This window comes from Artibeus jamaicensis, unplaced genomic scaffold, assembly GCF_021234435.1.
Source record: "Artibeus jamaicensis isolate MK-2021 breed Jamaican fruit bat unplaced genomic scaffold, CSHL_Jam_final contig_889, whole genome shotgun sequence".
NCBI lineage: Eukaryota > Metazoa > Chordata > Mammalia > Chiroptera > Phyllostomidae > Artibeus > Artibeus jamaicensis.
Window position 1 is genome coordinate 5,641,799 of NW_026522005.1, and position 536,839 is coordinate 6,178,637.

The following is a 536,839-nucleotide window of genomic DNA, read 5'->3' on the forward strand; positions in this document are numbered from 1 at the left end:
ACGGAAAATGAAAAACTTTTATGCAAGTGTAAGGCTCTGTAGGATATGTAACATGGTCTCGTCTCCCTGCTCACCCCTACTAAATAAAAATGTCACGAACTAGGGGAGTGTGGCATGTTGAATAGTAGCCCCTCCAAGAGATTTGTCTATATCCTAATCCCCGGAATCATCCAATGTTACCTTATTTGGAAAAATGAATCTTTGCAGATATAATTAAGGACCTAGAATTGAAGAGATCATCTGGATTATCCCAGTGGACTCTAACTCCAATGACAAGTGTCCATATACAAGAGACACAGAGGAGATTTGACAGATACAGAGGAGAAGTCAGTGTGGAGACAGAGGCAGAGACTGGACTGATGTGGTCACAAGCCGAGGAAGCCAGGAATGCCGACTAGGAACTGGAAAAAGCAAGCAAGGACTCCTCCCGAGAGCCTCTAGACGCAGTGTGGTCCTGATGACGCCTCCTCAACGGCAGACTGCCGGCCTCCAGAACTGTGCATCGTCTGAGTGCTTTGTATTTATGGCAAAGGGAAGCCGAAAAGTTCCCGAGACTGGATGGCTGTTGTATAGCCATTTTCCTACTATATTAATTTGTTTATGGCTCCCTGTTTTAAAAATAATTGTTGCTCAGTCCGCAGAAAATAATTGTACGTGTTCCAAGACTACAAAAGCCATGTACAGAAACTAACTCATGGTCTTGAAATTCCATGGAACAGCTCATTAAGGCAGGCAGGAAAAGAGACAAGGCACACAAAGCAGAAGTGGTAAAGCAATATATGAATATCTACAAAATGATTCACAACTTTAACGCAGTTGCATGATAGACAAAGAGGAACTACACTTTCAGAATGGAAGGCCTACTTGGGAAAGTAATAAATAGAGAGCAATTGAGTTCCTCTCTCATCATGTAGATCTCAGGAGAGAAATAGAATTTTAGGGTTTGACTATGTGCCTTCCTTATGTGAGCAGGTTCTTTAAAACCAGATTATTTTAATTTAATTTCATTCACAAGTGCTTAATTGCTTAATGTGGTCAGTGCTAGAGAAACATAGCTGAGTAAGATAATCCCTAACTAAAAAAATTCACAATTGGGGGCATCAGGGAAAGCTATAGAAACAAATAATTATGTTTTTTAATTAGATGAATTCTATAATACAGCAGGTCCTTCAATAACATTTTATTAAAGATCCTTTTGTTATATTAATGAGAAAAAAATCCTGGCGGGGGCCACTGTCTGTGTAATTTGTTCTCCCCTCATCTGTGTGGGCTTTCTCTGCATCTCTGGTTTCCTCCTACACCCCAAAGATGTGCAATTTGGGTTACTTGGGGTGTCTAAATTGTCCCTGTCTGAGTGGGTGTCGGTGTGGGTGTGGGTGCACCCTGGACGGGAAGGGCGTCCTGTTCAGAGTGGGTTCCCATCTTGTGCCCTCAGCTGCAGGAATAGGCTCTAGCCACCAAATGCCCAGAACGGGAATAAGCAGGTTGGAAAATAATTGTTACTTATTTTAATTACTCTTTCTTAAATTTATGTATAGATCACAATTATTTTAATGTTTAATATTAGAGGTGTTTGGAGTCTTTATATGTTTGGCGATGTTTTTGTGACCAGAAATATGCAGTAGGAACTTAATTAATTTTTGTTCTATCAATTAGCCCATGATGCATTGGTTTTGTTATACAACCTTTTGCTTAAAGTCAACAGGCTAAGTGAGGGCTGGCTGTGTAAGGATTCCCATTGGGATCCATCCCCCAATGGGGGACTCTATGGGTGTGGGAGCAAAGGTTGTATTGGACGGCTGTCGGGGAAAGCTGCAAAGACGTGACTTTTAAACTGGAGTTTACCTGGTGAGTAGGTATCCGCCTTGCCCGTGAAGGTTAATCCTATGCAGGAACCGGGTTGGGGCCCCATTTTAAGCCCGCATCAAGCCCAGAGGCGGATGCCATCTCTGACATCCCCTGACTTTCTGGGTCTGCTGGCCGCCTGGGGGCGCCGTGGCCTCGCACCGCCCCGGCCGACCCGTTTCCGGGCACTCGTGTCCTGCTTCACCAGCCGCGCAGTCACCGCGGTCGCTGCCGCCTTCGCCGCCGAGCGCGCTCTCGCCGCGCGCTGCCAGGTCAACCGCTCCCGTTACCGAGGCAACGGCGGCGCCTCCTGCGCACCGGCAGGGATCCCCTCTCGGCGCCATTTTCAAACTGTCCCAGCGCCGGAGCCGGTGTTTGGAGCGGAAGCAGCCAAGGAGGAAGGCAGGCTCGAGGGCGATGCGACAGCAGGAGGAGGGAGCGGCGGCCGGAGCTGCGGGTGAGGGCAGCCGCGGGGTGCGGGGTGGTTGCTGTAGGACCTGGCGGGGGGGCGGCGCGGCCTTCGCCTCCGGGGCGGTCCCTGCGGGCCGGACCTGGGCGCTGCCTGGAGCTAGGCCGCGCGGCCGCGAGGGGAAGTGGGGCAGGGCAGGGCGGGGCGGAGAGAGTACCGCAGGCTCCGGTTCGGACACTCCTTCCGTTCAACCCGGACCGTAAGCTGCGTCCCGAGCTCATCCTGGGGCTGCTGCGGCTCCCGATTTGCCTCCAGTCTGACTCTCCATTGGCATCAGTGCTGTTCTCGCAGATCTGCCAGTACCGACGGATGAGTCGATTTAAGTTAAAATGCCCTCTTCCTTTAAGAATCACACTTGCTGTTTGTAAACACAGAAATGCCGCAGAGTTGAGGACGAAGGCTATTTGTTCATCTTCGTCCCACAACTTGGAATACATCTTCTCTATCTTCCAGTCTCAACTATTTTAAGGAAGGAAGGACGCCGAGACTGTCTCACTTAAAGCTGTGTTTTGGTTTGACTTAGCCCCTGTGCGTACATACACACAGGAGATTTAGTAAAATAAGCCGTACCAGTTTTCAGACGTCACCCCCCCGCCCAGTTAAGCAGGTGGATAGTTCCAAACGCATCTGCGTATTGTGGGGGACACCAAACCTAACGTTTTGAGTTGCTTTGCTAGAAACATTCAGTTTAGCCACAATGTTGGATAATGGAATCAGGGCAGGGGATGCAGACAGTAGCCCCATGGAGGAGGAATGTCTAATACATGCGTTTTTGTCCGTGGGAGAATATTTGTAATCTTTTTCATCTGTTCTTTGTTGATGATTTTTTAATTCACATTCATTCTCTTTCTCTCTTTCTCCCCCTCTCTCCCTTCCTTTCCCTGCTCCCCTCTCCAGGATGTGAGAAAGTATTATTTCTGAGTAACCAAAGTTGGTACCAGACAAAGAGAGGAAATGTTTGAGTGGTGAAGGCCTGCTAGTTCTTGGTTTGACAGGTGTATCTCTGACATCTCCAGGATTTTTTCTCAAACACCGTGCATCAGTCAGCCTCCTTTTGTGGAAGGAACCTAGAAAGTCCAAAGGGACACCACTCAGAAGAAGAGGTTAGGGAGAGTGGAAAAAGGCACATTGACAGATTGGTAGAATGGAGTAATCAAGGACAGGTACATGTGATTGGGTAAGTCGAGGTGGACAGAAACCAGAGTTTCTGGACAGGACTCGAGAGACCTGACTGCCCACCTGGCCCTGTGGTTCGGGAAAGTTACTCTCTTGGGGGTCCGTCTTTCCTCTTTGAATAGGGAGGTCGTCTTTGACCTCTTCTGCCTGACCCAGAAGTTGTGAGGATCGAATTTTTCATGTATTCACAGTTTATAAATCATGAAGAACAGTAGAGACGTAAAAGTTTTTATTTGGGTTAGAGTACTAGGACTATATTTTCCTGGCAAAGGTTAGAAAAGAGCAAAGTTTCTAAAGAAGCGATCTTTGGATAACTACATTTTAGGGCAGATTGATAGAAAACAAATATTTTCAAAAACAAGCATAAAATGTATAGAGACACTTATGTGTTTGTGCTTTTTATAATTGAAGTAGAATTTACATGTGAAACCCATCTTAAGTGTACTTAATTGAAAAGCTTTGGTAAATAATGCACACTCGCGCAACCTCTACCCCAATCAATATAATATTTTCACCCCAGAAAGTTCCCTCTTGACCCTTCCAGTCAATCTGCACCCATCCACACCCCCAGGCTACTTGCTGTTATAATTTCTGTCTACATAGTTTAATTTTGCTTATTCTTGAACTTTTTATAAATGGAATTATACAGTGTGCATGGGTGACTTCTATTGCTAGATAATGTCATTCAGATTCATCTGTGTGGTTAATATGTATGTGTAGTTCCTTTGCTTTTATTTCTGGGCATTGTTACATTGTATAAATATATCACAGTTTATTTGACCTGCTGTTGATGGATATATAGTTTGTTTCCAGTTTGGGCCATTATGAATAAAGCTGCTATGAATATTCTTGTAGAGTCTCTTTGTACATGTTTATTTTTATTTCCTTGAATAAATACCCAGGAGTAGAATTACAGAGTTATCTAGTAGGGGTATGTTTAACTTATAGGAAATTGCCAGATATTTTCTACTAATTTTACAGTCTAGTTAACAGTGTGAGGATGCCAATTGCTCCAAATCCTTGACCACCTTTGGTGCTGTACCTTTAATTATGGCCATTCTAGTATGGGTGAAATTGTACCTCATCCGTGGTTTTAGTTTGTATTTCTTTGATGACTAATGGTGTTAAGCACATTTTCATATGATTGTTGCCATTCATGTATCTTTTGCAAGGTGCCTATTCAAGTCTTTAGCCCATTTTCTTACAAGGCTATTTGTCTTATTAAGAGTTGAATTTGCAAGAGTTCTTTATATATTCCTTATACAAATCCTTTGTTAGATGTAATGAACATTTCCTCCCACTTTTGTTTGCCTTTTGTTTTCTTAATGGAATATTTAGATGAGCAAACATTTTTAATTTAATGAAGTCCAATTTTTCAAGTTTTTCTTTTATGTTTAGTGCTTTCTAAAGAGACTTCTCCAAGGGTTCTCTGCCTACCTCAGGCTCGGGAAAATATTTTCTTCTAGAAATGTTATTGTTTTCACTTTTACAGATAGTTTAATGAACAGATACTCATTTTAATGCAGCAATAAGAATATCATAAGTACTCTATTTAAGTCAATCTAAATATTCCTAAAGTCTGCCTACCTAAAGAGAAGGAAAATAATTGCTTCCTATTAAAAGAATCTTTTCTTCTTATCATGAAATAATAATAGCTATAGCCCTGACCAGTGCAGTTCAGCGGGTTGGGTGTCATCCTGCAAGCCCAAAGGTCGCCAGTTCAATTCCCGGTCGGGACACGAGTCTGGGTTGCAGGACATTTCCCCTAGTTCGGCGGGTATGAGAGGCAAGATGGGTGTTTTTTCCCTTCCCCTCTGTTTAAAAATAAATAAATAAAATCTCTAAATAATAATAATAATAATAATAATAATAGCTATAATAATAGAAGGATGTCTCACTCTTTTAGGACTTTAATTTTTGGAAGTGAGTAAAACTGGATTTGGAAGACAAGATGACGACAGCTGCAGAAAGAAAGTATATTAATATTAGAAAAAGACTGGATCAGCTGGGATACCGCCAGACTCTGACAGTGGAATGTTTACCTCTGGTAGAAAAACTTTTCAGGTAAAGATGAGACTATAGTTCTAAACCTGTATGATCCTTAATCCAACCTACCTGGTTTCTGACTGAACTTCATACTTTAGTAAGGCAATGGGTAGGTTTTCAGAAAGCCCTTAAATCATCTGAAGCTTATCTGTTCATCTTAGATTTTATTCCTTCGTCATCAGTTCAGGGCCTGCACATTGAGGGGTCACATTCACAGTACCATCCAGAGTACACCTTTCTGAGGGTTTTCCCTGTGAACAGAATTACACGTTTTTTAATGTGATTTTCTGATGTAATTGGGGGTTCTGTGTCTGCCTCACTCACTGGTCTTTAATTACTATTACATTAATGGTTCTCTAACATATGGATAGTCATTTCTTTAGCTGTTATATGTTACCTTAACTGAAAGATCCTTTATGATTTTCTTTTCCATGTGAGCTCTATTACTGTGGTTTGAGACTGGAGCAGGGAAATTGCTCAGGGAGCTGTTGCAGTAGGACAACGATTTTTAAAAGTGTGCTACAAGAGTTTTTAAAACCTGCAATACCAGCCCTGACTGGTGTAGCTCAGTGGGTTGGGCATTGTCCCACAAACTGAAAGGTTGCTGGTTCAATTCTCAATCAGGGCACATGCCTGGGTTGTGGGCCAGGTCCCTAGTTGGGGATGTGTGAGAGGCAACTGATGGATGTTTGTCTTGAGCATTGATAGTTCTCTCCCTCTTTTCCTCTCTCCCTTCTCCTCTGTCTAAAAATAAATAAATGAAATCTTTTTTAAAAAATGCAGTATCTGACTATCTAGTCAGAGGCACTGACCTCTTTTCCCTTAGATTGTTAAATTTAAAAAATGACAGCAGCCAATGCAGTAATAGTAATCTGGTGTGACTGAATCAAAATTATACCTACTTTTTTTGAGATTGGCAAAAAATATATTTTTTGCTATGCTGAAGAATTTTAATAATTAGTTAATGTGGCCCATGAGATGAAAAAGGTTAAAAATCACTGCAATAGGACTATAAGAAATAATGATAGGAAAGAGAATGGATGGAAAATATTCTGTGGTCTTCAGTGTGGCCCTCAAAGCCCTTCCTGACGTAGTCCCTGCAGCCTCATCTCCCATGTATGGAGCACTTGCAGCCCCCTGAACACGTGTCCACTCTTACCGCTGGTCTCTCCACACACGGTTCTGTCTGCCAGTGAAGTTCCTTTCTGCTCTCCCGTTGCCCGGGTGCTTGGTTAGCTATATGGTCCTAGGACTCTCGTCCCATCTGTGTTAACTTCTTATCATTATTGGAAACTTCCTATTGACTTCCATTTAGAATTCAAACTCCACGAGACTAGAGGTTAACTGTATCACTGCTGTACCTAGGACAGGATGAACAAATATTTGTTGAGTTTATCACATACTATTACAACTTTCTGACAAATTGTCAGTAGAATATCAGCTCCGCAATGACAGTGGATTCTTTACTGTGTCTTCTATTCAATAAATATTGTTGGAGCAAATATTCCACCTATCTGTGTTCTTCAAAGTAAGGAACTAATTTTTATTTATTGCGTACCTGGCACTTGGCATATAACAGTCAGTCAGATGTTTGCTGAATGAACAAATAAGTTTCACAGATTCCGTAGGATCTGGTGACTTGAGAGGGGAGATTCAAGATGATTCTAACTATGAGTACATAATGTATAACTTTCAATCAGATCTTGTTTTGAGAAATTTTTTTAATACTTCCTGGTATCTTGAAAGTCTGCTAGTGTTTGTTTTTAGATCTGGGTTGACTTAGCATTAACATATAGAAGCCTTTTATAATTATATTTTTAGTTATTAGAAAGCCAGTAGAATGTTTCCTTGTGTTTACATTTTCTCTTCTTTAATTCTAGTGACCTAGTTCATACAACAGAAAGTCTTCGGAAATCAAAATTATCTGCTGTGAAAGCTGAAAAAGAAAGTGCCAATTTTGATTTTGTCTTGGAACCTTATAAACTTGAAAATACGAGGTTGAGCAGGGAAAATAATGAATTATATCTGGAATTAATGAAACTGCGAGAACAATCAGCCCAGGACATTAAAGGTAAAATTTTGTGATTTTTGTAATGCCACATTTTTGCCCTTTTCATTTTATATGTAGGAAAGGCTAGTTTAATTTTAAAACTTGATTTAAAAATGTGATAATCTTCTTGCTAACAGCAAGAACATTTCCTGAGAAGTAAAATAAATTTTCATTATATATCTGTATTTGTCTGTACTGTATCTGGATTAAGTTTTTAGATTTACAATTGCTATAGAACAGGTTAAATGCTGGAACTGAGGGACTATTCTTGAAACAACTTTTGTTTTTCCTGTACTGAAAATAGGATTAAGTCAGTTAAAAGACATATATCATTCTGATTCTTTAATACTCCAAGTTTGAGCTAGAAGGTACAATAAATTGATTTTCAAAAGTACTGGGAAAAGGGTAATTATATGGCTATATTTTATGAATTACAAATTCTTCTTATTTAGTTGAAAGCCCTGTCCAAAACCTGGCACGAATTCTGATTTCTTAGCTTCATACCCAATTTACTGGATCAGAAGTGATGGTTTAGAGTAAGCTCATACAGCAGAAGAAAAACATAATTCCCTTTTGTGCTTAATGACTATTTGCAGTATTGTTGATAGTGTTAGAAAAGGCATCAGCCTTTCAAACAAAGCATGCATAAGAATCAGGTAGAGCTTTTCAAATTGATGACTTTTTGTATTTTGTGAACTGGAGGAATTTTATAGATTTCTTGATCTGTAAAATAGTCTTTGAATCTTTCAAGAGTTGAAAACTACATTGAAGAAGTGTGCACGTGAAACAGCTGATCTGAAATTTCTAAACAACCAATATGTTCACAAACTCAAACTTGTGGAGAAAGAGAGCAAAGCTAAGAATGAAAAAATTCAACAACTTCAAGAGAAGAATTTGCATGCTGTTGTACAAACTCCAGGTAAGTCTCTTTCTTCTCCAAACAAATTACATACATCAAATCTTTTAGAGACATTTCAGCTATTGACTGGAATAGGACCTTGGTAATTCATGCTTGGACTTTAGTATATGAAAAGATACAGTTGGATAGTCACATAAACTTTTCCATTTATTTCTGAACATCCCCGTGGTACTTCTTACCTGTGCTTAGAAACCTATATAATAATAACTTCTTAGATATAAGAAGTTTTAGTTTTATGCTCAGTAGTTCAAGGAAGAGATAAGAAATGATGGGGCATATCCAAGTTGATGGTTGTCTAGGAGTGAGGTTGGAAGAATGTCCAAAACTAGTGACAAGATCATTGAGATGTATGAACCATGGGATCAAGATTATAGAAGTAACTGAGGCATAGGAAGGTGTTGGATAACGAGACCGGGTAGAGACAGAGATTAAAGAGTGTGGTGTGGACCAGTAGTAATTTCGTCAGATGAAGGTCGTGGTCAGAAGGGAGTTGAAGATCTACATGTTAGCATAGTTGTAAGTGGCACAATTGTGTTGTGTGCTTGAGGCTGCATGGAGAGGAAGCTCAGAGTTGACAGATTTGGTGGAGAATCAGTGGAGTTCAAGGTGGCAGGAAATGAGTTGGAGACGTGGACTGTGAGCCCAAGGCAGAAAAGACAGGGAAAAGTAGGAAGATCTTAGAAGTAACTAGAAGGTTGAGAAAAAAAGAGGGTAATCTGGTTTCCTGAGAAAAGAATGGGACAGATTCAAGAGAGATTCAGGAGGTGTGGTCTCTGGATAGTAACTAAATGTGGTAGGCTTAGCCGGTGAGAGGGATTCTCAGATTTCCATTGTGCATGACCTGTGGGTAGATGATGGTACTATTTCTTAAGATAGAGAATGTGGAGGTGGAGCAGAAGTCCACTTTTGCATGTGTTGAGGGAGTTACATGGGACATTGACATTGAGATTTCTAGTATAGTGGGTTATGTAGATCTGCTCATAAAAGTGCAGTCCCAGATGGAGATTCAAGTTGGGAGTCATTGGAGTATCTTAGAAATTAAAGCTATGGATGTGGTGGGAATTATCTAATGAGATTGTGTAGTCTGGGAAGAGAGGAGAACCAAAGACGCTAGAGAAGTTTGTATTTAAGGGACTGATGGAAGAAGAAGTTTATTGAAGAAAACTGAGGAGCAACCAAGGAAGAAAATCAGTACATAAGGGACAAAGAATATGGTTTGTCCTGTATAGGTGTATAAGTACTAGCAGGTCATTTAAATACTTTTGAGTCAGTTGCTTCATCTTGAAAATGAGAGATAAGAGTATATCAAATTTGTTAAGATTCTAAGGAAGACAGAGTTGTGGGTTATGTTGTTCTTCATGAGGATTGGTGAGTTTTTTAAGTACATGTCTGATTTTGGTTAGATGCTAGAAAAGGTATCCATGTGGTTTGCACTAAGGCAGGGTATATTCATTCATAAAAAGAAATTACTCCTATTTTTAAGGATAATTAATTAAAACATTCCCCACTAATTCATGTTACAGCATGACTTTATATTACAGGTGACATTCCACTATACGCTAGTTTTGCTACTTAAAATTTCGGGTATCTGCTCTTTTGGCATTGCTTAAAGAGCATGTGTGCTAAGGCAGTCCTCACTGCCCTGAGCTCCCTGTTCGACAGTTTTCTGTTGGTGTGGCTTCTTGAGCTCACGTAATAAACGCCACAAAGTACACTCAACTTTTAATCTTGACACTATCTGGTCCCTATCTACTGAAAGAGCAGATTAAATCTGGATGCCCGTGCCAAGCATGCAGAAAATAAGCCTGCGTCATGTGACAACCATTGAGGTTTCCTGGAAGGCATCATGTAAAGATCAGGGCGGGTATTTACATATGGGGGAGAAAACATCTTATCCATGTGTAATATGAGCTAGAGACATACTTGATAACAAAAAGGCTAACCTTCTGGAATATTTAATTCTAAGACAATGGTTTGTTTCTTTTTAATTTTTTGAAATACACATTTGTTCTCTTAGGTGGCAAGAAAAGAAATATTGCTTTCAGGCGCCAGCGCATGCAAATCGATGAACCAGCCCCTCCTTCTGAAGTCACCTCCTACCCGGTTCCTCAGCCAGATGACCCATACATTGCAGACCTCCTACAAGTGGCTGATAACAGGTACATTACATAATTTTTTGTTGACTTGAGTTAGTAGACCACTCGATTAATTGTAAATTTCTTGACTGTAGGGCTCTTGTCTCTTTAATTGCTGTATCTCCAGTGCCTGGCAGAGAACTTTGCACAAGCACTTGGTTTATAACTTTCTGAATATATTCTGAAAGCAGAATGTTGTTACTTGTGTTGAAGCTTTGATTTCAGATAGATCACATGCCTAATGGTTCTGTCTGTATTTGCTTTAAAACAGTTCAGTGCCATCTAGAACGTCTTTCAGTAGGAGTTGCTTTGACATTTAGTTTCATCATCCAAAATAAAATTACATTTTCCAAGACTCTCTTACTTCAGATTTATGTCAAATGCCAATAGACATGGATAGATTTGGAACTGGCTTTGAAATTCTTTTTAAAAAAATATTTTATTTATTTATCTTTAGAGGGAAAGGGAAGGAGAGAGAGAGAGAAATATCAATGTATGGTGCCCTCATGTGTTCCCTGCTGGGAACTGGCCTGCAACCCAAGCATGTGCCCTGACTGGGAATCGAACCGCAATCCTTTGGTTCGCAGGTCCCCCGCTCAGACCACTGAGCTACACCAGCCAGGGCATAAATTTCTTTTTAATTAAAACTTTGTTAAGCTTTCAAGGAAAGGCACGATATCAGTGTTTTGGGCAAGATATAAAATTGAGCCCTGGCTGGTGTACCTCAGTGGATTGAGCGCGGGCCTGCGAACCAGACGATCGCGGTTTGATTCCCGGTCAGGGCACATGCCTGGGTTGCAGACCAGTTCCCAGCGGGGGACATACCAGAGGCAAACATACATTGATAGTTCTCTCCCTCTCTCCTTCCCTTCCCCTCTAAAGATAAATAAATAAAATTTTAAAAATAAAAAATATAAATAAAATAAAATTGAGTAAGCTGTTGTCGCCACTTTCGAGAAGTTTGCAATCTGGTGGTGAGGCTGAGACGAGAGAAATACACCAGTGCCACTGAGAGGAGGACAAGGGGCTCAGAGGAGCAAGAGAGCTTCCGCCGTCACAGCTGGAGACACATTTTCCGATATGGAACACATTGCTGGAGATAGTGCAGATAACTTTCAATTTTGAGTATGCAGAGAATGTGTGGCAGTGTTTCCATTTTACTAATTTTAGTATTACAGTCTAAAGAAGTACTTTGGTTGAGGTACTCATTAGGATCCCTTGGCTTAGTTATCCTCACACAATGCTGTGTACCTGTATTTGTGTGGTTATCTGCCCTTACCCCAGTGGAGGAATAGTTTGTGTTCCTCCATTGCAGTTATAATCTAGGACGTCTTAGGCAATGTGTTGGTATTATTTAAGGAGTTTTTTGGCTGTATATGTATATCATTTTCTGTCTTTATCTTCTCCTTATCATTTTTCTTTTCTACCAAACCATCATAGGTGGCATTAGTCTCTTGATTATCTTGTTTGTTTTAATTTGCATGTGCATGTCGTGTTTTCATTCAGTCATTTGTGCATAAATATGAGTGCAGTTGCGTATGTACTCTTCTCCTAAAGCTAGATCAGTGGAAAATGTTGGTTCCAGTAATAACAGCGACAAGCTGTGTCCCGCCTCTCTTAGTCTACCCCATGGAAAATCTTAAAAGCAGACCTGGCCTCAGGCTTTATCTTTCCAGTATGAAAGTAGTTGTGTAATATATGTTAATGCTTGGAAATGTTGGATGTAATATAAATACATTTGGGCAATTGTAGAATTTCAGGTAATTTGGACAAATCTTGATGCAGTTAGAATTAACAAGCGCCAGAAAAGAGTAGCTATGTTTTTGCTGTAATTACTTGGGAAATTATAGGATTTCTTGATATTTTTCTTCTTTCTAGGATTATAGGGTAGGTAGTTTATTATAAAATACAGGGACAGTAAAGATCAGAAAACCCATGTAAGGCCCTTATTTCACTTAATAATCTTAGGAATTTTGGATACCCTCAATTTTCTGAACCTAACGATTAGCAGCAGCATCTGAAAGAGTTGTTCTTAGGATCAAAATTCAATAAGTAGGTCTGAGTTTAAAATTATTTACCACTCAATTTTACCACTCAATTTTTTAGCTGTTCCTATGAGATTAACTTTACAAGATGATATTCTCTATGCATAGCACAACACTTCATAACTCATTGAGAAACAGAAAGTAGAGGATTTATAAAAGAATGTATCTAGTTTTATTTCTTGTTATTTTGTATTTCTTAACAAAAGTATATTGGCATTAGTTATGTATGTGTTTCAGAATTCAAGAACTTCAACAGGAAGTCCATCAGTTACAAGAAAAATTAGCAGTGATGGAAAGTGGACTGAGAGATTATAACAAACAGGTAGGATTTTTGTTTATTTGCAAAGGAAGGATTGAGATGGATGTGCTTGCATTATAAACAGAAGTGGTTACATTTGATATTACTAGTAGTGAATTTTCTATACAGCTTTTGTCTTTTTTCATCAATTTGTTACTAGAGTTAATAGCTCGAATGGCTTAGATGGTTTTAGAGCAATTCTAGTCTATTCACTTCATTATTCATTTAGGTGAATAGTAGTTTTTCATTAGTTTTGTTATGTTGGGTTTTTTTAGGTGAATCATCTACTTCCTCAAATACAATTTTATGACTATATTACCCTTTTTATCTAGGAGATATTTTACTAAGGTATGCAATGCTTTATGATGGTCTTTTAATTTTTGTTACTCTAAACTTATAAATTTTGTCATTTTGAATGTCTCTTTGAAAGTTACTCCTCTTGCTATATTTTTTGTGGTTTTCTTTCCCTACAAGAAATAGTGTCTCACAACACAGTTTTCGGAAGAGGTGGGGGACTTGGTAGACACAGACACAGGTCGCAGCCACACGACCTTTGTTCTCCCACACTTCTGTCGGTGTCCTGACTAAATGTCGATCTGGGTAATTACAGGCTTCCTTTCTTAATATGCTTGCTGAAGTTTAAATTGGGTAACACATTTTTCATTTTCTGCATTTTTCTGGAGTGATGTGATTTGCACATGCAAATATAGATTTAACTTATGTGTTGGTATAACTTTCATATTCGTAAAGTACTTTGAAGGTTATTTGGATAAAAATGAAGTTAAAAGAAAAATAGTAATGTCAGCCAAAAAACTAACTTTATAGAGAGATGTTTATAATATCAAATATGCACATGAGTTGAATATTATTGGTATTTTTTAACCTTTAATCACATTTTCATCACATTTTTTCAAAGTACTTTATGAACGTAAACCCACCAGTCTTCACCATCTGTGAGATGGCTGAGGTATCTGGAGAAAATAGTCTGACTATTCTGATGAAAGCTGCCAATTTGCCATGGTTATCAATCTCAGCTAGGTTCACTCTGCTGCCTGTCTTTTTTCCCCCTTGAATTCTGTTTTTCTCAGCATATATTCTAAATTTTGCTGTTTTCTCAAACTATTTCCCAGACCTGTAATACCCTCCTCCTCAGGCTGTCATCTTGTTTCAACTTCCTATCTGGGCCTTTAAAAGTAGCAGGATTCACACTCAGGCTCTCAAGTCTAATGGGTAGGATACTGTTCTTCAAGTGTAAGGTTTAGTCTTCCTTGCTTCTGTTTTCGGTTCCATTTCCTGTCTTCTCCTTAAGACCTTACTTTAATGGATTGTTCTTTCTTTACCAAACACTTACATGGCCACATGTAATTATTCTTTTAAGCTTCGTAACAGTCACAGGAGAAGGTACTATGACAGTCATTACTACCATCCCCTAAAAAAAACCCCTGACTACCTCTCCAGCTTGCTCATGCCTCCTCCTCCCTCCTCATTGCACCTTCTCTGAGGCGTCTTGCTCTGGTCTCCACTTCTCTACCTCCTGCTCACTCCTTAGCCTGCTGCAGTCTGGCTTCTCCCTGTCCCGCCCCGGCCCCCACTACGTAAATCTGTCTGGTTAATGACACTAGTGACATTAATTGCTAGATCCAAAAAAAAATACATTTATTCTTTATTTTCCTGATCTACTATGTATTATTTGACATTATTGATAATTTCTCATTGAAACCATTTCATGACTTCATTTTCTTTGGGTGTTTTTTTTTAACACCTTGTAATTTTTTTCTCTGTTTTTTTTTCCTTTGCCCATTCCCTGAAATATTACTGTGTTCCAGGATTCTGTCTTTGACCTTTTCTGCTGTCCCTGTACATTTTTCCTGGTGGTCTCATACACTTTCTTGATTTAACATGTTACCTTATGTTGATGCCTCCCCCAAACTACTTCAGACGTGAACCTCTCTCCTGGGCTCCAGACCCATATGTCCAGCTTAATACTGGCCATTTCCACTTGGACAGAGGCTATAGAGGCTCTTCATACTCATCCGCCTAGTACTGAACCTGGCTTCTGCCTCAAACCTGCTGTGCCTCCTGTTTGGTAGCGTCACCTTCTGCCCGGCCAACACTCTGTAGTCTTTCCAGACCTCATGCTCTGTCCTTCACACCCTGCTCACCAAGTTCTGTCACTTCTCCTGCCTGAGCAAGAGAAGTTCTGCTCTGCCCCATCCCACTGTTTTATTTTAGGCCTTAATCATGTCTCCTCCATTCCTACAGTATATTTCCCTACCTCTGGTTTTATTCTTTCAAATTCATCCTTTAGTTCAGAGTAATCTTTCTCCTTGGCTAAATATTCAGTGTTTACCATGATTAGTTCCTATGCAATTCTTCAGACTCATCCCCAACCATTGATTTTCTTGCACGTTACAGTCCAGTCATACTGCGCCATTTCTACTCCTTCAAACATGCCGTGTTGTTCAATGCTCTGTGCTGCTACCCAGAGCATCCTTCCTTGTCTTCACAGCATCAGTTATAACCTCTCTGAGCATAATTTGTTTGTTAAGACCTGCACTAATTTGCACAGTTGTACACATATCATGAAGAGTGGATCACTATTCCCTTAACTACTTTGATGCCATGTGCCTATTTCCTTTATTCTACCATTAACAAACATACTAGACAGTGATTATTGGTTTAATTGCTAGTTTTCTGTGTAAAGCTGTGTTCCTGAAAGTCAAGTGCCATGTTTTATTTATCTTTGTATACCTAAAACTGGTCAAGAATTGGTGAATTGAATGCTTGGTGGGTTTTTTTTTTCAGTTTTGTTTTTTTGTTTTTTAAACCAAAGCTTGAATGTGTGTGGGTTTTTCCAAATTCTTGCATGTGAACAAGTATGAATTCATGATTGACATAGTGATCTTTTTGATTATACATTTGTTGTTTTCTAAATGATAGATAATTAAATTCACACATGCTTTCTATCCTTTTTAATACTGAGTTTCAGTTGCAATTCATTTTTCTTTTGTTTTAAATTTGTTTATTTTACATTTATTGAACTAAGCAGTGAAATAATTCAGACTGAGTTTCAATACTCAAGTTTGTTTTTATATAAATATGCTAGTCTTAGAGAAGGAAAAACAACCCAAAACCAAATTAGGAAGAATCTGTTCAATTTAAATACTTATGAAAGCTATGTTGACATTTTCTGTGTGTTTTATTTTTGCCTGCCATATATGTATTTCACAATCTCATAAACGTGTGGGTACATATATGAATGTTAATCTCATATGCATTGTTCAACATAAGAAAATGGAAGTATAGTCAAGTAAATGTTTATTCAGTGCTAATCATTTTGACCCAAAGCTATATTTTTAAAAATGATGCATGATTGTATGTCTTTAGATCGAGCTAAGAGAAAGGGAGATAGAACGGCTGTCCATTGCACTGGACGGCGGCCGGTCCTCGGACATCCTCTCTCTGGAGAGCAGAAATAAATCCAACGAAAAGCTCATCGCGCATTTAAATATTCAGGTAGTGACTTTTATCATTATTTTACTGAGGGTATACACTCCTGGACGTTTACGATGGCCCACGGGCTTGTGGAAGGAACAGGATGGTTCCCTGAAGCATTGTGCACAGTGGGGAAAATGTGATGGAGTTAGTGCATCCCAATCAAAAGGGCCACTATTGAAAAGTCCTGTTGTAAAGAATATTTAATGAGGCAGGAACATATACGCTACAATGTTAAATATTTAAAAGAAGAGAATAAACTATAGAGATAATGTGATCTTTAATTTGCTTTTTAAAAATATATATATAAACTCAGAGAGAGGGAACACTGGAAGAAAATAAACCAAAATATGATAACACAGTTTATCTTGATGTGATAGGATATTCTTCTTTATCACTTTTCTTTATTTTCAAAAATTTTGTGACTATTTCTTTATAATGTAGAAAAGAGGATTTAAAAAATAAATACAAATATTAAACTTGTAGTTTTTAACTACTTATATAGTAGATTCCCTGCCATGCCTTTGACCTAAAAGTGAAAGAACAGGTCCATAAAGCATGACACATTGTCTTTAGAAATGTAGACATACCGGTGCTGCCTGGGTGAACCAGAACAGAGCAAGGCGCCAATGTCAGCAGCAGTTCTGACAGCAGTAGTCCTGTCCAATAGAAAAAATATTTTATGAGGCACACATGTGACTCAAAATTTTCTAGTAGACACATTATGAAAGTAAAAAGAAACAGGTGAAATTGATTTAATAGTGTATCTTAATGTAGCTGAAATTTTATATCAATATGTAATTTACCTTGTAAAATATAGTTGAGGTATTTGACATTTTTTTTTTGTGCTAAGCCTTCAAAATCTTGTGTCTGTGTTACCTTTATAGCATGTCTCAGTTTGGACTAGCCACATTCGAAGTGCTCAGTAGCCACATGTGGAGGCTGGTGGCCACTGCATTGGATAGCATAGTCTAGAGTAACACTGTCATTGTAGTGATATTCTCATCAGATTTTTAGAACTTGATGTGTGTTGGAAAAATGTTCACACAAAAATGGGTGGTTTTATCAAACCACACATTTTCAGTTTTGCAAATCAAAACAATGTAAGTTTGCAAATGTAAAATAGTTGTGGTTTTAATTTTTGGCATTTAAAAAATATAGTATTTTGAAATATTTTTTTGAAAGTTTAGTATTTAGTATAATTTTCCATTTCATATTTCTTATACATTACAAATTGAACTTAGGTTGACTTTCTTCAGCAAGCAAATAAAGACTTGGAGAAGCATATACAAGAGCTTATGGAAACCAAGGAAACAGTGACTACTGAAGTAGTTAATTTAAGTAACAAGAATGAAAAACTCTGCCAAGAATTATCTGAAATAGACCATTTAGCCCAGCAGTTGGAAAGACATAAAGAAGAAGTGCTTGAGACTGCCGATAAAGAACTTGGGGAAGCAAAGGTATGTTTAGGTGGTGGGAGTGTTCCTTTCTTCTCCTAGAACATGGTGAGCTTGAACCTTTTTGATACACATGCAGGTCTTTCGGTTTGTTTGTTTGCTTGTTTTGTAATTCATGTTTTTCTAAAGTGTTTTACATGCTCTAAATGCCTGCACTTTTTCTAGTTGTTGGTGTTTGTTTCTGAAACACACCTATAAGGTGGTTCTCCACGCGGTGCCGTTTTCCTTCCGTATTTCCATCTGTCCTTTTATCTCTGCGTTGTGAGTGAACTTCAGAAGTTTGCGCATATAAGGACAAAAAAAAAAAAAAAAAAAAAAAAAAAAAAAAAAAAAAAAAAAACACCCCCCAAAACCATAATTTATCCTCATTATTGTATATCACTGAATTAAGTTTATAGTGTCACCTCCACTAACTAGTTAAATAGATTGGAAACTCACTCACCATAATAAAGGCCATGTGTGTAGAGCCCACAACTAACATCATACCCAGTGGTGAAGAGACCAAAAGCTTTTCCTCCAAGATCATGAATAAGACAAGGATGTTCATTCTCACCACTTCTGTTCAACAGAGTACTGGAAGTCCTAGCCAGAGCACTTAGGCAAGAAAAGGAGATAAAATAGTCACATTGGAAAGAAAGAAGCAAAATTACGTTTCTAAATGACATGGCTGTATACGCAGAAAACTCTGTAAGGATTACACGCGCGCACACACACACACACACACACACACAACAGAATGGATAAATCCAGCAAAGTTGCAGGATACAAAAGCAACACACAAAAATCAGGTGTGTTTTGATGAGCTAATAATTAAAATCCAAAAAATAAATGAATAATCCCATTTACAATAGCATCAAAAAGAATAAAACACTTAGGAATAAACTTCACCAAGGAAGTGTGCACTGAAAACTATACAATATTGCTGAAAGAAATTAGAGAAGGCAGTTGTAGTACAGAGGATCCAGGCTGGTCGTCATCAGTGCGGGGAAAGCAATGGGACAGGAAGATGAGGAAACAGTGCTATAAGATGAATTCTGAAATCTGGGTTCCAGGACAGTCCTACAGGTACATAGGCAAAAAAGAGTTTCCAATTCACACAAATGGCTCCCTTTAAACATTCAGGATACCAAGAAACCAAAGAGAAGCCTCAACTTTGCCTCCTCTTCATTGAAATGTAGGCATACGTCTAAAGCCTCACATCACTGGTGAGAGGGAGCATGAATTACTTAAAAAATGGTCTTATTTGCAGTGTGACTTAGTGCTAAGTATTCTTTTTTTTTCCACATTTAAAAAAAATTATTTAGTTATTTTTCAAGTACAGTTTTCTTTTGTCAATTTCTCCCATCCCAGCCCCCCCTCCGCCCCCTCTCCCCACCTCCCTCCCATTCCCCCCCCCCCAGTCCTCATCCCTGTGTCTTTCACACTTGTTCTTCAAAATCCCTCCCCGTTTTTCCCCTTAAATTCCCTTCCCTCTCCCCTCTGGTCACTGCCCACTTGTTCTCTATTTTAGTGTCTTTGTTTTTATTCTATTTGCTTGTTTATTTTGTTATTTAGCTTCCTGTTAAAGGTGAGATCATATGGTATTTGTCCTTCAATACCTGGCCTATTTCACTCAGCATAATGCTTTCCAGTTCCATCCATGTTGTTGCAAAGGGTAGTAGCTCCTTCTTTCTCTCTGCTGCATAGAATTCCATTGTGTATATGTACCACAATTTTTTGATCCATTCATTTACTGACGGGTACCTAGGTTGCTTCCAGCTCTTGGCTATTGTAAATTGTGCTGCTATGAACATTGTGGTGCATAGGTTCTTTGAAATTGATGTTTTAGGATTCTTGGGATATAATCCTAGCAGTAGAATTGCTGATTTTTAGGTATTTATCTAATAGGCTTTTTATTCCTAGAAAGAGATTAAAAGAAATCTTTCTGAGATGCGGAATCTTGAAGAAACAATGGCAAAACTTCAACTGGTAAGTACGTGTCATATTGAATCACCAGAACTTCTGGTAAGAAAATTTTTATGCTTTATTTTACATACATATTTTTACGTAGATACAATTTACTCCCTATAATATTCACTCTTTTAAGTGTATAATTTAGTGGTTTTGGTATAGTCACTAAGCAGTGAAGCCACCACTGCTGTCACATGGCAAGGCATCTCCATCTCTCCAGAAAGAAGCCACTGGTAGGCACTCCCCATCCTCCTCTGTTCGGCCCCTGACAGCTGATCATTTACTTTCTGTTTCTGTAGGTCGCCTACCCTGGACACTTATGTAACAGAACCATGCAAATATGTGGCTTTTTGTGTCTGGCTTCTTTAATTTGACACATTTTCAGAGTTCATGCTTATAGCATGTATCCAGTGCTTCCTTTTTATGACTGAATAATATTCCATTGTATGGATGTATTTAGTTTGCTTTATATTTTTATAATGCCTCAATCTCATATATAGTACTTGGCAAGTTAAAATTCAAATTTGGAAAACCTGTTAAGAATTTTATATTCTTTTAACTATTTCATGACTTGTCAGTTTATAAATATTAAAACTAGAAATTAATAATTACTTGATGACTTCTTGACTTTTATTAAAATACTCATTTCTCTTTTAATAGCTTTGTTTGGTAGTGCAAACCATTTTCCTAGTCATATTATTTGTTCTTCAAGTCAGAATGCTAGTGATCATTCCAACATAAGCCTAGACATACAATATTGTCTCATAGAGTCTAAAATTGGCAGAATATCTTGCTTACAGGTAGAAATTCCTGGGTGGTCACGCAAAAGATTATTGAGGATTTTTTAAATAGCTTGTTAAATTGGATGAGTTTCTGCTAAGATTGGAAACAAAGACTAATACTAATTTCCAGGTTTTCTTATTATGTATGCCCTGTATACATTCTAGTGTGCAGTGTTCTCCTGGCATAGGACAAACTTGGAAATGAAGCCATTGTGATCTGCTGGCACATAGTACGTGCTCAGATGCTTGTTGATTTTTATATGCTCACTATGGGCAACATCACAATGGCTTTCTTTTTATTCAACTGTAGATATTCAGTTCAGTTCAGTATTGAATAATGGAATTAGCTAAACCTGCTAAATGTCCACTCTTTAGTCTCTTAGATACTCTAAATTTCTCCCATGAGGTCAGTAAACAGAAAGTAGATAAACATCTATATGTTTGATGATGTTTTTACATCGTAAAATTGCATAAACTCCACAAGAGTAGGGATTTTTGCTGTTTGCTGCTGCTGTTCTGCATACTACACGCAGTTCAATTCGATCGGAAGTGCTGGTGTCAGAACTAGGACCACGTTTTACCAGTGTTGGCAGACAGTGAGATGTTGCTGTGCTTACTTTCTGACCTTTTCTGTCTTTTCTAATAGTGCTGTATTTTATGTATTTTAAGGTAAATATTAATTTGTATAATTAACATTAATTAAGCACCTGCCATGTGCTGGACACTGTGCAGAGTGCTTTACCTCCATAGATTTCTTCTCGCCAGTGCATCGTTAGTGTCTAGTTACTGGACCAGTCCCCACTGTGCTTATGAGGTTGAGAGAATAATGTAGTTACAGATGCCTGTGGTACTCTTAGAACACTATGTCTTCTGCCCTCCTTTAAAAATAAAAAGGCTTTAATTTTTTTATTGTACGAGTACATATTTTAAAAATTTTATTTATTTATCTTTAGAAGGGAAGGGAAGGAGAGAAGGAGAGAAACGTCAATGTATGGTTGTTTCTGGTGCGTCCCCTGCTGGGAACTGGCCTGCAACCCAGGCATGTGCCCTGACAGGGAATCAAACCGCGATCTTTTGGTTCACAGGCCCGTGCTCAATCCAATTTTTTAAATATAGAACAATTTGCTAAACAAAGTAAAAAAATAAAAACCTAATAATTCTGCTACTCAGAAGAGAACACCATTGATATTTGGGATTTACGTTGCTTTTAGTCACAACTGATAATTAATTTGGTTGAAACCATACATTTGACTGAAAGTGTTTGTGTGTGAGTGTGTATATTTGTGCTACTCTTAAATAAACATGCTTTTAAAATTATCTCTTTTAAATGCTACGATATTTTATGAAATTGTTTGAAATCTTAATTATAATATCAAAATCTGCAGGAATTAAACTTATGCCGTAAAGAGAAAGAGAGACTGAGTGATGAACTCCTTATAAAGTCAGACCTGGAAACTGTTGTTCATCAGCTTGAACAAGAAAAGCAAAGACTTAGCAAAAAAATTGAAAGTTTTGGAGTTACAGGTAAAATGTAAAATGTTGACAACTTACAAAGTGATTGTGATTTCCTCTTGGTGTACTATTTTCCTTAGTGGATGGTCTCGCGTTCATTCAGTGCTTATGTACAACAGAAACCGTACGGGGCACTGTAGGTGCTGTAGAAAACCTTTCTCCCTCAAGGGCCTGGCAGAATCCTATTTATTATGATTAGTAAAGGAAACCCTGCTTCAGTATTTTCAAATAGAAGTATATTCTTTGAGGCAGAATGACAGTAGAATTATATAAGACTAAGGGGAAGACTCTTCTAAAAGTGAAAAATTAAAGAACAGAATATTTATAAGGAAATGCAGTTCTGTCACTTGAAAGTATACACACACACAAATGAAGTAAGCTACTTTTCTGCCAGTCCTAAATGAGATTTTTTAAAGAAACATGTAAGCATTCATTCATTCATTAGACAAATGTTCATGAGCCTGCTGTGTGCCAAGCTGTTTTGGGTACTGGGATGTGAAGGTAAACAAGATACACAAGACCTTTGTTCTAGTGAGAGAATCAAAGAAACAAACTGGTGTCTCTCTAAAGACTGTTTTTGTCCTTTTCTCTCAGTATTTGCTTCTTCAATATTTAGCAGTTATAGGCGATGTACAAAGCAGTTAACGATTTTTAGTGGCTTGCATTCTATGGTAATTAATATAATTTATTTGGCTAATTATATAATTTAAATGCAACAGTTTTAAGATTGAATTAATTTTCATTTTCAGAACGAGAACTCACTTTGGAGGTTGAGAGGATGAGGCTAGAGCATGGGATAAAACGTCGAGACAAGTCACCTTCCCGTTTAGATGCATTTCTGAAAAGTATAGAAGAAGAACGAGATTTTTATAAGAAAGAGCTGGAAAGACTCCAGCATATAATACAGCGAAGATCTTGCTCTACAAATTGTTCTGCACGTGAAAAAATTCCAACATCTAAAATGCTAGAAAAGGTAATATCTCTGTATCAGTGTAATTGGTAAGAGAGTATCTTTTTGAACAAATTTCTCTGGTTTGTTACTGTAGCACATGTAACTTTGTTCATACTTGCTTTTAAAAACTCTCAAATTTTTAAATATATTTTATTGATTATGCCATTACAGCTGTCCCATTTCCCCTCCACCCTGCACACTCCCTCCCCCCCAATTCCCCTTTTAGTTCATGTCCATGTGTCACAGGTTCTTTACCTTCTACATTTCCCATACTATTCTTGCCCTCCCCCTGTCTTACAGGTCTGGATGAATGGTTCGTGTTGTCAGACTTCAGTATAGTTCAATTTTCTGTCTGTTTTGGTTGTGTTTTTGTTTCTAAATCTTTGTTGTCCTTAAACTTGGTTGTGTGAGGAGGTTGAGTATAGTGTAGTGGAAAGGGCATTGCAGTTGGAAGCCTGTTGAAAGTACTGACTACACAAACTGGCTTTATGAACTTGGACAAGTTATTTAACTTCATGGAACTTTGGTTTCCTCATTTGCAAAATGAGGAAAGTGACTAAATAAAACCTCTTGTGAAGATTATACGAGATGATTAGTGTAAGGGTCTAGTGTAAAATCTAGTTCCTAGTAAATATTTCATTTCTTTATTATTTTCTGGTTCAAAGCAAATCAAGTCTAGGTCAAAAGTCAGATTCAGTTCATGAAACATATACCCAGGCACTAGAAATACAAGGTAAAGAAGACATATTTCTTAGCCTCATCACCTTGAGCATTGCGTATGTGCATGCGTGTATTGAAAACAATAGCGTGATAAAAGGAGGTTACTGATAATTATATATTAACATATGTATAAATATCCACATACAAGATACATTTAGAAAAGAGCTAGACTTCCTGCTTCAGAAGGCCAGTCAGTAAATGCCAGGGGAACTCACGTTTTACCAGCTGCCATGCTAGGCACTGAAGACGTGGTGAATACCTACTGTGCCCCCCATAGAGCTTTAATTTTAGTGGTTAAGACATACATTAAGCACGTACTCATGTGAATTACTTTGTAATCATTGATATAAATGTTAATGAAGAAAGAATGCAGGAAAGATTCAGAAAGGCTATAAGAGTGTATAGAGGGGAGGTCTAAGTTAGATGGGAGAATCTGGAAGGACTCTGTATAGAAAGTGGCACTTAAGCTGAGACCTAGACAATAGAGAAAATAGACTATCAAATCCTTTTTCATTGAGCTCTCCTTTTCTGAAATTCATGTAGACCACCTCCTCTCTGTCAGATATTTTTATTCAGATTATAGATTTCTTTTACAGTTATTCATGCCTTGATTAATTCCTCAAATTTTAATCTGCTTTTGTCCTGTAAGGCATTTTGTCATTTAAGGTGTTCAGATGAGTAACCTCATCTATTATGCCTTGATTTTGCTTATTTAACCAAGAGGATAGTTCATTTCCAAGTGGCAGGTGAGGGGTACCCCACAGATACCTGCCATTACCAACTCCACATTGGACGTGGTATGTGCACAGGAGACACTGAATAACATAGATCAGGATGATGGCCAGTGTGTATCAGATTATCTGATTATCCCTACCTAGGTCTTCTGAACTTAGTACTTTAACAGTGAGATACCATAGATCCCAAGTTTGCATTTATCATCTTTATTTTCCACAATGCCTGTGAAGATAGTGGATCTGTTGAATTGTACTGGAATGATCAGTACAATCTTCTTTTAGAAATGCTGGATGTAGTTGTTCAATGTACATACACTGCCTTGTAGAAATATTTATATTTACCCAGTTGCAAAAGTAGACCTCACATTGGTTTAAAGCTGGGACAGCGGGGGGGTGGCGCGGGTCTAGGCCATTGATCCTAGATTGTCACAAAAAACACTGAGGAATGTGCTGGGCTGTTACAGTTACTTGCACTGGTGAGCGGGCACACAGTGCCTCCTAGTCTCGGCCCTGGAGATGGTTGTGAATTAGTGTTTCTCCACAATTAGCACACACCAGAATCACCTAGAGGCCTCACCTGGAGACTGGGCCTTGTCTCCAAAGTTTCTGATTGAGTAGGTCTGGGTTGGGTCCTGAAACTTGGATGTCTAACAGTTCCTAGATTCTACTGATGCTTCTGGCCTGGGGATAACACTTAGTTAACTCCAGGGGAATGATGGTTGAAGCATCAGATGGGATCTGATCAAATAGTGTCGTTGGTGGCTGGGTCTCTTCCTGGGAATTTGAAGGTCAGGAAATTTGCCCCACTACTGTCAGCCCTCTCATCTCTTCTCATTATAGGTTAAGAATTGTGTTCCACAGTTACACTGAAGGAACTTTTGGGTTTTTTTGTCAGCATCTTTCAGTCAGTCTCATCACCAGCATCTCTGTGATAACCTTATGGCCATGGTTATAACAAATGGTAACTTCTGTTTTTTAATTATGTTTCAGGGTGATTGCAATTCTGAAATTCATCTGATTGCGAGAGAAAGAGATGAACTTCAGCATATGCTGGAAAGATTTGAAAAACATATGGAGGATATACAGTCCAATGTTAAATTATTGACAGCAGAAAGAGATAAACTGAGTGTTTTATATAATGAAGTAAGAAATTGGTTATAATTAAGCCAACGTTATACAGAACTAGTTAACTATAATGGAACCAGAATATAGCTTTGAAATTATTGTAATACAGGGATCTCATGGTATTCCTTCAGAATTAGAATTATAAGTAGTAGTTTCTACTTATGATTCTGTTCCCAAAGCAGAGATTTCTATTTCTATTATTTTTTCTTCTTCTTTTCTATTTGTCAGGTCAGTTAGAGATAATCTACTTCTAAAACAGTCTGGACCAGGTCTTAGGCTACCTCTGAGCCAACCAAATTAATCCATGGAATTCAGATGTGTTGGAATATGTCTGTCTATTGAACAGTGAGTGGCAGCCACTCTGGGGGTCTGGTGGATATTAAGGACTCAAGCTCTAGCGAGGAATCCCCCGGGGAGAGGGAATCCTAGCAGCTGGCCGAGTTACAGAGCCTCAGCTCTAAGGCCACGGGGAGGGTAAACAAGGCACCGTAGCTGTCACCTAAATTTGTTCCCCTATCTGTCTCCCAAGAAATCCTCCTGCTACTTCAAGAGGGGAAGAAGGACATGCAAGTTAAAAGGTCAATTTGAAAAGGTGTTTTCACTTTGGGGATGCTGCAAGCCAAATTAATCCATTTCTGGGCTTTCCTTAGTGTTGCCTTAGAGTTCAGCTTTTTTGGGTCTGCTTAATTACTAGTTTTCCGTTTGCTCTCTGGTTTCCACAATTCAGTGGCTGGCACATCCCTCAATTTTCTTTTATTATTATTATTATTATTATTATTATTATTATTATTATTTTCATCCTTTTACTCATTTTGGGGGGCTTTGGAAAGAGAGCAAAGGTAGCATGTGCTTAGTTTTTTGTTTTTGTTTTTTTTAACTGTGGGCATATCCAAAGTGTTATTTATATCTTTTAATTCTTTAAGGCTCAGGAAGAATTATCTTTACTACGACAAGAATCCTCCCAAAGCACAGTCTCCCATAATATCGTTAGTCTCATGGAAAAGGAAAAAGAAGCTGCAGTATCTGATTTAAGAAGGGTTATGGCAGAAAAGGAAGCTTTAAAAGACAAGCTAAAAGTAAGTAAGTAATAAGACTGATTTTTGAAAGGCAATGTATTGAGAAAAAGGGAGGTCTTTCTGTATGTTGTTCTGTGACATTACCTTTCAGAATGCACAGTTGTTGGTAGACCAGGGGTTGGCGAGCAGTGGCACAGGAGCCACGCCCAGACCCCAGTGTTTCCATCCGGCCTGTGTCCTGGGAATGATGTTTACATTTTTAAGTCACTGAAAACCTGTGAAAGGAAGAATATTTCATGACACATGAAATTTTTGAAATTCAGATTTCATTGTTGGTAAATGTTATTAGGATACAATGCTCCTTCATTTACATGTTCTGTGTGGCTGCTCTTTTGCTGCAGTGGCAGAGTTTAGTAATTGCTATAGAAATGATAGCTCATAAGGTCGGAAATATTTATTATCTTCTTCTTTATAGAAAATAATTAATCTCTGATTTCAGTAGGCAGTTCCTTATGTGGAGGGACATTATCTTCTTTTTGTAAAAGTTTTATTAAGCTATCCCTATACCTTATAATTTACCCATTTCTGGTGGTGTTTTGCATATTTATAGATTTGTTCAACCGCACCTCAATCAATTTTAGAGCATTTCCATTAATTCAGAAGAAACCCTGTACTCATTGTCACCTGCTCTTCATTTCCCCAGCCTCCTCAGTCTGAGGCAACCACTAGTCTGCTTTCTGTCGCTATAGATTTACGTACTCTGGACATTTCATATGAATTGAATCATTCAGTATGCAGTTTTTATGTCTGGCTTCTCTCATTTAGCATAATGGTTTCCAGCAATCCATTCATGTAGTATATATTAATATTTTATTATTTTTTATTATGGAATAACATTCCATTATTTTTTTTTAATTTTTATTTTAGTTATTTTTCAAGTACAGTTTTTTTGACATTCCATTATTTATCATTTGCATGGTTTCTACTTTTTGGCTATAAATAATAATGCTGCTATGAATATTCATGTACAACTTTTTGTGGGGATGTATGTTTTATCTTGGGTGTGCACCTGGGTTCGTCTGAAGGCAGTATTTAACCCTGTGAGCAATTGCCAGGCCATTTTCCATAGCAGCTGCACCACTTATATTCCCACCAGCAGTTCATCTACATCCTCAGCAACACTTGTTATTGTCTCTTTTTTATTGTAGTCATGCTGGTAGGTATGACTACAAAACAAAACCATTGTGGTTTTGTTTTGCATTTTCATGATGGCTAATGATGTCGATCATCTTTTCATGTGCTTATTTGGCCACTTGTTTATCCTTTTTTGTTTTTTGGAGAAATGTCAATGTAGATCATCCTCCACCCATTTTTAATTTGGGTTATTTGTCTCATTATTATTGAGTTGTAAGAATATATGTCCTCAATAAAATTTTCTTTATCAGATATGATTTGCAAATACTTTCCCTCATTCTGTGTGTTATCTTTTCATTTTCTTAATGGTGTCTGTTAAAGCACAAAATTTTTTAATTGTAAGGAAGTCCAATTAATCTATTTTTTCTTTTGTCCTGTATGCTTTTGATGCCATACCTGGAGCAGCCTTTTATAACTCCAAGCAAATACATATGTTAATATATATAAAGCAAGTACTCAGTATAAAGTAAGAACTCAATATTAACTATTCTTGTTACTAGTATGGGGTTTATAGTTTCTATCCAAAAATGTTATGGAATTAATGTTTAGAAATTAGTGGCCAAAATTAAGAATAGGAACATTTAAGCATTATCAGGATAGTCTTTATGTCGTAAGTTTCAGTTAAAGTCTTACTCCAAAAGAATAGTTTCAATTGGGATCTTTTAAAATACTACCTTCCCAAAAGTAATCTGTTATTAAAAAAAAAACAACAGTGTTTAAATTACCAAATGGGAAACTTGTGTGTGCTATGACAGATTTAAGTACAAGCTGCTGATTTATTGTTTTCTGTATGTTGAAGTGACCAAGGAACGTAAAAACAGGGTTTGAAAACTGCAATAGTATTGAAAACTCGGGAAAAGTGACACTCATATTGCCAGAATCTCTCTGGATAGTAAGAGCGAGGATTTATGAGTTTATTACGGGTCTTTTACTTAAAAACTGAGATAATCATCTCAACCCTTAAGCCTCCTCTAATGGTGTCCTGTTATGCCACCATCAACCCGGGCGTCAAACCCAGGACTACAGCAGCTCCTCCCTCCCTGAAAGCTCATGTCTCTCAGTCACCAAGTCTTGTCGGCACTACCTCTAAGTAATATTTAACATTTATTAAGCCCTTTCTGTGTAGGAGGCTCTGTGCTACGTGCTTTTTACACAGACTTTTTCGAGTCAATCTTGACAGCTGCCTTTTCAGATAGGTAGTGTTTAGAGATGTGACCTCTGAGTCACGGTGAGTTTAAGTATTTGCCCAAGATCACCCTACCTATGAAGTCACAAGGACTCTGGCTCCTGAGGTCACCTGAGTTTCTCTTGAACCTGTCTAGTTCTTTTGATTCCCCTGCTGTCATCCTGTTCTGGGCATTATTTTCTCTCATCTGTATCAGGGTATTAGCTCCCTCAAACATCTATTTCAAACTGAAGTCCGAGTCATCTTTCAAAAATATAAATCCAATCACATTACTTCCCACTTAAAATCCATTAACTGTTTTCAGGGGTTTCAGTGATTGTCTTTGCCTACTTTGAGATGCAGCCTCTTTTCCCTAAGCTCATTTCCCCCTCTTTCCCACCCCTTGTTTTCTCCACTACAGGTTTAGTGGGCTTTCTCTTGCCCTAACTTTCATAGCTATTGGGAGCACTCCTTTAAACTTTTCAGTTCCCTTGCCTGGCTGATTTCTGTTCATCCTTTATAGCCAGGTTAAATACTTACTCACACAGGAAATGAATGCTAGACTCTAGATTTCCTTTCAATATATTTCCATAAAGTTCATTTTTTTAGCAGAATATGCATGTTTTATTCTAATATTTTTTTAAGTTTTATCTTTTCTACTACACTATAGTATCTGTAACATCAGAAAGTACGTTTTACTCACTACTGTATTTCTAACACCTTGCTGGGTACTTGGTATGTAGTATGTACTTAATTCTGGTTGAATGACTTAATAAACTAAAAAATGCATGCAGCACAGTGACTCTTTCAACCAAATGTATAGTCCAATCTGATGTCTGTTTTTATTTATTTTTTAAAATATTTTATTTCTTTATTTTTATTTTCATTTTTAAAATATATTTTATTGATTATGCCATTACAGTTGTCCCATTCCCCCCTTCATTCCCCTCCACCCTGCACACCCCCTCCCACACCATAAACTAAAGGGGGGGCCCTTTAGTTTATGTCCACGTCACAAATTAGATTCTATATTTCCCCTACTATTCTTGCCCTCCCCCCTGTCTATTTTCTACCTACCATCTATGCTACTTATTTTCTGTACCTTCTCCCCCTTCTCCTCCTCCCACTCCCCTGTTGCTAACCCTCCATGTGATCTCCATTTCTATGGTTCTGCTCCTGATCTAGCTGTCCTCTTAGTTTGCTTTTGTTTTCGGTGTGGTTGTTAATAACTGTGAGTTTGCGGTCCTTTCTCTGTTCATATTTTTTAATCTTCTTTTTCTTAGATAAATCCCTTTAACATTTCATATAATAAGGGCTTGGTGATGATGAACTCCTTGAATTTGACCTTATCTGAGAAGCACCTTATCCTGTCCTTCCATTCTAAATGAAAGCTTTGCTGGATAGAGCAATCTTGGATGTAGGTCTTTGGATTTCATGACTTGGAATACTTCTTTCCAGCCCCTTCTTACCTGTAAGGTCTCTTTTGAGAAATCAGCTGACAGCCTGATGGGAAGTCCTTTGTAGGTGACTGTCCCCTTATCTCTTGCTGCTTCTAGGATTCTCTCCTTCATTTTAATCTTGGCTAATGTAATGGTGATGTGGCTTGGTGTGTTCCTTCTTGGGTCCACCTTCTTTGGGACTCTCTGAACTTCCTGGATTTCCTGGAAGTCTATTGCCTTTGCTAGATTGGGGAAGTTCTCTTTTATTATTTGTTTAAATAAGTTTTTCACTTGCTCTTCCCCTTCTGGTACCCATATAATTCGGATGCTGGAACATTTAAAGCTGTCCTGGAGGTTCCTAAGCCTCTCCTCATTTTTTTTGAATTCTTGTTTCTTCATTCTTTTCTGTTTGGTCATTTTTTTCTTCCTTCTTGTCCACTCTCTTGATTTGAGTACCAGTTTCCTTTCCATTACTATTGGTTTCCTGTGCATTTCCCTTCATTTCAATTAGTTTAGCCTTCATTTGTTCCTCTAATTTGTGACTAAAATCAAGCAGTTCTGTGAGCATCCTGATCACCAGTGTTTTAAACTGTGCATCTCGTACATTGGCTATCTCTTGGTTACTTAGAATTATTGGCTCTGGGGCTTTGAGCTGTTCTTGAGCCATAATGTTTTGGTCTGTTCGCACCTGTTAGGTATGAGGGGCGGAGCCTTAGGTGTTCACCAGGGCGGGGCCACCTAGGTCACTGGTTTGTGAGGGGCGGGGTCAGAGAGAAGCAATGGCGTTTGTTCTGCTCTCTCTCGGATTTCAGTCCCCTCTGCTGCTTCCTGCAAGCAAATTGGGCTTTTCTGGTGCTGGTTCCCAGATATGTGGGCTTGTGCACCCTCCAGGACCCTCTGGGTCTCTCCAACAAACTCTCTGAGCCTGGGAGCTTCTCCCGGTACCTCGACCCCGAAAGTTTTTGCAATTGGTGATTTTAGGCTTTAATTCCCAGTGCTGGGGCCCTGGGTTGTGCAGTCTGTCTCACTGCTCGCTCCTTTGCCTGGTGTATCTGCGCGCAAATGTGTGACCGTGGTCAGCTAGCTGCCTTGTGCCCTCACTGGGTCTGACTGTTGCCACCCCATGCCTGAGATCCGCCAACTGCCGCCTGTACCCCCGAGTCTGTTCTGGCAGCCGCTTTTTTTCCTGCTGCAACCCCGCTCCACCAGCCACTGACTCCGCCCCTCTTACCAGTCTTGATGAATGGTTTGTTGTTGTTGGACTTCTATACAGTTCATTTTCTGTGTTTTGGTTGCGTTTTTGTTACTAAAACTTTGTTGTCTTTAAACTTGGTTGTGTGAGGAGGTACAGTGTTTCCACGTATGCCTCCATCTTGGCTGGAAGTGATGTCTGTATTTATTTTTAATGAATAATGTGGTTGGAAGTATGAATCCACTAGAAAAATTCTCAGGAAACATCAATTTATATCACTTGCCCTACCTAGACTTAGCATCAACAAGAGTTTGATAGGACGATATAACCAGAAAACAGCTCTCGTGTTCACCCTGTTGACCGGCTTGTTCTTGAAACTCGGATGGCTTGCATAGTTTTGTGGTGTGCAGTTCCTGTGTCCCTCAGACCTCACCTTTTCCTCCTTTACAGCCTGGTTCTCCTGCACCTCCTCTGTGAGGACATACTCCTGAGCTTACTTAACCTGCTGGTTTTTTCCTTTTATGGTTGTGCTACTGAATCAATCTGTATAAATGTTTATACATAAATTTATACTAATCTGTATCTTCTGTTAAAATAACACATGGAGCTAGAGTGGTTTTTTTCCTCTACCAAAAGCATTGTTTTTGTACAATGTCTAATGATTTTCTTTCTAAAACATTCTGTTGTTCAAAAAACAAGTAGAATAGTAGTGAAGACTTGCATTGCTTGCTTTGGTAGTTTTGTTATATTGTCTGATGTGAATGAACATCTTTTATGAAATTCTCTTTCAGACTCTCCAGGAAATGAATCTTTTTGGAAAAGCAGAATTAGAGAAAACTATTGAACATTTAACATATGTTAATCACCAGGTAATTTTTCAAACTGGATGTGGGGTATATTGTGTTGTATGAATGACTCTATCAATTACAGTTTTAATATACTGTATATTTGTGATATTAGAAAACAGGCTAGGGAAGCTGTGTAATAACAATGGAGTGCGCCCCGGCCGGTGTGGCCCAGGTGGCGGAGTGTTGTTCTCTAACTGAAGGGTTGCAGGTTTGATTCCCTGCCAGGGCGCACACCTAGGTTGCGGGTTCAGTCCCCGGTCTGGGCGCCAGCGCTTGTAATCCCCAGTCTGGACTTGTGTGATTCCCAGTCCGGATATGTCTGATTCCCAGTCCTGACATGTCTGATTCCCAGTCCGGACATGTGTGATTCCCAGTCCTGACATGTCTGATTCCCAGTCCGGACATGTGTGATTCCCAGTCCGGATATGTCTGATTCCCAGTCCTGACATGTCTGATTCCCAGTCCGGACATGTCTGATTCCCAATCTGGACATGTCTGATTCCCAGTCCTGACATGTCTGATTCCCAGTCCGGACATGTGTGATTCCCAGTCCGGATATGTCTGATTCCCAGTCCTGACATGTCTGATTCCCAGTCCGGACATGTGTGATTCCCAGTCCGGATATGTCTGATTCCCAGTCCTGACATGTCTGATTCCCAGTCCGGATATGTGTGATTCCCAGTCCGGGTGCTATCCCTGATCTGGGCGTGTATGGGAGGCATCCAGTCGATGCTTCTCTCTTGCATCGATGTTTCTCTGTCCCTCTCTCTCTAAAAGCAATAAAAAACGTCCTCATGTAAAGATTTTAACAAATTTTGTAATAGTGATGATAGAGTACGTACTCCAAAGCCTGACTGCTTGGTTCAAATCCATCCCTGTCACCCACCTATTACCTATAGGCAAGTTATTTAAACTTTTCATCCCTCAATTTCTTTATTGTTAAAATAAGAATAATGCTAGTGCCTAATCTGTGGAGATTAAATGAGTTAATACATATTTAAGAACTTAGAACAGTCACTGGCGTATTGTAAGCACTCAGTAGATATCATGCTTATTATTGTTTTGCTCTTGTTAGAAAATCACATACTGATACAGACATAGAGTACATGGTAAATGCACTTCTATTTCTTATTTCTCTCTGTAGAGATAGGATTTTTAAAAATTAGTACGAGTTCTGACAGTCTCTTTTCTCTCTATTTCATTTTCCTAGTTTCCTTTACTATGTCTTCACTTCTTTTGTCCACTAATTTTTTCATCTGTCTCTCAACCTTGGGTCAGTTGATTTTTTTTTTCCCCTCCACATCACCGATTGTAGTTTCCTGCTTCTTTGTCTACCTGGTGACTTTAGGTTGTGTGTCACGCATTGTGAATTTTACCTTCTTGGTTGCTGGAGAACTTACATTCCTGTAGGTACAGTGAAGATACAGATGGAGACAGCTTAATGCTTTTATCGTATGCATGTAAGCTTTATTGGGTGACATCAGAGTAACATTTAGTCTTGAACTAATTCTGTTTCACTACTGAAACAAAACTCTTTTGAGTACGCTACCTGTTTCCCCACGAATTATGTTGTTTTCAAATGACTAATGAGAACAGGAACTACTCCTGGTCCTGCATGAGTCCTGAGCATTGCTCCTTCTAATTCTTTGATGGTTCTTCCCCTGCCTTGGGGTGGCATCTTCCATGCTGAGTTCTGCTCGGCTAAAGGCTCAAGGCCACGCTTTGCAGATCTCTGGAGCTCTCACTCTGCGCAGCTCTCCTCCACTGTCTGCCCTGCAAACTCTCGCTGTCTCGTTCTCCCTCGAACTCCTTGCTCAGTTCTTTTCTTTCTTTTTATTACTGACACTATTGCAGATGTCCCCATCTTCTCCTCTTTGCCCTCTTCCTCCCATCCCTCACTCCTCCTTCCCTTTGGCCATCACCACACTGTTGTCTGTGTCCATGGGTTACACATATAGGTTCTTTGGCTAATGAATCCCTTCACCTTTCCATCCAGTCCCCCCACTCCCCTCTGACAGCTGTCAGTCTACTCCATATGTCCGTGCCTCTGTTTCTGCTTTGTCAGTTTATTTTGTTCATTAGATTCCACATAGAAGTGAGATCATACGATATTTGTTTTTCTCTGATGGGCTTACTCCACTCAGCATAATACTCTCCAGGTCCATCCATGCTGTTGGAAAAACTAAGGATTCTTTCTTTTAAATGGCTATGTAGTATTACATTGTGTAAATGTACCATAACTTTTTTTTACATACTCTTCTACTGATGGACACTTGGGCTTTTTTCAAATCTTGGCTATTGTAAATAATGCTGCTCTGAACATAAGGGTGCATATATTTTTTCAAATCAGTATTTCAGGATTCTTAGGATACATTTCCACAATTGAAATCACTGGGTCAAAGGGCAGTTCCATTTTTAGTTTTTCAAGGAAATTCCGTACTACTTTCCACAGCAGCTGCACCAGTCTGCACTCCCACCAGCAGTGCACCAGCAGTCCTTTTTCTCCACGTCCTCCTAACACTTGTTGTTTGTTGATTCATTGATAGTTCTCATTCTGGAGGGTGCGAGGCAATGTCTCATTGTGGTTTTACTTTGCATTTCTCTGATGATTAGTGATGTCGAGCATCTTTTCGTGTATCTTTTGGCCATCTATATATTTTCCTTGGAGAACTGTCTGTTCAGGTCCTTTACCCATTTATTAAAGTTTGATTAAATTATTTTATTTTTTCCTGTCACCATTTATCCCCCCTATACCTTTCCACCTCCTCCCAGCTACCTGTCTCCACAATCACCACACTGTTGTTCGTGTTCATGAGTTCTTGTTTGTCTTCCTGGTGTTGAGTTATGTAAGTTCTTATATTTTTTGGAGATTAACCTCTTTATCAGATGTGTCATTGGCAAATGTATTCTCCCCTTCAGTAGGTTCCTGGTTCAGTTCTGCTCCTGAGCCCAGCCTACCACCTGGTGTCTCCATGAGCTGAGCTTCGTCGGGATAAATCATGTGGCTGCACATTGGTGTTTCCTGTTGTGCTCACTTTAGATCAGCTCGGGTCAGCGTGGTCTCCTAAGAGATATTTGCAATATCTGGAGAATTTGGGGTTGTCACAGCAAGAGGGAAGGTGCTTCTTATATCTAGTAGGAATTGGCCAGGGATGCTACAAAACATCCTGCAATGCACAGGACAGTCCTGCCCCTAACGGAGACTGATCTGGCTTCAAATGTCAGTAGGCCCCAGGTCCAGAAACTGCTTTAGAGTGTATCTTTCTTCCATTTTGAGTCATTACTCAGTCTACTCTTTGTCTTCCACAAGGTGTTGAAGTCACTTGTCTACCCTTGTTTTCTGCCTTGTTCTCTATGTTCTTATGACCTATTTATTCCTTGACTATCATTTTAGCACTCTTTCCAGAGGGAGGGGAGATAAAATGTGTGTGGTCAGTTTACAGTTTTAACTGGAAGACTTATATTTATCCCTAATATTTCTTGGGTTTGAATTTTATATATAATTATTATTCCATTTAGTATTTATTTCTATGTGAAATCCGCAGTTTTAATCACGGTAGCCTTCTAATTTATTTATATCTCACAAGGCAAATCTACTTGCATTCTCCCCCCACCCTCAATTTTTCCTAGTTTTTTTTTATTTTTTAAATGTCTGATCTTACTTATTTGTTCCTTGTAGAAAATCTCTTTTTTGACTGGACTCGGATTTAGAGGTAGAAGCTCTCAGGAAGGAAAGCCTACATCTCTTGGCAATGTGTTCCTGGCATTTTCCTCTGGTCTCCTTTATTCTCTTAGCCTCAAGTTTGGCACATTCTGTGGCCTCTTTCTTATTTTCCATAGTACACTGTTTCTTCAGAGCAATACACTGATGTTCGTGCTGCAGGACATGTGGAGTAACAAGATGCTGAAATTTGGGTGCTTTGGTCCTAGGTTGCTTCCCTCCTTTGTTTAGGAGCATATTGGTGGACATTATGATCTTTAGAGAGGTTGAAAAGTTTGCGGATTCTGCCAGCTCTTTTGGGCCCCAGGCAACAAGACACAGAAGTATGTGAGACCAGGAATGTCTTTCTCCCCTTCTTTACAATAACCAAGTGTAGAACACTGAGATTGGCATCCAAACTGCAACCCCGAACAGATTTTCACTTTCCTTCTCCAGCCTTCCTTGGTCCATAACAGGAATGCCCCTTACTCAGTAGCAGGCGGACACAGCCATGGGTTGGGGCACCCTGCTGTCTGGGAAAACCTCGTTTGTCATTCCCACCACTGATTGGAAACACATAACCTTCCATTCTTCACTCAGAGCATCAGCATCAACTTCTGTTGTCATCCATTTCTGGTTAAAGGTACAAAGTTTGTGTTCATCGTTCACATCAATGGGTTTCTGGGAGCCAGTGTCTGGGAGAGATGTTCAGCTTCATCCTGAAATAGCCAACTGCCATCAAGGCACCATGAGAAAGAGCTGTTTCTTCTTAAATTTCTTTTTTTCTTCTTAAAATAAGAGGAGTGGTTTAGAATGAAATCTAAACCACTCCTCTTATTTTTAAAAGGTTCTGTTAGGATTCCTACAGAAATTTCATTGAATTTACAGTTATTTCAGGAAATTTTTGTACATTTCCAATATTGCATTCCCATTCAGACATGGTGTCTTTACATTAAGTCGGGTCATGTTGTTATGCCCTCCGGGGAATTTTTAGTTTGTTCCACGTATCTTGCCCATTTGTGTTTGGGTTACAGTATTTTCTACTATGATTTTTCTTTCAATCAGGCCTACCTACTTATGGTTCTTTAGAAATCTCTTTAAATTTTTGCTCTGCTAATTGTTTCCCTTTCTGTTTTTATTGTTGATATGGATATATTATTCTCTTTTCTTCATGTCTTGCTTTTTTGTATCTTTCCTTTCATTTCAGTGATATTGAAAAGGAGAGCTAATAATGTATATGCCTACCCTAAGATGTAGAACCTAAAGTATACACATGACTTTTAAAGGAATTTTAAATAAATCTTATTTATTTCCTTAGTTTTCTTTCAGAAATGTTATTAAAATATGCTTAAGGGGGAAAAACTGAGACATTGCCTATTAATTTTTAAAATTTGAATTATAGCTTGAAAATGAGAACTGTGAATTGAAGTCTAAAATGTTAATAATGAAAGAATCAATGGAGTCATTAGAGAACAAAGCAAAACTCCAAGCTCAGAAACTTAGCCATGTGGCCGGTGACTCATCTCTTCAGAAGACAGAGATGAACTCACTTAGGTAAGTTTATTGAATGTTTCCGTATTTCACCTCTGGGAACATATTGATGGCTCTGTAAGATCCGATACGGTGGCACCTTTGGCCTCGGCCTTTGAGCACTGGTCCCCAAGGTTTGCCTTGCAGTGGAGTCACCTGGGGAGCTTTTGAAAAGTATGGATTTAGGAGATGATCTCTGGACGTTCTTATTTATCGAGTGAATCTGGGTAGGTTTTGAGTATCTGTATTTTTAAAGACTTTCATAGACTGATAACTGCCGGCAAGTTTTTGTACCTGCCTATTTCAAAAATCCCCCTAACAGATACTTCAGATCATTGGTACTCCATAACCCTGGGTTGCTGAAAGTTACAGAACTTTTGCTACTTATATCATTGTTCTTGCCTGTCTTCTTTCAAAGAAATGTAAAATCAAAGTATTTTTATACAGAGTCTTAAAAGGTGATGTGTCTGAAAAGTGGTAAGAAGGTCAGTATGAGAAAAGAGGGTATATCTACAGGTGCAAGTCAGGTTATGAGGAAGTTGGTATGATAACCTGGAGTGTCTGGATTTTACCTTATAAACATAGAGAAGAAACAAATTTTTCACCCAGGGGCTGACATGAGCCTGCTTCTTAAAAAGTGAATTCTGGCAGAAATAGGAAGATGGAGTTAGAGTCCTGAGAGGCTGGTAGCAAATGATAGAGACCATGTGTCTGGACTGAAATGGTGGCAGTGGACTTAGAGAACAGAGGCCAGATTTAGGAAATACTTCTTACACAGAATCAAAATGACTGCATGACTTATATGGGAATGAGGAAAATATACAGTAATGCAGAATGTTTACCTTAGGATCTTATGTTGGTTAACCATTAATCAATTGAGAATACAGAAGACCGAAGGGAAAAAGTCAACAAAGTTGGTGTTTTTCTGGACTGAGCAGCTGCAATCAGTAAAAGATACTGAAAGTCAGAAGATGGGCATCACTCTGAAGAATCAGAGGAAATATTTCTCTCTAAATACATTTGCAGTAAGAAATAGGAAAAGATTTTCAGATGTCAACATGACATTGCACGTGTGAAACTAGCTCAGTCATGGAGTAGTCACAACTTGAGGTCAGAAAGGATGGTAGTAATGATTAGAGAAAAGGACTGATAAATTAAAACTGAAAGTGTTAGTGAGCAGGGTGGGTATACTGTTGGAAAACTGAGTTGCCCAAATAGAAAACAAACTCAAATTCTCTAGAGTTCAAAACTCAAGGTTAAAAAGAAATGAGCAAAGAAAGACATGGATCTAACATATAAACAAACACTCATAATTGCAAATATATATAACATAAACAGCAGAATTGACAGTCAAAGGAATAATTAGGAAACAGCCTGAGATTATATTCATAAGGGATTTCTGATTATCAAACAAAACTTAATGAAATAAGACCAAGAGCTGGATGTGTCTATTTAATTAGGGAATACTCTTCCAGGGACTCATAGGGTATCTTTAATTTTTGCTTCTTTTCTGCTCTGATTACAAGTCTTTGATAAGTCAAATGTTAGGTAAAGAACTAAATTAGAAGCTGCTTTTCCCCTCCTCCTTTTCTCTTTTCTTCGTTTTTTTGCAAGCACTACATGCATCCTATGAAGGAGAGCTAACCGAATGGACCAGCCCTACTTCTGGTTCGTATCTGTGTTCAACCCCAAAGTGCAGGCACTGTGCAGTGTGTTCGACACACAGAATTATTAGTCTTCCCTTTTCTTTTTTGTCCAGCAGATGACTGGATCTGGCATTTAATTCATTTTGCTTTTCTTCTTCAGACTAGACCGTACTCTCCTTTCCTCTCCTTGCAGGAAGTCCTCCACAGTTTCAGGCACTTAAGGCAGAGCTCTCTTGGACACCCTAGCATACAGCTCCTTTGCTGTTTTCTTTGATACTAATACCCTTTTCTCCTGTGAGCTCAGTCTGGTACTTCCCTCACCTAAGGGTGGTTCTGTAATTTTGTTGTGGCATGGCAGAAAAATCTGACCTACCTTGCTTCCGAGGAAAGTGTGTCATGCATGTTCTTCATATCAGCATAGTTTGGTAGAACCATGAGTTCAAACCATCAGGTCCAAATCCAAAGCTAAACTCAGTACAAGTCATAATACCAAGCACTCTGTGGAAGCAAAGCCACGTTATTCAAACCTCATGCCACTTTCAATATGGTCAGTAGAGATCTTGCTACCCCTTTAATCACATCAAGTTCTCGTTCCCTTGTCATGAAGACATTTAAGAAGCTGATACTAAGATGAATCGTTTATTCCTTTCCACTTACTTGGTGAACCCATCTTCCCTTTCCCTTCCCTTCTCTTTCCTTCTCCCTTCCACCAAATTTCAGTGCCACCAAATAGTCTTTTCTTTTTGAGAAATACTGTTTTTTTTTTCAGTTTTTGTTTTTGTTTTGTTTTTAAACCAACCAGACTATTTCCAGCATAGTCTCGAATTGTCCAAATAGAGGGTCTGTGGTCTGGTCTTTCAGTGCAGCACCAGAGGACATAATACACGATCCCACTTTGTAACCACCCATTGAAGTTAAATAAATGACTATTGTCTTCCTTGAATTTTAGCATTTAATGAAACCTGGCATTTTATGTCCCATATCAAAACTTCGTAGCAAAAATGCTACAAAGCAACTTCACTCTACCCAGGAAAGATGGTTTTGTCCCCTCAGGGGATGCTTGCTAGCCATCCCCTGGAGCTGCGGGTCAGTGAACTTATTCTGAAAAGGACAGAGTGAGTATTTTAGACTTGTGGGCCAGACAGTCCCTGTTGTCCGTACTCAATCCCGCCTTTGCAGTGAAAAAGCAGCTACAGACGTTGTACGAACAAGGGATAGGGGTTGTGGTTCAGTACAACTTCATGGACACTGAAGTTTAAACTTCATATAATTTTTATGTCACAAAATAGTGATCTTCTATTGTAATTTTTTTCCATCATTTAAACATGGAAAAGCCATTCCTTGCACTTAAGATTTGTAAAAATCGGTAGTAGGCCGCAGGTTGCATGACCTACTTGAGAATAGTTTCCAGTCCAGTTAGAAGCTAACTTTTCTCATTTAACCCCACTGTTAACACCCCTGGTCCTCACCATTGCCTCCTAAATGGAGTCTCTAAATGTTTAGATTCCTGCAGCTGAAAACACTTTCAGACTGTTTTCATTTCACTTTAGTCTTTAGTTATTTGTGAACATTCTTCTAAACTATAGGGTTATATAATTAACCCAGGATCAAAGAAATAAATTAACAGATTTTCCATGGAAGGGCTCATAAACTCTCATTAGAGTTAATATCATGGCAGTAGATATCAGTTATTAGGATTTAGATGTATTCAGAAAGCCAAATATATCTGTTTTTTCTTGGGAAGTATTTATTTGTTAGGGGAATTAAAAACCATTGTAGATATGGAGAAGAATGCTCATAGATTTCTTAGGATGCCTAAAATTGTCTTCTGGGCATGTCTCACATTTTTCTACCAAGACAGGAGGAGGAGGCAGGGCCCTAAGTGACCGTGGGTGAGCTCATGGAGCTGAACTTGAAAGGGCCAAGGAAACTAGGGCCCCCAGATACAAATCATTATGCCCTTGCAGAAAGGTGAAAGGAAAGCCCATCCTGATCCCTTTTCCTCTCTCTGGCTCACCAAAAGATGGTACTTAATAGTAGCCTTTCAGTTAGTGGAGGGCCATGACTCTAGGCTTTTAGAGACATCTAAAATGGGGATATCCTACCAGTCTGTTTCCTCTGATAGGACATTAAAACTGCTAGCCTACTCCTCGTAGACGGAGCTTCAGCTCCGTTTTAGAACTTGAACACTTTTTGTGAATAAAGGACTCTTTAAGATGCTGTCCATTATGAAAGAAAGTAATTACTTTGCCCCTTAAAATGGAAACATGCATGCCTCCACATAATGTAAGGTAATATAGTTGAGGAATTTGAGGTATAGCCACATGGGTAGTAGAGAACTAGAACTTTGATTCTAAGTGAAGTTTTATTGATTTACTTTCTGGTGAGAAGTCATCACTTCCCTTTGCTATGTTTATAGCACTTTCAAAGCTAAGAAATTGCTTCAATTTTCCTAATAATTTAGTTCTCAAAAGGTTCTCTCAGAGGATGGTTTGACTTTGGGTTGTGAGCTCACAATGCAATGTACAGATCTTGTGTCACAGAAATGTACACTTAAACCTAATCTTACTAAGCAATGTCACCCCGATTAATTTTTTTAAAGATTTTATTTTTAGAGAGAGGGGAAGAAAGGGAGAGAAACATTAATGTGAGAAACATCAATTGGTTGCCTCTCGTAGGTACCTCAACCAGGGACCGAACCTGCCACCCAGGCTTGTGCCCTGACTGGGAACTGAACCTGTGACCTTTTGCTTTGTGGGAAAACGCCTACCAACTGAGCCACACTGGTCAGAGCATCACCCAAATACATTTAAATTTTTTAAAAATTCTCAAAATTCTCTTTCCAGACACTACCATGAACAAATAATCGGATAGTCACTCAGCTATTCCTCATGATGAACTCTATCCTGTACCGCAGTTCTTTTATTAAGAAGACCTTTTTTCTTAGCAGCAGTACTGACACCACAAAAGTTATGTCCAAGGCCTGGTGTAGAAGTCTCTGTTGTCACCTTCCCTCTCTACACTACAATGTGAAAAGACAAGGCTATTTTTAGGGCTCACCAGGGACCCCCTCATATATATAATCAATCAGTCAAGACATTACTTTCCCAACCCCACTTTCATGAGAAAGTAACTGTGCTAATAAATTTAGATGCAAAGAGATCTGTACATTTCTACTTAAGATTTTAAGCACAGCCATCTACTTGGGATTCTGGGGACCATTGGATTTTTAAAAGGACTCTGTATAGCTTACTGGCTGACATTCTCCCTCCCACATAGAGGATGTTGGTCCCCCGGTATTCTTCATAAAAGGCAATGCAGTGTGGTAGAAAAACATCAACATCAAGTTTGACTAGCCTGGATTTACATTTTTCTTTGTTACCTTGGACAGGTTATTAGTTATTTGTTTCTATAAAACTGAAATAATAGTTCTAATTATAGAACTGCTCTAGGAATAAATGAACTAATATATATAAAGTATCAATACAACGAATACTTCCTGTGGTTATATCCCTGTGGAAGTTCCCAATAAGTAGTTTGGGTGAACGCTTTGTCTTTCCAGCAAGGCTGGCTTAAGAATTCGTAGGTCAGGGCTAGAAGCAATCTAAAGTCTCCAGATGACAGGAGAGCAAATTCTTGTTACTTCTGAAAAATAATCTTGCTGATCAGTAAGAGATTACTCTGAAATTGTCTTTATTTCCTTTGTCCATTCTTTCTTTTGCTCCCTGAAACCAGTCTTTAGTCTTAAATCTGTATTGCACTACTAATGCCTAATTTCCCATTTTATAATGGCCTCCAGTTGATTACCCACCAAAAAAGTTAGAAAATGAAGCAAAATTAAAAGCTCACTGGTCTGGATGGTCAGGATTTCAGGATAATCCTTTGAGTGCCAGGCCACTCTGTAAAAACAGGACTTTCTTTTTGCCTCCACTGTTGGAAATAGATTTTCAGAGAAAGAGGGTTGATATTAGGAAACTGAGAAGAGCTTTAAAACTACCAGAAAGCCTCTAGAAGGGAGCACACAATTAATTTGATTTTTATACTGTATTATTTTTAGGAAGATGAAACGTTTTGAAGAAGGAAGGTGGACAGCAAGAAATAATATATAATATACCATTGATTATACTGGAAGAGCTTTAAAATAAGAAATAAAAGAAACTTTAAAAATAAGAAAAAAAATTTTTGAGACCTCTCACTTTTTAAAAATTATTTCTACCAGAGATAAAGAATACCATTTGTTTTTGTCCACTGGTTCTTTAGGATAGTAAATGAGCAGCTACAGCAGTCACTTGATGATTATCAGCACCGACTCTCCTTAAAAAGAGGTGAACTCGAATCAGCCCAAGCACAAATAAAAATACTGGAAGAAAATATAGGTACGTGATTTTAAGTTTTGTTTTTGCTAACCCTAATTTACTTTGGCTAACAGACATTTCTACTCATTTATAGGTAAACTACATGTCAAAATGACTTCACAGGATCAAGAGGCTCATGTAATGAAAAAGACCATTGGTGTTATTGATAAAGAAAAAGACTTTCTTCAGGAAGCTGTAGATGAGAAGACAGAACAGATTGCAAACTTGCAAGAAAACCTTGCTAATAAAGTATGTGACTGTTACATATGGTTATCCAGCATCTCAACAGAAAAGATCATTTCATTCTCTGTTTCAAATATGCAGTTTTTATTACCTGTGTACAAGTTAAGACCTAGGCTGTATCTTGTAATATGTTTAAATTTCATTTTACCTCAATAATTTGGATCGTCAAAGGTTCTGTTTCTTGAATATAATTTTATCAGATGTGATTACAGCAAACTCAAGGAAACAATGTAAGTTCTTACAGTGAGTAGAAACATGCTAGTATGTGAAGCTTTCATTTATAGCATAAGTTATGTCATTGTATTTGAATTGCGTGAATGTGCTAAATAAGTTCAGCAGACATTCCTATAGGAATTGTTTTTGAATCATCCATATTTCTGATTTCTACAGGAAAAAGCTATTGCTCAGATGAAGATAACGTTCTCCGAGTATGAATCTTCTCTGAAGTACGTAATCAGTGTAATGGCATCCAGCTTTCTTTAGAAGTTTCTGTGAATGAGCTTTATTTAAGTAGCATCTGTCAATTGTTTAATTTCCATTTTCAATTTTTCTATTTTTGCCAATGGCAATGACAGTATTTCCTCAGTCTTGTGCATGAAAGTGTTATTCTCTTTAACTTTCTGCCATCTTCTGTCGACTATATCTGAATACTTATTAATTATTCTTTTACATGCCTGCTTTTTGTTTCTACTCTAACTACCCTATGCAGGCCCTGATTATTAAAATTTAGGTAGTAGCCAGCCTTCAATTTATTCTACATCTAACCTTATCTTAAACAAAATTTTACATTTCCTATCTAGTGTCTCTACTTTGAGACTAAGTCACTACTCATTTATTCTCTATGCCCTTTGATATTATGTCATAGTGGGGACTTAAATATTAAGTAAATATTTGCCAATAGAATCTGTTATTATTCTATTATTTGCTAAATGAATCTCTTAACACTTGAATGTCTTCTGTTTTTACTAGACTTTTGGAATAATAAAATTATTTTATGGCTTCATTTGCACATAATGATTGGTAGAGAGCTAAAAATGTCTGCTTTACCTAATTAACCAGTGTCTTAATGCAGTAGTTATAATTTCTTATATTCCTGGTATACTTAATTCAGAGTAAAATGGCTTTATTTATATAGTTTCCATCACCATTTATCCCCCCATACCCTCTTCTACCTCTACCCACCCCCCTCCCCTGAAATTACCACACCGTTGTCCATGAACACTTTTCTTTTCAATGAACTAAATTTTTCAGAAAGCTTTCTTTTGTACTTTTGCATTATCCATGTAACAGCCAGCTAAAGGAAACACTGACCACTCGGGACCGTGAGATAATCAGCCTCCGGCGCCAGTTCGATGCAACTAACAAAGAACTTGAAGAAGTAGGAAGAGCTAAAGAAATATCTTTTAAGGAAAATAGAAGATTACAGGATGATCTGGCTACAATGGCAAGAGAAAACCAGGTATGAGTACAATGCATAAACTTTGGTAGCTTTATATTATACAGTTTTCCAGTATATTTTTTTGTTAAATCTTAAGCTCTAAGTATTTTTTTATTTTAATAATAGCAACAGAAATAATTAAGGATAATGGTATTTATACAGGTATTTAAAAATACTGTATATTATAAGGTATCTAATGGATACAGCTGTGGTCCCCTCACCATTTTGGTCTTTACTGTAAGGGAAGGGTGTCAAACTCATTTTCACCAGGGACCACATCAGCCTCATGGGTGCCTTCCACGGACCGAATAATTTTAAGACTCTGTAAATATACTGTTTAGGAGTAACTACTCCTTAACAGTTAAGCGAGAGCTTGGCACTACCACCAGGTAGAAACAAGGTGCCGGGCCAGATAAAACAAGGTGGAGGGGGGATTTGGTGTGCGGGCCTTGTTTTTGCAACCTGTGCTATAAGGCCTCCTAGAGCTAGTAGCTCGGTATTTATACTTCGTGGCAGAAATTGCTGTGACCCTACTGGATGAGGACCTCAGCATCACTTCCAGGGCAAAGTTGCTGTGTTTTAATTACCTGTAGATTACCTGTTTTAATTACATGATAGATTTTAATTACCTGTACTTACTTCCAGTGGCTTAATTTGCTTAGGGGTATAAGGAAATTAATGAATATATATATATAGTATACACACACATATAATCCTCACCTGAGGACATGTTTATTGGTTTTAGAGAGAGGTAAAGGGAGAGAGAAGAGGAGAAAAGCATTGATCAGTTGCTTCCCATCGGCGCCCCAGCTGAAGAGGGAACCCACAACCTCGGTGTGTGCCCTGATCAGAAATCAGACCCACGTCCCTTTGGTGTGTGGGATGATCCTCCAGCCAGCTGAGCCACCCAGCCAGGGTCAGTTAATGGATGAACATTTTAAGTGTCAAATACTTAAAAGTATTAGTTTTGTTTGTGCTGGTACCCAAAAAACCAATAATTTTCCTATTTTTAGTATTCTGGGTTTTTTTTTAATTACTTTCATCATTATTCCATATAAAGCATATTGCTGTATATGAATTTCTAAAAATGCCAACCCTTGAACCAGATACATGATTAGGACTATTGTGGAAGACATGTGATAACATTTGGTTAAAAAGTCAAGATCAGCCCTGGCCAGTATGGCTCAGTTGGTTGGAGCGTCGTCCCGTAAAACAGAAGGGTCATGGGTTCAATTCTCCATCAGGGTATGTGCCTGGGTTGTGGGTTTGGTGTCTGGGTGTGTTCAGGAGGCAACCAATTAATTTTTCTCTCTCTCCCTCCCTCCCAGTCTCTCTAAAATCAGTGGGCATGTCCTCTGGTGAGGATTAGAAAAAAGTCAAGATCAGCCAGGAAAAATAAGTGCAAGTAACACTTAGGAACAGTTTTCCTTCTATCCTACTCTCTCTTGTTCCCCAAATTCAAAAGTAGTTGTTTGAATAGAAATAGAACTCATTAGGTGCTCTATTCATTTGAGATTTGTCTTCAATGTTCTGATTTGTAGGAAATCTCATTGGAATTGGAAGCAGCAGTGCAAGAAAAAGAAGAAATGAAGAGTAGAGTTCATAATTACATAACTGAGGTGTCACGATGGGAGAGCTTAATGACCGCTAAGGTAAAATAACGTTGTTTAGGTTGGATTTAAGGCTGATTTTTATTTCACTATGTTATATTTCTTAATTCTCCCTCCTCCTGTTATTATTAACATGTGAGATCGGAGACCTTGCCTGTAGTCTCTCTGTATTTCCCCACATATTTTAGTTTATGCCTGAACAGATAGCTTATGCTTCCTAAACTGAAACAAAAATCCCAACGCACGTGTGTGTTTCTGACATAGGTATTCCCAAAAGTGGGAGTTACTAATTTTGAAACAATTTAATTATGCTTGAACCAGGAAAAAGAAAATCAAGATTTGTTAGACAGATTTCAGATGCTTCATAACCGTGCTGAAGACTGGGAGGTCAAAGCCCATCAAGCTGAGGGAGAAAGCAGCTCCGTTCGACTGGAGCTTCTTTCCATCGACACCGAGAGGAGGCACCTTCGTGAAAGAGTGGAGCTGTTAGAAAAAGAAATTCAGGAGGTAAATATGTGTTTGTCCTGGGAAGACTCTATTTAATAGAAAGCATTCAAAGGTACTTTATTTGAAATGAAGGTTAAACATTTATAAAATCAAGTTTAATGCTGATCTTTCATCATTAATTCTGATAATTTGCTTAGGAGCCCCATTACTTTTTTTAATTTAGTAAAATATACCCAACATCAAATTTACCATTTTTAAGTGTACAGTTCTGTGGCAGTCGCTACATTTACATTATTGGGCAACTGTCACCGTCCAATCTGTCTTCCAGAACTTTTTCACCTTCCCCAACCAAAACTCTACCACTAAACACTAACTCCTCATTCTGCACACCCCCAGCTTCTGGCAACCACCGTTCTGCTTTCTCTCTCTATGCATGTGACTATGTAGTATCTCCTATAAGTAGAATCATACAATATTTGTTTTTTTTGTGACTGGTTTGTTTTACTTGGCCATAAGTTTCACTTAACCTCAAGTTTATGAACGTTTTAGCATGTACCAGAATGTTATTTCTTTTTAAGGCTGAATAATACTGCATTGTATGTAGGAACCACATTTTTGTTGATTCATTCATTCATCAGTGGACATCTGGTTGTTTCCATCTTTGACTGTTGAGAGTGATGCCCCTGTGAACATGGTTGCACAGTGTCTGTGAGTCCGGGGTTTCTGTAGGATATACCTAGCAGTGGAACTGCTGGAGCCTATGATTATTTTATGTGTAATTTTTTGAGGAACTGTTACATAGTTTTCTATGAGAACTGCACCGTTTTACATTCCCACCAGCAATGTAAGGATTTCAGTTTCTCCACTTGTTATTTTTCTGAGTTTTTTAAATAATAGGTAGACTTCTGCCCTCCAAAACGTATATTTAAGTCCTAACCCCAAGTACCTGTGAATATAATCTTTTTTGAAAATGACGTCTTTGCAGTTGTAAGCAGGTTAAAACGAGGTTACACTAGATTAGGGCAGGCCATAACCAATGACTTGTGCCCTCATAACAGTGATTTTCAACTGGGGTGCCACAGGAATTTTTAAAACATTGCAATACCTGACGGTTAAGTTGGGGGTACTGACCTCTTTTCCCTTAGATTGTCAAATAGAAAAATGACAACAGCCAACACAACAATAGCCATCCAGTGTGAATGAATCAATATTATACCTATTTTTATTTGTCCAGTTGGCAAAAACTTATTTTTTGGTGTGCCACAGAATTGTAGTAGTTACTTTGTGTGTGCCACAAGATGCAAAGGATTAAAAATCACTACCTTATAAGATACAAGAAATCCGGACACAGAAGACACGAAGGGAGAACGCCAGGGAAAGATGGAGGCAGAGAGCTGAGCGATGCATGGACATGATGGGCTCCGAAGACTGTCGGCAGCCCCTAGAAGATGGGGAGGGGCACAGAACGAGTGCGCCCTCTGGACCTCCAGAAAAAGCCAACTCTGTTGACGTCTAAATTTTAGATTCCTAACCTCCAGAATTAGAAGGGAATACATTTCCATTGTTTTAGGACACTGAATAATTTGCAGGAATTTGTTACAGCATTCCTAGGAAGCGAATACATCATTCCTATAAGCTTTCTATTAAGAGTATATAACTACCTGGCTGGTGTAGCTCAGTGGATTGAGCGCGGGCCTGCGATCCAGACAATCGCGGTTCGATTCCCAGTCAGGGCACATGCCTTGGTTGCAGACCAGTTCCCTGCAGGCCAATTCCCAGCAGGGGACGCACGAAAGGCAACCGTACATTGATGTTTCTCTCCCTCTCTCCTTCCCTTCCCCTCTAAAGATAAATAAATAAAATTAAAAAAAAAAAGAGTATATAACTAAAGGCATGCTTCTCAACCTTCAAAAGAGCTCCCAGGAGAAACTTCCTTTCGTTCTCTTGTTCTTTGTCACTGTTCATGTTGTTACATGGTACATGAAACTGATTGACATATTTATATTGAGTTTGTTTGGGGACACCTTTGATTTTATTAATTCAGTAATATTTGGAAAATCCAAAATTTAGTTTCCTTCAACTGTTGACGTTTATTAAATCTGTACACAAAGGATTTGGTTTTTAATGTTGATTCATTTAATTAGAGTCATTCTGAATTAGTTTTCAAGTGTGGACTTGTTCCTCAACTCTAGAAGTAGAGTTTAAGTCAGTTTGTATTTAGCACTGAAAATTTAAATTGTAAGAAATTTAAACTGTGGGCATTTCTAAGAAAAAATATCAGTATTCAAAATTTGCTCATTATTTCAGTTATTAATATCTTACAAAGTAGTATATTATTAAATTAAATATAAATATGACTTTAGGTATTTGGTTTTAAAGCAAACTCCATTTTTAAAATTCAGAAGTAGGTGTACAGTTGTGAGTATATGAAATACAGCTTATTCTTATGCTGTTATTAATTATTGTATTATTTTCCATATGAACAACTGTGAACTTACTTTTGTGCCACCCTGTATGTGTGTTACTTCTCAAAAAGGCATTATAATAACAAAGAATTTATGAAGTAAAATTTAATATAACTTCAAAGATCTCTCATATTCACAATACCCTATAACAATAATTTTTATTTTTATGTCTTCTAAATATATAACATGAAATAGTACCATGATGAATGATTGTACACAGTTTATTTTGTTAAGCAGGAAATATGCCATCTTTAATTAGCAGGCAAATTCTTTAGAGTATCTTAAAATATGCAAACATTGGCTTATGTTTTTATAAAGTAAGGTTGTAGCTGCACAGATTCAAGCCTTTAAAATTATTGGGTTACTTTAACTTTCACCTGTTTCTGTTTTTATTTTCAGCACATAAATGCACATCATGCTTATGAATCCCAGATCTCGTCAATGACAAAAGCCATCTCTAGATTAGAGGAAGAGCTGAGGCACCAGGAGGATGAGAAAGCAGCAGTATTCAGTGACCTGTCGTCTCTTAGAGAACTCTGTATTAAGCTTGATTCAGGCAAAGACATTCTGACCCAGCAATTGAATGCCAAAAACCTTGAATTAGAGAGGGTAAGCGGTTACAAGTTATTGCTGTAACACATGGTTTTAGTAAGCCCTACTCTAATTACCTTGATCATTTATTACCTAATCTATTTGTTCCTCTTTGGAGTAGTTACTTTAAAAAAAAAAGATTTATTTATTTATTTTTAGAGAGGGGGTAAGAGAGGGAGAAAGAAAGGGAGGGAAACATGATGTGAGAGAGACACATGGATCCATTGCCTCTCCTGTGCACTCTGACCCGGAACCGAACCGCAACACAGGCCCTGACTGGGATCAAACCAGTGTCCTTTCACTTTGCGGGACATCACCCAACCATCTAATCCACACTGATCAGGGCTGGAGGAAGTACTTTAGACTGCAGGATTTTGAGAACTAAATTTGACTAGATTCTTTGCCAAGATTTTTCTGTTAAACATGGTGATGAAATTAGGTGCTATTTTAGGGTAGGTGCGTATTTAGGAGAATATTGGTCTTCTCATCATAGAACAGGGGCATATCCCAATACATTCTTTCTCTGTTTAAAAGTAAGACTTAAATGGAAAAATGAGCACTTCAACTGCTTCTTAAGTAGAATATTTTTCCTAATAAAAATCTCAAGGAATTTTAATCTTTAAAAGTCTAGTTATCTGAAACTTTTCATTCCCAAACTGAAGCATTACTTTAAACAACACAGTGTGTGTTTTCAAACATCAGTGTTTTTAGGTTTTGCTCATTTAGCATATTTGTTTTCAGGTACTTCTTGACTCTGTAGTCAGAGGCTGCAGATTTCATAGAGCAGAAGGGCCTCCTTGCTGACAGGGTGGCCGTATTTTACAATTTGATGGTGACGACCCTCTCCTGACAAGATAGCAGTAGAAAAAACTGTGTGAAGATTGGAATAGATCTCACAGCCAAACAAGTCCTTACTAAAATAGCAAAGATGATTTTGAAAATAAGATGTTTTTCTTATACTGAAAACAGTGGTTCAGAAATCTTTAACCAGTACCCAAAATGAAGGAATTGATGTCTGTGTTCATAGCCCCACAGATAATTTTTCAGAGTAAGTCTGAAGTTGTGCTGAAGCAATCTTACTTTGTTTTTTTCTGCAGGTTGTGGTGGAATTAGAAAACATAAAATCAGAATCAGAGCTGTTAAAAAAACAACTGTCGAGTGAAAGACACACAATTAAAAACCTTGAATCATTGTTGGCTACAAATAGGGATAAAGAATTTCATTCGCATTTAAACTCCCATGAGAAGGATACAGAAATTCAGCTACTTAAAGAGAAGTTAACCCTTTCAGAAAGCAAATTGTAAGTGTCATAAGTCAATCCACGTGAGGAAAATAGCTTCCTCAAAATACTTTTTAATCTGAGTAAATTTTTTGTAGATTTGTAGCATAAAACAAATGATTAAAAAACACTGGTGGACCCATAAAAATATTTTCTCAACTTTTGGAGGGAGAGGGTAATGGGTATATGAAATGTAATAAAACCAAAATATTTTACTTAAGTGGCTGCTGCTTTCGGAAGTTTAGGGGTTTAGTTCAGAAGAGACATCATGTTTGGAGGTGTTGGTTTGTGTATCTTCACCACAGAGGTGGTTTCGAAGTCAGTGAACTTCGGAAAAATGGCTACATTTCCGCATGGAAGAGAGGAGTCAGCCAAGGAGAGAGCATTGAACATGGGAGTGTTGGCAGTGTCTCACGCTGTGGGCTAGGAAGAAGATGTCAAAAAAACTACGCAATTTGACCCTCATGTGTGTTGATTACCTTTTAGGAGAGTGATGATGGGATCTTTTTAGAATGGAGAGGTTTTAAGCATATTTGTTGGAAGAAGAGAGGAAACCTGAGTAGACAGCACAAATGAAATAATTAACCTTTTGTTTTTTGTTTAAATCCTCACACAAGGAGTTTTTTTTAGTTGACTTTAGAGAGAGAAGAGAGGGCAGGAGAGAGAGAGAGAGACATCAGTGTGAGAGAGACATTGATCAGTTGCCTCCCATGTGCTCCCCAACTTGGGACTGAACCTGAAACTTACGTATGTGCCCTGACCGGGGATGGAACCTGCAACCTTTTGGTGCATGGGAGGGCGTTCCAACCAACTGCTCCACTCAGCCAGGGCTGGAATAATACATTTTTTAAAAGAGTTAGAAATATTTCTTTCTGAGGCAAGAGTCAAGAAAGAACCAGTGAAGATGCTTTACAACTAGATGTTACAATCCATGTCTTACCCAGATTTGTATCCCCAGCATTGCTCCCACACCTAGCACATGGTGCAGGCTTAGTAAATGTTTATTAAATAAGTGACGTGCACGGAAAATGAAACTTCATGATAGAAGCTCCAGAAGTTTAGAGAATTACAGTTGAAAGTCTGAACCTTCTCTTTTTTTCCCCCATAAGTATTATCTCCTTTATATGTATTAATAACAAAAGCAAACATCTGTGGCCCTTAACTCTATAAAACAAAGCACTCGTTATTTATTTCTTTGACTTTTACAATGTGTTTTTAAGAACTAGTCAGAGCCGGGAGAACACCATGCTTCGGGCTACAGTGGTACAGTTACAAACCGATCATGACGCCCTGAAAAGGCAGATTGCAGCGGAAAGATATGAAAGGTAAGAAAAGTGTTTAGCATTAGACATTGTTTTTATTTCTGTCCCATCCCAGTCTAAAATGGATTTAATGTGGCTTACAAATAGCAATTTGTACTCAAAATAAATTTCTTCAGTAATTCTTCTTAAAAGGGCAACAAGTGTTGTGGAAGATAATATACCTTACAGTAAATAAAGTAACAAGTATTATTTTAATGTTTCCCATAGTATTTCTCAAGGCAAAATTAGGGCATTATTTCAGAGCATATAGTTAGCAAATGAATAAGCTAGCAAGGATTCCACAGGAGTCAAAACAGTGTATTATTATGTGTGTATTATAGGAAATTGGGGTCACACAAATAGTAAATGACAGAATCAAGAATGAAATTCAGGCAGGCCTGTGTAATTTTAAAGCCTGTTCTCCTAACCTCTACAATATATTCTTTACACCTTAGTAATTTTTTAAAGATTTTATTTGTTTATTTTTAGACAGAGGGGAAGGGAGGGAGGGAGAGAAACATCAGTGTGTGGTTACATCTCTTGCGCCACATGTGCCCTGCAACCCAGGCATGTGCCCTGACTGGGAATTGAACTGGCGATCCTTTGGTTTGCAGCACTCAGTCCAAACATCAATCAGCTGCCTCTTATAGGCACCCCAACGAGGAACCAAATATACAACGCAGGCATGTGCCTTGACTGGGAATTGAACCAGTGACCCTTCAATTTGCAGTCTGATGCCCAACCAGCTGAGCCCACAGTGGTCAGGGTAGAACTTAGTAATTTTCATATTCAGTTAAATTTTAGTTCATATCCTTCATTATATTAAAATTTTTAATCTCCAAGTGTTACAGTCAGGAATGACACCTGTTTTAACAGTTAAAATCAAAGTAATTCACAAATCATCTATTGGGTTTCTTTTCTTCCACTACTTTTTCCTATTATATAAATGCCATAAATATCAACATTTCTGAGATTTAATTCTCAAATAATGTTCAAATAGCTTATCAGGTCAGTTTTTGAGTTCTCATTCTTGTCCATTGACATCAGTGATGTGCTATTTGAAGTATAGACAGAATTTGCTAGGAATTCAGTATTTATGATTTGGTGAGAAATGAAGCCTGAGATTGCATCAGGGTTGTGAAAGGTGTGTTTTTTATCTTGTAATTTGGAAGACCTAGGTTCTTAAAACATTAAACTGTACATATATAATGATTTCCATTTCCTAATGATAAATTCTTTCAATTCAAGGCTCCTAAGTCAAGCTCTCTATTGCCTAAGGTATAGACCCCTTTAAGTTCTCTCCTTTTTCCTTACCCCAGTCCCCAAAAAACCGTAACCTACATGACCACATCTTTCCATCTTATCATTAATCTAGATTGTGTATTCTTTTTGTTTTTAAGATTTTATTTATTTATTTACCTTTAGAGGGGAAGGGAAGGAGAGAGGGAGAGAAATATCAATGTATGGTTGCCTCTTGTGCATCCTCTGCTGGGAACTGGCCTGCAACCCAAGCATGTACCCTGACTGGGAATCGAACCACAATTGTTTGGTTCGCAGGCTCACACTCAATCCACTGAGCTATACCAGCCAGGGCTAGATCATACGGTCTTAAAAGGACAATATTGCCACCCCATGGGACAAAATTGGTTCTTGGAGTAGCGAAAGCCCTTAGATATTACAGTATTTGATGGCCCTCCAGAGGGCCACAGTATGTAAGCAATGTACCTAATGTGTTAAAATTTCATAGAATGTGGAAATAATTGTGGGGGGCAGGGGGGAATATCTATAAATGTTTCTTTAGGGAAATAATAGTGGAAAAGAGTTAGATTGGGAACCCCCCAACCAGGTAGAAATCTTGGATACTGAAGAACTCGGGACAGAAAAGGTCTAGGCCAGAGGCTCTGTGTACAGGGCTCCCAAAGGAGGTGGCAGTGCAGTCCTCATGCTTTGTGGAGCAGACACAAACACAGGAAAGGAAAGCATAATAAAGAGAAAGGCTTGCTTTACTTCTGACATATGGGAGTTTGGAGGCAGGAAGAAGAAGGCTAGATTTATATGCAAGAAGAGGTGGGAAAAGAAGGGGTGGAGGGGGAACCATGCAACTTTGGAAATCCATATTCAGAGGGGCTTTCAACACTCTTGTGTAGTAGTACAGTTCCTCTCATTGAAGTCTTTCTTATATCTACTACTTAAAAATCAAATAGGGACATGGGATTTAAATTGAGTAGAAATAGAAATTGAGTAGAAGTTATTTAATTAAAAACAATAACAGTGCCTTATTTGTATAACCCTTTTTGGTATAATCCCTTATCTGATCTCATTTGACAGAGAACGAGCAATCCAAGAGATGCGTCGACATGGTCTTCCCACGCCACCCCTTAGTTCTACTCTGAAGTCTCCTTTACATTCTCCTGAACACATGAACTGACAGTTATCAGAGAGGTATGTATGTAACACCGTGGGCAAGCAAAATGAATCTGTGGTTATAGAAAATCAGGAAGTAGCATTTGGGGGAGACATGGAGATTGTATGCAGAAGTGGCCAGGGGAACTTTCTGACCACCTTTGGTGGGAATGATGGAATGTTCATCATATGGGTATATATGATGATAAAACCTCCATGAAAATGTGAGACATCACAGAGAAATAGTTTATGGAGTGCTGGGTCCAAGGTACAAATAATAGATGATAAAATTGTGGACAAAGATGATAGGAGTATATGTAACACAATAGACTGAATCTGGTTGGAGTAGCAGGTTGTTGGGGAATAATGAGGGATAAAGGTGTGGAAGGCAGAGTGGGATATTTACAATTATCTAATGCGAGATTAAATTAAAGATTGTAAACTTACTTTTCTGTAAGTCACGGGAGCCTTTGAAGGTCTTCCTGTGTATAGGACACATGCAAGGGAGGGGTTAGGATGAAAGAACTCTTCGACTTGGGTTTAATGAGAAGGGAAGACTAGAGGCAGGGAGACCAGAAAGAGGTATGAAATGGACAGTATAGTCAGCTCAGGATCAGTATAATAATATTGAAAGCTAGGGCAGATTCTTTAAAAAATTGATTTTAGAGAGAGACACAGACATCAATTTGTTATTCTACTTATCCATACATTTGTTGGTTGATTCTTGATTGTGCCCTGACTGGGGATCAAACCCGTAATATTGGCGTGGCAGGACCACACTCTGAAAACTGAGCAGCCTGGCCAGGGCAGACTTTAAAAATAAATTACATGCACAGAAAAGTGTCATGTCATGATACACAGCTCAGTGAATTTTTACAAACTGGGCATACACTCCTGTGCAACCTGTACTAAGGACAAGAAACAAAACACCTCATTGGGGCTCCCTTGTGGTTTAAGCCCTGCTGTAAAAGTAACCATTTGATTAAAAGCATACATTTTTTGGCCTCTTTTTGGACATTTAAAAAATGAAATTATATATTCATGGCTTCTTTGCCCCAACAGAACATTTGTGAGGTTCATCCCACTGTTGTGTGCCTTTGTAGATAGCTCAGTCTTGTTGCTTCATTGCATTTCCGGTACGTGAACTTAGCACAGTCCGTACTCTCGTTCTGTCGTTGATGGACACTGGTAGTGTCTAGTCCAGGCTATGACAGAGTTATGATCATTCTAGTACCTGTATGGTGATGAACAGAAGTGTGCATTTCTTTTGGGTACATACTTCACAGTGAAATTGTCAGGTTGCTGGACATGCATGTTAGGGCTTGTCAGGTCATGGGACACGTAAGTGTTTCAGTGTGAGTGAGCACGGCAGGACGGTTTTCCAGAGGGCTAGGGCACGTTAGACTGAGGGAGTCAAAGAATGTGCCATTCAGTGGAGACAGGAACCAAGGGGAAAGAAGCATGTCAGACCCAGGGTTTGTGGGGTAGGTGACTGGGAAAAATGCAGGCTCGTTGACAGAAATAGTAAATTCGGGTTTTCAAAAAAATATGCATTTTTTGCTTCTTTTCATAGAAGTACATAGGAGATGATTAAGCATGTCCTCGATGCCTCGGAATCCTCCTTATGACATTAGTTCTGTGCTCTGCTTTGATGTAAGGACGCTCCCAGGGCTCGTTGGTTTGGAGGGCCTGTGTTTAAATGATTTCTGATTGCTGTGCTTTTGCATTTGTTTGTTTGTTTGAGTAAAACATTTACTTTCCTCGTCGCTTTGAGGACCACTTCTCAGTGCAGGCTGCAATTACTGTGTCCTCACAACTTGTACATGCTGTATTAATTTGAATGTGATTAGGTGGAGGTTCAGTTTCTCGTTATAAAGCTGCGTAACAGTGGTGACAATCATTTTGTCATGCCCGATCCGCAGCTGCATTTTGCATCAGGGGTGATAAAGTTGGGGCCTGCGGGACTGGTCGCCCCACTCCCTGTTTCTGTAAATTAAGCTTTATTGGAGCATGGCCACACCCATTGTATACATACTGTGTGAGACTGCTTCTCTGCAGTGGCAGAATTAAGTAGTTGTGACAGAGACCTGGTGGCACACAGATCTAAAATAGCTACTGCTTGGCCTGTCACATCATGTGTCCTGTGGGAAACCACGGTGCTCCTGTGAAGCGATGAGTGAGGGTCCTGTGAAAGCAGAGTCTTGGGAGCTTCCGGGGACCCCCAGACTATATTTTAAGAATCATTGATACAGAACGTAGTGGATTTCAGCAATCTCTAAAGATGTGATGAATTAGAAAACATTTTTCAATTGTGATAAAATATATATAACATGAACTTTGCCATCTTAACTGTTTTTAAGTGAAATCTCAGTGGCCTGAAATTCTGTGTAGTGCAGCCATCACCACTATTTCCAAAACATTTTCATCATCCCAAACAGAAACTCTGCGTCTATGAAGCAAGAAAGCTTCAGTCCCCTGGCCTCACTTCCCCGGCCCCTGGTAACCTCTAATGTACTTTTCTGTCCCTATGAAATTCCCTGTTCGGGTTTTCATGTGGGTGAAATCATACAGCATTTCCCCATTCGTGTCTGCCTTATTTCACTTCAGATAATGCTTTCAAGGTTCAATCTGTGTCATAGAGTGTCTTAGAACTTCATTCCTTTTTATGCCTGGAGGATATTCCTTTGTATGCTCATACCACATGTTGTTGATTAATTCATCAGTTGGTGGAAACCTGGGTTGTTTTCATTGCTTAGCTGTTGTGAAAAATGCTGCTGAAAACATTGATGTCATATGGAAATTGGTATCATATGGGTCGTGCGAAAATTCTACATTTAACAAGAATCTTGAGTACCTGACAAGCCTTTTCCACACAGCCGTACCATTTTTCATTCCCATCAGCAGTGCAAGGGCTCCAGTTTTTCAGATCTTGTCAATCCTTGTTACTTTTTTGTTTTTATTATAGACATCATGGTAGAGGTGAATTAGACACTTCTACAACCATTAACAAGTCCCAAAGTATCCCAATGATGTTGTTAATTGGAGCCCATTTCCATTCATATTTTCTAAATATTGTCACCAAAACTAGTTTTAAGGAATTTCCCCATAAGTACTAAAAAAAATGAATGTGAAATAGTCATATCAACTCATATTTACAGTGTCAATAATGGTTAAAATATATAACCCAATTTGGTTTTTACTTTTTTGATTATTGTATCTAATACATGCTCACTGAAAAAAACAAAATACAAAAGTATAAAGAAGTGTAAGTCAAAATCAATTTCTTTACATTTTTATATGGAAAATACACATAACATTAAATTTATCATTTTAACCCTTTTTAAGTATAAATTTCTCCGGCAGTCAGTACATTTACATTGTTGTGCACAAATGATTTTCGTTATCCAACCTCAGAACTTTATCTTCTCCGACCGAAACCCTGTTCTCAGGAACCGCTAACTCCCCACTCTCCCATCCCCCAGCCCCTGACCAGCACCATTACAATTTGTCTCTGAATTGCCCACCCCGTGCACCTCACACAAATGGAATCCCACAGTGTTTGTCCTTTGTGACTGGCTTACAGTACTGAGCATGATGTTTGCAGGGTTCATCCATGTTGGAGCTTCTCTCAGAACTCCCTTTCTTCTTAAGGCTAAATCATATGCCATTGTGTGTACACACCACATTTTGTGCATCCATTCATCAGTTGATGGACACTTGGCTTGCTGTTATGAAAATGCTGCTACTAACAGCATTTGTATGGATATACGGATCAAAATCACTTTTAATCCTACAACTCAAGAGAAAATAGCAATTAGCATTTTGATGTACTTCCTTGTATTCAGTTGTAGTTAACATATGCACACATATGTAGACACACATACAAAATTCTAATAGAGATCATACTAAAGTCAGTTTTACCCTATTTTTTTTGTTCTGTTTTGTTCTTTGTGGTTCCTCCCCGCCTCCCAATACTGTGTGAGGATGTATGGATATCATTCAAAGCATTTTCAAAAATTTCATTTTAAAACAGTGACCTAATGGTTTATCACATGGATATTCTGGGATTTATTTATCATTCTCCTCTTATGGGACATATAGCTTGTTTCTCGCTTTTTTCCTCTTATCAATAATGTTTTACATCAGTATTAGATTACATGTCTGGTAACATCCTCTGAAGTGTGTCTTCCTCAGTACAGAAAATGTAATTGCTTTCCAGTGTTTCCAGCGTGGGATTTTTCATGTTTTAATATGTGTGTTTTCATTGGGAGGATGATTAGGTAGCAGATAAGGTGAAAATCTTTTGGAAAATATTTGCTTTCCATAACATTTGAAGACTTAAACAACCTAATTTCCAGTACTTGTGTACAGTGTCATTTAACTTAGACATCATGCTACCCCTTATTCTGAATGATTTTTCTCAGTTAACATGCCCTTACTCCGGTCTGTTACTCGTGTGATTCTTTTAGTCCTCGTGTGTTTTGTTGTGCTGTGGCAGTTTGAAGGGAATATCTTCTTGAAGTAGAGAATGTACTTCTTAAACCTTAAATATAACTTAATTGTGAGCAGAGTTTTATTAGAGACTGTAATTTCATTGAAGACATTACTGAATTTCAGTTTTCCATGCTGTACTGAGTAACTTGGTTGTTCATTTTTCTCTTAACCCACCTTTCCCCTGCCCCCTTTCAGAAGGATGACTTTCAACGAGTGGCTGTACGGGCTTGTTAGAGGACAGAACAGTAATGATGTATTTGAAGTTCCTGAAAATCATGAACATTGATACAAATTCTACCTCTGTCAACTTTTATTTAAATCAGTGAATATTTATGTTAAAAAATTGGTGTAAAAGAGCTATTATCTGTGTATATTTTCATACATATGACAGAACAAAATATATATTAATAGTGCTAACTGATGTTATATCTGTATTTTTATTATTCCTGACTTAAATTACTCCTCAGAGTGTGTTTGTACTGTGAAATAATATAATGTATTGTTGACATTATGCTTTAATAATAATCTTTTTCTTAATGAGCCATGATATTTGTATATAAATATTCTTATAGTACTTGTTTTAATGTGTTATTCATTTTCATGTGTTTATAACCCATAACTTTAACACATGTCCAAAAGATTATCAGCTTTGATGTCATGTAGTCACGCTTAACTTTTTTGCTCTAAATGTAACTAAGTACTTGCCAATTTGCTGTCTGTCATTGAGGGGAATATATCTGGGTCTATTCTTACAGTAGCAGAGGTCTTGATAAAATGATGATTTCTATATATAATTTGTTACTGCCAACTAGAAGAACTGTGATAGGAAAGATACATTCACATATTAAACACAAGATTATTTTCGCCATCATGCGGACTCTTTACAAAATACAAATGTTATCAAAATCAAACTAAAGCTGTGTTCAAAACTTTGTAAAACCATAGAACAGAAATTCAGGGCTTTTTTCAGCAAATAAAATTCTTCACTGTATTAATCTAAAATTTTATGATATAAAGTATATGGGGTAAATATAGTAAAATATTTTGCTAAATTTCCAGTATACATTCAATAACATTAGATTTTTGTTTCTAAACTCATACATTATAATTTAATCAGCCTTCCAGAATGGTATGTAAGCACTGAACTATGACATATTAAGTAGAAAACAACTTTTTACAATTAAATTTTAAGGTTTTAATTTTAAAGTATATAGATGCATGCATATATTAATAAAATAACAGTAGTATAAAATAGAAAATTGGATACAAAAACTAATCGTGTTTGAACTATACACATTTGAAGACAATCCTGTTCTCTAATAAATTTCATTATGATTAAAAAAAACTTTTAACATAGAAAATGGAAGGGCAATTATTTATGATACGTTTTGTTTCCTCTTGCGGTTTAATAAAGTGGAGTGTGTGTGTGTGTGTGCATTTGTATGTACCTGGAGGTGGGCGGTGCTCTTGTTCTAAAACCACTGTGCCTTGTATGTCCGAGTTTCACCCTTGCAGTAATTCGGTCTGTATTGGGTGTGACGTGCCTTACTTTGCCACCATCTGTGCGATTTCGTGTATTCCATTGCCTTTGTGTGAATCCATGTATTATAGCAACATACAAGAAAAAGGGACTATTTGCAATGTCTAATGGAAAATCTTTTAATAAATATATGTGAATAAAATAAAACTATTTTGCCACCTTTCCCCCCAAAGCAACAGCTGTACATATTTTGTTAGATGTATTTTATTTTTAATGTTTTCTGTAATTGAAATATATTCCTTGACATAAATGTTGCTTTTATAACCATGGTACTCTAGTTTTCTAAAATTAGTTTTACCTTAAAATACTGAAGGTTCTAAACTTTTGTAGGTATTTCTAATTTGTTTTAAATTATGGAGCTTGACATAGATTTTCCAGTAAACATTCCAGTCAGTTTATCTTCTCTTTCTTACACTAGCTTTTAAATAATTCTGGCAGTATTTGTAATTATAAAATTAAGTAGTTTATTCAAGTCAAACTTTAACATGGTGAGATGTGGGGAATTCTCTGAACTTAGGTGCCAGGCTGTTTTGTTTTGTTTTTGTTTTTTTACTGACTTTAATTTATTTTCAATCAGCTCACAGTTCAAAATATAAGAAATTAAGTTACAGTTTCTGTTTGAAATTCATCTACAAAATGGTTAAACAGGTTCACGTGTGCCATTTTTCTCCCTTGCAAATGCCTTTGGTTGAGAACTAGCACTACCACCCACTATACCACCGGCTTCCTCACCTGATAAAATTTATCACACATCTGATCTCATACCCCTCCCAATTATTAGAATAATTTAGTACCTTGTACACCAACTTTCTACCATTAATTATATCAGTCTTTTTATGTCAGTATTTTCTTGGAACAATGGTTATTGACCAGGCCTTCACATTGGAGTTGCCTGGACAAATTTAATGAAAAACTAGTTTCTGCAATCTACATCATCCAAATAAATCAGATACTCTGGGAGTTAGGTATGGCTTGTTATTGTTTTCTCTGTAGATGATTCTAATATGTAGCAAGGATTTAAAATGCTAATTGAGAAACTGATCCACCAAATTGATGTCATGACTCGCTAATGAAAACAAGGCTGTAAATCTTAAAATTACCTCCAATATCTCAACTTCTGGCATCCTACTCACCCCTGTTTCCAAGTCCCACTGTGTATTAATTAGTGCCTATTCCAACAATTCTTGACTACCAAGATCTCTAGTTGATTTCATCACCTGTCTCTTGCCTGCAATTCCATCACTCTCCCTTTCCTCTTCATCTAGCAGAGACATCACTTTCCCTGCCAGTACCCCGAATAATCTTGTCCCTCTGAACTGAACGCTCAAATCTTGTTAGTTTCCAACTACTTCACCTACGCTGCATCTGCACCTAAACAGCTGGATGAACTTGAATGGGGGAGAGGGAGCCAACCATGCTTTGTCTTTCCACTTAAAATTTATAGTGTCCACAGCACTGTGACAGTCCTAACGCATTTTAACCTCTCCCCAAGCATTTCACACCTGCTCTACTCAGAGCTTCCCTAAGTATTTCACACCTCCACAAGCATTTCACGCCTCCTTTTTACCCAGGCCTTCTATCCTCCCTCCTCTCACCTTGTTTATTTTTTCACTGAGAAAATGGCAACAATAAAAAACTTTCTCAACCTTTGGACCCATTAACAACACATCTGTGTGCATATAACTTCTTTCCCCCCTATTATAACATGAACCATCTCTACCTTCCAGTTATTCCATCTAGTTGTGACCAGTACCCATTCCTTGTATTAGTCAACCTCTCACTGTTTCCTATATATTGGCAGGTGTGAGACTACAGGGTCAGAGACAAAACTCTTGATATTTCATGGCACAGTAAGAAGCATAAGCATCGTGTTTGCACTGGTTCATACTAATCTCCCAAACCCCAGAGGGACAATATGGGGGCACCCAGATGAGTATGCAGATGTTCACGTCACAACCTACAAACACAGAGCTTAGGGAATCTGCCTCTCATACAGCAAGCAACCAGTAAGCCCACTCTCCTTTCCAGAAGGAGGTACTGCCTTATCCCTCAAAGCTGCTTGCTGCAAACACAATGCTGAGAAATAATCTGGGTGGAGATTGAGCAGGGTCTTGCATTCTTGGCCTACCCACAACAGAAATAAATATACAGGGATACTCAAGGGTCCATAGTAAATTGTCTTTCCCAAGGATAGTCCACCCTTTGACCCTATAACATACTTAGCCAGGCTTGAGCTTTCATATATTGGCCACCCTGCTGAATCTGATGAACAGATGCTGGGACCAAACCTGTTCAATTTGTTTCATCTAGCATTAGTTAAGGTTAACATCAATAGCATTCCAAACAGCAGGAAGAGGCCAACCAGCAGTATTGACCTTAATCATGACTTCTAGGTTCCCAGCCTGCCAGTTGTAACTGTCAAAGGTAGCACTGGGTCTTGTTTTAGACATCCAGGATGTAGTCTAAAGCCAATCTTTTTATTTTATTTTGTTGTTGTTATTTTGAGAGAGAGGAAGAGAAGGAGAAAGGGAAAGAATCATCAATCGATTGCCTCTCACATGCCCACAACTTGGGACCTGGCCCGCAACCAGGCCTGTGCCCTGACCAGAAATTGAACCAGCAACCTTTTGGTTTCATGCATTCCACTGAGCCACAGCAGCCAGGGCTAAAGCCAGTCTGTTATCCATTATTAGTCATACAGTTTAGACTGGCCTACTACCTCTGGTATCATTGCCCAAAGCATCCCTCATCCATGATGGAGAAATAGTCCGTGACTATCCCACATACAAGTGGGTAGGTGAAGGGGTCACAAGTTACTCTGTTTTGGGAGTTGTTGTCAAATTTGACTTGGATCATTGTTACATTGGTTTGGTAAAGAAACATGGGCCATGTCGCTGAGTAGTTGCAGCCTGGTGAGCTATACATGGCATACCCAGAGTCTGCTTAGCAGCCAGAAGCATGTGCATTTGTACAGTATCAATCAAGTTTCTTAAAGTGTGTGCTGGTCTTTGTGTTTCTACATGTGCAAGGCGGAGTCCATGTTCGGGAGTTCCCCTTGATGGTGTTAAGCATAGCAAAATGGCTCAAAAGAGGCCATGCCCACATGAGTTTTTCTGTTTCCATAGCACATGGACAGGGATGAGAGCAGTCAAAATGCCAGCCACTGCAGTTTCTTGACTCCAGCAGACCATATGATTTTTGGCTGGCTGCAACACAGGCTCACTGTAGGAGACAAAGAACATTCACTGTTATTGGTCTAGGCCCCACTCAGAGAATGCTGATTTGTGGATTAGCTGACATCAAGGACCAAACTGAATGCCCAAGTGAGGTGCATACTGTCTCCAGTTCCCAAAAGTCCAACAAGGAGCTGAACCTCTTTGTGGGTGGTGTGGTCCCAGAGATACTGCACTTTTTCCTGAGGTGCCAGAGGAATTGAGTCTTGTGAATCTGCCTACATAGTACCAAGAAACTTCAGTTGACAAGCAGGACACTGAATTTTGCTGGGGTTTTAACAGCCACCCCTGCCGCTCTAAGTGCGATGGTCAGGAGTTTTGAGATGGATGTTTCTGACTTGCCAACCAGCAGGGCATCATCTGTAGGGTGAAAACTTTGAAGTCAGAGGGTAGAGTAGCACACACTGAATCCTGGCTCATTCACTAGTGGCAAATGGCAGAGAGTCTGTGCATCCCACTAACAATCTCTACTTTCAGCCCCTCCCTGATGGGGATAGACCCCTCTGACACAGGATGGGTGTAAGCATCTAATACCACAATTCCTATGCCTCATTCAGATGTACGAGCAACAGTGTTATGTTGGATTAGTCCAAAAGGCCTCCTCATAAGACCACGTTAACTTCATTCCCCCATTCAGAACCTTGTCCAAATCCCATCATTAGACCAGGGAAGATGGTGATTAAGTGCCTAGATCCTTGAGAACCCCCCTTTCTCTGTTACTCAGTATATTCATGCAGTGTGTATGGCCTTCAGTCTTCCTTGGGAAGAGAAAGAACTTGACCCAGTCATTTGGTTCCTTAAAGTATCAGGATTTTCTCTTTTTTTTTCCCTGAAGTTTTTATTTTATTTTATTTTTTATTTTAATTGTTGTTCAGGTACAGTTTTCTGCCTGTTACTCCCATCCCAGCCCATATCCCCAGCTCTCCTCACCTCCCTCCCATTTATTTCCACACCCCACTGCCTTCTTTTTTGTCCATGTGTTCTTTATACTTGTTCCTGCAAACCCTTCCCCTTCTCTCCTGAAATTCCCTCCCTTCTCCCCTCAGGTCACTGTCTGCCTGTTCTTTATTTCAGCATCTTTGGTTATATTTTGCTTATTTGTTTGTTTTGTTGTTTAGGTTTCTGTTAAACGTGAGATCATATGGTATTTGTCTTTCACCGCCTGGCTTATTTCACTTAGCATAATGCTTTCCAGTTCCATCCGCGCTCTCACAAAGGGTAGGAGCTCCTTCTTTCTGCTGCGTAGAATTCCATTGTGTAAATGTACCATAGTTTCTTGATCCATTCATTTGCTGATGGGCACCTAGGTTGCTTCCAACACTTAGCTGTTGTAAATTGTGCTGCTATAAACATTGGAGTTCATAGGTTCATTTGGATTGGTGTTTCAGGGTTCTTAGGATATAATCCTAGCAGTGGAATTTCTGGGTCAAAAGGCAGATCTATTTTTAGTTTTCTATGGAAATTCCATACTGTTTTCCACAGTGCCTGTATCAGTCTGCAATCCCACCAACAGTGCACTAGGGTTCCCTTCTCTCCACACCCTCTCCAACACTTGTTGTTTATTGCTTTGTTTATGATGGCCATTCTGACCCATGTGAAGTGGTATCTCATTGTAGTTTTAATTTGCATCTCTCTGATAGCTAATGATATTAAGCATCTTTTCATGTGTCTCTTGATAAAATCCCGTGTGATATAGCAACAAGAAAAATAAAATACCTAGGAATAAACCTAACCAAGGAGGTAAAACACTTGTACTCAGAAAGCTGCACAATACTGAAGAAAGAAATCAAGGAAGACACGCACAAAAGGACTTCCTCGAGTTCAGGGAAGGGGAGGAAGGGGATGGCAGAGAACCAGAGGGAGAGAGGCAGCTCCTCCTCAGTGAGCAAAGCTTTGCATTGACGTTCACTTTCGAGTGGCTGATGGTGGCCCAGACTCAACAAAGTCAAAATTCTGTATCCTTACTGCTGACACCATTTATGTCAGCTTTGGAGATGCCCTGACTCAGTAGCCGTAGTTAAATTATCTTTTGACAGCGACCTCCAGGCTTACTGTCCAATTATCATGATGATACCCTTTTCTTATCCCCTGTGTGGAGGAGAAAGCCATTCAGGCAGGTCCTTTTAATCACCCCTCTCATTGCTCAGCCCCTAAGGATTCATTAACAAGTAGGACATTCGGGGATCCCTATTTCCTCCCCCTCACACTTGGGGGAAGGCATTCACTACTTCCCGTGCAACCTTTCATTCCCCGCAACCTCATCCTTTCTCTTCCAGATAGCCTATCCTGTCAGCAGCCTATTCCTGCTGCCCAAACTCTGAGGAACTGTGAGCAGTGTGAGATGTTTGCCCTACTCCCAACCTGGCAGATTAGCCTGCCACTGGGTCATGAGTGCAAGCAGAAGATAAGAGACTTCTGGGTCAGAAACAAAACTCTTCACTACTGCAAGCAGGCAGCATGAGTTTTGCACCTGTTCCTCGTGTCCCCAAATCCCATGGGGACCACACAGGTAGGCCAAGGTAGGCCACACAGGTAGGTGGATGCCGCGAGTGCAGCAGGTTTAACATCACAGCTGAGGAACTGGATTCTCCTCTATGGGATACTCCCAGCAGACCTGCCGACCTTTGCCTTGGAGGGAGACATTATCTTTTTTATGTTGGACAGCAAACAAATCTGCCCCCTGGTCCGGGATGACACTGTATCTCTCAAAGCTGTACAAACAACCTTGAAAAGATAGTCCAGAACATAAACTGTCAGTGCCTTTGCTAAAAAGACACACAGAAATAAGAGCTCTGTAGAGAAATAGTCTCCCAACACTAGTAATTTTTTCATTTTTATTTTTATTATTTTTGCTGTTACCGTTGTTCTTGCTCACTTTTTCCCCCTCTCCTCCCCACCCCCAGCCAATCCCCAAACTGCTGTGTGTGTCCATCAGTTGTACATAAACGTTAGTCCTTTCACCATCTTTCATCCTGTCCCTGCAACCTCCTTTCAGACAACTGTCAGTGTGTTTAATGTATCTAAGATTCTGTTACTAGTTTGCTTATTAGTTCATTGTGTTCATTAGATTCCACACGTAAGTGAGATCATGCGGTATTTGTCTTTCACTGATTGGTTTAATTCACTTTGCATAATTTTCTCCAGGTCCATCCACGCTGTTGCAAAATATAAGAGTTTCTTCTTTTTTACTTCTGTCAACAAACAAGTGCTGGTGAGGTTGTGGAGAAAAGGGAACCCTAGTGCACTGCTGGTGGGAATGCAGACTGGTGCAGCCACTGTGGTAAACAGCATGGAGTATCCTAAAAAATTTAAAACAGAACTGCCTTATGACCCATTGATTCCACTTCTGAGAATATAAACCAAGGATCCTGAGACACCAATACAAAAAATATATATGCCCTTTTATGTTTATATTAACATTATTTATAACAGCCAGGATCTGGAACAGCTTCAATGCCCATCTATAGATGAGTAAATAAAAAAGTAATTCTTAAAAAATTGAGATGTGTATGTTTCTACATAAAATTTACCACTTCAACAACTCTCAGGTGTACAATTAATTGGCATTAAATACATTTCCAGAACTGTAATATTACTTTAAATGCGCAGCTGGTTTGGATTTTCTAGAATTTTATTCAGAATTTTTACCTGTGCTCATAGGTGGGATGGACCACAGTCCTGTTTTGTGGAAAACAGCAGTGCTGTCTGGCTTTGATTCAGCTCCCGGCAGGCGTACTGAAATTTCTCCTGGCCCAGACTCTGAAGCCTTTTGCAGGGGAACTCCTGGCTCTTTGAAAGTTTATCGCTGACTCATGAAATCACCTGGGTAAGGTATATTTTTTATAGGAAAATATTTGACCACCTTTTCAATTTCTACTACAAATATTGACCTATTCACAGTGTCTCCCCCTTCTTAAGTTCAGTTTTTCTGGAAAATTGATTTCATCTAGATTTTTAAAAATCTATACCTTAGTCACTTCTCTTGAGAAATTTTGATTTTTGTTCGTTTCTTCACTAACAAGGACTGGACAATTTTTTCTCCTAAGAATCAACTGTTAATTTGTCGATCAAATCTGCTGTTTGTTTGTTTTCTCTTTCATTAATTTCTGCTTTACTGCTTTCTACTTTCTGTTTCCTTTGTTTTTTGTTTTCCTTCTGGAGCTATAAAATTAGTTTATTTTTTATTTACTAATGTATGCAATAGAGGCTACAAAACTTCCTCTGAGAATCTCAGGCTATGCCGGGGTTTTGGGTCATAGTTCTGTCACTTCTTTCTCACTAGATTCCGGCTGTGCTTGTGGATTGTTTCTTAGATGAGATCACTATATGATTCATCACCTAAACTGGGCACCTTTGCCAATGAACTGTATCTTTTAGGTCAGGAAAACAGGTGTAAGCCAGGACCATTCTGGTTAAACCAGAAAGTATGGTCACCCTACTTTTAACACAAGTTATTTAGCAGGGAGTTTTAAACTTTTCACATAAGATTTTGTTAGAAGTAGCTAATTTAGTGAATTTTGATAAAAATAGCGGTTTGCATAGATGTTTTTTGAAATCTATTGAGGTTGTATTGATTTTTTTTGTCTAAAACTTGGTTATTTTCTTCTGACTGTTCCAAAAGGCTTTATATAGAATAAATATTTTCTATCTGTTGGGTATACATTTCTTGATATCTTTTAGATAAACATCTTTTCTTGGACAAAGCAACAGAGATTTATTTTATCTCAGCTCTACAGGCTTAGAAGTCCAAGATCAAGGTGTTGGCAGGTTTGGTTCCTGCTGAGGACTCCCTCCTTGGCCTGCAGATGGCCTCTCTCGCTGCCTCTTCACATGGTCTTTTCTAGACCAACATCTTCCAGTGGCTAATTCTCCATTTAGTTATCTTTGTCTAAGTGACATATCAATTTCTAAGAAAAGCGAAAAAGTTTCCCATTATGAGAGCAGCTCCTTGACTTTTCTTTGTATTTCACTCTTCGGCTTCAGTAATTCAAAAACTCTATCATTACACATGTAAATTTCAGGACTCTTATGGGTATTTTTTTTATCTTGTACCTTTTAGCATCTGGTACTCTTTACCTTCAAATCTCTTCATCAGATATTAATATTGCTACTTACACTTTCTTCTCTTTGTAACAAGTTTATTAAGAGATGACTTAATTTCTCCATATAATCACACATTTGAATTGTACGATTTGGTTATCGTTAGTATATTCAGAGAGTTGTGTAGCTATTACCACCATCGAACATTTCATCATCCCAGAAAGAAACCCCATCCATACTCACACAGAGAGTTGCTCACCATTTTCCCCCAGCTCCTCTCCACCAACCATGAATCTACAACTGTCTGTACAGATTTACCTGTCTAGACATTTGCTATAAATGGAATCATATAACATGTGGTCTTTTGTTTTGGCTTCTTTCACTTAGCATAGCATTCCAAGGTTTACCCATGCAATAGCATGGATCCGTACTTCATTCTTTTTTATTGCCAATAATATTTTATTATATGGATATACCACATTTTGTTTAATCCATCCATCAGTTGAGGGACATTTCGATTGTTTCTACCTTTTGGCCATTATAAATAATGCTACTATAAACATTCATATGTATTTCTGTGGATGTATGTTTTCATTTCTCTTGGGTGTATACCTAGAAGTAGAACTTCTGGGTCATATGGTAACTCCGTATTTAACAATTTTTGGAAGTGCCAACCGTTTCCCAAAGTGGCCGCACCATTTTACATTACCATCGGCAATGTATGAGGGCTCCAGTTTTGCTGTGTCCTTACCAGACTTGCCATTGTCCTTTTTATTGTAGCTGTCTCAGTGGGTGGAAAGTGGTATTTCATTACACTTTTGACTTACCTTTCCCTCACGGTTGGTTAATGGCGTTGTGTAACTATCATTTGCTCCTTGACCATTGGCATATCTTCACTGAAGAAATGTCTATTGAGATCTTTTATCCATTTTAAAATTGGAATGTTTGTCCCTTTAATTACTAAGTTGTAAAAGTTCTTTATGTACTCTGTATACAAGACCCTTGTCAGATACAGGATTTGCAAATATCTTTTCCCATTCTGTGGGTCATATTTTCACTCTATGGTATCATTGCAGAAAAAAAAAGTGTTTAATTTTGATATGGTCTAATTTCATTTAGTTTTTCTTTTGTTGCTTGTGCTTTTGATGTCATATCTAAGAAACTGTTGTCTAACCCAAGGATGTGAAGACTTACTCCTATGTTTTCTTCTATAAGTTTCAGTTCTCACCTTTAGATCAATGATGGATTTTGAAGTAATTGTTTTATTTGGTGTGATATACTGGTCCAGTTTCATAATATTTTTCCCAAGCTTCATTTTTTATGCAGATATCCAGTTGTCCCATATGTTTTCTTTTTGTTAGTATTTGCCTAGAATGCTTTCCCATTACTTTATTTTTAGATGCCAGCATAACTTTGTAATTTAGAAGTAAGATATGTGAGATACAACAGTTATCCCCATTTACCGATTTGAGGAAATGTCCGTGGTGAATTATCCAGGGACTTGCCTAGGGACAGAGAGGCAGCACTATGGATAGGAAAGTTGTTCTCATTCTTTCTCACCCCATCCCAGGAGCTACATACAGCCTGACCTATAAGCCACTTAAATAAGCCCACCTCACTCACCTTGAACTCGGCTTATTTACAACAGCCTGTTGCCCAGAGTAGCCAGGAGAGAATTGCTGACCTTATGCCTGACTAACGGAAACTTTCAAAATGATGGTATACTTCAATTTTCTCACTTGGAAGTCGGAGCTTTTGAGAAGGCACAACAGGGTTCTGAGAGCAGCAAGGGACAATTGAAATACCTCCTATACCACAATATTTCTACTACTTTTAGCCTTTCCCTGTCTTTTTCTCTTTATTATTCACATGCTTTTTTTTTCTGCCCACTCAGCATGTCAGTCTCTCCTCCCAGCATGAGTGTTTACTGCTGCACTCCTTTCCTGAGCTCTGAAAATATGCCCTGCAAATGCGGAAAAAGGGATGCAAACCTGGTGCAGTGTAGACTCAAGAGGCTTCGTTAGTCCGGGTCTAACTCGGGGTCTCTCTTCCTTGTCATTATGGATGTTTTGATCAGTGGGTCTTTGCTGTGGAGACTGTCCTACGCTTTGTACAATGTTTAGCGGCATCTCTGGCCTCTACCCACTAGATGCCAGTAGTAGCATCTGCCAACCAGTTGTGACAATCGAAAATGTCTCTAGACATTGCTAAACAGCTTTTAGAGGCCAAAATTACCCATAATTGAGAATGACTGTTTTAGCTATATAATTAATTTCTCACATCCTTTCTATAATCCTCACATAACAAATAGATGGTTAAACATTTTTAACATGCCCAGTGTTCTCTTGCATTGCATAAAGTTCTCTGAAAATATGTCTTAACTGAAAGGCAATTAGCTATTTCAACAGTGGACTGGTACCTGGTTTGATGAGCCACAGTTTTTTACAGCCCCATCTGTAGTAATGATGAACAAATGTGTTTGAAAAGTGAGGGGGAAACAGCCCCTGTCTAGAGTGGTGCTGTGACTTCTGAGGCCTGCAAGACACAAAGTCTAGCTAGAAAGCTCTAATATGAATTCTCTGGAACTCTTTCAATATTTCAAGGGTGTATAATTTGGGGTACCTTGCCCTGTAAAATCAAAAGACAGTAGACCCAAACTTGATTTATGTAAATTTTTATTTTTATAGAGTATGTTCTCTTGTAGTTGACAAATCTACATCATGAAAAAGACCCCGGTTATATGTTCTACACAGATTTAATTTTGAGCTTTGGGGAACGTCTAGTGCTTTGTATTAAATCAAAAGTGACTTGCTTAACCTTCACAAAATTCCTCATTATTCCTATTAGGAATAAAGCAGACATACTTTAGGACGTGTAAGGATTGAGCAACTGAGAGATACCTATATTCACAAAAATACACAACCATATTTTATGCTGGTATTAATTTAAGTGTTTATCTAGATCCAGTTGGGTAAGATAACATGCATTACATCTTTGCAGTATCAAAGTTGCTTCTTCTAAGTCATGCATCTACCTTAAAATTATTAGTCCTGTTTTGGGCATTGAAAAATCTGGATCAAGATTGAGTACCTTCGGCGGTTACCTTTCATCTTTTGCATCTTTGTCATTGAGATTTTTTTGCGTTGTTTTAAATTTCCTGCTTAATAATGATGTTAAGTTATTTTTAGCATCTTTACATGAATAGTGAAAGGAAAGATCACCAGAAACTGATTTTCATTTAGATAGGACAAGTCTCAAGGTATGGACAGTTCTTTCTAAAAGCTATTCTTGTTAAATGTTAAAATATAGCACAATATTTTGCAGAAGTAGATGTTAACACGATGAGCTTGACCTGAACCCAGGAACCCAACTTGACAAGTATAGCCAACTACAAAGAAGAAATCAACATGTAATTAACCAAACAGTGTGTAAGCAGACACTAAACCTCCCTTCTCAGAGACAGAGCTTTGGATGTGAATGCCTTGTCTCCTTTACTTGCTGTAAGCAAATGAAACCACCTAGGGACAACCACATCTGGTACTTGACTAGAACACTCCAAGCCCCCAAACCCTTGAGTTTGGTAACACATTGAAACCCTTGAGTTTCGTAACAAAAAATATGGAGAAAAAGTCTCAGTGTTTCCAGTGAGGCCAAAAAAGGAACAGATACAAATTTTTCTGAAACATCAAAGTGAATATCTAATTTCATTGTGGCTGGGGACAATAATGCTCAATGTCATTGTCACTTAGTTCTAATGTACAGCTACTCAGCAAAGCAGTTTCGAGCTTTTCTATTTCTGTGTGGCATCTTTCAACCTGTTCGACTTTCAGGAGTCCCAGTGCTGTTTTCCACCGTAGGGGCTTCGCAGGTCGAAAGTTCCTCTGGAGTCCAGATCGCTCCCGTTAGTCTCTGACTCATCCAGGTACCAAGGGCCGGATGTGCATCCCATAGAGAGGTGACTAACGGTCGAGGGTTCTTGCCCCATGTAAGCCTCTCAGTGAACCCATGGCAATAACTTCAGAACCCACGCGTTCAGATGTCCCTCTGGCGGCTCCCTTGCAGTGGTGGGCTAGGCGGTGGTCAATCCCACGCCCTTCCCTGTGGACGGCTCCCGGTTTCTGGGCACCCTCCAGCGGGGGGCCGTCTGGTGCGCGCCACTCCCGGTGGGCGCCACTCCCGGTGGGCGCCAGAGGAACTCAGAGCGTCCAGCGCCTCGCGGCGGCGCCCGGCGGTCCAGGGGCGAAGCCGGGCGGGGCCGCGGCGCGGGTCCGAGCGCCCGAGGCGCCGGCGGAACATGTGACCACGCCGCGCCGGCCGGGCGAGCAGTGCCGCGCGGTGGCGGCGGCGGGGAGAGCAATGGAGGCCGCGGCCGCCTGAGAGGCGGGTGCGCTCCCGGGACTGCTGAGCGGGCTGCTGGTGCTGCGGGGCCGCAGCGGGCTGGGCAGTCGCGTCCGCCGCCCGCGCGGGACCGCTCGTCCCTGTCCAGCCGCTCTACCAGCCTCGGCGCCGGGCGGGGACCTCAGGTGAGCGCCCTCTCGGCCGCAGCCGGAGCCAGACAATGGGGGCAGCGAGCGGGCTTTTCCCCTCCACTCGCGATCCCGGGCGGGGTCACCGGGCGGGGTCCCCGAGGCGCTCCGGGATGCCCGACCTTGCCCTTGCCCTTGCCCTGGAAGCGTGGGCTTGGCGTGGCCCGCTGTGGACACTCCAGGAGCAACCCTCGCGTGGCGTGCGCCGTTTAGGAACCCACTCGAGGGAACCTGCGGACGGGCAGCGAGTACGGGAACTTGCCGAGAGCGTGGGACCTTTTAATTCCCTCTTTCCTTCCCGCGCCGCGGACTCCTGTCCTGGGGTCCCCGGCTCGGGTCCGGGTGGCGGCGCGGGACAGAGCGAGACCTCGCCGTCTGGGATCTGAGAGGTCAGCCCTCAGATCCGACCAGGGTCAGCCCTCTCCCCTGCCTGGGCTGCATTGCTTTGTTTAACCTTTGCCAAGTCATTTCGCGCAAACCCTTGTTGCCCCAATTCCGATGAGCCCCAGTTGGATGGCTGGAACGAGACAAAGGTTTTCCCTGTTTACCGAGGGCTGGAGCTAGGAGATTACACGTTGCCAGTAGTGTAAAATTTGTTTTCCTTATCTTCTCCCAGAGGTCTGGCTACGGTTTTCCTGGTTCTGTAATCGTCCTTTCTTGCAGAGGTCTGTAGTGGCGAGATTGCACCCCTAACCCTATGGACCGGGTGGGTGGGGTACGGCCTTTATTCATGGTTGTCAGTAAACAGAAGGGCTGACGTTCACACTTGATATTAGATATTCTCAGCATAGAGGCATCAGAAACATTAACTGGATTCTGAATTTTAAGAGAGATTGTGTATATTTAAACACATTTTGGTTCCTTGGATGCGGGGAGGGGAGACAAAACGTAGGAACTATGACCATGTGTTGTGAAATTTTAATATGGTTTTATGAATAATAGCCGGAAAACTGTTCTTGTGGAAGTGAGGGCGTGTGTGTGTGTTAAGGAGAACAGGGTGAGGGAGAGGGAGTGGTTAGAATACAAAGGATAAGGCAATTTTAGTAAGATTCTCAGTAAATTTCCTGCAGCAAATTTTCAATTCATTAAGTTGTCGTCAAATCATTGTCTCCCTGTAAAAATCGCCTACAGCAGTTGTTGAATTATATGTAAAATGGCTAAGGATTATTTGGCATTGTTATGTGACTTAGGAATCTGAATAGAACAATCAGTTTTGAGTAATTTTAAAAAGTCAACAAAGGAAGGACACCTTCTCTGCTACCACCTCTACTCTGGGGGAAGACTGAATCCTAGTTCAAGATATTCAACAGAAAATTGCCTGTAAGAAAATAAATTCAAAGGCAGGTTTTTAAAAGAAACATTTGGGAAAATGCCTCTTATATAGATGACATGGTCGCGCTGTAGACTATAGATCAACTCAGGACTGCGAAGGAAGAACAATCACGCTCTTCATCACCCCGTCCCAGCATTATTTAAGAATGTATATTCCTCAAAACCTTATTTTTATAGTCACCTCTGAGAAACTTTCCCTCTAAAGACAGCGTACTTGGCGCTGGATTTGGAGTCAGGAATATGATACAGACTCGACTTATTTAGGCAATTAGTATGAGGAACAAAAGCTGCCACACAGAAGTATACCTCGTTTTGTTGAACTTGGTTTATTGCACCTCACAGGTGTTGCTTTTTTTTTTAAACTAATTGAAAGCAAGGCCCTCCATTTGCACAAGGAAGTGGTGGTGTGGAACCAAACCTACAATATCTCCAAGGTATGCCTGTAGTTCTTTCTGAATTATAAAGCACTATAATAAACCGAAGTTATTGTTGTTACTAGATGAGGAAGCTGCATTTTGCAATGTTCTCTTACACAATTTTGGAAAAGGTAATTGAAATTAATATGAGATTTTCCAGGGCAAGGGATGGCCCTTCAGGTTTGTTTGTTTTGTAGCCCACGTTTGTAATCTGGCATATAGTAAGTATTCAGTACAAAAGGATGAATTAATTTAAAATAAAATACAAATGGATAAAACATGTATAAAAGTCAAATTGGATTACTTCTTTTAGTTTAATGGAGGTCTCTGGTGTGCCAAGAACTGTGTGGAGTGTTCTCATGTAGTTTATACAGACCTGGTGGCCTTCCTGTTTTCATCATATTTGATGTGTGTCTATGACGGATGGGGCCTCTGGGGTGGTATTAATGATCATCTCATATAACTGAGTAGCACAAAGGAACATTTCACTTGTAATATGTACATATACTTGCTCACAGTGGCCTGTGGGGAGGCAGGGCAGATACTATCATTCCTGTTTTGTAGGTGAGGAAATCCAGACACAGAGAGATTAAATGACTTGCCAGTTCCTTGCCACTGAAGCAACAATGCCAGGGACCGAAGCTGGCTCTCACGCCCAGTGCCTTCACCTCCGAATCACACTGCCTTCTCCCAGATAGGCCACACCTCCAGGAAAAGTGCTCTACGGTTAGGCTTCATGAAAAAGTATATCTTTTGAATAACTTGTATATAAGGAGAAGTTACATTCTATAATCTAACACTTGTGAAGTGGTTAATGTGCAAGTTCTTCAGTCAGGTGACTAAATTTGAACCCTGGATTTACCAGTTGCTAGCTGTGCATCCTTGGCAAGTGACTTATCTCTCTAAGTCCCAGTTTTCTCATCAGTACAATTGGGGAAGTGATAGTATCGACCTTACAGGATTTGAGGGAAGATGAAATGAAATAGTGTATGTGCTTGGAACAGTGTCTAGTAGAAACTAAGCATTCAGTGTCAGGTCATTATTTTTGTTTTTATTATAATGTAAAGCACTGGTTTTAATTTTTTTTTTGCACAGTAAATGCTATGTTTTATTTTGCTATCCAGTGTATAGATACATCACAAATATGTTTAATTAAAAAAATATCGTGAATCAATGCTGGAATTTTCTCTATGCAATGCATTCTTATATTATTTATTCAATTTTATTTAAAAATGCTGCTTGAGATCCACTAAATGATTTCAATCCCATTAAGGATCATCACCTGCAGCTTGAAAACACTAATGTAAAGGATACCACGGTTAAGTTCATTAAAGAAAAATCGTATTGAATTTTTATATTTTTCCTTCTAACGATTTACAACATCAGTTGGAATTTGAATATTAAGTTATACTGAGTATGAGTTATTAAACACGTCTTAGTAATAACGATAGCCATTTGCTGAGTGTTTATGATGGTCCAGGTACTGTGCTACTATTACATGTTCTCTAATTCAGTGCTCATAGCAGCCTGTAGTTTGGCCTTGTGTTTCCATTTGATAATTGAAATTAAGACTCCAAAGAGGCTTTACGAACTTACCCAACATCATAAAGTTAGTGAGAGGTGAATCAAGAATTCATGAGTTCTGTTTGACCCCGGAGCTCTCTTCTTTCCTCCATACTCTGTTTTGATGTTCTCTCACAGTAATTTCTGATGTATCATTTCTTACTTTAGGTAAATTTGAATGGCAATATTGAGAATTTACCTATTGTGGTACATCTTTTATTGTTTCCTTCGAAAGAATCCATTTGAAAAAAATTTGAACTTAGTAAATTAAGTAAGAGTGTATGCTAGGTAGAGTGATAACTTATTTTAACTTCGCTGGTCTTTAATGTAAATATTTTAAAATAGCTTCTCAGGTTCTTATGGTAGAGTCAACTGATTGGTCAGTTTTATTGAGCCCAAAGGTTTAATATATCTTCAGAAGAGATGTGAAAACTATGTAACTATAGAAAGACTTCATTAGGAATGATTGCCAGCTTTTCTTAAGGCTCAAAATGAAGACTTCAGAGCTACAAAGGGTACTTTATGGTATATTGATTTGTCACAAAATCACCAGGCAGTATTTATTTTGTAAAATACTGGTAAGAAAGCACTAACTGTCCTATTAATTTTTTTTCAGTTTTTGCAAGTGTTTCTTAAATTTTTAGCAGTATTTTAATTTTAAATTGATGGCATTTCTTGCACTTTCTTCCTATTTTAAAAATATTGAGAAATAATTAGAGAATGTTAAGGAAGTATATTTTATTATAAAAAGTACTTAGACTACACAAGTAGATGAGTGTGACTGTTAACGGAAAGACGAATTTCACTGCTTCATTCAAACTGCGTCCGACAAGTTGACTCTCACGTGGTCCGGTCTGTGTATTGCCACGACATGCAGGGGTGTGCTGTGCACATGAGATGATTATCGGGTGCTTGCTTTTGCACTGCAGCTTCTGTGGCATGGAACTCTACGCTTGCCATATGTTAAAAGAGTTTATTTGTTGAATTAAGGTTAGTCTTTTCAAACTGTTAATTTTGAAATCAGAGTTTGGGTAGATGATGATGGTATTTTAGACAAACAGCCGTTTCATGGTTTATAAATGTGGTTTGAAAATATTTTTGTTAATCAATCATCATTTTGTGTTAAGATTAGATAAGAATGAATATAGTTTTGTTTATTGTTATCAGATTTCACGCTTAGGTTAGTTCTCAGAAAATTGTTTTGCCCCTAAAGGAATTGTGTGTGCAAATGTAGTAAGCTTATATTTTATGTTTATTTTATTATTTTATTCCTGTTGCCTAACACTTAACCTTTAATGGGTTGGTATGGTTTTTGTGAGCCCTAAGAAACATTTCAGCAATTAATTGTTTGCTGTAATTTTTATATTCAGACAGATATTAAACTCAGTTACCATTACATTCTGTACTACTTTTATTCTTGATGTTGGAAATTCTTAGAGATAAGAGCAAAATCGATTTAGATATTTACTTGTACAAGTGGCTTTGAGGCAGATATGTACAAATATTTTAGGTTTGTATATAGGTGTGATTTCCACAGATATATGAGAAGTGCAAAATCACAAACTCTTAATAAGTTAAAAAATTATTTTAAGTAACTTTGTGGAAATAAAAATAACTAAAAATCTTGAAGAGATGTTGAACGTCATAGTCACATGTTATCAGAAATATTCAAGAAGCCAAATAGCACAACCATATGTAATAGTTTTCATGTTCTAGTAAGTTTGTATGTGGAAAGGTGATTTCATTTAAATTATCAAAAATGAAAAGCAGAAATATTTTCAGATTTCATTTTGTTAATTTTTTATTTATTTTGAGAGAGAAAGAGAGGGAGGGAGAAAGACAGGGAGAGAAGCATCAATGTGTGGTTGCCTCTCGCCTACCCCCAACTGGGGACCTGCAACCCAAGCATGTGTCCTGACTGGGAATCGAACCAGCAACATACCAGTTCACAGGTTGGATCTTAAACCACTGAGCCACACCAGCCAAGGTTATTTTCGGATTTTTAAATCTTGACCAGTTCTTTAATAAAGTTGTTTCCAAAACCAGCGTGGTATAATTATTAAGCATTTTAGGAAAAGATAGAGAAACTAGATAGAGAAACTACATCCCTGAAACACTTTGAGAAATATTTAAATTGGAAGTAAGCGCTCAGATCAGTAGAGGCAGATTGTGAGAACAGAATTAAAAAGTATATAGCAGCTGCTAAGAGGAATTATTTCCAGTAACAAGGGAGGAAGGACAACTTGCTCCAAAAGGTGTTGGCTTTTACCAGGGAAGGTAAGAACCCATACAGAGCCCACTGTCTGGGCCCCACCCACCTGGCGAGGGATTGGCTGGCTCTAAGAGGGAGACGGGAGGGGTGCAACAGACTAATTTAGTTATTATTGAAATCTAGAATAAGCTGGATTCAATAAATAATCAGTGAAGATTCTTGTATATAATTGGTAGGTAGCCCATAGATTCTTCACTTGGGAGAAATCAGAAGGAAAGGCCATGGTCCCAGGATCCCTGTTTTGGGAAGAGAAGATATCACAACTCCATTGTCAAAGTCGTATATGGTCTCAGTTGGGGACCACAGCTGATGTTCTTAGGGAACCTTGTGACAGATTGAACAGAGCTGATAAGATACTGCTGATGAATTCCAGGCTGCCCTAAATGATTGCATTTTGGATTTTCTTCATTGTGAAAAGTTTTAAATACATTTAGTGACTTTTCATCTGCTATAGTATCATTATGACAGACAAGACGAACTTCCTTGGCACTTAGGAAGACGCTGCCCCAGCCGTATTTGTGATGTGTTGACTGTGATCTAGAGTTAAAGAGGTCAGGGTCACAGGTTCAATGCCTGGGAAAGCCCGTTAGCTTAGCTTTGTTCTCTCATCTCATATGGGACTCTTCACCCAGACCAGCCATCTGGCGTAGGCAGATCATTGATCACAAAGGGACGAATAAGTGAGACACTGTGGGAGGGGCAGCATGAGTCTTTCTCAATAGATGCTGAGTAATTGGGAAAACAATTCCAAAAGCATGTGAAACTTGTTTCTTACGTTATCTTAAAATGTAGAAGATAACACAGTCGTCAAATATTTTTGTCATTTCTGTTAAACTCTTGTTTTGACAGTTGTTTTTCGAGTTAGGATTTTTTAGAAGTCTCATTCATTCAGCAGTTGTACATTCTCCTGAATGGTCTTAACCTCCCTCTAGGTTTGTAGGACAGTGGCTGTGGTGGGGAGAGCAGGTGAGTCTGCAAGTCGGAGCTCAAACCACTGATTCAGTTGTTCACAGACCCAGTGCCACTGAATTTTTAAAAAGGGGAAAAAAGCAAAGGGCCATTTTGAATGAGAATAAGTATACTGAGAATCTTCAGGGACACATTTTATAGTTTTCCCAACTATTCCTGATCTACAAATCTCATGCTCCCTTCATTAAAATTATTTTGTTGAGAGAAATGCCAGAGGTCCTCTAGACCTGTTCTGTCTTATATAGTAGCTACTGGTTCCATGTGGCTACTTCTCATTGAAATATGGCTTGTGCACATTGAGATGCGCCATAAGTTTCAAACATTTGGTATGAAAAGGAATGTAAAATATGTCATTAATTACATTAAAATATTGATTACATATTAAAATAGTGTTTTAGCTGTGTTAGATTGAATAAAACATTTTAAAAATTCATTTTACCTTTAACTCTTTCAAATATGCCTACTAGAAAAGTAAAAATGATATACGTGGCTCACATTTGTGGTTTGCATTATATTTCTGCTGGGCAGTGCTCTCCTCGACCAACCCCTCGTTTTACAGATAAGAAAGCTAAGGTTCAGAGGTTAAGTAACTGAGTTGAGTTCTTTCCATCGCCTGTAATCTCTCCCTGTTAATAGGTTAGGTGCTCAGGAAAATGGATCTCTGAACCATTAAGGACCATTTAGTGCATGGCAGTCACCATATGTTGCAAGATCTGTGCCTGAGTCATTGCGTATTAGGTGTGATGCCAGTTGGGGGGTGTGTGTTTGTGTGTATGGGCATATAAAGGAGCGGAAGTTTGTTTTCTTTATAATACTGATGCTTAGGCTCAGTTTTACTGCGTTGTATAGGTCAGAGGCCCTCCAGGTTTATTTACTTCTAAGAAAAGCACATTAAAATATTAGATGCTAACAGTTGTACTTCTGGGATAAGTAAGATATGCTGCTCATTTTAATGGATACTTTCAATATGTATTTCTTATTACAAAGAAGATTTCATATGGTTTTAAATGAACCTTGATGGAGAAGCAGCAAGGTTTTCAGGCTGTATGTCGTTTGGATGGAGAGAGCTGAGTGAAGAGATATTGCTTAGCCTGTGTTCTGAAGAAAGAGTGTGAGCAATTGGTTACAGTCTCTTAACCTTGGATTCTCTTGATGGTTCAGTACTGGGCTGGTGCAAACCCAGAATGTTTTTCAGTTTTTTGATAATAATGGCAATTGGCAAAGATAAGAAGGAAGAAAATCTCAGGATCAAATTTGTTGTTTGTTATTTCTTTTTAGTTGAGATTTTTGTTTTCCAAATCAATAGAGGTAGTTCAAATTAACATCTTTTAAAAATATATTGTATTGATTATGCTATTATAGTCGTCCTATTTTTTCTCCCCTTTATTCCCTTCTACCCTGTACCCCCCCCCACTTCCACCATCATTACTCCACCTTAGTTCATGTCCATGGGTTGTACATATAAGCTCTTTGGCTTCTCCATTTCCCATACTATTCTTAACCTTCCCCTGTCTATTTTGTACCTATCATTTTTACTTCTTATTCTCTGTACCTTTCCCCCATTTCAAATTTCATCTTAAAGATATTTTCTTGATGTAGCTTCAGGTCTAGTCTTTCTTTTTGGCCCATGCAGAGTTTTAAGTTATTCTCAGTCTATTGTCAGTGACCCAATGACAACTGATGAACAAGGACTTTGTAAGGGAGCCTCTGATACTTCAGTTAATGTCATCATCCATACTAGATAGTAATATGTATAAATTTAGGCTTTAGGAAGGGTATTTTGGAGGTTCAAAGAAGATAAGTGACTAATTCCAGAATAGTGGCTTATAAAAACATTTCCAGATTATCATTTTTCCATGCTTTTTGTCTGTTACAAACAGCCCCCATTGATCCTAGGTACAGAGAAATAAAACAAGATAGCAATTTGAAGATTCCCACAAATTTAATAGCCCCCCAAAAGTAATTGTTCCCTGTGGTATGAAGTGTAATACGAAGTACCGTGACTGTCCTCATCTCACCCAGCCCAGTCGGCATGAACCCAGTTGATGGCGTGTCAGCACACACATACTGAGCACACACATGTGCTGGGCACTACGGGCATGGTGTGAAAACAACAAAGGTTGGATACAGATCATTTGAATATGGCAATAGTAGATATCAGACCAAAGCATTCAAAACTTCTGTTGTCATTTCTAATTTGGGTAAAGAACGTAGCATTTTTATAGAATGAATATTACGGAAGCATTGTCATACAACAAATGCATTTTGATTAATATTCTGTAATTCACCAGTGATTTCATGTGCTGTCCTGTTAAATATCATGTCCCATTTCTAGCACTAACTGATTTTTAGGGTCATTGGGACAGTGAGTTGGGATACTGGGATGCTGGCCATCCCATTGGGAATCTCACAGAACACGGCAGTGTTCATAGCACATGTCCCCTGTTTTTCCCTCCTCCTCTCTGGTTCCAGCTGTTTATCCTAGGTACCATGGAGCTGATAGTGAATATAAGAATGAAGGACTCAGAGTCTAGTAAAGAAGAAAGACACGGCAGAATGTAGAGTGTGCTGTGATAGAGGGTCAAAGTGCTGTGGGAACTCCTAGGAAGGAGTGAGTATTCTGGTGAAGAAGGGTAGAATGCAGACAGATAGGGAGGAAGCTCACAGAAGAAGTGATATCTGAGCTGGGTCTTGAAAGATGGGTGGAATTTTGGCAGGTGGAAAGGTGTTCTAGAGGTAGGGAACAGAGTGAGCAAAGATCTGGAAGCATGAAAGCCTTGCTGAGGTGCTGAGGTGGTGGGAACATGGGGCATAAAAGGGAGACAATAAACAGTAAACAAGTAAGTGTGTAAGAGCGTGCCAGGTCGTGAGAAGTGCTGTGAGGAAGGTAAAGCTGAGAGAGTGCAGTAAAAAGTCGTGCTGTTTACAGATAGAGTAGCCCAGGGAGCTTTGAATGAGGTAGAAGAAGCCTTGGAAATATTGGGAGTCTCTTCCAGATCTCAAATCATAGGTATAATTAACTGAAAAGCTATGGGAATTCAAGCTCTTCAACACTAATTTAAATTCATTTCCATGTAGATGTTCTTACAGTTTCAATTAATCCCATCAATATGGTTATTGATGGGGCAGAATGTTTTTAGCACTCCACCTTTTATATGTAATTCGGCTAAGTACATCACAGTCTCATTTTAGAGAACAGCCTCTTTGGTGTTCTGGAAAAATGCCACCCATGTTGGTCATTTGAATTTTGCCTGTCTCCCTCAGTCCATTATCCATCTCAAACCTTTGTGGCTTTGGAAGGAGGAGGATGGTAACCTTTACCCAACCAGATTTGGGCAGTTGCTCAATATATTGAATAACTCTTCTAAGTTATTTTAATATAAATTAAAGTTAAGTGGGAGCTCTGGGATAGCCCTGTTTTAATTAGAATTGGAATGTGTCTTAGGAGACCATTTCTGCCAGTTAAAATTGTAACAGTGGCATTATGATTTTTTAAAAGAATCATTAATAAGCTGGGTATTTCCTGAGCTCTTAAAGTTTGGCGTGTAGATGATTCTTGTCAAACCAAGTGAAAAGCTGAAGAATGCAGACATTCTTCTTTGGCCCCAAACCGTTTTCTTGGAGAAAGTAATCAGCAGGAGAGTATGCCTAAAACTGACTTGTTCTGTATCTGAGATACTAAGTTGGGAGATCTGGACTTAGCGTTTATTGAGAACCATTTCCATAGAGTTTTAAATTGGTGTCCCAGAAATTGTGTCTGCAGGTTGGGAAGCTACAGTAGAATGCTGTACTTTTAGAGATAGTGTAAGATGTGATCCCTGACCTTATGCTGTGTTTCCTTGCCTAGTAGCTTACAGCCAGTGGAACTGGCCCTGCCTAAATTACGTAAGTCATTCTATGGGACTTACAGGGGGTTGTTAATGGAACTAAGTGACTTACATATTTGGGGTTTACGCATGTATTTTTGTTCTTTCTTCACTTTTCCTTTTACTGAATATAAAAGTGTCTCCTGGGTCTTTGGTTCTGCCTTCTGGTTGTGTATAACCCCTGCCCTAGATCACTTCATTCTGCTGGTCCCTGTTGTTATATGATTTATCTTTAAAAAATTAAATTCTCATTATAATTCCCTCATGCATCTGTCTGACTCAAAATGTTTAGTTATTTGATATAGAACTGAAGGAAAGAAAGGAAGGGAGGGGAGGAGGGTGAGAGGGAGGAAGAAGTCTGTTTAGACACTAACAGATCATGTTAGTATTTTATTTACTTATATCTGAATTTTTAATACTCTGTTTTTTCCTCAAATATTAAAATTTTTATTATAGCAAAATTTGTATGTTAATAACATAAAATTTACCATTTTAACTGTTTTAAGTGTACAGTTGGCTGGCATTATCTATATTCAAAGTCACACAGCCATCGCCAGCCACAACCCTTTTCCAGAACTTTTTCATCGTTCCAAACAGAAACTCTGTACCTGTTAAAAAAAAATACTCATTTCCCCCCGTCCTGATTCTACTTTCTGTGAATTTGCCTATCCTAGATACCTCATGTAAGTGGGATCGTACAGTATTTGTTCTTTTGCGGCTGACTTATTTCACTTCGTATAGTGTTTTCAAGGTTCATTCATGTTGGAGCATATGTTAGACCTTTATTCCATTTTATGGCTGAATAAGATTCCATCTTATGTACATACCATTTTTTTAAAAATCCATTTATCTGTCGATGGACACTTGGGTTGTTTCTGTGTTTTAGATGTTATAAGTAATGCTGCTCTGAACCAAGGTGTACAAATACCTCTTCAAGACCCTGCTTTCAATTCTTTTGGGTATTGAAAAGAAGAGAGGTGGCCGGATCATACAGTAATGCTATTTTTAGTTTTTCCAGGAACTACCATAGTGTGTTCGGTAGTGGCTGTTTTATACTCTACACTCCCACCAGCAGTGCACAAGGGCTCCAATTTCTCTACATCCTCTCCAACACTTGTCTCTTTTTTCTTTCGATAATAGCCATCCTGACAGGTGTGAATTGGTATCTTGCTGTGGCTTTGATTTGCATTTCCCTAATGATTAGTGATGTTGAGCATATTTTTATGTACTGATTGGCCATTTTTATGTCATCTTTGTAGAAATGTCTATTAAAGTCCTTTCCCCTCTTTTAAATTAGATTGTTTGGGTTTTTTTGCTATTGAACTTTAGAAGTTCTCTGTATATTCTGGGTATTAATCCTTTTTCTCATAATATGATTTGCAAATATTTTTTTCCATTCTGTGGGTTGCCTTTTTACTCTATGGATAGTGTTTTAATGCATAAAATATTTATAAATTTCAATTTGTCTATTTTTCTCTTATCTCTGTCTTTGGTATCATTTCCAAGAAATGATTGCCAAGTCCAATGTTGTGGAGCATTAGTCCTACATTTTCTTCAGAGAGTTTTCTTGTTTTAGGTCGTGCATTTTGGTCCTTCACCCGTTTTGAATTAATTTTCATACGTGGTGTTAAGTAAAGGTCCCACTTCAGTTTTTTACATTTTGATATCCAGTTTTCTTAGTGCCATCTGTTGAAAAGACTGTCCTTTCTCTATTGAATGGTCATAGCACCCTTGTCAAAAATCATTTGACCATATATGTGAGAGTTTAAGGATCTCTATTTTCATCCATCAGAAAACATGTGTGTCTTTATGCTAGTACTATACTGTTTTTTAAATACATTTTATTGGTTATGCTGTTACAGTTGTCCCAATTTTTTCTCCCTTTTCTCCCTTTCTTCTTTTTTCTCCCCTCCTCCCTGAACTGTCCCCCTACCCTCCAGCATTCCACCCTGACCTCAGTTCATTTCCATGTGTTGTACATATAAGTTCTTTGGCTTCTACATTTCCTATAATATTCTTAATCTTCCCTTGTCTATTTAGTGTCTACCTATTTTTATTTACTGCACCGTTTCCCCCACTTCTCCTCTACCCCTTCCCCACTGATAACCCTCCATGTGATATACATTTCTGTGATTCTGTTCTTTTTCAAGTTGTTTGCTTAGTTTTTGTTTTTTAGATTCAGTTGTTGATAGTTGTGAGTTTGTTGTCATTTTACTGTTCATGATGTTTGATCTTGTATTTCTTAGATAAGTCTCTTTAAATTTTCATATAAGGGTTTGGTGATGATGAACTCCTATAACTGTACCTTGTCTGCGAAGCACTTTCTGCCCTTCTATTCTAAATGATAACTTTGCTGGATAGAGTAATCTTGGAAGTAGGTCCTTGCCTTTCATGATTTTGAGTACTTCTTTCCAGCCCCTTCTTGCCTATAAGGTTTCTTTTGAGAATCAGCTGATAGCCTTATGAGAACTCCTTTGTAGGTAACTGTTTCCTTTTGCTGCTTTTAAGATTCTCTTCTTATCTTCAATCTTGGTTAACTTAATTATATGTCTTTGTGTGTTCCTCCTTGGGTCCAACTTCTTTGGGACTCTCTGAGCTTCCTGAATTTCCTGGAAGTCTATTTCCTTTGCCAGATTGGGGAAGTTTTTCTTCATCATTTGTTCAAATAAGTTTTCAATTTCTTGTTCTTCCTCTTCTCATTCCAGCACCCCCATGATTCAGATGTTGGAATGTTTAAAGTTGTCCCAGAGGTTCCTAAGCCTCTCCTCATTTTTTTGCATTGCTGTTTTTTCATTCTGTTCTGGCTGGATGCTTATTTCTTCCTTTTGTTCCAAATCATTGATCTGAGTCCCAGTTTCCTTCCCTTCATTGTTGGTTCTCTGTATATTTTCCTTTATTTCATTTTGTGTATCCTTCACCTCTTCCTTCATTTTGTGACGAAACTCAGTTAGTTCTGTGAGCCTCCTGATCACCAGTGTTTTGAACTCTGCATCAAATAGGTTGGCTGTCTCCTTGTTGCTTAGTTATTTTTCTGGAGTTTTGATCAATTCTTTCATTTGGGCCATATTTTGTCTTGGCACACTAGTCTCAATGAATGTTTCTTTAACTTCTTGGTTGTTGGATGTCCATGTAAATGATTTTCTGCCAGTTCTGGTGGTTCTTTGTTTTTAAATTGGTTGTTATCCTTCTTTTAGTTGTGCAAGGAAGTGAAGTGTTTTTGCCTACACCTCCATCTTGGCCAGAACCCTATACCTTTTTGATTACTGTAGCTTTGTACTAAGTTTTGATATCAGGAAGTGTGAGTCCTTCAGTTTTGTTCTTCAGTATTGTTTTGGCTCTCAGGGACTCCCTGATATTCTATGTGAATTTTAGGGCAAGTTTTTCTGTTTCCACAATACAAATCATCAGGATTTTGATAGGGATAGCATTGAATCTGTAGATTGCTTTGGGTAGTATTGATATTTCAACAATATTCAGTCTTCTAATCCAGGAACATGGGGTATGTTTCCATTTATTTATATCTTCTTTACTTTCTTTCAACAGCGTTTTATAGTTTTCATTGTATAGGTCTTTCACTTTCTTAGTTGATTCCTAAGTATTCTTTTTTATGCTGTTAAAAATAAAGTTATTTTATAATTTTCTTTTCAGATTGTTTATTGTTTGCGTATAGAAATACAACTGATTTTTGTATGTTTACATGGAATATTGCTACTTTGGTGAATTCATTTATTTTATCAGATTCTTTATGGAGTCCTTGGGGTTTTCCACATATAAGATCATAATCATCTGCAGACAAAGATGATTTTACTTCTTTTTTTCCAATTTGAATGCTTTTTATTTCTTTTTGTTTTCCTAATTGCTTTGGCTACAACTTTCTGTTCTATTTTCAATAGAAGTGGTGAAACCAGGTATCTTTGCCTTTTTCCTGATCTGAGAAGAAAAGCTTTCAGTCATTCATCATTGAGTATGATATTCTCTGTGGGTTTTTAATATATGGCTGGTACTACATTGAGGCAGTTTTCTTCTCTTCCTATTTTGTTAAGTATTGTCATCATAGAAGAGTGTTGAATTTTGTCATGTATTTTTCTGTATCAGTTGAGGTGAACATGGGGTATTTTCCTTCAGCTTGTTGATATGATGAATTACATTGATCAATTTTCATATGTTAAATCATCCTTGGATTTCAGGAATAGATTCCACTTGGCCATGGTAAATAATTATTTTAATATGCTGATGAATTATGTTTGCTATTGTTTTACTGAGTACTTTTACATCAGTGTTTCTAAGTGATATTGGTCTGTAATTGCCTTTTCTCATGGTATCCTTGTTTTGCTTTGTATCAGTGTTATGCTGGCATTATAGAATGGGTTAGGAAGTGTTCTCTCTTCATTTTTTTGGGGGGGGTGTGGAAAAGTTTGAGGATTGGCATTTTTCTTTAAATGTTTAGTAGAATTTACTAGTGAAGTGAATTCTGTCTTCGGGAGATTTTAAATCACTGATTCTATTTTCTTTCTCATTCAAATTTTCTATTTTTTTCTTTGTGATTTAATTTTGGTATGTTTTGTGTTTCAAGGAATTTGTTCAGTTCATCTAGACTATCCAATTTTTTGGCATATGATTGCTCATAGTACTCTCCTCCATTTTCTCCTTTTTATTTCTATAGAATCATTAGTTATGTTCCCACTTTCATTTCTGATTGTAGTAATTTGAATCTTCTCTCTTTTATTTCTTAGTCCATCTAGCTAAAGGTTTGTCAATTTTGTTGATCTTTTCAAAGAACCAGTTTTGGGATTTATTTACATTCTTTATTGTTTCTCTAGTCTCTATTTTGTTTATTTCTGCTGTAATCTTTATAGTCTACTTTCTCTGCTAGCTTTGAGTTTTGTTTGTTCTTTTTCCTCCCTAAGTTATAAAGTTGTTGATTTAAGATCTTTCTTGTTTTTAATATAAATGTTTATAGCTATAAATTTTTCCCTTAGCATATGTTTTGCTATGTCCCATATGTACTGGTATGTTTTGTTTTCATTTGTCTCCAGATATTTCCTAATTTCCCTTGTGATTTCTTCTTTGATCCATTGGTTGTTTAAAAATGTATTGTCTAATTTACAGAATTTTATGAAGTTTCTAGTTTTACTTTTTTAAATTCATAACTTCATCCTATTGTGGTCAGACAAGGTACTTTGTATGATCAGTCTGTTTTTTAAATTTACTGAAACTTAATTTCTGGTCTAACATATGTTCTACCCTGGAAAATGTTCCATGTGCAGTTAAGGAGAATGTGTATGCTGTTGTGTAGAGTGTCCTATGTATCTTTAAGATCTGATTGTTTTATTATCATGTTTAAGCTTTCTCTTTCTTTACTTAACCTCTCTCTGTTTTATGCATTATTTCGAGTATGGTGTTGAAGTCTCCAACTATTACTATAGATATGTCTTCCTTTAGTCTGTCAGTTTTACTACATATATTTCACAGTCTCTCATTAGATGTGTTTTTTTAAGATTTATTACTATTTTTTATTGTTGTTCAATCACAGTTGTCCACATTTTTCCTCCCATTACTCTTCCCTGCCCTATCCACCCCACCTCCCACCTCCCACCTGCCACCTCCAGTCCTTCTCCTCCCCCTATTGTCTTTGTCCCTGGGTCCTTATTTTTACCCTGTTTGTATCTTTGGATCTTGTTGATAGCATATAGTTGGGTCAAGTGTTTTTATCAACTCTGCCAATCGCTGTCTTTTGATTGGATAATTTAATTGAATGACATTTTAAGTAATTACTGATAATGAGGGATTTACTTTTGTCATTGTGCTATTTATTTTCTTTATGCCCATTAGCTTTTTTTTGTCCCTCATTTCCTGCATTACTGTATTTTTGTGTTTAGTTGATATTTGTTAGTGAAATGTTTACTTTTCTTTCTCATTACCTTTTGTGGTTACCATGGGGATTACATTTAACATCCTAAAGTGAATATACACTAATTTGATTTTATACCAGTTCATGCAAAAACTCTGCTCCTTTACAGGTCTACCCCCATCCCTTTTGGTTGTTGTCACAAAATTATATTTTTATACATATGTTCCCAAAAGTATAAACTAATCATTCTTTTAAATGTATTAGTCCCTAAATTGTATAGAAAACAATATTTGGGGTTATATGCCAATGATACAGTAATTCTAACTTTTACAGTAATTTTTTTCTTTAAATGTACTGGTCTCTTAAATTGTGTAGAAAGCAAACAAAAGACAATTCCAAATCACAGTTACAATAATACTAACTTTTAATTGTCTATGTATTTAACTTGGAGATAGAAATTTTTCCATACAGTGTTAAATTTCTGTCTAGTGTCCTTTCATTTTACCTTGCAGGACTCTTTTTAATATTTTTTGCAGGGCTGATATAGTGGTCATGAATTTCCTATGCTCTTGTTTGCTGGGAATGTTTTAATTTCTCTCTCACTTTTGAAAGGCAGTTTTGCCAGTTATAAGATTCTTGGTTGACAGTTTTTTCTTTTATTGCTTTGACTGTATTGGCCCACTGTCTTCTCACCTCCAAAGTTTCTGAGAAATCTGCTGTTAATGTTATTGAGGATGCCATGCATGTGATGATTCACTTCTCTCTTGGTGTGTTCAAGATTCTCTCCATGTCTTTTTAAAGTTCGATTGTAATGTGTTTCAGTGTATATCTCTCTGAGTTCTAATTAGAGTTTGTTGAATTTTTTGGATGTTTATGTTAATGTGTCTCATCAAATTGGGAAGTTTCAGCCATTATTTCTTCAAATATTCTCCCTGCCGCTTTCTTTCTTTCTTATTCTCAGATTTCCATGAGGCATGTGTTGGTCCACTTAGTGGTGTCCTTAAGTTCTGTTCACTTTTCTTCAGTGTCTTTTTTCTACTTCTCAGCATTCAGTGATTTCCATCGTCCTGTTTTAAGTTTCACTGATTTTTTTTCTTTCTGCTCAAATTTGCCTTTGATTCCATCTAGTGATTTTTTACATTTCTGTTGCACTTTTAAAGCTCTAGAATTTTTTGGTTTCTTTTTAGGTTTTCTATCTTTTTATGAATAGTTTTATTTTGCTCACACATTGTTCTCTTGACTTTCTCTGCATCTCCCTTTTGTTCTTTTAGCATCTTTGAGACAGTTGTTTCAGTCATTGTTGAGTATATCTGCCATTAGGTCTTTTTTCAGGGACAGTTTGTTGGTTTATTTTTTTTCTTTAAACGGATCATACTTTCCTGTTTCTTTGTGTGCCTTGTGACTTTTTGGTGTTAAACACTGGATCTTTGAATCTAATAATGTGATAATTCTGGAAAATGGATTTTCCCCCCTCCCCAGGTTTGCTGGGTTTTTTTTTTGTTATTGTTTTTGTCTTTTTCATGGTCATATTTATCTCTGTCCTGAGGAGTAGCCTTAAATGTGAACTTAATGTCTTCTCAGCTTCTTTTGGATGTGCATGGTCACTTTCTGATTTCCTTGCATATGTAGTCATTTTTACATATCTTAGTCTTTAATGCCTAGATCCCCAAAGAAGAAAGAGGAAAAAATGGAGGGTGGAGGAAGGGCTCTGGTCTTTTAAATGCCCTGGAAGTCACTTTAACCAGAAGAGGTGGGGTTTGCTTCAGTGGGGGAGGTGCAACAGCAGTGGCTATTAGCTTCTTTGTCTGTACTTCTCTGATAAGACACTGTAATCAGAGCAGACATCCCCAGTATGTGGAAGACAGAGTTCTTCTTCCCACCCTGGTTTCCTCAGACTGTGTGCCTGCTGCTCCAGGAGCCAAGCACAGCTGCCTGCTGTTTGGCAGAGGAGTGGGGAGGCATAGCTGCCTCTGTGCTAAGAGCTGAAATTAATCACAATGTACAGGCTTCCAAGGCTTCCCCTGGAAGTCGTAATCCTTCAACAGACTGCAGAGTTCCAAATAGTTTTATCAGGCAGATTCTGTTACTGCAGTTGTTTTCTAGATGGGGGGCAAATTCCTGGTACTTCCTACTCGGCCTTCTTCCCCAGAATTCTGTCCTCTTAGCCCATTTTTGAAGTTGGATGCTGGCTTGTTCAGTTGTAGGGATTCTTTTTTTTTTTTTTTAAAGATTTTATTTATTTATCTGTAGAGGGGAAGGGAAGGAGAGAGGGAGAGAAACATCAATGTATGGTTGCCTTTCATGCATCCCCTGCTGGGAACTGGCCCGCAGGGAACCGGCCTGCAACCCGGTATGTGCCCTGACTGGGAATCGAACTGCGATTGTCTGGTTCGCGGGCCCGCGCTCAATCCACTGAGCTACACCAGCCAGGGCTTGGGATTCTTTATATATTCTAGATATTAAACATATTAAACACTTATCAGATATGTGATTTACAATATTTTCTCTCATTCTATGGGTTGTCTGTTCACTCTCTTGATAGTGTTCATGTGCTTTCTTAACTATCATAGTTATACATGAATGGGAAAAGGAGACTAACATAAAAATCAAGCAGCAAATGCAAACCTAGCTGTTTAAGTATATGGGAATTCTGGTGCTGTATGGTGAAGGCTCCCAGGAGAAGACAAGATGACCACAGTTTCTTAGTTATAGTCTGATCTCAGCTTCCCTGAGAGTTTATACCTGCTGCCCCTGGAAAACCAGCAGGCAAGGCCCTGAGTGAGCCGATGTAGAACTCCTCACAGTTAGGGCTCTGACAGAGTGGAGTCAGGCATTGGTCATTTATGTATTTCCCCCATGGTGCTTCCTGTACGTTGCTGATAACTCTCATATTTTGGTTTTCTTATATCGTATATCTCTAGCCTCTTTGATCAGCACTGATATTCTATCAGTGGCGTTCACCTGCTTTTCCCTGTCAAAGCTCCCTCTGTGCAAAATACACATTTTGCTAATCGTACCTTTGTCCTGATGTGTCCATAGTTCATTGGTGAACTACTTACTAGTTCAGTGAGTAACCAGATAAACTTTTACTCTGGTTATTTCTTTTAGGAATGGGATTATCTATTACAGTTCCATCTTAAAGATGTTTTTCATTATAAGTCTTATGTTTGCAACCACTATGTCCAACTTTCTCAAGAAATTTGTCTTTTTTACTGGAATTGTCCTTGTTTGTTTACAACTTGAAGCTTTAGTGGTATGCTTATGCTTTTCACTGTCGAGTTGAAGAAAATTGCCTTTACTACTCTCCCCAAACCCATACTTAGGACAACAGGAAGAAAACACCAGTGTATCCTTACTGGCTCTCTTGGTGTGGCAAATACTTCTTTGTGGTGATATGTGAAGCTGAGTAAGTAAGCAAAAACTTGCAATACGTACTTTCAGGAAATCATCTCTGCAATGTAGTCGATGGAGAAACAGCATGAAGGGATAGCATAAGTTTTTAGTGCATGGTTCTTTGTCCTAAATTCTCGTAAGTAAAATCAAAACAAAACAGAACAGCCCTGGCTGGTGTAGCTCAGTGGATTGAGCGTGGGCCTGCGAACCAAAAGATTGCGGTTCAATTCCCAGTCAGGGCACATGCCTGGGTTGCAGGCCAGTTCTCAGCAGGAGACACATGAGAGGCAACCATACATTGATATTTCTCTCCCTCTCCTTCCTTTTCCCTCTAAAGATAAATAAAATCTTTAAAAAACAAAACAAAACAAAAAACAGAACAAATTTTCTGGAGAATGAAGATCATTAAAAAGTTCAGAAATAGTGATGCTTTCTCACATGTCTCTGCAGAGGTACAAAGATACTAACCTCTACGGTTCTGTCTTTAATTGATAAGAGGGATTAGTCGAAGAGCCCACTTTTTGTGCACAAGATTAACTCCGAGTGTTAATGATCTGGAATTATCATTGACAAATAGGCTGACATAAACCAAAAATACAGATTTTAATCATGTTCTGTTTCCACTCCCAGGGTACCATATTAGTTCTGAAGACTAAATGTCATGACCCCAGTATTGCACTAATGGTTCAGTCAGTAGAGAATTGGAGGATTGGGGACTTTTGTCTTCTTATAAAAGAACAAGAGTTCTTCCTCAGATACAGTTGAATCTTTATTTTTATTAGTGGACTAATAATATTACAAAGCTGCTCTTCTGGAATAATGGTAACTGAACTTCTGAGGTGTATAACTGTGTGTATATATACCTATGACTTAGTTTTTGGATAATCTTATTTATAAATAGTTTCTCAAAATGTAGTATTTGAACTTGATTGGTTAGAGAGACAGTATCTTTAGAAAGGTAATAAGGGAACAACTATTTCCTCAGAGGATATTTCAGAGTTTTACTGCACTGAGTAATGTTTCAGTATAAAAGAGACAAGCCATTTCTGTACATAGTTTCAGGTTATATTCTTACAGTATTCTTGGCCCCCTTGCTTCGGCTACAATGAATGTGTTCACATTTGTTCCAGAGCTAAGAATAGTTAATTCCATACCACCACCATCCTTGCAACAAGAGGAGAAATAAATAAGGACTTTCCCTTTTCAGTAGAGTGAAACTTCCAGACCCTGGCCTGGGAAGATTTTATTTCACCCAACATGTCTAAATATCTCTGCGCTGTTTAAAGGGTGGAGACAACCAGGATTCCTCATTGAACTATGAGCTCATAGGCCTCATCTCCACCTACTGGGATGCTGTGGACTTCTTGTTCCAAACAAACCCTACAGACTGCAGCTTCCCTCTCAGACCGCAGTCTTCTTGCCTTTTGATTCCACCATTTGCTCAGAGTCATAATCTGTGTTTTCTGCCTTGATTATGACTTACCCCATCTTTTCTCCGCCTTCCCATTTTCCTAGCAGATCAGGCTTCCAGTTGTATCTGCCCTCGACTCCACAAGCCACCATCTCAGCAATCGTCCGTGCCTTTCCAGCACCTACACACCCACCCAGAGCCCCGGCTGCTGTGCACTGTGCACTTCCCGCTGCTCCCAGCTCCCTTCACTGGCCCTGATGCACATTTGTGTTGCCTGTCTTTGACTGAGCCGGCATTGTTTGTTAGAACTGAAAGGTTTCCAATAAAATACTAATTAAAGTTACAAGGACTTACTATTTTATTGTCCTTCACTCCTTAGCAAAATTTTCAAAGCAGTTGTTTCAAAGCTTTTTTTACACTTCAAATCCTCCTTCATTTCTGAATGACTTAGTCTCTTGATTTTCTTAGCAAAGTCAGCATGAATTTGCTTCTCTCCCTTCTCTCCTCAAATGTTTCAGTTCCTATAGTTACTTCACTATCTTGGGTTTTCTCTACAACTCAGTTATTATAATATATATATGTGTATATATATTTTTTAACTTATTGATTCTTAGAGAGAAACTGGAGGGGAGGGAAGGCAGGGGGTGGAGAAAGAGAGAGAGATTGATTGATTGGTTGATTGATCGATCTGTCATTCCACTTATTTATGCATTCATTGTTTGATTCTTGTGTGTGTCCTGACTGGGATCAAACCTGTGACCTTGGTCTATTGAGGTCACACTCTAACCAGCTGAGCTACTGGCCTGGACTGTACAGATATTTTTTTTCAGTGCCTGCTCATTGATACTTGGTAGGTGCTACATAATAATACTTTATATTAGGATGGATCAGCACACATTCCTAGGTACTTGCATATACATGCTCTCACGAAATCATTATCCAAGCTCACCTGCTATAGTGTTTCAGGAATAAAGCTTCCTTTTTCCAAAACCCAACTTTTTATATTCTTTTAACTTTATTTCCCTCCTCCTCAGAAACTTTGATGATCTTAGGTGATCTCCTTCCTCCCAATAGCTCTTTTCCTTCCTGATATAAATACCTTTGGCAGGGGGGCTATTATTTAAAAATAAACATACCAAAAAAGCTCCCAGGGCTTACTCCATCTTTGAGACGCTGTTCTATCTTTTTTCTTCCACTCACTCAGAGATTTTCATAAGTAAAGCCTCATGTCCCAACCTTGACTTTTAAGTTTTCCACTGATTACTTATCTTGTGAATTCTGGCTTCCAATTCCCATCTCGAACTAGACTGCCTTTTACTGATTCACCAAAAATATCAACCACAGTCCCCCATTTTATAATCCGTGTCTGATCCCAGGCCAGTCGCAGACATATGAAATGATTCTTCACCCTCGAAGACAACTGAAGTCATCCGAGGTTCGGCGTTGCGGTTCGGGACATCTGACTGTGGGTCTTGGGCTGTGGGTGAAGGAGGCAGCCACATGCAGTAAGCAGGCTGTCAGGGGCTCTCAGTTCCTGAAGAAGGTGATGGTGTGCCTCTGGAACCTCTTGATGTGAGTCTTTATGATCACACAGGTGACAGGGAACCATCATTTTCTGTGATTCAGAGCCTTCCTTCTGTGGTTACTTGCTTATGGGATGAGGCCACAGGCAAAAATATTTCTGCCTTTTCCTCCTATGCCTACAAGTGAGCCCCAGCTTCTTTGCAACACCTACAATTCCCGGGGAGCTAAAGCGCAGCCGGTTCATCTTCACTCTGAGGGTGTGCCGGCCTGTGCTGGGCTCAGAGTTTTGAAGGCGCCATAAGATGCAGACCAGGGACTGCAGTTCCCCACAAATACCAGAAGACAGTCACTGCGGTCGGTTCATTTTGAATACCCTATCCAGATATTAGAAATTAGACGATTATATTTTTACCTCCATCTTTAAGTTATCTTAGGAACATTGTTAAATACATACATATCCAAGGTCCAAGGTTTTGCATGAGGAATTTTCCACCTCATTTGGGGATCAGTAATGTGTCTAAGATTTTCACTGCTGTCATCATTCCCAATGGTGTGGCTCAGAGGCAGGTGGCTACCAGTGATGGTCACTCTCTTGGTAAACAGGATTGTTTTGCTCTGGTCCTACACGTATAGATGGAAAACACACACACACACACACACATACACATACTCTCTCACATTCACACACTATGGGGAAGGCCTGTTATGGTGCTGTGTGTACATTGAAAAAAATAAATAAGTAGCTCATTGAGTTAGTGCATAAAAATAAATGAGCCCATGAAGCCTAGGCGTGCCTGGATGTTACAGGTGACTGGAAAACAGCAGAGAGGAGGAAAAGAGATGGTGATAAATAGAGAAAATAGAGAAAAGTAAATGGGTTAAGACAAAAAAGAAGCAGTAAAATTTAGAGCTAGATACACTAAAAAGAAATGTAACAAGGAAGTTTGAATTAGCCAAAGTGGTTCATGTGGAAAGTTGCACAATACAATAGAATAAGGATTCACTGGGTCACAAGATTAGATAAGATGGTTGGCTCTTCAGGAAAGATTGGGTCTTTATCCATGGGAAAGGGAAGGGGTGAGTCTAATGGATCAGGAGCCAACCCCCTGCCCTCGTTCAAGCCTGCAGTAGCTACTGGTGAGACTTGGTTTGATGAAGAATCTGGCCTGTCACCAGACGTGCCTTGTCATATCTCACATTTCCATCATTTGCTTTACTTCTTTGGATCCCCATGCCTTACTCCAAAGGGGTCTTCTTAAAAATGAAGTTCTTTGCCTGGGAGGGGTAGCTTGTTATTAACATGAATTAATGTATTTGATTAGCATAAATTGCTTAACAGAAAAATAAGTCCTGGTTCTGCAACTCATTGTGTAAAAAATTTAGTTCTCTGCCCCTCGTGGTTCAGATCAGATAGTTGAACTTGATTCCTTCATACATTCATGTATAGTTGTTGAGTGGCTGCTACATACTAGAGATTGTTTTGGATCCTGGAGCAACAGAAGTGAGCAAGACACTAGATGCCTGCCCTTGTAGAGCTTACATTCTAGTGTGCATGTGAAAAGGGTAGGCAATAAACAGGTGAATAAGTAAAACATGTAGTATTTCAGCTCATGGTTTAAGTTTGGGGGCGCAGGAAGCCAGGAAGGAGGATGGGGAGATGGCGGTGGTGGCACTTTTAGAGAGTGGTCAGGGACAGCCCCTCTGAGAAGCTGCCACTTGAAGGAGGTGAGGGAGCACGGAGCCATGCGGTTGTCTGGAGGAGAAGCATGTCAGACAGAGGGCACAAGTGCCCCGGGCCAGACGCAGAGCCAGCCTGGCACGTCTGAGGGAGGGGAATGGGGAGTCCCTGCAGCCCTGGCTGAAGGGAGGGAGAGAGTAGCAGGAGAGAGGGTCCGAGGAAAGCTGGAGCGGACTCTGCATGGCCTTGGGAACCATTGGAAGGCCTTTGGCTTTTATTCCAGTTGAAATAGGAAATCATTGGAGGGGCTTAAGCATCAGAGTGGCATGACTTTAGGAGAAGAAGGATAACAGCAGGGAGACCATCGGGGAAGTTAGTCAGCTTGGACCGGAGTGGCAGTGATGGAGAAGTGTCAGATCCTGGGTGTATTTTTAGAGGGAGAGGACCATATGGAGGTGGAGGCAGGGATCAGAGTGATGCTGCCGCAATCCAAGGAATGCTAGGAGCCACCGTAGCTGGAAGGGACCACGGAGGGTCCTCCCCCAGAGTTTTGGGAGGAAGTTATGGCTCTGCTGACACCTTGAATTCAGACCTCTGGCTCCAGAACTGTGAGAGAATAACTTTCTGTTGTTTTAAAGGAGCAAGTTTTTGTGTCATTGCTGTAGTAGCTCTAGGAAACTCATAGTAATGCCTATCAGACATCACTGTGGAGGTGAAGTGACCAGTGAACTTGGATTTCATGGGAAAGATCTGGCTTGGAGATACAAAGCTGTGAGCCTTCACAGCATGGAGGTAATGTTTAAAAGGAGAGTGGATGAGATCCCAGGGAGAAAGTATCTTGATAAGAGAATAGGTCCAAGGATCAAGTCCCAGGGCTTTCTTAGGTTCAGAGGTTGGGCAGGTGAGGAGGATTTAGGAAGAGCAGCTGGTAAGCTCATTTGGGCAGAAGTATGGATGGGCCCCAGGGGTAGGGAGGGGACCCTGAGTCTTTCTCCCTTTCTGAGTATCAAGGGGAAAAATGATGTATTGAATTAGAGACCTCCTACTTCTAAGGTGTTCGCTTAGCATTTGTTCTATGCTAAGTTCAGATGTCTTCCACCAGGGGACATTTCTACCAGGGGAGGTAGGACAAAAGGATAGTGAGGACCTTTTATCCTGTTCAAGAGTGTGTGGAAAGCTGCCAGAATATTACTGGAGCAGCAAAGAAGCTATGTGTTCAGTCCTTCTCTCACTCCGAAACAGGGAATATACCAGGTCAAAGGAGGAATTAGAATCAATTAGAGATATAGTCTTTCAAATAGTCATAGCAGGTTGAGACGGGAAGGGGCCTAATTAACGGGATAGTGTGCGTACAGGCTCAGCCTACAGCTCCACATATAATAGGCGAGCAACTTAATGTAATTATTATTAGTTAATAGCTATTTTCTAATCCTAAGCTTTCATTTTACAAATGAGGAAATTGAGATCCAGATATTCAGGAACCAAAAGTAATTCCCTTAAGCTGCACAGAAAGAGGGGAAACGCAGCAGAAAGTTCTTAGTTTGCCCTCTGCTGTCTGGTTCCAACTCCATGTCCATCCGCCCAGTGCCTCCAGTCCCCCTCCTGTCGTCTGCGAACAGCGCCAGGCCCTCTAGATTCCACGCTTTCCCCACATGTGCTTTGCCTGCAGTCCCTGGCACTTCCTCTCCCCCTGTGCACAGGTCTGTGCTTGTTTTCACGGCTCTAACAACCCCTGTGAATTCTTTCCTGACCTATCCAGCCGTGTTAACTCTCTTCTCTGAAATTCTCTAGCATGATTCCCAGGACATGAACTGGGTGCTGCAGGGGCTGTGCAGTGTGTGTGTGTGTGTGTGTAGCAGCCCAGGGGCTGTGCAGTGTGTATGTTTGTACACCTTTGCAATCTTGAGCAGAAGAAAAGAACCATTGTTTTTGGCTTGGCTGCTGCCCTGATGACGCTGCGCTAACAGAAGTTTGTGTTGTGTCTGGCATAGCCTGTGTGACATTTTGCCATTATTGGTGGCAGAAGATGTCACCTTGATGTAAAAAGACCTGATAAGGCTTTAAACTTGGACCCCTTCAGAATATTACCAGAATTAAAATAGCTAGCACAATAGCCCTTTTTAAAAGGTAATTTCTAATAATCAAATAGCTTGCTTCCTTTGATAGGACTTGTATTCTCCTAAAGTTTTTGCACTAGGATAAACTTAAGATAACCCAGGAAAAGAGAAAATTGATTTCTTGTAAGAAAGGTACTGATAGCAGTGATAGGCACCCATGGTAACCAGAATCTTTTTACGTAAATGCTTTCTTGCTTCAAGGGCAGAGAAATACCAAATCAGCCTTGGTGACAGTAATGAAGAATTTGTCCTCTTGTATGTACCTTTGCTCTTCTTTCTAAAATTGTATTTACCTTGTCATTAGACAGTCTAAATTATTTTCCTCTACCTTAAAATGTGTGATAGTAACAATTAATTAATGTTAGGACAAGTTGTACTTGTTTATTTTTATTTATTGATTTTTAAAGAGGGAGGTAGGGAGAAGGAAGGGGACAGGGAGAAGGAAGAAGGGAGAGAGAGAGAGAGATTGATTTATTGTTCTGCTTAGTTTTGCATTCATTGGTTGATTCTCGTATGTGTCCTGACTGGGGATCGAACCTGCAACCTTGGAGTATTAGGATGACACTCTAAGCAAGGGAGTCACTCAGCCAGGGCCTATTTTTTTAATTCTTAACAAAAGATGCAGAATTGAACTCTCTGGGCCCAAATTAAAGTCTGAACTCTGACTAAGGTTCGTAGTATAAGAAACACAAATTACACTTCTGTTTATAGTTTTACTCTCATAAATTCTTTTTATACCAGACATTTTATCTTGTGTTCCATAAAGCTGTTCATCAAAACTTTGAGTAAATGGATACATAATTTTATATCTTTATATAATGAACATGGGTACAAGTTTTTGAGTGGATGTATGTTTTCAATCTCTTGGATATATTCCTAGGAGTGGAATTTCTGGATCATATGGTAACTATATGCTTAAAATTTGAGAAGCTGCCAGACCTTTTTCCAAAGTGGCTGCACCATTTTTGTTCCCACCGGCAGTGCGTGAGGGTTCTGTTTTGTCCATGTCCTTGCCAACACATGCTGTTATGAGTGTTTTGGATTATAACTATCTCCGTGGCTGTGAAGTGGTGTCTCAGTGTGATTCCGATTTGCATTTTCCTGATGGCGAATGATGTAGAGCATCTTTAATGTGCTGAGAGCTGTTCGAAGATCTTCTTTGGAGAAATGTTTATGAAGACCCTTGGTCACTTTTCTATAGGTTTTTTTTTTAAATGTCTTGTTAGAGTTATATATATTATATATAACAGATAAAAATTTCCTTAACAGGTATTATTTGCAAATATTTTTTTCATGCTGTGAGTTGTCTTCTTTCTTTCTCAATGGTATTCTTTAAGCTTACAAGTTTTAAATTGTGACATAGTACAGTTTTACTTGTCTTCTTTTATCATTTGTGTTTTTGGTGTCATATGTAAGAAACTACTGCCTAAGCCATGGTCAGGAAGACATACCTATGCTTCCTTCTTTATCATTGAACCCTCCTATTTAGGTCGTTGATCCACTCGAGTTCATTTTGTATTCGGTGTATGTGAGGGCTCCGGCTTCATTCCTTCACGCGCGGCTGTGCGGTTGTCCCAGCACCGTCTGTTGAAAAGGGAGCTCTTTCCCTCGTGGAACTGTCTCAGCACCCTTGTTGAAAGTCAGTTGACCACAAATGTGAGGGTTTATTTCTGGACTGTTAAATTTTATTTCATTGACCCGTATGTGTGTCCTTATGCCGGTACCACATTGTCTTGATCAGTGTGGCTTTACTCCTCTCCTTTTAATACTCCCATTACAAAAAAAAAAGGCATTTTAAATTGTGGACAGTGAAGTTGTCTCATATTGGATTCGGTATTAAAGCCAGTTGGAAAGGCACAAAACAAACCCAGGTGCAGTTAAACCCAAAAATCCTCAGGAAGGCGCAGTGTTGGGGAGGAAGCACGGATTTTCATTGGCTCAGGACAGCCGGTTTTCACCTAGTCCTTTCTGTGTTTGAAGACCAGCCAAAGGAGTTGACGTTCACTTAGGGCCTCTTCTATTTGAAAAATACTTACCTGGAAATACAGGAATTTCAGTGCACATAGAAATTGGGTCCAAAGCGATTCACATGCCTTTGCCAAGCCCTCACTGCAGGCATGCTCACTGACCGGAGGCTCTCAGAATTGCTGACATCATTCATTTCTGTTGTCCCTTCCTCCCCTTCCTCCCACTCTCTCCCCTCTTCCTTCTGTCCCTTTCCGCTTCCCTCTCCCTCTTCCCCTGTCTTCCCCCTTCTTCCTTCCCTCCTCTTTCTTCCTTTTTTTCTCCTCCCTCTTTCTTTTGGTTCCCCTCCCACCCTCTAGTACACTTTGCTGAATTTCTGTATCTTCCTGTGGCTGTGATATGACTTATTATAACCCCACATTAAAGTGTATACAAAAATGAACTGACCTCTGTAGCTGATAGTTTTGATTTTAGCATTTAATGTGTCTTTGTAGCGAGCAGTTGGACATGACTTTAGCCTGTACTGAATACTTCTGAGGGTCGCAGCTGCTGTTAGCCGGGGTTGTGGAGGTGATTAACCAACCATCTGGTGCTGTTAAAGAAATAAACCTTAGGACCTGCACACACACACACACACACACGCACACACACACACGATGGGCTGACGAGGGCCTGCCCTTCTCCAGTCCCACGTGCATCTCCCCATCTGCCTTTGGGTGACCTCTCACCGGTCAGTGGCCTTCTTCATTGGTCTTAGAGAGGGTAAGGCAGGGGCAGGAGGGCACAGTGTGACCGCTCCCTCAACACAGCTCTTGTGAGCAGCTAGCAAGCAATCTTCTTTACTCGAACAGTTTCCTAACACTTAGTTCAGTTCGGTCACTATTGTGCTTGCATCAGATTACCAAGATCTGCAAGAAGATTGCTGGCTAGTGGCAAGTGGAAGAACAAATGAGTAATAATTTTTTTTTTAAAAAAAGCATGTTTGATTATTTTCCTGATCGAAAAGAATTTTTCATTGTAAAAATATGAAAGTCAGAAAAGTATGAAAAGAAATGAAAAATTATTCTGTGAACCACATTGGGATCACATGAAATTTTAGTTCGCAGTTATTTAATATCTCATGCCCTTGACCTAGAAGTTGATCTGGTTCGGTTCTGAATGTGGAGCATGCCTTCTCAACAGAGGTGATGCTGCCTGCGTGGGGGACAAAAGCGGACTCTTGGGGGGGGGGCAGGCGGCAGAATCTTTGGTAGAATACGCTCCTCCAAAGGGCCACAGTACATAAACAGATATTTAAATGTCATGGGGGAGGGAAGTTACTAGGAAAAAATACCTAACGAGGCTCCTTGTGGGGAGTGCTTCCTCCTCACATTCACACGTTGAGGTCTAACCCCCCAGCACCCCAGGGTGTGACTGCATTTGGAGCTGGGGTTTTATAGATAAAGGGAGGTCTTTAGGGTGGGCCCTAACCCAGTAGGACTGGTGCCCTCGTAAGAAGACAAGATCGGGACAAAGACCAGCGTAGTGGAGAGACCCTGTGGGAACGAAGGGAGAAAGTGGTTGTCTGTATCCGAGGAGGGAGGCCTCGGAAGAAACCAGCCCTGCCGACAGCATGATTTAGGGCTTCCAGCCTCTAGATCTCTGGCGAAATCAGTTTCTGTTGTTTAAGCCAGCCAGTCCATGGAAGTTCATTATGGCAGCCCTAACATACTACTGGAGGGGCTGATAATGACAGAAAGGTTGAGAAACACTGATGCAGAAAAACTTACTCCATTTTATGTTATGTTCACTTCAGGTCTATTTCTTTCTGATTCTCCATATTATTGAAAATTGCAAAATTGGTTTTCAGTTTTATAATCTTATTACTGAGCACCTTCCACATCAATATCTAATTTGAACCTCAAAAGTGCTTTATATGGTGATTAGGTATTAAGTTTCCTATTTTGTAGATGCCTCTGGACATTTATACACATTGCTGTCTCTCTGCCTAGAAAGATACTTTCTACTCCTCACACGCCACCCCTTTTCTCCGCTAACTTCTTGCAGCACACGGCTTCCTTCAGGAGGCCTTCCGTGGTCCTCCAACACTCTTCCTTAGCCCTCAGTGGCTCCCCATGGTGGTACCAGCTGTACTGCACAATAAACACTTGTCTGGTTATTGTTGGTCTCTTCTCCCACCTGCGAAGCCTGGTGAGGAGGAACTCTTCCTTTCAAAACTGAACTTCCAGCACCCAGCAGAGGGCCAGGGTATGTTGTTAATAGATGAATCAGATCCTGTAGCTAATAACTTGAACTTAGTTTGTTAGTATCTGCAATCAGTTCTCTCAGTGCTACCTGGCTGCTTCTCCAATAATTCATTTGATTTGTCCTAATGGGTGTGGTTTTGTCTCTGAGTACGAAGGGATGCTAGTGGGGTCTGCTGTCTGCGCTGTGCTGCAGGCCCCTCTCACATTCGGGCAGCGTGGCATGTATGCTTGCAAGTATGAGTACGTGTGTATGCTTGTGCATAATGGACTCAACCTTGACCTGTTCCCCAAAGGGTCATCCCAAAGGATTTCACGCTTTCTACCACATTCCAGAAGCCTCCTGCTAGTCCTTTTGTAGTGTCCCAGTAACCTCCTGTTGGAGATTGGGATACGGATTCCATCTTCTTTTTGGCAGTTTCTAGAGATGAGTATTAGACCATGTGTAGTGTGTATCATGGAGTTGACAAAGCTGGGTCCAAATTAAATGCACACCACAGCTGTAATTGTTTTGTTCCTTCTTTTCACATAGACCCTGCTGGTACTGTGTTAGGTCCTGGGATATAAAGGTGACTCAGCAAGGCCTGCGCTTGCATGAAGTACACAGTTTTACTGAAGACAAGGCATGAGAACAGATGAATTCTACTGCAGCAGGGTTAGCGCCACAACAGAGATAGGGGCAGGGCGCTGTGAGGCCCCACAAGCTCAGCGGCTGCTCTGCCTCGAGGTATTTTGGGAAGGCGCTGTGTGTGAGCTGGATTTTGAAAGGAGAGTAGGAATTTACCAAATGAAAAGTGGGAAAGAAATACGCAAAGGAACCAGTCTATGGAATATCTGATTTAAAAATGAGTATGTATGGGACAAAAAACTGAAAAGGAGTATCCCCAAATGAATAGTTGAGTGGTTGGTGTTTTATGGTTGTAGAATTAATTATAGGTAGGTTTTTTCCCAGAAATTTTAAAAAGCATTTATTTATTTATTTTTAGAGACAGGGGAAGGAAGGGAGAAAGAGAGGGAGAGAAACATCAATGTGTGGTTGCCTCTTGCACGCCCTCTACTGGGGACCTGGCCTGCAGCCCAAGCATGTGCCCTGACTGGGAATCAAACCAGTGACTCTTTGGTTTGCAGGCTGGTACTCAATCCACTGAGCCAGACCAGCCAGGGCTTTTTTCAGAATTTTTAAAAAAAATTGCCATATTTTTTTCATAACTAAAAATGAAATAAAAGCTTGTGACTATTTTATCAATGAATTGATTTATTTCTTATTGCCTATATTTGTACTTAATTTAACATCCAGATTAAACTAGCATTGCCTAATTGACTAAATTGTTAGGTTTTTTTTTTTTTCTTAGTAGAGGGTACAGAACAGGATACGACTTGGTTCCTTTTTTGATAAACAGACCCGAGTTTCCTTTTGCCTTGAATTTCCGTTGACTGGTTCTCATCTGGAAGGCCAGGATAGGCCTGGTGGGAGTGTACCCTTTGCTGAAGTGTACGGGTGTCTTTTAACCGGCTTGAGTAGAGTTTGTTCACCCTGCATGTGATTAGTGGTGTGCGCTCAGCCGAGAAGGTGAGACCACAGGGCGGCTGGGAGGGATCCTGGAGACGGCGGACTGTTTTAGTGAAAGGGAAGAATCCGCAGGTGGAATGCTGTGAGGACACCTCAGGCCCAGAGGGTGGAGGAGCAAGAAACACGGCAGGTGAAGTCAGGCTGGACAGGAAACCGCGTCGGCAGACACTTGGCTGGCGGTGGAAGGTCCCTTTTATGTGGAGTCCAGCACGTCTTGCCAGGGCAGGGGAAGCCACCGAGAGGCACCCTGCCGGCCCAGACACCAGGCTTTGGAAGTTTTCCCAAAACAACTTCAGAGGCTGAATAGGCTTCTCTGTTCACTGTGATACAGCAAAGGTTATGACCAGCTCGAAAGGTGTGTACATGCAGAGATGTCTCCTTTCTGATTTTGTTTGTGGAAGGAAGGTTTTTTTTAAGATTTAAAATTACTTTTAAATTATTTGAATTACCACATTTTTTTCCCTTCAAAGAATGTTTTTCTCTGTCTCCTTTGCCAAACAATTATTTGTTTGATCTGGGTCAAAACCAATCTTATTCCTAATGTCTTCCTAATAATTAAAAATTGTTTTCTCTTCTTTAAAAATATAAAAACGTCAACTTTCTGCAATAACAGATTAACGTTTTCCCCACCAGTACAAGGCAAGTGCAGGTTTTCCGAATGATGAGAATTGAGTGCAAGTGCAGGTTTTCCGAATGATGAGAAATGAGTGCTGGAAGGGTGGCCTGGGGTCATGAACGAGACAGGAAGAGGGGAACTGTGACTTAGAAACACCATGTTCTAGTGGCTTTCATTTGTGTCATTAGCTGAGTATTTAATATATTAAAATACCATTCAAAACTGTGTTAAAGTGGTGGTAATAACATCATGGTAAGCTCGCTTGGTGACAGATGATTGCTAGAAATAGTGGGGTGATCACATTGTAAGGTATTGAAAATGTCAAATCACTGTATTGTACACTGGAAATGAATATAACTAATACAATATTCTCTACCAACTATACTTAAAAAATAAAATAAAATATTTTTAAATGGTGCTAAAAAACTAGAACAAATTATTCAAAGTGGTAACATTTGCTGGAAATACGATTATGTGTTCTGACCCATAAAATACAACTTTTTTTTTTCAGAGGTAGTGTAAACAATTATAAATTTGATGTGTATAAATCATCTTAGATTATTTGTAGGTGGCCAGGTGCACTGGATCTGATATTAAATTGCACCAGATTTTCACCCGTCTTGGGGCTGTCTATGGCTTAAGTCCAAAGATCAAATATCACCTCTGCCTAAGGGGTTCTACATAATTTTTTAATCCTTTCCAGTGCTATCTCAACACACATACACACACATTACCGGATGGGTGGCTAAAGAATTCTTGTTTGTCACACAGTCTTTGATTATAAACTGAAGTGTGGCTCCCACTTTTCTGGGCCTTCCTTTGAACTTGAGTAGTGCACATGCATGGCAAATGGTAGTAGCTTGCCAGCTCGTTAGTAAGGTCAGTTTTCTAGGGGATGTCGTTACAAAATAAAAGCCCCTCTCTCATCAACAGATAGTTTAAGTGGCAATGTCAAGGTGACAAGACTTAAAATATTTATGGCTTTCAAAGGCACCCACCCTTTAGAGACCAGCAACCCAGGCACCAGACCTTCAATAACAAAGACAACAGGTGTGTTTAGAGTCATGATGGCCTTCTCTCTAAAAGAAAAAGTTCTAAAATGTACACAATGCAGTACACAGTGATACACCATAGATTTATACACTTGAAATTTATATAATCTCATTAGCACTGTCACATCAATTTAATAAAATTAACAAAATGTATCACTTCTGAAGCTGCATTAGATCTATCCACTCATTTTCTCTTACCCCAATTATCTTACTACTTTAGACCAAATTAGACACTTGCTTGACAGTCTTTGGTTCATATTCTTTTTTTCCCTTTTTTAAAAATACATTTTATTGAGTATGCTATTATAATTGTCCCATTTTTTCTACCCTTTATTCCCTTCTGCCCTGTACTCCCCTCCTACCATCATTCCCCTGCCTTGGTTTACGTCCATGGGTCATACATATAAGTTCTTTGGCTTCTCCATTTCCCATACTGTTCTTAACCTCCCCCTGTCTATTTTGTACCTACCACTTGTTTCTTATTCTCTGTACCTTTTCCCCCATTCCTTGCTCCCCCTCCCTGCTGATGAGTCTCCATGTGATCTCCATTTCTGTGATTCTATTCCTGTTCTAGTTGTTTGCTTAGTTCATTTTTTTTGTTTTTCTTTTTTTAGGTTACGTTGTTGATACTTGTGAGTTTGTTGTCATTTTACTGTTTATATTTTTTATTTTCTTCTTTTTCTTAGATAAGTCCCTTTAACATTTCATTAAATAAGGGCTTGGTGATGTTGAACTCCTTTAACTTTATCTTATCTAGGAAGCACTTTATCTGCCCTTCCATTCTAAATGATAGCTTTGGTGGACAAAGTAATCTTGGATGTAGGTCCTTGCCTTTCGTGACTTTGAGTACTTCTTGCCAGCCCTTTCTTGCCTATAAGGTTTCTTTTGAGAAGTCAGCTGATAGTCTTGTGGGTTCTCCTTTATAGGTAACTGTCTCCTTTTCTCTTTCTGCTTTTAAGATTTCCCCTTATCTTTTATCTTAAGAAATGTAATTATGATGTGCCTTTGTGTGTGCTTCCTTGGGTACAACTTCTTTGGGACTCTCTGAGCTTCCTGGACTTCCTGGAAGTCTGTTTCCTTTGCCAGGTTAGGGAAATTCTCCTTAATTATGTTTTCAAATAAGTTTTCAATTTATTGCTGTTCTTCTGTTGCCCCCATGATTTGGATGTTGGAACAGTTAAAGTTGTCCCGGAGGTTTCTGAGCCTTTTCTCATTTGTTTGAATTCTTGTTTCTTCATTCTGTTCTGGATGAATGTTTATTTCTTCTTTCTGGTTTAGATCATTGACTTGAGTCCCAGTTTTCTTCCCCTCAATGTTGGTTCTCTTTATTTCACTTTCCATAGCCTTCACTTTTTCCTCTATTTTGCAACCGTACTCAACCATTTCTGAGAACATCCTGATTACCAGTGTTTTGAACTCTACAACTGATAGGTTAGCTATCTCTTCATCTCTCAGTTGTATTTTTTCTGGAGCTTTGATTTATTCTTTCATTTGAGCCATATTGTTTTGTCTTGGTGTGCCTGTTATGTTGTAAGGGCAGAGGCTTAGGTATTAGCCAGGGTGGGGCAACCCATGTGGCTTTGTTGTTGCGCTATGAGGAGGGGCGGGGTCTGAGAGGGAACAGTGCTGCTTGCTCAGCTGTCTGTCGGTTTTCAGTCACTTCCCCCACTACCCACAAGCAAACTGGGTCCTTCTGGCACTGATTCTGGGTGGGTGGGCTTGTGTACATTCTAGGCCCCTGTGGGTCTCTCCAATGAATTCTCCTGTGAGACTGGGAATGGCTCTCACTGCCTTAACCCCCTCAAAACCTCTGACTGCTTTCGGTCAGAGGTTGTGAGGCTCTGTTGACCAGATCTAGAACACTGGGTTGCTTGGTCCGTTTTTCTCCTCAGTTGTTTCTCCCAGTTTATCTGCATGCAAATGTGGTAGCTACTACCTGCTCAGCCAGCTGCTACCTTGCCCATCCTGGGATCCTCCAGCTGCCGCCTTGCCATGAGTCTTCTCTGCCCAGCTGCTAGTCTCCGCCCCTCCTACCAGTCTGGATGAATGTTTCTTCTTTAACTCCTTGGTTGTCAGACTTCCATACTGTTCGATTTTTCTGGCTGTTCTGGTTGTTTTTCGTTTTTAAATTTGTTGTTGTCCTCCTTTTGGTTTTGTGAGGAGGCAAAGTGTATCTACCTACGTCTCCATCTTGGCCAGAAGTCTCCAGATTCTTTAATATCAACAGCACTTTGTATTTAGCACTACTAAATACCCTTTAGCACTAAGACTGAGCTGGAAGTCCTATAGACAATGTATCACATGTACTTTTACTTTTAGTGATCTAGGTACCTGAATAGAATGACACCCAGAAATATAAAGATCTGATTAGGTATAATGCTCAGGTAAAAGGGCTAATTAATTTTATGATAAAAACATTTTTTTCACTCAATGATAGGAGGTACATATGTAATGTTTTTGGTTGATAATGATGACATTGTGAAAAAGTAAGTAATATATTTAAAGCATCAGCATAAGAGATGTAGCAAGACATTAAGAGTCAAAATGCTGCTATGAAGTCATAAAGGAAAAATAACATCATAGGCCAGAGTAGGAAGAGAGGGCTTTGGGAAGACTGGGATTTTTGTTCATTCATTTGTGAAAAGTTTGTTTAAAGCTTACTAAGTTCCTGGAACCCCTCTGGGTATGGGGCATGCAGCAGTGGACAAGACTGACCAGTTCTCTGCTCTTAAAGTGTTTACTTTGTGGTGGGAGAAGACAAATACATTTTTTTAAAAGTCTATGTAATGAGCAGTATCTGATAATGGCCCTGCAGAACTTTAGTGTCGGGCGCTAGGATAGAGTGCCTTGAGAGGATATTTTAGATTGTCGGTCCATGTGGTCTGCTTGGCAGGTGTGACAGTTAAGCTGAGACCTGGATGACAGGAAGGAGCCAGCCCTGCAGGGACCTGGGCACACCAGGCTGGGCGTGGGCAGTGCCCAGACCCTCAGGCAGGAAGGAGCCCGATATGTTAATGGGAATAAAAAGTTGAAATCAAAAAGGTCGGAGAAACCAAATCATGTAGGACTTGTTCTGGTTTTCTGGTAGTTTGGATTCAATGCTAATTGCAGTGCTAAGCCATGGGAGGTCTTTAAGCAAAGGAGGGCCCTGAGCTGGCTTCAGTTTAAAAATTTTATTCTGGTCTCTCTGTAAAGAATGGATTTAAGCATGGTGGGAGCAGAAGCAGAGATGCAAATTAGGGAGCAACTATAGAAGGTGAAGCAAGAAATTATAGTGTCTTTTCCAAGGAGGAGAATAAGGTAGATGAGGTGAAATGGATAGATTTGGGATGTGTTTTGGGTATAGGTCCTACAGGATGTGGATTTGAAATGGGATGTGAGAGAAATAGAGATCAAAGATGATTGTAAATTTCTGGTTTAAGCAACTGGACAAATGATGGTGATTTTCGAAGAAAAAAAAAATGATTTGGAGAAAAGGAGCCAGGAATCCTAATTATAGAGGTAGGAAAAGACCTAGCTTATGTGGTAGGCTTTTAAGATTTTGTAAAAACCAAGACTTTTCAGTAAATGCTAGTCAGTTCTATTCAATAAATTAACAACATTATAAATAAATAGTACTTTCCTACATGATGGGCTGTTAGGAGAAGTAAAATGAAGTTTGAGGAAATGAAGAAAGAGTATAAAGTAGAAACAAGAGGAATGAGCAAGTTAGAGAAAGACACAGAGATGGAGAGATACAGAAAGAAAAGTTACAGAAACAAGAAACATTCAAAATTGAGGCACAAGGGACATAGACACAGAATGAGTATCCCCTGTGCACTGCACTTAGAACTAAAGACAAAGATGCTAGCAGCAGTTGTAAGGAGGTCAGACACTTTTCTCTTTATTGTAATTAACTGTGGGAGTCATACCAAGAGACCAACCAAAGGCACATGAGACCAAATCATTGTCGGTAGGAAAATTGCCTTGGTTTTATTCAATTATCAGTGAATGATCTTGCACCCTGAAATATTTCCAGAATGAAGTGTTTTTTTCAATATGTTATTAGCTAAACAGTAGGTTCAATAATGACCTGAAAAATACATTAGTAGCAGTTGACAATTATTCATTTTGTAAAGAAGAGATGCTCTTGACCTTGGCAGTATGGATCAGTTGGTTGGAGTGTTGTCCCACGCGTCAAAAGTTTGATTCCTCATGGGGGCACATACCTAGGTTGCAGATTCAATCCCCAGTTGGATTGTGTATTGTAGGCAACCAATCGATGCTTCTTTCTCACATTGATGTCTCTCTCTCTCTCTCTCCCTTCTCTCTTCCAAAAATTAGTAAGTATATGAGAAAAAAGAAAAAGAAAAGAGGATCCCAAAAGTGGCTCTTTGAAAATGGTTCTCACTCCTTAATGGAAAGAATGAGAAATTAACCGTCCATTAATAGGTAAAGTTGAGTTGGAGGAATAAACACATGAACAAATATAGAACAAATACATTCATACATTCCATACCAATACCCTAAATCCACCTGAATTTTTTGACATAATAAATAGGCTTCATTTAGAATGGAAAGACACTTTTTAGAGGTTTGTTTATTATTATTATTATTATTATTACTAGATCTACATCCTCCTAGAACCATTAATTTTCTTAAAAGTTGTTTATTAGTTAAAAATGTGATTGCTAGAAATACATAAGAACCTACAAATAAATCAATTTAACAGGGAGATACAAAGGACGAGATTTTAGGTAAATGTGTTATTAAAAGACCAAGAAGATTACCCGTGCACTGTAGGAGGGGTATGTTATTGGGACCTCCACTCTGTTTTACCCCAAAAGGCCGGTGAAACTCTGGCACAAACAGTAAAAATAAATTTTAAAAAGTAACCGAGAACTTTAAAAGCTGTGGAGCTACATTGGGCTGAAAAGTCAGGACCTACGTTTGGTGGAGGATTTTTCTTCTTCTTCCCTCCCCTCTTCTTCCTCCCTCTTCCCCTTCTTCCTCCTCTTTCCTTTTACATTTTTATTTTTAAGTTCTTATATGACATTTCCTTTAAAGGACATGGAAAGAACACTCAATCAAGACATCACACCTCAGTTCTCTTATTTATGATTATGTCCCAGTATTTCTGTGAAAAACTAGACTAGATTTCTAAAATCTATTTTAATTTAACATTCTAACAACAATTCTTGTATGAAATTTGCGTCTGTCCTGAATTCTTGCCTTTCAGGCTACTTACGGTGATGCTCATCACACTGTTTCCCACCAGGGTCAGCTCTTGCCATCTCCAGGACAGAACAAGGCCATGGGCACTGAGAAATGTCTGATAAAATGACCAGGGATGTGTTATGATTTATAAAGACAGAAAAATGACTGCTACTCTTTCTTAGTGATCGATGCTAAGCAGCTGCCACAAGAGGAGCTGTTTATGAATGGCCATTCAGGATAGAGAGCTGAGACGGAAAATGGCCCGGTTAGCATGGCAGGCTTTACGCAGGAAGTATTACCCTTTGAATTTTCCTTGGAGGTTTCAGGGTGAGTTTTGATGATTACTTGTAAGTTCTTCAAAGGGTTAGGTGAATGAATTACATGTGAAAGTGTTTTAAGTATTAAAAGAAACATTTCGACCTGCATTAGCACTTTACCACATGAAAATCTTTCTCGGGCATAACCTTCACTGCGGGCAGGGCCTGTAGGTTGCCACACAGCTGCACAGTTCGCTTTTGTGCGTGAGTGTGGGTGCCGGGCCAAGAGAAACCACACTTCCTGATGAGCCTTCTCTACAAACATTCCCGTCCAGGTGACAAAGAGTAGATTTCAGGAGGCACCTTAAGAGGAAAAGAATAGAAAGGGAGAGTCTGAGATGTGTTTAGCCCATCACCACTAAGTATTTTATTCCATTTCACGTTACTCAGCCAGGCGTCCTTAAAAATATTAGTTTATTTACATGGCTGCCTCAGAAACCCTAAAGACCCCCCCGCCCCACCCCCACCGCCGCCTTCAAGTGGGAATCATCGCAAGTCTGTTCTGCTGACAGTCATCAGCGCTGAGTGTGGCGGCTGGGACAGCGCCCTGGACCCAGAGCCAAGGCAGCAATTCCCGAGTGAGCGCCACCTCCCACCGCTCCCCTGCTGATCTGCTGTGTGGCCTCCAGAGAGTCTAGACCCTGCTGGTCACCAAAGTCTTCATCTGTAGCAGGAGTTGACGCCCTGTTTCTGGGAGGGACCAGAAAGTAAACTTTTCAGGCTTCCCAGGCCACGTACGTTCTCTGTGGAATAGCCTCCTTTGGTTTTACATGTTTGTTATAACCTTTAAGAAGCAGAAAAACCACTCTGAGCTCCTGGGCCACACAGATGCAAGTCGTGGGCTGGATTTGGCCCCCTTGCCTTAGTTTGATGACCTCTGATTTACAGAGCAAAAAAAGGAGAGAAAAAAGTAAAAAGGGGGCATTGGACCCGACAGTTTTCAGACACAGGGCTGTGATGCCCTCTGAGGAACCCCAGGCTAAAGGGTAGATTCTGGGGGCAAGGGTTTTATTTGTTTGTGTTTTGTTTTATTTTAAATATCTATTCATGTCGTATAGTTTCTTTTAATAATTTCCTGGATTTTAAATTGTATTTCACTCTTACCTCCTGTTTTTCTTCAACTCTCCAACTATGCTGCTCTTTACCAATCCCACCTCAAATTTCTTACTGCAAACAAATTGCCACTGGAAGCAAACAGGGGCGAATGGCTTTCTTTATGGTTGGAGATGTGCTCTTTCACTTACGAAAAAGAGAAACAGTCATTTTATTGCCCTTGGAGCCCTAAGCAAAGAAATGAGCATTACACAGGCCGACCTCTGGAACTCTGATTGTGGGAGGCAGCAGGGAATGACAGGGGAGGGGCAGGGAGGGAATGGTAAGAAATACCTCAGTCTTTCCTTTCGGATAGTGTTGAATCCTGTTATCCACTCTGAACGAATAGCCCACAGTTCTACTTAAAGGGTCTCCTTGGCCAGTATTGGAGTGTGCAGCCGTTTTGGTCACCTGGAGGACTAGACCCAGGAGAGGGCACTGTGGACCATGCCACACCTCCTCCTCTTCCCCCACCTAGACACCCGGGTCCTGAGCCTCTTCCTGTGTTTCTCCTCTTCTCCCCCTCTTATCTGACTTCCGTGGCAGTCAGGAACTGTCTGTCCACATCACTTTTCCAGCACTGCCCCGTGGGTTTCTTTCTACCTGTTCCACTTTCCTGCTGGCTGGTATAGTTGGCGAATCGGCCTGGCCCCCTGCATGTCCTGGGGTCTCGTTACAGACTTTGGGGCTTTGATTGCAGAGCCACTTTGCACACTAGCTTTCTGTCCTCAGACAAGCACGTTTAAAGCCTGCACTACAATTTTCCACCTCTTCACTTCCCTGCCCCCAAAATGTGGCACTAGCCTTCTCCGCTCCACAAAAATGCTCTCTCTGCCTCTTTTTTTTCAGGAGGCTTACTGATGATTTTGGCCTTGATAAATGGAAGGGACATTTTTTCCTTCCCTTCTTAACTGAACGTCTTTGTTGCAGAGACACGGTTGGCCATTGACGCACGGAAAGGCTCGAATACCGGGTTTCCTGGATCCTTCCAATGCTTCTCGTGGCCCCTTGTGTCGTCTCCCCTCTGGGCCTGCCCTCTGCCCACGGCCTTTCCAAACCCTCTTCTCCTTCATGCTCTTTTCAGCTGGGTGTCTCACTCATTCTTGAGGTGTTAACTGTCACCTCCATGTTTGTGGCTGCTAAATGGGCATCTGAAACCTGACCTTTCCCCCTAACGTCACACTCCTTCACCCCAGTGCCTGCTGGGCGACTAGATGGATGCCCCAGACACACACAAAAATCAGTGTATGTGAAACTGACCTCAATACTTCTCCCCCAAAACTTGAAGTTTCTCTTTTCCCAGCTCAGTTACCCAAGGCACCCAAGCCAGAAGCACGAGCATCTTCCCACAGCTCGAAGTTTCTCTGTCGTCTGCTCCTTCCTCTCCCGATCACGTACCACGTTCTGTTGATTTTACCGCACGACCCCTTCTCCTCTGCATCCCTCCTCTCTGCCATGTCATTTTTTAATTTATTTTTTCAATTACAGTTTCTATTCAGTATTATTCTGATTAGTTTCAGATGTACACTGATACCACATCATTAATTCAGACCCTCTCTGCTGTCTTTTTCTCCACGTCTGTCCATAAATCCATCCTTCGCTCTGCAGCCATAGCCAAAATTCAAACCTGTGACATGTCACACGCTTTCAAATTCTTCGGTGGCAACCGTCGCGAACAGAATAAAACCCACATTCCGTAGTACGTACGCGCCTTGTTCTGATCTGGCCCTCCACCTCTCCAGACCGTTTCTTGGCCCCCTTTGTCCACTCTACCTTCTAGTAATACCGTGTGCTTGGGTTCCTGGAGTGGCCCCTGCTCTTCCGTGACGCCGAGCCTGTCCCGGTGCTGTTTCTATGGTCCTGGCTCACTCTACGTGTACTTCCAACTCAGCGCAGGTTTGCTGTCACACACGTGCATCCCTCTCTGTCCACTTTTGTTTGTTTGTTATCTGTCCCCCTCATGGCCTGCGGGCTCCTTCTAGACAGAGGAATCTTGTCTGTTTCTCATTGAATACAAAAGCCTCCCCCAATTTAACTCTTATGATGCTCTGTGCCGTTGACATTATTATACTTAGTTAATGGGTGAAGAAACTGAAGCTCAAATCTTTAAATGTTCCAACATCAGAATTATAGGGGTACCAGAAGGGGAAGAGGAAGAGCGAAACGTGGAAAACTTATTTGAACAAATAATAAAGGAGAACTTCCCCAATCTGGCAAAGGAAACAGACTTCCAGGAAATCCAGGAAGCTCAGAGAGTCCCAAAGAAGTTGGACCCAAGAAGGAACACACCAAGGTACATCATAATTATATTAGCCAAGATTAAAATGAAGGAGAGAATCCTAGAAGCAGCAAGAGATAAGGGGACAGTCACCTACAAAGGAGTTCCCATCAGACTGTCAGCTGATTTCTCAAAAGAGACCTTACAGGCAAGAAGGGGCTGGAAAGAAGTATTCCAATTCATGAAATCCAAAGACCTACAACCAAGATTGCTCTATCCAGCAAAACTTTCATTTAGAATGGAAGGACAGATAAAGTGCTTCTCAGATAAGGTCAAGTTAAAGGAGTTCATCATCACTAAGCCCTTATTATATGAAATGTTAAAGGGACTTATCTAAGAAAAAGAAGATAAAAAAGATGAACAGTGAAAGGACAGCAAACTCACAGTTATTAACAACCACACCTAAAACAAAAGCAAACTAAGAGGGACAGCTAGATCAGGAGCGGAACCATAGAAATGGAGAACACATGGAGGGTTAGCAACAGGGGAGTGGGAGGAGGAGAAGGGGGGAGAAGGTACAGAGAATAAGTAGCATAGACAGTAGATAGAAAATAGACGGGGGGAGGGCAAGAAAAGTATGGGAAATGTAGAATCTAAAGACCTTGAGACACATGGTCATAAACTAAAGGGGGGATGGGGGAGGGTGTGCAGGATGGAGGGGAAGGGGAGGGAATAGAACAACTGTAATGGCATAATCAATAAAATATATTTTTTAAAAAGCTGAATGCACATCTTGCTCAATGTTATGTGGCCAGTGTAGAGAGATAGCTGGATTTTGTCAGTATTGACACATCTAGTTCTATATTGAGAATGAAACAATAATTTACTGTTGTAAATTTAAGAAATACTCATTTTTACCCAAATAATGTTTTGATTTGAGGCCGCAGAAAGAACAGTGAATTTAGTTTCAGGTCCTGGGTTGGAGTATTCTTTGGCCATTGCTAGCTAAACTGATGCATGCCAAATTACTTATGCCCTCTTAGCCTTTCTCGTCTTCCAAAGGGGCATAATAATAACTGAACACACCGTGTGCTACCTGCGGGAGTGCTTTTTGTAAGGGCTATACTAACATGACTTACTACTTCCTTTCTCATTTCAGGTTACGTATGTGGGTACACCTCAGAGACCAGATCCCAGCAATTCTTTCAGTTTTTTCATAGTATTACGCCTCAGTTTCTTTACAAACCAAAGATATTTTCCTTTACATTTGAGTAAATGAATTAATCTGTAATGCACCAGTAATGCACTCTTTAGAATGCCCTCTAAAAGTTGGGCAGTACACATTTACATGCCTGGAAGAGTTCCTACCTTAACCCAAAGTGGGATTTCCTGTGCCAACTAAATTGGGTCACGTTCTGCGTGAAAGGAGCTTGTGTTGCTCCTGTCACAGGGCTTCTTATCCTTCCTTTTGTGGGGCTGTGAACACGATGCTTTCCTCTCCCTCTCTGCTCTGCTGCTGCTTTTGTTACCCGAGGGTTCACTTGGCAGATTTTTTTTTCTGAGCCCTATCACTTTTCTTGATAGAATGTCTGCTGTTAAGTGGCCGCCTATGGGCATCGCTTCCTGGAGGGGACCTTGCTGTTGTGTGTCCAGGGGTCATCGGACAGCGTTGTTGGTGAGGGCATTTTAGGATTTTGTGGTCTGCAGTACTGGATCCCCAGCTGAATTCTCCAGGTGGCTACCTCTTAAAGAGGATTTATTTCATGGGCTGATACAGTTTCAGTCTATCATTAATGTATTAAAAAGTTCTTGATGAGTTTTACATTTACTGTGTGTCTTCACCTTAAAATTTCATTTGAAAATAGTTGCACTCGTTTAACAGAAGTATCTTGAAGGGCATCTACAAGCCAGAAACTACTCCCTTTGAGAGGTTAGGATAGAGATCAAAAGGAACATATTCTTCCTCCCTTGATCTTATGGCTTAAATGTGAAAGGTAAACTTCAAACAGGTAGTTACACTCAAAGATGAGGAATATAATGAAACTGGCAAGGCACGGTTTAGGGGAGCTGTGATGGACCTCAGTGGGGTCCTCTGCCAGGCACCCCTTTTCTAGGAATCACCCCTTAGACACAGCCTTCCACATGGTTATTGTTAGTATAACTTGAACCACTGCTGGGATCACAGGTGATTGGTTCAAAGGTGGGCGCTTGTCCAGATTTTAAGAATTTTTGAAGTGCAGCAGAGGCAGGAAAACCAAGGAATGGTGTCTAAAATTTTAGGTGTCTAAAAAGTGGTATGAAAGCATGGGAGCTGTTAGGGTCACCACCATAGACCCGGTGGAGCAGGGGAGGAAGCCCCAGAAAGTGAATGGTGGAAATGAACGCAGTACTCAGAGCTGTGGGTCCCAGACATGGAGAGACGGTTCTGGCAGCGTTTGGGCTTCTGGTTAGAGAACTTCATGAGACCCAACCAGTGTACTATACCCAGAACCTTTGCAATAAATTTCTCATTCATTTGTTCATTCATTCATTCATTCATTCAGTTTGGATTAAGGTAGTTTGGGTTGAGTTTCTGTTGTATGACCCCAGAGCAGTTATTTTCTAATCAGACAGGTATAGCACAGGGACCTGACCTAAATTAAAGAATCAGGAAAAGTTGTAACGGTTTTACACAGTGTTGTAATTGTTGGTTGGAGTCCCAGGATAGCCCACAAATGATCATTTAACCTGCAGTATAGTTGGAATTGATTTCCGTGTCTCCCCAGAATGGATTCTTCCATTCATACTGAAGGCCTGCCATGGTCCTAGGGTTGTACTAAGCACCGGGGAAATGAAGGCGATTACGATGCCTGGGGCCTTCGAGAAGCCCTTGCTTTCCCCCAAACCACTTGCTGACATTGCCATGTGCTGTTAGCTGTTCCTCGCTTGCACTTACGTGGTGGATTAAATAGGCTCTGGGGATCCAGTCTGGGAAACTAACTTCCACATAACATTGTTTCTATAGCAAATGTGTTTCCCAGTCGGTGGAGAATATAGTTTTTGCCCCTTAGATATAGCAGTTCATTAATACAACAAATAGTCTTTGCATACCTTCTGTCCATTTCAGGCACTGTTCTAAAGTTTGAAACAGTGATGAAAGACACAAAAGGCTCTGTTGTCATGGTTCTTGAATTGTAGGGGTAAGATTGACAATGAACCGTGAACAAATAAGTGAACAGATTATTTAATGATACAGGGCATGAAGAAAAATAAAAGGATACTGGGGAGGAGGGTGACTGGGGGTGGAGGTAGGAGGGTGGAGGGAGGAGAGTGAGTTCAGGGTCAAGGAGAGATCTCTCCAGGTGAGATGCACCTGACCCAGGGGAAGAAGGAAACACGGTGCCTCCGGGATGGTGCCTTTTCACACCAGCAGCTCCAAGGCGGAGAGCTCCCGTCAGAGCTGGAGCTCGAGGAACAGTCTGTCTGCTTATGGGGGTCGTCAGGTAGAGACCCACACCAGCTCAGCGCGGTGGCTGGTAGCTATAGCAGCAATTGAGCACTAAAGGTGGCCACTCCAAATTGGAAATAACAAGTATACAGTTTCAATGTTTATGTTGATTATGCAATGAATTGATAATATTTTGATATGTTGATATGTTAGTTATATAAAATACATGATTAAAATATTCACTGGTTTCTTTTTACTTCTTTTTAAAATCCTCACCCAAGGATATTTTTAAAATTGATTTTAGAGAGGAAGGGAGGTGGGGGAGAAAGGAGAGAGAGAGAAACACCAATGTGAGAAACATTGATTGATTGCCTCCCATTTGCCCCAAATGAGGCTTGAACCAACAATTTATGTATGTGTCCTGACTGGGAATCGAACCTGCAAAACTTTTAGTGTGCCAGATGACACTCCAACCAACTGAGTCACCCTGTAAGGGTTCTTTTTACTTTTTTAATGTAACTACTAGAAAATTAAAAATTGTACCTGTGATTCATGTTATGTAATGTTGGATAATGCTGGTTAGATGAATTAGCCAGAGCAAGACTCCGACTGATGGGGCTTTGAGTACTTACGAGGTTTGGTTGTAGTCTCTGAATTTGTTTTTACTGTGGACAGTTTACTTGTTTCTCCTCAGTTTTGTTTGCTTGTTCTCTTTTCATCTATCACAGAGGGCTAATCGTACTACGTTGCACGTTGTTTTGAGGATTAAATCAGATCTGGTTCAGTGCCTGTTGTGTGCTAGGCACTGAAAAATCATGTTTGCCTCTCATTTAGAAATGTGTCTTCCTTATGTTAGTCATGCCTGGGAATGTATTTGGAATGCAGAGTGACTGTTCAGAAATTGCAGTGCAGGTTCATGACACTGTTAATTTGCATTCTTGTCTTATTCTTTTCAAGTGGAGTTTCTGAGGTCTTTATTGTAAAGTGAAAACAGTTATGCCTATTTTTTAATTTATCGACTTTAGACAGAGAGAGAGAGAGAGAGAGAGATTTGTTGTTCCACTTATTTCTGCGTTGATTGGTTGATTCCTGTATGTGCCGTGACCTGGGATTGAACCTGCAACCTTACACATTGGCACAACACTGTAACAGACTGAGCTACTCTGCCAAGACTAATCATTCCCATTTTACAAATTTAGAGATTGCATTGTATCCTGAGTGGCCCTGTAGAGTTCCCTAGGCACATGGAGCTCAGCCTCCTATCTCCTACCTCCAGGCTAACTTCCCTTCCTTTAAATGTTACAAATCTTTCTCCACAAGGTAGGTGAGTCCTTCCCCTGGAAGCCCTGAATAGGAATTCTGGTGCCAGACTCCATGCCAAAATGATTGATGCCTTGTCTTCTGACTGTTTTTGATACTCTTGTTCTACAAAAGTGACAATATCAGAGTCCTGAAGAACTTGTTTATGGTTTAAGAGATTGGGTAATTAGAGGCCCTCTGGCCCAAGGCCATTTGAGATAGCAATTGGTTGGAAGAAAATACTGATGCTTTTCATTTTGGCAGAAGCACAAAGGTCTTTCCTTCCGAGGTGTGCACCGTGGCTGGCAGTTCCTGGGCTTCAAACTGGGACACTGGGAGTCGTGATCATTTGGTTTAAATTAAAAAAAAAAAACTTTAAAGTATTTGGAGGACTGATTTTGGCTCCCTGTTCAGATGGTCACCAGAAGTTGAGATGATAGCTTGCTTGAATTTTAATTTAATTCAAAGAACATTTATTGAGTCCCATTGGAAAATTGTTTGATGTTTTATTAAATATCTGAGGGATTTTAAAGTTGTGTTTGAAAGAAAACTGTTCAAAATATAATGAAAGCTGGGTCAGTTCACATATTTCTTTCAGTAACTGCTTCTTTTGAATCCTGTGTCTCAAGTGTATTCATCTTCTTCCCTGGTAAATCATAATGATGTTTGAGACTAGTCCATTGCTACGGCAGTTGTTCACTTGGAAATGTAGGCATAGGAAATTACAGAAGGGATTTGTGGAATGACATACATGATTTCATTTACCTGGATTCCATAGTTCCATGTACATTTATCTATATACATTTATCAGATATTATCTATCAGGAGTCTTAAAATTACATTTTTCATAATAAAAGCAAAGAGATGTAATTAATTTTGCATACCAGTTTACCCGCCCACTAGAAAAGTATGGGTTATAATATATCACTATTCTTAACCACCACTCACTGTTGACAGATAGCTCAATGTTTTTTTGTCTATTTTATTTGTATAAAATGGTGTTTCAGAGTTGTTTTAAGTTCCATTTTCTGGACAGCAGTGTGGCTGGCACCTTTTCTCAGGATCAATGACCTGTTCACCCTTCTCTTCTGTGAACTGCCTCATCCAGTGTTGCCAATTACTTAATTACGTTTTGTTTTTGTCTTTCTTTCCTGTCTCAAGGAGATGTTTAGATATTTTGGATCTTCTCTCTATCTGCCTTTTGCCTTTTAGTTTTACTTACATTGTCTTTAGTCAGGAAGAGATAAGGAAACTTACTAATTCCTTCCTTTGTGACTTGTGCTTTTTGTGTCTTTTCAAAGAAGTGGCACACAGCTGTATCTGAGACAAGAAGGGTTTTTAAAACAAGATGTTAAATGCATACCTAGTAAACAAAAAAGATTGATATAGTAACTTACATTAAAGTTTAAAACAACATGTAGTTTGAATCATATACGTTCATTCTTTCCTTCATTCATTCAACAATATTTATTGCTTACAGTGTGCCAGGAGCTCTTCTGGGCTCTGAAGATGTATTGTGTTCAAAAATCCCTGCTTTCCTGCACTTAGATTTTAGTGATTGAGACAGATAATAAACTAAAAATCAAGCACATGCAGGTTATTGGCACTATCAATACTAGTACAATTAGTATTGTATTGGAGATATATGCAATGACCTCCATTGAGAAAAAGCAGGGAACAAGCACTCAGAAGGTAACATTTGCGCACAGAACAGAGGTGGTGGCCTGTGGCTATTATAGGAAAGAGTGAATCAAGCTGAGGACGGAGCCCGCAGGAGGGCTCTGAGTGGGGGTGTGCCTGGCTTGTTCAAGGAACAGTAGGACCGTTCGGTGGGAGTGGTGTAAGTAGGAGAAAGAGCAGTAGGAGATGAGAAAGTCTAGTAACCTTATGCAAGACCTTGGCTTTTACCTCAGAGGGTTGGAAAGTCATTGGAGGATTCTGACAGGGGAGTGATATAATCTAACTTATAGGGGTCCCTCTGACATCTTTGTGGAGAATAACAATGAAGGGGCTGAGAGACCAGGTAGGAGACTCTTGACGTTCATGATGGAGTAGTGAGAAGTGGTCAGGTTTTAAATAGGTTTTGATAGATTTCATATTTTTTCCAAAGTAGAACCAGTGGGATTGGATAATGCATTGAATGTCGGCGGTGAGAGAAAGAGGAGTCAAGGATGACTCTTCCATCTGAGAAGTTTCTTGTCTGAGCCATTGGAAGGACGGAGTTGCTGTTTGTTTCCTAGGGAAGATGTGGAAAGAGCAGGTGTAGAGAGGAAGACCAGCGGTTAAGTTTCGGACTCACAAGTTTGGACTTCTATTTAAACATCCAAGTGGACTTGTAGAAGAGGCAGAGGAATGTGCGAGGCTGGAGTTCAGGAGAGAGATCTGGGTTGGCAATATACATATGGGAAACATCAGCATATCATTGGTATTTAAAGCTATGAGACTGGGTGAAGTTACCCAGAAAGTGAGTATAAATCACAAAAAGAAGAGGTTGAAGGACTGATCTTGGGAGCACTTCTATCTTTAGAGGCTTGGGGTATGAGGAGGACTCAGCAGAGACTGAGAGGGTCTCCAGTGAGGTGGTGACGATGAAGTCCTGGAGCCGAGAGAAGACAGTATTTCAAGGAAGGAGGAATAATCCACTGTCTTCGATGCTGCTGAGAAGTTGAGGATGAGGAGGACTGAGAATTGGCTGTTGGGTTTACGGGTATGATCTTCAGTGACACGGGCCAGAGAAGTTTAGTGCAATGGTGGTGGTGACAGACTGATTAGAATAGATTTAAAGGATAGTAGAAAGTTGAATTGGAGACAGCAACCAGTTTCACTGTCATGTGGTACAGAGGAATGGGACAGAAGCTGTAAAGAGAAACAAAGTTCAAGTGGTTTTTTTTATGGGAAATATAGCATGTTTATATGTTCCCATGTATACCAATGGATGCTGAAGTAGAATGGGGAGTCGATGATGTAGGAGAAATGGGGAGAATTGCTGGAGTGGGTAAGAGTGGGTGGAATCTAGTTCACCGAGTGCAAGGGCTGGCTTTGTGGAAGTAGACATCCGTAGTAGGAGGAGGAAGGAGAGAATACCGTACGTGGGCCCAGCTACAGGTAGGTGAGTAGATGCAGTGTGAAGGCTTGGAAGTTCTGTTCCGATTCCCTCAGTTCCATTACCTGAGAGTGAGGGGGTGGGAGCCTGTGTTGGAGGTTCAGGGAAAGAGGGGTAAGGTATGGAACAGCTGTCTAGGACGGTGGAAGAATATGGTAATATGTATCCAATTTCAGCATTGTCTGACCACACTGGGGGCTTTGCTGTTGAGGTTCATCGTCATGAATTGAAAATGTGACCAGTTACTCTAGTTGAGTGTGTTTCTCTAGCCAAGTTCAAAAATAACTGTTGTAGAAGAGGTAAGGATTGGGTTTAGCTAGGGTTAGTGTTTTGATTGGTTAATACGGTGAAATGAGAAGAGGAGCTGGGAGGTGAAGGTGTGTACCAGGAAGTGGTTATTACGATGGACCCTGGATCTCAGCTGGCTAAGAAGAAATTTGAGTGCAGGAAGATAGTGACAGATGAAAACATTATATAAGTCAGTGGCTTGCAGGTACAGCGGGGTCAAGGAGTTCTTAGAGATACTGGGAGGGAGAAAAGGAAGCTACAGAGAGCTGGGTGGAGGAGTTGCTGTAATTGATAATTTTAGAGGAGTAGCATTTTTACATTTAATCTGATTTTTACTTGGTGGTTATTTTAAAGAATCGTGTTTGTCTAACCTCACCCCAGTTGTTCATATTCTATGAATCAACACTTAAATTTCTCTAAAGGAACTCTAAAATGAAAAAAAAATTGTATGCATGTTTAGTTTTAAAAAAAAGTTTTAAAAAACCATAAATGTGTTTTGCTGGTCCTTTAAAATATTTTTCAAAATGCCTTTGGCAGATCCAATGAATTTAGACTTTCTTCTTTGGAATTCTGGTGCTTTAAGCGAGCTTCGCACCCTGACTTGAATGTTTTATTGCAGCACGTGAGGCTACATAGTAAAGTTACTGTGAAATTGAAGTGAAAGTAGCTGGCACATAAAGCATATTGTGAAAAGTGTGAGGGACTTAAGGTTTTCTGGTGGAGCAGCGTGTTAGATGCTGCTATGGACCATTTGTAAAATCTGCCTTGATTTTTCATATTGAAATTAAAAATTTGGTTTTTTTTAATTTTCATATATGATGACAGTGTTAACTCCTTATATGTGCATATATTTATGCTACTTTGGTAAAAATGTAAGTAAATATTATAGTCTTGGGAAGTTCTGCAAGATGTGGTCCACTTTAAAAAAATATGGAGGCTTCTCCTGACTTACTCTTTAAGAAGAATTTTAGTTGTCACTGATTTAAAGCACGATTGCTTCATTCTTAATAACTGATATAATTCACACTTCTTCCACTTAATAATAAGCACTCGAGGTGTCAGTAGGATAAGTCCCAGGAGTCAACAACCTGTTTCCCAGGAGGTCTCCACATCTCAACTTGACCCTGCCCCCAGCAGCTGGTCTTCAGAAAAGTAAACAGCACCGGACTCTGCTGAATTCCTGAGTGTTCATTACATTAGAAACAGCATTTGGGCAGGTTTTGCTGACTATTCCTGAAGGAGCGGTGGCTGTTTAGTGTCACTTGAAGGGACAGGTAATTGTGGACCTCTGTCTGAACCATCAAAGTCTGTCTTAAGAACTTGGACCATCATCTTTCAGGAGCATTGTAGGTGCCTTTAGAGTCAACACAGAAAACTCCGGGCAGACTGGGCTTGTGTCTGTCTGCTGGTGACTACGCTATGCAAGTCAGTGCCATTTCTTAGGGCTAGGATCCGACATTAATATCTGATGTTCTCTGTTTCCTCTGGCTCCTTTTTTTTTTTAAATGGAGTTTGGTCATATAAATACCTGTGCTTTGGGGACAGGCCTTGACGATGTGCTCACCTGCCTTTGGTGAAAGGTGTGATTTGGCCAATACCACAGGTTTCCTCAAGTTAAAAATAGATGTGTTTCTGGCGTAAGGAACAGTATCTGTCAGCTGCCCTTGCGGGGTATTTTAGGTTTTGGCATATCGACTGTTCCGAAATGGCCAGTTTCCATGATTCCCAGTGTCCTTTGATGGCTTTGCCCTAATGAGACCTGGCTGTCTTTCCTATGACTTTCAGGCTCAAGAAAGGCAGCTCTGTGTGGGTCAGCAGTCATTGGGACTTCCGCAGGCCAAGCCAGCACAGTTCAGTTTGTCACTCACTGGGCTAAATTGAGTGAGAAGTATGCTGAAAGTGGACAGAGTGGCCAGCTGTACATCATACTATACCTTATGTGTCGCTGCCGACCAGCTCCAAAATGGACATGTCTCTCTATGAGCAGAGCCTGTTGAAATAATATGCCAGAGAAATCACGTATGTGCCACTCTGGCACCAGATGTTTGTCCTCGGAAACCAGTTGCTTGGTATTTTTCCAGCCAGATTATTCCTAGAAAATGAATGTGTTTTTGTTAAAGGAAAAAGCATCATTATTTAATTTCAGTGTCAGAAAGCATTAACCTTGCTTGACTAGCATAAATAGCTAAATCTAGTCATCATTGATTTACTCAGTTTTAAGCAGCCTTAGATATAAATTGTCCCTAGGTTCATTATGAAAAGGCATGACAGTCAGTGATAAGAAGTAAACAGTTGTAGAGTTAGAGTGGATAATAAGTTTAAATTAGTAATTAATTCTGCCACCTCCTTCCACAAGCCTATCAGTACAAAGATTTAGGGTTTTCCCATGTTGTGGTTGAATTACGTCTCCACCAAAATGGATAAGTTGAAGTCATACCCCCTTGTGTCTCAGAATGTGACAGTATTTGGAGAGAGGGTCGTCACAGAGGCACTTAATTTAAAGTGAAGTTATGTGGGTGGGCCCCACTCCATTATGACAGGTATTCTTGTAAGAAGAGAAAATTTGAACACAGACACAGACAAATGGAAGATGCTATAAAAACACATGGAAAAGATGGCCATCTACAAGCCAAAGAAACTAACACTCCCCAACACCTTGATCTTGAACTTCAGCCTACAGACTTGTGAGACAATAAATGTCTATCATTTAAGCCACATAGCATGATGGTACTCCATGATAGAAGCCCTAGCAAACTAGTATAGGAGCCAACTGTGAGCAAGAGAATACAAAGATAATATTTTATAGGTAAAGGTAAATGCAAATTTTAAAACATTCATGGGATTACAAATGAGTTTACCAAACCATGAGTTAGCCTCTCTGTTGCCAGTTGCCAGTAAGGGGTGGACTACAGGAGGAAACCATGCACCCTTAGATCTGGGAGGACCTTAGACACCATCTGTTGCACCTCCTTATTTATAGAGGAGGAAGCTAACCCCTAAAGTGCTTCAAGGATTCACCCAGGGGCTTATGGTTAGCTATTGGCATATCTTTACCTAGAAACCAGGTCTCTCTCTTTCTGCTTTGAGGTTGGGCCCAGCTCTTTTCCTTCCCAGGGCTGCTATGTGTAATTAGGTTCTGTTGTTTTGGCAAAATTAATTTAGAGAAGCCACCTGTGTTCTTCCCTCACTCCTTCCTTTTGATGTTAACAATATTTTTCACATACAGAAAGGCATAAAGAATAACATAATAGTTACCTGGGCACCCACCACCCACTTTAAGCTATTAAAAATTAGAAATCAAGTTAAAACTCCTTGCCTGGTCATACTTCCCTTCCATCCCCAGAGGTAAGTATAGCTTGAGTTTGGCATTTAGCTTTCACATATATAGTGCCCTAGCTGAGATGGGCATTTATTAGTGGAAGGCAAGAAGTGTTGTTCAGATGGAGGTAATATTATAGGCCATGGGGATGACACATTTGCATAGGAACTCTCTTCTCCTCAGGGAGGTACCTACATTTTTGTTTAAGTTGGGATTTAAACATCAGGCCATTGCTAACTGCTTGCCGAGTGTTCAGTCTCATTTGACAAAAGGGGACAATAAACATAAACACTGTGTGTGTAGATGTCCAGATCTAAGGATACGGAGAGTCCTGCTGCCCTGGAGAACTATTTATTTCTGAAGTTTTCAGAGGAAAAAAGTCTTTTTTTTCTTTTGTTTCGAGTGAAGTGCAAGAAAAACAGTAACTAGTTAACCCACAGCAGTTATTTTTGATTAAAAATGGGGTCGTTAGTTTAGTTGTTTGCTTGCCTGTTGCCATTTTTTCAATAACGAAGCGAAAAATACATTTACAGTTGAGAAACATGGCTGACATCACCTTCATTAAGCAGTAAAAATTAACACCGCCAACCGTACAGTGTGTTAATATGCCCCAGTGATGCACCGTGAGGGGGACGGCGTCACAGTATGTAAGAATGCATAGACTCAATACCATCATGAGAAAACATCAGACAAGTTCAAATGGAGAGAATATTCATGATACTAATAATTGGCCAGCATTCATCCAAAGTGTCAAGGTCATGAAAGATAAGATTGAGGACCTGTCACAGATTGGAGGAGGTTAAGGAGCCATAACAACTAAATCAGTGCGGGATCCTGGTTTGGATCTTAGAGCTGAAGAGGGTCATTAATAACTGGTGAAATTTGAATAAGGTCTGTAGTTTAGCTAATACTATATATCATTGTTAATTTGCTGGTTTCAATAATTGTACTATGGTTATATAGGGTATTAACATTAGGGAAAGGTATATATGAACTTGGTAAAATTTTTGCAACTTTAATATGTTTAAAATTAAATATTAAAAAAAATATGAAATTAAAATACCATAGGCAGATTTTCTAATGTAATAAAAAACTTTGGGAGATAATGTTGAGGAAGACTCTCAGGAAGTAGAGGGAAAAAAACAGATAGAAAATACAAGAAAATGAGAGTATCAGTACTGGAGGCCCAACATCTCAATCACAGGAAATCCACAAAGGAGAAATGGAAGGGAGAACGTTATCAAAGAAATCAGTCAGCACGGTCACAGAACTGTAGGCACGAGTTCCCATATTGAAAAGGCCCATTATGCATCAGCACAATGTATGCAAATGGACCCACACTGAAGCCCAGTGGTGTGGCATTGCAAAATATGTGGGATAAAAAGATTTCAGAGAAAAGGGAGATAATAAATAGGTTACACATCCAAAGTTAAGAATCAAAATGGCATCACACTTTAAACTTTTTTAAATTAAATTTATTGGGGTGACATTGGTTAATCTGATCACGTAGTTTCGAGTGTACATTTTCATGCTACATGATCTATACATTGCATTGTGTGCCCACCACCCAAAGTCAGATCATCTTCCATCACCATATATTTGGCCCCTCACCTTTTACTTACCCCACCTCTTCCCTCTGGGAACCGCCATTCTGTTGTCTGTGCCTACGAGTTTCAGTTTCATGTCCTACATATAAGTAAAATCATATGGCTGTTGGCTTTTTCTGACTGACTCATTTCACTTAGCATAATATTCTCAAGGTCCATTTTGTCACAAGTGACAGTATTTTATCTTTTTTATGGCTGAGTAGTATTCCACTGTGCACGTGTGTATATGTGTGTGTGTATATACATAAGTGTGTGTGTGTGTGTGTGGTGTGTGTATATATATATATAATACCTTCTTTATTCAGTCATCTGTTGAAGGACACTTTGGTCGTCTCCATGTCTTGGCCATTGTAAGTAATATTGCAACGAACATAATAAGAGTGGATATATGTTTGTGAATAAATATTTTTGAGTTTATTAGGTGGATACCCAGAAGAGGGGTTGAGGGTCATGTGGTAACTCTATTCTAATTTTTTTAAGAACTGCTATACTATTTCCCATGGTAGCTGTACCAGTTTACATTCTTATCAGCAGTGAATGAGGGTTCTTTTTTCTACACTATTTATTACCTGTCTTATTGACAATAGGCCAGATGGCATCAAACTTGAAAAACACAGTAAAGCAATAGAAGAATACAGGAAGGAAACAAAGCAATGTTTTGGAAATTCTGAGGCAAGTATTTTCCACCTCAGATTCTATCTTTAGGCAAGCAGTATGTGAGGGAGGAATAAATACACTTCCAGACATTCAGGGTCTCAAAAATTTTACTTCTCAGGAAGGCACTTGGAGATGCGCTTCATCAAAGAATGTAAAAAAGAAAGAAAGAGCAAGCATGGAAAGCAGGAAATAGTAGATTTAACACAAAAGTGAGGTAAAGGAAATCTCCAGGAGGACGGTGAAGGAAAACCTCAAGATGACAGCTTTGCAGTGGCCTAGGGAGCAAGACAGTCCAACTCTGAGGTCAGAAATTTTCAGGGGCCCTCTGTCCAGGAAGATGAAGTTGACAAAAATTTTTATTTAATTCAAGGGAAGGATTACACAATTTGTGGAAAAATTTCAAAATAATTGGTGTTAAATACATAAAAAATTAAAAGAAATATATAAGGCAATTAGTCACCCAGGGTGGGGTCAGGGTGATGATAGGATTGTTCAAGAAAAGAAGAATAATCCTTAATATACCACAAGGGTGAGTGATAATAGCACTTAAATGGTAACAAGGTAGACATTGAATATAGAACCACACAAAATGATGATCTGGCTGCAGCGGCAGGATGGGAAGTGTGGGCATGTGGCTGTGGGTTGGGGAGGTGGCGACATTCAAAAGATAAACCTTTGTGACTAAAAAAATAAAGAGTAGCAACATAACCCTGGCTGATGTCCTTAGTGGATTGAGCACTGGCCTGTGAACCAAAGGGTTGCCAGTTCAATTCCCAGTCAGGGCACATGCCTGAGTTCTGGGCCAGGTCCCCAGTTGTTGGTGCATGAGAGGCAGCCACACACTGATGTTTCTCTTCTGCTCTTTCTCCCTCCCTTCCCCTCTGTCTAAAAATAAATATATAGAAACATTCCGTTTGAAGATATGGGGGTCAACGCCGAAAGAAATAACTAAAAAGACTATAATGTGGCGCCCCCTGGGAAGTGGAAAGGTACTGCTGTTTGGTATAATGAGCCACGTAGAACGATTTGATTCTTTAAACAACTTGTCTGTACAACTTTGGTGGCAAAGGAAACCTAACATAAATACAAAAAATGAAAGTAAGTAAATACAGAAAGTGAAAGCTAATTCCCCAAATGTAAGTCATTTGAAAGGTTTTAAGTAATTTATGCTGAGAAGTGACTTTTTCATGGACCCTACCAGGTAAGAGACAGAGTGATAAAAAAGCTACTGAAGGACTTAAGGTTAGAGGAAGCACCAACTTTGTCCACATGACAGTTTGCCAGGAGTCCTGGTTATCCATCCGAAGCTTCTCAAGAGCCTTTTGTTTTCTTCGAGGATAAAAGGACGCTCATGGGCTAAAACAGAAACGGCACCTAGACCATAATACTTACAATATGTGTTTAACACAGTCCTTTACTCTCTCTCTCTCATGTGACTATTTCTTCTGGCTAGGTGAGGGTCAGGTGTGGTAGTTATTTGTACTGGTTTTTTTTAGGTTACTTTCAATTTCAGCAATTAAAGTATTAATTTTTGGTTTGCAAATATGGTCACTGTGATTAAAAGTGTTGTATCCTAGATCAAAAATAAGTAACTAAAATACTTTAAACCCCTGATAGTAGGCCTGTTTATCTGTCTGGTGCTCATGTGAAACCACTGCATTGTGGTCAATATCATCTATACACGGACTTGGCTCCAATAGTTTGATTCAATTAATTAAGTCTCCATATTAATAAAAATCAACCTAGTCAGTATCTGTTGTTTTGAATTTTTGTCTTCTTTATCTGACACAATTTACTGTCTGATTGTTCTAGTCTACTGTCTTTATTTTGGTGTGTGTTGATGAATAAAAATGAATAAAAATTATCTTAGGTTGTTGATCTTTCCAAAGTGCTAAAATAGAAGCCAATTAACACCCACAATTGCACCAGTTTAACTGACAAATGAAAAATAAATGTAATGTGAGATGACAGGCAATAAGTCTTCTAGTTTGCAGAAGCTATTTCAAGACCTAATTGAAAAAAATGAAATTCTTTCCCATGGGATATTTCTAGTGATCATGGAAGGGTTTCATTGGAGGCCATGGGAAGATATTTTTCCACATTATTCCATTAAAAAATGATCCTTTTAAATACACTTTTAGAGGAGAAATGATTTTGCTAAGATGACTGAAGAAAATTTCCTGGTTTTAGTTTTGCCTTGACTGGTGTGGCTTCCTGGAAGCCAAAGGTCTCCCATTCGATTCCTGCTCAGGGCACATGCCTGGGTTGTGGGACAGGTCCCCAGTTGGGATGCATGTGAGAGGCAACAGATTGATGTTTCTCGCCCTTTCTTTTTTCCTTCCCCTCTCTCTCAAAAAATATATATAAATAAAATCTTTGAAAAAAGAGAGAAATTTTCTAGTTTTTGTTGCCTGTGACTCTTTAAAAGGCATGTGAGTCCCTTCTACCTCATATCTGTTCTCCCCAAGCTCCCTGACCGCACCCTCTCGTAGCATCGATCTCATGGTGTTGGGCAAGCCTGTTAATTTCTTTGCTTCTCACACCAGTTTATAGGCCTCTGAGGAGCAGGGGTTGGGTTCTTTCTGTGGTATCTTCAGTGACTAGCACTGTGCCTGCGGATGAAATGAAATGAACTCGTGATTAAAATTTTTACAAAGAGGGCTTTTTTCTGTGAACTGATCACTGGAGGCGTTTTCCATTCTGGAGATCGCCAAAGCCTTTCTTGTATAAATAGAAGCATCTGTGGCCCTCCAAAATAAATTTAAAAAAAGCCGCTCTTCCTGTTTTAAAAATTTGCCTTTCATGGAGGATCATTGAGTCTAAACATGTTTACTGAGTATAAGGTCAATTTGGTCAATGTATTCAACTATAAGTAATTGAAAACCTAGCAGTGGTTTAAGCCAAATGAGGGCTTTGTCTCACATAATAAAATGCCTGGGGTAGGCAGCCCATGGCTGACCTGGGGGCTCCATGAGATCATCATGGATTTAGGCTTCTGTGCTTTCATTCTTCCTGGGAGGCCTGCTCTCATGCTTGTCCGTAGATACCTGTTGTGCCTTCAGGTGTCGTCTCTGCAATTCAGGCAAGAAGAAGGGAAAGAAGGACAAAGGCAAAAAGTCATGACAGGAGAATCTAGCTCCTTTAAAAGAAACTTTCCTAGAAAATTCTCCCATGACTTCTGCTTGCCTTTCATTGGCCAGAAGTAGGTCCTGGCTGTGCATAGCTGCAAGGGAGCCTAGAGTGATAAATATATAGTTTTTTAGCATCTGTGGGAAGGTGAGGAGTAAGTAGATTGTGAATGACTTTTGGATAATCAAACTATAAAATGAATTTCAGGAAATAGATCTTCCTTTAATGTTTTTTATTTTTATTTTTAAATAGCTCGTCTGGAGTACTGTTTTTCAAACTGTAGAATGAGACTTGGAGGTTCATAAACATCAACCTAATCAGTTGCTGCCATTATTAAAAAGAATGAAATAGAGTAAAATCAGTTAAGAGTATATCTTAATTTAATATGGGAAATATTTTGTGAAACACTTGTTTCATTTATATATTTATATTTATATGTAGTAGATGGGTAGTGGGTCACCATGTAAAATATTTCTGGCTTGTGCATTTTAGCTAAAAACTTTGAAAGTCATTGTTCTGGAGAACCATTGATTTTGTAAGTATTCTTTCAAGCAATTTGGAGGTAAATGACAAACTTATAATAGAGGAGATAAAACATGTGCAGTACATGTTTGTAATACAGGAAGAAAGCTATAGAGAATAATACCAATAAAAAGTGCTATGGAAGTTCAGTGGATCTGGATTTATAGTAATTCTAACGGGTAGAGAGCAGAGGTTTGGAGAGGTCTAAGAAGGGGTGGCATTTGACCGAGACTTGGAGGATCAGAGGGCCCTCCTTTTCCTCTGCCCCTGTAATGACCATTCCCATCTGTGTTAGAGCTAGCTGATTGTGCCCACCTCAGAGCCCTAAGTTAACTCACATTCAAGATGTTTTAGAATTATAAAAACTTTAAGAATATCTTGATTTCCTTCTAGACCTGTTTATTTTGTCTCTTCTAAAAATGACTGCATTTTCTAAATCCCAGAATATCAGAGTGACTTTTGGGCAAATCATCTTTACCAGCATTTCTCAAATAATAACTGGTGTTCTTATCTTACTGGAAAAATAGGGTCATATATGTGCTGCATTATTTTACCGGTAGGATCGTGGCAAAGCTGTATAGAACTGTAAGATCGGTGCTGCCAACAGAGTAAAACAAAATTCTTTTAAAACTCAAAGTGCTCCCAGAGTCATCGAGTTTTAGTGTTTGGAAGATGCTTCAGATACATGTGGTCCAATCTCACGTGGTTCATACCGAGGAAGTGGAGAGTCAAAGAGATTAAAGTAATGAAGTATAAGCCAGGAACCCAGCCTGGGTCAGCGGCTTCCTAGCCCACTGCTGTTTTTTCACTGTCTCCACTTAGTAATAGGAAGTGAGAACCCAGGGGAATGCTATTTCAGGACCTTCTATTCTTGCTGGAAAAGAATGATTTCACACCTTGTAAGGTATTTGATACTAATGTAGTCAGAACTACCAAAGTGAGTTGTTTTCATCCCCACTGCCCTGTTCCTTGGTCAGCATTCCCTGGGTTCTGCAGTCATTAGAATTCTGAGGTTACTGCTGAGGATACAGTGACCCATTTTCAGAATCAAAAGATCAGCCAATCTGTCTCCTTGCCAGTCAGTGTTAGGTGTTTGCCGCTCCTTGTTTTCCTCTGCCTGCATTCTTGAATAATTGCTTTTAATCAACAAGCTTAGTCATCCTCTCTGTGGAGTGTGGAAGATGGTAAGTTGTAACAGTCCTATCCTGTAAGAGATTGTTATAAATTTTCTCCCTGGTTTGCACATGTAGGTATTATCCAGTTCTGTGAATGACACAACTCCTGCTCTTTGTTTCAGGAAGCATAGCACCGATGTTCTGGTTTCATAATAGCACAGGGGACAAGGAATTTTCGAAGAAAAAAATAAATCGAACACATTTTACCTAGAGCCTAGACATGGCAGGGCGGACCCTTTGTGCAGTCATTGTAGGCATTATTGTCTCCATTTCTATGGGGTAGACGTTCTTGTCTTCATTTCACAAGGTCAGAGTAAATAATGGAGCTGTAATTCAATCCCGGATCCCTTTCATTCCACTTAGTACTGCACCGTGGTGATCATATAGGACTTCAAAAAGGGAGCTTTGCTTAATAGATTTCTTAAAAGGACTGGATGTTCACAGGCTTTGCTGTCACAGTTTCAGTTCTCATCAGATGTATCTATCATACCTCTGCCCTATCTCTTTCTAGCTTCCTTATTGTAAGTAAACTTACACAATTTAAAGAAGTACCGTAATATAGCTTCTTTTTTGGCTTTTTCTAGGTGACTAGGTTTTTTAGTTTTAAAATTACTTCTCCAATATTGAAACTGCTAAAAAAACCAAGTCCATCTTTCATATCATTTATTTTTTTAAAGATTTTATTTATTTATCTTTAGAGGGGAAGGGAAGGAGGGAGGGAGAGAATATCAATGTGTGGTTGCCTCTCGTGGGTCCCCCACTGGGAACTGGCCTGCAACCCAGGCATGTGCCCTGACTGGGAATTGAACTGCGATCCTCTGGTTCACAGGCCCACGCTCAATCCACTGAGCTACACCAGCCAGGGCTCACATCATTTATTTTTCAAAGGACAGATTTTTACCATCAATTACAGTGCAATATATGTAATAATGTTATAATATGATACATCAATCATAGGCTGATCATCAACAGAACCAGAAAGAACCACAGGTGTATTTGGCCCACCCTCCTTAATTGGTACAGTCTAAACTATCTCTTCCCCTGTCCCACATGCTCCTGAGTGAATGAATGAATGAATGAATGAGTGGGTGAAGCCGTCCATCCATCCATAACACTTACTGAGAATCTACCACCATGCTCAGTACTGGGTTGGATACTGAGGCTACAGTGATGAATATAAAACCTTTGACTTCACAGTACCTACAAATCTAGGAAGAGACTCGCTATGATGCAATATAATAAGTGTAGTAATGTTGCCATAAACTATGAGAGCTTTGAGGACCAATATGGTGCATTCTGCCTAGACATTTTCATCCTTTGTTGTAATGAATGATTAGGAAATTCAGTGTTTTGTTTTTGCTCATGGATACTTAGAACGTTTAAAGTAGAAACAGATCAGAGGCAGTAGGTTGTTATTTAATATCAACACGGAAGGAATATAAGAATACAGTTACTTCTCAGTCAAGTTCTTTTATGTAGTGATGGTTGTATGTACATAATTAGAGAATGAGCTCAGGCTTTATTTACTATATACTGAATTATTTTTTACTCATAGCAACAAAATGCTCTTTATATAGACCATCTACTGAGAGATGAACATAGATTTTAAAAACAAGTAGAATGATACAGCTAGTATTAAGTTCTTGCCATACAGCCAGGACTGTAGTAAGATTTGTCGTTGTCACCATAGGTGCCAATGTCACCATCATAGTAGCTAACAATGATAGTTTTCTCTGCGCCAGACACTGTGTAAGACTTTACATGCATCACCTCATCTGATCTTTACAAAAACCATTCAGGTAGTTACTGGGATGTCCCCATTGTCTGGATAAGGAAACTGAGGCCCAGAGAGATCATGTTACCCATGATCACCGAGCTGCTTCGTGGCAGAGTCAGGACTGCCAGTCTTCGATCCCAGGCTCTTAACAATTGCTCTGGATAAAAGAAGGATAGAAGAGGGACCTGTCATTTAGGAAAGCTTGTACTTTTTATTACAAGGTAAAATGTTAAGGAATAATATGACACCATATATAATCCTAGCCACTAGACTACCAGGGAGCCACCACATATAATCAGGTTCCACTCCCGCTCTTTTCTCTCCCACACTCCCTCGCCATTCTCCTCCAGCCCCCTGATTCTAATCTCTGCCTCTCAATGGATGACTTCTAAAACTTTATCAGCAAACTCCATCTCTCTTGCAACCTCAAACCTGCTTTTCCAACGTCTGTGGGACATCTGCGCACAGTTGTCCCATAGGCACCTCATACACGGTGTGTCCAAAGATGAACCTAAGACCTGCTCACGGCATCTGCTCACTCTGTTCCAGAACTCGTTAAGGAATTTGCTGTCCCTGCCCTTCCTCAAAGCACAAGCATCCAGATGTTGCCCTTCCTTTCTTCTGCCGTCCCATAGCTGACTCTGCTGTCATCTATGGTTTATGGCTCCCAGTCATTTATCTAAAATATTTTGATTCTAGGATCTGGTGGTGAAGTTAATTTAATAGGTCTCATGATGTTGAGACTAGTCAAAATAATCAGATTGCTTGGATGTGAAGAAAAAGTTTATGCTAAGTCATTTTTCACTGATTACATTTAATTTTGACACGCCTGTCAGAATTGTCTTGATCTCAAAGTAGTTGAGATTTGGAGCTTGCTGCAAGCTCCTTCTTTTTGCTCCTGTAGCACTTTGTATATTTCTTTCTCACTAGTTACATTTTCATAATTATTTGCTTACATTTATCATTCTGTCGAATAGTGAACTCTGGTCCTGTATGTCTTTGAAGCCCAGTCACCCCCAGCAAGCACAGTGCCAGACATGGGGCAAATGTTTAGTTACGTTTGAAGGTTACAGGGACGATTCACATAATTTTAACATAAACAATGAACTCCAACCAGGGTAGGCATGCATAATTTTATTTTCTAAGATGTTACCATGTTGTTCTCTATTAATAAGTAGCGAATCAAATAATTTTAGAAAATCTTAGCCTTATTTACATTAATTCACACAGTAAAAATAGTCAAATGTCAGAATACAATTCTCTACTTAAAAATCTCAAGTGGCTATTCATTACCTACTAATCAAGTGTGTGTTCAGCTCTGATTATAGAGCTCCAGTGTATGATTTCTCACCTGAAGGATCAAAAAACCTGATGTGAAAACGAGACAGACAGTGTGCCAACTAGGAGAATGTCTCTGAATACCTGTGTATGAACCATAACTCAGTACCATTCAGACCAGCAGTCAGCCGTTTGGGTCTTGTTTCGTGCTGCTTTTGTGAAAGACAATTATCTGTTTGATCTGAGTTGTCCTTCCCTTTGAAGAAATGTGTTGACTCATACGTGTGATATCACAAAATAACAGACGTTAGCCTGTCCTTGCATTTCACAGCTAGAACACAGTACCAGTCAACACAACTAGGTCTGATACTTATCTTCAAGGTCTTGGGTTTTTTAATGTGTACGATCAAGTGATTAATTGCAGAACAGGAGAGTATCACAGAAAGTGGTGTATACCTAATGTGTTTAATCTGGGGTGGTCATTTTTAACACCCCCTGCTCTGTACAATGTAATTATGTTTGCTAGTAATAATTTATTTTCAATAAGTCATTATTCTCTATATAATGATCACTGTAATAGCAGTAAGTAGTCATTGTTTTATAAAACACAATGTTCTTTAGGTTAAACAAAGTTATAAACAATAAGCAATTTCAAATTGTAAAATATTTCCTGTATAAAATAAGATTTTCACTTACCAAACAAAATAATACACCTTGAAATTCATACTGTTTCACAGTTTTAAATGCAAATGAAAAACTTAAAGTAGTCATCTAAATGACAGAAATGAAGTAACTACAATTCTACTTCTTCATCTTATAATCACTAGACTTGTCGTCGTCTATTTGAATCTGCTGTTGAAGTGCAGGGCTCTGTGGCGTGACGGGGTTTACAGGGACTGCAAAGCCAGAGATAATAATTCGGAACCATCACAAATTTTTCTGAAAATGAATCTGTGATTCTGAACCCACTTCCACAGATGGATGAATGGGCATTCTCCAAAATAACTTCTCTATGGAATATGTGTTTATGAGAGATACAAAATTTAAAATGCACTTACCTGAAGCTTACATACGTGTTATTAAAACTTGACAGTGACTTGGGTTCTAAACACCATTTTCCACTACGGAGGTGGAAATGCTAAAAGAAATGGCTAAGTTCTAGTCTGGGGCAGGGAGCATAGGAGGTGACCCTGGGGTAGCTTGTTGGGGAAGAAGGCGAGGAAGTACTCAAAGACTAATTGATTAGGTTCAAAATTGATAGGAACTGGTTTGAGGGGGATCCCACTGGCCAAATTTGGGCAATATAAGTATTGAAAAGAATGACAGTAAAAGATTATAAGTATTCACAAATTAAAATCCATGAGTACAAAATAATTAAAAAGAGGGAGTGTAATCAGAGAACAGATAAAAGAGAAAAAATAAAAGTTTTTGACAGTTTAGAATTCAGACTAACGAAAGATTTTGGGGGGAGGAATATTTTATCACTGACACGGTTTTGGATTAGCAATGCATGATGATAAGACAAAGCAGACTGCGTTTAGCCTGCTTACCCAGGCTTTGAAGTAGTTTACAGACCGACATCCCCTCATTGTCTACACCTGGCGCAGACCACGCCCATGGCCCTGCCCTTGAGACACCACTGATCAGTCTTGAGTTATTGTTTTGACTTCTCTTCCATGTGTCCATTTATTGTAACCTGCTCTGATAAACATGCATTATCTGCTTAGCTGGCATCTGATCTCTGTTTTGGATTCAGCAGGCCTCCCGCTGCCTTCTCTTCTGACCTTCATTCCCCATCCCCAGTAACATTACCAGTTTCACCAAACCATCATTGTCAGAGAAGAAGCAAGAGGTTGTACCTCTTAACTCAGCTCTGGCTTTATTACATTTCAAAATCTCAATAGTAGAAATGGTTATTGGTAAATCAACCTGATTTGCATTTTCCAGCCCTGCGGATGCTGGTGTGACCTTAAATCCACAGATGAATATCAGTGATGTATGGCCTGAGGACAAAATGTGTTTCCAAGTAAATTGGTTTTACTAAAGGGCAGCCGGGGTGGCTTCTTATTATTCTGCACCCTGGTGTATTTTTCTGTCAATTAAGATGAAGGAACATACTGTTTCCTCAAACTGTTATAAGCATAAATGTGTCACAGCCAAATGCCATATCCATTAAACTTTAGAAAATCTGGAATGGTATTAAAGTGTTTTATATGGGATTTAATGGCCCAAGAGTAGAAATAGTAGATTTCCTTTTAGTATGATTAACTGATGAATGTTAATAATAATAGCTAACTTCTGTTGAGTGCTTGTTATATGTGAGACACTTCAAATTACTTCATGTGGGTTTGCTGACTTAGGGACTGACTTGTTGTTCCCATTTTATAGATGAGGAAACCGAGGCATAAGACCAAGCAATTTTCTCCATTAACATACAGGTAGTAGGTGGCAGACTTGGAATTCCAATCTGGCTCCAGGGACCATACTGTGAACCACTGCACTCTCCATGGTACTTAAAAGGACCATTGGATGTCACTGAGTTCTAGAAATGCTGGAAGCCAGCAGGCACACAATAAATGATTACTGAAATAAAGCCTATTCTACACAAATATGAAATTTGAAAAGTGACACATCCTGCCTAACAACAATTTGTCCATACTTATAACCAAGAGGGCTTCCTTACTTTAAAAAATTATTTCATGATGCAAACTTCCAAACATATGCAAAAGTAGAGGGGATAGTATAATGAACCCTTGCAACCCACCACCCAGATTAGACGATTAACACATGACCAATATCATTTTCTCTATATCCTCCCACTGCCACCCCCAATGAAATGTTTTAAGGCAAATTCCAGTCATTGTAATATTTTATCTGTAAATTCTTCATTATGCGTTTTATCAAAAAGGACTCTTACAAATGTGACCTCAATTATATTATCACACCTAAAAATTAAAATTAATATCTAATGTCTAATCAGTGTTCAAATTTCCCCATTTCATAAATATATTTTTATAGTTGGTTTGAATCAGGATCCAAATAAAAATGCATTTATTTGGTTGATATGTTTCTTAAGTCTCTTTTAAACCATGAGCATTTTCTCTTTCTTTTCTTTCTCTATTACCATTTGTTGATGAAACATGGTCATTTGTTTGGTAGAATTTTCTGTGTTGTCTCACCCTACCTTTGGGTGAGAAAGAGTTGCTGTTTATTTTTCTAAAGCCAAGGAGAGGATAGTAGAACAATTGTGGACTGTGATATCCCTAAGTGGAACCGCTGGCCACTGGGAAGCCAAGAGGGACAACAGCCAGCGTGACAACCCCAGTGTGCTATTTGGGACCTCTGTCTGTGCAGTGATTCTTTTATCTTTTATGTTCATACTGATAATGAAGCACCATAGTAAGGTACTAGCAGTGCCTAATAAATTCTCAAATACTTATCAAATTATGCTGCATTATATATTAAGTGATATGTTCTGATTCTATGAAAACTGGTAAGTTTACAGACATTTGATAAAATTAATCTCAATTAACCAGGATATCATTTAATTACAATATCCAATACTATGTTTGTTCTTTAAATCTAAATTCAGGGAATGGAAATCTTGGTAGTGAGAATATATTGGATGATTCTTTAAGACCATGTCAATATTACCCTGTGATCTTTACATAGATTGTTGATTCTTGCCTAAATAAGTTATGATATGGGGTTGAAAATGGTGATTTTTTTCCCAATTCGATTATTTCTTCTACATTTATTAGTTGGCATTTCTTTTATAAAGAAAAACTTTTCTTATTTTTTCTCTTTTAGTTCTCTGATTACACTCCCTCTTTTTAATTATTTTGTACTCATGGATTTTAATTTGTGAATATTTATAATCTTTTACTGTCATTCTTTTCAATACTTATATTGCCCAAATTTGGCCAGTGGGATCCCCCTCAAACCAGTTCCTATCAATTTTGAACCTAATCGATTAGTCTTTGAGTACTTCCTCGCCTTCTTCCCCAACAAGCTACCCCAGGGTCACCTCCTATGCTCCCTGCCCCAGACTAGAACTTAGCCATTTCTTTCAGCATTTCCACCTCTGTAGTGGAAAATGGTGTTTAGAACCCAAGATCTGGGTGCTAGCTGTACTGACTGCTTCTTTCTGTGCCCCTTTTGACATGGCCTTAAGTGTCTGGCTGAGGATAGAGGGGAAGGGCCAGATCCTTCATCCCTGCCCAGACAGCCTGGAGATCCATCAGGATTGTCAGTGGTCGGATGAACAGTATTTCTAGTTTTTCTGTTCTCCAAGGATGAACATTTGTAGGCTCTTTTCTCTCGTCATTCACTTAAAGTTTTACCTTGTCTTTTGTTCTCAGAAAATCAGGGAGTTGTAGACTCTCTGGAGTTAAGAACTTTTTACTGAGAAATTGTCTTAGCCAGTAGTTCCCTACCAGTTCTGAGTCTCAGCCCATTTTGAAAATTTGATGAAAGTGGACTCTAGCCCTGGAAAACTGCTCATACACAAATTTTCTTACATGAAGTTTTTTGGGGTTCTTGGATTTCTAAAGCCCCGTCATCTATAAGAAACCCTCCATATGATCTCAGGTAATGTTTCAACCCTGTGTTAGATGTAAGGAAGTTTGGGATCCCTGAAGGTTTAAGTGACTTCCTTAAGGTCACACATTAGCAGAAACAAACTAAAGCTTAGGGTTTTTTGTTTGTTTTTTATTCCCATGAAAAAGAACTGGTCTATTCCCACTTATATTTCCTAATAGTTCTGGAATGTAGAGAGAAAAAGACCTTCACATAAAAAGAATGGCCTTGTAAAGGGAGGAGGAGGAGATTTTTATTTTAAGAACAAAAGTCCATAGAAGCAGGGCACCTAAGTTTTCCAGTGTAAAAAGAATAGAATTCTTTGTTATTGAAATAACTGTTTTCTAGAATTTCTTCCTCTAATATTTAACACGAATAGTGGGTGATGGTTTTCGAGGCAGGGGCATGGAGCTTCAGGAAGAGCATAGATGATGGAACTTTTTTACCCACGAACAGCAGCTTTCTCCCTAGTACAGTACCTGTAACCATGGGGTCTCACCAGATCGATCCCTGTGCATGTGTGGCTGGCTTTATGAAACTGTCATCAGTTATCAAGTGTCTTCTGTTAGTCGTCTGTGAGCTGTCTGCCACTCTTGAGGATGAATATACGGTTCTCTGCAGAAACTGTTATTCAGCACACCATGACCTTCGGTCTGGAAAGCCTCATTAAATCTCCGCCTTGCGCCAGAGAGCCCAAGCCAGCTCCAAGGCGGCACATCTGAAAGCTGATTGTAGGCTTTGTTTGCACAGAGGGCTGCTTCTATTACATTGTCCTTGGATCATAATGAGTGGAAGAGGGAAATGTTACCATTTTCTCTCTAGTGTTTCCTTGTAGTGGAAGAGATAGTACAAAGAAGCACTGCAATTCGAGCAAAATAAGTTGGGAGTCATCACTGTGTCCTATATTATCAGTAGTTTCTGGTGTGTTTGTGTGTGTGTTTGTGTGTAGGGGTGGTGGTGGTGAAGAGGGGGCAGGACGTTAAATAATGCTGGAAAAAAAGCCACTTAAAATGTAGGCAAACCAAACTGGCTAGTCTGAAAGCCTGTAAAATAACAGATGATTTTAACTTAGCACTTTTCAAAGCACTACCTACAGACTTCTGCAAACACAGCAGAGTTTTATAAGGATAAAACAGTTCCTGTTTTCCTCTCCTCCTGTGTAAAGGAATCCTCGGTCACTGCTGACTTTGGAATTCTGGAGTCTGGTGCCTGGTCTTGTAATTAGTTTGTTTGCTGGGGAGATCCCTCATTCCATCGCTGTAAATGCCTTTAAACAAGGGTGACTGGGTCATTTTCTACTGTTTCAAGATACAGCCAAACTGGAAAGCAATTAAGGAAATGTTTCAATTTTTGATTTTTATGAATTAGATGGATAAAAATAATAGTTCAAATAAGAATAAAATATTTCTTGTTTTTGAACCCCCCATAAAATGTTCTCTGCTACATTTATAAAAATTAAAGACCATATTCTGTAATAATTGGATGAATGCTAAAGATACTTTAAAATAAGTATTAAATTTTGCTAGATTGAATAATATTGTTTGAACCAACAAGAAAATGTTTCTGAGGTAAAATTTCTTGAAGTAGTATTGTGGGAATCTGCTAAAAATCTAGCAGGACTACTGGATTTTTTTACCTCCTTATAAACCTTTTTTTTCTTTTAATATTCATCATAAGTTGCTGATTGATCCTGAGAAAAGAAAGACAAAGCATTAAAACTTTATTTGAACTTGCTCTTTTGCTGATGGGTTAAGATATCCAGGTGGAAGAAGAGGTGGAGAAGCAGTGGGGGAGGAGGGAGTACAGGTACATTCGCTTTTACTTTATAGATGTTTTGGGCTTGTTAGAGGAACTCTCCATAAACTGTCTACTCCCTCCTGGGTATGCTGCACTGTGGAGCTGCTGCCACCAGGTGGATGCTGGGGCCTCAGCGAGGGTACACGGTCCAAACTGGAAGGCATCCCCGTCATTCACCAGTTCAGCAAGCCTTCATTGAACTTCCTGTGCCTCAAGCACTGTGCTAGACGCTAGGGATGCACAGAAGAGGGAGTGAGACAGAATCCCTGCCTGTGAGAGACAGACCCAAAACCAGTGAAGTGATAGAATCATGTGTACAGGGTAACAGAAGGACAAAGAAAAAAACATGACCCATCTTTATTTTATGGAAGCTGTCCTTAAGGGAACTTCCGTCTGAGCAGCATCTTGAGGAATGACTTATGAATTAGGTTAAAGTGAGGATAGTCTTGTAGGTAACTGATTCCAAGACTTATGTAAGTTGTGTTTTTCTGTAAAACTGTGACTATAAACTCAAATTTAAAAAAGCTCAAATTTAAAAAAAAACTTCTAAATCTCCAGTTACTAAAAATAATCATAAATACAATACATGTAGGAAAATTATTTAGGGCAAGATTCAAAAGAATATAGATTAATATATTTCATTATCTTCTGATTGATCTCTCATTGTTAACAACCATTTTTATTCTAATCTTGGTTTAAAACCATCTTAAAATTATCCTAAATCTATTAAGATAAAAACTCAGTGGATCCTCCCTTCCCTACTTTTTTTGGTCTATTTTATTTACTGTTTGTCTATCTGTCTGTCTAATCTGTGACTTCTAGGTAGGTTGGAATAAAAAAAATATTGTGCATTCTTGTTAATGTTCTCATCCTCTAACTGGATGGTAGTGCATCATATGCAGTAATCACATGGCTGTTTTCTGTTTCTTTTTTTTTTAATATTAAATTTTATTTAGTTACTTTTCAAGTACATTTTTTTTTATCTATTTCTCCCATCCCACCCCACCCCCCGGCCCGGTCTCCTCCCTCCCTCCTATTCCCCCCCCCCCCCAGTCCTCATCTCTGTGTCTTTCATACTTGTTCCTCAAAATCCCTCCCCCTTTTTCCCCTTAAGTTCCCTTCCCTCTCCCCTCTGGTCGCTGCCCACTTGTTCTCTATTTCAGCGTCTTTGTTTTTATTCTGTTTGCTTGTTTGTTTTATTCTTTAGCTTCCTGTCAAAGGTGAGATCATATGGTATTTGTCCTTCAATGCCTGGCCTATTTCACTCAGCATAATGCTTTCCAGTTCCATCCATGTTGTTGCAAAGGGTAGTAGCTCCTTCTTTCTCTCTGCTGCATAGAATTCCATGGTGTATATGTACCACAATTTTTTGATCCATTCATTTACTGATGGGCACCTAGGTTGCTTCCAACTCTTGGCTATTGTAAATTGTGCTGCTATGAACATTGTGGTGCATAGGTTCTTTGAAATTGATGTTTTAGGATTCTTGGGGTATAATCCTAGCAGTGGAATTGCTGGGTCAAAAGGCAGGTCAATTTTTATTTTTCTGAGAAAATTCCATACTGTTTTCCATAATGGTTGTACCAGTCTGCAATCCCACCAACAGTGAACTAAGGTCCCCTTTTCCCCACACCCTCTCCAACATTTGTTGTTTGTTGCTTTGTCTATGATAGCCATCCTGACTGGTGTAAAGTGGTATCTCATTGTGGTTTTAATTTGCATCTCTCTGATAGCTAACGATATTGAGCATCTCTTCATGTGTCTCTGGATAAAAAATATGGAACGCTTCACGAATTTGCGTGTCATCCTTGCGCAGGGGCCATGCTAATCTTCTCTGTATCATTCCAATTTTAGTATATGTGCTGCGGAAGCGAGCACTGTTTTCTGTTTCTTTGCTTGAGACAAAACTGGATGCCTGCCAGCTGGACGTGCACTCCACCCTGTGAGGCCCCGTTTGCCAGGTTACTTCTTGTTACTAAATCTCACAGGCATTTCTCAGTGCACATCTTTCTTGAAAAGATTTTCACTTCTTTGCCTAAAACCATTGTTTCCCCATTGTTTTTAGGATGAAGTTCAAACTTCTTAATGTGGCCACATCTGACCCCACTCATGCCTGGAGACTTATCTCCACTCATTGTGAAGATCCCAAACAATTGACTTTCTCTCGGTATTTCAAGTGTACCATGATGTTTCTTACCTCCAGTATTTGCTCTTCCCACCGTCTTCCTTTCTCTACCCCTTTGCTGGCCAACTACTCATCCTGTAGGCCTGAGTTTGGACTCAGGTTTTCCTTTGAATCTTTCCTTCAGTCTCCGTTTCAGCACCTCTAGTCTAAAGAGCCATTATTACATGTCAGGACTGCTCTAAAAGCTCCCTACCTGGTGTTCCGCCACTACTCCTGCCCATCTGCATTATCCATTCTGTGTACATTCACAAGAATCATCTCTTAGAAATATAATTCAGATTGTGTCACTTTTATTTTAAACCCATCAGTGGCCTAGTATATAATTCAGCTCAGGTGATCAGGCACCCGACCACTTTGTAGCTGCAAATCCCCATTTACCTTGCTACCATGCTCAGTTACAAGGTGGGCATCCGGGTGATTCAGAATGTGCGTATGTGTGTTTAAGAATGCTGTTAGAGGAAAAGTATAAGCTAAATCATTCTTTCATAAAATGTTCAGACTTCTGAGACCGTCCCTCTTTAAAAAACACTAACTCAAGCATCTCTCTGAAAAGCCCTTGCTGGCACCTCCACATCCCACCGCCCTCTGTGAGGTAAATCTCTTTTCTGTGCTTCTTTCCTTACGACTCATCATTTCTTGGGTAATTATCTTTAAGCTCCTTGAAGAGTCCTAAATGATATAGTAAAGAAACTGGCTGTGAATTCAATTACATTTTTGTGAAGGCTAAAAATTTTTTTATTTATATGTAAAGACTGAAATGATTATGTGCAAATTTGAACAGCTCAATTGTACAAGAAATTGCTTGAAAGTTCCTTCTTTGATGTCTTCAAAGAGTTGGATTCCATTATACATGTTTCGTTCTGTCTTTAGACCTGGAAAAAATACACAATTTTTCAACAAGTGATTTAATCTTCCCTTTCCCATGTTTAGAAATCCCTATGATCCCTCAGACAGTTCCTTCTGGAAAAAACTTTTGAGTTCAATTACATTTTAAAGTATCTATTTAAAAATTAAAACCATAGTAATTATCTATATTTGGAACATTTCAGTATCTTTTTGTGAAACGTAATTTATATGGTGTTCAGACAATGCTTGGTGCTCGTATGAATTTATTGGGATCCTTGGAATAACTTCGTATTTCCCACAAATTGGGAACTATTACCGTAGATACCTAGCTTAGCTATCTAGTGCAGGCTTGTCACCCAGGGCCACCTGGTTTGCCAGTGAAGTCATTGACATCTTCCTCCAGAAAAACAGCAGGAAATAATAATCATCGGATGGTGGTAATTAATGTCCTGTTAGATATGTGTTAACTGTGTGATGTCCCTTTCCTGGCCTTCAGTGGTTGCAGAACTTTCAGGGGGTCTTGGAAAATGGGACCCACTCAGAGGCCCCGCAGGAGAGTCTTAATCAGGTTCGAGTTTGCCGCCCAGATCAGTCAATGGATTATTGCCTGCTCTGAGGGAGATCAGATTCACATGGACTTTTGAATGTATTCTTGTGGCAAATAGATTGTAATTCTTGAAATTTGCCCTCTTTCCTGAACATCCCTATTCATCTCTACCATTTTACCTGCTACATTTTTTTCTTTAAGGTTCACCATGAAGCATCCTTATCCTTCTTCTCTGTTCTGATTGGCCAAATCACACACTTTCACACTTCCTTATATTCCACTTTACTTTGTTCTGTATTGGCTTCAGTATAACTCAGTCATACTGTGGGCTATACTATTTCAGTAGGCATTGAACATAGTGTACACTTCTAAAGGACAGACACATTCTTGTCAAGGTCCCAGCCTAAGACTGAACAATGAGTAGTCACTTTCTGTTTGCATGCTTTTTTAAGTTATTAGGCACTTTCTTGGACTTTATTTTTCCCCTTCTAATCAGTGAGAAATAATAAGTCTAAATTTGAATATTTAAAATAAATATTTGTTCTAGTGCTACTGAACTGTTGAAAGAAAGTCATGGGCCCTGACCGGTGTGGCTCAGTTCATTGGGCATCATCCCACAAAGTGAAACGTTCGATTCCTGATCAGGGCACATGCCTGGGTTGCGGGTTTGGTTCCCAGCAGAGGCACATACGGAGGCAACCAATCGATGTTTCTCACATTGATGTTTCTCTCCCTGCCCTTCTCTCTCCCTTCCCCTCTCCATAAAAATAAATAAATAAAATCTTTAAAAACAAACAAATCAATTAAATAAAAAAGAAAGAAAGTCAAGGGACCTTTGTGAGGCCAAGATGCACCAATTGTCGTTGGCTTTGTATGGCAGAGAGCTTGAATATCTGATCCATTTTGCAATAGCAAAAAGCTTTTGGAGGTCAAGTTGCCCTTGTAGCTTGTACTCTTTTGCTGAGTCACTATTTCAGAACTATTAGATTGGCTGGATTCTATGTCCCAGATTTCCTTATATCTGCAATGTGAAAAACCTATTTTTCATTAGGGAGTTATCATTTAGAAACAAGAGCAATCAGTGATTATGCAAATTGGATCTTGCCCTTTGTATTGAGTATACTAAGTACCATAGCAATTTATAGTTTCAAAAATTCTAAAGGTGGGTAAAGGTGAATAAAATGATATTCATCATTTTACTGTTACCTTCAAAAGTAGTACATATTTGTTGTTGGTAATGTTTTAACTTCAGTTATTCTGAAATTAAATAAGATGGCACTTTGATTTTAGATTCATCTTCCACATCTCACCTTCCTCTATCAATTAATAAACTGATCAGTCAACAAATGTTTATTAGGCATTAAAATAAATGTGTAAGAGAAAGTGTACAATTCCACAAATATTTGCAGAGCATTCAGTCTGTGGCAGGTCCCTTGCTAGTGGAAGAGATAGAGCAGTTCCAAGAAGTGACTCCCTGCCTTATTGAATTCACAGTCTGCCTGAAAACAAACAGTAAACAAGGAATTACCACGGCGGTCCAAATTAAATGTCTTTAAAAGTTAAATTGAATTGATACAAAGATAAGTATGATATAACCAGCCTCTTCTCTTAAAGAGCTTATAATTCAAATGTCAAAAGAGATGTATACAACTAACTAGATTGCCAAGCAGAATAAATATTGTAGAAAGGGTACAAAAATAGTCCTTGGGGGCAAAAGCTAGGAAAGGATGTACCAGGTCCTTGAGAATTATGAGAGACTGCATGACTAAAAAGTCATTCTAGAATGGCAGACATTTTGACAGTCCAGTAAAGGATGTTGGTGGTATTAATTATACCTCTCCTCCACTCCTGTTGATGTTGGGATATCATCAGCTATATTGCTGATCAAGCTGGACTGAGAAATGTGGCTTGGAGCCCAGGTCAAAATGAAGCCTACATCATTTCTCCTTTTTCCTCAAGTTCATGTGTCGACTCTACCGGAGGCACGGTGGTTGGAAAACCACACGCTCCCTTCAAGCGGGGCATGTGCTCTGCTGATGGGCCAGCAGTTCTGTCCATGAGAAGGAGCTGTCCAGAAGCAGGTTTTTCGGGAGCACTGACCTCCCCAACCAGTCTGTTTATGTCTCTTGAGAGGAGGAGATATGAATAATGGTAAGAGTGAAAGTTTCTCCCTCATTACTTCCCTAAGAGAGCAGAACTATGGGCAGAAGTTCTCATAGGCAAAGCTAAAATTTGGGGAGGAGAATTGAAGAAATCACCATACACTAGGTTAAGAAAACAATTTGAATGATAAATTGCATGACTCAACCTGAGAATTCTGCAGAGACCAGAGATCAGGGAGAAGCACGTCAGCAGGTCCCAGAGTAGTCCAGGGAGGCTGGTTGCCTTCGAGGGAGTAGAACTTGAGCGGTATCTGTGACTCAGATGGAAAGAACAGATGCAACCTGGTGGTTCTTTTCTGAGGAGCATATACATCAGTAGAAAAGCTGATTTTTATGTGTGGGCTTTTTTTCCCTTTCTTTTTGGTGCTAAGAACCATGTGGCAACTCAAGCAGTTTTGTTTTTGTTTTTGTTTGTTTTTTAACAACACATTATTTGGCCAAGAAAACAGATTGACTTTGGGAGCTCCAAGCTCCAAAGCAATTCCAGGTAAGGGGGTACCCAGGTGGCATAAAAGGAAGCAAAGGATGTCAGTTACCTTCAGGGCTCCCTGCACTTCAAATTATTGTGGCTCAACTATCGGTTCTATTGTTTCCTGACCCCTTTACCTCCACCTGCTTTTCTGGTAAGGGAAAATAGGTCTCTTATTTTAAATACATGTCGGGGATGATGCCAACACCGTGAAGGCAGACTTCCGGAACTCTTTAGTAGGTGTTGTTGAGTGGGCGGGGAAGGAAGAAATGCGAAATTGTGGGTTAAAGGAACAGGGCACAGTTGAATGCTCAGGGTACTTTTTCACGGTTCTGTTGAGGTAAAATGGGCACATAGCGCCCTGCACATATGTAAAGTGTGTAATTTGATGAGCTTCGACATTTGAGTCACCTGAAATTTCCCTCTCTATGGCTTTAGCAGCATCTCCCAAATTTTGATATGTCATCTTTTCATTTTTATGCCATGCAAAACATATTCTAATTTCCTTGTTGATTTCCTCTTTGCCTCAGGGATTAGTAAGTAGAGTTTTTTTGTTTTTTTACTTTTTAGATATTCCAGACATCTTTCTCCTCTTGGTATCTAATTTCCCTGTGTTCTGTGAAAATACTTTGTATAATTTTAACCCTTTTAAATTTATTTGCCCTTAGTTTTGTGGTCATTTGAGAAGAATTTTAGGTCGATTGTCCTACAAATGCCAATTAGGCTAGTTTGTTGGTAGTGTTGTACAAGTTTTCTATGTTCTTTATTTCTGCTCCTTCTATTAATTATTAAAAGCAGTGTTAAAATCTCTGATTCTTGTCAATTTATTTCTCCTTTCACTTTTATCAGTTTTTACTTCATATATTTTGAAACATTGTTATTATGTACAGAAATATTTTTCATTATGAAATGACCCTTTTTAAAAATCTTCACCCGAGGAGGTATGTTTATTGATTTGAGAGAGAGAGGAAGGGAGACAGATTGAAAGAGAAACACTGACGTCAGAGAAACACTGATCGGTTGCCCCCTGTACTAGCCCCAACTGGGGATCGAACCTACAACCTAGGTATGTGTCCTGACTGGAATCAAATCCACAACATTCTGGCGCACAGTACGAAACTCCAATGAACTGAACCACCTGGTCAGGGCTGAAAGAATCCTCTTTACCTCTGGTAATACATGTTGCTCTGAATTGTACTTTGATACCAACGTAGCTATTCTAGCTTTCTTTTGGTTAGTGTGATAGTGGTATATATTTCCCCCCTCTTTTACTTTTAGCCCATCTTTGTCTTTATATTTGAAACAAGTTGCTTTTCTTTTTTATATAACCTGACAATCTCTCCTGTTTTTAGTTGGAATTAATTTGATTACTGATATGGTTGAATTTAAAGCTACTAACTATTTGGTTTTTGTTTGTTCTTTGTTTGTTTGGTTTGGTTTTTGTTCTTTCCTCTTTTTGTGCAGGAATAGTCTTTTCTATGATTCTAGTTATCTCCTCTCTTGGCTTATTAGTTACATTTTTTAGTGGTTGCTCTGTAATTTGCAGTGTACTTTTTTAACATTAAATTCCATATATAAGATTATACCACTTCACATCTACTGTAAGAATCTTACAATAGTATATAAAACTTCTATTTTCTCCTACCAACTTTTGTATGTTGTTGTCATACATTTTGCTTGACAATGATTTTTGGTTATAAACGCTACAATTTATTATTATTATTACTATTATTATTATTATTCTAAAATTTTAATTATTTTTAAGGACACTTCAAATTTAAGAAAAACAAGTGTTTTGTATTTACACCTATATTTACCATTTTGGGGGCTCTTCACGCTTTTGTAGATACAGATTTCCATGTGGTATCACTTTTCCTCTACATACGGAACTTCCTTTAAAATTTCTTGTAGTGCTGTTCTGCCAGGGCTGAATTTTATTTTACGTTTGGTTTTGAAAGATATATTTATGGGATAGAGAATTCTCAGTTTATAGTGTGTTGGGTTTTTTTCTTTCTTTTAGGCTTTACACATATACCCTAGTTTTCTGGCCTCTATTGAAATCTGTCATTCTTTTTTTTACTATATATATATATATATATATATATATATATATATATATATATATATATCTTTCTGAAATTTTTATTTATTCATTTATTTTTATTGTTGTTCAAATACAGATGTCTCCATTTTCCCACCACCACTCCCCCCCCAACCCACCCACACCTCCCACCCTCCATCCTTACCCTCTTTGGCTTTGTCCATCAGTCCTTTATACATGTTCCTTGACAGCTCTTCCTTTTCTTTCCCCATTATCTCCCTCTCCTCTCCCCTCTGGTTACTGTCAGTTTGTTCTTTATTTCACTGTCTCTGATTATATTTTGCTTGCTTGTTTGTTTTAACTAGGTTCCACTTATAGATGAGATCTTACGGTATTGATCTTTCACTGCCTGGTTTATTTCACTCAGCATAATGCTCTCCAGATCCATCCATGCTGTTGTGAAGGGTAGGAGCGCCTTCTTTCTCTGTGCTGCTGTAGCATTCCATTGTGTGAAATGAACCACAGTTTTTTTCCCTTTTCTTTTAATATTTTATTTTTTCTTTTTATATATATTTTATTGATTATGCCATTACAGTTGTTCTATTTCCCCCCTTCATTTCCCTCCACCCTGCACACCCCCTCCCCCATCCCCCCTTTAGTTTATGACCACCTGTCTCAAGTTCTTTAGATTCTATATTACCAATACTATTCTTGCCCTCCCCCTAACTATTTTCTACCTACCATCTATGCTACTTATTTTCTGTACCTTCCCCCCCTTCTCCTCCTCCCACTCCCCTGTTGCTAACCCTCCATGTGATCTTCATTTCTATGGTTCTGCTCCTGGTATAGCTGTCCTCTTAGTTTGCTTTTTTGTTTTAGGTGTGGTTGTTAATAACTGTGAATTTGCTGTCCTTTCATTGTTCATCTTTTTTATCTTTTTCTTAGATAAGTCCCTTTAACATTTCATATAATAAGGGCTTGGTGATGATGAACTCCTTGAATTTGATCTTATCTGAGAAGCACTTTATCTGTCCTTCCATTCTAAATGAAAGTTTTGCTGGATAGAGCAATCTTGGTTGTAGGTCTTTGGATTTCATGACTTGGAATACTTCTTTCCAGCCCCTTCTTGCCTGTAAGGTCTCTTTTGAGAAATCAGCTGACAGTCTGATGGGAACTCCTTTGTAGGTGACTGTCCCCTTATCTCTTACTGCTTCTAGAATTCTCTCCTTCATTTTAATCTTGGCTAATATAATGATGATGTGCCTTGGTGTATTCCTTCTTGGGTCCAACTTCTTTGGGACTCTCTGAGCTTCCTGGATTTCCTGGAAGTGTATTTCCTTTGCCAGATTGAGGAAGTTCTCCTCTATTATTTGTTCAAATAAGTTTTCCACTCATGGCTGTTCCTCTTCCCCTTCTGGTACCCCTATAATTCAGATGTTGGAATGTTTAAAGATGTCCTGGAGGTTCCTAAGCCTCTCCTCATTTTTTTGAATTCTTGTTTCTTCATATTTTTCTGTTTGGTTGTTTTTTTATTTCTTCTGGTCCACTCCCTTGATGTGAGTCCCAGTTTCCTTTCCATCACTATTGGTTTCCTGTGCATTTCCCTTCATTTCACTTGTTTAGCCTTCATTTGTTCCTCTAAATTGTGACTAAAATCAACCAGTTCTGTGAGCATCCTGATCACCAGTGTTTTGAACTGTGTATCTGAAAGGTTGGCTATTTCTTCGTCACTTAGAGTTATGGGCTCTGGAGCTTTGAGTTCTTCTTGAGCCATAATGTTTTGGTCTGTTCGCATCTGTTGGTATGAGGAGCAGAGCCCTAGGTGTTCACCAGGGTGGGGCCACCCAGGTCACTGGGTTGTGATGCTGTATGTGGCAGCAGGGTCAAAGAGGGGCAATAGCGGTCCTTTCTGCTGCTTCCCGCCGCTGGGACCTGTGCAGTCTGTCTCACTGCTTTGCTCCTTCACCTGGTTTACCTGTTCGGGAATATGTGACCATAGTCATCCTGCCCCCTTGCGCCCTCACTGGGTCCGCCCGTTGCTACCCCACAACTGGGACCCACCAACGGCTGCCTACACACCTGGGTTGGGGAATCTTTCCTGCCTGACCCCATTTTGCTGCTGGTTCCGCACCTCTTACTGGTCTGGCTGAATTGTTTGTTGTTGTCAGACTTCTGTATAGTTCAATTTTCTGTGTTTTCGCTGTATTTTTGTTACTAAAACTTTGTTGTCTTTAAATTTGGTTGTGCGAGGAGGCACAGTGTTTCCACCTAAGCCTCCACCTTGGCGGAAGTCCTGGCGTGGATGGGCGTCTTCTTCTTCCTGATGACTGGTCTGGGCTGGGATTGGGTTGGCTGGGGACGTGGTTACACTGAACCACAGTTTTTTGATCCACTCATTTACTGATGGGCACCTGGGTTGCTTCCTTTACTTGGCTATTGTAAATTGTGCTGCTATGAATATTGGGGTGCACAGGTTCTTTTGAATTAGTGTTTAGGATTCTTAGGATATATTCCCATCAGTGTCTTTTATACATCTTGCGTTTATTGTTGTATATGGTGTAAGTTGGTGGTTGAGGGTTTGTTTTTTTGTTGTTGTTATTCTTATTTTTATTCTTCTATGTATACTGTACCTTTTTTCCATGTGGTTCTTTGAAGACTTTCCTATTTACCACTAGTTTTCAATAACTTGATTTTGCTGTATGTTGGAATGGTTTTATTCATATTTCTTCTGCCTGAGTTTTTGTTTAGCTAACTGGATCTGAATTTGTAGTTTTCAGGAAACAGGAAATTTTCAGACATTACTCTTTCTTCAAATATTTTTTTTCTTCTCACCTCTAACCTCTCCCTCTGAAACTCCAATTACTCTTATGTTGGGCCGCTTAATGTTGCCCCACAGCTTACTGCTGATCTGTTCATTTATTTCATTTCAGTAATTGTGCTCTTTGTATTTCATTTTGGAGGGTTTCTCTTGCCTTCACATTTACTAATCTTTTCTTCTGTACTATCTTAACTACTGTTAATCCCATCCAGCATATTTTTTATCTCTAGAAGTTTGATGTGATCTTCCTTATCTTTTATTTCCCTATCATGTTCCTACTTTCCTCTGCCTTCTGGAACAGATGGGGAATATTTTATATATTCTCAAGATCTGATAAACCCTCTGGCTGATAGCTGTTTTAACACTTTGTCTACTAAGTTTCTCAACTATGTCATTTCTGAGTCTCTTTCTAATGATTGATTTTTCTTCTAATTATTAGTCATATTTTTGCTCATTTGCATGTCTAGAATTTTTATTGGATATTGAGCAGGGTGAATCTTGTGTTGTTGAGTCCTGGAATTTGTAAAAAGTACCTTGAAATAAGATTAGACTTTGTGCTAGGATATAGTTAACTGGGGAACAGCTTGATCTTCTGGGGAAACAGTTGATGTGTTCAAGTTTTCCCATTGGTCTTTTTCATGGAAACTAATTGAGTCTTTTGTTTGGCGTTCAATTATTCCCAATACTCAGGCAGTGCCTTTCCTTTAAGGATTATACTCCTTGCCATGTGCTAGAAAGTCTTTCCCATCTGGCTGGTGGGAACATGAATGATTCATGGCCTCATGTGAACTCCACTTACTGTGCCCTCTAATCCACAGTTGAGGTAGTTTCCTCACCATCTTGTGCCAGTCAGTACCCAGCTAAAGCTTCAGGGGTGATCCTCTGCAAATCTTTAGACCTTTCTCATTGTGTAGCTCTCTCTTTATTATTACCCTGTCTCTGATTCCAGCTGCCTTGTTCCCCTCACTCTAAAGTCTGTCTCCTCAACTCAAGAGAAATCACCGGTCTGCCCTTGGCCTCCTTCCACCTGCACACTAGGCTGTACATTCTCTCCAGGCAACAAATGGGGCTCACCTCTTTTATTTCCTTTTTCTCAGGCACTGCCCTGCATTAACTGTCATCTAGTGTCAGAAAAACATTGCTTCATATATTTTTTGTCCGGTTTTTTAGTTGTTTACTCTGAGAAGGACAGCAGGGTCCCTCTTACTTCATCATGGCCACAGTTCAGATAACATTTAAAAAATTTTTTAATTAAAATAAGAATGTGGATTTATACAGTATTATTTCAGGTATTCTGATATTTTCACCTTAAGGGAAGGGGTAACAAATTGGATAAGGCCCATTTTTCTACTGAACTTCAATGGGAAGGTTTTGCATTAGCCTATTTTACCTGATTAAGTGTTTCCTTTGAATGTGTTTCAAAGGATTAGACAGTGTAAGTTTGGGTGACAGTGACCCCTGATTGTCCTACATTTGTTCTTGGTGACTTTCTCTGAGATTATAATCTAAAGGTTTAAATCATTGACTTAAAAGATAGGTAGTTTGATGAAGGAATGATATTAAATCACTAACAATCCAGTTCTCTAATTCTAAATTCAAACTTTATCTATTAACTATCCTGTACCCTGTAACTTCACTTGAACTCTGTGTGTAAAAGGACAGTTTACCATCCTCTGTCAGAAGAGTCTGAAATAGGAGATTTAAAATGGTTTGACCCTACTTAATACTAGAAATGCCTTTTCTAATTTTAAGCCCTTTAATCTGGGAACTGAAAATAACTTGTCCTTCTTTTAATCAACAAAGAAAACACATTTGATGATTCTTGTTCCCCATCCTTTCCTAAAGGTGTCTTCCCTTTTCTCATAAGATTTCAGAAAGCTCTGATTATAAGAGTCTCCAATAGTAAGTACAACTTTAGTAGGTTTCAGAATTAGGCTGTGTGTATAATAATTCTGATAAAAGGCCTACTGATGATATGAAGAAAAGTACTAATGAAATTGTTGCTGATGTCTATTTATCAGTGGGTCCAAATTAAGCTGGAAAATTTATTTTTACATTTGTTTTCACCAAAAGGCACTTCCATATATTCATTTACAAATATCTTTTTTGTTTGTTTGTTTGTTTGTTTGTTTAATTAAAAAATTTTTACTTAGTTATTTTTCAAGTACAGTTTTCTATTTCTCCTATCCCAGCCCACCCCAGCCCACCCCGTCCCGTGCTCCCCACCTCCCTCCCATTTCCACCCCCCTTAGTTCTTGTTCCTGTGTCCTTCATACTTGTTCCTCCAAATCCCTCCTCTTTTTTCCCCTTAAATTCCCTTCCCTCTCCCCTCTGGTCACTGTCCCCTTGTTCTCTGTTTCAGTGACTTTGTTTTTATTCTGCTTGCTTGCTGGGTTTGTTGTTTAGCTTCCTGTTAAAGGTGAGATCATATGGTATTTGTCTTTCAACGCCTGGCCTATTTCACTCAGCATGCTTTTCCAGTTCCATCCATGTTGTTTGGTGCAAAGGGTAGTAGCTCCTTCTTTCTCTCTGCTGCATAGAATTCCATTGTGTATATGTACCACAATTTTTGGATCCATTCATTTACTGACGAGCACCTAGGTTGCTTCCAACTCTTGGCTATCCAATTGCAAATACCTTTAAGTGATCATTTTTTCCTTTATGGCACATGACTTGTGAAATTACTTCAATATTTAGTAATCATCATTTGTCATGATATTATAGTCATGCCTCTAAAGCTTTCTTACAAGCAAGAGAAAAAACAACCTTGCTTTACCTGTTTCTCTTTTTTTTTTGAGTCTGGAGGTAAAGTTCTCTTACCTCCTCCCATGTCTCTCTGCTGTTTTGATGACTACTTGGGAAAGAGCCTTGTTCTTTCCTTTTTACATCACCTCCATAGGCAAGGATGTAGAGGAGAAAAGTGATCCTGTTTAAATCTTGTATCTGGAAAGTTTAGAGCTACCCTTTGTTTTTGAATAGGTCATGGAAGAAAGGAGGTTCTGAGAGGATGCTGAGGCATTGCCTGCTCAGTTTTTATTTTATTTCATAGCCCCTGACTGCCTGAACTACCTCAGAAGGAATGCTTGCAAATGAGACACTGACTATGTAAGAGGAAGGGATGTGCTTCGGTATGCAGGGATGATTAACAGTATAGGTGAAACATGTCCCTGGGAATATAGCGCGGGAGGAAATTCTTACATGAGAGAAAAATAGTCCAAGACAAATACCATATATCTATTAACAAAAAAACAACAAAAATAAAAACAAAACACTAAATAGAACCCAGGAAAAAGGGGGGAAGACTAGAAAGACACAGGGATGAGGAGGGGAGGGAATAGGGGGGGGCTTGAAATAGATAAAAAATGTACTTGAAAAGTAACTAAATAAAATTTATTATAAAAAGAAAAAAAAAGAAATGCTGTTTTGCACTTTTCTTTTTTGCACAGATATATATACAAGTAAAAAAGGAAAATGTCCATAACCATCCCCACATATTTTAACTTTGCTATTCCCTTTTAATATTTGCCCATCCACATAATGACTTTGAAATAAAAAATGGTAACAAATACAACTTAGTATTCAGGTTTTTTAAGTCAACTTCACATAGCATAATTTTTTCTGCATTACTGTAAAGTTCAGTTTTTTTCTCTCACTACACGTGCATATAAAGTATGGTCACAGAAGACAGAATCAGTTTTCTTCTCTTGCCCTTTATCCCTTCTGTGCAGAGACACTCTCCGAGGTTCGTGTTACCTGAGCTCGGGAAGGGCTGGAAGTCTCTCAGGCACTGTCGCTGAGCATCAAACTTGCCTTGTTCTTCAGCGTTTACTCTGGGTCACAGCAGAGGCTGCAGATGATTTCAAGGGGGTTTGGGGATGGGACGTTATTTATTAGCATGTTCTTTTTCTTGTCCTGTGCACCTTCTACTATGGCTGTCCTGTAGTATTTGTGTTTGTTTTGCTATTTTAATAACCTCAGTCTCTGAAGAATACACTTACACATCGGTGAGAGACACGTATTTCCTTAATGCATTTGATTGAAGGGACTGCCCTCTGCTATTGAATTTCTACATTGTTTATTGCAAATAGAATCACATAAATATTCTATATTATATAACTAGTTGTGCACACATTCTTATGATCTGAAAATGTATATTTGTAGTCCCAGATAATGAAAGATAAATGAAAAACAATTCTGAAAAGCCTAGTTAGCATTTCACAGGGCTAGTTCTTTGAAATATCCACTTTCTCTTTAGCTGTCAGTTCTCTTGTCCTCTTTTTTGTCCCATCCATATTGAATCTATAGTCCATTCTAACAGCTACTCTCTCAGCAATATCATGAACTTTCTTGTCATTCCAGAATGCAAGCCCAGCAAAAATTAAACCTTGGGCGAATTCCAACTATTTGCTCTTTTCTGTACCTGTTCTCAGGCTGGTGAGGTCATTGGAAAACAAAAAGTCATACAACCAAGCACGAATGAATGAACGAATGAACGAACAAATGTAAAGAACGTAGCATTCACCCGCATACGCACAAGTGAAAAGTTGTGGTGGCACAGCATAATTGTTCTAGAAGTCAGAGAGAGGGGAGATCCTCCTGGATCAGCATAATCAGAGAAGGGATGAGGTTTAACTTCTCTTCACTTTTCTACCATTATTTCTGGTAACTGCTACCAAGTGGGATTTTATGAAGAGCCAAACCCAAACATTTAACAACAAAACTAAAATTGTTTAAATCCTGCATACCAGAGAGAAACACCAAACAGATTTTTTTGTGTTTTGCACTGAAGAAAGAAGGACTGACTTGACAGAGAGTTTATATAGGGAGTAACAGGAGACTGGAAGGCAGCGTTGAGCCAGTTGATGCAAGAGCTTAAAATGCTTGACAGAGGATTGCAAGACATACTGGAAATACTTTGTTGTGATTACCTGTCATCTGTCAGTGATTTACCTGTCACTAAGCTTTCAAGAGATACTCCAGCACTTGGAGTAAAAGTTCCTTAAAGATTGTTCTTTTTCAGCTTAGATATTTACTTTTACTTACGAGTTATGTTATGAATTTCAACTTTTCCCTCATTTCGATTGAGTTTGCTTAAATACCTTTCAGTCAGTATGAAAGTAATAGATATTCACTGAAATAAATTAGAACATAGAAAAGTTTTTTAAAAATATAAGAATCTTCCATTTTCTTAAACCCAGAAATAACCATTATTAACATTTTATTATCTGTGCTTATATATGTAAATTTCTACAACAAAGGGATTATGCTACACAGATTATTTCTTAAATATATTTAAATATATCATGAGTATCTTTCCATATCAAAAATATAGACCTGTACTATGATATTTACCAGCTAGATAGTATTCTGTTGCATACCATAATTTAATGAGCTACTTCTTTAATTATGGTATTTAGGCTTATTTTATTTCTCCTCCCTTTTTTGTGGAAACATTTCCAAAGTACCCTTCTGAAAGGTTATACTATTTGTACTATCAACCTTGTAAAAAAAATTCCTTTCCCCATATCTTGGGGAAATTTTGAAATTATCAAATCTTTTCCCGATACCTTTAAAAAGAACTTTTATGCTAGGTATTTTATGCTAGTTGAGATTTAATTGTTTTTTATTCTCACTTAATACTGATTTTAGAAAGAAGGAAAGGGAGAGAGGGAGAGAAACATAGATGGGAGAGAGAAACATTGACCTCCCACATGCACCCAAACGGGGACTGAACCCATCGCTTAGGCATGTGCTCTGACCTGGAATTGAACTAGTGACCCTTCCAACCGAGCCACACAGGCCAGGACTGAAATTTCAATTTTTATATAATTATGTCTACAAGTCTTTTATGTTTTCATGCTTATAAAAGCCTTCATCTTTCAACAGTGTAATGATGTCTTTGAGTATTCTAATGCATTTTTAAAATATCTACTTTTTTAATCTACCTGAGGATATACTTAGCTGTAACTTATAAAGTAGTCATCTATCTTAATTTTTCCCAAATGTGTATTTGGTTGTCAGAAGAGAAATTATTAAATAATACATTTTTTTCCACATTAACTTACAATTCAAATGAGACCTACCCTAAGTTCTAGTAATTTTATAAATCCATATATATTTTAGCATGGCCCCATGATTGTTTTTGATATTTTTAATTCTAGTAGCACATTATTTAAATTTCAGTATTCTATTCCATTTTACTATCTGGTAAGGCTTGCCCCTTTTCATTGATTTTCTTTTTCACTTTTTTCGTACATATTATAAGTCACTTTTATTAGAAGAATTTTAGATTATAACATCCAGTTGTAAACACAAAATTTGTACTGACTTGGTTGGACTTGAGTTATATTAGAGATTAATTTGGGGATTTTTTTCTTTATTTAAGTTTTGTATTTTTTTAAGTTTAATCCCAGGCATTTTATTTTTTTGGTGCTTTCATGAATGGTACTCTTTTTCTCCATCATACTTTCTAACTAGTTAATGTGGGAAAGTTGTTATCTTATATCTGGGAAACAGTAAAATTTCCAATTAATCCTAAGTAGTATCAAGGCAGATAGCCATAAGCTGAAAAGAATGATATTTTTTTTGTCTCTTTTCCAAAACTTTTCTTTTTCTTTTTTTGGTCTTAACTGACTTTTACATCAAGCATTCAAAACAATAATAGTTTACACAGGCCTCTTCCTGTCTTGTTTTTTTTCCTCTGTGGATTCATCAGGATTGAATTTTCTAATAAAAAGTTTAGACATCTTTTTATTTTAAATTTATTGAATGGTTGTCGTGATGAACTTTGAAGTCTATTAGGTGTTCTTTATCATTTGTCCAGAGAATTATATAATTTTTCTAATGAGGTTTCCTAATGCTGAGTTGTCCTTGAAGTCTTAGAATTATTTTGTATCTATTTTCAGATTTTTAAGGATGAAATTTATATATAATTCTCTTAATTTAATCTCATCCTTATTGACCTGATGCATTATTCTTTTATTAGACTGCAGGATTTGACTTACTAATATTTTACCTCAGATTTTACACTCATAGATGAGATTGACTCACAGTTTTATTATGGGTGCTTTTGTTTTTATCTTTGGTGTCAATGACAAAATTAATTAATTCCTTGAATAAACTTATATTGAATTTATATTATGTACCCAGAATGCTGTTGGGTACTAGGCATTAATTGGTGAGCAAGACAATAAAATCTCCGCCATCTTGGAGCCTTAGTCTGTTAAAGAATAGAGTTAAGAAAACAGGATATTAAAACACAATGTTGTAAATGCTGAAATAAGGGTATGGGGAAAAATAGGAGGAGTTCCTATTCCAGATCCAGGGAAATCAGAAAACGCTATCTGATATCAGTTGGATATCTCACAGGCATCTTATGTTTTAGTTCAAAATGGAATTTCTGACCTCAGCCATTAAGTGGATTCTACCTGTTGTGCTCTCCACCTCATTCAGTTGCATCACCGTCTACCTCCCTCCTCAGGCCAGGATCCTAGAGTTCAGCCTTCAGTATTTGCTCTCTTCCCCAGTCCCTCTGTCGAGCTCCAGTCTGTCAGCAACTTTTGTACATTCACCTCCAAAATAAACCTCATGTCTTTCCACTTCTCTCCACTTCCTCTTGGCTCACTCTCTCCTTCCTCTTGGATGTTTGCAGCGACCTCTTCATGGGATTCTGCACTTTCCGCCTTGCTTCACTCCAGTCTGTCCCCACACATCTTATATCAATGCGGATCATATCACATCACATCCTTGCTGAACTCACTGCTCTGTCTTCTCATTCCTCTCAGAAAAAAATCCAAACCGATAATGCTCCGCCAGACCTGACCTGTGCTTTGCTCTTCAGTTCCACCTCACATTCCTCTCCCTCTTCCTCTTGCTAAAATGTGGAGAGCAAGGGAAGCACTGTCTCCTTTCAGTTCTTAACCATTTGAAGCTCTTTTCCACCTCAGGGCACCATGCGAGCACTGTCTTCCGGCCCTGCTCAGGATATGGAAGGAAATTGTCCCCCACTCAGATGGGTCTTCCATGATCAGCAGTTAAGTTCATCTCCTCCCATACCTCACTATTCTCTCTTAAAACCCTCTCTTTCTTTTTTTTAAAATTTCAAATAGACTTTTTACTAAAACAGTATTAGATTTATAGGGAAAGTGTGAAGACAGTTCAAGATAGCTTCTATAGACCTGGTTTCCCTATTATGAACATCTTCATGTAGCATGGTACATTTGTCAGAACTGATGAACAAATATCGATATATCATCATTAACTAAATTCCATATTTTATTCACATTTCTTTAGATGTTTTCTAACGCCTTTTTGTTTCAGGAGTCTACCCAGGATACCACACACATTTAGTCATGTCTCCTTAGTTGTGGCAACTTCCCAGCTTCCTTCGTTTTTGGTGTCCTTGAGTTTGGAGGAGCACTGGTCATACATGTTGCAGCATGTCCCTCTGTGGGGATTTTTCTCGTGATGACACTTAGGTAGTGTGTTTTGGGGGAGGAAGACCATTCTCAGATGAGTATCATTCTCATTATATCACATCAAGGGTCTATACTATTAGTATGACTTGTTGACGCTGACCTTGATCGCCTGGCAGAGGCACTGGTCAGGTGTCTTCACTCTAAAGTTACTCCTCTTCCCCTTCCATCCAATTAAGGAGTAGGGAGTGATGCTTCACCTCCTTGGGGGCAGAGTGGGCACATACATTATTTTGAATTATTCCGTGTGCGAGGTTTGTCTGCTTTCTGTTTTGTTTTTTATCCTGGAGGGAAGCGGGTCATAAGGGGACTAAAACCCTCTCTTTTCTTCCCAGTGTTTAATGAGATTGAAGGCATTTGGTTACTTACCTGCTTATTCTCCTGTTTTCCCCATTAGACTTCAGGCTCCTGGGAAGAGCAGCTTGTGCCCACACGCTAACGTGACAGAGTGTCAGAGGACAGTGGCAGTAGCTTGATGCCGCTTATAACTTATAACTCCGGTAACATGTCCGGTGTCACTGGAAATGAACACCGAGCATTGCCTAAAAGAAGCATACATGCTATTGTTGATGTAAAACAAGAAAATAATTTTTAGAAGCTAATTTCCCTAAAAACTACAAAAGGCTGAGCTAGGAAAATAAAATAGGTGAGACTCTATTAATAAATGATGATGAAGGCTGCATCAATGAATTATTTTACCTTCAAATGAAAAGTAGCTTATTTGACAAGGCTATAGAGTTTATGAGCGAGGCCTTCAAAAGCCAGGGTCCTGACTTCATTTTGTGAATTACGTCTCCCAGAGAGAATGTGAATGGAGAGTGGAAAATGAGCTCGGCAGAGATGCTCTCATCACCTGTGAGGTCTGTCAGGAGACAGGGTTCGCAGGTACAGGAAAAAAGAAAGACGTGCTCAGAATACAAATACAGAATAGAAATGTCATATAGACATATAGAAATGTCTACATGACATAGAAATATGTCATATTTCTATGACATATTTATTAGAATCAGACACACTCCAGTCTGTTGTGAGAAATCTCTTGTTTTGGAATTCGGATGATTTGGAATTTTGATTGTTTTTAAAAAGTTTTTCAAAACTTAAAAGTTTTTTGGGAGGGGGTTATTTCTTGTACACATTGTGTGTCTTTGGCAGACTGGCGTTGGATCTTCCGCTCCTTGTGTCTTTTCATTCCACAAGGGCAGCCCCTACCTGGGGCAGGTCATACTTGTAGCAGAGAGCAAAGGCAGCAAGTGGAAGCATACACTGGCTGTTAAAACTTCTCAGATACTGCGTGTGTCTTGTCTACTCACAGGCTAAAGGCCAAGACAAATAATAGGGCCGAGCCTATTGTCAATGAGTTAGGGGTAAATAATCCTTCCTCAGAATCCTGCAGACCCCATGGAGTTCATGGAGGTACCAGGAATATCCTGGGGATACCTGAGGAACCAGGAAGGGGACTGAGCATTTGGAAGCAGTAGTACAATGTAACGCATTGGCAAACACTTGGTTCGTTTGGGTTCAGTGCATCACACTGGCAGATGTTTTGGTTAAAATATTTACTTAGTTATTACTATAAGCCTAGCTTCATTTATTTATTTCTTTATTTTCCTGAATCTTCTGGAAGTGTGACTTTAAAATTCCACTTCCTCACTTAAAGGCACAGCTCCATGCCTGTTTCTCTGGGAAGCTCACTTGGCCCCTCGAGCTGAGTTTGCCTCTCCTGCCTCTGAGGAGCCTTAGAAAGAGCACAGGAGACCCAGCTTCTCCACTTGCCGACTGTGTTTCCTCTGAAGAAGGAGGATCAGAGTACATACCTCATAGAGTGGTCGTGGAACTTCAGTGACATTTCATCTGAACATTGGGACCATTAAGGATTTCTGCAAAGTGTAAGGATTTGATTCATCTCTACAGCATCCTTCCTGACTTCTTCTCTGACCGTTCTGTCCTCCTCTCTTCTGTTCCTCTACTCGACAGATACTTCCTGGGCATCTGCTCTTAGTGACAGTCACTGCAGTGCGTGACTGTTCACAGCTATCACCCAGTGCTAAGAACAGTGTCTGGACTTAATGGACACTCAATAAATATTTTTTAAGTGATTGAGTGAATATGTGAATATGAACTGAGGGAGAAAACAATTTTTTAGAGAATTAAGTGTGAAATCATGTTGTAACTTCTTTTAGAGACACATGGTAAAAACACTGCTGTTTGTATCATCCCTTCCAAGTTTCCGTTCCAGTTACAGTAAAAATGTGTGGAAATAAGGTCACTGACAAAAAATATCTTTGGAAATCAGAGTTTACCAAACTGTGAATTCTTCAAGGATTGGGACCATGTGTTACTATGACTTTGTTTGGTTTGCAGGCCCGCGCTCAATCCACTGAGCTACACCAGCCAGGGCCTGTTACTATGACTTTGAATCGACAGTACCCATCCTGATCCCTGGCATCTTCTGGTAGAAGCTCAAAGTGAACAAATGACTGAATCCATGAGTGCCTGTTCTTTGGAAGATTGAATGGAAGAAATGTCTCCCATTCATTCTTTCTTTGCTGAGCAAAATTGTATTAGCAACTTAAAAAATTCCCTTCATTAAGTTTGGTTTTAATGTTTTGTCCTGTGGGTTCTGTTTTTTTTTTTTTAATTTAGTCAAAGTATGATAGAAGAGGAGAAAAACATGGAATCAATAACCGCAATTATTAGGGAAGTTTTGAGGACAGTGTCTACTGTCTTAATTTAGTATCCCACAAAGAAAGCTCCTTTTTGAGAATTTCCTTTTAAAACCCAGACCAGGAAATCTCTGCTTGCCCAAGGTTTTGCCTGTTTCCTCCTTTCTGCTCGTGAGTGTAATGTGACTGGCTCAGCCTTTTTCATTTGGACTGCCTGGAGCCTCAAAGCCAAACTGGAAATTTAATTATGGCATGCATGTTTGTGTCTTTCATTTCAGTGGTCTTGAATATCTATTCCCACTTATATTTTCTCTGTCTGGACTTCAACATATCTATTAATATTTGGTTAAGCACGTACTTACTTAAAGCCATCTCAGCTGCCAATGAAACAAGGCACATTATAAATAAATACACGTGCATGCTTGCATTCCTATGGTTCTGAGACAACTCACGGAAGGGCCTCTGAATTTGGTTGCTGACACTTAGGAGGAAGAACCTCCCTCCCACAGACCAAGTAAAAACACCCAGTGCTGTGTCTCTGCCGCCCCTGAGGCTTCTACGGTATAAATATGGGCTTTAAAATGTTTGGGCTGCACATGTGTAGCTTTCTGAAAACGAGCGGCCTATTTTTGTGTTATTTTAGTTTGCCGAAAGACTGCCTTTGCCTGGAAGTCTCCTGGCCCTTATAGAAAGCCCTGTAAATAAACTGCGGTTTTTTATTACTCCTTCAAAGGCGAGAGCAGAGCTCACCCAGTACATTCTCACCTTCCTGGTTAAAGGTAGACCTTGTTGGTGCTCTGCCTTCAACTCACAGAAAAGGACATTTTTGAGGAATGGTAATCAGTTGGCAACTCTTTTATTGGCATTTTGTAGAAGATAATAAATCTTTGCATAAAACCCACAACTTGTCTACTTGGTATTTGTTTTAGAAGAAAAGAATGCCTTGTCTTTGTGGCCGGCTGTCACCTGTGCAATGATGTGTCAAGATGGAGAGAGAAGAATGTGCATCACAAGGTGACAGCAAACTGCCACATCCATCAGGGCGATGTCACTGAGCTGGCACTGCCCTCGCTCAGCTCTTTAAGGATTCTGGCTGAGTTCTACATTCGCAAATTGATGGAAGATAGAGAACTACTGGGTTGGCCCAGTAGTCCATTTTGATTTTTCTGTAAAATAAAAGACAACTTTTTCATTTTCACCAATAACTTTATTGATTTGGATATTGTATGTTGGCTGTCTCCCATATTGGCTTCTAGTGGGTAGAGGCCAGGGGTGCTGCTAAACATCTTCCAATGCATAAAACAGCCCCATAACAAAATATTATTTGGCCAAAATATCAATAATACCAAGAAACTTCACAAAGCACTTTTGATTTTGATTAGTCACAGCACCTTCTCCATACACTGCACAGATCTTTTTTTGCCTTTTAGTTGCATTTTTACCTTTTTGGAAATCATAAAGCATAATATACTGAAAGTGTTGCATATTTTCTTCCATCTTCAATATTAAAGTGGCAGCACAAAAATTCACCAATTTTGATAAATTTTTTTAAATGCATGCTGATGACAGCTGTCACAATACAATCTAACAAAATTGTTTCAAATAAAGTTAAACCAATGCAGCACAGCTACAGCCATCGTCAGAAAAAGCTCCACGAACGTTTGGCCACCCCAGTATATCAGGACAAGTCTTAGGGCACGGCATTTTCCTTCTTATTGAATTCATTGGGATAACACTGGTTAACAGGATTCTACAGGTTTCGGGTGTACAATTCTACAACACGTCATCGGTACACTGTATTGTGTGTTCACCACCCTGAATCAAGTCTCTCTGTCCATCACCATTTATCCCCCTTACGCCCTCTTCCACCTCTCTCCACCTCCCCACCTGAGCTTCTTTTTTTCAGTATTGGTTTCTGAACTTCAGAGACACACAAGCTTGCACTTTTGCTCTCTTGAACCAAATGCTCTTTTCTGTCTTGCTTTCCCATCTGGCGAAAACGTGACTCTTCCTATCCAGTCCAGAGTCATCCTCTCTGTGGAATACCTCCCACCTCCTCTATGCAGAAGTCGTTGAGTATTGTATGTTAGATGACGGCAGTTGTTATTCTGTGGTGTTGGGGCACCTCACCCCTCTGGGGAAGAGTCACTCTTCAAGTCCTGTTTCGAAGTCATCACACGAAGGGGGACAAAGTTATCATTAGCATTCATGGGGCAGAAAAATATTCTAGCACTTGCTGTCATATCTGTAGTACACTTTCTCCTGGTTTCTGAGAGAGTCTCTTTAGTAAAGTTTACGCAAAACAAAGTCTCTCTAAATGTACTCACCCTGCCCAAATGCTATCACCACGCTCACCAATCCTAGCAGCCTCTTCTCCAACCTGCTGGGCACAGTACTCCATAATACCTTGCTCTTATCTTGGACTCTCACCATATTAAAATAATAAAAATAATTTTATTGGAATTTTCCTTTGTATAGAAGTTTATGTGTTTATTACAGAAAATCTAGCAAAAGCAGCCATACCAGAAAACTCATAGCTAAGTCACTCTCATATTTTTATATTTTAACCATCCCATATTTTGAGGGAGGGAAAGGTTTATACTGTCTCAATACCTGGTTTTTCAAGAAAGCTACTTATAAAGTTCACACTAACATGAACAGACTCGACAGAAGACATACCCCCTTCTGCGGAAGACAGGTGCTGCACTGAGGGATCGTTAAGGACACCAGATAAAAAGAGACTGTGCCCTGAATCAGAATTTGGTTCCTGCTTTTGCCCCTTGTCAGCTGTGTGACTTGGACAAGCTGCTTAAACCTTGGAAGCCTCCATTTCTCCAGTAAAAGGAGGACAATTACGCCTACCTTTTCGAGGCACTCTGAAAGTGAAGTGATTTGGTGCACATCCATGCATTCATTCCACAAGTTTGTGTCTGTTCACCTCTGCCTACCCGTCTGGCTTCATTCTCAGTACTTTACTCCTTGCCCACTGTGCTCCTGTCACTTCACCCTCTTGCAATTTGTCAAATAGATCAGAATACCTTGTGTGTATTTCCTCATTGTCTGTTATCCTGAAGATGTGCACTGGTGCTGGAAAAAGATGTAGAAGAAGATGCAGGACTCCAGATGAAGCCTTTGTCTGGGGATTCTGGATATGAGACTATCTCTGTAAGGAAACTGTGGAGCTGTTCCTCATTCTAAATGAGGACTGTAGTTTAAAAATCCCATTAATGTCTACGAAGAAAACGATTAGATGAAAAATGTTCACTATGCCCGGTAATTGTAACGAGTAGTTCTCAGTCCTTTAGGTTGGTAGGTGTAACTCAACATGAGGTGCTCATTTTCTAGAAGAAGATCACAGAATGAGACTCTCTCAGGACTAAAATAGCATTTTGCTTTTGCATAAATTCACATGTTTAGGCAGTCTGCAAAATTAGGAGGGACTGTGGAAGGGAAAACCTATTTTCCTTTAGCATTTGGGGATGAGATCAGAAAAAAATAAGAGTCACACAGATTGATGTAATTTGGGGCCTGAGAATGGTTTTGCTCCATATGCCCACCAGATCTTCACATTTCTGACAAATGAAATCTCTTCCTTTTTAAACCCTTGATTTCTCCTTTGTGTTTTGACACATTTCTACATATGCATACTTTCTAGCTGATATTAACCACAGCCCAACAGGGGCAGGTGAGACTACAAATACCTACTTTGTCAAAAAGTATAATTTTGAAATAGAGGTGTTTATGTTTTATTTTATTTTTAAGCTTGGATTTCTTAACTATAAAAATGTATTTTTATTTCATTATTTAATGAGGAAATGTACACAAGGTGTTCTGGTTTTTTGGACCACTTGCAGAGGTACAAGAAGCAGCTCCTCCCCCCCCCCCCATCCTTCAGCATGTAAATTCCAGGGCAGCAGAGATTTTGGCTTTGTTTGCTGCTGTGTCGGTGCCAGTAAGGCTCAGTGGCTATTCTTTAAATGGCCAGCCCTAGAAACATTACGGGAAGCAGTAACAGGACCGCTCAAGGTCTGCAGTCGGCACTTTGCACTTTCTGGGACAGTTTGAGGTCAAAATGTGGGTCAGACTGATCACAGTAGAAAGAGATATAATTTATCTCAACTTCTTTAGCACAGTGAAAGGAGCTTCTCAGGAATCTGTGAGGGATGGCCAGAAACTGCCATCTGGGTCAGGACATTCCAACTGCCCGAGTTGTGTCTCTTTCCCCCACTTGCTTTCAGAGATCAGCCCTGCCCCAAGTCCTCGAGGGGTCTGCCTTTGGAAGGAAACGAATGGCATGCTTTGGACCCAAATCTCAGTATTAGCAAGTTATTGGAACCTATTAAACTGTTCTTCATTTATCTGCACCCAAGGAGTTCTTTATAACAGTTCTGGACAAGTTGATTAAGGTCTAATTTACATACAGTAAACTTTAAACTTAATTAAGATAGTTTAGACATATGTATAGTTATGTGACTATATCACTAAGTATAGAACATTTCCATTACTCCAAACAGCCCCTTTCTGGGTGGTAAACACACAACACAGTGTACTGATGACATGTTGTAGAACTGTGCACCTGAAACCTGTATAATTTTGTTAATCAGTGTCACCCCACATTCAGTAAAAAGGAACAAAACTCCCTTGTGTCCATTTTCCATTAATCTCTTCTTCCTGTGCCCAGTCCCTGGCAACCACCAGTTTGAAATACATCCTTACAGTTTTGTGCTTTCCCAAATGTCATATAAGTGGAATCATCCAGTACCTAGTCTTCTGTACTGCTTTCCCTCACCATAATGCTTTTGAGATCCATCCACATTGTTGCACAGATCAGTAGTTCAATGCCTCTTATCCCTGAGTATATGATTTTTGGAGCAATTGAAAAACTACCCCCTTTACCTCCTAACAATGAATGTCTGACTCTTTCTGCCTGTTTTTGCAGAAGCTCTGTGAGTGTCAGAATGCCCAGGAGATACAGGTAAAGAACTTTGGTAACTCAGAAAATCTAAATAGCAGGGAGGTATTGTGGATGTGGAACTTGCTGAGCACATATTGCAGTGTTTCTGAATTATAAAGATTTCCTTCTTTCCCATTGCATCAAATAAAACTTTAAAAGCTATTTGGCCCCAGTAGAAAATTTAATGTAACAAATTTTAAAAATGCTTCATAAATATAGATTATATAGCAATCACACTGGATAAAATTGCTGGTTTATTAACATAAGAGAACTCCTATGTGAGCAAAAGATATACTGTTTTAGTTACTCATCTCCTTTGGTACTGCTAAAGAGCAAGCATCAGTTTAACGTTAAAAAAAATTCAGCTGAGGAAATCCCTGTGCACAAACTGTCCATTAATCTTCACAACGTCCATGATGTGCAAGGAAAAAAAATATTTTTCAATGTTTGTAGCTTTAAATTTGAGTCACTGATGTGGATTAATGTCTTACTTTAAGTCACATGATCTTTTTCTCATCTTAACACTTCTTGAGGACAGAGATTCATTTCATTCTTTCTGCAGAACTTTATCTGCCTAGTTCAGAGAAGATGCTCAGTATATCTGGCTGAATGAGGCAGCACAATAGCCTGAAGTAAAGAGTCTATAGATTGGAGCAGGAGCCTGTTTTTGCAAGTGAAGTTCTGTTGGAAGACAGCCCTGCCCATTCCTTAAAGTTTTGTCTGTGGATGCTTTTACTCTACAACAGCATAGTTGAGTATTTGCATCAGGGATCATCTGGCCCCAAAGCCTAAAATATGTACTATCTGGCCCTTTACAGAAAAAGCTTTGTAACCCCTGACTTAGATTTACACTGTTCTGGTTCAAATCTCAAATCTTCCACTTAACCGTGTGATGCTGGGCAAGCTGCTCGATTATTTGAAGCCTCAGTTTCTTCTTCTGCAAAACAGAGATTATTAGAGCAGCTGCCTTGGAGGCATTAAAACTTGACCCCTGGGGCCCCACCCTGCCCTGGACCAAGAAAGTGAACAGAACCATGGTTGATTATTTGTAAATTTCAGACTATCTACTAGATTTTAAACTCCTTGACAAGTAGATTCTTGAATTTCTCATCTTAGTTGTCCCCTAATGTATCTTGGAAATGGTGGGCTTCAGTATACATGTCTTAAATGAAAGTAAAGTTGTATTAGTTGGGAACTACTTGACTAATTTGTGTATAAGTATTAGCCTTGGCTCTTAACCACATACCTGATTTCAAAGGACAATATCAAAGACCAAGAATTATGAAGGTAAAATATGAGTGATCCTAAATGTCCAACAACAGTTGAAAAGATAAGTTAACTTATTCAGTGGTATATCATGCGTCCAATTAAAATGATAGTGAAGACAATTTAGTAACATGTATAAAACTTTAGCTTTCAAATTTCATCTATAAATCTTGCAATGTCCAAGCCCCATACTTAGAAATTCTGATTTAATATGTGAGGCCTGGAATCTGCCTATTTAACAAGCACCCAAGGTGATTCTGGTGTGAGCTTTCCAACCACCAGATTTTAAGAACACAGTCTGAAAAGAACTACATCAATGTATCTGAAAAAACCCAAAACACTAATTTGAAAGAATATACTCATATACTCATTGCAGTGTTATTTATAATTGCCAAGCTGTGGAAGCAGCTCAAGTGCCCATCAATAGATGAGTAGATTAAAAAAGCTATGATACATACATACATACATACATGCATGCATATGTATATGTGTATACACACACACACACAATGGAATATTACTGGCCATAAAAAAGAACAAAATCTTACCATTTGTGACAACATGGATGGACCTAGAGGATATTGTGCTAGTTGAAGTAAATCAGTCAGAGAAAGACAAATACCGCATTATTTCAGTTATGTGTAGAACCCAAAGAACAATATAAAAGAACATACAAAACAGAAACAGGCTCATAGATACAGAGAACAGACTAATACTTGCCAGAGGGGAGGGAGGTTGCGGGTCTGGGTGAAAAAGGTGAAGGGATTAAGAAGTACAGATTGGTAGTTACAGAACAGTCACAAGGATGTAAAGTACAGCATAGGAAATAGAGTCAGTAGTATTATAACAAGTATTTCTGGTGCCAAGTGGATCCTGGAAATATTAGGGGGATTACTTTGTAAAGTATATATGATTATCTAACCACTCTGCTGTACATGTGACACTAATACAAAATAATACTGAATGTAAAATGAAATTGTTTAATTTGAAAAAAACAATATTCAGAGATTTTACTTTATCCAGAAATTCTGCAAGTATGATTTCATTTTAACACATAGATATTTGAAATTGCTAAGTCGAATAAGTATATTTTAAACATCCATGGACCCACCGTTCTAGGCATAATAGTAACATTTTGCCTTATGTTCTCTGTTCCTTTTGAAAAGTGTTCTGAGTTTGGTGTTATTATTTGCCAGTATGATTTTATGTTTTTAAAACACATGTGCAAATTCTTAAGCAATATTTAATATTACTTTACATGTTTTAAATTTTATTTAAATGCTATTATACCAATAATACATCAGACAAGGGATTAATCACCAAAACATATAAGGAACTCATATGTCTCAACACCAGGAAGACAATCCCATTAAAACATAGGCAAAGGACCTTCTCCAAGGAGGACATACAGATGGCCCAGAAACACATGAAAAAATGCCCATCACTAGCCATCAGAGAGATGCAAATAAAAAACCACAATGAGATATTACCTCACACCTGCCAAAATAGTGATCATTAATCCATCAACAAACAACAAGAGCTGGCAAGGATGTGAAGAAAAGGGAAGCCCAGTGCACTGTTGATGGGAATGCAGACTGGTACAGCTACTCTGGAAAACCGTATGGAGTTTCTGCACAAAATTTAAAGTGAAACTGCCTTTTGACCCAGTGATTCCACTGCTGGGAATATATCAAAAGAATCCCGAAACTCCAATTCAAAAGAGCATATGTACCCCTATGTTCATAGCAGTGTTGTTTACTATAGCCATGATTTGCAAACAGTGTAAGTGCCTGTTAGTAGGTGAGCGGATTAAAAAAAGTTGTGGTACATTTACATAATGGAATACAATGCTGCAGTGAAAAAGGAGGACTTACTTTTTGCAACAGCATGGATGGAACTGGATATTATACTAAGTGAAATAAGCCAGTCAATGAAAGACGAACACCATGTGATCTCACTTATAAGAAGACTCTAAGAAACAAAATAAACCAATGAGCAAAATAGAATCAGAGACACAGAAACGTGGAACATACTGATAACTGTAGGAGAGGAGGAGGGAGATGGGGGCTAATTGAAAACAGGTGAAGGGACTAGACAAAGAACATATATGCATCACCCATGGACATGAACAATGGTGTGGGGATGACTGTGGGAATGGGGGGCACGCTGGGGAATGGGGGGGGCACGCTGGGGGGTCGGGAGCAACGGGGGAAAGTTGGGACAACTATAATAGCATAAGCAATAAAAAGTTTTAAGAAACATGTTAGCTCAAATACATACACTGAAATAGAAATGAGTTCATGAGATACTTTCTTATATACAGAAACAAAGCATTAAAGCATTAATGGGAACCACAATTAACTCTAATAATAGAAGTGGTAAAAGAAAAAAATACTATTATACTGTATACAACACCCTGGAACTTTGTTTTTATGCTTAACACAGTTTTGCATGATTTAATAATGTTGATATATGTAACTTCATTTTATTAACTTTCCATGTTCTATAGTTTTCTGTTTTAAGATATGCTACAATTTATCCATTCTTCTCAAGATGGTATTAAAGCTTTATCTAAAAATTTGCTAGTACAACTTGGCAGCAAACATTCTTTTTTTAAAAAAAATATTTTATTTATTTATTTATAGAGAAAGGAAAAGGGAGGGAGGAAGAGAGGGAGAGAAATATCAATTTGTGGTTGCCTCTCATGCACCCCCTACTGGAGACCTGGCCTGCAACCCAGGCATGTGCCGTGACTGGGAATTAAACTGATGACACTTTGGTTCACAGCCCACACTTAATCCACTGAGCTATACAAGCCAGGACCGCAGCACATATTCTTATCTTTGCTTCCTTGACGCATAGGAGAGAGTCCCTCTTGTTTCTCTGGTATGGTCCATAAGCAGTAGTATTGGTATTATTTGTTATACAAAATACTATTTGTTGGTATTATTTTGTTATACAAATACTATTTTTATTTTTTGAAGAAGAACCTATATCAACATAGTTTTAATGGGATTGTGGATACGTTTTTTCACTTCTTGATTTTTCTTTGGTGGTGGCTGTTATTTACTGCTTTTACAACGAAGAAAGGAGATTTTAAATTTACCTTAATAACCCATTTTATTACATTATGAATAATTTATAAATTATTTTTATTTATAAAAAGTATACGTTGTTACATTCCTAGAGTTATCAAAAGGAACATGACCCACTACTGTACTGATATGTAGTGATCTCCCGGCTCTCCCGTTAAGGAAAAACAGAAATGCATAGAACAGTGTGTATTGTATCTAATTCTTACATTAAGGAACAGAAAGGGAGAAAGGAGTGAAGACATGTGCATGTGTAGTTGTATATGTGTGCTCAAAGGATCCCTGGAAAGACAGAGAAACTGGAACCATCCTTTGCCCCTTTCCAGGAACACAGACCTCGGATCCCTTACTCCTGCGGTGATAGGGGTAATTAGGAGCGTGAGCTAGCCCGGGGACCTAAGCATTTATAGTAAATAAATCACTATTTATCACGTAGTTTCTTTAGGAAAAGACCATCAGCATTTCAACAACTGACTTTACAAACCAGCACATAAAACAAACCACATTTTTTAAGGTTAAAGACCACCTATGTTGACAGTACACATCGGCATTACTGAAACTGGTAAGAGTCATCAGGGACTAGAGGGTGCATGGAACAGTGGAAGTCTGTTATTCCTACTGCTAGACAGCAAACAAACAGAGAGGGAGTTAAGCTGTTTCTTTTTAGCTAAATCATGAGGTTTCTCTACTGTATTCTCAGATCTCAGCAAAGACCAGACCTGAGTTGAGTCAAGAAATATTTTACAAGATACAACAAGGTGGAAAAGAGATGGAAAAGTGAAAGTAGGAGAAAGGAAATTCAAGAGAGCCTTCACGTCTAAAGTATGACTAGTTTTTATCATCAAGAACCGTGCGTTCCCAGCATTAGCTTAGTCTCAGCAGGTGAGGATTGTTGACCACCTGTCTCAGTAGGCAAACGGGTTATGACCCTATATCCTTTCATGTCTGAAACTTAGATTTTCCTTTGAGAATATAAAAAATTAATAGCCATTTATTCTCCAGCCAAGTATCGGGGAGATGCAATTTATTTCCTAAGATGTGTTTGTGAACAGTTGCCTTTGAGAAGTTGAAAATAAAGAAACAGATTACTTTACTCATTTGTAATTCAAACAACAAGCAGAGGTATTTATCGGGTGAGCTACTTTACTGCAAGGAACTGAGTGAGTTCAGTCTATGATGCTCAGGTTCTGTTTCTACTTTCACTGACCAGCAGAACAAAACGCCCTCCTTTTCCCCTGCTCTTCCTCCTCCGCCCTCTGTACTGGAATAACCTCCCTGCACCAACTTTACAAACACAGAGGACCCTTCATTTCTTGACTTGAAGCTCCCTACCCACCACATGCTCTCTCGTTTGAGTGGAGTAAGTGTTCCTGGTAGAATCCACTTGGCTCTGAAGATGCAGGCTCTATGTGGGGATTGTGCATCTTCTGTTGCTTTGTTGGGAACACAGATTACAGTGGTAATGGGGATATTAAGTGCAATGTCCAGGGAAAAACAAGTTTTATTCTACATTGCTGATGGAAAATAAAGAAAGCTTAGAGTTGAGACTCATCCTGGGTAGTGATGGGGTGCAAGGCCACTGATTTGTCCAGAGTGGGTAATTTGTATTGGGGGTGGTAGATGCTAGATAATAGAAAAGGCTTGGCTGGGTTGAGTGGGGCCAGGTTTTGGGGGGGGGCTTGATTGCCAGGCTCAGTTAGAAATTTACCCTGTGAATAATGGGGAGTAGCTGCATGCTTTATAGAAAGGGAGTGACCTACTGCAAGCAGAAGTTGCCGAATTACTCTGGCGTTCATGTGTAGGGCACAGTAGAGGCAGACTAACTGGATAATAGGCCATTGCAGGATGTGAGGCGTGAGTAGATGAGAGCCTTGATCAGGATGGTGACAGAGAGAACAGATTAAAGAGATGGTCAAGGAAAGAAACAAATAAGGTTAAAAATACTAATCAGGGTTGGAGAAGAAGAACAAAAAAGAAAAATGACAGGTGTCCATCTTAGAAAGACTGTGTTGTTATTACAGCTGATGAGGAATAGATATTTGCTTTGCTCTAAAGATTTATGCGTGGAGGTGAAAAAGAGTATGTAGAGGGTTAAAAGCAACCAGGAAGAGAGTTATCGAGGAAACTAAAGAAATAGACAATTTCAGATCGTGGTATCCAGTTAGTAGCTTCACATATCAGGGCTCTGTGGAAGGGAGGGTGGTGAGTATCAAAACAAATATGAACTAGTTCAGCAAGACTTTTCTTTGGGATTCAGAGGGCATTGGCAACTCTCAGAAATGCAATTTGAGTAGAATGGTAAGAAATGAAATTCAGAGCAGCAACTTGACAGAAATCCAAAACTTATAGTTTGGCTAAAAAGTTGTTTGTGTGTGTGTGTGTGTGTGTGTGTGTGTGTAGGAATAGTAGAAAATTATACAATCTGGTGGTGGGGTGGGGTGAGGTGAATAGGGGTAGATTTTAAACCCGGAGCCTGACTCCTATGTATAAGACACCGTGAAGATATTTCTATGTACTAATGGCTTTAGATTTTCCTCTCTTATCGATGCTGTCGCACAGTATTAGGTAGATCTTTTGCACTTACATGGTCTCAGAAGTTCTTTTGGGTAAGAGGCTGGGAAGTCAGGAGGTGAAGAAGCACATTTTTGATACTCCTGCTAGCACGTGGAAGTAGAGGAGAAAGAGGAGGAGGTAATTTATATCTTTTTCCCCCCTAACATTGCAGTATAATTTCACATCCAGCCAAGACTTGAATATGGGTCTCCTGGCCCAATTATCTGGTCCAGATCATTCCTACTGCATGTTGCTGTCAGATTGGGGGCCTTAGAAGAGGGGAAAGAGGACAGCATCACTGCTCGGGTCCTGCTGTCCACTGGGAGACACTAAAACTGGTGTCACAGCTTCTCTTGCCAATTGCTATTGAGAATGGGCAGAGAATACACTGCTCAAAGTGACCGTGTTTTGTGGGTCTGCAAAGCCAAAGTCACCCAGATAGAAACCTAATTCCAGCTGGCCAGAACCAGCAGCACAATTACTACTCCAGACAGAAACCTTCTGAGTAACTCAGCTATGGTTTCTCTGTTACAATCTGTTCTCAAGTGGCAGGTCACAGCATCCTGACTCGCAGAAGTAAATGAATCCTGGAGATGGGGTCCTGACAGCCACTGTTCCTGACTGCTGGGCTGAGAGCTCGGAACACAGGACACTCACCCTTAGCCCTTGTTTTTTAGGGTGGACCCCACAGAGAGCAGGGGCTGCGCAACACCCTGTAATGGGAAAAGTCCACTGGGTGACGTATTCACAAGAGTTTACCTGGACATGCATACTCGGGGTCCACTGAAGGGTCAGCTTTCTTCCCTCTCCTTCCTCTTCCCATTGGTCTCCAGAGTGTAGCACCCTAGGTGGCCCCATTATTGCTGATTTTGTTCTGTATCTGAGAAATGCGTCCAGATATAGTCATTCTTCTTTTTCTAACAACAGTTGTCCTCATTTTCCCCCTGCCACTCCCCCCCCCCCATACTCAATCATTTCCCCCTTTGGCTTTGTCCATGGGTCCTTTATACACATTCCTGAAGGATCTTTCCCCTGCTTCCCCCCGTCTCCCCTCTCTGGTTATAGTCATTCTTGAACGACAAGCTGTTAACATTTCAAGTGTTCTGTAAAGTACCCCCTGAGCGTATGAGAAAAGGAATTAATAGAGATGGACAGAATGTTTTAAACTGCTGCCTCAACAGTGAGTGAGCTTCCATGAAGCTGGTTTAGTTGGGCCAAAACATTGTTGGGTGTCATGAAACTCACTTGGGGCTTTACCAGGCCTCTTGTCTGAGTGGGAAGAAATTCAAAAGAGGAAAACCAGATTTCAGACTTAGAACCATGCACACGGTCAGTTCTCATTCTCAGATTCTATATTTGCCAGTTTGCCTACTGGCTACATTCATTTATAACCCTAAAATCAATACTTGTAACACTTTTTTTATTTGTTTATTTATGCTTTGAAGGTGTTTATTGAAGAATGACTATAATTGACACTTGAAAAATGACTATAATTGAAAAATGAAAAGTCAGCTGGGATTGCATTTCTTCTTGACTGTTACTGGGATTGGCCACCACTTGGAGCAGCGTCTCTGAGATACTCTGCAGGGCAGAGATTCGAGCTGCCTTCCTTGGAGTTCTGGAGTGGCCTTATCTGGCTTCTATGCCCGAACTTTCTACCCTGTGAGCACAGGGGGACAGTGTTGGCTTCTGGAGGGATGGTGGTCATTCAGACAATGGTCTTCATGTTAATTCAATACTGAAGTCCAAGTAGCAACCACACATAGATTGTTTTCCTACATAACCACTGGGTTGGCTAAAAAGTCATTTGTTTTTTCTGTAAGATGGCCCTAGTAATGCTTAGTTGTCTTTAACTTCATTCAAAACAATTTTGTTAGATTGTATTGTGACCACTGTCATATCAGTGTGCATTTAAAAAACTTACGAAATTGGTGAATTCTTGTGTAGCCATTTTAATATTGAGATGAAAGAAAATAACCATTTTTGTTGTATTATGTATGCTTTATTATTTCATGAAAGGTAAAAATGTAACTGAAAGGCAAAAATAGATTTGTGCAGTATATGGAAAAGGTGCTGTGACTGGTCAAATGTGTCAAAAGTGGTTTGTGAAGTTTCCTGCTGGAGATTTTTCAGTGGACGATGCTCCATGGTTGGGTAGACCAGTTGAAGTTGATAGCGATCAAATCAAGACATTAATTGAGAACAATCAACATTATATCATGTGGGAGGTAGCCAATATACTCAAAATATCCAAATCAGTAAAGTTATTGGTGAAAATGAAAAACGTGTCTTTTATTTTATGAAAAAAACATACAGACTTTATGGCCAACACAGTATGTGTTTCTTTCACGCCATGCTGTGCTGCACAACCTGTTCGGCTGTCAGTGAGCTCTGGGGGAGGATATATAATATTATACCGTGATGCACAGGGAGAGGCAGAGAAGCTTTCAGATTATAGAACAATTAATCAAAGAATAAACATTAAAATATGCCTGATAATTTACTTCAAGCAGCTACTCACTTTATTATTTTGGGGTAATACTCATGATTATCGTTTAATTTGTTTTTAATATGGATGTACAGTTTCATGCAGTCCTTTTGGTGAGTTCATTTTTCTCTTTTTATTTTTTATTGAATGTATTGGGGTACCATCGGTTAATACAATGATATAGGTTTCAGGTGTAAGTTCTGTAATACATGACCTATATATTGTATTGTGTGTTCACTACCCCAAGAATGCTTGCAATCCTTTAGTGGCCATTTGCAGATACGCGCAGAGCAGTGAAAGATTTGAGCTGCCTAACATGCATGTTCTCAGCTGATGTCAAACAAGGCAACACTGCCATCTTTTTCCTGCTCTTATATTGTAAGTGTCCTTCTCCCAGCCGAGTTAGTGCTACGGTTTTTGCATTTTTGTCTTTTTTGTTGGTTATTTTTTTTGTTTAATATAGCCCGCCTGCATAGTGGCAAAGTGCTGTTTAATATTCCCTACGTTCAAGAAGGCTGTGATGTGCTTTATGGAGAAATACTTATGTTAGATGGGCGGCATTTAGGCATGAGTTATAATGTCCTTGCCTGTGAGTTCAGTGTTGACAATACATATTTTAAAAGGTGTCATTACACAGAAACACACATAAAATAAGATTATGTATATGTGTTGATTGCTCGATGAGAATATGGCACCTGGCCCTGTATTTCCCCTAGAAGCACTGGTCCCATGTTCCTTAATTCCGTATCTTTGGCTACTTTAAAACATACCTGCTGCAAATAATGAGAGTCAACTGTGTATAAACAAGGGCTTCCTTTAGAGTGAGATATATTTATTTCACTAATAATGTTGGGTTATTAGTGAATATTAAATGCCATCCCAAATAACTAATGAAAACTATAAATGTTGCAAGATTTGAGCTCGTCTTTGAAGGCCCGAGAAGCATAGGTACTGCTGGGTCCTTGAGCCCTATGGGAGGAGGAGCGGAGGAGGAGCTTATTCAGCAACTGGTGGATTGTGGGAGGCTCTCCAGAAGGTTCTGCTCAGTGATTTCATTCAAATTTCTTTCGTAGTTGCCACTAACAGGAGGTTAAAGAGTTGAGAGGAGGAAGAGTTTTGTTTTGTTTTGTTTTGTTTGCTTTCATTAGTATTTATTGTACGCTGAATTTACTCCCAGGACATTAGCTTTTATTTCTTCAAGTTTCTTCAGGGATATCTTTTCCTTCTGTGCAACTTCCTCTTCTGATATAGGAACGATCTGCTTTTTTTCAGTAGGATCATGTCAGTGTGGCAGGAAGAGCTCGTGTGTGTATAAATCTGCCCATGAGCTCTGTAACTTCTACGTGGTATCTTGGGAGCTTTTCACCTGAATGTGCCCCATAACCAGAGAATCTACATCTACATCTAAACCCTTAAATTCGGCACTACTCTCTGCATTTTCAAGCATGTGCAGCAAAAATTCAACACGCTTTTTGGGCCACTGACCCTGTGTCCAGCCCCACTGCTTGGCCTGGGCACACCTACCAACTCCACCATCGTAATGATAGAGGGACACACATTGCTTCCGTAAAGTGACACCCTTCAGGTACTTGGTGGCTTTTCAAATATGCATACCCTTGGCAATGTGAGCAGTTTCATAAGTGTTCTTAAAGTGAACACGAAGATTTGAACCTCTTGATTTTGTGGGGTTTTCTGGGTCGAGTAAATAGTGAACTATTTTCAGAGGTCACCTCTGGCCACTACTGAGAAGAGCAGGAAGAATAATTTTTTGATAACTATCTTTTTTTTTTCATGTCTTCACTGATTCTACCACTGCCTTTAATGTTTCATTAGGAAAATTGATGTTGCTCATTATTTTGATCCCAGCCACCAGAAAATGTCTTCTGAGTTGACTTCCTTTTTTGGAGTGTGGTTGGGAAGGATGTTGTTTGTTTTCTACTCTTATTGTAGCAAATCTGAAACAAAGATAAACTGAAAGGGGTAAACAATAATGCCTGTGTTTATTTTAATTTTAATTTATTTTAAAACATTAAACACCACGAATCATTTGTAGCCTTTTGGTGTCCAGCTGATTTTAAAAGAAAAGATTCTAGATACTTCTCTCTGTCCTTGTATAGTAATCATTCAGGGTAGACTATTATCCAGTTTAAGTTAGGAAGACATATCCAGGGGCGAATGCCTCAGTGTTTTGCTGCCTTATCTCTTCCTTAAAGCCTTCTCTCTTTCATAAGAACAGTGGAGATTGAGAAAAGAATGTTTGTAAATGGTGGGTGGTGGTGGGTGCTCATGGTTTGTAGGTGGAGGAAGAGGTGGCAAAGGTGCAGAAGGTAGTGGAAGGAGGTGGTGGTGGTGGTGGTGGTGATGGCAGTGGTGGTGGTGGTGGTGTGGCAGTGGCAATGGATGGTAATGATGAAGGTGATACTGGTGTATGTGAGTGTCCTGTGTAACCCACAGTCGGATATAGGTACTGGCTGCTTTTTTGTAGTTGCTAACGTTTCAATACCTTCCATTCCTTTTTCTTTGGGAATTATAGTCCCCTCGTCTCAATTCTTTAGGAGTGATTTCCTGGTACCCGTTACTGTATCATACAATTATGTCTCTCAGACTATAGTAAATTGTTTAATTTAGGCCCCCAAGCTGGGCCTAATTAGAGTCCTTCTTGTGGAAATTTTGAAATGGAATTAAGAGATTAAACTTTAATTTGGACCATAGCATTGAACAGAAGAGATCTAGAAGATATGGCATGACCCTCTTTTGCCAGTCCTATGAACTGAGCACCGGCAGGGGGCCGGGGGTGGGGGGAAGGCTTGTAGAGAGGTGGAGGGAAGTATATACCAAAAGGGAAGCAGATATGAGAAAAGGTCTGTAATTCCCCTTTAAAACATTTTCCGCACGTGGACGATACACCTGTTGTCAACTTTCTGTTTAAATACTGAAATATAATTATAATAGATTTTATTGTTTCCTCAGACTTAAGTTGATTTTGTTACTGGCAACTAAATGAATCCTAACAAGTACAGTATGATACCATATTATCTATCTTAAGATTTCTCATTCCATTTTGTTCCAAAATTTTAGTAAAGTAGCCAATGTATGCTCCCAAATTATTAATGTTAAGTTGCTATCAGTGTTTCATTCACCTAAGAAAAGAAAAGGAAAAAAGAGTTCTCAAGCATCACGTCTTTGGGGAAGCATTTCCAGTTCTGAGTTAGAGGCTCTATTTAAGGGTTTCCATAGCATAGAGCTTCCAGATAAAATACAGAACACCCATAAACTGCATTGACTATACTTATACTAAAACTTACTTGTTGTTCAGCTGGTGATTTAAGCACAGGGGTCCAAAATCAAGACTTGTGCATGAGAAATTGCCAGAGGTTAGGTGTTGCTGGAGCGTAAACTTTGTAGAGTTTGAATAATTAGGCCCCAGATGAAGGCAGAGGCCAAGTCGTAAAGAACCTTTTATCATAATACCTGTCACACTGTGGCAATTACGTGATTACTTTTCTGTTTCTGTCAACGAGGGCAAGTGGTGCCCCCTCCCTCCTTCCCAAGTCACTAACACTGTGGTTTCCAAGATGTAAATGAAGAGTCACTCCCTACAAATGTTTGTTTCTAAATATCGAATATATGAATATTTTGAGTATCCTAAAACATTCACAAAATTGAAAGTTTCAAGGCTGAGATAAAGATAAAATATTTTAAAATTTTATTGATTAACAGTGCAAAAATTTCCTCTGCTCCACAAGAGCACAGTAACTGTATATGTCATTATATTTTGCTTTGCCTTATTTTGGTTTAACACTGTGTGATACGGACATCGATGGTGTGGGTATAAGTTCACTTTATTTTGCTAATAGATTTTAATAGCTAAAAAAAGATAACTCGTAAGAGATGTTGATTCAAATACAAGAATATTCATCTACGTAATTGGCTACACTTAGTAAATTGTAATATATGTTTTTCAGTCACATCCACCAGCTTTGCCAAGATTTTTGTTTCAGTTCAGCTAATAAGTTTTATTTTCTCATGTCATTCAGTTATTTTTGCAAATAATTTTTAAGGTATTATATTTTTCTATTTCTGAAAAACAGTTCAAAACTCATTAAAATTCATAACTTGGGAGATATAGAAAACTGTTTCCAAGTTTTTAAAGTGTGAAAACATTAAGGTCTTTATAGTCTACTGGCTCTTTCAGTATTCACATATTCAAGTATTAATGCTAGTCATTGTCCTAGACTTTGGAGGTAGAACAGTGAGCACACAACTAAAATTCTTCCCTCATTCAGTGGGAGAGGGAGACAGGTAATAAGCAGATAAATAAATATTTATAGTTACGGTAAAATATGTTTGATGGTGACAAGCATTAAAGAGAAAAATAAAGCAAAAGGGGTGAATGGAAAGTGTTGAGAGTAACTGCTCTTTCAGATAAGGAGTGACTCATGGGAAAGTGGTGTTTAAGTACAGACTTGAAGGAGGGGAGGGTGAATATCTGGGGAAATAGTCCAGGCAAAGGGAATGGCCAATGCAAAGGTCCTGAGGCAGAGCGGGCCTGTCCTCTTTGATGTACGGCACCAAAGAGGATACAGTGGACCAAGAAAAGAAGATTTAAACAGGAAATGATGTCAGTGAGGCACTGGCCAAATCACGTAGGCACTTGTAGGCCATAGTGGAGAATTTGGCTTTTACTCTGAGGTACTTGGGAAACTAACAGATAGCTCTGAGCAGACGAGTGGCATGATCTCCAATCTACATACTTAGGTGTTAATAAGGTGACTCTGGCTGCTGGGGGCAGTGGTGTGGGGGAGGAGTATGTGCAGGGAGATCAACCAGGAAGCTGTGGCTGTGATCTGGGAATGACAAGGGATTGGCCAGGACTTGTGTGATAGCAGCGCGGAAGATGAGAAATACTGCAGACATCAAGGTTCTTATAGTCTCCTGGTTCTTTCAGCACTGGTTGTGTTCTTGATGTATTTTGAAAGGAGATTGAACCACCCTTGCTGACAATTAGTTGTGGGAAGTGTTACAAAGAGAGAATTCAAGGATGACTCCTAAAGGTGATGACTTCCATCATTTTTCAGTAACAATGAAATCACATGATGGAAACCTCTTCGAACACACCTTTTCAAATATTCTTTCCCATAGAGTGAATTTCCTTGAAAAGTACTTACTTTATCACTCATTGTTAAAGCATTAACTTTATCAGAAAAGTAAATAACAATGGGGTATCTGCATTATCTGCAGTATTTTTCCAAAATACTTAGAAAATATTTTGGAAAAAAATAAACATCCTAATTTTTTTTTTTACCAAAATACCTCTTCCTGAAGCGTACAACTGACATTCAGTTGCCACCACTGAAGCAGTGAGGATATTTTAGAACACTTCTCTATTTGCAAAAGAAAAATGTGAGGCAACTTAAAATTCTTGGTGCTCTGGTATGAAATAACCAAGGGGCCACTGTGTAGTGTAAAAACTTTCGTGATTACTCCCATCTTATTACGAGGATGTATAATGATTCTACTAAATTAACCATGCCCTTGACATTCTGTAGCACTTGGTGCTCTTCTGGACTCAATTTCTTTTCTGTAATAGCCTGCCTGTGAATGGTGCAATGAGTGCATTTCAGGTGTATTATTATCTTTTCCTGGACTCCTGTCTTCACTCCACTCGATCAGTGTGCGTAGGCTCTCCATAAAACATTGTTTTTACTGAAGAAGTCATTTATTAGAACATATATTCTTCCACTCTACTTCCTTCTTTAGTGGCTCACTAAAAAAATGGTCTTTCATGAATTTCATTATTGAGACAAATATCTGTACTTTCATTGAACAGTATTATAAATTTTGCACGTTGAGTAATTTTTAAATATTTATTTCCTCGAATCTCCAACACATTTTCTTTAACTATTAAGGAATGAATTTGATTGATTGCCATATTTTTATCTGTGCATTATTTAATTGTCGATAAATTATTAATACAAGTAGTTGGTTTTGTATATTATTTAAATCACTTTTACAGTGGCAGGAGAACAAATATTTCACAGGTGGCGTGTGGCTTTTTGTCTTCTGTTTGAAAATACTCATTAAGTATTGTATTACATATCAGCAACTTAACATCATTGGAAACTGTACAGGGATTTGCATGCACATCCTGGACTTAATTTTTTAAGTTAAATTTATTGGGGTGACATTCATGAGTAAGATTGTATCAATACATTTAAAGTGTAATTAAATAAAAGATAAAGTACAGTTGTGCAATGTATCATCTCTGTATTGATTTGTATGCCCACCGACCCCAGGTGGATCCTTCCATCACCACATATTTGACCCCTTTACCCTCTCAACCTCCCCTCAAGCCCCTTCCCCCCAAGTAACCACCATACTGTTGTCTCTTCCTCTGAGTTTTGTTTATTTATTTGTTGTTTTCTGTTTCATATCCCATTTGTGTCTGAAATCATATGGTTCTTGTCCTTTTCTGTCCCATTTATTTTGCTTAGCATGGTACTCTCAGGATCTGTCCACGTTGTCACAAATGGCAGTGTTTCATCTTTTCTTACGGCTGAGTAGTGTTCCACTGTATATATGTACCACATCTCCTGTAGCCAATCACCCATGGAAGGACACTTAAGTTGTTTCCATGTCTTGGCCACCAGGAATAATGCTGCGATGAACATAGAGGGAAATACCAGGTCTGTCCAGAAAAAATCCAGCCATTGTTGATACAACAAGGACCATTTGCGAAGCATCAGAGTAACGTGGCAGCCAAGGAGAGGGGACTGGAATGCACGTGCATGAGTAATGACGACTGCACTGTACTAGTCAGTGGGGGTGGTAGATGCCATTGAGTGAGCATGTGCACTGTGTGGCCATCACATTCAAAATGACTGCGTAAGTAGAGCAACAAATCTGCCTCAAATTGTGCATTAAGCTTGAACATTCCTCCGCAGAAACTATTTGGATCATTGAGAAGGCTTTTGGGGACAATTCAATGAATGCAGCATGAATAAAATTGTGGTACAAATGCTACAAAGATAGTTAAGAATTTGTTGAAAGTGATCCACATTCTGGAACGCCTGCAACAAGCAGAACACCTGAGAATTTTAAACATGTTCAGGCTGCAATCAACAAAGATTGGCAGCTGACAGTGTGAGAACTAGAAGCTAATTTAGGGATTCTAAAAATTACTGTGTCTGAGATTTTGATGCAGGATCTTGGCATGAAACATGTCAGGGCAAAATTTGTTTCTGGCTTCTGCTACCAGAGCAGAAGAAACATCTTCCTGCATATGCTAACAGCTTGATTCAAACCACTACCAATGAACGAGAAGGTCATAACTGGAGATGAACAGTGGCTCTACAGCTATGATCTGGGAATGAAGGCTCAGTCACCCCAGAGGAAGTCACCTGGTTCTCCATGCCTAAAGGAGCAGCAAAATTGCAGCAAGATCAAGACTATGTTAACTGTGTTTTTTTAATCACAAATGTTGTCGATCACAAATATGCCCCTCCAGGCCAAACAATAATAAGGAATACTACCTCATAGTTCTTCATCAGTTGAGAGATGGAAACAACGAAATCGGCTGCAGCTATGGGCAGCTGGTGATTGGCAGCTTCAGCATGACAACACACCCACTCATACATCACGTCTCGCACAGAGTTTTTTGGAGAAACATGAAACCACCCAGGTGACTCAGCCCCTCTACTGCCCAGATTCGGCACCCCTGCTACTTCTGCCTTTTTCTAAAACTAAAATCACCTTTGAAAGGGAAGAGATTTCAGACCGTCGAGATTAAGGAAAATATGATGGGGCAGCTGATGGCAATTCCAACAAAGGATTTTGCAAAGTGTTTTGAACAGTGGAACAGATGCTGGAAGAACTGTGTGAGGTCCCACAGTGCCTACTTTGAAAGGGACTGAGGTATCATTTGTCCATGTATAATGTTTATTGTACCTTGTATCTTGTTCAACAAATGTCTCTGTTTTTCATATTACATGGCTGGATACTGTCTGGACAGACCTCATATATCTTTATTAATAAATGTTTTCAAATTTTTAGAGTAGATATCCAGAAGAGAGATTGTTGGGTCATGTGGTAACTCAATTCTTAATTTTTCTGAGAATCCTCCATACTGTTTTCCAATAGTGGCTGTATCAGTTTACATTCCTCGGGCAGTGTATGAGGTTTCTTTTTTCTTGGAGGCTTAATTTTAAAATGTCTTGCTAATCACATTGGCTTTATGGTGAGTGCTGTTAGCTGCCCTTTTAAAGCACCATATTCATTCAGAATGAAGCCACTCATAATAATAGTGGATGTAAATCAGCATTTCAGATAGTCTTAAAGACAGTTTCACATATCGGGGGCTAATGGCTTGTCAAATGTAAGGTCAGCATTGTTTAAACCTCATAACATTGCTGACAAAGAGCTAATTTTCAAGATTCTGGAAGCTTCGCAATTTCCCTTTTTTATTTCTGTTATTCTTTATTTGTTTCTCTGTAAAGAAGAAAAACAAAACTCTCACAAGCAAAATAGACCCTGTGCTTGTCTTTGGCAACAGCAGTAGGGGAACTGAGGAGACTTAATCTGTCTGAAGTCAGTGAGAGAAGAATTTTAGGCAATAGAGTTGAGATGAGAAGCTTTGGGTCTGCCTTCAAGGACTTCTGCAGGGCTTATCAGTGTTATTAGTCTTTTTCACAGAACCGACTTTTGCCTTTGTTGATTTTTTTCTATTTAGGGTTGTTTTCTAGTTCATTTCTTTCTTTTTCTCTTTTTTGTTTTTTTACTGATAATAAGTTTTTTTTTATTGTTTTTCAGGTATAATTGTTTCCATTTTCCCCCCTCCCCAGCCTTGGCCCCCCCCACCTCCCACCCTCTATCCTGCCCCCTCTGGTTCTGTCCATGTGTCCTTTATGCAAGTTCCTTGATGAGCCTTTCCCTTCTTTCCCCTGTGATTCCCTCTCTTCTCCCCTCTGGTTACTGTGAGTTAGTTCATTTATTTCTACTCCTATTGTTATTTAGTGCTTTCTCTTCCTTTCTTTGGATTTATTTCTATATTCTTCTAATTTCTTGAGGTGAATATATGAATAATTAATTTGCAAACTTTTAAAAATATAGCTTTAGCTACATTTCATTATTTTTTTATTTGTCATCACTACATCATTACTTAAGTCAAAAACTTTTTTTTTTGTTACCCTTGTGATTTATTTTTTGACCCATGTTTAAATGTGCACTGCATAATTGTCAACATTTGAGGATTCTCTGGTTATAATTTTGTATTCATATCTAGCTTAACTGAAAACAAACTAGGCTATATTTCTATTTCTCAGTGAAGGTGCTATGATGATTCAGTGTGGAAGAAAAAGTCTCTTCAACAAATGTTGCTGGCACAAATGGGGGTGAAATTGACCTCTTACCCCTACCTTACATTGTACACAAAAATTAATTTGAAAGAGATCACAGACCTAAATGGAAAGCTAAAACTATAAAACTTCTAGAAAAAACATAGGAAGATCTTCTAGACTTTGACGTAGGCAAAGATTCCTTGAAGAATACCCAAATCAGAGTGTATTTTTCTTTACATAAAGAAAAAATGATGTTGGTACTTATCAACATTAAAAACATCTGTCTGTTCACCAAAAGACTGTTAGAAAGTGAAAAGATAGCCCTGGCTAGTGTAGCTCAGTGGATCGAGCATGAGCCTGTGAACCAAAGGGTTGCTGGTTTGATTCCCAGTCAGGACACATGCCTGGGTTGCAGGCTAGGTGTCCAATAGGGGGAGTGAGAGAGGCAACCACACACTGATGTTTCTCTCCCTCTGTTTCTCTTTCCCTTCCCCTCTCTCTAAAAATACATAAATAAAATCTTTTAGAAAAAAGAAATTGAAAAGATAAGCCACAGACTGGGAGAAAATATATGTAATACATATATCTAACAAAAGGACTATGATCAGAATATGTTAAAAAAACTTCTATAAATCAATATTGAACCTACCTACAATTTTTAAAATGGACAAAATATCTGAACAGACACTACACAGAAGGAGAAACACAAAAAACTACCATCATTAGTCCCCAGGGAAATGCAGATCAAATCCTCACACTAGAATGGCTCAAACTAAAAATCTGCCCACACCAAGTGCTGACGAGGCAGTGTAAACTAGAACTCTCAGGCATGACTGATGGGAATATAAAGCGATAAGGCCATTTTGGAAAAATGTTTGCCAGTTTCTTATGAAGTTAAATGCTTATCAATCCTGTAATCTAGTAGTTCTACTCCTAAGTATTTACCCAAGAAAAATAGTATATTCATAAGTAGACTTGTACAAAAATATTTATAGTAGTTTTTTTTTCATAATAGCCCTAAATGGAAACAACCAAATTTATCCATAGGAGACTATAGAATAAGTTGTGGTATTTTTATATAATGGATTATTTACTGATGAGGAATAAAAAGAAGTAAACTATTGATAAACTCAACAGTGTAGATGAATCTCAGAGACACGCTGAGTGAATAAAGTCAGACGCAAGGGTACATATACCATATGAGTCCATTTGTACGAAACTCAGGAACAGGCCAAGTCAATCTGTGGTAATAGTGTCGTGTCTGAGATGTGGAGAGTGACTGAAGGGGGAATGGGGGAGCATTCGGAGTGATGGAGATGCTCTGTGTTTCTGTTCTGTTGGCAGTCACATAGTTGGATTTCTTTATCAAAGTGTGTCAAATTGTACACCTAAGAGCAGTCTATGTTTTACTGTATGTAAACTTTCCATCAATTTAAAAAACTATACTGTGTTTGGCCTTGGCCAGTGTGGTTCAGTTGGTTGGGTGTTGTCCCACGAACTAAAAGGGCAAAGGTTTAATTCCTGGTCCGGTCACATGCGCGGGTTGCAGGTTCAGTTCCCCGGTCGGGGTGTGTGCAGGAGGCAACCCATTGATGTTTCTCTCTCACATTGGTGTTTCTCTTCCTCTTTCTCCCTCTCTTCCCCTCTCTCTGGAATCAATGAAAGAAAAAAAATTTTAATAGAAAGCAATACTATTTTTGTGATGTCCTATAAACCTATATTATTTTAAAATCATAGGTTCAAAAAGTACACTATGATTACCATTTGTTTAAACTATTGGGGACTTACTTTATGACTCACATGTGATTAATTTCTGTAAGTATTTCATGCAAGTGTTGGGTACAGTATTCTAGAGCGATTACTTCAGTTGAGTTGATTGTGTTCTTCAAATCTTTTGTATCTTGACTTAATTTGGGAGGATTGTTCTGTGAGTTAAAATATTTTTACAATCTTTACAACTCTGAGCATATGAATTATAGTTATTCTAAAGACCATATCCTATGACTCTGTTTGGGTCATGTCTGGGTCTGTTTTTATTGTCTCTTTCTTAAACTCATGCCCTGGTATACCTAGTAATTGTTGATTGACTGCAGACATTCTGTATAAAGAATCATAAATACTCTAGATCAGGGCTGTCAAAATCATGTTCACCAGGTTCCACATCAGCCTCGCAGTTGCCTTCAAAGGGCTGAAATAATTTTAGGACTGTATAAATGTAAGTACCCCTCAACTGTTGAGGAGTTGAAATTACATTCGGCCCTTTGAAGGCAACCATGAGGCTGATGTGGCCCCCAGTGAACATGAGTTTGACACCCCTGTTCTTGATGATGGTATCCTTCTCCACGGGATCCTTTTGCCTTAATCCGATGCGGGACTGAACTGATCGAAGGCTCAGTTGTGGTATTACTTCAGACTTTCATGGTAGGAGCAGCCCTTCAGGGGTCCTGAATAAAAGCAGGGGCTATTTACCTGGGCTTTTCCTCTTTTGGGTGGGCCCTGAACACTAATGTTAATTCCTCCAACATCATGAAACTGTCAAAAGCTCTGCTGAATTCCCCAGCCTCTTGGCACTGCTTTCTGCTTGGTTTGCCTCATTTATCAATTAGCAAGTGCTTAGAGAGGCAGAATGTCCAGCTCGCTTCTCTGCGTGTCCCTCCTCTCCGCGATTTCTTTAGTCTGCCAGGAGGTTGGCTCACTTTATGTGCCTCTAAGCAGCTGCTTTCTGCTTGGCTTCTCAGCAGTTCTGGAATGTGCCTCTTTAAGATCAGTGGGTGCCCTGAGAAGAAAAGTGGTACCATGACTTAATTTTATTTCTCTTCTCCCTAAGACCTTGGCCTCTCATGCCCTGCCTGCCTTAGTAGCTCTCCAATGTCTTTAAATAGGTTTTCCAAATATTTTTTATCCAGCATTTCTCATTGTGTTCAGTGGGAAGGTGACGGTCTGACACAAACCAGCCTCTCAGAGCCAGAACTGGGACTCCTTCTCTAAATCCACACAGTGGTCTCCCCACAAGGGCCAGACAGCCATTGTCAGCCTGAGATGAGAAGAGGTTTCTTCCCGTATCATTGCTCCAGAACGTTGGCTTCTTTGCCTGGGCTTTGCAAAGGGCATATTTGAGTCTGGGGTTGGTGCCCAGACATTTCCACTTCCATTCCAGTTAAAATCTAGTCCTTCGGTCATGGTTTTCACTCTGGCCATGTTTAGAAGGTGTCATGCATGCTCTCCCCAGATGGATTCCGTTAACCTGGTTAAGTCGGTGATTGGTATTTAAATAAAAAGATGCTTCCGATATCTCAGGAGGAAGAAATAATGTAATGATTACCGCCATCACTTCTGCTGTGTTGCATTCGTGTCTTCTAGTTCCTTGAATTTTAGCTGCACTGCCATGAAGAGGGAGAGTTTTGTGTGGAAGAAGGAGGGGAGCCTCAATATTCATGGACGTGGTTCTTTCAATCCCTTCAAAAGTGGAAACAGTTTATAATAAATGTTATTAAGGCCCTAGAATAAATGTAGGCTAAGGAATGCAAGTTTAATATTATTAAATTTAATTGGAAATCTCAGCAAAAAAAACTCTTTTGTAGTGGCTTGTGCCAAGCAACGGAAAAGAGATTCATTTTGAAGGTATTCTGGGAGCAGATTGAAGATGTATAACTCTTGATGTTTTGTGTTTTCCCCCAACAGTTCATAAGAGCCGTGATTCCCAGGCTTTCTCGAAATGTACCTCATTTTCCGGCACACTCACCACTGAAGGTGAATTCTCCTTTTGACAAGAAGAAAGTTTTGGTGGAGAGATACCCAACAGGGAAAGCACACGTGGCTAGTAAGGTAGGTAAGTCACGTGTTTTGAGGATGGGGAGGTAGGAGGTAGCTTCTGGAGAAAATGCTAAAATGCATTTCCTGTATTGTGAGTGGGACTTTAGAAATGGGTAGCAAGCATTTCACTGACCAAGTTAAAGACCCTCGGTGCTGCTGGTCTTCTCATTCCAGATTTAATTCCCAGCCCTTCTGCTACCAGCTGAGTACACTTGGACAAGTCACTTAAATTCTCTGAGCCCCGGTTCTTGCCTCTATAAAGGAAAATTTCGTATGAGAATGTTTTGCAAATGGGAGAGAGTAATATAAAAATGCAGTTTATCTGGGGAGGGGAGGGAATAGGTGGAGGTGAGAGAGGGTATGGGGGATCAGTGATAATGGCAGAAATTACAGTAACATGGAATTATCATTGTTTATTGCTTTGCTGCTGTTAAAAGTCCTGTGGAGTAGTCAGTGGCCTGTGTTTCATGGTGTGTGTGGACCACAGAGCCTGGTACTGCGAACTCGGGAACTTTCCCTCCTGCCTCCCTCCCCTCTAAGCACAGCGTCATCCCGTTCTTTTGGCTGCAGATAACTACTAACTACTTCTGGAAGTTAGGGGAAGAGATAGAAGTAAAAGACAAGTATCAAAGGAAATAAAACCTCTGTATTAGTTATGGCAAGCTCTGGTTAATTAAAAATAAAAAATGGATTTTTAAAAATCCTTGTTGAGCATATATTATGTATGACCTAGGTGCTGTTGTAGATACCTGTTTCCTCATGGAGCTTATGTTCTAGCAAGGAGAGGGACAGATCGTAAATGATGCACATAATAGAGAAAGAAGTAAGCTACTAGGGTAGTAGAAGCCAATAAGAACATGGAAAAGAGAAAAAGCAGAAGCAGAGCTAAGTAAGAGGATTTGGGGGTGCTGGGTGGGACAGGAGTACGAACTGCTGTTCTAAATGGAGGGGCCAGCGTTGGCCTCCTTGAGGAAGACAGGCAGTCAGGGGTTAGCCCCGGGCACGTTCCAGGCAGAAGAAGCTGATGCAAAGGCCCTACCTAAGAAGGAACGTGGTGGGGTATTACAGGCACAGATAGAGGGCCAGCGTTCTGGAGCAGATTAAATGGGGTGGGAGGTGGGGGTGGGGCGTATTAGGAGATGAGTTGGGAGAGGCAGTATTGGCTCTAAAGGAAATGCTATTTCCTTGTTTTAGATGTGTAAGAAAAATCACCTTTTTTTCCTTTTTATTTACCTCGTTTATTCTCAGTCTATTTTCTCTGCAATTAAAACATGCAAGCGCACACACACTAAATAAATTACAAAACAACCACTGCGTCAGTGTCCTATGGCTGCTGTAACACAGTACCACAAGCTGGGGGGCTTAAAATGACAGAAATATATTGTCTCCCAGTTATGCAGGCTCAAAGTCCAAAGTCAAGGAAGGGCCATACTCCCCTTGAGACATGTAGGGAGGAATCCTTCCTTGCCTCTTCTTAGCTTCTGGTGGTGGCCACCAATCCTTGGTGTTCCTTGGTCTGCAGCTGCGTCGCTCCAATCTCTGCCTGTCTTGTCTCTGTGTGTTTGTCTGCACATGGCATCTTCCCTGTTTTCATACACATACCAGACATACTGGATTAAGGGCCCACCCTACTTCAGTATGACCTCACTTTATTCTATCTATAGCAACCCTATAGGCACTGGGAGTTAGGACTTTAATATATCTTTTGAGGAAACACAACCTATAACAGCCACATTTAATAATAAACAAAAAGTATTACTGGTTCCATCTTACAAGTGGGGACACAAGCCCGGAATGCTTACTTGACATGCGCAAGGTCAGAGTCAGTAAGCAGAAGAGCCGGGTCCGAGCACCTTGACCGTGCTGCTCCTGCGCCACTGCGTCAGTGAGGTGAGGTTGGAGGGGACAGGGAATCGCATGCATACAACATGGCAGTCCCCACCCGCATGGCGCTGCCAAATACATAGCTCAAAATTGACGCTCTATTTCAGCATTCCCAGCGGTGAGAAATAGACGTCCCTTCCATACGCCACTCCCCATTCCACATCCCATTTCATAGAGTGACAAACATAGGACACAGATGCTTCTTCCTTCCTTTAGGAACTTTTCCAGAAAACGAATACTGCAGTGTCTGTGATGTGTGAGCATTTTGTGACAGGCCCATGTTTTGTTTTTCTTCCTAACACAACCTAAGAAAAAATATATGGCTGTCCGAGTCGGGTAGAATATACCAGTGGAAATAGCGGATTTGAAAACATTGAATATGGTTTGCTTTCTCATTATATTTAACAATTCCTTCTTAACTTGGAATTCGTCTTACCACTTGTGAGCCTGAAGTCAACTCTAAAGCCTTATTCCAGGCTTGGCCTTGCGGAATACACCTGAGAAAAGGAAGGACACACTGCAACACAATGGAACGCTTTTCCACAAGTCACAGTGATGGGTGCAGTGACGAGCGACATCCCTGGACCAGGCTAAATGCTGTGCAGCCACTGAAGGCTCTAGTCCCTGAAGGCTGCAGGAGTGTCTAAATCTCAGTCAAGTAAAGCAAACACTTCAAGCCATGCCTGAAGTCTGGGAGATGAGACAAAACCATGGTTGGAAAAAAATGTTACAAGGTCAAAACTGGGAAGATCAGAGCTCTGTCAAGAAGCAGTGTGGTGGAGGCATAGGTGGAGACGCCGTGCTTTATCCCACAACCAAGTTGAGAGACAACAAAATATTAGCAACAGAAAACATAGTCAGAACACAGAAAATTGAACTTTTTGGAAGTCTGATAACAACAAATTCTTCAGCCTGACTGGTAAGAGGGGCGAAGCCAGCAGCTGGTGGAGTGGGGTTGCACAGGAAAACTTGGTCAGATGGACTCAGGCGCGAGGATCCCAGGCGTGGGGTTGCAATGGGCGGACCCAGTGAGCGACCCAGTGAGCAACCAGCGTACCCAGCGAGGGTGCAGGGCGGTGGGTTGACTGTGGTCCCACATTCCTGCACAGATAGACCAGCAAGGGAGTGGGCGGTGAGACGGGACTGAGCAGGCCCCAGCAGCGAAAGGCAGCAGAAGGGGCTGCCATTTCCCCGCTCTGACCCCACCCTCACATACAGCGTCACAACCCAGCAACCCGGGCAGCCCTTCCCTTGTGAACACCTAAGGCTCTGCTCCTCATAATTAACTGGCACGAACAAACCAAAAATGGCTCAAGAAGATCTCAAAGCCCCAGAGCCCATAAATCTAAGTGATGAAGAAATAGCAAAACTTTCAGATGCATAGTTCAAAACACTGGTGATCAGGATGCTCAAAGAACTGGTTGATTATAGTCACACATTAGAGGAACATATGAAGGCAAAACTAATTGAAATGAAGGGAAATGCACAGGAATCCAATAATGATAAAGAGGAAACTGGGACTCAGATCAAGGGAGTGAACCAGAAGGAAGAAAATAATGGCCAAACAGGAAAATATGAAGAAACAAGAATTCAAAAAAATGAGAAGAGACTTAGGAACCTCCAGGACATCTTTAAACGCTCCAACATCTGAATTATAGGGGTACCAGAAGGGGGAAAGCAACAACCACCAGTGGAAAACTTATTTGAACAAATAATAAAGGAGAATTTCCCCAATCTGGCAAAGGAAATAGACTTCCAGGAAATCCAGGAAGCTCAGAGAGTCCCAAAGAAGTTGGACCCAAGAAGGAACACACTAAGGCACATCATAATTACATTAGCCAAGATTAAAATGAAGGAGAGAATCCTAGGAGCAGCAAGAGATAAAGGGACAGTCACCTACAAAGGAGTTCCCATCAGACTGTCAGCGGATTTCTCAAAAGAGACCCTACAGGCAAGAAGGGGATGGAAAGAAGTATTCCAAGTCATGAAATCCAAAGACCTATAACTGAGATTACTCTATGCAGCAAAACTTTCATTTAGAATGGAAGGACAGATAAAGAGCTTCTCAGATAAGATCAAATTCAAGGAGTTCATCATCACCAAGCCCTTATTATATGAAATGTTAAAGGGACTTACCTAAGAAAAAGAAGATAAAAAAGATGAACAGTGAAAGGACAGCAAACTCACAGTTATTAACAACTACACCTAAAACGAAAGCAAACTAAAAGGACAGCTAGATCAGGAGTGGAAACATAGAAATGAAGATCTCATGGAGGGTTAGCAATAGGGGAGTGGGAGGAGGAGAAGGGGGGAGAAGGTACAGAAAATAAGTAGCACAGAAGGTAGGTACAAAATAGATAGGGGTGCAAGAATAGTATGGGAAATATAGAATCTAAGAACTTGAGACACGTGGTCATAAACTAAAGGGGGGGAATGGTGGGGGTGGGGGGAGCAGAGTGGAAGGGAATGAAGGGGGGAATAGAACAACTGTAATGGCATAATCAATAAAATTTAAAAAAATTATTGTAGAACTTTAAAAAAAAAGTAGTGTGGTGGACAAACTGAGTGGTTCTGAAAATGGGGTGCAGGTTTGGAAGGCCTGTTTGTCCATGGCCCTAGCTGTACAGTGTGACTGTAAATATAACTGTTAGTCATTTTTTGTTGTGTTACATAGTCTTATAGTTTCTTTTCAAGGTTCCTTTTTTTAAAATCACTGTTCTCAGTGTGTTTTTATTCCCCCTAAGTTCTCGGGCTGACTGCTTTGGATCTTTGTGTTGAAGCATATGTTTTTCTTAGTATCAAAAGGAAGGGGGAAAAAAGATGCCTGTCTTCCAAAGATGCTTCTACTCTTTGTTGAAATCGAGTTTCCTTTTGGATTTTTAAAGAGTGTGGAACGAGCAAGGTCTTTCTATTTTTCTACTGAGTTCAAATGACCTCCGGTCATTGTCCGATGTCACCACCACTCCCCAGAACTCGGCTGGATCCCAAGGGTCTGCCAGGGGGCTCGCAGCCTAATAAACACAGGTGCACCCTACTGACTTTTGATTGTGTAGCTGGCACTTTGCAACTACAGTGAAACGGTTGCTGCTGCTGCCGATTGTGAATGGCCAGGCAAGTCAGGGGTCAGTGGTTTGAATTACTTCACAGCTACAGACATTCTGGGAAAAGACTAGGCTTTTCACAGGAAAGGCCAAATGGTGACAAATATTAGAACTTAGAAACCTGTTTAATCCCTCTTATCACTGTGGAATAGGAACAAAATATTTCTTATTTCCCAAAAGTGGGAGATTGTTGAGCAATGAGAAACAGTGAGGCCTTTAGTTAGAAACCATTTTATTGTAAAGTATTTATTAATTTTTTTGTTTGGGTGAAATTCACATAGCATGAAATTAACCATTATAAAGGTGAATAATTCATTGGTGCTTAGTGCTTTCGTTATGTTGCACAACCACCACCTCCATTTCATCCCAAAACATTTCTATCACCCCAAAATAAAACACAGTACCCATTAAGCAGTTACTCTTCATTGCCCCTGCCCCTCAATGAACCTGGCAATGACCTGACCAATCTGTCTCTGTGGAAGAAAAAAAGCTGGGGTGCTATGGGAGTGTCAACATCTCTTTAATTACAACCTCCAAGAAGAAAACCTCTTCAGGAATACCTGCTTCAGGTTTGTTCCTGGGTTGGGGGAGGGTGGCCGGGTGCTCTTCGGAAGGCAGATAGCAGTTTGGGATTCAGCTACCTAGTCTGCAAGGATGCGAAGAGTTCAACTTTACCTAGCTTCAGCTCTCTCCTGAGACTCAGCCTCCTCCAGCACCTTCTCCCCCCACCTCCAATTTATGTCATTGTCTAGTGGTCTGAACACCAGTTTATCCCATCATCCAGATGAACCTGTAATTGATATTTTGGCATTCGGATAGCTAGAGATTATATTGCTAGCCTAAGCAACAAAGCATAGTCTCCCCCCAAGGGAGTTAAATGATACCAGCCGTTGAAGATGAAAATTTGAGAAATACTTTACACTCTCATCTCTTGGGGAGGCTGATCATCCCCCCTCTTCTCTTCTCTGCCCGGTGAAATATAGGCTACTCAGGGAGGGCTCTGGGATGCAGACAGCAGAGGCTTGAAATAAGATTCCTCCCTCCATCTGCCAGACGTAACCCAAGATGAGTTGCACAGATGAAGCTGGCAGAGAAATAGAGACCTGGATGGCAAACAAGGTTCGGAGGGGACCAAACTTCAGCTAAAGCCTTTTGCAGGAGCAAAAGAGCCTGCTGGTCTAATAATGTAAAACCCAAGAATTAAATCCGTGCAGTGCTAGTGGTTTCAGCCAATGCAACCCCAGTAAGTCTCTTTAGACCCCCCCTGTGAGTGTTAGTAACATGTGCTGCGGGACGTTTAAGTACAGGACAGATTATGGCTTGTCTCCTTCAAATGGTGATTATCAGGTACTGTATTATGTGCTGGGTGTGACCTAATCATCAACTATCTGCTCTAAACATCTTCCAGGAGCCTGAAAATAGTACCTTTAGCTGAACTGATTGGTTTGACAACTTAGAACAGAGTGGAGGAGATGAAATGGGGGATGTTTTTGTTGATTCCTTTCCCCTCCGTCCCTCTGTCCCTCCCTCCCTTCCTCCCTCCTTCCCCATCTCCTTCCTTCTCTCATCTCTCCCTCTCGCCATTTGCATGGGACTTGTTCTGTGCCAGACACCTTGCCAAGGGTTAAGGATATGCAGTAAGATCCTGCCATCCAGAAGTTCATGGTCACTCCGTCCTTCCTGTTCTCTGTTCCCTGCATTATGTTCCCCTGATATTACAGAGAGTCATAGCTGTGTAGTTGTCTGTCTTTTAGAATAGGAAGTCGCTTCTAAAGGCCAGAGTCCTTCCTGCCTTTGAGCCATTGGATCTAGCCTTGCCCTTGCAGAACTTTATTGAATTGAACTCAGATATGTAAACAGATACCAGATAAAATGTGATTAGTGATATTTGAGAGAGTTTTACTCAGAGTGCCGGGGAAGCACAAAGGGTAGAGAGTAAACAACTGCCAAAGGGAGCCGCAGGGCCTCCCAGTGGTGTTATATGAGCTGTCTTGAAAGATGAGAAGGTGTTTGCCAGACAAGCAAGGGGGGCGCACAATCTCCATAGGTCACACTCCGTGGAGGTTTTTGGGGAGGGGCCCTTTGATCCTCTAAATCCTTCCCTTTCTTTCTTTAATGAAATGTCAGGAAGTAACTGATTCACCAGTAGCTTTGGATCAAGCCCAGGGACAGAATAGGCATCTCTTCCCAAAAGCCATAGCCTAGTTTCTTCTTAGGGCTAAAAGCCCCTCCCACACCAAAAAGAGCTACTAGATTCTTTACCCCTACAATGCCACCTACTCTAATTTTCCTTTTCCTTATTGAAATAAATAGAAAAAAATCGATTTCCTTTTCTAATTTGGCTCAAGTGGAGCCAAAATTCCACTTTGGAGGGGAGGGAAACTTTTCCCTTTTCCCCTTCTAGGTTCTTTGACTGGCCTAGGAATTAAACTGACATTAAAAAATATTAACAGGAGAAAAGCAAATTTACTTTTATACATACAGGAGCCCCTCAGAGACACAACAAGCTCATAGAGAGTGTGGCAATGGAGGCTCATATGCCATCCCGCGCTCAGGAGAAGGGGGGCAGGGGTCTGGGACTTGAAAAGGGAGGAAGATGGTTCACAGGAAGATGGGAAGAGCAAATGTTTGGTAAACAAATGTTTTCTGTGCCATGCAGAGAATTCTTTGTGATATAACAAGTCTTCTCTGGTAATAGCTCTCTTCCTGATACAAACCCCCTATCTAAATTCTTTTAGTTAAGGGGAAGGTAAAAAGCTCTGAGTCTGCTGGGCCTTAATTGTCTTCAGCTTGAAATAATCCACATGCCAATGTGGTATATTCTGGGGCTGCCTGCCCAAATCCCATCCACTTCCACGATTCTCTGGTCATTTCGACAAGCATGCAGTGAGTGCCTCCCACGGAAAAGGCTGTGCTCTGGAGGCTGGGCGTCTGAACAGGGAGACGGTTTCTGCCCTCCTGCAGGCTCAGCTGACTCCAAACAGGAAGCGCATGTCAGCACAGTTCCTTGGCCATTTGCTGTTAAAGCCAAGTCTTTGGGTTCAGCCATGCACATAGAATTGGCATTGAGACTTTTTAAAATAGGTCATTCTGTTTCCAAACTGAAGTTCAGAGGTCCAAGGATTTATGAAGAAAGCTGTACTTACCACGGGAAGATTTACCAGGAAAAGGAAAAAGCACCTTAGAAAGTCCTTTCCTTGCAGAAAAATACCCCCAAGAGGAGCATTAAGACTGAACTTAAGGACTGAATATTAAGTATTTGGTTATATATACTTATGTTATTTCAAAAAGCATCTGTGTATCTTTTTGTTTTTATTTGTGATGAATATTTGTGTGTTTGTGGGACTTAATAATTTTCTGGAACTGGAACCCAAATTTAGAATCCTGGGAAAAACTTACTTCTTGAGCTGGGTGGTGCCTTTTAGATGAGGCTGTTCGTCCTGCTGCTGTGGTTTCAGACTGCCCTCCCTCCCTCTCTTCTCATCAACAGCCTAGTCGTGCGTATAGGACGAATTCAAATGCCAGCCCTTTCGTAATTCATTTCTGACATCCATAACATAAAGCCTTAAACCACCATTTCCTAAAGTAGGCTCCAAGAACAGTAACTCTGAGGAGTGTTAAAAGATAGTCCTTAAAATATCAATGGTAATTTAAACAAAGTTAAACAGGATTCTTTACTATAGGACTTTTCAAACTGTAGGCATTGAGAAGGCAAGATAGTGAATAATGCTTCCCAGAGTTGTTTGACCATAGAAGCCTTGACGATTTTTTTCAGGGTGTGTATTAGTCTTCTGTTTGCTGCTATAACAAATTACTATAGAGTTAGTGGCTCAAAACAACACAAGTTTATTATCTTATAGTTCTGGAGGCTAGAAGTCTAAAATGAGTCAGCAGCACTGGGTTCCTTCTAGACACTTGAGGTGAGAATCCCTTTCTTTGCCTTCTCCAGCTTCTGGAGGCCACTGTTCTCTTTGGTTTGTGGCCCCTCCCTCCATCTTCAAAGCCAGCAATGTAGCATTTTCTAATCTCTCTCTTTCTCTGACCTCAGCTTCTGTCATTGTATCTCTTCCCGTGACTCCTGACATGAGTGCCTCCCCTTTAAAAGGATGGTTGTGATTTTGTTGGGTCTGCCTTGAAAATCCAGGATAATCTTCCCATCTCAGCATTCTTAACGCAATTGAATCTGCCGAGTCCTTTTGTCATAGTCACAGTTTCCCGGGATTAGAAGGTGGCCAACTCTGCCGGACCGGTATTCTACCTCCCCCAGGACATGCGTTCTGCAGCAGTCAGGGAAAGAAGCCCTTCTCTCATTCCTCAATGAGGGATCTGGGTAGAACACCACAACCCCCACTTATATCATTATTTATAAGGGTAGATAATTCCAATCTGTGAGGCAAAACAAATGCACATCCGATACACAACTGTGGATAACTATAAACTTTTATGGCAGCCTCAGCAGTCGTAACAGTAAAGATCACTAATGGCCTTCCTGCACACAACCCTGCCTCACCCCGCTTCTCTCACAGCCTCGGATGTACAGTCCTGTTTTCACAATACGTCAGACAAATCGTGTGGAAATTGTGTAGAAATGCCCGGTAGGATTTTTTTTCTGTCAGTTTTTCAAGACCTTTTAAAGTCTATATAAATGTTAACCCACTATACATCGGAATAAGAGCAAACTCATCATTTTTGTAATAAGTTTTTACTCTTTGTTCGAGAAGCCACGCTGCGCTGGTGGTCTCACTTTCCACCATGTCATGCCCACTGACCCGTGGACTTGAACAACATTCTCCAGCAGCGGAGCCTGCGAGGAGGGCATGAGACAAGTGTTAACGTGAAACAAAGCACAACATGTGAGGAGGCTAATAATGTGAAGACTTGTGGAAAGAGGTTGACTAAGAGGAAGAATAGAAAAATGAACAAGAGAAGAAAGCAGACCAAAGGATAGAAAAATGCCTTAATTTCTGACAGGTGTCATGTTTTAAAAGACTTTGGGAAAGATTAAAAACGTGAATGTTGTCCCTATGCGGAGGAAACAGAATAATCTAAGGAAGATACTTGATTTCAAATAAGTAGAATGAGAAGACTTTTTGCCAGTCTCAAAAAAACTGTTAGCTTACAAGTTGTAAGCATAAAAGATCTTTGAAATTCCACAGAGAATTATAATATCAGACAGTAACAAGGAGTGGTACAAGATTGAGAGTATCAACCTCCCTTCATGAGACACAGACAACAGTATCTCAGAAAACTGAGTTCCTCCAGAGCAGGGCCAGCATCTGATTAATCTTGGAGTCCCCAACCGTAGCACAGAGCGTGGCATGTTGCTGTCATGTTCATTGAGCACCAGGTAAAATGATTGCAGAGTTAGTCCCTTGCTGCACATCACAACACTGATTCATTTGAAAGGAATTGTTTAAAAGAAACCGACAAGAGAAAGGGTAAATGAGAAAAGAAAGATTAAAAAGTGCGATACGAAGTAGACTGTTGAATTCAAAGGACACATCCTGATATTTTCTTCATTCCCAAATCATTCATTTCACTCACTACATCATATAATTTTTCACCAAAGAAACATATGCACTAAGAGTAGAGAAGAACAAAAGTACATTGAGATTCAGATGTTCATTTAAATAATGAGAATCATTCTTCAGCTAAATTGCAAATTGCTACTTATCTGCCTGCTGTTGTATACATCATCTCAGGGAGTAACTTGCAAATAATCAGATTGGCAAATCCTAAATCAAGAATGCTTATAGATTACTGTGTTTTATTTAGAAAATCAGGGAGAAGAAATTCTATTTTTTTATATTCTTTCCTGCATCAGTTGAGATTATAAATTTGCTGAGGACAGATGATGACTTACAGTGGACTTTCTGGGCACACAGTAAGTAGTTTATGGCTTGGATTAGAGGGAAAAACAGACCAATACAAGCGCTGTAAAAGTCAGTGTGGAGAGGCATAAAATGAAACACATTCCTGTATACAATGAACTAACTCTATTGATATATTTTATTTTCCCAACTCTTTGCTAACATGCCATGATCAGATGCATAAATTATAAAAGACAGATCTACAGGCAGTACTTTGCAGAATACAGTGGCAATAGATCCTATAATAAAACACGTAACTTATTTCAGAGCAGCCTAATAAAGGACGTTTGTAAGTCAGGCCCAGGGAATCGCTTTCAGAAGTGATATTGTGACATTCATAGCAATATGACAGTGATAACTGATTAATAAAAGAGTAGTGAAGCTTCAAAACCTCCAGTTCTTCAGTGATCATGGAATTCAGGTTACCACTAACAGAATAATTAAGCAGCTAAGAGATATGTTAAAAGAATCAAAATTAAAGAAGGATCCATTCCTTCTTATGATATTATAAGCTTATAATATTATAGCTTATGTTTCAAAATGAGAAGTGAAAACATGGGAAAAGGGATCGTTCTCTGAGAGTCAGCTGGCCTCTTCCAGTGGTTTGAACCTCTCAGATCTGGCCGAGTCTCAGTGGAGAGAGGACATTTGTGTTGTGACCATGTGAATTGTCATAGCAGTAAATTTAATAACATTAGAAGAAGGATGAAAGTAGTAAAGTTAGGAAGTTTCAAAGGAAGAGACTTTTTGTTATAATGCTGATAAAAGGTATAAGAAAAGTATTTATTTTCATCCTTCTATCTGAGATTTTTCATGAGTGGTATGATTCCAAGGATAAGACCTTAGAAAGGAACAGGTCGTGAGAAGGATATTTTGAGTTCAAGGAAATATTTCATTCTGTGATGTGGAAGCAGGGAGGACATAGAGCTTACTTAATGTGGCCATTGTGGCAGAATGTGGGCGTTTCAAGACACAGAAGGGGGCATATTCAACACATGGCTATAAATATGTAGGGAAAAGATGCACAGACATTTCATGGCAAGATGTTGTAGAGCTGATAAAAACGATACAGATGACAGAGATCAAAACATGAAAACTTACAGAAATGCAGAGAAATGAATGCTTCAAAAATGTAACTTGAAAAGGTAGAAAAAGGTTTAAAATGATGGCATGGTGGTATTAAGACAACTTAGGTGATTATACTGAGTAGGAAGATGGATCCCAAAGGAACCTCTGGGCATAAGCTGGAAAGCACATGGAATTTAATTTTTCTGAAGAAACAGAACTTAAAATGGAAATGTGTTACACCTGGCAAAACAGGAGGATAAAAATGGACCTTATATAAATTGAATGTTTCAGAAGGGTTTTTTTTGCCTTAGTTTGTCAATGCAGGGTATTCTTTCTATAAAAAAACAAAAATACCTCTATGAGAATAAATAGCTGAACAGAATTTAGAATTACTTGAAAAATAAGGCAGAAAGAAAAGAATTCTGATTATGATGATGTAAACCTATTATGCTATCCTAAATACTATGAAAAATTAGATTGTAGTAACAGAATACAAATCTTTGGATATTTGAGAGCATTTTGAAGCAGAAGCAATGAGATATGAAAGGGTTGTCAGTCTGGCGTGATACATTTTTCTTGTGCACGGTTTGGGAATTACACAGTTGCGTCCAGTATAAACCTCGACTCTGTTAACACTGAGCTAATCCTGCCTTTCCTTTTCAGGCATGAGGAATACAGTCAATTTCTCTCCACTGCCGGGGTCAGCGATTTTGATGGAGACTGTAATTCAGTGAATGTGCAGTTTTTATAGACTGTGAAATGTAATAATAATTTTAGTGTTTTATTACAGGTAGCACTTTGTTTCCTCCATCTCTTCCATTTTATGACATATTATATGCATCAACAGGCTGAAGGATAAAGTGCTTTCTTTTACTGAAGTGGAACGTGTAGGGCAGGATTGATCATGTAAGTGTGGGGCACTCCCCCCCCCGCCTATTTCGTAAGCTTTATGCTCATAGATTGCATGCTGTGCTTTTTATTTCAGTAACATTTAACAAAACCATGGCCATGGAGGAAATTAAACTTACACAGAATGTCCATAATGAGGCTCTGGGTGCTGATGTTGCAGGTATGGTACAAACTCTGAGTTGCACATTAAAGAGACAGAAGCCGTCTTTTCCCTGTTGTTTTTAGTGTACAAAAATACTGGATTTAACCATAAATAACTGTGCATTGACTTCCACTGTTTGGGTGCAGCAGAGGCAGCTCGAACAGATACCATTCATCCTAACTCATGGGGGAAGCATATTAGGCTTCCGCTCTGCACTTGGAAATTCTCTGTATGCAAATAATTCTTTCAGGTTTGATTATCCAGTTTCTTATGTCACAGGTACAATAAGCCTGTGCTAAATTAGAAAGGAGGAATTATGAGAATCAGACTCACCAACCTAATAAGAAGTGACAGTTAAAGACGTGAAAGAAGGAGGCAGAATGCTTGTTTTATTTATTTATTATTTTTGTTTAGTTTTATGGAACGGTCAGTGATGTGGGGAAAGAATGATGGCAGTGACTTGTGTGAAGGCAGGGGGTGGTCATACCAGACCAGTGATAAGTGTGTGCACACGTCCAAGACTGGGTGACCTCTATAATGCGCCAGCACCCAGATCTTCCCACGCCCCCCTCAGAATACTTACTTTAAAACAGGCACAAACAGGCTTTAAGGCAGAAGGGCCATTCATTGGGACAGGTTATCCTATCTACTCCAGTTTCCCCTCAAGATACCATTTTATCACATCTAAGCTTCATAGTAATAGCCCTGAAACATCAAGAACAGTTTAGATTCTACTCACTGTGTAATCTAGTATAGAAAGGGGAAGCAGGTAAAGGTGGGGGAAATGGGAGCATTCATACTAGTGTAAACAATAAAAACATGGTTTAAATTAATAAATGATAATACAAGAATAAATAAAATGCTTTTTTGTTTTTAAATTTTTTGATACTGGTAGGGATAACATTTAGTTAGCCTCATCCTCTAACAATACCATATAAATGAGAATTATAATGTAGTGCATTGAATAAGCCCTACAATACATATTTTTATCACTACTGATCAGAACATTTTGATTTTAAATTCCCATTTCAATTTTTTATTTCAAAGTTCCTCCAAATGAGTTACATGGAAGCTCTCAGTGATTGGATTTACCCCACTTTCTTGGCACAGGTGAAGAGATACACGTATACTGGTTCATTCTTACTGGCCAATTTCCTGGGTGTCATATACTTTTGTTTTATTTTATGCAGAGCAGTTTTTCTCCCTTTAGAAAAACTAGTAGGTTAGGGTGGTGAACACACATGATGTGCTGTGGAATTGCACACCTGCACCTATATAATTTTGATAACCAGTGTCACCCCAATAAATTTGATAGAAAGAAAAACTAAAATAGTAGCTTGAAAGTAGCTTATTTGGATGTTACACTCATCTCTTCTGGAAAGTACATATCAAAGTTAGGGTACACGAGAGCTTTGGAAGACATTCTGCACCCCACAGTGGCAGTGAGCATCCCTTCCCCTCCTCCCCTGCAGCTCACCACACACACCTTCGGCCAACAGTGTATGTGACTCGCACTGTGAGGTTGTTACTGCGTGTCTAGGGAGGTTACAAAGTCTGTTAGCTCTCCTTGTTTCCTTATTGTGTAGGTTGAATTTTTTAAAGAAATATATTTTATTCATCTTCTTCAGATGATTCCCTTGACTACGTTACTTCTTGTTTTCCCTAACTGGAAATCACAATTTTACTTTGCTGTGTGATTCATCTACACACTTCTACAGTTATTTGTTGTTTGGGGTATAAAGGAATTGACTCCTCAAGTTTCTCTTATCTAAACTCCAAGTGAACCAGATCTCATTTTGGGTTAGGGAAAAAACTATGCATACTGCCATACATGTAATAGTACACCTGCCATATATGTGAAGTTGTCATTTATTTGAGGCATGAGAAATTTTGCAGCCCATCGACCACTTTCTCCTGAGGGAATTTGTGTTGTCATATGTCTTTGGTGATAGAAGTTGACTCTCGTATTTAATCAGGGAAGAAACAGATCCATAATGGTCTTGTCCCTACTCTCCTGTAATACAGCAAGCATTCCTATCTGTTTCTTGGATGAGGTAGGGGGTAGTATTTAGACTGGAAATAGGAAGGAAGGAAGGAAGGAAGGAAGGAAGGAAGGAAGGAAGGAAGGAAGGAAGGAAGGAAGGAAGGAAGGAAGGAAGGAAGGAAGGAAGGAAGGGCTGAACTACTTAGTATCTGTGAAGAGGTAGATATATAAAACGTTCATAAGCAGAGCTCTGTTTCTCTACTTATGAACATTTATTACCTGCAGTGTGCCAGGCACTGTGCTCTAATTTTCCTTCACAAATATTATTTTCCTTAGAGCCACGTTCTTTAGTATCCACGGGATAGAAAAGACCATTTGTCCCTTCCCAATGCTGACTTAAAAATAAAAAGGCAGAATAGATTCACGCCCATAAAGTTGAAAGGGAAAATAAATGGCATAGAAAAAAATAATATACTTTAAAATGAGACCCAGGTATTAACCTTAGGGTACCAGTTTTGTTGTGGTGATTGATAATTCAAATTTAGTATAATCCGAGTAGGCTGAACCTGATTGCTTGGGTTCAGTCAAATGTTTCCTGTGCTTTTCATTCAGATGGATCCCCTTGTATTTTATCAGCTTCTGGGTTTTGTTTGTGTTTTGGTGGGCTCCCTCTCAGCTTCTTCAGAGCATAGAGGCATTTGGGGGAGGACAGCTTGAGGCATCGCATGCACGACACATCCTAAAGATATTTGCCTCCAGTCACAGATGCTCCTCCTAAGTTACACTGTCCTTTTCAGGGAAGATGACCTGAAAAAGCAGCTCCTTGAGTGAGGAGAAATAGGCCCAAAAAAGACCATCGAGGTAGCAAAGTACAAGTCAAAGAGGTGCTGAAATTTTGTCACAGATATTGTTTAGGTCGTTGCTATGCTTTTAGCAGCATGGCGGTGTAGGTGTGAGCAACAGGCTTGGTTGGAGATTCCTTGGCATTTCTTTATGTCCTTCCTTTGCAGTCTAACAACATGGGTGTGTTTTACTCCTCACGCCCTAAAAACTCTTTAAGTTTCCTTCCAAAAAGAAGTGTTCTCTCCCCTGAGCTTCCAGGAACAGATTTCGCATCACTGAAAGCTAAACTTCTGCCTTTTATGATCCCAAGTTGGGGGTAGTAGCTCTTCCCACAGACCAGACTTCTCTGACACAATAATATCCTTCTCTTCCCGACCATCATTTAGGAATAAAGATGGATTGTATTTTTATTTCCTTCCAAAGAGTAGAAACTGTAAAACATTCAGAAGTCTATTTTTACCAAATTCATTGTAATGTAAGAGGGTTACTTAATGTCTTGATGTTACTCTGGCTTCTCGTTAGCGTTCTAGATGCAGTATTTGCCGCAAGCCCTTTCTTTCTGGCCAAGTGCTTAGATAGAAAGTTCTGAAAGAACAGCCAGCCCCAGAGTGCTCTCATCCATCACATTACACTAGTGAGAAATGGAACTCATTTATCGTCTGTGGGCTTTTAATTAACCTAGAACAATTTTTTTCTATGAAATAGTTCTACACAATGAAATTTTCATTAATTATCAGCCGGGGCCCCAGCGCTGAGCCAGAACAGAAAGGAATGGATATTTCTCTTCCAGTGTTAACACTGTTCATTCTAATAATCACAGTGGGAGTGTGGATCCCCCTACGCAGGGTCTATAATTGTTCCAGAATAAAAAAAAAAAAAATCATCCGGGAGGTTTTGGATATGCTCACACTCCTTTCACTGCTACTCTAACAAGCCACTTACGATTGCTCATCAGATATCGACACCAATAACACGGGTTGCAGACAGGCTCGCCTTGCTGCAGCTCCTGTGTGTTCTACTGCCCTCCAGAATCATCAACATAAAATTCGTGGAAGATTAACAAAGAATGAACCGTAGTTCTTAAAAAAAAAAACTTTACTTTTTAGAGCAGTTTTAGGTTCACAGCAAAACTGAGCACAGAGTTCCCGTTTACTTCCTGTCCCCGCAGTATAATCCTTTAACTTATAATTTTTACTTTTATAAAAATAACCTTATTGAGATATAATACACATATTACAAAATTACCATTTTTAAGTGTACAATTCTGTATTTTAGTATGTTCATGGAGTTATGTAACCATCACTATTCTCTAATTTCAGAATTAAAATTTAACTTTTAGATGACAAAATTAAAATGCCACTTAGAGAATTCAAAGAAATATCCCCCAAACTCACCATTCTAACCGAACTCTTGTCACTTTTTGTACATCTTATTTTAGTTTTCTTTATGTCCAGATAACTTTACAGAGAACGATGAGAGTGTTCTCTGGACTTATTTTTAAATTTTCTTGTGAGAATTTACGGCTCTGTCTCTTTAACGCTGCTCACAGTGTGATGAGGTGTGCTGTGGTTCTTATTGCTGTGTTTACACATGAAATTATTCAAGTGAAGCAAGTAACTTCATGGCTGTGTCTGCTGTGGTGTGATGCTTTCCGCTGAGTCGTGTCTCCTGGGATTCGGGCGTTACTGCTGCAGCTGCCGACTCCGGGCATCAGTAGTGGATAGATGTCTTTTATTCCTTCCTGCCAACGTGTGAAAACATGGAAAGCTTATGTTAATTAATAAAGCTGGTGTGTCCTTGGATGATGCTGTTCCCTGAAACGAAGGGCAAACGATGGACATTTTGAAGGAGTGATTTCAACTAACATCAGTGGGAGGGACCGAGCAATGAGCAAATAAGAGTGAATGAGAGGACGCCAGTCAGTAGAAACATAGACAGTGGATTTGAACACATTTATAGAAGTGTCATACATGGCCCCCCAAAATGTGGAAAGATGCTCTGGAGGTGTGAAGGAAAGCATTTTTCCTCCTAGAATCAGATTAAGAATGTTTGAAAAAATCGATAATGTTAAGTGGAAAATGGGATGTTTGTATGCTCTGAGAGTGTAATGGATCATCTTTTAAGAAGCTAATTTGATGGTACTTGTTAAGATTTGAAATGTGTGTCCGCTTTCATTGAAGAATTGCGCTATTGAGAATTTTGCAGAAGTGATATGAAAGCATCATATAAAGAACGCATGTGCACAGATAGTCACAGAAGCCTCGTTTGCAGTAACAAGAAACTGGAAACAATCTGCTGCTCAGCAACAGGAAACCTGGCCAGAGAAGTCATGGTTCAGGCTGTCATGAAAAAGGGCAAGAGACGTAGATGTGTACTTCCCAGTGGAGACGTCTGTGATATGCTTGTGTGTGAAAAAAGTAGAAATACTGTAATTGCCCTTTCTTTTTTAAAAAAGTGCATTTGTAGATAACTCTGTTTATCTGTAGGAAAACTGGGATTGGGAGATAAGTCACTTCTTATTTTATATGGTTTTTAATGGATTGAAATATAAGTGACATTTACTTTTTTCCTTTCTGCACTCTTGAACCCCCAAATTTGAAAAATTAGGTTCCATTCTTAAAGCTTTCGAAGAGGAAAACATACAGCAATTTGAGCTCAAATTTCAAAGTATTGCCTTTTAGAAACTAGCTTTAATGAACACATAAAAATGATTTCTAATTAGTGTATCAACAGTTTATATGGAAAAGGATGTTTCTAAAGTATATGGAAAAAGCTTTTACTCATGTTAAATCTTTTGAAATAATTTTTATCCTTTTCTAATCATAAAGGTAAAACACCATTATAAAAAATTTTGAAAAAATAAGGCTACAAATAAAATAATAAAATTACCTCTGATTCTATCACCTAGAGATAATAGTAGGCTGAGTTTTAAAACCCATTTCCACTCTCTATTTGAAATTTCAGAAAGGTTTTATTTTCACACTGAGAGTATGCTTTACTCTAGTCAGTTGTTTCATTGCCAAAATATTTGGGGAGGGGGTTACATACAATCTTAATGAAATTTCCTGAATTTTACCTATCAAAAATTCACTTTGGTAACATTGCACATTGTTAATAAGAAATCAAAGAGAAGGATAATTATGCTGAATGGTAAAAAGAAGGAACTATGGGGGCAAACAAGTATGACAACCAGATCCTAAATTTTCACATTACTGACTAAAGGAGGGAGTAAAAGTGTCTGTGACCAAACCAACGAGTGCAGAAATTTCTCTGTGCTGCTCCTCTCCAGCTGTCCTGCTCTGCTAGGCAGTCTGCCAGTAATCGTCAGAGGCTGGTGACCATCACTGACCTGGAGTGCCTGTATTATTTGGTGGAGAGTAATTCCCTGAGGGATTCAGATCCTCACAGTATACTCGGAGTTATAGGAGGAGTGGTTGGATCACAGAGTTAACCATCCTAAGCTCCTCACCCCTGGCGGTACAACTTTAAAGTCTCCCCATTTCCCTAACGGACGCTGGGCGCTCTATCATCATCCATCCTTAGATTACACGTGGGTCTGGTCAGTACCTTCTTGAGGTCCCTTTCTCCCTTCACCCAAGTCCACAATTGCATATTGAATTCTGTGCAGCACTGAGTAGTTTCTAACTTCTCCACACTTGGCTATGCCACCTTCACCTTAAGGAATGGCTATGTCATTTGTGGATCTGGTGCAAAATGTGGTGCCTTCTATTCAAAAGTTAAGAATTGTAAGACAGTACAAGCAAAGCACTAACACTAGTGTGGGACCCTTGGGGGATCTACACCTTGCATGCTCAAGAGTCAGCTCTGGTCTCCTGAGCCTCGCTTCCTGACCAGGGGTGTCCTGTTACTGAGAGAGGGCACGCAGATAGTATCCCAATCCTCCTCTTTTCCTTTTTTGTTGTCATCTACTATTTACCTCTTAATGGGGCTACTAGCTTTCTAAACCTACTCTTTGAGAAGGAAGGACGGGTGTTGCATGGGAGGAAAAAAAAGCCTCCTTTTCCCACTACCATCCTGGGCTCTCTCTCTGGGGCCCTCTAAACGAGACTGACAAAAGACATATTAACAAGTGAAAACAAACAGAAGTCTATTACCACGTGCACTGTGCTTACACATGGGAGTACCCAGATATGAGTAACTCTAAGAGGTGGTTAGGACTTGGGCTTATAAAGCATCTTAGCAAAGGACCTGTAACTGTTTACAGGCAAAGGAAAAAGACTTTGAGTTTCCAGGGGCAGCAAATTGTTGGGAGGCAAATATAAGGGGGTGCTTATGGAAAGTAAGAGCCAGTTGGTAATGTTCATTATATAGATTCTCCTGGTGCCATCTCCAGGCTGATGAGGGTCTAAAGTTGTCACCAATAGTTAAATCATGTCCTTTCTGGTGGTGTGGGGGGACACCTTTGTAAATTATGTCTTGCTTTTAGGCAAATGAGAAGAGGGCAGAGAGTTTTTCTTGAATCTCCTTTTTCTCAATTGCCTTCCACTCAAAATAATCCTTATGTTAAAGGGGCGTATTCTGGGATGGCACTCTCTGCTCTCCCACAGTGTGCTCTCTGGGCAGATACAGCCCCATGCGCCCATGACTTGAAACCTTGTGCATAATGAAAAAAAAAATACTACCCTTCCTTTAAGTAGACAGAGCCCTGTGCTGGGGCACCCAGCCTGGCACTCTGTGAAATTAGCCTGGCAGGCTGGATTTCATTCACCTGTAGCATGCCTGGCTGGGCATCCTCGTGTAGGAACAGTCCGCATGAATCCTCTACAGTTGGCTTGCTTGGGGGACCATCTGACTGCTTCCTTGCCCACAGAATGGCGAGATCACCAGGCTAGAATGTCCTTTCTCCTTAATAGTTCCCACATGACAATCCAAATCCCTTGATGTGGGGTTTTTGAGTACTTAGGCATCTCTGGTTTGCACGTAACGCTGTAGCTCTTCATCCTTTTTATTGGTTGTTTTGTTCACTTGTTTTTAAAATTCCTTTTCTTGTGGAGAAAAACAGTCTATTAGTGGATCTGGCAACCTGTCTGCCTAGCGTCACAGAATGGGTTCCTTTAGTGGCAGACAGACGGGTCCCTTAGACTCTTCCTCCAGCTTTCTGTTCTAAGTGGGTGGAGTTTTACACCTCACTCCTAAAATGATATATGTATTTAAAAAGAAAAGAAATTAATGAAATGTAAAAAGAAAAATGATTTATTATGATCTTTATAGCCATCTGTAATTCCTGGCTAGCTTTGCCTGAAAGTAAGCCAGGGAGAGGTGAGCACTGAACTAAGAGAAGAAAAGGGCAAACAAGGTCAGGCTCTTGAAAGTCTTTTATAACTGAGTTTTGACATTAAAAACTGAAAGGACATCAGATTCCCTTCCCTTTTCACGCCCACCAAAAATAAATAAATGGACACACTCAGGAGCAGCTACGGGAGATGGAATTCTGTTTATACTGACCTTCTGAACTCCACATACATTCCTGCCATGAAATGACATTGGAGCAGCAGAAGGGCCATGCTGAGTGGCTACATGACCGTCCAGCCTGGTGTTCAGGCTGCAGTAGCACCAAGGAGTAGACTGAGGCGGGACAGGGACTATGGGGTGTACGTTAAAGAAGCTGAAATTATACAAAACTGACAAATCAGCTCCCATGAACTTTTCTAAACTCTTTATAACATGTTTAAATATTTTTGAGTGTGCAAGCATGTGAATGTGCAAGCTGTGTGTGTAAATGTGTGTGTGTTGGGGAGAGGGTTAGAAATGAAAAGTCCAGTACTCATTATAGAAAACAAATACCTTGTTTTGTTTGCTTGCTTAGATCCTCAGATTTGTTTCAGATTTTCTTGTCGTTTTTGATGGCAAAACCTCAGGGTCTAGGGCTTTGAAACAGAATTCAGTGCTTCCGTGGTTCAGTATTGTGCCTATGAACTGAGAGATACTATATGTATACAGATTTATAGATGAAGGTTTATAATAGGTATGCATGTGTGCTTGCTCATCTTTTCTCTAGATAAATCTAGAATTTATAGGAATTCATCATCACCAAGCCCTTATTATATGAAATGTTAAAGGGACTTATCTAAGAAAAAGAAGATAAAAAAGATGAACAGTGAAAGGACAGCAAACTCACAGTTATTAAGAACCACACCTAAAACAAAAGCAAACTAAGAGGACAGCTAGATCAGGAGCAGAACCATAGAAATGAAGATCACATGGAGGGTTAGCAACAGGGGAGTGGGAGGAAGAGAAGGGGGGAGAAGGTACAGAGAATAAGTAGCATAGACAGTAGGTAGGAAATAGACAGGGGGAAGGGCAAGAATAGTATGGGAAATGTAGAATCTAAAGAACTTGTGACACATGGACATAAACTAAAGGGGGGATGATGGGGGAGGGGTGTGCAGGGTGGAGGGGATGAAGGGGGGAAATGGGGCAACTATAATGACTTAATCAATAAAGTATATTTTTAAAAAATATTTAAGGCAGACCAGAAGAATATTTTCTTTGATTTATACTTAGAAACTGCATTTTACCTTCCATATTGTTTTGTTACTGATAAGAGAATTGGATCCCCAGGTTGACGTAGATTAATATGTGCTTATTTTACTAGTTAGGATGTAAGTTTAACCATGAAGAGCGGGGCCCAAAATAACTGTGACTTAAATATGACAGAAATTTATTTCAATCTCTTGTAACCAACGGCTCAGGGCTTGACAGTCAGGGACAATATAGGAGGAGTGGCCCTACTCCATAAGGACATATGGGACCTAAGTTCCTTCCGCTTCCTGCTTGGTCATTCCCTAGGGTGTGTCCATCCAGGTGGTCCAGGATGGAAGAAGGGGGAGGAAAACAACATGTGCCTTCCCTGTCAACATACAGTTTGGAAATTGCCTGCATCCCATTAGCCAGAATTTAGCCATAAACTTTTCGGTGGACAGCCAGGCACCCAGTGAAAATCATAGAGTTTGATTAACATCATTGAAGAAAGGGACAGTGGGTGCCGTGACGCAGCTGTCTGTCTTTGTCACAATTTTCTTTGAGGTCATATTCTGCTCATTACATTTTGAATCCAAAACACTAAACATTGTATGACATGATTACCTTATTAAGAAGTTAGACACAAAAATCCGACTTTGATTGCAAATGGCTTCCATTTTCACAAGTGTGTTGTGGCCCTTTGCCAGCGGCTGCCGTGGTGCTAAGAGGGACTGCGGGGCTGCACTCGGACTGAGCAGGGGACTAATTACATGATCGGTAAGTGATAGCTGCCCTGGGCCCAGCGTAGGAGAATAACGTTATATATTTGCTATATTTAATCTAAATTCAAAGAAGAACTTCTATGAAGTTACAGATGTTATCATCAGCCTTTCTGTTAGAGACATTTTCATTTTTCCCCAATGATTCATGCCACTGCCACCCAAAGGCTTTAAATTGAGGGATGCATTGGAGATTTTTATAGTATGGAAGAACCAAAGAATTTCAGAAGACACGTAGTCTGTTTCATGGACTACGGTAAAGCCTTTGACTGTGGGTCAGGGAATGCTGTGGGTGCTCTGGAGTGGGCTTGCCTGCTTCAGCGTTGGATTGTCCTGGTGACTAACCTGTGCTGTGGGCAGGAAGCCACTGTCAGGACGGAAGAGAGAGAGACTGAATGGTCTCCTCTAGGCGAAGGTATCAGACAGGGGTGCATGTCATCTCTCTTTGTTTCATCTGTACATAGAATATGTCATATGAAAAACTGTCCTCCGAGACACAGAAGAGGAGGAGTGAAAACTGGTGGAAGAAAAGTATCAGTAGCTTAAGATATACACATGACACCATCTCACTGACAGAAAGTAGCATTGATTCGAAACGATTTCTGATGAAAGGGAAGGAACAAAGTTACAAAGCTGGGCTGCATTTGACCATTTAAAAAACAAAAAAACATGACTGCAGAAGAAATACACAACTTTAACAATGAAAACATTGAAATTGTTGAAGATTTTGTTTCCCTTGGTTCAGTCATCAATTCAAATGGAGGCTGCAGCCAAAAAAGCAGGCGAAGGCTGAGACCCAGTAGCACGGCAATGGGGTGTTAGGAAAGATGGCTAAGAGCAAAGATGTGTCACCTGAGACCAAGGAAGGCTAAGATCATCTACACCCTTGTATTCTCGGTTACTACATACAGATGTGCAAGTTGGACATCTGTATGGCTGATGGGAAACAGACTGATTCATTCGAAGTACAGTGTTGGTGGAGAGCTGTGTGGCTACACGGGCCCTCAGAAAGCCGAATTTAAGCCTGAAACATCACCAGAAGCAAAAATGACGAAACCGAAGCTGCCCTACTTTGGACACATGAAGAGAAGGCAGGGTTCTTTGGAAAACACACTAATGCCGGGGACATAGAAGGCAGTGGAACTCGAGGGACACCCACCACCAGACGGATTGACAGATAAAAGAAGCCGTAGGAGCTGGGCAGGGCTGCTGCGGACAGGGCACTGTGGACGTCACGCCTTCAGAGGGTCGCCAGGAGTCGGAACCGACTCAATGGCACCTAGCACACACAGTGGAGAGGAAGGTTTAATTAAATGGCCAATTGGAATAAACTTTTTGAACACTCAGATACACCTGCAGGCGCCAAGCAAGCCACCATTATGTGATCATATCAGGGAAAAAAGGGTGAGAAACAGATCAGAAAGAATTGATTTTCTCCTTGCTCTGAACTTTTTATATGACTGAATTGACAGTTTAAAATACTGGATATGTACTGCCTTGTTTTGCTTGATCTCTCTTGTATGTCTCTTTTACTATGAGCTCTTGAGAAACAAGTCAAAATGTGACACCTCTCTGTGTCCCTGACGGTCTGTAGCACAACACCTTACACGAAGAGAACGTGCAATAGATATTTGTTCATTGCTGGATTGAAACTATGCAGGGTGATCAAATTAACGTTTGTTTGGTGTTGGTTTTTCTTTTTATATTTAGTGAACTTGCTGACTGCATGAGCATCACTATCCTCAATTTATTTTTCCAGCACCGAGGTTGAAGGTGACTAAGTGAATTGTACCATTCTTCCGGCAATTCTGAATGCATTATTGATCAGGTGCAGAATTGACTAGCATAAATGCCAGTTGAAGATTTCCTTCCTCTCTTTTCCCCTGTGTTGTTTTGGCAGGAGACGTGAAGGACAATTTTCAGGCCTCTCCAAGAGCTGCATGATAAATAATTTCAGGATAAATTAATATCCTCTTCTAGATGAGAGCACAACCAGGGGCAGGTCTGGCTGTCCTGGTTTTGCTTTCCTTGTTCAGCCCACTGGCGGAGTCGCCCTTGCTCTTGGTTCAGGTCCCAGCACCCTCCCCCCTTGCCTGTCTGTAACTGGGTGAGTCACTGCCACCTTGTTAGCCCTCCTTTTTCCAGTTGTAAAAGGGAAATGAGTTGCTACCAGATGATGTCTTAAAGTGCCTCTGACTGCTGGAATGGAAGACCCTCTGGAAACACAAAGCATTGTGGGTTTTTTGGTTTTTGTTTTTTGTTTTGCAATAAATGGGCTCTTTGCATGATAACTAACTCCTCTTCCCTCATCCAGATTTCCTGCTGAGGTAAGTAATGTGGAGTGGGTTTTCTGTGTTTTTCTCTTCAGCTTTTAGTTCTTTTTGTGTATGTCTGGCCTTGTAAATGTGGTGAATAAATGCTATAATTATAACCCTTTTTGACAGCTCTGTAATTTAATTGTAATTCACTCTGAGCATCTTTTTAAGACAATAATGTGTATTGAAGATGCAGCTGCTCCAGTCTTATCTGGTAAAAATTGACAGGAATTATTGGAATCATAGTCCCAGCAACTGTGGGAACTTCCGATCTATTCAAGGCTAAATATAGGGATATTCTTCCTATGTGTGTAGGTGTGTGTATGGCTGCCTTTTGTACCCTGGTTTGCCAAAAGTGGCAGGGTGGTGTTTATTGGCCTTTACATAAATTAATCAGTTATTCTGAAGTGGAAAAACTCTTGGATTTGTTTTCTGCAATAAGCACTATAACTTCTGTTAACTTTCAGAGGTAGTCTCTCTGTTAACCTGAAGTTGATTCCTACCAGCATTGGCTGGGGAGTATTGGAGACCCACTGGTCATCAGATGTTGTATTAGTTTGCCAGAGCTTTCATGAGAAAATACCATGGAGTGGGTGGCATAAACCACAGAAATTGATTGTCTCACTGTTTGGAGGCTGAAGTTCAAAATCAAGGTGTTGGCAGGGTTGATTCCTCCTCAGTGCTGTGGGGGAGAATATGTGTCATTCCTCTTTCCTGGCTTCTGATAACCTCAGATGATCCTTGGCTTGCTTGCACATGGTGTTTTTCTGTGTCTTCACATTGTCTTCCCTCTGTGTGTGTGTGTGTCTCTGTCCAAATGTCCCCTTTTTATAAGAACATCAGTCATATTAGATTGGGACCCGCCCTAATGACCTCCTTTTAACTTGATTACTTCTGTAAAAGCTCTATCTTCAAATAAAGTCGCATTACAAGGTACTGGGGGTTAGTACTCCAACATTTCTTTTTGAGGGGGACAGAATTCAACCCATAACAGATATGTGCTTGACTATGCAGGAAATTTTTTTCTTATAATGGTTGCAAATAATTTGTGCCCTAAAATGCTTTTGGATAATTACAGAAAGACTCTCACAAGAATTATTTATTTTATAATAATATTGTTTCTTTCAATTATTTTGGGCTGTAACACAGAACAATTTAATCTATAGTCTTTCCTCACACTGGGCCACGTACTTGCGGCAGAGCCTAATGTGTTTGACCTTCACTGCCCTGAATACAGCTTACTGAGTATGAGATACTAGGGAAAAAATCAGTAATGGCAGGTCGCCTCAGAACTGTTTAACTGGTAGATGAATTGAAGATGAATTCATGCAATTGAAGATGCGTATTATGAGTCTCAGACCCAACCTCAGTTCTTTCCCTGCCCCTTCTGCTTCCCACTTCTTGAATATAATTCAAGAAGATGCTCCTGGGATCAGAAAATTCCTCTGAGGATTCTGGTGTCTAGACCACAGTTTATTATGAAACAGAAATTTGAAAATCGTATCTAAAATTAAGGAAATAAAATGGAAGGAATTGGGATTGCTTGGTGTGATAGAAATAAATGAGCTGGATATGAGGGAAACAGACTAGTCAGTGTTCTGCAATTAACTAATGTGATCTTGGGCAAGTAAATTCCTCTTTCTGTTTACTAACTGAACAGTGTGGGCTTTGGATCATTAGGTGATGATGTCTCAGATAGCTTTCAGCTTAAAGCCCTGTGATTCCAGAGTTACTACTGCACAAGACTCTTCTTCAGGCTGATAGTAATAACTTAGGTCAATGCTCAAATATATGTGTTGGGTGAAGTCTTAGAAGGTGTGGGTAAGAGATTCAACATAATCTGTGAAAACAGAAATGATTACTCAGTACATCGGGGCTTACAGTATAACGCTGAAGGGAAGTACAATAAAAAAACTAATTAGAAAAATTTGGTTTTAAAAAACATGAGAAAGGATACCGAAAGATCACATTTGAACAAAAGAAAGAAAAGGAGCAAAGGTGTTCAGAAACCTACCTATGGGGGCAGTAGGCAGGTACTGGTCTGGAGGGGCCTTTCTCTACTCCAGCGCTTTGATCAGCAGCCACACGAGTGCCTTTACCACCTTTCAAGTGTGTTTCTGCAGCCAAATTCTTACTTTCCCCAGAAGAAAAAAGTAGTAAGATTGCAGGCTTCCTTTGCTTTCTAGATTAGCACAGGAATCTAATTAGGAGCACTTATGATGTCTAGTTTCTGCACTTACAACGCACTCAGCACTTTATAAACAAGCTCTTTGAGCCTCACTCTGCTCCCGAAGAAACAGATGGTGGGGTTTTCGTTGGTAAATGCCCCTGGTCAGATAGCCTGCTGGAGCCTGTCAGAAAGAACACAAGCCTGGCTGCAGCTCTTGGTGTGCTGTGGGAATAGTGCAGAATGTTGATTTCAGGGACCATCTGGAATGAAGATAAGCCAATAAATTCATTTCAGTGGGCTAGTAAATTATTTTTGCAAGCCTGGCTTTTGATACTCTTTCTTGGAATCATTTACTTTGAACTTAGGACCTTTGGAAGAAAAGTTGGGTTTGGCTGTAAGGCATGATTATTCATTTATTAAATACTGACTGAAATGAATAATAGTTACAACATGCTGTGATATGCACTATATTATAGGTTTGAGCAAAGCAATCTGTGAGCCTAGTGGAAGGGCAGAATTAGTTCTACCAGGTGAGCACAGTCCCTGGAACTTCTGCAGGGGTGAGGGCAGGCTTCCTGAAGAATGTAGCATTTTAGCTTTATCAGTACCTGTAATTAGTGAGGCAGCAGGGGGGAGATTTGTGGTGAGAAGTGACAGGGCCAACCCGTGGAAAGCCTGTAAGTCATGGTTAGATTATGAAAGATGTGAATGTTGTGCTTTGCTTGGGAGTTGAACTTGATCCTATCCTGTAAGAGAGAGAGTGAGAGAGAGATGCTGACAATTTTTTTTATTGAGGAATATTTGACATATAACATTATATTAGTTTCAGGTATACAACATAATGATTCAGTATTTGTATATATTATGAAATGATCACAGTAAGTCTGATTAATATCTGTCACCATAGTTATAATTTTTTTATGATGAGAACTTTTAAAATCTACTCTCATAGCAACTTTCAATTATGCGATGCAGTATTAGCTGTCGTCACCGTGCAGTGTGTTCCATCCTCATGACTTACTTGTTTTATAACTGGAAGTTTGTGCCTTTGACCCTTTCACCCATTTCACGTATCCCCCACCTCTGGTAACCAACCACCAGTCTGTACCCTGTACCTATGAACCTGGGGATTTTAGTTTCTTTTTAGATTCCACATATAAGTAAGATCATACAGTATTTGTCTTTATCTGATTAATTTCATTTAGCATGATACTTTTTAGTTTAATTCATGCTATTGCAAATGGCAAGATTTTCTCCTTTTTTTGGGCTGAATAATATTCTGTTGTATATGTATGTATGTATGTATATGTGTGTGTGTGTGCATAACCACATTTTCTTTATCTGCTCACCATCAGTGGACACTGACGTTGTTTCCATATTTTGACTACTGGAAGTAATGCTGCAATGAATACAGGGGTGCCAGTAACTTTTGGAGTTTTTTTTCATTTGCTTCAGAATTGGAATTTTGTTTCAGTCTCAGAAATGGAATTGCTGGATCAGGTGGTAGTTCTATTTTTAGATTTTTTTAGGAACCCCCTGGATGTTTTTAAACATGATTAGACCTGTATTTAGTAATATCATTCTGATAGACACATGGAGCATGGCTTGGAAGGTGCAAGACTGCAGTCAGGAAAACACATTGGAACGCTGTTGCCACACTGCGGTGAAAGGAGCAAGACGCGATACCCAGTTCAGGTGCTTGCTATTCCTGTCCTGCTGTAAACCGTTCTGGTAACTTCTACACAGGAGCTTTCATCAGGGTCATTACGAGTTTAAAAGCTGCTACTTTTTCAATTAAGTTCACTGGTTTTTTTATCTTTCTTTCTTCCTTTCCCTTCCTTCCTTCCTTCCTTCCTTCCTTCCTTCCTTCCTTCCTTCCTTCCTTCCTTCCTTCCTTCCTTCCTTCCTTCCTTCCTTCCTTCCTTCCTTAATTTAATTTTAGAGTAGGTAATGAATTTCCATAGGTCAAAAATCTTAAAGCTTAAAAGGCATGAAGTGAACTCTTTTTCCCACCCATTTCTCATACCAATTGCTCCCACTCCAAGATACCACAGTTTTTAGTTTTCTATGATTCTCTCCAGAAATTTTTATGAATATCCAGGAATTTATTAACCTGTATTCTTTTGCTCCTTATAACGAATCCGTATGCCAGGCACGCTCTTCATGCTTTCTCACTGGAGTGCTGCACCATGGGTGTCCTGCAGAGTCTCCCATGGGCTGGACTGGGCTCTTCACCTTCCTGCAACGGGGTTGGTGCGTAGGTTCCTCTGTCCTCTGCATTTTCTTCAAGTTGGTAGTTGTGTCAAGCCAGGTGCTGTCAACTTTAGATTCTTTTTTTTCTCAAGATTACTTCATAGGTGGTGTGTTCTTCCATTTTTAATGTTTTAATCTTTGCTACACTTGGAGCCTATCTTGGTGTGTAGCGTGAGTGTGGTTCCAAGTTTGCCTTCTTCCAGTTGTCTAGCCAGCTAGCCCAACCACGTGTTTTGAATGGTCTGTCTTCCTCACTGACTTAGGATGCCACTCATATCATGTAGTAAATCCCCAAATGTATTTGGATCCATTTTAAGGGGCTTTCTATTCTGTTCTCTTGATCTATCTGTATATTCATACAATGTTGTCATACCGGTTTAATTACTGAGGATCTATAAAACATTTTAATATCTGATAGGACTAATTTCCCTTTATTACTCTTTTTTTTCCCCAGAGCTCCCCTTACTGTTCTTTTTTGTTGAAATTGGCATTTGACTTCTAGGTTAAATTAAGGAGAATGATATCTTCATAATGTCAGGCTTTCTTCCCGAGACTATGTCATGCGTTTCCTTTTGGTCACTTATCTGTCCTATAGAAGTATCCTGAAGTTTCCTTCATATATTTCCTTCATATTCCTATTAAGTTTATTCCTAGGTATTTTGTTGTTTTGGCTGTTATTATCATTGAGGTCTTTTTATCCATTACATCTTCTGTTTGTTGTTTATGAATGGCCTTGTTTCATTCTCCATCAGACTCACTAAATTCTCTTCTGTTTTAGTAGTTTTTTATTGACTTGGGTTTTTCATCATGTCATCTATAAATAGTGATGATTTAACCTACTCTATTCCACTCTTTATCCATCTAATTCCTTTCTGTTGTGTTGGCTAAACCTTCCTCTTAATCCTCGTTCATACCTCTTATTTCTTCAGTTGTAGGGCTGTTGTACCACACAGTTGTTTATGGTTTAAATCCAGCTTTTCCAGCATTATCTGGCAGGAGGTGACACACCTGCTTCCTTTGTCCTGCGTCTGAGAGCCAGTTGTGATCAATTAGAGTCAGATCTAGAGAGGGTTGTGGGTCAGAAGACACAAGCCTTGGTGTTATGTTCTTCACACCCTTACCCTTGTAAGGGTATTAGGTAAATAGCTCTTCATTTGTGATCTTCTCACAACATTGTAATTTTTTGAATAAAGATATTTTGATTAAATATTTATCTTTTTTTTGTCTTTTCTCCTTGATCCTGTCTTCTTTTTTGTTGCCTCCTTTTTTCTCTGCTTTCCTGAACCCTTTCTTCTTACCACTCATTTATTTCTCCCTTCTCTCTCTCCCTTCTTTTTTCTTTCCCAGGTAACCCATTTTCTTTGTATTATAATTGATTTTGAGTCATGCTATCGTGAAAATCTTCTTATAAAGGAGAAGTCTTACAGCTGGACTTACCATGCTTTATTTGGTATAAATATTTAGGACTTCCATTTAGCTCATCACTGTGAAACAGAGACAGGAATTTTAAATTAGTGTAGTGGGAGCATCATGTCGAATTCTACCTTGGACCTTCTGCAAGAAATTCAGGATCAGAACATCAGTTGTTGTAGAAATAATTCTTTGAGGTATTACTGGATTATACAAAGAATCCTTCAGCTTTAGTTAGTATTCCTAGAAACCACATTTTAAAAATCTTGTGAGGCAGAATCCTGATTGTGAAAAGCAAGTGTGGTGATTGCTCATGAACTTTCTTATCTGTTTAGACATTCCTCATGTCACTAGAAAATATAACTAATGTGCGAATGAAGTCCTGAAAGCAAAATGGCTGTATCAGGTGGCATTGAATGAGCACAATGTGAAGCTCTAAGAAGTGGGTTCTTCTTATTCACGTACATACAGTCGTATATAAGTCGTATATACAGTCGTATATAAGAACATTGGGCTTTCTACCAAGGTTGGGATCTTATGCTTCATAAAGGCAGAAACTATGTCTTAATCATCTTTGAATAAGATTATGACTGGCCCAGAGAAGGCATATTGTATATATTTAATGATTTGGTGAATTAAACTAGATCAGACTACTGTGATTTGAATGTTCTCCCCAAATCGTATGTTGAAATCCTAACGCCCACTGTGATGGTTTGGAGAAGTGGGGTCTTTGGGGGGTGATTGGGGCATGAGACAGAGCCTTTGTGAATGGCATTATTAGTGGCCTTATAAAAGAGGCCCTAACGAGATCCCTTGCCCCTTCCACTTTGAGAGAATACAATGAAAGGGCCATCACCCAACCATGCTGGCAGCCTTATCTGGAACTTCCAGTCTTTAGGGCTGTGAGAAATACATTTATGTTGTTTATAAGTCACCCAGCCTGTGACATTTTATTACAGCAGCCTGAGCAGGCCAAGACAAAGAGCATCCTATTAGATAGGCACTTTTTAAAAAATCTAGGTATTTTGGCATGAGGTTGGTGGTTGCTGTAGATCCCCTTCCAGTCTTAGCAATCCACAGTAGAATGGCTCCTGAGGGTGAGAGAAAGAGAAAAGCAGATGAAAGAACTATGAAACCAGTTTCTCAGATTTTTGGTGTTAGCTCAGTTAGCCTCCATTCCTTTGTGGCCCCAGGGGCTATAATGCAAAAGTTTCATTGTGATGATTCTGAGTCAGCGAGAAGTAAAACAAAATTGTTAAATTATATTTTTTATACTCTTGCTAAGAGAAAATCCATGAAATCTATTCAAGAAACGATTCCACTGAGAATAGTAAACACAATGGCAAGGATATACATTTCGTCAACTCAAAAAGTCTGCTCCTTCCTTCTGGGCAGATAAGCAAGTTGTTGTTGTAACTACTTTTACTGACCATGCTATAAACACCACATTCTTTTTCTGCCCTAATATTTCATATGAGCATGAGCACTAGAGAATAATCATAGCCAGACACACTGCACAAGTGCTAGAAAACTTTAGACCCAAGACATAGGAAAGGGTAGAATAATCTCAGCATGACAAATAGATGCTGTAAGACAGAATAGCCAAGTGATGAGTTCATAGGCCAGAGCAAATGGATTGTCAGTAACAGAAGGAAACGCCTTTCTGAATCTACTGACAGTTTCTGGGTATTCCTTGCCAAAAATTGCTTCCTGATCTCCTTATGAAAAGCAGGACTAGATTTTAGAGCAGAGGACAGCAAACGTCTGTATGGGGCCGGGTATTTTAAGGTCTGCTGCAAGAACTCCATCCTTGTTGTGTAAAAGCTGCCATAGACAGTGCTCATAGAAATGGGTGTGGCTGTGCCCCAATAACACTTTATTTGAAAAATCAAGTGTGGGTTTTTTTTTGTTTTTCAAGTACAGTTGTTTCCATTTTCCCTCCTCCACTCCCCACCACTTTACCCAACTCCCTCCTACCCTAGACTCTACCCCCTGTGACTTTGGCCATGTGTCCTTTATACATGTTCCTTGATGACCCTTTTTCCCCATTATCCCCTCCTGCCTCCCCTCTGGTTACTGTCAGTCTGTTCTTTATTTCAATGTCTCTGTTTCTATTTTGCTTGCTTGTTTGTTTTGTTGACCAAGTTCCACTTATAGGTGAGATCGTACAGTATTTGTCTTTCACTGCCTGGCTTATTTCACTTAGCATAATGCTTTCCCGATCCATCCATGCTGTTGTGAAGGGTGGGAGCTCCTTCCTTCTTTCTGCTGCATAGTATTCCATTGTGTAAATGTACCACAGTTTTTTGATCCATTCATTTACTGATGGACACTTAGGTTGCTTCCAAAATTTGGTTATTGTAAATCGTGCTGTTGTGAACATTGGCATGCATAAGTTTTTTTGAATTAGTGTTTCAGGATTCTTAGGGTATAGTCCCAGCAGTGGACTTGCTAGATGAAAAGGTAATTCTGTTTTCGGTTTTGTGAGGAGATTCCATACTGTTTCCCCCAGTGGCTGCACCAGTCTGCATTCCCGCCAGCAGTGCACTAAGGTTCCCTTTTCTCCACAACCTCGCCAGCACTTGTTGTTTGTTGATTTAGTTATGATGGCCATTCTGACCAGTGTGGAGTAGTATCACATTGTTCTTTTAATTTGTATCTCTCTGATGACTAGTGATGCTGAGCTTCCTTTCATCTGTCTCTGGTCCCTCTGTATGTCGTCTTTGGAGAATCGTCTGTTCAGGTCCTTTGCCCATTTCCTAATTGGGTTGTTTGTCTTCCTGGAGTGGAGTTATGCGAGTTCTTTATATATTTTGGAGATCAAACCCTTGTCTGAGGTATCTTTTGCAAATATATTTTCCAATATGATTGGTTCCCTTTTCATTTTGCTGATGTTTTCTTTAGCTGTACAGAAGCTTTTTATTTTGATGATGTCCCATTTGTTTATTCTTTCCTTTATGTCCCTTCCTCTAGGGGACATATCAGTGAAAATATTGCTGCGTGGAATGTCTGAGATTTTCTTGCCTATGTTCTCCTGGAGAACTTTTATGGTGTTGTGACTTATATTTAAGTCTTTTATCCACCTTGAGTTCATTTTTGTGTATGGTATAAGTTGGTGGTCGAGTTGGATTTTTTTGCATGTAGCTGTCCAGATCTCCCAACACCATTTGTTGAGGCTATTTTTACTCCACTTTATGCTTTTGCCCCCTTTGTCAAATATTAATTGACCATAGAGACTTGGGTTTCTTTCTGGGCCCTCTATTTTTTTACATTGATCTATGTATCCATTCTTATGCCAATACCAGACTGTTTTGATTACCATGGCCTTTTAATATAGTTTGACATCAGGTATTGTGACCCCTCCTCCTTTCTTCTTCTTTCTCAAGATTGCTGAGGCTATTCAGGGTTGTTTATGCTTCCATATAAATTTCAAAATGTTTGTTCTGCATCTGTGAAATATGTCATTGGTATTTTAATAGCCAATGACATACCAGTTTAATATGTCATTGTGTTGAATCTATAAATTGCTTTGGGTAGTATGGATATTTGAAAAATCAAATGTGGAATTTTGAAGTGAGTGCCACTTCTCATGATCAGCAACAGGTGTATAATATACCTACAAACTGTCCTGTACAAGGTAACTATTTCCTAGGACACAGTCCACCAATGATCTAGCTAGTCACTTTCTCTCTCTTTTTATCTCCCTCTTTCTCTGTGTTTCTTAGGGACTACTTAACCTCCACGTATGGTTCAATTCTAGCCCAGTATTGACGTTAGTCTTCTTCCTTAAGCAGGAGACATACACAGAGCATCAAGTCGGTCTTGCTGCTTCTCTGCTTTCATTGTGTACCCGCTCTCAGGTTTGGATCCTTGTTTCCAAGCTCTTCTGGGACCCCAATTCCTGCAAACCTAAAATTCTGCCTTATCCCCCCCTTACTCCAGTCATTTCAGTGACAATGTTTTCATATTATGATAGAAACTGTATTGAAACCAAACCAAAAAACCATTAATTTCTGTTATTGAGTACCTACTCTGTTCTAAACACTTGTTAGATACAAGTTCACGAATAAAAATGTATGATACCTCCCTTACCACCAAAGGTTTTGGTCTTTAATGGAAATAAGACTTTGACACATTAAACAAATAAATATGAAATAATTTAGCTCATGTGGTATATAACAGGTGATTTACAGCTACGTTTTACTAAAAATTATATTGACTATATAATAAAATATCAAAATATGTAATTCAGACATACATTGCTTTTGTTGGAAGATTATATCCACCTGACTCTTCTGTTGAGCCTTGAAGATGATACAGAATTTAGTGAAATGACAAGAAGGGAGGACTGTGGTAGGAGGGGTCGGTGGAGGTAGAAGAGGGTATAATGGGGATAAGTGGTCATAGTGAAAATAAAATTTTAAATAAATGAAAAGAAAGAAAAGAAGGGAGGACATTCCAGGCGAAAGTATTATCAGGAAGAAGCAGCTGGTACATGTTGGAGAGAAGTGGGAGAGAAGGTTAGACAGGGCCGGCGCCAGACAGGGAGGAGCTGGGAAGCCACGCTGAGGCTGTGGAGTGTATCAAGGACAATAAAGAACATCTGATGGCATTGTGTGTGGTTTAGGGCCAGTAAGTTGTAACAGGAGAATGAGGTACTAGCAACCAGAAGTTCAAGGTTCCCATGTTGGCCCTGCCACTATTAACTATGCAGTCTTGGAGTCATCATTTACAGTCCTGGAATTTAAGTTTCTTTATTTGTCACATGCAGGTACCCATCACAAAAATGTCGTGAAGGTAAATGAGAAAATAGCTGTGAAACATGTTTTGAAAATCATAAACAAACAAGCAAGCAAAATATAACCAAAGACACTGAAATAGAGAACAGGCTGACAGGGACCAGAGGAGAGAGGGGAGGTAACTTCAGGGGAAAAGGGGAAGAAGGGTTTACAGGAACATGTGTGAAGGACACATGGACAAAAAACAGGGGATGGAAATGGGAGGGACGTGGGGAGCACTGGGGGTGGTGGTGATGGGAATAAAAGACAGAAAACTGTACTTGAACAATAATTTTAAAAAATAAATTAAAAAATAAAAATAAATCATGAACTAAAAAAAGAAAATCATAAAAAGTTCTCTGCATATGTCAGAAATTGCAGGGATGTTATGACAGTGGCGAATCAGGATGAATACACCTGTAGGTAGGAGAGGAGCTTGTCCCAGTGGCACGTGAATGGACAGAAGGGGACCTGTGCTATGCTGTGTGTGGGTTGTACAAATAACTCCAACACAATTGAAAATCCCCATTCAAACTTAAGTGAACATGTACTGTGTCGTTTCTTCACTAATACAAATGCCCTTCATGATCATCATTATAATCATGAATTCTAACAGAACTATATGCTACCCTCTGAATAAAGGGAAGCTTGTCTTTTTATAAACTCAGCTAGGAATAAGGCATGTACCAGATTTGGGAAGCTCATTTTCATCCCTATTGCTTGCATTGATGTTTCTATTACGCAATTTCTCTCTGGATGTTTTATTCTGTCTCTCCATAATCAGTGGAAAACAACTAACAGGGTACAACTTTGAGCAATTACTACCAACAATAAAAAATCTTTTGGAAGAAAGAAAAACATACCTTCCTGTTTGTCCCTGCCCTTGTAGGCTTACTGCTTATTATTTCTTTCTGTCTTTTATCTTCCCTTTAAAGCTTGAAAATAATTCACTTGCCTTCCCGTCTGTTCACCACATTAATTGCTCTGGTCAGGAAGAAGTTTCTTCAGTATCGATCTCCTTCCTGCTTTTGGTTGTAAGTCTATTACCTACCTTGTCTACTCCATTGTTTAACTTCTTAATCTTCCTTGCATTGGTGTTGGGCAGTGTCCTTGGTGCTACTGAGGAGGTTAGGTACAGAGACTGAAATGATCCTTAGCTCTTTTTTTTAAAAAAGCATGCATAGCTTTTTTGTTTATAATTAACCTTGGGTGGCAATCTATCCTTTTCCAGTTGAATAATAGGTATACATCAATTGATTTTAAAAGATGCCTTTAGCACTGCTCTGTGCTGGCCCAGGAGGGAGATGGAGGCGTGAGTCATTGTTCCCATAAGAGAGCACAGAGTCCACTTGAAAAGCTGTGTTGTGTTAGAAAAGATTTGACTCCGAGTCAGAAGATCTGATTCTGTAATTACTTGCTTTATGGCCTTGCTTGAGTTTCTTTTTCTGGAAAATGAATGGATTGAATTGAATCAATGGTTTTCAAAGTGTCTCTCAAAGATATTCGACATTCAGGAACTGTTTACCTTTCGGGCTGTGGTTCGCAAGGCCCCTTCTCAATGCTCTGGGTCTCTTACTTTTATATGTTAGGTTTCTATATAAAATTTCAAATAAAAGCTTCCAGAACTAAAAGTATTGGAAATGAATTAGACAAAAATGAGTCCTAACATCTCTTCTAGTTCTGATTTTCTGTGAGCCTAAGACTTTGCAACAAAATATAAGAACATATGTAAGCATGTACCCAATGTATGACATAGGATTCTGTTACTGGTCACTCAACAAACATTCACTAACCTCCTTGCAGACTGGAGAATATTATAGCCCCTAAACATTGTATGTATCTTCAGTTAAGTACTCTTTGTATTCAGATGAAAATGTATGTCTGATATAAAAGGGTAGAACTGCTAGAAAATATAGAAAAGAAGAAAAAGAAAAAAGATGCTAGTGGATCCTACAGTTAAAGACGATCACTCCTACACTGTCCTGGGTTCCTGGTGGTCATTCTTGTGTTTTATTTCTGATATTCTGCCAAACTGATGCTCTCCTCCTGAGTTTGCACACAGTTTATAGGGAAGAAAACTGCAGATAAAAGAATATGCTCTTAGTCACATCAGAAATGGTGCTGTAAGAACTGCAGTTGGAATCATCAGACCAATACTCTCTGCTACCCTTTGATAATCTTCTATTTCTGAGTCAGCTCATCTGCTAATTATCTATAACTGAATTATATAATCTGCCTTTATATTGGTAATGTATAATTAGTATGAGCCTTATATCAGTTAACTTAAAATCTACATAAAAAATATGGAGGGGGGAAAAGAAAAAATATATTCTTTATGTACAAGGAAAAAACAATTGGTGAATAATGTGTGCCAGGATTGTGAGACCAGCACAATCCTCCTGAGTGGCTCCTCCTGAGAGTCCCTGGCAAGCTTCCACGTAAGCCACAGAAACAACAGTAGCAACATATATAACCACATTGCATATTAAGATGATAACCGAATTGTCCAATACAAATGAAAATAGATAATGCAGTGCTAATTGTGTGCTATGCAAATTTGATGCAGAAAGACCTGGAAGAAGGAGTGAAAATGTCTGATAAGCCAATGAACAATGAAAAATAATCAAACTCATTAATATATAAATAACAGTAGATTAAAACAAGGGTAAACATAGAAGGAAGAGGAGTCAGGGTGTAGGAAAGGGTCAAGGGGGTCAAATATATGGTGATGGAAGAAGATTTGACTTTGGGTGGTGGGCACACAATACAAAATACAGATTATGTATCATAGAATGGTATACTTGAAACCTATATAGTTTTATTAACAAATGTCATCCCAATAAATTTAATTTAAAAAAAACAAGGGTAAGCATTTTTCTTATAAATCAGCAACTGGTTTGTATGGATAAACCATGGTATGATATAGATAAATATAATCTCTCTTAACAATTGGCATTTTGGGGGAGGAACACTTGCTAGTGTATAAAAAGTATTAAAATCTGGCTATTCTTTGACCCAGCAATTAAGCTTTTTAGACTTTACATTAAAACATATAAAATCAATCCTCCAATATTTAATTTCCTAAGAGACATTTATTGAATACATACTACGCACCATTAAAAAATACTTATGCGCAGCCCTGGCCATGCGGCTCAGTTTGTGGGAACATCATTCTGTGCACTGATTTGATTCCTGTTGCCAGTTTGATTCCTAGTCAGGGCACATACCTAGGTTGCAGGTTCGATCCCAATTTGAGTCATGTATGGGAGGCAACCAGTTGATATTTCCCTCTCCTATTGATGTTTCTTTTTCTCTCTCTCTCTCAAATCAATGGAAACATGTCCTCGAATGAGGATTTAAAAAATACTTACGTGTAAAAAATATTAGCGTGTAATGGTATTTATTGCAGTTATAAGTTATTGGCCTGGAGAAAAATGGAAACCAACACAACTTTGGACAGTAGGGACATACGTAGTCCCTCCTTCCTTCTTCTTTCCCCATTCCCACTAAAGTGCTTTCTGTCACAATATGTAGTTCACATTTTCTAAAATTTTATAGTGTTATAGAATCACACTATATGTTCTTTTTGTCTGGCTTCTTTAACTCAGCATAATTATTTTGAATAACTCAGATTCACCTGTGACAGCATGTGTCCATAGTTCGTCCCTTTTCATGGCCAAGTGGCATGCCACTCTGTGGATATACCCATGTTCGTTGATTAGTTCACCTGTTGATGGACATTTAGGCTGTTTTTCTGTTGGAGCTGCTGTGAACCAACTTCTAGGACAAGTCTTCTGTGTCTCTTGGGTATGTTTTCATTTGTCTTGGGGGAATTCCTAGACATGATCACATGGTAGTCGTATGCTTAACTTTTAAAGAAATTGCCAGTGTTTTTCAAAAAGTTGCATTCCCACCAGCAGTGTATGAGTGCCAGTTCCTCTACCTGCAAACAGTTGGTATGTTCAGTCAATAATTTTAATTTTAGCAAGTGTCAATAGGTGTGTAATGGTATCTCCCTGTGGCTTAAAATATGTAATTCTCTTAAAACTAATTTTATTGAACATCTTTTCATGTGCTTAGTTAGCATTTATATATTTACTTTCATAAAATGTTCAATTCTTTCCCCATTTTAATTGAGTGAATTATTTTCTTATTGTTTAGCTGCAAGAATATTTTTTATTTTAGACACAAATCCTTGATCAGATACATGATTTAGACATATTTTCTCCCATCTTTGACTTATTTTATTCTCATAATGTATCTTTTGAAGAACAATTTTTAATTTAGATGAAGACCATTTTAACAATATGTGTTTTTATTGATTATGCTATTAGCGTTGTATCTAAAGCTATCTTTGCCTAATCCAAGTTCTCAAAGCTTTTCTCTTAATTTTCTTCTGGAGGCTTACAGCTTGGGGCTTTATAGTTAGGCCTCTGTTCCATTTTGGGTTCATTTTTATACAAGGTGTGAGATGTGAGTCAAAGCTAGTTATCTGCATGTGAATATCCAAGTTTTCTAGCATCATTGTTTGAAAAGACTAACAAGTCTTAAAGTCTTAAGAAAAGACTTTCTTAACTAAATTGCCTTTACATCTTTATCAAGAATCAGCCCTGGCTGATGTAGCTCAGTGGACTGAGCACAGGCCTGCGGACCAGAGGATCGAGGTTTGATTCCCAGTCAGGGTACATGCCTGGGTTGAAAGCCAGTTCCCAGTAGGGGACCCACAAGAGGCAACCGTACATTGATATTTCTCTCCCTCTCTCCTTCCCTTCCCCTCTAAAGATAAATAAATAAAGTCTTTTTAAAAATCAGTTGTCTATATATTTATATGTGTGCTGGACTATTTTGTTTATCATTTAAGCCTTCTAGTTTGTCTTTTATCTATTCGTTTATCTTTATACCGATACCATGGTGTGTTGATTGTTGTATCTTTCTACGTCTGGAAATCAAGCAGTGCTATTTCTCCACTTTGTTCATCCTTTTTTTAAAAAAAGATTTTATTTATCTTTAGATAGAGGGGAAGGGAGGGAGAAAGAGAGGGAGAGAATCATCAGTGTGTGGTTGCCTCCCACCTGCCCCCCACTGGAGACCATGTCCACAACCCAGGCATGTGCCCTGACTGGGAACCGAACCAGTGACCCTCCGGTTTGCAGGCTGGTGCTCAGTCCACTGAGCCACACCATCCGGGTATTCTTTTAAAAATTGTTTTAACAACTCCAGATACTTTGCAGTTTCATGAATTTTACAATCAGCCAGTTTTAAGAAAAAAGCCTGATGAGAATTTGGGATTATGTTGAGTCTATAAAGGAAAATTGGACAAGACTGAGTCTTCCAATATGTGAATATGGAATATCTCTCTACTTATTTAAGCTATCTTTAACTTCTCTCATCGGTGTTCTGTAGTTTTTCAGTGTACAGGCCTTTCACATCTTTTGCCAGATTTATCTTAAGTATGTTGTATTTTACAAATGATACTGTTTTCATCATTTTAATTTCTGTATCCCTATCACATAAAAATACAATTGATTTTAATATATTGCGCTTGTATCCTGCAGTCTTGCTACACTTACCCTCTAGTTCTGATAGCTTATTTGTAGTTTTCATCATTTTTTATAAGTTTTATGGAGATGTAGTTCACAGATTGTGAAGTTCACTCTTTTGAAGTATACAGTTCAGTGGTTTTTGGTGCATTCAAAGTTTCATGCAGCCATCACCACTCTCTAATTTTAGAACATTTTCCTCACCCCCCAAAACAAATCAATACCCATTAGCAACCACTCCCCATTTCTCCCGTCTCAGTAGCCCCTGGCAATAACTGATATGTTTTCTGTGCCTTCAGTTTGTCTTTACCAGAACATCATTTAAATGGGATCATACAATATGTGGCCTTTTGCTACTGCCTTCTTTCTTTAACATGATGCTTTCAAGGTTCATCCATGTTGTAGCATTCCTTTTTATGGCTGAATAACAAATAACATTGTATTATATGGATTCTTTTATTCATTGCTCAGTTGGTGAACAATTTGATTGTCTGTACTTTTAAACTACTGTTCATGATGCTGCTATGAATATTTGCATACAAGTTTTTGTGTGGTGATTTCATTAATTTTAAACTCAGTTTGTTACAACAAAAATATTTCCTTTCGCAAAAAGGAAAAATAGTGGCAGGTGGGGGAAAAGAAGCAATCATGGTAAATAGCACTGTCACTGAAGATTTAAAAGAAGAAATGAGACTAGAAATGGTCTTATAGGATTGGGTCAGGCAGTGTAGAAACCTGAAGGGGAATGTGAGGGAAGGAAAACACGTTGACTGGAGCCCAGGCTTGGTGCCAGGAAGGGGTAGAGAATAAATATTATAGGCAGATCAAGGGCAAGATGAAGGGGCTTAACACCAAGCAAAGGTGCATGGACATGAGTATTCAGGCACTAGGAAGCACTATAAGTCTGTGTTCCAATGAGTAATATAATAATGTGATGTCTTAGGGATATTTATCTTATAGCAGCGTATACAATATATTACATAAAATGTGGAGCATTTACGAAAGAAATACAGTAAGTCCTCACTTAACACTGTCAATAGGTTCTGTAACTTTTAAGTGAAATGACTATAAGAAAACCAATCTTACCATATGGTAATTAATATAAACTAGTGTTAAGCTTCTACAGCATCTCATCAACATTATAATGAAACAACATTACTCTAGGGCCTCCTGTACCAGACAGGAGGCCATTGTGTCCAGTAAAGTGGGAAGAAAGGAATAAATAAAAGTGACACTGCCTTAAGTATAGTAAATGTGCAATCCCAACAACGTTTTTTGCAAAAGTAGAAAAATCCATCCTAAAATTAACGTGGAATTTTAAGAGTCTCAGAATAGCCAAAACAGTCTTAAAAGAGAATGAAGTTGGAGATCTCATACTTCTGACTTCAAAATTTAGTATACGGGAGGGGATTTGGAAGCAGATGGTCAAAAGGTATAAATTTCCAATTATAAGATAAGTGAGTACTAAGGATGAAATGCACAACATGATGATCATAGTTAAACTGCTATACGATATATAAGAAAATTGTTAAGGTAGTAGATCCTAATAGTTCTCATCACAAGGAGAATTTTTTTCTTTTTCTTATATTGCATCTATATGATGTTAACTAAACCTATTGCAATCATTTCACAATATGTATCAGTTAAACGATGGTGCTGTCTGCCTTAAACTTATACAGTGGTGTATATCAATTATTTCTCAATAACACTGGAAAGAACATACTACAAAGTTGTAGTAATCAAAATAGTGTGGTACTGGCATAAAGACAGACATATAGACCAACAGAATAGAATAGAGAGCCCAGAAATAAACCTTTGTATAAATGCTAAAATGATTTTTAACAAGGGTGTCAAGACTATTCAATGGAGAAAGGATAATCTTTTCAACAAATGATGCTGAGAAAATGATATCCACATGCAAAATTTAAAAAATGAAGAGGGACTGTTACCTCACACCATATCTAAATTCAACATAGATCAAAGATCTAAATATAAGAGTTAAAACTATAAAACTTAGAAGAAAACATAGGGAAAAGTTTCATGATATTGGATTTAGCAATGATTTCTTAATACGACACCAAAAATTAGGCTTCATCAAAATTAAAAACTTTGAAGCATCAAAGGATAATATTAAGTGAAAAGGTAGCGAACAGAAGAGGAAAAAATATTTTGCAAGTCATATGTCCGATAAGGGATTGATATCCAGAATATATAAATAACTACAACTCAATAACAAAAACCTGGTTAGAAAATGGGCAAAAGACTTAAATGTTTTTCCAAAAAGATATATAAGTGGCCATTAAGCACATGAAACAGTGTTCAACATCACTAATAATTAGAGTAATGCAAATCAAAACAACAATGAAATATTACTTCACAGCCATTGGGATGACTATTATATAAACTAATAACAAGTATTAGTGAGAATGTGGAGAAATTGGAACCCTTGTACATGCAGGTAGCAAAGCATAATGATGCAGCTGTTGTGGAAGATGGCACAGCAATTCATCAAAATTAAAAATAAAAGTACTGTATGATTCAGCAATTCCACCTCTGGGTATTTACTCCCCTATCCCGAAGTGAGAGCAGGAATGTAAATAGGTATTTGTTGTATGCTTATGTTCATAGCAGCATGATTCACAGTAGCTAGAATGTGGAAGCGACCCAGAACCCCATTGTCAAGTGGCTGGGTCAACAAAATGTGCTTTATACATGCATGGGATGTTATTTAGTCTTTAAAAGGAAGGAAATTCTCACACATGGCACAACATGGATGAACCTTCATAGCATTATGCTAAGTGGAAGAAGCCAGCCACAAAAGGATAAGTACCATATGATTCTACTCGTATGATGTACCCAGAGTAGTCATATTCCTGAAGACAGAGAGTAGAACAGCAGCTGCCAGGCCTTGGGTGGGAGGGAGTGGGAATGGGGAGTTATCCTTTAGTGGATGTAGAATTTCTGTTTGGAATAATGAAAAGTTCTGGAAATTGATGGTGGTAATGTTTCATACCAGTGTGAATGTATGAACTGTACACTTAGAAATGGTTAAACTGGTAAATCTTATGTTGGATAATTCTATCATCATAAAAATACAGTAGATGTGCGATAAATGTTTGTTGAATAAATAAATGCTTAAAAATTCGACAGGGTATGACAAGGTCAAGGAAAGGTAGGGGGATGCTTTAAAGCCATTGACAGATTGGGAAGTGGTAGAGACTTTGATTAATTTGCTTTCATATGATGTAACTGTACGACATGACTGAAGTGAAAGTTTCGGTAGACATCAAAACTTGGGTGAAATATTAAGCATGAAAATCTAAGAATGTACCATAGCAGTGCTGTTAAAGCCAAGAGAACTCTCGGATGTTTTCCTGGGCACCGTTCGGGGGATTAAGCACACACTGCCCTCCACTCCACACTCCAATCTTACTTGCAGGGTAAGAGTCCTGTTGTGTTTTAGAATGTGTTTTTCAACAATTCATTGACAATTTGTGTACTTACTATGATAAAATAGACTTTTAAGGTGTCTATAAACTGTGAGTTTAAAATCACTTAAATGCCTCACCGTGTTTCCATTAGGTAGATAAAAATGCAAGGTTATGAGCCCTAGCTGGTGTAGCTCAGTGGATTGAGTGCGGGCCTGCAAACCAGACAATCGCAGTTCGATTCGCAGTCAGGGCACATGCCTGGGATGCAGACCAGTTCCCTGCAGGCCAGTTCCCAGCAGGGGACGCATGAAAGGCAACCATACATTGATGTTTCTCTCCCTCTCTCCTTCCCTTCCCCTCTAAAGATAAATAAATAAAATATTTTTTAAAAATGCAAGGTTATGGGCTTAAAAAGATACAGTGGGAGCCGGGTAAGAAATTGTAAAAGCTTTTGTTAACTCCTATCTGACCACAAGCCATAAAGCAATAAATCTTGGGGTATTTGTCAAGTCAAGGCTTTCATCAAAAACTGATAAGATATCTAAAGCTGGAGCTGCCTGGATTTGCATAAACCATCAAAAGATTCTGTTAAGAAAAGTGAAATATTATAGGACTTAGAAACTTGCATTTTGTGAGATCTCTATGGAGAGATTATTTTGAAGATTACTTTTATTTCCTTAGAGAAACAAGAAATAGATTAGCACGTTTTGAGGTGCTGCAGACTCATTAACCACCAGCTCCCTTCTCCATCAGTAAAGCTGCGTTCTTTGTGGAATGGAATTGCTCATTTTGAACAAAGGAAGCAGACAAACCACTTCTAGAATTCAGTCACACTGGTGTACAGTTTCCCTGGATAATGGCAGCAAAATACTAAGTGAAGGTCAGACTTCAGGGGTTCAGTGTTGAAAGGAAAAGCCCATCCGGATGAGCCTGTTCAACCACACCTATGCCCACACATGCTAATTCACTTGACAGTATATTCACCTTTTAAAACAAAGGTTCAAGCAGCCATAAAGGAAAAGATTGACAGATTGGACCATATAAAATTTAAAAGTTTTGTGCTGCAAAGTGTGCCAAGAAAAAAAATAATAAAAGCTTGCAACAGATGATGGGGTTCACATCTTAAATATGTAAAAAATGTATAACCTTGACACCATTTTCTACCCATTATAAAGAATGAGAAAGAAAGAGAATATGTCACTGTTCAGGGTGCAAGGGAATCTCACACATTGCTGGTGGGAATAGGAATCGCTGTAACCTTTTTGGAAAGTAACCTAGCAGTGTACGTCAAAATTTAAGTACACAATGACCCAGCAATGACATTCTTCGGAATTTGTTTTATTAAAATAGAAGCATCAATTCCTGAAGATAAATGAATCAAAATATTTATTTTAGCATTGCTTGTAGTGATGTAAAAGAAAAAACTGAAACAACCTGAATGTCCATTAATGGAAGAAAGGTTAAATAAATTATGGTACAGCTATTAGACAGAAGAGTTAAATCCAAATCTATGACCTGGAGGGTTATGATATGTTAAATATAATATATTTAGGATATATTATAAAATAAAGGAGCAAATTGCAGAGCGACCTGTAGAGTCTAATGCCTTTTTATTAAAAAAGAAAGTAACAGCCCTGGCTGGTGTGGCTCAGCAGATTAAGTGGCAGCCTGACAACCAAAGGGTTGCTGGTTCGATTCCCAGTCAGGGCACATGCCTTGGTTGTGGACCAGGTCCCCAGGGTGGGGTGCACAAGAGGCAGCCACACACTGATGTTTCTCTCCCTCTCTTTCTCCCTCCTTTTCCCTCTCTAAAAATAAATAATTTTTTAAATTAAAAACAACCAAAATAACAATCATGTATTAATATCTTTGTATGAATAAATAAATAATGAAAGCCAGGCATGAACCAATAATGAGTATGATTAGTTTGTGTTTTTTGTACCTGATATACATTTATTTGCACATAAGGTCCTATAAAAATTATAAGAAAAATGGACCTTCGGTACAAAGAATAGAATTATAATTTTTGATTCATAACTCACTATCTGGCCAGTAAACACATTTTTGTGTGGCAGCCTAGTAATTGATTATATGAATATAAAATAGTATATTTAATCAGTTGCCTGTTGCTGGACATTTTATATGGTTTCAAAACATTTTGTTTTGTTAATAATGCTAGGTAGCCATATTTGTATACTTTCCAAATATATTCTTAGCACAAATTCCTAGAACTGAAGTTGCTAGGTCAAAAAAATGCCTCTATCTATACCTATGTGTATGTAGACAGATGTACATATAAAATATATAGAGATATAGATATCTTTTAATGCAGCAATGTATTTTTATTCTTAAAGATTTTATTCATTTTTAGAGAGATGGGAAGGGAGAAAGAGAGGGAAACATCAATGTGCGGTTGCCTCTCATGTGTCCTATACTGGGGACCTGGCCTGCAACCCAGGCAAGTGCCCTGCTGGGAATCGAACCAGCAACCCTTTGGTTCACACATTGGCACTCAATCGACTGAGCCACACCAGCCAGGGCTATTTTTTATTTTTTTAAATATTTTATTTATTTATTTTTAGAGAAGGGGGAAGGGAGAGAGAAAGAGAGAGAAACATCAGTGTGTTGTTGCCTCTCACACGCCTCCAACTGGGGACCTGGCCTTCAAGCCATGCATGTGCCCTGACTGGGAATCAAACTGGTGACCCTTTGGTGCACAGGCCAGCACTCAATCCACTGAGCCTCACCAGCCAGGACCAGCAATGTATATTTTTATATGTTACATATAATAATCTAATTATCTGGTACTATATACCGAACTACCTCAGAACAATTTATAGCTGTATACGTATATATGTGAACAGATATATAGATATCTTTTAACCCAGCAGTACGTATAGTGTTCTAGTTATCTGGTGCCACATCACAAATTGCCCTAAACTCAGTATGTCAAACAACAGTATTTATTTTACTAATGAATCTGCAGCCTGGGCAGGTCTCAGTTACAGTAGCTTATCACTTGATACAGACTGGGAGACTCGAAGGTGAGAGGCTGGACTCTCCTGAAGGCCCCTTCACTCACATGGGTGGTGCTGGGCAGGGAGGAGCCAAACAGCTGGCAGCTGGAACAGCTGGGCCTCCTCAGGCATCTTCCTGCATTTGGATGTGGCTTCACTAGCACATTGACTTCAGGATAGCTAGACGCCTTACATGGCACCAAGGGCGTCCCAATAGAGAGGCACATGAAGCACCGCCACCTTTTCTAACTTAGCCCTGAGACACCACTTCCATGTTACATGCCCACCCAGGCTGAGCAGGGCACAGCGGCTCCCACCTGTCAGGGGAGAAGTGTTGACCCTGTAGGACACATGTATGGGATTGAGGGGGCGCATTGGTGTGGTCATCTCTGGAAAATACAATCTGCTTCACTCGTTGTTAAGACTGTTGATACACACAGCCAAATAGCCACTCCAATAACTGTACAGTGATGAAAGTGATTCTTCTTGAAACTGATGCACAAGGGTATTATTATTCATTCCTAAATTTGCCAATCTGATCTGCAAAGATGGTCTCATTATTTTTAATTTATACCTTTGATTACTACTCAAGTTTATTGGACATTTTTATTTCTTTTTTAAGCTGGTTCACGTCTTTCAAAAAAATAAGATAGTTGGAATAGCTGGAATTTTGAATTAGAGTCAGAGAGCAGTTAGTTGCTGCCCACCCCCTGTGACTGACAGGGAAATCCAGTCACAAAGAACCTGAAGTTCAAAGTTCTATAAGCTCATGCAAAGCTTATGTCAAGTAACTCAGCACTTCGAATTGATAGTAAACACTTTGGGTGGATGTGGCGGGGATTAAAAATAATTTGCCATTTAGAACTATAGTGGATTCAAAATAACATTATTGTAGAAATGTTGTAAAAAGGACCCCTGTGTCTGCGGAGAGGACCCTCCTACCCATATAACATGTCCTAGGAAAGTTTTCGGTACAATCCCAAAGTACATCCCCAACAAAATTGTATATGATTAACAAGCTCCTTTTTGCTTGCACTAACTCAGCATGAGTGAAGCTCTGTGTTGGGTCTGGACACGCAGTGGTACGCAAACAGGCTGTCGGCGCTCATGGAGCTTTTCCGTTGCTGGGAGCCCAGGACGTTAAACAGTAAAAAATATAAATACAAAACGGCGAGTCACAGTGAGTGTTGTGAAGGAAACTGTAGGGTGTGTGAAGCACAAAGCAGGGGGTCTATTTAAATACCCATTTAAATATCATTGAGGAAGTGAGGTGGCAGCTGGAACCTGAAAGATGAGGAGGAGATATCTAGGCACGAGTTAGTGCCTAGAGGGTTTTACTGAGGCTACAAAGACCCAAAGAAAGGGGGAAAGTTGGTGTGTTTGAGGAACTGAAAGGAAATTGGTGTGACCTGAGGGGAGTGGGCAGAGATGAGGCCAGAGAGACAGGCAAGGCCAGGGCAGGTGAGCTGATAATAAAAAGATTCTGGACCTTCTTTGACCACCTTGTTTAGAGATCCCTCGGCTACTGTGCAGAGAAAGGGCTGCAGTTAGGCAAGCCTATACTGAGTAAATGGATTAGTCATCAGGCAGAAATGAGAGGGTCTTGGACAGAGTGCTGATGGTGGATGCACACCGAGTTACTGGACTTTTACTTGATATTTCAGTCTGGTCCTTGATTCTTTGCATATCACAGGGCACTGGAGTGTTTAGACCTTACTGACAGTGTCCTCTTCTAAATCCGTCACTAAGACAGCAGAGTGACTTCAGCGTGGTCGTGTGGTGCCGAGGCTGTCCAGAGTGAAACGTGGTTTTCCGATCTGATGCTCCAGCAGCCAAGGGAGGGAAAGAGGCCTCCTGACTCCTCGCTGCCTTCTCTCACTCGCACCTGAGGCAGAGGAAGCTTTCTCAGCACAACAGAACAGGGCGGGGCTGGGGCGGTTCAGAGGGAGATGGAATGACAGGGAGGTCGTCCTCTGTGTCTCAGGCTTTATGGTCCCCATTGTTTTATCAGAAATTCTGATTTTTTGGCTGCAGTCTCCTGAGAAAGAAATCCTTTGTAAGAAAAGTGGCCTTCCATGAGGGGGGAAAAAAAAAGAAGCACTTTGAACTAGAATTTTTATCGTATTAAATTGATTCAGATCTGCAAACAGATACCAGGAACCTGCTATGTGCACACCAGGCACTGTAGTGAACTGACATCTCTCATTTATCCCTCACCACGGCTCTGTGAGATGGGTGTTCTTATGCTCGATTTACAGATCTAGGAATTGATCTTTAATGTGAAACAGCATTATCTACTCTCTGTTTTCACAGAAGAATGATAAGAAGTCATCAAAATTTCGCTTCTCCCCAAGTTTAGCTGAAATGAGCAATGGCCTAAATAGCATCTAAATGCATTTAAACAGGACAGAACCTGGAGCAAATTCAAGTCATCTTTGCACTGAAAACAAGTGTCAAAATGTAGAAATAGGATGGATTGTTGTCGGGTTAAATTGACCGTGGTAAGACAGCCGCCAGCGGAGTCAGTTAGCATCCGGCTCTGGTAGCCATGGGCCCCACCCCCACGCCCTTTCCCAGTCTTCGGTGTGTCAAGAACACCACACCAAAATAAAAAGCTTTTCTCATAGTTACATCAAAACTTACGGACTTCTAGAACACAAGCATTTCAAAAAGGACAGGCCAACATCTGCTCTGCTGATGTTTACATGTGAGATAAAATCAGATAAAAGCCACAGAAATTATTAAACCCATGCCTCTTACTACAGAGCTTTTTAAAGCAATTAAATTCCAGATATTTTAGTTTCATTCATTCCTTTATTATGATTATTATTAATCTGTCTAACATGATCTTGGCACATGCTAGGCTAGGCTCCGAGAATACAAAACTATAAGGCACTTATTCATTTATTAAATATGTATACTGTTTCTCATACCAAAAGGCACGTGAAAGGGTCTGTAATAAATGACATCGTTCCCAGCCTCAGAGTGGGGAAGACCGACAAGGATGCTGACAATGAAAACCCTGGTAGAGCTGTGCCAAAGATCTGCCATAGCACAGAGTGGATGAGGAGGGGAGCACCTAACACAGATTGGGGTGGGGGAGTGGAGCGCCCCAAAGGCGAATCGGTAGGCTACACCAAAACCGTCAACACAGTCTTGCTCAGTATGTGTGTCAGGTTTTGCTCTGTTGGCCTCTTTCCTTGATATCTTGGTCCTGGGAGACATGCCACAATTCAAGCAGAGTATATGTGGGTGGGCTTAGTCACAGAGTTGCTCTTCCGTTTAGCTATGATCTTTAAATCCTTTGGCTGGTGTGGCTCAATGTACTGAGCACTAGCCTGCAAACCAAAAGGTCACCAGTTTGATTCCTGTCAGGGTACATGCCTGGACTGCAGACCAGGTCCCCAGTTGGGGTCTTGTGAGAGACAACCAATTGGGATATTTCTCTCCCTCTCTTCTTCCCTTCCCCTCCCTCTAAAAATCAATAAATCTTAAAAAAAGAAAAAGAGGACTCTTAGGTGTGTCTTCTGCTCCTTCAGCAATTCCTCTACATTTTAGAAACCTACTCACACATTGCCCACCCCCGAGAGTTCCATCAGTACAGCAGTGATCAAGTCTGCGCAGCCGCCACGGTTCGGGAGGCGTCTGGCTGCACTGTCAGCGTGGTGGGTGGGCCCACTCATGGCAGAGGTCTCCCAGTCCGCTGCTCAGCCTGTATCGTGTATAGGTTTCATATAGTAGATTTCAAATCTACTTGTTCATGACTTTAGTTGCTTGAATCTATTAGTTTACGACAATGACAAAGACTGAAGAAAAAGAAGTTTTTTCAGACGGAAAGTTGCTTTGATACAAACAAAGTAAGTCATGCCCGGATGTCATCATTCTGCATCTGTTGTCATTGATAAGCAAGCAGCCAGCAGCCCAGCTTCAGAGCAGCCCCACTGGGGGCTTATCAGTAGGAACATGTGGAGAAGAGCTGTGGCAAGGGAGGAACATTTGGACTGCAGATACTGAGAGTGAGTGAAGACTGCTTAGATTTTCGGTTTGGGTAAGGTGACTCTTCCTCAACTAAAAACTCTCTGAAGACCCTTGGGGCGTCGGCCCCTGTCTTGGTGAGGCCCTCCTCATCTGCCCACCTACCCACACTGGAACTTAGCTCTTCAGTCCACGGCCGAGTCTCCTGAGTGCCTCCTCATCTGAAAAGGTACACCTCATTAAATTTGGACTTTATTCCTTCACCTCCCCTTGCCTGGAACGGCGTGATTAAGCTGTCATTTGTGTGGAGCCTCTTATCTCTTTATTTGGCTTATTAAGCGATATTATCGTGTATGCTGTTGGCTTGTGAAATTTTATTTCCCACAGTGAACTTGTGTGAAATACATTACTGGCAATGACAGAAATTGTCTCTGAGTATAACTTTTGCCGCCTCCCCAAAACAAAAACAAAGCAGTCTGCACGTCCAAGAGCAGTTGCCGTTTTCTTCCGTGTGTTGGTTGACACGTGGCAAAGGGCAGACTGTAACCCAGAGTGCTCACCCTCTATGGCTCTTCTCCCCACTGCGATGGCTCATTATAGAAGTTGTTGCTTTCTGGTTTCACCAACCCCCGTTTGTAACCAGGGTGGGTTTCTGTCCATTGCAACCAAAGGGCCCGGACTAAAACAAATACCAAACGTACAAGTTTATGCATCTTTTTATCTGGCCAGCAAGCCAATGGCTTAAATCCCTCAGGTATATCTATTTCTGAAATCCCATTTACTTGAATCTTATAGAAGAAATTTTCTATTCTTGGCTCAGTTAATGTTTAACCACTGAGGGAATGAGTGATTGAAAGTAGCCAAGGTGAGTTATTCCTCCTGATCTGTTTGCTTCTAATGTCATTGAGGAACTTTAATTTCCAATTGACAACTAGCATTTCTCTTATTCACTCAGTAAGTGAATATGTAACTAGCAACTGCTATGTTTCAGGCAATGGTTTATAGGTGCCAGGAATATAAAGATAAATGCAACATGGACCTTGGCCTCCGGGAGCCCACAGTTTGGTGGGGGAGACTGAAAAATAAACTGGTGATTACAATAAAGTAAATGCTATTGAGGGGCAGTGCCAGGTGTCATGGAAGTACACAGGTGTAGCCCCCGCTCAGCCTGGGGGAGAGCCCCGGGAGGTGGTCAGGGAAGGCTTCTTGTAAGAGCTGATGTGGGAACCGGGTCTGGAGGGGTGAGTAGGAGCCAGCCAGAGAAAGAGGTGGGAGAAAGTGTGCCATGTGCATGGTCTAACATGGGCAAAATAAGAAAGTGACTGTCTAGGTTCTTTATGACAAATTATAGTTTTTGTATAATGTTTTGCACCAAGAATTATCTTTCAAAACAAAGAGAGTTGACTTATCTGCAGGCCTTTAAAGACCTTTTATATTATAGAGCACTCTCTCAATTACTTTATTTTGTACCATATAGAATTGTTTAGGAAAGACACAATAGCCTCTGTCACTGCTGGTTTGTAAGTTTATAGAGACCATTTGATCAACGTTTATAGAGACCATTTGATAAAAAAAGCAAAGGGCCCTGGCTCTCAGTTGGTTAGAGTGTCATCCCCGTATGCCAAGGCTGTGGGTTCGATCCCGATCAAGGCGCATACAAGAATCAACCAGTGAAAGTATAAATGTAACAACAAATTGGTTTCTTTCTTTCTCTCCCTCTTCTCTCTCTGAAGTCAACTTTAAAAATATTTTTAAAAAAGAAGCAAAGAAATTCAATATAGATTTGTAAATATTTTGGGAGGTGGGAATGAGAAATGACTTCACAATTGCAAGTCTGAGGTATCATTTCAAATAAGCCTTTTAAAAATCACTTTAAAATGAAATACAATTAGTGGTCACTTTGTGGAGAATCATGAGTGTACTCCCACAGGATGAACAGAAAAACAAAACTGTTCTTATTTTAAGCAAATGGATGTTTGTGGCCTGAGATAAAATTTCCAATGATAGCATCGTGTACAGATGAATTTTTTAGTTTCAAGATAGTAGAGTAACAACCATTTTCATTTCCTTCTCCTGTTTCAAATTTCATGAAGAATAAAGAGAACAAAAAACAGAAAGGCAGAAGTCATTTTTGAGGCTGCTAGGAGATGTTTGTAACCCTGAACTAGGATTCTTGAAGACTGAAAAGTGGTGGAAGAATGGCAAGAAAGCAAAAAGGTCAAATCTAAGTGCCCACAGTACATGCACCCAAAGAACCCATGACAAGTTTAGAAATAAAGGCATTTAGAAATAAAGCGGCGGGTGTGGGGGGGGGTATCGGGGAGCCAAGAACAGGGCTTTCAGGAGGAGCAGTTGAACCCCATTCCACACAGACCAGTAACCAGGCCTCCCCCTCCCCCACATAAAATCAGAAAGTTATTCTTTGGAGAAAGTAAACCAGAGGACAGTCAGACTCTGAGATCTCAGGCACAGGGGAGGTCAGGAGTGAGAGGCCCTAATTTCTACACTTGACAGTGAATACCAGCAGCCTGGATATGCAGACGTTGGAGGACTCACATCTAGAGAAAATGAACCACCCCAGGGAAAAACCTATAGATTCCGACACTCCAGAGTCCCTAAGTGGAGAAGACTCTAACGTCCACCAGCGTCTATTCTCTTATCCTTTTTACTGAAAGGATGCCCCCAAGTTTTGGCAAGGAACCTGGCTGCCTAGATAGGACCACATTTCCCAGGCTCCCCTGCAGTGAGGTATCAACACTAAATTCTCATCAATGAGATGAGCAGCTTCCACTTCACCCTCTTTAAAGAAACTTGCTTGTCTTCCTGCTTTTTGCATTCTCTTCAAGGGTGAGTTGTGAGCGTGGTGCTGGGGGCAAGGACAGGACCCTGGGGACAGACAGTGGAGCAGCAAATAGCACAGAAAGAGCAGTAGCACCGATTTGTCCGGCACCACCCATCAACTGTGGAGTGATAAAAAAGAAAGAAATGAAATCCTCCCTTGTTTGAATCACTCTATCTGGGGGCCTCTTTGTTGTAGCAACTTAGCCTGTAACCTAACTACCATGCTGTGTATATTTTAAAAACAACCAACAAACACTTGGCTTTTTGTCTGGATACTCTCTAGTGAAGCCTGCCAGTTCAGAACATGTGCTAGCTTCCAAACAGCTTTTTAGTGCTTCATTATTAAATATGAACTGACACCTAAGAATCAGTAGCCGTGTGATAAAAGCATCCAGCATGAAAGGCAGCAATGCAAGTGATGAAACAGGAAAAGGGCACCAGAGGAATCAGAGGCAATGCAGGGGGTGGAAGGAGGCTTCAAAGGAAACGTAGCCAAATGCTCAAAGACAAGAGAAAGACACGGCCTACGAGAAAAAGAGCAGGATGCTATTCATTCAGGGAATAAAAAAGAACTCTTGGAAATTAATCATTTGAGTCAGATAGTTCAATAAACGGTTGGCAGATAAAGTTGCAGAAAATTCCCAAAAAGTGCATTAAAAACAAAAGGATGGGCAATGGTGAGAAAAATCGGAAGATGGAGAACATTGCACTAAGTCTGACAGATTACTAATGCGAGTTTCAGAAAGAGTGAGAAGAGAAAACAGCAAGCCTAATCATCAAAAACAATATTGATTTATAAAATGTCAGAGTTGAGGAATATAGTAGTTTCAGACTGATAAATGTATAGGCATAATTAAATTATAATATTTTAAATTAATATGTTTTAAGAACACACTTGTTGGTGATTCAGCTAAATCCCTAAAATGTAAGTTGACCAAAAAGTCAAAAGGTGGAGTCAGCCCTGGCTGGCGTAGCTCAGTGGATTGAGCGCGGGCCTGTGAACCAGAGGATCGTGGTTCGATTCCCAGTCAAGCACATGCCTGGGTTGCAGGCCAGTTCCCAGCAGGGGACACATGAGAGGCAACAATACATTGATATTTCTCTCCCTCTCTCCTTCCCTTCCCCTCTAAAGATAAATCTTTAAAAAAAAAGGTGGGGGTCAGGAAGAGAGAGTAGCCCTGGTTCCCAGCACAATTCACCCAGTAACAATTCCCTGAAACTGGGAAGGGGGGTCACACAATGGGCACGGTGTGGTAGGCCTGATAATGATTCCCAGATTTCCGAAATGAGTGCCCGAGTACCTTGCGCCGATTCCTGATGTGATTGTAAGATGCCACATGTTTAGTAAAGAATATGATGTGTTTAGTTTCAACATACTGCATTTGACATCAAAGTAAAGGTTTGGTCTATAGATCTGAAAAACAAAAGCTTTTATTAGCTTTTTAAAAAAATATTTATGTATTTTTAGAGAGAGGGGACAGGAAGGAGAAAGAGAGAGAAAGAAACATCAATGTGTGGTTGCCTCCCATGCATCCCCCACTGGGGACCTGGCCTGCAACCCAGGCATGTGCCCTGACTGGGAATTGAACTGGCGACCCTTTGCTTCACAGGCCCAAGCTCAATCCACTGAGCTACACCAGCCAGGGCAGCTTTTATTAGCATTTGACTTTTTTTTTTAACCGTAGACAGAACTGAAATTCAGCTGCTGGCCATCGGTTTGGCTATACTGGTTCATACAATTCGGAAATACTCTGCACTCATTGGTAAATACTTCAGACCCACGTCTCCCCACCCTCTGAACGCCTGGCCCCCCCAGCATCCTACTGTGGTGAGCCTTCCTTGACACCCTGCACCACCCCACAGCCCAGCAACAACAGGTTAACGCGTGGCCCAGAAGTGGGCCTCCAGAAACCCGTAGCAGCCTGTAGCTATCCTGTCTGCTCTGATTGTCGACATTTTTCATTTAACTCCTGCTTATGGTTCCTGCAGGCCAAACACATTTTCTACATATCCATGTGCTTAGTCCGTGTTGTCGCCGTCCACAAATTTAGTTCCCGTCCTTTCTGAGTCCCTGGCAAACCACTCTGGCAATCTGATCTGCGCGCTGCTCCGATTCCCTCCACAGTCCCACCTGCGTGTCTTTGTGCTCATTATTTCTGAGTTTTATTCGTGCTTCCAGGGCCCGTTCATTTTCTTCTTCTACCACAAAGCCTTCCTCTCTGGAAAGGGTAATTCCCTTCTTGAAACAACCACCCCTTTCTCATAGAACATACTACTTCCCATCTTATATTGAAATATCTTAGTATTTTCTATAAAGTCTTTTTCTTAGTGGATAGGGGATAATTGCTGAATAAATGTAAGTATGAGTCTAAATTAAAGGACTCTAGCCATTATCTTTGGCGTCTAGTTGCAGCAGTTTTCATCACTTCTTTAGCAGGGCTGCGAGGAATAATCCTAGATGCCCCAAAAGTCTCTCTGGGTCTGATTTTTATAATATGATATGTTACTGCATGCCAAAAAAGTAAATAACTAAAACACCCGAAAACAAACAAATGCAGAAATGTTTGCTGATTTTTTAAGTAAATGTTTTTTTGGTACTCTCAAGAGGTGTTTTGGTCACCTCTCTCTAATACAAAATGGTGATGGAAATTTTCCATTTCCTGCACTGACCTGAATTTAATTAATTTTTCTGAAATGCTAGAGCAGAGCTTTTTCTTCTCAGGAGTGCTGCACTGTTTGCTGGACTGCAGCAAATCGAGCTCCTGTTGTGACACAGGCAGCAAAGGATGAGTCATGACTTTGGCTGAGACAGGCGTGGCCTGAAATCAGATTCAAGAGCAGAATACCAGTGGTACCTTGCTACCAATAATGTCTCTCGAACCCTCACTCTACTTTTGCCCTTCGCAGAAGTGAAGTTAAAAATCAAACTTCCAGTGTTGGGTTGAGTTTGCAAATAATTTGCACTTAATGTCCTTGGTACCTCGACAGGTTTTCTTTTCCCTAGCACATGTCTAATTGCTTTTTTCTCTTCTTTTAAATAAGAGTCAGACAAAATATTGGCTCTGATAGGTTCCTCACATGAGGACTCTGACGCAGTCTAGTTTGCCCAAGGTAGATGTGATGGAGAAGGGTGTTGGCAGGAGGCATTGGCCAAGGCTGCTGGGTTCACGAGGCTTTGATTGCCAGCCCCACCCTGTTGGCCTGAGCACCCAGCAAGATCTCATGCTCTGCAATGCAGTTTCTCAGCAAAGCTTTGTCAGATAGAGGGGAAATAAAACTTCCCTGGGATGCTATTTTCTTCCTCTAAAGCTAGAAAATGCCGACTGGAACGAGAGTATCTGATCTCTTCCCTCTCACTTCCCCTCTTTTTTCATTGATACCTTCTCATGAAAAGGTCATCTGTATCTTCAAGTGGGGCCATATGTGGGCAGTGAGGGTAAATGAAGCTACTGTATTTTGCTGTGTATAATGCGCTCATATGTATACTGAACACCCATGTTTTGGGCCCAAATTTTCAAGCAAAAAAATCTTCTAATTTTTTTAATTCAATTTTTTTTTAATATTTAGAAACAAAACTGGTTATCATATTCCATAATTCCAGGGTATTATTTTGCATACAGATATCATTCTTGCTTTCTGGAGTTACATTCTTAATACATAAGTATAAACAAAAGAATTAAAACCATTTATATAGATATGGAGTTAGTACTACCCATGTATAATGCACATCCTTATTTGTCCCTCAAAAATTTGGGCAGAAAAGTGCACAGTACACACAGCGAAATATGGTAGTGGAGGCATAGCTAACTCATGGGGCAGGAGGGAAAACAGGCACCGTAGCGTGGAGGGCGGTTATTCTGTTGTACACACTGTTTCTCAGAGCAACTGTCGGAGGCAGAATCCTGAGGGGAAGACTCCACTGGCCGTTTTCCTTTTTACTGGAATTAGAACTATGGCAAGAGTCAGCCCAGCTGCACTTGGACCTCCCCTGGGTCAGACTGCAGACTTGTTATTGTAACGTGCTGAATGCCCTACTGAGCTCATCAAGCGGGCCGTCCCGCAGTGTCTTCCCCTAGGGCAATCCGCTAGATGGAAGAGTCTCTTGTTTGATTGGGAAACTTTAGCCTTCAGTCAGCGCCGAAGGTGAGTGTGTGCAATGTGAAGAGAAGGCCCTGGACTCATCCTCTGAAACTGGGAAGTCAGGGGTGAAGGGAGATAGGCAGTCGTTATGACCCTTACTGACCTCAGAGAATGGCCTCCAGCTTCTGGCCTCTGTGGCAGCATATTCTGCAAAGGCGTATCCTTCAACTGTTATTGTTAGTAAAGTGCCTTAGTTCTCAAAAAATTAGAATGCACGCAGAGTTGGCCCTCCGGAAGTCCTTCCCATTTATTTGCCTTTTAACAAGTGCTGTTGAACGTGAGAGAAAGGGCTGCATTGTCACTAGGGCGAGGGAACTGCATGTAATCCAAGCTTTGTGCGCTGTGGCCATCATCTGTCATGGGGGCCTGTGGGACAAGTAAGGCTAAAAACCACTGGGGCATGAGACCCTTTGACAAACTTTTTTCTCTTTCTGCTTCATAAGTTAAGAGTAGGGGCCCAGAGCTTTTGAAACTCTTGAGTCTCTCTCTTGCTAGATCCGTCCTACATGAGAATAGCCTTTTCTCACCTGGCTCCAGTGTTGTGAGTGACTGAGAATATATCACCTATGTTTGCTGTTGTGTGACCTAGCAGTTGTTGAGTGGCAGCTGGCTGTGACTCGAATCTAAAGAAAAGCCTGTTTTGGCTGTCAGAGTTACAGAGGGACCTCAACTCAGTTGCTCTTCCCCCATAGTCTGAAGCCTTTCAGTTAATAACTGGGAAGGGGAGACACCTAGAGAGTTCTGCTGGGTTTGGCATGAGATGCTTTGTACTCTAAGTGTGCCACAGGATTTTATCAAGATAAATAACACGTGAGCCTGAGGACTGTATGTGGTAGACCCCCAGAATAAGTAAGTGAATGAATAAAACAGCACAGCAGCACCGAAGGTGGGTTCATCTTTAAGTGGCAAGGCTGGGGGATCCCATTAGGGTCCACTCAGTGTATGGTCCTGATGCAGGCTCTTTGTGCAGACAGACCAGGAGTGTGATGTATTCATTTCCCACTGAAAAGCTGGAGCGTCACGGAGAACGGCCCACTGCAGTTTGTTTTCAAAGTACTTCCTTCATTCAAGTTATTAGAAAATACATCTTTTTTTAGCCTTACAAATTTATTTTTGAATTGTATTTTTTCCATTACCATTTGCCTCCCTTATACCTTCTCCAGCCTCTCCCCTTTCCCCCTCCCCACCATAACCACCACACTGTTGTCCATGTCCATGAGTCCTTTTTCCTTTTTGCTTGATCCCTGCACCCCTTAACCCCCCAACCCCAGAGCTGGCAGCCTGCTTTTTGTCTGGGAGTCTGTCTGTATTTTGTTAGTTCAGTTTGTTTATTAGATTCCCTATATAAGTGAACTCATATGATATTTACCTTTCTCTGACTGGCTTATTTCACTTAGCAAAATGGATTAAAGACTTAAATATTAAGTCTGAAACCATAAAAATTCTAGAAGAAAGCATAGGCAGTAAAATCTCAGACATTGCTCAGAGCAATATTTTTTTCTGATATTCCTGCTCAGGCAAGGGAAATAAAAGAAAAATAAACAAATGGACTACATCATACTAAAAAGTTTTTGCCCAGCAAAGGAAACCATCAACAAAATAAAAAGACAACCTACTGAATGGAAGACACATTCCCTGATACATTTGGTGAGGGATTAATATCCAAAATTTATAAAGAACTTACAAAACTCAATATTCCCCCAAAAAATCCAACTAAAAATGGTCAAAGGACCTGAATGGACACTTTTCCAAAGGACATACAGATGACCAATAAACAAATGGAAATATGTTCAATCTCACTAATCATCAGAGAAACACAAATTAAAACCACAGTGAACTGGGGAGAGGGGGGTATAATGGGACTAAATGGTAATGGGAAAAATATAATAAAGATTTTTTAAGAAGTACAAATATGTAGTTACAGAATAGCCATGGGGTTATAAAGTACAGTATAGGATATGGAGTAGCCAAAGAACTTATACCCATGATCTGTGGACATGAGCAAAGGCGAGTGGGAGACGCTGGGTGGAGGAGGCAAAGGGGGACAAATTGAGACAACTGTAACAGCATAAGCAATAAAATAAAATTTAAAAATAATACAAAAATAAACTCTGTCTCACATACAACTGTAAACCCACACCCATACACAAAACCGCAGTGAGATATCTCACACCTGTCAGAATGCCTGTCATCAATAGACCAAAGAACAAGTGCTGGCAAGGATGGGGGAAAGGGCAACCCTTTTGTACTGTTGGTGGGAATGCAGACTGGGGCAGCCGCTGTGGGAAGCAGTATGGAGTTACCTCAAAAATTAAAAATGGCACTGCTAATGACCCAGTGATTCCACTTCTGGGAATTTATTCGAAGAAACCTGAAACACTAAATTTGAAAGAATATAAGCACCCCTCTGTTCATTGCAGCATTATTTACAATTGCCAAGATTTAGAAGCAGCCCAAGTATCCATCAGTAGATGAGTGGATGAAACAACTATGGGACATTTACATGGTGGAATACTACTTGGCTGTAAAAAAATAAAAAACATTGCTTGAAATAACTTGTACCGAGCCAGAACTGGGGTCTTCCGAGGAAAAGTGCCCATTTGAGGGAACTCGTGTTGCTTGGACACAAAAGGCTGTGTTTTCCACTTTGGGCAATCCGCTCACTTGCAATGAGCTGGAACCACAGCTCAGCCAGGGAGTAGGTAGTAGGTGGCTCTCTGCTCCCCCACAGTTAGGTCGGCCACATAAAGGTGCAAGCAAGCAGGGGGCAGGAGTGTGGCCCTCATGGAGCGCACACTCAGCTCGGCTTGAAGAGATAACATACCCATGGATTTTTAAACAGGAAGGTGCGGTCAAGGCTGAATGAATTCTTTAGAGGCACTAAATTTCACTAAAATTCCAGGTACCTACCATGGCTGTTGTCGTTCAGAGTTTCCATCTCCACATAGACCCCTTGGATCATTCTAGAGGGAGAATGATGCCTCTCAGAATGTATCTGTTCTGTACCCAGAGCCTTGCCGCCTATCTGTGGAGTTCAGTGCCATTATCAGGATATAGGTTGGTTTCTAGCCCTCCTAGAAAAAAGGAAAATACTGTATCTTGTGGTTCCTTGAGCTCTCATTTTAAATTGTCTACGTATCTATTATGGCCTCAGTATCTTGACATATTACAAACATTACTTGTTTATCCAGAATCATAGGCAACTTGAAAGAGGGTTAACATTGGTTTCTCACTATTCAGAATACTGTCACAATCCAGCGAGATTTAATGTTCTAAGATTGAGGTGAGATAAGATAAAGAAACTTTTTTTGCATGTTTGAGAAAATCTGAGTTGCTCTGAAAAATATCTAAAGCTCTTTAACCTTTTTTTCTTCTTTGTTCTCTTCTTCCATTCTGCTTCCACATTTCCCACTTGTCTCCTTTCCTCAACTCTTTTCTCTTTTTCACACTAACTAAGAAAGGCCCCGTAGTGGTCAACACACACCCATTCGTTAATTCAGGGAATTTCTTTTCATTTTACTTAATTTATTTTTATTTTTCAATTACAGTTTATACTCAGTGTTATTTTGTATTAGTTTCAGGTGTATAGCACAGTAGTCAAACAATCATATACTTTACCAATCAATTAATTTCTAAATACTAGCATTATAGTAGCTTTTTTGCCTACTTACTGTATGCTGGACATTCTGCTAAATGTTTTATATGCAGTATTTAATTTAATCCTTCCAAGTCAATAAGCTATATATTACTGTTATCCCTATGTTACGGGCAAAAGGCTTAAGAGATTATGGAACTTGCCCAAAGCGCAATGGCTAGTAAATGAGTAGAGACTCAAACCCAGTGTCTGACTCCAGAGCTCAGGGGGCTCACAGAGAGTGAGCTGTCAGTCAGTCAGTGTCACCAAGACACTTTCAGGTGCAGCACAGGAGCAAGGGCTTGGTATCTGGACTTAAACACACTTAGATTGAATCTCAGCACTGCCGCTTATCGCCATGTAACTCTGGGCAAAAGCATTTCCTCTCTGAGCCTCAGTCTCCTTATCTGTAAAATGTGGGAAAGAATGTGCAGGGTTATTGTGAGACAGTATGTGTAAATTTAAGCCTGGCACATACCCAAAGTTTAATAAAGTTTACTGGTAGTATTATTTATGGGAAAATTAACATCTGCCCCTCTGCTATCAGCTTCATTTAATTACAAACATATTACAAACTATCTTTGTATCCTCCATAACCATTGGGAATTTATCATTTAATGACATTTCCAAAGATTCCTTGAATCCATCCATGTCTTCATTCTGCACAGTTCTAGAGGTTAATAACAAGTTCTAAAGTGTTCTACATGATGTAAAGGAGCATTATGGAGCACTTCCATTTAATGGTTCCCGCGTGATCTTTTTTCGGCCGTTTGCCTAATACCCTAGGGCTTCATTAGTACTTTGGATATTAGTCTAGGGAAGGAATCCCTGAGAAACTGATGGAGTGGAATAGAGTATTCCTCAACCACGTGTCTTCTGATTGGAGCTCCTAGACTGCTGGACATCAAGCTCAGGGTTCAGAGACCTGGTGTCTTCACTCAGCCTCTGACCTTGTTCAACTAACTTAGCCTCTCTAGTCTCACGTGGCAAGCAAGTAGTGATTTCACCGTCACTCCCAACTTTTTAAAATTGTCCTGTGAAAGGCACTTGAAAAATACGAAGTGATACAATTCAGCAGAAATGAATCTGGTGTGTGCGGATTTGATTTCCTGCATGAAATTTTATATTGAAGGAATTTCTTACTGAAAGTGCAGCATATACAAAAGGTAAAGAAGGCATAATCCTTTTTTAAAGTTAGGGCCCAAATTGTAAGTTTTTAAGTTATGCTCCAAAACCAAGCTCAGCAGCCACAAGGTCTGAAGTTTAATGAAGATTTCTTCCTTCTTCAATTAGGAAATGGAAGATTTTGTTGATCTCTGAGATAAAGTTTCAGTACTTGAGAAGCAGCATAATCAAAGCCAAGCAGAGATGTCAGCAGTCCACACATCAGCTCCGGCTCTGGCAGTGTCTGGGAGCTTAGTTAATGGCTTTGGCAGCTCTCAGCTTGTTTTTGTATGCACTGCTTTCTCATCTTCATTTAGCCAAATTGACTGCCACATATGCAGTGGCTTGTGTTGATAAATAGTTGTTGACTCTTGCATGGAAATGCCTAACTTACTGGGAAGTATGGTGATTTTTCTTGATTAGCCTTTCTCAAATATTTTTTACTTGGATCTATAGCAAGAAATATGTTTTATATCAGAACATATGTGTATATAAAGTTGTATATACACACACATAAACATACATACAAGGTCTGTCCAGAAGGTATCCAGCCATGTAGGTTGAAAAATAGAGACATTTATGAAGAAGATAGGATATAAAAAATGTACATAAATGCTTCAGTCCCCTTCAAAGTAGGCACCTTGGGACCTCACACAGTTCTCCCAATCACCATCAGCTGTCCCATTGTATTTTCCTGAATCTTATTGATAGTCTGAAATCTCTTCCCTTTCAAAGGTGTTTTTAGTTTTGGGAAAAGCCAGAAGTCTCAGGGTGCCAAATCTGGGCTATGGGGGGACTGAATTACCTGGGCGATTTGATGTTTCTCTGCACAAGACATGATGCATGAGCAGGCACGTTATTGTGATGAAGCTGCCAATCACTCATTGCTTCACCCCTGAAAGCCTTCTGAATCACCTGAATAGTTTCTGCAGAGGGATGTTCCAGCTTCACACAAAATTTGATGTAGATTCATTGCTCTACTCAGTCATTTTGAATGGGACAACCACACAGTACACATGCTCACTCAACAGCATCTACCACCCACACTGACTAGTACAGTGAAGCCGTCATTGTTCACACATGAGCATTCCAGTCCATTCTCCTTGATTTCCTGGTTACATTGATGTCACACAAACCATCCTCACTGTATTAACAGTGGTTGGACTCTTTTCAGACAGACCTTATATAATCTGAAAACAAAAATTTCATGAAATAATACTCACTCGATTTTGTATTCCAGTCTATTCTCTTCTACTTAGTTTCCGAGGACTCTTGGTTGTGGCCCACTAAATTGATTGCAGGATCCACTACATGGGCTGTCACCCACTAATTGAAGAAAACTGGCCTGGGATTCCCCTTAGTGGAAACCTCCCTGGAGTTCACATGCTCTTGAGGGAAGATTTACACACTCTTTCTAGCTCACCCCACCCTCATGGACACACATACCATCATCACACCATTGCCGCTATCGCTAAACCAGCAATACCTTCAGGTACACAGAGCGCCATCAGCTGATCATAGGGCTTTTTTCCCCTAGTAAGACTCCAGTTTTCCTCATAGGCCAAAATCGTAAAAACTGAAACTATGCATTTGAAAAACCACTTACTAATTTCTGTCTGCTAAATTTACTAATTCCCCCTATTAGCTGGTATCAGAAACTTAGTAATTCCTGTGATATGCCAGTGCTAGCTCAGTGCTCTGCACACAGTAGGACTGCAGTAAATATCTGTTCATCAGTCCTAGCAGTCCCAATTATGCACCTGTGGAAACAGGGCTCTTGCAGAGGTAACGCTGACCTGTGCTAGACAGAATAACACTGCTTTACATAGATGGGCCAAGTTTAACAGACAGGATATGAAGTTGTAGGATTGTTAGGCAGAATAAGAGTCCAGGTAGGGCATACATTCCTGAATATACAAGACACCAAGAGAAGCAGACAAGCAAAATGCAGGGCTAGCAAAATCTGAATCTGCTGGGACACAGTTGGTCAGCAACTAAAACTGTCTTTATTTGTATCATTGGCCCACAAGTCTGAGGCTCTCTGGGGCCCATCTGACTTTGCCCCTCAGAACTTTAAAGGAGCCTCAATGGCTCATGTCTTCTCTGATATCCTAGAAGTGTGTCTGAAGGCAGGTTCACGTGTTTTGCCCAGATCTGAGGCAAACATTTAATGTGTGAGTCAAAGGTGACTCACACATTAGTCACCTTTTTCAGAACATCTCACCGAGACAGGCCACAGGATGGCAGTGGGGTGGTGGGTATTGGGGGCGCAGGTTCTAGGGTGCCATTCCCTCTCCTTCAGCATTGCCCGTCCTGGGAAGAGGGACCTAGGTCCTGCCACGAACAGATGGAATGACTGGGCTCTCTTTTACCGACATGCAGAATATGCTTTTGCTTCTTCCAAGCCCTGAAGTTCCTTACTTTTACTAAATAAGTATGATGCTAACAAAACTAGTGTAATTTGGAGACCAAAAAGGAATGGAGAAAGCATAATGAATATAGCTAATAGATTTATGAAAAGAGTAGTAAGTTTTATGAGCAAGGGTATATAGTCTAAACTTGCCTAGCTTTTTAAAGAAACAAGTTTATAGAATTTCAGAATAGGAGGGACTTTGATCATAATGTACAGTTTAGTCACCCCATTTTACAGATGTGAAAACTGAGGTCCCAAGAAGCTAGAACATGGCACAGGTGACTACATAGACATAGATCTTTAAGATTCTGGGGCATGTTTCTTCACTTTCACACAACTGCTTGAAATGAGCATTTCTCCTCATTGTTAAGAAAGAGTGTCCACAATTAGAGAAGATTCTACAGCAGGTCCAGTCTGCTGTGCAGGGACTGCTCTGCCATTGGGGCCGCAGGATCCAGCAGATCCAGTGGTGCTTGAAGTGTCACTGACAGGGAGGGATGCCCTTGGGAGCCTTTGGCGGATCTCTCAGGGAATCACAGCATGGGCCCTTACTATGTTGAAGCAAAACCTTGCCCTCCTCTGCAGATAACGGTGCACCTTTCAGAAACAGCCTTTGTCTTGCTAATGGGCATTAGTGAAAATTGAAGGCTTAACCATGGGCCACCTGTGATTAAGAGCTGCCCATCATGAACTGGGTGTTGTCTGACCCACCAGCCATAAAGCTGGGTGTGCGCAGCAGCACTCCCTTATCAAAGGAAAGTGGCGTACACGGAACACCGGAAACGAGAAGAGGCAAGGGAGATTCTCCCCTAGAGCCTGCAGAACACGTATGGCCCGGCTGAGAGCTTGACTTTGGACTTCTAGACTCCAGACCTGCAAGAGAGTCTGCTTCTGTTGTAAGCCATCTGTGTTGTTTCTAACAGCAGCTCCAGGTAACTAATGCCCTGGGCTTAGCTACAGCCCCAAGTCTTTTTTTTAATCTGAACTATGACAAAGATACCTCATTCTCATTCTGGGTTGTACACTGAAGTTTTTTAGATGAAGTTTATGACACAAAAGAGGAAGTGGTATGTATGGTATCAGGTTCAAGCAGGCCTTGAAGGCGCAAGTAAGTTACGTGAAGAAGCTGCTCAAATGCCCATGGTCCCCACGCCTGCCACACTCCGTTCCCTCTCCCGGTCTGCTCTGATGACCTCACAGAGAGCTCCCCACGACTAGTTGACTGAGGAAGAGAAAACGCAGGCCTGGCTCATGGATGGTTTTGCATGATCTTCAGGCACCACTCGAAAGCTGTACTGCTGGAGTCCCATTCTGACAGCAGCCCTGAAGGACAGTGGTAAAGGGAAATTCTTCCAGGGGTCAGTGCATCTGACTGTTCATTTTACTTATAAGGAGAAATGGCCAGAGGTGCAAGTCTATAAAAGTTCATGGGTAGTGGCCAGTGTTTTGGCTGGATGGTTGTGGACTTGGAAGGAATGTGATTAGATAATCTGGTGACACAGAGGTCTGGGAAAGGGGTATGAGGATAGACCTCTCCAGATGGGCATAGAATTTGAATGTATTTAGTCTCATGTGAATGCTCACTGAAGGATAACTTCAGGAGGCTTTTAATAATCAAGTCCATTGAAGGAGCCATTCTGTGAATATTCGTCAGCCTCTTTACCTAGCCACTGTCAATGGGCCTATGAAAAATGGCCATGTTGTCAGGGAAAGGAGTTATTCATGAGCTCAGCTACACTGACCCACTCACCAAGGCTGACAGAGACCAACAGTGAGTCCTCAACATAGCACCATTCCCTGGGGTGATGAGCTCCCTACCTGATGCAGATTCATTACATTGGACCACTTCCATCATGAAAAAACAGTGCTTTGTTCTTACTAAAGTAGATACTTACTTCAGATATGGATTTGCCTTTTCTGTATATAGTGCTTCTGCTAAAACTGTCATCCTAGAACTTATGGGATGCTTTATTCGCTATGATGGTACTCTACATAGATCACTGCTGACTGAGAAGATTGATAGGCCACGCTCATGGAATGCACTGGTCTCACTTCATTCCCCATCATCTTGAAGCTGCTGGCTTGACCAAATGGTGCAACAGCCTTTGGAAAACTGTTATGGTGCTAGCTAGGTGGCAATACTTTGTAGGGTTTGGACTGAGTTCTCTGGGATGCAGTATAAGTCAGTATCCAATCTGTGGTGCTGTTTCTCTCATACCCAGGCTTCGTGGGTCCAGGAATCAAGGGCTATAAATGGGAGTGACTCTGTTCACTATTACCCTTAGTGACGCCCTAGGAAAACTTTTGCTTCTAGTCCCCTTGACTTTAGGTTCTGCTTGTCCAGAGTTCTTAGTTCCAACGAGAGGAATGTCTTCGCCAGGAGACACAACAGTGATTCATTCCATTGAACTGGTGGTTGAGACTGCCAAAAAGTCCCTTTGAGCTCCTCGTGTCTCTTAATCAACAGGCAAAGAAGGAGGTTACTATACTTACCAGAATGATTGATCCTAACCACCAAGGGAAAATCGGGCTGCTCCTACACAGTGGAGGTAAGGAAGACTGTCTAGAATACAGGTGATCCCTTCAGGCATCTCTAGTACTCTCATATGCTGCAGAGTAACTAAAAGCTACAACAGTCCAATTCAGGACAGCTCATGGCCAGGTTCTTCAGGAATCCACGTTTGGCTCACCTCACCAGGCAGAGAGCCACAACCAGCAGAGCCCCTTGCTGAGGGCAACAGGAACATGGAACAGGTGGTGGGAGAAGATGACTCTGCAGCCCAGCGACAACCACATGACCAGCTGCAGAAACAGGGACTCCGGCAGTTATGGGTATTTCTTCTTCATTCTGTTATAAATATCTGGGGGGGGTGCATGTATAACAAATATTTTATTTCTTCCCTCTCTTATCTCCTTACAACCTGACATAAGATGTATTAAAAATGAACTTTGAACATATCTCAGTGTATAAGTTATAGGAGAAGGGTGAACATTGCCCAAGAACTTGGCCTTCTCATCTGGGAAACATGTTAGTGTGTTTTCAGAGGCACGTGGGACATTGGTATTATGTCTGTGGAAGTTCCATTATTTTGTTATTGACTCTATTAAGTGTAGTTTAAGGAGATGTGTATGGGTGCCAAGTTGACGAAGGATGGAGTGTAATGATATTTGGATGTGTCGACTTGGCTAGACTGTAGTCCCCAGTTATTTAATTAAACACAAATACTGTTTTAATTGAGCTGTTGCTCTGAAGGCATTTGGTAGATATAATGAAAGTCCATAATTAGTTGATTTAAGTAAGGGAGATTTTTCAACACAGTCTGGGTGGGCCTGTGAACTGAAAAGCCTTAAGAACAGGCCTGAGGCTTCCTAAGAGGAGAAATTCCACCTGGGAACAGCTGCTTCACCCTCTGCCTGCAAATTCCAGGTGCCCTTCCTGCTGACTTGCTCTATGGATTCCAGACTTGCTTAGCCAGCCCCCACCTGGCTTAATCAGTTCCTTGCCATAAATCTCCTAATATGTTTCACATATATACATACACACACATGACATCCTACTGATCTCACTTCTCTGATTAAACCCCAATCAAAACAGCCTCCAATGTTCCTACAGCTTTTGTTTTATCCATGGTGCTGTCAACTGGGCCTGCACCAGTCCTGTGGGTGTCGGATGTTCAGTGAGCAGGACTGAAGGAACATAATGTGCTCGGACCTCCTGTGGAGGTGCCCTTCGTTGGAGTAGCTTGCTGCTGCACTAAGTGTGCGTGCAGGTCACGGTAGCAGGCAGCTCCCCCTGCCATTCTTTTCCACCCAGAGTTGGCTGCTGATTCACAGCACCCTCGGAAACTCTAGCGGCAGAGATTGGCAGTGAAAAGAATCAGCACCCACACATCTTCCAGGGCGTGGGAGCGATGTGGCCCAACACAGACTTCACGTTAAAAATCATAATCTGCCTCTGTTACTATTTCTAAATACTGTTTCTTTTGAATTGTTATAAAACATAACGGGGTTCTGAGACAGACCAATGGAGAAAACCAGAAAAATTAAAAATTGATGTGGTTTTAAGAAACAGAGGGCCGAAGAAACAGCCAAGTCACATTCATTGATAGATCCTTGCACAGACCTAGGGAAGTACAAACACACTTCAGTAGGTTCTCTTTAGACACGTACAGTCAGTTCAGCTATAATGTGACATATGCATTGCTAAAAACCAACCCATATTATGCAAAACCACAAAATGAAACCAAGGGCTGATGGGGAAAAATGGGATAGTAGCACAACACAAAAATAACATGTATCAGTGACATTTTAAAATGATAGGAACCTTACTTTAAAAATGTGCCAGTTTCCACATGTTAATAGTAACAAAATCCATAAATACTACAATAAATATAGCATTTTTACCTTGGAAATGAGCTCAAGTTTGCCTGTGGACTAGGCAGTCATCGGAGGGCGACAGCTTGTGAGTTACTGTGAGGTGGTGGGAAGAGGTCATTGGGGATTGGAAAGAAAGCTGTGCATGGGTACCTCATAACACAAGTGGCAGTCTGTGGTAACTGGTAGGTGTTTGGGGTGTATGTGTGGGTGAATTCTTTGTATTTCTACACACCTCAGTTCAGCTGGGTGCAGTTTGCTGCCTTCCCCTTGTGTTTTTTTCGTGGATGAGATAGCATAGATCAGTCACTTTGGAACAGGTTTGCATGAAAGCAAGTGTGTGACTGTGCAGCTGTCTGTACTGTGTAGCGAGATCGCCACAACCACGGTTCTTTGTGAGTTTGGCACAAGTTCATCTGGTAGCAAAACTCAAGGGGAGTATAGATGTCTTGCAGAAATATTGCATTTGGTTATAAAGTGCTGCCATGGCTCCCTGCCCTGGCATCTAAATATGCCTTTGTATTATCTGAAAAATTGTGATTTCTAAGATACATCTCACCTTCAGGGATCAGGACACAGGGAGTCACATAGGTGTGTGTTGCCGTGTGTCAGGCATCACCATGGGCACTGGAGAGGCGGAATAAACAAGGCTTAGTTGTCCCTGCTCTCAAGGCACTTGTGGTCTGTGAGAGACCACACTCTTTGTGGTATTGTAATAGGCGTCTGCACATGCGCAGAGACCAAGGAGGTGTCCTTCTCCCCAGCTGGGGTGTTCAAGGAGGGCTTTCAAGAGAATGTGACAGCTGGAATGAGTTTGGGGAGATGGTTGGGAGTTCCCTAGGCAAATGGAGAAAGGCATTCCAGGTAGGAGAACATGATTAAAGGTGTAAAGACACAAAATCATATATCAGCAAGTCCAAGGTGAACTCGATGCCCTACAGCTATCATGTGCGTTTGCTTGCTGGGGCTACATAACAAAGCACCACAGACTGTTTTCTCAAACAACACAACTGTTTTCTCATGATTCTGAAGTCTAGAAATCCAAGATCAAGGTGTCATTGGTGTCTTCTACCTTGTAGATGGCCATCTTCTCCCCATGTCCCCAGTGGCCATGCCTCTGTATGTGTCTGTGTCCTAATCTCTTCTTATAAGGACACCAGTCATATTGGATTAGGGCCCACCTAACGGCCTCATTTTACCTTAATGATCTCTTTAAAGGCCCTCTCTCCAAATATGGTCACATTAGGAGGTATCCGGGGGTTAGGGCTTCAGCATATGAATTGGGGGGGACACCGTTCAGCTCCTGACACCTGGTGTGGCACATGGAAGTATGAACAAGGTACACAAAAACCAGAGGGAGGTGTGATGAATTATCACTGGGCTTGGGGACTTGGGAAAGCTTCAGGGACCTAGGTCTTTGAATAGAATTTCATCACATTGAGAATGAAAATGACATTGCTGGGTGAGGAAACAACGCCAGTCCAAGCTCTAGTCCTTCCCTAGAAGTCTACAGCACATGCCGTAGCCCATCCGCCCACGTGCCCAGGGTCTGGTGTTCCGGGTACGGCTGCTCACCCTTCTCTCTGCCTGGAACTGTGACCTGTGGCTTATGACAACTGCACTCACTACCACCCCAGGCCTCTTACCATTTGTTCCTGGGACCCCTGCCCTTTTCTGAGAGAGTGTTACTGATCCTGTCTCTTGTTGTCAGAGTTAGCACAGCAGCATATATCTTCCCCACTCCATGCTTTCCCAGAGGGGAGAACTGTCCCTTCTTCTCCTGTGTGACTGGACAGGCTGCCATGATACCCTTACCCTCCTCTCAGTCCTCAGCCTTGTCATCTCCTGTCACCGAAGAGCACAGCCCATCTGGCATGTTGCCAACTCCTCAGTCTTTGTTGAAATGTGCAGGGATTGTGGAGTCCAGTAAAAATGTGATGGTCAGCACGAATTCATATATTACAAGGTATCTCTAGTGAGCAGTCTTTTTTTAACTAGATGGTTCTTTCTCAGAAGTATTCCAATGTTCCAGAGCTAAGAAAGGCATTGCAAAATTCCCTGTAAATAGTAAATCAGACAGTTGCTATGTTCTTTATTTTAATATATGCTATTCATATATGTTAAGTATACATGTTTGAAATCAGAACTTGACCTAAAACATTAGGTTTGTGTAACCAAAATGTTTCTGTCAACTCACTCAGGTTCACTGAGCTGAGTACTCTGGCATGTAGGGGATGTGTATATGAAATATAGGGTGCCTACAGAAACTGAGAGATGTCTGAAAGAAACAGTGAAGGCTAGTGTTTCCAGAGTATGTCCAGAGGAACACAAGTCATGATGGAAGTCTAGACAGTCAAGTTCCCATGACCAGATTGGTTTGGGAAACACTACACGGTCTCTGCTCTTTTGAAGAGCAGTATTGACATCAGCATATTAAAGACTGAAAGGTCTCACAGTAAAGAAACATATTTAACTTTATTTTACCTGGAATCTCAAGTGTACTGGTTGGTCTTGGAATAAGAACCCGGTACCGACCCACAAAGCACAGTCTGAGAAACCCCAGACTCAAACATTTGTGATGCTGCAAACAAACTGTGATAGGAAATTCTGTTTCTTGTTTAAAAGCATACCATATAAATAACCCAATGCAGAGGAATTGCATGCTTTCCTTATTATTTTAGGTTTAGAAATAAAAATGTAAGAATTGCATCCTTATGACAAATGGAAAATGATCACACTTGCTTGACTTGCCCAGTGATTTTTAATTTTTAGAATCTTCTATGTAAGCTAGCAATTATGATGATGCAGCCAGAAAATGGTAATTATGTCCATGAAATAATGGATAATGAGCACTTTTTTAAATGAAAAAAAAATCCCTAAAGTCATTATTGGATGATGAAAATAAATTAATTCATTTCAGTACTTAAAGAATGATAATTACCATGCTCCCTGAAAGCAGTATAAATGCATATATAGGTTCTTTCATGTGAAACATTACAAGACAAAAATGGTGAAGTATTAAGACAATGTGGCACCCACTGTCTTTTCTCCCATAAATTCACTCTTACATCTTACGATGGTGCATTGCCAGAGAGGCTGGTAAGCAGATGTTTCATAGCTTGTAAGAGATGGGATCAGGATTTGGGCCAACTATTCCTATCTCTGGGGCCCATATACTTAACCCCTAACTAGAGCTTCAGCCAATTAAAACAACAATTTAATACAACATTTCTTCCTTCCCCCTCTCTGCTTCTCCCCACGGCCCTAACCACCCAACAAGGGTAAATTTGTGTTGTAAAGTTCGAAAACGCCATTGTTAATGTCGGAGAACACTTTGCTAAGCTACACTCCCTCTCTGTGGCAGTTGTTTTGGGGAATATATCACATTAACATTTGCAGAAGTGATGTTTCACTACACTGTTAAAGTTGCTTTGATATTTTAAGCCCCATCTGTACAAAAATACTCACAATAACAGTTGGTATTTTTTTCGTCAAGGATATGGCTTCTAGTGATGACCGTGCACTTGAGCCAGTTGATTCCGTGGAGACAGACTGTTCATTCAGCCCCCAGTTATAAATTGATCTTAAAATAGTTTGTTTAATGCATATTTCTAGACACAGCTCAAATTTTTATAGTGGTTGTTGTGGCACAGAATTGTAAATGTTTCATAAAATGGAGGTACTTGTTTTTATGATGTGAGAGATTTAATAATGAACTTAGACAATAAAACTGGGGGATCAAGTAAATACGAGTATAACTCCGTATCTGATTTATGAAGTTTCATTCCCTGTTGATGTTGCTCAGTCACAATTTGCTGTGTGAATGTAGGGTGGGCCTCAATACAGTTTCTGGGGCTTTTTATAAAGTTAGTGCTGGCAAATTAATTAATTGCCACAGTTGATAGTAAAAACGTCATAAAAAGAAACTTTTAAGTTTTATTCAAAATATAAAGATATTTCTGACAGAAAACATATTATTAATCTTGAAAGCGAGGAAGGGGAAAGTTACTTTTTATAGCCAAGATGTGACCAAACACTAAGACTTTGGAGCAGACGTGTAAGCCTATCTCTTCTGACCCCTCCTCCAAAGAGAGATGGGTGTTTCTCGTGGTAAGAAGGAGGGGTTGTTGGATGGGGAGTTCAGGTAGGTTTTACTGTTCTTTTATCTTCCTGATAATAATCAAGGCATTGCTGAAACAGCCTCTCCCGAGTACTTCTGAGCACTGTGCTACCTGACATCTGGACTTTGACAGGTCTTCCAGGACAGTGGGTGTGCACTCATGCCAAGGCACTGCCCTGTAACATGCGGTGCAGAGTGCCCCGGTGCCTGGGTCATGAGCAGTCCTCAGACGGGCCAGCTCTGCACCTGACTGACGGGACCACCCGCAGGAGGCCGTTCTGTGCTTGCAGGCAGCCCGTCACATTCTCTGAGCCAAGGCTTCCATATCCTGGCACCCTCCTCAAGGCCGTTTTTGTCCTGGCCTTGTCTTTGTGTTCAGCTCTTCCCAGGCTCTCTTCATTTTGTGCCCCCCCCCCCAATATAACCAATGCAACAAATATTTAATGTGGTGGCTGCCACCGTTCTGGACATGAGGCAATACAATAGACCAAGTTGCCCATTAGTTAAACACATGGTAACCTGTTCAAGAAACTGTAATCTGTGTCTAATAATAGTTAACTCCCTTGATTTCAGCTCAGCTGAACACTACCAACTCCACCTTGAGTTTAAAGCAATTTTTTTCTGTGAATAAATTCTGAACTAATCTAAAACTCTCTAGGTAGCTTAAAAGCTGGAGTAGTGGGCCCAGACTTGGAGTAATGATGTCATAACTGATGTTTGTAGAATTTCACTGTGCTCTTTTAGAATATTCCTGATTAGAGAATTTGGGTTGGGGTTAGATATTTTTGTAGTGGGGAAAAATTGACAGTTGGTATAAAGGGAAAGAGGAAGAATTTATCTCAGAAATAAGTGAAATACAGCATAAATTGCTGTTTGACCATTTATAATGATGCCCATTTATAATAATAGTGTCATTTACATATTTTGAGCCTTGAACAGTTACAAAGATTCACTTGTTTCATCAGTCAGTGCCAAAGACCAATTATATAATAATGTAATGATACCTGTAACACCTTATAGAAATTTTCTAATTTAAATTTTTTAATGGACTCATTTTAGGTAAGGTCAACCCTTTTAACACTGGCCTGATGTTCTTTGGTGGTCTTCAAAATCCACTGATGGTAATTTAAGAAAATTACTCATTGGAGATTTTGCTCATGGGAACCAGAAGTAGGTATCATGAAAATCTTGGGCCTATACTCCTGAATAAGTCACCGCTGGAAGTAAACAAACATTCTGAAATCAAACCTTCCAATTTTTAAAAATTTTCACCACTTTTTAATGATATTGTCTCAGTTGTATTGCACACATTGTCTTTTAAGTAGCACGCAGTGAAACCGAACTTTCTTGAGGACTACATGCCTGGCACGAAGCCTTAGGTTTGGGAGGTGTCTCGCGTGTTCGAGATCTGCTTTCCTTTTAAATGCCATCTAACACAGCACTGCTTCAGGGACCTCCGAAGTCTGAAGGTCTGTTCTGCACCTGTACTAGGGACCCCAGTGTATGTCTATTCGTAACTGATGACCACATTACCTGCTTCCTCGCTGTCTCATGCCACTGCTTAGAACAAAGTCGTCCAAAGCACCTCCTCCTCACTTCAAATTTTCTCTCAGAAAGGCCAGGAGTGAAGATCACCAGAGGAAATGAGACGACCGCCTTAAACGTCTTTAACCTCACTGTTATACCTAGATCTCCCTACAGACTCCGGCAAGCAAAGTTCTGGGACCTCTGACACTAAGTTGGAAGCCCTACCTTTGTGTTCTTTGCAGGTGTTTTTCTGTTCATCTTGTGCATTTTCAAGTTTCCTTTTCCCTGGCTCCAGCTTCAAAGATATGTTTCCCATGACACAGAGAAGTCATTTCATCTCTCTGTGCCTCAGGCCCCTCATCTGTAAAACGGGGGTGTTAATGGCTGTATACCTTACAGAATTGGGGTGAGGACTGAGCTAATATTTGTAAAGTTCTTAGAAAACTGATGCATAGTAAGAGGTAAATAATTCAAGAAAAGAACGGCCTGACCACTGGATAAGTGGTTCTTTAATCTTGTTAAACTAAAAGGCAAGGCCTGAGAAGATGCTTCTGTTATGGGATGATTTATACTTCCTTTTCCAAGGTAGGACTGGAGTGATGTGGAGGAGTTTGTATCTGAAGAAGCAGAACTGAAAGAGATTACCTAAAATATCTGTAGGAGCTGCTGGCATGAGCCTGGGTCCTGACCAGATGAAGTAATAATGTATGGAAAGATGTTCGTAGCAATTCTTTTGGGGCTCTTCATCGTAGTTTTAAAGGAGACAAGAGATAAACCAGAAATATATGGGCATGGAGGGAATTGGGGAGCAAAGCTTATACCAAGAGGTAGCAGTTTCCTTCTGTGTCTAAAAGCTGAAACAGAGTGATTCTCAGAAGACGTTATATACGCATGTAACTTGTCTTAAACAACTGTCTGGCTTACGTGTTTTTCTTTCATGGGAAAGGGCATGGGCCATCTGCTTTGTTAAAGAAAGCAGACACCATCTCTGTCGGCCATGTGCAAGGGGGTGCTGCACCGGCCACCATGAAGCTGGGAACCCCTTCGGGCTGCCTCCAGGTGCTTCTTGGGAGCCGGGAGGCAGAAGACTTGCTGTGCTCTTGGCCTGTGTCCACCCGACTGTGCAGGAACAGGGGCAGGCCCTGGCATTCCTGGCACAGGGCTCAGTCGCACACTCACTCTGATGGCTGCCCTTTGCCCCACCTCCCTGGGCCAGAGGCAGCTCAGGTGTAATTTGCTCTTAGGCTCCGAGGTGCAGCCCTGTCAATCTGCAGCAGGTGTTTGTCTTGCAATCCACAGACAAGAAGAAGGGCAGCAAATTCCAGCCTTTTAAGAAGTTGTTTGGCAAAAGGAAAAAGAAAGACACTTCATCTTCCCGGGAGGCATCAGCAGGAAAGAAGAGTCACTCTCCTCAGAGCATCAGCAATGGAACCTTCTCCTCCGACGAGGAGGCCCTGGAGGACAATCTAAGGTAAGAACTCACACTTTCTGAGGGGGAGGGTCTTTGGCGGAGTTCCGAGGTGGGGTGAGGCAGGAGTGGAATCACAGATGTGTTCGTTCCCTCTCCGGGAAGGTGGAGGACTTTGGGGTACCTGGTGTGTTCTGCGGAGAAGTCACCTGGGGGAGACGGTGGACAGGTGTGGCCTCACTCCCTGGGGGAGCACAGAGGTTGCGCCTTCCTCCCGCTGCGCTCGCAGTGCTAGGAGGCTGCATATCGCTGGCTTAGCTCAACAGCATTCCTTGGATTGAAAAGGACCTTGTTTCCATGTCTCGTTGTTTGGCAAAGAGAAGGGGTGGTCATAGATTAGCTCTTACACCTGTATCAAGGACACGGACTGCTCGGACACAGGGTGGTCACCCCTCATACCCCTGGCCATCTCTAGTGACTTCCAGAACCTGCCTGCGATAAGGTACCAAATTCTTCTCTGTTTTCTGTGTTCCCTGCTCCCTCGCTCAGAACAAACACAGGCACTAAATCTGGCCATGGCAGTGTAAAGAACTCAGAAAAGCAGGGTCAGAAGGTACTTTCTCACCTGAGTGCTGGGAGCTGAAGGCGGAGTCAGAGATGGTTAAATCCTGCTGTTCACAGCTTAGAAGTCAGCTCCTCTGAGAAGCCTTGCCCACTGCCCGATCTGATTCACTTGCCCTCACCTGTGTTCCCCTGGCACCACGCGCCTGGCTCCAGCTGGCTCTTGTCACTTTGTATGGAAATCATTGATTTGCTTGTGTGTCTCTCTCACTCGACTGCTAGTTCCATGAAGTCAGGGACCAGGTTCTATTCAGCCTCATCTTAAGTGATCAAAAACTGTTTCCTGTGAATGCCTGGCACTGCATAAGTTGCCCTAATGTAGTGCAGGGGGTCCTTGAATAACGTTTGCTTCAACACCGTTTAAGGATAACGTTAATGAGAAGAAAGAAAGTGACTCCCCCACCAGGCCGTTGTCTGCGTGGGTTTCCGCCCCAGCCCCAAGCTGTGCACGTGAGGCGAGCTGGCTCGTCTGCACCGCCCCAGGCTGAGTGAGCGTGGGTGTGAGTGGCCCTGCCACGGAGGGGCGTCCTGTCCGGGTTGGGTCTCCCCTCATGCTCTGAGCTGCAGGAACAGGCTCCAGACACCCACCACCCTGAACTGCAACAAGCGGGTTGGGAAAAAGGGATTTTACTCATTTTATTAATCTTTTAATAATAGATTGCTCACATTTATTTCAATGTTTAATATTAGAAGTATTGGGGGTCTTTACTTCAGAAATTTAGTGATGTTCTTGTGACCAGAAATATAGACCTTAACTCTTGTTTGTATCAGCCTGTAGTAAAATTGGTTTCATTATGTGTTGTTTTGCTTAAAGTTGCAGTTTCTGAGAACCAGTCCACAATGTGATGTCCTCCTGTACATGTTGAAGAGGGAGATAATACAATCTATGACGTTTTTACCATATTTCAAGGGCACAGACAGAAACATCCTCTGTGGTGTGTATTAGTAAGCAAAGTCTTGTGGGCACTACAACTGAGCACAAATTACAAAATCCTCAGGCAAGCAGTACATCTAAGCTCTACAAGTGCTCACCAACAGCCTTACTATGGGCTCTTGTTGATAAGCCTACATTTATGTGACATATGCTGTATCTTATCCTGTCTTTATAATAAAGTTGGAAGGATAAGCTTTGGACAAAGGGTTTTTTTAAATGTCTCTTTAGCTCTAGCTGGTCTGTCTTGGTTGGTACTGAAAGGTCATGGGTTCAGTTCCCAGTCAGGGCACATACCTAGATTGTGGGTTCAGTTCCGGTCAGGGTGTGTATGAGAAGCGACTGATGATGATGTTTCTCTCTCAGATCGATGGTTCTCTCCATCTTTTCCCCTCTCTCTAAAATCAATAAGCCCTCAGGTGAGGATAAAAACAAACAAACAAACCATCTCTTTAAATATTTTTAAAATAAAAAATATGGGAATATACAAGTCATTTAAAATACGTATTCCACTTCTTGGAAATTGGCAATTGCCGTATAAATTCACCCACCAAGTAAATATTACATTCATTGCTTGCAGTACAGCCGAACTTCTGATTACTCGTGCTGTTTGCAGATGGAGAGGATGAAAGATGTTTCCAACAATTCGTATTTTCAGTTCCCGCTCCATCAATCGACATGTTACTTTACATTGTGTAATGATTTGCAACATTTCAGCACCTTTTACTTGCCATCGCCAAAATGGACAGCTCTCCCTAAAAAAACACAAGAGTCCGTTAACATGATCTTGGGCGGAGGTTCCAAGGAGGCAGGGTTCCGTCCAGCGTGAGGGAGAATTTCCTAATTACTAGAGCTGCCTAAGAATGGGGAGACTGGGTGTGTCAGCATGGGTGGGGACCGGTGCAGGGAATTTTGGCACTGGTGAGCATTTAAAGGAGCTGAACTTTAACTCCAAAAATTTGTAATTCTAGAAATGTCTCCGTGGCCAGAAATAGCTCATTATTGATCTGCTCCCTCTGCCTGAAATTTCTCATTTCCTTTGGGCTTTTAAAGCATTCTGTTCTTTTTCTAGGTTAGAAGCCTTTGTTTTTCCTAGGCTGCTGCTTTTAAATTATACATGCCTGTGGGAAAAGCTAAATATAAATAGTAAAACATGATCAGTTTTTTACAACTTAATGTAACTTCCTTTATTAATTGCATACAACTAATATTGTGTTTTCTGAAGTATGTTAAATGGATGTTAAATTTTAAAAGGAAGAGAGAGTCATTTTGGCAAATGGGTTTGGGAAATACCTGGCCAAAACGAATTAAATAGGGTCCTTTACATAGGACTTTGGAGAGCCTTCCCTATGCTAATGTACCCAGGAAATCTGCAGGAGGAAGGATGTAATATAGAGCACTTCCAAGATTGCTTTAACCACAAATGCTTTTTTCATGGAGAATATCCTATAGCATATATTAAAGCTGCCACTTATTGAATGTATTACAATGTGTTGTATATAGATGAACTCACAGTATTTGCTAGGACATCTGAAATTGACATTACTATCCCCATTTGAAAGATGAGAAAACTAAGGCCAGAGAGTGACTTGGTGGTAAGTTGCTGAATCACAATTCAAACAGTGAAGAGCACCTTCTTAACCACCCACTGTTTTGTGGCAGCCTCCCTAGGGGAGCTACTTCTGTGGCCCTGAGTTGTCCTGCTGGTCCTGAGTCCCCAGGCTCAGGTCTTTTCCTGCTTTTTGCTACCTGACTGAGGCTCTCCTACTCACTGGGACTCTCGTCCTGCATGCAGTTTTCTGCCTCACACCCAGCACCCACTGTATTACGCACAGCCACAGCACTGTCTAGTGGGCGTCAGCTCTGCACCACAGTGAGATGAAGGGGCTCCACAAGGGAGAGCTCAGTCCGGGACTGCAGCTGTCAGGGATGGGTCAGGAACGAGGAGCCCTGGAGCTGGCTCCAAAGGGTGGGCAGGATTTGGAGCAGCTAAGAGACAAGGCACAAACAGTTCAGATCTGGAACGGCAGGAGCAGAGACTTCCACACAGAATGACTATGGCAAATAGAATAGGAGGGAGCTTTCCAGCTCACTCTGTGAAGCCAGTGTTACCCTAATACAAAAACTAGACAAAGACCAAAAGCTACAGGTTACTATCCCTTATGAGTATAGACATAAAAATTCTCAACAAAATACTAGCAAGCTGAATTCAGCAACAAATAATTCCGCTGGATTCAGCTGAGTTATATATACACACCATGATCAAGTGGGGTTTAGCCCCAGGAGTGCAAGGTTAATTTAATGTGCAAAAATCCTTCAGTATAGTACACCATGTTAATACAATAAGGGACAAAACACATGATCATCTCGATAGAAGCAGAAAAAGCATTTGACAGAAGCCAACACCTTCTCATAATAAAAGCACATGAATAGAATAAAAGGGAACCTCTTTAGCTTAATAAAGGGCAACTTCAAAAAATCCACAGTTAATATCTTACTTAATGGTGAAAGAATAAATGTGTTCTCCTCAAGATCAGGAACAAGACAAGGTGTTTATTCAATATTGTACTATAGTGCAGATTAAATCTGGGACAAGAAAAATAAATAAAAACCATCAGTCTTGCCAAAGAAAAAGTAAAACTATCTCTGTCTGCAGATGCCATGATCTTATAGGTAGGAAAACTCCTAAAAAATCCACGAAAAGAACTATTGGACTAATGAGCAAAGGCAGTCAAGGTTGCAGGATACAAGATGGGAGTTGTGGTATTTTGGTGATATTTCTGTGCACTAGGAATGAACAATTTAAAAATGAACATAGGAAAATGACTTCATTTGCAATAGCGTTAAAAGGAATAAACTACTTAGGAATAAATTTAACAAATGAATGTAAGGCTTATACCACAGAAATGACAAAATATCACTGAAAGGAGTTAAAGAAGCACAGTGATAATGCCAATGTTCATTGCAGTGTCACTTACAATAGCTGGGAATCGGGGGCAGCCCCGGTGCCCATCAGTAGATGAGTGGATGGAGAGCCAGGGTGAATTTACGCAGTGGAATACCACTGGGCCATAAAAAAGGGAGTCTTGCCTTTTATGATGGCATGGATGGACCTGGAGAATGTTACGCTGGGTGAAGTGAGCCAGTCAGAGAAGGACAGATACCATGTGATTTCACTTATACGTGGAACCTAATGAGCAAAATAAACAGACAAAATAGAAAAAGACTCATAGACAACAGAGTGAAAGCTGTCAGAGGAAGTGCGCTGGGTTGGATGCTGGGTGAAAAAAGTGAAGGGATTGAGCAAAAAAATAAAACGGATTGTGAACACAAATAACAGTCTGGTGGCTGCAGGAGGGATGGGGTGGGGGATGTGAAAGAGGGCAAAGGGGGGATAAACAGTGACAGAGGGGGCTTGACTTTGGATGGCGGACACACGGGGCAGCATATGAGTGGTGTACTAAGGAGTTGTGCACTTGAAACCTGTATCTTATTAGCCAGTGTCACCTCAATAAATAAGTTACTTAAGCATAACTCAAAAATAAAGGAATTTAAGGAGTTCTAAATAGATGGAAAGACACCCCATATTTATGGATAAGAAAATATAATGCGAAGATGGCCTAATTGACCCAATTAGGGGCAATTTGGTGGCCCAAATTGACCTACAGACTCATTACAATCCCTAACCAAATTTACCTGCCTTTTCTGTAGATGTTTACAAGAGGCTTCTAAAATTCATATGGAAATGAAAAAGACCCAGAATAGCTGGAGCAGTCTTGAAGGGCTCACACGTTCTGAGTTAAAAACTTGCTACGCAAGTACAGTCATCGACACAATGTGGTACTGGCCATATAGATCAATGGGTTTGAGTGAGTCCAGAAATAAACTTTTATATGTCATGATCAGATTATTTTTAATAACAGAACTTGGACCACTGGTGCTGGAACAATGGACAGCCACATACGAGAGAATAAATTTGGACCCCTTTCTTATACCAGTCACAAAAATGAACTCCAAATAGGTAGCAGATCTAAATGGGAAATGGAAAATTATGAAACTCTTGAGAAAACAAGGAAGTAAATCCATAACCTTGGACTAGGCAATGATTTCTTAGGTACCAAAAAGCATAAGTGAAAAAAGAAAAATCAATAAATGGTTCTTCACCAAAAATAAAATTTTTGGAAGTTATTTTGGAAGGTGATCTGACTTTGGGTGGTGGGCACACAATGCAATCACAGGTCATATGTCACAGAAATATACACTTGAAAGCTGTACTGGCCAATGTCACTCTAGCAAATTTAATGAAAAAATAACCTTTGTGCTGTATACCATCAAGAAAGTGAAGAGACAATTCTCAGAATGGAAGAAAACGTTTTTATAACACTTACCTGATAAGACTGTATTCAGAATGAATAAAGTACTCTTATAACAATATAAAGAGACCAAAAAAAAAGAGCAGTTTTAAAAATGACCAAAGGATCTGTATAGACGTTTCTCCAGACCTATAAAAATGTCCGTTAACACACTTGCTCAGCATCATGAGCCGTCAGAGACATGCACATCAAAGCCACAGTGAGGTATCACATCACACCCATTAGGAAGGCTGTAATATAAAAGCGACAGTAACAAGTACTGGTGAGAAGGTGGAGAGATCGGAACCCTCATGCATTGCTGGGGCAGTAGAAATGGTGCAGCTGCCTTGGAAAACAGTGTGACAGTTCCTCAAAATAGTAAACAGAGTTACCACGAGACCCAGCAATTCAACTCCTAGATGTGAACCCAGAAGAAATGAAAGCATATGTTCACACGAACACTTGTATTGATGTTCATAGCAGCATTATTCATAATAGCTAAAGAGTTGAAAGAATCCAAATGTCCATCAAGAGATATTATTTGGGGAAAAAAATAATGAAATACCAACCCATGTTATGACATGAATAAACTTCAAAAACATGTTGCTAATTGAAAGATGCCAGTTAAAAATGACCACCTATTGTGCGATTCCATTCATACAAATACCAAATAGGCGTGCTCACAGAGACAAAAGGATCCATGGTTGCCAGGCACGAGGCAGGGTGAAGGTGACTGTTAATGGGTATGGGGTTTCTTTTGGAGGTGATAAAAATCTTCTCAACTTAGGTGGGGCTGATGGCCAGATAGTCTTTGAATAGACTAAAAAATCACTGAAGTGTACTTTTAAAAGGCTGAATTTTACGGTATGTGAATCCCAATGAAGACTTTTTAAAAAGGGAATGGAGGTGGCATTGAAAAGGTCACGTCTGGCTGAGGTGATAAGTTCACACTGGCAGGGAAGCGTAGGGGCTTACTTTTCTCCCCTAAGACCTTAAAATAGGAGTTTGAAATTTAGGATGAAACAAGAGGGGATAGCATTGAACTAGGACTTCGTAGCAGAGTGGGGCAGGTAGCGTGAAAGGGCCAACAGCTGCTCCTATTTGCTTGAGGTTTTGAGCAACTCTGTGTGGTGGGGTGGGGGTGGGGACTTGGTGGGGGAGAGGATATGGGGAAAGAGATACAGGTCATGTTCAAAACCGCCTACTCAAACTATATGGCTCTGGTTGACCCCACGCACGCCACCACCCCCAAAAGCTACTATAAATCCTGCTCTCTACGTCCATGATACACTTATCCAGTGGACACACACAGATACCTATCAATGTTAAAGGTTTAAAGTAATTTTTAGTCCTGCTCTACTACCTTCACTTTACAAATGGGGAAACTGAGGCACAACTAGGTCACAGTGGCATTAGTGTTAGAGGTGTCACTAGAATCCAGGTCCGCGGATTTTGCACATGGTAACCCTTGTATCTGGACCGACCCCATCCCCCATCCTCACATTCATCCTTCATTCTTTTGTACAAACGTGCCTTCCTCAGGAGAGCATGCTTTCTCTGACCCCCCGGCCTGCTGAGGCCTGCCGCCATTGTTCTCACCGTGCCCTTGCCCTTTCCCGAAGCACAGGCCTGAATAACTGGCCTTTCACTGCTATTCTAGCCTCTAGAATGGTGCCTGGCACACAGCAGACATTCATTTATTATTTGTTTAATGAATGAGTGTATGAATACTGTTCTTTTTACCACTGAATTCTTCTCATTGGATAGGTCATTGTACATCTGATTTATCCTTCAGCTTCTCACTGTGGTGAAGAGTATCAGTGTGCCTCGGACCTGCTGGAAAAGGGAAATTACACAGCTGGTGTAATGAGACAGCGTATCACCAATGAACTGAGAGTGAAGCTCAGTTCATTGCTCCCTGATTGCTGGCATGTGCCTTAGGTCACTGGGCCTTCTGCTTTGCAGAAGATGAAGTCAGGAAAGACTTACTTTACTTGGTCATTTATCCTCTACCCATAGGAACTGGGTGTGTGCTGAAATTGAACAGGGATTAGAAAAGAGATACGGAAACCATTAAATGAATAAAAATTGGGTACAAAGCAGGGGAATTAATCAAACTGGGCTGAATAAGTCTAGGGGGAAGGAAAGTTGATGAATCGGTTACAGCAGTTATTGGAGATACAATTTGTGGGGGAGAACAGACTGGGGGCCAGGGTCCTCTTTTGAGTTCAGCACTTTCACTCATGAGCTGTGTGCCCTTTGCCGAGCCGGCTCCTTTATCTGTTATATGGATATGCTATCTCCTAGGATTATTACGAGGACAAAAAATGCATGTGGCATTATACTATCAGCTCTAAGATAGCACTTTACAAATACAGGGTAATATTATTACTGAGATAAAGAGGAGGTTAATAACTACCATACTTTGCCATGTATAATGTGCACTTTGTTGCCCAAATCTTTGAGGGGAAAAATAAGGGTGTCCATTATACATGGAAATAATGAGTACACACCATGGGCATCATACTCCGTGTATAACGTGCACAAAAACTTGGGTGCACATTATACACAGCAAAATACAGTCATTTTTTACTTCCAGAGCATAGACCAAGAGCCAGCTGATTCAGATGATGGATAAAAATGTGTATGAAAAGATCTTTCTCCAGGCGGGGCAACTGAGGCATGGGAGTTAGTATGAAGCGCCCAGAGTCCCTACTGATTGCTTGTCCTGTGTGATGCAGGTCTAGGCTACAGGCTGGAGTAGATGAACCTTGGACTCCGGTTCTAAGTGTCTGTGTTTTAAGATTCTAGATTTTTCTCCTCTTCTTTGAGCTTTTTATGATGTACCCTGTTTCTACTGTAATTATACTAGGTAATTGGGCACTCTATAGTCTAGGGGGTACCATATAAACTTATAGAATACTCAGGTTGGGGAATGAGACTCCAAGATGCCACACAAAATATAATCTGACTCCAGTCTCTTCCAGCAATTCTAGTTTGTTTGATGAGGCTAGTTAATTGCTGTTCAGCATTTCATTTGAATGAGACTCACGGATCTGTTTAGGAAGAAAACTGCTGATCAATTGCAGTTGCCCTGTTGTCATGGAAACAAGCTGCAATGGGACTATAATTATATTTCCTTATTCCTGAAGTGAATCCCTAATCATTGCTGTGGTAATTACCCAATATCTATGGCCCCAAATTACATGATACTTATCCAAAAAAAAAAAAAAAGACAAAAAATAAGGAGGAGGAGGGGGACTGACCTGAGACACGTGTTAACTATGCAGCTGCCCAAAGCTTCTCCTCTTTTGGGTGGAGAGAATTTCCCGTTATAGGCTCCAAGGTTAGGTGATGTCCTTAGAATGTGCCCAGTGCCTAGACTAGTGGCTAGAAGGCTGTGTCAGGGAGGAAGATTTCAGCTATAACAGAAAACACAACTAGTATCTTCAGCACAGTTCCAGGTGTCACGTGCAGATGACAAAAACCAGTGACAGAGAGGAGACTGTCCCTGTCTTGTATCATGATTTGTGAGTGAGGAGGAACTCCTCACTTTCCAAGGAACGCCTCCCCAGTTTCGCACTGTTCCTCTCACACCAGGCCCTGCTGCAGACATTAGTTCCAGATAAGAGAACTTAAAGTGGACGTGGCTCTTCTCGACTCCTCCTTGTTCTCCTGAGCACTAAGTGTGTCGTGGGTGAGGGGTGGAACAACATGACTACAGGGCTGACTTTGTTTGTTTAGCTCTGCTTCTCACCTTCTCTTTGCTGTGCCCTTCTAGTGCCTTGAGCTCTAGGCCACAGGCCACCAAGCACCCTGTCTGACCTCAAGCATTTCTACAGATAAGTGTGGGCTTGGATGCTAGACCTGGGCTTGGGCATCCCAGTAGCGGTGGAGTGTGGCACCCTTTGCTCTCAGGCAGCATCTCATGCCACCAGGGAAGAGGGGCAACCTCTCGAAAGAGAAGTAGAATCATAACACCAGAGAGCTGCATTCCTAGTTGTCCGTCAAATGGGCTAGGTTGGAAAGGAGAATCAAGGCACAGTTCCAAAAGCACAGTGTGGTGGCCGTTTGGGGTAATTTAGCTGTTAGCATCTGGTTCCCCTTCTTGACAGCACCCAGATTTCCTTTCAGGGAATCAAGCTTGTCCTGCTGTATCTACCACTGATAGGACATAATGCCAGCTTCCTATGACAGGTGCCAAAAGGGCCACTCCCTGTCCCACTACAGCCTGGCATGAGCATATGACTTAGCCTAGCCAATCAGCGCCTCCCTCCTGGGCTTTGACTTGGCAGGTGGATCGAGGAGGTAAGGGAGATAACTAGGAGAGCCTTCTGGAACCAGGCTCTTCCTGTGACAATTCCTTTGACAATTGCTGTGGGTCCTGATGCCTAGGCTGCTACAGGTCTCTTCAGTCCTGCCTTTTCCCAAGCCTCATCACTAGCTTCTCCTCTGTTCTTCCAGTAAATTTTCTTTGGGTTGAGTTAGACATAGTTTCTGTTGCTTGTGGCTAAGAACTGTAACTGAGATAGAATGAAACCAGAAAAACTTGGTGAGAGGGAGGTTGAAATAGAAGGTGTGAGGCAAAGCCTGGAGCAATTTTCTGGTTTGAGTTGAAAAGAAAGCTCAGAAGGAGCCTTTAATAAAGATATGCTGAACATCCTCCTAAATTGCCCATCCACTGGCTTCTGGGACCTTTCCATAGTAGCGTCCTGCGTAGGCCTCCCCTCCCAGAAAGAGGCCCATGACCCAAGCATGTTTCCCTTCTTCCTCGCCATGTTTGCATCGTGCTTTGCACTCCCTCAGAGACCTCTCCATGGGGAACCCAGCTAACAAACTACCTAACCTACAATATTAATCATTTACTCATCCATTGAAAAAGTTTACTCACAAATTTTATCATATAAAGCACTTTTCGAGAAACAAAGATAATACATATGAACCCTGCCATCCTGCAACGCATAGAATTGCAATGGAGATAAGATACTGTAATTATCAGAATCACGACTGTTTACAATACGGAGGGCACTTTTATTGCTCCTGTCATTTAAGACATGATTATAGTAAGCATAACATGAAACAGCAAGGGATGCCTGTGTAGGGCTCTCAGTGAAAGAAGAAACTCTTTTCTTTTTCTTTTAATGGTTATTCAGTTACAGTTGTCTCCTTCCTCCCCCCCGCCGCCGTTGCTCTCCCCTACCCTGTCCAACCCCCGCGCTCAAAGACAATCCCCACCCCATTGTCCTTGTCCACTCATCCTTGGTACATGACCCCTTTCTCCCAGGGAAGCAGGAAAGGCTGTGTGGAGTTGATAAATTTGAGCTGGACCATGAAGAGTGAGTAGGACCTGAACTGAGAGATTGGCCTTGGGCTGTCCCTGGACAGAAAGAGCCGATAGAGCCCAGAGAGGATATTTGGGGAACTGAGTGGTTGTTTGAAGTAGGCTAACATTTGGTCACAATGGGTAACAGTTACATAAGCACTTACACCCAAGAAAGCTCCATGAGGTAGGTTCTCTTGCCATCCTCATTCACAAATGAGGAACCAAGGCCTGTCCAGAAGAGTTTAGGGCCCCACCATGAAGAGCCTTAAATGTTAAGCAACTATTGCAGTTTCATCTGGTAGTACTTTGGCAAAAGGGAACCACTGGAGGTTTCTGAGCCAGCAAATTAGCTGCTTTAAGATTAACAGATGGTTAGAGAGAGCAGAAGTAGAGAGGACTTCAGTGGGAGATCATCTACAGGTGTCGCGCCTCTTACAGGAGGCTGGAGGTAGAAACCCAAGCAGGGACAATGGCCCTCCACTGGCCCTCCACTGGCCCTCCACTGGCCCTCCACTGGCCCTCCACTGCCCTCAGAAGACCCTCTACTTTTCCTGAGGTTTCTCACTCATGTCTTCCTATGTGTTTAAGAACAAACTGTGTGAGCTTCTACTGCCTCCCTGCCTGGTTCAGGGATCAGAGCACCGTGCCAGAAACTTACTCTCAGTGGTCTAGGAAAACAAAAGACTCATCACACCACACTTGCAGTGTTTGTATAAGTCTTAAATGCTTTCAACATAAAAAATAATAATGAAAATAAAAACCTCTTCTAGCAAAGCATTAAAAAAAGTGTGGCCTATATATTGCTTTTGGCAAGGTCATTAGCATCATAATCCAGTCTATGATGTCTGTCCAGAAAGTATCCAGCCATATAACATGAAAAACAGAGACATTTATTGAAGAAGGTACAAGATACAAGAAACACTGTACATAGGACGATGACATCTCAGTCCCCTTCAAAGTAGGTACCTTAGGACCTCACACAGTTCTCCCAGCGTCTGTTCCACTATTCAAAACACTACAAAATTCTTTGCTGTTATCACCATCAGCTGCCCCCTCATATTTTCCTGAATCTTGTCAATTGTCTGAAATCTCTTCCCTTTCAAAGGTGATTTTAGTTTGGGGAAAAGCCAGAAGTCACAGGGCACCAAATCTGGGCTGTAGAGGGTCTGAGTCACCTGGGCGATTTGATGTTTCTCAAAAAAACTCTGCATAAGATGTGATGCATGAGTAGGCATGTTGTCATGATGAAGCTGCTACTCACCAGTTGCCCATAACTGTGGCCATTTTTGTCATATGATATCTCTCAACTGATGAAGAACAGTGAGGTAGTACTCCTTATTAATTGTTTGGCCTGGAAGGGCATGCTAGTGATGGACAACACTTTCCCAATCGAAGAACACAGTTAACATGGTCTCGATCTTGCTGTGACTTTGCCACACCTTCTTTGGGCATGGAGAACCAGGAGACTTGCATTGGGATGACTAGGAATTCATTTCTGGATCATAGCCATAGACCAACGATTCATACCTGGTTATGATCTTCTTGAGGAAACCTGGTTCATTGGTAGTGGTTCGAATCAAGTCATTAGCAACTGCAGCAAGATGTTCCTTCTGCTCTGGTAGCAGAAGCCACAAACAGACTTTGCTGTGACATGTTTCATGCCAAGATCCTGTGTCAAAATCTCAGACACAGGAGTTTTTGGAATCTTCTCATTCTCACACTGTCAGTCGTCAATCTTCATTGATTGCAGCCTATTCAACGTTCTCAGGTGTTCTGCTTGGTGCAGGCCATCCAGAACATGGATAACTTTCAACAGATTCTCAACCATCTTCGAAGCATTTGTGCCACACTTTTCTTTCATTGCATCATCCCTGAAAGCCTTCTGAATCACCCGAATAGTTTTTGCAGAGGAATGTTTAAGCTTAACACAAAATTTGATGCGTATTCGTTGCTCTACCCATCAGTCATTTTGAATGTGACAGTCACACAGTACATATGCTCACTCAATGGCACCTATTGCCCCACTGAGTAGTACAGTGAAGTCATCATTGTTCACTCATGCGCATTCCATTCCACTGTCTTTGGCTGCTTGGTTACATTGATGTTCCGCAAACTGTTCTCATTGTATTGACAATGGCTGGACTTTTCTGGACAGACCTTGTACATATTAGAGTACAGTGGGGTAACCTGTTTAGGCCTCAGCTGACTCTCCCTCAACTTTTAAGGCCATTCAAAACAACCCTGCATTTTGGCCTACGTGCCTTCACAGTGAGCCCACATATACTATACCATGTTGTTGATTAAGCAGCTTCTTAGCACTTTTAGGCAGAATTGTGATAGTGCAGCTGCCTTTGGGTATGGGAAAGGGAAGGAGGTGGAGTAGGGGAGAAGTAGTAGCATCTCTTTCCTCCTGTTCTTCCAATGCCGTAATGACTTAGGTGCCAGGGCTTAAATGTAATACAATGTAGAACCCCTAAGCCACTCCAAGTCAATCTTAGCACTAATAGAAGACACCTTCACTTAGAATCAGAAGCCTCTGGTCTCCAGTTAATAGGTCCTGTTCATGGTGTTTAAACCTCCTGTGGTTGGAGAGGTCAAGATGGAACCCAGGAGCTGTTGCCCTGTGAATCATACAACAGGATCAGCTTTTCAAGCATTGCACCTCAAAATTTCCCATGACTTCAGGCAAACATGAACGAATTCTCTTCCTCTTCTCCGTCTCTCTTCTTCTCATTTTCCTCCACCTTCCCCCTTCCTTTCTTCTTTCCCTTCCTCCCCATTCTCCTTTTCCTTCTCTTGTGGTGTAGACTCTACTAATCTTTTTGGATAGTCACAGTTTAATTTGGGTAGAGGATATGGAAGTGATGTCAGATCTTTGGTGTGAAATGACTTATGGGACACATACTTACTATACATGTAGTGTGTAGTGTACTGTAGTGTGGTGTAGATTCTTTTAGTCATGTCTATGCCTAGTTTTGAATCAGAATGCTACATTCATGCATTTTTAAAATCTTGATTAACACACCAGTGTTCACGGCAGCATTATTCATAATAGCCAAAAGATAGAAACAACTCAAATGCCTCTCAGCAGATGAATGCATAAATGAAATGTGCTATACACATAGCACATTGGACTATTCCACTGCTGAATATTCCATATACATAGCAGTGGAATATTATTCAGCATTAAAAAAGGAATGAAATTCTGACACATGCTACCACATGGGTGAACCTGGAGGGTATTATGCTAAGTGAAATAAGTCAGATACAAAAGGACGATTATTACATGATTTCACTTATATAAGGTATATGAAATAGTCAAATTCATAAAGATGAAAAGGAGAATAGGGGCTAGGGGGAGGGAGGATGAAGAGTTATTTTTGAGTGAATGTGGAATTTCAGTTTGGGATGACAGTGGAAATAGTTGGGTGGAAATAGTTGTATAACAATATGAATGTACCTAATGGTGCTAAACTGTATGCTTAAAAATAATTAGAATGGTAAATTTTATGTTAGGTATATTTTACCACAATAAAAACGTCTCAGTCACTATTATGTAAATATGAAAAAAAAGTCATGGATGCTGGAATCCTATTTGGCATTGACCGGTTTGGTGTTTAAGCAGTAACATTGGTTCACCTTCTTTTGTATAAGATTTGCAGTTTGTGTGAACTGGGACTCTCTTAATGTCACTGCCTTATCATGGTCCAGCAGCTGCTGTTCACATAACATTTTTGTTCCCAAGAAATCCACACATCTGTGAGCTCTGTTAAAATGGAAGACTCTGTCAGCCGTGAGTGCGGAGCCTGATTCTGGTTTGAGTTCTACCTTGATCAAGTCTCTCTCTTCACCTTCCTGGGCCTCATCTTCATCCGTAAAGGTTCAAGTCTTGGACTCCATGATGACAGAGAGCCCACAGAGTCGGCAGCGACACCAGCTGTGTGACAGCTGTCATCTGTTGTAGGAGATGCTGCTCCTGTGCCAGTTGCCTTGCAGACACCTACTAGGGATTTGGAGATCAGCAACCTGGGCCCCAAGCACAGTCCTTGAGGAGTGTGGCCCGGAAGACTCAAGGGCAGGCTCGGAGTGGGCCAGGAGCTCAGGAGTTGCAATCCTACCTTGTTTTTGAAGGATTTTTTAATGTGAAAAAAACAGATGATGTTGCCTATTAAGATCCTTTGCACTACACCATTCCCTTAACCTCAGTCTGACCTCATTTAGAAAATAGCATAGCCCAAAGCCTGCGGGATGATGGTAGCAAAGGAAATAAGAAAGATGTGAGTTTTGTCGGAAACACTGATGAGTTTGCTTTTGTCATGTATTTGCAGAGACCATGAAACAGTCAGGTAGTGGGGTCCAGTGTGTAGCTGGAAACATGTGGGAAATAAAAGAGTGTAGTTTGGCTGTCAGATAGACTGTTACTAAAAGTCACTGTTAAAGCCAGAGAGTTGCCTCGGGCCATTGGACCATCCGTGCCTTTGGAAAGGCAACCACAGGAGTCTGTGAAGAGTGGAGGGGAAGCACCGAAGGCTGGTCTTTTTGGGCTGATTAGAAACTTCTGATTAGATGTTTGGAATCCGAACCTCTCCGCCAATAACAGGAACATCAATGACAACAACAGCACAGCCAAGACAAGTATATAGAAACGAGAGTTACAAGAACGTAACTGTGCTCCCTTCTGTCCCGGAGTTCCTGGGAACTCCTGCTGCCTTGACTCCAAGTCTGAAGGGACCATTTTTCCGGCCTCTGTAAGTCATGCCTGTGGTTCTACTCTCAGTTTATGAAAACAGCTCCTCAGAGACCAGTGTTGCTCTCAGTTTCCCAAGTGGGCCTCTCTTCTTCTTCCAGAGTTTGCTTTTACCACGTATGCTTGCATTTGACTTCAGATCTTAGTTAAATTAAAATGACCGTTCATTGACTATATCAACAACCCTCTGGTTAGAAGTTAAAAATCTGGGGGATTTTAGAGGTTTTTCTATGTCTGTTTTTATGATCAAGAGACTGCTCCGTGTTCTCGGCATCAAGAGAGAAGGTTCCCATGCAGCGGGGCCTGGTTCTCCCACGTGAGCACATCAAGTCTGAGGGAGGGCAGCAGACCTGAGGCCCCGAGGCCCCGAGGCCCCTCGCCTCTCGGCTCCCTCATAGTAAAAGGAAGAGGGAGGATAGGCCTGCTTTGTAATCGGCTGTGAAAGATCTTCAAATGTCAAGAATAAAGAAGTCCAGATGAACTCTGCCAAGGTACCGTTTGTGGTGACTTACCCCTTCACCTCCCAATCATGTAATCCCAAGTTCCCAGTTGGTTAAGGACAGCGAGTCCGCCAAGTTCTTCGCTCATGAGAACATAGTTTCACACTGCGGTCTCCACATGTGGACTCTCCAGTGTCAGTTCCAGCCCTGCCTCAAACTCCGGAACTTTAGGCAATGTTAGTACCCACTCTTCATCTCAGCTTTCCCTTCAGAGAATAGGAAGTAAACTATGTTGTAGGGTTGTTTGGAGCCAGAACTGGTAACCATGATTACGAAAAAAATTTAAATTAACCAAATTGACAAGCATCTAATGTTGATTTGCATTTTGGAAACTGGATTGTTAGAAAGAGATTGTTCATTCTTGTAATTAATAAACCAATAACTATACTCCTCCACTCTTTCTTCTTAAAATGGGACAAAAACCAGCTATAAGGAGAGAAAAGTACAACTGTTTTGAGACACTTTGCAAAGTAATCCTCTTAAGAGCAATGGCCCTATTAACAAGTATGTTCTAATGTGCAGATACTTTATAAATGCCAAAAAGTTATTTAATCCCTTTCACCTGGGGCTGTAATGAAGTTGCTTGGAGCACATCAGTGTTCCCACCAAGAAAACTGGAAAAAATGGATAGAATTTTAAAGACCTCTGTTTGAAGGCATCAGATTACTGCTGAGGAACCAGACTTGAGCATTGAAATCCTGGAGAGAAAGGAAGTCCATCGCGCTGAGCCCCGCTGCATATTGCCTCTATCCTGTGGGTGTTAGTTGGCTCTGGCTGTGGGGCAAGAGACCAAAAAGGCTGAGGGTGGCTGTCAAGGGGTGGAGAGGGCAGCAGGGCTGCTGGCCTTCTCATGGGGCCAGTGACACAAAAGTTAGAGGTAGAGGCGGCCCCAACAAGTAGGACTTGAGACACTAAAATCCCCAAGAGAAGAGAAGACCAGAAGAATGAACATAAACCTGGACAACAACTTTTTTGAGACATTGGTTGATAAAGCAGCGTGGGTTAGGGGCTGAAAGGTTTTGGGCAGTCAGTGGTACTGGAAAGACAAAAAGTGGGCTTTGGGGCCCACCAAGGAGGAGGACCTCAGGAAATAACCCAGGTTCTTAGCTGAGACTCCAGGAGACCTACACCCTAGAAGAGGGGACAGAGTAGAGGTCGTCTGAGCCTTACAGGATTGCTAACCAGCCTCGGTGATTCGTTCAGTCCCTGATTGGATTGAGGTCATTGGGTTGAGGTCAGCTAGAGAAGCCAGTAATTCCTTTCTGGAAGGAGAAAACAACCCAGCCTCTGCAATTTTTCATGCATGATGTAGAGAATTCAATTAAAAACTTACTAGGCAGCTAAGAAGGAGACTATGAGGAAAACAAGATAATACAAATAGATCCAGAGGGGCCTAAGACACTGCAGTTTCAGACAGAGACTCTTAAATAATGGTGGTTAGTATCTTCCAAAAACAGTTGGCAAGACGGAGAATTTCACCAGAGAATTGGAATCTATTAAAAAGAATCAAGTAGAAATTTTATATCTGAAAAACACTACTGAAATTAAGAATTCAATTGGTAGTTTTAACAGCAGGTTGCATACAACAAAAGGGAATTAATGAGCCGAAGACTAAGTTGGTAGAAAAATCCAGACTGAATCATACAAAGTGAAAAGAATGACAGATGCAGAAACCGGCACAGACGTATGGCTCATGCCGAAAGGTTCTTACAATGAAGAATCACAGGGGAAATAAAGGAAAAATGGGGCAGAAGCAGTATTCAAATAGGTAATGGCTGAGAATTTTCCAGAGCTGATGAAAGACACCAAGTCACAGGTTTAAGAAGTATTGTATACCCCCACCTGAGTAAATTTGAAGAATTACACACCTACCCACAACTGCTGAAAAGCAATGAGGAAGAACAAAATCTTTAAATCGGCTATAAATAAAATCTAGACTACCTGTTTTTTCAAAGTAGCAGTAATATAATCTACAGAAATTCTACAGGCAACATCATAACTGATGGTAAGATAGTGAATGTTTTCTTGCTCATTTTGGGAACACGACAAAGTCTACCATCACCACTGCTATTCAACTGTATGTGAAGATCCGAGCCAATGCAATGTGGCTAACAAAAAAGTAAGATTAAGAATGAAGAAACAAAGCTTTTCTGTGATCACAGGCAACCTGATCATAAAATACGAAGAGATAAGAGTAGCCATCTTTAAAAAAAAATCAAAGCCAGAGAACTTAAACTACTAGGTACAGAGACTCATTAACATGCTATAGTGTAATCTGTGGCGTCGAACCTCAGACTAGTGATTACCGGAATAATGGTAGAGGATTTTTTCTCTAGAAAAGAGCATGAGGAAACCTCCAGGGTGGAGCAAATAGCTGTATTTTGATCTTTGTGGGGGTTACACAGTTGCATACGTGTGTAAAAATTCATCAAGCTGTATAATTATGGTTTTAGCACTTTATTGAGTTATATCTCAAAAAATAGAAAAACAAAAATAAAGAGCACTCCATATTTTTTAAATGTTCTGCTAATTAAGATAGTGTAGATAGTTGCTAAAAAAAGAAGAAGGCCCTGGTTGGTGTAGCTCAGTGGATTGAGCACAGGCCTGCGAACCAGAGCATCGCGATTCAATTCCCAGTCAGGGCACATACCGGGTTGCAGGCCGGTTCCCTGCAGGCCAGTTCCCAGCAGGGGACGCACAAAAGGCAACCATACGTTGATGTTTCTCTCCCTCTCTCCTTCCCTTCTCCTCTAAAGATAAATAAATAAAATCTTTTAAAATAAAAAAAATTTAAAAAAGAAGAACATGCACACCAATACAAGTTGGCCAGTGGGACAGAGGCCAGAAACAGATTCACACTGCGATCACAGTCACTTAATTTATGGTGAGCCACTCGCTGTCCTTAAGCCTTATCTTGTAAGTCTATTTGTTTCCTCATCTATAAAATAGGCTTCTTAGTGTATAGACTTCTCGTAGTCTGTTAAGAGCATCACTCGTGGGAGGGATGCTCTAAGACCTTCCACTACTTCGAGGCACCAGGTCCGAATTCAGTTTCTCACTCTGCTTAGCAGCAGCAGATTGGATCCCTTAAGATAAAGTTGTTTACCCCCGAGTTTCATCTGCAGCCAGATGCTGGTGATGAGATGGTGAAAGTAAAACTCAGCACAGTGTTTTCATCGAAGTGTAAGAGGTGTTGGGGTGGTGTTGTTGCCTGAAATCACACCCAGAAGGCTCACATCCGAGTCTTTTGTTTCTTAACCTTGTGGGCCTTTTTTTTTTTTTAACCATACTGCCTATAATTTGGCAAATTAGATTTGGTACTCAGTCTGCCCAACTCAGCCTGGACTTGGCTGGGCCTCGGCCCATTGCCTCTGGCGTGTGGTCACGAATGAAACCTCCCGGTGGTCACTGATACAACCTTTCTGGGGCACGCAGAGGGAGGAGTGGTGCTCTGTAACCCCCGGGGGTGCTGCCTGCGTGCCTGCCCGGGAAGGTGCCTCTCTTGCCTCAGGGAGGACATGTGACTCCACCTGCCCCTCGAACAACCTGGATGTGTCTTCCTTCCCAGAAATACATTTGTTTCCCAAACCAGGTCAGACCAGTTGGCTTCTGCTGCTGCTTCCTGCAGTTCAGCCTGCCTGACCTCCCTGTCAGGTAGAAGTCTGGACCTCTCGGAGTCCAAGCCTTCAACTGACGTGTTGATTGTTTGGCACTTGCACCAGGAAGCCCATCAGAATGGCCCTTTCTCCTATTTTCTGTGGAGTTGAGAGAGAGAGAGAGATTCTTTATCCCCATAGTCCCTACAGCAATTGTACTTCTCGTTTTAGATGTATATATCTTCCTTCCAATTCGATTGTAATCCGAAAGAAGGAAACTCTTGTCTCATGCTTCTAGGTCCGAATGTTACTTAAAAGGGGTTGGGTGATGAGACCCGCTGGGGTAGAACCAATGGTGACAGCTCTCAGGAGAAAGGCTCCCCTGTTAACAGTCCTGCAGGGCCTTCTGTCCTGGGTCCCCTACAGTTGCAGAGTTGCCTGCACTCTCAGCGAGTGGCTCGGAACTGTTGGGTGGTGGAGACCTGCTCCCTCACTCCTGCGGGGCCCTTCCGTCTGCCTCGCCACTTGGCTGACCCGCAGCAGAAAAGGACTCGGAGCTGGGTGAGACTGGGGATGTGGGTGGAGCCCCCAGATCGGGAGGAACAGGAAACTAATTGCCAACAGAAATTTTATCATCCTAATAAAATGAAGCACATGATTTGCATTCCAGGTCCTTCAACTATTCTATGGGAACCCGGGCGTTTTCCCATGACAGTATTTTTATCCCTGATGGGGGAGCAGAAAGTGAGCAGACAGTTCAAGCAATGTCACAGGACAACATCCTGGGCAAAGTCAAAACTCTTCAGGTAAGACAGCCTGAGCCTGGAAGGTTAGAGCCGTAGAGGGGCCTGGCTATGGAGGGAAGTGGGGAAGGTCCCCAGCTCGGCGTGAGTAATGTTCGGGGAGGTCCAGGGAGAGCTCCTCGTGAGAATTTTTGCTTATGTGAACCCGAGTCAGCTCTCTAAGCCTTGCATCCACCTGTGAGAGGGGCACTGACCATTGCACCCACCTTCATAACAGCCCCGCTCCTCTTCTCTCAAATTGTTCCCTCGTGTTTAAGTGGACATCATGAGGACAAGTACCCACGATAAGCTCCATGCCTTGGACGGGAGGAAGGAGCTCCTGACCACTGAAGTGTTGCCGTGGTCCCCAAGCACAGGCTGGCTGTCAGCCAAGGGCTTGCGCAGCAAGTGTTTGTTCTCCGGGGCTCCTTGCTTGGACCGGGAACAGAGTCATGGTTATAACTCTGCCCCCGCCCCAAGCCACCTTGGCTCAGAGGACTGCCACGAAGCTCTTAACCTCCCTCTGTCCTGGCTGCAGAACTGGGCAGTTTTCCTACAAAAAAAAATTGACTTGGGTGGTAACTCCTTAATAATGAAAGTACAGTTGACCCTTGAGCAGCATGGGTTTGAACTGCACAGGTCCACTTATATGCAGATTTTTTTTCAGTGAATACTGTAAATATATTTTCTCTTCCTTAGGATTCTCTTAATAATGGTTTCTTTAGAGTACTTTATCGTAAGAATAGAGTATGTGATACATAGAACATACAAAATGTGTGTTAATAAGCAGTTTACATTATTGGTGAAGCTATTCTGGTCAATAGTAGGCTATTAGTAGTTAAGTTTTGAGAGAGTCAGAAGTTGTATGTGGATTTTCAGTTGCATGGGGGTTGGCACCCCTAACCCCTGCATTGTTCAAGGGTCAACTATATAATAAAGCAATTCTTCTTTAAATGTGATTCAGTCAGTGAAGATTCCAGGGAAAGCAAGGGAGTGAAGGTACCTGGGATCTGGCTATGCAGGTTTGTTTGCTCAATTGCTTGGGAAAGCTTGCTCACCCGGCAGAAGTGCCTGAGCCAGCGCTTCTCTGAGACAGGAGTGCCTGGAGGCGATCCAAATTAGGAACAGGGAACTCTGGTTCGATGGCTTCCATCTGTCTCTGGTCTCCAGCAGTGAGTGAGCCAGTGAATGAATGAGCAAGACAAAGGAACAGCTGCCTTGAGTAGGTACTGACATGATGAAGGGTTATACTCAAATTTTTCTGTTTTTTCTGAAATGTTCTTATTTCTACTGAACATTAGCTATGTATTTTGTGATTGGTGTTTTGTCCCACATTACACACACACACACACACACACACACTCAGCTGAACATAGCATATGGCAAGCAGGAAAATAGCCAACACCCTGGAACCGCACCCAAACTTGTCTAGATCTTGGTACCTACTGCCACCACTGCCCAAGGCCACAGTCCTGCCCTCAGAGCCAACCTAGGCACTTCCTTTGAGTGCCAGCTTTTCCGAACCAGGTCGCTTCCTTGTGCTTGCCGACTGTGCTGTTATCTATAGACTAAGGAGAAAAAGCAAGCTGTCACTTCTCACAGGTTGAAAAATTACCCTTCCATCTTGAAATCTTTTGATTCCTGGACTATTATTCCTCAGAAGCTTTGAACCCCTGGCTTATAACATCTGCTTTCTAAGAGGCGTGACTTACAGATTTCAGTCCACAAAACGGCTGTGTTTTAGGAGGACTTTCAAGGACTTCTTTAAAAATCTATTGTCTTAAGTGATACCTACTCTGTAACATCACAACACATGGCACTGCCACCACAAGAGGTAGATTTGGAGTGGTAAATGATATGTAATCCTACAGTATTGAAAATACAGAAACTCAGTAAGGTACATGACTGCCTGTCATTCCCATTAGCAGGAAGGCACAATTTTAAAGAATTTGATCTCATAATTGATAAACATAAAAGAAGCCACTTCCCTAAAGCAACAATTCTTTCTATTAACACTATCTAATTTGAGGCCTCTCTTTTGACAATATCTATTCATATGAAGTTTTCCTAATTTTGTTTCTGTGAGACAGATTGACAAGCTTCCTTACAACTCTATAGTTATTTTAAAAAATAAATTTAAAAGCTTTGCTTTTGTAGGCAGGAAATGGGGACCATAATCATAGAAAATGTAAATTTTGGAGTGACATAAGATATAACTGTATCATCCCCAAAAGACTGTGCTTTATTTTTCAGTCGCCTAAGCAGTATGTTCCTGGTAAGTCGTAGAAATAGTAGTTAACTCTATTAAATTGCATGAATGCTTTGCATTTTTCCATGACATTATGCTGGTATAGATGCTTAGTAAGCAGCATAACAGACCGCCCCCTGCAGACTCCAGCATGGAATGAGGGTGTTTAGTTACGTCAGAGGCATGTATGTTTTTTTAATGTCTGAAATTGTCTTTGTGTATCTGTGTGTGTTTATTTTAAAAAGAGAGAAGTAATGGGTAAAACCTACTTGACAGTAAATGTCCTAGCAAGCTGATTAACCACCATTATTAAGGCATTCCTTTGAAATGAGATTTCTACTGGAATGCCATTTAGAACAAAACAAAACAAACATTTTTCTCTGACTTAAGAAACTTCCCAACCCCTGGAAACACACAGAACTCTGCCTGTAACAAGTGTATTTGGAAAGGTTGCCCTCTAGTGGCCATATATAGTCATCTCTGCTAGAACGGTCATCTGTAGCAGGCATAGAGGTTAGCATCTCTATGGAGTAGGGGATGACTGAATACAGCATAAATAAGCCTACACTTTTCTGAATAACATGAACCTACCACCTGCGAAAATTTCTGTGGCAAACGACTGAATCTCTGTTCATCTGGTGTAGCATGAGTAACTTTGTTAAGATGTGCACTTCATTGCCTTTGGACTATAGTGAGTGACCTTGACATTTCCCACAGCTGCCCAGGGTACAGATCAGGGAGGGACCTGTTCATTTTAGAGCAGACCAGGCTGTGACCTATCTACCGACCAATGATAAAACTCAGGAACACCACAGTCTAAGCCTGCAGGTAGTTTTTAGAATTATAGCACACCTTTGTCAGTAAGTGCTTAGTGCATTATTCCACAAACTATTTAGCTCAAGAGGAAAAAGCTCCAGCCTCAGTAGCTACTGTCTCCTGCTGAGCTGAATTTCACTTAAAAATGCCCTAGTGTCAGGTGCTTGAGGATTTGGACACCTCATGCTGCTGTCAAGGACCCAAAGAATAAATACCTGCTCTTAGCCACTTCTTCACAGAGTAGATGCCTTTCAATCTGTATGCTTTTTCTTTTGCCTTTCAATGTGTTTTCACTGTGGGAGTGTCTGCAGTCCACTCAAGAAGATGGCAACTTTATTTTTCCTGTTTTATTCTTCCAGACATGGTCTGAAGAATGAAAAATCTTGCAGTGTGAGAGCTGCAGAATATGACATGCTTGGAATTTCCACACCATAAAAAAAGCCTCATAAATATGGATGCGCATTCCTATAGCATCACTCTCCAGCATTTTATATTACAACAAAATGGCCCAGTTTGAATGAATAAAATATAGTCCCTTTCAGCTCACATTCCAGTCTCAACAGATACACCATTCATAGCTGCGAGTGGCACGGACACCCCACATAGGCACAACTTTCCACTCTCCCCTCTGGGTATAATCGTGTGTATAAGGATCCCTGAGTGCATTTTTTTTAAGTAGTAATTTTTTCCTATGAAAACTTAAGGGCAAATTTATTAGCAGTCTGCTTTTTCAGTGATTGCTTATATAAAAGTTTATAACAGTGCTTGAATAGTGGGCAGAATTAGAATCACAAAAAAGCCACATTTATCCCTGTGTTTCATTCACACAACACCTGAGACGGCCAAATAGGCTTTCACAATAAGGTTTTAATTGTCAGTAAATCACAGAGTGTGGCGAGGGTCCAGTCTTCTTCGAGTCAGCTGAAGGGAGCATTTGGATGGAGCAGGAACCACAGAGAAGGGAAAATGTGCAGGCGCAGGAGCCTTGATGCCAAAGTATAGAGATCAGTCCCCCTGCCCCCAGGTCACTTAGTGTCTCTTTTCTGATAGTGGCAGGATGTGTCTGTGAAGACAGTCCTTTGTCTGGACAGAAATTTGCAGCCCTGTCCCTGAACAGTGGCTATCATTTCTTTGATGACCTATCATTTCTTTAATTTCTTTCTATTCCTCCCCTCCCGCAGCCCCACTTCCTCTGCCCAAGGCCCATAGCTACCAGCCTGAGTTTATTTCCTCTGGAGGGAATTTAAATCAGCTGTTTTACGGAGGTGCACAATGGCAACAGCGTGTGTTTCTGTTGCCAGATTGAACGTATCTGTGACATAAATCAGCCCTTCGCTTTCCACACATCCTTCCTCCCCCACTCAGCCTTCAGCTGCTGCACCTTCAGTCCTGCCCACAGCTCTTCCTGGGCTGCACTCTCCATGCATTTCCTCCGCATGCATTTCCTCTCCATGCATTTCCTCCGCATGCATTTCTTCTCCATGCATTTCTTCCGCATGCATTTCCTCTCCATGCATTTCCTCCGCGCCTGCACCTTCCTCCCTGTTCATCTCTCTTCCTTAACATTCTACTTCACTTCTTTGCATTACTCTTCCCATTTCCCAGCTTTTTCCCATGGATCTTATTTCTCGTTTACTTACTCAGGGTTCATTTTGGGTTTTTTTCCCCCATTTTATCTTTCATTTTTCCATTGGTAGCCGTGATTACCATCCCATCTTCAGGAGACCATGATGACATTTTGCCACATCCTTGTCTGTCCCCTAAACATCAGGGTGGACCAACAGCAGCGTTCTGAAAAGGCCCTAATGAAGTAAAATATTGGCACGTTCATTCTTTTTCGTGATGGTGGCAAAAATCCTAACTAAATGGCGTGATGGCGTTAGGCCAGGTTCTCCTTGGAAGCTCATTACAGAATTATTCTTTCCATTGTAAGTAGAAGAAGCCGCCTCATGTAGTCATTCCGGAGCAGTAGTAGAGGGCAGAGCCTGACAGCGGAAGCTCTCATCTTGGGGATTTCGCGCAGCTTTCAGCTCTCAGCCCGCACTCCCAGAGAAGGGCTAACTGGTGCACCCGAGGCTGGGCTGGGAGCCATTCCCACCCCTGCTTTCCGGGTTCCCACCCCTTTCCCACAGGGCAGCAGAGTGAGACGGGCCTGTGACGTTGTCCTCTTGTCTAACTCCATCGGCTGTTCTAACCGTGCCTGCTTATGGATCTGCTTAGAGTAGATACTAACTGCCGCTTCCTGCTAAGCCTGTGTTCAGAAGACGCCCTTTTTCAGCCTTCTGCTCCCTGAAACCCTCTTAGGCTGCTGGAGCTGTACTTCACTGGCTGGCCTCAGGCTTTTGATATGTGTGCCTTCCCCTGTGGTTGGTGTTGGGGGAGCCAGGCTGAGGCTGAAATACCAGCAGAGCAAACACAAGTCCCTGTCTTTCTGTGCTCCTGACTTGGCATGCTGGGGTGTCCGGATTGGCGGGTGCGGGCAGGGGAGTCAGGCTTACCTCTTTCATGTCTCTGCAACCTCACCATCCACCGTGCAGGGCTGAGGGGGAGCCGGGTGCAGGCGGGTGGATTCAGAGGGTGCAGAGGCGGTTCCCTTAAGGAGTTCTCAGCCAGGAAACTTGAGTAAGGTATAAAATGCCGCATCATGTTTTCGTTCCTGCCCCTATAAGAAGGAAGTGCGCTGTCAAATGTATAAGGCCTGGTGAAATATAATGAAAACAACACTGAAGGTGGGTTCAGAAGACCAAGATCCATAGTCCTTTGGGGCCACTCATTCTTTTCATAAGCCTGGGCCAGCCACCTCTCCCTGCTGGGCCTCTGACTTGTTCGCAAAGCGAGGGGTTGAGCTACATGATTGCTAAGGCTCCTGGCAGCTCTGTGGGATTAAATATTAGCCCAGTTGGAGACAAATATCAGATAATGTACTATGTCTTTTTTGGAGGCATAAAAAGACTAGGAAACCCACGTGCCTAGACCCAGAGCAGCAGTTCTGAACTGCAAACAGTTTTACCCCCACCCGGGGCATTGGGCGACCTCTGGAGAGAATTTCTCCCAGTCGTCTCCACTGGGAGAAGAGGGATGGCTGCTGTCATCTAGTGTCCAGAGGCCGTGGGTGCCGGCAAACATCCTGTCATGCACAGGACAGCCCCGCACAACAAAGAAGTATCTGGCCCAAAAGGTGGGCAGTGCCAGGGTGGAGAAACCCGCTCTGGCCCAAGGCAGGGAGGGGCCGGTGCAGGGCACTCAGGTCAGCAGTCTGGTGTTTCGGGTTACCACGCATGGCATTACCTGGTTTCCTTCCTGAACGCCCTTCATTTTCTCTGCCACAGCCCTTGAAATATTTTGCCCCTTCTTTAGCTATCATGTTTATATATTTTCTTCAGAGAATAGATGACTATTTCCTTTTCTAATCTGGCTTTTCTCTAATTCCAAATACTATTTTTCCTCCTGATTTCTACCCCGTTTTTCCATCTTGTCTTCCTATCCTGTTAGCTGTCAGCCATTGGCAAGCAGTCCCTCCTTGATGCTTTTCTCCTGCCTGCTCCTCTGTCCCTTCCCCACGTGGTGTCATCTGTCCCCTGGTTCACAGTGGGCAGCCACAGCAAGGTAAAGAGGAGGTCCTGGTGGCGGGACAAGATCCTGTCCCTTCCGTGGTTTTAGTGTTGATCACGGAAAGGTGTGCTGGCCCTGGGGCCTTTGTCACCTTGGCAGTGGTACCCAGTGTGGCCAGAACATGACGTTCAGGCTGGCGAGGAAGGCAGTGGAAGTGAACAAATATTCAAGGGGCATGTGTCCAGAGGGGGCTGCAGGGCTCCCCTGTTGCAGCAGTCACGGGGGGCTTGATTTCCCCAGGGGTCCTGCGTTTCATGAAACTCTTTTCTGTACAGCGTTTATACTTTAAAAAGACTTTTTGGCCCTGGCTGGCATAACTCAGTGGATTGAGCGCAGGTCTGCGAACCAGAGTATCGAGGTTCGATTCCCAGTCAGGGCACATACCTGGGTTGCAGGCCATTTCCCAGCAGGGGACACGTGAGAGGCAACCACACATTGATGTTTCTCTCCCACTCTTTCTCCTTCCCTTCCCCTCTCTCAAAAAATAAATAAATAAAACATTTTTTTTAAAAAAAGACTTTTTGAATAAATTAATTTAGAGGTCAACCAAAATTTTTTTGTCATAACATATATCCCAGCTTTTGGTTCGGGAGTTGGTCTTTCTCCCCTGGGAAGTGGGTAGCTGCACGGAAGAGGTGGCTGGATGAGAAAGCCCCCGGCTCAGAGGTGGGAAGGGTGCGAGCAGAAGGCGGGAGACACATTTGCTTGTGAGCACAGCATCGGGCTTGGGCCGGCATGGTGTTCAGAAAGCATCTGTAATCAGAACTTGCCTCAGTGCCTACTAGACAAGCGGGGACGGACTGCAGTTACTCTAAACTGCTTCACTGCTTCAGAACGCCTTTCTTTTGTTTCCCTCCAGCGACAGCTGGGCAAGAACATCAAGTTTGGGCAGCCGCCACCCAGTGCCCCTCCCATGAAGAAGGCAGACAGTGGGGAGGCCAGCCTAGAAGAGGATCTGCTCCCGGCCAGTCCCATGGAAGTTGCAACTCAGCAGGACATCGTCCTCTCAGACTCCGAGAACAAAGTAAGGCTCCTCCGGGCAATGACTTGACTGCTCATAAGCTCCGGAGGATGTTGGGCACTGGACAGGCAGCCAGTAACTCGGGGGTCTTCAGTGCAGGTGGGGAAAGGTGGGAGGAGCTTGTCTGATGAGCAGCCTGGGGCCGGAGAGTACTTCGTGAGCAGGGGCCTGGATCTGCATGGGGACCGCCTTGGGGGAGGGGCGGAGGAGGAGACGTTCTCTTTGCACGTGCTCCTCCCAGTGTCTTCCAGTTACCCTTGGAGGTGCAGGTTGGCTCACTCTTCTGGGAAGCCTTACGTGGCCTCACCCCAAGGCTGTGCTGTCTCCTCCACGCCTTGGCTGTGCATCCTCAGCACTTACACACCCGAAGCCCGTCTGTATTTGTGTCACCTGTTTCCTTCATTTCTAAACGTTGAACTTACACATCTCTGTCCCCCCAGGATTTTGCTAGTGATTACTTAGTAGCACAGAGTAATGATCTGTTGGATTGGACCAACTTAAAGGGAAATCAGAAAAGAAAGGAGTAGGTCAACAAGACAGAACACATCAAACAGACCAGCATGTCGTCTACTTAGTGTAGAAAGAAAGTCACGTTGGTCCAGCACTGTCCTCTCCAAATCTGGTCCTTTGACACTGAAAAAAACACTATGAGCCTATCCTGAAATGAAAGTCCTTCTGCCAGCAGAAGGGACATGCTCAGGCCTCTTGTGGAAAAGGAGCTGGAGAAGGAGTTCTCTAGGCAAAGCACTGAGTCTTCCGGTCTCACAGCGCTGTCCGTGCTCTGCCCACCAAGGGAGCCGAAATGACACTGAGTGCTGCTAAAATGGGCGTGCCTCCCCCCCCCAGCAGTCATGCTGGTTATTAGCTAATATGTCCTAAGGACAAGGAGAAAGATGAGCAATATTCAGAGCAAATCGAGAAAGGAAATAAAAGGGCTGTCCCACCTGTCGTCTCTCTCTGTCGGGGCCTGCCCTGATGACTCCCGGCGCTCACACGTGCAGAGAGGGCGGATGAAGCAGGGACGGGCTCGTTCCTCCCGCTTTGGCCAGAAATGCTCTCTGCAGCCTCTGCAGTGCAGCAGCCTTTGAGGCACAGATCTCCCAGAGACGAGCGTCTTCGCTGTTACTGGTAACCTAACACACGCAAGGTGCTGTGGTCCGGGGGCAGGAGGAGGGTCATTTGTTCAGCCTGCCGCTCCCCCAGCTGTGGGTGCGACAGAGACGAACAAGACTGGACAAGGGGCCGTCTCAGGTTGTCTGTATTGTAATGAGGAGAGTCAGATGACGTGTAAGTCAACAAGTAGATAAATACAGTAATTTCAGATCAAGAAAAGTGCTACACAGGCCCTGGCTGGTGTGGCTCAGTGGACTGAGTAACGGACTGAGACCCAAAGAGTTGCTGGTTCGATTCCCAGTCAGGGTACATGCCTGGGTTGCAGGCCAGGTGTCTAGTAGGGAGTGCATGGGAGGCAACCACACATTGATCTTTCTCTCCCTCTCTTTCTCCCTCCCTTGCCTTCTCTCTAAAAATAAATAAATAAAACTTTTTAAAAAAGTGCTACACAGGAAATAGAACAGGGTAATGGAAAAGTGAGTGACTCGTTGGGGACAAGTAGAAAGAGAAAGAGGTCAGAGCTGCCCTGAGCAGACCTGGGGTGGGACGTGTTCTAGACAGAGTGGGGAGCGAGGCCTAGACCCAGAGAGGGGACCGAGCTTGTCCTGAAGAAGGAACAGGCCGGCCGGACCGGCAGACTCTGGTGGAGGGCGACGGGAGGGTGGAGTGTGGCCCAGGGGCCGGACCCTGGAGACCGGAAATGGGTGACTTTGAAGCCTCGGAGTCACACGAAGCCAGGCAGCGACATAGTCTGGTGTGCGTTCCCTGAAAGGCTTTAGTGTGGTGCAGGAAACCCTTCAGGGGGGCCCACCGTCATTGCCACTCTGGCGGGGACAATAAGTCCTTTTGTGAAGAGTGGCAATACAAGATGGAAGGCGTAGAGGGTCATCAGAAAGGGGCGACCGGGACCGGTGTGGCTCAGTGGGTTTGGGCGTTGTCCTGCAAAGTGAAAGGTCGCCTGTTCGATTCCTAGGTTGCAGGTTCGGTCCCTGGTCAGGGCACAGACAAGAGGCAACAGGTCCGTGTCTGTCTCTCACATCAGTGTTTCTCTCCCTCTCCCTCTCTCTAAAATAAATAAATTGAGTCTTTAAAAAAAGAAAAGCAAGATGCCAGTGATGGAGTGTGGGTGTTCCCAGGGCAGGCCAGTGTGACCAGGGTGGGAATCTTCAGCCTTTTTTTCTTCCTTCTTTCCTGAGTTGTTTCACCTCTGGTCACTCACCTTCCCCAGTCAGTCCTTTGCATGTGGCATTGGTCAGGCCTTCCCTTCTTCTCGCAGAGAAGAGGCCTGGCATACAGGTGAGAGGTTTGGCAGGTGAGGCGGGTGGAAGCAGCCAGCACAGTGAAAGCTCTGAGGTTGGAGCTCTGCTTCCCAGGTAGTGCGGCCCCCACCCCCAGACTCTCTCCGCATGGGGAAACACACCAGGGACTGCGGTGGAGACCACCCCGACCGACGTGTGTTGGACTCGGGGGACAGGGAGTGCACTCTCTGTGCCTCGGCCGGCTCTTTGGAGCCAGCTGCCCCCCTGTGTGGAGGAGGGGGCGGCCCTTTCCAGGCCCAGACGACGTCTGGTTAGCTGCCCCAAACTTCCTGTCCTGGCGCGTGACCAAATTGCTCTCTTCACCATTCCAGTCTAGTGACACACCAGGTTCTCTGAGTCCTCTGAATCTGCCTGGAGCCAGAAGTGAGATGGAAGAGAAGGTAACGTGATTTAAACTTGTATATATATTTAGCTTCCTTATTCCTCCCCCCCCCTTTTTTCTTACTATCTTCTGCCTCATTTTCCCATTCATCAGTGCTGTCTTCTTCCATTACTTCAAATTTCTTCACAGTGCAACCAGTGGCAGGAATCGGAGTGTCCGTTTCCTTGGCGATGCGAATGCCGGAACGGAGTCCTGCTCTGAGCAGTGGCCACCTGCCCGGCCTGCCTGCGTTCGGAGCCCCGTCAGCCTTGGTGGTTTTCCTAAGCATATTGCATACTTCAAGACTGTTAAATTGTTGAAAAAGACATTCCTGAAGGTCCCCACCTCTGTAAGGGAAAAAGTGTCTGTCGCTTTAGAGATGCCTAAAAAAGAACCCTATCAGTTCTCTACTTGTATGTATTTTTGTTTTTTAACTTTTCTATGTGCCATCGAAACCTGGGTCTTTGCCCACAGGAGCGGAGGGAAGCCCTGCAGAGCCTGTGGGCGCCTCGTCTGGAGAGGCCGGTCCGCTCCTGTGGGGACTTGCCCCTGAACAGTGGCCCAGGCGTCCTCCCGGGGTCTGGCAGACAGCACCGCTAGCAGGGCACGTCCTTGGGTCTTCTGAGGGAGGTGGCCCGCGACAGTGGTACCTCCCAGACAATGAAGAGGCCCAGCTGGAATAACTAGAATTGAAACATTGCATTTAAATCTCAGCTTCTAGTCCTAATCTATGTCTTCAATCTGTTACATTTGGTTCCAGCTCCTTCTACTCATGCATCTATTAGGTGATGGAAATAAATATTTAATTTGTCTCTTTTCGACAACAGTTCAGAATTTGATATGCATTCAGAGATAACCATAAATGAGTAAAGGCTAGGGACCACCGGCTGGAAGTATTTTTCCTTACTTCTGTGCTTCTTGTCATAAATTATTATTTACTGAGCATCTCTTTTGCTTTTGGAGCTGGCTTGGTGCTTCGGCTTTCTTGGGTAAATATGGAAGGTAATAGCCAAAAGCCAAGCCCTCAGTTAAACCCTGCTGATGCTGCCATTAGAACTCAGACAGTCAGCTGAACCGTGGCCTCCTCCACAGCAGCCCCTGTGCCTGAGAGCCGCTGGCCCAGGCAGTGGGGCTGTGAATGCCCCTGCCACATGTTGGTGTGGTGTGTGACAGCCAGGAGCCCTTACTTTGCTGCCTGCCTATCAACGCTCTGTAGTTTAAGATGTGGCTTCTTACATCTGATTCACCGTGGCCTCTCGGTCCAGGCTGAGCCACAGTCTCACTTACACCTGATTCATTGCGGCCCCTGGGTCCAGGCTGAGCCACAGTCTCTCTGGCCCATCTAAATCTGTGCCATTCATCTGCAACTTGGTGCTTAAGGGATAGCATCTGTATCACAGACCACAAGCAAGCAGTGCCGCAATTCATCCTTCGAAGAATTGCCATCTCCCTGATGTGTGGCACGTTTCTGCTCCCCACTTTAACTTCTGAGGGCCCCCAGTGCTCTGTGACTTTGGAGTGATGGTGCTAAAACATTTTTGCACCAAAACATAGAAATTCCATGCGCTAGTCAGAGATGTTATACTATTGTTCCTTCATTCCTTCAACAAATATTTACTGAGCACTTGCCAGATGGGATTTGCTATTGGGCATGAAGAGGACTGATACAAAGATGAAAAAGACCCATTCCTTGCTAAAGTAGGAGAGGAGGTAGTGGAGGTAAGGTTGTCCAGGGCTCAGCAAACTGCTATATATATTTTAGGACTTGTGGCCAGAAGGTCCCACTATGAGACTCTCGGTTCTGCTCTTCCTTTGTAGCATGAAAGCAGCCAAGGACAGTGACGATGGATGTGGCTGTGTGCCAGCGAAACTTTACCAGAACAGACTGTGGGCGGGGCTCAGGCTCTGTCACCCCCAATCTAATCTCCATATTATTCAGAGTAGGAAAATTAGTCCCTGAAAGGTTACTCAGTACAAGCTAACGCGAACAGCATTGGCAAGACAGGTAGTCAGCGTCCTGTCTTCTGATTCCAAAAGCTGTGCTCACTTCATGGTACCGATGCGCCGCCTCTGCTCGCCACCGCGCAGGCGCCAAGAAGTGCTCCCCTCCCCACATTCCCCACAGGTCACTTCCCGATCCACACTTACCGTATGTTTTAATCTCCACCGTAGGTAGCTCCAGTTAAACCGTCTCGGCCAAAAAGGCACTTCTCTTCTGCTGGCACCATCGAAAGTGTCAACCTGGATGCCATCCCCCTGGCCATTGCTCGCCTAGACAACAGTGCCGCCAAGCACAAACTGTCTGTCAAGCCAAAAAACCAGAGGGTGTCAAAGAAGCACAGGCGACTTGGACTGGATGGGGTACGTGGAGCCCGTCCTGCAGACCAGGCAGCTGCTCTTGCTTCCTGGACACCACTGATACCGGGCTGGGCAGTGGCAGAAGGGACCGGCAGGGACTTGGTGTGCTGCGGAGTAGGGGGGCAAACAAGCCCACTTGCTCCCCATCGCCCTTTCCAGCACGTTGCCCTTCCAGGGGGGCCTCAGAGAGGCCGCCTTTCAAGGGGCTGTGGGAACCTTGCATTTGCTTTGCCGCAGGAAGGCAGCCCGGCCTTCCTCTGCTGTGGCTCAAGCAAAGAATCTTCACTTTGATCAGGGTGGGCTTCTAAGGCACAAGTTTCAGGGGACGTAGACAAAGGGTAAATCTAATTTTTCCTCTTCTTTCTAAACCTGGACTATTGGTTTTCCTACAATAATTCATGTTAAGAAAAAGGAGTTTGAGAAGGATAAAGAGACTAGAGAATAAGCATGAAGTTCTTGCCCCCCCCTGCCCCCACAACGTACTCTTGGCGTGACAGCTTCAGAGTGCCTAGCTCTGTACTTAGAGCTGCCCCTTCTTCTCTTCTTATTGAGCACATTTTCACTGAGCACCTACTATATACACCAGACACTGATCTAGATGCTGGCAGTAATAGCCGAACGCAAAACAGACTAAAATGCCTGCCCTCACAGAGCTCCTGGAGCTTACAGGCTAGTGAAATCAAGAAAACCCATGGAGAAGATGACCAAGTTTTAAGCCCCAAACCACCTCCTCTGGGTAGTAACAAAAGGGTTTTCCTGCTGTTTAAGCAAGAAAGAAGCAGTGAAGACCCTAAGGAGTCACCCAAAAAGGCAGGGCCCTGCCACGCTCTCTGGCCCGTGTCTAGAAAAGGAAAGGGCTCCCTTTGCCGCAGTCCTAGGGCAGACGGTCAGTGCACAGGACTGCCAGGGGGTACACAGGGCATTTACAAATCTATCTCAAAACCAAGAGAACTGCCCCTTCTTTAGAGATTAAGAGGGCTGCCTACCTTGTGACTAGAATGAGTAATGGCTGCCTATGCAAAAGAAGGCTAATTGTGTTTCCCTTGCCAATATTAGGATCAATCAAATGAACAAGGTGGCCTTCTGTGTCAGCTGCCCCTGGACCAGAATGGACACCCTGCAGAAGACAAGCCAGTGTGGCATGAAGAGGAGCCAGAACCACTGGACTCCGAGGAAGAAAAGAGACGCCAGGAAGAATACTGGCGAGAACTGGAGGCCAAGTGCAAACGGCAGAAGGCTGAAGCAGCTGAGAGGAGACGCCTGGAAGAGCAGAGGCTTCAGGCCCTGGAGAGGAGGCTTTGGGAAGAGAACAGAAGGCAGGAGCTCTTGGAGGAGGAAGAAGAGGATGAGGAGGGAAAGGAGAGAGAACCACAACTAGATGCAGGAAAGAGGCAATGCACGGAGGAGAGGCAGAGGCAGGAAGAGCAAGGTGGTCGAGGCCAGGAGCAGAGGGAGCAAGAGGAAGGAAGGCACCAGGAGCGGGAAGTGCAGAGGCATCCGGAGGAAGAGGCTGAGCCCCGGCAGGAAGAGCTGGAGGTGCAGAGCAGGCAAGAGGCAGAGAAGCAACGGCAGGAGGAAGAGGAGAGGAAAAGGAGGCTGGAGGAGCAGAGGCAGCAGGAAGCTGAGAAGCAGCGGCTGGAGGAAGAGGAGAGGAAGAGGAGGCTGGAGGAGCAGAGGCAGCAGGAAGCTGAGAAGCAGCGTCTGGAGGAAGAGGAGAGGAAGAGGAGGCTGGAGGAGCAAAGGAGGCAGGAAGCTGAGAAGCAGCGGCTGGAGGAAGAGGAAAGGAAGAGGAGGCTGGAGGAGCAAAGGAGGCAGGAAGCCGAGAAGCAGCGTCTGGAGGAAGAGGAGAGGAAGAGGAGGAGGCTGGAGGAGCAGAGGCAGCAGGAAGAAGAAGAGAAGCGGATGAAGGAGCTCAGAAGGCAGGAGGAGCTAGAGGAGCAGAAACGTCGGGAGGAGAGGAAGAGAAGGGAAGAGCTGAGAAGGCGGCAGGAGGACACAGAGGCACAGAGGCCGCGGGAAGTGGGAGGGGAGCCTCAGGAAGCCCTGAGTGCGGACGAGGAGAGTCTGCTGGAGTCGGGCCGCAGGAGCCCACTTCGGGTCGCCGTGGCTGGAAAACCAGAGCAAGAGCACCCGAAACCTGAGAGGCAAAGAGAAAATGCCGAGGAGAATCAGAGCCAGGAGGCTGAACCACCAGGAGAGCAGCAGGGAAAGCAGAGGGATGTTCACGGGCGAGATGGTTGTGTCCATCAGGAAAAGGAGGAAGAAGCTAACATATCCCCTCACCAGAAACAAGGGATGCAAGTGAGCAAGATGCTGGGCACAGTGGAGAAGAAAGAAGCTGCCACCCTAGAAAAAGACAGAAAGGGGGAGGAACTCAGGTGGCAGGAAGTGGATGAGAGGCAGACCATGCCCAGACCCTATACTTTCCAGGTGTCATCAGGTGGGAAACAAATTCTCTTCCCCAAAGTCAACCTGAGCCCCATGACGCCCGTGAAAGACGCAGGGCTTGCCTCCCCTCCCCACGAGCCAAAGGCCGCCAAAGCCAGCCCTGCCTCCCACACTCTGCCCTCATCACTGAGCATCCCCCACACGGCCATTCTGGTCACGGGAGCACAGCTGTGCGGCCCAGCCGTCAACCTGAGCCAGATCAAGGACACCGCGTGCAAGTCTCTCCTGGGTTTGTCAGAAGAAAAGAAGCACGTGGATGTCCCCACTCTGGAGAACGCCCCCCGATCCCCCACCGACCCCCGGGCAGGCAACAGGAAGGCCAGGCCCCCCCAGGAGTCCCCAAACAGTGTAGCCGCACTGGCTGAATGGGCTTCCATTCGGTCCAGGATCCTGAAGAACTCAGAGAGCGACCAGTGCAGCAAGAGAGACCAGCCTCAGCCTGGTGATGAGCACATCCCCAGGGGCCGATGTGACTCCCGGGGGAACCTCCGGAAGACTCCACCAGTAAACGCAAAGTTCTCCATTATGCCTGCCTGGCAGAAATTCTCCGATGGGGGCACAGAGACCTCCAAACAGAGCACGGAGGCTGAAGGCATTAGAAAAAGACCCGCGTTGGGAGCCAGCGACGAGACAGCGCCCCCGCCCCTGGCTGCTGATAGCAGCGAGCACCAGAAGGGCACGGAGAACCTGGGGGTGCACCAGGAGCCAGCAGACACCACCGAGGGATGCAAATTTGCCAAAGACCTGCCATCTTTCCTTGTTCCAAGCCTTCCTTACTCTCTGCAGAAAGCAGTGGCCCACACAGAGCCTGCTGCCGTGTCAGATAACGAGACCACCAGTGGTGTAGGAGAGCCAGACGCCGTGATGCCAGGTGGGGAAGAGAAAGCCTCACCTTTTGGAATAAAGTTGAGAAGGACCAACTACTCCTTGCGCTTCCACTGTGACCAACAGACAGAACAGAAGAAGAAGAAAAGGCATAGCAGCATTGGGGACGGCGTCGACGGGCTGCTGCCTGCGCCAGGGAGCACAAATGGAGAGAAGGAGACAGACGGTGTGGCCCTCAAGCATGGCCGGTCCCTTCCTCTGGAGAGGAAGCAAGCCCCGAGCACCTGGAAGGACTCTGCTGAAAGCCCTTCCAGCCACTCCCCTGCCGCCCAGCCTGGGCCCCCACCGGTCAGCCTCCAGACCCCGGCTCCAGAGCACAAGGCAGCAAACAGAATGCCAGTGGTGCAGAAGCCAGCCCTGGCACCCAAGCCCGCCGATAAGACCCCACCGCCCTCCCCACTCTACAAACTGAGCAGGCCCTACCTGGGGGAGCTGCCGGCTCGGCGGCCAGGGAAGACTGACCCGGGGTCCAGTGAGCCGTGCAAGGAGAGCCAGGAGAGCGGTGACCCTTGGCCACCCTCACCGCCACCCCCTGAGGAGAGGAAGGCCCAGAGAAGGGATAAGGAGGAAGAGATGGAAACAGAGAGGAAACCTGCATCCCCAGCTCTGTCTGCTGCCCCACAGGAGAAGCCTCCCCAGACTCCCGAGGCCAGGAGGAAAGGTATGTAGCCATAGGTGGGAAAACTCTGCCTCTGTCCGGCTCATTGCCCAAGGCTAGAAGTAGCCGGTGGAGCTGGCGCTGGAACTCTTCCCTTCCTTTGAGACCTGTTCGCCATTCCTAGGGGCAGTGAGTCTCAGTGAGGCTCTTCATTTCTGTTAAAAGAAAACCTTTGCAGATCAAGGCTTTTCTGAAATAGTTTATTGAGCCCCGTGCTAGCCAGAAAAAGGACCAGGTCCTGGGGCAGGCAGTCTGAATTAGCAGGCAGGCCTCGGTGGAGAAGACAAGCTTGTTCTGGAGCTGATGGAGCTTTTTACATAATGGATGTGGGGAAGAGAGATGTGAGTTGGTTTTCAAAGACTTTATGCTGACTATGGATAAGGCAAAAGCAGGGAGTAGAGACAGTACTGGGATATAGGTGCAGAGTCCCTGAGGACTGGCAGTGGGCAACAGCCCGGAAGTTCCTGTGTAAGCAAGAGGCAGTGGCATCTGGGTTGTCTTAGGTGATGTGGCCCTTTACTTTACCACGTGGGAGTAGGTGCCATTGGTTATTTGGTTGCAGGCTGGACTGAAACTCAAACAGGAGCTCCATTTTAGAATCCCCAACCACAACCCAGACCTGTTAGGCCCTTTACATACTGTGTTATAACCTTATTAGCGCCTGGTGCCTAACTCTAGGATGAGCTACTCAAACTACAGTCCTATGGAAATTAAAATCTGGCTACAGATTTCTCTTTTCAAATGATTTGAATCAATTACAAACTTAGGCAGTTATAATGTAAATGTATTTTGACCCTTGTGATAACCACCGTTCAGAGTCGTAGGCAGGAAACTGGCCGGCTGCTTTCATGACCTTCCTCAGCAAGTTCAGATAGAATGTTTACTATAGGGTGTCCTTGTACACAGTAGCTTCAACAGACATCATTTAGATCTTGGCAATTTGGTTTTTAGGCATTTTACAAACAGGTGTTGCACGGCCCTTGGTTGATAAAAACCGAAACTCATCAGCCCCAGTGCATGCAAAACCTCTGGATTGAGCAGAGTTCCTTTGAGTCCCAGTTGTTGTTTTTTTCTTTAAAAAACCCTTCTTTTCCTGTGTTAGATCATAACTGAATCTTTATTTGATGATTAGGGATCTTGCACTGCCAAAGCCTCATTATAAATATGAATTCTCCTTGTACAGCATTATGGATCTAAAGTATATAGAAAACTACACAGCATCTGCTTTTTTCGTGCTTGAATTCCTAACTCAAATTTACTATGTTTCTTTCTCCTCGATATAAAGTTTTGCTGACTGAGAGCCTTGTTGGGTAAGGTTCTGGATGGTTGAAGTGGAAACTTCTATTGGGTTTCAAAAGAACAGGACTGCAGTGACCCCTTTTCCTTTGAAGATAGTAAAGGATTCAAATGCAGGAAGGATTATCTGCAAAAGCACTTAACTTTTACTTGAGGGAGAAGAAGGGAATCACTGTCTCATAAACATAAGTAATAAATAAGAATACTCACTTTTGTAGAGTGGTTTCAATGTGCCGACGAGCACTGTTCTAAATGCACTGATGTTCAGGATCTTCAATATCCCGATGAGGCCAGGGCCGTTATCCTCCCCACTTTGTGGATTAGAAAGCTCAAGCTGGTAGGGGTTAAGTAGCTTTCCTAAGGTCACATAAGGTCAAACCCAGGTCTCTCAGTTCCAGGGCCCCACCTCTGCCACCACCACTGTGAAGGCAGAGCAGTGAACCACAAGAGGCACAGAGACCGGAAGTCGGAAACACTCGCCCAAACTTCAGCCTGTACACTAACTGCTGGCTGACCTTGCGCACGGCACTGGGATCACAGTGGACCCCAGTACTCAACGTCTATCAAAGGGGGCGCACTCAACCCAAATCACGGTTGCCCACTGAGTTCCTCAGAGCCCCCCACCCTCAGCAGCTCCACAAGGCAGAGCAGAGCCCCATTTTCCTCTTGCATATTTTGGGGTTCCACATAGGATATTATTTGTTGTGGGGGAAAGGTTCTGGCAAAAAGAAAATTTTAAAAGCAATTAATTTAAAAACAGAACAACGAGTCAAATAGCTGCCTGGGTGCCTTGCAGGTCTGAGATTTGATGACCCTGGAAAAAATTTTTTTTCTGTGTCCAGGGAAGAGAAATGCTCTTGTTTTCTGCAGATCAAAGGCGGTACTTTCCTACTCAGAGGAGCCACTTGGGCATCAGCACAAAGTGGTATTAGGAAGGGACAGTCGAATGTTTAGTGGGCTGATTAGTAAGTTACCAGTTTTAAGGGGTGAAGCCCTGAGAGAAGAGAATAGTGTCACTGCCGGCAGCTTTCGTTTTACTGATTCTGATCACAGTTCCAAGGTGCATGTTGGGAGGGGGGTTCCCTCACCACCAAGCAATTCTCAGACACCAGCTGGGCGTCTTACAGTTTAATTCAAGATGGGTCAGATTCTCCAGGTTAAGGCCTCAGTCCCACAGTCTGTCGCTTAGGACCCAGGTGCTTCTGACTGATTAAAATCAGAGGTTCCCATGAACCCCTTCCTTGGGTTTGATCAATTTGCTAGAGCAGCTGGCAGAACTCTGAGAAACATCTGACTTTCTAGTGCATTGGTTTATTATAAAAGGCTATAACTCGTGAACAGCCAGAAGGAAGAGATACATAGGACGAGGTGTAGAAAGGGCGCAGAGGTTCCGTGCCCTCTCTGGGTGGCCACTCTCGCAGCACCTCCACGGGTTCACCACCCCGGAAGCTAGCTCTCGAAACCCCATCCATGCGGAGTTTGGAGAGACTTCATTACATAGGCCTGACTGATTATATCACCTCCAGACTCCTCCCCTCCCAGGAGGTTGGGGGGTGGGACTGAAAGCCCCAAGCCTCTTGTCACATAGCTGGTTCACCTGGCAACCAGGCCCCATCCTTAAGTGTGGTCCCACAGTAGCCTCATTAACATAACATGAGACACCTTTATGTTCCCGTCACATAGGCGCTCTGTGCCAGAAAAGGAATGAAGACCAAGTATATGCCTGTTATCGTGAGTCACAGTGTCAGTCTTTTCTTCCCACAGAAAAGCCAGTGCTTCAGAGCAGACACTCTTTAGATGGCTCCAAACTTGTGGAGAAAGCTGAAACCGCGCAGCCACTGTGGATAACGTTAGCACTGCAAAAGCAGAAGGGCTTTCGGGAGCAGCAAGCTACTCGGGAGGAGAGGAAGCAAGCCAGGGAGGCCAAAGAGGCAGAAAAGTTCTCCAAGGATAACGTGAGTAGCAGGTCTTCAGCTTAAACTTTGCCTTTCTCAACTTGGCTCTTTTTTGTGGTTGCAAGGACTTAAAAAAGAAGAAAGAAGGTTAGCTGGGAGTGGCACAGAATATTGAGAAAAAGGGTAGAGCGATAAACAAATTAACCACTGTTAGCCCAGAAAGGCATTTTCAGTTAGAAATTTGATTGTTTCCTTGTGCTGTTAGGGTAACTTGATTTGGCAGAATTCACTATGTAATTAGTAGCAGCAATCCATACACACAATAGTTAAGTAAGAAATATGAAGATGATTGTATTTGAGCAGGGAGTTGGGAGCAAAGTCTTTGCTCTGTGCCTCTGCTTTTACAGTGAATTCGATAGGGCCCTTCTGGGGAAGTGGCGTTCCCTCTTTGGGACTTTCGTATTGAGCTGCTTCCTGATTGGGGGCCGGGTTTGAGTACACATTGGTCCCAAATGCAATTCAGCTGCTCCTTTGGGAGCAGAGGATGGGGGCTGACAGGCAGAAGCCCCACGGCCCTGAGCAGTCTCTCCGTGTGCTTGGTTGGAAAACACACTTTCCCCGCCTTTCTCTGCCCACCCAGGCCGGCATCAGTCCACCGCCAGGAAGCAGTAGTGTGAGCAGAGCCGGGTCCCTGCACAAGGCTACGGCTCAGCCGGAAGAGAAGAAACCAGAGACAGCAGGGTCCAGGCTGGAGCGCAGAGAGCAGCTGAAAAAGGCCAACACCCTCCCGACATCTGTGACAGGTAGTGAGAGCAGGACCCTCCGGACTTAACCGGACTTAGAGGGTTTGCTTCTTAGAGCATGCTTTAATTCCCCCAGGGCAGTAACGGTGGCAGCCCTTGAGGCATTTCAAAGCACAAGCTGTTTCACAGCCCCATTCATAATGTGGGGCACCGATAAAGCTCATCGGATAATGACCACCAGAAGGTCACCCTGTCAGTGGTGTGATGGTACATGCTTAACAATCCTCTCTGCAGGGACTAGAGAGACCTCAGGTTTGTAGTATTTGCCATTTCCTGTGGTGTAAATATTCCCTCCATGGCCAGTTCCAAGTTCCTGATGTGGTGTGCTACATTCCTGAACTGCTAGCAAGGTGATGTGAACCATCTCCTGTGCCCCCCCTGCCTGTAGTCCAATAAAATTAGGTTTATGAACTTGCTGTAATAAGGGAGACAACAGACCATAAAGGCCTCTACACAAAGCAAGAGATAAGATTATAGTAGGATTTGGGGAAAAGGTAAAACTTAAATGGAACAGTATTTTGACAGGCTTAAAGCGAAGCAAGGGTGCACCTGTACGTAAAGGGGTTGGCTTCAAGCCCGAGCTGAAAAGTGCACTCAGGGCCCTGTTTCCTTTGACACGACAAAGTTAAAATACATGTGTGGAAGTTATGTCTGAAACCCTCCTCCCCTGGAGTGTGGCACCTGGGATGGAAACAGGAGCTAGGTTTCTGAATCAGTGACCCAGGCGGCTCAGACGCCCCTGGCAAAAGTGGGGTGGTCCTTTTCACTGGCTGGATTTCAAAGGGCTCGTATCTGTGCAGCTGGGACTGGGAGAGGCAAGGCCGTTCGTTCAGCCCCGAGTCCTTGATGGTTGTGAACAACAGCAGTGTTCACGTGTTCATGACACATAAAAGACACATACACATTTTTTAAAAATCCTTTATTCTGATGAAAGGAAAAATTATCCAGTAATGTTTCCAACTATTTGCTTATTACAAACACCTGGAGGATGGAGGAATCTAAACAATTTCCTCCAGGGGCTCCCAGGGCATCTGTTTTCCCCACTGGGCAGCCCTGCTCCCGGAGGGCACCCAACTCCAGACCTGGGAGTTTTGTGCACCTTGGTTACCTGCTTGCTGACTTCTGGAAATGTAAAGAGGCCTCACCGTTAAAGCTATATTTACTATCTGATGAGAAGAAAAAAAATTTTCTGAAAACCGCTTTGGAGCACTTCTCAATTTCTCAAGAACCTCACGGGTATCATTTCCCTTGACTTTTATACCCAAGAATTGAGAGTTCCGTACATTACATGGGTGTGCCAGAGAGAAAGAGTTCAAAGCAAACTGAATGCTCCAAAGTCAGACAGATTACCTTTCCCTGCCTGATTTCTTGAAAGCTCCAAAGGGTTCATGCAATTCAGAGGGTTAATAAAGCAAGCCTTGGTTCTGAAGCATTTCTTTTCCGTGCTCGCTTCGGCAGCACATACACTAAGACCAGAATGAAACAGAGATTAGCGTGGCCCCTGCACAAGGATGAAGCATTTCTTTTCCATCAGTACTTCCTGAGTCTGCTGTGTGTGGGCCACTGCCCCAGGCACTAAATGTGACCCAAAGGTAAAATGGAAACCCTCACCTTCAGAAGCCTTTGTGGTGTAGTCAAGAAGTGATAAGGATGCAAAGCAGTTGTTAGACAAGACCGAGAGTCCTAAGAGTTGCCAGGATCTGTGGACCTGAGCAGGAAGGGACCCCAGGGAGTACTTGGTGGAGGCAGGTACTTTGGACCTCACCAGCTTGGTAAATTCAAACTGCTGGTTTCATCTTTTTCTTCATGAAATTGATTGGCTATATGACTAAAGTCACAAAATTTTATTTTCTATTGTCTGTGCACAGAAAAAAATGTGTTCCTAGAAATCCTCTGAAATTAGAATTGACTGCACTGTGGTCAGCGTAATGATGCACGTAAAAGTAATGATCACCCAGCTTTCTTCTCACAGGAGATGCCTGAGTTTCACAGAGTTCTCCTTCCTGAGTCCCATATGTATGATAAATCAAAATATGGCTCTGACTTACATCTTTCTCCTTTTCCTTCAAAATGTAACCTAGTGGAGATCTCGGATTCGACTCCCGCAGCACCGCTGGTGAAAGAAGTCACCAAGAGGTTTTCCACCCCGGACGCTGCCCCCGCCTCAACAGAACCAGCCTGGCTGGCTTTGGCCAAAAGGAAAGCCAAGGCCTGGAGCGACTGTCCACAGATCATTAAGTAAAGAGTGACTCTTGTTCATCCTGTTCCTAGTTATTGGCTCCTCTCTTGCCCATTTTATTTATTTATTTTTTTATATGAGGTAAAGAAACCAAGCTAGGGAAAAGCAGCATGTTTTATAGGCTCTAAAATAATGTTTAGAAACAGAACTGGTGGTGTTCCTTGTAAAGAGTGTATTTGCACAACCCTAGGTCCAGGTGCCTTGAGCTCCTCCTCATTCTAAAGAGACAGTTCTGTCCGAGGGACCACATGAGGCAAATTCTGCAGACTCAGAACCGCTCAGGAGAGCCTGCCACGTCCACTCCACAGCCCTCCCACACGTACACGCCCACGCACCCTCCAGCATGTACTTTTGCCAATCTTTGTAATGGTTTTTTGACTCTATGCTCCAGTTTCTTTTATCCAAAACATTTACCCTGCCATGTGTCTGGGGATTTCTACTTTTTTCTACAGTAGTGGTGAGGGGATCATATATACATAGAAATAAGAACGCCCATTCTCTGGAACATAGTGACTAGCTAGAAATTGCAAGTAACGGTCTGCCTCCCAACCCTGCTCCAACTCTGCTCGAGTCTGGTTCTCATGAGTTTCCCCACTGACGCTGTAACACAGAAAGCAGAAAGCGAGTCCGCCCACACTCCCACCACTGTTGATCCACGGGCCCCCCTGTACCAGTGCTCTCCTTTAAGGACACTTAAACATCAGGCCCGTTTGGCCCCTAGGGAACACTTTTATTTACTATGATAAAGGAAGCTACCAAGTCTCTTTCTGAGAAGCCCCACCTAGTGCAGGTGTTCTTAAGACGCCCAGGCTTCCACCTCAGACCTACTATGAGGAGGGGGCCAGAAATGCATATTCTGGCAAAAACTCTTCACACGGGTGCTGTTACATCCCAAAGGCTGAGAACCTCGGGACACACAGCTTCCAGTGCAATCTAGTTTTTAAAACTCTGACGGGGAGACTCATTTCACCCAGAAAAGCAAAGGTGAGACAAGAAAAATAATAAAACAACACCCCCTTCTGCAACCATTACAAGGTACGAGAGGCTACGGACATTACATGCCTCTGAAAAGCCCCTAAGTCTTTAGGGGAAGTTAAAAGGAGAGTAAGATTTGGAGCCTTTGTACTAAGAACCTCCTGGGGAAGTTCCTTTCTTTACCAGAATCGAGTAATCCATACTTAGAGTCAACTATTCAATAGCATTTGTAATTTAGAGCATTCACCTCGCTACCTTTGAAAAACATCTCAGAGTTTTAAGTGGCCTTGTTATCATACACATGCGATACACAGAAGGGACCTGGCAGTTTAAAAGCCACATATATTCTCTCATTTCCCTAAATTTGCTTCACATGAAACATAGACATACAGCAAGCCCACACACTGCTGCTACTAACTTGACATTTCATGGTGTTGGCATATTCCCATTTCCTTAGCTTCTGACCCCAAAGTATAAGTACAAATCTTTTGCCCAGTTCAGGGAGAAATACATCCTTTTTTCCTCCTCTACAAACACATTTTATTAGTATGTATTTTTCTCCTTTATGTTCACTCAATAGACAATGTGCTGTTATTCTGTGTTGTTATTCTATCATTTACCTTAAAGAATAAATGACAGCAAACGTATTTACCATACAGAAGGCATTTTCTCTCTGCAAACGATGGCTCAGCCTTATGGTAGCAGCCAGGATGTGTGGTATTACTGATAGCTATACTCTTACAAGTTGATTTTTATAGATATATACTGGACCTCCAGTTTGTTAAGAATCAATGTAACTAATTCTGTGTTGCTATGGAGAGCAATACTCCATGCACATTTTCCAACTGATGTTCATTTCCAAATCAAATATGTAGGCATCTGTTAGTTTCGATGATTTCCTCACTAATGTAACACTTTTTAATAGGAAATTTTCCACCTAGAGTCTTGTGCTACAGTAATTCTTCTGAATTGACCTTTTCATTCACCCTCTCAGCTTTAGATTATATCCTAGTAATGGCAGAGAACAAGTGAAGAAGTCAGACTTATTAACCAAGAATGGTAGAGGAGGGCACTGTACTGGCTCACCTGTGGTAAAGCCCATACAAAGCAAGAGAAACGCCACGGTGAAAGTTCCCTCCAAACCTGGACGAGAAGAGCGTACTGAGGAAGGCGCAGTCACAGCACTGACTGCCAACAACTCCTAAAGGCTACATGTTTAACATTTCATGTAATAATATTCCAGATTTGCACTAAATACCAGTGAAGTGTTATTTTGCTTTAGTCGTGCTGCAGTCTTTTTCACATCAACAAAATTCTGTAAAAACAGAATTCTGGGGGAAATTCTGTAAAAACATAAAAAATTCAAGACAAAAAAAATCTCATTGCTACGTTAAATATACAGCTTTTTTAAAAAAATTAAAACTAACTCTTGTCCCAGCAAGGTCATAGATAATTAACTTCCATTCATAGACATATATATAAAACTAGAACTTTTTTGTTTACTTTTTAAATTTTTCAAGTGCAATTGTTCCTTATACATGAATCACTATTACATTACCATTTCAGCCAGTTATCAGCAGATTATAGTATATATTCATTGTCTCTTCTTGTGACGTTTAATTGCTTATTTTAAAGCAGAAATATTAGAGTTACAAGTGTCTTGCAATATTTTTACCAACAATAAAATTAAGTAGAGGCTTAACCATGAAAATACCTTAGTGTGATTTTAATATTATTTTGAGATTTTGGCTGTATAAAGTTTCAATGTAAAATGTCCATTGTTGGAAGGAAAATGATCTTTCAATAAAAAAATACCCACAAGATCTTTAGCACTGACAGAATCTCCTTTTCAAGTTGACTTTTTACTAATTTCAAGGGACATCCTATTTACATAGCTCTTGTTGAGAAAGAAAAATTTCAAGGTATTTTTATGTGGTACCTTATTATACTTTTTTACTAGGTGTTTTTGGAGAAGAATACTGAATAGGGCCAAATAAAAATGTTTATCGCAATCCTAAGTTCGAATCAAGGGTCTGTGTCTCAGACAGTACGACCCGACAACCTCCTTCCCCAAAGCGTGGGTCACAGAACAGCAGCACGGCGTACATGGAGAGCTTACAGCCCTGGGCCAGACCTACCGACCCTTGCAGCTGGACTAGGTCAAAGTGAGTAATGTGAGTGAGGTACTTACCTCGGGTGCAAAAAAAAACAAAAAAAAACAGATACTGTTTTGGAGGCAGGTTCAAGGTGGAGGTGTAGGAGGATGAAGAACTCACCCCCTCCTAAGGATATGTCAAATATGTATCTTTCTGTAAAGCAGTTTCTCCTGAGAGACAACTGAGGGACAACTGAACAGCTTCTGCACACAAGAGAGACCATGTGGAAGGCAGGGGAGGCACAGGAGCTATCCAGGAGCTGGGAGAGCTACCTAGGACTGGAGGAACTGGTGAGCACCACTGTTTACGTTGCCCCTGCCCTTGGACAGCAGGCAGGAGTTCTATCCAGGTTCTCTGGCTGACCTGCAGGGCCACTTCAGCATGTTCCTGACCACGCTTCCTGGAACAGACCCAGCAGGATCAGGAGGTGCCACAGCCCTCACACCTGAGCCCTTTCCCCTGGAGACTATCTGATAGAGTGTGTACGGCAGAATGCTGACACATGCACCCACTGGACCACACAAACTGGGACTCCCTGCCTGGAGAGAGTGATGAACCAGCAAAACACTGCAGTCCCCACACGCAGGGCTGCTTTCCCGGAGAGGGTGCGGAACTGGTGTGGCAATGCTGTGTGAGCATGTAGGGCTGCCCTGCCTGGAGCAAATGTGAGACCAGCGAAGTGCTGTGGTGTGTGCATGTGGGGCTGCCTCATCCAGGGTAAGTGTGGAATTAGCAGGTACTGCAACATGCAAATTCAGCAGCCCCACCTAGACCAGGCTTAGGCAACAGATAAGCAACGGGGTGCACTGTGGGCACCTGGGAAGCCTGGCCCAGATCAGAAGGGCAAGGAAGTGAGCACACGAGGCTGCCCCACCTGGAACCAACTCCTGGTCAGATGGCACACTGGGAACTACAGGTGCCCACCCCAACCACAACAGGCCTGCCAAAGCCATCCAGCAACAGTCTACACCGAGGCCACTTTTTCAAGATTGGGAAAGATAACTATTTTGTCTAACTCATAGGAACAGCACCAAACAGAATTGGAAGACAGGAAAAAAAAATGCCCCAAATGAAAGAGCAAGAAAAAAAACTCTTAATAAAATGTAGATGAGTAATTTGCTGATAAAGAATTCAAATAAATGGTCATAAGGATGCTCAACAAACTTCAGAATAAAGTAGAGAAATTAAGAGAGAAGAATTAGAACATAAAGAACCAATCAGAGATGAAGAATACATTACCCAAAGCGAAGAATACATTACAGAGGGTCAACATCAGATTAGTTAATAAATATGGATTAGCAACCCGGAATACAGAAGAGTGGAAAGCACCCAATCAAAACAGCAAAATAGCCCTAGCTCATGTGGCTCAGTGGATTGAGTGCCAGCCTGCGAACCAAAGAGTTGCTGATTTGATTCCCAGCCATGGCACATACCTGGGTTGGGGCCAGGTCCTTGGTGAGGGGAGTGTGTGTGTAAGGGGTAACCACACACTGATGTTTCTCTCCCTCTCTTTCTCCCTCCATTCCCCTCTCTAAAAATAAATTAAGTAAATCTCTTTTTTAAAAAAGGCAACCAAATGAATAGGAGGAGATATTTGCAAACAACATTTCCCATAAGGGGCTAATATCCAATATAAAGAACACATCCAACTCAATAACAACAACAAAAAAATCCACTTCAAAAATGGGTGAAGGACCTGAAGAGACACTTTTCTAAGGAAGACATACAGATGGCCAACAGATGCATGAAAAGATGTTCAACATCACTAGTTGTAAAGGAAGTGCAGATCAACACCACAACTCACACCCTTTAGAATGGCTATTATCAATAAGAAATCACAGTTGTTAGGAGGATGTGGAGAAGATGGAATCCCTGCACATTGCTGGTGGGAATGTAAATTGATGCGGCGGAAAACGGTGTGAAGGGTCCTCAAAAAATTAAGAATAGATACCATATGACCCAGCAGTCCCTCATCTGGGTATCTGCACAGAAAGTCTGCAAACACTCGTAAAGATATATGTACCCTATGTTCACTGCAGTATGACTCACAATAGCCAAGATGTGAAAACAACCTAAGGTTCCTTTGAAGGATGTCTGGATAAAAATGCGGTACATACAGTGTTTTCTCTCTCTCTTCCCAGAGCATGCGCACTCAAATCTTTTGGAGTACACTTTTCTAAGTTCCAAGGGCCCTTCTTTTGCCTCTGCAACTTGTTTCTTCAGCCGATTTCTTCTAGAGCTCACGTTTCCTACCTCTGTAACTTCCTAAATAAACTTTCTCTTGTATTTGAAAAAAAATGTGGTGTATATATACAATGGAATACTACCTGGCCATAAAAAAGATGGGATATTCCCATTTGACCGAACATGGATGCAAGTTGAGAGTATTATCCTAAGTGAAATAAGTCAGGCAGAAGAAGACAAGAACTGTATGTTTTCACTCATGTGGGCCATAAAACCAAAAGCAACAAATGAACAAGCAAAGCCAACACACACACAAACTCATGGACAACAGAATGGAGGTGACCAGTGTGGAAGGGGGTCAGGGTAGGATGAAGAGAGTAAAGGGGTCAAATATATGGTGAGAGAAGGAGAGGAGATGTCAGGTGGTGAGCACACAATAGATATACAGATGTCATAAAGTGGTACACCTGAAATGTGTCATTTACCAATGTTACTCCAAAAAATTCAACTTAAAAAATTAAAATTAATCAATAAGGAATGTGATTTGATGAATAGATCCTACCTTAAAAATTTTTTTGTTATGGCCCTGGCCAGTGTGGCTCAGTGGATTGAGCATGGAGCACAGGTCTGCAAACCAAAGGGTCACAGGTTCGACTCCCAGTGAAGGCACACGCCTGGGTGGCAGGCCAGGTCCCCAGTAGGGGGCTTGCAAGAGGCAACCACACACTGATATTTCTCTCCCTCTTCCTCCCTCCCTTCCCCTGTCTCTCTAAATGAATAAATAAAATCTTTAAAAATAAATCTTTTGCTGTGAATCTCAGTATTAATGAGTGAATGGTATATTACCTCAGAGACTAAGTTTTTTAAGTCACCAAGTGTATTCTGATCTTTTTTTTCAAGAGGTCTTCTATAAAAAAACAAATAGCTCTAACCTAATTTTTAAAAAGTGCTATTAAATATATTGATATGTTTTGTATTATAACTCCTTTTAAAAGTATTTGTTGCTCCTACAGGAAATAAAACATGGTTGTTCTCCAAAAAAGTGTAATAGACAAGTTTCTTAAACAAAAAAACCTTTATCATGAAATAGGACTATCCACATGCTTCTTATAATGATACTTTCAAACAGCTCAGATATAGTCTATTAAAGACTATACTTGATTATTTTTTCTTGCTCCCTAATATATCCATACAATAAACATAATTATTTCTACATCCAATAATAAGCATTGATTCCCAGACCACAGGAGAGGAGAACACCTCCCCGGGAAGTTCATACACACTTTGCAACTGTCCACTCTTGGATTCCAGGACCCACAGTCTCCCATCAGTAGATGCTGCTGCCAGCAACCCTGCATTGCTATGATTGTGGTCATGGAAAGCAAATGGTGTTGAATACACCCTGGAGGTAGTTTGAAATTTCCACTGGAGGTGACCTTTTATACTACAGCAGTAGATAAAGCAGTCATGGGAACCGAAAAATATTTCTTGCTCTGATGCGGAAGTACATGGGGATGAAAAGATTGGCTCACTGGTAGAAAACTGCCAAACCTGAAGGGTGAAAAGGCAAAAATAACTCATTCATCTCATTTCAACAATTCTGTATGTTAAGGCTTCATGCAATTCTTAATAAAAAGGTAAGGGATGTAGGCTATTGAATGATAACTACACACAGAAAACATGGGTATTTCTGAAAAGTGGCAACCTCAGGTTAGACCTGTGTCCAGTGTTACAATCCAGCACAAAATACACCATGTATACTTATTACACAAGTCATTGCTACGCACAATATTAAATAAGATTAATTTGAACCCCATTCAAGAGTTATTACTAGCATTTTTAGAGACACTGAGTTTAAAAATAAAACTGCACTGAGTTTTTGATGTATATTATCAAAAACTGTATCTGACTATAGTCTCTACTGGAGGGAGAAGAAAGTACGTGGACTGAAAGGAAGAATCTGTATTCAATAATTTAAATTAAAACTTTAAACAAGAAGCTATGAGATGTGTGTCTGACCTGTGGATATAAACTATTTATTTCAAAGCTACTACTAGAGACAAACCTGTTGGCCAATATTTTGAAGAAAAGACACAAAGGAGAAAAGGCACAAGTCTAAGGTAGTGTTTATAAATGCACACTGTTAACAGCAGCACAGTAAAAAACAAACATAATAAAGAATGGGCATATTCATGGAATATGACTTATAATCTCACTTCTGTCCCTGACTTGGACAAAGTCTACTCTGTCTATGGTTCATCCACATAAACAGGAGTAATTGCATTTGCTGCCTCTTACTTCTTAGTAAGAACTTTGAAAATAAAAACATTATGTGAACAAAAAGGATTTCATCAAAAAGTGATTGTCACAGAGAGCAAAAGAAACTGCTAGGCAATGAGGGGTGAATGCAGAATGAAAAGCACACAGAATCAAATCTAGCCATCAGTGGGCTAACGTATGTTGGAGCTAGTGCGCCCGTAAGCCTACAAAGTAATTCCCCAAATGAAACCCCTGGCTGTACGTGTGCCACCAGTGACAGTCACTTGCGGTTACTGAAAAGAGTGCAGATACTGCTCCCAAGAAGAGACTGGATACAGCCCAGAAGGGGCCAGCCCTGCCAGTCATGAAGTTGAAGATGGGATCTCCACCATGGAATTTGGGTTACACAACAGATTTTTGTTTTCATAGGAAAAACAGGGGCTTCTTCACATTTTCATAACCTCAACAGAAGTAAAAATAAAACTGGCTTAAAACTGTATTTTTTCAAAATTGGGGGAAGGGTAATGGCACAAGTATAACAATGTTTGGATAGAATTGTTTAAATCCTACTATTGCACCATTTTCAAATTAAGAAACCCATGGCCTGACAAAACAGATCTAGTTTTCAACACAACTTGAATAATGACATTTAAAATTTTACTTCAGTTGTCATCAATTCCTATTGCTTTGAGAAAGATACATGAAATTGAACTAGAACATTTTACCTGTTCTCCGGAGTGAGTAAAACAAAGTAAATTCCCATCCACACAGCCAATGCACACAAACTGCCCGCAACACCGTGGAGAAGAGAAGAGTGGTTTCCCACAGGAATGTTTCCAGACTCTGTTCCCAGTGGCCTGTCATGGGCAAAAAGCAAGTCCTCGCATTCAAACTCATAAGTCTCCTGGACACAAAGCTATAAAAAAATCAGAAAATGCTACAGTGACATGCTGACATGATTGACGTGTTGAGATTATAAACAGGGCTGATTTGCATATGCACAGCTATAAAATTAATCAGTACTATTTATGAGAGCCAAGACAAAAACCTGCAGCACAACCAGGTAAGAAATAACTAGCACATTAATTTCCATCCTTAGACCATTCGAACTACTAATGTGAATGAGAAAATTCTGTTAACTTAAAAAATAGATAAAAGACATGTACAGAACTTAGTTGACTTGACTCATCTTTCTAGACTTCATGCCATATTCTTAATGAGTTCAATGCTATCTGGATTCTATGTAACTGAAACTACCTCTAATGTTGAGAATTCAAAGTAAAAATATAACAATATTAAAGAAAAACAGGTAATAATCAATATACATTATTTTATGCCTACAGGATCTACAGCCAGTAAAAGTCCTCCCAGTGTAGCAAAATACAAGTGATGTGGAATCAAGTTCAAACAAGGCGAAGAAAACACAGTTCCTCCACATTGTAACTTCCAAACACACTTCTTTTCCTGCAAATAAGCAAGCAAATTAATTGGTTTCTGCTATTGGTTAAGAAATTCACACACCCTGTCTCTTACATGCTATGTCCATTTAACTACTTTAATACATAATACCCCAAATGAACAGAAAATAATTTATCTCTCTACCTCATCATTGGAAACTGTTTGCAACTAATTCCTTGGAATTATAAACAACTTGGAAAGAGACATCCTGGTGCACATATCTGTCCATGTTTCTGATTATTTTGCCAGGGCAGATTCCGAGAAGAATCTTACTGAATCAAAGGATAAGACATAGTTACCTATGGCCAAATGGTTTTCTTCAGATGCTTCACTAGTCACAACCTTCCATGACTCTCTTCAGCACTTAACGTTATCATTCTAATCTAATATCATTTGTTTCTCTCCCAGTTTTTAATTTTCATTCCTCTGATTATTAAAGAACTGAAATATTTAAGTACATTTACTACCATTTCTTCTTTGGAGTCCCTTGTTATTTTTCCTTTTCCTTTTTTCATGATCTGTATATTGCATTGTGTGCCTACCACCCAAAGTCAAATCATCTTCTGGGTCTTTATATTTTTCATTTTAACTTGTATTTGCTTTTTCATTCATACTTATAAATTAGCTTTAACTGTCACATGAGTTTCAATTTTTTCCCCAAGTTCTTTTAAATTTTGTACTCTAACTTTGTAAATTTTTATGTAATCAGGTCTTATTGATATTTTTAAATATATTTTATTGATTATGCCATTACAGTCGTCCTATTCCCCCCTTCATTCCCCTCCACCCTGCACACCCCCTCCCCCACCATTCGCCCCTTTAGTTTATGTCCACGTGTCTCAAGTTCTTTAGATTCTATATTTCCCATACTGTTCTTGCCCTCCCCCTGTCTATTCTCTACCTACCGTCTATGCTTATTTTCTGTACCTTCTCCCCCCTTCTCCTTCTCCCACTCCCCTGTTGCTAACCCTCCATGTGATCTCCATTTCTATGGTTCTGCTCCTGATCTAGCTGTCCTCTTAGTTTGCTTTTGTTTTAGGTGTGGTTGTTAATAACTGTGAGTTTGCTGTCCTTTCACTGTTCATCTTTTTTATCTTCTTTTTCTCAGATAAGTCCCTTTAACATTTCATATAATAATGGCTTGGTGATGATGAACTCCTTGAATTTGATCTTATCTAAGAAGTATCTGCCCTTCCATTCTAAATGAAAGCTTTGCTGAATAGAGCAATCTTGGTTGTAGGTCTTTGGATTTCATGACTTGGAATAGTTGTTTCCACCCCTTCTTGCCTGTAAGGTCTCTTTTGAGAAATCAGCTGACAGTCTGATGGGAACTCCTTTGTAGGTGACTGTCCCCTTAGCTCTTGCTGCTTCTAGGATTCTCTCCATTTTAATCTTGGCTAATGTAATGATAATGTGCCTTGGTGTGTTCCTTCTTGGGTCCAACTTCTTTGGGACTCTCTGAGCTTCCTGGATTTCCTGGAAGTGTATTTCCTTTGCCAGATTGGGGAAGTTCTCCTTTATTATTTGTTCAAATAAGTTTTCCACTTGTTGCTCTTCCTCTTCCCCTTCTGGTACCCCTATAATTCGGATGTTGGAACGTTTAAAGATGTCCTGAAGGTTTCTAAGCCTCTCCTCACTTTTTTGAATTCTTGTTTTTTCATCCTTTTCTGTTTGGTCATTTTTTTCTTCCTTCTGGCCCACTCCCTTGATTAGAGTCCCAGTTTTCTTTCCATCACTATTGCTTTCCTGTGCATTTCCCTTCATTTCAATTACTTTATCCTTCATTTATTCCTTTAATTTGTGACTAAAATCAACCAGTTCTGTGAGCATCCTGATCACAAGTGTTTTGAACTGTGCAATCTGATGGGTTGGCTCTTTCTTGGTTGCTTAGAGTTACTGGCTCTGGGGCTTTGAGTTCTTCTTGAGCCATAATGTTTTGGTCCGTTCGCACCTGTTAGGTATGAGGGGCAGAGCCCTAGGTGTTCACCAGGGCGGGGCAACTCAGTCGCTGGTTTGTGACGCTGTATGTGGGGGTGGGGTCAGAACGTCAGAGCGGGGCAATAGTGGTCTCCTCTGCTGCTTCCTGCTGCTGGGGCCTGCACCGTCAGTCTTACTGCTCACTCCTTCGCCTGGTTTATCCATGCGAATGTGTGACTACAGTCAGCCTGTTGCCTTGCGCCTTCACTGAGTCTGCCTGTCACAACTCCGAGCCTGGGGTGGTCTGGCCAAGTTTTCCTGCGCAACCCTGCTCCTCCAGTCACTGGCTCCGCCCCTCTTACCGGTCTGGCTGAAAGGTTTGTTATTGTCGGACTTCCATATAGTTCAATTTTCTGTGTTTTGGCTGCGTTTTTGTTACCAAAACTTTGTTGTCTTTAAACTTGGTTGTGTGAGGAGACACAATGTTTCCACCTACGCCTCCATCTTCTGATATTTTTCTTTGTGACTCTTTCCTATTGTCAGGATAGTAATTCTAAGTTCTTTATATTCCAAAACTCTGAGTAGCAAATTTTTTTGTGCAAATTTGGTAAGGAAGTAAAAAGTCTTAAGATATGACTATTTAACTCCTTATTCTTCCCAGACCACAATGCTAAACTTGGAAAATAGCTAACACCCGTACCCCTTGCCAACAGCACCGGACAGTTTCATACTCTGCCATGTAGGAGACTGATGAGGTGAATCCTTACGTAAATGTCCAAAGCGTAGGCATGCTGGTCATGAGAGCCAAGGTGAAAGAGTCCTGTGGTTGGGTCCATGGTTGCGGAGCTTTTCACAGCATCCTCAGCAGTAAATGTCCAGTATTTTTCTCCATTATTACTTTTCAGAACATAAACTAACCCATTATAACAGCCTGTTGGGAAACAAAATATAAAAATTGAGATTGAGATGTTGCTAGGAAATAATTCTTCAGCCTAAATCATGACAATTGATATTCAATGCTCTTCATGTGTACTTAGGGTCCACGTGCAGCTCAAGTTCAAATTGCAGCAACGCAAAGCAGAAACCGCACAGTAATCACTTATGTAAAATACCTACTCAGTAGGCTTACCTTATTTTAAAAAGTACTGCAGAGTGTTTCACGGTAAGGAAAGGCTGCTGCAGGGGACAGCGGCTCTGACAGAGCTGGTCTCAAACCTAGTCATGGCTACCCTTGAGCATTAATTAGCCAGCATTGCTAAGCCTCAGATTATTTTTCTGCTGATGTGGATACATCCACTTGTGGGGGTGTAAAAATCAAGACAAACACCCAGTGCAAAAATGGTGTTCATCTTGTGAAGGGTGCTATTCTAAGAATTTCATATCTATTAACTCATTTAATCCTCACAGAGAAGCAAGTGCCATTATAGCTACATGTTATAGGTGACAAAATTGCAGCACAGAGACTGAGTTGCCAGGGCAGAACCACTCAGCTAACATGTGGCAGAGAAGACTCCGGATCCAAGAAATCCAGCACAGAGCTTGTGCTCCTACAGCTCCACTGGACTGCTTGTCCCACACTGCTGGTACGGATGAGGAGATAGGGCAGGAGCCCTTGACTTGGCGTAGCCAAAATAACCCAGGTGGAAGTGGGGATGGTCAAAATCCACAAAGCAAAGATCACTCAGGTTCCCTGGGGAAGCTGAATTGGGCGCTGGCCCATCATTCTCTACCAGGGGTGTCCAACCTCTCAGTGTCTCTGGGCCGCATTGGAAGAAGAAGGGTTGTCTTGGGCCATATATTAAATACACAAACACTAAGAAAAACTGATGAGCAAAAAAAAAAGGGTTTAAGTAAATTTACAATTTGTGTTGGGCCACATTCATAGCTGTCCTGGGCTGCATGCACCTTGTGGGCCATGGGTTGGACACCCCTACTAGCTGTTTCCACCTGTGGTTTTAACCACTGCTGCTCACTTGAAGCCCGATTTCCAGCACACTTGCTGTGCTGGGTTGTTTTGTTTTGTTTTTTCCTGGCGGTTACTGCTTGTAGCGAGAGAGCAGTTTGCTGAGTGATGCCAAAGAGCAATGTCTTGTTTAAAGTATTAAGCGACCACCATGTACCATAAGCTTTCAGTCTAGACACTTGGGATGCTGACAGTAACCTCAAGGAGCTGACCTCCCTGGATTGGGATTACTCATGATCATTCACATGTGCAACTGCAAGTTTCCTATAGTTTAGTTTCCAAAATGTAGGTGTTCGAAAGGGAAGGATCAAACACAGATTCAAGTAGATTCCAGCTAGGAGAGCACAAGCAGGGGGTATATTTCTACACACTTAGGCTGAAAAGTTTTGATTAACAGATTCTGTAACATGTAAAATGAAACCTAATGCAGGTAGGGAAGTAAAACGGAGAGGCACCACACTTGAACCCCCACAGCACTAGTTAAGTAAAAGTCACCCACTCTTAATGAAACTGCATAGCAGCTAACACCTAATGAGCACTCAGTCTGTGCCTAGCAATGTACTAAGACATTCACAAGCACTGATCTCATTTAGTCCTCTCAAAAGCTCTATTATGATTGTGGTGGTTTTAAATTTTGTCTACAAATTATCTGATACTCTTCCTTTCAAGAGCCTAATCCCTCACCCCCCAACTCCCCACACTCACCCCACCCCAACACTTGAGTGTGGGCCAGATTTAATGAGGTACTTCCAATGAACAGAATAAAGCAAAAATTATGGTATGCAACTTTGGAGACTAGGTCATAAAACCACTGCACCCCTCCTTTCCCTCCTGGATCACTTACTCTGAGGAAAGTTTGCTGCCATGTGAGGGTATTCAAGCAGCCCAAGGAAAGGCCCATGTGGGCAGAAACTGAAGCTTCCTGCCAAGATCCAGCAAAGAACAAAAGCCGCCTGCTAGCAGCAATGTGAGTGAGCCCAAGTCAAGCTTTTGGAGGGCTGTGGCCACGTAAAAGACCCTGCGCGGGCATTTCCAGCTACACCGCGCCTGAATTCTTGACCCACAGAAGCTGTGAGATTTAATAAATGTGTTACTCTAAACCATTACATTTTGGGATAATTTGTGATGCAGCAACATGTTTTATTTACTATGTCCACAAATTCAAGAGAAAACTGAAATTCTGAGATTCTGCATCTTGTCAAAGGTCACAGAGCTGGTTACAGCTTTAGAGCCAAGTTCAGACCCAGAGACTCTATCCCGTGGCTCACACTGTGGGAATCAGCATGTGGCTAACGATCGATCATTCTTTGACAGCCCAATCCACCATACATGTTATTATTTTTTATTTAACTTCGTCTTAACTAGATGATTGTATGGTAATTAAATATAACTCTGTGAACCTCAAATTCAGAAACTTACCTACTACAATAAAGTTTCCACACTTAGATACACATGCTGAGGATTCAATTCGATCTCCCAAAATCTGTTCCCATTTCACCTTCCCGGAGTAAAGGTCAATGGCCATCATTCTATGAGAATGGGAGCCGATGTATACAGTTGCCGATGACCTTTCAACAGCGGGTACTACAACCAGAGGTGAAGCATCCACACACTTGCCTGTGTCTGACCTCCACCTCACACGTAACTCCACTGTCTCAGCCTCTGTCCCAGGAGGTCCACCTTCACACACTTCAACACAGGCTGAATCTTCTGACTTCCCAATACAAGCTGGCGGACTTAAGCTTTGCACTTTTTGAATGTTAGGCTGTGAAATTAAATCAGAAGAAGAGGCTGAAGGGCGATGTCCTAACTCACATAAAAACCTAGTGGTATTCACAGGCAATACCTGACTCCCTCTGCTCAGTGCAATAAAAGCATTTATCTCGTTCTCTATATTTAAAGGCACGACTGATTTCTGATGTAAAGATTCTCCACTGGTTTCTTCTTGATTAATGTCGCTGAATTTTCTTTTTCTGGCATAATTCTTGCTAAATGTCCGGTCTTCATCTGGAAACACTGCTTGAAGGACGTGACTGTAAATCTCTGAAATGGAACTGCTGAGGATAATGTCCAGGAGCCCGGGTACCGACATCCCAACCAGTTTTTCAATCTCGTTGAGGAGCCGTACAGACTTTAAGGAATCTCCACCACTACTTAAGAAGAGGGACTCATCTGGAACCTTCAAAGAATCTTCTGAGAGACTCAGAATGGACTACAGATGAGAGAAGGGAGAAATATGATGAAATAAAGGCCTAAAATCAAAAGATTCAGAATTCAACATTTATAAGTAATTTACAGAGAGAGAATAGCACCTACAATAATTATATAAATGTGCCCTGACTAGTGTAGCTCAGTGGATTGAGCACGGGCCTGCGAACCAGAACCAGACAACTGCAGTTCAATTCCCAGTCAGGGCACATGCCTGGGTTGCAGACTGGTTTCCTGCAGGCCAGTTCCCAGCAGGGGACGCACGAAAGGCAACCGTACATTGATGTTTCTCTCCCTCCCTCCTTCCTTTCCCCTCTAAAGATAAATAAATAAAATCTTAAAAAATAATAATAAAATCTTAAAAATAATAATTATATAAATATAAGACAAAAAGTTTTTAATAATTAAAATAAATTTTAAAATTATTTTGTTTATAATAAAGGAAACCATCTCTATGCTACCAATTCTGCCACAAACTCACTCTAAAATTCACATTACACTTCTCTTTAGGGCAGTTTTCCTAACCATAAAATAGGGAATGGAATTATAAAAACATTTGATTTACTAATTATAAAGCCCTCAAGTTTCTGATATTTCTGATATTTCTATAATATGGAAATAATATTTATCTCATTTGCTTCATACAAACCAAAATTATTTTCTAAAATTTAAAAATGAAGTAGATTAAGACTTTTATCTGGATACCCTTTATTTTCAGACAAGACTGTACAATTACACCCTCTTTTCAGAACACTTTAGAAAACTACACATTTTATCTAAGAAAAATTATACTGACCTATGGTTGTGATAAAAATACATACATATGTCAAAATAAATTTTAAAAATTGTTTGAGATATGTAATATAGAAATTCCCTTAAGCAGAAATACATGTGTAGCTGAAACTTCTTCTAGAATAACAATGTGCCCCCTTATACCACAGATTATGGTACAGTAAGGTTTGGCCATTTTCCTAACTGTAACAAGGGCGTCACTACACTCCACTGGCTCTCCTAGGGATCAGTTACGTCAAGATAGGTTTTGTGCACCTGTGCCTTTTTTGACTACCTCACGTCCAGTAAATTTCTGTATAGGGAGCTTAACTTAATCTCACAGCAGAGAACCTAACCCTTATTTTAATACAAATTGAATAAATGAAGCTATACCTCTTACCACATGGGCAGCAATAACATTCCACAAAAATTTTATTGGACTTATTAGGATGCTATCATTCCCTAAAGATATTAAATGACCTCTTTACAATAAAAAATTTACATCTTAAATGTTGTACCTTCCACAAATGCTGTAGTTTTTCCCAAAGTTCCTCTTTTCCATTGAGCTTATGCTCAGACTTCAAGTTTGTGTAGTTTGAATACATTTTGCTTAACTCAGAAACATCAATTTTGCCTTAATATAAAAAAGAAATGACGTTTAAATTTTGGCTCAAACCCTTTCTATCTTTGTTAGTCACAAGAATATACACATTTTTCAGTGTAAAGGTTAGAAAATCTATTGAATAGTTTGTCATAGATAATCCATTCTAAAGAAAGCAGTCCTATCCTACCAAGAATGTAATGGGTAATAAATACAGATACAGATAAGAAAAGAGGATGAGCTAATGTTTCTATTTAAAGAGTTAAAGAAATGGTACTATTAACTGGGCAATTATTGCATTTTGAAGTAAATATTAAATGAAGATGAAATTGGGAAGGCAATATAATAATTAAGAGCAAATTTTATTGATGTTTTTTATAAAGAGGAAGTAAGAGAGAGACAAAAAGAAACACAATTTGTTGTTCCGCTTATGTATACACTCATTGGTTAATTCATGTACATGTGCCCTGACAGGGACTGAACACACACCCTTGGCGTATTGGGACGACACTCTTAACTAAGTGACCCAGCCGGGGCCTAAGAGCAAATGTTTCAAAGTCAAACAATCCTGAACAAAACTGCAACTCTACCACTAACCAGCATTGTACTCTCAGAAAAATTACTTAATCTCTTTAAGTGTTACTTTCCACATCTGCAAATAGGAATAATAATACCTACTCACAAGATTTTCTGGAGATAAACTGAGTTAATTATACAAAACATTTAACAGAGTGTTTACCACAATATATTCCATATCACTTTATTTTAACATGCACGATATCACTTTTCTGCCCAAATTTTTGAGGGAAAAATAAGGGTGTGCATTATACATGGGTATAATGATTATATACCACAGGTGTAACAATACTGTGTATAATGTGCAGAATATTGTGGGCGCACATTATACACAGCAAAATACGGTACTTATAATAAGGATCTGCATGGCCTTTACACTATTTATGAATACAATTAGTATCTTCTGGCACTAGCACATATCTGCTTCAAATGATTTTACCGTGAGATGTGAATGGCAGAGAATCAATCAGCAGAAGCTCATCTGGGATTGCATGACTTGGAAGATGTTTCTCCAGTTCTTTAAAGATGTAATCCTTTACTAATTCAGTTTTGGACACGATGAATAGAATTACTTTTTCCTGATTATACCATATAACTGCACAGGACTCCACTTGCTGAAGTCCTTCAGCAACCTATGACAGAGATCATCCCAATTTGCCAGTGAGGACATTTAAAAACAAACTTCCTAAATGCTCAACCTTATTATGTCTGAAATCAACATAGTCAAATTACATTGTGAAATACACTAGATATTAAAAAAAACTGTTCTATTACTATTACCAACACACAGGTTCTTAATATTTTTCAGAAATAATTGCTTTTACAGCAAAATAAACCAATTAACTTTCAGTTATCAAAATCCATTTTGTCACTTATTTTTTTAAAACTATCTCTTCATGCTAGGAATAAAGAGCACACTGAATTATCCATACCTTATATTACAATTCATCACTAATACCCAAATCTTAGGCTTAAATGATACTGATAGAGAATCTCAGCATAGAAAATTGGTGGTACCTGCCTCTAGTACCTACATGTATGAATAGATATTTTAGTATTTAATTTAAATACTTCTACCTGTTGCACAAGTTCAATGTTCAGACGTTTGCCATGACGTTTGATCTGACTGTCCTTTCGCCCCAAAAAAAATAACTCGCCATCTTTCACAGTCACAAAATCTCCTGTGGCTCGCATTGTGCCAAGTGCTACTGTCATTTCACCATCAAGAAAACATACTCTGTTTCTGCCACCTGCACAAGATATAAACACCAATGTAATAAAAAAAATCCATGGAAAACATATTAAAAACCTTCAAATCAAAATATCTCCAAAAGTTCAGTTACTCAATTTCAGATTTTGAATATTTATAAGAAAGGTGGGTTCACTTTTAAATATTATAAAATTAGATATAATAACCTCAAGTAAAATAAGGAAAAAAATTTCTAAAAACAAATGTGATTTTAAAAATAATTAGAACATTGATTAAATACACTTTTGGCTATAAATATAAAGGTCCAACTTCCTTAGAGTATTAGCCACTGTTATCTCTAACAATTACAGTAATTTATTAAATGTTTCATTGCTATGAAACATTTAATATAAATGTTTAAAATTAAACATTTGATGAAATTAAATTTATCATCACCGAAAACAATACTAGATAAAAAAAAAAAACTAGGGGAAAATAAAATTAACACTGATTTTTTTCTTCAAAAAAATCCCAATCAATAAATATAAAACAACCTAAATAGACTTGGCCACTGCCTTCTTCAATTCTGAAACCATCAGTATCTCTGACTTCAACTTCTGTTCCAAGCAGTGGAAATCCCAGTTGTACAGGCAATTCACATCTACAAAAACACAAAAATCCAAACCAGATTTAACATCTTTCATTTGAGCCTCTTCCAATGTATTTAAATTACTTTGTATCAAATAAAGAAACAAAATGTTTTTTGTTATGCTATAATTCAAAGATTACCAAGAGGACAAGGTTAGATGGAACAAGGTTACCATGTTATTTGTTGCTGTTAAGTCACAAAAAGTTCTAGCAGGATCTGTAGCACCAGTTATAGTAAGAAAGGTTCTGGATTTTTAGCTTAAAATTCTAGATTAAATAGTGTTCTAAAATTATTACCCCAGTGCCTATCAAAAGCTCTATTAGTGTTAAGATACTGGAAAAATTGTTTCTTTCTACCCTATTTAGTTATTAAAATTCTTACTTCAAAGTAGAGTTAAGAATCTTCTCTGGAATCCTGTAAAAAGTCGCCCAACTTGATACCTCTGTGATACCATAAACATTAAATATTTGTGTTCTGTTGCCCTCTTCCCTCCAGCCTCTGAGGACAGTCAGTGATGGAAATGCTTCACCCCCAAGGGCTAACACTCGAAGAGAAGTACTGGCTGATAAAACTGTTGACTTGATAAGCTGAGATCCAAATCTTCTAAGCAATGTTGGGGTGGCCTATAGATACATTAAAAATAATTTATTTTTCTCCTTCATTTCTTTAAAAGGTAAACACTGCAACAATTGGTTCAAAGCTTAACACTGGAGCCCACAAGGAAATTAAGACTATGTTTATTAAATGGCAAATCATATTTTGAAAACTCCTGAGGCAACATTATCTTCTGAAAGTGAATATCAACTTTGCTTTAGCAAAAAACTTGAGAAAAAAATTCGTTGTTTCATTAGTTTAGACAAAAAGGTTTCAAGATAAAAATGGCAAAAATCTAGAATATCAATTTACATTCACCTCTCCCATTATCTCTGTGTAAAAAGTACATAAAAGGGGTAAAAAATATGCCTAAGGAGAACAATTTAATAAAGATTTTTAAAAACAGTTTTATTGAGGTATAACTGACATACAATAAACTGTAAATATTTAAGGTATACAATATAAACTTTAAGATAGAATCTGTGAGACCGTCACAATCCAAATAAACATATTCATCACCCCTAAAATGACCTATACACCATTGTAATTCTTCCCTCCAACTGAACCCCTTCTCCAGACACATGCTGATCTATTTTCTGTCACTTATGATCAGCTGGAATTTTCTAGATTTTCTAAAAATATAATCATACAACATGTATTCTGTTTTGATCTGGCTTCTTTCACTCAACACAAATACTCCATGATTATTCTAATTTGTGTGTATCAATAGTTCATTCCCTTTTGTCTTACTTAGTCTGTTCAGGCTGCTGTAACGAAATACTACAGACTGGATAGATTATAAACAACAGGCACTTATTTCTCACAGTTCTTGGGCACTGGAATTCCAAGATCAGGGTGTCAGCACGGATGGGTTCTGGTGACAGCCCTCTCCCAGGCTATGTACTGCCAGCCTCTTGCTGTGTCCTTACGAAGTAGAAGAGGCTGGGGAGCTCTGTGGGATCTCTTCTGCAAGGGCACTAATCCCATTCATAAGGGCTCCATCCTCCTGACCAAAGCTCTCCCAAAGTTCCCGCCTCCTAATACCACCACACTGGGAATCAGGACTTGAATGTGAATTTAGGAGTGGGGGATAGACATATCAGATCATACGATTTTTTATTGCTGAGTTATATTCTATGGCATGGTTTATGAATGGCTTTTGCACTTCCACTTAAAATTTAGGATCAGCTTGTCAATTTCTACCCAAAAACGTCTACTAGGATTTTGATAGGGACCATATTTAATGTATGGATCAATTTGGGGAAGAACTATAATCTTGACATTATTGAGACTTCTTATCCATAAACATAAAACATCTCTTCATTTATTTAGCCCCTCAATTTTTTTAATAAAGATTTATTTATTTATTTATTTATTTATTTATTTATTTATTTTCAGAGAGAGGGAAAGGGAGGGGGAAAGAGGGAGAGAAACATCAATGTGAGAGAAACATCAGTTGGCAACCTCTTGCATGCCACCAACTAGCTCTTCAGTAACTATCAACGATATTTTATAGTTTGTACTGTTCAAGTCTTGCTCTTCTTTAAATTTATTCCTGTTTTATTATTCTTATGCTACTGTGAATATAATTATTTTACTATTTTAATTTGGGGGGTTTCTATTATGTATAAATACAGTTGATTCTGTATATTGAGCCTATATCCTCCAATCCTGACAAACTTGTTAGTCCTTGTAATTGCCTCTATGATTAAGTGGTATAAATAGCCCTGGCTGCTGTGGTGCAGTAGATTGAGCTCAAGCCTGTGAACTGAAAGGTCACTGGTTTGATTGCCAGTCAGGGCACGTGCCTGGGTTGCAGGCCCGGTCCCCAGTTGGGGGCATGCGAGAGACAACTGATCGTCTCACACATTAATATTTCTCTTTCTCTGTTTCTCCCTCCCTCTCCCTCTCTCTACAAATAAATAAAAATATTTTTAAAAGGTATAAATAATACAACTTTTGTTACCCAAAGTAAGCAAAAATGCCGAAATATATTTTAGGTTTGTAAGGAATGAAAAATTGGGCTTTTCTTTTCCAAGAGAAGAAACTCCTTATGCCTGAAACAAACAGAATAGATCCTTAATTTCCTCAAAAGCTCAATCCATTTCACTTTGGGGCCTTTCTCCTCCACAATAACTTAACATGTTCAATCTTTTTCCAATTTTCAAAATCTTAGTAGCATGTGTTCTCTTTAAGTGTCTATGATCTTTGCTTAGTATCAAATTATATTTGGGTAAGGTTATTATTTGTAAATAAAATCTGTACAGGGAGCTCTTTTTAAACACACACACACACTAATTCTTGATGACTTACATATCATTTAATAAGAAGTCTGACTTTGGAAGTAAAAGATGAACCCTGACAACAAAGCTAAAATTCAGTATAGGACAGAACATGTGTGGGGGGAGTGGTAAGGGGAAAAATGGAGACAACTGTAATTGAACAACAATAAAATTAATTAAATTAATTTAAAATCGTGTTTTATACAAAGGAAAGAATAACCTATCAGTTTCTGTACTTCCTTACTCAAAGTCAAACGTGATCTGCTGATAATATTCCAAAATAAGTACTGTCAGTTAAATAAAATCACCATGAAACTATATGCAAAATTTGCTGTGTTCTGGGAACAGAGTTAGTGAATGTGTATCAGTTTCTCAAAAAAAGCAATGATGCCAAAAAAGTTAAAAACCACCACTGAAGTAAATATGTTTGAGATTGTGCTAAAACATTAAGCAAGAGGATTGGAATAAAGAGGTATTGTTCACCAACTTGACACAGAAGTAAAGTCTCCTGATTCCTTTGGTGACTATCACTCAAATCTATTACAGCATTTTGCAAAGACTGCCTGAAAAATATGTTCCTCTAATTTTATATGAAAATAAAAGCTATATTAAAATCTTGTCCAGATTCACAGAATGACTCACCAAGACATGTTTATATATAAATATGAATTGAGTATAGCAATATGGCCTGCTAGGTATCAATAGATATAAATTCTCATCTGTTGGTGAGTCATTCTGTGAATGTGTATGTATAGGTGTGTGTGTTTTATTTATTTTTCAGGATGAAAAACACACTGCCAAAAAACTAAACTCAGTATCAAATTTTGTGTTTACGGCAGAAATTTAACATCCTCTTGAGTCTCATTATGCTATATATAAGCCTGGTGTTTTTAGTTTATCATGATATACACATAGTATCTCTAGTATCTCTCTAGGATCTAACTACTTGCAATTAATATCCTAAGGCTTGTATACCAGCAACATACTTTCAAATATATATTTTTAAATTTTTAAAAATGCCAAACTTAAATATGTTTCTGTAGGTTAAATATGCTAATGTAAAAATTAGAAAAATCTCAATTTCTAACTCAATTATATTTTAACTGACTTAGTTTTTAGCGTGAAATACAATAACCTTAAACTCTAAGACAGGCAAGGCAGCCTATCCCAACAGATCTGAGTGGAAGTCAAGTTCCTCTGGTTATTACAATATATACAAAATGCACAATAAAATACTTTTCTAGGCAGAATTAACTGATCTTTTTTTTCCATTCGAAACAAAAAGAAAAGTGAGCTCATCAGGGGACAGTCTTCGATAATCGAACTAGATTATCATGAGTCCATTATAAAGAACTACAGAAGTGCAAAATATTTTCTAAAACACTTAATGTATTGAATCATGGAGAACTAAACATTTCACTTGCTCCTAAAATGTACCTGTAAAATAGTCACTCTGTGATGGGAAAAGAGAACAGCTGCTAATTTTGATGGGAACACTTTGACAGCAGTTGGTACAATAAGCAGAGAGGCACCACTTGATAGAGCAACAAATATTTCCACGACTGAAGGATCAAAGGTCAGTGGTGAAGCCAGAAATAAAACATCTTCTTGTGTGATCTCAAAAAGTACCCTAAGGCAAAAGAAAGTGCAGTTATGAGAAACGTCTAACATTTGGTAACCACATATCCTAACAAAGAATTTATGACCAGTAAATTTTTGGATGCAAGCCAGATTTTTACTCTTTTCCCTTAAGAGTAACCAAAACAGTGCTATTAATTCTATAACTCTTCTTTATAAATGTAAGGATTAAAAGCCATTTAAAGCCATATATAATTTTTTTTACCATGACCTATTTTATCATCTGTGATAGATTTCTGATGTGTCAACTTGGCTGGATTGAACTACAGTCCCCAGAATTCCCCTTCTAGTACGGTTTCCATTCGGGCAGAAGACAAGGGTATTCTCTCTTGAAAGCCAGAAGACAGAGGGAGACAGTTGCATTTGGTAGCACACCCACTTTTGGCCAGTTATTCAAAGAAACACTATTGTAGGTGCTGCTGTGAAGGGATTTTTGTTAATGATTAAAGTTCCTGATCAGTCTGACTTTAATCAAAAGAGATCTCATACTGGGTTGGCTGGACGTGGTCAGTGGGAAGGCCTTTAAGAGAATGTTTAGGTCTCTTCTGATTCTCCAAAACAGCAGCTGAGTCTGCAATTACTCTTCCTACCCTGTGGATCTTCTTTCCTAAACTGCATGTGGACAAGCACCTGCTCAAGACCATTCCTTTCTGACTGTCTACCCTGCAGACTTCAGTGTTGCTTAGTCAGCCTGCACAACCATAAACCAATTCCTTGTAATAAATCTCTGATATATCCTCCAGGTTCTTCTTTTCTGGGAGGAATCTGGACCTATTCTATCCTACTTATTCAGTGATACTTAGTAGAGACCTCTGACTCCCTTCTCCCACTATCTGGCACTTTTTCTTAGTAGCTAAACAAAAAGCAGCACAGAACATATGTAGCAAGGTAATACAGAGCATGGACAGTCATTGTTGAGCCTGTGGCACTACTTCAGTTTGAACACACAAAACTTAACCTGTCTAAATGCAGGGATTACCTTAACTTCAAAATATTTTCGGTGTGGGGACCCACTCCAAAGCCCAGAGTTGGTATGATTATTTTAAGCTGAAGACATTTTAGATTCAACAGATGTAGGAAAAAAGCCTTCTTCAAGCACCCCTTATCTGACTACAGCAGCAGCTTCTGGGAGATGAGGCTGCCATACATTCCCTTCGGAGTGGCTTCTACTTCCAGCAAGGACACAAAGAGTAAACGGCCACAGTCCCCTCTGCAGGGGAGTTTTGCGGCCCAAGGCAGGAAAGACTATTCTCGTCAGCACAAACCAACATTATTACAAAGTGTGGTACCTCTCTGTCTTCCCTAAAGCAGCGTACTCCTTCTTCCCACAGAAGCCTTGTCTTCCTCTCGCCTTTCTCTAACAAATTAGGTATATAAGCCCTCTAACTTTACTCTTTTCATGGTGAAGGAGTGGAGTTAAAGGCACTTGAAAAACAGCATATATAAGAAAAACAATCTGATCTTCCTCCTCCCCCCCACCCCACATAAAAGCAGGAGCTGAAATTCCCATATGAAAGACGTCCTCTCTATACCAGAAGTAAAGTAACATTCTTATCATTAAGGACCAGAAGTTGAAACTCAGAGAATTCTATACAAACAGACCTTGATAATTCTTATCTTCCCTTGGCCTACCCACATTTTGAACACAACTTTGTTCAACTTGATATAAAAGCAAACACAGGTTTTGCCATCTGAGTCTTTATTTCCTCATGAAGGGCTGTCATGTAAAACATGCATGGTTGAATAATGCAGGGGCTACAAGCACTGAAGAAGGACTCTAAGGCCAGAACTCACCGAAAATGCTGGATGTTAGGCACTATGCACGCATGAGGGACTCTGACAATCTTAGGTGTCCCCGTGGTGCCTGATGTATGGAGAACATAGGCTAAACAATGCTCCAGCCTCGCGTCCATGAGCTCCTCTGACTTTCCTTCAGTGCTGTTCTCAGAACTCGTGCTGTTTGCCATTTTTTCTTTTTCAGATTTCTCCTTGCTATCATTTAGCGTCCAGCTCACCTCAACATTTTTCCAGTGAAGTCTGAAGAGTACTAGGTCATTATGTTCTACTGTAGATATATCGGATGTACTCAATAATGTTTCATAGGAAGATCTGAATTTCTGTTCAATGAAGAACAAAATTTTCCAATATGTTAAAAGACATTCTTTTTTACCTAGAAGTAATAAGAAGTGTTCATTTACTCATTCATTATGGCTTTTTCATTTTTTCTGAGAACTCACTATACATCCAGGGATTAAAAAAATAATAAGTTGGAAACCTCCAAGAGTAAAGTGCTGTCTTTATTTTCAAAATAAAGACATATAAAAACGTACAACCACAGTACAATGTACTAAGTGTGACAAGGAAATAAGCTTAAAATGTTAATGGGAACAGAGGAAGCTGAACTTAACCGCCAAGGTCAGAGATTGCTGCTTCATATGTAATATTTGTGTTTATAAGTAGCTATTCTTCAAATAAAGAGTCAATACAGAGTATAAGACCCAAGAAAACTGGTGTTGTGGAGAGTAGTAAGCATTCCAACAAACTGCAGAACTGGGCAAGGGGAAGGTGAGTAGTGCTGTTAACACGAGATGCTAATCCTGAATAACTACATAGTCAGCACTAAATAGTTTAGACCTTAACCTGTAAGCGCTGGGATCCAACTGAAGGTGGAAACCACACAGACTAGACTTTAATCTGTCAAGAGTCTGATAAGTGGGAGCCACTTAATGAACCGTTTGCAACAATTCAGATATTCTATGAGCCTGAACTAATAATGTGTTGCCACCAGAGTAGAAAGAAAGGGTTTATGAGCAAAGAATCAACAGAGCTTAGTAACTTTCTGGAAATAGAGTGAGCCCAAGAAGATTGAGTTTTTGCATCAGGTATTTGGTAGATATAGATTAACACAGAACTATAGAACTAAGTTTGGATGAAAAGTTGCTTATTTCAGTTTGTACATGTCAAAAGTGAAGTTTCTTTGAATATACCTTTTTATTTTGATAAGAAGCAGCTTAATAAAATATAACTTAAGTTTTCATTCAATATAAATGAGAGAAAAAACATCAAATCCCAGAAGTCTGTGGTGTTTTCTGTTTGTCTGGTGTGTATATATTACGGGGAGGGGGTGACGTGGCCTGTAATAGTCAAACAATGAAGAGACTACATATTCTAAAGACTTAGCTCAAAAATCATCATCTACCATTAAAATTCTTCTCTCTCTACTAGGTTACATTTCCTTCACTTAGGACAATGTCTACTACGCAGACCTTACAGGTTTGGGAGTATTATCCTTTTCTCTCCAACTAAATTATAGACAGTTGGGGGGCAAGAATCCTGTCTTGGGCTTCTTTCACACGCCAGTGCCCTCCCAGATGACCTGACTCTAAATAAGAAATGCACTGTAAGCTGCATCTTGCTGAATGTGTAAGACCAACACTTGCCTCTAAAGCTGTGTTTCTTGGCTAGATCTTCGATTAGCAGTCAAAAAAATTTTTAATGTAATAAATTTAATTTTCCAGAAAGGTTTGACTTAAGTACCAATCTCTTTTTCGAAATCTAAGCTTGATTATAATTCTTTAATGGTTCTGACCACTGTAAATTGCCATACATATATAAAAATAAAAGTTTCAAGTATTATAAAATTTTCCTAGGATAAAAATAACCTTGGAGAGAGAAAGGAAGTTCAAAGCAAAGCACAATACATTATTATAAAGCCAAAAGACATGTTCATGCCATACAGCAGGGTTTCCAAACAGATGGGGGGGCACTTCCGGCAGATATTAAGCAACGTCTGGAGACAGTTTTGGTTGTCAGAACTAGGGGATACTACTGGGATCTGGTGGCTGGAGGCCAGGGATGTTGCTAAACATCCTATAATGTACAGGACACTCCTCGCAAAAAGCAATTACCCAACTCACAATGTCAACAGTGCTGAGACTGTGAAACCCTGCAGAGTCAGTCAATCTAAAAATTAAGAGGGGATTAAGAGAGACCCTTCAAATGAAAGATAAATGTAACACATGAAGAACACTTAAATATGTATACTTACGTTAATTTGCTGTTTTTCAACAAGGATATACTTTAGATTACATTTTTTCATAAAATGAGTTGATAACGCTGGTGGTGAATCTGGATCAATGGGAGCATAAGCAGCAGGGACTTGGAGAATTCTAAGGAAACAAAGTATATAGTTAGCATACAGTGTATACTGAAAATAATCTTTAAGCATTCCTATTTCTCTATGTACTTTACTATTGACTTTATCAGAAATTTCCAATGTTTCTGTTGACATATTTTTGCTTATAAGTAGTTATTTTTTGTCTAGCTCTTAAAGTAGTTATTTTTTAACTAACTCTTAAAAGTGAATATCCTGAAAAGTGAAAAGTTTATTATTTAAATTCCCATTACTTAATACAGAGAAATCTAAGATTTTAAAACCTAATGTATTACAGTAAAATAAATTAGGTTTACTGGCTACTATGAGATACCAAACAGGTAGCAGACTCTTATTTACTCATCTATACCGACTAACATAAAATAAACAAAATGTCCACGGGCAACTTATTAGTATGCAGAGGGACTCTAATAATCTGCATACTAAAAAGACATATTTCACCAAAACCTGTATACCTTAACAGGAAAAAGAACATTAATGAAAAATTTTAAAACTTTTTTCTTACATTTAAATAGTTAAACTACTAACACACATACTATGGGATGAATATCAGCTTGTGTTTACTGCAGAACCCTAATACAGAAATCACTATATGAGAATATTCCAAACAACTTAAAGAATTGAACATTTTGCAAATATTTGTTTGAATTAGTATCTTCTTCAACTGATACCTCAATTTTTAGGGAATATTATCCAAAACTCTCAATTATTTATTCATTCACTCATTGAATACTTGAATACCTGTTAGACTTGAAGACTTGACTTCAGTCTTAGAGGGATAAAAAGTCATATTATTTCTGAAATAGTTGTTTTCTTTCATCTAACAATAAAATTTATAACTTTTCCTTTAGCAGACAAATGAAGACCTTATATTTTGGAAACATTTAAATGTTCTACTATTAGTGAAAACTTCTAGTCTCTCCTAAATAAGCTCAGAGAATTCATTTAAAATAATCCTAGGGGAAATACGATCTCCTTTAGCCTCTCTAGAATATACAAAGCAATACCAAAAAATCCAATAGTAAAGAGAAAAATAACCTGCAATATATTCTATTATTAAAGAATCATAAAGTAGGTTAGAATAACATCAAATTTTTAGTTCTAAAACATATTACCCTAAAATCCAAGAGGGTACGTTTATCCCAGGATGGCAGTAGAGACCAATTTCTCGAATTCCTTGGAAGTCACAGTGCATTAGCAGAAAATCTGATAATTCTGAAGCAGCGTTAACCAGAGTCTTGTAGGTGTAGTAAACTGGAGGTTGGTTGTTACATTCATCAAAACATACAGCTTTTTTACTGGAATAACTGGAGGCAGCCTCGTGCACCAATTCCTGAAGAGTCATTTCACTGAGGTTGATCTAAACATCACTGGTAGGAAGTGTTACGGGGACAGGGAGTTTCAGGGAGCCTGGGAGAGGAAGACAGAAAAAGAGCAACTTCTGTACAGTCACTCCTCACAAAAACAACTGTGTCAAAGGCATACAATTAATCAGTCTCTGAACTTATGAACTGTCTATGGTAACTTTGCTGTGAAAAATGATGTTGAAAATTAATGATACAATCACCCCAATGCTGGGTCAGAGCTGGAAGGAAATTTGGGAGGGGGGTGGTAACATACACAGATGAGAAAAAAAACAGATAGAAACGTAGAATTCTCTGTCAACTGACAACAATGTAAAAAATATATGTATATTATAGATACACACACACACACACACACACACATATATATATATATAAACTTAACCAATAAAACCAAATTTAAAGCACCACATGCCTAATTTTTTCTTCAGTACTGTTACAAGTTGATTCATATAAAGTGGTTAAAAACCTGTATGGTTACTCTGAAAAAACTAATGCAAATAAAGTCTGGGTTTAGGAACTGAACTTAGGAGAAAGCAAAATCAACCTTTAATAGAAAAATAATTCTACCCACAATCCATCCATTTTTAGTCCACTATATATAAATGATGATAATTACTATTTAATATAATACTTTGCACAGGTCACATCGAGTCACTTTATAAATGTTAAGACGTAAGCTATTTATACTCTATTTGATATTTAAATTGCCGATAAATATTTACTTAAATTTAGACTCTAAATGTAGTACTACGTACGACTCAATAAAACACCATACCAACACAACATTCTCAAGGCTTCTCAATACAAATTAAGTAAAAATATTTGAAACTCATCAAAGGAATTTTAGGAATCACTAATTTTTTTTAAAGATTTTATTTATTTATCTTAAGAGGGGATGGGAAGGAGAGAGGGAGAGAAATATCAACGTATGGTTTTCTCTCGTACATCCCCTGCTGGGAAGTGGCCTGCAACCCAGGCATGTGCCCTGACTGGGAATCTAACCATGATCCTTTTGGTTCGCAGGCCCACGCTCAATCCACTGAGCTACACCAGCCAGGGCTGGAATCACCAATTTTTTAAAAGCTCAAAACTACTACTATTTCCTTGAAGGTAAAAGTGATTTTTTTAAAGCCTACTTTCCAGATTTCAAAGTAAATAAGATTTTAATTATTTGAGTTTTTAAAGTTTTCATACTTATTTAGTTAACTTTCCTACTGATTCAAAATAGATTTTCATCCATGTCATTTACTATCAATTAGAGAACATTGATAAAATATTCCTACAGAAAGCAAAATGAATCTACAACTTCTGAAACCCATAAGGTTAGGAAATGTTACGCTTTCTAATATAAAGTTTGAAATTTTAAGGTAATTTTAGTACTTACAGTGTTCTTTTCAGTAAGCATTTCTACAAATACTATTTTGTGATGCACAAAGGAAAAATTTTAAGCTTCCTTCACACATACAAATGATCATTGTAAAATATCAGGAAGACTTACCATAGCATGCACTCGAATTATGGCAAACGACCTCTTTCCAAGCAAAAGGACCGAAGGATACCTTCTGTTTCTCTGCCAAATATAAAAAACAAACTGCCTACACAATAGAATGTATTATACTAAAGCGTTTTTTAAAATGCCAAAACACATACAGCAGTTAATTTCTCATTTGAGGACAATCTACTAAATATATATTATACTCCAAAAATACTCAACATCAAAGTAATGGGCAAAATTATAAAGTTAAATTTTTTTAATGCCACCTGACCAGGAGCCTAAATTAGTTGCAGTATCCTCCCATACACCAAAAGGTTTGTGGGTTCCATCCTGGTTGGGTGCTCATTCAGGTGGTAACCTCTCCTGTCACTCACCTATCTCTCCTCCACCCTCTCTAAAATCAACAAACATATCCTCAGATGAGAATTTTTAACAACGCCATTTTTATGACAAATTACAGCACTCACCACACAAACCTACTCAATTAAGATGTTTTTCTACTTTTGAGTTTCCCAGTGATTGCCCCAAAGAATTAAGGCAAAATCTATTCTTAAGGTTCTCATTTTCATTAACTAAATCAAATACATTCTCTTCAACAAATAATTCTATCCTTATTTGTTGCCTGAACACTTCTTGGATCATTCAAGGAAAATAAAAGCGAAATCTGGTAAACAGATTTCATAAGTAATGCGATCATTAGGTTTAAGATATAATTTACTTTACAACTGCAGAAGCTGCTATTTAGTCATCACAGGAATGTCAGCAAATTCTCTTGCTTTGGGGATTCTCCCAAGGTTACTGGGTATTTTAAAGAAAGTTAAGTAATCTAGAAACTCGTTTTCCCTGTATCCAACAGCTTCTTAACTTACATTATTAATTACGTTTAATAACAATGCACTTTATAGCTTCCCAAACGATTTTTCATGCGCTCTTTGAAACCAGCTATCAGGTAGGCAGGGCAGGATTATTTCCAAAAAAGGAGCAGGGGATGTAAGGCTGGACAACTCAGGGGACATCACACAGATCGGTTTAGTTTTTGCACGACTAGACACCAGCCCGCCAGACACCACTGATTCAAATCAGAGGCCCAGCGGTCGCCCTGAAGCTGGCCGGTGCACAACTAGTCCCAGGTCTCAGGGTACCCTGCCTCCTTCACACAATCCCCTGCCGGACTCAACCTCCTGCCACCACCACCCATTCTGAAGGCCTTGAGGGGTGGGCAAGAGATCTGAGCCTGTCCAAACCTCCTGGCAGCCCACCCAAGACACACAGCCACACAGCGAAAGAGCAGTCACCCACAAGGCCTTAAAGATTAGTCCACCGCGGGGACCTGGGAAGCTCTCCGGCTCTCTGGGAAACCTTCCGTGTCGCTGCGGTGACGTCATGCGAGCGACCGAGGTCTGGCGACATCGCTCTGCCCCCTCCCTAAGCTACGGAGCCTAGGGGCTGGAAAAGCTGATGGTCTTCTCGCAGAGAGCTCTCAGCTCAGACGCCTGCTGTAGTCGTGCTGGGTTTTGAATAGGTTCGCGAGGACTTTGTAGATTACTGGCTTGAAGCCGTACCCGTTCATACTGCCAGGAAACCCTGGGCAAGATACTTCAATGATGATTCGTGGTCTCTAGGTTCAAAAAGTGGAGATAAGATTTCCTAGATGTAAATAAAGATGAAATCTCTGTGAAATGTGAGAGTGCGTAAACGTCACCCGTTGACATTTTCTGAGAACCTGCCCTCGACTGCAGCGATGAAACCTGCAAATGAAATCCCTGTCATAATTAGGCTGACATTTTAATTTGAAGAGATGGATTTCAGCAACAATACTTCAGCTTTCAGTAGGACGTAGAAGGAGATAAAGATTTGAGGGGGACTTACATATAGCCTTTATGCGTATATAATAATCTGCTTCCAAGAGAGTTATTGTAGTTTGAGACATATTAATTGCTAAAAGTGCCCAGGGCCGTAATGTGAAAATACGAAGCTACTGTAAGGTAGCAGACATGAAATGATGAGGGTTTTCTGTTTTGGCTGGACTGAGAAGGCAGCCCAGCATGGATAGCAATACATGAAAAACGCATAGGGTGTTCTGGTGTCCCTAGGTGTTGCTGGTAAGAAACTGTAGCAGCAGCCTAAAGTCTCACCTGCCCATAAAGCCTTCTCCAAAATGTACAAGTCATTTAAACTACCATGTCTTTTGGAAGAGAGAAGGCAGGGGTGGGAGCGGGAAGGGTCTCACTGGTGTAACTTATCTTTGTTTCTGTACTTGGAAATGGATACTGTGAAGCCTGAGGATTAAGAAGGGCTCCTAGTGGCCAGCTGGGCTCAAATTTAAAGAAAAGAAAAACTGAACCTAGCAGGCAGTTCTGCACGGGGGCCTCTCACGTGAACCTCGTGGAGAAGCCTCTGTGCTGTACTGGCGCCTGACACTAAGCTGCCTGCCTGCACTGGGTTTCTGCCGCGTGAGCCATCTTTCCATTTCCTGGAGTCCCACTTCAATCAATAGGACTGAGGTTTTCCCTTCCAATGAGCTGCCCAGCTCCAAACAGGTGACTCTATTCTGACCAACCAGGACAGTGCCTTTGGACCAATCAAACCGTGAGGATTCTGAGCCCTCATTTGCATGACAATGGACCAATCAGGGACCAGGTGTGTGGACTTGTGTCTATGTAAGCCCTGCTCCAGTGCAGGTAGATTACTTTCCATGAAAGACTGGCCGCTGCACCTTTTTTTCTGGGTTGGCAGCGCCGGGCTGGAGCTTCCAGGGTGTAGCTGAACACTGAAGCTGGTCTTGCCGTGATAGCGGCCTCGCTCCAGGGCTGCCTAGCCGTAGTGTTTGTTCTATGCAGGTAACAGCCCAACCCTGCTGTATCGCTGTTTGTATTGAAGACTTTCCTTCTTTATGGTACCCCAAACCCAAACTGGGAATTCTTGTTGGCAAGTGACCATCAGTTGACATTCCTTGGAGCCCATTGTGGGGCTCTGAAGTGACGCTCGGATCTCCTGATGCCATCCTGAAACCAACTTGTCGGAAGCCTGAACAACTCCCCAGAAGCACTTGAGGGTCTCGGGTAAGTCTCTTCAAATCCTACATCTCCCAAGCTTGCGACTGAGGTCTCAGAGACTTCATTAAGTTTAGATAGAGAACCATTATTTGGTGACCTTGGTTCATATGTTTGGACTCCGGGAGCCCCTTCTTACGATTTGGGTTTTGCGCTTATAAGCGGTATCCTTCATTTGCATTTGGCACCAGCGAAGGAGTCCTCGAGGGAAGGCTTTTCTCCATCATGTTTGGTGCCTCCAGGTTAGGACTAGGCCTTGTCCATTAAGGTTTGTGAGGATGCTCATACTAAAGGGCATTCAGGGGCGAGGGGAATGCCACCCGTAAGGAAGAGTGCAAAAAGGGTAACCCATGATCTAAATTTTCACATGCGAATCACTCACCATTTGCTAAATTAAAAGAGAAACTGACACTTGTGAAACTGGAACAAAAGTGGGATCATTGGAAAACTTTTCCTTTACCCTTGTGCTTGTGACTCAGAACATCCCTCTTTCCAGCCCCCCGCCTCACCCACCACCCTACTTTCCCTTCCCCATCCTTGTCTCTAGTTGGGCAGCAGCCATCTGATGCTCAAGCTTCCGCCCAGGAAAATTGGCTGCTTTTAAGTCAATTGGGGGTCATCCTCTTTACTTTTGGATCCATTATTTTTCTTTTGGGTTTTGTATATTGTGCTATGTGTCTTTATGTGTGTCTGTGTTATGGATAATGTATGTTCCTATGGCTGGATGATACTGCCAAAAATTGATTTGTAAATTCAAATTTAGATTGTGAAAGGGCCTCATTCAGTTGGATTAAAAGACTTCTTATACAAATTGGAGAAATAACACAAACTGATGTAATTGCTTTTAAAGTGCAAGTGATTGAGAATTTGTATTTAGTAAATAAAAAGTAGCTTAAGGATGTGGGTTTAATTAAGAATGTGCATTAGTCCATGGCTCTTTAGCTTTGGAGCTAGCAAACAAAATGACAAACCTTGGGCATAGATGTATATTATACGATGTGTTCTGGATTGACATCCAATGCCAGTTTCCACCTCTAGTAAAACTGATGACCCATAGTCATTTGTTAGCAATTTCTCGGCTGTCCCAAACCTTACCATTGATTTCATTAAATCTCCTCCTTCTGAAACTTACCAGGTTAAGTTGCAAGAGGGAGTTCCAGCTTTCGTGTCTACCTAAGCCCACATTCTGCCTTGGCCACACTCTCCCCAGGTGGGAACCCACCATCTCCCACAGTTGACTTGGTCACTAGCCAACCCTTATTATATTACTACATGTATCTTAAATACCTTAAATATGGTTGCACTTGTTTCCATTGTGATTGCTGTGAAACAACCCTACAGCCATCGAGAGCAGAAAGAGCCCACGCTGTCAAGAACCTAAATGTTCACCCCACGATGTACAGACATACTGGGAAGAACTCCTAGAGGGACATTCAAACCACGCTGAGCCGAGCTGTGCTTGGAAAATGTCTTCGCCTCCCGTCCTGTTAACAAATCCCTAGAATGAGCACTCTTGCAGGGCACCCTTAATGCCCCCCCAGGTTCTGTTTTTGTCTGTCTGGATGTAAATCAGCCTTGGGCATTGTGTCAATTGACATTCTCTTTTACTGCCCTTGAAACCACAGCAACCAAGCTCTTATCACAGGGAAAAAGAAGGCCATATCAATAGAGTACTGCCCTGATAAGAATCCCTCTGTTTATGGAGGCAACTCTCATGGCTTTTCTTTGGGATGTGACTTGCTGGCAGGTTTTCCAGGTGGGAGTAACCGCTTTCATAGAATTGTGTTTTCACCTGACCTAGACACTGCTTAATTAGATCTAATGTGAAACCTAAGAAGAACCATCAGCCAAATTGTTCGCTCAACTGCCAGAGCCATTTGAGCCCAGCAAACATCTTTAAACGCCTGAGAATGAGTAGTCCTCAACAGTCACCCTAGATTAAGTGCTTGCAGCACAAGGAGGAGTTTGAGCCATAGCCAGCACCTGGATACAGCACCTGCTGTATCTGGCTAAATACTTCCCAGGTGGAATTAGAAACCAAAAACCTTCTGGACCCCTTGAGGAGGCATTACAGTTTAACAGCTAGTGTCAATGGCTGGTTAGGATTTAAACTTTTTGACATTTTCAGTTGGTTCCCAACTGGACTTGGAGATATTTTAAGGCCTGGGTTGCAAGCTGTTTTGCTTACTGTTATTCTAATCTATTCAGTATATTTCATTATCAAGCTATTGATGCCATGTGTAACCAAATGCTGAAAACCTACAAAAACTCAAGTAATGGTTACACGGATAGGAAATGATCCATCAAGCCACTGTGAGCCTCCCATGTGTGGAATTCAGGATGGCAGGGATCTTTACTCCTGATGGCAAATACCTTGTGTCAGTTACCCATGATTTTTCTTAACAAATTAAATGCCTTTGTTGTTTTTGTTATCTTTATCCTCATGTGAGGACATTTCTTTTCATTGTTTTGAAGAGGAAGGGAGACAGTGGAGCCGGGGGGAGACACTGATTTAAGAAACATTGACTGGTTGCTTCTTGCATGCACTCTGACCAAGGATCAAATCAGCAGCCCAAGCATGTGCCCTGACTGGGAACCAGCCCCATGAGCCTTTAGTCCATGGGATGATGCTGCAACCTACTGAGCGAGCCACACCGGCCAGGTCTGAGAGCAAATGGCTCTAGCTGCTTGCAGGTCCCTGAGAGCAAATGGCTCTAGCTGCTCTACTGGCTACTGCCCTGCCACCTAGGAGTCCCACCTAGGGACTAGATGGGACCAGAGCAAGTGGCAAGCAGACATAGGACACAATGACCTGATCTGTCATCAGTGCTATTGACAGGTTCTGAACGAAAAGGGGAAATTGTGATGAACTAAAGGAGAAAAAAGGACTAAGAAGTGTTCCTGGGAGCTAACTGGGCTCAAATTAAAAACATAATAAGAGATTAAAAAGCAGAGTTTAGCAGCCATTTCTGTGCAGGGGCCTCCCACCCAAAATGCACTTCACGGTAAAGCCTCTGTGCTGGACAGCCTGACTCCATGCTGGACTGCCTGCCCACACCGTGTTTCTGCCATCTGAACCAGCTCCTCAGTTCCTGAAGCCCTATTCCAACCAACAGGACTGAGGCTTTCCCGTCAGTGGGAACTTGCACAGCTCTGAGCAACCAGAGTGGCTCTGTTCTGACAAATGAGAGTGCCTTGGACCGAACGGTGAGGATCTAGAGTCCTCATTTGAAGGACTGCTGCCCACTTGAAGGCAGAGAGAAAATTAGTGGGCTGCTAATGGACAGAGTAAAGGGATGAGGGAGGTCATGCCGTTTCCAAGAAAATAAGCCTATTAGGGTTCTTTAGAGAAAAAGAAGCAATAGAATATGTATATGCATGTGTTCGTATGTACATTGATTTTAAGAAACGGGCTCACACTATTGTGAAGGCTGGCAAGTCTGAAATCTGTAGCTGCCAGCAGGTTGGCAGCTCTGGCGGGGTTTCTGTGTTGCAATTTGGAGAATTCTTTCTTCTTAAGGAAACCTCTCTGTTCTTGAGGCCTTCGACTGACTGGATGAGGCCCACCCTTCATTAATTATGAAGATTAATCTATTTTACTCAAGTCTACTGATTTAAACGTTAATCTCATCCAAAAAGTACCTTCACAACATTTACACTGGTGTTTGAACGAACAGCTGGGGGCACTATAAACTAGCCAAGTTGACACGTAAAATTAACCACCACATCTAACATATCCACCGGTACGTCGGTAGTGACGGGAATCGTAGCCTTCAGTACAGCAAATTCAGTGACCCAGGACGAGTACAAGGGCCCATGCGGGTCTCTTTTGTGCAGTCATTTTCCACTCTCTCACACTGCGGGGAGTTTGGTGTAACGGTAAATCCCGTGAGTCCTTTCCAGAAGGTTAAAAGCACTGGCTCCTGCCACCCCACAGCTTCTCAACCTCCTAGGAGAATTTCTGCACACAGAAACATAAATTTACACTGTACGCTGCAGTTTAAAAAGTCTTTTGAAGGAGCATGCAGCTTTTTCTGAGTCCTGGATTTTCATTTTAACCTCTTCAAGAAACGTGAAGACAGTTTTCCTCAGAGTTGACTAAGCTCTACAGGCAAACCTCATTTTTTTTGTTTTGTTTTATTGCGCATCACAGGTGTTCTGTGGTTTTTTTTGCAAATTGAAGGCATGACCCTCCACCAGCAAGAAGAAAAAAAAAGAATTATGATTCACTTTATTGTGATAGTCGCTTTAGTTGGAGGTCTGGCACCGAACCTTCAGTATCTCTGAGGTATGCCTGTATTTGAAATCCAAAGGAAAAAGGCATTAGAGACCCAAGTGATGGTCTAGCAGGGCTGTCCAAACTTCTGGCATCTCTGGGCCACACATTAAATACACTGTAACATGTAATCACAAAAATACCTCATGTTTTAATGTTTTACGATTTTGTGTTGGGCTGCATTCATAGCCATCCTGGGCTGCAAGTTGGACACCCCTTCTAGAGCAAGCTTTTCTGAGGCAATAACATTAAAATGACTGAATAGTTTAAGCCTACTTGTTAACGCAGATTTTGCTAAATTCCAGAGGAGGAGAAAGAGATGTCTAAAATTAGTACAGTAAGAAATAATACAAGTTAACTATTTAAAGCATACCAATTAAAAGAGAAAAGTATTTAAAAGTGGGTGCACTAGTATCTCCCAAAGGCTATAGTTTACATTAGGGTTCACTCTTGGTGTTGTAGATTCTGTGGGCTTGGATAAATGTATAGTGACCATTGATCCTTGAGTAACACGGAGTTTAGGGGCACCAACCCCCCAGTTGAAAATCTGTATTAACTTTGGACTCCCCCCAATAACTTTGGACTCCACCTTACTAATAGCCTACTGTTGACCACTTACCAATGTTTATTAACATTTTTTATGTTATATGTGATGTATTCTTAAAGTAAGCTAGAGAGAAAAGGTTAAGAAAATCATAAAATACTTTTACTGTATTCATTGAAAAAATAACTGAGTGGAGTTCAAACTCCAGTTGCTCAAGGGTCAACTGTAGTAGTTTCAGTCGTAAAAATTTTGTGCTCCGTGTATTCATCCTTCTCTGTCCTCTGGCTCCTGACCGTCACTGGTCTTTTTATTGTTTCCAGAGTTTCACCTTTTCCAGACTATCATATAGTTGGAATCATACAGTCTGTAGCCTTCTCAGCTTGGCTTCTTTTATTCAGTAATACACAGTTAAGTTTCCTCCGAGTCTTCTCGTGGCTGATAGCACATTTCTTTTTAGGACTGAATGATATTCCACTTGATTTGAAAAATACTCCCCCAACACACACTAACACACACACTCACACACACACACTCACACATACACACACACTCACACACACACACTCTCACACACACACACACACACACCGCAAACATAAGCCTCCTCTGTGACACTCTCCCTGTCCCCACTCATGTTTCCGCAGAACTCACCACAGTCACAGTGCTTTACTTTCTCTGTCCCTCCCACTCAGCCAGCAGTGTTCCCTAACAGATGGCCCATTTAGTAAGGGCCTAGATCAGAGAAATAAGATCTGACTAGCTGGTGTCAAGTGTGGAGCTTGGATGTGACATGACTGTCACCACACTGCTTACCATAATTCACTAAAAGTCACTATTTTTTTTAAAAAGCACACACACGTTTAAACATACTTCATTACGTATATTTGTCACCAACACATCACAATGAAGTCACAAAAAAGTAGGCTTAGTTTCATATACAACAATTTAGATCCTGTGAAAACACATTTTTTAATCTTCTCTGGTTTACAATATTCTACGTGTATAAATTTAAAGCAGTTAATCCTTTTAGATTAAGTTGGTTTAAAAAATTGTAATTCAGACTTCAGAAACTTGTGAAATAAAAGGCCACGATGGAAAAATTTGAAGAATTACCAAACTGTCACAGTATCATATTCCATTATAAAAGCATTTCGATAAAACCAAATAAAAACTATGGAAAACAGAAAAGTCAGATGAGCGATTTTGGTTCAGTACTCTCCCTGAGTCTCTTGTTTTTAAAAATCAAATGTAAGTAAGGCTGTTCAAAACTGACCCATAAGTCTTGCCTCCTTCAGACCACTGTGAGAAATACACTAGAGACAAGAGGCTATATGCTCAAGTGTCCCAGAGCTTTATTTAAATGCCAGTTTGCTTGTGTCACTGCCACAAGGTTACCTGACCGACTGCTGCCTGGATGCACTTGGGCTTAAAGGGCTGTCAGGGTTTTAACTTGGCCTACCAGACTACAACGTGTGAGACTACATACCAAATGAAGACAAAAGATTTCAGTTATTAATAAATATTGAATTTGCAAATGGACTTGGAAACTATATACATCAAATTATGGTAACAATAACACAGAAACACTTTAATATTTTAAAAATCTTACAGAAACAGTAATTGGGGGAAAGCTGTCAAATTTTAAGTCTTTAGATAGTGCAAGCAAAAAATTTCAAAAATTCAAATGTTAGTCTCAATAAAACTAAGCAGAAAAAAGTGGTCACTTGATGTCTAAAATTAGATGGGTACACTAACTCCAAAAAAGTAGCTGTCTCCTTGATCCTTAAATAAAATTGGTCCCTACAGTATTTCAAACTTGATCATTTAACTGCAATGATATGTATGTGTATATACACGTAGGTGTATGAGGTCTGTCCAGAAGGTATCCAGCCACGTGATAAGACATTTACTGAGGAAGATACAATTTACAATAAACATTGTACACAGCACAATGAAGCCTTAGCTGCCTTCGAAGTAAGCACCTTATTGATTATAGTCCATACACATTCAGCATTCTCAGATGTTCTGCTTGTTGTAGGCCTTCCAGAACATGGACCACTTTCAAAAGATTCTTGACCATCTTTGAAGCATTTGTGCCACTTTTATTTGTGCTGCACTCATTGCATTGTCCCCAAAGACCTTCTGAATCATCCAGTAGTTTCTGCAGAGAAGTGTTCGAGCTTAACGCAAAATTTAATGCAGATTTGTTGCTCTCCTTGCTCAGTCACTTTGAATGCATAGCCACACAGTGCACATGCTCCCTCAAGGGCATCTACCACCCCCACTGACTCCTACAGTGAGGTCATCATTGTTCATGCACGTGCATTCTAGCCCATTCTCTGGCTGCCAGTTTACATCTGTGTCACACAAACTGTTCTCATATTAGCAATGGCTGGACTTTTTCTGGACATACCTCGTGCTTGCAAATGATCAAGTAAAACTTAAAATTTTAAATTCTAAAAAACCTTTATTTTTTTACTCCAAATGTACTGGGTTGTTTGCTGGGCTTTGTACTTTCGGAACACTAAGTAGTATAATTCACACGTCCTAGTCAAATGCAGGGAAACTTTCCACAGACATATTTTTATAATCATTGTTAGGGCATCTCAAAGGCAGGTGGGCGAAGCACTGCTAAACTGTTTGTCCCTTCCCATAATGAAATCTCAATGGCAGACTAATAGCCAACATTACAAAAGGTAATAACCACACACTATCTTAAAACACACAGGTGTGACATGATGGCTCTAACCACCGAGAGTATGACATATTCAAATTCCTATTAATTTAGTAACAGTAAGTACCCCATTGCACATGTCGGGGAAAAGTGAGGCATTAAAAAAAGACTTGTCTAAAGTTAGACAAGAATGCCAAAGTCATACTTACAGTCAGAACTCTACAGATTTGACACATCTGGGATAAAGTAGATTTGAAATGTGCATGAAATGTTATACTTAACATGTCTTGTTTGTATCACATCATCTCATTCTAACTGCTTGCTAACTCTTTAAATCATGGACCTGGCAAGTGCCACTTACCACCTGCCTTTTCTCACCAGGGGAAATGGCTAGCTGTTGCCTGTATTAAAAAAAAAAAAGCCAATATTGTTGTATTATATGAAACTAGCAAGGTTCAATTATGAAAATATTCCATAACTGAATTTCAATAACACCTAAGAAACATTCCACAAAATTCTATAAGAATTTGTGGTAAGGTATATAGTATGTGGCAATCCCCTCTAAAATCGAAAATTTACCCAACCTTTATATTACTGTTGACGATCTTATAACGGATGGCCTCAAAGTACTAAACTACTAAAATAAAACTGAAAAGATAATCCAAGTTCCTAGATAACACCAAAATATTTAGTTTTATTAAAGAAAGCAAAGCACTTTGGTACCCCTTTCAGGGAAAAAAAGATCTCAAGACTTACAAAGGTGAACAGAACCATGTGGTATTTCCATGGACCAACTGGTTAACTCTAATGGATAAGATGGAACCACTCTAACTCCTTGACCAACTGTACATCTTGAATCATGGAATCCACTGCTACCAGCTACCAATCCAGCTCCACAGGGTATTTTCCAGTGAGACAAGCTGTACAATGACCATTCTTTTCAAAGCATTCCACACCATTCCCATTTTCCTGAATCATAATATCTTGCTTTTTCACTTTCTGCTTTTTAAATGTTATCCCTTCTTGTACAGATGAAACCAGTCCTTCTACTGACAGGTATACAACGCTATTTGCTCCTGTAGGGGAAAAGAGGGAAAAGGAAAAGGATGTGAGACTTCTCTTGAAACGAAAGACCTGGTCCTGGCCAGGTAGCTCAGTTGGTTAGAGCACTGAACCAATACACCAAGGTTGATATACCAAGGTTGCAGGTTTGATCCCTGGTGAGGGCACATAAAGTGATTCAATCAGTGGAGGTATAAATAAGTGGAACACCAAATCAATGGCTCTTTCTCTCCCTCCCTCCCTCCCTTTCTCAAAATTGTAAAGAAAAAATAAGACTGTAGGTCTCCGTCCAAAAAAATAAAATGAGTTAAAAATAAAAACAAAAAATAAAAGAGAATAGTTACAAAGAGAAACTTAAGCCAGGTTAAAAATTTCTCCTTTACCTCTCTCTTAAACACATAAAAAAATTAAAACAAATTTAAAAAATAAGTGTGCAAAAGAAATCGATAAATCTTGAGGCCTTTATTATTAAATTTTAAATTGGAGTTTAGGAGACAACATGACTTAAAAAGCAGTGAACGCTTCAAGTCAAGTCTAGAATGGATTCGCAAGGCTTCAGGGGTAATTTTCATGATTAAGAAAACAGATTTTGAAGTCAAGAAAATCCGGGTTCTCTTCCTAAGTCTAAGATAAGGGAAACACTGCTTCACTGTAGAGTTTGGTGATAATATAGATATGTTATTAAAATAATATAGATACATTCCTAGAAGGGTGAGTGCTCACAATGTAGCAACTGGGTGATATTCAAAATATTTAACTGGCATGGCATAAGCATAACCAGTGAAAAGAACACTGGCTGAATATCTGTGTGCCGTTGAAATAGTTTATACTTCACCTGAATTTAAAAGGCAAATGTCTTATGCAGGATAACCTAGCTCTGCAAGTCTTCTGGCCTCATTATTAAAGATAAACTGACATAAGCGCTTCACTTTATTTGTATCCACATCCAAATTATTCTACTAGAATCGGTGGTGAAGTCATTTTTGTTTTTCTTAGGATCTGACTTTTGGGAGACTGTAACTGATATCCGCATGCAATTTCCTCTGCCTGAAAAGCCTTTCATCCTTTGTCTCTGACCTCACCTTGACCCCGCTCTCCAACATAGCACCTAACTGTGGTGTGTTGTACACCAGGCACCCTCACTATTCAGAGTAATGTTCAATATCTATCTGCTCAACATAGGACAGCATCTACTTTTAACAAAGACTTAACACTTTTTTATTAAAAAAGTGTAAAGACTGAAAACAAAGTTTACAGGAACTTCAATACCCACCAAGATATTCAGCAAGCTGCTCAAATTCTGGTTTATTGGCAATAAGCTCTTCTTTTGTTGGTATGTTGATTCCCATGAAGCATGGATATCTAATTGGTGGTGAAGCTACTCGAATATGTACCTTGGAAAGAAACCATTTCACACCCTCATTGTTAAAATAATTACACAAAACGCTGTCACTAACAAATGTTAACATAAAACCATTTTTTACAGACTATTCAATAACAACATAATGGGAAATAAAGCAAACTACAAAATTTCTGTTGTTGAATGGTAGACGAAAAGGAATCCTGAAAAATCATGCGGTGTACAAACAGAACTCCAACATTCAGTCAAAACTACTTTTAGAATTCATTCATTACTAAAGAATCCTATCTGAATAGCCCTGCTCTAGATTCCAAAGTGTCCAGGACAAGAATTTCAAAATGTCAGCCACTCATCAAGGAGGATCCCTGTTACAGGGCTGTCCACTGCTTCCTTCTGTCACCTACCAACGAGGACATTTCTTCTGTTCTCCGACTTTTCATCATGTAACAACTTTATTTTTCTAGGACCATCTCCGTTTTCTCTTGTAACACTTAAATGGCCCCTTTGCCCACCATTCTTATTTTACCTTTTTAAAAAGAAGGATAACCAACTATCAGGACATAACAAAAATCCTTCCTATTATAAAGAGCTGTTTTTGTCTACTTTGTCTGTTATTGTCAGCCTTTTATCAGGTGTATTTACATGGCTGTAATCAATGTCCACATTAAATTTTTATCATTGTTATAACAACAAAGATTTTCCCAAGTTATGAAGTCTTCCTTATGAAGTCTTTTTACTTGTTGCATTATACTTCATCATACTGATGTATCAATTTACTAAACTATTTCCTACTGGTAGATATATAAGCCATTTCTCCTTCTTTTGTCTTTAATTTTTCTTATTACTGTAATAGATGTTGAATTTGCTTTATACCTTTGTTTTTATTACATTAGTTTTCACAGAATTCCAGATTATAACCAGTCATAAAAAAGGATGAAAAATCATAATTATCTTTGAAGCTTTCTCAATATAGTCATACTGCTTTCTATATTACTTTCTCCTACACTAGATTTGATTTTTAAATGCATCCAACTATTAATCGTAAGTGCTATCTCACTTCTGTAATTTGAATTACTGCAATAGTTAGAATAAGCTTTGCAATTTAAAAATGTAACCTAGTGTGTCAAATTTATCACACTAGGATTGTTTCTATATCTTCAAAGAAGAAAGTAATTAATACTCTAAAAACTTAAAAGTACTGTTTTGTAGCTTTGGTTAGTTTTTAAATTAATTTTTAAAAACTTTAAGCTTTTCTACTGAGCTTTGTAATCTATTAAGAATTAATTATGTAGTTTGAGAATGGTTATTACATGCTTTCCACAATGCTGCAGTTATTTCTAAACACACTTAATTTGAAAAATGTCAGTTTATCATATTGAACTATACATTTCCTTCACTGTCCTGAATTGCAATTTTTATGCCAGTACCATACTGTTAATTATTGGTGCTTTGGGATATGTTTTAATAGTACTTACCTCTTTTGCACCGGATTCTTTGAGCAACTTGATTATGGGTGAGATGGTATTGCCTCTCACAATTGAATCATCTATAAGAACAATTCTTTTGCCTTTAAAGTTGTCCGACAATACTCCGAACTTTTTTGCAACACCAAGCTGTCTTAATCTCATGTTTGGCTGAATGAAGGTTCTTCCTACATACCGGTTTTTACATAGTACCTCAACATACGGAAGCCCACACTGACAGAGAATAAGTAAAAGGACAATGAGCAGCAATATACAGAGAACTTTGGTTCCTATTTTCTCTAAGTTATTTTCAATGTGTATGTAAAAATTTAAAATGTTATTCTGTAATCTGTGTTATGAAACTACAATTTTCCTTCATTATTTAAACTGTAGGGGGAAAAGGCAAAAAGAAAAGTCACTGTAAGTAATATACTTGGTGGGAAAACCAATTCACTGTGCTGGAATTTGTAATGCTTCTCTTTCAAATATGATTTCTCTATAATGCAAGAGAACACTAAGCATGTAAAGACATGACAAAGAATAAATTACTGTCAGAAAAAATAACATTTAAAACCAGAGACTAAGGAAATTCAGTCTAGGAGGTGATTTATCCATCTCAAGGCTATACTTCTCTAAAACTTGCACACATTGTTTCTTTTAAAAATTAGTAAGTCAAACTTTTCAACATAGTGAACATTGAGGAATATCTATATATATTCATGATGTTATTTTTTTAAATGAAGACCCTTCTCCTAGTCTTCAGGTAAACCTTTCTGTGGACTCCACTAAAACAATACCATGGAATGAAAAGGCTGGAAAATAAGTAACTCTTGTAAAGGAACAAACATTTTCTTTTTACTTAACAATAAACTGACTTTCTCTTTACATACAAGGAATCCCAGTTCCACTGCTAGAAGAACAATTCACTGAGTGTTAAGAGAAAATACCTTTCCAGCATAACCAAGAGCAGCAGGTGTAGCAGATTCTGGCACAGTGCTAACCAAATCTGCATCCACAGGGGCTTCAATTGCCAGCTGCTGCCCACACCGGTATCTTACTGTGTAAACCATTTGGTCTGTAATGTTTGAAAAGGAAATTGATTATTTTCACATAGTATAACATAACACAGAATTATATCACTATTCTAAGAAACTACCTTGTTAGAACTCTACAGGTTGAGTACAAAAAGACTTACAAAAACACTGAAGTGTGAATACATAAACTCGGAAATTCACTGTTTTTGAAAAAGTGACCTCAATACATATATGAAGACCAGTATTAATGCTTACTCCTTAAGGAACAATAATACCCAAGAGTCATATAAAAGGAAAAAATTGTGATCTTATGACTTGGGAGACCTAGTGCCATATCTACAATGTGCCTTCAAAGAGCCAGATATGCCTTTGTGTAATGAGATAACAGATTTATATTAATAAAGAAATTTTACTCACCTTCAAATATACTATCTGGTCTTGCAAAATAAACATACTCAAAGATACAAAAAGCCATTGGGTTTCCTCCAGACCTTGGTATGACAGCAAGACTTTCGACTTTATGTCTAGATATTTCCACAATTTCTCCAGGTAAGACTTCACGGTAATATCTTAGGAAAGTGTTTAAAAAGACTTTAAATAAACTTAAGGCTGATAATATTTATTATAAAGTACACAGAGTCCCCTCCCCTTATAAAGGAAAGATGGTTTAGTTTAATATAAAGTCTAGAAATGGCTTTAAAAAATAAATAATACTCCTGTAGCAGTAATTTCTGTAAATGTACCCCTAAATTCTAACTTAAAAAAAAAACCCACAAAACCTCTTTGTACATGAGGGTGGGGGAAAGAAAAGGCCTAACTTTTATTGATTTTTCAAAGAATAAAGGCTAGAGAACATTTTTATGTTGGCTTAATTTTTTATCATAGCTCTTCCTTGTTGAGGAGAATTCTTCCTTTCTAAAATGTCTCGTGGCATTTTGAAAGCAAAATGCCAGTTTCAGAATTAGAAAATACTACTGGAACTTTAACGTCAGTGTAAATGCTGAGCACCATGTACAAAAAACCCTGCATTTATAAATACGTCTTCTAGGAGACATCAAAATAAACTTGTATGTAAAGGTTTTTTAAATTTTTTGTTGATGTGGAAAAATCTAATACACTCAATAAGAAAACCTACCTTGCACCAATAGATAAAAAGCTACAAGATTCTGAAGACACCACCCATCCTTCCGTTTCTAAAGACTTTTTCTCTGTAAATCACAAGACAATTCAGTTAATGGATTCAAGAAATTTTAAAAGAGGCTGCCCATTTCAAGACAATTAAATACCAAATAGATACATAATTTTAAAAAATTCATAGAATATCCATTTCCATGACTTTAAGAGCACATGGGTCCTCATGTGCCTTGAGCCAAAGATAAAAATTAATGATCCCAAGATTCCTTCAAGCATTTCATGGCTCAAACAAGACCTGATAAATCAAGAAGAAAAATCACGGAAATCACAAATGAAAAAGCTAGGCAAGGATATGAATAGGCAATTTAGATAGGAAAAATTAAGAATGTCTCTTGATTAAAAGTGACTCATTGTCTGAAATACTTGAGGAAATATACTTTAAAAATAAGTACCATTTTTTTTCTTTTTCACCCAGCCCCTTCTTACTCATATGCTTCCAATATACATAACAATTTCAGCGTGTGCCAAAAAACCAGGAGTTAGAAAAAGCATTAGGAGATTATAATTTCTGAAATTCATTACCTTTATTATTTATATCAGATACAGGAATAAGACGACCAATGCATAGAGGACGATTTCCATAGGGATCTCGTACGGCATAAATAACATCTCTGTGCATGATAAGTAGGGAATATGCTGTGGGTGCTTCCTTCATTAAGTTTTTAATCCTAGAATTAATTAAATAATTAAATGAATAATTTCATTTATAACCACATGCTAGGCAAAGCTTTCATTATGAGAGCTGCAAGCTTAAATTTACTTCATTTACCTTGCTACCCAGTCTGGGGTATCATCTTGTTCCTGAGGAGGGGTATATGCCAGTAACTGGGTGATCATTTCACTGTCAGAACTTGTTGACAGACCAATACCATGGCGCAGAAGCTAGTTAGAAGGCAGAAAAGTGTAATCATTAGAACTGCACTGCACTCCTCACCCAGTAGCCCGCCGTAATAGGAAGAGATAAGGCACTGTGTGGATGATGAGTTATGGAAATCCTGCCTTCTGTTAAATGGTATGTGCATATGATAACAGAGAACAGCTCGGGAAGTTGGTCTCTGAAGGCTCTCAGGCAGGGAAAAAAGTGCTTTAGGAAGTGTATAGGAAAGCTTTTGAAAGCTAAGTATGAAAGAATGTAGAGCTGCAAAGGAGGAGAGAAGGGCTGAGAAGGCATAAGGATTCGGAATGTGGCGCTGACTTTCTCAGCCCGACACTGCTGACAAATAGGACACATTCCCCCGAGACTGGCACACTAGAGCGGGGGCCCTCAAGCCAGGTTTGTTGGCTCACTGATTACTAACCACTGATAGAGCAGAAGAAAGGAGTCAGCTGTACTGAACAATCACGTGTAAAAGATGTAATAAAATCTGGTTGGGTACACTCTTTGACGATGAGGAGGTTCTGAGAAAGTCTGACCAGGACAAGGGCATCGCCACCGTCATGCAGAGGCTGAGGTTAAACAGACACTACAGAACATTTGCAGGGAGCAGCTGGATGTTACAGATGAAGTCCGGCATCTGGGTTAAGGTGTTACGTCTAGCAATTGAACTGAACTTGTAGTGGTTATCTCCAAGTGGTGAGTTTTAAATTAATTTTATTTCATTTTTATATTTTTCTATCTGAATTTAAAAATTTTTTAATTTGGGGACAAAAAAACCTACATATTATTGTTATTTAGAATGCCAGAGCCTAAGAGCAGGAAGGACAAAGCTCTGGGAAATAAGTTAGAATCGAAAATAGAAGGACAAGTTGTACAGAAATGTGGGTTCTAAGTATTTTTCACCCATCGATTCACCATCAACTTGTTTAACTATTAATCTAGTGTGAAGTGCCTGGTTGTGAAATGCTAAAGAGATAATGGCGGGGGTTGGGGGATGGAGGTGGCAGAGAGAATGTGTGTGTGTGTTACCTATTATTAAATACTGCCTGAGGTTTTTATTTGGGGTTACCAAATGAAGATTATTGGAACCTAATAAACTGAAGAACCTTGGCATTTATTAATGAATGGCAATAATGGATGAGTAAGAAGCTACCAGGAATATAAAAATACCAGGTAGTTTAAAGGGGGGGGGGATGACAGATGAAAAGAGATAGTCACAATAAAAACCAAAAGCTCCAGCCCTGGCTGGTGTGGCTTAATGGACTAAGTGCTGGCCTGCAAACCAAGGGGTTGCCAGTCCGATTCCTAGTCTAGGGCAGGTACCTGGGTTGCGGGCCAGGTCCCCATTGGGCGGTACACCAGGGGAAACCACATATTGATGTTTCTCTCCCTCTTTTACCCTCATTTCTCCTCTCTAAAAAGAAAAATCTTAAAATAAATAAATAAATAAATAAATAAATAAAACACAAAGCTCCAAAAACCATGATATGAACAAAACAGAATATAACTTGCTTTGCCCCTTTCTCAGGCTGTGTCCTATAATTATTTCCATATCATTTTTTCTTATATTTATCATCTGCAGGTTTACACTCCATTTATTCTTATGCTTTTAGGACAAAGCTAAGGTGATAGTTAAGAGTCCATAAACTAAGAACCCTGACTTCGTGCTTCTAATAGCAACCATAAATCAACTTTTTCCAAATCTGGGTTGTGGGCTGGGTCCCCAGTGGGGCTGTGTGTGAGGCAACCACACATTGATGTTTCTCTCCCTCTCTTCTCCTATGTCCAAAAATAAATAAATCTTTCAAAAAATTTTAAAGGAAACTTACCTTTTTCCTTAATCGAGCAGCATTAACCAATTCACCGTTGTGTGCCACAGCTATTTTCCCGTGGAGTGTTTCAACGACAAAGGGCTGACAGTTTTCTAATTCACAGTTTCCTGTAGTAGCGTACCTCGTGTGTCCAATTCCAAGATTTGAAGTATATAATTTCTTCAAATTGTCTTCAGTAAAGACATGATTTATGAGACCCATTCCCTTGCAAAGTCAAAGTAAAAACTCATCTTAGGAAAAAAAACAGACTAGTGGCTAGTGAGTAGAGGCTTTATTAAGACCCTGCCCAGGCACTCCCGAATTAAACAAAGCAGTTCACTTAATTTCTCTGTGCTTCAGAATGCTAATCTTAAAAAAGGACTTAACTGTAAGAACTGTAAAGCATTTTTTAAAAATTGAGGTGAAATTCACATAATAAACTAACCACTGTAAAGAAAACCATTCAGTGGCATTTAATACATTCACAATGTTGAATCTGAAGGGCTGGTGTATTAAGCATAAAACTTGTCAAATATCATAAACTATTTGTATTTTAAAAATTCAAAGCATGTTAAAAGTATTTAAATATATGACCTGCTTGCATCAGTCTAGCAAATGATCACTGGGAAAGAAATGCATCCTAATTTGACAAATAGAAATGGTTGAGACAAAGATTAACTTTTATGTGCAAATTATTTATTCAAATTTCCTTCTCCCACCCTCATATATTAGTTAACATCTGGCTGTTGTTACCTTTGTAATCAACTTTTTTTATATTCAAATATACCTTGTGTGTTCTGTATGTTGGTACTGAATTCCCATCACTGGTGACAATACCAGCACTCTCCTGACCCCTGCGAATATAAAAAGATATGGACTTAAACTTACACCACTGAGGTCATCAACTTTAGGAAACATCCTTCTCTCAGAAGAACTGATGAATTCAGTCTGACCACACATTAAATGCTACTAGTAGTGGTCACTGCTACTCATGATAATAATCTGCAATAGCAGTAGACGATATTGTCTGGCTTCTAATATGCTAGGCACTGTCTTAAACATTTACATGAATGATTTCACTTAATAGGCTTTCACGACAATCCTATGAAGTAGTTACTCTGATTACCATTCCCATTTTAGAGATGAGGACACTAAAGAAATGGAATTTAAATATCTTGTCCAAGATCATACACAAGTGGAACAACCAGGATTAGAACAGACAATCTGAACCCCAGAATTTGTGCTTCTAACTCTGTACTGTGTGACCTCTAAACGAGGTTGAATATGTAGATAAGTACATAGCTATACACAAAAATCTCCAAATAACATAGCAGTTAAAGTGCTTGCTTATAATACTGGAACTATAAGAAAAATTTATTAATTTTGATTTTGCTTTCTTACACTTTTCAAATTTTTTCCAACAAAGGACACTTTTATTGTCAGAAAAAAATGCTGCATTTAAAAACCTAAATCTAACCAGGCAATCTGTATCTCATTTCCTGCATTAGTAATTTTAGGTGATGACACAGAGAAGAAAACCAAAAGCCACCCCGGAGGTGGGGAACACATGATAAGGCTCAGAGGGTCTGCACCACTGTGGAGTACAAACTCAAATGAGAAAATAAAGGTTCTAACTGTTCAGCAGTGTTTAATGGTTCTCAACAAGAGCTGTAAGTATTGGATGTCTGTTAATAAAATTTTGTTTCAAAGAATAAATATCAGTTAAGAAATAAAGTAAATCTCTACCATTTATGTATGTATACATTAATACACTGATTTATTTGTAAAAAGAATCTCAAAATTACGTATTATAATTAGGCATTTCAATAAAAGAAAAACTACATTAAAATGCACTTGGAAAGTAAAAAATTATAATCGAAATGATTTTACTAAATTATCAATGCATTAAATACTATGCTGAAAAAATTACACACCCTAACAGACTGAATTATTTATGATTTAGGATTTACTTAGGGAAATGATGGGGTCTTTATAAGTTAAAAAACTGACTGAGAGATTTGTTATCAGAGGAAAAGAAATTAGCCTAAATGATAAACCTTAGGGCAGAAAGAATCTCTGCCAAACAATTTCTGGCCCAATTAAAAAAAATCAACAATCATATAGTAAACTAGACTAAATTATGTAAGAAAATTAATCTTATTTAAAAATGGTTTTCTTTCCCTTCTGTCTCAAGGGTAATTTTTTCCCTTAAAAGCTGAAATGAATAAGGTCAGGAATCATTTAGGTCCAGTTTTCTTTAATCACAAAGCCTGCTTATTTGGCAATTTCTCAAGTTACTCCCCTCAGGCAGCTTGTACCAGTTAAACTAGATCCTTCCAGCCACTTAAGAGCTTACTGAAAATGAGTGTCTGGTTTCCTAGGTAACAAAACCTTGGCTAGAATTAGTAAATAATTTCCTGGTCACTTTCAACATGGAGAGTGGAGCAGGAAAGCACTGGACTGAAGAGGTTAAAGCTTTGCTTGCTAAGTGAGCAGAAAAAATATATATGAAGAAAACTTCATGGAACACCGAGAAATAAACGAATACTTATTTACATTGCTAAGAGGCTGCAAGCTCTAGGAGTATACAGAGATTGAGAGCAGTGCCTGGCAAAGTCCAAAAATCTCCTATACAAATATAGAACAGTTAAATGTGCTCACAACTCTGGAGACAGCTCTAAAACTGTGAAATTCTTCTGTGATTTGGATGCAATCCTGCACTATGAGCCTGCCATTCAATTAAAAGAGGAAGAGGCAAATGGCAGGTGCCTGGCAACGCTGGGCCCAAGTACATCCCCAGAGACCACTGAAGGTAAAAAGGAAAAGTACAATTCTTTTGTTTTTAATCAACCAGCTGCAAAATACAGGACTTCTGAGTCTATGATAAATACAGACTGAAATGTAAAAGGTGATTGAAACAACTGACCTGTCACGCTATTTTGTACAAGGTAAAAATTAATTTCAAAAAGAGGTTAAAATACTACTTTTAAAATCTGTAAAACAGAGAAAGAATGCATTAAAATAATACTAACTGCTACTGTCAGCTGCTCTATAGGTATGTCTGATATGTTTTTGGAAAACAGAATGGTTTCTGAAAATATTTTAGGTTTAAATCTAATAAGAGTGGCAAAAAACTCTCTGAGTTTCCTGGATTTCCTGGAAGTCTATTTCCTTTGCCAGACTGGGGAAGTTCTCCTTTAGTATTTGTTCAAATAAGTTTTCCACTCTTGGCTGTTCCTCTTCCCCTTCTGAACTTCCCCAATCTGGCAAAGGAAATAGACTTCCAGGAAATCTAGGAAGCTCAGAGAGTCCCAAAGAAGTTGGACCCAAGAAGAAACACACCAAGGCACATCATAATTACATTAGCCAAGATGAAAATGAAGTAGAGAATCCTAGAAGCAGCAGGAGATATGGGGACAGTCACCTACAAAGTAGTTCCCATCAGACTGTCAGCTGATTTCTCAAAAGAGACCTTCCAGGCAAGAAGGGGTTGGAAAGAAGTATTCCAAGTCATGAAATCCAAAGACCTACATCCAAGATTGTTCTATCCAGTAAAGCTTTCATTTAGAATGGAAGGGCAGATAAAGTGCTCAGATAAGATCAAATTCAAGGAGTTCATCATCACCAAGCCCTTATTATATGAAATGTTAAAGGGACTTATCGAAGATAAAAAAGATGAACAGTGAAAGGACAGCAAACTCAGTTATTAAGAAGTACACCTAAAACAAAAGCAAACTAAGAGGACAGCTAGATCAGGAGCAGAACCATAGAAATGAAGATCACATGGAGGGTTAGCAACATGGGAGTGGGAGAAAGAGAAGCGTGGGGGGAAGGTACAGAAAATAAGTAGCATAGATGGTAGGTAGAAAATAGATAGGGGGGAGGGCAAGAATAGTATGGGAAATATAGAATCTAAAGAACTCGAGACGTGGTCATAAAGGGGGGGAATGATGAGGGAGGGATGTGCAGGGTAGAGGGGAATGAAGGGGAAATAGAACAACTGTAATGGCATAATTAATAAAATATATTTAAAAACTCAAAAAAAAGTGGCAGAAAAAAATCCAATATATTGTTCAACTACTGTTTTCCCACAGCTCCAAAAAGACAGAACTTTCTGCTTTATATTAACACTCCCATCTTCCTAAGTTTGTAAGTAAAAGCACTAAACCCCAGGTTGGGCGGGCCAGTCATTTGGAACCATCTGGTACACATAAAGGTTGTGGTTCCATCCCGGGTCTGGGTGTGTTTAGGAGGCAACCAATCAATGTTTTTCTCACATTGGTATCTCTCTCTTCTCCTCCCTCTTTCTCTCTCCCTCTATAATCAAACATATCCTTGAGTAGGGATTTTTAAAACAAAAATACTAAGACCTGATAACTTCAAAGAACAGCTCCATTTTATCAATAGGTAAAATAAAAATAGATGATAGATTAAATGATTTAGTTATTAAAACAAGGTTCCTGGCACTCTGTGTTAAGTCCAACACTATTAACAGAGAAATTGCTCACTGTCTGCAGAAACCAAATACATAACTGGGCAAAGTGGGGAAATCAAAAGCAGTAATGACATTTCCCCCCTAGCCAAAGTCTTACAGATATTATTTTTAAGAGCAGAAATGTTCAATTCAAAATCTGTAATACCTACTTTGTGTGTACACCATTGCATGCAGCCTAACCATGGAACGGAGGGAACCATGAAGAAATGTAATACCTAAGAGAATATGGTAAGTGGTATAGTAAAGATACTAAATGAGAAAGAAGGTGGTTAAAATGTTAAAATGCAATATTGTAGTTGCATATGGGTTAACTTGGGTTATCTGAACATCTTGTTTAAAGTTTATTAATAAATTGTTTGGTTAAAAAAATCCATTCCACTTACTACTCCATTTACATTTTTTAAAAGTGTATTTTATTGATTATGCTATAAGAGTTGTCCCATGTTTTCCCCTTTATTTCCCTCCCCTGCACCCCTGTACCAGCATTCTCCCCTCTTAATTTAGTTCATGTCCATGTATCATACATGTAAGTTCTTTGGCTTTTCCATTTCCCATGCTATTCTTAACCTCCTCCTGTCTATTTTGTACCTACCATTTATGCTTCTTATTCCCTGTACCTTTTCCCCCATTCTCTCCTTCCTCCTCCCCACTGACAACACTCCGTGTGATTTCCATTTCTGTGATTCTGTTCCTGTTCTAGTTGTTTGGTTAGTTTGTTTTTGTTTTTGGTTCAGTTGATAGTTTTGAGTTTGTTGTCATTTTACTTTTAATATTTTTCATCATCTTCTTTTTCTTAAATAAGTGCCTTTAACATTTCATGTAACAAGGGCTTGGTGATAATGAACTCCTTTAACTTGACCTTACCTGCCCTTACATTTTAAATGTGAGCTTTGCTGGATAAAGTAATCTTGGATGTAGGTCCTTGCCTTGCATGACTTTAAATACTTCTTTCCTGCCCCTTCTTGCCTACAAAAGTTTCTTTTCAAAAGTCAGCTGACAGTCTTATGGGAACTCATTTGTAGGTAACCATCTCCTTTTCTCTTGCTGCTTTTAAGATTCTCTCCTGCACTGGCTGATGTAGCTCAGTGCATTGAGTGGGGGCCTGTGAACCAAAGGATCACGGTTAGATTCCCAGTCAGGGCACGTGCCTGGGTTGCAGGCCAGTCCCCAGCAGGGGATGCATGAGAGGCAGCCATACATTGACATTTCTCTTCCTCTCTCCTTCTCTTCCCCTCCCCTCTAAAGATAAATAAATAGAATCTGGGGGAAAAATTCTCTCCTTATCTTTAATTTTGGGTGATGTAATTATGATGTGCCTTGGTGTGTGTTTTCTTGGGTCTAACTTCTTTGGGACTCTGAGCTTCCTGGACTTCCTAGAAGTCTATTTCCTTTGCCAGGTTGGGGAAGTTTTCATTATTTTTTTCAAATAAGTTTTCAATTTCTTGGTCTTCCTCCTCTCCTCCTGATACCCCTATGATTCAGATGTTGGAACATTTAAAGTTGTTCCAGAGGTTTCTAAGCCTCTCCTCAGTTTTTTGAATTCTTGTTTCTTCATTCTGTTCTGGTTGAATATTTATTTCTTCCTTCTGCTCCAAACCGTTGCTTTGAGACCCAGTTTCCTTCCCCTCACTGTTCGTTCCCTGTATACTTTTCTTCATTTCACTTTGCATAGCCTTCACTTTTTCTCCTATTTTGTGAACATACTCAACCATTTCTGTGAGCATCCTGATTACCAGTGTTTTGAACTCTGCATCTGATAGGTTTGCATTTTTTCTGCAGCTTTGATCTGTTCTTTCATTTGGACCATATTTCTTTGTCTCAGCATACCTGTCACATAGTAAGGGGCACAGCCTTAAGTATTCACCAGGGTTGGGCAAACCACGTCTCTGCCTTGTGGCAGAGGGGTCGGAGAGGGAACAATGCCGCTTGCTCAGCTCTCTGCTGGCTTTCAGTCACTTCCCCTGCTACCCACAAGCAAACTGGGTTCTCCGGGTGCTGATTCCCTAGTAGGTGGGTTTGTGTACATTCTAGAACCCTGTAGGTCGCTCCAACAAACTCTCCTGTGAGGCTAGGGGTTTCTCCCACCACCACAACGCCAGCAGATTCTTATAGCCAGAGGATTTGAAGCTCTGGAACCCTGGGTTGTACCATCTGTCTCGCTCCCTAGTTGTTCCTCCCACATTATATGCACACAAATGTGGGACTGCCCAGTCTGCCAGCCACTGCCTTGCTGCATGTCCTCTCCACCCAGCTGCCTATCTCCTCCCCTCCTACTGGTCTGGATGAATGTTCTTTACCTTCTTGGTTGTCAGGCTTCAAATTTGTGGCTGTTCTGGTCGATTTTTGTTTTTAAATTTGTTATTGTCCTTCTTTTGGTTGTGCGAGGAGGCAGAGTGTATCTACCTACGTCTCCATCTTGGCCCGAAGTCACTCCCTTTACATTCCTGATGCTATACCAAATTCTGAGAAAGCTTTGCAGTCAATACCATATTATACAGCAATTACAATATTTTATTCAGTTAATCACCTTGCACTTTTTGTCATTTAAATACTTTCAATATTGACTACTGAAATCACTCAGCTTCTAAAAGGCCTTGATTTTAACAGGAGGTTGGCCTACTGAAGATGTGTGTGCTAATATTTCCACTTCTTAACGGGGTCTTCATCTAGTCTATTCAGCTACCTGCATGGCTGCAAACTCCCCAGTTTTACTCAGGAGCAGTCGGCCCATAATTACAACAGGATGTGTATGTCTAAGGTATCTCAATCCCCCAGTTTAAAAACCAAACTCTCTTCTCCCATCAAAACTGATCCTGCTACATATTGTTTCCACCTTAGTATCACTGTATTCCTGATCACTTCAACAGAAACATTTGAGGTATCTTTGACCTTTGGCCCATCACTAAGTCTTTTTCTTAAAAATCTGACTTCATGTCAATTGGGATATAAGAAATATGCATGACCTTCGTTGCCTTACAATTTTGGCTGATTTTAATGTGACCTACAGAACTCAAAAGTTTTTAATATAATCAGGGCCTTTTTATAAGGCATAGAAAGCTCCCCTTTATCTAGATCTGATTAATTTTAATGTCTTCTGGGGGGGGTTTTGGCGTAACCAGCAAAATTTTTATTGGTGTATGGTAAACTGAAGAAAATGTGCTGTTGGGATGAACCTTGTGCAAGTGGTAAGGGCACAGAATCTAGTCCTCTTTTCTTTTTCTTTAAAATAATTTGTATTTTGATAGAGTCTATTATGTTGTTTTATTATACTTCTTTTTTTTTAAGATTTTATTTATGTATTTTTAGAGAGAGGGAAGGGAAGGGAAGGAGAAAGAGAGGGAGGGAAATATCAACGTGTGGTTGCCTCTTGCATATTCCCAACTGGGGACCAATCCTGCAATCTAGGCATGTGCCCTGACTAGTAATTGAACCAGCAACCTGTTGGTTTGCAGGCCAGCACTCAGTCCACTGAGCTACACCAGGCAGGGCTGGTTCTCTTTTCTAGGCGGCAGGTAACCTGGCTGGGCCTTGGCAAAGGATCGAAACACAAATTCTAAGAGGCGTTTCATGCTCTGGAACTTACAATCATCCTCAACCTCAGAACACCTTTGGCCACTGCTGCCACATTCCTCCAGTGACCAAGTTTCCACTTTAGCTCCCTCTTCTTACCTTGATACAAATGCATTGGGGGTAATGATGTAAGAGTTTCAGCTTAACATCTCCAGGGCATGGGATCCCTGAATACAACTTTGGTATTCATGCTAGAAATGATTAACTTCAGGAAAAACAAAAATCCCCTGAGGTGAGCTGTTGTTCTTTTACACTGGCCACCTGTATGTTAAGCTCCAGGTCCTTTTCTACTGATGTAAAAACCAGGCCCCAAACCAGACAGAGGCAAACCCCACCTTTTTCCTTACTGGTCTCATCATCACACTCAGATGTGTTAAGTTGCCTGGGTATATCTGTGTCTTCTATAATTCTCTCTAAAGAGAATTCTTAGTAATTTCAGATTTTCAGTTTTCCTATCTTCAATTAAATCCAAAATATTCCTTAACTGCAAATTAGACTCAAATAATTATAAAACCTGATTTAAAGCTTTTGACAACTTTTATTTTGAGAGTTTTAAATTGATATAATTGTGATATTTGAAAATAGTGGTACTTCCGCCCTAGCTGGTATAGCTCAGTGGACTGAGCGCGGGCTGCGAACCAAAGGGTCGCTGGTTCAATTCCCAGTCAGGGCACATGCCTGGGTTGCAGGCCAAGTCCCCCAGTGGGGGGGGCCACATGAGAGGCAACCACACATTGATGTTTCTCTTCTCTTTCTCCCTCCCTTCCTCTCTCTCTAAAAATAAATAAATAAAGTGTTTTTTTTAAGAAAATAGTGGTACTTCCCTTTATTTTTCATTTGTTTTTCTGTTTCAATATAGAAATCCCTAATACAATTTTAAAAATAACAATCAACGTTCTTCTTTTTATTCTTTAATGGAATGTCTCTAAATACAATGGTGAATCATGATTTTAAATGAATGTTCATGCCATTTAAAACCACACCTAATAGTTGATCTAATGTAGAAGGTAATGCTATTTCTGTTACACAATAAGCAAAACTGTAAAAATATATGAGAATGATATGAAATAAGGTAAATCTTTTTTTTTAATCCTCAACCAAAGATATGTTTACTGATTTTAGAGAGAAAGGAAGTGGGGAGAAAGAGAGATAGAGAAGAAGAGAAAGGGAAACATCGATATGAGAAAGAAGCATGGACCTGTTGCCTCCAGTATGAGACCCAACCCAGGATCAAACGCACACCCTGGGTATATGTCCTGACTGAGAATCAAACCTGCAACATTTTTTTTGGTGTATGGGAAGGCTTTCCAACCAACTGAGCTACTGGGCCAGGACAAGATGAATAAATCTCTAATTCAGAAACTACAAAGAACAATCAAAATGTACTTAACTACTTCCTTATCAGTATGCAGCCTCATTCTAACTATAATCATCTTTAACTTCTGTGCCAATCAAATTCCATATTCTGCCTGCTGGCTTCCTTTGAAATGTTTACTTTTTTCCTCAACATCACCCTCCTCATTTAATTACTTGAAAAAGTAGCCCATTCCTCACTTTATAAAAACCTGTATAAAAAACCCAACCTATGAACAAGGAAATCAGGGACAGACTTCATTTTTCAAGGCTGGCATGTTCCTTTAAATGACATATTCTTTGTCCATTTAAGCATAACTTACAAAACACATCTATCACAGATCTAGAAAACTTCATGACTATGATCAAATTCAGCTCAAGCTACTAGCATTACCAGTTATGTTAGTCTAATTTTTATTTTTCTTAGTACTTATTTCTCAAAGGAATTCTGTTCTCTTTCCAGGCCAAATGCTGGTTATATTAGAAGATAAGGAAGACATCTCAGGAAATCCTTTACCTTTGGTTTCTCATGTCAGACCAATGGAACTAAGTATAGAATTAGTTTCCCTCATTTTTACCAATCTGCACTAAAAAATCATTTTTAAAATGATTTCTTTTAGAAGTATAAATTACCTAGAAAGATTAGCCTTCAAATTTCTAACCTTTATTTTTAAAATATAATAAGAAATTTGATGGTCAAAGTTACATGTAGTAGGTGCTAAATATTTAATGAGCATATCACTTGGCATTCTGCGGAGTCCAAGACACAAACAGAATTTTTACATTTGAAAGTAAATAATATCAAATCCATAAAGAGGTCAAGGATGATTTTACTCACCCAAGTAAAGTCAACCTAAATCCCCCTTTTGCTTCTAAATTCTTACTAAAATTTAAACAAAATGAAGAAAAATGCTGAAAAACACTTCAAAACAAAGACATTAAATAAGCCACAAATAAGTACAATTCCCTACCTCGGAAAAATACTATAACGTGTTTTTTAATGACATTATATATGCTGGGATCTGAACTACCTTTTTATTAAACATGAACATGAAACCTAAGAAAAACACAGATAGTAAGGTTGTGTAAAATAACCAATGTCAGGTTACATCATTCACATAAAATGAGTTTCAAAACTGTGCTAGAAATCTAACATGAAGGCACCATGCTATATTAAAGGATTTATAACTTGAGATATTCTGTATAGAAGCAAGGTGTTTCTGGCAGATTTCTTTGTATTAAAAGAACATAATACTTTACAAAATGCCATTTGGTTTGACCAAGGGGTATCTTTTATTTTTACAAGGAGTAAAATACACCAATTATAATGGAGTTCATCCAAGCCCTTCACTTATGAGCAGTGTTGGTTCCCAATCTTGACTACAAAGTAGAATCGTAATCTGGGGGTGAGGAGTTGCAGGTGGGGGTGGCACCAGAATAGTGGTTTTTAAAAACTCCCACGAGATTCTGATATGTAGGCACTGGAAATCATTAAAGAAAAAGGAACTGCTCCCACCTGTTCTAACACGAAACAAAAATCGTCTTTGATGAGCCATTTTCCTATTTAATTATATTGCTTTCTCCAAGTGAATATTACAAAATCACACAGTTTTCACTATATACTAATATATATCTCACATACTTCCAAAGAAGTGGGATGAAAAAGAAATGATAGAGAAAAAGATGTTGAAGATGTGACTGTCATGTTAAGGAACATGTCCAGGTTGTATAATTCATTTCCTCATTAGTTTAAGAAAAAAGCTAAGCTATGATTTGTTATTCCATCTCCTATGAAGAAAATTTATTTTCTAATGTTACCTGATGGAAGCAATCCATGTATCTCTCTCTGTCTCCCTACCTGATACAGACAACTCTACATCTATAATGGAACCCCTTTTATTCCAACTGTAGCAAATGAAGGAGGAAAGCCTGGACTGTACCCGAAGTTAGGGCTCTAACAGGCATCTGGTCTGATAAACGCATACAGCAACAACTAGAGGGGACAGTGAGAAATAAAAGGATATTTGAACAGATTGCTGCCCAGCTTCACAATTAGGAATAGAGACAAGAAGCAGTACAGAGCAAAACAAAAACTTAAAACATGAATATAAGATCATAAGAATGGTTTAAGACATAGGCATGACTCAGAATATGAAATTTCTTACTGAACTGGATGCTATTCTGGAACACAATAAAATAGAAAAATCAGAAGAACAGGAATCCCTTGTTCTTGATGAAGAACAAGTCACCAAATGTAATAATGAAAAAGTGCAAGATAACCAGAAAGGCAGGAAGGCAAAGAAAAGTGACCTTAACATTGTACAGCACTCTATACAAATGTCCAGTAGTGTGGCCCTGGCCGGATGGGTCAGTTGGTTGGAGCGTCATCCAAAAGGTGGTGGGTTCAATCCCCAGTCAGGACACATACACAGGCTGCAGGCAGCACGCTTATGGGAGGCGGCCAATTAATGTCTCTCAGTCTCTCCCTGTCCCTCCCTACTTCCCTCCCTCTTCCTCTCTCTAAAATCAATAAATATATCATTGAATATGGATTAAAAAATTTTTAATGCCCAACAGCATGAAAACATATAGTCTAAGTTAAATAGGTTTCATTACAAGCTATTCAGTAAACTAATGCTGACTTTATCATGAAATAATATTTAATGTGATCTCTAAAACACAGAAAATAGTACAAAGTTATGCAAAAGGAGGAAGTAAAATTGGATTTCCACAGTGGAGTTTAAAGAGAGAGATCAATTTAGATAAATAAACTTCAACTCTCCATAGCAAAAGTTAAAAGAAGTCTTCATACTAATTGTGGTAAAACTGCAAGTAAACAGAAAAAGGCAGGTAAACTGAAGAACTTAGAAGAGAATAAAACCCATGAGAATGTTTTTGAAGTGTAAATTCTTCTAGGACACATCGGAAAGGCTTTTTTTTTTCCCCCAACTACAGTATTGTCTTTTACTTCCATCCCAGCCCACACCCCCCCCCGCCCCTCACCACCCTCCCCTTTCCACCCCCCTTAGTTTTTGTCCATGTGTCCTTTATACTTGTTCCTGTGAATCCTTCCCCTTTTTCCCCTGAAATTCCCTCTCCTCTCCCCTCTGGTCGCTGTCCCCCTGTTCTCTATTTCAGTGTTGTTATTTTTATTTTGCTTGCTTGTTTGTTTTGTTGTTTAGCTTCCTGTTAAGGTGAGATATGGTATTTGTCTTTCACCGCCTGGCTTATTTCACTCAGCATAATGCTTTCCAGTTCCATCCAAGCTGTTGCAAAGGGTAGGAGCTCCTTCTTTCTTTCTGCTGCATAGAATTCCATTGTGTATCATAAAGGTTTTTAAAATGAGTTTAACCCGAAAGGATTGAGGTACAGTGCACATTAAGGACTTGACAGAATGAAATACACTGGACGACTTCCAGACCAGGAGTCAGGAAATCCAAATTCTAAGTCTCTCTGGATTGTTGAACCAACCACATGCCTCCTCCAGACCTGACTGTAAAATAGAGGGCTGGACAAGACGGTTTAAAAGATCTCTTCTAATTGTAACGTTTCTAGATCTCAATACCTGCCTTAAATGATGCAGTTCTAATTCTCAGAGTATGAGCACATGTCTAGGAGAGAGAGAGGGGAATAGTAGAGAATTAGGATTGGGAGATAGTGGTGCAAGTCCTAAGATGTTTCACTGGTAGACAAGAAAGATACTGGTCTACTAGAGAACTTAGACATCTGCCCCATTAAAATTAAAACGACTAGACATAAAGGAGCCCAACAATTATGTGTATGTGGTAACCACTGGAGATGCAGCTGAAGATGTTTCATCAGTTTGTGTGTCAGAAGACCTAATTAGCTGATCTAACACCAGATAGCTACAGTGACCTAAGCCTAAAAGATGTTTATGGGTAGGGAATCTAAACTACAGGAAAGCAAAAACAACCACAGCATTTAGTGTCAGGTTCACTCTAAAACGGAAAAATAAAAATAGAGTTTAAAACACAATACATATCTCACTTTGTTTATACAGTCAGTGCTAGAGATGCAACTGAAAATGACTCGCTCAGTAATATGTCAAAAGAACTAAGATATAAAACGAAGTCCTAACAACCTTCTTTTTTTTTGTATGTGTGACAAGATATGTAAGAGATTATTGTAAGAAGTTGATATGGACTGAACTGTATCACCCCAATTCAGTCGGCCCTAACCGCCAATGATTAACATGCAGTGTACTCTGAAAGTGACATGGGATATACTTACAATCAGTCTAGAAATTGTTATTTTAAACTTTTACATGAAAATAGAAACAAAGGTATAAATTCATAAAGATCCTAGTGGCTAAATACGTATGAAAAAAATTAAACAGGCAGGGATTTGAGGCACACCTGCAATCTATACCTATTGATGGACAAATTGTCACTCCACTATTTAGAAAGTTGTTGAGGTAGAAAAGAATATTCACATCAAATGTTCTTTAAAAACAAACATATTAAAGTGATGGATATTTTCAGGTAGAGTTTACCTCATTTTTATTTTTCTATATTTCACTAACGAGATGCTGTAACTGGAGTTGCCATTGCTCCTTATTGTTGACATTGACATTTGGTCATAAAACTGATCCCCCAAAGTAATTTCTTTCCTATCTTAAATGTGTGTTGGGCGCTTCTTTTTCCATCCACACCCCTCAGCTCTGCCCCAGAAAAGAAAGTTCAGCTAGAGCTATGGACCCCCCTGGATTCTGGATGACTACTTAGTTCCCAGTTTAGTACTCTTTGGAGATTTTGGTCTAGTATAGGTAACGTAGTGGATTCAGGCAACTGTATTTTAATAGAAAATCATCAAGCACAGCCAGGGTTGAAAACCACAGCTAGGTCATCATGTTTAGAGAGTAAAACCAGCAGAGGGCTGAAAAGAGTAATATATAAACTCCAATTTGATTCCAATTAGTGGAGAAAGATAATCTAATATATTGTCACTTAAAAATGCATGACTAGTCCTAGCTGGTGTGGCTCAGTGGACTGAGCACCAGCCTGCGAACCAAAAGGTCACTGGCTAAATTCCCAGTCAGGTCACATGCCTGGGTTGCAGGCCAGGTCCCCAATAGGGGGCGTGCAAGAGGCAACCACACAGTGATGTTTCTCTCCCTCCCCCTATCTCTGTAAAAACAAATAAAATTAAAAAAATAAAGAATAATCTTAAAACTCTGGAGTGGGTGTAGGGATCAAGCAAAAAGAAAAAAGACTCATGGACACAGGCAACAGTCTGGTGATTGCAGAGGGGAGGAGGGTAAGTGGAAATGAAAGAAGGTATAAGGGGATAAATGGTAATGGAAAAATACAATAAAACAACCATAATTAAAAAATAATCTTAAAAATGAAGTATTTTTCTTTGGCTGTAGTAAAAGGTATTTCCAAAAATAAAATTTTCACTCTGTCTATAATTTAACAAAATTTAGCAATATGATGGCCAGCAGAGGACATTATTTATTGTTAGTACCAGAAGGTATGCACAGCATTTTATCTCTAATTCATTTATTTAAAAAAATACTATACTTATTAATTTTTCTTACTGTTAATTGTTAAAGTGGCGTGTTCTTTTTTAAAGATTTTATTTATTTATTTATTTTTAGACAGAGGAAGAGAGCCATCAATGTGTGGCTGCCTCTCATATGCCCCCTACTGGGGACCTGGCCCACAACCCAGGTATGTGCCCTGACTAAGAATTGAACTGGTGACCCTTTGGCTTGCAGGCTGGTGCTCAATCCACTAAGCCACACCAGCCAGGACTAATTCATTTATTTTTTTAATAGATCAATGATTGGAAGTATTTTCTTTAAAATGGAATATTTGAACACATTTGTATATTTTGCATATAATTTGGATAGTAATCTTACCAACAAACTTATTATATAAACAAATTCACACAGAAAACATTTAAGAACTTGTAATATTAAGCCAACAGAAGATCTCAATAAAAAGACATGCTAAAATTTCAGAAAAATCCAAACATAAATGTGAAAAAAGAAAGATCAGACATAGGTGAACTGATAAATTCAAATACAGGCAACATTTTAAATACAAAGGTGTGAATTTTTAATATTTACTACTTTTACTTTAATAAACTTTCAAGAAGTTGTGATATAATAAAGAATACAGCTAGTCTTTGTCTCTAGTTCCTGGCAAAGCTTCAAAAACCTTTGGAATTGCTACTGCCAGAAGTATCTTTTTATTCTAATAAAGTGACTGAGGATGGATTTCTGGGTAGCTTCGGGATTAGACTGGTTACCAGAAAGGTCAACCTTGTGATTAGAGGGTTAGACTTTATGGCCGGCCTGACCTACAGCATGAGAGTGAGTTTGGGGATTGAATTCAACCATGCGGCCAATGATTTAATTTAGCATGTCATTATCAATCGCGTCAGTAAAAACTCTGGCTCAGAGGAGCTTCTCGGTTGGTGAACACAGTGATGTTCTGGAAGATACGCTGACTCCATGGAAAGAGGACATAGAAGCTCTGCATCTAGAACCCTCCCAGACTTGGCCCTACGTATCTTTTCATTTGACTGTTTCTGAGTTCTTTCTTTTATAATAAAACTAATCCTAAGTATAGCACTTTCCTGAGTTCTTTGAATAGCTTTAGCAAATTACAGAACTTCAGGGGTTCATGGCACCCTCCCGATTTGCAGCCAGCATGGCTGGCATCTGACTGAAGTAAGGGCAGTCCTGTTAAAGGCTGAGCCCATAAAGCTCCCGAGTCTGATGCTAACTGTGGGCAGCTAGTGTGTTAGTGTGAGAATTAAATTACAGTACACACAGTTGGGGCAGAAAGGTAAGAGATGAAATTTTCCGTGTAAGGTGCTAAATTCAGGAATTCCCCACCCCACAGAATATCTTATTTCCTATGACTAATTACTCAAAACAATGCTTAACTAATCTCCATAAGTGTTTCTATTTCCCAGAGGTAGAGCATGAACCTGAGTCTAGAACTGATAGTTCTAGTCACTTAAGTAAAATGATGTAAATTATAAATTCATATTCTGCTGAAATATTTGAGATTAAAGTTTATCTTGGATTTGTGCTCTCCAAAAAGTAGCCATTGGGGCAAAGGTGGAAACGGTTTGGGCATGGGTGGAGGTGGCAGGTGTAGTTATAAAAGGGCAACCAGAGGAGTCCTTATGGTACTGAGAACTGTTCATTTATCTTGACCTTGATGGTGGAAGCATGAATTTACAGAGCTAACAAAACTGTTCTGCACCACACACATGCAAGAGTGTGTGTGCACACGCACACTCTCACAAATGATGATAAATGAAACGGGGGAAATCTGAATCAGTAACAGATTACATCACACTCCTTGATGTACCAGTATGCATTTCAATTGTACAAGATGTTACCAATGGATAAAACTGGACCAAATGTCAAAGGGATCTGTTATTTCTTACAACTACATGTGAATCTACAATTATCTTAATAAAAATTTCAATCAAGAGAAGAACTAGCTCATTAGTAGCCCTAAGTGGCTCTGGAGTAAAACCTGTCATTTGAGACCTTGATGTTTCCCCAGAAGCTAAACCTCACCCGTCTCACCGTGCAAACATGTCCTAAATGAGATCTGGTCCTATCCCAAGGTAAACCTCCACAAACCTATTGCTGTCCATGCAAATGAGGCCCTAACCACCTTTGGCCTCACTGATGTGTTAACACAAACCATTGTCTAGTTTTACAGTAAGCATCACAAGCAACTGCACAAACACCTGTACACAGAATTTTTTAAAATAATGTCCCAGAGTATAAGTACAGCTGGCATAAAAGAACACTATTTATTCAATATCTGATTGTTATACAACACAGAAATATGCATCTGAGGAGGAGCTTTCCCCAAATTATGAACAGCTGACTTGTAAACATTCCTGTTCATACACTGGTACACTAGAATAAATCCATTTTATATTTTCTGGGCTAAGCACCATCAGTTTCTTAAAATGTTTATCACCTGTCTGCTGTAATGCCTGAACGTGAAAGGTGTTAAAACCACTTACTCTCCTTTATGTGCATTGCAGTAAGGATCATTCTTATTTACAATGAAGATCAAATGAGAAAAACAGATGTAAGCACTCTTTGTCAAGCATTAAAATGTAATGATGAAAGATGTTACCAAACTGGGTCTAAAAGTGCTGTTGTACTCCCAAATAGAGCATACAGTGTGTACTGCCTTGTGACTGTTCAGGCAGAATATTCTAAGATTTTGATGGTGGTTAATCCTACAAGGCCATTTAAAAGTTCAGTCATAGATGGCAAATGTTGTCTTCAAGGTTAGTTTTGATTGTGGAACCCAGGGCCTTGCTAGTTTTTTCAGCACATTCTTCAAATGCAAAATATTAGCTTTGTAAACAAATTTAAACTGCTATTCTCTGTTTTCTGACAGAGGAAGATAAAGTAAGTACTGCTTCAGAAGAACTTGGTGACCCCAAAGCATCACAAAAGACCATTGGGTTAGGTACAGGATCTAAATTGTTTAATTTTAAATGTTAGTTTGATATTTAAAGTCTAATATATACCTGTTTAAGTACTTATGGAGAAGCTCTCTATAAATGTATACTGCCTCATTATACCTGAGCTGGTAGAGAATATGGTAGGGGAGAAAAGAAAATGTCTATTCTTACTTCTTAGTAAAAAAAATTAGTAAACACTGAGACTCTCCACATTTATAAATACCCAGTGAAGATGCCTTATTGATGAAATGCAGCTAAATAATCCTCACTAATATTGGGGATTAGTCTGCCTTATAATTTTAATTATAAAATGCATACATTTGCATTTTATATGAATGCAAATATATTTAAAAATCTCAACACTCATTGAAATTTTTGTAATTCTCAATGCTGTATGTCAATCTAGGATATTTTTTATTTTTTAATTTTTTATAATTATATTTTATTGTTATTACGCTTGTCTTGACTTCTTCCTCTTTGCCTCCCCCCACCACACCCACTCTCCCTACCATTGTCCATGTCCATGGGTCATGTGTATAAGATCTATGGCTACTCCATTTCCTACACTTTACTTCAGATCCCCATGGCAATTTTGTAACTACCTATTTATACTTCATTTTTGTAAAAAATTTTAAAATACTTATTTATTTTTAAAAGGAGGGAAAAACATAGGGGGAGAAACATCGATGTGTGAGATACATCATCAGTTGCCTCTCACACGCCTCCAACTGGGGACTAGGCCCACAACCCAGGCATGTGCCCTGATTAGCAATCGAACTGGCTACCTTTCAGTTTTCAAGCCAACACTCAATCAACTGAGCCACACCAGCCAGGGCCCTATTTATACTTCTTAATCCTCTCACCTCTTCACCCATTCTCCCATACCCCCTTCCATCTGGCAACCATCTAGTAACTAACTTCTTTTCTCCTTAACATTTGGCATTTTAATTATGGTTTGTCTTGGAGTGGGTCACCTTGCATGCATCCATCCTGTTTGGGACTCTGTGCTTCTTGGACTTGCATGTCTTCCTTCATCAAATTAGGGATGTTTTCTTGCATTCTTTTTTTAGGTAGACTTCCAATTTCTTACTCTTTCTCTTTTCCATCTGACAGCCCTATGATGCGAATGTCAGACCTCTTGAAGTTGTCCCAGAGGCTGCTTATACTACCCTCATTTTGGGAGAAACATTTTCTTCATGTTCTGGTTGGTTGCTTTTTGTTTCCTTATGTTCCAAATCATTAATTTTTTTCTTGGCTTTATCCAGTCTACTGTTGTTTCCCATTAAATTGTTCTTTATTTCAATTAGTGTGTCCTTCATTTCTGACCGGATCTTTTTTATGCTGCTGAGGTCCTCGCTGAGTTCTTTGAGCACCCTTATAACAATTGGGCCACATTTCTTTGTCTCCTCATTTTTGCAGCCTCCCTGAGTTTCCTTCTATGTATTAGGTAGAGCTGCTTTGACTCTGTGTCTTGGCAATGTGGCCTAATGTAGTGGGTGTCCTATAGGGTCCAGTGGCACAGCCTCCCCTATCACCCAAGCTGGGTACTAAAGGTGTGTCCTTTGTGGGGCTGAGTACACCCTCCTCTTGTAGTAGAGCCTTGGTTGCTGTAGGCAGGAAGATAAGTCTCTACACTTCTGGCTCCAAAACCTAGTGGAGATTGAGTGGTCCAGTGGAAGAAACTGCTGGAGCCCCAAGCAACTCCTCTTGAAGAATCCACACTCAGACTCACTCCCTCTGAGCTCCAGCACTGGAGTAACAGCTTGAAAGGCACCAGTGGTATACAGGAAGGAAATGAAGCGTCTGGCATCAAGGTGAACAGAGGCCATTGTCCCGTTCGCTAAATCCTTCCACCACAGAGCTGATAGGCTGGTGCCATGTCTGAGATTCCATCAACCTGGCTAACACTGACCCAAGTGAGAGATCCCCAGAGACTCAGCTCCACACAATTTATGGGCCCACCCAATCTGCTTTTCTGTATGAAAGGTTGGTCTTGGCTCATGCTAAAGACCAACTTCCTAAATCCTATCAAAAATCAATAGCTGGCCTCAGTGAGCCCCAGGCCTGGCACTAACAGCAACAGATTAGAATCACAGCTTGACTTTGCCTGGGAATCTCCAAGCCTGGCACAAGTAGCAGGCATCCCAGATTACTTTAGAGCTCAGGCAGGGTGGCCCCATGCAAAGCAAACATGGAATGCCTGACCTTGGCCTGCACCACCTCAGAAATTCCCAGAGCCAGGTACCCAGTGAATAGCTACAGACCACATCACCCTGCCCCTTCACAGCTGATCGTCCATGGAGGGTGGAGGATGGTAGTCAGTGGTCACAGTCAATCCTTGCACCTGACTGGCCTGGGTAATCCCTCCTATTGATCTAACAGCAATCAAGGCTCACTCCATGGGGAGGGTATACTCAGTCCACATCAAGGGCGCACTTGAGAGTACTCAGCTTGGGTGATAGTGGATGCTGTGCTACTAGACCCTACAGTATACCTACTACAGTACGCCACACTACCAAGACAGAGTCATCACAGCTCTACCTAATACATAGAAACAAACACAGGGAGGCTGCCACAACCAGGAAACAAAGAAACATGACCCAAATGAAAGAAAAGATCGGAACTCCAAAAAACCACCTAAATAAAATGGATATAAACAATATATCAGATTCAGAGTTCAAAACACTTGTTATAAAGATGCTCAGGAACTCAGTGAGGACCTCAACAGCATAAGAAAGATCCAGTCAGAAATGAAGGACACATTAATTGAAATAAAGAACAACTTACAGGGAACAACAGAGTGGGTGAAGCAGCAATCAAATCAATGACTTGGAACATAAGGAAGCAAAAAATAACCAATCAGAACAAAGAACTAAAAAAAATGAGAACAGTATAAGCAGCCTCTGGGAAAACTTCAAGCATTCCAACATTTGCATCATAGAGGTGCCATGAGGGGAAGAGAAAGAGCAAGAATTTGGAAATCTACTTGAAGAAATAATGAAAGAAAACTTTCCCTAATTTGGTGAAGGAAATAACACGTGCAAGTCTAGAAAGCACAGAGTCACAAGCAAGATGGGTTTAAAAAGACCCACTCCATAATAAAATGCCAATGCTTAAAGATAAAGAGAGAATCTGAAAAGCAGCAAGAGAAAAGAAGTAACTTATCTACAGGGGAGTTCTCCTAGGACTGTCAGCTGATTTCTCTAAAGAAACTTTGCAGGCTACAATGGATTGGCAAGAAACTTTCAAAGTCAGGAAAAGCAGAGACCTGCAGCCAAGACTGCTCTACCCAGCAAAGCTATCATTTAGAATTGAAGAGCAGATAAAGGGCTTCCCAGACAAGAAAAAACTAAAGGAGTTCATTATTACATGAAATGTTAAAGGGACTTATTTAAGAGAAAAAAGATCGAAACTACGAACAATAAAATGGCAAAAAGAAAATACATACCTACCAACAACTGCATCTAAAAAACAAAGAAAGGAAACAAGAACAGAGACAGAATCAGTGATACAGAGAGTGTTTTGATGGTTGCCAAATGGGAGGTGTGGTGTGAGGGGATGGGTGAAGAGGTAAAGGGATTAAGAAGTACAAACTGGGCCCCAGGTGATGTGGCTTGGTGGACTGAGCTCAGGCCTCCAAGCCAAAGGGTCGCTGGCTCAATTCCCAGTAGGGGCACATGCCTGGGTTGTGCGCTAGGTCCCCAGTAGGGAGCGTGCAAGAGGCAACCACCCATTGATGTTTCTCTCCCTCTCTTTCTCCATCACTTCCTGTCTTTCTAAAAATAAATAAAGTCTTCTTTAAAAAGTACAAATTGGTAGTTACAGAATAGCCATGGTGACGTGAAGTACAGTATAGGAAATGGAGTAGCTGAAGAACTTACGCAAATGACCCATGAACATGAACAGTGGTGGGGAGAATTGCCTGAGGGAGAGGGGTGTGCAGGGTTAGAGGATAAAGGGGGGAAATCAGGACAACTGTAATAGCATAATCAATAAAATATTAAAAAAATAAAATGAGTCACTTTCCCAACCTAGGGAATGTAAAACAGTATAGAAATGCGACATTTGGTCATTATTACTAAAAGATTAAAATCAAAATAAAGTTATCCCCAACCTTAATTTGACGATGCAAAGCAAGTTCTCTGACTACTTCCTCTGTGTTCTCCAACAAACTAAATGAAAAAAAAAAAAACAGGTACTAATTCCATTAAGATTTATCTGAATGCATCTTTCTCACAATGGTCTTTCTGTGATAATGTTATACACTGTTTGCAGAGCCTGTATCTATATCTCTTAAGAAAACTCCTGAGATCATTGCATATCCGTTTCCTCAAAAGCATAACAGAACCAAAAGATTCCATAGACTACTGCTTGTAGACAGGAGAACCCCTCCATGACCCAGCTTCACCAGGTAAATCTCATAAGTTTTTAGGAGAGGTATCAAAATGTTTATCAATTGTAGAGTTCATTTCCTAATCCAGGGAAGCAGTAATTCACTGAAGGGCATTTTCATCTCCTAACCAAAGAAAGACCAAGTAGTTGATAGATGGGATATAAATCTATCAAGTTTGGGCAATTCCTTTCATAGAATCTTCAAATATGTCCAGATCATTCTAGTCTCCATAAAATATGACTATGGTTTAAAGGTTAAAACTTTTGTTTTTTGAGAGGTGGGATGTGGTTTGTCCAAAACTTTGCAAACTACTGATGTTTTGAAGACCAAAAAAAAAGCATTTGATGATTATATGAAATCTGGCACAAACCAGCACACACACACAACTTGCACAGCTGAAGAGGACCATTTAATTTCCAGGGTTAAACTAACACTGCCCCCCCAAAAAGTAAAGCTAAGGTATAAATCTGTGAATAGCAGAACTACTAAAAAAAAGTATTTCTGGATGAACCTATCTAGATTTAAGTATCCTGAATATGACTATCTAGTAACTGATAATCCATCTGTTTTTATGTGAAATACATGATAGGATAACATTCATGTATCCTGTTATCCCTGAGACTAAATATTTTAGGTCAAATTATGCCTGAGACAAAAAAACAGCACCATATATAATGCAAAAGCAGTAGAAATATCACCTTCTAGACTCCCATGTTTTAGGAAGATAATGTATGAGAGAAATTACTTCATCAATAAAGGGGGAAAAATCAAAGTTTGTTGCTGTTGTTTTAAAACTAACCATTGAGTATAGGGGAGTGAGAAGGTAGGCAACAGATGATTTATCAATGTATGGTGTTTAACTAACCACTATACAGTAAGCTATGACAACCTATCTAGGCTTGTAGTTTTGACATTCCTTGACTCAATTAGTTCTTAATCTTTAACCCCCTACCCACCAGTGTAGACGAACAGATATTTTCTTCCAGACCTAAGGGAACAATTTAATTGTTCTTCCAATCAGAGTCAGTCCCCATAAAGGGTGAGGACTTTGCTAATTTAAATTAAATATTTTCTTTATATTGAGAGAGGGAAGGGAAGAAAAAACATCAACCCCCCCCCGCGACCCGAACCAGCCAGCTAATTTAAAATTTTGACTTAGATAGAATTATGGGTGAGAACTAGCCCTCTCAGGGCATTGTTAATTATTCTATGCCTACACAAGGAAAATCTTGCATAATCATACAATTACAAGTGTATTGTCCTTATCCTGTATTATCTCATCTCATAATTCTTTCATATAAAAGCTCATATAGAGCCCTGGCTGGTATGGCTCAGTAGACTGAGCCCAGGCCTATGATCCAGAGTCACCCGTTCATTCCCAGTTGGGGCACATGCCTGGGTTGCAGGCCAGGTCCCCAGTGGGGATGTGCCACTGGCAACCACACATTGATGTTTCTTTCCTTCTTTCTCCCTCCCTTCCCTTCTATCTAAAAATCAATAAATAAATCTTAAAAAAAAAAAGCACATGTAAAAAAGTGCATGTAACTTAGGCATCAAGCTGCAATCATTAAAAAAACAATCAGTCCCCTTCAGAGGGGATCCATAAAAACTGGAATTTATTTTTTTTTAATTGTGCATTTATTCTTACGTATTTAAACTTAAGTCAACTTCAAAGTACTCTCCATTTGGTGCAATATACCTATCAGGATGTTTTCTTCACTGCTCAAAGCAGTTTTTGAACTCATCAATTTTGGTATCTTTTAGTGTTTCTGCTGTTTTTTGTTTCACTTCCACACTAGCAAAACATTTCCCTTTGAGGGCTTTTTTCATTGGGGGAAACAACAAAATGTCGCTTGGGGTGAGTGAGATGACATCATGTGAATAGGGAGGGTGGAGCACATAAGTCATGTTGTTTTTGGTCAAAAGCTGCTGAACATTCAGCATAGAGCAGGCAGGTGAGCTCACAAATCACCCATCATGAAATGGGCAAATGCACTGAAAGATCCTTAAAAAAATAAATAAATAAATAAATTCAATGAAGCCAAATGCAGCCTCTCTCAACAACAGCAACTGGTACACTAATACAGATGGGTTCCTACAAACTCACCTGGGGGTAAGCCTGTATTACAAGGGGCTCACCCACTATAATTCCGATTTTTGGAGGGGTCACCCTTCATATTTAATGAAGAGATCATGGGAATGAACTTTGAGTTATTTTAACTAAAAAGTACACATTTTTTAAAAAGCTCAAAGTCAGTTCATATTTTTCACAGACCACCAGGCAACTCTATAGATCCCTACATTCTACACACCTCTTCCATGACAGAATACCCAATATAACTACTAAGAATGTTATCAACTGATGTTGCAATGGACTACCATGTAGACTTTGCATTATATAGCTAGTCCTCTCCATAAATGTATTTTAAAACAAGATCTTAATTACAGTCAACTCAGCCAAGATTAGACTCATTCAAGTTAAAAATAATCCACTTCGATCCATCCGGGATTCTAAGTGACTCTTAGTAAATATAGAATACAAGATGTGAAACTCATACTCAAGTAAGTATGTGGGACCCTGAAAGAGAAAAAAGCCGACTTCTAAGCTTGATGAAGGAAAGCTACCATAATCATTTAAAATGCCTTTATACATGTTGCACCCCTACTGCTGAGAAGTGTTATTGCCAGGATCTTCAATTGTTCTAGAAGTTGTTGCTGTAGTTATTGCCTTATTGAAACTTTGGAATAATTTCAGTGATGAAATTGAACCTACGTTTATATTTCTTAACCCACCAGAACTGTTTATATCAACTTCCAGTTAGGTCAGATAGTATTTAAGTAAAAGATCATGGAAGCAAAATTACTTAACTCAAAAGGATCTACCAATTTTTCAGAATGTTAATCTCGCCACACAGGAACTATTCCGTCCTTCTTTTAAAGGCAGTTACTTTTTGGTATCTTCTTTTACCACTAATCTTCTCAATATCTAGAACGTAAACCTTTAAATTTTGCAGATGCACCATTCTCTGTAATCGGGTTTTTTCCCCCCAGTTAATTTATATGACATGTCAAAGGAACCGGAATCGGTCTTTTTGAACACCGGTAAATCCTATTTCCTCGGGTTTGAACTAAGGATTCTTAAGTTCCTACACCTAAGATTACCTTCATATCAAAAGCCTTCGCAAACAGGCTCTGCGCCAACACCAGCAGCCACCGATACAAGCCTATCACAAGTGCTGCTCTAGGGGCAGAGAAATTAAAACGGGCCTGCACTCGGAGTGCACACACCGGTGGGAGGGGAGAGTCCTTAAAGAGCACTAAGAGATCGGCGGAAAGGCAGGCAGGTACTGGTTCAGGTTAGAGAGGTCTGGGCCCCCGCGGTTATCAGGCGAACGGCAGGCAGACCGCTAACTCGGGCCACTGAAGGCAGCCTGGGCTGATGGAGAAGCACGCGCCACGCCGCCCCCACCCCTCACCGGATTGCTCACCGGTGCTGCAGCCCCACGAGTCCCAGAGCGATCACATGCGGTACATCTAGCTGCGTGGGCCACTCTCCTGAGCTGATGCATCCGAACACGCCACATTCCTCTCGGATCCCTAACTCCTCCAGCTCCATGTTGCCAGAGGAAGCACGTGGAGGGAACTCCCGCCGCCGGGGTGTAAGCGCCAACCAGAAGCCCGCAAAGCCTGTACGCCTCGTAAACTTCCTTCCAAGGAGCGACGAGCTCCTCGCTACTGCGGCGGCGCGTGCTTTCCCCAACTAAACAGGCGTGACTAGGTTGCCAATGAGCAGGGGCGGGGGTGGGGGGAGAAATAGAGAAACACTCTGCGGCTGAGGGGCGGTGTGACGCCACTGAGGGGTGGGGCTAGTCTTACGCTGGAGCCCAGCGTGAGGATGATTTCTCAGCACGTAGAAATCACCGTTATTTTTCAGCACCATAGATTGAAGTGATGAGACTGGGTTAACGTCATTCCTCTCCCAGGGGATTTAAACTTCGTATGCCCTTCCTTATTTGCCTTCCCCCGTCCGACACCACTTGGTACACTCAAACCTCAGAACCGCTCTCCCTGCAGAGAAGGAAACAAGGCCAGTTAAATTCTGTCCGGCTGGGACCGGAGGGGGCCCTCGGAGCGCGCCACTTTCCCCATTTCTAGGGGGCGGGGCGGAGGCGGGGCGAGGGCGGGAGTAGACAATTTACGTCGCTGCGCCTGCGCGGCGGGAATTCTCTGTACCCGCGCTCGCTTGGGGAGTCGCAGTCCCTGCGGGTGGGCAGAGACCGAGTGGGTCTGCTGTGGTTATTGACCGGGCGCGCGCTCTAGGTTACCTCGCCCCGCCGGAGGAGTGTCTGTGGGCCGCGGCTCCCCTCGCCTCGTCAGTCTCTCTGACCACTCTTTTACAGAGTCCTAGCGCGACCGCTCCCCCCAGCCCACCCAGGATAATGGCGACAGCACAGGGTGAGTGCCGGGCGCGCCCAGGAGTCCGCCGGGCACCCCTGCCCTCCACTGCCTTCCCACCTCCCCGGCCCTGGGCGCTCCTGGGCTCCTGGGCTCCTGGGCTCCTGGGCTCCTGGGCTCCTGGGCTCCTGGGCTCGGCGGCCCGCGCACGCCCCTTGGGCCTGACCGTAAGCGTCCCGGGGCAATGCCCCACCCCTGTAGGCCTTGGGGCGGGCGGACACGTGGCCCAGTGCGCGTTAAATACAAAGCGCACCCAGGCTTCCTCGAACTTTGTGAAACACGCAGAACTGCCTTTGGGATATGGAAAAGGAACAAAGTAGAGGAACAGGATAATTGGAACGAGAAGCGGCCAGGGGTTGGAGAGGTGCCTGGAAACCAATTTTGTAATCAGTGGGCACTGAAAGCAAACAGGAACATCTAGTGTTGACTCTTCAAACCCAAGTCTTGCCAAAAATTTAATAATTGAACCTTCTGAAAATTTTGCTGTTTTCTGTCCAGACTTTGGGTATGTGTTCTGAAAGTAGTCTTTTGACTCCATGATGGCCTCGGACTGCTTCAAAACCACCAGCTTTACTTCACCTTGCATTTGTCATATTTACATAATCATTTTGTTCACAAGTGAGTGATTAGATCCTCAGGAAAGATTGTGCCATTTATGCTGCTGATTAAATTTTTTGATCATTTCTCAGATCTCAGCCGAATCCTCACTTTGTTCTAGACTTCTTTGATTTCTGAACTAGGTTCGGTGGCTCTGCTATAAATCTGTGATCTCATAGTCTGTATGTTTCTCACATTTTACATTCCCTCAAGAATTTACATTCCCTCTAAAATTTTACCTTCCCTCAGGCTCAAGTCCCTTGATAGAAGGAACTTAGTCTCCTTTTACCGGTATTTACCCCTACTATCTGACACGTGTACACTAAAAAATGGTGATAACCAAGAATAAGTCAGTGTTCTGGGAAAATTAATGATTTCTCCCTTTGGAAATTTGAAGTACTTAAACTTCTGTTACCTGTAATCTTCATCTAAATCATTTTTTCTAATGATGAGGGTCTGCTTTTCTTTAGGGCTAAAAACCTGCATCAGAATTGGATACTCTTGTCCTTACATCCTCATAGTTTACTGCCAACTGTGAAGAGAAAGGGTTAAGGATGTGGGGATTGGGATGCAGGGTTGAAAAATAAGGGAAGGTTGTTTGCAGATGGGCCAATGGTGGGTGGAGGTGCCTCCTCTTGCACATTGACTTTGAATCAAGAACCCATTTGGAAGAAAGCAACACCCCTGCCCGCCCCCCCCCCCAAGTGAAAAACTAATCTATTCAGTTTTAATGGATCTTCATTCTGTTTCAGTTCTGCCGTGAGAGTCAGGTTGGTAGTGGAAAGACTGTAAAATTTGATCTCAGATTTAGGATTTTGTCTGACTGCCATTTTCTAATTGTGTGACTTCCATGTTTTTGATAACTTTGTTTCTTAAGCTCTGTAATTATTTACATAATAATTTACAAAATCGTGTGAATGAAATGGGATGATGCATGCAGAAGTACTTTGTAGAGTATAAACTTATGTGCAGTTTTTACTTAACCACTTTGTATGTTCACTGATTCATCATCCTAAGTATTTAGTTTTCAATATTTAGGAAATTTCTTCCTGAAATTTGATGTTTCCATTTTATTTCCACAGTACTAAACATTGGTAAAAAACTCTATGAGGGTAAAACAAAAGAAGTCTATGAATTGGTAGATAGTCCTGGAAAAGTCCTCCTGCAGTCCAAGGACCAGATTACAGCAGGAAATGCAGCCAGAAAGAATCACCTGGAAGGAAAAGCTGCAATCTCAAATAAAATTACTAGTTGTATTTTCCAGTTGTTACAGGAGGCAGGTAAGTACCTTTCCCAATAGCCTCTCCCTTCACATTCTCTTTCATACATACACGTATTGGTCCTTTTTAGGAGAAAATGACACATTGTGTTACAAGTTATTTACTTATTTATTTTAGTTATTACATTGCGGAGGTAAGTGGCTTCCTCCCCCCCTTCCCTTCAATACACTCTGATCTCTTGATAGAATGGTGACGTTATTTGGATTAACAGTGTTTTGTTTAGAGGTGTCTCACTAGTAGGCTTATTTAAATCGAACCAGAAACTCTTAAATTTGACTATAACATTTTATTTGGTTTGAAATTAGTAAGTACTGTCATTTAGTTAGTTTAGAGGAATCTTAACAATTTGCTATGATTTTTGCCCGGCACATGTATCTTCCCTGCAACTTCTCTCTCCGATAACATTTTCCTAAGAGACTTACCTATGAAGGAGCTTAAGAAACATACCTATGAAGGAAGCCAATTCTGGTATTAGACAGCTCTAATTAATGAAATTCGATCCCTGGAATTCTATAGAGTTATTCTCTATACTACTCCTTGGAGCTAATACAGAAAGCTCTGAAAAGTGTTTGAAGACTAGCCACACCTCATCCTGCCATTCCCCAAGTGAGGGATTTGGAGAAGATTAAAGATCTTCAGGGTTACTTCCTACTCCAAAACTGAGTAAACACTATTTCCAATAGAGAAGTTTATTAGAAAGCTAAAACCAAGATCAGAACATTCTGTGGACAACATATTAAGTGAAGGAAGGGGAATTAGGATAATGGGGTTTTCTGCCGCGATTCAGTCAGTAGCTGATTGGTCTATAGTGTGTGAAATTTCAGCTAGTAAAACATTTGAGCTTTTCCCTTCAGTGGCCTCCTTGCCTTAGGTCACTCAGCCTTTGATGTCTCCAGTTCCTTATCTGTAAAAAAGCTTTGCTCTTTGTCATCTCAGTTCTAATTTTATAACTTAATGACTTTGTCACCTTTTATTTCCAATATTCCCAGTTGTCCTTTCATTTTTTTGTAAATATATTTTAAATTTTTATTTACTTATTTTTTAAAGATTTTATTTATTCATTTTCAGAGAGGGGGGAAGGGAGGAAGAAAAAGAAGAGAAACATCCATGTGTGATTGCCTCTCACATGGCCCCCACTGGAGACCTGGACTGCAACCCAGACATGTGCCCTGATTGGGAATCAAATTGGTAACCCTCTGGTTTGCAGCCCACGATCAATCCACTGAGCCACACCAGCCAGGGCAAATTTATATTTTATTGATCACACAATTTCAGTTGTTACCATTTTGCCCCCTCTGCCCTGTTCCCTGCACTCCCTCAGGCAATCCCACACTGTTGTTTATGTCCATGGCTCATGCCTATAAGTTCTTTGTCTACTCCACTTCCTATACTGTACTTTACATCCCCATGGCTATTCTGTACCTACCAACTTGTACTTCTTAATACCTTTACCTCTTCACCCATTCCCTCACACCACACTTCCCATTTGGCAACCATCAAAACACTCTCTGTATCACTGATTCTGTCTCTGTTCTTGTTTCCTTTCTTTGTTTTTTAGATGCAGTTGTTGGTAGGTATGTATTTTCTTTTTGCCATTTTATTGTTCGTAGTTTCGATCTTTTTTCTCTTAAATAAGTCCCTTTAACATCTCATGTAATATGGTTTGGTGATGATGAACTCCTTTAGTTTTTTCTTGTCTGGGAAGCCCTTTATCTGCTCTTCAATTCTAAATGATAGCTTTGCTGGGTAGAGCAATCTTGGCTGCAGGTCTCTGCTTTTCCTGACTTTGAAAGTTTCTTGCCAATCAATCCCTTGTAGCCTGCAAAGTTTAGAGAAATCAGCTGACAGTCCTAGGAGAACTCCCCTGTAGATAAGTAACTTCTTTTCTCTTGCTGCTTTTCAGATTCTCTCTTTATCTTTAAGCATTGGCATTTTATTATGGAGTGGGCCTTTTTAAACCCATCTTGCTTGTAACTCTGTGCTTTCTAGACTTGCACGTGTTATTTCCTTCACCAAATTAGGGAAAGTTTTCTTTCATTATTTCTTCAAGTAGATTTCCAAATTCTTGCTCTTTCTCTTCCCCTCATGGCACCTCTATGATGCAAATGTTGGAATGCTTGAAGTTTTCCCAGAGGCTGCTTATACTGTTATCATTTGTGGTGGAGCTCTTTTTTCTTCTTGTTCTGATTGTTTTTTCGTTTCCTTATGTTCCAAATCATTGATTTGATTGCAGGTTTATCCACTGTACTGTTGTTTCCCTGTAAATTGTTTATTTCAATTAATGTGTCCTTCATTTCTGACTGGATCTTTCTTAATACTGTTGAAGCCCTCACTAAATTCCTTGAGCATCCTTATAACCATTGTTTTGAACTCTGCATCTGATAGTTGCTTATCTCCATTTTGTTAGGTCTTTGATTTTTTCTTTCATTTGGGTCACGTTTCTTTGTTTCCTGGTTGTGGCAGCCTGCCTGTGTTTGTTTCTATGTATTAGGTAGAGCTGTGATGACTCCCTGTCTTGGTAGTGTAGCCTACTGTAGTAGGTGTACTGTAGGGTCCAGTGGCATAGCATCCACTATCACTCCAGCTGGGTATACCCTCCTCTTATAGTTGAGCCCTGTTTGTTGTTGGCAGAACCATGGGAGGGATTTGCCCAGGCCAGTCAGCTGTGGGAACTGGCTGTGACCATTGACTACTGACCTCTGTCCACCAGAAGATGAGCTGTGCAGGGATAGGGTGGCGGTGCTCCAATGTGGTCTGTAGCTGTCCACTAGGTATACAGACTCTGGTTTCCTGGGTAGTGCAGACTAAGATCAGTCCCCACCTGTGTTCCGCCTGGGCCGCCTGTATGAACTAGAAAGTGTATGGTTGCTACGTGTGCTGGGATTTGAGATTCTCAGGCCAGGCCGCACTGTAAAGTTGCTAGTGTAGGGCCTGGGCCCACTTAGCAAGAGATACTGGGGCTGGGTTTTACTGAGGCGAGTGGTTGCTTGTTTGAGAGGATTTAGTAAATTTATAAAGCCTGAGCCAAGACCAGCCATTCATATGGAAAAATCACTGTTAGCGGCTTGGGTGAGCCCCTACTTGGGTGGGACAGAAACCTCAGGGAATCTCCAGAGTAGGACCAACAGTGTCAGCCAGGGTGATGGCCCCAAGCTAGTCAGCTCTGTGACTGTGTGGGGAGGGTTCAGAAAAGGGATAGTGGCTTCAGCATACCTTTGTCTGGTAGAAAACTGTCCCCCAGCTCTCGCCTTGAGGCCAGACCTCAGTTCCTGTACATTACTGATGCCTTTCAAGCAACCTCAGTGCTAGTGCTTGAGAGGGAATGAGTCTGAAGAAGTTTGTGAATGAGTTCTTTAAGAAAAGCAGTTTCTTCCACCAATTCAATCCTTGCCGGTTTTGGAGGCTAGAAGTTATAGGGACTTACCTTCTTGGCACTGGGACCCTGGTGTGGGGCTGTGACTCCACCTTCTTGGCACTGGGACCCTGGTGTGGGGCTGTGACTCCTCCACTCCTGAGATAACCCTCCTGAATTTTTATCCACCACACATGGGTGTGGGACCAGCCCATTTCACATCTTCCCTGCTGCCAGTCTGGGTGGCTGTAGTTTCTTTAATGCTGTAGTTGTTGGGCTTCACTCAGCTTAGGTTCTGACTGTTCTGAGTGATGATTGTTCTAGAGTTTAGCTGTAATTTGATGTGGTTGTATGAGGAGGTGAACCATGTTTACCCGTACCTTCATCCTGCCCCAAAGTCTCAGCCCTTTCATTTATTAGAGCTTCCAGTAAACATTAATCTTTCTTATATCCAAAGGGAAATTTAATACTTTTGTTTCCAGTCAAGATAGATTGTGTCTTGCACAAAATAACCTAATTCAAATTAAATCCACTCTCAGTACAGAATAGTTTTTTTGGTTTTTTGGGTTTGTTTGTTTGTTTTGGGGGGGTATAATTTTGCCTCTTCTAAAGTACCATTTCACACTTACAAGGTAAAAAAAAATGTTTAGGCCCTGGCTGGTGTAGCTCAGTGGATTGAGGGTCGGCCTGCAAACTAAAGCATCTCCGGTTTGATTCCCAGTCAGGGCACACACCTGGGTTGCAGGCCAGGTCCCCAGTAGGGGGTGTGCCAGAGGCAAATCACACACTGATGTTTCACTCCCTCTCTTTCTCCCTCCCTTCCCCATCTCTCTAAAATAAATAAATAAAATCTTTTTTTAATGTTTAATTACCAACCTAAATTGTCATCCCTACCATAAATCCCACTGTGCATTCAAAGTAAGTGGAACTTTCCACAGTTTCTAAGTAGTACAATCCAACATTCTTATTTTAAGGCCTCCTTGATTGGTGGTTTCCCACTGACTAAGGAAATTCCTAGAGAGCATCAAACATAATTTTAAGTTCCTTGTACAGTGCAGATAAGTGAACCATTTTTAACCTCCCAAGTTATTTCCTCCTCCCCATATACATTAAAATTTTAAAAAGTTACTTGACACTATAAATTGTTAATAAATTTGTTTCTGTGTACCCATGGTAGTTGTACATAGCTGTGGGATTTTATCGTATACTTCATAGTAATGGAAGGTAAGTGCAGGCCCAAGGTTTTATTTGCTTGTTTAATAAAGCACTATTCAGTGTGCTTTCTGGGGTTAGGGTGCTCCAACTTGTTTAGGGAGTCTCCTGGTTTTGACTTTGAAAGTCCTGCATCTGAGGTGACCAGGGAAATTCATTACCCTGAACAAGTACTCTTTAGTGTACTGTATTTGGCACATTTAACATAGCTTAAACTTATTTGGCTCACAGGATATGTTGAAACATAAAGTTTTCTTGGTTTTATATATATTGTGAAATTAAGGAAGACCTAGGTTTTTAAAAATTGTTAAGTCAGTTTTAGGCGACAGATTAGGAGTTCTCTTAAGCCTCGTGTAATTTTTGCTCGCTAATAGCTGAATAAATGCTGTGGCTAGTTGACCACCAGTGTTCTATTTACAATTGCTATCTTTACAACCAGCTTTTATGTTCCAAATTAAGGTATTTCTGGAAATTAGAATGGGAAGAGCACCAGTATGAGCACCAGTGAATCAGAATTCTAGTCTTCTCATTGTCACTCAAGAACAAACTATAAAATGCTGAACAAATAATAGGTATAGTTAATACTGTTTTTCCATGGAAATAATATTATGTATTATACTGACAAGATTTGTTGATTTGGTCTCGATACTTAAAAATCAGCATTTAATCTTTAGGTTTTTACAACACACACACACACACACACACACACAGAAATCCACTATAATTTCATTGAGGTGTGAGAGTAGTACTATGAATCACAATTCTGCAGTTGCCAAAACCACAGATGGACAGCTGGGCAGCATTAAACATGGACGGCCCAGGAACGTGTGAGCTGATACATGGCCATTGTAATTCACCGTATGCAGTAACATTTACATATTCTTAGTAATCTCGATGATTTTGAAATTGTAAACAACTGAGACAAATGGAGAGAGTTCTTTTTCTCATCATATGTACTCATGAAATTTGCTTAAATGGCTAGCATGTGTATTAGAAGGAAACATATCATTTAAACTGAATCACTTTCATTTTTTAGAAGCTTTTTTTCCTGTACGAGATTATTATCATTAGTTGATTCTGTGTGTTTGATTCCTGCAGGTGTGTAGAGGGTAGGGTGAGAGGAGAGATCCTCTGGGTAAAGGTAACTTGTTTATATTTAAACAATAGATTTGCATACTAGTCTGCCAAGCTTATTTAGACAAATGAGCAAATGTGACTAACGATGAACAGGTCTAAAAAAGAATAGCACTTGAAACTGGGCACTAGTTAACCCCTCAAGTTAAGGGTTGACATGAGATGTCTGCCCAAGAGCCCGTCATTCTTTAAAGATTAAAATGACCTTTTAACGTGCATTCTTCCTCAGAGTTCCTGCTTGTTCATACAACTAATTTATTTACCCTGTTTCGATGCAGTTTTACTGGTCAAACCCGCAGGGTATGCCGAGAAAGCAGTACAGCGTTTGGAACTGCACCATGCAGTTCAAGTTCAGGTGCCATTACTCACTGGGAGCATGACCTTGCTTGTCAGATTACTTAATTTATTTGAGTTCGTTTCTTTCACTGTAAAATGTAAATAATAGACTTCCGCCAAGATGGAGGTTTAGCTGGAAGTGCCTGCCTCCTCACACAACCAAGTTTAGGGACAACTAAATATTAGCATCAGAAAACACAACCAGAACACGGAAAACTGAACTTTTCGGAAGTCCGCTAACAACAAATTCTTCAGCCTGACCGGTAAGGGGCGAAAACCGGCGTCGGGTGAGGAGTTACAAAGGAGGGCTGGGTCGGACCGGGTGCGGAATCCAGACGCGCGAATCCAGTCACGCGGGTTCCAAACCCAGGATTGGACCTAGTGAGCCACCGAGCAGCCCACCGGGGGGAGCGACACAGTGGGGAGGTGGTGGCAGCGAGTTGACTGTGGTTGCCTGGTTGCGCGCGAGTGAGGGAGTGAGCGGTTGGACTGGCCCGGCGGCGCGCCATTTCCCACTCTGACCACGCCCCCACATACAGCGTCACAACCCAGCGACCTGGGAATCCAAGGCGCCGTTTGTCCCACTTAAAAGGGCCAGAACAGACCAAAAATGTCGCAGGCAGAACTCAAAGCCCCAGAGATAAATCTAAATGACGAAGAAATAGCAAAACTCTCAGACGCACAGTTTAAAACACTGGTCATCACCTTCCTCACAGATCTGGTGGATTACAGCCACAAATTAGAGAAACATATGGAGGCTAAATTAAGGGAAATGAATGGAATTCCACAGGAATCCCATAGAGATGAAAAGGAAACTGGAACTCAAATCAATGCAGTGGACCAGAAGAAAGCAAATAATGGACAAACAGAAAAGAGTCAAGGAGCAAGAATTCAAAGAAATGAGGAGAGTCTTAGGAACCTCCAGGACATCTTTAAACGCTCCAATATCCGAATTATAGGGGTACCAGAAGGGGGAAAGACACAACCACCAGTGGAAAAACTATTTGAACAAATAATAAAAGAAAATTCCCCCAATCTGGCAAAGGAAATAGACTTCCAAGAAATCCAAGAAGCCCAGAGAGTACCAAAAAAGTTGGACTCAAGAAGAAACACACCAAGGCATATCATAATTACATTAGCCAAAATTAAAATGAAGGAAAGAATCCTGGAAGCAGCAAGAGCTAAGGGGACAATCACCTACAAAGGAGTCCCCATCAGGCTGTCAGCAGATTTCTCAAAAGAGACCTTACAGGCAAGAAGGGGCTGGAAAGAAATATTCCAAGTCATGAAATCTAAAGACCTACAACCAAGGTTGCTCTACCCAGCAAAACTTTCATTTAGAACGGAAGGACAGATAAGGTGCTTCTCAGATAAGACCAAATTCAAGGAGTTCATCATCACCAAGCCCTTATTATATGAAATGTTAAAGGGACTGATCTAAGAAAAAGAAGTTAAAGAAACATGAACAGTGAAAGGACAACAAACTCACAGTTATTAACAACCACACCTAAAACGAAAGCAAACTAAAAGGACAGCTAGAGCAGGAGTGGAAACATAGAAATGAAGATATCAAGGAGGGTTAGCAACAGGGGAGTGGGAGGAGGAGATGGGGGGAGAAGGTACAGAAAACAAGTAGCATAGACAGTAGATAGAAAATAGATGGGGGGGGGCGAGAATAGTTTGGGAAATATAGAACCTAAAGGACTTGAGACACATGGACATAAACTAAAGGGGGGTAATGGTGGGGTTGGGGGGGCAGGATGGAGGGGGAAATAGAACAACTGTAACAGCATAATCAATTCAAAAAAATAAATAAATTTTAAAAATAAAAAAAAAACTTATCAAAATTGGTGAATTTTTATGTAGTCATTTTTATATTGAAGATGAAAGAAAATATGCAAAAAAAATGTAAATAATAATACCTACTTGGAAAATGTTATGTTTAGTTAAATAAGATAACAAGTAAAACAGCACAGTGCAGTTTCCTACAATGTAGCTTCCCTTTGTGTGTGGATACATACATAAGATCAAAGGTCTTCAATCCTTTCCTGTTAAGAAAAAAATGATTTTAGAGGATTAGATTGGGAATGGAGTTACTAACATTCTGGCCTCAAGATGAACATTATTGTGTTAAGCCAATGTGGGTTTCCAGGTGATGCTTTAATTCACAGTAGTGCTCTACTATTACTTTTGTTGTGATACACCACTAGGACTGGCAGTATACATAATGGTTAAGTGGGCAGCCCACAGAGGTCAGTGTGGGTTAGAAACCCTGCTGTACCTACCATTAGCTGACATAACCTCTGTGCCTGACGCAGCTAGTGTCCTTACCTGTTTTGTTGGATGATCATACTATCTACCTTATCGAGTGTTAAGAGGAATAAACAGGAAGAAAATGAATTGACAGTTCCTGGCATAAAGTAGGTCAGGACTGTTTTTAAAATTAATTTGTGATGAAATATAAATGCATAAAATTGATCACTTTAACCATGTTTAAGTGTACAGTTCTTGATAGTACTGTAGCCATCACCACTGTCCATTTTGATAACATTCATGATCCCAGACAAAAACCCTGACCCATTAAATAGTAATTTTCCATTCCCCTATGGATTCGCCTGTTTTAGGTACCTCATAAGTAGACTGAGTTATACAATATTTGTCCTTTATTTCACTTAGCATGGTGTTTCCAAGATTGATCATGTCGTAGTAGGTGTCGGAATTTCATTCCTCCTTATGACTGACTAATAATCCATTGTATGTGTATACTGCATTTTATCTACCCATTCACCTCATGATGAACACTTGGGCTGTTTCTCTCTTTGAGAGAAAACAGCTATTATGAATTATGATCTTCTGGACATTGGTGTACAAGTACTTGTTTGAGTCCCTGCTTTCATTCTTCTCTCCTGGAAGTGTTGCAGTACTACCTCTCCTGGAAGTGTTACTGCATCACAGTGTAAAGTAATACTGTAGCATTAATGGTAAATAAAACATCTGGGTGAGTTTAACAAAATCATCTTCAGGCTGTAATGTTAGCACCCAGAATGACTAGAAGTGGAATGCTGGATCATATGGTTCATAATTAAACATTGTAACTGTTTTTAGAAAGATGGTTATTTTCCAAGGCTACCACATAAAATAGGTCCCATTTTAAACATCATAAGTCAGCTCTTTGTCTTAGTTTTTCAGTAACAGTTGATTAAGAGAAAAGGAAGAGGAAGGACAAATACTTCATTTGCTCTTGGCCAATGGGCGATTATGTTTCTACTACTACGTGTTGGATAGTTTTTCAAGGATTACTTGCTTCCAATATTAAGAGAAAAAGGGCTACCCAAAATTTAAGGCTATGTCTGATTGTGATTAGTAGATCAATATTTTACAAGGCCTATGTACTAATGGGGCACAGGATATGAGAATCCCACAACCAGATCTGATTTAGAGGTAATTTAGTTGCTACTTAGATAAGTTATGTGCTTTGTGCAAAGTTAAGTATGCATTGGCAGAGGAGGTACTCAGTAAGTAATTTTTTAATGAATAAAGTAATTAATGCGTAGTAAAGACATTGGGACTCAGATTTTCTGATCCAGTGTGTATTTTGCCATGTGACATTAAAATAGTCCTGAGATTTTGGTAAGTGGGAGAAAGCCGTATTAAATTTATTTTTGATACAGCCACTTAAGGGTAATGCATTTAGCTACATAGGGTTATTGTTTTGATTTTTGTGAAGGTTTGAGTTTTATTATGCCTCAGATCTACTTTTTAAAATATAATTTTAATGGCTGCCTTTTTACCTTTTATCATTAATATATAGGTATCAAAACTGCTTTCACCAGAAAATGTGGGGAGACAGCTTTCATTGCACCTAAGTGTGAAATGATTCCAATTGAATGGGTTTGTAGAAGAGTAGCAACTGGTTCTTTCCTCAAAAGAAATCCTGGTGTCAAGGAAGGGTACAAGTTCTACCCTCCTAAAGTGGAGATGTTTTTTAAGGTACTTATTTTATGTGTCTGTGTCTTAACTGTAATATAGCGACAAACATAATTACCAAGTAAAAAATGTAAACATTCAGGTTTTTTATATTGCAGTTATCATTCCAAAAATGTTAATAATGTATACGTCTATTAGCAATGACAGTTCAACTTTTTGAAAGAAAACACTTGTGAAAATCTATTTATCCAACTTTGACCAAGTTGACCAATAAAATGAACTAAAATTAGCAGTTACTAGAAAGAAAAGTAGCAATTCAAAAAAATTTTTTATATTGGTTTTCTTTATTGAAACAGCTTTTCTCTTTCTAAACTGTTTAAATTAGTTTATAGAGAGCAAATTCTCTCAATACTTTATGACCTAGAATAAGTTACTGACCCATATATTTTGAATTTAAAAGTAGCTATTGAAAGTAGACAAATTAAAAATAATTGCTGTGAATTAAAGGATATTTTAAATAAAAATTGAATCTGCAGAGGAAATGAATATTTCTGAGGAACTCATGCTCAAGAAAAGGACTTCAGATTATCAGAAAAGTTCAGAAATCTTATATTTAAATTGATTTTAATTCTATACTTTATTTTCAGGATGATGCCAATAACGATCCACAGTGGTCTGAGGAACAGCTCATTGCTGCAAAATTTTGCTTTGCTGGACTTGTTATAGGCCAGACTGAGGTGGACATCATGAGTCATGCTACACAGGCTATTTTTGAGATACTGGAGAAATCCTGGTTGCCCCAGGACTGTACACTGGTTGATATGAAGGTACAAATAATAAAATGGAGATCTGAAAGTAAAAAATTACAACTGAGAAATATCTTCAGTAGTATAGTTTTGAAAAACTTTTCTTTGGTGATTTGTTTCTAGATTGAATTTGGTGTTGATGTCACCACCAAAGAAATTGTTCTTGCTGATGTTATTGATAATGATTCTTGGAGACTCTGGCCATCAGGAGATCGAAGCCAACAGAAAGACAAACAGGTAGGTGATACTTAGGGGTTTTTTATCCTTTCAGACTGGGGTACAGGAGAAAGAGAAAATGGGACAAAAAGATGGCAATTATTATTTCTTAGGATATGGACCTGAGTTACTAGTGACTTTTTTTTTTTAAGAAAAATATTTCTTATATCCTGAAAAAAGGGGTAGAAGTAATACTTCACACACACAATGCAGCTTTCTCATTATTTCAGTGCACTGACACAGCGAGTGTTACGCTTGTTTGATTCAAGATGAGGTTCTGAGAGGATGGATGTCTTTACGATTACAATTAAGTGGCACATCTGGACATCTGTCCCAAAACTTCTGGATTGTACTGTGTTCTACTTCTGTTCTTTACAATGAAAAACAAATAAGGACAAGGTTCTCAATACTTAATGTATATGAGAGTTGTAGTGCTAGTGCAGAAAGCACTTATCCTTAAATAAAAATAGAAGTTAACTTCACTATCTAAACTTTGTTTAATCTAACTCCAAGAAATGAATATGTAGGCTCGGATACATTTTCAGATATATCCTTTGCTATGCAAGCTTTTCCTAATCTGGAACCCACAGCGCAAACCAAATTTCAGATAGCGAGGCTGTTACTAATAGAATACTTACATTCTAAACTTTCTATCTTATTTTCTAGTCATATCGTGACCTCAAGGAAGTAACTCCTGAAGGGCTCCAGATGGTTAAGAAAAATTTTGAGTGGGTTGCTGAAAGAGTAGAGGTAAGCTTTGTGTAGTACCTCCATATTGTGTTACGTATCTCTCCAAGAACTCTTTGATTCAAAAAGGGAGAGGGCAGCGCTTTCCTTTTTTCAGTAATTTTAAGAGAGAGTACTTTTATGATATGTACCAGCTGAACTATCCTCATTGGCATACTGGATTCCCTGCTATTAAGCTTGCCAGTACACACCTCCCACAAACAAGGGTTTCTACCCAGCCTCTGCAGGAGAAGGCTTACATTTCCCACCCATCTCTCCACTGCTACTCAGAGTTCCATTAGCATGAGTTCCATCTGCGGGGTTTAGAATTGGAGGTCCATGTGACATTAAATGTCACTTCATTTGTTGTATTTTGATAACTATAATTCTGTAAAAATTGAATAACGTTTGTGGTTACCCAAGGTCATAACTTCCTTTTAGAAAGATCCATATCCGTAGGAATCATATCCATAGGAATACACATTTGAATTCTGTGCAGGTAACTTACAAAGATTTATAAATGACCTCTGTATTTTGGCTGATTATGCCTTAAATTTTTCATTAAACAGAATATACTAAAAATCTTAGAATAAAATGTATTTCTAGCTTCCTGAATATTAATTAGAAGTTGAATATTTACCTTACTTATTATAATAAACATTTATCTGATTAAAAATTATACTCATTAAGTATTAGTTATGAAGAACTTTATAGGTCATTTTGAGAAATAATATCTCATTTTCTATGTGTCTTAAGTTTGGTCTGTTTAGAAAGAAAATATTCTGGCATAATTTTACTGTAAACTGTAGCTCTGGCCCTGGTTGGGCCGGCTCAGTTGGTTGGAGCATCATCCCGCAGTCAAAAGGTTGCAGGTTCAACTCCTCATCGGGGCACATACATAGGTCGTGAGTTCCATTCCTGGGCCGGGCGCATATGGGAGTCAACCAGTTGATGCTTCTCTCTTGCATCAGTTTTTCTCTCCCTTTCTCTGAAAGCAATGAAAAAATGTGCTCAGGTGAGAATTTAAAAAAATTTAACTGTAGCTCTGTAAACTGACTCATACCCTTTTTTGTCCTTATCTTCTTTTGCCATATCCATGTTTTTTTTTTCCAGTTGCTTCTGAAACCAGAAAGTCAATGCAGGGTTGTAGTGTTGATGGGCTCGACTTCTGATCTTGGTCACAGTGATAAAATCAAGAGAGCCTGTGAAAATTTTGGCATTCCATGTGAACTTCGGGTAACCTCTGCCCATAAAGGACCAGATGAAACTTTGAGGATTAAAGCAGAGTATGAAGGTAAACCTCACATAGCTAGAGCATTTGACTATGTTCTTCTGATTTTGCCAACGAATTTTGGTTTAGACTAATAATGCTGAAAAAGCTCCATTTCCAAGTGGGGGAAACTGATATTCTAGGCTTTTACGATACTCACCTCCAAAGAGTTGAAGGTGTTGTAGGAGTTCATAAAAGAATGGATCAAAGAGAATGATTTGAACATTTAGGCACAGAAGGAAGATAAAAACTAGAATTAGTCTTTACCTAATAAGCCCTTCAAGTACTATTTCTTACCTGTTTCAACAGAAAATAGGGTCCATATCAATTTTAGGAGGCCTGAGGATGAAGCTACAGGAGCAAAATTATTAATTTGGTAGGGGGGGAGGGTCTCCAGAACCCTCTGATAAGGTAGTAAAAGCCAGAACTCTCCAGGAAAATGCAAAGTAATGATTTATAAGTTTTATCATAAAATATTTTAAGAGATAATGTTAGAAAATATATTGAATGGTTTTAAATATTTGGGTAATATATTGAATTTGCCTTGAACTCTTGTTTAAAGAAATGCCCTGAATCTCAAGTTGAAGGACGGTGGTTCGGACGTTGTCATTTTGCATTTCGGTGAGCCTAAATGGCAACGGTAGAAGGGGCCTTTGAGCCATTATCTCACTAGCACCTTGTACCCTCTTTCTCTCTTCTATACTGTAGACCTTGAATATGCTCAAACCCATTCAGGCTCCTCATTACTTGACATACAATAAGTGGCAGAGTGAAGCTTGTCTTGTACTTTGAAAAATGTATTTAATAATGTCTTATTTATGCATTTTCTGGAGACTGATAAAGAACCAAAGGAGCTGAGCAGAGCCCCTTTATTTTTAACCTGTCTTTAAATAGCTTTTAAATATTTAGCATAATTGTAAACTTTCCCTAGGGGATGGCATTCCTACAGTATTTGTGGCTGTGGCCGGCAGAAGCAATGGTTTGGGACCAGTGATGTCTGGTAACACTGCATATCCAGTTATCAGCTGTCCTCCTCTCACTCCAGACTGGGGGGCTCAAGATGTGTGGTCTTCTCTTCGACTGCCCAGTGGTGAGATATACTGAATTTTCTTTTTTTTTTTTTAATTTTTAGAGAGGGGAAGGGAGGGAGAAAGAGTGGGAGAGAAACATCATTGTGTGGTTGCCTCTCTTGCACCCCCTACTGGGGACCTGGCCCACCACCCAGGCATGTACACTGACCGAGAATTGAACTGGTGACCCTTTGGTTCTCAGGCCAGCAGTCAGTCCACTGAGCCACACCAGCCAGGGCAGATACACTGAGTTTTTTTTTTAATCTTTCATTAAAAAGTAATAAACATGTACAATATTAGAATAATAAAATCTTATGTACCCATTACCCAGCTTTAGCAATTAACATCTTGTTACATTAGTAGCCCTCCTCTGGATTATTTTAAAGCAGATCTTAGGTATTCCATACTTAAATATTCAAACATGCCTCTAAGTGGTAAGGACTCAAGTTTTTAAATCATAAGTATGACACCTAAGAAAAATTAATGGTAACTTTTAAAAATCATCTAATATCTAGTTAGTGTTTAAGTTTTTTCAGTCTTTTCATTTGTTTATGAATTTCCTCTTGGGACACTTACAGGGTATTTTGTCTATCCTTAAATCTCACAAAGATGTGTCTTGGTGAGTCTATTTTCATTCTGGGCTTTCAGTGAGAGCTTTTAATGTAGAACTGTACATTCTGATGTAGAGAACTCTGATTCTTTAGTCCTGGGAAGACTTCTTTTTTTTTAAATTGGATGCCTGTTCTTACTTGCTACTCTTAGAAAATCTCATTTTTGACTGGACTCAGACTTAGAGGTAGAAGGTCTGAGAGGAGAGCTTACATCTCTTGGCAGTGTGTTCCTGGCATTTTTCTTTGATCTCCTTTATTCTCTTAGCCTAAAGTTTAGCACATTCTGTGGCCTCTTCCGTATTTTCCATAGTACACTGTTTCTTCAGAGCAATACACTGATGTTCGTGCTGCAGGACATGTAGAGTAACAAGATGCTGCAATTTGGGTGCTTTGGTCCTAGGTTGCTTCCCTCCTTTGTTTAGGAGCATATTGGTGGACATTATGATCTTTAGAGAGGTTGAAAAGTTTGCGGATTCTGCCAGCTCTTTTGGGCCCCAGGCAACAAGACACAGAAGTATGTGAGACCAGGAATGTCTTTCTCCCCTTCTTTACCAAGTGTAGAACCCTGAGATTGGCATCCACACTGCAACCCCGAACAGATTTTCACTTTCTTTCTCCAGCCTTCCTTGGTTCGTAACAGAATGTCCCTTACTCAGTAGCAGGTGAACACAGCCATGGGTCAGGGCACCCTGCTGTCTGGGAAAACTTTGTCATTCCTACCACTATTTCGAAACACAACTTTCCATTCTTCACCCAGAACCTCAGTGGCAATTCTGTGGCCATACACTTCTCATAAAAGGTACAAAGTTTGTGTTTACCATCTACTTCTGTGAATTTCTGACAGCCAGTGGCTGGGAAAGAGATGTTCAGCTTCATCTCAGAGCAGCAGACTTGCCTCCAAGGCACCACAAGAAAGCCTGGGAAGTTTTCTTGAATTACTTAATTTCCTTCCTCTTCCATTTTCTCTGTCATTTTAGATTCATGATTCAAATTTAGGCCTCCTTAATATTATTCTGTTTTCTTTCCCTTGTTGCTATACTTTCTGGAATATTTTCTCAACTTTACATTTCAACCTTTCCACTGAGTATTTCATTTTGGATATGGTATTTTTAACTTCCAAGGGCTCTTTTTTGCTCTGGTTTCCCTCCATCCCCCAAGCATCTTCTTGTTTAATCTTGGCAATAACATCTTTTATCTCTCTGACATTATTACTGTGTCTTTCATATTGGTTTCTTGCCTTGGTTTTTTTAGAGTTGGGCACTGTAACAAACTAGTCAAGCTCTGTGCGGGTGGATGAGGCTTGTCAAAAGTGGGCCTATTTCGGGGTGATCTGATACAGTTGTTCTTTGAATGGCCCCTCCTATCAGTGTCTTTACATCTGTTCTCGTGCGTTGACCAGAACAATTCAGTACCTTTCTAGTTTCAGTCTTTTACCTGGGGGTATAAACCTGGCTGCTGACATTCAGGAAGCTCAGGATCTTAATATATGTCTGTAAACTTAATCCCTTCATTCCACCATGGCGTTCCTTGCCTCCATTGTCCCTGTGGTTCACTGGTCCACAGAAGTTGGGACAAGTCTGTTTTGCCTTCAGAAAAATGTAAAACTGTCGTGACCCAGAAGAGGCAGTTGCTTAGGTACTTAGATTGGGGAAGGGGGGACCAGAGGGCCAAACTACTTCTTGACTTTCAGTTTTCATTTTAGCCCCATTTTCACCCCCACTCCACCCTCCTAATGTGTCTGGTACCACTGACTTCAACCTTTGACTTGGTTTTCTAATGTCAGTCAGGCTGCTTCTCATCTTTCCCTGCTTCCAGTTTAGGGTTACGTTTTCTGGTCATGCCAGTTAGTGACCACTTCTTTGCCTTTCAACTTTGCTTATGTCTGTTTTCTTTGTTCCCTTTACTGCTTTTTAAACAATTTCAGAGAGACATTATATTAACTTTTCAAGTTAAAAATCTATAGCTCTGAACAAAGTTTATATTCCTCTAGAATAGCAAATCTATACTAGAGAAATAGTGTGAGTGTCATCCATGGATCTTTGAAAAAGCTATCCATAGGAATGTGGTAAAATTCAGCAGTTTTTATCTAGGGAGAAATAGGTATTCAAAGGTTTGTACATTATGATCACTAGAACTGGGGATTTTTGAGGAGCAGTATTGCAGTGGCCTGAGTAAAATCCCAAAACTTCATTTCTCTTTCTCTTATGGTGTGCTCTCTAGATAATCTAATATTTTTGCTAATTAAGATTTTCTGGTATCAGAAAGGGAGTCCTGTGTGGTAGGCACAGGTTTTTCAGTTAGTAGAGTAGAACACTCTACTTAGTATACTCCTAATAAGGGCTGACATTAATTGAATGCTTACTATGTCCCAGCACTGCTCCAAGCACTTTATCTGGGTTAACTCATAGAATCCTCACGTAAGATAGCTACTAGTTATTGTCAATGGAAAGGGCCACGCACTAAACCCAACAAGCTCAGAGGAGGCCTGCATGGCAACCTTACAGACTCGGAGAACTCAAGTAACCACATAGGATGGTCTGAAAGTAAAACTTCCTACCAGCAATTCATTGTGGTAGTTCTGTCCTAGGCTGATATCTTTCTTGGTAAAGGTCAGTCTTTACCTTAACTGAGCCTGCCTGTTCTCTTTTTGCACCTATGATAACGTACCTTTGGAACGTCAGAGTAATCTCCTTTGTCCTGACCCCTCAGGGCACAATCTCCCAGCATAACCAGAGACCACTGAAATTCTTTATGTTGTTTTGCCATCTCTATATGCTGTAAATGTTGTCAGCTCTTCTATACCCACCAGTGTAAAAGAAGTATGTGTCTATTCATTTTACTTTTTATCCAGTCTCAGAGATTTCCCCCTCTTTCCTTTCTCCCACCTCCCTAATCTATCACCAATGGATTTTGTAGAAGCCCCTATGTCTTGCCCTTTGATTCTAATGTGTAGTATATAAAGTGAAAGGTAAAACTGCCATTATCTGGGCCATTTTCTCCATCCATTGAGATTTTGCTTCCTGGCAATTGTCAGTGTGGCTCAAATAAACTCAAAAAAATTCTCTGTAAGTTTGGATGTCTCTTGTGTCAACATTATCATTCCCATCTTCAATGACATTATCTTTGGAATAATGACATTAAAATTAAGTAAAGTGACTGCTGTGACAGATAAGTGGTAGAGCTATAAAAATTAATGTATTTATACAAGTTAATAAAGAAACTTTGTGATTTGTACTTTAATCTGTTCTTATTGGGGATAGTATATTGAGAGTAAAGAGCCTGATGAATTCCAAGAATATTACGAAAGTGGAGCTTTTAGATCCATAAATGAAAGCTGTAGTCCTTGACTTTAGTGACAGACAGAATAGTACCACCTCATGAAACTACCTGGGAAATTATGTGGCCCTTCAGGAAGTTACTTCTTTGTTCTGTGGCCTTTTAGATCTTATTACTATTGAATTTATTTATAACCAGATACTTACTATGATTATTCTTGGGATTTGACTTTTTGCCACTTAAAAATAATAGAATAGTTTGAGTTTAAAGACAAAATTAGTATCAAGGATATTATCAAAACAATTAGCATACTTTAAGTTTGTCTGAAAACAGGTGCTTCTGCCCACTTAACCTTGTCCCTTGTTTTATTTTTCTTGTCCTTCACCAAAGGTTTAAAGGGATTGTATATGTAAAAAGAACTTTGAGAAAGGTGAATTTCTTTGCCAGTGGATTCAGAAAGCAGAATGATAGACGATGTGTGTAAAACGCCTGCTCATGGCAGTAAAGATAAATATTACTTTCCTCTTGTAGTCGCCTCACCACTCCAGCAGCAAGGGTAGCAACTCCTTCTGCAGGTAACTACTTGAGATGAGACTGGTAATATTTGGTAGCTTTTTATTGTCTGTCTAACAGGACTTCTCTGAGTATAAAATAGTTTGCTTGAGCCCTGGCTGGTGTGACTCAGTGGATTGAGTGCTGGCCTGTGGACCAAAGTATCACTGGTTCGGTTCCTAGTCAGGACACATGCCTGGGTTTCAAGCCAGGTCCCCAGTTGGGGGTGTGCAAGAGGCAACCATACATCGATGTTTCCCCCTATCTCCCTCCTTTCCCCTCTCTCTAAAAATAAATTAATAAAATATTTTAAAAAATAGTTTGCTTAAGTATTATTTTCAGTATTAATTGACAACTCAATTTTTTCTCTTTTCCTTTCTGAACCAATAGGTCTTGGCTGTTCAACCATACTTTCTCCAGAAGGATCAGCTCAGTTTGCAGCCCAGATATTTGGATTAAACAACCATTTGGTGTGGGCCAAACTGCGAGCAAGTATATTGAACACATGGATTTCCCTGAAGCAGGCTGACAAGAAAATCCGAGAGGGCAATATTTAAGAAAGGACGTCATTGCTTTTTTTTTAGGAGAAAAATTATAACTTTCTAGTTAAGCTGCAGAAAAAATAAGATGAAAAGATTTTTAATCAGAAAAAAAACAAAATCCATTAGTGAATAAATGCTTCTCAAGATTCATGGATTAGTAGAATATATGTACATAGTTAAGAACATGGTTAAATTAATCTCTTAGCTACTATATGGTCATTGTTAGGTAGGTAACAAATATATTTCTTAAATGTTAATAATGTCCTACTATAGAGCTCTGAAGTTATTTACTACTTGGAACTATAGCTCAACCCGTAAGTTCTAAAAATTTTAAATAGTTTTATCTTAGAAAGGGTGATGGAGCAGTATAGTTCTTAATATGATCTTTACAAAATTCTAAGGGCATGGTTTTTTATTTGCAGTCAATATCTCAAAGTGGTGTGTATTTCTAGCTATTGATAGAGATGTTTTGTTTGATTTTAAATTTTTTTAAGAAAAGTTAAGATTGATGGTAAGGATAGGAAAAAGACAACGTAAGATGAAGGGGCATTGTGGAAGCCTGGGAGGGGTGACTTTTCTGAGAACTTCTGGTGGCTGTGAGGGTAATTTGCAGTGCGGAAAAGTAGGGTAGAGCCACCTCTGGCTTCCAAATAAAAGATTCAGTGAATCCTAGTTGGCTGTGGTATGTGTCTCTGTGGGTCTTAAAATTCTTTTTAATTCTGATAATACATACTTCAGCCACACTAACGATCCAATGTACCGTCATTTTTAGAAATTGGAATCTGCCAGATGGTAACTATAGTTTCTTTCTTACAGTAGTTAAGATTCCTTTCTAAAGGAGTTGCTACTGAGAGGTGTTACATAGTTCATCATCAATCTATAAACCCTTATAGATTGTAAACCACTGTTAATATTTGGCAGCTCTGGGTACTTTATAGATCACTAAACTTTCATCCAAGTGTCTGTGAAACCTCTTAAACTTGATGCATAATGTTTGCTTTTATGAAAATGGGGTGATTTTTATTAATTTTTTTAATGTTAACAATCTGTACTGCAAATAAAATCTTGGCAAGACCCTTACCAATGGCCTACATTCTTTGCACTTTTCCACCTCTCTAATGCTAACAAGCTGGCATTTCTTATCACTACTTTCAGCTGATCCCTGGAGCGGGCGGTGCTTGACCTTACCACACTTTTTGGGGGGATAGACACCAAGATATTCCAACCTTTTTTGATTATTTCTCTTATATTTCTCTTCCCCCTTAAATATTGATGTTTTCTGCTATTGAGTCTCCATTATTTACAAATAATGGTTGGATCATCTTAACTCCTTCAGCGAAAATTAGCATTACTTACTCCCAGCTATTTCTGTAAACTTGTATTTTCAACTGTCCATTTGTCTCTGAGTGCTCCAGACTTATTTTATCTTCCACCAACACTGGCTACACTCACTGTTCCAAATCAAAAACTTATTCGTCCTCAATATTTTTCTTGGCTTTTCACATTTAATTCATCACAAAGTCTTGAATTTACCCTGTCTACCAAGTCTGCACAAAAGCCTCAAATAGAGGTCAAAATCTACATTATTAGCCTGATGTAGAAGGTCTTCACTATCAACCCAACCTTTCTGAAGTTGATTGTCCAAGAACTTAAAACATAAACTCTTAAAATCTCTTTTGCAACATTGATTCCTTTGAAAATGTGAGTTATTTCCCCTCTTTTTAGAAGAGTGCACCCTGAGAAGTCACCAGCAGATCCCTTTGATTCTTGGGTTCCCTTGAAGCCTGTCCATGATCTGTGGGTCAAGACCTACTGATGCAAGCCATCAAGGGAATTTGCTTTCCTTGTGATTTTTGGACTGTTTTTTGTACTTTTAGTTTTTAGAATGTCCTTATTTCTGCATTAAAATCTATTCTTAGTTACCAGGGTTACATTTTCACTGTCTCCACAAAACATTCCCTAATGACCTCTAGCTACAATGGCTACAAGTAGTTCTTTCTGTTGGATTGTAAACTCTGGGGGAAATAATTGTAAACTTTAAACTTAGGCTTCATGGTCTCTCAGTAGTCATGGTTGCTATTTCAACTCTTCTATCCCCATCTAGCAAAAACTGCCCCTGTTTCTGTGCAATAGATGAAAAAAGTTTCATTGATATAGACCATCGGTTTTCAGACTTTTTCAGCTTATGGCTTACACAGACTAATTACTATAATTCAGCAGATCAATTTTTTTTTGCTGATCTGACAAAAAAAAGTAGATATAATTTTGATTCACACCAGAGGGCTATTGTGTTGGCTGTCGTCATTTTTTTATTTGACAATCTAAGGGAAAAAAGGGTCAGTGACTCAGACTTACTAGTCAGGTATTGCATGTTTTAAAAATTCTCGAGTGCTCTTGCCAGTATGGCTCGGTTGGAGCATCGTCCCATAAACAAAAGGTTGTGGGTTCCATCCCTGGTCTGGGCCACATACAGGATGGAATTAATCAGTGTTTCCTCCTTTCCTCTCTCCCTTTCTAAAAAACAATGAAAAATTGTCCTCAGGTGAGGATTAAACAAAAATCTTTGGCACAATGGTGGAATACCACTGACACAGACTGGTGGATAGGACTCACCATTATCCATTGTCATTTCTGTTGCTTAGTAGAGTACATACATCCTCAGTAATTCATCAGTGCTAGAGTAAATTCCTTTTTTTTTTTTCAGAGTAAATACTTTTTTGAAAGTATTTTAGCTTGTAAAAAAAAACAAAAACAAAAAACAACTCATCCAGACCTAACTGGTTTGCCATCTTTGGGTATTTATACTTTTTATGGACTTAAAGCTGAACAAGAAAAAAAGAAATTGTGCCCAATATTACAAAACCTAAAACTTTGTGTCATAAAGCCATGCATAGGATTGCTGTTGCTTCATTGCCTTCTTAGATTTAAACATTGCAGCCAAATAAAAGACAAAGATAAACTATGAGGCTTCATTCATCCATTTGTGAAACACATGTCTCGCCTGGTTTTATTATAGGCCCTGGGAGTGCAGCACTGAACAGACACAAGGCCCCCAACCTCCCAAAACTTACATTGTACCAGAGATAACATTGTAAAAGATAAATTGGATAGATTCTTGGAAGTGTAAGTACATATGAAGAGTAACCAAGGCAAGAGGATAATGATGGATATCAGAAGGTTTTTGAGAGAGGAGCTATGATGTAAAAGCAAGTCATGTAAAGATACAGGAAATTAATCTTCCTGATGAGGAATAGGAAGTAAAACAGCTTTGCCTTTTTGAAGGCCAGCAAAGAGCTGTACTGCTGGAGCTCTGTGAGCAAGAGTAACCGAGGACGGAGAAACTATGTTGACATAAGCAAAGGTTACTTACTGCCCACAGGCCACACTAAAGAGTAAAAGGAATAACCATTGGAGTTGGAGCAAGGGCATGATATGATGTATTTAACATGTTCTAAAGTTCTCTTTGGCCATTGTTTGGACAAGAGAAGAAACTAGGAGATTGGTTCAGAGATTGTTGTAGCTCAGGTAAGGAATGATATGACCTTAAGCAAGTTATTTTTTTGTGCCTCAATTTTCTCATGCATAAAATGGGACTAATACCTACCTCATGTAGTTATGAGACCTAAATGAGTCAATGTATATGTAGTTACACCCTGACACATGAAAAATGGAGGGAAAGGGTAGCATAGGCATAGTTTGCATTAAGCATGACATGCCATGGAATATCTCCACTATCTGCAGCCTCGCAGTGCTTGGAAAGCCAATGAAAATGTTTACTTTAAAAAAAAAACATTTTATTGATTATGCTATTACAGTTGTCCCATTCTCCCCCTTTTATCCCCCTCCGCCCTGCCCACCCTCTCCCACCCACATCCCCCCCTTTAGTTCATGTCCCTGGATCGTACATATAAGTTCTTTGGCTTCTACATTTCCTATACTATTCTCAACTTTCCCATCTATTTTCTACTTACTATTTATGCTACTTATTCTCTGTACCTTTTCCTCTCTTCCCCTCGCACTCCCCCACTAATAACCATCCATGTGATCTCCATTTCTATAATTCTGTCCTATTGTAGTTGTTTGCTTAGTTTATTTTGGGGGGGGTTGGGGGTTCAATTAATAGCTGTGAGTTTGTTGTCATTTTAGTGTTCATATTTTTTATCTTTTTCTTAGATAAGTCCATTTATCATTTCATATAAGGGCTGGGTGATGATGAACTCCTGTAACTTGACCTTATCTGGGAAACATTTTATCTGCCCTTCCATTCTAAATGATAGCTTTGCTGGATACAGTAATTTTAGATGTAGGTCCTTGCCTTTCATGACTTGGAACACTTCTTTCCAACCCCTTCGTGCCTGTAAGGTCTCTTTCTTTTGAGAAATCAGCTGATAGTCTAATGGGAACTCCTTTGTAGTAACTCTCTTCTCTTGCTGCTTTTAAGATTCCTTATTTTTAAAGATTTACTTATTTCTATTTAGAGGGGAAGGAAAGGAGAGAGGGAGAGAAACATCGATGTATGGTTGTTTGCCTCTCATGTGTCCCCTGCTAGGAACTGGTCTGCAACCCAGGTATGTGCCCTGATTGGGAATCGAACCGCGATCCTCTGGTTCGCAGGCCTGCGCTCAATCAGTTGAGCCACACCAGCCAGGGCAAGATACCTTATTTTTAATCTTGGGTAATGTAAATATGTTCTGCCTTGGTGTGTTCCTCCTTGGGTCCAACTTTGAGACTCTGAGCTTCCTGGACTTCCTGAAAGTCTTTCCTTTGCTTAAATTGGGGAAGTTCTCCTTCATTATTTTTTCAAATAACTTTTCAATTTCTTGCTCTTCCTCTTCTCCTTCTGGCACCCCTATAATTCGGATGTTGGAAAATTTAAAGATGTCCTAGAGGTTCCTAAGCCTCTCCTCAGTTTTTTGAATTCTTGTTTCTTCATTCTGTTCTGGTTGAATGTTTCTTTCTTCCTTCTGCTCCATACTGTTGATTTGAGTCCTGGTTTCCTTCCCATCACCGTTGGTTTCCTATAGATTTTTCTTTATTTCACATAATGCAACCTTCATTGCTGCCTGGGTCTTTTTTATGCTGTTGAAGTATCCGGTGAATTCCTAGAGCATCCTGATAACCAGTGTTTTGAACCAGTGTTTTAAACTGTATATCTGATAGATTGGCTATATCTTTGTCGCTTAGTTGTATTTTTTCTGGAGCTTTGAACTGTTCTTTCATTTGGGCCTTTTTTTTTTTTTTTTTTTTTTTTGGGTCTCAGCGCACCTGTTACGTATAAGGGGTGGAGCCTTAAGTGTTCATGGAGCGGGGCAACCCACATTACTGCCTTTTGACACTGTATGTGGGGGAGGGGTTCAAAAGGGAACAATGGCATTTGCTCTGCTCTCTTCTGGCTTTCAGTCACTCTCCCCACTTCCTACAATCAAATTGGGCCCTTCTTGTGCTGATTCCTAGGTGGGTGGGTTTGTGTGCATTCTAGGACCCTGTGGGTCTCTCCAGTGAACTCTCGTGAGGCTGGGAGTTACTTCTGCTGCCGCCTCAACCCCCACAGGTGTTTTCTATGAGGTTTTGAGGCTTTACTTCCACTCGCTGGAACCCTGGGTTGTGCTAACTCCCCAGTTGTTCCTTCTGGTTTATCTGCACGCAACTGTGGGACCACCCGCTCCACCAGCCACCACCTTGCCTGCCCCGGTCTGGTCTGCCAGCCTTGCCATGAATCCTCTCTATCCAGCTGCCCAACTCCCCACCACCTACCAGTCTGGATGAATGTTTCTTCTTTAACTCCTTGGTTGTTGGACTACCATAGTTTTTCTGTCATTGCTGGTTATTTTTTGTTTTTAAATTGTTGTTGTCCTTGGTTTGGTTGTGCAAGGAGGCAGTGTGTCTACCTATGCCTCCATCTTGGCCAGAAGTCTGAAAATGTTTACTTTTTAATGGTGTTTTTTGCATGGAACTGCCTACCACCTCAAATACTTGCAGTGGAGTTAATCAAGCATTGTGGGACTGTGAATATAACAGTGGAATGGGAATAAAAAGATTTCCTTGGGCATATCCCTCTTGAGCTTCAAATTTCATTTGTAAAGTGTACTCTAAATAACATTTCTTCTGCCTACCTCTGGAAAAAATGATAACTACATGAAAGCTTCTCAGAAATCAAAAATTGCTAAATCCATTTACTGCAAAAATAAGTTTTTGACCCTGGGGATGCCACTGTGGACAACATCCAGTTTCTGCCATCAGTGAATATTGGAAGTCTTCCTGGGCAGACAATTTGAAAATACTATTGCAATAACATGGAGTAAAGGATAGGGTATTCTGAACACACAAAGGAGGAAGGGGTATAAAGAGTAAGTGTATATTGTGAGGGGAAAGAAGGTACCCTTCTTTGCACTCTATTCTCAATCTCTCTTACATTAAGTTCCTTCATAGAACTTATAACCACCAAATATAGTATATATTTGTTCATTGCCTCTCCCAAGTAAGATAAATTACAAGTGCACTGGGTTGTCTTTTTAATTGTATCCCTAGCGACAAGTATAGTGCCTGACACCAACACATATGAGGAACTCAAATATTTATTGCATGAATGTGTAAATTTCCAGAAGTACAACAACATGGAACTACACATACATTAGAGGACTATAATATGTAAGGGGAGTAGGAAGTAACAAAAGACCTATGTGGGGTGAGGGGTTGGCAAACATAGAAAGGACTTCACATTGCTAGGCTTTTTTTTTTTTTTAAGGTATTTACTCTTAGAGAGTGGGGGAGGGAGAAAGGAAGAAAAACATTGATGGGTTGTCTCTAGCATGTACCCTAAGCTGGCATGTGTCACAACACAGACATGTGCCCTGAATCGGAATTTAACGGCAAATTTTCACTTTGCAGGACACAGCCCAACCAACTGCACCACACTGGTCAGGGCTCACATTGCTTGGCTTTGTAGTTTGGATTCTATCCCAGAGTGGCATTATGCTTTAAAAGATCACTCTGGTTTGGAAGGCTCCTGTTTCAAAAATAGCAGATTAAATCTGTGTATTTGTATCCTTTTTGCCAGAAAACTCTTTTAAATGACAGAAGAAATAAAACATGGGAATCCATGGTAGAAGAATTCTGAGGAATTTATAGAAGCTACAAAGTATATGGGATTAGACTGATAAGAGAAACCAAAATTGTACATCCTTAAAGTCAATTATCTTAAAAGTTAGAAAAGCACTACTAAGGCAGTGATTCTTAATCTTCAAAGAGGAAGGCAGAAACACCTTTGGAAAATCTGATGGAAGCTACAAAATTTCAGAAATACACAATATTTTGGATATGCCAAGAACTCCCTTAACCTGCTGAAGTCTAGGCATAATTGGCTTGAAACCTGTGAGTTCCACAGCCAGTGAAAAGTCCACAGCTCTTCCCATGATTTTTATTATTTCACAGAGATCACAGCTTCCTGAGTTAGACTTCCCTCTACCATACATGTCTTCTGCATTGTATTATATTGACCAGACATGAAATGTGCCAGGCACTATAGGAGAAAACCATGAGCCAGACATAGTTTCTACCTTCAAGGAACTCAGGGGAAAAATAGAAGCAAAAACTCATTCAGTTAAAAAGTTGAGTATCAGACACAAAACGAAAAAAACATGAGGACCAACTATGTTCCGGCCCATATGCTAGATCCTAGGGATAAATCCTTGATCCAGGGTAAATACAGTCAGTCCCCTGTTCTTATAGAAATTATAGTCCCTCTAGAGACAGGCCTTAAACAATGTTCAATGCTCAGAAACAGAAAGCTCTATGAATGTCAAAGTAATAATTTTAAACCTAGAATGAGGATGCAGAAATAGGGAAGGATGGAAAGGAGTTAGCTAGGTTGCTGGGAAAGACAGGAGAGGGAAAGTGGCAGGAGGTGCCAGGGTGCTGACACAAGATAGGAGTCTAAAGAGTAACAGCTCAATAAGATGTCCTTTTTTTCTTTTAAGATTTTTTTTTTTAACTTTTAGAAAGGGGAAGGGAGGAGAAAGGGAGAGAAACATCCATAGATTGTCTCTCTCACGCCCCAATATGGGACCTGGCCCAGCTATGTTCCCTGACCGAGAATCCATCTGGTTTGCTGACATGATGTCGCCCAATCCACTTAGCGACGCCAATCCGGGCTCAAATGACCTGTCTTTTCATCAAGAGAACTCAGTAGGTACTCACCCTCTTCTGACACTCAAACACATCTTGTTATTTAAGAGCTTAAAACCCCCTAACCCTCCTGTGTGTTGAGTCCTTACTATGTGAGGATGCATAAATTATCGTTTCTTCCCCGAACGATTATATATTATCGCTGTTTTGCAGTCGGTAAAATTGAGACTTCGATAAATTAAGTAATTTCTTCACAGACATCTAATGAGTTGAAAACAGGAACTAACCTAGACATTCTCATCTGCAAATACTTTGCTTTTCCAGTCATACTGCCATCTGCTCCTGCTCCTTTTGGGCTGTAGCCCAAAGGGCAGCCAAAGGACGTCACCAAACGTGCTTTGCACTTGGAGGTTTTTCCTCAGATTCGCTTCTCTGCGACATTACTCAGAACCAACCCCAGATTTTCCTATTATCTTTCAGGACCCCCTACAAATGTCAATTCTTCTACAAAATATTCTCTAGCAGCAAGAAACCATCTCTCTCCCTATCCCCCTTTTTCAAACGGCTCTTTATGGTTTCTAGTTGGTATTTTACCACTCTAACGACCTTTTATCTTCTATGGATCTTCGCCCACCTGGCGTGCAGGATACTGCTTCGCCGGCAGCGGCCACCCCAGAACACCAGGAAGCTCAGAGCCGAAACCGGTAAACCATTTTCAACTACCCCGCGAGATCCGAAGCCTCATTCCACCAGACCCTCTTCAATTAAGGTGAAGAGACTCTAACCACATATTTCTAGCAGCAACAGTGTAAGTTTCTGACGTTGATTCGAGAATACGAGCGCTTCCGACTTTTGAACGCTTAGCAACCAGCGGTTTCCTCCTCCGGTCACTTCAGAGGTCCTCTTCCGGGGCAGCGGTTGCCCCGCCCCTCCCGCGTTTCCTCCAAGATGGCGAGCAGCGGCAGCAGTGGGGTTTCGGTGCCTGCGCTGTGGAGCGAAGTAAACCGCTATGGCCAGAACGGTGACTTCACCCGCGCTCTCAAGACCATCAACAAAAGTAAGTATCAGGGCGGGTGCCGGGGCCGGCCCGGGTCGGCGGAAGGATACAGTCTGTTGCAGGCGTACGGACCACGTCTCAGTGGGCTTGGGGAGAAAAGATCCCAGCTGCCTGCGTCTAGCGTGCGAACGCCTGGAGAGCGTAGTGGGCGTGGTCGAAGCCCCCCACCGCCCCAAGCTTTCTCTGGGCCTTGGTGGTTTAGAGCCACGTGTACTTCCCTCTTTACACACAGCAGGTAGCGAGGGAGGGATTTAAAGAGACCTCTGTTGCCTACGCGTCGTCCAGATTGTTCTCTTATTTGATTCCTCTGTTTTCACGCCTTATATTACAAATATTCCTCATTGCCTCCTTTTCTCCTTCCATTTAGAGGAATGATGGAGACTGTTGCTGAAGGAGTTTGTTCTCTTAGGCCTCGGGGCGGGGGGAGGGGTGAAACCCCCCTGTGACACGTAATTTAGAAGCTGGTGCTGACAAGGTGAAATACGTACAAACTCGGGAAAGAGGGAAGGGCTGGATCTCCATACCAGGCCTGTGTTCCCAGATTTAATCTCTCCAATGTCATTAAACCAGAAAATGTGTGTGTGGAGCACTAATAACTGAAATCACATTCGAAGAAAAAGCTTGGCCTGTTTTTTGCCCCATATCTTGTGATTTCCAATAAACTACTTCGGTGTGAAGTTTACTCATTATATTCCTTTATCCTTTACTATGTAACTGTAATATGGCTATGCTTTTTTAATGCTGTCTTTCATGCTAAATTCTTTACTGAAGATGCCACCTATATTTGATAGATTTGGAAATGCAATCACCAGTACAGGAGTTAGCTAATTAAAGCAGTAATAACATAAAAGTTATGTCAGTAACATACTAAGTTGTATAAATAGTTTTCAACAACCTATAGTCGGGTTAATGTGAAAATAAGTGATTGTACTCATAATGCATTTTTGGTGATTTCAGGCATGGAAGAAAATAGATACTAATTAGAATTACTTGATTCCTAAACTTATTTTGAATTAAAGTTAGCATTTGGCTAGGCCCGCAGCCATTACTACTGGGGGCAGTGTAACAAGCTGCAGGAACTATTTCATCAATATCTCTCAGTTCTCAAGTACCGTATTGTTGTCTTCTTTGTCAGAATGCCTTTGATTCTTAGAATTGGGCTCCTGTAGTTGCCCAGGAGCAAGGGGAGTGATCCTGGTCATTTCATCACTGAACAGCTATTTAACATTGAAACTTGGCTACCTGAGTCCTTCCTTGTACTTTGGTCGTTTTAGGTGAAAAGGGAAATTTTGAATGGTTTTTTAAACTATTGTCAGTATAGTTTGCATCTGGATACTTTGTAGCTTACATTTGTATACTTTGTAGCTTACAGATACTACCAAAATATTCTCATTTCATTTTCTTGATAATCTTGTAAATAAAATAGGTAATACGAAATTTCATACTCATCTTGCAGATCAGAAAATTAAGATTTTCTGTGAGCTGACTTGCCTAAGACCTCAAGTCATCTAATGACAATCTTGTATTCAAAACTAAATTTGTTTCCAAATTCTACCTGAACTTTTCCCTGTGAAGTAATGAAATATGCACTATGTGACATGCATCAGAAGATGAAAAAGCTAAAGAACACAGCTTTCTTGCTTCTTTATTTCACTCTCCTTTTGGGGAAAATGCATCTTGGGAATCTATCTCATTGAAACTCTGACTTGTTAAATTATAACTCTCCTTATTACTACTTGTTAGGTTAAAAATGAGATCCACTTTCTTTTTTTAATGGTTTGACAAATCATTCCTGCTGCAGTATAATTAGAAACTAGTTTCCTGAGACAAGGGGTGGGAAAATTTAGTAAAAATGTGAAAAAGAAGTGGATTTTAAAAATATTTCTGTAAAATTGTTCGGCAGTACTGCAGATCGACAAGGATGATATTACCGCCCTGCACTGTAAAGTGGTATGCCTTATCCAGAATGGAAGCTTCAAGGAAGCCTTAAATGTCATCAATACTCATACCAAAGTGTTAGTCAAGTAAGTGATGCAATTGGTTGTTTGTGTAGTTACTAGAAACATGTTTACCATAACTATAATAACTTTTTCATCACTATTCAGTGATTTCGACCTGTTTTTTTTTTTTTTCTTCTTCTTCTTCTGTTGCTTTCCAGTAGTGTTTTTGAAACTGGTTCGAATAATAGTAACTTTGTCTTTCCTGCTTTAGGGGCCTTTTCTTTACCCCATCTTCCCTTTGAACCACTAAGGAGGAGGTAAATTATGGAGGGAGGAGGAACATAAATGTAACAGGAGTTCTCAGAGGGATATAGGAAGAACAGTTAAACAGATGGTGTGGTAGGGCAGTATAAGAGGAGATGTGTTTTAGCATTCTCCTTTGAGAATGATTTAGATGAGGTTCATTTTAGGCCAAGATCTTTCATTGCCAGAGTTCTTTAGCAGTCTATCTTTTTTTAAGATTTTATTTATTTTTAGAGAGAGGTAAAGGGAGGGAGAAAGAGGGAGAGAAACATAGATGTGTGAGATATACATCTATAGGTTACCTCTCGCACACCCCGAGTTGGGGACCTGGCCTGCAACTCAGGCATGTGCCCTGACTAGGAATCGAACCAGCAAACCTTGCGGTTTGCAGGCTGGCAGTCAATCCACAGAGCCACACCAGCCAGGGCTATTTCATTTGTCTTTTCATGAAATTTGAACTTGTATTCTAAATTGTTACTCTAATTTTGATTTTTTTTTTTGCAGTTATGTCTAAGCCCCAGAAGAAATGTGTATTAAAATGAAGTTTGCAGCATACTTATTCTTTAACGAAAGATTCTAGTTTATAAAGTACAGACCAGTATAAGTATACTTCCTTTTGTATAAGAATGTATAAACATTTATATGTGTATTTTACTACATGTGCAAAACAAACACTACCCAGTGAAACGGTGTATTAAAATAGTCACTTGTAGGAGGCAGGGAGGAATAGGACAGATTTGAAAAGCAGTGGAAGTAAAACCTCTTAGTGCATACCTTTTTGTTTTTTATTTGAGCTATAAACATGTATTATAGATTGAAAACTTATTTTAAAAACTTTATTAAAAATAAAAAGGAAATAAAGAGAATGCTGCTTTCTCCTAGTAAATATGTTTATGCTGAAATTCATTATTTTGAATTTTGACCATTTTGTGAGTTAAGGAAATTTTGAAATAATTTTTGTCAGGCAAGTAAATAAAAGATATTGCCATTCACTTTGATAAATATTTTTCCTCATGGGTTATGGTTGAAATTTCAAAATAAGTTTTAGGTGTCACATTAATGTAGTTAAAGGTTTATGTCTATGTAAAGTGGTGTATATGTAGTTGTATATTTACCAGTTTGGATCCAAATACTATGTTCTTTTAAGATATCTAGTTACTTTTTTTTTTCCGCTAATCATTTGCTTCTTGAACAAGTTAAAAGCAGCATTATATGGCTTGCTAGATTAGTAGATTTAAGGAATTTCTGTAGTAATTTATTTAAAATGGTGTTCACTCTGTCTTTGTACCTAAGACAGTTATTTAGCTAATTGATGATTTCATTCGTATGTGTTTATTTCAAAGGCCAATAATTCTCACAAGAATATCCAAGAAAGCAAAAGGCTAAGGACACGGATATAATATATTCTGCCACTAATGAGCTGTCTGGCTTCCAGACAAGTCACTAACCTTTGTCAGCTTCCTAGTCTGTTATTAATGGAGATTAAATGACAGTATATATCAAGTGCTTAGAACAGTATCTGGCATATAGTGAGTGCTCTGCTGTGTGAACTAGTAATCAGATATTGTTTTTTTCCTTTTTCAGTAACTCTCTTTCTTTTGAAAAGGCATATTGCGAGTATAGGCTGAACAGAATTGAGAATGCCTTGAAGACAATAGAAAGTGCCAACCAGCAGACTGACAAACTGAAGGAACTTTATGGACAAGTGGTAATTACTGCTTTTAAACACCTGTTAACAATCATCCTGAGTTAGCATAACTCTGCCCGTAGTAAAGAGCATGGATGAGGAACCTGGTGCTCCACAAAACTGGCCACCAAACCAGTCCTTGGGATTTAAACATATTTTCTGTTCTTGATCTTCTTGCAAAAGCTTCATGTATAATAGTCTATGAACAAGTGACTTCCTTGGGGTAATTTAAAATTATGAACTATCCTATGAGAGTTGGAAAGGAGCTTGTATACTTAAAGAATTTTGAAATTATATTAAATCTCAAATAAAATCATGGTGATAATTTGTATGAATTCAGCTAGTTCATGAAATCCTTGAAAATACCTTATTCTAACAGTGTTTTGAGACATATAATGAAGCCTAATGTAAAATAGAGCTGCTAATGAGGAAAGGACAGAAATATCGTTAGAACTAGGAAAACCTTCTTTAAGATTTTTAAAATGTCCATCTAGGGCAAATAATCTTGTATTGACTGTATTGTTCCCAAGAAGTAGTATGAGTTTAACAATATAAATGAGTTGAAGAAGTATTTGGGCAAGTTCTCAGATTGTAGGTCTATAAAGAACTAAAAGTAAGCTGGGTAAGTTCGGGGTAAATTCTAGCATTTTGAGATTCATGGAGGGTACCTAGTCTCTGACGTACATGGAGGACTAACTGACCCATGGCGATGGTTCTTATTACCCTTTTGAATCATATTGTGAATACTTCATACGACCTATACAATTGCTGGTTTCTGAAAAAGACAAAATGAACATTAAATATAGCAAACTCCTAGAAGTATTAACTCTTTGTTAACTTCTAATTTTATTCCTGTTTACTGGAGTTTAGTAGTTGTGGTATGTTATTAGATAACTTTTTCATTGTAAGTCAGATTTAGGGAATGATGTTTTCTATTAAAGAAAAGTTTTGTTTCACATTCCACTTAGGCATTTACCTAAATTCAAGTAGAGGTAAATACAGTGACTTTTTTAACTGAATAATGCCTACAAATCTGCAATATAGTAGATTCATTGCACGTAACTTTTTGAAAGAAGTAGTAGCATGCAGAACTAAATGAGAAATTATAAAGGAAGAATGGTTGATTACCCATGTTATGCTGTATGTTTTCCTTCTTAGTGGTTTTATAGGGTTTGTATAGTGTTGGAGACATAACACTATTTCTTCTGTCCCCCGACTTTTTTACTTGCTATTTATTTGTCTCCAGTTATACCGGCTAGAACGCTATGATGAATGCTTAGCTGTGTATAGAAATCTCGTCCGAAACTCCCAAGATGATTATGAGGAGGAGAGAAAAACAAACCTTTCAGCAGTTGTTGCAGCTCAAAGCAATTGGGAAAAAGTGGCTCCAGTAGGTATCATTGAGTATCACATAGCTGTGAAAAGATATTCCTGTTTAGTGTTTGACTAGTATTTTGTTCCATGACAGGAGAACTTGGGCCTCCAAGAAGGCACACATGAACTGTGCTACAATGCTGCATGTGCACTGATAGGACAAGGCCAGCTGAGTCAGGCAATGAAAATCCTACAGAAAGCTGAAGGTTGGAAATTTATTAAAATTAATGTGATTATGGTGTACATGTAACTTGGCAAAATATTTCCAAAATCTGCATTTGACTTTCTGAAGTTTTTAAGGGGAAGTGATTAATTTGGTGGGAATCTCTTAAGAATTAATCTAGTCTTTCTTTTGGAGAGTTTACAGTATCTGTCCTCCATTTCTGTCTAATTCATGAGTCATACTAGTTCATTTTCAACCACACAGGATCTTAAAGTATAAATTTTGAAGAGTAGGTTTTGGACAAGTTACAGTACATGTTAAATTTAAATAGAGTTTGTCAGTGTTAAGCATTTGCATGAGTACATGGCATATAATATAAGCATTCAGTAAATATTAGTTATATTTACTATACAGGTACTCAGGTATAGTAATAATGTGGTATACCTATATGGGCCCATGTATGCACACACACACTATATATTTATACACTGATAACACTATTCAAGGACATCTTTACTCCATTTGGTATGTTTTCATATATTGGGTTGGCCAAGAAGTTTGTTTGATTTTTTTTTCTGTAAGATGGCTCTAGTAGCACTTGGTTGCCTTTAACTTGATTCAAAACAATTTTGTTAGATTGTATGGTGACAGTTGCCATATTAGTATGCACCTAAAAAAAACTTACCAGCATTGGTAAATTTTTGTTTAGCCATTTTAATATTGAAGATGGGAGAAAATAAGCGTCATTTGGGGCATATTGTGCTTTATTTCAAAAAAGGTAAAAACAGCTGAAATGCAAAAAAAACAAAAAAAATTGTTCAGTGTATAGAGAAGGTGCTGTGACTGATCAAATGTGTCAAAAGTGGTTTGTAAAGTTTCGTTCAGGAGATTACTTGATGGACGATGCTCCACAGTCATGCAGACCAGTTGATAGCCGTCAAAGTGAGGCATTACAGAATGTAATTCTCTTTGATTGAGAACAACCAATGTTAATTACACAGGAGATAGCTGACATACTCAAATATCCAAATCAATAAAGTTGTTGGTGAAAATGAAAAATTTATCTTCTATTTTATGGAAAAAAAATGGACGGACTTTTTGGCCAACCCAATACAATATTTACATGTGTTGAAGCTTTTAGAAAAAATTGTAGAAATTAGGTATTTACTATAATACCCAAATAGATCACCATGCTGTCATTTAAAATTATAACATTAACACTAAAAAGGAAGATGTACATCATAAAGATGTTCATACTATATTAAACGAAGGAAGGTATTCTACATACTATTCAAATTTGAATAGTATTCTACATATACTATTCAAAATAGTATGTAGAATATCCCACTTTCATCTAGTATACTTAATGCTAATGATAAATGTCAAATCGTTATTAAAATTATCTTGAAATGTTGCTCTCTGGAATGGTGAAAGGAATGGGAGTTATCCAACAGTTGTTAATCTTAAAACTATTTTTTCCTGTAGATCTTTGCCGCCATTCATTATCAGAAGATTCTGTAAGTATTCTACTGTTGTAAACCCACATTTTGCACTTTGGACTAATACAAATTTGTAAGGGGCTTTATTATACTTTTTATTGACATTTTGAAACAGATGATGACTCACCGAATAGGGATGATAGTAGAAAAACCTCTTGATCACTTATTTGAAGTCATTGCTTAGGGTGAGAAATTACAGTACAAAAGTTTTTATATACCTGAGCATTCTATTTTAAGTTCATTTAAATATAAAATCAGACTTCTATTTTAGATATAGGGCTCAGGTCTTTGAGTATGGGTCTGTTCATAGTAATTCCATGTATATCTTACATAATCCAGTATTTGTGATTTCATTTCCAGTTTTGTTTATGTTTTTTAGAAGTGCAACGCTATCTGAAAGACGGTTGTGAAGTAGTTTCATTATAGTCCTTTTAGTTGTTACCTTTTTATTAATCTCTTAGCATTTTCTGGCTCACACCTAATTAGTAATTTTCTTTAGTAACTCACCTTTATCAAATATTTCTGAGCATTCTACATAGTCTTTATTGAAATAAGTCTCTTTGCATTCACAGTACTTCTTTTACTGTGATAAGTAATTTTTATCATTTGCTTGTCAAACATAACTGGCATAAAGGAGTTGGAAGCAAGCCCATCTGACCACTAGTCAGTGTATATTCGCCAGGTGAGAACAGGAGAGCTGGGTATGGTAAAAGAGAACAGCCACCTAGCCTTCAGCGTTCATTTTACATGGGTACATGGGCATTGGTCAACTTTTCTAGAGGAGCAAAGGATATGGATTAATCTGGAGTGACACTTAAGAGGGCTGCTTTAATTATAGAATTAGTTGCAGCTTTTGACGTTCTTTCTGTGGCAGTAATTAGGATTTTGTGAACTTGCCTCTTGGTGGCAGTTCCTTAATTTTAACAAGATGAATCAAAGGCAAAATTCCTAAAAATATGTATGTCTTAGGATTCTATACCTTTTAAAGGTTTGGATTACTTGGTAAATATATGGAGCAACTTGGAGAATTTACAGGAAAAAAAATGTTTCTTCTTCTGCTTAGGATGGGACTGAGGAAGACCCCCAGGCAGAACTGGCCATCATTCATGGGCAGATGGCCTATATTCTGCAGCTTCAGGGTCGTACAGAGGAGGCTTTGCAACTTTACAATCAGATAATAAAGCTAAAGTGAGTTATTAAAATGAAGTGTCTTTTATAGGGAGGGAGATTTCTTTTTAAAGGGTTGATCCTTTTTTACTTGCTTGTTCACAGGCCGACAGATGTGGGATTACTAGCTGTGATTGCAAATAACATCATTACCATTAACAAGGTATGAGTTACCCATGGCTTTCTTACACTTATATTTTATGCTGACAGCATATTACCTGGCTTTGTTCTAGGATAAGTGGGGTTTTTTTTAAATTTCCATAACAGAGTCCAAAATTGTAGCAGATCACATGTAGTAAAACTTTTTTGTAGTCACAAATCCTGGACTTTAAAATCTTACTGTTTTCTTAGTGTAATAATGTGAAGAATCTCTGTTAGAAAACTAAAATGTTTGAACTTTTAAGCTTTGTATGTGCATGTGTTACATAATATTTTCATCTAGTGAGTTTCAAAGTTTTCTGTAGATAATTTTTTTCTTTCCAGTGGTTTTTATTTTGAAGGGGAGGTGTGGACAGGTTCTCTTTCTCATGTTCAGACTTGAAATTCAGGTGAATAGAAAATGAAAGTAGCATTTGTGGAGTTTTTTGATATGCCATGTGATTTTTTTCAAATGTCATCTTATTTTATCCTCACAATTATCTTTTTAGGTTATAGTACTAATTTCCAATTTATAAGAGTATAATCTGAGGCTGAAAGGAGTTAAGAAATTTGTATAAGGTCACAAATAGAACAGGTAGAAGTTCTATTTAGAACTATTTAGTTGGATTTAGAACTTGTGTAAGTTCTACCTCTAGTAAGAGGTAGAACTTGGATTTAGATTTCAGTCTCTAACTCAAGGCTTGCTCCTTCTCCTTCGTAGCACTTCTCCTCCAATAGCAGAAATTCAGAGTCCCCAGAAATGGGATAATGGATTAAGGGAGGTATTAGTTACAGGATGTTAAAGGCCATTGGCATGGTTTAGGCTTCCAAAAATTGATGCAGGCTATTGAATTTTAGCAAAAATATATACCTACCTACACTTATGAATAATTTGAAATGCCATTGAGGACAAATTTTTTTAGTCTGTTTTGTGAGCAGGAGAGTGTGCAATTACTCAGTGCAATTAATTATACATTGAACTTTCTTTAGTCAACAGGTATTTATTACCTATTGCTGGGTGCAATAGGTAATGCTGAAACATGGTATTAATCATTACAGTTTTAAAATCTCATTTCGGTCTTGAGAAAAATGTACATGTTTAAATTTCTTGCCTTACACTTTATAACTGCAGTATTTGGTGAAAGAAAAGATCTCTGGTTGGTGAATTTGAGCTTACCCTTGAAAGAGAGATACAGTTTAAAGGTTAAGCACCAGCCTAAGCAAATGAATTATGAAGAAATATTTATGGCCTGTAGGAGGCAGGAAATGAAAAAACAGAAGCTAAGAGGATATATACATGTTGACTAGTTTTAAAAAATAGGTTACATTGAATGATACCAAAGTATGGGAGACCTTCAAGCAACCAGTTGATGTATCTCTTGCTCATCGATATTTCTTTCTCTCCCCTCCTTTCTCTGTAAAAGCAATTTAAAAATGTGTTTGGGTGAGGATAAATAACAATAATATTAATAATAAAAGGAAGGGAAAAACAGTAGCCATGTTACATTATTATTATTTTTTTGCTAAAAATGTGTTCAAGGAAGGTGTGAATATATTTTCTGAATTTTAATGATTATGTAATAGCAGGTATTTCAGAGAGGAATGAGTTACTTTCCTCATTTGTCATCTAAATTCTAAAGGGCATAATTTGTAGAACTTGCAGATTTTAATCTTTTTAATCCTAATTTTCATTGTAAGATTTGTGCTGTCCCTGTGTACTTTCTGTCAAAAAGCTCAAAATAAACTTTTATAAAACAAGCTTTAATAGTGGAAAGATAAAATTAAGAACCCAAGACAAATTTATATGCATCTTAGAAGCATAGGTACCCCAAGCAGGCAAATGTATTATCTTCCAAGCTCTCTTGTTCTTATATAAAATAAATGAAAGGAATAAGCATAAAAGAACTGAAGTCTGAGCTTGCTCTTAATGATGGATAAACTTTTCTTTGTCAGGACCAAAATGTCTTTGACTCCAAGAAGAAGGTTAAATTAACCAATGCCGAAGGAGTAGAGTTTAAGCTTTCCAAAAAACAGCTGCAAGCCATAGAATTTAACAAAGCTTTACTCGCTATGTACACGAACCAGGTAGGTAACAGATTTCTGGTTCCTCTGGCTAAACCTTTTTAGAGTATGGCCCCTGAAGCATACTGGCTGTATCACTGCAGTCTATTTATATTTCGTCTTATATCCATGTGTTTTTCAGGATGTCATATGTAATGATTTTATTGGTTAAACAAGTAATTTCCCAATTCCATGTAAAAGTATGCTGTTGGTAGAAAACACTATTCATATCTGTAGATGAGATAATCTCATTACATTAGTTCTCATTTCTCTGAATTAAAGTAAATTAATTATAGTGTTATAAATATTAAGGAGGTCAGTTCTAACCCTAATGTCCATTAATTCTAAGTCAATTATGATTTCATACTCCAGAGCAGAGGTTTTCAGTGGGAGGGTGAGAGGCAGTAACGTTTTATTATTTAGAATGGAGTTAAGTTATTCTAAAATAGTTTAGCAAGAAATACCTATATGTTTTGTTGTTTTGAAGCAAAGGCTGATAATTGATACATTTTTTAAAACAAAATTCTGGGTTTTAAGCATTCAAATGAATGTTTATAACTCATCTTTTCCTAAAATGCTTTTAGAACTCATAGTTTAAATTTCATAAATGGAAATTTTTTTAAATAGGAAAAAATTAAGAATAGACATTATAAACCAATTCTTTTACCCTAGGCAGATTTTTACCTCCTACTTTGTTTCAGCTGATTTCCTTCCTCCTTACCCTATCTATTTTTCCTTTTTGGTCACTCACTTACATTTAATTTCGTTAACCAGCTTATTTTTGTTGGGGGGTGTGCATACTGTCTTTTAGGCAGAACAGTGCCGAAAGATATCTGCCAGTTTACAGTCCCAAAGTCCCGAGCATCTCCTGCCTGTGTTAATCCAAGCTGCCCAGCTCTGTCGTGAAAAGCAGCACACAAAAGCGATAGAGCTTCTTCAGGTAAAGGAATTACTTGAGTACTTAATGAAGTGTCAAATAGTTTCAGCCTTGTTTCATTTTCATTATATATAAAAACTGACAAATGTCACAGACAAACTAATAGTTAATATACCATAGACAAATTCTATAGGGTCATTTTAGTTAATTCTTGGGCGATACCTTTGTTTTATAGAAATTTGCATTAGTACATGTTTGTTCTACACTTTGTCCTAAGCACTCTTTAGAGTGCTTTTCATTTTGAGGTCTAATTAACATCAAGGGTTTGTTTTATGATTATAATACCAAAACATACATAACCCTCTTTTCAATAATGTATTCTCCAGTAAGTCCAGTCCAAACTCAAATAATTATAGAGCTCCTGGCTTGGTTTTAATCAGCCTAAATCAGCTATTAGATTATTTTTTAATTTCTTGAGGGTAGAGTACATTGGAAAGTTGGACAGGGTAAAATTAGGACCATCCTGAGGGGCAGAGTTGCCTAACAGGGAACTTCAGTAAGGAGTTATCATTTATTTGAGTATCTTTTGGAGGTGGGGGGGGGGGTGGGAATAATCTTACTATTTCTTAGTGACTTTCTAGAAACTTGGCATTTATGGCACTTATTTTCAGAGCATAATTTTGAAGCATAGTGGGTGTTGTATAAAATTTTTCTAAAGTAAAACTTTGAACTAAGACCAGAAGTTTAATATTTTAAAAGTGGATTTAAATTTTTATGTAGTAAGTAATTGGAATGTGTGCAGTTAATTGTGTAAATAAAATGTGTGTGTTTTTTCCAATTAAAAAAATTTTAGGAATTTTCAGACCAGCATCCAGAAAATGCAGCTGAAATTAAGCTGACCATGGCACAGCTGAAAATTTCCCAAGGTATTAATGATGATTTCGTCATGACTAATACATCATTTTAATGGAAACATATGGTTGGAATGATTCTGAAATAGTTGAACATGTGAGTTTTAAATTTTTGCATAATGGTGAGACCTCATTATTATTTCAAACATGAAGCTACTATATGGTGTGAGCCCCAACAGACTTAATAGTGAGTTGGCCTTTTCTTGGGTTATTACTGAATTGTTAGAATGAATCTCAGTCTGTGCCTTGAAAGTCTATAGAAGCAAAAGATTTGTTCCAAAAGAACATATTTAGTTCAGATTTCCTTGGTATGTCATGCGTAGAAATGCTTATATCTGTCACTTGGTAGTATTTGCATGAAATAAGGGTTACTTTACCTCTTGGTTTTCAGAATTTCTTAACCCTTTATGCTTTATAACTCATATCTGTGGGGGAGAGGGGCAAGAAAATTTAATGAGAACTGATGTTTTTGGATATTACAGAAAACTGCTAGTGTTTTTGTCCATGATCTTGAACCAACCCTGAGTGATTATCTAGAGTTGAGTTGACCATATTTGGTAGCCACTATTTATGCATAGCTATTTTAAGTTAAATTAAATGAAATTTAAAACTTATTTAAATTTGGCTGTGATGCCACATTTCAGAAGCTTTGTAGCCACATGTGGCTAGTTGGGCAGAATAGGATACAGGATGTTTCCATCATCACAGATAGTTCTGTCAAACAGCTCTGGTGCAGAGTACCATCCTCAGTGGGGATGATAATTGCTTTGGGGGTATTCAGCAAATTTTTGTATATTATGATGGCTAAAATGAAAATGTTATGAGGAGAGGGGAGGGGGGTTGGCAATAGGAAAATATGTGTAAAAAGGCACCTTAGTGGGGTAGTAATGAAAACCTGGTTGGGAAACACTGCTGGTCCCCTTGTGACCCTGTTTGTTTCTTTTTCCTTGGATCCCACCTCTCTTTGTCCTGCTCTCTTCTTCTTTCCTCATTAGGTTTTCAGGGGTTTGTTATTGTTTTTTGAAGAACTATTTTATCATAATAAAAATTACTGAACATTGTGGTGCATAGGTTCTTTGATATTGATGTTTTAGGATTCTTAGGATATAATCCTAGCAGTGGAATTGTTGGGTCCAAAGGCAGGTCGATTTTTATTTTTCTGAGAAAATTCCATACTGTTTACCATAGCACAATTTACAATAGCCAAGGGTTGGAGGCAACCTAGATGCCCATCAGTAAATGAATGAATCAAAAAATTGTGGTACATGTACACAATGGAATTCTATGCAGCAGAGAGAAAGAAGGAGCTCCTACCCTTTGCAACAACATGGATGGAACTGGAAAGCATTATGCTGAGTGAAATAGGCCACGTGTTGAAAGACAAATACCATATGATCTCACCTTTAACAGGAAGCTAAACAACAAAACAAACAAGCAAGCAGAAAAAAAAAAGACACTGAAATAGAGAACAAGGGGATAGTGACCAGAGGGGAGAAGGAAGGGAAGTTAAGGGGAAAAGCGGGGAGGGATTTGGAGGAACAAATAGGAAGGACACAGGGACGAGAACTAAGGGGGGTGGAAATGGGAGGGAGGTGGGGAGCAAGGGGCGGGGGAGGCTGGGATGGGAGAAATAGACAGAAACCTGTACTTGAAAAATAACTAAATAAAATTTAAAAAATAAAAATAAAAATTACTGAGAGAGAGCCTGTCATGTTTTTAAAGACTTTGAAAAGTGTAGTTGTTAAGGTTTGCAGTGAGTAGAAAATTAGAATTCTAACATTGTAGGAAAGTTTCCATTATACTCACGTGTAATAACATATTTCAGGGCCTTTAGGGAAGGACTCCCACTTTTAAGTTACAGTTTGATAAGGAGAACTAGAACTCACAGACTGGGAATTGGGAGATGACTTTTCTGGTCATTTGCCATTATCTTTCTTTGTGGGTGTAAGCAAGATATGTTGTTTCTTTACAGCTTAGTTTTCTTATCTGTAAAATGAATAAAGTATTCTTTTTTTTTTTTTTTTTTTAATCCTCACCCGAGGATATATTTATTGATCCAGAGATAGAGGAAAAGGGAGAAACACCAATCAGTTGCTTCTCTGCACGCCCTGACGGGGGGGGGGGAGACCCACAACCCAGACATGTACCCTGGCCAGGAATTGAACCAGTGACCTCTCAGTTCACAAGAAGATACTCCAATACACTAAGCCACACTGGCCAAGGCTAAATAAGAGTACATTCTTCCCAAGATCCCATAGCTTAAGTATTTAGAGATGTTACAATATGGCTTTTAAATTCCTTGTCTCTTATTTTCCATAATATACTTTCTTCATTGTGATGACTGATTTTGTCTTTAATTTCTTAAGGTAACGTTTCCAAAGCATGTCTAATCCTAAGAAGCATAGAGGAGTTAAAACATAAACCAGGCATGGTGAGTTATTAAAATTTTGTAAGACTGTGAAAGTAATGGCATTAATAGTCCATTGGTGTGTTTGGTGTTTATTTGATATTTACTAATTTATACCTTTGGCTGGGCAGGTATCTGCATTAGTGACCATGTATAGCCATGAGGAAGATATCGATAGTGCCATTGAGGTCTTCACACAAGCTATCCAGTGGTATCAAAACCATCAGGTAAATAAATGGAATAAAATGTTTTTATTAAGGGTATGTTTTTACATAAAAATAAAAAGCTGCACTTTTTGAACTCAGAATTTAGGAGAATCGAATCATTCCTACTTACTATTTAAAAGAAGAAATGCTATTACTGTCATATTCTATTTTTTTTAAGTATACCAGGTCCAAATTGAGTTAGTAGAAGTAAGAAATGGCTGCAAAATGGGGGGGGAGGATTGCTCAGTTATGTTTCTAAACCTCTGTCCTCTGTGTGTATGTGTTTTTGAGTGTGTAATCTCAAGAAATAAGAATAGCCCTGGCTGGTGTAGCTCGGTGGATTGAGTGCAGGCTACAAACTAAGGGGTCACTGGTTGGATTCCCAGTCAGGGCACATGCCTGGGTTGTGGGCCAGGTCCCCGGTGGGGGCCACGTGAGAGGCAGCCCCACACTGATGTTTCTCTCCCTCTCTCCTTCCCTTCCCCTGTCTCTAAAAATAAATTTAATCTTTTAAAAAAAAAGAAAGGAGAATAGTAGTGCATGATCGCATATAAGAGGACTCATCTCTGGTGGCCAGAGAGTCCATAGACAGTAGTAATTGGCAGAATCATAGTACAGTTGACCCTTGACAGCATGGGTTTGCACTGCACAGGTTCACCTGTATGTGGATTTTTACAAAAATAAGTACTATAAATGTATTTTTTTAATGATTGTCTTAGTAACATTTTCTTTTCTCCAGCTTCATTGTAAGAATACCGTATATAATATATATAACATACAAAATATGTGTTAATAGACTATGTCATCAGTAAGGCTTGTCAGTGGTAAGCTATTATTAGTGGTTTAGTTTTTAGGGCATCAAAAGTTATACTAAGATTTTCAACTATGCAGGGGTCAGTGCTCCTAATTCCCATGTTGTTTAAGGGTCACCTCTACCTGGAGTAATTGTACACCATGCCTCCATCTAATAGGGACATTTTAATTTTTTTTTTTAGTATGGCTCTTTGCATAGGCAGTACTCAGCCTAGGTGGCATTTATACTGTTAGCACTTGGGGGGGGGTTGTATTTTTTTTTAAGATTATTTACTTATTTATGTTGAGAGAGAGGAAGGGAAGGAGGGAGAGAGATGAACATCAGCATGAGAGAGAAAAATTGATCGATTGCCACTCATGCACACCCTGACTAGGGATCAAACCTGCAACCCAGGCATGTTCCAGACCAGGAATCGAACTGGCAACCTTTTGGTTTGCAGTATGACGCCCAACCAACTGAGCCACACTGGTCAGAACTGCTGTTAGCACTGTTAGTGGTCGAAAGATATCAATGTTCTGGAAACTATTAAGTCAGTGTTTGAGATCTACAGTGACATATATTTGGTAATGGGATTATTTCTAATTTGGGACAATCTAAATGGAGATGGTTTTCCTAATTCATAAAGTAGTCATCACTTGTACTAATTTGTCTACCCACCTCCCGTTTGTGTGTACAGATTTGTTTATGATTTTTCATGCATTCTGTAAAACTTGAGGAATTTACTGGATAGGTCCATTTTAAAGGTCTACTGAATATAATTTCATTGACTTGCTAGATGTTTAGCTTAAAACTTTTTTTCTTTTTATTCAAACTGTAGCCCAAATCTCCTGCTCATTTGTCCTTGATAAGAGAAGCCGCAAACTTCAAACTCAAATATGGGCGGAAGAAGGAGGCGATTAGTGACCTAGAACAGCTGTGGAAGTAAGCTCTGAAAGGTGGAGATGTAGAAATCCAAATTTTATTTGAGATGAGGGAGTTATTTTGCTTGTTTGTTATTTTCTACAGTTTTATAAATTGTTGAGTAATTTTCTTATTTCTTTTTTTAGACAGAATCCAAAAGATATTCACACCCTGGCGCAACTTATTTCTGCTTACTCACTTGTAGATCCTGAGAAAGCTAAAGCGTATCCTTTTGGTTGTTTACTAGATCTCTTCCAGTACATGTTTGGCTAGGACTTTTTTTTTTTAATTTCAGCAAACAAACAAAATCCCCCTTCTAACTAGTAAGAGCAAGAATGAGAATTTATTGATTGATGCGACTGAAAAATACAGCGAAAGATCCAGTTTGGGGTGCAGCTTGATCACAAGCAAAAGTGAAGTCCATTAAAACACAGCTTATATTTCCCCAGGTTCAAGTCCAATAGCCAAAAAAAAAAGATATTTTATTTGGATAGTAGTACATGATTCTGAAATGTCATTCTGATTAACTATCTTGGGTCGTGTGCTCATTTTAAACAGGGGAATTGGTGTCCTGGTTGCCTGAGTTTGTATCGTGTGTTAGTCCAGTATGGGTATGTTCCCCAGACTGAGATTCTAAACAGCCACAAGTCAAAAGCTTTTCAATAAGTCTGTGTTTTATACACTTGATAGCTGTTTTGGAATGGTGTTTTTATGAAGCTACCACCTACAAATATGTCACTGAGTTAAGGAATAGATGATTAGGTTATAGCTCCTTTCTCACATTTTCCTTTCACAATATGTGATATATAATTGACATTGTGACCTGATTTGTTGCTCTGTAGAAGATTTAAGAACTCGTTTTTGCTTTTGACAAAAGACATCAAAAAAGACAGTGCACTTCTCTATTGGCATAGATATATTGTTAGAAATAATATATATTGTGTTCCTGAACTCCTGTTCTGTCCCAGTCTTAGTAAACACTTGCCCTCATCAGATAGCATGTCTCTAAAAGTAGATGTTGAAGCTCTTGAAAATTCTCCTGGTGCTACGTACATTCGGAAGAAGGGTGGAAAAGTTGCTGGAGATAGTCAACCAAAGGAGCAAGGGTAATGTTTTTCATTGTAACAGTCGCTAATGCTGATTTTAAATGATTAGAAATAAAAATAGACTATTACAAAAATTCCATGTGAGTAAGGTTTAAGTCTCCTTTGTTTCTTTTCCCTTCTTTTTTTTTGCTGTGCCCAACTCATAGTCCTCATTTCCTCCCTCCCCTCTGACCCAGAATTAACTCCTGGTATTAATGTAGCGTACATTCTTCCAGATCTTTTTCTTTGTGTTTACACAGATGATGTAGAAATATTTTCCTCAGATTGGATTATTATTATTATTTATAGAAGTGAAATTCTATTACACTTACTTTTTTCGAACTTGCTTTCTTTCATTTAATAAGTCTTGGAGATTTTCCATGTTCTAAAGGCAGACATATGTTATGTGTAGGCTGGATATGGCCTACTTTATTAGCCTGCAGGTTACTGATATACATTTATTATATCATTTAGTGGTTCTAAACCAAAGTTCTGATAAGCTAGATTTTGTTCATTTGGAGGAAATGTTAGCTGACTTCATTAACTTACATGAAGTCAAATTCCATTTCTTTCCTTCTTCTACATTGCCATCTCAGAAACAGCAGATGCCTGTGGTAAATGTTTAGGATTATGTTTTTGACTAAGGATGAATAGAGAATAGAAGAGATAGAACACTTTCTCAGTTTTGTGGCTTTCTTAGTTTTTCACTATTTTCTCCTTTTTGAGTACTTTGGAAATCTAAATTTTTTTCTAACTTTGAAACAGTATCAGGACCAATTACATGATTGACTTCATTGTGAACTCTGTGATTGGTAACAAAAGATATTATTATCCTCATAATAGAATTTTAAAAACTTAAATAAGGAATTGGCATTGTTCTATTTTATCATATGATTTTTTTTTTTAGATTTTATTTATTTATCTTTAGAGGGGAAGGGAGGGAGAGAAATATCAATGTATGGTTGCCTCTCGTGTGTGCCCTGCTGGGAACTGGCCTGCAACCCAGGCATGTGCCCTGACTGGGAATCGAACCGCGGTTGTTTGGTTCGCAGGCCCTTGCTCAATCCACTGAGCTACACCAGCCAGGGCTTATCATATGATTCTTATTCCAAGTCTTATAAAGAATCCCAGCATGAAATAAATCCAAGCCAGATCTTAAGAGTATTTTAAAATAATGCCTATTTATATTTTTTCAGTATTTTTCCCCCTCTTCCAAACAGGGTTGGGTAATAATTAGTAAAACCATATAGTTATAGTTCATTTCTAATCCTATACAATTACTGAGAGGTACATTGACTTTTAGGCTTTTAAATTTCAGCATAGTGTTTTCATTAGGCATTAATATTTTTCATTTTATCCTAACTTTTGGATACAAAGATTTAGTTTCTTTTCAAGATACATTGTGTTGTTGACAAAATATAAATCATGGCCTTGCCCTCCACAGAACCTAAGTCTAGCAGAAGGAAATACAGCTAAATAGTACTTGCAATAAAGATTGCACATGCTATGATTGAGCAGGGCATTTGGGAGTACACTAGAGGGGACAGTTCTTCCTGGTGACACTGAGAGGTTAGGAGACATTTCATGGAAGTGATTGGGTTACTGTTGAAGAAGATGAAGAGAATGATATAGCAAAGTGTGAGCAAAGGTAAAGAAGAAATGGCAGAGAATCTTCAGGAAATTGCAGGTGTGGCTGTGGAGTGTGATTTGTAGGGAGGCAGTGCATAGTCTGGGTGAAAAGTGAAGCTTTAAGACATTGTATGTTTCATTTCTTATTCTTCAGGGTACCCCGAAAGAACTTTCACAATGGAATAACTTAGTAGAAAGAATTTTTGGCAGAAATTCTTGCTGTTTCATCTTTCTAGTTCACTGTTTTATAATGTCAGTAGAATTACATTACATGAGTATGTAGAGATTTTTTTTTAATATCTTCTTCTTTTTCCGATAGCTGTCAGAGTACTTAGTAATTATTTTGAAGTATTTTATTCTTACACTCTTTTTAGTATTCTTTCAGGGAGCGAGTCAATATACTTAATAAAGATTTTATTTAAAATTTTAAGATAAATTCACAAGGTTCAAAACCTGAAAAATAAAAAATAAAAATATAAAATTTATAATAAAATAAAAAAAAGAATAAAAAGGTTTCCTCCCACTGCTCTCTGCCCTCTTCTCTCCCAAGGCCAAGTATATGGAGCTTGATTAAATTTAACTGAAATAAATACACCCGCTAGTCTCTTAGGTATGGCGAGCCCACACTCAACAAACCTTGAACACCTTTATGATAAATTATTCAGCTCACTCTTTTGTACACGTATAATACTCTGTATCTTATCATGTTGATGGTAATGATTTTTCTTCTCTATGTAGACAGGGAGATTTGAAAAAGAAGAAGAAAAAGAAGAAGGGTAAGGCTTTTTAAAATTAATCTTTAGATTTCTTTCTGTAAAAAAACTTTTGAGTTTAGCCTTATAAAAAAATCTTCGAACAAATATACTGTCCTCTCCTTTTGTGTCTTTGAACACTTTGAGTTTTGTCTTGACTATTGCTAACAGTTAATTTTATTACATTGAAGAATACAGCTCTGGAGTTTGCATAAATTCAAATCATTGCTCTAGTAACATTGCTCTTTCTTTTACTGTGACTATGAACCGGTTACTTAACATACCTGCCTGAGTTTTTTATCTTTAAGATGGAATATGATGGTATGTATCTCTGGAGTAAATAAGATACTACGTGTAAAGGTCTTAGAACAGTGCCTGGCTACAGTAACCCCTGATCCATTAGGGTGCTTTTGGCTTCGAGTACCATAGAATTTCATCAAACCAGCTTAAGAAAATTCAGTTTGTGAAACTGGCATTAGAATTAGCATCACGGTTAGTTGAGCCAGTATCTCTTTGTGCTGCTGTACACAAAACTGAATCCCACTAGCATCTTAGGTGGTTTGTTGGAAATAGGGCCACATACTTGTCATTTACATCCAACAGGACAAAGAGGACCCCTCTACATTTGGCAGTCTTTCCCATTAATCTGATTGGCCAGCATAGGTCAATGTCCAGCCCTGAACCATTAACCAGGGGAACACCATGCATTGTGATTGGCTTAGACCGTCCTCATCTATGGCAGGAGTAGGTGGAATTAAGCCAGGCTTGGCTTCACCTAGTCGGAGGTTATCTATTCCTAGGTCTTTGGGAAATCCATGGTCCAATTCAGGTTGCTTCTTGATTTTGCGCACTGCCATTTTGGGACTCAGTTTTTCCAAATCTCCTAAGTTTATTAATATTCCTCCATCTGTTTTCCAGCTTCCAAAATTATGTTTATATCTTTTCTCCTGTTCTTCTAATGTGTTTATTATCATTTTAGTGGAGTTTTGGGATAGTGCATAAACTAATTTTTGCATTTAATCCACTACATTTCATTAGAAATTTTATTAGTTCTCACTTTTGTCACAGTGCTTGTAAATTGGTAACAACTCAAGTATTTATTTTGTGTTGTTTTATGTATTAGTAACATTTTAAGGGAATTAGTGGTAACTATAGGTAGCCGTAACTTGTGGTTTCATGTTTCTCTATATTTTGTGGTTTCCAAATGAGCATATTTTAAAACTTACAAGCGATACATACTTATTCTGAAAATAAAGTAAAATAAAATAATAATAAACAAAAGTAATAGACTTCTATTATTATAGAATGGCATAATAAGTAAAAATTCCCTACTCCAAATTCATGCTCCCAGAGATAATTACATAACTTTTTCTGTGTATAGAACATAATATACATGTACATGATCAGTCTGTTTTTACTGATATGAACATATCAGGATAATTTTTAATTTTCTATTTTAGACTGTATTGTGCAGACATTTTTTCAAGTTATTAAATATAGATGCACTTTTTTTAACTCGTCGTATAGCTTGCTATAGTAGGGATATACTGTAATTTATTTAATTATTCTTTTATTGATGGCCATTTAAGTTAGTTTACTACTTTAAAGACTATCACAGAATATTCTTACACACATAACTTTGAGACTTAAGGATTTCTGCAGGACAAATTTTTAGAAGTATAAATTTTGACTGGTACTGCCAGTTAGCTTGCTGTCTACAAAAGCTGTCCCAGTAAACCTTTCTGCTAGTGGTTTTTGAGTGTTTCCCATTATCTCACTAACACTAGGTATTACTGCTTTTAATATTTGTTAGTTTGATAGAAGTTCTTACCTTTTTCATTTTTATTAAGTAAAGTTGACCATCTTTTTACATAATTAATGATTTTTGTTTCTCTTGGCTTACCCTAATTACAGCTATGCCCATTTTTCTTTGTGTGATTTACTTCTTGATTGCCAAGAACTTGTTCTACATTAAGAATATTAGTGCACCCTTTTATATATAGTGTATTTTTGTTTTATTATTTCTCTTAATAATATTTCTTTTACCAGATGAAATTTAACTTTTTTATATAGATACATCTGTGAAATATTTTTCCTTTATGGCTTCTGAATATCACGTCATGCTTAGGAATAAGGCCTTTTCTCCTGCTAGATTATACAAATAAAACTTTCTCAGATAAACTTATTTTAGTTTTAATGTTAATTTATTCTCAGGCTGGGATGTACTGTTTAAAAAACTGTTTGAAATCATTTTGGATAGATATCTCATTTTTTTATCAATTAATTGTTACACAGGAAAACTGCCTAAGAATTATGACCCAAAAGTGACCCCAGATCCAGAAAGATGGCTACCAATGCGTGAACGGTCTTACTACCGGGGAAGAAAGAAGGGTAAAAAGAAGGATCAGATTGGAAAGGGGACCCAGGGAGCAACTGCAGGAACTTCATCAGAACTGTAAGTCGTTGCTTCTCATGGACACACAGAGCATAGGTTGGATCTTTCTGATAATGACTCAGGGTCACTAGTGAGACTCTTCAGTGTATTTTAAGTGTGGTATTTCAGGTTTGATTGTATGGTAAGTACTTGGATTATAGGATTATATCATAAATAATAGGATTCCGGTACCTTCAAAAGGAAACTAAATACACTGAGTTATTCAACGAATTAAATATCTAGAGAAACAAAGATATAAATAAATACTATGACTAGAAGTATTACAGTGTTACTAATTAAGTAATTTAGTACATGGTAGAATTATAAGTCATTAAAATTGTTTACTTTCTCAGCTTTCTAAGACTTGGCATGTACTGTATATTATCTTTTAATTATAAAGCAGTAAAAATTTTGTTCAAAAATAAAATGGATAGGGATTGGGGTACCCACCTTAAATAAATAGAATGTGTGTGGGAGATTGTTAAAGGTGGAAATGAAATCCTTATGTGTACGTTTCTATAGTCTTTCTTTGTTGAATATATGAATGACCAACAGTTTCCTGATGCGATGATTTCAGGGATGCCAGTAAAACTGTGAGCAGCCCACCCACCTCCCCAAGACCTGGCAGTGCAGCAACGGCATCTACATCTACAAGTAACATCATACCCCCAAGACACCAGAAACCTGCAGGGGCTCCAGCAACAAAAAAGAAACAACAACAGAAAAAGAAGAAAGGTGGAAAAGGTGGCTGGTGATTAGAACATCCTGGCTACAGGCTATGTTTAAACTTAAACTAGTCTTAGTGACACCGGAACGTAATAAAGATAACACAGTGAGAAGCACAGAGCTGCTCCCTCTCATCCCCACATTTTCATAAAATTATTTTCTTGTGCATCAAAAAGGAAAAATACCTTCCTCATACTCTGCCTGGTCAGACTTGGCCTACTTGTACCACCTAGCTTTGTACAGATGATGAGGACTCAAAATAATTGGGCATTTACCCACCTTAATGTCTGTTTCTTTATGTGATGATCTGGTGATGGTTTTCTCAGTTTGACAAATAAGACATGTTATCTGAGGTTTCCTAGGATATAAACAAATTACTTCTGCTGTTTTATTTAACTAGAGTCTGAAGATACTTGTTCTGTCAAGTCCCACTTTAAATTACGTCTTAGGAGGTCTTGGGAGACCGAAAGTGGAATCTGCTGAGCACTCCAAATATCTGCTTAGAAATATTGTGTGATAAAAAAGGGACCTTGTTAATTAATACACTGGTGTTTTTCATTACATGAATGGCCACAGGAAAACTAAATGTCTTCATTAATTTTTACCACAAATTCTCTGTAATGGGATACTATACACACACACACACACGTGTGTATGTGTATAGTAATGAAAAGTGTGTTTGTATATGTATATACATATATCCACATATATATAAATATATGTAAATTAGGACTCTTTGATGCCTCCATATCATTTTCAGATTATGATAGCATTATGCCGATTTAGTACTATAAAGAACTGAAGAAAAACTTACCAGTGTTGTCAGAAGTTGACTCTTAGACCCAGTGTCCTGAGGTCAGGTGGGTATAGAATGTCTCAGTCAGATTTAATGGACCCTGTAGAAAGCATGAGCATTGACTTCCTACGTAGAGAGGAAACCAGTAAGAGAGTTCAATAGCAGGCAATATTAAAACCTCACAGTCCTGGTTAGCTCAGTTAATAAATACTCAGATGGCTCCTCTTTCTAGTTAGGGGTGTGACTATTCATTACCCTTTCCAAAGCAATGGAGTATTGCGCAGTCAGTCTGTGTTGTCAGTGTTGCTCTGGGCTTTCCTAGCTTATATGCTACTTTCCTGATGAACAATAAGACAAACACACTGGGATGCCCACCCTGGTGAGTATTCGTTTTATGTTGCCCAGGATAGCATTGAATTTACACCTGAGTTACTTCCTTTTGACCATATTACTCTACCCTTCTCCATAAAGTGCTGCTGTGTTTGACTCTGAACATACCGACTGAAACAACTTCAAAGAGTTTTTGAAAGGCTTCCCTCCTTTACAAAAGTAAGGAATATGGTGCTGACCTTCTGTTTGACATTAGAATCTGCAGTGGCATCTAAACAAGAGACCCTCATATGAATGATTTATTATGGCATAACTTTTTGAGCTCTCCGAGAATTGTCTTTGGTGAAAGTGACAGATACTCATTTTTCCCAAATATATACCCCATTACAAGAATAATTGTTAGTCAATTTATTATTTAGGATTCCATTAAATTTCTGTGGTGAAAGATAATTATTTTAGATTTCACCAAGCTACAAAATTTTGGTGAAAATTATCATTGAAAATTTTGACACAAGGCACAAAGTGAAATTTATAGTTCTCTACTCATTATAATCACCAGTCTTTGTTATTAACCAGTCATCACTAAGTAACTGAAACCTCAGTTCACATCAGTTATTGTCAAATGAAGTGTAAACATCTACATTAATTTTCTTGTAATTTTTTCTTTCGGACAGGTCTTTAACCAGGATGTACACACTTTGTACATATGTTTGTGTCTACATTTATAAAACAGTATGGATACACCCATTCACTGTGGCACATTTTAAAATAAAATATTCTAGCAGTGAGTGTGGATTAAGGTGTTTTGGGTGTTGACTTTTTATGGGGAATTCCTGGTTAATGTATCAGAATTTTTTAAACGTAAATATCTAAAATTATCTTCAGCTCCTCCCATCAAAGCCACAAAACTAATGGATCGAGAGAGCCCAGTTTTACCACCACTGAAAATTCATTGAGTTGATGCATGTATATAAATAAATTGAGGAATAAACATTTTATTAAGTTATTAAGCTTAACATTTTCAAGACTTGGAAATTGCTAACCTTAGAAACTGTTGCATCACTCAATCTCTGAATCTTGCCTGTGTTCTTTACAAGCCTATTTGAAACATCTGATGAAGAAAAGTCAAGTTTATTGCAGTAAGATAATTTTGTTTCTGAACATACTAGGTACAATTTAACAAAATTAAAAAAAAAAACATTTCTCAGTTTAAGCAATGTTACATAACCTTTGGAAAGCCTTGTGGGTTTCCTGATTTGTATATTAGATTGTTGGGGGCAACAAATGATTTTTCTCTAGCGTTTTAAATACCCTGCATTACTAGTAGCCATGATCCTGGCAGAGTATTAATTTGAGAAAAATTTTTAAAGATTCTTTTTAGAGGGGAAGAGAGGGAGAGAAACAAAAATGTGTAGTTGCCTCTTGTGCCCTCCTCACTGGGGACCTGGCCTGGAACCCAGGCATGTGCACTGGGAATGGAACCCGTGACTAATTGAGAAATGTTTAAAGTAAACTATAAGAATTTAAAATGAGGGGACCATTTATGTTCCTTAACAGTTTTCTCCTAAGCGTCCTGGACCGTCTGGAGACACTACTAGCCGACACCGGCTGGAGGGCGGGGCGGTACCCAACTTCACTTACAGGGCTTGTGATTACTAACCGGGAAAGTCGGGGGTGGGCAGGGGTCCTTTGGGGGTGCCCAGTATTCTGACCCCTCGGGGTTCTCCCAGTGGGAGACCCGGGAGCTTGAGTGGGCGTGGGGATGATTCGGGGGTGGGGAGCTGCTTAGATCTGGTCTCGTGTGGGAGTCCTTTCTTAGATACCCTTCCTACCAGCAAGGAAGTCGCGCCATTCTATTACGTGTTCCCGAAGTGGCACCTGGCGACACATTTTCCTGCACTGACGTTGTGCCGCGCTGGGCTTTCGGGTTCCCTCTGGCGGGGCTCGACCCTTCTTCTAGCACCCCTGCCTTACCCTCCTCACTCCGCCTTCGCCCTCAGGTTTCGCGAATGTGCAGCTCGCAGCCCTGGGAGCGCGCTAGCAAGAGATGCCCGGTGGCAGCCTACGCTGGCAGCCTACGCGCCGTAGGACTGGCGGCGGCCACAGTGACTGTGAGTGAGGTCTGCGCCACGTGGATCTACGTCCCTGCCTGGGTCCCACGCAGGGGCCACACCGGCCGGGACCCAGAGCGGCTGCTCCAGCGTGCAGGGCGCGCCGGAGGGAAGGAGACAGCTGTGAAGATGGAGAGGGGGAAAGTGAGAAAGAAAGAGAAGGGAAAGGAACCAGAGAAAGAGAAAATTCGGGGAAGAGGAAAGGAGGAAAAAGACAAAAGGAAGGAGATGGGGAAGGGGAACGAGAAAGGGAAGGAAGAGGAAAAGGAGAAAGAGAAGGAACAATTTAAGGGAAAAGAAGAGAAAGAGAAGGAGAACAACAGCGTCTTGGCAAAGCCTCTCCTGGAACAGCCGGTAAGAGACTGGTGCCTCGGACCTCTCCCCACGGCCATTGTCGGGACATCAGGCGTGAGTGCCAGCTCTGTTACGTCCCAGACCCCCACCGGAGGGAGTTAGGTCTCTTTCAGGGGCTTTCTATCTGTGGGTGGAAGGAAGCGTGTCAAGCTCCCAACGACTGATTGACTGATTGCCAGACCCTTCTCTCTGGCCACCTGCCCTTCACCCCTAACCCCCCTCAGGTCTCTCGTGTTGAAGAAGAGGCGCAGGTTATGGCCAGTCTCCGTCCCTATCACTGTCCGGCACTCAGATCGCAGACCGCGCACAACGCAGAAACCCGCCCCGAGCCCTCGCCCCACGCAGGCTCTCGATCCGAGCCCTTTTGAAAATAGCTTCTTCAATGGAAGGTGCAGGGTTCCTGAATGTGTGCCGAATGTGTTTTTGAGTTGTCTGGACCTTTTCTGTAGCCGTCGTGGTTACTGCCTCTGTAGTTTTCAGACCACCGGCGTCCAGAAGGGTCACAAAGGTTTAAGTGAGCTCTCGCAGGCCAGACATTGTAGTCACAGGAAGACAAACACCTATGAGTCCGTTTGTATGAGATACCTAGAGTAAGCAAAACCGGAGAGACAGCGTAGAATGGTGGTTGCTGGCGCCTGGAGAAAGGGAGAGAGGAGTTAGCATTTAATGGGTACAGAGTTCGTTTGACAAAAATGAAAAGAGTTCTGGAGATGGATGGTGGTGATGTTTGCACATTATGAATGAATGGATTGAATGAATGAATACACTGAACTGTATACGCTTAGAAATGGTTCAGATGATAAATCTTGTTATATGTATTTTACCACAATTTAAAAATTAGGGCTGGGTTTGGGGAGAAAGCAAAACCAGGCATTGTTTGCATCAGCTGAGCAGGCTCTGCACTCCTGGAGTTCCCGGGCTCAGAGCTACTTTCTGGTTCTAAACTGTGAATTATTCGGGCAGATTTGACCTCCGGAAAAACACAGACTACCTAGATCCGCTATAGTTAAAGGAATAATTTTTGACAAGGAACAGTTGTGTTTGGGATCACAGTTCGTGTCTGAACACTCGCTTTCCAGTAACCCCAAATTTCCACTGGAGATTATGAACACGAGGCAAGCATGTATTTTAGACTAAAAAGTAAGCAAAATGTGAAGCATTGGTGCCTCCCAAATTTCTAGATAGGTGAACTTAGGGTGAGTAATGTGGTGGGAAAGGAAGTAGGGAACTGTCGTTTTGTTTGTTTAAGATTTTATTTATTTTTAGAGAGGGGAGAAGGGAAAGAGAAAGGGAGGGAGAGAAACATCAGTGTGACAGAAACATCAATCAGTTGCCTCTTGTGCAATCTGTTGCCTCTCACGGGCACCCCAACTGAGGACTGAACCCACAGCCCAGACATGTGCCCAACCAGGAACCAAAACCAAGACCCTGTGCTTTGTGGGACATGCCCAACCAATATTTCGCAGGATCTAAGAGGCCATTATTTTGGATACCACTAAGAAAGAAAAGAAGAAAAAAATGTTTCCAACCAAAGTAAGACGTATCATGCATTGTAAATTTTCATTTTAGACACATTAAAATGTGAACAAAATTTTATCTGGAATGGATGAAATATTGGGGTAGCCTGAGTAGGGCCATTGGTGGAGATAATGAGGGGGGCACAATCCACACCCTGCAGCCATTTCTTGGTGCCAGCATTGCTTTAAAGTACTCAACGTTGCCCTGGCTGGTGTAGCTCAGTGGATTGAGCATGGGCCTGCGAACCAAAGGATTGCGGTTTGATTCCCAGGGCACATGCCTGGGTTTCAGACCACTTTCCAGCAGGGGACACACCAGAGGCAACCATACATTGATATTTCTCTCCCTCTCTCCTTCCCTTCCCCTCTAAAGATAAATAAATAAAATCTTTGGAAAAAAAAAGTATTCAATGTTTTCTTTGTACATCAAGTCACTCCTCCCCACCATCCCAGGATGGCATTGTAACTAACATTTAGATGCAGATGGGAGGCGATGGGAAGGAGGTCGCGATAGAGATGGGAAACATTTATGGAAATACCATTTGCTATGAAAGCCATCAAGAATTCACTGTAAAAACATATACTCTTTCAAATTCTTTCATTCTCTAGACAGTCTTCATAAAACATGCTCTCTACATAAGTATGTATTGGATCAGACCTTAAAACATTTTACTTGCACATAGATCTTATTTTTAAAAAAAGAGGTGGGATAGACATTCTAATGCTGTTTGGATCACATTTTTTTTAACCAGGAATCCTGTCTAAAGCTCATGTCAACATTTAGTGTTCAAAAAGAAATATATAAGATTATTGTTATTTTTAAACCTAGTGTGTTTTGTGCATGAGAAGCCTCTTTAGTAGGCTATTTGGGAAACAATTAACTTTCGATGAGCAGTCTGGCTGTATTGTTGCTTGTTTATTACTATTTACATTGGAGTTTATATCCTAAAAGCCACCCTTCTGTGCACCCTAAACTTTCTTCATACCAGCCTGCTCTTATTGTTTCTCATTTGTCATAAAAATTCCTAAGGCTGGTATGTTGGTGGAATGTTTCTATCTAAAGTTTACGTCTAATTCAAAAGGCTTTAACATCAGATTTTAAAATAAATGTTCGTTTGCCTGGAAATGATCACATTAAGTAAAATAAGCCAATCAGAGAAAGACAAATACCACAAGGTCTCACTCATATGTGGAATCTACTGAACAAAATAAACTGACAAACAAAAGAAAACCAGAGGCATAGATGCATGGAACAGACCAACAGATCGCAGAGGGAAGGGTTTGGGGGGCGGGGACTAGATAAAAGAAGGTGAAGAGAGTAGCCAAAGAACATATAAGCATGACCCACGGACACAAACAACAGGGTGATGAAACCCTGGGGAGGGGGGTGGCAGGGTCTGGGTGGAGGTGGGCAGAGTTGGGGGGTAATGGAGGACGTTTATAATAGTTTAGATGATAAAAATAAAATAAGATAGACCCTGGTTGGTGTGGCTCAGTGGATTGAGCACAGCTGCAAACCAAAGGGTCACCGGTTTGATTCTCAGTCAGGGCACATGCCTGGGTTGCAGGCCAGATCCCCAGTAAACTGGCATGTGAAAGGCAACTACACATTGATGTTTCTGTCTCTGTCTTTCTCCCTCCCTTCCCCTTTCTCTAAAACTAAATAAATAAAATCTTTTAAAAATAAAAAATAAATGCTTATTTGTGATTGGAACTGATTTAACAATTTCTATAATCTTAGCCTTTTCTTTTAATTGTGATACTTTAAGAGTATAAAAGTGGAATCTTGCATTTTAATCTAATGATCTAGTTGGGAAGACAAGACTGATTAATGAGACCTTAGATGCTTACATACTAAATGGCGTAGTCAATACTGAAAGCACCGTGGAGGTACCAAGGTCCCAGACAACAAACTGAATTCTGGTGCAATCTCCAATGGACATGAACTCAAGAAGCAAATTGAACTCTGAAAATAGTCCTGTGGCCCTGTGATCTCTGGCACCTCTCAAATATATATATATCTATCCCTGATAGCGTAGGTTTATTGATTTATCTTTTGTTTCACAGGAGAAAAATAATCACATTCTGGTGCTGGGCCTGGATGGAGCAGGAAAGACCAGTGTTCTCCACTCTCTAGCTTTGAACAGAGTCCAGCACAGCGAGGCACCCACCCAAGGTTTCAATGAAGTGTGTATAAACACTGAAGATAGCCAGATGGACTTCCTGGAGAGTAAGCCCTCTTCCTCATTAGTTACAGGATAGCCTCACTTTGTTATACCTTGAACAGGACTTAACATTATCAACGTTGGGTCCTTGCAAAAAGTAACACTGGGTCAGACTTTCCTAGGTATTTAGAAAGCATGTGTAGTTTAATACTAAGGTGCACTGTGGGGAAAATCACTTTACGTTCTTTTTATTGTCTCCTTTTTACAGTGGTGGTAATAAAGGGAGTTGAGGAGAAGGCTTTATATTCCCTTCTATAACAGCCTCCCTCCTCCCTTACTACCCCAATTAAATATGCAATCTAAGTAAATAAAGTAATCTTCCTTCTCTGCAGCTGCACCCACAGATAAACCCCAAACCCCATCTTGTAAACAGAAGGCAGTCCAGAAGCCCCTACTCTGTAGGGATTCTGGAGACACCACCACTCTAAATATCGTTGTTCCCCACAGATTCACCAGATCCTCCCATCTTCTCTTTCCTTGGAGGATTTCATCCATCCTCCTGGCATTAAGTACCATCTGTGTGCTACTCCCGAATTTATCTATCCAGCCCAAACATATTCAAATGTCACCTAACTTCTCCACCTGGTTGTCTAATTGGCCTCTTGAACCGAACACGGATGAAACAAAAGGCTTGATCTATCTCCATATCAGTTCTTTGATAATCCACTGGTCCTTATAATCCATGAAGTTGCTCAAGACAGAAAACCAGGGGTTGCCCTTGTTTCCTCCTGCTATATCCCCACCTCCAGTAAAACACTGCGAATTTTTCTACCTCTAAAACCAGTCTGGAATTCATCAGTCACATCCTTTCCCTCTACCCCTATTTGAATTAGAACCTCCATCATCTCCTATTTAGATCACTGCAGTCACCTTTTTAATTTTGCTTTTCTACAGTTAAGAAGAGAAAATGGTGGACAGAGAGATTGGTACACCGAAAAGTAAATCTTTAAGAAAAAGCGTTATTAGGAATGGAGGTTTCAATTTGCCGAGAAGTTATAGAACAAATAATTACTTTGACCAAATAGATAGCTTAAAAAATAGCTTCAAAATATAAAAAATGAAAAGGAAGAAGGGAGGAAGGAAGGCGGGACCCAACTAGGGGAGAAATACACAGATCTACAACTGCAGTGAGGGATTTCAACATATCTTTGTCAATTATTAACAGGATTGAGGAGAAAAAAATTTGCAAAGACACATAAAATTTGAACACAACCAGCAAGTTCAATCTATTGGACAATTCCCCTGTCTAGTGTTCAGAAGTTATGTAAATGTGCCTCCCCCGCCCCTTGGTGGATGCGCCTGTGACATTTTTGGTGTTTCTTCTTTTCCTACTCCTCTTCCTAGTTGGTGGCAGCGAGCCTTTCCGTTCTTATTGGGAAGCATACATGTCCAGGGGAATACTGCTGATCTTTGTGGTGGATTCAGCAGATCACAACAGGTTACCTGAAGCCAAGAAACACCTTCATCGACTAATTGAGACAAACCCGATCATCCCTCTGGTTGTGTTTGCAAACAAACAGGTAAAAATCTGTACAAATATAATTTGTACTCCATAGTTTTATCACTAACACAAGAAATAGAAATATCTACTTTTAACAAGTAGATATTAAACAATATGCTGTATAATCAGTTCAATTTATATTTATTAGATCTACTGAATTATAAACACCTTGAGAGTAGAGACTGGTATTTATCTTTCTGTCCCTTGTAATACCTTGTAACTTCCTTGAGTATAGTAGGAATCTAACCGATATGTGTTGCATTTAATTCAGTAAGCACTTACTGATTGTCAAGTTCAAGTATTTGTGTCTGCCACTTTTAAAGAAACTGTTTTAGATCCATTAGAGCGGATCTGAATTTACTTCGTGCACATACATTAAAAATGTTAAACATCCACGGAGAAGCGGGACGATGTGCACTGCTGGTGGGACTGTGAAATGGTCTGGCTGCTGTGGGAAACAGCACGGCAGTTCCTTAACAAGTTAAAATACAGTTTCCATACGATTCACCAACTGAAAAAAATTGAAAGCAGGGACTCAAACAGATATTTGTACACCCAAGTTCATAGCAGAGTTATCCCTGATCAACTTTCATCATTACAAGGAGCCCCTCCTCCCATCCAACACCCTCCTGTTCCTATTTATTTTCTCTCCAATTCCATCAGTGAATTTATTAACTTGAGACATCGTTCACATGTTACTGGATCCATAACACTGTTACAAAAGTCACTGTAGACTCTAAGCCTAAATGAATTCAGGAGTCAGAGAGACAATACATTGGGGTGACTGACATCCAGAGAGGTAATCAAATCCAGCCAGATGCCAAGTATAACATATCAGGAAAAGCCTCACAGGCTCCCAGTGATGGAATCTGATTGGTTCATATTGAAAGAAGAAAAAAATTACACAATGTTGGATTATTTCTAGAGATTTAAAAATGATTTCCTAAAGCTTAGGGAGAACACTGTGAAAAACCAAAAAGCCAATTACAAATGCCGTTTAAAACTGAAAATGCTAAAACTTTCACAAAGGACATAAAAACTATTACTGAAATCTGTGTATTTAGAAAGGGGCCTATCTGAGGTCATTTGCATAAATAATAATTGATGTGTGAGTGGCAAAGTAGTGTGTTTTGACCTTAAGAAGGTTTGACCTTGCCATGCAGCAGAAGCTCAGGCTTCCTGTCTCAATTTAATCTCATCTCTTGCTGACCGATTCTCCTTGTGGGTTTCCCTCTTTCAAGCCTTCCCCCTTCTCTCTATCTCGCGCTCTGTCTCTTCATCTGTCCTCCTTTCTTGGCTTCCTTTTCCTACAACTTTATTTTCTAAATTTAGTGTCCCCCTGCTCCTTTCTCTGCCACCCTCTCAAAATTTGATCCAAATTTTTTTGGTTCAGTAGAAATAACCACCATAAAAGAAAATGCACAATGGCCAATGCTATAATCAATAAAACATGATATGGACAAAAAACAATTAATGAAGGAAATTTTAATTAGAGATAAATTTAAAATAATTGATACTATTAAATATAATTCTTTTTTTCCTTCTACCAAGGTAAGCTTATTGTTTTTATTTTTATTATTTTTTAAAGATTTTATTTATTTATCTTTAGAGGGGAAGGGAAGGAGAGAGGGAGAGAAACATCAATGTAGGGTTGCCTCTCGTGAGTCCCCTGCTGGGAACTGGCCTGCAACCCAGGCATGTGCCCTGACTGGGAATGGAACCACGAATGTCTGGCTCGCAGGCCTGCGCTCAATCCACTGAACTACACCAGCCAGGGCTATTGTTGTTTTTATTAATAGGACATGAGAGAATAAACCAAAATCCAAAATCATGCCACTCTTCCCATGCTCACCGCTTCATGTGGAAATACCCTGGGCATGAGGAATTCGATGCCTCCCAACCACTACAATTCTCCTTGGAAATAAATATACTTGGAAAAAAATCTTCTACAAATTAAATATTATGGACACCAGGTTCAACTAAGGGACTAACCAGAAAGCTTCTGTTTTTTTTTTTTAATATTTATTTATTTATTTTTAGAGAGGGGAAGGGAAGGAGAAAGAGTGGGAGAGAAATATCAATGTGTGCTTGCCTCTCATGTGCCCCCTACTGGGGACCTGGCCTGCAACCCAGGCATGTGCCCTGACTGGGAATCCAACCGACCCACACTCAGTCCACTGAGCCACACCAGCCAATTTCTAGGTTATATCTTATATATCCTTTAACTCTGTAATGACACGATCCTCTATACTCCCCCCAGATTAATATAGCTTCATGCCAAATAATGCATCCACAAAAAATAAAAATAAAAATATTCATCCCCCACCAATACACAACTCTGACATACAGAAGATAGATTTTTGTTGAAGTACAGAACATGATCAAAGACAACAGTTGTCAGTGTTAAGCAAATAAGTTAATGAACATGTTTACATGCCATAGATAATTACAAATGATTGCAAACAGGAGCTTTCAATCACTATTTCATCTCCAATTTGAAATTAATTTAAAAGGGAACTTGAACCCATGCAGTCTCCATGGCAGGGTCCTTCTGGTTAGTGTTCTAGCCACTTGCTTTGGCAGAGCACAGATTATCTACAGGTTGATGTACATTACTCATGTTTTCTTTCTTTTCTTTCCTTTTTTTAAATATATGTTATTGAGTATGCTATTACAGTTGTCCCAGTTTTTCCCCCTTCCCCCCCTCTACTCTGTACCCTTTATTCCCTCCAGCAATTCCCACCTTAGTCCATCTTCATATAAGTTCTTGGCTACTCCATTTCCTATACTGTTCTTAACATCCCCCTGTTTATTTTGTACCCACCAATTTGTACATTTCCCCCCATTCTCCCCCTTATCCCCTCCATTCTCCCCCTTATCCCTCCCAGGTGATAGCCCTCCAAATGGTCTCCATATCTATGGTTCTGTTTGTTCTGCTTGTTTGCTTGGTTTGTTTTTTAGATTCAGTTGTTGGTAGTTGTGAATTTATTACCATTTTAATGTTCATGGTTTTGATCTTCTTTTTCTTAAATAAGTCCCTTTAACATTTCATGTAATAATAGTTGGTGATGATATATTCCTTTTGTTTACATTGTCTGAGAAACATTTTATCTGCCCTTCAATTCTAAATGATAGTTTTGCTGGATAGAGTAATCTTGGTTGTAGGTCCTTGTTTTCCATCACTTTGAATACTTCTTGCCATTCCTTTCTACCTTGCAAAGTTCCCTTTGAGAAGTGAGTTGACAGTCTTATGGGAACTCTTTTGTAGATAACTATTTATTTTTCTCTTGCTGCTTTTAAGCTTCTGTCTTTACCTTTAACATTTGGCGTTTTAATTATGATGTGTCTTGGTGTGGTCCCCTTTGGGTCCAACTTGTTTGGGACTCTCTGTGCTTCCTAGACTTGTATGTCTAATTTCCTTTGCCAAATAGGGAAGTTTTCTTTCATTATTTTTTCAAATAAGTCTTCAATGTCTTGCTTTTTCTCTTCTCCTTCTGGCACCACTATAATTTGAATACTGGTACATTTGAAGTTGTCTCAGAAGCTCCTTAGCCTATTCTTGTTTTTACTTTTGTTTTTTGAATTCTTATTTCTTCCTTTTGTTCCAAATCATTGGTTTAAATCTTAGCTTCCTTCCCTTCACTGTTGGTTCCCTGTATATTTTTCTTTATTTCACTTTGTATAACCTTCATTTCTTCTTCTTTTTTGTTGTTGTTGTTGTTTAATCCTTGGCTTTGTCCCCTCCATTGTTGGTTCCCCGTATATTTTTCTTTATTTCACTTAGCGTAACCTGTGTTTCTGTCTTTTTAATGCTGTTGAAGTACCCAAGAGTTCCTTGAGCATCCTAATAACCAGTGTTTTGAACTCTGCATCTGATAGATTGCTTATCTCTATTTTGTTTAGTTCTTTTTCTGGAGGGTTTTTTTCTGTTCTTCATTTGGGTCATATTTTCCTTCGACTCCTCATTTTGGCAGCCTCCCTGTGTTTGTTTCTTATGTATCAGGTAGAGCTGCCTGACTCCCTGTCTAGTAGAGTATTGTATTGTAGAAAGCGCATGGGTTAAGTTGGATAGGATGGAGTCTTAGGAGATCAGCGGAGCAACCCACATGAACCAGGTTGATGGAGTTTCTAATACAATGTCACTGTTCGGTGGCTCTCTGGTGGGGAGGGCTCAAAAAGGGGATGATGCCACTGCCTGGCCTCTGGAGTTTTGTCCAGGAGAAAGCTGTCCCCCAGCACTTCCCAGATGCCAGACACTTTAATTTCTCCCTATATGCTACTGGTGTCCTACCAGCTGCTTCCCCAGTGCTGGAGCCCAGAGGGAGTGAGTCTGTATAAGTCCTAAGACTTTCACGCCCTTTAAGAGGAGACTCCTCAGAATCCTGCACTTTCTTCCACCACCCAACCCCTCACTGGTTTTTATAGCCAGAAATTATGAGGACTTAACTTCTTGGCACCAGTACCTGGCCTGGGTAGTCTGATGTGAGGCTAGATCCATGGCTCCTATGGTATCCTTCCCAATTTTTATCCACCACCCATGGGTGTGTCCATTCTGAGTCTCTCTGCCTCTTTGCCTGTCTCCATGTCTCCGAGTCTCTGCTCCCTCCTACCCAGGCCGAAGGTGACTTCTTCTTTTTTTTATGATTTTATTTATTTATTTTTTTAGAGAGAGTGGAAAGGAATGAGAAAGAGAGGGAGAGAAACATCGCTGTGTGGTTGCCTCTCATGCACCCACTACTTGGGATCCAGCCTGCAACCCAGGCATGTGCCTTAACTGGGAATCAAACCAGTGACTCTTTGGTTCGCAGGCCAGTGCTCAATCCACTGAGCCACACCAGCCAGGGCCGAATGTGATTTCGTTAATACCTTGGTTGTCAGACTTCCATACAGCTTGATTTTCTGATGATTCCGGGTGATATTTGTTTTGTAGTCTAGCTGTAATTTTTCCTGTGGCTGTGTGAGGAGGCACCTGTGTTTACTTATGCCTCCATCTTCACTGGAAGTCTCCTGTCTTCTCTGATCCTATTCAATATAATTCCAAGAAAACAAAAAGGAAAAGATAAAAAGTTATAAGCAGATTGACTACACCAATTAGAAAATTGATTAAGGTATTATATTAGTTTAACTTCATTCCAAAAATATATATTTTGATGATAACTCAAATACTGGTTTAATTCTGATAAAAAGCTTTCTATTCAAACAACCACTGGGGTCATAGTAATGGCGTCTCAATATCCTCCATATTAAAATGAATGGGGAGTTTTTCAGAGCAATAAATGCAAAATAACCAACATTTCTTCTTCTTCTTCTTTTTTTTTTTCTTTCATTCTTGGTGAAGGATCTCAAAGCAGCCTATCACATTACAGACATCCATGAAGCTTTGGCATTGTCCGAAGTGGGAAATGACAGGAAGATGTTCTTGTTTGGGACTCAAGTGACCGAGAATGGCTCAGAGATCCCCTCCACCATGCAGGATGCTAAAGACCTGATTGCACACCTGGCAGCGGGTATGCAGTGACCAGGCCAGGCCCACTGTGTAGCTCACAATCCAAATGTAATCAGGGAGGGATGAGTGGCAGGCTTGAAGCCAAAGGTTTACACTTTCAAATAAATAATAAGCCATTTCCTATTTTCTCAATGCATGGCATATATACAACGAGAATGTTAATTGGTTAAGAGCATCTCTTTATTTAGGTTTTGAACTTTAAAAGTATTGGTAAAATAATGTATTTAGAGAAATTTCAAGGCTTTTTAAAAAACTTTAAATTATTTTTAAAGATTTTATTTATTTTTAGAGAGAGAGGAAGGAAGGGAGAAAGAGAAGGAGAGAAACATCAATGTGTGGTTGCCTCTCGTGTGCTCCTTAATGGGGACCTGACCCACAACTCAGGCATGTGCCCTCACTGGGAATTGAACTGGTGACCCTTTGGTTCACAGGTCAGCACTCAATCCACTGAGCCACGCCAGCCAGGGCAAAATTTTGAGTTTTAAGCAACAAAATTAGAGTGAACATTAGCAAGCATTTATCCCGGCTGAAAAACTATTTTGTAGTTTTTCAATGACATGAGATTTATTTTATTTTATTTTATTTTATTTTATTTTATTTTATTTTATTTTATTTTATTTTATTTTATTTTATTTTATTTTATTTTATTTTATTTTATTTTATTATTTTATTTTATTTTATTTTTAATGAGATTTATTTTAAAACATTTTAATAAATTTTTCTCTTTGCAAGTAAAAATCCAAGTGTCTTTTCTTTAAGTACATGTTTTTACCATTGTAGAGAAAGAATTATTGGGATACTGCAATGACAAAAAAGTAAGCACTCTTAAACCTCATAAAAATATAAATTAACAGCCTTCAGAAAATTTTAGGAAAGTCTTCTCTTTTAAAAAAAAGATTTTATCTACTTATTTTTAGAGAAAGGGGGAAGGAGGGAGAAAGAGAGAAACATCAGTGATGTGCAACAGATACATCAGCCAGTTGCTTCTCACGTGCCCCCAACTGGGGACCTGTTCTGCCATCACCATGGGCCCTGGCTAGGGGTCAAAACAGCAACCTTTCAGTTTGCGGTGGGGGGGGGGGGGCACTCAGTCCTCTGAGTCACACCCGCTGGGGTGGAAAAGCTTCTCTTTTAGGAGCTTATTATAATAGATGAGGAACATTGTTAGGATTCGTTTTTGAAACTTTTGACATTTGTCTTTTTTTTTTACTTTATTTAGTTATTTTTCAAGTACAGTTTTTTTTGTCAATTTCTCCCATCCCAGCCTCCCCTACATTTGTCTTTTATATATAAGCTTTTCTAGCTAGAAATACTTTGTAAGAGACGTAACTCTTTGCCTAGAAAAGAGTTACATATAAATCCAACTTTTAGCCTATTGTCTTGATTTTTAAAAGGTGGGGGGGGGCGGACTTTCAGTTTCCAGTCTAGCATATGAGAAGCTTGGAAGCCTGCACTGTTCTAACAGCAAGTAATAAGCTGAACAGAAGTAGTTAGTTGTTGAAAAATCAACAACTCTTCTAGGATCCATAACAGAGATGAGAGCATAGGGCAAACCGCTGCTGCCAACAGAATACAGAGAAGGACAATTTACCACAGCAGAGACTCACAGTGGGAAGCTCACTCGGGAACCAGTGCCGGGGTGGGGTAACCAGAGCTGTAATTCACAAATTGCTGGAGGCTCTGTGTGAGAGTTAACAACTCTAGCGTGACCCAGTCATACTAGGGTCCCCACCCACAATCTTGTGAAATTTACCTCTAGGAGCTTGATCAGATTCCCATGATAAATATCAAAGGGAAAAACCCTTGTGTTTCCATGGTTGGAGAAAAGGAACCATTTTTAACTATGTCACAGTATTCTGTACTTCTTAACAGGGCCTGCCCTCTGAGGGGAGATGTTAGACTATGTGCCTTTAATGTCACTAGCTTTCTCTCAGTCAGAGCTGCAGGACAGTGTGTAACAGTCTGATGTAACAACAGCCAATCCAGGTCCAATGTCAGATCTCCTTTCATCTGGCCTATGGAGCTCGAACCCTGGATTTTCAGCTTCTGCCCCAAGGATGGCCATGAACTGGCCCCTGAACAAATCCCTTAACCGCCTTGTGTCATAGTCTTCACTCTGGAAAAGAACTAAATCACATGCAGACTACTTCCGTCCCCAAACTCCAATTCTATGAGGCATCTTTTTATTATGTTTTCTAGGGCGGTCGGGGGAATACATAAGCTCCTGGATCCTGATTTCAAAGATGATGCCCAAGCCTTTGAGATAGGAAGTACTATCCCTGTTCTTCCTTGTTTAGCCTTGATTTTCTCATGTTTTGATTTTAGATTTTGCATTTTGGCGATAAATGTTGTGACAGGTGTTTTCCCTTAAGTGAACAGCTACTGAATGCCAACATGGTAGTCACGGCTTGGTGCTGGGGATGATTTAAAGCAAAGACTCGAGATGCTCTCGGGTTGTCAAGGGAGGTACACGTTCCAGGGTTTCTAATGGAAATGGCCCTCAGCTAAGATGGGCCAGAGTGTTGTCAAAGAGCCTATCAGAGAAGGTCTTCCCAACAGACCTCTCGGAGGGTGGCATTCATTACTTTGGAAAACTCACCCCAAACTGGCATCTCTTGCCAGCCTTCCGGGCTCAGAAAATATAAGTTCAGTAAGTACACTAAGAGTAGATCTGTATTTTTATTTATTCATTTAGTCAACATTTATCGAGCACCAACTATATGCCCAAAAATGTGTCAGAGCTCTTTTAGTTAAAAATGATAGAAATTCAAGTTAGACTTTTGTGTGCCAAGAAAAGGGGATGGGGGGGTTCATCATCCTGGGGAACCTGGGCGTGGCCATGGGTGGATTCAGGGGTTCGGAGTTAACAAAGCTTTCCATCATTTGGCCCTGCTAGTCTCTGCTTGGCTTCATTCTCAGATTCCCTCACCAAGGGACCCCTGTCAACACCAGGCCTACAGCATTCATATGTAGCTCATGATCCCAGAATAAGATGAACCCCGTCCTTTTAAGGCCACCACCCAGCAGATCTCAGAGAGGGGCACTGATTGGCTCTGCCAGGGTCACATATTCATCCTGTAACTAATGCCTGTGGTCATTTTGCCCAGACCAGGGAGGGGGCTGCATTAGCCCACTCAAACCATCTGGAAGAAGTTCCCCCAAAGAAAGAAGGGGTTTGACTTTTAGAAGAAGAGTGAAGGGATTCTAGTGGGAAAAAACACAATGACTCTGCAGTCATTCGCTGTGCTCGGCACTGGGCATATATACACCAGCTACCAGGATGGAGAATGTCAAGGTGTTTACATTCTGGCTGGGGAGGCCAACACACAAATTTTTTTTAAGCAGAAAAATAATTTAAAATGGTCTAGAAACAAGGATTTGAGTTAGACAGTAATGGTGGGAACCTTTTAAAAATTCTTATGGGTTCCAAAAGATCTCTCTGAGTAGGTGGATATTTAAGCCAAACCCCAAAGGGTAGAAGAGAGCTAGCACGTGAACAAGGGGAGAGGTGGGCTTCGGGTTTAGGAAGAAGCTGAAACAGGAAATTGCTTGACGTGTTAGAGAGGACCAGGAAGGCTGCAATGTATCCAGAAAGAGCAGAGCAGCCCACAGTAGCCTGGACAGAGAGAGAGAGAGAAGGACTAGATCACTCATGGGGCACCTTAGGGCGCAAAGCTTAGGATTTATTGTGAACAGTTTGGAGTGTCATAATTGGAGGCCTACCAAGTCAGAACACCAGTTCGGAAGGCACTGCGGAATCCAGAGGGATAATGGTGGCCTGGGCCGTCAATCTCCGCATCCCTTCCGAGCACGATTAGAGACAAAAGCCTGTGGAGAATCTGTGTCATGGAACCTAACAGAGACCTGGCTGTGCTGAGTGGCGCTGTAACTAGTCCGGACGTTCTGCACCAGGGCCTCAGCAAGCGAGAGAACAAACGAAAGTACTCGCCCGCGAGGCACGGCTGGTTAGTAGCACGGTCCAACTCTCCAGGGACGCGCGTCTCCGACTCCATTTGGCCCAGCTCAGCTTGTAGGCCCCTGGAGCTCGTCGCGTCGCCTCGGCAACCAGAGAATAGTCGGGGGAGTGGGCGGGGACAGAGTGAGTCCGGCAGCCTCTGTGTTGGGTAGGGGTGGGCTGGGGACCAGTGCGGGTGGCTCCTCATCTCCCTCCCGTAGCACCTACGGCCATCAGCAACCCAGCTGGTCCCACAGCGGAGCTCCCCAGACCCGCATGGAGACCCAAGAGTTTTCGGGTTCATTCGAGCTGTTAGATGGGCATGATACGACAGAAGTATCTGCTTCTTTGAAAGTTCTCCAGGAGCCCTTAGAACACAGGATCCCCAACCTGCAGGATGAGCCCACAGACTCTGAGGAGCGGGAAGAGCTGCAGGTATCCGAGTCAGCCCACGAGCAAGGCCAGCGAGACAAGTGCAAAGAGAGCTCCAAGCCCTACAAGCGCTATAAGCCATATTCACTTTCTGAACCCCACGAACACTATGAGCCCTACGCTCCCCATGCTCTCCAGGGGCCCCATGAATACAACGAATCCTATGAAGTGTGCGAATCCTACAAGCCCCACGCGCCCAGGGAGTTCCATGAACCCCGCGAATCCTGCGAGATCTACGAGCCCTACGAGCCCTCTGAGCCCTCTGTGCTCCATACACCCGGCAAACCTCAGGAGCCAAGCGCACCCGGTGAACTCCACAAGGTCCACGCTCCCGCTCCCCGTAAGCCCCACAAGGCCCACAAGGCTCACGAAGGTGAGCTGCTTCCCAGCTCCGCCTTAATGCTCTCTCCATCTCTGGTGATCAGATTCCCGCCATGGGTTCCCTGGTCTTCTCCAAAAGGTAGGTTGTTGGGGCCCCTCCAAAGCACTGAGCACCCAGTCCCACCTAAATCTTGGTGTCCTAATGTGAAGGTTTGCATGCTCACTTTGTTGTAAAGGAAGATAGCTCTTGTGTTGTTACCTGCTGCCTGCAGTCAGTCACCTCTTTTTGGACCTGAAGGGAGTCTGATGGGAAATTGAGACTCTAGTAATGAGAGAACCTGAATGTCTCCACTCTCTCCTCCCTCCATCTGATGACCTCCTGGCTTTCCCTGATTAGCCATTGTCGCTTCTTTTTGAAGCCCTTCTGAATTTTTCTCTACAGTTAGTTATTGCCTTCCTCTGGGTTACCACTGTATACATTACCTCTGTTATGGTACTTAAGATTTTGCATTTCATTGTTATCTTTCTCCCCAGCTAAAGGGAGGATCATTGAAGGGAGGATATTTTTGTCAGTGTTTGATCATCTCATGGTGATACTCAAGAAATGCTAGCTATTATGTTGTTAAAGTTGTAGTAACAAAACACTCACTGAGCAAGTATTAAAAGGGTACATTTACTAAGTGCTTACTGTATACTCAGTCCTCACCAAGTTCATAGGGACAGCGGGGCTAATGGGACTTGGATATGAACATCTTTTATTCTGACCACACCAGCTCACTCCTAACCTTTCAATGATAACCCAACTCATAAGTCTTTGTCCACAGTAGACTTCCAATCCCTCAGTTGACTGTTTTTTAAATCTTGTATTTTCCTTGATTCCTCTTTATCGGCCTCAATTTTATGGTCTGTCCAGTTGCTCAAGTAATCTACCACCACATTGGCTTTTTGGTTAATCACAATACTTCTCGTAGCAAAACCTCAACCCAGGTGAAATCCATCTACCCACCTTCTGTTTTATACAATCAGCTGCTGTATAAAATTCCACAATCATACTGAGTGCTTTTATTTCAGGTTCATGACCACTAATCTCAGTTGGTCACTTGGTAGCGCAGTAGCCTAGGAGGCCTGCTTTATTCACCTGGTTAGTTCTCACTCCTCCAACCTCACACCTTTGACCTCCAAACAGCTGAAGATATTGCCTCACACTTTATTGAGAAAATAGAAGCAATCAGTCACAAACTGCCTTATTTTCTCAACACTGATCTATTCCCGAATCTGCACCCATGGCTTCCGTATTTTTTCATATCGCAGGGGAGAATGGTGCCTCTTTAGGTGAAAAAAAATATCCTGTACTTGTGCTATGGATTCCACTCTTGTCTCCTGAGGAAGTTGCCACAGTTGTTTTATCTGTTTCCTATGGCATCAATTTCTCCCTTTCTGATCAATCAGTCCCATGAGCATACATATATAATCCAGGGTCTTCCATCTTGAAATAACCCTTGATCTCCATGTCTTTTTCAGACCCCTCCTGCTCCCACTATTTTTCTCTTCCCTTCACTGAAAAAGTTGTTAAAAGAGTTGTCTAATCACTGCCTACATTTATCATCTATCATTCCCTCCTAAACCCACCTAGTTAGGCTTCTTTCCCCTCCACTCCATTCAGATGATTCTAGTTTACTGCCTTTCCGAGACCAAGCCTGTGAACATGCACAGAGATTTCAGTGTCCCCACGGTGGATGATCCACTTGTCCTCTCAGTTCTTCAACCTACTCACTTCAAATGATCTTGTACGTCACTCCTTCTTGGGCGTGACGGACTGCCCTAGTCTTTGATAATGTCAACTGTTGTACCATTTCTAAAATCTCTATTTGAAGCGCTCTAATCTCTAACCATGTCCTATCTTTCCACCTCACTCTTCCTTGTACCCCCTCCATCAATTCTTCAGCCTCAAAGGGAGTTCTAAGAAACTGAGGCTCTTAGCCTTTCATTACGTATCACTACCTCATGTCCTTCTGTCCCTCCTCACTCACTCTATAGTCCATGTTACACCAATAGAATCACTCCCCTGCAAACACCCCGAACGCCCTTGCCTCTCCCTCTATATTCTTGTCAATTCTTGGCTGCACTTGAAAAACAGATGATGAGAACAGAAAAACAGACAACTGTGTACGTGGGAGTTGATTCCCTTGGTACGCCCACTGGCAGTGGGAGCTTTTATTTCTCTGTAGCCTCATCACTGGAATGTGTTCAAACTTTTGGCTTTTTGAAAATCTAATACATGAGAAACAAGTAGTATGTCAATTAAGTTTTCATTTGTAATTATCTTATTTTATGAGGGTTATTAAGTGTCATTTTTGGTATATATTTCTTCATGCCCACTTTCCTTGACTTGCTAGATTTCCCCCTTGTATCCAGGGAGATTCGCCCTTTGTCTGGGATATGTATCACATTCGTTTCACTTTGCCGGTGGTCTGTCTGTCTTTGCTTATCTTTGTAGTTGTTGTTGTTGTTTTTCCCTAAACACATTTTATGGTAAAATTTATCAATCATTTCTTTCATGGCTTCTGTATTGAGTCATCGTTAGAAAGGCCTTTTTCTACTTTTAGGTTACAAAGGAATTCACCCATGTGTTTTCTTTTATCAACTTTAAAAAAAAAAACACTTAGATCTTTGATCCATTTGGAATTTATCCTGGTGTATGGTGTGACTTATAGCTCCAGTTCCTAGTGTCTACCCAGTGCCATCTTCACCCAGGCGAATGAATATGAAAATGGGATTTGAAATTATAGAACAAAATCACAAAGGTGCAGACTTAGGGGTGTGAGAGTGCCTTAATCGTTACTTGGGGGTGTGATATTTTTGAGCTTTAGTTTGTGTAGAAGGACACGTTTTTGCTATTGGTTAGTCAGAAGGAAGGGCTTGCCCTCTTACTGCCGCTGCCTTCTCATCCTCAAGCAAAATCCTTCCCCACATCCTCCCATTTCTTGCCCACCCGACCCTGAGCTTCGGCAGTGGGAGCACAGTGCTAGGGAGCTGTGCGTCCCTAGGAGACGCCCAAGGAAGAATGAGTAGCAGTGTCAGACCATGGAGCTTAATATATCACATCATGGAGCATCCCAGTGTTTGTTTACATGGTCACACCCGATAGAGAACTGGACTGATCTAACACCGGTCTTCAAAACAAAGGTACACCTAAAACAAACATGAATTTTATTTCAAAAAGCCTTGAAAGGTACTGTAGGTCTTCCTGAAGTGTTTTCAAAGAAATTATACCACCTAACAGAGCAAAACCTGCTAAAATGTTCTTGAGGCATTTTCTTCCCAAGTCCCTGTCACTATCACAGCAACTCCCCCCTAATACCTTCCTTTTTCTCTCAAGCTCCTGCTTGCCTCAATTCCTCACTCCTCTGTGCCCTTCAGATCTGTTCTGAGAGGTGCTTGCAGATTGCTGGCACCCCATTCGGCACGAGGACTAGAGGTCGAGCAGCTCAAGTGTGGACTCCTAGGAGGCAGGATAGAGGGCAAGGCGGAGAATAGTTATACTTTGATTTTCACTCATGTTACAAAAGGCTTTATTATGACACATGGGACTCCCTGGGTAGGAGAGCCTGGGCACCTCAGGAGCGGACGGCGTCTGAATGGAGCTTTCTCCCAGCAGATGGCAGCGCTCTCCATCACATGGTTTGGAGCACAGACCTGATCACCCACTCGCTCCAGAGGGCGACTCGAGCAATGCGGTTTATGTGCTTATCAAATAAAACACAAACATTTAAGGGGCATGATAGAACACACACAAAAAAACAAAACTACAGTCCAATATCTCTGATGAATACAGATGCAAAAATCCTAAACCAAATACTAGCAAATCGAATATAACAGTACCTTAAAAACATAATACATCATGATCAAGTGGGGTTCATTCCAGGGGCATGAAGATGGTTCAACATATACAAATTGATCAATACACCATATTAACAAAATAAAGGGTAAAATAATACGATTTTATAAGTAGATGCAGAAAAGGCATTTGATTAGATACAACATCCACTTGCAATTGAATCACTCAGTAAAACGGGTAGGAAAGTACCTCAACATAACAAAGGCCATCTATGGCAAAACCTCAGCTAATAATCTTAATAATGAAAAACCTGAAAGCTTTTCTCTAATGTCAGAACAATATCAGCTCTGTGCATTTTCCATTCTAGCATTTATTTAAGTTATTTCAGGCAAACACATTCCCCTTGACCAGTACTTTGTGGGAAAATCAATTAATTGGGAAAGTGCTTCATAGATGGGTTTCTTGTAAAAGCTTGAATGTAAGGTAACCTTATCTTTTCTGAGGAATAAAATTTAGAAGGATTTTGCCTTATATTCATTCAGTCATTTGTGGCACTTTACTGGAAACATTCTTATTTTTCTTAATTTAACTTGGTTTCATAAAACATAGTAAGAGTCAAGTTTGAAGAAGGAAACAATTAGAAAATAAATTCTTTCATTTTCTATTATCGTCTGATTATTTTTTGCTTGTATAACACCAGTGAGACTTCACAAGAGAAATTTCTTTCTAGAAGTAGAAAAAGTTGGTGTGTTTTGCTTTTAGTGGTAGAATGCTCAGTTGCAACTGTGCTGGGCTTTTACACTCTTTTACATTCTTTGTTTAATTTTATTTTCCTTTCTCTTCTCCTTCCACTATTTTTCTACTTCTGTCCTTGAATTTTTCATCTTAAAATAGATAATATTCTATTGTAGTATATGCATTTATGTAAGTGACCTCAAATCTTTTTAGAAATGAGGGGAAGGTATAAATACATATAGAAACCAATAAAACTACAAATGAGTACATGTTCACAATGAGGTTATCATTTCACTAATTCTGATTTTCATAGTTAGAACCCTTAGTAGTAAATGTGTCCTTGACAATTACTTAAACGTAAAAAAAATATTTTTATTGATTATGCTATTACAGTTGTCCCATTTCCCCCCCTTTATTCCACTCCACCCTACACTCCCCCCCACCCTTTTAGTTCATGTCCATGGGTGATACATATATAAGTCCTTTAGCTTCTACATTTCCTGTACTATTCTTGCCTCCCTCTGTCTATTTTCTACCTACCATCTATGCTACTTAGTCTCTGTACCTTTTCCCCTCTCCCCAACCCACTCCCCTACTGATAACCCTCCATGTGATCTCCATTTCTGTGATTCTGTTCCTGTTCTAGTTGATTGTTTAGTTTGTTTTTGTTTTGTTTTAAGTTTGGTTGTTAATAGCCATGAATTTGTTGTCATTTTACTGTTCATATTTCGATCTTCTTTTTCTTAAATAAGTCCCTTTAACATTTCATATAATAAGGGCTGGGTGATGATGAACTCCTTGAACTTGATGTTATCTGGGAAGCACTTTATCTGCCCTTCTATTATAAATAATAACTTTGCTGGATAGAGTAATTTTGATTGTAGATCCTTACTTTTCATCACTTTGAATACTTTTTGCCAGTCCCTTCTTGCCTGCAAATTTTCTTTTGAGAAATCATCTGATAGTCTTATGGGAACTCCTTTGTAGATAATTATTCACTTTTTTTCTCGCTGCTTTTAAGTTTCTCTCTTTATCTTTAACATTTGGCATTTTAATTATGATGTGTCTTGGTGTGGTCCTCTATGGGTCGAACTTGCTTGGGACTCTTTGTGCACTTGTATGACTATTTCTGTTGCCAAATGGGGAAGTTTTCTTTCATTATTTTTTCAAATAAGTATTCAACTTCTTGCTCTTCCTCTTCTCCTCTTCGCATCCTTATTACTCAGATGTTGGTATGTTTAAAGTTGTCCCAGAGGTTCCTAGGCCTATCCTTGTTTTTGTTTTTATTTTTGTTTTGTTTTTTGAATTCTTGTTTCTTTTGTTCCAAATCATTGGTTTGAATCCTGGCTTCCTTCCCTGCGCTGTTGGTTCTGTTTATATTTTTCTTTTTTTTTTTTTAAAGATTTTATTTATTTATCTTTAGAGGGGAAGGGAAGGAGAGAAGAAGAGCAATATCAATGTATGGTTGCCTCTTGTGCGTCCCCTGCTGGGAACTGCCTGCAACTCAGGCCTGTGCCCTGACTGGGAATCGAACCACAATCCTTCAGTTCTCAGGCCCGCAGTCAATTTACACCAGCCAGGGCTTAAACATTTTTTTTAATTCACAGGAATTTAAACAAAACCTTAATTGCTGAATTTTTAGGATTCATGAAAGCTACCAGTTATTGTGTATATACTGTGTTTTGGGCACTGGGCCCAATATAAGAGTGCTTTTCATATATTATCTTGTTTAACTTTCATACAACAACCTTTTGAGGTGAGAACACAAGGAAAGTAAGGTACAGAGGGCTTGGGTAAACTCGTGAGATCAGAGGTTAGAGCCAGGATTTGGTTCTAGGCAGTCTGATTCCAGAGCTCGTGTCCTAGCCATTAAACAGCATTGAAGTAGTCCTCAAACTTGTCTTCTTCAAAAATTACTAGTGCCCCTGTCACACCCTCAGAGGTCAAATTAAATGGGCTGAGGGGTTGGCCTGAGACCGGCAATTTTTAAAAGGTCCTCCAGGTGGTTCTAATGTGGAAGACAAATGTGGAAGTCATCGTACTACTGCTTTTCTTGGAACATCAGCTAACAATGGCCACTTAAGAGCTGATATAACATTTAAAATGTGTTTCTGAAATACACAGAGAAAGTTCGACCTGTGGGAGGTTGGGCAATAGGAAGGAGCATTATTCATTCATGTCATTAGTATTTGCAGAGGATGTTTAAGGATTGATTCAGTGTTATCCTGACTCTCTGACCTGTACAGATAAAGCTGGAAGCCACATGTGGGAATAACACGTGAAAAACCCACAGAACGAGAGTGCGTGTTTCATGGATGCCAGCAAGGATGGACACCAGGGGCATTTTCGTTGGCAATTCTCACCTTTTCCTTAGGTCTGAGTCAGTTTAGCCTTAAAAAGTAAAGCAATAGAAAATATCCAAATTCAAAATTTACATGTACTTTAAAAAAAAGTTCATAGCCTATTTCCCGCCAGGTTGTAAATTCCTTGAGAGGAGAGACCCATCTTACTCATTTTTATTCTCTCAACAGCTGACACCATGTTGCACATAGAAGCCCAGTCAGTACTTGGAGTGCTTCCTACATCTCCTTTGATACACTGAGGTTGTAACTGATCATTCTAACTGCCATTCATCCGTCTGCATCTATGATGTGCAAGGTGCTTTTCATACATGCCACTGACCTTTACACAGACCTACTTATCATCCTCTTATCTGAGAAGGGGAAACTGAGTCTCAGAGAAGATAAGTGATTTGCCCAAGATTGTACAGCTAGCTGTGCAACTAACAAAACTGGGGGCTGAGCCACGTCTGTTTGATGCCAGAGCACACCCACTTTCCTTAACCAAAACATTCCAGAGAGTAGAAAATGTGATTTCGGATGTAATGAAAAACTCCCAAACAGAAACTAGGAGAACAATCTGTCATTATGAGGCCCATTAGAATAAGCATTTGCATAACTTGGCCTGTATGATTTTGCACATTTTCCTACTTAAAAAAAGCCCCTCTTAATGTGAACTTTAGTTTGCTTAACCACTTACTCTGTTGGGGACATTTCAGGTGTATCCAGTTTTCCACTGTTAAAGATATTGCAATGAACAATTTCATCCATAAATCTTTGTCCACACTTGGCATTATTTCTTTAGGGTACATTTCTAGAAGTAGAATTGGATTAAGCAATGTAATCACTGCTGACTCATTCCGTTTATTTTTTATGAAGTGCACTAATTTAAATTTCCATCCGCAGTACCAAGAGTACTTGCCTCTCATTATCCTTTCAGCATCATTATCTTTGCAAAAAAATGTTTTTGCCAGTTTGATAGTTTAAAAAATACCTCATTTTTATTTGCATTGTTTTGATTACAAGCAAGTTTGAACTTTATGTTTATTAGCCCTTTATATGTCTTTATACATGAATTCAATTCTATCCTTTGTCCATTTAACTGTTAACATCTACCTTAGTGTTTTCTTATTCATCTATACTTTTACATTCTTCAAATATTAAGACTGTTAGCATTTATCATACTTGCTGCCAAATATTTCTCCAAATTCTTAAACTCTTTAAGTTTTAATTTTTGACATACAGAAGTTGTAGTTTTAAATATTTTAATCTATTAATATTTTCCTCTGTCTTTTTTAAAAAGCTTTCATTTACATATTTTCAGAGATGGGAGAGGGGAGGGAGAAAGACAGCGAGAGAAACATTGATGTGTGAGAGAAACATCAACTGGTTGCCTCTTTCACGTCCCCAGGACCTGACCTGCCACTCAGGCACGTGCCACTGAGCTACAACAGCCAGGGCTCTTCTATGTCTTTTGTCACCTTCAACTCAGATTAAAATCCAGTGATTAGGTAGATATTCTATTATTTTTGCTTTAATTCAACTTAGAAAAATATTTAACTCCTCAATTGTGGCTTATGAACTATGGTCTATTTTGGTAATGTGCCACATTTAACTTGGCCATTCCCCTATAGTTCTTTTTCCTTAACTCCTTTCTCTATTGATTGGCGATACTATCTTTATATGTCTTTGATTCTTATTGAAGCTAATTTTTACATTTACTTTTCATTTTTGCAGATCCCGTTCCCCGTGAGTTTGTAAGGAAACGGTAAGGCCGTAGTTACAGTACCATTCTTCCAGACTTCAGTGGACCAGCCTAGCTGAATGGAACAAATTCATTTGGGGGCATTTGATGTGAAAGCCTAACTTGGGGTTTTTGAGAAGGTTCCTGTGCTTTCTCTTTGTCATAAAGCCCTTTTCTAATGACAGTTCCTTTGGGAAAAAGAAAGTAGAGAAAGAAAGTGATTAAGAAATGAGATGGGGAAAAGAGATGCCTGAGAACTCTTCTATTTTCAGTGTTTTACTTGTTTGCTAAATACTAGGTGTTACATACTAGGTATGAAACTTTATGGGACTTGGGATTCTGCATTGACAATCCCATATCATAGATTTTGTGAAGCTCCAGCTCAATGTATTCCACTCTCCCCTGACTCTAATTCAAGTACAACAATTAGTGATACTTCAAGAAAATGCCCTCTATAAAAAAAATATGTTTCTGTGCACATGTACATGCATACAGTGTACAAAATAGGTATCTTCTGAAAAATAGATGTTTACTCTTTTTTTAATATATTTTATTGATTATGCCTTTATAGTTGTCCACCCTGCACACTCCCTCCCCCCACATTCCCTCCCCTTTAGTTCATGTCCATGTGTCATAAGTTCTTTAGCTTCTACATTTCCTACACTACTCTTGCCCTCCCCCTGTCTATTTTCTCCCTACCATCTATGCTACTTATTCTCTGTACCTTTACCCCCCTTCTCCTCCTCCCACTCCCCTGTTGCTAACCTTCCATGTGATCTCCATTTTTGTGGCTCTGCTCCTGATCTAGCTGTCCTCTTAGTTTGCTTTTGTTTTAGGTGTGGTTGTTAATAACTGTGAGTTTGCTGTCTTTTCACTGTTCATCTTCTTTATCTTCTTTTTCTTAGATAAGTCCCTTTAACATTTCATATAATAAGGGCTTGGTGATGATGAACTCCTTGAATTTGATCTTATCTGAGAAGCACTTTATCTGCCCTTCCATTCTAAATGAAAGCGTTGCTAAATAGAGCAATATTGAATGTAGGTCCTTGCCTTTCGTGACTTGGAATACTTCTTTCCAGCCCCTTCTTGCCTGTAAGATCTCTTTTGAGAAATAAGCTGACAGTCTGATGGGAACTCCTTTGTAGGTGACTGTCCCCTTATCTCTTGCTGCTTCTAGGATTCTCTCCTTCATTTGATCTTGGCTAATGTAATGATGATGTGCCTTGGTGTGTTCCTCCTTCAGTCCACCTTCTTTGGGACTCTCTGAGCTTCCTGGACTTCCTGGGAGTCTATTTTCTTTGCCATATTGAGGAAATTCTCCTTTATTATTTGTTCAAATAAGTTTTCCACTTGTGGCTGTTCCTCTTCCCTTTCTGGTACCCCTATAATTCAGGTGTTGGAATGTTTAAAGATGTCTTGGAGGTTCCTAAGCCTCTCCCCATTTTTTTGAATTCTTGTTTCTTCATTCTTTTCTGACTGGATGTTTCTTTCTTTCTTCTGGTGCACTCCACTGATTTGAGTCCCAGTTTTCTTCCCATCACTATTGGTTCCCTATGCATTTTTCTTCATTTCACTTAGTGTAGCCTTCATTTTTTCATCTAATTTGCGACCAAAACCAACCAGTTCTGTGAGCATCCTGATCACCAGTGTTTTGAACTGTGCATCTGCTAGGTTGGCTATCTCTTTGTCACTTAGAAGTATTGGTTCTGGGGCTTTGAGCTGTTCTTCTGTTTGAGCCATAATGTTTTAGTCTGGTCACAACTGTTGTGTATAAGGGGCGGAGCCTTAGGTGTTCACCAGGGCGGGGCAACCCAGTTGCTGGGTGGTGACGCTGTATGTGGGGGCGGGGTCAGAGAGGGAGCAATGGCGCTTGCTCCGCTCTCTCTTGGATTTCAGTCCCCTCTGCTGCTTCCCACAAGCAAATTGGGCCCTTCTGGTGCTGGTTCCCAGGTGCGTGGGCTTGTATACGTTCTAGAACCCTGTAAGTCTCTGCAACAAACATTCCTGTGAGGCTGGGAGCCTCTCCTGGTATCTCACCCCCCTGAAAGTTTTTCCAATTGGTGCTTTTAGGTTTTATTTCCAGTCGCTGTGGCCCTGGGTTGCTCGGTCTGTCTCACCGCTTGTTTTTTGCTTGGTTTATCTAAGCGCAAATGTGTAACCGCGGTCAGCCAACCACCTTGCGCACCTCACTGGGTTTGCTCATTTCTTCCCCACACCCAGTTCTGCTAACCACCACCTCTTCCAGCCAGGACCCTTCTCTGCTGGCCACAGACTCCACCCTTCTTACCCATCTGGATGAATGGTTTGTTGTTGTCCGACTTCCATACAGTTCAGTTTTCTGTCTGTTCTGGTTGTGTTTTTGTTTGTAAATCTTTGTTGTCCTTAAATTTGGTTGTGCAAGGAGGTACAGTGTTTTCACTTACGCCTCCATCTTGGTGGGAAGTCATGAAAAATAGATGTTTACTCTTGGTTTGGCTAAGATTTGGTTTGGCTAAGATATTGTTAGAAAGAGGTTTAAGAATGGAATCATTAAAGAGAAATTCCAAGCATTCATATCAATGGTTCATATAGATGAGAAATAAATAATAGCAGATTTAATTTTTATTCACTCTTTTTTATAAGTGAGTTAAACCATTTATATTTATTGTTTTTTATGTAAAACTCTTTTTTAATTTTATCTTAATCTCTGCTTTTATTTATTTATTTTTTCATTCTTTTATTTATTTATTTATTTTTTATTGATTATGCCATTACATTTGCTCTATTCCCCCCTCCCTTCCCCTCCACCCTGCATACCCCTCCCCCACCCTTTCCCCCCTTTAGTTCATGAACATGTGTCTCAAATTCTTTAGATTCTGTATTTCCCCTACTATTCTTACCCTCCCCCCTATCTATTTTCTATCTACTGTCTATACTACTTATTTTCTGTACCTTCTCCCCCCTTCCCCTCCTCCCACTCCCCTGTTGCTAACCCTCCATGTGATCTTCATTTCTATGGTTCTGCTCCTGATCTAGCTATCCTCTTAGTTTGCTTTTGTTTTAGGTGTGGTTCTTAATAACTGTGAGTTTGCTGTCCTTTCACTGTTCATCTTTTTTATCTTCTTTTTCTCAGATAAGTCCCTTTAACATTTCATATAATAAGGGCTTGGTGATGATGAACTCCTTGAATTTGGTCTTATCTGAGAAGCACTTTATCTGTCCTTCCATTCTAAATGAAAGTTTTGCTGGGTAGAGCAATCTTGGTTGTAGATCTTTGGTTTTCATGACTTGGAATACCTCTGTCCAGCCCCTTCTTGCCTGTAAGGGCTCTTTTGAGAAATCAGCTGACAGTCTGATGGGAACTCCTTTGTAGGTGACTGTCCCCTTAGCTCTTGCTGCTTCTAGGATTCTCTCCTTCATTTTAATCTTGGCTAATGTAATGATGATGTGCCTTGGTGTGTTCCTTCTTGGGTCCAACTTCTTTGGGACTCTCTGAGCTTCCTGGATCTCTCGGAAGTCTATTTCCTTTGCCATCTTGGGGAAATTCTCCTTTATTATTTGTTCAAATAATTTTTCAACTGGTGGCTGTGCCTTTCCCCCTTCTGGTACCCCTATAATTTGGATGTTGGAACGTTTAAAGATGTCCTGGAGGTTCCTAAGCTTCTCCTCATTTTTCTGAATTCTTATTTCTTCATTCCTTTCTGTTTGATCATTTTTTTCTTCCGTCTGGTTCTCTCCCTTGATTTGAGTCCCAATTTTCTTTCCATTACTATTGGTATCTTTTGTATCAGCATTCATTTCAATTAATTTAGCTTCCATATGTTTCTCTAATTTGTGACAAAAATCCACCAGTTCTGTAAGGATCTTTATAACCAGTGTTTTGAACTGTGCATCTGAAAGACTGGCTATTTCTTCATCACTTAGGTCTATCGGTTCTGGGGCTCTGAGTTGTCCTAGAGCCATTTTTGGTCTATTCGTGCTGTTAAGTGAGCGGAGCGAAGCCTTAGTTGTTTACCAGGACGGGGCGACCCAGGTCGCTGGTTTGTGACGCTGTGTGTGGGGGCGGGGTCAGAGAGGGAGCGATGGTGTTCCTCTCCGCTAGCCCAGCGCGTCCAGACACTCAAACGCCTCGGGCTTGCTTATCCGATCCTAATTTTGCGAGCCTGCTGCACCGCGTGGGTTTCCCTTCTCACTGGTTTCTCCGCACGTAAATGCGCGCGACCGACGTACCCTCCGCGCCTCTTCCGTGTGCGCTCCGGCAGCCAGCTCACTGGCGATCAGCGTCCTCGGTTGCCTGCGCTCCGCGCACCGCCCCGGGAATTTTTTCTTGCTAACCTGCTCCGCTGCTGGCCTTGCTCCTCGTACCGGTCCAGCCGAGTATCTAGTTGTCCTTTGGACTCCGTATTCTCGATTTTCCGTGTGGCTTGGTTGTGACTGCTGTTAAAAATAGTTGTTCTTAGATTTGGTTGTGCACAGAGGCGAGGTGGACCCTCCACCTACTTCTCTATCTTGGCGGAAGTCCTATATTTATTATTATTATTTAACGTTTACATATATTGTTATTATTCAGATTTATTTTACATTTTCTATGTATTTTGCTTTCTAGGTTTTTTTCTCCTTTCAGGCAGTAAAACTGCTACTTTATTTTTATGTAATGCTTTGCAGTGAAATTTTTTTTTTCCACAAGGATCCTGAGAAGTCAATAGTGCGGATATAATTAACTACATTTTTGAGAAAATGAAATTCAGAGAAATTATGTCACTTTCTCAAGGTTGTATGGTGGCTGAGCAGAACAGTTGGTAGAACTAACATTTACTGGTTGTTATCAAGTGTCCATTTAAAATACCACATCACTAAAATAAACGTATGCTGAGTGAGCAAACTATCCTGTGGCTAAATAGACAGGGCCATTGTTTACCTAGTGTTTATACTTTTTAAATTTTTAAAATTATTTCTATATTTTTTAAGATTTTATTTATTTATTTCTAGAGAGAGGAAGGGAGGGAGAAACATCAATGTGTGGTTGCCTCTCACACACCCCCAGCTGAGGACCTGACCTACAACCCAGGCATATGCCTGATTGAACTGGCAACCCTTTGGTTTGCAGGCTGGCACTCAGTCCACTGAGTCATACCAGCCAGGGCTATACTTTTTTTTTTAAAGACTGTTTAGAGAGTGTCTTTTAAATATTTTTGTTATTATTTTAATTATGATTATTATTCTGATTCTTCCTTTTGTGTGGTTGATTTGGTTTGATTCTCTGACAAAATTGTGCTATCTCCATTATATATCTCTGTCCCCATTCTCTAAATGCACTCTTTCTGAAGACTCCTCTTTTTCTTTTAATTGGGAGTTGTTTCTTTTAAGTTTCATTTTAGATTACTCTTCTGGTTTGTTTCCACTTCTTAGATTGATCTGTTTTGACTCCCTGTCTTCATGGTGTGACTGACCCTCTGTGGTAGAAACCTGTGGGATTCAGTGGTGCATGCTCCTTGCTCTCTTAAACTTGATAGGACACCCTTTATGCCATTTACATGGGCTTTCTAGTTATAATTGGGTTTTGGTTGTTGTTGGGTCATTCTGTGGTGGGTCCTTCCCCCCAGCTGGCTGACAGAGTCACTCTGCCCACCATGTCATGCATGCCATTGTGCAGGTGCTGCCAGAACAAAACCAAACAGCCCAGGAAATAAACTCACACCTGCAAAAATAACCCCACCCACAATCACACTATCAATAGCAAATGAGCCAATATTAATAAAGGTATACAGAGGTTAAAGCTATTATGAGAAAGTAAAAATGAACATGAGATGACTAACTGAAAGAAAAAATATCTTGAGAGGGCAAGGGTAGGAGCAATAAGATTAGGGAATAGGGACAAGGTGAAGAGAGGAAGAAAGTAAAACTTACATCATAAATAAAAAAGGGACAGAATATGGTGGAATGGAGTAAGAGATGAGAAGTATTAGGTTTAAAAGAAACCTAGTATTAGGTTTAAAAGAAATTAAAATTTCTTTTTTAATTTTAAGAAATTAAAATTAAAATAGTATTAGGTTTAAAAGAAATTAAAATTTTTCTCTCACTCTGTCCACCCCACCCCCAGCTTTGCCAGAGCTAGGGTAAATGGCTGCAAATAAATTTTTGTGCATTGGCCCTTTAAAAGGCTCTCTGTATCTCCAGCCATCTCTCTCTGGCAGACAGAAACCCTGCCAGTTTTCACAGCTGGATGTTATCTGGGTTCTTTTCTGGCTCTGGTGATCTGGGCTGGGGAACCCAGCTTGGGGTTTAGACCAGACACTTCTCAGGGGGAACCCCCAGCTGCTGAAATATCCCTCTGGGACTTCAGCTGCCACCCATGAGAGCCCAGCCAGCCCTCCCACATCTCATACCCTCTGCACCTCATACCCGTCACGTTGTGGTAAAGTGGTTTCTTCTGTCTGTCTCTCCATGGTTATAAGGCTTCTCCCAGCAATAGCTGGTTGTTTACCAGCAATAGCTGAACCAGCTGTTCAGTTGGTTATTCCGGATGATTTCTCTACAATTTAGTTGTAATTCCAGATTGGTCCTGAGAGGAGGTTAGTGTAGCTTCTACTTACTTCTCCACCATCTTGAATCTTTCTGAGTATATCATTGATTCTAGAAGTGAGAATTTTGGGTCTACAATATTTTTTGAATACCTTAAGCTCTTTAGAATTCTTCAAATCACATCAAATAAGATATATCACATCAAATAAGATATTGTTTTTTTTCTCCCTCAGATGGGATTTGTTTGAGTAGAAGTCATCTAATGTAACCATATTTATAAGTGTTCTCTTTGAATTAATCAGCTGGTATTTGTTAGTGTTTTTTCTAGGAAGAGAATCCGGGATCTTTCTAAGCCTAAAAAACAATGGGGAACCCCAGATAGGTAAGAAAATATTATATGGTTTTGTTTGTGATTATGTATTCCTTACAATATATAGGTAAGTATTATTCTTACCTGCCCACATACCTTGCATCCTAGGTGTATCCACCTCACTGCTCAACTGGATCTACTGAACAAATATTATCACTTCAGTTGAGTCAACACATGAAAGCAAACCCCTCTGTCAGTGGGTTTCAAACTTGTGCATTAGAATCACCTGGAGATCTTTAAAATGAATTAATGTTTGGGTCCTATCCCCAGAAATCCTGACTGACTTGATTTGGGGTTCAACCTAGGTTTCAGGACTGTTAAAAGTTCCCCAGGTAATTCTAGCAGGCAGACAGGTTTGAAAACTACCATCCCAGGGTGTTACTCCACACTCCTTTGAAACTCTTGTGTCCATCCTTCAGGCTGCTGCTTCTAACATCTGGTCCTGCTGCCTCTAAGCCTCTGTCTAGAGCACACCTGTTCTCTAAATCTCCAGCAGGCTGAACCCACTGTCCTTCCACTCTTAGCTACAGGACAACCCCTTTTCTTGTTTAGCTCTTGAGTAAAGCCTGAATTTTTTCACTTCTTTTCTGATCTTCTATTGCTTTTTTAAAAAAAATTGATAGACTTTATTTTTAAAGTAGTTTTAGGTTTACAGGAAAATTGAGCAAAAGTACAATAGAATTTCTATATTACTACCCCCTCCTCTAGTTTCCACTATTTTTAACAGCTTGCATTATTGTGGTACATTTGTTATAGTTGATGAACAAATATCACCACATTATTATTAATAAAGTCTACAGTTAACATTAGAGTTCACTTTTTAAGTTGTTCATTTTATGTGTTTTGACAAATGCATAATCACGTATTTACCATTATAGTCTTATACAGAATGCTTTCATTGCCCTAAGAATTACCTGTGCCCCTTCTATTCATTTATTTCCTTCTCTCTCCCCTCTCCAAACCCCTGGCAACCACTGATCTTGTTTACTGTATGTATAGTTTTGCCTTTCCCAGAATGTCATGTAGTTGTAGTCAAACAATGTGTAACCTTTTCTGATTTCGTTCACTTAGCAATAGGCATTTATAGTTCCTCTGTGTCTTTTCATGACTTGATCATTTATTTCTTTTTAGTGCTGAATAATACTCCATTGTCTAGGTGCACCACATTTATCCATTCATATGGTAAAGGACATGTTGGTTGCTTAGAGTTTTTGGCAATTATGAATATAGTTGCTATAAACATTTGTGTGCAGGTTTTTGTGTAGATAGAAGTTTTCACCTCATTTGGGTAAATACCTAGGAGTGCTATCGCTGGGTGATATGGTAAGAATATATTTAGTTTTGTAAGAAACTCTTCCAATGTGTTTGTGCCATTTCCACCAGCAATTTATGAGAGTTCCTGTAGCTCCATATCTTCAACCAGCATTTGGTGTTGTTAGTCTCTTGTATTTTAGCCATTGTAATAAGTATGTAATAACATCTAATTGTTTTTGTTTGCAATTTCCTAATGAGATGTTAGCATATTTCATGTTTATTTGCCATCTTTATATCCTCTTTGGTAAAGTATCTGTTCAGAACTTTTGTCTTTCTTTTAATTGGGTTGATTGTTTTCCATTGTTGAATTTTAAGAGTTCTTTGTATTTTTCTGAATACCAGTTCTCTATCAGATGCTATCAACTAAATCTTTATGTCCCCTCAAAATTCATATTTTCAAATCTAATCCCCAATGGAATTAGAAGGCGAGGTCTTTGGGAGGTGATTAGGTCATGAGCAGGGAGCCCTCATGAATGGGATTACCGCCCTCATACAAGAAAATGTAGAGAGCACCCTGACCACTTCCACCATGTGAGGACACAAGCTTCTGCTTTAGCCTCTTATTCTCCCTGAAGTCGTTCTCTCCTCTCTAGTCTCTGTTTTGTATCACCATTAGGTGAGTCCCCAGTTTTCACCATTTTTTTCATTCATCAAACCCTGATTGAGCACCTGTTGCACACAGCACTTAACAGTGGAAGGGGAAATCTCCAAAAGATTAAGACATTTCTTTCCTGGAAGAATATGTAGGGTGGAGAGGAAGGGGCTCCTTGTCAAAATTGTGGAGGGCCTTGTAAGCCACAGTGAGGAGTTGGAACTGGATTCTAAAGCAAGTGGGAACCTTTGAAGTGTCTTAAACAAGATGACTTGGTCAGATCAGACTGGAGAAAGATCACTCTGACAGTGCTGTGGAGAAAGAAATGTGGATTTAAGATCTGGACAAGGGAAATAGCCACAGGGATGGTGAGAAATCAACAGAGTTGAATCATACTTAGGAAAAGGAACCAGTACAATGTAGTACATGGAGATATGAATTAATTTATTAATAAACATTTCTAATAGTGACTCTGGCTGATGCTTGCAAACTGGAGACAGAAGAGTATATACAATATAGACAAAATTAGAAATAAAACAATGACTGGGGCCTTTAAAAGGGATAAGCTCAATTAGCTGGCAAATTTAGGTATGTGCAAAGTCAGGTTACTGAGGTAAGTTTTACCATTCCTCAGCCAGGCCTTCAATGCTTTCCCCATTGATTCTGGAAATGTGACTTAATTACTCCCAACATGACTTTCTGCTTTCTGCCAAAACACACTTTGCCCAATCCTTGCTTATTCCCATTTCTCATAGTTACTCCAACCTGAAAGGTGCCTCTTTTCTGGCAGTCTGTGTCTTCTACTTACTTCTAAGAAGCCTTGTCAGGTTAATCTGGGACTGATTTCCCCCTCTCTTCACCCTGTGTACAGTAATCATACCTAGTTCACAGGGTATTGAGACTAAATGATCTGAAGTCTGTGAAGCACTTAGCCTAGTGCCTGGCCCACAGTAAGAATTCTACAAATGATAGCTATTAATATTACTCTCTTCTGTTTTATTTTATGACCACCTGGTACAGTTCATCACCCACGTGAGGGCACAGTGTAGAGAGGTGGCGTGACCATTTTATGTTGAACTGACTATAAATTGCCATGTTACCTACCCGATGGCAGAAGCAGAACTATCTACCTCTAATAGGTTCATTTTGATCACCACATTTTAAGGTTATAGATAAAGCAATCTAATTTTATTTTAATTTCAACTTACATGAAGTAGTTTATCTGCTTCTGATGCCTGTTGGAAATTGTAAAATTTTATAATAGAGATAGTTCTTAAACTAAAGTAAAATTAGTAGAGAAGTAGTCTAAGATGTTCATTAACAGTGAATTTCTTTCCTTTTTTTTTTTTTGGCTTATTTTACTAAACATCTTTCTTTCTTTCTTTCTTTCTTTCTTTCTTTCTTTCTTTCTTTCTTTCTTTCTTTCTTTCTTTCTTTCTTTCTTTCTTTCTTTCTTTCCTTCCTTCCTTCCTTCCTTCCTTCCTTCCTTCCTTCCTTCCTTCCTTCCTTCCTTCCTTCCTTCCTTCCTTCCTTCCTTCCTTCCTTCCTTCCTTTCTTTCTTTCTTTCTTTCACAGAAAACTGCTTTGGGGAAATCAAGATCCTATCCGCCCGGTCTGCGATGGTGCCTTGAAGACTCAGATGAGCAAAAGACTTGAAAACCTTGCCTTGCCCAAGGAAGTCTCCTACAGATACATACCTAACAGGTTAGTATTGTATATTGTCAGGTTGTTTTATCAGGAGTCTTTAGAAAAATGAACACGGAACCCATCCCTTTTTATCTAAAAGTCATCAATAGTCTTGTAGTCAAAATTTATTGAGGATTAGGGAGTCTATATGTTTCCAATATGAAGCTACAGTAAAACTTTTCTAGAGCAAGCTCTAATATTTAGCTACTGCAGATGTGTACTATATTCGATAATGTTTTAACTTATCGGGATTTCTATATTTCAATAAAGTAAGGGCATCATACAAGGATAGAAACCAAATGTAATATTGCTGTGGATAACTTATTTGTGCATGGAATTTTATGAATTTTGTAAACCCCCCAAGAGCTTGATTACCACAAGTTAATTAGGACATCTGAAGGGGAGAATGTTGTCAAGACTTTTGATGCCCAATGCCAATTTGCTTTTAGCACATGTTTGTTAAATGACTAGATTTTTTGCTGGTTGGCTCTTTAAGGAACTACTGTGGTGGGGAGGGGAGAGGGGTGTAGGTAGTGAGGGACATTAAAGTGAAAAAAAAAGGTTCAGACACTATTATTCATCTAAAGCTTGGTTTTCAGGGCAATTGAGGTGACCATTTCTCCATCTTTTTCAATATGCAACTTTAGTCAAAAGTCAGCAATTTTTCTGGTAGGTGCAAGATATAAAGTAGGCCAAGGTCTCTGTTGCAGCTGTCCAACTCTGCCATTGTAGTGGGAAAGCCACCATAGACATGCACGCACCACTCGTCTGCGTTCCAATGAAAAACATTTTTGCACCTATGTCCATGAAGGATGTTGGTCTGTAGTTTTCTTGTAATGTCTTTGTTTTTTATAACATCTTTTTTATGGTAATGCTGTTATCATAGAATTGGAAAATATATAAAATTGATATTTATTTCTTCTTTAAATATTTGATAGAATACATCAATGAAATCATATAGGCCTAGAGGTTTTTGGTGGGAAGATTTTTAACTATAAATTTGATATATTTAATAGATTTAAGGCTCTTATGAATTCATCAAATTAATACTTGCTAAGTGGAGCACAGGGTGCCAGATGGTGAACTGCAGTTCAATACCAGATCATAAAGGAAATGGAAATAGAGAAGCTTATGGCTTGCAGGTCCTAGAGGAAATACCTGACATGCCTCAACAGGTCACACAAGGAGGTCAAGGCAGAGTCCAGACAAAGAAAGGCAGAACATGTTTTTATTAGGGTCCATGGATAGAATGCTTTGGGATTTCCAGGCTAAAGCCAGATTGGCCAATTCAAACCCAAAGAGTGGGACTTTAGTGAGCTCCACAGGGATCTTCTGGGAGGGAAGCGTAAGGACAAGGTATTGGGAGTCAGGGAAGACGGTTAGACCAAGGGCCACTGGATAAAGTGAAATCAGGAACTTGCATTTACTTTGTGACTTAGTGGGCTGCTATCGAGGGCATGTGCTTGCATGAAGGACTAATTTTTTGTCACTGTAGGCTGCTTAGCCAAACAGAATCGATTCAAGGCAATAATACCATGAAGAAGCTTAACTAAACTTTTGACAAGGGCTGTTCAAAGTATTTCTTTCTGAATGAGCATTGGTAGTATATGTTTTTTCAAAGAATTTATCAATGTCATCTGTTTTAAAATGTGCTGGCCTAAATTTGTTCATATATTCTCTTATTGTCCTTTTAATATCATCCAATCTCTAGTGATGATCCCCTCCTCTCACTTCTGATATTGGAAATTGTTTCTTTCTTTTTCGCCAATCATTCTGGCTAGAAGTTTATCAGTTTTTGGTTGCATCAATTTTTTCTATTATTTTGCTGTTTACTATTTTTTTTAAATTTCTGCTCTGTTCTTTATTATTTCCTTTATTCTGATTACTGGGGGTGAGGGGGTTGCTCTTTTTTTTCTAGTTTCTTAAGGTGGAAACTGAGAGTGCCTGCCACCTTGATGGAATTGTGAGACTTGGGTGTGGATGACTGGAGGGGAGAAGCACAGAAAGACAGCAGCACTACATACTATTAATATGCAGTACAACGAGGAGAAAAGATATGCACACATGAAATTTAAAATTAATATACAGTTGGTTAATGATAAAATCTTATTTGAATAGTGCTTTTTAACTTATAAAATGACATACTCCTCTCACTAAATCTTCATAATTACCATAAAATGTATTATTTCCTCCATCTCACCCATACACTTCTAGGTGCTGGCAGCGTAAGTCATAAGTCTTACGGTTGGTACATATATTCACGGCATTCGGTGTTTGCTGTTCCCAGCGGAGAGAATGTGGAATCATTGAATTACGTCTCTGGTGTCCTTCCATCTTCCTTTTTCTGTTTCTCACTTGCTCCCTGGGCTTCTACCCTTTGTCCTACCCTCCAATACATCTTGCTCATGTGCTCGTTGGCTGCCTAGTAACTTCTTCCTCTCATTCTTCCCACTCCTCCCATACTCCTTACCAGGGTCTGGTCTATCGAAGTGCCCCATTGGTCAAAATCACCTAACCCAGGAAAGTACAGGAGGTTCCCTGCCTGTCTGAGTTTGGCTGTGTATGTGGGTGAGGGTGGCTGCGTCAGCCCAGTCAGGCAGTGGAGTGTGGGCTGGGCAGGCTCAAGCCCTCTGAGAGCAGATATGTGGTATGTGGACAGGCCTCCAGCCTGGATGGTCACAAGCACGGGAGGGAGATACAGGCTTAAACACACACCCAAACTTACATCACCAACCAGAAGACCGAGGCCTGAGCAAATGGATGCAGATTCACATCCATGAAAACGTTAAAGGAGCAGAAGTTCTTAGGAAAATAATAGAAGCAGAAGTGGGCCTGCAATCTGATTTAACACCAGGTTCAAAGTAGTTCATGTCACTTCCTTCCCCAGTGATGATGTACTGTATCTTGATTAAGAAAAGATTGAGAGGCAGGAGTGATAAGAACAGTATGGTTATTTACCCTAAATAAAATCTTAGTTAACAAAATCAAATAATGATGAAATAACCTATATACCATAGTCAAGTAGAATTTATTCCTAAAATCAGAGTTCCTTTTCACAAGGAAAAACATCAACGTAGTTCATACTATTAACTAAAAATATAGTAAAATATTTAAAGTGTCTATGTAGAAGTTAAAAAAATTATTTGGTTTGAAAGCAGCAAATTTTCTCTTTATCAATGTATTTTTTTGCTTGTTTAGAAGATGCAATTTGTTTATTACAGAAAGTTATCTGTTTGGAACAGGATATTAGAAACCACCTGAAAACAATGGTGGTAACCATGTTAGTATATTTTTTGCTCTGTTTAAAAGATGCAATTAATTTATCATGGTAAATTGTCTGTTTTGGAATAGGGTATTACAAGACAGCTAAAAACATGGTGGCTGCAACCATTTCTAATTTCTTCCCACATAGAAAAGAGCTCAGCAGTAAAGGGATAAGCTGTCAGGCCCATTTCTCTAGACCTGAGAGTGTCAATGTTTGAATTCAAGTGATTTGAATTCATGCTTGTTTCACTTCTTTTCTTTCTCCAACTTGCAGGGTTCAATATTACTACAGCTGCGGCAGAGAATCTGTAATCTGGGATATGCCTTCTCCTGTGCTGTTAAAAAAACCTTCCAAAAGGATCCAGAAGCTAGCACAGCCCAACAGATTCAAGATAATGCATCTAACAGATAGGTAGATACCTCAAGACCCTCCATAAATTCTAATCTAATCTGGTTAAGTGTCACAATATTGTTGTTCTTATTTTAGTGTATACAGTTGCCTAAACTAAAAGTTATCTTGTGTTTCAAAGGACCAGGGTAAATAATATTTTCAGCAACTGTAGATAATCAGATCTTCATCAGTAATTACATTTGACATACTAAACTTAATCAGTGTCAGCCAATTAAAAGGAAGTGTGCAATGAAACATTACAGGTTTTTGCAATTTATAGAACTTGATGTTCTTTTATGCTTCTGTGACTTTGCACATGATCTCCCTTTTGCTTTGAATGTCGAGTTTCTCCTTGTCTTTAAAAGACAGCTTAGTGATACCTTCCACGAGGGAGCTAAGATTGTAATGTGTCTGCTGGAATATGCTAGGTTCCATTAACGGAATATGTACAGTGCACAATTACAGGAAAGTGGCAGTACTACTGTGTACTACTTTAGTCAGAACACATTAGGCGTGTATCTCCAGTTATGGATGTTATACCTTAGGGTTGGGGGGCTGGGTGAAAAAGGTAAGGTGATTGAGGAGTACTAACTGGTAGTCACAAAATAGTCATGGGGATATAAAATACAGCACAGGGAATATAGTCAATAACATTATAATAAGTATGTACGGTGCCAGGTGGGCACCTGGAACATCACGGGACCGCCTTGTAAAGTATACGATTGTCTAACCACTATGCTGTACACCTGAAACTAATACAAAATAATATTGAATGTAAACTGTAATTGAAAAATAAAAAAATAAACATAATAAATTTGAGACTATTCAGAAGGAGATAAATGAGATGTTGAGGCTTTTGGAAACTATGTTATATGAAAAATAGTTAATGTAAATGACATGTTTAGCTTAGAGAAGAGACCAAGGAAGCAGTAGTAGTTGTATTTAAATGTTTAAAGGGTCAACATGTGAAAGAGGAAGAGGAGGTGGAAGTAACATTACTTTATGTTGATCCTAGAACTCGAGGTCGAAAAGGAATTTACAGAACAGCAAATCGCAGCTAAGTTTAGGAAAATCTTTCTGATCAGCTATCCAGTAATAGAAAGGTTTATCAGGATGTCATCTCCACCCCGGTTTCTCAAAGTGCTCAATCATAGGCTGGGATGATCACTTTACATGGATTTTAGTAAAGATTCCTGCATTCAGAGAGAGGTTGAACTGGGCAGCTTAAGTCTTCTTCCATCATAAAATCCACCAAAAGAGGCCCAATTCTTCCCACAGAATTTCTTTTTTTGCTTATTTATCAGTTCATTTGACAACATCTGCTAATTTAGTTGAAATATACATATAAATTTGTAGTTATATATCTACATTTATAAGCCAAGGGGATATACTTTCTTTATCTGTCACCACTTTTTGAGACACCTGAGTTTGATGTCTCATGCTAGTGAAACCTCTTTGAATGTTAAAACTCTTTGCATTTTTAAAAGTTTATGTCTCCCAGCTCTCCTAAGCAGATTCTACAGCTACTGAACAAACATGTAACCTTTGTTCACTGGCTTGAAATCTTCATTATGAGAATCAACTACTATGTAATACTTTAATACAGAAAACCTCTTAAGAGCTAATAAGTATGAAGCATAGTTCGTCTTTAAGCGAAATGGTCTGACCTCTGTGGTTTAACACTAGGAGATGTTTCCTTCTTATAATTTTCCTGTCATTTCTTGTTTTGTTGGGGGAATAGTCTCTAACCAGCCTCTTTTCTGATCTTCCCTGCACTGGAAACAGATAACCAGCTTGTCAGAACTGTGTGGCAGTAGGAAAGCAAGTGTTTAAGTGAAAACACACAGGGCTCGTCAGTGTGTATGACATGAGGTTGAACTTTGTGGTGTATATTTTAGCTGATTCACTAGAAGGACTCAACATCAGATTTGAGCAGTCAGATGACACAATCAGCCAACTTAAAATAGGCTAATTGAGATTATCAAGTCTGAGGAACAGAAGGAAAAAAGAATGGAATAGAATAAACAAAGCCTCATAAACCTGTGGGATACTATTGAGAGTATTAACATAACCATGATGGGAATTTCATAAAAGAGAAAGGGGAGATAATGGGAAGAAAGAATGTCTGAAGAAATAATAGCCCAAAGGTCCAAAGCAAGCTGAAAAATATGAATCTACCCATCAACAAACTTTAAGAATGATAAACACAGAGATCCATAACTGACACATCATCATCAAACCATCCACACCCAAAGATAAAGAGAATCTTGAAAGCAGCAGAAGAGAAGTGACTCATCACATACAAATGTTCTGCAATAATATTAACAGGTGATTTCTCACCAGAAACCATAGATGCCAGAAAGCAGTGGGATCACATATTTCAAAAACAGGAAAAAAAATTAGCCAAGAATACACTAACTGTCCTTCAAAAATGAAGGAGAAATTAAGACATTCCTAGGTAAACAAAAACTGACAAAATTAATGGCCAACAGACTTGCTTTACAATATAAGGAGTCCTTCAAGCTGAAATGAAAGAGCACTAGAAACTAATTTGAATTCACATGAAGAAATAAAGGGCATTAAGAGTTAACTATTATAGGTATATATAAAAGACAACATAAATGCATTTTTCTGTTTATAACTTTTATTCTGCTATCTGATATAAAAGACAACTTCATAAAGCAATAATTATAAGCCTGTATTGATGGGCATACAATGTATTTTTTAAAAAGCACAAAGGAGAGGGAGAACATGGAATGATTTTAACTTGAACTAGATTGTTATAAGCTAAGATGTACAGGGCAAAAAGTAAGAATATCCTTTTTAAAATATGGTAAAATAAACAAGGAAATTAAAATGATATACTAAAACTAATATTTTACAAAAACAAAAAAGGAGCAGAAAGATGTTACATGTAACAACAAATAAAATGGTGGGCATAAACCCTATGTTATCAGTAATTACTTAAATATAAATTAACCGAACACTCCAATCAAAAGGCAGGAATTGGCAGAATAGATAAAAAAACATACTCAAGAGTGTGTTGCCAACAAGACACATACTTTAGATTCAAAGAAACAAATGGGCTGCAGGTAAAAGAATTGAAATAAATATACTATGAAAACCAACCAAGAAAGAGCTAGAGTGGCAATATTCATATCAGGCAATATACACTTTAAGACAAACATTGTTACTAGAGACAAAGAAGGGCAGTTTATAATAATAAAATGATCAGCCCATTAGGGGCATGTAATAATCATAAATATATGTGCAACTAACAACAGAGCTCCAAAATAGATGAAGCAAACCCTGACAGAATTGAAGAGAAATAGACAATTAAACAATAATAGTTGGATTCTTCAATACCACACTTTCAGTAATGGGAAGAACACGTAAGAGATCAAGAAGGAAATGGAAGGCTTGATCAACACTGTAAGTCAGCTCTACTTGACAGACATTCATAGAACACTCCACCCAACAACAGCAGAATTCACGTTCTTCTCAAATAAAACATTCTCTGTGACAGGTCATATATTAAGGCATAAAATAAGTTTTAATAAATTTAAAATAATGGAAATGTACATAATTAGTTCTCTGATCACAATAGAATGGAATTAGAAGCCAATAGCAGGAAGGAAATTGGAAAATTAAAGAAATATGTGAAACTAAATACATTCCCAAGTAAACAATAGGTCAAAGAAGAAATCACTTTGTACTTATGATACACACCCAAAGTAGTGCTTAGCTCCAAATGCCTACATTAAAAAAGAAAAGACATCTCAATTTATAACCTAATCTTTTATCTTAGGAAATTACAAATAGAAAAGCAAATTAATTTAAAACAAACAGAGCAAAGAAAAGAATAAAGAGTAGAGTGGAAGTAAATTAAATAGAAATTAGAAAAATAAAGAACATCAAGAAACCCAAAAGTTGGTTCTTTGAAAAGATCAGCAAAATAAACCTTTGGCTAGACTAACCAAGACAAAAAAGAGAAGACTCAAATTACTAAAATTATGAAGAAACATGGACATTTCTAAGGGTCATTTACAAAAGAAGGGTCATTACTACTGACCTTATAGAAATAAAAAAGGACTTTAAGGGGTTACTATGAGCAATTGCATGGACAACAAATGAGATAACATAAATTAAATGGACAAACTCCTAGAAAGACAAACTACTAAAACTGACTTGGTAATAATAAACAAATCATATCAGACCTATAACAAGTACAGAAATTAAATTAATATATATTTTTTAAAATATTTTTATTGATTATGCTGTTACAGTTATTCTATTCCCCCCTTCATTCCCCTCCACCCTACCCCCCCGTTCCCACCATTACCCCCCCTTTAGTTTATGACCATGTGTCTCAAGTTCTTTAGATTCTATATTTCCCATACTATTCTTGCCCCCCCATCTATTTTCTATCTACTGTCTATGCTACTTATTTTCTGTACCTTCTCCCCCCTTCTCCTCCTCCCACTCCCCTGTTGCTAACCCTCCTTGAGATCTTCATTTCTATGTTTCCACTCCTGATCTAGCTGTCCTTTTAGTTTGCTTTTGTTTTAGGTGTAGTTGTTAATAACTGTGAGTTTGTTGTCCTTTCACTATTCATGTTTTTTTAACTTCTTTTTCTTAGATAAGTCCCTTTAACATTTCATATAATAAGGGCTTGGTGCTGATGAACTCCTTGGACTTGATCTTATCTGAGAAGCACTTTATCTGTCCTTCCATTCTAAATGAAAGCTTTGCTGGATAGAGCAATCTTGGATATAGGTCTTTGGATTTCATGACTTGGAATACTTCTTTCCAACCCCTTCTTGCCTGGAAGATCTCTTTTGAGAAATCGGCTGACAGTCTGATGGGGACTCCTTTGTAGGTGACTGTCCCCTTAGCTCGTGCTGCTTCTAGGATTCTCTCCTTCATTTGATCTTGGCTAATGTAATGATGATGTGCCTTGGTGTGTTTCTTGGGTCCAACTTCTTTGGTACTCTCTGAGCTTCCTGGATTTCCTGGAAGTCTATTTCCTTTGCCAGATTGGGGAAATTCTCCTTTATTATTTGTTCAAATAAGTTTTCCACTGGTGGCTGTTCCTTTCCCCCTTCTGGTACCCCTATAATTTGGATGTTGGAGCATTTAAAGTTGTCCTGGAGGCTCCTAAGACTCTCCTCATTTTTTTGAATTCTTGCTTCTTCACTCTTTTCTGTTTGGCCATTATTTGCTTTCTTCTGGTCCACTCCATTGATTTGAGTCTCAGTTTCCTCTTCATTGCTATTGGTTTCCTGTGCAATTCCATTCATTTCAATTAGTTTCGCCTTCATATGTTTGTCTAATTTGTGGCTATAATCAACTAGTTCTGTGAGGATCCTGATCACCAGTGTTTTAAACCGTGCATCTGAGAGTTTTGCTATTTCTTCATCGCTTAGATTTATAGGCTCTGGGGCTTTGAGATCTTCTTGAGCCATTTTTGGTCTGTTTGCTCCCATTAAGTCTGAAGAGCGGAGCCTTGAACTCCCAGGTCGCTGGGTTGTGACTCTGTATGTGGAGGTGGGGTCAGAGTGGGGAAATGGCGGTGCCCTCCGCTGCCCCATGCCGCTGGGGCTGCTGGCTCTTGTCCAGTCGCCCACTCCCTCGCTTGTCTATCCACACACGAATGCGTGACCACAGTCAACCCGCAGCCCTGCTCCCTCGCTGTTTCCCCACGGTCACTTGCTGAGTTGCCCACCAGGTCCAACCCTGCGCCTGGATTCCACGAGCCTGAGTCCATCTGACCGAGTTTTCCTGTGCTACTCCGCTCTGCCAGCTGCTGCTTTCGCCCCTCTTACCGGTCAGGCTGAAGAATTTGTTGTTATCAGACTTCCAAAAAGTTCAATTTTCTGTGTTCTGGCTGTGTTTTCTGTTGCTATTATTTAGTTGTCTCTAAACTTGGTTGTGTAAGGAAGCATGGCATCTCTACCTATGCTGCCATCTTGGCCTAAATTAATATATTTTTTAAAACTTCCCATGAACAACTCAGGACCAGATATCTTCATTGATGAATTCCATAATATGTCTAAAGAACTGGCAACGACCCTTCAGACATTTCCAAAAATAGGATACTTGCCAACACATTCCATTCCATGAGGTCTGTATTACCCTGATACCAAAATCAGAAAAGGCCATTATAGAAGAAGAGAATACAGACAGTACTTCTTCTGAGTATATACAATCCATATACCTACCAAGGGAACTTTGGTATGAGGTCCATACCAAAATGCTACCAAACTAAATCAAATGTAAATGCAACAGTCTACACCAAACTATTAGCAAACCAAATCCAACAACATATAAAAATAGCTATACACCATGACCAAGTTGGATTTATCCCAGGATTATATACTAAAGTCAATGTAACATGCACCAAATTACAAGACCAAAAAAACAACCCAAACCACATAATCATCTCAATAGACTCGGAAAAAGCATTTGACAAGATTCAACACACTTTCATGATAAAAATGCTCAACAAATTAGGTATAGAAGTGAACTTCTATAACTTGGTAAAGGACACCTACAAAAAACCCACATCTAACATCATAATTAATGGTGAAAGACTAAGTTCTTTCCTCCTAAGATCAGGAATAAAACAAAGATGTCGGCTCTCACCACTGTTATTCAACATCATGCTGGTGATTATAGTCAGGGAAATTAGGCAAGAAAAAAGAAGAGATACGTTCAGGGTGTAAAGGAAGAAGTAAAAGTATTTCTACTTATAAATGACATGATTTTTATAATTTTTAAAATGTTTATTAATTTGAGAGAGAGAGAGAAACATTAACTGGTTCTCTGCCACCCACGCTCCAGACAGGGATGGCACCTGCAGCCTTTTGGTGTATGGGATGCCGCTCCAGTTAACTGAGTCATACCGGCGAGGACATAGATGGCATGACTTTTTATACACGAAATCTTAAGAAATCCACATTTGATTACTACAGTTAATAATCATGTTTTAAATACAGCAAGTCTCCATCAATTGATTATGAAATCAATTTCAGCTTTTCTTTTAATGAAATCAAATGAAACTTAAAAAGTCAGAATACGTTGCCTAGGACAAACATAGTTTGATGATAATTTTGTTTCAGATGTACACATAGATTTTCATGTACTGTATCACAATGTAAAATGTACCTCTTACTATGGATCAAAGTAAAAATGTTGAGAAATACCAGCCTGGTAGAAAGAGCACTAATGATTATGGGAAATGATGTTCTAAAGATAGAAGCAATATATATGATTGTGTAGAGGCTGATTATAGCAATGAACAATGGTATTGGTCCTCTAATGATTATACTATTTTGTTTCATCTGCATATAGGCCATTCAGTGATTACATAATGAAAGAGCCTCTTCAACTCTCTGGTCCTTCTGCCCGGATAGTACGACTCTCAATAGCCAAATCCATACATCCAAACTATGTTCCTCCAAAAGACGTAAGTGGGGCCATGAAAGAGACAGTTCCTGGTTGACTTTGTAACATGTAACATGTTTGTAAATGTCACATGCTCCCCTTTTATTTCTAGGTGTGTATCTTCCTTTTCTTCCTACTTACATTCTTCTCTCATCAAATAAACTTTTCTGATGACCTCCCCTGCGTCTCATGTATCAGTCAGGATTTTATCGGAGAAGCAGGACCACTATGAGTAATAGAAATAGAATTGGACCGTAAGCCATTGGGGGAGCTGATGGAGAAATCAGTGGAAGGCTGTTTTGGCCCCTGGAACATGGGTCTGGTTATAGATCTAGAAGCAACGAGAGATAGTAGGGGTAGGTCAGTAGTTCCCTGAAAAGTATTTACTTCAGGGGAAACCATTACAGTTTCTTCAAGCAAGGGGCCTCTAACCTCTGGCAGGGCAGGGAGGGCTGATTCTATCCACAAGGAAGGTTCAGCAGTATTTAGGGGTGTAAAGTCCCCAGACTCACTGGACCTGCACACATATCCCTTGTCCAATTTTTCAGGGTTGCATTTCTTCCTGATCAGTGCTCTAACTTTAATATAGGAGACCATACAAGTTTAGGAATTCATTTTGCACTGATATTCACCCATGTGCAGAATTAGATTTTGAGTTAGTTTTCAGCCATGTGACCAGAGAAGATAAGGGATTCTTTTAAGTAAGCCACAAAAACTTTCTGACCATTTACCCCCAACCTTAAGGTGGGAAATTAAAAAAAATTTTTTTTAATTTAATTATTGTTCAAGTACAGTTTTCTGTCTTTTACTTCCATCCCAGCCCATCCCCCCAGTGCTCCCCACCTCCCTCCCATTTCCCCCCCCTTAGCTGTTGTCCATGTGTCCTTCATACTTGTTCCTGTAAATCCTTCCCCCCTTTCCTCTGAAATTCCCTCCCCTCTCCCCTCTGGTCACTGTCCCTCTGTTCTCTATTTCAGTGTCTTCGTTTTTATTTTGCTTGCTTGTTTTTTTTTGTTGCTAGCTTCCTGTTAAAGGTGAGATCATATGGTATTTGTCTTTCAACACCTGGTTTATTTCATTCAGCATAATGCTTTCCAGTTCCATCCATGCTGTTGCAAAGGGTAGGAGCTCCTTCTTTCTTTCTGCTGCATAGAATTCCATTGTGTATATGTACCATAATTTTTTGATCCATTCATTTACTGACGGGCACCTAGGTTGCTTCCAGCTCTTTACTATTGTAAATTTTGCTGCTATGAACATTGGTGTGCATAGGTTCTTTTGGATTGGTGTTTTAGGGTTCTTAGGATATACTCCCAGCAGTGGAATTACTGGGTCAAAAGGCAGGTCCATTTTTAGTTTTCTGAGAAAATTCCATACTGTTTTCCACAGTGGTTGTACCAGTCTGTAATCCCACCAACAATGGATTAGGTTGGGAATTTAAAGGCTTCAGCTGATCATTTCTTTCCTCAAGTTCTCTGATGCACTTTGAAGCAATCAACTAACCCCACTATACTTTTTATTTTAGTAAAATGTTCTCTGCTCCTTTGTCACCCAAAGCCTTGCTTTCTGGTTTGCCACCACATACCATGGACTACCAGTGTATCTCTCTCTCTTTTTTTTTTTAAATTACTGGTGAGAGGATTATTAATACCTTTAAATATAATCAGCTCAGAAAACAAATTCTGGATCATCTAAAAACAATACAGAGACTCCACCCTCAAAGTTCTGATCTGCCTGTCTGTTGCTTTGTACCAAACCAACCCCCAAACTTTGTGAAACCACCATTTTATTATGCTCGAGGATTTTATGAGTCAGAAAGTCTGTCTGATAGGGCAATCAGGCTTGTCTCTGCTCACTCCAGGATGTCTGGAGTCTCAGCTGGGATATTTCCAATAGCTCAAGTGCCTGAAATGCCGGGGGCTGGAATCATCTGAAGGCTCCTTCATACCCGTCTTAGTCATCTCAGGCTTCGTAACAAAATCCCATAGACTGAGTGGCTTAAACAACAGTTCTGGAAGCTGAGAAATCCAAGATCAAGGTACCAGCAGATTCTCTCCTTGATGAGGGCCCTGTTGCCAGGTGCAGACACAGAAGCCACCTTGCGGTGTGCTCACGTGACCTCTGCTTTGTGAGCATGCAGAGAGAGAGTTCTGATCTCTCTTCTTCCTCTTAAAACAACACTAAACCCACAAGAGGGTTCCGCCTTCATGCTCTTACCTAAACCTAATTACCTCCCAGAGGCCCCTCCTAGTATCATCACATTGTGAGGTAGGGCTCCAGCTGAATTCGGGGTTGGAGGGGAGGACAAAAACATTCGCTCCGTAACAATACCTATTTGTGGTACCTCCACTGGGATGACTTGAAGGCTAGACTCTGAAAGTCTCAAGTTTCAAGTCTCAGTTGGGAGACCTGAAAGGCTAGTTTCAGTGGGTGCTCATTTACAGGAGCACCTACATCTGGCCTCTCCATGTGACTTAGACTGCCCTCAGCGGAGCAGCTGCGTTCTGAGAAGGAATATCCTAGAGTTCCCATCGGTGAGAATTCCCAAAGAACCAGGTGAAGCTGCACAGTTTTTTATGATTTGGCCTTGGAAGCCACATAATGTCACTGCAGTCATACTCTGTTGATTGATGTGGTTACACGTCTGGCCAGATTCAAGGGGGCAGGGACACAAACCCCACCTTCCAATGAGAGAAGTGGCGAGGAATTTATAGTCCTGAGAAAAAAAACTGCCACACCCAGTGATGTGAGCCTTTTGGTATCCTTCAGCATGGTCTTTGTACACAGGAAAGACTGCTCAGAGGTATACTTTTGATTTAAATCATTAATAGTCAATTTTTTAAATTCCAAGTTAAAAAAATCTATACTTTTTTAGCTATACATTTAAGTTTATCTCAGAAGTTTTATTATTCTGCTTAAAATTCTAACAGTTTTTAATAGTGACTTTTAAGAGTCCTGAATGTTTTACTTGGTTTCAAACTTAAATAACTTTAAATACTTTATATTAACAAATACTTTATATTTATAAATACATTACATTTTATTTATTTTTAAAGATTTTGTTTATTTATTTTTAGAGAGAAGAGAAGGGAAGGAGAAAGGGGAAGAAATATCAATGTATGGTTACCTCTTGTGCATCCCCCAATGGGTACCTGGCCTGCAACCCAGGCATGTGCCCTGACTGGGGATCAAACTGGCAACCCTTTAGTTCACAGGGTTGTGCTCAATCCACTGAGCTACACCACCAAGGGCTGATTTCTTTTATAAGCATTTTACTTCAACCATCTACTTTTAACAAACAAAACCTTCTTAAATATTAAATAATTATTTTAAATCTAATACATTAAACTTATAAATATGGTGAGCCTGAAGTTTTTTAATGTTGTAAGAATGACATAAACTTAAGATTTCAACTTAATGTCATCATTCTAAATCAGTTACTCAATTATACATATCAAATTGTACTTTAGGAGTGGAAGGTTATCACTTGAATAGATCAATTTGCTTCAATATGTACATGCTTTTTATTTTAATAGTATATGCATACTTTTGTTTTAATAATAATTTTAAGTGCGCTGAATAGATGCAAAAATTCACATTTTACTTCATTGGCTTTATCATTCTCTCCTTTATGGTGTTTGTATGTGTGTGTGTGTTTGGTTTTTTAACCTGACTCATTTTTTAGAATAAGTTACAGATATTATATACCCTTTTTTCTAAATACTTCAGTGTGTATGTCCTAAGAACTACAATACTAATATCAAAATCAGGATATTTAAGATAATACTGGCCCTGGCTGGTGTAGCTCAGTGGATTGAGCACAGGCCTGCGAACCACACGATCGCGGTTTGATTCCCAGTCAGGGCACATGCCTGGGTTGCAGGCCAGTTCCCAGAAGGGGTCGCACGAAAGGCAACCATACATTGATGTTCCTCTCCCTCTCTCCTTTCCCTCTTCCCCTCGAAAGATAAATATATAAAATCTTTAAAAAATAAATAAATAAAATAAAATATAGCAAGTGGATTATTGACTGAGAAAGTCAATGCTTAACTATAGATAAAAAAAAAGATAATACTATATCTACTTCATGGCCCATGTTCAAATTTCAGTACCTTGGCTAGCTTGTACATACTTATTCTTAACACAACTATTAATTCTATGTTTTGATTCTCTTAGTTTTTTACAGTTTATTCTAAATCTTCTCAGAGTTTAAAAATAACACATGCCCACAAGGGAAGCCCAGGCACTATCGCAGGCACCTAAGGTTACTTGCCACCAGACTTTGAATGGATGAACTGTAGGAAGTCCTTTTACCCCCTTGAACATCACACCAAGTCTCTCTTTATAGTCACTTTGTCAGGACTACAAAACTTAGAAAAGAGGTTGGTTTCATAGCTCATTTACTTAGGGTCTACTTACATATATCAGAAGCTCCTATTCAGACTAATCAACCTGCTTGGATTTTTTAAATCTTCAACTCAGTAGATTTTAACTTTTAAGGCTCATTTTTGTATCTAGCAGATACCTTTGAGTATTACCAGCATGTGCTCTGGGTATCTCACATGGCTTTGTCTGACTTGCTGCACTAAGTTTTGAGGTCATTCTACCAACATGTTCTTCCCTCGTCATTCTCAATCTCTGATTATTTTCTGAGATAAAAATTCTAGAGGTAAAATTACTGCATCAAATTTTTGAACATTTTTATGTGCTCCAACAAAAGTGATTTTGATGTACATATCTACTTACATTACTTAAGCTGCCTTTTCTACTGCATTCTTGCCAACATTATATGTTATTTATTTTATATAATATTAATTTTGTAATTAAAACATCTTAACAGAAACAGACTCATAGATACAGAGAATGGACTGATGGTTGCCTAAGGGGAGGAGAGTTTGGGGACTAGGTAAAAGAGGTGATGGGATTAAGAAGTACAGATTGGTTGTTACAAAATAGTCATGGGGATGTAATGTATAGCACAGGAAATATGGTCAGTAATATTGCAGTAGTTACATGTGGTGCCAATTGGGTATTGGAAATACCAGGGAGAACACTTTGTAAAGTGTATGATTATCTGACAAAAACAAATAAATTTTAAAAACCCCCCAAAAATAGTTAATTCCTCGATCTGTTTGAAGTATTTTTATATAAAATGGCAGGAATCCCCTTTCATTTTTGCCTTAACCTTCATTTATTCCCTCCAGAATTATTATATACCATAACAGTGTTTTTAATGGGGTAACTGTTTTTAAAAAAATGTAACCCAGGTATGTATAAAGGTAATCTCCAGACCCTTTTAGGTAATCTGCAAGTTCAGAATCATGCATGATTAAAAGTTTCCTTCAATTTGAAAGATAGACTGATGGATTTTAAGGTAATAAAATAGGAAAAGTTCCTTTACATAGTTTCAGATTGCGACTAATATTTGAGGAACTATCATTTGTCAAGTTTTCCTGTAGTGTCCAAGAATATCGGCAGTTAAAAAGTTTTTAAAATATGCATTTTAACTACTGTGTGAGGCTGGATTTTCTTCATATACTTCAACCAAAACAACAGTGTCCTTTAAAGCCAGATATTATAGAAATTTACAAAAGTTGAAACATATCAATCTTCTTATTTTTTTGTTTTGGGAAATATAGTTGTATGTCATAAAAAATTTAGAGGAACATGTAATGGAATTGCTTTTTGAAGATTAAATGATAAACTTTCTTAAGTGTCTCAGTCTTTGGAAACCACTACTTCTTTTTTTTTAAAGATTTTATTTATTTATTTTTAGAGGGGTAGGGAAGGAGAGAGGGAGAGTTACATCAATGTATGGTTGCCTCTCATGTGTCCCCTGCTGGGAACTGGCCTGCAACCCAGGCATATGCCCTGACTGGGAATCGAACAGCAATCCTCTGGTTCGCAGGCCCATGCTCAATCCACTGAGTGGAAACCATTACTTTTAAGAGTAACTTAAAGGGGGTCTAGACCAAAAATAATTGAGTGACTGTACTAGATCATATTTCTGAATTCTCTGTTTGGTCACACTGATATTATGTGCAAGTATCATTTTGCTTAAAATATTGTAATATTAAAAATACTTTAGGATGGGGTAGGGTATATATACCCCTGTTTGCCTTCTTTTGGCCATAACTTTCCTATTATCCTTCCAGCTCCCTATGTCCCTGCTCCAGTCCTTCTCACACATGCCTGATAAGTTATCTCCAGCTCTGATAGCACCTACTCTCTAATGTAAAGATTTTATGGTTCTTGGCTGGCTGTGAAGAATGCCCCCTGCTCACATCTAATCTGGTTATAAATGCATTTACAAGCCTGGTTTCCCTGCATAACCAGAGATATGCTGCTCCATGCTTCTTTGCCTCTATGGTTGGACTTTCCTTTCCATCTTCCTTCCTTTTTTTTTATCATCTTTTCTTCTATTATTTTATTTACTTTGGTGGTATTTTTCCATTACTATGTATCCCCCTTATATCTCCCACTTCATCATCCTTTCTTTATCCTTCCTGTCTTTCCTCCTCCCTCTAGTTGTCAAAATCCGATCCTTCCTTCAAGGTCTAATATCATGTTCCTTTACTCCTGAAAAGGGAATCCTTAGATTTTCCCACTCTTTCTCCGATGTCTTTCAAAGTTTTATTGTTCCCTTTTATGGGTATCAAATAATCTTAATGACTTTCCTGTTGGGCTACAATTTCTTCTAAGTTGAAAATTACTTTAAGGAAAGAGATTATTGTATTATTCTTTGTTGTGTCTTGTATAACATAATCGATTAAGAGATATTTGTCTAATGAACTGAGTTAATGAATGATTATTTTATTTTTTAATTGTAAGTCTTATTTTCTTTTAAAGATTTTATTTATTTTATTTTTAGACAGAGGGAAGGGAGGGAGAAGGGGAGGGAAACATCAATGTGTGGTTGCCTCTTGCATGCCCCCTACTGGGGACCTGACCTGGCCCACTACCCAGGCATGTGCCCTGATTGGGAATCAAACTGCAATCCTCTGGTTTGCAGGCCCTGTGCTCAAACTACTGAGCCACACCAGCCAGGGCTAATCGGAAGTCTTAATTGAAGGCAATGGTTATCATATATTTCTCTGATTTTCCCAGAGCCTGATACGAGACAAAGGTTAGTGATATTATTAACTGATAGTAAATACTTAAGATTCTTATTTAGTACTTCACGGTGTTGCACCAACAGGTAGAATCTTCAGTTTGAGGCCCAGTTCTGCCACATACTAACTATAGAAACTTAAATAAACTACTGACCTTCAAATTACTGTGGTTTCTCCAGGAGTAAAATAAAATAAAAATGATACCCCAGGTGAGGAATAAATAAATTAATAATGTAGAACACTGTTGGTGTTAATATTGTCATCATCATCATTTTAAACATCAAAAGAAGGGATTAGGAACATACTTTTATATTATTTTTCCACCCATAGTTAAAATCGTACTTTATTTCTAGCTAATGACTATATTCCCTCTCAAAGTCTTATGATAAATTTTGAGTTCAAATGCCAGTAATTTAAATAGAAGACCATGAATTTGAACATATCTCCACAATTAAAATAATGAGAAGTAACCTGGGGGACCAGAACAACATTCTCCGTGGAGATACGTGGTTCTGCCTTTCTTCTTCTTGGTTTTGGTTTCTATTTCATATCCATTCGACTTACAAGAGAGCCACTAAAATTTCCTGGAAGCATGGGGCTTTGGGATAGTATTAGTCCCATGTCTGAAGGGCACAAATAGTTAAGAACAAAGCAGAGCTCTGCCCCTTATAGTACTTTTATGTGGGAGGGCTGGGCCTGCCCTCTTGACTGAGTTTTCATAAATCAGCCATTTCCACCCCATCTGTAGTTTCACAGTAAGTTCCTGAAAAGTTGAGTTGGAATCCATACAACCTAGTTTGAGAAAGATAGGAATTGATCCTTTCAGCTATGATCGTGAGTTCCTACAAGATTCTCACTCTTCCTGCTGGATTTGCTGAGAAGTCTGGTCCAGAGGTCAGACCTACCCTGTAACCTTGATCAAGATAGTGTTTAGTATTCAATACTTACAGGTACTGTTTTATTTTTCCCCACTAGAGTGAAAACAAGATTTCATTTTATACCCTGAATGCTGTCGCAAGTCCAAGAACTGTAGACCTTGCCCATCCAAGGATGAAGATAGAGGGTCTGTGCTATCCAAGAGAAAAAAGTGAAGTGCCCATCCGTCCTGTAAGCCATTACTGCCTCAGTATCCTTCAGCTCATGTTCCAGTTGTTGCTAGGATGCTATTTTTCCTCTACAGGGTATTGGCCAAAAGTCATTGTAAAACAGAGTCTTGAAGGAAAGTCTGTGGCAGGAAGGAAGACCTACCTGCTACATATGGAGAGGAACTGGGGGGAAGAGGGTGAAGACCATGAACTTTGGGATCAGTTACAGCTGGTTTCAAATTATAGCCTTGCCACTTTAGCTCCGTGATGTTGTGACAACCTTCCTGAGCCTTGCTCATTCAACCAGTATTAAAATGCTTACTGTGTGCCAGACACCATTGCCAATGAATAAGATGAAGAGAAACAAAAAGATGTATAGGTAAACAGATAAGATAATGTGAAGCAGTGATAGGTGTTATGAAGAATATAAAATAGGAAATGAGTGATTATGGAGATAAGCTTCTTTGCATTTGGTAGTTAGGAAAAACCTCTCTGAGGAAGGGATATTTGAGATGAAACCTGAATGAGGATACGGAGTTAGCTACGTGAAGATCTGAGAAGAGAATATTTTAGTAAAGGGAAGAGTACATGCCAGAATCCTGAAGTCGGGATGACCTTGAAGTTGGGGGGAGCAAGGGAACTGTGATAACAGTTCTCCCTTGGATAACTGCTGACCGCATGTAATAATAGATAAGGTGCTGTGCTGGGCACAGTGCTGGCACATTCAGTGTGTCTCTTGCTCTTGCTCCTGACACTCCCCTCCATTCATCGTAGGGGCAGCTTGGTGCCCAATCCCAGCTGAGTTTTTAATAAATATCTAATGATTATGCTGTCACAGAAGGTGGGACCAATTTTGCCCTCCTTCTCAGAATCCAAGGATTTAATATAGAATTCTAGTTGGAAAGAACACTACTTTGGGGATTAAAAACCCTTGAAAGAGGATCTTAAGTTTGCTAAAATGACTTGCCTTCTGTCCTTCAAGCAAATCACTTTATTCTCAGTGTTTTGGTTTTAAAATGAGAATTACAGGCATTTTTTTCTTTAATTGCTAGAACTGTTGGGGAGAGAGCGGCTTAAAAATCTTTATAAAAAGTGATACCACTGCAGATAATCATACACTTAGAATGAAAATAAATCTGTGCCACTGCAGCATAGAACACCTTCAGGGGTACCAAGTGGCGTTTGTTATCTGTCCTAATTCTCTCCAGTGAGCACTTAAGAGCGAGAATAGTGGCTGTACATCATCCTTCCCATTTTACCAGTAATGCAGTATAATAGGAAGCAGCCTGGAAATTGTGATTTCCCAAGTAAGACCAAAAGCAATCGATCAATCAGTCAGTTGTTTTGTATTTATTCCATGCCGATTATGCACCAGAACCTATTCTAGCTTTTGGCAAACAAGTACAATAAGTTCTCACTTAACATCACTGGTAAGTTCTGTGATCGTAAGCAAGTAACATATAACCATAGGCTATATGTTACCTAATTACCATAGGCTAATTGATATAAACAAGAGATAATTTCCTAGGCATTTTACCAATGTTATGAAGAAACAACATTATCTGAGGACCTGCTGTTACTTCTCTCAAGCAGCAGAGAAGTATATTCTAATACAGCAATTTTCAACTGGTGTGCTGCAAGAATTTTAAAAACATGCAATACCTGACTATTTATTCAGGGGCACTGACCTCTTTTGCCTTAGATTGTTAAATAAAATTAACTAGCCAATGCAATGATAGTTGTCTGGTGTGAATGAATCAAAAGTATACCAATTTTTTGTCAGATAGGCAAAAAATACAATATATTTTTTGGTATGCCACATAATTTTGGTAATTAGTTTATATAAATCATGATATGAAAAAAGCTTAAAATTGCTGTTCTAGGGGAAAGAATCACACAATAAAATATCAACAATGAGATAAATGAGCTCAGTCAGGACTTGGAAAGTGCCATGAGGAAGATTAGTACTGCAGAAGGGGGTAATTAGAAAAGCTGATTTATTTTTATACAGTTAGGGAAGAAGAAGTCCTTGAGGACGTGATGTCTAAGCCAAGAGACTTAAATAATGAAGAAGCAGCCACGACAAGATTGAGGATAGAGGAAGCCAAGCAGGACCAGCAAGTGCAAAGGTCCTGAGATGGAAAGACCTAGGCTGGAGGGGCCTTGTGTCATTGTGGAGGCGGGGTGCTCATAGTGACCAAGGTGAGGTTGCTGTGGCAGCCCAGTCACGCCGGGCCTTCCATCTAGGCCACAGTAAGGAGCCAAAATGTTATTCTTTGCAAAACAGGAAGCCACTGGAGGTTTAAACTCTGGAAGTGACACACTTGTCTTGGGCTTCACAAAGTACTTACCTTACCTCATGGGGTTGTTATGATGATTAACTAGCAGTGATGTAGCTAAATGACTAAAACACTGTCTGGCTCATGGAATGCACTCATTAAAATGCTCATTCTCTCCCTCAGTAACTGCTGTGTGAATGTTGGATTGTACATGGGCAAGAATGGAAGCAGGGAAATCAGTTAGGAGTCTGTTTGAGGAATCCAGGAAAGAAATTATGGTGACTTGAGTAGGGATGTAGCTATAAAGAGAGGGATGTGTGGTAAAATTTTGGATATATTTTTGTGTCTTTTTGTTTCCACTATAGATATCCCAAGCCGCCCTGCTAGCCAAAGCCAGCACTCGAATAATAGCTCTAGCTAAGGCCAAGACTCTTCATGAAGATTATTTACCTCCCCGTGACCCCTACTGGCCGGTCTCTTATGCTGCTATGCATTCCAAGGCATCTCCCAGAGTCCAAGAACTGGCTAATCCAAATACAAGGTATGTGTCAGCTCAAGGCTAAGGTGGGACAGGAATGGATGGCTGTGCTAGGGACAGAGGAAAGTTGACCTAGTGAGGCCAGTGAAAAGAATGGTAGAAGTATAAGAAAAATTTAAAAACATCTCACTCATTTCTTACATTTTTGTGACAAATAAATATAAGGCTATAATTAAGGGTTAGTGGACTAGTACTAAAACAGATTTAGGAGACAACGCTATAATTACGGGTATTGTATCATTTATCTAATATATATTGTCAAAGCGAAACAAGTTATAAAAAAAGCACAGAAATGTTACAGTGTGTGCAAAGAAAAAATACGTATGTGCCATGTACTTGCCTGGGCACATGCCCACGGCGTCTAAGAAGGCAGTAACGATGGTTCCTTTTGGAAGCCTGGGGACCCGAGATGGGAGTAAGAATTATATTTTTGCTAAATAGGCTTTTGTATTTTTCAGTGTTTGTGTACTATCTACATATATGACCTATTTCAAATAAATGAGAAAATCCTTCAACAAAGGAGAAAATGTCTCTAGTCCCTGTTTATTTTTGAAAAGACCTTAACTTGCCTGAACCTCACTTCATTTTGTTGCCTTCGAGGGATATTACCCGGCTCCTCTTTTTAAGCATCATCAGGAAAACCTGGAGACACAGAAAAAGTTGTAGAACCCTTGAGCTCAGGGAACAGGAAAAATGTTAGTTCTTGCATAATATAAAATTTAAAAAATTTTGTAAGGCATTTTTCTTTAAAAAATAAAGTTCAGCACCAAGTGAAATGAAAAGTATTCCCTGTGCATTGACAAAGGGGAGGGAAGAGTGAGGTTGAGCACTCAAGGTCCCTTCTCTAAAGTTACTACTGGGCACTAAGGTGCTAATGGTGGAAATTTCAAAAATCTGATTTCTTTAAGTCCACCAGAGGGCTGTCTGGCTTGTTTGAACATTGCCAACTGATCGAGAAGTTTCCAAAATTTACTTTCTGTGGAAAGAGCAAAGGCTTTGGAATCTGACAGATACGCCAGTCCAAATTTGACCCCAGATCAGTCTTAGAACTTCCCTTTCCTCATCCGTGTGGTGGAAGTCACGATTCCTCTTTCATGGGCCTTCGTGAAAACCAGCAGGATCACGCCACGGTGCCTGCCACAGAGTGGGTGCTTGAGGGATGTTAGCTCAGTTTGCTGTTCATCTCATTTCAGGTTTAATTCTTTTCTCCCCATTTCAGGACTCCTGTGCATATTGTGTACTACGACCCACAGGTCTTTAAAGTCAAGCCAGCTGCTTTGAAATCACAATGTTCTCAGAGGATCAAGGAGTTGGCAGAACCTCTTACACGTTAAACACAGAAAGCTACATCACAAGCTCTAGTTATGTATCTAGAAGACACACTACATGACTTAGTTCCCTACTCCAGTACTGCCAGTTCGTACTTCTCCCCCAACCTCAAAAACATCTGGGACCTCCGGGGGACACCACAGTGACCATCAATGGGCAATTGCTGCTGTGACCTGTCCTCCTGTGTTTAGCAGGTGTGGGGACTCTAGGATGAAATAAAAGAGAAAACGATAGCCTGTCCTATCCTTACTATTGCCTCACAAGCATCTTGGCTGTGACTGACCTGAAGAACACGCTTCCTCGCATTGGCTGCTTTTGCTTTTCTTACCCCAGTGAGATCCATGTTCCCCAGCAGCTGATCTGGCCTCAGGGCCTTCTCCCATGAGTCCTAAGAGTCGAAAACAGATTTTGTGTTACTTTTCCAACCTCTCCTCCTTCCCAAGAAATAACGTGCAAAGAGCAAAACCTTTTTTGGATAAGTCTAAAAGCTTTTTATAATCTGTAGATGAAATTTAGGAAACGTTACCTTAAGTGATCACACCTCTGCCAATTTCCATTTCTTTGCTCACGCTCAGTGTTACTTACCATGAATGACAGAAAAAGCAAGGCATTTGGTGTTATAATTCTCTGTCAAATTGCATCTGCCCCAGAGTTTTAAAATTTCACTTATTTATTCTCTCCGTGGATCAGTATTTTACAAGTTAAACTAAGTTTTATGACATATCTGGGTTTACATGAAAATGGACTTATTTGAAAGCCAGTTTTACAGATGCATCAGCTCTGTCTCTCAGGCTTCTGTGTTTAGGAGGAAACTAGTGTTATGGTGAGACATTACTACCTAGTAGTCTTGAACTTGAGTTTTGGTATCAGACAGACCTGAGTTTGTATCCCCTTATGAATCATTTATCAGATATGTGATTTTGAACAAATTGCCTAACTGCTTGTGCCTTAGTTTCTTTATGTATAAAGTGGGTTCCTACTGCATTATTGTATAGATTAGCAAAGAATGTTATCTAATAAAGTATGTATAGAAAATAATTGTTTAAAAATTTAGCAGCTTTCGGCTTCTGAGGGGGGAGTGGCATACTTTATTTCATTGGGAAAACAAATCTCTTTCTGGCTTGATTTGTTCATTAAATAAATGTTTTTGAGTATCTTTGCTTTGCCAGGTGCTGTGCTAGGCACTGGAGGTACCACAGAGAGTCAAACAAATGTGGACTCTGCTCTCAGGGACTATTTAGCCAATTGGGAGAGATGTATATAATTCAAACAATAACAAATAATTGTAAAATTACAACGGTGGCAAGTGCTATAAAGGAGAGATTATTGTACAAAGAAATAACAGAATAGAGAACTCTGACTCCCTTAGGAAGGTGAGAAGAGGCATCTCTAATGAAGGAACAATTGGGCTGGAATCTAAAAATTGAGTAGAGTTAACGAAGCAAAGAGGGGACAGGAAGTCGGTCCAGGTAGCGGGAACATGTGTTTAGTGGACGTTTGTTGATTTGGCGGTTCCACCCGGTATTCATTCCTCCTCTTTCTGGGAAAAACTCCCAATTTTCTTTTGGGGAATAGCTTTTTCTTCATTGTTTAAAGCTTTATTGAGACTTCTGTTTAAGGTGTCCTGGCCAAATGTTGGGCACATGGCCCAAGCCAGCCAAGCCCTTTGAACTGTCCTCCAGGCTTTGGGTTAAGCAGAGTGGTGCAAGGGACAGGGGTGGTTGGAGCTGACACACCAAGTAGTGGTGCCCGATGCTCCTTCATTTGCTCCTGCTACCTGTGCCTCTGGAGCTACCCTGGCCCTTCACCTTTGCTTCTGAATCAGGAGCTGCCCACGGCCTTCCAGTAAATCCCATGGCAGGTGAGAGGATGTGTCAGGGACTGGAAGACAGCTGGTGTGACTCAAAGTGAAAGACAAAAGGGCTTTTGTGGTGCTGGAGGAAGACAGAAGGATGGGAGCCAGACCAAAACTGGCCTGGAGGCTGCTTTAAAGGTTTTAGTCTTTATCTTAAAATCAGTGGGAGTTGTTAATGTAACTTAAGCCAGGGATAATGTAATCAGAGTCGCTTTTTGAAAATATTACTCTTTGAGAAATAAATTGGGGAGGAGGAGGCCGTGGAGGTATATAGACAAATTAGGAGGCCAGGTAGTAGATCAGATGAAAGATTAAGCTAGTTTTGTGGTACTCTGGTGGAGATGGAAATAAGTGATAGACTTGAAAGACATGTGGAAGGTATACAGGATTTGGTGATCGATTGGATATGGGTGAGGAAGAGGGAGGGTTCAAGGTACCTCCTGGATTTCTAGCTTATGAAACTAGATTGACAGTGGGTGTCTGAATATATAAATGGGCAGTGTCCAGGCCACACGCGACAGTAGAACTCTGACTCACATCCTCCGTGGCGGTCATCCCTGAATGATCAGGATTTGGTCAATAATCCTTACTAGTGCTTATTTTTTTGCCCCTAGTTTCAACAAAAGCCAAAGAGTCTCCTTAAGCCAATCACATAAGGTTCCCTGCTTTTGTTAAGCCCCAGCCCCAACTTCCCCATCAACAGCCTCTAATCAGAGCATCGCAAACCCTCTCCTCCTCGCCTCCACTACAAGGCTTTCCCACTCCCCTGTCCACCATTGAGCCTCTGCCCAATGCAAGTGATGGTGGCTGACACCCTTGCCACGGCAAGTTCTGAATAAGTAGCTCGGTATGTTCTCATCTGGGCAATCCTTATTTACACACTAGGGAGCCCTTGCGAATGTAGGGGACACTGGGAGAGGACCAGAAGAGGACCGTGGGTTCTGAACACGTAGGTGAGAGGACGCCTTTGAGACATCTGCGAGGAGATGCCAGGTACAGGGCTGCAGGGGGACTCTCGTGGAGCCCAGGCACGTTTGTCTTTCTGGGTCTTTTCTTTTTTTCAATAACATTAAAAATTCTATTTTTGTAATTGCATCGGTATAAAGACAGACATGTATTAAAACGTTTTAAACTAAAAGTTCAGTTTTTTTTCTTCTCATTTAAAAACAATGAAAACATTTTGGTGAAGCTTCTAAAAATATCGTGGGCTGTAGGCACTGTGCCTACTGTGCCCGGTGGGCCACTCATTATATGGGTCGGTCCTGCCGCTATAAGATGAAGCCCAATAAATGGGGTGTGGGGGGTCGGTGAGAAGATGGGATGTGGAAGAGGAAGGACCGGGAGAGTGTGAAAACTGGCTTGATATTTACTGATCCTGCGGAATTTCTGTTAATTATATATTTAAGAGGGTATTGGCATGGTGGTTATGCTTTTAAAAGACATTCTTTACATTCTGAAATGTAAAGAACTTACATTCTTTACATGGTATCCCCTGCCAGAATACCATTCTGAACATTTGTGGATGAAGAGATATCTGGAGTTTGCTTTGCCATAAATAATCCTGGCAGGGGAATGGATGAGGTAGAGATGAAAGGACTCATTGTGAGTTGATGATTGTTGAAATGAAGGGATGGGTACATGGGGTTCATTATAGTATTCTCTCTTCTGTTAGATATGTTTGAAATTTTACATGATGAAGTGCAAAGTGGGAGTGGAGCAAGGATGGCCAACTGCAGGTCTCAGCAGAGGCTAGAGGGCCCTGAACAGTGTGAAGCTCCCCCAACTCTCTGCACCTTCAAGCAGGCCTGCTTTGCTCCCAGGTGTCTGCTGTAGGGCTGCCTATGGGAGGAAGTAAAGGGGTGTGTCCATATCCCAGGTCCGGGTCAGTGTGGAGGAGAAACAGCACATAGATGCATCGTCAGAGAGGGGAGAAAGGGTGATGGTTCTGACTCAGCTAGATGATTTCCATAGGCTTAGGAGCAGGTCCCTGGTTTTGGCCTGCTAAATGAGCAGGTACATACTTTTCCCTCAGTTAGGTATTTCTTTATCACCTTGTGCAAACCAACCCACAGCAGACCTCGACTTGAGTGACCCATGACTGGCCAGTAAGAACTTGCATGAATTGAAGCAGAGGAGTATGTTGATTCTTTCCGAGGGCTTTGCTTCTTAAGGACCTATCTGAAGAGGCCCTGGCCCATGGCCACTGTTGGCAGCAGAGACACAGGCAGTAAGAGAGGGAGCCTGAAGACACACGTTCTTTCATACTTTGTATTGATGTTTGTTTTCCATCTGGAAGGACTGCCAGATGGCAAAACTTCCCCACCCATAGCAGCATGCATCTGCCTGCCCTCTGTCGCCAGGGTGCGGTCTGCCAGCACTTCCAGGATGATGGGCATCCTGGGGTGAATTGCAAAACAGGGCAAGCATAAGGCTGGGGCCTAAGACAGGCAGCTGTGGGGCTGGGGGAGCAGAAAGAAGCAGCTGATCTGTGTTAGGCGAGGAGCAAAGTCACCAAGGGACCCAGTGCTTGTGGGCAGACAGTTGCTCTAGGAAAAGGGTGAGGGTGGCTGTGGCTGTGGCTCAGGCAGGTGGACATCAAAGGATGCCACTAGCTCACCTCTTTCTGGAAATTATCACCGAGGGCAGGAGTGCCCCGGGGCTTAGATAGTTGGAAAGTGCTGGAGTCCTGGCTTCAGCAACCTCGTAGCACGGCCTAGGGCCGGGAGCCATTCCAAGTTCCAACTTCCCTGGGATTATTGCCACATGGTTGACCATTGGTGGAGAAAGGATAAGTGATTATATTGTGTGATTTCAAATGCACAGCAAGGCACTGGGACATGTGTACTTTCTGGATTCAGAACAAGCAAGATTTGATTCAGCAACATTTGATCCCTGGACCCACCACTTACTAGCTGTGTGTCTCTGGAAAAATTAACTAACTTTTCTGGGCCTCAATTTCCTCACCTGTAAAATGGAGGTAAGAATCATACTGTCAAATGATGCTCCCAAAGTAGCTTGTGGACAAAGCTAAGCTAAGTTTATAGCTTACTGAGACAAGGCAGCTCTCACTCTTGTCAGTGTTACAGCAGAGGAGGGCAGTGGCAGGGGATTTATGAGTTTTGAGCTTGATTAGGATTGGAAAAGGGATTTATAGACACAGCCAGGCAAGGATTTCCAAAGGGATCTTTGGGAATTGATAAGAATGTACATTTGGCAATTGACAATTGTACATTCAGAACAATAACAAAAGTTAGTTGTAACCTTATCTTCCTGGGCAAGAGCTTCCTAAAGCCATATTCCTGGCTTTAGGTGGCACAAGAACAGTAAAAGTCGTATTAATGTAGACAGCAAGCTGTGTGGGTGTAGATGGTATAGGTTCAAGTTTTCCCAACTTAGCTCCAGCATTGCTGTGAAGGTTAATTGATACAATGGATGAAGTGCTTATATAAGTACAGGCCTGGTGTATGCTAAACACTCAATGATTATTACCATTAGTAGTAGTATTTTCCAGTCCAGGCTCTATCTCTCCTGCCAGTTTGCTAATGCATAAAATTCCACCTCCAGAATTCTTTTCTTGTAACCCAAGGCTATCTCTCTTTAAAATGCAAACACAGGCAGAAATCGTACCTCATTAAACCTAATCAGCATGGAAGAGTTTGTAAAACCCTAAACTGGGAGACTGAACCTAGAGCATATGCTTTACTAACTAACCCCTTAGGAAGAATGGCACCATATATCCTTAATCTGTCCTGGAGGGATCTTGCACACGCCCAGTTCCATGGAAGACAAAAGCTCAGCTCTAGGTACAGAAATGCTAAATCCCTCTCTCAATCTGGTGGGTTAGGCTACACTAAACTATGAAGATGTCCTTACCTCTTCAGTGTTTAGGTTTGCCCAGATATCAGTTAGGATTCTTCAGAGAAACAGAACCAGTAGCAGATCACCTATCATCTGTCTATCTATCTATCTATCTATCTATCTATCTATCTATCATCTATCTATTATCATCTCTATCTTTCTCAATAGATTTATTACAAGAGATTGGCTCATGTGATTATAGAGGCTGAGAAGTCCAATGGCCTGCAAAGTGGAGGCCCAGGAAAGCTGCTGGTGTCACTGAGCCAGAGTTGAAGGCCTGAGAACCAGAGAAGCCAATGCTCTAAATCCCAGCTCGAGGACCAGAGAAGATAAGACAAGATGTCCCAGCCCAGGCAGCTAAGCAAGCAAAAAAAAAAGGTAAATTCTTTCTTCCTCTGCTTTTTGTTCTATGCAGGCCCTCAGAGGATTAGATCACGCCCACTCACGTGGAGGACGGCCATCTATTGAGTCCACCAATGGACTCTAAACGGCTAATCTCTTCTGAAAACACTCTCATAGCTACACCCAGAACTAATGCTTAATCTCAGCGCCCCGTGGCCAGCAAAGGACACGCAACATCACCAGGACACCCAGACACAGAAGAGAGCTGGGAATTTGCAGGTTGAAGCACAGCACTTCATTTCCTCTAGAGAAGGAATCCAGTTTGTTCTTGAAATCACCCACTACTGATGAAATTCCTTAGGCTAGAGAGTTAGGCAACTACCTCAGTTTACTCTGAAGTACCTGTGATCAGTCATTTTTTTTCTGCAGGTTTCTACATTAAGTCAACAGGCTTTAGACCTGGGGATCTCAAACTGGCTGTACCTTACAGTCAATGAAGAAGATTTAAAAAAATACTGAAGGTGCATCTGCCTTGCAACCCCTGACCATCCAACCCTTAACCAACTGCATCAAAATATCAAGGTGAGGCCCAGGCACTGCTCTTTTTCAACAGTTGCCCAGGTGACGCTAATGGGCATCCTGAGAACCACTGTTCCAGATCAGTGCTACTCAAATGTTAGCTGCACAAGAATCACTCACAGGACTTGTTAAAACACAGATTCCGGGCTTTCATCCCCCTCCCCACAGAGTTTCTGATTCAGCAAGTCTGGGTTGGGGCTTCAGAATGAGCACTTCTAAGATGCTCCTGGGTGATGCTGATGCTATGGATTAGTTGCTAGGACTGCCATACCAAAGTTCCATAAACTGGGTGGCTTAACCAACAGAAATTTATTGGTTAAATTAATTCTGGAGGCTAGAAGTCTAAGATCAATGTGTTGGCAGAATTGGTTTCTTCTGAAGCCTCACTCCTTGGCTTACAGGTGTCAGCCTTTTCCCTGTATCTTCACATTACATATGTCTGTGTCCAAATTTCCTCTTCTTAAAAAAATACCAGTCATACTGGATTAAAGCCTATCCTAATGAGCTCATTATTAACTTAATTATCTCTTTAAAGACCCTATCTCCAAACAGTCACTTTCTGGGGTACTAGGGGTTAGAATGTCCACATAGGATTTTTGCAGGAGGACACAATTCAGACCCTAACATTCTGCCTGCTGAGTAGTAGATTCCATTCACCAGTTAACAGTCATTTATAGGAAGTATGGCCTACTATGGCTTCTTTTATATATTACTTTGATATTATTGAGATCCCTGAGTTTTCTTTGCCTGCCCCTCTGGAGCAAAGTAAGCAAGGGGAGAGAGGTGGACAGAGACAGGAGAGGTCAGAGGTCAGAGAAATAGTCAGGAGCCAGGGCTCTGTAGACTGTTGTGAGAAGGACTGAGAAGTCCTTCTCGGGCAAGGAGCCAATGAGGGCTCTTTATCTCAGACCCTCTGCCAAATATTCCAGGAGGTGGGAGGTCTTCATATTTCACGGTATTTCTTCACTGGCCTTCATCAGCTCTCTGAGGTGTTCAGTGACAAGGTATGTTCCTTTGTCCATTTCCCTGTTTTAATCTGCACAGTTTTTGAAAATATATTTTATTTTGGTAAGAACACTTAACATGAAATCTAATCTCTTAAAAGTTTTATGTGCACAATCCATTATTGTTGGCTACAGGTACTCAAACTCTGACTGACAGCGGAAGCCTGTTATTGGTAACTCCCACTTCTCCTCCCCCAGCCGCAGGCGCCGCCTTTCCGCTCTTTGTTCCTACCATTCTGACTGCTTAGCTGCCTCGTGTGCCTGGAAGTATTTGCACTATTTGTCTTGTTGTGACTGGCTGATTTCACTGTGCATCAAGTCCTCAAGGTTTATTCAAGTTTCCACGTAATGGTACAATTTCCTTTTTCAAGGCTGAATAGTGTTCCATTGCATGTAAATACCTCATTTTCTTTTTCCATTCATCTGTCGGAAAACTCTTCTGTCGTTTCCACATTTGGCTATATGACACCACAAGCACGGGCAACAAAAACAAAAGTAACAAGTGGAACTAAAAATCTTCTGCACAACAAAGGAAACGACCAGCAGAGTGAAAGGCCTAATACACAGCATGGGAGAAAATACACCCGATAAGGGTCAATATCCAAAAAGTGTGAGGAACGCCTACAACTCCACAGTAAAACAACCGTAACAACAGAAAACCAGTCGTCGTGGTTTGACTCGGTGGATGCAGTGGCTGCAGGGCTGACTAGAGGGGACACCGTAGGCAGCACGAGGTGCGCTGCGGGGTCAGAGCCAGGCCGGGCTGGTGGGGATTCCGCAGGGCCCACATGTACACAGATGACTCCGAGAAGTTGGCGGAAGGGCGGCTGTGTCAAAGCCTCTTGCTGGCCCTCCTTCTGCAGCAGGTTCTACGTCCTGCAGGGGAGCTGTAGACCGAGCAACTTCTCAAGGAAACGACGGTCACAGCCCAAGAATCAGATGCTTGCACAGCCAGGAAAAAAACCTTTAAATTAGTTGCTGTTGTCCAACTTCTTGGAAGTTTTTCATGTTGAAAAGAAAAACCCCAAGCTTACGTTTCAAAAGAAACAAAATTGATGATAAGATACATGAGTTGTAGCTTAAAGGGGGAAAGAATCCCAAGCACTAGCATTTTGGTATTTTTCTTAAGATTTTATTTATTTATTTTTAGAGAGGGGAAAGGAGGGAGAAAGAGATGAAGAGAAACATCAGTGTGTGATTGCCTTTTCCAGGCATGTGCCCTGACTGGGAATCGAACCAGCAATCCTTTGGTTCAGAATCTGGCACTCGATTCACTGAGCCACAGCAGTCAGGGCCTGAAAGCTAGTGTTTCGAAGATGCATTAAATTCAAATGGAGCGGGCGGTGGGCTGCATTCGGCTGCGGAAACGCAATGTAAGCAAACTTGATTTTTTGTGAATTCAAAGTATGAGACAGGAAAAACTTTCCCTCTCTACCCTCTTAGTATCTAGGTACTGCCAGTTCAATTGGCAAAGGCCAAACTGACAGGCAAAAAAAGGTTTATTCGTATGTATGTGGAAGCCAGCAAGAAGTAGCTGCCTCTTCTTCAAATGGTTCATGTTAGGGGCATACAGACTAAACTTTGCAGGAACCAGTGAGGGCGGAGAAAGACTGGGAAGAACGAACCCTTCCTTTCGGAAAGAAAAATGGAGTTTTACAGGGACAAATGGGAGCTAAGAAACTTGTGATCAGGTTTGTCTATGCAGGTGCCAAGGCCTGTCTGTGGTCTCCGGGCCGTGACTCCCCCCAGAGAGGAGGGGATTTACAGCAGCGTCCTCTCCCAGAGGTGGCTGCTCTCAGTGAGATAAGGGAAGCTCGGAGGACGCTTCTTTCTGCATCTGTTGAACTTCAAATGTCTTCAGCTTAAAACAGTCTTAACAACTCTGGGTCCCACAGTAGTCCGGCATGGGAATACTGCCTTGCTGTATAAGGGGGTGACTTGGAAGCTGCTGTCTACTGCTGCCTGGCTCCTGGCAGCGCCCCTTCCTCTGCCAAACTGCAATTCTCTTCATTCTGTCAGGAGCATCATCAGTACGTAAAGACATCTGATTCAGTGAGTGACTTTAGCATTTGTTACATTGTTATTCTAATATTGAGTATTACTAGAACTTAGTTAATGAATCCTATAAAAATATTCAAATGATATTGCTAACACTAGAGACTGAAAAATGTAACCATAAATCAGAAAGTTCAGAATAAAAGTTAGATATGATAGAAATTGCATAAACAAGGGCCAATCAACCAAATTAAGGCTGTGCTATTAATTTAGGAGACAGACCTAAGGGGAAAATTTAAAGTCATGCTTAAAAAAATCAATAACCACTTCAAAATAAAACTGAGCTGTGGTCAATAGTATAGATTTTTGTACTCCAGGATGTGTCCCTCATGCTCGATTAGTTCCCATGGGAAATTGAGTCTTGAATTATAAGAAACCTCCAAAAAACGCATTCTTTAAGTAAAATATGGCCCTCTGTATAACAGGGTGGCTTAAAGCTAGACACCATTTTGTTCACAAGTGAAGACTCAAATTGCAACTTTTGCAACTAATTCTGTAAAGAGCTAGAACAGAACAAACATCTCCAAACTGCAGGCCAGTTCATCCTGAAATATTATGGTAAGTATAAGGTAACCATCTTTAAGAATTAAGGCAAGATTAGAGAGGATAAGTGTGTGGACTCTGCTTGCACATGGAAATAGATCTATGAAATAATGTTGATTCAAAACAATTAGAATTCAAGATAGTACGCACAGTTATTACAGCTATGTTAAAAATACAAGCTTGTCTACTGATAAAGATAGGGACTTAATTTAAACTGATGTAAATTGTGTTTGCATTCATTGGACCCCTCATTTTCTCCAGAGTTTGTGTGAATAAAAAAAAACATTGGAGTGGTTGCCAGGTTTGGGAGGAGGAGGGAGGGAGGGATGAACTGGTGGAGCACAGGGGATTTTTAGGGCAGTGGAACTTCCACATGACACTGTAATGATGAATGGGTATCATGTACATGTTGTCAAGGCCTGTGGGCTTCACAACACAAAGAATGAACCCTAATGTCATCCATGGACTTGAGCTGATAATACATATCAGTACTGGCTCATCAATTAAAACAAATGTACCATGCTAATGCAAGATATTAGCAATAGGATAAATTGGGTGAGGGTGGGGAGTAAGAAGGCATGTGTGAACTCTCTATTTTCCAGTTAATTTTTATGAAAACCTAAAACTGGTTAAAAAAATAATATAGTCTACTAATTAAACAAGAAGGTAAATTGATGGAAGAAGAGATTGCTGCATGATATATTCTTGGGGAAACCTTGAATCATCCGATGTTTCAGGCTAAAACATGCTTTTGGCTCCGTGTTTACTTTGCATTCGAGTGCGTTGTTTATTTTGCAAGAGCATAAAGATTAAGAACAAAATGAGAGCAATAAAATGTCTCACATCATTGCCAAGACTCTTACCTGGTTGACTGTCATGAACATTAAATCAGTCTACTCGGAGGAATAAATTTTACCCTTCATAGGAAAAGTTCCAAATTTCCTTCAGTTTATTTAGCAAGTAAACACTGTATCTCAGCAGTTCTCACTACAGAGTTCCTCGGTCAACAAACATAAATGAAGGTGTTTAACCAAGTGCTTTATTGCTAGTATCTTGTTGATCAGCAAGCACTCACGTCATCCAAGGTCTTTGTAATGCAGCTTTTGCTCAGACAGAGGACCAGATCTTTCACTCCCCCCAGGGGGGTGGGGTGGGGCGGGGCGGGGCAGGCGGGAAGTTGGAAATCCAGGAGAATTCCAACTCACTCTCCACAACCTCACCCGATCTCCTGCAGCCCTGGGGCCACTTACATTATTCTCCTTCCTGCCACTCACCACCTTCTCTGCCTTGAACTTTTTTTCATTATTAAATACTTTTGAATTTTACTGTTGTTCACATACAGTTTTCTGCCTTTCCCCCCTCCCCTCCCCACCGCACCAGCCACCCTCACCTCCCTCCTCTGTTTCCACCCCCCCCTTGTGTTTGTACACGTGTCCTTTATAGTTGTTCCTGTAAACCCCTCCCCCTTCCCCCACCCCATTCTCCCCTCCCCTCTGCCTTGAATCTTAACTCAGGTCATAAACTCGGGTCTATGAAAGACATGCCTTTATTCTCCATAGCTTGCTTTATAACCTTGAGCCAGCGGAAAAATAACCGAATACCCTCTGGGGTTCCAGGATTCTCCCAAGTGCCAAGATGCTGAGTGGTGGGGCTTGAGGGTGGAGTGGGCGAGATCCTCTGCATCTTGGTCCACACAGGTCACTGCTATGACATGTCATCTCTCTCCTGCATGTTCTCTGCAGGTCCCCTGGCTGCTTTTCGGCCTTGACTGGAACATGGGAGTCTTTGTTAGGGCTGCCTTTGATCTTATCCACTTAGACACTGAGGCCATTTTCTCTCTGCGATTTTTCTGTCCTTAGTTGTGGCCGTGTTGCAAAGCCAGGCACGGATCTTTTCTGCTCCTGGTCCACGACCTCTTATGCCCCCTCCTTGTACTCCCACCCATGGAAGACTCTTTCCAATCTGGGAATGACAAAAATTCTTTTTAATGTCCTTCACAGTAACTCATCCCTAGGTTTCCTTAAGAGCTTAACCTTTTGGAACAAGGAGCAAACTTACTTTAATCTAGATTTGTTTTCTCCTTTGCTATATCCCTCCCTTAAGGCAATGAAGCCAGAGCTGCCAGGAGGGAAAAAAGAGAAAAGGGCTCTACAGAGAAAAAAGGCAGAAATTCACATTTCAAAATGTTATTTGGCCATATGTTTTATTTGCATGTAGGTCTGATCTCCCCTGGTATATTTTAAGCTGCCTGGTACCTGTGGAGAGAAAGAAGTGTTAATAATAGGGGACTTTAGAGTTGGAAAATTTTAGTTTAAGTAATAGCTAATAAGCTTAGCAATCAATGCATGTAAAAGCTTTTGTTCCAGGAACTGAGGGTATGACCCACCCTGACTCCAGGAGACCGTAAGCAGTTCCACCTTTGTTCCTCTGCGGAACTGCAAGTAACTCAAGATGCTGTCTGAGCCCTTGGACTTGAGGGTGAGAGGACCACTGCTCAGGACACAGCAAAGACCACCGCCTGGGGCACAGCTTAAGACCACCACCCAGGGGAGAATCCTGAAGTTGTTCTTTTTCTAATCCAATTAACTTACCTGAATTTCAAAACCCCTCACCTCACCTTGTTTATTCCCTGTTATAAAAACCTTGGCCTGGAGAGAAAAGAGAAGATGGTCTGTTAGGTTTTGAACCTACCATCTCAGATCATCAGTTATTTGAATAAAGCGCCTGTAAAAGATTCAATCACTGACATTGCTTATTGGGTTTGGTAGTGACAGGCAGTGGGAACGCCGGTGTCTTTTCCAGTTTCATTAAGGCTAACGGGTTCTGGCTGTACTCCCTTAAGCCTTGGCCTGCTTTGGAGCTATCCTGTGGGGTCATGGTGGTCACATTCCTGCTGCTAAATCATGAGGCTTCTTTTCCCATTTTTGGTCACCTTAGGGACATTGGGTATCTTTGAACACCGTTCACCAGAATAGAGGGAATTTTAAGTTTTTGTCAAATGGAAAGGTTTGGGTCCAAATCATTAAGGAGGGTGGTGAATATGAGTCATTGTATTATTATGGTTGGGGGGAGAGGGAGAAGGAGTATAAATTGTAAGACAGTCTCCTACACCCAAACACCACAGTGCTTATCCAAAGTTCTGACATCGAGACTCCTTTAATCTCCAAATGTAAACGTGCTGTTAGGTGATGCTCTTAGATTACCTTGGCGGTTAGTCGCGCAAAGTGCAAACCCTGAAAGACCGAGACACAGGATAGGTTAGTTTTGACTGAAGAAGGTGGAGACCGGGAAAGGAAGAGGCCACAGTCTCCCTTGGGAGATCGGAATCAGAAATGGAATATGAAGGGTCTCAGAAACCAGTCCAAAAGTTTATAATCTTGTCCAGGATAGGTAGGTAGGCCCTGCTTTTGTGGAAAGGGGATGGGGTGAGCCAGTCCACTTTCTTTTTTCCAAGTTGTCTGCGAGAGCTGTATTCCTTCTCCACTCAATGTTACTTAGTTCCCTAGGGTGGGTTTCTGCTGTGAAGGCTGGAGTCTCCGGGCCCCAGGTCGGTGTCTCACCACTAGAGGGCGCTATGCTGATGATGAAGAAGAGAAAAGAAGCTGTATCAACTGCTCAGTCTTTCTCTCCTGCTTCAAGCACTTAGGGCTTACGGTGTTCCCCACAGATTCCCACCTCCCCCCAGTCACCCCCTACCCCCGCAGCTCTAAACTTTGCCAAGGCCATTAATTCTTTTATTCTAAACCTTTCTATTTCTCTAGCATTTCCTCTGGAAAGAAAGGCCCATGCCTCACAGCTGGACCAAGACAAGCTATTTTGGTGCCCAGCTTTCTGTCGCGTGCTGGGACGGGAGAACAGAGTAGTTGGATCATCTCCCTTCTTTGTTTCCCACTTAAGTGATTCTAGGGTATGCTCTGATCCCCAAATGGGGCGAAAAGTGGGCCCCTCTGCGATGTCTCACAACAGGGTGAGCTTATACTCTTCTGTCTTAGCATCTTTCAAAAGCAAGGAAGGCAAATGCCCTTATTCAAACCCTGTCTACCTTAACCCAAGCTAACCTGACTTCCTCTCCGAAGGTGCACGCAGACGCGGGGTGCAATTGTACCGTGCCAGGTGGCGGTAGGTAGCCCTTAGGAGCTCAGCTGAAACGCTGAGCCTGGATGCTGAGCAACCTAGTGATCGTGAGTCCAGGCCTCATCCATTCCTGCACCCAGGACCCAGCCCTCCCCGTCTGCCACCTTGGGCCACCCAGTCAGTGTTTATCACATTGAAATGAAGTTGCGTTCAGTCCACATTTATGGAATCTTGGTCCACATTACCCAGATTTTTCATATCCCCAAATAACTCTCAGGCTTTAAAAATGGTAACTTAGTTGTATTAACTGACACAGAAGATTCTTATTATGTCTGTGATTTTCAAAAATTGCTCTCTACAGCCCTCCCTGCCCAGCATTAAGGAGTGCACGGTGCAAAGGAGTAAAAAGTGAAGGGAACAGCCCCTTCTTATTGTCAGACCAGACACCCATGTGCTTTTATGGAATAAGTATTTTGTACCAGGACTGGACTACGTAGCAGATTCCTCATGAGAGAAGATGAAAGGAATGACGACCTTGGCCAGGGCAGGAATACCAAAGGTTCTCTCTTCTCTCCGGCCAGCTGCTCGGCTCCTCAGAGCAAAACAGTCCTTCATCTGGGATGTGTGTTAGACTTGACCCTGCTGCGGCTTTTCCTCCAGACAGTGTCAGGCAAGTGCCTTGGCTATTATCCTTGTCTACACTCAGCTAAATCCAACAGGGCTGTTTAGGTTGCTGCTATTGTTTTTGGAACTTTCTTGGCTTTGGAGATGGTTTTTGACTTTTATTGATTGCAGAAAACTATACTGGTAAGGTTTGCATCTTTTAACCTCCACAACTCCCAATTGCTGGAGCCAGTGGAATAACCTCATTGAAATGGTATTGAATTATCTAAACCTGCAAAAGATTCCAAATGGTTACTGTTTGACTGTGTAGTATGTATGTGGCAATCCTGTTTCCTGAACCCCAAACAGGACACATTAGGACCATGAGAAAGAAGTTGTGATATGAAGACTGTCCTGAGAACTTCATCTATATTGCATATTGCATGGCTAACTGAGTCATTCTCCTAACCTTGTTTTGCTTAGACTAGTATTATAATTACTTGTGTGCTGTAACCTCATAGCAGTTTAAGGTAGTGCAAACAGCTGTGAGTAAGGGGAAGCAGAGAAGAGAGAAACTGGTTCAGCTGCTCGGAATGAGTGCTTCAGAGACGCAGGTGCTACTAACTTAGAATTAATCGTGTAGTTTATAATATTTCCATTACATATAATATATAAACATATAACATATATAGTATATTTATATATCATGTACATAATGGAAATATACTTATTTATACACTATGTATTAAATGTATTATCATAGATATTATATTAAATATATATGTATTTGATTAGAAATTCCTCTAGTAAATAAAACAACTTGTGCTGTGATGGCTCAGTAGATACCATTTGGTTAACCAGCTGAATTCTAGTCCTTTTACCATTAGAGGCAAGAGTGCTTTGCTGCCAGGGCTTTAGTTTAGCTAATCACATTTTCTCATTTTGCCTTTGCAAAAAGTTATTCTGTGAGTTATCTATTGCTTTTAACAAACTGCCCTAAAACTCAGTGGCTTAACGTAATAAGTGTTTGTTTCAGTTTCTGTGGGTCTGGAATCTGGGTGCAGCTCAGGCCGGTATTTAGCTGCTCGTTGGCTGGTGGCCAGAGGCTTCTCTCAGGTCTCTGGCATGCAGGCCTGCCCCTGGGGCAGCCCACAGCACGGAAGCAGCCTCCCTTGCAGTGAGTGAGAGAGTGAGCGCGCGAGCTAGACAGAACTCGCAGTCTTTTGGCAACATAATCTTGGAATTGACATCCCATCCCTTCTCTCTTAGGGTCTAGCTCACAGTCAAGGGAAGCAGATTCCACAAAAGCATGAATGTCAGGTGGTAGGGATCATTGGAACCATCTGAGATGCTGCCGGCCACAGCTAACTAGACAGAATTGACCTTTGTATTTGTTATCAAAATTAATGTGACCTAGGTATGACACTGAATATGCAGTCAAAGAAAACACAGGCAAATTAGACTTCATCAAATTAAGATGTTACTATATCAAGTGAAACTACCAAGAAAGCGAAACAGGAGAAAAAAATTGCAAACCACGTGTGTAATAGAGTCTAGTTTCCAGAATACATAAAAAGCACGTACAGCTCAATAATAAAAAAACAAGTAACCCAATTTAAAAATAGGCAAAGGACTTAAGCAGACATTTCTCCAAAGAAGGAATACAAATGGACAGGTGCTCAATACCGTTAATCATTAGGAAAGTGCAAATGAGAACCACAATGAGCACCACTCCATATACACTGTATTTTCTAAAAATAAAAATAAGGGAAGAGGGATGAGTGGAGGTAGAAGGGCGTATGGGGGGCGATAAGTGGTGATTAAATAAATAAATAAATAAAATTTTAAACATAAAAATAACAAGTATTGGCAAGAATAAGAAAAAATTAGGCCCTGGGTGGTATGGCTCAGTTGGTGGGAACGTTGTCCTGTAAATGAAGGATTGCACGTTCAGCTTCCAGTCAGGGCACATACTTAGGTTGTGGGTTCAATCCCCAGTCCAGGAGCCTATCATCGCTGGTCTGGGAGCAACCGATCAATGCTTCTCTCTCACATTCATGATGGTTCTCTCTCTTCCTCTCTTGCTTCCTGTCTTACTAAAACACTGAACAAAATGTCATGTAGTGAGGATTAAAATAAAAAAAGAGAATAGGAAAAAATCAGAATCCTCATGTACTTGCTGGTGTAAAATGGTTCAGTCACTGGAAAGAGTTTGGCATTTCCTGAACAAGTTAAGCACAGCATTGCCACATGACCCCACAATGCCATTACTCCCAGGTATGCCATTCCAAGAAAAGTGAAGCTAGACACAAAAAAACTTGCATGTGCATGTTTGTAGCTGTGTTTGTCATAATAGCCAAAAAGTGGAAATAATGCAAATGTCTCTCAATCGATGACTAGAAAAACAGAAGATGTGGTACCTCCACACAGTGGAATATTATTCAGACATGAACATGAAGCACTGTTACATGCTATGACATAGGTGGACTTTAGAAACGTTATGCTAAGTGGAAAAAGCCCGACACAAAAGCCCGTGTATAGTATGACTTCATTTATACGAAATGTCCAGAATAGGTAAATCCACAAAGACATGAAATAGGTTAACGTTTCCCAGCGGCTGGTGGGAAGGGGGAATAGGTACTGACTGCCATAGGTATGGAGACTCTTTGTTGGGGTGACGGACAGACATGTTCTGAAATCACACAGAGGTGCTGGTTACACAGCTCTGAATATACTACGAACCACTGAATTTTACACTTAGGATGATGAATTTTATATGCAGACTATATCCCAATAAAAAAACTTTTTCTAGCTTATAATATTCTATAGCAACAAATATTTATTGAATGTTCGGTAGTCTCCTATATACTCTGCTGGGGTTCTAGAACCTCAATCAGGGGTTTTCAACCTTGGTTTCATGTTAAAATCATGTGAAAACTTAAAAAAATCCTGGCACCCAAACCACATCTCAGACCAATAAGATCAGAATTTCTGGGGTGGGACCCAGGCTCCCATGGTTTTCAAAGCTCCACACATAACTCCGGTCACAGTCAAGGTGACCACTGGCCTAGAGCCTTATGACTCCTTAGCAAGTTAGATTCACTCAAGAAGCAACCATTCTCATGGCCTATTTTCTGCTCCTCATCAGTAGTCAACAAAGAAGTCTGCAAGGCCTCAAGCACAGACTCCTCCTCTAAGTCCGGACGGCTCCTTAATTTCTTCTAAATCACCACTGTTTTCCTTTCTGTGGTGATTCAGAGTGTTCAGTACTTTAAAGAGGGCATATTTTATGCTTTCCAGTTTCCCGCCCCCCTTCATTTTGGATGAGGTTTCTGTGATTCCACTGTGGGCAGAGGATCATTTGTCTCACTTCAGAACAAAAGTTGGATTCTGCCCGAATGGGTTGGCACTTCTGCCCTGAAAAATCTGGATTTCATAGTTTGTAAAGTTCTGAGAAAAAAATGAAGATACAAGGAGCTAGAAGTGGGAGGGCTTTTACACTGGGCCCGCGATCCCTCTTTTGTGGTCATCACCTAACTGTACACCTGGGCTTATTTCACCGTCTGTAATCTTAGCCTTCACAGGCACACCCTCTCCTGTTGTAAACACTCTACTGCGAGCAGATCACCACGTGGCTTTGACACCACATTCACTCTGTTCGGCTAACCTATCTGGGCTTGTGTTCCAAACCGCAGTAGTCCTAATTGAATCCACCAGCCAAGTATTAACTTTTTTTCGTTCATCCCCAGAAGCTGCAGATAATTTGAGGAAAACATAGAAATGGATGAAGAAATAGAAATAAGAAGATTTAGGAGAACCATAAGAAAGGACTAGTAACAGCTACTTTGGGCTCTAGGAGGGCCCAACCTGCAAAGTTCTAGGTGGGCATCTACCCCCATGGTGGTGGGCGATGGCAGTCAACACACAGGATCAGCTCTGGCCTCACTCACAGCCATAGCAATGAGACAAAACTCCAGAGGGGAGACTAAGCAGGGACTGACAGCTTCAGGAAACTGCTGGTAAGCAAGAACACACAAAATTGCAGAGGCCTGTGGTTCAGGAAGCCCAGAGAGAAAGGGTAGGAAGTTGCAAGCAGGGGCACGTGGAGCTGCCCCTTGACAGCAGTGGAAACCACTCATCTTTCTAGAACTAAAGTAGAATGCACAAGTCTTAATTACGTAACTCAGTGAATTTTACGTGTATATACCTGTGAAACCACAAGCCAAATCAATACTTAGAACATTTCCCATTTCCCCAGAAAATTCTCTCATGGCCTTTCTAGGTCAATACCCCCACATGGAGAAGTAGCCCCGTTCTTATTAATATTACTATAGCTTAGTTTTGCCTGTTCTCAAACTTCATATGAATGGAATCATACAGCAAAAAGTCATTTGTGTATGACATAATATTTCCAAGGTCTGTCCATATTGTCATAGGTATCAGTGGTTTGTTCTTCACTAATTGCTCTGTAGTATTTCATGGTATAAAGGTGCCATCAGGCTTATCCATTCTCCTGTTAATGGTTTAACAGGAGAATGGATGGTTTCAAGTTTGGGGCTGTTATAAATAAAGCTGCTATGAGTGTCAGTGCACACACCTTTTTGTGAACATCCATGTTCATTTTTCATGGGGACATATATATGAGTGAACTTGCTGGGTCACAAGTTGGGTATATGTTTGACTTCAGTAGACACTGCCAAACAGTGATTCCGAAGTGGTTGTATCATTTTACCCTAACACCCACAGTGAGAATTCCAGTGGTCATTTTGAGATAAAAAAGAAGCCAGCAATTCCCTTAATGCAGGCCAAGCTTTCAGCACCATGAAATTTGCAAGGATCAGTAAGACAGGGAACCAGTAAGGCTTTGCAGCTTAGTGATGGGAAAACAAACAAACGAATAATAAAATCAGAGGCCAGAAAGAGCACCTGTAACTGTCCCACCCCAACTGGTACCAGCAGGAAGGAAACGCTGCAACTATTTTTGGGTTGTTTCCTAGCTTGGACATCAGCTGGTTAAAAGGGAGAGGGATCTGATGCAATGGGAGATGCTAAAGTTGTTTCCGGTTAACTTACTGAAAAACAATAATGCAAAAAAAAAAAAAAAGCGTAGGTAGCAGTGTTTCTCACACTTTACTGAGCAAGAAAGAATTGGTTAAAAATAGAGAATTTGCATTTCTAAAGAGATAGCCCAGGTGACGTTACTGGTGTTTGGAAAACCACTAAGAAACACTGTTTAGATTGGAGGTTTGGTGATGCTCGCACAGAATGTGTGCTGGGATAATAGCAAGACTTCACGTCAGAGCACCTTGTTGACCCTGTCCTTTTTTACCTTTAAAAATGACTTGCTGGAGTGTCCTTTCAAACACATAAAATTGGAAGAAAGTTTCTACTATTCACTTCGTGCCCTGGAGTTCTTCTTCCTGGTAACGCAGGATCCAAAGTGAGAGGCAGCTTTTCCCTCCCTTTCCTGTTGACAAGCAGAGAAGAAAAGGCAATATATATATAATTGATTATGCTATTACAATTGTCCTATTTCTCCCCTTTATTCCCCTCTGCCCTGCACACCCCCTCCCACCCACATCCCCCCTCTTTAGTTCATGTCCATGTGTCATAAGTTCTTTAGCTTCTACATTTCCCATACTGTTCTTGCCCTCCCCCTGTCTATTTTCTACCTACCATCGATGCTACTTATTCTCTGTACCTTCTCCCCTCTCTCCCCGTCCCACTTCCCTACTGATAACCCTCCATGCGATCTCCATTTCTGTGATTCTGATCCTGTTCTAGTTGTTTGCTTACTTTGTTTTTGTTTTTTATTTTTTTTAGGTTCTGTTGTTAATAGCTGTGAGTTTGTTGTCATTTTAGTGTTCATATTTTTATCTTATTTTTCTTAGATAAGTCCCTTTATCATTTCATATAATAAGGGCTGGGTGATGATGAACTCCTTTAACTTGACCTTATCTGGGAAGCAGTTTATCTATTCTAAATGGATCACATTTAGAATGAAAAGCCCTTCCATTCTAAATAAAAGCTTTGCTGGATAGAGCAATCTTGGATGTAGGTCCTTGCCTTTCACGGAGCACTTCTTTCCAGCTCCTTCTTGCCTGCAAACCCAGACACCTTTTAAAAGAATTTACTGTTTGTTTCAATGTTGAGCTATGAGAAGATATCAAAAATTACCACTATAGCATTATAAAGTTAAAGGTATTTTGGGACATAGCAGGTACAAGTTGAGAGAATTACATTTATTTCACTAAAAACATATACTAATTGCCTATTATGTGACACTATGCTAAAGCAAGGGATACCATGGTGAATAAGACAGAAGAGACTTCTATTTTCCGGAGGTGTTCATTCTGGTGGGGCAGGGTGTTAGGGTGGGGTAACTGTTGTAACACACATACCCACACCTAATTCTCAGTGGCTTAGCACAATAAAAAATGTACTCTTCTTGCATTTCATTTCAGTTTGATTCAGGTTGGTAAGAGAACAGGTATTCTGCTCCGAGTAGTCATTCTGGGTCCCAAGCTCCTTCCACATTTTTCTCTGCACACAGTGCCTTCTAATCAGCCAGCAGATTGTAAAGAGAAAGCTGGGAGACTGCACAGCGAGTTTGATGGCATGCATCACTTTACTCACATTGCGTTGACCAGACTGAGTCAGATGGTCACACCTAACTGCAAAGGAGGCTGGGAAATGTAGCTGAGTACACAGAAGAAGAAGGGAAGAGTTTGATGAACAAATAACAGCCCTACAGCAGGGGTTAAGAATAAACAGGGAAGCGTAACCCCGTATGGTAAGTGCTGTACTATAGGGAGGTGAAGGGTGCACAGCACACAGGGAAGACACCTAATCGAGATGGGATTTGGTCAGAGAGAATATCCTGCGGGAACTTATGCCTGAGCTGGAGCAGGAAAAAAACAGGTTCATTTCTCTATAGAATATAGTAAGTTGTCCATTAATGACATACCCTCTTGCATAAATAATTTGTTTAAATCTCAAAACATTCTTCTCAGAGTTACCATTAGCAAATAACAAACGCTTTCCCTGGTTGCTCTCATTCTCTGCTTTAAGAAGAAATAGTGTAATGTGGCTCACCGGTGGGTGGCTGACTGTCTGGAAGCCATTCCTTCTCGCTTCCTTGACAAGAAAATGCTAATTTTCTTGAGCCATCAACTGACAACGGGGTCTAGAAAAATGGATTCTAGGAAATGGACTGTAATTAGTGTAAGGCAACCATAGTAATCCAATTCACCTTTTTTTCATTCAACAAACATTTAATGAGCTCCTGCTAAGTGTCAGTCTATTCCAAGTGCTATCTTTGCTCATCCTGTGCATGGAGTAGGGCATGTCACCCAGTTCCAGACAATGAGGGGTAAGGGAAAGACTGCTGGGGGATTCTGGGGAAAGGTTTTTCCTCCCTGATAAAATACAAGAGTTGCCTACAGAGGAAACCGGAGCTTTTCCTCCTGCATTTGAATAATGTTATGTGGGATGTGATGCTTGGGAACAGTAATCTTGCGACCATGAGGAGACAAAGAAGAGAATCTCGGGGAAGATGACGAGAGCTCTAGCCTAGTTGTGGTTGAATTGGCCAAACTTGGAATTACCTACCTTTGTTATATGAGAAATAAAAAGCCACTTTCTGTTGCATATCCAGTCACTTGTAGCCAAAAGTATCCAAATACACATGACTTTTGTTGGCATTGTTTGTTTTGAATTAGAATGAGTGAATATTTTAGTAAATGGATGAAGCATCTGGTATTTTCCATTTTCTTCTCAGCTGCGTTGTTTGCTCTTAGGGGAGTTTCTTTCCCAGACACCTCTGTGAATAAAAATCGTCTTCCACGATTGTATTGGTTCTTCCTTTGGCCATTGCAGATCCCTCATTTGTGTTCTAAAGCAAAGCCACGTTTTCTTCTAGGTCCCCTCCGTGTGTGTCCCATGGGGAACACTCCCAAATGAGGGGCATGGGGGGCTGCTTTTCAATGCCGAAGCAGCTCCTCTCTTGAAAAGTCATCTTTCTTTTTATGAATTTCATAGGCTGCTTCCTCCCTGCCTCCCCCATGGTGCTCCCACCCTCACCCTCTCTCTCTTTACTTTTTTCCTTCTTTCACCATGAAATAAGTTGAGCTGTAAGCTGTAGTCTTTGTAGCCTGTGAAATTTTTGGAGGCTCCCTGACTCTTGCTCAAACAGAAATTCTTGGCAAACTTTATGCTTCCTGGCTGAACTCAGTGGAACTCCAGCTAAGGAGCTAGTAAACCAGTGTTATTCAAAATGAATAATGGAGATATTTGGGGATAAGCTTTAAGTCAACTAGCTTTTGCTGGAATGATTTGACATAAAGTCACAAATATTTAAGATGCTACTTGGCTTCTTCCCATCTTGATGATGCCAACAAAGGGCATGTCTTTCCCATGCACTGTGAGGTTTGGGTGATAATGCCTGTTTGCTCTGATCATTACACTGTTGATCTAAAAGATCATAATCATCCTTTTGGGACTTTCGCGTCTGTCCATTTCCAAGGCCATAACTATAATTTGAGGGACAAGTATTGTATTGGTCAGAGTACGACAGGACATGGAAGGCAGAGGTAACGGAAGACAATTTAATAGAAGGACTCTACAAAGATGTGGGGTGGCGTATTAAGGGAAATCAACATAGGATGGGGAAACAATGGGGCTAATCACAGTTACTACTTCTAGTCTTAGAATGGGTCAAGGACAGAGGCTACTGGAAGCTGGAGAGATCTATAGTTGTGAAGAGGTCCTGGCAGATGCTGTGTTTTGGGTAAGAAGAGCATGTTACTATCAGACTGTAATTCTGGACAGACATGGACATGGAAAAAAATACCCTGAGCTAACTCTGGCCTTATCCCCTGATCTTGTGACTATAATTGGCTAAACCCAACTAGAAGTCAGTGGACAAGGGAGCCTGGTTAAGGCAATCTATAAATGTTACCTTCCTTGGCCACAGAGGAGGGTAGAAAAGGATGGGGAGTGGATATGGAAGGGTGAAGGGAACTATCCATTTGTGTGCCTTCATTCTCCTTCTCAATAACCCTAGAAGCAGTTAGTAGGTGGGCAGGTCTTAGAGCCATTCTTTAATCCACATGCCCTTAGTTCTTAGAATACAGACTAGGCTCTGCAATAAGAGGTCCCCGAGCAATGCAACTTAACCAAGATAGAAGTTTATTTCTCTCTTGGGTATCTTCCTGGATAAAAGTCCAGGGCCGGCGTGATGACTTGATGGTGCTCTGTGTTCTAGTAGAAATTAGTTCTGCTGGGAAAGTATTTCCAGTCTCCTTCCTCTGAAAATAAGGGAGGATTGTTCTTTTCTGTCCCCTTGGGGTTAGATATGGTCTTGCAACTTGCTTTGGCCAGTGAAATGGGAGTGTGAGGTGTGTCACAGAAGGCATTTAGTGGCTAACGCAAGGCCTTCTTGCTCTCGTTTTCCCTTTCACTGAACTTCATGGAAGCGCTCTGGACATGAAGGACGGCAGTGCCGAGAAAGTTCTCAAAGTAGATCTGTGGGAGTGAAAAATAAGGCACCGCCTTCCCCCTTTTTATTTTTAATTAAATTTTATTGGGGTGACAATGGTTTATAAAAACTATATAGGTTTCAAGTATACAATTCTATAGTACATCATCTGCATATTGCATTGTGTATTTGAGATAGGTTGGTGGTGCCCTAAACCTGGTATTTCCTGACTAATATGGAGACCTGGTCTCCTTCTGTTTTGTTGCACCCTTAGGTGTTGCTGCCATCTATACAATCTGAGGCAGCTCATTGCCATAGTCACACCATGAGGTGTGGGAAAAGAAATGAGAGAGCATGCTTACTCTTTTTAGGAGCATGACCCAGACAAGCAGTTTAGCTGGGTGGTTGTGGTTTGGGGGCTCGACTTATCTGAAGACTGGGGTGGGGGAGACTTGCTGGAGATGCATTTCCAAGTTCACTTCCATGGTTGCTGAGAGACCTTTGTCTCACTGGCTGTTGTCAGAAGGCCTCAGTTCTCGCTATGTGGGTCTCTCCATAGGGCTGTTCCATACAGCAGCTAGTAGCTAGTCTCCCCCAGAGCAACTAATTGCAGAGAGAGAGAGGAAGAGAGGGAGAGGGAAAAGCTACAGTGTCTTTGAGAACTTCACCTCAGAAGTAACACACCCCATTTCTGCCTTTCTTTTAATTGGTCACACAGACCAACCCTAGTACAATGTGAGAAGGGGCTATGGAAAGGTGTGGCTACCAAGGGGCAGAGATGATTGGAAGCTGGCTTTAACAACCTACCTGTATGAGAGGTGAAAAAATATAGTCTTTATCTAGGCAGCCAGCTATCTCCTCAGATAAAACTGCAGGAAGGAGGAGAGCCAGGCTGAGGCAGTGCCGAAATACAAACGTCATTCTCTGCCTCAGCTCTCCCCTGGGGCTGTGCAATCACCGGGGCACTTCCCTTCTCACAGGCCAATACCCTTCTGTGTCCAGATTATGGTTCCTATGCCTCTGAGGATTCTTATCCCAAGGATCACTATCTCCAGAAATTTGCCTTCTTTATTTACAATGTCAAGTTCCCATATTAAAAACAAAACAAAAAAAAAAAACGCTTTTTAAAAACGGAGCGGGGAGAGGGCGCGTCCATCTGGAGGACAGAGAAAGAAAATCCTTCTGCATTGCTAATCTGGGACTGAACGCAGGAGTCACGTGAACCATGAGTCAGCTTGCCACTGTACTTAGTCGTTAGACTGACATTCAAATCCAATGTTTACGTTTTTTTAAGTGTCAGTGGCAAAATCTTAGGAGAAACTACTTTGAAACATACGTTTCCAGGAGCACGTCCCCAGCGCTGACACGCAGAGCACAACTGACAGTGAAGGCAAAGGGAGCCGGTCTCCAGAAACCTCCTCTCCCTCCCGCCTGCGGCTGTTTACCCTCTAGACCACAGCATCGTGGCACCAGCCTTTGTAAAACCAAGAAGTCTTGTTCTCCGGCCTTGCTGACACAAGCAGTGGCTGACGTCCCAGAGCCTCGCCTGACTTACGTTCACCTCACTACCTCTTAGTTCTTCCATCATCGAAAAAGAATGTGAAGTTTCAAATTATGTTTCTTATTACCATTGTTATTGCTAGTTACTTTGGCACCGAGTTTGGGCAGGGATGCATTTGCAACAGTTAGCATGAGGTTTTTTTAATGACTTTTTAGTGGACAGTGCAATCATGTGGAGCAAGATTTCTAAATGGAGATGGCAAGCATTAAGAGAGATTAGCAAAATGTCCCCACGAAGGTGACAAACTATCGTGCATTTGCACTTAGTTCAAAAAAGCATGTACTTGATGTCCATAAATTATCTTCTTGTCATCTTTTTCTTTCAGAGGGAAAAATAATTTTTTCTCAATCTCTATGAACTGAGAAAAGTCTGCACAATTATTTTCAAGATTTGTTGGCTTACATATTCCTGGCTATCTTTTACTCTGAATTCCTGTTTTTCCTGGATTCTTAATTACTGTAGTGGCTGATATTCCCCCTCACATGAACTCTTCTCTTCCTTTCTTCACTCTGCCATTAGTCAGGACTCTTCTTGATGCAAAGGACAGATATACACCAAGAAGGGAATTTATTAGTTCAGAGAGCCAGGAAGGCTGGACAGCCCAAGGGAACAGTGGGAAGCAGGGCCCCAGGACCTGGCTTTTTCTCCAACTCCCATCCCTGCCTGGCTTCATACTCTCATGCTACCGAGTGGCCTTCTCTATATGGCTGGGTAGATGGCTGCCTGCAATCCTCAGCCTCCATCACCATAACCCTCGGTGTAAGACAATGATAGAGAACTAACTCTAACCCTTCCTGGTCCAGTTGGAGAGACCCTGCCGAAGGACTTTGGCCCTGCTGAGGTCAAGAGCCCATACCTTGGCTCAGTCCCTGTGTGCAAAGGGATAGGGCATTGTGATTGGCCAGCCTGGGTCATGTGACTAAGGTGGGAAATCCGGGCACTGTGGTTAAGTGCTCTTCCAGGGCACACGAAGTAGAAGTTCCCTAAATGGGAAGAGGTTCTGTTACCCCTCTACAAGAACAAGACAGCAGGCAGAAACAAGTGCACCTGCAGACCATCGCATGGCTGGAGCAGCTCCTTCCTCATCCCACAAAGATCACCGGTGCTAGGCCATCCGTGTCACAGAACTTTCCTGAAGGCTGAGGATAACAAAGAACCATGGCAACATGACAACAGCAGATATTAATTCAAAATAGAATATTTAACATTTACAGTCCTGGGGCCAAATCCCCCAGCCTTCTGGGGCAACTGACATCTTGACCCATGACCTTTCCGGGTCATTTTCCTCCATCCCTCCCCTGAGTGCCCAAGGAACCTCCTATCCCAGCCTCCACAGAACACTCCCTAAATCCCTGAGTTCCTTCCACTTTTTGTGCACAGCCACTGAATTATTTCTTTTTTCTCCTACTAGACATGCTTCAGAGGTGCCCCCCCCAAAAACCCCAAAGCCAAAAACAAACAAACAAAAATCCCAACACATCAAGGTGTTTTTATAAAAAAGAGCAGATTTTTCTCCTCAGGAGGGATCTTTCCATCCTATAACACTGTGATTTAGAACAAGGGTATTTGGTATGAATTCTGCTCCTGGCACACAGCTCCTAAGACCCTTGTGATTTTATAAGGAACACAAGCACTGGAGTATCCGTTGTTTTAGTGTTTGGTATGTTGCCCTCAAGTAGCTCCAGTTTCTGAAGTAGCTCCAGAATGATGAAGGTGAAAGGTGTGTCTGCTATTCAAAGCAAGTCCTTTCAGCCATCCTGGAGTTCATGTTAATGCGGTGATTTTGGGAAAGCCCCTAGACAGGAGGGAACTTGTTGCCAAGGAGACCAACCACATGATTGGAACAGTGATTTTCAACCTTTTTTTTACCTCATGGCATACATAAATGAGTTAATAAAATTCTGGGGCATACTAAAAAGGTATATTTCTTGCTGGTCTGATAAAAAAAAATTGGTATACACTGAATGACTATTATTGTGTTGGCTGTTGTCATTTTTTAATTTGACAATCTAAGGGGAAAGAGGTCAGGGCCCTGACTGCATGTTTTAAAGATTCTTGTGGTGCAGCAGTTGCTGCCGCACCGCATCTGAAAACTGCTGGATTACAGTGCTGGCACTCTCAACCCCACCCCCATCACCCTGGACGCACACAGTGACGACCCCACAGTCCCCAACGTACAGGATTCAGAGAACTTCCGGGGTTGTGAACAGGGGGAGGTGCTGAAGGGTGCGGTGCCCAGAGAGGGCGGGAAACCCCTCCCCCATATCTTCTATCTGGCTGTCCCGGAATTATATCCTTTATAAAAGTAAACTGTTTTTCCTAAATTCTGTGAGCTGTTCCAGCAAATCAATCAAACCTAAGGAAGGGATCATGGGACCCTCTGATCTAAAATAAAATAATAATTAAAAAATGCCTCCCCACCATATGATCATATAATATTAAGATTAATATTAAGGTTAATTCTGGGTGGTGGGATCATGGGTAATTTTTATGGGTTTTATTGCATGTCTCTCTTTTTTTTTTTACTTGTCTCTAGTTCTATACTGAACAAGTGACACTGGTTTAAGGCAAGAAAGGAACAAAAGAGAGAGGCTGATACCTCTGTATCTTTTACCAAGAAAGGCAAAACCCTTCCCCAAAGCTTCCTGCCCCCCAGGTTTTCCCCTGCCCCTCCTTGGCCAGATCATGCCACATGACCTCCACAGCTTCCATGTGAGGAGGGGGGAGGGAGTATTCCAGCTTTTCAGCTGCTGTGGCCTTAAATAGGGAAAGGCGGTGAGAGAGAAAGGGGTTGGACTAAATGTCCGTTTAAGCAATCGTGTCTGCAATGGCAAAATTGGGGCAACACATGGCAAAGAGACTGTGCAGAGTTTTCCTCAGTCTGGGGTGGGTGTTATCACTGTGGTATATGGCCCTGGGGGTCCAGAAGAGACCCCTGATTATAAAGCTAAGAGAGCCCTCTGTAAAACTGGCAGAGAAGGAAACCCCTTCAAGTGGTTGGTTGTGCTCACGTGGTAGTTAAGTAAGGACTATGGTGAAGACTATCAGGCTAAGAATGACATTGAGGAGTACTTCAGATACAAGAAATGAATGAATAAAAAACTTAGCTCTTGTTAAAATGAATGGATGGACACAAATCCTCATTTCTTCTAAGCATGTGCCATTCAAGGATTCATGACTCTCCGACCTAATAAGCACAGGAAGTGATCCTTTTGTCATAAACAGTTCTCAGCATCAAGCTAAAGGCACACTCTCTGCCCAGTTGGTCAGCTCTTCTTGTCCTGGACAAATTGTTCTTGAATTATGTCTCTGTTATGCTAGAAAGACTTCTGACCTGAG

The 536,839-nt window shown here is 40.2% G+C and overlaps 8 protein-coding genes and 2 non-coding genes across 30 annotated transcripts; 7 read left to right on the plus strand and 3 right to left on the minus strand.

Annotated features, from left to right (window-relative positions):
- The first annotated feature begins 2,045 nt into the window (after nucleotides 1-2,045).
- CEP135 (centrosomal protein 135) lies at nucleotides 2,046-61,790 on the plus strand. 3 transcript variants are annotated; one of them, XM_053654993.1, is made up of 27 exons: nucleotides 2,046-2,302; nucleotides 3,212-3,311; nucleotides 5,397-5,554; nucleotides 7,417-7,607; nucleotides 8,338-8,505; nucleotides 10,523-10,664; nucleotides 12,923-13,007; nucleotides 16,371-16,499; nucleotides 17,723-17,938; nucleotides 19,838-19,903; nucleotides 22,053-22,191; nucleotides 22,929-23,152; nucleotides 25,576-25,728; nucleotides 26,634-26,786; nucleotides 32,508-32,585; nucleotides 37,667-37,818; nucleotides 43,701-43,816; nucleotides 43,890-44,044; nucleotides 44,429-44,484; nucleotides 45,329-45,497; nucleotides 47,018-47,128; nucleotides 47,408-47,593; nucleotides 50,398-50,607; nucleotides 51,687-51,889; nucleotides 53,089-53,193; nucleotides 55,498-55,611; nucleotides 60,262-61,790. In XM_053654993.1, the coding sequence occupies exons 3-26, from the start codon at nucleotides 5,442-5,444 to the stop codon at nucleotides 55,595-55,597; spliced, it is 3,420 nt and encodes a 1,139-aa protein (XP_053510968.1). In that variant the 5' UTR covers nucleotides 2,046-2,302; nucleotides 3,212-3,311; nucleotides 5,397-5,441; the 3' UTR covers nucleotides 55,598-55,611; nucleotides 60,262-61,790. The 3 variants fall into 3 exon arrangements, with proteins under 3 accessions (XP_053510968.1, XP_037018171.2, XP_053510969.1); XM_037162276.2 differs by lacking the exon at nucleotides 3,212-3,311; XM_053654994.1 differs by lacking the exons at nucleotides 2,046-2,302; nucleotides 3,212-3,311 and adding an exon at nucleotides 3,318-3,491.
- A 6,860-nt stretch (nucleotides 61,791-68,650) lies between these two features.
- On the plus strand, nucleotides 68,651-320,599 carry CRACD (capping protein inhibiting regulator of actin dynamics). 11 transcript variants are annotated; one of them, XM_053654947.1, is made up of 12 exons: nucleotides 68,651-68,670; nucleotides 194,597-194,740; nucleotides 207,637-207,720; nucleotides 272,193-272,364; nucleotides 293,042-293,177; nucleotides 300,689-300,853; nucleotides 303,594-303,662; nucleotides 305,816-306,004; nucleotides 307,058-309,995; nucleotides 313,053-313,243; nucleotides 313,824-313,986; nucleotides 316,068-320,599. In XM_053654947.1, the coding sequence occupies exons 3-12, from the start codon at nucleotides 207,654-207,656 to the stop codon at nucleotides 316,226-316,228; spliced, it is 4,251 nt and encodes a 1,416-aa protein (XP_053510922.1). In that variant the 5' UTR covers nucleotides 68,651-68,670; nucleotides 194,597-194,740; nucleotides 207,637-207,653; the 3' UTR covers nucleotides 316,229-320,599. The 11 variants fall into 11 exon arrangements, with proteins under 11 accessions (XP_053510922.1, XP_053510919.1, XP_053510918.1 ...); XM_053654944.1 differs by lacking the exon at nucleotides 68,651-68,670 and adding an exon at nucleotides 74,084-74,402 and having other exon boundaries at nucleotides 194,597-194,744; XM_053654943.1 differs by lacking the exon at nucleotides 68,651-68,670 and adding an exon at nucleotides 74,084-74,402.
- Nucleotides 146,794-146,900, minus strand: LOC128625807 (U6 spliceosomal RNA). The gene has a single exon (XR_008389631.1). It is a non-coding gene; the product is annotated as a U6 spliceosomal RNA (small nuclear RNA).
- Nucleotides 315,429-315,532, plus strand: LOC119061666 (U6 spliceosomal RNA). Its single transcript, XR_005084830.2, has one exon. It is a non-coding gene; the product is annotated as a U6 spliceosomal RNA (small nuclear RNA).
- A 1,435-nt stretch (nucleotides 320,600-322,034) lies between the features above and the next one.
- AASDH (aminoadipate-semialdehyde dehydrogenase) lies at nucleotides 322,035-347,998 on the minus strand. Of its 8 annotated transcripts, XM_037162265.2 has the most exons (16): nucleotides 347,981-347,998; nucleotides 346,685-346,756; nucleotides 344,935-345,189; nucleotides 343,694-343,814; nucleotides 341,440-341,762; nucleotides 339,445-339,637; nucleotides 335,513-335,754; nucleotides 335,037-335,143; nucleotides 334,371-334,543; nucleotides 333,733-333,925; nucleotides 332,635-332,750; nucleotides 330,557-331,349; nucleotides 327,942-328,105; nucleotides 325,141-325,263; nucleotides 324,525-324,656; nucleotides 322,036-323,091 (listed from the first exon to the last, which is right to left on the minus strand). In XM_037162265.2, the coding sequence occupies exons 3-16, from the start codon at nucleotides 345,162-345,164 to the stop codon at nucleotides 322,702-322,704; spliced, it is 3,300 nt and encodes a 1,099-aa protein (XP_037018160.2). In that variant the 5' UTR covers nucleotides 345,165-345,189; nucleotides 346,685-346,756; nucleotides 347,981-347,998; the 3' UTR covers nucleotides 322,036-322,701. The 8 variants fall into 8 exon arrangements, with proteins under 8 accessions (XP_053510931.1, XP_053510932.1, XP_037018166.2 ...); XM_053654956.1 differs by lacking the exons at nucleotides 346,685-346,756; nucleotides 347,981-347,998 and having other exon boundaries at nucleotides 322,035-323,091; nucleotides 330,557-330,902; nucleotides 330,984-331,349; nucleotides 344,935-345,524; XM_037162263.2 differs by lacking the exon at nucleotides 347,981-347,998 and having other exon boundaries at nucleotides 346,685-347,056.
- Nucleotides 347,999-355,446: 7,448 nt separating this feature from the next.
- PPAT (phosphoribosyl pyrophosphate amidotransferase) lies at nucleotides 355,447-392,082 on the minus strand. The gene is made up of 11 exons (XM_037162259.2): nucleotides 391,810-392,082; nucleotides 366,817-366,883; nucleotides 366,048-366,254; nucleotides 364,111-364,223; nucleotides 363,864-364,009; nucleotides 363,283-363,355; nucleotides 362,565-362,716; nucleotides 362,061-362,188; nucleotides 361,126-361,347; nucleotides 359,564-359,684; nucleotides 355,447-358,304 (listed from the first exon to the last, which is right to left on the minus strand). Exons 1-11 carry the CDS (start codon nucleotides 391,935-391,937, stop codon nucleotides 358,108-358,110), a joined length of 1,554 nt encoding a protein of 517 aa, XP_037018154.1. The 5' UTR covers nucleotides 391,938-392,082; the 3' UTR covers nucleotides 355,447-358,107.
- A 114-nt stretch (nucleotides 392,083-392,196) lies between these two features.
- On the plus strand, nucleotides 392,197-414,763 carry PAICS (phosphoribosylaminoimidazole carboxylase and phosphoribosylaminoimidazolesuccinocarboxamide synthase). 2 transcript variants are annotated; one of them, XM_053654942.1, is made up of 9 exons: nucleotides 392,197-392,408; nucleotides 394,456-394,653; nucleotides 404,499-404,677; nucleotides 405,262-405,441; nucleotides 405,544-405,657; nucleotides 406,303-406,386; nucleotides 407,476-407,656; nucleotides 408,564-408,722; nucleotides 413,532-414,763. In XM_053654942.1, exons 1-9 carry the CDS (start codon nucleotides 392,321-392,323, stop codon nucleotides 413,696-413,698), a joined length of 1,350 nt encoding a protein of 449 aa, XP_053510917.1. In that variant the 5' UTR covers nucleotides 392,197-392,320; the 3' UTR covers nucleotides 413,699-414,763. The 2 variants fall into 2 exon arrangements, with proteins under 2 accessions (XP_053510917.1, XP_037018134.1); XM_037162239.2 differs by lacking the exon at nucleotides 392,197-392,408 and adding an exon at nucleotides 392,550-392,776.
- Nucleotides 414,764-422,727: 7,964 nt separating this feature from the next.
- SRP72 (signal recognition particle 72) lies at nucleotides 422,728-447,851 on the plus strand. Its single transcript, XM_037162238.2, has 19 exons — nucleotides 422,728-422,864; nucleotides 424,768-424,888; nucleotides 426,692-426,815; nucleotides 428,041-428,184; nucleotides 428,263-428,374; nucleotides 429,817-429,848; nucleotides 430,894-431,018; nucleotides 431,103-431,160; nucleotides 433,089-433,220; nucleotides 434,008-434,136; nucleotides 434,927-434,999; nucleotides 437,351-437,415; nucleotides 437,523-437,618; nucleotides 439,229-439,332; nucleotides 439,458-439,535; nucleotides 440,280-440,417; nucleotides 442,764-442,801; nucleotides 445,073-445,232; nucleotides 445,789-447,851. The coding sequence occupies exons 1-19, from the start codon at nucleotides 422,756-422,758 to the stop codon at nucleotides 445,964-445,966; spliced, it is 2,016 nt and encodes a 671-aa protein (XP_037018133.1). The 5' UTR covers nucleotides 422,728-422,755; the 3' UTR covers nucleotides 445,967-447,851.
- Nucleotides 447,852-449,219: 1,368 nt separating this feature from the next.
- On the plus strand, nucleotides 449,220-460,392 carry ARL9 (ADP ribosylation factor like GTPase 9). The gene is made up of 4 exons (XM_037162278.2): nucleotides 449,220-449,528; nucleotides 453,113-453,275; nucleotides 454,615-454,790; nucleotides 460,110-460,392. Exons 1-4 carry the CDS (start codon nucleotides 449,304-449,306, stop codon nucleotides 460,287-460,289), a joined length of 744 nt encoding a protein of 247 aa, XP_037018173.2. The 5' UTR covers nucleotides 449,220-449,303; the 3' UTR covers nucleotides 460,290-460,392.
- A 3,731-nt stretch (nucleotides 460,393-464,123) lies between these two features.
- On the plus strand, nucleotides 464,124-507,553 carry THEGL (theg spermatid protein like). Its single transcript, XM_053654965.1, has 10 exons — nucleotides 464,124-464,401; nucleotides 464,454-465,124; nucleotides 473,635-473,665; nucleotides 480,459-480,524; nucleotides 483,994-484,131; nucleotides 487,643-487,780; nucleotides 495,113-495,227; nucleotides 503,293-503,424; nucleotides 506,047-506,222; nucleotides 507,439-507,553. Exons 1-10 carry the CDS (start codon nucleotides 464,124-464,126, stop codon nucleotides 507,551-507,553), a joined length of 1,860 nt encoding a protein of 619 aa, XP_053510940.1.
- The last annotated feature ends 29,286 nt before the right edge of the window (nucleotides 507,554-536,839 follow it).

What these genes read in the sequence shown, in the direction of transcription:
- AASDH (XM_037162265.2), bottom strand. Translation starts at nt 345,164, where the DNA reads ATGACTCTTCAGGAATTGGTGCACGAGGCTGCCTCCAGTTATTCCAGT. An exon ending in ATTCTTAACTCTACTTTGAA is followed by an intron (nt 335,144 to 335,512) that starts GTAAGAATTTTA and finishes GTGTTTTTGTAG; the next exon opens with ATGTGAATTGCCTGTACAAC. An exon ending in TGGAAACTTTATTGTAGTAG is followed by an intron (nt 328,106 to 330,556) that starts GTAAGTTTCTGA and finishes GTTTCCCAACAG; the next exon opens with GCTGTTATAATGGGTTAGTT.
- SRP72 (XM_037162238.2), top strand. Translation starts at nt 422,756, where the DNA reads ATGGCGAGCAGCGGCAGCAGTGGGGTTTCGGTGCCTGCGCTGTGGAGC. An exon ending in CATACCAAAGTGTTAGTCAA is followed by an intron (nt 424,889 to 426,691) that starts GTAAGTGATGCA and finishes TTCCTTTTTCAG; the next exon opens with TAACTCTCTTTCTTTTGAAA. An exon ending in AATCCTACAGAAAGCTGAAG is followed by an intron (nt 428,375 to 429,816) that starts GTTGGAAATTTA and finishes TTTTTCCTGTAG; the next exon opens with ATCTTTGCCGCCATTCATTA.
- PPAT (XM_037162259.2), bottom strand. Translation starts at nt 391,937, where the DNA reads ATGGAGCTGGAGGAGTTAGGGATCCGAGAGGAATGTGGCGTGTTCGGA. An exon ending in CTGCTCGATTAAGGAAAAAG is followed by an intron (nt 364,224 to 366,047) that starts GTAAGTTTCCTT and finishes CCTTCTAACTAG; the next exon opens with CTTCTGCGCCATGGTATTGG. An exon ending in GCAGCTTGCTGAATATCTTG is followed by an intron (nt 358,305 to 359,563) that starts GTGGGTATTGAA and finishes TTTCCCCTACAG; the next exon opens with GAGCAAATAGCGTTGTATAC.
- THEGL (XM_053654965.1), top strand. Translation starts at nt 464,124, where the DNA reads ATGGAACCTAACAGAGACCTGGCTGTGCTGAGTGGCGCTGTAACTAGT. An exon ending in CAATGGGGAACCCCAGATAG is followed by an intron (nt 480,525 to 483,993) that starts GTAAGAAAATAT and finishes TTTCTTTCACAG; the next exon opens with AAAACTGCTTTGGGGAAATC. An exon ending in ATAATGCATCTAACAGATAG is followed by an intron (nt 487,781 to 495,112) that starts GTAGATACCTCA and finishes ATCTGCATATAG; the next exon opens with GCCATTCAGTGATTACATAA.
- CEP135 (XM_053654993.1), top strand. Translation starts at nt 5,442, where the DNA reads ATGACGACAGCTGCAGAAAGAAAGTATATTAATATTAGAAAAAGACTG. An exon ending in CATCTAAAATGCTAGAAAAG is followed by an intron (nt 23,153 to 25,575) that starts GTAATATCTCTG and finishes ATTATGTTTCAG; the next exon opens with GGTGATTGCAATTCTGAAAT. An exon ending in ACCCTTTCAGAAAGCAAATT is followed by an intron (nt 51,890 to 53,088) that starts GTAAGTGTCATA and finishes TGTGTTTTTAAG; the next exon opens with AACTAGTCAGAGCCGGGAGA.
- CRACD (XM_053654947.1), top strand. Translation starts at nt 207,654, where the DNA reads ATGGCCATGGAGGAAATTAAACTTACACAGAATGTCCATAATGAGGCT. An exon ending in AAAAGTTCTCCAAGGATAAC is followed by an intron (nt 313,244 to 313,823) that starts GTGAGTAGCAGG and finishes CTGCCCACCCAG; the next exon opens with GCCGGCATCAGTCCACCGCC. An exon ending in CCTCCCGACATCTGTGACAG is followed by an intron (nt 313,987 to 316,067) that starts GTAGTGAGAGCA and finishes AATGTAACCTAG; the next exon opens with TGGAGATCTCGGATTCGACT.
- ARL9 (XM_037162278.2), top strand. Translation starts at nt 449,304, where the DNA reads ATGGAGAGGGGGAAAGTGAGAAAGAAAGAGAAGGGAAAGGAACCAGAG. An exon ending in CCAGATGGACTTCCTGGAGA is followed by an intron (nt 453,276 to 454,614) that starts GTAAGCCCTCTT and finishes TCCTCTTCCTAG; the next exon opens with TTGGTGGCAGCGAGCCTTTC. An exon ending in TTGTGTTTGCAAACAAACAG is followed by an intron (nt 454,791 to 460,109) that starts GTAAAAATCTGT and finishes TTCTTGGTGAAG; the next exon opens with GATCTCAAAGCAGCCTATCA.
- PAICS (XM_053654942.1), top strand. Translation starts at nt 392,321, where the DNA reads ATGCCCTTCCTTATTTGCCTTCCCCCGTCCGACACCACTTGGTACACT. An exon ending in GCCAACAGAAAGACAAACAG is followed by an intron (nt 405,658 to 406,302) that starts GTAGGTGATACT and finishes CTTATTTTCTAG; the next exon opens with TCATATCGTGACCTCAAGGA. An exon ending in GGGTTGCTGAAAGAGTAGAG is followed by an intron (nt 406,387 to 407,475) that starts GTAAGCTTTGTG and finishes TTTTTTTTCCAG; the next exon opens with TTGCTTCTGAAACCAGAAAG.